Genomic DNA, 576,716 nt, shown 5'->3' with positions numbered 1-576,716 from the left:
TATGATCCAAAGTTTGCTACTTCACCCATCTTTGTTACTGATAAGGATTATGAATTCTGTGTTGATCTTGAGCTAATCACTTTGGTTTAATCTGATCCTTTTCATGGTTATGAATCTGAAACTGTTGTAGCACATCTTATTAAACTGAATGATATAGCCACCCTATTCACTAATGAGGAAAAAAATCGCTATTACTATATCCTTAAGTTGTTTCCTTTCTCACTAAAGGTTGATGCTAAAACTTGGTTTACTTCTCTTGCTCCTGGTTGTGTGCGTAGTCCCCCGGATATGATATACTACTTCTCTGAGAAATATTTTCCTGCCCATAAGAAACAAGCTGCCTTGTAGGATATATATAACTTTGTGCAAATTGAAGAAGAGAGTCTCCCACAAGCTTGGGGGAGGCTTGTCCAGTTACTTAATGCTTTGCCTAATCACCCTCTTGAGAAAAATGAAATACTTGATATCTTTTATAATGGACTAACTGATGCTTCTAGGGACCACCTAGATAGTTGTGTTGGTTGTGTTTTCAGGGAACGAACTATGGAACAAGCTGAAATTCTATTGAATAATATCTTGAGCAATGATAATGCTTGGACTATTCCCGAACCACCTCTGAAGCCAACTCCGAAGAAAAGAGGTATTCTATTCCTCAGTCCTGAAGATATGCAAGAAGCCAAGAAATCTATGCAAGAGAAAGGTATTAAATCTGAAGATGTTAAGAATCTACCACCTATTGAAGAAATACATGGTCTTGATAACCCGACACAGGTAGTAGAGGTACTTTCTGTTCGTAGATTCAATGAGAGTGATATTCCTTATGATAAACCTGCTAGCTGATGCTTAGATGAATTTGATAACTTTGTTGCCAAACAACAAAGTTTTATTGATTATGTTAGCAGACAACTGAAACAAAATGCGCGTATGATTAATCATATAAGTGCTTGTGTGCATATAAATGTTAATGATCTTAAGCTTATTGGTAAACATGCTTCTATGGTCACTACTCAAGTAGAACAAGTACTTAAGGCTCAAAATGACTTGTATAATGAATTGAATGATAATTCTGTTAGAGTTGTTACTAGAGGTGGTAGAATGACTCAGGAACCTTTGTATCCCGAGGGCCATCCTAAGAGAATTGAACAAGCTTCTCAAGGAGTTAATACTGATGCACCTAGTCATCCTGGTAATAGGAAGAAAAAGAAAGATGACAGGAACTTGCATGCTAGTAAACATGTTGCTGTTACACCTGAGATTCCAAATGATGTTTCTATTTCTGATGCCAAAACACAATCTGGTGATGAACATGAGCCTAGTGATAATATTGACAATGGTGTTCATGTTGATGCTCAACCTAGTAATGATAATGATGTGGAGATTGAACCTGCTGTTGATCTTGATAACCCACAACCTAAGAACAAGAGATATGATAAGAATGATTTTATTGCTAGGAAGCATGGTAAAGAAAGAGAACCATGGGTTCAGAAACCCATGCCTTTTCCTCCCAAACCATCCAAGAAAAAGGACGATGAGGATTTTGAGCGCTTTGTTGAAATGATTAGACCTATCTTTTTGCAAATGCGCTTGACTGATATTCTTAAAATGAAAGATATTGTGACTAATATAAGAAAGATACTTGATGTTGAGATTTCCACGATGCTTGCTAATTACACTTTTAAGGGTGGGACTCCTAAGAAACTAGGTGATCCCGGAGTGCCCGCTATACCTTGCTCCATTAAAGGAAATTATGTTAGAACTGCTTTATGTGATCTTGGAGCCGGTGTTAGTGTTATGCCTCTCTCTTTATATCGTAGACTTGAATTGGATAAGTTGACACCTACTGAAATTTCTTTTGCAAATGGCCGACAAATCAACTGCTTTACCTATCGGCATTTGCGAGGATGTGACTGTTGTGGTTGCGAACGTTACTATCTTAACGGACTTTGTTATTCTTGATATTCCCGAGGATGATGCCATGGCGGTCATCCTTGGAAGACCCTTTTTAAACACTACAGGGGCTGTTATTGATTGCAACAAAGGCAATGTCACTTTCCATGTTAATGGTAATGAGCACACAGTCAACTTTCCGAAGAAACAACATCGAGTTCATTGCATTAATGCTATTGAAAAATCTTCATCAATTATTATTGGAAGCTTTGAATTCCCTATACCTACTGTCAAGATGAAATATGATATACTTGTTATTGGGGATATGCACATCCCCGTTGAGGTAACCTAGTGATTATTCGAAAATTCCCCGGTTTTATGTGATTCGAAAATAGTTTGTCAAGGAGACTTGATCAACCTCATTGACAGATTTATTTTGATGACCATGAGATGGATGAATCTAGAAGTCACAACCTTGTGTTCCCAACTTTTACTTTCTGTTATTTAGTAGAAAAATAATATAGCATTATTTTCCTGTTTTCTGCATTATCCGTTCAATAAAAAATGACCTGAAAATAAAAGTTCTCCAAATGCCCTGAAATTCAAGTACGATTTTTTCTGGAATATATTAAGAATTTCTGAGATAGATAACTAGTCAGGGGGATGCACCAGTGGACCACGAGCCTAGGAGGCGCGCCCACCCCCCTCGGTGCTCCTGGGAGGCTCGTGGGTCCCACGTGGCCCCCTCCACTTATTCCAGCACCCATCTCCTTCGTCTACCTCCAGAAAAATCATTCCACAACTCAAACCCGTGTTCTTGCTCATTTTGCTGCATTTTTCGATCTCCTTGTGCAAATCCCCATTCACCAAACTGTTTTGGTGAATTGTTCCATGAAAAAGGAAGATGTCTAGGAAGAACTATCATGGTGGTTCCTCAAGCAAAAGGGGTCTCCGTCTCGCGATTGGGGAGCCCGATCCTTATCAGCCGAGGAACGCACCTGTGCAACCATGTGAATGGCCTTCTGATGAATTCATGATTGATGCAGGTTTCAAGGACGAGTTTGATACATTTGTTCGCAACGCCGGGCTCGAAGAATTCATCTCCAATATATGTGAACAATATACTACACTCACTGCCTCTTTTGTTCGTAGATTTAAATTTTCAGTTGGCCGTCACACATCCATACTGTTTGATCTTTATGACAAATCGTGTACTATGGATTTACAGGATTTTAATAGAATATGCAAGATACATGATTGGGGTAGTTTCAATGACCCTCCTAAGTCTTCGGTTAGAGATTTTATTTCTAGTATAATTGTTGGAGAAACTAGAGATATTATGCAGGCTACCATGGGGATCATTCATTTTCCTGCCTTACATTATTTTGCCCTCTTCTTAGGTAGATGCATTAACGGCAAGCATGACCATAGTCACCTCTGCGCACCTGACCTTAGTATTCTTAAGAGCGCAGCAACGGGTGATATAAGTTTCAACATGGGAGCTATAATTGCTAGGAGGCTAAATAATAATGCTAATGAAGGGGATTTCTTTGGTGGGATCTATGCCACTTGCATAGCAAATTCTCTTGGAATACCCATCCGCACAGGAGATCCCCCGCTCCACACAACTTTCCTTGGTCGCGCCGCTATGATACGTTATCAGTTCCTTGAGACGGATAATGAATCCCTCCTATACCGGTTAATATTTAACCGACAACGTGTTTTCCATATTACCCTTCCTGCTCCTGCCTTTTTTGACTTTCAGGGAAAACAGAGATATTACATAACCAGAGGAGAGGCAGAGGAGTATGAGAGGGGGGTGAAGGTTGCTTGCCTCAATGAGTCAGCTATTCAGGCGGTAGCTGCGCATCCCAGAACAACCCCCATTATGATTTTGTATATCGCCCGGACCAGCTTGGGAAATAGACCAACTTAGGCCAAAAGCCTAAGCTTGGGGGAGTACGTGTTTCTCACCGACTTTATATTCATGTTCACACTCTTCCATTGTATCATCCATGCTAGTTTATTTCTTTTTCTTGCATTCTTCTCGTGTGTTTGTTTAAAATTGAGAAAACCAAAAAAATTTAGTTGTAAGTTTACTTTCCAGCATGCTTAGTGGTAATTAAAAAGAAAACCCAAAAAGATTTCCTGTTCTTCTTTTGCTTGTTGGGAGCTTGCCCGTGTAAATAGTTCTCTTTTTCTTTGGGTCGAGGTAGAAGACCATGATTAAAATGATTAGTGGCTCTCATATGTATTATTGTTTATCCGTCAAAGAGCCATATTACTTTGTCTTCTCCTCTGAATTTGCTTGCATATTCCAGCTTAGTCCAATGCACGAACACTCTTATTATTATTCACATCATTCGGTCGTGCAAGTGAAAGGCAATAATAACGATATATGATGAAGTGACTGAGCCGGAAAAGCTGGTATGAACTCGATCTATTTTGTTTTTGTAAATATGACTAGCTCATCGTTCCTAATTCAGCATTGTTATAAGAGAAACATGTTTGCAATGACAACTTAGAGATCATAGTTTCTGATGCCATGCTTAATTAGCTAGGAGCTTATAATGGTTTGTCTTGGATGCCAACATGAATTTCAAGATGATTATGATGTAGTATGATAGGATGGTATCCTCCTTCGAATGATTCAAGTGGCTTGACTTGGCACATGTTCACGCATGTAGTTGAAACAAAATCAACATAGCCTCTACGATATTCATGTTTATGGTGATTTATATCCTACTCATGCTTGCACTCAACATTGGTTAATTTCAATGCATATTGATGACTGTTCTCGCTCTCTAGTTGTTCGCTTCCCACTCTTTTGCTAGCCTTCACTTGTACTAAGCGGGAATACTGCTTCTGCATCCACTTCCATAAACCCAAAGTTGTTCCATATGAGTCCACTGTACCTACCTATATGCGGTATCTACATGCCGTTCCAAGTAAATTTGCATGTGCCACTCTCTAAATCTTCAAATAATAATATGTTTTGTATGCCCGAACCGCTCATGTGGTGACAAGGGGCGGTCAGTATCTTCCATGCTAGGCGTGCTATCATCGATATGTGTTTATTCACTATCACTCACGAGAAAGGGGCCGGCAATCGGAATGCCCATTTCCATGCTCAAATCAAATCAAAAATATAATTGCAAACCAAACTCCCCCTGGATTGTTGTTGGTATGGACGGCACCCGAGGATTCGGCTAGTCATGGAGTGTGATTGATCGGTGGTGGGGGAGTCAAAACTTTACTATTCTGTTTGGGAACCGCCTATAATATGTGTAGCATGGAAGATGGTGAAAACTCTTGGTCATCGCGTTGACAATGAAAGCATGCCACCCAAAATTGTTTATCTCTGTTTTAAAAATCTTGAGCTCTGGCACGTCTGCAAATCAATGCTTCCCTCTGTGAAGGGCCTATCTATTTACGTTTTTGTTGAGTCATCCTCTTCTTATTAAAAAGCACCAGGTAGAGAGCACCTCTGTCATTTATATGCTTTTCTATTAATTGATATTGAGTATGACTATGACTGGATCTTCTTTGCCATGAATTACAATTTCAAGTCGGCCTTTGGTCTTTGAAGGTGCTCTGCATTTATGTTTTGCTGTCTCAGAAAGGGCTAGCGAGATACCATTTATTCATATTGTATCATAATTATTTTGATTGAAGTGTTGACGTTTGAAACTTATTATTATTGCGCGCTAGTTAATTACGCCATTGATATGAGTATACCATGAGACATAAATGTCATTGCTTATGTGGTTAGCTTACGATCTAGCTGAAAATCTGAATATGAGTTAGACATAATTACAACAACAAGATCAAACAGAGTTCGTAAAAGTTTTTATTTTGTCTCTTTCAGTTTATCAACTGAATTGCTTGAGGACAAGCAAGGCTTTAAGCTTGGGGGAGTTGATACATCTCCAACGTATCTACTTTTCCAAACTCTTATGCCCTTGTTTTGGACTCTAATTTGCATGATTTGAATGAAACTAACCCGGAATGACGCTGTTTTCAGCAAAACTGCCAGGGTGTTGTTTTTGTGTAGAAATAAAAGTTCTCGGAATGACCTAGAAACTTACGAGGATTTTTTAAGGAATATATAAAAAATATCACAGAAAGAATTAACTGAAGATATGCTGCCAGTGGGCCACGAGCCCTGCAGGCGCGCCCCCAGGGCGCGCCTAGCAGGCTTGTGGGGCCCACGTGGCTCCTCCGACTTCATCTCCAACTCCATATAACCTCTCTTGCCCAAAAAAATAGGAGAGAAGAGTTCATCGCGTTTCATGATACAGAGCCGCCGCCACCGTCTGTTCTTCCTTGGGAGGGCAGATCTGGAGTCCGTTCTGGGCTCCGGAAAGGGGAAATCGACGTCGTCGTCATCATCAACCATCCTCCATCACCAATTCCATGATTCTCTCCATTGTTTGCGAGTAATCTTATCGTAGGCTTGCTGGACGGTGATGGGTTGGATGAGATCTATCATGTAATCGAGTTAGTTTTGATGGGGTTTGATCCCTAGTATCCACTATGTTCTAAGATTGATGTTGCTACTACTTCTCTATGCTTAATGCTTGTCACTAGGGCCCGAGTGCCATGATTTCAGATCTGAAACTATTATGTTTTCATCAATATATGTGTGTTCTTGATCCTATCTTGCAAGTTGTAGTCACCTACTATGTGTTATGACCCGGCAACCCCGGAGTGACAATAGCTGGAACCACTCCTGGAAATGACCATAGTATGAGGATCCCATGTATTCACCATGTGCTAATGCTTTGTTCCGGTTCTCTATTAAAAGAGACCTTAATATCCCTTAGTTTCCATTAGGACCCTGCTGCCACGGGAGGGTAGGACAAAAGATGTCATGCAAGTTCTTTTCCATAAGCACGTATGACTGAATACGGAATACATGCCTACAATACATTGACGAATTGGAGCTAGTTACATATCACCCTATGTTATAACTGTTACATGATGAATGCCATCCGACATAATTATCCATCATCAATCCAATGCCTACGAGATTTTCCTATACTGGTCCTCGCTAAGTTACTTTACCGCTACTGCTGTCAAACTTGCTATACAAATTACTACTATTACTGTTACCGCCGCTACCGTTACTATCATACTACTTTGCTACTAAAACTTTGCTGCAGATACTAAGTCTTTCAAGTGTGGTTGAATTGACAACTCAACTGATAATACCCAAGAGTATTCTTTCGCTCCCCTTGTGTCGAATCAATAAATTTGGGTTGAATACTCTACCCTGAAAACTGTTGCGATCCCCTATACTTGTGGGTTATCAAGGGCCGCTACATCAACCTTCCTACCCTCACCATGATGTGTGAGTAGTTCACCATAGACCTACGGGTCCGTAGGCAGTACCTAGATGTTAATCTCTCTCTCTCTCTTATGATCTTCAATACCATGTTCATCGCATCTTCGCTTTGATCTATCCGATGTAATCACTATGTATGGTGTGTTTGTTGGGATCCGATAAATTGTGGGTTTATGTTCAGATTATTCATGAAAAGTATTAGTGTCACCTCTGATTATTATGATTCTTAATTGAATGATCATCATAGCTTCGTACTGCTCTCCAATCTATTGAGATAGTTTGGCAAACTAGATTAATATTTCTTCAGTGCAAGTGGTGCGTTATAGTAGGTTCAACCTGGCGAATTCCTATATCCCAGTGACAGAAGGGGACAAGATGCGTCTTTGCGTTGCTGCTACCGAGGATAAAACGATGGGTTTTATTCATATTAATTGAGTTTACTTTGTCTACATCATGTCATTGTTCTCCAAGCATTACTTTGTTTTTACTTAATACGTAGAGAGGCAAGCATAGAAGCACTCTTGAAGTGGAGTAATAGTAATAGGTGCAGGCAGGAGTCAGCCTATTTGCTTATGGACGCGGTGCCTATATACACATGATCATTGTCGTGAAAATCGCATAATTATTTGTTGTTCTATAAATTTCCCAACAGTAATTTATTTACCCACCATATGCCTTTGCCATGAGAGATGCCACTAGGGAACACTACGATCCCTGGGTCTATTCACTTATATATTTACAAACGCTACTATTACCTTGCTGCCATTATTTTTGTTTTATTTTATTTTGCAATTTACAATTATCAACAAACCTAATTTGCTTGCAAATAACGAGATCAAGGGGATTGACAACCCTCTTGCCCGCATTGGGTGCAAGTTGTTTGTTTCTTTGTGTGTAGTCGCTAGAGACGATTGAGGATTGGCATTCCTATTGGTTCTGTAAACTTTGGTTTCATAACTGAGGGAAATACTTACCCGCATTGTACTGAGATAACCCGTTCCTCTTCACGGAAAACCCAACGCAGTTCACAATCATTAGGAAGGATTTCTGCTGTCGTTGCCGGGGAATACCATCACCAACTATTAAGTAGCTTCTCAAAAAATTTCATTCACTTGTTCTTCTTTTTATTTGCTATTATATTTAGTTTGTCACATAAAAATGAAAAATACAAAAAAATTACCTTTGCTTGTTGCTAGTTTACTTCATCGCTTGCTAGTTTACTTGTCTTGCTCGTTACTTTGCTTGCTCACTCACCATGTGTAATTCCCTAGATGTAACCCTTGCCATATTTGGGAACCTTTCCAATTTTGGAACCATGTTTTCATGCTATAAGAGTTATCATTTCATGTGGTTTGTATTATGTCTCCATCTTGCATCATGGCATTCATTGCATTCATGGCAATCCCTTGTGTTGATGTTGTTTGATCCATGATGAATGCTAGTGTGCTTGTGTATGGTGTGGTGGTGTTTTCAAACTAGGTTTCAAAAATCCCTTCTCCATTATTATTTGAGCTCATGTAGTATCTTGTGTAAAACCTGTTTTGAAAATGTTGATCTTTTAGTGTGTTATCTTGTGATTGAGGGGCACTGACTTGGGGTTTTAAAACTTAAGTGGAATGGGGTGATATTTATAAAATCAGCATAGGAAATTCTGTTTTGAATTTAATTTAGTTGCTCCAAAAATCAGTTTTATATTTTATTAAAATAGGGCATAATTCCCTTATGCCCTAGGTATTTTTATTTTGTTTTCTTCAAACCCGTGTGTGGCTGTGTGCATTTTTGTTTGAGGGTGTTATTTTGAAATAGGAAGCCTTTTGTTTTTTGTCTGTTATCTGGCATCAGGTGGGTTGGCTCCCGCCTTCGCCCTGGCCCATCTCCTTCTTTCCACGCGCGCAGCCCACCCCACGACCGTCTCCCTCCTTGGGTTGTCGTCACTTGTACGACCGAAGCTCCACCGCCGATCCTTCCCCCTTTCGATCTTGCGGCTCCCGAAGCTCCAAGCACGCCTCCCGAGGCCATTTAAGCAACTAGACACCCTCCTCGCAACCCTAGGGCTCCATTTTCCTCCTCCTCTCTTCTCTAGCACCGTCGGGGGCGCTCCCGAGAAGCTCCACCGCCATGGCCGGCTCCTGTTGAGCTCGTCGCCGGCAGATCGGTGCCTCAGCCTCTTCCCCGACCGGACCAGGAGCACGAGGTGGATGTGGGAGTTCCATTCCCGAGGAGAATGCACGACGAGGGCTGCTACATCGACGTCCTCGATGACCTCCTCTTGTTCCACTCCGGTGGCCTCTTCCTGCAAGACCTCATCGTCGGCACCTTCTTCCTCCATGGCGCTTCCCTCTCCTCAGCACCCTAGGTGCATGTTCCCTGCTCTCCTCTGCTTCCCCTCTCCGTTAGCCGCGTCCGATCCGTGATCTCGAGGCATGTCGGAGTTGCACCGGCAAGTTGATGCATCTGCGGCCGCTGCTTGATGTTGCTTGTGCATGGGCGTAGCTCCTCTGCTTTGTGGCCGAGGCATCCCTCTCGCAGTCATAGTGTAGCCGTAGTATACCCCACAGCCGTATCGTATGAGTGTAGCACAACACACTCCGGTGAGCCTCGTCGTCGGTGCCTCGGTGCAAAACAGAGCAAGGCCCGCCTTTTTCATGTTTCCTTGTCGTAGATCCGCGTTAAGACGATAGCACCGCGCCAGCTCAGCTGGTTTGACCCTACGCGCAGATCGACGCGACGCGGGTTCGATCCCCCGCACGGCCCTTTTTAATTTCTGTTTCGCTGGTGGCAGTGCTTGGCATAGAAAGCTTACCTTGTTGTCTCCCCCTCCTCTGTCGAGAGCCGAAGGTAGCCCAGTGGTGTGTGTTGGTGTAGCAGTGCTAGAGGTCCTGGGTTCGAGTCCAGGGGCCTCCCCATTTTATTTTGCTTCCCTTGTTTATTTTCTTTTCCCTTTTCCTTTTCTTGTACATCAAGTAATTCTTTTGTTTTTTTGTTTTGGCAAAACCAGGGGATGTATTTCTTTTGGTGCAACAGTGTGTATATGTGTGTGTGAGCACATGAGTGCATGTGTGTGTGAACATGAGTGAGTGTGTGTGCACATGTGGGTGGATGTGTGTGTGCATGTGGGTGCACATATGCACTTGTGCAAGAGGGCCTAGCCTCTCAAGTTGCACCGCTCCTTGTAGTGTTTGAGTGTGTATGTGCATTTGTGTGTATGTGAGCTCATACATGTGTGTGTATGTGCTCATGCATGTTTGTGTGTTTGCATGGGTGCATATGCACTTGTGCATGGGGGCTAACCCCTCATGCTTACCAAATTGGAGTGATGTGGTTGTGTGTGTGGGGCTTGTGTGGTGCATGTGTAGGTGTAGGAGTGTGTGGTATGATTCCACATATCCATGCTCATGAGTGTGTGTGCCCATCTGCATGTGTTTGCTCATGGGGGTGTGTGGATGAACACATCCATGCTTGTGATTATTTATGTTTGTAAGGCTATGCCAAGTTGGAATGATCTTGACCTAGTGCAAGTGCATGTGTAGGTGATGCATAGGATAACTTTCACATGTGATATTGTTCCTACATGTCATATTGGATTCTAGGTGTGTTTTTCAAGCTAGCTTTGTGGCTAGATGCTACATGCAATTTCCCATGTATTATATATGATTTTGGGGTAGAATCATCCCAGGAATCCATTGGTCCAATCAGATTTCACTTTAGAGCAACTTCATAAAACTGCTATTTTCTGTCATGATGCCATGTTTAGTGCTTTGTATTAGGTCGTGCCTTGACCCTATGAGGATGAATCCTTGATGTAGTAGTAGTGGGTAAACCCCTCTACAGCATGGGATCTTTGTTTTGTTCATAGGAATTTGTATGCACCTTTTGTGCCTTGTCAAAGTTGACACTTGGCTGAAACTGACAGCTTTGTGAAAATCTGTGATTTTCACTAAGTCTGAGAATCTGGTGTTATTTACTTCCCCTGTTGTCTTGGTTGCAATAGCTCATATGTTGGGAATCAGCCCATGCAACAAACTAAAGTTTGTGAGCTTTTGTGTTTTTCTAGCTCACTGTTAAATTTCATGCTTATACACTTCCTGTAGATATCATTTTGGAGGCTGCAAAAATGCTTGATAGCATAAGCTGATATTTTGTCCAAGTTAGTGCCTGTAGATCTGCTCATGTGTGACTCCTTTGTATTAACTTCTTGTTTAGGGTTGTATAGCTTTTGGATGGCTTTTGCCTCATATCTTTTTTGGCTCATTTGGATGGCTATAGCTACTTTAAATGTTGTAGACAGACTGCTATGATGCTTTTAAAAACAATTTGCATGTTTTTGTTGATTTGAAGATTGTGTGGGCATTGTTGATGGTGTGGTGTGTTCCCATGCACCACCCCACTTATATTTTGTTGTTTGATCATGTGGCAACCTGGTAACACCAGGGGAGTGCCATTGGAGGGTGTTTGTGGCTGATTTGAACCGTAGGTCTCCATATCTTGTTTTGTAGTTTCCGGTTGATCCGTAGCTCCTTTCTCTATGTTCTTTATATGTTTTTCCATCATTTTCTCGTGATGCACATGTTCATGACATCTTCATGCATGTCAAGATAACTTAAGATGAGGTTCTCTCCAGAATTCAATTAACTCAACTAATGCATATGAAAGTGACTAGAATAGTGATGCATGCTTCCTTCTTCACACATGCATCATATTGCTTGTTGCATTATGTTGTGTTGGTGTTCATTGGCTGTTATCTTATCTTGGGTAGCATCAGGATCGGAGAGCGAGTGCGTGGATTCTGGAGAGTATGTGCAGGAAGATCAAGAACAGTTCCAAGCTGAAGACATCACATGCAAGATGATCGTGACCTTGATACCGTATCTGGCTTTGTTATGCTTAGAATCACATTTCCTTCGATATATGCTCGCTGTCTGCCACTTGATATAATGCCGCATGTCATTGCCATGAAACCCAAACACCTCCCTTTCCTAGCAAATGTTGTTTGGCTAAGTAGGCTTGCTCAACTTCTAATGAATAGCTTTGCTACTTGAAGGTGCCAGCTGTCTCATGTGATAACATGAGTATTTTGATATCATTATGTTTAATATGCTATTTAATTAATGCACCTATATATTTGGTAAATGAAGGAAGGACTATGTCGGGACCCCGATCCTAATCCATAGGAATCCAGCCTGTAACACATCGCATCCCTTTGTGGTCTCACGCACGGTTAACTCCACGGCTGCAGCCTTACCTTAGCCGGGACCGTTTGCGTCTTTTGACTCACGTATGCGATAGTGTCGCTAGCAATCCAATGTCAAAGAACCCGGATCGACATGTCTAGTCATAAACCAAAGTGGCAGTACCGCACAAGGACAGGCATACATGACCCAACAAAGCAGGTGTCGGTCATCAGCGAATGTAGACGAGTCGTAGCAAGCTACAAGGACTCCATTACATCGCGTGACATTTCCCCAAAGGGGACAGACACAGCAGCTAAGAAGGACACATGCCGGTCAACCAATGTGTCCGGAGCAGTAGAGAACTACCAAGGCTCATTGGATCACAAAGGGGCATTTCCTCGTAAGGAGTGCTACTAAAGTTCACGACTAGGTAATCGAACCCCATACATATCAAGTACGACACACGTACGCATGGCATACCGATATGTATAGATACATCGATGGCATCACAACATAACCATAAACATACAAGCTTTATTTAAGAGGCTCGGAAGAGCCACACACATAATATTACACATTAAGGGTCTCACGACCCATAATAGCAGTCATTCAGTTACAAGCCAGCGGAAGAGTTATAAACTGTCTGAGTACAGACAGGGCAACTAGAAGGCACATGGCCTGACTATACTACAGATCCAACGTAGGGCCAGATCGTAGCTGGGACACCAGCTACTCGTCGTCGTCGATGTCTACGAAGAACCCTCCATTAGGGTCATTAGTAACCTCTGCAACATTTATTAAGCAAACATGAGTACGAAGGTACTCAGCAAGACTTTAGGACAACTAACTACTCATGCAAGGTATCAAAAGGTATTGTGGGGTTTCATGCGGAAAGCCAGCATTTGACTCGTGGCTAGACAACTTGCATTTTGAAATTATTTTTGACAACTTGATTTCTCGCACACGAGTCCACTAACACCACAACAATACACTATCGTGGAATCATTCCGTCTCCATACGGAAATGCCGTTCACGACACTCACGCTTATCTTGACAATTTTATGAGTAGCCATTGAAGTTATCTATGAACGACATATGTCTCCAAGTAGTCCATATCCGCGGACGCGGCTATTCGAATAGATCATAACCCTACAGGGGTGTACTTCGTCACACACGCTCTCGCCACTTATCGCCATGTGCACGTCATGCACCTCGGCAACCTTCAAGCGGAAGCCCAGCGAGGGAGTCGGCCACGACCGTTAACCACACTAGTACCTAGTCCAGGTTTATCGCCTATCTGAGAGTAACCCGTACGGAATTCCAACCGAGGTTTCCGCCACGGCCTCAAACGATGTGGGCAGGGTTCCCAAGCCCACCATCCGGGTGCCACTTGGTACACCGTGCCACTGCCTACCGCATCACGGTCCACCTCTCAGGTCAGCACCATGCACGGCCTCCAACATTACTATAAACACCAGAAACTACTTGCAACTCCTGGACCGAGTACTACGCGATTAATAGGCCGAACGGGGTCATATTTCAGGGCCCAGCATGTGGTAGTATCTAGTCTTGGATTACATACACAGAATTCAGTTCCTAAGGACGGTTCCAATGAAACAACACGCCATGTACTCCTACACAGCCTTTCACCGGTACCTTTACCAAATCAAGTTCAACACACAACCTTTGCTCACCGAACACATTCTCACAATTCTGTTCATCTCCCAGATGACAGACCATACACAACTCTAAGCATAGCATGTATAGCAGGATAAGGCACATCATAGCTCAAGCAACTACCAGGTATGCTAGGTTGCAAGGTTCGGCTATTTACTGTGACAAGGTTAGGTCATGCAAAGGAAGTGGGTTCAACTAACGTGGTAAAAGCAGTTGAAGCATTTGATCCTAATGCAATAAATAAGTGCAGGCGAAAGAACATGGAATTATCGGGATGATCAAAAGGGTTGCTTGCCTTGTTGCTCAGAGGAGGGACGATATCCGTCAGACGGATATTCGGTGGAATCCGAGGGTGCGGAGCCTACCGAGATGAATGGCAACAATTAAATAACAATCATATGAAATCAAAATGATGCATGAGCATGGCATGAGAATGCAAGGTGATAATTACTATAATCAACATATATTAGGTTTAGAGTTGATTTGAATCACAATCAAATATCAATTCAAACGGGGTATTCTCGGATACCGGTTTAATTGATTCGACCTGATGCTCAGATCAACTTGATGTTTGCATGCATGAGATGTCATGTTAATGTACTGATTTCTAATTAGGACAGTGTGTGATCATGGCATTCATAATGAAATTTGAATATTTTCCAAATTCCATTTAAGAAGTAATTATAAGGGTTGAATTATTCCTTATTCTACATGTTAGGGTTCTGTAACTTTTTCAAACATGATTGAAAATAGCATATTCAGATTCCTTGAATTTTTCTGATACTTTTTCATATATAAATTATTTTCATTGGAGTTACAGATTAATTTCTATGATTTTTACAAGTTTTAGCAATTTCCTGGATTTATTTCTATACTGGAAATTCTCTTTATTGCATCAGCCTGACGTCAGCAGGTCAGCCGACCTGTTCAGGTCAAACCTGACAGGGGGGACCCACTGGTCAGTGACCTAGGGGCTAACCCCGCGCTGACCAGCCCCTAATTGGGGTTTGACCAGGCGTGGGGCCCTCTGGCAGTGACTGAGGGGAGGGCAATTACGCCCTAATGGTCGGCCACGTCGACGCCCACCGGAGGGTGGTCGCCGGCGACCAAGCCCGCGGCGGAGGGCTCGCCGGAGACGACCTAAACGGCGCTGCACGGCACCAATTCGAGCGCGGTTTGCAGCTACGGGACGCTGGCGAAGTAGCCGATCTGGCAGGGGCATCAGGGGAGGCTAGGGTCGCCGGGAGAGGCGCCGGCGACGAGCCGAAGCGGCGGCCGAAGCTCGGCCTTCTACGAGAGATGGCTCTAGGGCACGGGGAGGACAGCTGATGGGCTCATCACACTCCTGGAGGTCCAGGAGCTCAAACCCTAGCTCGAGCGTGTGGAATAGACATCACAGCGACGGCGACGACAGGACCGGCGGCGAGGAGCTCTCGGCCTTGGTGGGGAACGGGGCTACGGTGGACGGAAGAGCGTGGGGCGAGAGAGGAAACGACGACGAGCTCACGGCGGTTCCGATGGTGTTGTTGAGGGGCTCGGGGGTGCGCTGGAGGGAGCGAATCGACGGGAGAGGTCCGGCGGCCGGAGGTGGAAGACGATGGTGTTGGGGCGATGCAGAGCTTGGGGAAGCTTCGGCTTCTGCAGAGAGGACCAGACCGACGAGGCGAAGCTGCTGGACTACTCGGAGGAAGGTTCCCGTGGCTAGAAGCGCTGCGGCTCGAGCTCGAGCTCGTGGTAATGGCGGCAGCAGGAGGGAGGAAAAGATCCGAGAGGAGGGGAAAACCTGTGCTGGCGAATGGATAGAGGAGGCCTCGGGGAGCTTATCCCCGTTGTCGCGCTGTCCCGGGGGCTCTGGAGCTCGCCACGGCGAAGCAGGAGGTGGAGGGGCCGCCGTGGTCGATCTCCCCTCTACCAGAAGGCAGAGGAAGAAGATGACCCTGCCCCTGGTGGGCTGGGCCTCCTCAGGCGTCAGGTATGGTTTTTCTTCCTCTTATTTCTTTTTTGTTTTGTTCTGTTTTGCTAACTAATGTTTTGCTATTTATTTCAGCTCCAAAATGGTGGTAAAAACTATTTTAAACACACCTGAATATTTGTTATAATATTCCCAACCATTTCCAAAGTTTTCAACATTTTTGAAAATTTAAAGTTTCTGTTTTCAAATTTAAAACTTGAAACCAGTAGCTTTTTGCATTTATTTAAAATGCTTAAAGTGTCAAGAAAATAGTTTTCTCCAATGCTCATTTACTTTCATGATTTATCAGAAAGTTTGAACATTTCTTGAGGCCATTTTGGGTTCATTGATTTTAACTACTTTGAGTTTTCCTTTATTTAAAGTAGTGGCTCGGGTTTTGAGTTTTACCTTTGCCACTTTCCTGTTCTTGATGGAGAATTTTTAGATGCAAATGCAGAGAAGACATGAGCACAAGACTAACTTGCTTAAGGTGTCAGGGATGTGACAACTCCTCCCCACTCAAAAGAATCTCGTCCAGAGATTTAGAAGTCGTCGGGAATAACGCAGGATACTCTCGTTCCCAAGTTGCCTCCTCTCGTTCCCAAGTTGCCTCCTTTTCAGAATGATTTGACCATTGAACTTTAAGAAACTTGAGGTTTTGACGTCGAGTGGTACGCACAGCTTGATCAAGAATACGCACGGGGTATTCTCGGTATGAAAGGTTATCTTGGAGATCAAGCGTTTCGTGGTCCACTTCACGGATAGGATCCGAAAAGCAACGCGTGAGTTGCGAGACGTGGAAAACATCATGAACCTTGGAAAGATGCGGAGGAAGTTCCAACTGGTAGGCAACTTCTCCTCGTTTGGCAAGAATGCGAAAAGGACCAATGTAACGAGGAGCCAATTTGCCCTTGATACCGAATCGATGGGTACCCTTCAAAGGTGTAACCCGAAGGTAAGCCTTCTCGTCAACTTCAAAGGTCACAGCCTTATGATGACGATAATATTGGCTCTTCTGACGAGACTGGGTTGTTTTCAACTTTTCACGAATAATGCGAACCTGCTCTTCTGCATCCTGGATCATATCCGGGCAAAAGAGTTGCCTCTCTCCGGTTTCTGACCAATTTAGAGGTGTTCGACATCTTCGTCCATAGAGAACTTCAAAAGGGGCTTTGCCCAAGCTTGATTGTTAACTATTGTTATAAGCGAATTCGGCGAATGGAAGGCACTTTTCCCAATTCATACCGAACGATATAACACAAGCTCGGAGCATATCTTCTAGGATTTGATTCACTCTTTCTACTTGACCACTTGATTGGGGATGGAAAGCAGTGCTAAAAGATAGGTGAGTCCCCATGGCATTCTGAAAACTTTCCCAGAAGCGAGAAGTAAAGATACTTCCACGGTCCGAGTTAATCTCCAGGGGAACACCATGAAGAGACACTATTCGAGAGATATATAACTCTGCTAGCTGGCTAGCTGTTATACTCTCACGAATAGGAAGAAAATGAGCCACTTTGGAAAGACGGTCAATGACCACAAAGATAGCATTATTCCCTTTCTTGGTCTTGGGAAATCCGGTAATGAAATCCATGCTAACTTTATCCCATTTCCATTCAGGAATAGCTAGAGGCTGAAGCGTGCCAGCAGGCCTTTGATGTTCTGCCTTAACTCGACGACAAACGTCGCAGTTAGCAACGAACTCAGCAATTTCTCTCTTCATCCTAGTCCACCAGAACCTCTGGCGTAGGTCCTGATACATCTTAGTACTACTGGGATGAATGGTGAGAGGAGAATCATGAGCCTCCTTAAGTATTAACTGCCTTAGATGCGGGTTCTTAGGAACCACTAAACGATTCTGGAAGAACACAACACCTTGATCGTTCATGGAAAATTCTTTAGCGTTTCCGCTAAAAATATTCTCCTTGATCCGTGATATACCCTTGTCACGCTTTTGGCCAGCTATGATTTGATCCCTAAGAGTAGGCTTCGCCACCAGGGTAGAAAGGAATCCTTGAGGAACAATATGAAGATTCAACTTCCGAAAGTCCTCATGGAGATGTGGTTGACCTTGTTGTAGCATCAAATTGTTACAATAAGATTTACGACTTAGCGCATCGGCCATAACATTGGCCTTCCCCGGGGTGTAAGTTATCCCTAAGTAGTAATCCGAGATCAACTCAACCCACCGTCTTTGCCTGAGATTCAAATCCGGCTGGGTGAAAATATATTTCAGACTTTGGTGATCAGTGAATATTTCGCAACGATTACCCAGAAGGTAATGTCGCCAGGTTTTTAGTGCATGGACCACAGCTGCAAGCTCAAGGTCATGTGTGCGATAATTATCCTCATGTGCACGCAACGGTCGAGATGCGTATGCGATCACATGACGATCTTGCATGAGAATGCAACCTAATCCTTGTCGCGAGGCGTTGCAATAGATAACAAAGTCCTTAGAAAAATCTGGTGGTAGCAACACAGGTGCGGAAGTCAGGCGTCTTTTCAGTTCCTGAAAACTATGCTCACACTGTGGTGTCCACTCGAACTTTTTATCTTTCTTGAGGAGTTCAGTTAGAGGCTTTGCAACCTTGGAGAAATTCTCGACGAAGCGGCGACAATAGCTCGCTAAACCAAGAAAACTCCTAACTTGCTTAACCGATTCAGGTTGAGTCCAATCAAGGACAACTTGAACTCTCTCGGGATTGACAGAAATAACCTTACCAGAGATTACCTGTCCTAGATAGGTCACTTCTGGTAAGCAGAATTCACATTTTGAAAATTTGGCATAAAGGCGATGCTCTCGAAGTTTCATCAATACCAGCCTTAGATGCTCGGCATGTTCTTGTTCATTCTTCGAGTAGATGAGAATATCATCGAGGTATACCACGACGAATTTATCCAAATACTCCATGAAGATTGAGTTCATCAGTCGAGAGAAGGTGGCTGGGGCATTGGTTAAACCGAAGGACATAACGGTGTACTCATATTGGCCACAACGAGTAACAAAAGCCGTTTTTGGAATGTCCCCGTTCTTAATCTTGATTTGATGGTATCCCAACCTCAAATCCATTTTGGAGAAGACTGAGGATCCAGCGAGCTGATCGTACAGATCGTTGATCCTGGGGAGCGGATACTTGTTCTTTATGGTGACCAGATTAACTGGTCGGTAATCTACAACCATCCGATCCATTCCGTCTTTCTTCTTGACGAAGAGGACGGGACAAGCCCAAGGAGAAGAGCTAGGACGAATGAAACCTTTGTTCAAAGCCTCATCTAATTGCTTCTTAAGTTCGGCTAGCTCCAGGGGTGCCATCTTATATGGTCTTCTGGCTATTGGGACAGTTCCTGGAACAAGATCTATTACAAACTCTACATCTCTGTCAGGTGGAATTCCTGGCAGTTCCTCTGGAAAAACATCCGGGAAGTCACGGACTACCGGAATGTCTTCAAGTTCCGGAAGAGGGTTGGCATTTAGGGAATAGAGTTGGCATTTGGCAACTCGAGTGGAGACATTTACTATCTCACCCGAGGGATGGGTAAGCTGGACATTTCTAGAATGAGTATCAATCTTGGCATAGTGAGCTGACATCCAATCCATTCCCAAGATGATATTAATATCCGAAGATTTCACGGCTATCAATGAGGCTAGAAAAACTAGCCTATCTACTAGAATTTCATTGTCATAGGTTATCCTAGAGGTTTGCCATTTACTACCAGGGGTTTGGACAACCAATGGGATTGGCATATCACAAAAGACATGTTATGCAACTGTGGATAACTTTCTGAAATGAAGGAATGAGAAGACCCAGTGTCAAAGAGAACAGACGTTGGGTGATGATTAACAAGAAGCGTACCCAGCATGACGTCGGGATCCTCTGCAGCTTCTTCTGCTGACACATAGTTCACATGGCCACGTGCAGGAGTTGGCTTCACATAAAAAGCTTTGCCCGACTTGGCTTGCCCGACGGACTTTCCGGGTTGCTTGGCACCCACATTCTGAGGACACTCACGGGAATAGTGCCCTGGTTCTCCACACTTGTAGCATATCACCTGGTTGGCACGTGGTGCAACATTGCCAGCTGGACCACCATAAGCTTTTGCTGGAGGGTTGGCCTGATTCGTGTGAGGCGCCACGTAGGATGGCCTCGGAGTGTATCTTGGTGGCAGAGAACTGTTTGGAACCCACAGCCTGCGTTTTGGAAACGCGGAACCAGAAGATGAGCCAAAGTCACGGGAATGCTTCCTTGTGGCTTCAAAGTCAGTATGACCAGTCTCGGCACTGATCGCTTTGTTGACTAGGGCTTGAAAACTTGCACACTCATGGAGGCGCAGATCATGACGGAGCTCAGGGCTCAGACCCTTACGAAACCTTGCTTGCTTCTTGGAGTCAGTAGACACCTCCTCTGTTGCATAGCGGGCGAGGTTACCGAACTCGCGGCTATAGGCATCCACAGACAACTTGCCCTGAGTGAAGGCACATAACTCCTATCTCTTTCTGTCCATCAGGCCCTCTGGAATATGGTGTAGACGAAAAGCTGCACTGAAGTCTGCCCATGTGGCCACTGGTTCCGCGGGACGCATAGCTTCAAAATTCTCCCACCACAGATTGGCGGGTCCTTCCAGGAAATACGCCGCAAAGGTCACCTTGTCGGCCTCAGACACATTCGCAGAGCGAATCTTGCGTGAAATGCTGCACAGCCAGTCATCAGCGTCGAGGGGATCGACGGAATGATGAAACTTTGGAGGATTCAACTTCACAAAGTCATTAAGGGACACTGCAGCATTCCTAGGCTGACGAGCCGTATTCTGCTCAATACGCTTTAACAGTCGGTTGGTCTCTCTTTTGTTTCTTTCTGCCTCAAGCATCACTTGCACCAGAGAAGGCGGGTGAGGCAGGTCTTCCTGCGACGCTTGACTACCCTCGCCTTGCTCATGAGCAGGGGCACGGTCCAACCTGGTGAACACCATCCTGACAAACAAACTCACAGCTTAGACCAATATCATATCAATACTAGCTATGGATTAAGAATGTACTGAACACACGGAATGCGGAAATGAACATCCGAACAGCATGGTAACAAGCAACTGCTATATATACACCATGGTTCATACACACCCTTACATAGTTCAGTACAACCTTAACCGAAGAGCAAACTACTGACATTATGAAACTACTCATCAGAGGCTTATAAGCTTCCTATACATTATTTATCTAGGCCTCCGGAATTCATTTCACATCACCGGCATACCTCACAAGTCACGCAGGACTATGAACGTACGGCTACTACCATACTATCCTTCCGCTCACAGCTCAGGCATCCGCATAGAACATCTCATAGAGATTACCTCCATGACCTGGTAGCTCAACTTGCGGATCAGGAAACACTCTAGCCTGAGATCCCTGGGATCCATAAGGACACGGATGTGGCCTTGGTCCCCTGACTGGTGGTAAGAGGGGTCCCCGAAGAGGTGTGACTCCTCCTATAGCTAGCCAGTCAACGTGAGCCGGAAGATGGGTCCTAACAGGGTTCAGCATCTCCATCTCTCCATACCCTGTCTGGACTACCGGTGCCAGGTGTGTCAAAGTTGTCCACAGACGGGCACGGGTAGCATAAAGCTCCATGCGGAGAGCACGAGCATCCCTGTCTGTGTTCTCTAGCATCTCAACAGTGGACTGCAGTAGTGGATCCTCCATAGAAGAATCAAAATAGACTCCACTGAGGTATCCCTCTTCACCAGGCTGAGAGGCCGGAACATAGCGGAATTCTGAATTCTGCAGCAGTGCATGTCTCGCTCTCATAATAGTCAGCATTGAATAGGCAGCATCTTGTACTGCCATGTCAACAGTGACTCCCAACCCATAGGACCAATGGATTGGCTCCTCAGCTCCAGGGTAGTCTGGAAATACCCTAGCAGTGCAGATGTACTGGCTCTGGTTGAAGTCTCGGTACTGTTCCTCTACTGTGTACTCGGGGTACCAACGGTAACAGCACACCGACATCACCCTGACCAGCATGGCCGTATGACCCGGCACATCAATGCACCTGGTCAGACGTACCACCTGACGAGAAGAGCGGCCAGGCATCTGTAAATAGAGAGTAATGCAAAAGGATTAGAGCTCCGAATGAAAAATTGGGCAGCATAACGGCTGTAAATGCTCAAAACAAATTTTGAGACAACCCAAAAATGGAATAGCGTAACCACTCAACTATCAAGTTCAACTCTCTGATCATCAAACCTACTTCCTTTTCCTAGGAATGACAGAAACCACACATCTCTTGACCCGTAGTCCTATAATCTACCGATCAGAACACGAGCCTAGAAGAAGATGAGTAACCTAGTCCTTAATTCCCGCAGAAAAGAGGAGGATGACCAGAATAGAATAACTTGAGAAGAGAACAAGAGTCTTACGTTCCCTTCCACAAACAATTCCCTTATATATAACTAAAGCAATTCTAGACTCAACTTCGACCAGTTTGGCTTAGTAATCCTACAGTCAGTCAGGCTCTGATACCAACGCTGTCGGGACCCCGATCCTAAGCCATAGGAATCCAGCCTGTAACACATCGCATCCCTTTGTGGTCTCACGCACGGTTAACTCCACGGCTGCAGCCTTACCTTAGCCGGGACCGTTTGCGTCTTTTGACTCACGTATGCGATAGTGTCGCTAGCAATCCAATGTCAAAGAACCCGGATCGACATGTCTAGTCATAAACCAAAGTGGCAGTACCGCACAAGGACAGGCATACATGACCCAACAAAGCAGGTGTCGGTCATCAGCGAATGTAGACGAGTCGTAGCAAGCTACAAGGACTCCATTACATCGCGTGACATTTCCCCAAAGGGGACAGACACAGCAGCTAAGAAGGACACATGCCGGTCAACCAATGTGTCCGGAGCAGTAGAGAACTACCAAGGCTCATTGGATCACAAAGGGGCATTTCCTCGTAAGGAGTGCTACTAAAGTTCACGACTAGGTAATCGAACCCCATACATATCAAGTACGACACACGTACGCATGGCATACCGATATGTATAGATACATCGATGGCATCACAACATAACCATAAACATACAAGCTTTATTTAAGAGGCTCGGAAGAGCCACACACATAATATTACACATTAAGGGTCTCACGACCCATAATAGCAGTCATTCAGTTACAAGCCAGCGGAAGAGTTATAAACTGTCTGAGTATAGACAGGGCAACTAGAAGGCACATGGCCTGACTATACTACAGATCCAACGTAGGGCCAGATCGTAGCTGGGACACCAGCTACTCGTCGTCGTCGATGTCTACGAAGAACCCTCCATTAGGGTCATTAGTAACCTCTGCAACATTTATTAAGCAAACATGAGTACAAAGGTACTCAGCAAGACTTTAGGACAACTAACTACTCATGCAAGGTATCAAAAGGTATTGTGGGGTTTCATGCGGAAAGCCAGCATTTGACTCGTGGCTAGACAACTTGCATTTTGAAATTATTTTTGACAACTTGATTTCTCGCACACGAGTCCACTAACACCACAACAATACACTATCGTGGAATCATTCTGTCTCCATACGGAAATGCCGTCCACGACACTCACGCTTATCTTGACAATTTTATGAGTAGCCATTGAAGTTATCTATGAACGACATATGTCTCCAAGTAGTCCATATCCGCGGACGCGGCTATTCGAATAGATCATAACCCTACAGGGGTGTACTTCGTCACACACGCTCTCGCCACTTATCGCCATGTGCACGTCATGCACCTCGGCAACCTTCAAGCGGAAGCCCAGCGAGGGAGTCGGCCACGACCGTTAACCACACTAGTACCTAGTCCAGGTTTATCACCTATCTGAGAGTAACCCGTACGGAAGTCCAACCGAGGTTTCCGCCACGGCCTCAAACGATGTGCGCAGGGTTCCCAAGCCCACCATCCGGGTGCCACTTGGTACACCGTGCCACTGCCTACCGCATCACGGCCCACCTCTCAGGTCAGCACCATGCACGGCCTCCAACATTACTATAAACACCAGAAACTACTTGCAACTCCTGGACCGAGTACTACGCGATTAACAGGCCGAGCGGGGTCATATTTCAGGGCCCAACATCTGGTAGTATCTAGTCTTGGATTACATACACGGAACTCAGTTCCTAAGGACGGTTCCAATGAAACAACCCGACATGTACTCCTACACAGCCTTTCACCGGTACCTTTACCAAATCAAGTTCAACACACAACCTTTGCTCACCGAACACATTCTCACAATTCTGTTCATCTCCCAGATGACAGACCATACACAACTCTAAGCATAGCATGCATAGCAGGATAAGGCACATCATAGCTCAAGCAACTACCAGGTATGCTAGGTTGCAAGGTTCGGCTATTTACTGTGACAAGGTTAGGTCATGCAAAGGAAGTGGGTTCAACTAACGTGGTAAAAGCAGTTGAAGCATTTGATCCTAATGCAATAAATAAGTGCAGGCGAAAGAACATGGAATTATCGGGATGATCAAAAGGGTTGCTTGCCTTGTTGCTCAGAGGAGGGACGATATCCATCAGACGGATATTCGGTGGAATCCGAGGGTGCGGAGCCTACCGAGATGAATGGCAACAATTAAATAACAATCATATGCAATCAAAATGATGCATGAGCATGGCATGAGAATGCAAGGTGATAATTATTATAATCAACATATATTAGGTTTAGAGTTGATTTGAATCACAATCGAATATCAATTCAAACGGGGTATTCTCGGATACCGGTTTAATTGATTCGACCTGATGCTCAGATCAACTTGATGTTTGCATGCATGAGATGTCATGTTAATGTACTGATTTGTAATTAGGACAGTGTGTGATCATGGCATTCATAATGAAATTTGAATATTTTCCAAATTCCATTTAAGAAGTAATTATAAGGGTTGAATTATTCCTTATTCTACATGTTAGGGTTCTGTAACTTTTTCGAACATGATTGAAAATAGCATATTCAGATTCCTTGAATTTTTCTGATACTTTTTCATATATAAATTATTTTCATTGGAGTTACAGATTAATTTCTATGATTTTTACAAGTTTTAGCAATTTCCTGGATTTATTTCTATACTGGAAATTCTCTTTATTGCATCAGCCTGACGTCAGCAGGTCAGCCGACCTGTTCAGGTCAAACCTGACAGGGGGGACCCACTGGTCAGTGACCCAGGGGCTAACCCCGCGCTGACCAGCCCCTAATTGGGGTTTGACCAGGCGTGGGGCCCTCTGGCAGTGACTGAGGGGAGGGCAGTTACGCCCTAATGGTCGGCCACGTCGACGCCCACCGGAGGGTGGTCGCCGGCGACCAAGCCCGCGGCGGAGGGCTCGCCGGAGACGACCTAAACGGCGCTGCACGGCACCAATTCGAGCGCGGTTTGCAGCTACGGGACGCTGGCGAAGTAGCCGATCTGGCAGGGGCATCAGGGGAGGCTAGGGTCGCCGGGAGAGGCGCCGGCGACGAGCCGAAGCTGCGGCCGAAGCTCGGCTTTCTACGAGAGATGGCTCTAGGGCACGGGGAGGACAGCTGATGGGCTCATCACACTCCTGGAGGCTCCAGGAGCTCGAACCCTAGCTCGAGCGTGTGGAACAGACATCACAGCGACGGCGACGTTAGGACCGGCGGCGAGGAGCTCTCGGCCTTGGTGGGGAACGGGGCTACGGTGGACGGAAGAGCGTGGGGCGAGAGAGGAAACGACGACGATCTCACGGCGGTTCCGATGGTGTTGTTGAGGGGCTCGGGGGTGCGCCGGAGGGAGCGAATCGACGGGAGAGGTCCGGCGGCCGGAGGTGGAAGACGATGGCGTTGGGGCGATGCAGAGCTCGGGGAAGCTTCGGCTTCTGCAGAGAGGACCAGACCGACGAGGCGAAGCTGCTGGACTACTCGGAGGAAGGTTCCCGTGGCTAGAAGCGCTGCGGCTCGAGCTCGAGCTCGTGGTAATGGCGGCAGCAGGAGGGAGGAAAAGATCCGAGAGGAGGGGAAAACCTGTGCTGGCGAATGGATAGAGGAGGCCTCGGGGAGCTTATCCCCGTTGTCGCGCTGTCCCGGGGGCTCTGGAGCTCGCCACGGGAAGCAGGAGGTGGAGGGGCCGCCGTGGTCGATCTCCCCTCTACCAGAAGGCAGAGGAAGAAGACGACCCTGCCCCTGGTGGGCTGGGCCTCCTCAGGCGTCAGGTAAGGTTTTTCTTCCTCTTATTTCTTTTCTGTTTTGTTCTGTTTTGCTAACTAATGTTTTGCTATTTATTTCAGCTCCAAAATGGTGGTAAAAACTATTTTAAACACACCTGAATATTTGTTATAATATTCCCAACCATTTCCAAAGTTTTCAACATTTTTGAAAATTTAAAGTTTCTGTTTTCAAATTTAAAACTTGAAACCAGTAGCTTTTTGCATTTATTTAAAATGCTTAAAGTGTCAAGAAAATAGTTTTCTCCAATGCTCATTTACTTTCATGATTTATCAGAAAGTTTGAACATTTCTTGAGGCCATTTTGGGTTCATTGATTTTAACTACTTTGAGTTTTCCTTTATTTAAAGTAGTGGCTAGGGTTTTGAGTTTTTCCTTTGCCACTTTCTTGTTCTTGATGGAGAATTTTTAGATGCAAATGCAAATAAGACATGAGCACAAGACTAACTTGCTTAAGATGTCAGGGATGTGACAGCCTAGCCTTTTGCCGGGTGATTTGTTCCGTTGTTGCCGCCTTAGTTTCGGTTATCGGTGTTTGATTCCATAATTGATCGCTCCTAACACGTTCGGGGTTGTTATGAGAACCCCCTTGATAAATCGTGTAGTGTTAAGGCTTGTCTGGCAGGACCCAACATTGGTTTTAATCTGCTAATCACCTAATAATAATTTGCATAGGGAATAGCTACCCCGAGGATTTAATCAAAAACCCGGGCCAGTGCTACTCATGAGTGTTGGTCCACCCTGTCAACCGCCGGTGGCTACCAGGGGCAACTCTGTGTTTGGCCTACCGGAAGTTTGGACAATCCGTCGTGTCCTGAGAAGGAGATACACGGCTCCTATCGGGTACGTCGACACGACGGGAGGTCTTGCCAGATTTTCCTTACCTTACCGATATATCTTGCTTATAGATATCCCGGTGAAACTTCAGGTCTTCTCAAAGTTGAGGTTTTCCTCTAAGGAATCCGACGAGATCACGAGTTTCGTGATAGAGGATTACTTTGCGGCCCGTGGCAGTTTGTGATGGACTAGTTGGAGAAACCCTGCAGGGTTTAATCTTTCGGAAAGCCGTGCCCGTGGTTATGTGGCAAATATGGATAATTTGTTAACATCCGGTTCTAGACAACTTAAAGTAACTCTAATAAAACTGCCAACTGTGTGCGTAACCGTGACTGTCTCCTTCGAAGACCACTCTTCGACCGGGAACATGATGGGGTTATGTTTGACGTAAGTAGGTGTTCAGGATCACTTAGTGATTATCTAGTCTTCGATCGCTCGCGTAGACCACCATATAAATTACTCTGATCATCGTAAGTTAGCCACCATATATTCTTAGGTTGCTGCAAATCCATACACTAAACCTTCCTCACCTAATAACTTGACTAGATTCAGTACCAAGGTCATTAGATTGTTGAGTCCCCGTGGCTCACAGATTACTACCAACCCCCAGCAGGTACAGGTACACCTGACACGGGAGATTTTGATGACAACCAGCTGAAGTGGGAGTATGATGAGGACTCTGACCGTCTGTATATGAAATATCCGGAAGACTGAGGTTGTGGTCGTGATCGTGGGCTAGCATACGGGATGTGTTAAATCATCTATTTTTCTTCTATTTAAGTTTATAGCTGGACTTGCTGCTACTCTGAATATTGTGTGTTTGTAAGCTATGATATATTCTTAATAGATGGCAAGTGTATGCCCTACTTGTTAATCTTTATTTATGTAATGTGATGATTATCCCGTTTGCGACACGCGTAGATGCGCCCCTTTCCCCTTTTGAGGCCTCGCCCCCAAATAAGGAAAGGGCCGCATTTCAGTCGTGACAAGTTGGCAATCAGAGCCTTACGACCATTGGATCCTTTGTGTGATCGAACTTGGCCGAGTCGAGTCTAGTAAAAATGTTTTGAGTCTTAGTTATATTAGAGAGTAGGTTTCTTTTTTCTCCTCTTCTATGCTCTGGTGAGGTTCTCGGCATAGGAAATCTTAATTCTACTCCTCTTCTCGCTCCAATTTTTCTGAGGATCACGCGGGTATTTTGAAATATATATAATATCGATGTGACGGAGTTCTGTCTTGGTGCCTCATGTCTGACTTGATTTCTTCCAGGGAGTTGAGCTCCACGGGATTCTTGTACACATCGCCATCATTCAGATTTTTAAGTATCTCAGGACAGAGGATGTTCGTAATTGCTTTAATACTAGTTGTGACGAGAGGAGTCCGGCTTCCCCAGTACTGGTGCAGAGAGTTCCGAATGTATTGCCACACTTTGTATCATTGTGATCACGAGGGTCTGTAGTAGATGAAGGTCCGAGATTCTGGTTATGTGTTGATGGATGTGATACACTGGACAAGTTAATATAGGAGTTGTGTGACATATTACTCCTTGTATCCGTGTACCAGATTGCATGACCAGATATTTCGGGAATTCAAAGGTGGGATATCAAGTAGTGACTTATAGGACAATCGTCCTACAGATGCATGATGTGAGGTTGGGATACGACATTCAGTGGGTACGTTTGTTCACGGTCGTCTTACAGCGGTTCTCGTTGTGTCTTAAAGAGTCCTTGTAGCTAGCTACGACTCGGGGATGCTTCGTAAGTCGTGTGCACTGCCTTGCACAGGATGGCTACTGTAAATTTGAGCCCGTGCGATCATATCCACGAAGATACTGGATGGAATCTCTATCATACGTTTGTTCCGAGCAGTTCTAGCTCATACTTGGTTTGCAAGTGTTCTTTAATCAGATTTTGTCGACAATCACTTTGAGAAAGCATTCTTAGTATTTTTTTCAAGTGCAATTTCTAATATTCTTATTCCGATATTCCCGCCTTGTTGATTTAGCTTTACCTTCAATGTTATTCTCTGGTCTAATGTGTTGTCCGTCTTCAGGATGGCTCCACCAACTCGTCAGAATCCGGGTCGTGAGGGTGCTGATGTTCCGCCACCACCCCCTCCGCCTCCTCCTCCGCCGCCGCCTCCTCCTGCAGAGACTTGGCAAGCGGTAATGGCTGCAACAAATGCTAACTCCCAGATGTTAATCCAGCTGTTGCAAGAGAGGATAAATCAGTAGAAGGGCAATTTCAACCATGGTGGTAATCAGTTTGCATCTCTGAGTCAATTCCTGGCAAACCAGCCGAAGACCTTCACGTCGTGTGATCAGCCGTTTGACGCTGAGGACTTGATTCGGTACATGAACAAACACTTTGAATGTAGCAATGTCCATCTAGAGGACTTCGTCAAGTTTGCAAGGTTTCAGCTCAAGGGGCAGGCAGCAGTTTGGTGGCAGCAGTTGAAGGACTCCAGGGGTGGCAGATTGATCAGTTGGGATGAGTCTGCAGAGATTTCAGGTCTCACTATATCCCGTCTAGCTTTGTGGAAGAGATGCGTGAGAATTTCAGACGCTTGAAGCAAGGTGGTTCCTCCGTGTACAAGTAAAACGTCGAGTTCCACGAGCTGGCTCGATATGCCTTGCAAGACATTCCAGATCAGAAGAGCAAGATTTATGAGTTCAGAGGTGGTCTGAGAGAGGACTTGCAGCTGGCCCTCGCCTTGCACGATCCCGATGAGTTTGATAAGTTCTATAACTTGGCTCTCAGGGCTGAGGCAGCTTTGCTCAGGGTGGAGAATTCGAAGAAGCGTTTCAGAGAGTCCAGTTCGTCACCCTCAACTCAGGTGGTTCCGAAGCAGCAGAAATACTAGGTGTCTCCTCCTCCTCCTTGACAGACTTAGCAGTTCAAGCAATCATGTGGTCGTGGTTCTTCCCACCCACCCAACCCAGCTTTCCAGCAGAGGTTTCAGCAGCAGAAGCAAGGGAATCCCCAGACACAGTCCCGTCAGCCGGGAGATGTTACTTGTCACAAGTGTGGGCAGAAGGGTCACTATGCCAACAAGTGCACCTTTCAGCTGCGTCTTCTGCCCCTCCTCCAGGGAAGCCTCCAAGCAATGCTATAGTAAAGTTCAATCCTAAGTATGCAAGAGTCAATATGGTGAATGCAGCTGAAGCAGACAACTCCTCAGACGTGATTATGGGTAAACTCCTAGTTAATGAATTTCCTGCAAAGGTTTTATTTGATTCGGGTGCATCGCATTCATTCATTTCAAGGCCTTTTGTTGCAAAGCATGAGATGTGTTGTGAAGAGTTGCCTAGATCCTTAACTGTGGTTTCACCAGGGTTGGAAATGAATTCATGCTTCATAGTTCCTGATATCACTGTCAAGATGGGTAATTATGCTTTTCTAGCTTCTCCTATTGTCCTTGGTAACTTTGATATTGATTTGACCCTTGGAATGGATTGGTTGGCTATGAACAAGGCGTCTATTGATTGTGAAGCTAAAGAAGTGAAGCTAACTCATTCTTCGGAGGACGTGATTATCTTCACAGCGCGTGATGACACGGTCCTTCTGTTTTCCTTGAATGAGAAGGGTGGGATCTCTCCAATTTCGCAAGTCCCAGTGGTCTGCGAATATGAAGATGTTTTTCCGGAAGAACTGCCAGGAATGCCTCCGCACCGAGCAGTTGAGTACGTAATTGAGCTTGAACTGGGTACTGAGCCTGTGTGCGAACGGTCGTACAAACTGGGTCCAGAAGAGCTGAAGGAGCTAAAGAAACAACTTGATGAGCAGGAGCGTCTGGGTCTGATCAGACCAACCTCATCTCCTTGGGGCTGTGGAGTTCTTTTTGTCAAGATGAAGGATGGTACGGAACGACTCTGTGTCGATTACCTCCCATTGAATAAGAAGACGATCAAAAACAAGTATCCACTTCCTAACATCAATGAGTTGTTCAAGCAATTGAAAGGGGCTAAGATCTTCTCGAAGCTTGATCTCAGGATGGGTTATCATCAGATTCGCATTAGCCAAGAGGACATTCCAAAGACTACTTTCAGAACAAGCTTTGGCTCGTATGAGTATAGAGTGATGTCTTTCGGTCTGGCCAATGCTCCACCGACCTTCTATCGAATGATGAATTATATCTTCTCCCCATTCAAGAATGAATTTGTCTTGTTGTATCTTGATGATATTCTGGTCTTTTCGGAAACTGAGGAAGAGCATGAAGAACATCTCAGACTTGTGCTTGATAAGCTAAGAGAGCATAAGTTCTATGCTAAGTTTTCCAAATGTGAGTTCTGGTTGAAAGAAGTTGTCTACCTTGGGCACATCATCTCTTCCAAGAGCATCAAAGTTGATCCATCGAAGGTGCATGCCATTGTTGAATGGGAACCTCCACAAAATGTGAAGCAGCTTTGAAGCTTTCTCGGGCTTGCAAGCTATTGTAGAAGATTCGTTGAGAACTTCTCCAAGATTGCTAAGACTCTCTCAAGTCTTCTTCAGAAGGGTGTGAAGTATGTCTGGTCTCCAGAGTGTCGGTAGGCTTTTGACACACTCAAAGAGAAGCTCACTTCTACTCCAGTCTTGGTTCCTCTTGATGACTCCAAACATTATCAAGTGTTCTACGACACCTCTCTTCAAGGTCTTGGTGCAGTGTTGATGCAAGATAAGAAAGTGGTAGCTTATACCTCGAGGGAGTTGAAGCCAAGTGAGAAGAATTACCCAACTCATGATCTTGAGTTGACGGCAGTGGTACATGCTCTGATGACTTGGAGACACCTCTTGTAGGAAAGAAAGGTTGAAGTGTTCACCGATCACAAGAGTCTCAAGTACATATTCACCCGGCCTAACCTCAATCTTCGGCAAACTCGTTGGGTGGAAATGCTCCAAGATTTGAATCCGAGCGTGGAGTACACCCCAGGCAAAGCTAATGTCGTGGAAGATGCTTTGAGAAGGAAGGCTTACTGCAACAGTCTCATTCTGAAGCCTCTCCAGCGTGATCTTTGTGAATCTTTCAGAAAGCTCAACCTTCAGTTAGTACATCAGGGATTTCTTGCTAATCTTCAGATTTCTCCTACCTTGGAAGACCAGGTCCGACAAGCTCAACTTCTTGATGCTATGGTGAAGAAAGTTAAGATTGGCTTGGCAAAGGGAGTTCCCAAATATAGGTGCTTTAGTGTTGATGCCATAGATACATTATTCTTTGAGGATCGTCTTGTCGTCCCGAAAGGGGATCTCAGAAAGGTTATCATGGAAGAAGCACATAACTCTCTTCTCTCGATACATCCAGGTAGTTCCAAGATGTATCAGGATTTGAAACAGACATTGTGGTAGACTCGCATGAAGCGTGAAATTGCTCAGTTCGTAAATGAATGTGATGTATGTCGAAGGGTGAAAGCAGAGCATCACCGTCCATCAGATCTTTTGCATCCATTGCCCATTCCCGAGTGGAAGTTCGACCATATTGATATGGATTTCGTCACTGGGTTTCCGAAGTCCAAGAAGGGTAACGATGCCATCTTCGTCGTCGTCGACAAGTTGAGCAAAGTAGCTGATTTCCTTCCAGTCAAGGAGTCTATATCGGCAGCTCAGCTTGCCGAGTTGTACACTTCGAGGATAGTCTCTTTGCATGGTGTTCCAATGCTGATTTATCCGGATCGCGGAAGCATCTTTACTTCCAAGTTCTAGGACTCATTTCAGTCTGCGATGGGTACTAAGATTCGATTCAACACATCCTTTCATCCTCGGACTAGTGGGCAAGTTGAGAGAGTCAATCAGGTCCTCGAGGATATGCTAAGAGCCCGCGTCATTTCCTTTGGCATGAAGTGGGAAGACTGCCTACCTTTTGCTGAGTTTTCTTATAACAGCATCTATCAGGCAAGTTCAGGCAAAACTCCATTTGAGATTCTCTATGGCAGGAAGTGTCGCACCCCGCTCAACTGGTCAGAGACTGGTGAGCGTCAGATTCTTGGGAATGACTTGATTGAAGAAGCAGAAGAGATGTGTCGTGTCATTCGGGATAATCTCAAAGCAGCATAGTCCCGCCAGAAGAGCTAGTACGATAGCAAGCATCATGAAATGTCTTATGAGCTCGATGACATCGTCTATCTCAAAGTGTCTCCTATGAAGGGAAATCAGCGTTGTGGCATCAAAGGCAAGCTTGCTCCTCATTTTGTTGGGCCTTTCAGAATTGTTGGCAAGAGAGGCGACCTTGCTTATCAACTAGAGTTCCCTTCAAACTTCGCAAATGTGCATGACGTGTTCCATGTCTCTCAGCTCCAGAGATGCTTCAAGACTCCCGAGCACACAGTTGATCTTCAGGATATCGACCTTCAACCCGACCTATCCTATCGTGAGCATCGAGTTGCATTTCTTGAGTCGACTGAGCGCAAGACCCGCAATAAGTTAATCAAGTTTTTAAAGGTGCACTGGTCACATCACTCTGATAAAGAGGCCACTTGGGAGCGCGAGGATCACCTCTGTTCCGAATTTCCAGAGTTCTTTCAGTCCTAGATCTTGGGTCGAGATGTTCTTGTAGTGTGGGAGAGTTTGTAATGCCCCAGATGTAACCCTTGCCATATTTGGGAACCTTTCCTATTTTGGAACCATGTTTTCATGCTATACGAGTTATCATTTCATGTGGTTTGTATTATGTCTCCATCTTGCATCATGGCATTCATTGCATTCAAGGCAATCCCTTGTGTTTATGTTGTTTGATCCATGATGAATGCTAGTGTGCTTGTGTATGGTGTGGTGGTGTTTTCAAACTAGGTTGCTTTCAAACTAGGTTTCAAAAACCCCTTCTCCATTATTATTTGAGCTCATGTAGTAACTTGTGTAAAACCTTTTTAAAAATGTTTATCTTTTAGTGTGTTATCTTGTGATTGAGGGGCATTGACTTGGGGTTTTAAAAATTAAGTGAAATGGGGTGATATTTACAAAATCAGCATAGGAAATTCTGTTATGAATTTAATGTATTTGCTCCAAAAATCAGTTTTATATTTTATTTAAATAGGGCATAATTCCCTTATACCCTAGGTATTTTTATTTTGTTTTCTTCAAACCCGTGTGTGGCTGTGTGCATTTTGTTTGAGTGTGTTATTTTAAAATAGGAAGCCTTTTGTTTTTTTTCTCTGTTATCACGCGCCAGGTGGGCTGGCTCCCTCCTTCCCATGGCCCATATCCTTCTTTCCTTGAGCGCAACCCACCCCACGACTTTCTCCCTCCTCGGGTTGTCGTCACTGTGTACGACCGAAGCTCCACCACCGATCCTCCCCCCTTCGATCTTGCGGCTCCAAGCATGCCTCCCTGATACGTCTCCAACGTATCTGTAATTTTCTATGGTTTCATGCTATTATCTTGTCTAACTTTGGATGTTTTGTATGCCTTTTATATCTTTTTTGGGACAACTTATTAAATGAGTGCCAAGTGCCAGTTCCTGTTTTTTCCGTGTTTTTTACCCTTTTCAGAGGAGGATTTTAAACGGAGTCCAAACGGAACGAAACTTCCAAAAATATTTTTTCTGAAACAGAAGACGATCGGGGGACTTGAGAACCAAGGCAGGGGGCCACCAGGGACCCCACAAGCCCCCTAGCTGCGGCCAGGGGGGCACGCCTCCCAGGGTTGTGGGCTCCCTGGGCCTCCTCTGCCCTAGGTCTTTCGCCTATATATTCCCAAAAATTCCAAAAAAATCAGGAGATCATCGAAAGTACTTTTCTGCCGCCGCAAGTTTCTGTCTCGGCAAGATCCCATCTGGGGCATGTTCTGGTGCCCTGCCGGAGGGGGGATTTGGATACGGAGGGCTTCTTCATCAACACCATGACCTCTCCGATGATGCGTGAGTAGTTCACCATAGACCTACGGGTCCATAGCTAGTAGCTAGATGGCTTCTTCTCTCTCTTGGATCTTCAATACAAAGTTCTCCATGATCTTCATGGAGATCTATCCGATGTAATCTTCTTTTGCGGTGTGTTTGTCGAGATCCGATGAATTGTGGATTTATGATCAGATTATCGATGAATCTTATTCGAGTTTCTTCTGATCTCTTATATGCATGATTTCATATCCTTGTAATTCTCTTCGAGTTGTGGGTTTTGTTTGGCTAGCTTTATCTATGATTCTTGGAATGGGAGAAGTGCTTGATTTTGGGTTCATACCGTGCGGTGACCTCACCCAGTGACAGAAGGGGTAGCGAGGCACGCATCGTGTTGTTTCCATCAAGGGTAAAAAGATGGGGTTTTCATCATTGGTTTGAGATTATCCCTCTACATCATGTCATCTTGCTTAAGGCGTTACTCTGTTCATCATAAACTCAATACACTAGATGCATGCTGGATAGCGGTCGATGTGTGGAGTAATAGTACTAGATGCAGAAAGTATCAGTCTACTTGTCTCGGACGTGATGCCTATATGTATGATCATTGCCTTAGATATCGTCATGACTTTGCGCGGTTCTATCATTGCTCGACAGTAATTTGTTCACCCACCGTAATATTTGCTATTTTGAGAGAAGCCTCTAGTGAACACTATGGCCCCCGGGTCTACTTCACACCATATTTTCAGCCTTACTCTCTTACTTCGTTGCACTTTCGGCCTTCAGATCTCACTTTGCAATCAATCTTGAAGGGATTGAGAACCCCTTTATAGCGTTGGGTTCAAGCTCTTTTGTGTTTGCGCAGGTACTCTAGACTTGACGAGATTCTCCTACTGGATTGATACCTTGGTTCTCAAACTAACGGAAATACTTACTGCTCTTGTGTTGCATCACCCTTTCCTCTTCAAGGGAAAAACCAACGCAAGCAAGTCTCCGTCAACATGTCAATTTATGGCACTGTTTTTTTGAGAAGTAGCAGAAGGATTTCTAGCGCCGTTGTCGGGGAGGATTTCTGGCGCCGTTGCCGGGGAGGATCAAGTCAAGAACTCATCCAAGTAAGTGTCGCAAACTCATCTCTTGCATTTACTTTTTTTGCCTCTCGTTTTCCTCTCCCCCACTTTTGAAAAACAAAAATTTACAAAAAAATATTTGCCCTTTTCTTTGTTTGCCTTTTTCGTTCGCCGTTTTCTCTCGGTTGCTCTTTGTTCGCTTGTATGCTTTCTTGCTTGCTAAAGTCACATGACTGAAAACACCAAACTTTGTGACTTCTCGAATACTAATAATAATGATTTTATTAGTACCCCGATTGCTCCCGCCACTAGTGCGGAGTCATACGAAATCAATGCCGCTTTGCTGAATCTTGTTATGAAAGAGCAATTCTCCGGCATTCCTAGTGAAGATGTCGCATCCCATCTTAATACCTTCATTGAGGTTTGTGATATGCAAAAGAAGAAAGATGTGGATAATGATGTGATTAAATTGAAGCCTTTTCCTTTCTCGTTGCGAGATCGAGAAAAAACTTGGTTTTCGTGTTTGCCCAAAAATAATATTGATTCTTGGAATAAGTGCAAAGATGCTTATATATCCAAGTATTGTCCGCCGGCTAGGATTATCTCTCTCGGTAATGATATCATGAATTTTAAGCAACTTGATCATGAACATGTTCCACAATCTTGGGAGAGGATGAAATTGATGATTAGAAATTGTCCCGCTCATGGCTTGAGTCTTTGGATGATTATACAAATCTTCTACGCTGGCTTGAATTTCGCTTCTAGAAATATCTTGGACTCCGCCTCCGGTGGAACATTCATGGAAATCACGTTAGGATAATCCACAAAACTCCTAGACAATATCATGACGAACTACTCTCAGTGGCACACTCAAAGGTCACCTACTAGTAAGAAGGTACACGTTATAGAAGAAATTAACTCGTTAAGTGCTAAGATGGATGAGTTAATGAATTTGGTTGCTAGTAGAAGTGCTCCTTTAGATCCTAATGATATGCCCTTGTCTTCCTTGATTGAGAGTAGCAACGCTAGCTTGGACGTTAATTTTGTTGGTAGGAATAATTTTGGCAACAACAATGCTTTTAGAGGAAACTATGTTCCTAGGCCTTTTCCTAGTAACTCCTCTAATAACTTTGGCAACTCGTACAACAATACTCATGGAAATTACAATAGATTACCCTCTGATCTAGAGGGTAATATCAAAGAGTTTATCAACTCACAAAATATTTTCAATGCGTCCATAGAGGAAAAACTACTCAAAATTAACGATTTGGCTAGGAGCGTTGATAGAATGTCTAGTGATATTGATGCTTTGAAAGTTAAGTGTGCTCCTCCCAAGATAAATATGGATGAAACTTTGAAAGCTATGTGTGTTTCCATGAGTGAGAGCAAAGAAAGAACCGCCCAAATTCGTGCTAGACATGAATGGCTTAAAAAGGCGTGTTCTCGTGATAAGAATCACGAAGATCTTAAAGTGCTTGGTGTGACTCCCATTGAATCTTTGTTTTCTTGTGTCAATCCTAATGATGATGGGGCTGGATATGAATCCACTTTGGTTGAAAAACGCCCCAATGATTCAGAGTCCATCTATCTTGATGCTAAAAGCATTGAAAGTGGAGTAGAAGATATTAAAACTTTGAGTAGTAATGAAATTACTACTTTAGATTTCAAGGAATTCAATTATGATAGTTGCTCCTTGATTGAATGCATTTCCTTGATGCAATCCATGCTAAACTCTCCACACGCTTATAGCCAAAACAAGGCCTTTACCGATCATATCGTCGAAGCTATGATAAAATCTCTTGAGGAGAAACTTGAATTGAAAGTTTCTATCCCTAGAAAGCTTCATGATGAGTGGGAACCTACTATCAAAATGAAAATCAAAAACTATGAATGCAATGCCTTGTGTGATTTGGGTGCTAGTGTTTCCGTGATTCCAAAGTCTTTATGTGTTGTTCTGGGTTTTAATGAGATTGAGGAGTGTTCTCTTAATTTGCATCTTCAATATTCTACTGTCAAGAAACCCATGGGAAGGATCAATGATGTTCTTATTATTGCAAATAGGAACTATGTACCCGTTGATTTCATTGTGCTTGACATTGATTGCAACCCTACATGCCCTATCATTCTTGGTAGACCTTTCCTAAGGACTATCAGTGCTATCATCGATATGAAGGAAGGGAATATTAGATTTCAATTTCCTTTAAAGAAGGGCATGGAGCACTTTCCTAGAAAGAAAATAAGATTGCCTTATGAATCCATGATGAGGGCTACTTATGGTTTGATCACCAAAGACGACGATACGTGATTCTATCGCTTTATGCCTAGCTAAAGGCATTAAACAATAGCGCTTGTTGGGAGGCAACCCAATGAATTTACCTTTTTCTTTCTGTTTTGTTGCGTCAACACCATAATAATTCTGTTACGATAGTGTCTTTTGTGTTTCTTTTTGTGTTTGAGCCAAGCAAAACCTTTATGAATAGTCTTGGTGATGGTTGTTTGATCCTGTTGGAAAAAGAAAGAAACTTTTCGCTCACGAGATTATTTTTCATTTTTATTCAGAAAGATATTTTGAGTTGATTCTTCTTGATTCTGGTCTATATGCCTTTTTCCCAGGCATTCGTAAGTTTTCAGAATTTTTGAGGTACCAGAAGTATACAAAGTATACAAATTGCTACAGACTGGTTTGTTTTTGACAGATTCTGTTTTTGTTGAGTTGGTTGCTTGTTTTGATGAAACTATGGATAGTATCGGGGGGACTAGCCATGGAAAATTGACAATACAGTAATCTAACACTAATATAATTAGAAATCAAGATTGCTACAGTACCTAAAGAGGTGGTAGTTTGTTTTCTTGTGCTAACGTTATCACGAGTTTCTGTTTAAGTTTTGTGTTGTGAAGTTTTCAAGTTTTGGGTGATGTTCTCATGGACAAAGGGATCAAGAGTGGAAAGATCTCAAGCTTGGGGATTCCCAAGGCATCCCAAGCCAAATTCAAGGACACCAAAAATCCTAAGCTTGGGGATGCCCCGGGAAGGCATCCCCTCTTTCGTCTTCAATCCATCGGTAACATTACTTGGAGCTATATTTTTATTCACCACATGATATGTGTTTTTCTTGGAGCGTCTTGTATCGTAGCAGTCTTTCTTTTGTGTCACAATCATCCTTGCTGAACACCTTTTGAGAGAAACATGCACTCATCATGAATTTGCTAGAATGCTCATCGTGCTTCACTTATATCTTTTGAGCTAGATAATTTTGCTCTTTGTGCTTCACTTAGATCTTTTAGAGCACGGCGGTGCGTGACTTGGTAGTTGGCTTGTGCTATGAAAGTAGTCCCAAAGGTGATAGGTACCCAAAGAGGATACAAATACCTCCATCTTCATGTGCATTGAGTAGAAAGAGAAGTCTTGATTCCTCTCAATTAGTTTTGAGACGTGGATTTGGTAATATTAAGAGTTATGTTAGTAGGGTGTTGTGAATCTAGAAATACTTGTGTTGAAGTTAGTGATTCCCTTAGCATGCACGTATGGTGAACCGGTATGTTAGGAAGTCGGAGCATAATTGATCTATTGATTGTCATCCTTTGTGTTGAGGTCGGGATCGCGCGATGGTTAACACCTACCAACCCTTCCCCTAGGAGTATGCGCTTAGCTCTTTGCTTCGATTACTAATAAAAACTTTCGCAACAAGTATGTGAGTTCTTCATGACTAATGTGAGTCCATGGTACAGATGCACTTTCACCTTCCACCATTGCTAGTCTCTCTAGTGCCGCGCAGCTTTCGCCGGTACACAAACCCACCATATGCCTTCCTCAAAACCGCCACCATACCTACCTACTATGGCATTTTCATAGCCATTCGAGATATATTGCCATGCAACTTCCACCGTTCTGTCTCATGACTTGTGCCGTCACTCTCATATTGCCTTTGCATGATCATAAGATAGCTAGCGAGATGTTTCAACGTCATACGCCAAGCTAGATCGTTGCACATCCCGGTACACTGCCGGAGGCATTTTCTATAGAGTCATCATCATTCTGAGCTTTGAGATGTGAGTAAATAAAAGTGTGATGATCGTCATTATTAGATCATTGTCCCATGTGAGGAAAAAAAAAGAGGCCAAAGAGCCCAAAAAAAAGAGAGGCCCAAGAGCCCAAATAAAAAAATAGAAAAAGAGAGAAGGGACAATGCTACTATCTTTTTCCACACTTGTGCTTCATAATAGCGCCATGTTCTTCATGATTGAGAGCCTCTCATTTCGTCACCACCATATTCTAGTGGGAATCGTTATTATATAACTTGGCTTGTATATTCCAATGATGGGCTTCCTCAAATTTCCCTAGGTCTTCATGAGCAAGCAAGTTGGATGCACACCCACTAGTTCTCCTTTTGAGCTTTCACATACTTATAGCTCTAGTGCATCCTTTGTATGGCAATCCCTACTCATTCATATTGATATCTATTAATGGGCATCTCTATAGCCCTTTGATATGCCGAGTCAATGTGATCATCTCCTCCTTTTTTGTCTCACAACCACCACCACACTCTATTCCACCTACAGTGCGATATCCATGGCTCACGCTCATGTATTGCGCGATAGTTATAAAAAGTTTGAGAAAGTAAGAGTGCGAAAACAATTACTCGGCCAATACCGGGGTTGTGCATGATTTAAATTAGTTGTGTGAGGATGATGGAGCATAGCCAGACTATATGATTTTGTAGGGATAACTTTCCTTGGCCTTGTTATTTTGAAAGTTCATGATTACCTTGCTAGTTTGTTTGAAGAATTATTGTTTTCATGTCAAAAGCAAACTATTGTTTTGAATCTTACGGATCTGAATATTCATGTCACACGAAAGAAGTTACAAAGGACAACTATGCTAGGTAGCATTCCACATCAAAAATTCAGTCTTTATCACTTCCCTACTCGAGGACGAGCAGGAGTTAAGCTTGGGGATGCTTGATACGTCTCCAATGTATCTATAATTTTTGATGGTTTCATGCTATTATCTTGTCAAACTTTGGATGTTTTGTATGCCTTTTATATCTTTTTTGGGACTAACTTATTAACTCAGTGCCAAGTGCCAGTTCCCGTTTTTCCGTGTTTTTGACCCTTTCCAGAGGAGGATTTTAAACAGAGTCCAAACGGAACGAAACTTCCAAAAAGATTTTTTTAAAACAAAAGACGATCGGGGGACTTGAGAACCAAGGCAGGGGCACCAGGGATCCCACAAGCCCCCTAGCCGCGGCCAGGGGGGACCGCGCCTCCTAGGCTTGTGGGCTCCGTGGGCCTCCTCTGCCCCTAGGTCTTCCGCCTATATATTGCCAAAAATTCCAAAAAAAATCAGGAGATCATCGAAAGTAGTTTTCCGCCGCCGCAAGCTTCTATCTCCGCAAGATCCCATCTGAGGCACATTCTGGTGCCCTGCCGGAGGGGGGATTCGTATACGGAGGGCTTCTTCATCAACACCATGACCTCTCCGATGATGCGTGAGTAGTTCACCATAGACCTACGGGTCCATAGCTAGTAGCTAGATGGCTTCTTCTCTCTCTTGGATCTTCAATACAAAGTTCTCCATGATCTTCATGGAGATCTATCCGATGTAATCTTCTTTTGCGGTGTGTTTGTCGAGATCCGATGAATTGTGGATTTATGATCAGATTATCTATGAATCTAATTTGAGTTTCTTATGATCTCTTATATGCATGATTTCATAACCTTGTAATTCTCTTCGAGTTGTGGGTTTTCTTTGGCCAGCTTGATCTATGATTCTTGCAATGGGAGACGTGCTTGGTTTTGGGTTCATACCGTGCGGTGACCTCACCCAGTGACAGAAGGGGTAGCGAGGCACACATCGTGTTGTTGCCAATAAGGGTAAAAAGATGCGGTTTTCATCATTGGTTTGAGATTATCCCTCTACATCATGTCATCTTGCTTAAGGCGTTACTCTATTCGTCATGAACTCAATACACTAGATGCATGCTGGATAGCGGTCGATGTGTGGAGTAATAGTAGTAGATGCAGAAAGTATCGGTCTACTTGTCTCGGACGTGATGCCTATATGTATGATCATTGCCTTAGATATCGTCATGACTTTGCGCGGTTCTATCAATTGCTCGAAAGTATTTTGTTCACCCACCGTAATATTTGCTATTTTGAGAGAAGCCTCTAGTGAACACTATGGCCCCCGGGTCTACTTCACACCATATTTTCAGCCTTACTCTTTTACTTCGTTGCACTTTCCGCCTTCAGATCTCACTTTGCAATCAATCTTGAAGGGATTGAGAACCCCTTTATAGCGTTGGGTGCAAGCTCTTTTGTGTTTGTGCACGTACTCTGGACTTGACGAGATTCTCCTACTGGATTGATACCTTGGTTCTCAAACTGAGGGAAATACTTACTACTCTTGTGCTGCATCACCCTTTCCTCTTCTAGGGAAAAACTAACGCAAGCAAGTCTCCGTCAACGTGTCAATTTCTGGCACTGTTGTTTGAGAAGTAGCACTCCCGAGGCCATTTAAGCAGCCAGGCACCCTCCTCGCAACCCTAGGGCTCCATTTTCCTCCTCTCCTCTCTGGCGCCGTGGGGGGCGCTCCCGAGCAGCTCCACCGCCATGGCCGGCTCCTGTTGAGCTCGTCGCCGGTAGATCGGCGCCTCGGCTTCTTCCCCGACTGGACTAGGAGCACGCGGTGGACGCGGGAGTTCCATTCCCGAGGAGAACGCGCGACGGGAGCTGCTACGTCGACGTCCTCGACGACCTCCTCTTCTACCACTCCGGCGGCCTCTTCCTGCAGCACCTCGTCGTCGGCACCTTCTTCCTCCATAGCGCTTCCCTCTTCTCGGCACCCTAGGTGACGCGCGTGTTCCCTGCTCTCCTCTGCTTCCCCTCTCCGTTAGCCGCGTCCGAGCCATGAGCTCGAGGCCTGTCGGAGTTGCACCGGCAGGTTGATGCAGCTGCGGCAGCTGCTTGCTGTTGCTTGTGCATGGGCGTAGCTCCTCTGCTTTGTGGCCGAGGCGTCCCTCTCGCAGTCGTAGTGTAGCCGTAGTATACCCCGCGGACGTATCGTATGAGTGTAGCACGACACGCTCCGGTGACCCTCGTCACCGGCGCCTCTCTGCAAAAGCAGAGCAAGGCCCGCCTATTTCATGTTTCCCTGTCGTAGATCCGCGTTAAGACAATAGCACCGCGCCAGCTCAACTGGTTTGACCCTGCGCGCAGATCAACGCGACGCGGGTTCGATCCCCTGCAGGGCCCTTTTTAATTTCTGTTTCGCTGGTGGTAATGCTTGGTAGAGAATGCTTACCTTGTTGTCTCCCCCTCCTCTGTCGAGAGCCTAAGGGTTGCCCAATGGTGTGTGTTGGTGTACCAATGCTAGAGGTCCTTGGTTCGAATCCAGGGGCCTCCCCATTTTATTTTGCTTCCCTTATTTATTTTCTTTTCCCTTTTCCTTTTCTTGTACAACAATTAATGCTTTTGTTTATTTGTTTTAGCAAAACCAGGGGATGTACTTCTTTTAGTGCAATAATGTGCATATGTGTGTGTGAGCACATGAGTGCATGTGTGTGTGCACATGAGTGAGTGTGTGCACACATGTGGGTGGATGTGTGTGTGCATGTGGGTGCACATATGCACTTGTGCAAGAGGGCCTAGCCTCTCAAGTTGCACCCCTCCTTGTAGTGTTTGAGTGTGTATGTGCATTTGTGTGTATGTGAGATCATACATATGTGTGTATATGTGCTCATGCATGTGTGTGTGTGTGTTTGCATGGGTGCATATGCACTTGTGCATGAGGGCTAACCCCTCATTCTTACCACATTGGAGTGATGGGGTTGTGTGTGTGGGGCTTGTGTGGTGCATGTGTAGGTGTAGGAGTGTGTGGTATGATTCCACATATCCACGCTCATGAGTGTGTGTGCCCATGTGCATGTGTTTGCTCATGGGGGTGTGTGGATGAACACATCCATGCTTGTGATTATTTATGTTTGTAAGGATATGCCTAGTTGGAATGATCTTGACCTAGTGCAAGTGCATGTGTAGGTGATACATAGGATAACTTTCACATGTGATATTGTTCCTACATGTCATATTGGATTCTAGGTGTGTTTTTCGAGCTAGCTTTGTGCCTAGATGCTACATGCAAGTACCCATGTATTATATATGATTTCAGCGTAGAATCATCCCCGGAATCCATTGATGCAATCAGATATCTATTTAGAGCAACTTCATAAAACTGCTATTTTATGTCATGATGCCATGTTTAGTGCTTTGTATTAGGTGGTGCCTTGACCCTATGAGGATGAATCCTTGATGTAGTAGTAGTGGGTGAACCCCTCTACATCATGGGGTCTTTGTTTTGTTCATAGGAATTTGTATGCACCTTTTGTGTCTTGTCAAAGTTGACAATTGGCTGAAACTGACAACTTTGGGAAAATCTGCGATTTTCACTAAGTGTGAGAATCTGCTGTTATTTTCTTTCCCTGCTGTCTTGGTTGCAATAGGCATGTGTTTGGAATCAGCCCATGCAACAAAATAAAGTTTGTGAGATTTTGTGTTTTCCTAGCTTCCTATTATAGTTGATGCTTATATACTTCCTGTAGATATCATTTTGGAGGCTGCCAAAATGCTTCACAGCATAAGTAGCTGGTGAAAATCTGTGATTTTCACTAAGTCCCAGAATCTGTGATATTTTGTCCAAGTTAGTGCCTATAGATCTGCTCGTGTGTGACTCCTTTGTATTAACTTCTTGTTTAGGGTTGTAGAGCTTTTGGATTGCTTTTGCCTCATATCTTATTTGGCTCATTTGGATGGCTATAGCTACTTTAAATGTTGTAGACAAACTGCTATGATGCTGTTAAAAACAGTTTGCATGTTTTTGTTGATTTGAAGCTTGTGTGGGCATTTTTGATGGTGTGGTGTGTTCCCATGCACCACCCCACTTATATTTTGTTGTTTGATCATCTGGAAACCTGGTAACACCCGGGGAGTGCCATTGGAGGGTGTTTGTGGCTGATTTGAACCGTAGGTCTCCATATCTTGTTTTGTAGTTTCTGGTTGATCCGTAGCTCCGTTCTCTACGTTCTTTATATGTTTTTTGCATCGTTTTCTCGTGATGCACATGTTAATGCCATCTTCATGCATGTCAAGATAACTTAAGATGAGGTTTTGTCCAGAATTCGATTAACTCAACTAACGCATATGAAAGTGACTAGAATAGTGATGCATGCTTCCTTCTTCACACATGCGTCATATTGCTTTTTGTATTATGTTGTGTTGGTGTTCATTGGCTGTTATCTTATCTTGGGTAGCATCGGGATCGGAGAGCGAGTACGTGGATTCTGGAGAGTACATGCAGGAAGATCAAGAGCAGTTCCAAGCTGAAGACATCACATGCAAGATGATCGTGACCTTGATACCGTATCTAGCTTTGTTATGCTTAGAATCACGTTTCCTTCGATATATGCTCGCTGCCTACCACTTGATATAATGCCTCCTGCCATTGCCATGAAACCCAAACACCTCCCTCTCCTAGCAAATGTTGTTAGGCTAAGTAGGCTTGCTCAACTTCTAATGAATAGCTTTGCTAGTTGCAGGTGTCAGCTGTCTCATGTGATAACATGAGTATTTTTATATCATTATGTTTAATCTGCTATTTAATTAATGCACCTATATATTTGGTAAATGACGGAAGGCCTAGCCATTTTCCGGGTGATTTTTTCCGTTGTTGCCGCCTTAGTTTCGGTTACCGGTTCTTGATTCCATAACTGATCGCTCCTAACACGTTTGGGGTTGTTATGGGGACCCCCTTGATAAATCATGTAGTGTTAAGGCTTGTCTGGCAGGACCCAACATTGGTTTTAATCTGCTAATCACATAATAATAATTTGCATAGGGAATAGCTACCCCGAGGATTTAATCAACAACCCGGGCCAGTGCTCCTCATGAGTGTTGGTCTACCCTGTCAACCGCTGGTGGCTACCAAGGGCAACTCTGTGTTTGGCCTACCGGAAGTTTGGACAATCCGTCATGTCCTGAGAACGAGATACGCGGCTCCTATCAGGTTTGTCGACACGACGAGAGGTCTTGCCAGATTTGCCTTACCTTAGCGATATATCTTGCATATAGGAATCCCGGTGAAACTTTGGGTCTCCTCAAAGTTGAGGTTTTCCTCTAAGGAATCCGACGAGATCACGAGTTTCGTGATGGAGGATTACTTTGCGGCCCGTGGGAGTGTGTGATGGACTAGTTGGAGAACCCCCTGCAGGGTTTAATCTTTAGGAAAGCCGTGCCCGTGGTTATGTGGCAAATATGGATAATTTGTTAACATCCGGTTCTGGACAACTTAAAGTAACTCTAATAAAACTGCCAACTGTGTGCGTAACCATGATTCTCTCCTTCGAAGACCACTCTTCGATCGGGAACACGGTGGGGTTATGTTTGACGTAAGTAGGTGTTCAGGATCACTTAGTGATCATCTAATCATCGATCTCTCGCGTAGACCACCATATAAATTACTCTGATCATCGTAAGTTAGCCACCATATATGCTTAGGTTGCTGCAAACCCATACACTAAACCTTCCTCACCTAATAACTTGACTAGATTCAGTACCAAGGTCATTAGATTGCTGAGTCCCTATGGCTCAGACATTACTACCAACCCCCAACTGGTACAGGTACGCCTGACGCGGGAGATCCTGATGACAACCAGCTGAAGTGGGAGTACGATGAGGACTCTGACCGTCTGTATGTGAAATATCCGGAAGACTGAGGCCGTGGTCGTGATCATGGGCTAGCATACGAGATGTGTTAGATCATCTATTTTTCTTCTGTTTAAGTCAGTAGCTGGACTTGCTGCTACTCTTAATATTGTGTGTTTGTAAGCTATGATATATTCTTAACACATGGCAAGTGTATTCCCTACTTGTTAATCTTTATTTATGTAATGTGATGATTATCCCGTTTGCGAAACGCGTAGATGTGCCCCTTTCCCCTTTTGAGGCCTCGCCCCGAAATAAGGAAAGGGCCGCATTTTAGTCGTTACACCATGTCTCAAGATAGGTTCTACAATATCTCTTACTACCAAAGGATGGTCAAAATAGAAAATTCTATGAAAATTTGTATGACTTTAGAATATGAGCACAATAAATTTGTTTGAATATGAAATTAAAGAACATTCAACTTTGCTAAATGCTATTAGTAAACAACTTGATGAAGTCAATAAGGAAGTATCTAATCTCCACTCACAAGTCGCTCACACTGAAGAATAACTAGGAAAAATTCCGACAAGCAAACTACTCTAGTAAATAGGATGGACGCTAAACCGGAATATTTCCCTATTGCGAATAATGATGAAGATATTAAAATGATTGGTTTTTCTCCTATTGAATATTTGTTTACTTCTCTGAATATAAGTGATAAAGGGACTGGAGATTACTCAACTCTACTTGAGGAGCGTCCCATTTGCTTGGAGGGTGACAATTTTGATGCTAAAATTGGAAAAAAGGAGTTTGGAGATGTCAAAACTTTAGCTAGTGATGTGCCCACTATCTTGGATTATAAGGACTTTAATTACGATAAATTCTCCATAGTAGAATGTATTTCCTTGTTGCAATCCATTATTAGCTCACCCAATGCTTATGAACAAAACAAAGCTTTTACCAAACCTATAGTAGAAGCTATGATGAAAGCTTATGATGAGAAACTTGAACTTGAAGTTTCTATTCCTAGAAAATTGCATGATGAGTGGGAACCTACCATCAAAGTAAATATAAATAAATATGAATGCAATGCTTTGTGTGATCTTGGTGCTAGTGTTTCAACCATACTAAAAACTGTATGTGATGTGCTTGGTCTCACCAATATTGAAGTGTTTTCCCTAAACTTGCATCTTGCAGATTCTACCATCAAGAAACCTTTAGGTAGAATTAATGATGTGCTTATTATTGCAAATAAATTTATGTGCATGTATATTTCATTGTGCTTGATATTGATTGCAATCCTTCTTGTCCCATAATACTTGGAAGGCCATTCCAACGAACTATAGGTGAAATTATTGACATGAAGGAGGGAAACATAAGGTTCCAATTCCCATTAAATAAAGGGATGGAACACTTTCCTAGAAACATAATTAAACCACCTTATTAATCATCCATGAGAGCCACTTATGGGTTGAGTGTGAAAGATGACAACATTTGAAACTATGCATTATGCCTAGCTAGGGGGCATGAAACAATAGTGCTTGTTGGGAGGCAACCCAATAGTTATCTTAATTTTTGGCTTTTTAGTTTCCGTTCTTTTGTGTTGATATGATTATTTCCTATGTAATCATTATGTTTTTATGATTTAGTTAGTGTTTGTGCCAAGTTAATCCTTTGGGATAACTTATTTGATGAGTATGATTGATGCTGTGCAGAAACATAAACTTTCGTCTCCAGTGCCGAATTTTTTATTCACTGCTGGAGTGTGCTAAATTCTTGAAATTCTTACACAGTATTTCTGTACAAATACTTCACGTTGTTCTAATTTTTAAGAATTTTTAGAGTTAGATAAGTATGGTATCTTTACAGATTGCTACACACTGTTCTGTTTTAAACACATTCTGTTTTGCCATCATAGTTTACTTGTTTTGATGATGATATGGATTATATGGGGGCGTATAAGTCATGGATAAGTTAGAATACAGTACCTATTATGAAATTATAAATTAATAATCAATTTATAATAGTACCTCAAGTATGCAATATGTTCTTATACTAACAGATCTCACGAAGTTTTGTGTGATTGAAGTTCTCAAGTTTTGAGTGTGATCGCGATGGACCATGGAATAAGGAGTAGCAACATCCTAAGATTGGGGATGACCATGGCACCCCAAGTATTTTTATAAGGAAGACTCGAGCGTCTAAGATTGGGGATTCCCCGGAAGGCATCCCCTCTTTCGTCTCAAACCATCGGTATGCCACTTGGAGCTACATTTTTATTCATCACATGATATGTGTTTTGCTTGGAGCATCGTTTTCTCTTGTTTGATTTTAATTTAAGTTTTTCACAATAATCATTTGCTGGACACACCTATTAGAGAGAGACTCACCTTCATTATGATTTGCTAGAATACTCTATGTGCTTCACTTATATCTTTTGAGCTTGGCAGTTGCTCTAGTACTTCACTTATATCTTTTCGAGCACGGTGGCGTGTAGATTTTATAGAAATAATTTTCTCTCATTCTTGACTTATATTTGTTTGAGAGCTGAATAAATAGTGACGGTAATTTGCATGGGTCAAAAGGCTAGTCAAAAAATAATAGGCATTCGACGAATGATAATCAAAACCATCATGTAGCACACATAGAGAAATTGTGAGTTAATGACATTGATATGGTAATATGAAAAAGGTGTAAGTCCATAATTGTTGATTCATATAAGTGTCTGGATTAAATGGGTGTGAACTTTTTGTTTATCTAAATATTAAAGAGGCATGGTGATGATGTGTGAGCATTCTTATTCCTCGTTGAAATACTAGTGTTGTCTCGAGTCAGGGGCGCGCGGCGGTTAACTCCTACTAACCCCCTCCCTCGGGGCATGCGAATAGTGCTTTGATGTCTGATAAAACTAATAAAACTTTGCAATAAGTATGTGAATTCTTTATGACTAATGTGACACCTTGGACATATGCATTTGTACCTTCTTATATTTGCTAGCCTCTTCGGTACCGTGCATAGCCCATTCTCACCTCGAGGATTGGTGCAACTTATGTCGGTGCATCCACACCCCACGGCATGATACGCTCTGTTTCACATCAGCCTCATTATATCTTCCTCAAAACAGCCATCACACCTACCTATTATGTCATTTCCATATCCATTCTAAGATATATTGCCATGCGAATTCCATCGTCCTTCACATGACTAGTTCGTTCATCGTCATATTGCTTTGCATGATCATATAGAGCTGACATAGTATTTGTGGCAAAGGCACCTTCCATCATGTTTTTGATACATGTCACGCTAGATCCTTGCACATCTTGGTACACTGCCAGAGGCATTCTCAGAGAGTCATATCTTCCTATCAGTTCTCCATATTGAGTTGTAAGTAAACAAAAGTCTGATAATCATCCTTGTTAGAGCTTTGTCCCAACGAGGAAAGGATGATCGAGACTATGATTCCCCCACAAATGGGGATGAGACTTCGGACGAAAAATAAATAAAATGGGGGAGGCCAAATGAGCCCACCATAGTTACAAAAAAAATATTATGGGGGAGGCATAAAAAGAAAAAAAAAAAGATAAAAGCCCACCATATATAAAAAATGAGAGAAAAAGAGAGAAGGGGCAATGCTACTATGCTTTACCACACTTGTGCCTGAAAGTGGCACCACATAGTGAGAGTCTCCTATGCTATCACCTCCATATGATAGTGGGAATTATATTATCATAATAAACTTGGCTTGTATATTCCAATGACTGGCTTCCTCAAACGCCCTAGGTCTTCGTGAGCAAGAAAGTTGGATGCACATCCCACTTAGCTTTAATTGAGCTTTCATACACGTGTAGCTCTAGTGCATCATTTGCATGACAATCCATACTCCTTGCATTGACTTCTATCGATGGGCATCTCCATAGCTCGTTGGTACGTCTAGTTGATGTGAGATTATCTTCTCCACTTTTTACCCCTTTGATATCTACCACCATATTCTATTCCACCTATATGCTACGTCCAATGGTTCACGCTCATGTATTGCATGAAGAATAAAAAGTTGACGCGTATTGAAAAAGTACGATCCAATTGCCTAACTTTAACACCGTGGTGCTTAACATTTGTATTTATGTGGTGAAGACGGAGTCATGCCTTGCTAATACAATAAACATGAATATGGGGTAAACATTCTTTTGGGTCATATACTTTGAAAATCAATAATTGTGTTGCTTATACTTAATAAATATTATTTTGTTGTTGTTTGTTAATTCATCATTTCTCAATGATCATACATACAAGAGATTACATTATGGATAGCATGTCACATCAAAAATTCTGTTTTTATCATTTACCTACTCGAGGACGAGTAGGAATTAATCTTGGGGATGCTGATACGTCTCCAACGTATCTATAATTTTTGATTGTTCCATGCTGATATATTATCATTCTAGGATAAGTTTTTGCATTTATATACCAATTTATAATATTTTTGAGCACTAACCTATTGACCCAGTGCCCGGTACCAGTTCCTGTTTTCTTCGTGTTTTTTGCTTTGCAGGTTTACCCTACCAAACAAAGTCCAAATGCCACAAAACTTTAATATGATTTTTCTGGACTATATGAAGACCTGCAAGCATTGGAAGTGGACAAGAGGCCGCACGAGGGAGGCACAAGACAACAGGGCGCGGCCGAGGGCCTGGCCGCGCCCTGATGGCTTGTGCCCCCCCTGGATGCCTCTCGACGTCCCTCTCTCGCCTATAAATTCACAAATATTCCAAAAACCCTAAGAGCACTCCCGAAACACTTTTTCTGCCGCCGCAAGTCTCTGTTCCGACGGGAGGCCATCTAAACCTCCCTTTCGGCGATCTGCCGAAGGGGAGATCAATCACGGAGGGCCTCTACATAAACCTTCATGCCCTCACCATGATGTGTGAGTAGTTCACCACAGACCTACGGGTCCGTAGGCAGTACCTAGATGGCAATGTCTCTCTCTCTCTTATGATCTTCAATACCATGTTCATCACATCTTCGCTTTGATCTATCAGATGTAATCACTATGTATGGTGTGTTTGTTGGGGTCCGATGAATTGTGGGTTTATGTTCAGATTATTCATGAAAAGTATTTGAATCGCCATTGATTATTATGATTTTTAATTACATGATCATCAAATATTTGTAATGCTCTCCAATCTATTTAGATAGTCTGGCCAACTAGATTAATATTTCTTCAGTGGGAGTGGTGCATTGTAGTAGGTTCAACCTGGCGAATTTCTATATCCCACTGATAGAAGGGGACAAGATGCGTCATTGTGTTGCTGCTACTAAGGATAAAACGATGGGGTTTATTGATATTAATTGAGTTTACTTTGTCTACATCATGTCATTGTTCTCCCAGCATTACTCTGTTTTTACTTAATACGTAGAGAGGAAGCATAGAAGCGCTCTTGAAGTGGAGTAATAGTAACAGGTGCATGCAGGAGTCGACATATTTGCTTATGGACGTGATGCCTATATACACATGATCATTGCCGTGAAAATTGCATAATTATTCGTCGTTCTATCAATTGCGCAACAGTAATTTGTTTACCCACCATATGCCTTTGCCATGAGAGATGCCACTAGGGAACACTACGGCCCCCGGGTCTATTCACTTATATATATTTACAAACGCTACTATTACCTTGCTCCCATTATTTGTGTTTTATTTTATTTTGAAATTTACTATTATCAACAATTATCTACACACCTCATTTTCTTGCAAATAACGAAATCAAGGGGATTGACAACCCTCTTGCCCGCGTTGGGTGCAAGTTGTTTGTTTCTTTGTGTGTAGTCGCTGAATACAGTTGAGGATTGGTATTCCTATTGGTTTCATAACTCAGGGAAATACTTACCCGCATTGTGCTGTGATAACCCGTTCCTCTTCACGGAAAACCCAACGTAGATCACAGTCACCATCCCACATCCCCGCCACACCAACATCATCACTGGGAAGTGGGTCTTTAAGTACAAGTTATGTCTAGATGGTACCCTCGACTAATACAAAGCACGCTAGGTGGTGTGTTGCTTCCGTCGGCGTGCAGGCGTTGACTTCTTGGATACATTTGCCCGAGTTGTCAAACCCGGGGATTCATACTGTCCTCCAGCTTGCGGTCTCATGCAGCTGGCGAGTGCACCAAATGTATGTGTCCAACGCCTTCCTCCATGGTCGTCTTGAGTAACAGGTGTATTGCCAGCAGCCCACGGGTTTCGTCGATGACACTTACCCAGAGCATGTTTGCATGCTTTCTCGCTATATGGGCTCAAGCAGGCTCCTCACATGTCGTACTAGCGCATCGCCGGATTCCTTCATCAGCTCAGATTCCACTCCACTCGCTCGAATGCTTCGTTGTTTGTCTACCGCCAAGGCGAGGTCACCGCCTACGTGCTGCTATATGTTGACAACATCATTTTGATAGCCTGCTCTACAGCTCTTCTTCGACAGCTTACAAATCGTCTTTGCACTGAGTTTGCCATTAACGACATGGATCCTCTGCATTACTTCCTCGGGATCAAGGTTCTCCGCCATGCAAATGGTTTATTTTTTCATCAGCGGAAGTACACTTATGAGCTTATTGATCGCACTGGAATGCTTAAATGTAAACCCGTGGTCACTCCTGTCGACACGAAGGCTAAGCTCTCTGCCACTGACGGCGTTCCCTCCCTGGATGCTCCGCTCTACCGGTCTATAGTTGGTGCTCTCTAGTGCCTCACACTTACCAGAACAGAGATCTAGTACGCTGTCCAGCAGATGTGTCTCCATATGCATGCTCCGCGTGATGCTCACTGGACTTCCTTGAAGAGGATCCTTTGTTATATTCATGGCACTATGGATCTTGGACTATCACTTCACGCTTCGACTTCTATGGATATCACTGCCTACTCTGATGCTGACTGTGTCGGCTTCTGTTCCACCTCGGGATATTGTGTGTATCTTAAACCATCGCTCATCACTTGGTCCTCTAAGCGGCAGCCCATCGTCTCGCGCTCCTGCGCTAAGGCCGTGTATCGCGCGGTGGGTAATGCGGCTGCTGAGTGCACCTCCCTTTGTCAACTTCTGCATGAACTTTCATCACCGGTTGACAAAGCCACAATTGTATACTGTGACAACGTCTCTGCCGTCTACCTCTCCTCCAACTCGGTTCATCATCGATGCACCAAACACATTGAGCTTGATATTCATTTTGTTCGGGATTAGGTGGCTCTTGTGTGTATCCGTGTACTTCACGTACCCATCTCCCAACATTTTGCCGACATCATGACCAAGGGATTTCCTACTACGTCTTCTGAGGAGTTCTGGTCCATTCTTTGCATCGGCACTAGCACCGCTTCAACTGCGGGAGGGGGAGGGGAGAGTGTTGAGATTTATATTGTGCATGTGTATTTCTTGTACAACAAGTCCTCCTCCTTCCTTGTATAGTTTAGGACGTGGCTACCCCTTCAATATATCGTGAGTTGGATTTATTCTCTACATCGTACATCATTTTCCCTTCGCTCACCTCCCTCACTACTCACTTCTCTCATCGCCACGGGCAGCCCACGGCGTACAGCCGTACGGCATCTCGCCGAGCATGCCCCGCCTCGCCATCCCACCCACTACTTACCTCTGGAGCTTGCTATGATGTCGTGCAGGCGTGTGCATGGCCCGCCCCTCACGGGAGGGATCTCCACCGTTCTCTTCCATCCCGCTGGTCCTCTCTTCCCGATGCCATTCCCTGACCGCTACCCTTCAACGGGTCTCCTATAATGGCCACCACATGCAAGATGTGTGATGTTGCCTCATTGGCAAAGGTTTTCCATAGCCGGACGAGCTCCTCCATGTGTGCTCCTCTGCCTCAGGCCTGTCATCCTCCCTGCTTCTATCCCTTAGTTCACGGGGACGACTTGCTTCCAAGTATATGTGCTCCTCTGCCTTCCCCTTGGTCCTTCGAGCATGAGGTATGATGCCTAGTTTTCTCTACCCTCTTCAGCTCCAACTAGTGGCGGACCTACCATTGGGGTGAGCTGGCACGGCCGCCTCGGGTCACCGGCTGTGAAGGATGGACCCCCACCTACCCTTTTTTCCGAAATCCAGTGGCAGCGGTGGCGTTTCTGTTCGTGTCTCCGTGCGACGCATGCATGAGGGAGCTAGACGAAGGGGTAAGCAGTTTGGGACGGTCCGCCGATGGAATGGGCTATTTTTACGGGCCCAAACAAATGGGTCGATCGAGCAACCGTAGGCCCGCAGCCATGCATCGAGGCGTCAAGGCAGTTCCCCTCATGCTCCATCGATTCAGCTGGCAGCCAGTACTCGATCCAGGATCTAGCACCTCCACTCCCTCGTCCAATCCTCCATGATCCATCGATCCAACGCCGCCACCAGCAGTTCCCAGGCGGAGGGGGCGATTTTTCTGGTTGTTAAAGCCTACAGGTTGGGCCGTCAGGCCAGGTCGGGCTGGGGGTGGCGGACAGGCGATAACGGGGGGTGGCACCGCAGCAGACCGACGGTGGGGCGGCCAACAGGCCAGTTTGACTGAGTGCCGGTGATGGATTTGGGTGAGGAGGAGGTGGATTGGGTGGCGATAGGGATAGTTGTTGTTGTTGAACTCGAAGAAGGTGAGGCTAAGGCTGCTCCTGTCGAAGAGGCCAGACCGGAAGAGGCAGTAGCTTCAGCGGCGAGATCAACCAAACGGAATGTATCCTCTCCTCTGTCATTTTTGGTGCCATTTGATATGTCAGTAGTAACATGACACTCATTTTTGGTGCCATTTAATGTTGTAGGTCATTCCTCCATCATTTAATCTAGTTGGTATGGATTCTGATCCTGGCACACATAAGCAAATTGAAGAGTATACAACTCCAGAAATTAGAGATGAAATGAGAAGGGCATATTTGTCGAAAGGCGTGTGTCACTTGCATGGTCATGATTTTCCTCGTACTCGTTTTGAGGAAGATAGGTGGAACTTCAAAGAAGCATGGTACAAAGATTTTGACTGGCTAGAGTATAGTAAAGAGACAAAATCTGCCTATCGTTTCCATTGTTTTCTTTCCAAGCCTCCACGCATTGGTGACAAATTCGGCCATGATGTCTTCACTAAGACCCGGTTATACACGATGGGGGTCACACCACAAGACTCTAATCCGGATCTATCAAATGTGGGATTCCATGGTTGAAGTGCTACATGGTATTTCTCTTGATGGAGCACATGTGGATGATAGAGGTTTGGCTTCTTGCTTGATGATAAATATGGAATCTTTTAAATTTGTTCTTATCTTGCATTTGATGCTTCGAGTGCTTGGTTTAACCAATGATTTGTCACAAGCATTGTAACAAAAAGACCAGAATGTAGTCTATGTTATGAATATGATTGTGTCAGTGAAAAGTCTATTACAAAAGTTGAGAGATGATGGATGTCAGCCTCTCTTGATATCTACTACTAACTTTTGTGCTGCAAGAAATATAATAGTTCCCAATATGGATGATAACATTTCAGCAAGGGGTTACCCAAGTAGATCACGCAAAATGGTTACTTATCTCCATCATTACAAGGTAACTATATTGAATGAGGTGTTGGATAGAAACATTTCTGAGATGAATAATCATTTTAGTGAAACTTCTACACGCTTGTTGAAGTGCATTGATTGCCTTGATCCTAGAGACTCATTTAGCAACTTTGATCATGATAAGCTAGTTGATCTTGCAAATATTTACTCTCTTGATTTATCTTCACAAGAGCGCTATTTGTTGACTGATCAACTCAACATATATATTGATGTGATGAAAAGAAGTACTGAATTCTTGGCTTGTGATAGTTTGAGTTCTCTTTCTCTCAAGTTGGTTGAAAGTAGACAACATCTGGTATTTCCTTTGGTTTATCGGCTCATCAGACTTGCATTGACATTACCAATGGCAACTGCATCAGTTGAGAGGGTTTTCTCGGCCATGAATATTATAAAGAAGGATCTTCGAAACAAGATGGGTGATGAATGGCTTAATGATTTGATGGTTTGCTTTGTTGAGCGTGAGATGTTTGCTAAAGTTAGTGATAAACAGATTATGACCCATTTTCATGCCTTGAAGAGCCGTCGAGGTCATCTACCTCCACAAACCCATGTTCATTATGCAATTACATCTTAAAGGTATACTACCACCAATTTTACCATCCTATGATCATATCAAAATATACAACTCTCATCACACTTGTGCTAATGCATTCATAATTTTGTAGGTTTTGTTTGGAAATTGGAATTATGGGATCATATTTTGGCATAAGTGAGCATTTCAAGCGGCAAGAGTCCATGTTAGCAGTTTACTAGTTTTTAAGAGCTTTTTAATTCTTTTGTTGTTGAATGCTATGAGTTTTGGATGAATAGAGTTGCATTTGTATTGAAAAAATAAACATTAAATGTTCACCCCCAGCTAACTTCAATTCCTGGGTCCATCACTGTCGGCATATGGTGGCGCGCTCTCGCAGCTTAGTCGAAGCTTGGGCACCTATGCACGCTAAGAGCATCTTCAACAACCTTTGCATATTTGCACTCACTTGCTATTTTACAAATCTGGGTCAAAAAACCTTCTCCAACAGCCTTTGTATAAGTGCCCCCACCTTTTTTTACAAAGCTTGCTATATTTGCATCCACACTTTGCATATTTGCAAAGTCAAAGGTCACTTTGTAAATTTTTAGCAAGCCTCCTAAAACCTCATTTTGTCTCACTGTCAGGTCGGTCCGTGTACTAGTGCGTTGTGCGCGTGCGTTGTGTGTGTGCGCACATGTGTACGATTACATGTTTTTTTATGTAAGTGTACGCGTGTGTTGCAGGTGTATGTGTGTGTACGTGTGTGCTCCATGTGTATGTGTGTGTGTGCGCGCGTGCTGCATGTGTTTGAGTGTACACGTGTTACGTGGACACGAGTTGTGCTAGTATACATATACATGTACGTATGCTAGTGTATAATGTGTCTCTGACAAACTGTCTCACATGTCATTGTGTGTTTTGTGCAAAAAGAAATCCAATATACAAAGGCTAACAAAGCAAAAAAAACATGTTGGCTTTGTAAACCTTCTCTCTTCTCTTGCTATAGCAAATTTTTAGCAATCTAATATACAAAGACTATTGGAGATGCTCTAAGCTTCGACACGTCCCATTTCCATGTCACTTTGTCAGGGGCCTGGAGGCGCTGAACCGGCTCGTCAACAGCATCGGCAGCGAGATGGTGGAGCTGCACCCACCCTCGGACAGCTGGTTCATCAACGCCACGGCATTTATCAAAGACCCGTGCACTGTCCCAAAGGTGTTCGACGTCGAGCTTTCCCTGCCAGCCGACTATGACGACCCTCGTTATCCACCGCCACCATGCTCTCCAAATGGAATCCGCCTCTACGTGGATCATCATCCATCGCGTTGACGTGGTCGACCATGACCTGATCTTACACGAGTTCAACACATGGGCCGGCCACGCCGATGGCACCTGTCCACGGCACTTGCGCGATGGCGGTAACACATTCGGAGGAAGAGCGGGCGGAACAAGATTCTAACGTAATACCATGTACATCTGACGAAAATTAAATAATTTTAAAATTCTTAGACGCATTACGGTAGTACTAGTTGCATGTATCTCTCCCTAATAATAAAGAAAATACGGTTTCTGGTCGTCCGTCATGGAAATTACCCCTAAAGTTTGCATAAATTACCCACCATGCCACTCGAAAGTAATAGAAAACGTTTCACAAAGCGAAAACTCTTGGACTAGGCCGGCCCATGTAAAAACCTCCTATATTACGCTTTGCATGTTGGGAGAATATCCAGCACACCGTATGGGCCGGCCCATGCACATGCGCCTGCTTCTAGTTCCGTTTATATATTTATTTTCAGTTCCGTTTTATTTTTATATTTTAAATAATTTAGAACTTCAAATAATCTTTAAATTTTTAATAAACTTAAAAATTATAAATCAACATATTTAAAAATTAAAATGTTTGTGACTTCAAAAACTGCTCGGAGTTTTGTAAAAAACGCTCGCATATACAATAAAATGTTTGCAATTTTCGAAAAATGTTTGTAAAATAAGAAAAGTCCATGACTTCAAATACAATTCCATGTATTAAAAATTATTAAAGGCATTTAACAAAATGCTTTCTAATTCAAAATATGTTAATTCATATAAAAAATGTCCTAAAATTTTAAAAATAGTTAATGCCTGTTTTGATAGTTCCTTTTTTTATTTAAAATTTTTCGTTCCATTTTATTTTATTTCTAATTTATATAATTTAGAATTACAAAAACTTTTGCATATTAAAAAATAGGAATTTTAAATTAAAATGCTGACGAAAACATAAAATGTTTGTTGAGTCGAAAAAAGTGCCCGTTTTTTATATTTTTTTTGCAAATTCCAAAACAATGTCCATGAATTTAATAAATATATTACTGATTTATAAAAATGTTTGTTTATTCAGAAAAACTTCATGGGTTTCAAAAAATGTTTGTGAAGTTAAAATAAATCCTCCAATATAAAAAATTATATTCGTCTTTTCTTGAATAGGTCGCGAATTCAAAAAAAATATTTAAACCCGTTCGAAATATAAAAAATATTCACGATTTTTAGTAAATGTTTTTAAATTGTAAAAAATGTTTTCGATTTTAAAATTGTTCCCATATTTGTAAAATTGTTCACCAAAGATGTAATGTATGTAGTTAAACATTAATGCTTCTAAGTCTTTGTGACAATATACCTGTGTGAATTTTGAAGAATTAATTGTTGGATGGATTGAATTATTATTGTATGTTTGCTAAAAAAAATCTTGAAAATTCAGATAAATCTTTGAGTTACCCATATTTTTGACTATCCTGATATATATTTTTTGGAAATGTAAAGATTGCTTCAACTTGTGAATAAATTTAAAAGAAGAAACATTTTCTTGCATTTGTGCACAAAATTTTAAAATCAAACGATGATATATGAACATAATATGGCTACCATCATTGGAGATTATGTTTTTTTTCTTCCGTGGCAACGCACGGGCAATTTTGCTAGTATTAATTAAATCTCATCTATTAATGAAAAGATCAATGCATGTATGTTTTTAAATTTAAAGAAGTCTTCTAATTAATATCACATTTTTGGTTGAAAAAGTATGTGATTGGTTTCTTCTGCGATTCAATTTTTTCTCCTACATCAACCTTTACGTGCCTAGGTTGCATTGCACCTCCTAAGATGCCTAATGCATCTAGACGAAGGGAGTATTTTCTTGTAATATTTGGCTAATTGCACCTAAAGTTTTCAAGTTCAACGCCCTGATTTTCATCGGAGCTGGTCGTTAGGGCAGACCACGTGGACCGACCAGCTAGGATTTTCCGTTGAACGCGTTGAACGGCCACGATTCGGCGTTGAAAGTCCATGATTTTGTGGTGAACGTTTTGGACGAGAATTTTCCATTTGTCCAAAATTTTGGCCACCCGTCGAAAATTCCAACACAAAATACTTGTGCCATATTTTTCCCCACCCAGTTTTCGAACCTAAACCCAATCTCGCCGCCACCCCTTTCCCACTCTTCTCCACGGTACCCCGCCGGAGTAATACAGATCCCGCCATCACCCCACACCCATCCATTCCCCCAATAGTTCTTGTCGGCCTCAATGGTCTCCTCCTACAATATGATTCCGAAGGACTCAATGAAGAGCGCACTCGTCCCCACGTCAGGGCGTGTTACTCGGGCCAATCCCAGCCGGGTGAACCTGGTGCAGGCCATTTCCTTGCCCTAGACGCGGGTGAGGGAATCGACGTGAATGCGCTATCACTCATAATGTGAAGCATTCTCCGCGGCCTTTATTGTTTTTGAAAAATCACTGGGATGGGGGGAGTACCCCACCTGAATATATTTCTCAAGATTTGCAATCCATCGTTTGAGTGATTACAAAACGGAATTACATAAGCACATGTAAGCGTGAGGACGGGTAATCACACCAGAGATGGGCGGCCTGTTTTTCTTTGGACTTTTTATCCGATGAGTCCATAGCATGAGATTTTGTATAATGTTTGTGAGGGTGGAGATGATGTGGTGATTCTGTTGCCTGAATGTCATGGCATTTCTAGAATCCCAGATCTTCCATAGGATGATGGGTAACATGGTAGGTTAGATTTCATGAGCAGCCATAGCGGGGAGTTGGCAGTCCCATAGTTCATCGATGGTGGAGGTGTGCGGGAAGTTAAGTATGTGCCATATGTGCTGAGGGAGCGGGCATGTTATGAACATGTGAGTGTTGACTTCACCATTAAACCCACAATGAGGACATAGGGTGTCTGCAACACATTGCTTGCGTAGCAAGTTCACCTTTGAATTAAGACTGCCTTTGAACAACAGTCATGTGAATATCTTCACATGGGTGGGTATCCGTGAGGACCAAATGGGCATGGAGTGGATGTCGATGGAGTCCTCTCGTAAGGTGAGGCCATAGGGAACCTTGGTGGAGAAGCGTACGCCACAAGTGAGGAACCTTTCATCTGGTTCTTGGGAAGCCTGAAAGACGTGCAACAAAGATATCAACGAACACAACTCCGACGCAACATTATATGTTAGGCGAGTTCGCAGGAATGATTCTAGACCTTGATTCAAAATAGCAGCCACACGAGCGAGTGGGAGAGTGGTGTGTGAGTATAAGTAGGGGAACAATTGTGCAAGCGGTTACTGGTGCAGCCATTTATCTAACCAAAAGTATGTGTTGGTTCCCGAATTAGTTAAAACAAAGGAGATTGGGTTGAGAAAGGGCAGTTGCTGGTTTATGGTTCTGCAAAGGAAATATTGGTTCTGCAAAGGAAATATTGGTTGTTGTGCGGGTTGGGGAAATAAGAGCGTTGGGGTGTTGTAGAGCAAGCCAATCTAGCCATGGCATGCGTATAGGTAATAGAGATTTGACAACAAATTTAGTGAGGAGACAACGATTTTGTTGGGCCAGAACTTTTAGCTCAAGCCCACCAAATTTCTTTGGTTTAGAAACGTTTTTCAAGGCAACTAGAAAGTCGACACCCATGCAAGTTTCTTCAGCATCCCAAAAGAATGTGCGTCGGATTGAGTCAAGAGTATTAAGAACACTTTTTGGGATAAGAAAGACTCAGATAAAGTAAACCAAGATGGAGTCTATGACAACTGACAATAGAATGAGCCTATTACCTTTAGAGAGGAGTTTGGCCCGCCAACCCGGTAGATTTTTTTTTTTTTTTGCATTTTTCAATAATAAGGAGAAAAGCATTGGCAGGAATCTGTGTGGGAGCTATAGGTAGTCCCAGGTAGATCTGTGGGATGGTGCAGACGGGGCATTGTAACACAGATGCAATGGAGGATGCAACATCAGAGGTGACATTCATTGAGAAAAACGTGGTTTTGGTGAAGTTTATTTTTAGGACAAATGCATGAGCGAACCTGTCGAGACTATTTTTTTAGTTGCAGAGAAGCTTCTATGGATGCTTTGGCAACGATGAGCGTGTCTTATGTGTACTGAAGGACCATTGGTGTAGGTGGGAGAACAGGTGGTGGCTTAGGTGAAGAAGTTCGCAGTCTTGCTGAATCATGTGTTGCAGTAGGTCGGCTACAATGAGGAATATGTAGGGTGCGATTGGATCTCCTTTTCAAAGGCCATTTTTACACGTGATCAAATATTCGAGAATCCCCTTGAGCATGACTACAGCCTTTCAGGATGTCAAAAGATTGCTAATCCAAGAAACGAATTTCCTGGTGAACCCCTTGATGCGCAGGATGGTTAGGAGTGAATTCCAGGATAGGGAGTTGAATGCTTTCTTGAAGTCCAGTTTTATGACCATGGTGGGCGGTTTTTTAGCATGGCAAGAGCTAACCAAATCAACGACAAAAACATAATTTTCGGCAATGCAACACCCAGAGATGAACCCGGTCTGATTGTCATGAACAAGTGGCGAGATTAAGAGTTTTAGGCGATTTGTGAGCACCTTAGTGGCGGCCTTGATCGGACAATTTTGGTGTGATATTGGTCAGAAGGCATCAGGCGTTGAGATGAATTCTTTTTTGGGTAGTAGGACGATGTGAGCTCTATTTATGCATTCGATCTGAACCGAGTTCTGGAAATCGTGCATGAAACTGAAGATGTGTGACTTAACAAGTTCCAAAAATTGTGATAGAACACTGGGCCAAAATCATTTGGTCGCGGACTAGCGAATGGGTTCATTTGTAGGAAGGCAGCTTTAATTCCGTCCTCACACAAGGGAGAGTCTAGTTTTAGCAGCTCCGACAAGTTTTGGGGGTAGTATTGTTTTGGGTCAAAAGACCACGGCGTTTGTGGTGAGGTTCCAATGATGTTGGTGAAATGGTGTGCTACAATAGTTGCCTTTTGGTTGTGAGCGTAAAAGTCTCTCCCACAAATTGAGAGGGAGGAGATTGTGTTTTTCCGAATTCGTTGGGAGGCAACAATGTGGAAGTATTCAGTGTTTTCTTATCCTTCGATTGCTGCGCCAAATTTGTCATGTTGCTTCCAGAAGGCTATTTTTTCTCTAGTTGTGGTCTTAAGGGAAGCCAAGAGGACAATCATTAGCCTTTTTTGGCTCTAGATAGAGGTCAAGATTCTTCCTTGAGATCGACAAGAGTGATGATTCTTTTGGCCGCTTTTTCTCGTTGTTAGGCCGAGGAGCGTTTTTAAGCCCATTTTTTTATTGCGGCCCTGGGGGATTTGACTGCTTTGGAAAGGATGGCTATGGGTGTTAAGTTCTGGTTGTCTAACTTATTGGGGGGCCAACATTTTTGAACAATTTTGTGACATTCCGTTGAGAGGGCTCATTGTGATTCGAAGCGAAACTGGCGGGAACGGGGGACACTCATTGAAGTTGGATAATTAAGGGGACTTGATAAGAGGTAAAGTGTTTGAGCGAGGAGAGTGTGGTGTTTGGAAAGTGCGCATTCCAGGCTAGATTAAAGAAAGCACGTTCGAGCCGCTCAAGTGTTGGTGAGGGTCTGTTATTAGACCAAGTGAATCTTCTCTCCAGAAGTGGTAGTTCCACTAGGGCCAGGGTGTTGAGTAGTTTATTGAATGCATTAGCTTCACATTGGAGAAAGTTTGAAAAAAAATCATGTGAGAACCGGATAAGGTTGAAGCATCCGACAACGAGCCATGGCGTTTGATCGTCTCGTTTGATGTGAGCTCATCCAGGAAGGATTGCTTGACGATGTGGTTGGATGGAGCGTACACATTAGTTATGTTAAAGGGTGATGAGTGGGCGATAGAGAATAGTGTTAGTGAGGTGGCAAAGGTGTGGTTAACGTGTGTGAGTATATTTAGGTGATTTGAGTTGGCTACTGAGACAATGTTGCCCGCCGTTCCGTCAGCGGGAAGGAAAATTTTCTGGTCTAGCGAGCGCGGCAGAAAGGAGAGAAATTTGCGGTCGTTTATATGACTATGTTTTGAATCTTGCAAGAGGGCACAGTCTAGGTTAATTGAGAGTAATTGAGACAAGACATCCACACACTTTGATTCATCTGTTGGGCCTCTTACATTTCCACAGTCTTTATTCGTTTCCTACTATTATGTTATGCTCCAAATTCTAATATAAAGAGGAAGGCCAACTTCTGACGAGCGAGCGGAGCGAGGCCCGACGCCGATAGGCTTGGGCTGAAGCGGAGCGTAGGATTGACATAGGACACATGTGTTATATATACCTCTTGTAAGCCATCGCACGGGATAAATCGATCAGTTGTAACTCCCGGGCGTTTGTAACCTCTCCCGATCATAGTGAAGTTTGGCTGGCTGGAGCCCGTGGTTTTTTCCCCTTCGTGTTGGAGGGGGTTTCCACGTTAAAATTTTGTGTCCCTTTTCTTGGTTCTGTTCTTCATCATATTGATTGCATGTCGTATCTCTAACAAGTGGCATCAGAGCCTTGTTTTTGCTTAGGGTTTCTTCGACGACATGACATCGATGAAGTACGATCTTCCGCTGCTGGACTACGACACCAGATTTTCATTGTGGCAAGTGAAGATGCGGGCAGTGCTGGTACATCCCGATCTGGATGAGGCGCTAGATGTATTCGATGGTAAAGAACAGAAGACTTGGACCACTGATGAGAAGCGTAAAGATTGTAAGGCCATGGCTCTGATTCATCTTCATCTATCTAACAATATTTTGCAAGAAGTGTTGGCAGAGAAAACTGCAGCACGTCTCAGGCTAAAGCCGGAATCGATCTACATTTCAAAGGATCTGACTTGTAAGATGCAAATGAAGATGAAGTTGTTCACGCACAAGTTGCAAGAAGGTGGTTCGGTGCTGAACCACTTATCAATTTTCAAGGAGATTGTTTCTAACTTACAGTCTATAGAGGTACAGTATGAGGATGAAGATTTAGGTCTTCTACTTTTATGCTCGCTGCTAGTTCCTTTGCAAATTTCCGTGATACGCTATTATATAGTCGTGATGGACTAACTATTGCGGAAGTATATGAGGTCCTTCAACAGAAGGAAAAGATGAAAGATATGTTGCAATCTGAGGGATCGTCCTCCAAAGGAGAAGCATTGCAGGTACGAGGGAGGCCCAAGCAGAAAACATACAACCCCAACAATACAGACAAAAGTAAGAACAACAAAGGTCGTTCAAAGTCCAGAGGATGTGGGAAAGAAAATTTCTACACATATTATAAGAAACATGGTCACCTGATTGATGATTGTTGGAAGCTAGAAAATAAGGAAAAAAGGAACGGTACGTGGAAACCTAAAAACAAATATGAAGGTGATGGTAAGGTCAATGTTACATCTGGTAATAAATCTGGTTCAGATGATGCTTAGTTGTTTTTGCTGGTTGTGTTTCATGTCATGATGAATGGATACTTGATTCTGCATGTTCTTTTCATATATGTTGTAACAGAGATTGGTTCAGTACTTATAAGTTTGTGCAGAGTGGAGATGTTGTGCGTATGGGAGATGGCAACCCACGTGAGATTGTGGGCATTGGGTCAGTTCAGATCAGAACACATGGCGGTATGATACACACGTTGACAGATGTGAGGCACATACCACACGTTGCCAGAAACCTCATCTCGTTGAGTACTCTTGATGTCAAAGGGTATAAACACTCCGGTTCAGGTGGAGTTTTGAAGGCAAAAAAAGGCTCCATCATTCATATGGTAGGTGAAATGAATTCTGCAAAGTTATATGTTCTTAGAGGAAGCACTATTACCGGTACCGGTGCTGCTACTGTTGCTTATGATAAATCAAGTAAAACTAATATTTGGCATATGCACCTTGGGCATATGAGTAAACTTGGCATGGGAGAATTGACCAAGAGGGGACTCTTGGATGGCTGCAATGTAAGTGATTTGGAGTTCCGTGAGCACTACATCTTTGGTAAGCACAAGAGGGTAAAGTTCAATGTTGTTGTTCATACCACGGAAGGTATATTAGATTATGTGCATGTTGATTTATGGGGGCCTTCCCGTAAACCCTCGCTTGCTGGTGCTCATTATATGCTTACAATTATTGATGACTAGTCCAGAAAAGTGTGGCCTTATTTTCTAAAAAATAAATATGATTTGTTTGATGCCTTTAAGGATTGGAAAGTTATGGTAGAAAGGCAAACTGAGAGGAAGGTAAAAATACATCATAGTGACAATGGTATGGAATTTTTTTCAAAAGCTTTTAACAGGTATTGCAAGACAATGGGCATCGTCACACACCACACCATCCCCGTACACTCCTCAACAAAATGGTGTGGATGAGCGTATGCACAGAACCATCATCTCCAAGGCTCGCTGCATGTTGTCTAATGCTCGCATGGGCTGGGCTGAAGTAGCATCCACCGCCTGCTACCTCATCAATAGGCCTCCATCTATTCCACTTAATAAGAAAACTCCCATTGAGGTATGGTCTGGTACACTGGATGATTATTCATAGTTGAGAGTTTTGTGTTGCAATTCATATGCACATGTTGGTAACGGAAAACTTGAGCCTAGAGCTATCAAGTGTGTGTTTGTTGGATATGGTTCAGGAGTAAAAGGATATCGCTTAAGGAATCCTGAAACTAATAAGGTTTTTGTGAGAAGAAGTGTTGTTTTAAATGAATATGTTATGTATCATGATGATTTGTCCAGTGATAGCTTTGATGTGGAGCCACAATGAGTTACTGTGCAGGTGGAGCATTTTGATGATGAGGTAAACAAAATTGTTGATAATAATGTTACTGCTCCAGATGCATGGGTTCATGATAATGTTAATGATGCACCAGATAGAGAGATTCATGATGATGATGTTGTGCAACGCTCACCCCCTATTTTGTAGCCACAAATTCAGTCTCTTGTAGATGGCAGGACAAAGAGCGTAATTAACAAACCTAAACGCCTAATTGAGGAGTGTGACATTGTTCATTATGCTTTTAGTGGTGCAAAACAGCTTGAGAACATCCATGAGCCATCCACATATATTGAAGCCATTATTTCCGATGACCGCGAGAAGTGGATTGCTGCTATGGAGGAAGAGATGCAATCACTTGAGAAAAATGGCACATGGGATGTTGTGCGCTTGCCTAAACAAAAGAAGACTGTTCGTTGCAAATGGATCTTCAAAAGAAAGGAAGGTTTGTCTCCTAGTGAGCCTGCAAGGTTTAAGGCAAGGTTAGTGGCTAAGGGCTCTAGTGAGATACCAGGTATTGATTATAATGATGTGTTCTCTCCAGTTGTCAACCATAGTTCCATTCGTGCATTTTTCGGTATTATTGCTATGAATGATCTTGAACTTGAGCAGTTAGATGTCAAGACTGCTTTTCTGCATGGAGAACTAGAGGAGGAAATTTATATGGACCAACTATAAGGTTTCATAGTGCCAGGTAAGGAGAAATGTGTTTGCAAGTTAAAGAGGTCTCTCTATGGTTTGAAACAATCTCCGAGACGGTGGTATAAAAGGTTTGATTCATTCATGATTACACATGGATTTAAGAGGTCCGCATATGATAGTTGTGTTTACATTAAATTTGTTGATGGATCACCTATATACTTGCTGTTATATGTTGATGACATGTTGATTGCTGCCAAGGGCAAGAAAGAAATCATTGCTTTTAAAGGCACAGTTAAGTAGTGAGTTCGACGTGAAGGATCTTAGAGCTGCTAAGAAAATTCTAGGTATGGAAATTACATGGGACAGAAATTCTGGTTTTGTTATTTCTTAGTCAGCAAAGTTACATTCAGAAAGTTCTTCATCGTTTTAACATGCATGATGCTAAGTCAGTAAGCATTCCTATTGCTCCTCATCTCAAATTGTCATCCTCTCAATGTCCTAGTACGGATGAAGAACTTGAGTATATGTCAAGAGTTCCATATTCTAGTGTTGTCGGTTCTTTAATGTATGCCATGGTGTGTTCTCGGCCTGATTTGTCATTTCCAATGAGTTTGGTCAGTAGATATATGGCTAACCCTGGTAAGGAATATTGGAAGGTTGTTCAATGGATTTTCAGGTACCTTCCTGGCACTTCCAAAGCTTGTTTGAAATTTGGTAGGACTAGTGAGGGACTAGCTGGCTATGTGGATTCAGATTTTGCTTCCAGCGATTTGGACAAGAGGAGGTCCCTTACAGGTTATGTGTTCACTGTTGGTGGTTGTGACGTGAGTTGGAGGGCGACACTACAGGCAGTAGTTGCTCAGTCTACCACTAAAGCAGATTACATGGCTATTGCAGAAGCATGTAAAGAATCAGTTTGGTTGAAAGGTTTGTATGCCGAGATTTATGGAGATAATTCTTGCATTAATCTATCTTTTGACAGTCAGAGTGTCATATACCTCACTAAGGATCAAATGTTCCATCAGATAACAAAGCACATTGATGTCAAATATCACTTTGTTCGAGACATTGTTGAGCAAGGTAAACTGAAGGTATGCAAGATTAGTATTTATGATAATCTTGCTGATTTGTTCACAAAGCCAATTCTTGTTGCTAAGTTTGAACTTTGCTCAGACTTAGTTGGTATAACTCATTAGCCCTAGTGGTTTTTTGGCGCCAAAAGTGTTTTCTTTGTTGTTCAGGGAAAGGTTCTCATTCATGCTACAAGATGGAATTTGTCTCAAGGTGGACTTTGTTATGTTATGCTTGAAATTCTAATATAAAGAGAAAATCCAACTTCTGACAAGAGAGCGGAGCGAGGCCCGTCGCCGGTAGGCTTGGGCCGAAGCGGGGGTGTGGGGGCGACCTAGGACACATGTGTTATATATACCTCTTGTAAGCCGTCGCACGGGATAAGTCGATCAGTTGTAAATCCCCGACGTTTGTTACCTCTCCCAATCATAGTGAAGTTTGGCTGGCTGGAGCCCGTGGTTTTCCCCTTCGTGTTGGAGGGGTTTTCCACGTTAAAATTTTGTGTCCCTTTGCTTGGTTCTGTTCTTCATCGTATCTATTGCATATCGTATCTCTAACACCTACTCATTGTCTAGATAATTTGTAGTCACAAATCATCACTTCTCTCATCTGAATTAAGTTCCTAATATTGGGGAACGTTTCTTGGGAAACAAAAATTTTCCTACACACACGAAGACCTATCATGGAGATGTCCATCTACGAGAGGAGATTAGATCCACGTACCCTTGTAGATAGCTCAGCGGGAAGCGTTGAGAAACGCGGTTGATGTAGTGGTACAGCTTCGTGATTCAAATCACCGTCGTCCCACGATCCATCCCACGAACGGTTTCGATCTAGCGCCGAACGGACGGCACCTCCGCGTTCAACACGCGTACATCTCGATGACGATCTCGGCCTTCTTGATCCAGCAAGAAAGACGGAGAAGTAGATGAGTTCTCCGGCAGCATGACGGCTCTCCGGTGGTGGTGATGATCTACTCCTGCAGGGCTCCGCCCGAGCTCTGCAGAAATCCGATCTAGAGGTAAAACTATGTGGAATAGGCTAGAGTTGCACGTGGAAAAGTTGTGTCTCAAAAATCCCTAAACCACCAATATATATAGGAGGAGGGGAGGGTCTAGACTTGGGGCACAAGGGACCCAAGGGTGCGCCGGCCGCAAGGATGGAGTAGGACTCCTCCTCCAATTCGGTTTGGGAAGGAGGAGTCCTCCTCTTCCTTCCCACCTCCCTCTTTCCTTTTTTCCTTCTTTTCCTTTGGTATTTTTACATGTGGTGCCATAGCCCTCTTGGGCTGACTCCACCATCCCACTAAGGACTTGGTGCGCCACCCTAGGGCCTTGGGCTCACTCCCGGGTGGGTGTGCCCCTCCCGGTAAACACCCAGAACCCATTCGTCACACCCGGTACACTGCCGGTAATGCCCGAAAGTTTCCGGTGACCAAATGAAACCATCCTATATATCAATATTCATTTCCGGACTATTCCGGAAACCCTCGTGACGTCCGTGATCTCATCCGGGATTCCGAACAACATTCGGTAACCACACATATAACTCAACTATATTAAAACATCATCGAACCTTAAGTGTGCAGACCATGCGGGTTCGAGAACTATGTAGAGATGACCCGAGAAACTCCTCGGTCAATATCCAATAGCGGGACCTGGATGCCCATATTGGATCCTGCATATTCTCCGAAGATCTTATCCGTTGAACCTCAGTGCCAAGGATTCATATAATCCCGTATGTCATTCCCTTTGTCCTTTGGTATGTTACTTGCCCGAGATTCGATCGTTGGTATCCACATACCTATTTCAATCTCGTTACCAGCAAGTCTCTTTACTCGTTCTATAATACAAGATCCCGTGACTTACACTTAGTCACATTGTTTGCAAGGCTTGTGTGTGATGTTGTATTACCGAGTGGACCCCGAGATACCTCTCCGTCACACGGAGTGACAAATCCCAGTCTTGATCCATACTAACTCATCGGACACCTTCGGAGATACCTGTAGAACACCTTTATAGTCACCCAGTTACGTTGCGACGTTTGATACACACAAGGTATTCCTCCAGTACCAGTGAGTTATATGATCTCGTGGTCATAGGAATAAATACTTGACACGCAGAAAACAATAGCAACAAAATAACACGATTAATATGCTATGTTCATAGTTTGGGTCTAGTCCATCACATGATTCTCCTAATGATGTGATCTAGTTATCAAGTGACAACACTTGCATGTAGTCAGAAAACCTTGACTATCATTGATCAACTGGCTAGCCAACTAGAGGATTGCTAGGGACATAGTTTTGTCTATGTATCCACACATGTATCTATGTTTTCATTCAATACAATTATAGCATGGATAATAAACGATTATCTTATAACAGGAAATATAATAATAACTATTTTATCATTGCCTCTAGGGCATATTTGCAACAGTCTCCCACTTGCACTAGAGTCAATAATCTAGTCCTCACATCACCATGTGATTTACATTGCAATAAATCTAACACCCATACAGTTCTGGTGTTGATCATGCTTTGCCCGTGGAAGAGTTTAGTCAGCGGGTCTCCTACATTCAGATATGTGTGCACTTTGCAAATATTTACGTCCTCTCCTTCGACGTAGTCGCGGATGAGGTTGAAGCATCGTTTGATATGCCTGGTCTTCTTGTGAAACCTTGGTTCCTTTGCTAGGGCAATGGCACTAGTGTTGTCACCTAACAGAGTTATTGGATTTAGTGCGCTTGGCACAACTCCGAGATCCGTCATGAACTGCTTCATCCAGACACGCTCCTTAGCTGCCTCCGAGGCAGCCATGTACTCCGCTTCACATGTAGAATCTTCTACACCGCTTTGCTTGGAACTGCACCAGCTTACCGCACCCCCATTAAGAATAAATACGTATCCGTTTTGAAACTTAGAGTCATCCGGATCAGTGTCAAAGCTTCCGTCGATGTAACTTTTACGATGAGCTCTTCGTCACCTCCATAAACGAGAAACATTTCCTTAGTCCTCTTCAGGTACTTCAGAATATTCTTGACCGTCGTCGAGTGATCCACTCCTGGATTATTCTGAAACCTGTCTGCCATACTTATGGCCAAGTTGACGTCTGGTCAAGTGCACAACATTGTATACATGATAGAACCTATGGCTGAAGCATAGCAGACGGAACTCATTTGTTCTCTATCTTCCGCAGTTGTTGGGCACTAAGTCTTACTCAATTTTATACCTTGTAACACAAGCAAGAACCCTTTCTTGGACTGTTCCATTTTGAACTTCTTCAAAACTTTATCACGGTATGTGCTTTGAGAAAGTCCTATCAGGCGTCTCGATCTATCCCTATAGATCTTAATGCCTAGAATGTAAGCAGCTTCTCCTAGGTACTTCATAGAGAAACTTTTATTCAAGTAATGCTTTACGCTCTCCAAAAACTCCACGTTGTTTCCAATCAGCAATATGTCATCCACATATAATATTAGAAACGCCACAGAGCTCCCACTCACTTTCTTGTAAATACAAGATTCTCCAACCACTTGTATAAACCCAAATGCTTTGATCACCTCATCAAAGCGCTTGTTCCAACTTCGAGATGCTTGCACCAATCCATAAATGGATCGCTGGAGCTTGCATACTTTGTTAGCATTCTTCGGATTGACAAAACCTTCGGGTTGCATCATATACAACTCTTCCTTAAGAAAACCGTTAAGGAACGCCGTTTTGACATCCATCTGCCAGATTTCATAATCGAAAAATGCAACTATTGCTAACATGATTCGGACGGACTTAAGCATCGCTACCGGTGAGAATGTCTCATCGTAGTCAACTCCTTGAACTTGTGAAAAACCCTTTGCCACAAGTCGAGCTTTATAAACGGTCACATTACCGTCTGCGTCCGTCTTCTTCTTAAAGATCCATTTGTTCTGAATAGCCTTGCGGCCTTCAGGTAATACTTCCAAAGTCCACACTTTGTTTTCATACATAGATCCTATCTTGGACTTCATGGCCTCCAGCCATTTGTTGAAATTCGGGCCCACCATTGCTTCTTCAGAATTCGCAGGTTCATTGCTGTCTAACTACATGATTGATAAGACGGGATTACCGTACCACTCTCGAGTAGTACGTGATCTTGTCGACCTGCGAGGTCCAATAGGAACTTGATCCGAAGTTTCATTATCATTAACTTCCTCCTCAACCGACGTCGCTTCGATAGGAGTTTTCCCTTGCCCTACGCCACCATCTAGAGGGAAGGTTCGACAACCTCCTCAAGTTCTATCTTCCTCCCACTCAATTCTTTCGAGAGAAACTCCTTCTCAAGAAAAGCTCTGTTTTTAGCAACAAACACTTTGCCCTCGGATTTGATATAGAAGGTGTAACCAACTATCTCCTTTGGGTAACCTATGAAGACGCATTTTTCCGCTTTGGGTTCCAGTTTTTCAGGCTGAAGTTTTTTGACATAAGCATCACATCCCCAAACTTTAAGAAACGACAATTTCGGTCTTTTGCCATACCATAGTTCGTACGATGTCGTCTCAACGGATTTTGATGGTGGCCTGTTTAAAGTGAATGCAACTGTCTCTAATGCATAACCCCAAAACGATAACGGCAAATTGGTAAGAGACATCATAGATCGCACCATTTCTAACAAAGTACGATTACGACGTTCAGACACACCATTATGCTGTGGTGTTTATGACGCCCTCGGTTTAATCGTGAGCTAATCATACACGCAAATGCATACGATCAAACCCAAGGACTCACGGGAAGATATCAGAACATAACTCTAGACACAAATAAAACAATATCAGCTTCGTATTACAAGCCAGGGGCCTCGAGGGCTAGAATACGGAAGCTCGATAAACACACGAGTCAGCGAAGCAAAAATATCTGAGTACATACATAAAACATGGGGTGCCTTAGATAAGGCTAGCACAAAATATACAACGATCGAACGAGGCGAGGCCTCCTGCCTGGGAACCTCCTAACTACTCCTGGTCTTCAGCGGCCTCCACGTAGTAGTAGGCACCGTCGGGGTAGCAGTCGTCGTCGGAGGGAACCTCCATCTCCTGGGCTCCATCATCTAGTCGTAGCAACGGATCAAGGGGGCAAAGGGGGAGCAAAGCAAGGGTGAGTACTCATCCAAAGTACTCGCAAGTCTTACATCAGAACTATTCTAAGTAGACATCAGTATCAAAGAAGGGGGGTGTTTATATGTGGACTGACTACAGCAATGCGAGAATAGAGAGAGAAGGCCTAGTCCTATCGAAGACTAGCATCTTTAGGGTCTTGCAGCAATAGACGAGAGTAGAACAGGTGTAACACAATTAATACTCATATTGTTCCAGCAATATTAAAGTGAGATCATGCCCAGAGATCCTCCCTCGACTCCCTGCGAGGAAGCAATCCCGAGGCAACTAATTCCAGTTAAGTAACAATTGTAGTTGTATAAGATCAGGGCACAACTCCAAGTCGTCCTGTAACCGTGGACACGGCTATTCGAATAGTTAATTTTCATCCCTGCAGGGGTGCACCACATGTCCCGTCACGCTCGATATAACTCTGACCGGACACACATTTCGGGGTCATGCCCGGCCTCGGAATATCGACACGTCGCAGCCCCACCTAAGACTCAACAAAGAGGTCAGCCCGCCGGTCTAACTCCTAAGCTCAAAGGGTTCGTAGGCCCAGTTCCCCTTCGCGCTCCTCCATGATGCATGGGCGGCCGACGTCAATCCTACCATCCCTTAATCACAAGCGCGATGCATCTCGGGACCACTCGGGTGCGTGCCGCTACATTGCTGGCATCTGAAAAGCTTCGGCTGATATCGCGACGTCGATTACCCCTAATTCTTCCCGCGTAGCCGGTTAGTGCGAAAAGGTCCCCAACCAACCCAGATCAAATACCCAAATCCATTATCATTTTAATTAGGCCATCGACACAATCTCGCGGGAATCCACCCGTCTAACAGCTAAATCACCAATGATCCTAGTAACCTGGTCGACTAACTGTGTGGTTGTAACACCAGGGGGAATCCGAGGTATCACCCTCGTTGGATTCCGAATGATGTATCCGTCAAGGTGGGCTTAGAGGAATCAGCCTTGGGGGTCCCACACTTGAGGGGTTGCACGACAGAGGCACCGTCGGAATGGTGAAAGAGGAATCACCCTCGATAACCACGACCGACTAGCTATACTACAGAGGTATCATCAGGAGTACTTAGCGAGGTCTCACCCTCTGTACCCGATAGTATCACTGTAGCGTCGTACAACTAAGGGGGGTGTATGTGCTGTGTCAGGTCTGGCTCATCGATCAGGAAACGAGATTTGAAAGCAAAGCGGAGCAACTGGACTACGGGGTCAGAAGGGATGACTGCTCCACCTATACTAAGCAGATTAAAGGTACAGTACTGAAAGTAGCAGTTCATCAAAACGGGCTATGCATCAGATATAGGAGCTAACTACAACAGTAGCAAAATACTAATGCAAGCATGGGGGAGAAAGACATAGGCGATATAGGAATGATCAAGGGGGGTTTGCTTGCCTTGCTGCTCTGCGGCAAAAGGCTGGTCGGCAGGGTCGTAGATGTACCCAGCAGTAGCGTCAGTCTCGGGGTCTACCGGTAAGAAGAGGGGGAAGAAACAATAAATAATAGCAACAGTGCAACAGAATGCATGACATGGCAAGATGCAGGCTAGACATGAGCTAACGCAGCAACATCCGTCATAGAAAGGTCGGAAGAATATCTGACGATATTTTCCGGGTCTCGGGCTACTACCGGTCAGACGGAAAATGATGGAAAAGTTCCACGTTTGCTATGCTAGGGACGCGTGACACACGAATAGACCGTGTGTCCGGGTTCGTCTCGTTCTGCTGATCAACTTTCATGTTGAAAATATTTTGATCTGACCTACGGATTATTTTATATTAATTTTTAAAGTTTTATTAATTATTTAGGAATTAAAACAGATTTAAATAAATTGATTAAAAGCAATTATGACATCAGCATGATGTCACGCTGACATCAGCAGTTGACTGGTCAACTGACCAGTGGGTCCCATGCGTCATAGACACAAGTTTTTAATTAAGATTAATAGTAATTAATCAGATTAATTTAGTGGGGGACCCACGTGTCATACTCTAATTATTCTAATTACCTAATTAATTAATTAATATATCTATTTATTTATTTATTAAAAACATATTTTTATTTTTACATTTTCATTTTTCTTCATGGCGTGTGGGGCCTCCCTGTAAGTGGGAGTGGGGGTTTGACCCCACCAGTAAGTGGGAGCAGCCACATACACATATTTACCCATATAATAAACATAACATATTTCTCCATATACCTACATACATAAATACATACATACGTGCATCTGATACATACAAAATACATACGACATCTAATACATACATACACAATACATCATTTTATTTTTATTTCTTTTTCTCACACCTCATCTCCAACCTCACTCGCATCTCTCTGTACATCTCTCTCATCTCAACAGAAAGAGAGGGGGGCTATCTACACCTACACCTACATGAGCATCACGACGTCGGAACGGAGCGCCGTTTGCCGGAATGGAACCAGGACCGCGCAAGGAAGGAGACGGTGGGAGGAGCCCGAAAAGGGGGTCACCGATGTTGACAAGAGGGCCCGGTGAAGCCGGAGTTCTTGGGAGGCGCGGAGGAGACAGCGTGGAGGAGGACGAGGTGCTGGTGGTGACAGTTCCGGCGAGGTGGGTCGCCGGAGGGGCCTCTCGGAGGGGCCGGTCGGTGTGACGAGGAGGGGGACCTCCCTGCCCGACCCCTCCTGGATCGAGTGGGAGGGTGGGTGCCGCGACGAGGAGGTGGAGGCAGGGACGGGGGCCGGTCGTGGAGGTGCAGGGGGAGGTAGAGGAGCCGCCGGAGTGGGGGCAGACGGGAGGGATCTGGGGCTCGGCGAGGGAGCAGGAGGCCACACGAGGTGGGGCGCGGTGGCTAGTGGGGTGAGGTGGAGGGGGGACCGGCAAGATGGGGAGGCTGCCGGCGGGTGATGAGAGGGAGGTCGGGCAAGGCGGTGGATGGGGCTCCTGGGAGCCGACGGGGTCGGGGGGTTGGGGGGAGCGGCAGAGAGATCGAGAGAAGGTGGGCTCTCGGTGGGGAGGCGGTGTCGTGGGGAGGGAGGGAGACCGAGAGTGGAGGCTATCGTGGGGGTCGTGGTAGGTGGGACGGGCTCGGTGCGGTTGGTGAGCGAGAGTCCAGCGGGCGCGGGGTGGCGGCGGCCAGTGGGATGGGAGCGGGGCTCGGGAGATTAGGGTTAGCCCCCTGAGGGGCTTCATACCCCACGGGGGTGGGCCGAAAGGGGTGGCCTGGCTGGACCAATTTTGGCCGAGTTGGGCCAGGGGGTTTTTCTTTTCTTTTTAATTTCTTTTTATTTGATTATTTATTTTTATTTACTATATCCTTCTATTACTTAATTTTATTTAATTTCTTTCATTTGTTTATTTTTCATAAAGCTTCTGTTTTAAATATATAGAGATTACCAATAATTCCATAAGTGCCCGATTCACTTTTATACTTCGTTAGGTAATTTTTATAACTCCCCTGACATTTTAATTTTAACAACCGAAATCTTTTCTCGTTCGACTTTATCTTTAAGTTTCGAATTTTGATTCGGTTTCAACTAACATGAGATCATTGGTATAATCCACGGTGACGTGGCATCATTAGCGCGGGATCACTATCGCTTAATTACAATCATCACTGTAGCAAAAGTCAAGGATGTCATAGTGTTCCACGCAGTGTCAACTGTGAAACAATTCCACCTTTTCTTAAGTGAGCACCAAACTCAAAACTCAGATATTCAAACCCACGATCAGAACGTAGGAACTTGATCTTCTTGTTATGATGTTTTCAACTTCACTCTGAAATTGCTTGAACTTCTTAAACTTTTCAGACTTGTGCTTCATCAAGTAGATATATCCATACCTACTCAAATCGTTAGTGAAGGTGACAAAATAACGATATCCGCCGCGTGCCTCCACACTCATCGGACCACACACATCGCTATGTATGATTTCCAACAAGTCACTTGCACGCTCCATTGTTCCGGAGAACGGAGTCTTAGTCATCTTGCCCATGAGGCATGGTTCGCACGTGCCAAGTGATTCAAAATCAAGTGACTCCAAAATCCCATCGGAATGGAGTTTCTTCATGCACTTTACACCAATATTACCTAAGCGGCGGCGCCACAAAAACATGGCGCTATCATTGTTAACTCTACATCTTTTGGTCTCAATGTTATGTATATGTGTATCATCGCTATCAAGATTCAATATGAACAATCCTCTCACATTGGGTGCATGACCATAAAAGATATTACTCATATAAATAGAACAACCATTATTCTCTGACTTAAACGAGTAACCGTCTCGCAATAAACAAGATCCAGATATAATGTTCATGCTTAACGCAGGCACTAAATAACAATAATTTAAGTTCATAACTAATCCCGAAGGTAACTGAAGTGAAACTGTGCCGACGGCGATTGCATCAACCTTGGAACCATTTCCGACGCGCATGGTCACTTCATCCTTCGCCAGCCTTCGCTTATCCCGCAGTTCCTGCTTTGAGTTGCAAATATGAGCAACAGAACCGGTATCGAATACATAGGCACTAGTACGATAGTTTGTTAAGTACACATCAATAACATGTATATCGAATATACCTGATTTTTCCTTGGCCGCCTTCTTATCAGCCAAATACTTGGGGCAGTTGCGCTTCCAGTGACCCAGTCCCTTGCAATAATAACACTCTATTTCAGGCTTAGGCCCATCCTTGGGTTTCTTCGTCGGATTGGCAACAAGCTTGTCGCTCTTCTTGGAGTTACCCTTCTTGCCTTTGTCGTTTCTCTTGAAACTAGTGGTCTTATTGACCATCAACACTTGATGCTCTTTCTGGAGTTTTGACTCTGTGACTTCCAGCATCGCAAATAACTCGTCGGGTGACTTGTTCATCTCTTGCATGTTATAGTTAAACACAAAGCTCTTATAGCTAGGTGGCAGTGATTGAAGAATTCTGTCAGTGGTAGCTTCTTGCGGGAGTTCAATACCCAGCTCAGCTAGACGGTTTGAGTACCCAGACATTTTGAGCACATGTTCACTGACAGACGAATTCTCCTCCATCTTGCAAGCATAAAATTTATTGGAGGTCTCATACCTCTCGATCCGGGCGTTCTTATGAAAGATAAACTTCAACTCCTGGAACATCTCATATGCTCCATGACGCTCAAAGTGACGTTGAAGTCCCGGCTCTAAGCCATACAAGACTGCACATTGAACTACTGAGTAGTCATCCTTACGTGTTAACCAGGCGTTCTTAACATCTTAGTCAGCCGTAGCGGGTGGTTCATCTCCTAGCGCAGCAAATCCTTCTTCCCAACTTGCAGGAGCAACTTAAGATTACGAGCCCAGTCTACAAGTTGCTTCCATCATCTTTCAACTTAGCTTTCTCTAGGAACGTATTAAAATTCAGGGTGACTGTTGCGTGAGCCATTGATCTACAACACAAATATTGCAAAGTGGACTTAGACTATGTTTAAGATATGTAGAGTTTAACTAATGAAATTACCGATAAACTCCCACTCAAAAAGTACTTCTCTCTAGTCATTTGAGTGGTACATGATCCAAATTCACTAACTCAAGTCCGATCATCACGTGAGTTGAGAATAGTTTCAGTGGTAAGCATCTCTATGCTAATCATATCAACTATACGATTCATGCTCAACCTTTCGGTCTCATGTGTTCCTAGGCCATGTCTGCACATGCTAGGCTCGTCAAGTTTAACCCGAGTGTTCCGCGTGTGCAACTGTTTTGCACCCGTTGTATGTGAACATTGAGTCTATCACACCCGATCATCACATGGTGTCCCAAAACGACGAACTGTCGCAACTGTGCACAGTCAGGGAGAACACAATTTCATCTTGAAATTTTAGTGAGAGATCACCTTATAATGCTACCGTCGTTCTAAGAAAAATAAGGTGCATAAAAGGATTAACATCACATGCAATTCATAAGTGACATGATATGGCCATCATCTTGTGTTTCTTGATCTCCATCACCAAAGCACCGGCATGATCTTCTTGTCACCGGCGCCACACCATGATCTCCATCATCATGATCTCCATCAACGTGTCGCCATCGAGGTTGTCGTGCTATCTATGCTATTACTACTAAAGCTACGACCAAGCAATATAGTAAACGCATCTGCAAACACAAACGTTAGTTTAAAGACAACCCTATGGCTCCTGCCGGTTGCCGTAGCATCGACGTGCAAGTCGATATTATCTATTACAACATGATCATCTCATACATCCAATATATCACATCACGTCATTGGTCATATCATATCACAAGCATACCCTGCAAAAACAAGTTAGACGTCCTCTAATTTGTTGTTGCATGTTTTACGTGGCTGCTATGGGTATCTAGTATGATCGCATCTTACTTACGCAAAAAAACCACAACGGAGATGTGCAGATTGCTATTTCACCTCTCCAAGGACCGCCTCAGTCAAAACAAATTCAACTAAAGTTGAAGAAACTGACACCCGCCAGTCATCTTTATGCAACGAGGTTGCATGTCAATCGATGAAACCAGTCTCTCGTAAGCGTACAAGTTATGTCGGTCCGGGCCGCTTCAATCCAATAATACCGCCGAATCGAGAAAAGACTAAGGAGGGCAGAAAATCGAACATCACCGTCCACAAAACCTTTTGTGTTCTACTCAAGATAACATCTACGCATGAACCTAGCTCATGATGCCACTATTGGGGAACGTTGCATGGGAAACAAAAAAAAATCCTACGCACATGAAGACCTATCATGGTGATGTCCATCTACGAGAGGAGATTAGATCTACATAACCTTGTAGATCGCTTAGCGGGAAGCGTTAAGAAACGCGGTTGATGTAGTGGTACAGCTTCGTGATTCAAATAACCGTCGTCCCACGATTCGTCCCACGAACGGTTTCGATCTAGCGCCGAACGGACGGCACCTCCACGTTCAACACACGTACAACTCGATGACGATCTCGGCCTTCTTGATCCAGAAAGTAAGACAGAGAAGTAGATGAGTTCTCCGGCAGCGTGACGGCGCTCCAATGATGGTGATGATCTACTCCTGCAAGGCTCCGCCCGAGCTCCACAAAAATCTGATCTAGAGGTAAAACTATGTGGAATAGGCTAGAGTTGCACGTGGCAAAGTTGTGTCTCAAAAAGCCCTAAACCACCAATATATATAGGAGGAGGGGAGGGGCTAGCCTTGGGGCACAAGGTCCCCAAGGTTGCGCCGACCACAAGGGTGGAGGAGGACTCCTCCTCCAATTCGGTTTGGGAAGGAGGAGTCCTCCTCTTCCTTCCCACCTCCCTCTTTCCTTTTTTTTCTTCTGTTCCTTTGGTATTTTTACATGTGGCACCATAGCCCTCTTAGGCTGACTCCACCAGCCCACTAAGGACTTGGTGCGCCACCCTAGGACCTTGGGCTCACTCCCGGGTGGGTGTGCCCCTCCCGGTAAACACCCGGAACCCATTCGTCACTCCCGGTACACTGCCGGTAATGCCCGAAACATTCCGGTGACCAAATGAAACCATCCTATATATCAATCTTCGTTTCCGGACCATTCTGGAAACTCTCGTGACGTATGTGATCTCATCCAGGACTCCGAACAACATTTGGTAACCATACATATAACTCAACTATACTAAAACATCATCGAACCTTAAGTGTGCAGACCCTACGGGTTCGAGAACTATGTAGACATGACCCGAGACACTCCTCGGTTAATATCCAGTAGCAGGACCTAGATGCCCATATGGATCCTACATATTCTCCGAAGATATTATCGGTTGAACCTCAGTGCCAAGGATTCATATAATCCCGTATGTTATTCCCTTTGTCCTTCGGTATGTTACTTGCCCGAGATTCGATCGTCGGTATCCACAGACCTATTTCAATCTCGTTACCCGCAAGTCTCTTTACTCGTTCTGTAATACAAGATCATGTGACTTACACTTAGTCACATTGCTTGCAAGACTTGTGTGTGATGTTGTATTACCGAGTGGGCCCTGAGATACTTCTCCGTCACACGGAGTGGCAAATCCTAGTTTTGATCCATACTAACCATTGTTATGGAAATCGGTAACTGGCAGCTGCTCGGCCTACTTGGGAGTAGCGATTATTCAGTGAATCGTCCTATTAACTGGATTAATTTGTCGGCCATTAATTGGTAGATTAAATTGGAACATGTGAACATATTCTAGTCTTTTATGTGTTATACCCTACTCTCATCCTCTCAGCTATGATATATACCATAATAGGGTATTGTTTGATCAAATCCTAGCTATTGAGGATCTAGAGGAGTATGGGAGAAGTTACATACCAAAAATTTGGGCCTTTTTGGCCCACGAGTTAGTAGGCCAACTAAGATTAATCGGCCTAACATGCCATTTAATTGGCCTGACAAGCCATTTAATCACACCCGACAAGTTAACGGGACGAATAGGTGCTATTCGAATCGGCCACCCAATGAGTAGCGATTAACTGGCCCATTAACTGATTAATCGGATGAATGCTTGAACAATGATACTAACTCAATGGACACCTTCGGAGATGCCTGTAGAGCACCTTTATAGTCACCCAGTTACGTTGCGACGTTTGATACACACAAGGTATTCCTCCGGTGCCAGTGAGTTATAGGATCTCATGGTCATAGAAATAAATACTTGACACGCAGAAAACAATAGCAATAAAATGACACGATCAATATGATATGTTCATAGTTTGGGTCTAGTCCATCCCATGATTATCCTAATGATGTGATCCAGTTATCAAGTGACAACACTTGCATATAGTCAGAAAACCTTGACTATCATTGATCAACTGGCTAGCCAACTAGAGGCTTGCTAGGGACATTGTTTTGTCTATGTATCCACACATGTATCTATGTTTTCATTCGATACAATTATAGCATGGATAATAAATGATTATCTTGTAACAGAAAATATAATAATAACTATTTTATCCTTGCCTCTAGGGCATATTTCCAACACCCATAGACATACGTGATGCCTGTAAGTGCACAAGATTGTTATAGCTAGATTCGAAGTAAGAGTCGAACCAAGGTGGAGTTATGGAAATGGTCTCGTGTGTTTAGTTTTGATCATTTCTCCTCGTTTGTGCCTGCAAACTATCTTTGGATCGAGAAAATGTTTAATTTGTAGATTGTGGTGATTGTGAATAAAACAGTAATTAAAGTAAAACAGTAAATGAGAGCGAATAATGAACGGTAAAGTGATTGGAACTACAATAGGGCTAAAAGCGTTCTCGGGAAGTATGGTTTTACCACCAGCATATTTCTGAATTGATTAGGCGTGTATGTTGTTTACTTATGAATGCTTTGTGAGGGCGAAGCTCCATAAATTAGTGCGTATGCAGCTGGTGGTTGTAATGGGAAGTATCATGTATTAGTACCATGCACATGATACTAGTATATAATGCTACCTCCCTAATATATATAGTATCACGAATTAGTATTTTATTTATTGTCATGCATGATATATAATAGTATAACATTTATATGATACGGTATCATGATGTGATACTTAATCATTTATTTTTATTTTTATGCCACCTCATCAAAATTAGGTGGTTCACATGCACGGTATGAAAGTGCCTCTAGACAACACACTACTCACAATCACTACTAGCCTAGATGACAGGTGATGTGCCTAATGGCACTAGTAACTAAGGGCGTGTTTGGTTTCCTAGATAGCTTTAGGCTGCATGGCATGGGGGATGTTGGTTGACTGTGCGCTGGTTGAGCCGATGCAACGATGAGCCAAGATGAGTGTTTGGTAAAATTTGTATGATATGGCTGGCTGTATGTGCAGGTTTTTAGAATACAGGTGAAATCAGGAAGGAACGTGGATCAGGCGGCAGGGTTGGCCGACGGGATCCATGGATCGATGACTACAGATGGCGGATCCTCGCTTTGCAACGGATGAATCCGACGTGCAGCACTTGGGGAAGGGTGAACGAGGCCGGCGGTGGTGCTTGACCAGGCCGGAGGCGATGAGGCTTGACGAGGGCGCAACCGCGGCGGAGCTTGGCGAGGGCGCGACGGAGCTTGACGAGGGCGCGTCGGTGGGGCTCGAGAGGGCGCGGCGGCGGCGGAGCTTGATGAGGGTGCGGTGATGGTTGGGATCGAGAGGGCACGATGGCAAAGGAGCTTAAAGAGGGTGCGGCAGTGGGGCTCAACAGGGTGCGGCGACAGAGGAGATAGAAAGAGGGGAGAATAAAACCGAAGCAACGAGTCTGTACGTGAGCTACGCTCGATCTCTATGTTCCCCTCAGCGTGGCTGTGAGGCCCCTTTTTGCATCCATTAGGCCAGGGTGAAAAGCTCATATAGGATACCAAACAACCAAAATTTACATAGTGGATGCGAGCCACATACAAGCGAAGCAAACACCCCCTAAAGGGTCTCCTCGTGGATGCCGGTGGATACACATCCCATTCCACCTCGGGCTCCTACTTGATGGCGTCCTGACGCGACGCACGCATCAGTTCTTCCAAGCCCTCCCACTCCACATCGGGCTCCGGCTTGACGGTGGGCTGAAGTGACACCCGCATCATCTCATCGAAGCACTCCCATTCTTCCTTGGGCTCGGGAACTGATTGAGGGCATGTTGCGGCTGCATTTGCCTCGCCGGCGGGGGCTTGATCCGAGATATGGTGTCGCGCCGCCGCGTTCCAACGCCACGGCGTTCGATCAATGTCGGAATAACGAATTCGGGCTTCATGTTCGCGCTAGAACAGCCGGTCCCAGTATGACGCATTAGGCACGTGATTTGGGTCCGACTGTAGCACCGCGGGCAGGCAGAGCCTGAGTTCGGCGATCTTTATTTTTCATGCTACACCCGTCGACGGCAGCGGCACGGAGACACCGTCCATGTCGATGTGCCACCCTCTAGGCAGGTGGCAGTCTGGGGCGCGGGCACACCGGAAGTAGGGAGTGGCGAATTTAGGAAGAAAATGAAGGATAGGCTCAAGTCAGCTGCAAAAAAACTAAGCTGTCTTTTGAAAATGAAGGATATTAGCTGGGATAGGTTCAGGTTCAGCATGAGTATATGCATGCATACTCATTTTTGTACTTTTATTTTTTGCAAATAAGTTGCATTGGACACTAAATTAGTTTTTTTTAAGACCGAGCAGATGGCTGGCATGTATTGATCAATAGCAGGTAGCATTGCGGGAAAACAAAGGTGGGGCTGATCGAAGGATCAAAGAGAGAAAAATAAAAAGATTACAAAGGGAAAACCTAAAGAAACTAGGCACCCAATTGGCAAGTTTTCATGGTGGATCCCCAAAGGGGTGCTCCATAAACGATGCTCCTTCTTGTCTCCAAAACTCGAGGGTTCTTGTAATGGAGTTTTTCATATTTTCCAGCCCCGCATTCTTGCTTCTGAAGGTGCATTCATTCCTCTCCTTCCAGATCTCAGACAAGATCAGAATGATCATTGTCTTGATGGCCTTTTGTGTTCCGGCATGGCCTTGCTGATTATCTTTGCTACAATATTTGATGACTTGCAACTGTCATCGCATGTGCTTGGGTGTAATGAGGAACATCCGGCGCGTGATGCAGCTTGTGTCCATACCGCAATGGACATCGGGCATTGCCAGAACAAATGCACCGACGATTCGATATTCCGGAGGCATAATTGGCAAAATATCCGTTGGGCCATCCCCTAGACGGTCATTACACCACAATCTCTTTTTGAGTAGCACCCAAGTAAACACCTTCAATCGCGCGGGTGCCCAGGTGGTCCAAATCAGCTTTCTGTAATCTGATTTTAGGAATCCCTGGAACTGGGCATTGTATGCAGAACTTGTTGTATACTTTCTTGATGCTTCAAGCTTCCATTTGATGGTGTCGCTAGCGCCCTCTTGCAAGTGGAGATCCCTGGCTTGAAGCCATCTATGTAGCCTAATCGTCTCCTCCCAAACATGCATTGTGTCGCCATGGGCGAGGTCCGTTATCGAGTTGTTATTTTTCTGTTGCCTCTTTTACTGATCTGTTCTTTCTCCTGGAGTGCCTAAAGAGCGTTGGGAATGCCGTCTTTAGGTTACCGGTGCCAGTCCACGAGCAGTGCGAGGAGGAGGTCGTTGCACCGCTGCCAAGTGTGACTATTGTGGAGGCACTAAAAAGCACCCTGTCGGCGTCATCACACGACAGTTCCATGCCATTCCATGGTCTATCTGGGCTTGTCCAGGATAGTGATAACCCACAAGTATAGGGGATCGCAACAGTTTTCGAGGGTAGAGTATTCAACCCAAATTTGTTGATTCGACACAAGGGGAAGCCAAAGAATATTCTCAAGTATTAGCAGTTGAGTTATCAATTCAACCACACCTGAAAGACTTAGTATCTGCAGAAAAGTATCAGTAGCAAGGTAGTGTGATAGCAACAGTAGCAACAGTAACCAGTAGCAACAAGGTGACAGCAGTAGCAGCAGAGTAACAGTAGCAGCAGTGACAGCAGTAGCGGCAAAGTAACGTAGCAAGGACCAGTAGGACCAGACTCGTAGGCATTGGATCGGTGATGGATGATTATGCCGGATGTTATTCATCATGCAGGAGTTATAACACGGAGAGATAAGTAACTAGCTCCAGTTCGTTAATGTAATGTAGGCATGTATTCCGTATGTACTCATACGTGCTTAGGGAAAAGAACTTACATGACATCTATTGTCCATCCCCCCCGTGGCAGAGGGGTCCTAATGGAAACTACGGGATATTAAGGTTCTCCTTTTAATAGAGAACCGGACCAACTCATTAACACTTTGTGAATACATGAACTCCTCATACTATGGTCATCTCCGGGAGTGGTTTCGGCTATTGTCACTCCGGGGTTGCCGGGTCATAACACATAGTAGGTGACTACAACTTGCAAGATAGGATCAAGAACACAAATATATTGGCGACAACATAATAGGTTCAGATCTGAAATCATGGCACTCGGGCCCTAGTGACAAGCATTAAGCATGGCAAATTAGTAGCAACATCAATCTCAGAACGTAGTGGATACTAGGGATCAATCCCCGTCAAAATTAACTCGATTACATGATAGATCTCATCCAACCCATCACCGTCCAGCAAGCCTACGATGAGATTACTCACGAACGGTGAAGAGCATCATGGAATTGGCGATGACGGAAGGTTGGTGATGACGATGGCGACGATCTCCCCTCTCCAGAGCCCAGAACGGACTCCAGTAATGCCCTCCACAGGAATAACAGGAGATGGTGGCGCCTCCGTATCGTAAAACGCGATGAACTCTTCTCCTTGATTTTTTCGGACGAAAGGGACTAAATAGAGCTGGAATTGGAGGCGGTGGAGCTTCATGGGCCCCACAATCCTGCCAGGCGCAGCCAGGGGGGCGCGCCTTGGGGGGCTTGTGGGCTCTCAGCTCCACCCCTCCGGTTGATTCTTGCGCCAGTATTTTTATATATTCCACAAAAAATCCCCGTTAATTATTCCGGGTTAGTTCCATTCAAATCATGCAAATTAGAGTCCAAAACAAGGGCAAAAGAGTTCGGACAAGTAGATACGACGGAGATGTATCAACTCCCCCAAGCTTAAAGCATTTCTTGTCCTCAAGCAATTCAGTTGAGAAACTGAAAGAGACAAAAGAAAAACTTTTACGAACTGTGCTTTTTTTCTTGTTGTTGCAACTATCTCTAACTCATATCCATAATTTCAGCAAGATAACAAGCTAACCACATAAGTAAATGACATCTAGGTCTCACGGTAAACTCATCTCAATGGCATAATCAACTAGCGAGCAAATAATAATAAGTTTCAAACGTCAACACTTCAATCAAAACAATCATGAGGTAGTGCGAACAGATGGTATCTCGCTAGCTCTTTTTGAGACCGCAAAACATAAATGCAGAGCACCTTCAAAGACCAAGGGTTGACTAAACATTGTAATTCATGGCAAAGAAGATCCAGTCACAGTCATACTCAATAACAGTTAAAAGCAAAGCATAAAAATGGCAGAGGTGCTCTCTAATTGGTGCTTTTATAAGAAGAGGATGACTCAACAGGAACATAAATAGACAGGCCCTTCGCACAGGGAAGCATTGATTTGCAGAGGTGCCAGAGCTCAGGCTTTTAAAACATTAGATAATAATTTTGGGTGGCACGCTTTCATTGTCAACGCAATGACTAAGGTTTTTCACCATCTTCCACGCTACACATGCTATAGGAGGTTCCCAAACAGAAAAGTAAAGTTTTGACTCCCCCACTGATACGTCTCCATCGTATCTACTTTTCCAAACTCTTTTGCCCTTGTTTTGGACTCTAATTTGCATGATTTGAATGGAACTAACCCGGACTGACGCTATTTTCAGCAGAATTGCCATGGTGTTGTTTTTGTGCAGAAATGAAAGTTCTCGGAACGTCCTGAAAATTTACGGAAAATATTTCTGGAAAATATGAAAAAACACCTGCGCAAAGATCCACCGGAGGGGATGGGCCAGTGGGCCATAAGCCCTGTAGCCGCCCCCCCCCCCCCCCCCCCCCCGGTGGCGGCTACCAAGCTTGTGGGGCCACGTGGCTCTGCCGCCCCAATTCCAGCGCTATTTATTCCCTTTCGTCCCAGAAAAAATCAAGAGAGAAGATTTCATCCCGTTTTCGATCGAGAGGCGCCGCCACATCCCGTTCTTCATCTGGAGGGCAGATCTGGAGTCCGTTTTGGGCTCCGGATCAAGGAGATCGTCGCCATTGTCATCATCAACCTTCTTCCCTCTCCAATTCCATGAAGCTCTTCATCGTTCGTGAGTAATCTATTCGTAGGCTCGCTGGGCGGTGATGAGTAGGATGAGATCTATCATGTAATCGAGTTAGTTTTGATGGGGATTGATCCCTAGTATCCACTATGTTCTGAGATTAATGTTGCTACTACTTTGCCATGCTTAATGCTTGTCACTAGGGCCCAAGTGCCATGATTTCAGATCTGAAATTATTATGTTGTCACCAATATATGTGCATTTTAGATCCGATCTTGCAAGTTGTAGTTACCTACTATGTGTTATGATCCGGCAACCCCGGAGTGACAATAACCGGAGCCACTCCCGGTGATGACCATAGTTTGAGGAGTTCATGTGTTCACCAAGTGCTAATACGTTGTTCCGGTTCTTTATTAAAAGGAGAACCTTAATATCCCGTAGTATCCTTTTGGACCCCGCTGCCACGGGAGGGATGGACAATAGATGTCATGCAAGTTCTTTTCCCTAAGCACGTATGACGACACACGGAATGCATGCCTACATCACATTGACGAACGGGAGCTAGCCACATATCTCTCCTTGTTATAACTATTGCATGATGAATATCATCCGACAAATCACCGACCCATTGCCTATGAGTTTGTCCCACTGCTGTTGTTACTTGTTTTGCTCTGTTGTTGTTACTATTGTTGCTGCTGCTGTTACTTGCTTTGCTCTGCTGCTACTTGCTACTGTTGCTACTTGCTACTGCTGTCACTATTGATGTTCCTTGCTAGTGTTGTTGCTCGCTACACTGCTGCTACCTGCTACAATACTTTTCTCGCGCCATTGATACAACAGCTAGGAATAATCTGCCGTCAACAGATCGTTTCTGGCACCGTTGTTATCACACTAATTTGCTGTTGACACTTTGCTTGCAGATACTAATCTTTCGGGTGTGGTTGAATCTGACACATTCAGCTGCTAACACTTGAGAATATTCTTTCACTTCCCGTCGCGCGAACCAACAAATTTGGGTTGAATACTCTACCCTCGAAAACTGCCTCGACCCCATGCGCTGGTGGGCTATTGCAAGACAATTTCTAATTGTTGAGCAATTGGGAGCAGCTCTTTTCTGGCTCCGTTGCCGTGGAGGCATCAAGTCAGGAATAGTTGCACATCAACAACATTTTTCTGGCGCCGTTGCCGGGGAAGGGATTGCTATATTCTCTGAGTCACTTGGGATTTATATCTGCTGATCACTATGAAGAATCTGAAAGATCCAAAAACCAAAGTTTTGCCCTCAACTATGAGGGGAGGTAAGGAACTGTCATCTAGCTCTGCACTTGATTCACCTTCAGTTATGAGTAAGTTTGCAACACCACCTCCTGCTAGAAATCTTGATATGTCGCCTGTGCTTGATGATGCTTATGATGCTACTATGCCTGATACTCCTAGAGATGCTATGCCTGATACTGCTAGAGATGTTATGCCTGATACTGCTAGAGATGCTATGTCTGATACTGCTAGAGATGCTATGCCTGATGATGCTATGCTTGATACTGCTTTCCGTGATGATGCTAGAGATGCTATTTTGCCTGATGATGCGATGCTTGATACTACTAGAGATACTACTTTGCATGTTATACGACTAGGGGTATTCCTTGATGCTCATATTGCTAGAGTTACTGCCAATGCTCATGATGCTTCTGAAACTGACGATACTATTGAGATAGAACCTGCTTTTGCTCCTGCTAGATCTAGCTCTCCTAGATATGAATTGCCTGATATACCTGAGGGTTATGTTATGGAGAGAGAGATAGCTGAGGATTTTCTTGCGTGTAAGGATGCCTATGACGCTGAGAAATTACTTCTCAAGTGGAAGGAAAAATCTCTGAAAGCTAGGATGAAATACGACCCGAAGTTTGCCACTTGACCTATCTTTATCACCGATAAGGATTATGAATTCTCTGTCGACCCTGAGATAATCTCTCTAGTCGAATATGATCCTTTCCACGGTTATGAGTCTGAGACGGTCGTAGCCCATCTTACCAAACTACACGATATAGCCACCCTTTCACTAGTGAGGAGAAGATCCGCTACTACTATATCCTTAAGTTGTTTCCTTTCTCTTTAAAGGATCACGCTAAAGCCTGGTTGACTTCTCTTGCTCCTAGATGTCTGAGTAGTCCCCAGGATATGGTCTGTTACTTCTGTGAGAAATATTTCCCTACCCATAAGAAGCAAGCTGCCTTGCAGGAAATATACAACTTTGCTCAACTCAAAGAAGAGAGTCTCCCACAAGCTTGGGGGAGGCTCATCCAGCTACAGAATGCTTTGCGTGATCACCCTCTTAAGAAGAACGAGATACTTGATATCTTCTATAACGGATTAACCGATGCTTCTAGAGACCACCTAGATAGTTGTGCCGGTTGTGTTTTTAGGGAACGAACTATAGAACAAGCTGAGATTCTACTGAATGACATCTTGATCAACGATAATGCTTGGACTATTCCCGAACCACCTCCTAAGCCAACTCCTAAGAAAAGAGGTATTCTATTCCTCAGTCCCGAAGATATGCAAGAGGCCAAGAAATCTATGCAAGAGAAAGGCATTAGATCTGAAGATGTCAAAAATCTACCACCTATCGAAGAGATCCATGGTCTCGATAACCCGATACAAGTAGTAGAAGTGAACTCTCTGCGTAGGTTTGATGAGAGTGATATTCCTTTTGACAAACCTGCCAGCCTATGCTTTGATGAATTTGACAACTTTGCTGCCAAACAACAGAGTTTCAATGATTATGTTAGCAGACATTTGGAACGAAGTACTCGTATGCTTAGTCATTTAAGTACTTGTGCAGACAGAAATGTCAATGATCTGAAGCTTCTGAGTAAACATGCCTCTATGATTACTACTCAGGTAGAACAAGTACTTAAAGCTCAGAATGACTTGCTCAATGAATTAAATGACAACTCTGTCAGAGTCATTACTAGAGGAGGCAAAATGACTCAGGGACCTTTGTATCATGAAGGCCATCCTAAGTGAATTGATAAAAATTCTCAAGGAATTAATGTTGATACACCCAGTCATCCTAAGAAGAAGAAGGATGATAGAAACCTACATGTCAGTTCACCAAATACTGTCACCCCTGAAGAACCAAATGATATTTCTGCGTCTGATGCAGAAACACAATCTGGTGATGAACATGAACCTGGTGACAATATGGACAGCAATGTTCATAATGAGGGTCAACCTAGCAATGATAAGGATGTGGAGATTGAACCGACGGTTAATCCTGATAACCCACAACCTAAGAGATACGGTAAGAATGACTTCGCTGCTAGGAAGCATGGTAAAGAAAGGGAGCCATGGGTTCAGAGACCCATGCCCTTTCCTCCTAAGCCATCCAAGAAAAAGGATGATGAGGATTTTGAGCACTTCGTTGAGATGATAAGACCCGTCTTTCTGCAGATGCGGTTAATTGATATGCTCAAAATGTCTCCATATGCCAAGTACATGAAAGATATTGTGACTAATAAACAGAAGATACCAGATCTTGAGATGTCCACCATGCTTGCCAATTACACTTTCAAAGGTGGAACTCCTAAAAAACTTGGTGATCCCGGAGTGCCCACTATACCTTGCTCCATTAAAGGAAACTACATAAGAACTGCCTTATGTGACCTTGGAGCCGGTGTTAGTGTTATGCCGCTCTCTCTTTATCGTAGACTTGAACTGGATAAGTTGACACCCACTAAAATTTCTCTGCAAATTCCTGACAAATCATATGCTTTCCCTATCAACATTTGCGAGGATGTGCCTGTTGTGGTTGCTAACACCACCATCTTAACAGACTTTGTTATCTTGGATATTCCCGAGGACGATGCCATGGTTGTCATCCTCGGAAGACCCTTTTTAAACACTGCAGGGCTGTTATAGATTGCAACAAAGGCAATGTCACTTTCCATGTCAATGGTAATGAGCATTCAGTGCACTTTCCGAAGAAACGATATCAAGTACACTGCATCAATGCTATCGAAAAAACTTCATCGCTTCTTATTGGGAGCTTTGAATGCCCTATTCCTCGTGTCAAGATGAAGTATGATTTTCTTGTTGGGGAGATACATATCCCCATTGAGGTGACTTAGTGGCTATTCGTCAATTCTCCGTTTCCTCTTGCGATTCGAAAAGGTTTTGTCATGAGGATTTGATCAACCCCATTGACGGATTTCTTTCGATGACCATGAAATGGATTAATCAAAGAGTCACATACCTCTGTTTTAAGCTTTCACTTTCTGTTGCTTAGAAGAAAAATGATAGATTTAGTTTAGTTTTTCCTGCTTTTTGTTTTAGCGTCCCGGAGAAAAATGCCCCGAAAATAAAAGTTCTCCGATAGTCCTGAAAATCTAGTATGATTTTTTCTGGATTTTTTGAAAAATACTGGGACTGAGAGCTTGCCTGGGGGCCACACCAGTGGGCCACAAGCCCTGTAGCCGCGCCCCCTGGTGGCGGCTACCAAGCTTGTGGGGCCCACAGGGACCCCCTCCACTCATTCCAGCTCCCATCCTCTTCTTCTACCTCCAGAAAAAATCGTTTCGCAGCTCAAACCCGTGTTCTTGCTCATTTGGCTGAGATTTTCGATCTCCTTGCTCAAAGCACCATTCTCCGAACTGTTTTGGGGAAATTACTCCTTGGTAAGTGACTCCTCCATATTGGTCCAATTAGTTTTCACTCTAGTGCTTTATCCTTCGCGTATTCTTGCTACCTTGGTGACCCTGTTCTTAAGCTTGAAATGTTGATTTTACCTGGTCCCAAGTAGTTTTAGCACGTGATACGGTATCTAGGCACTAGTAGGAGTAGTTGCTACGAGTTGGGTTAATCCTTACTCACTTTGCTTTCAAAGTCTCTAAAAATTTCAGAATTTTTCAGAGCTAGAAAAAGGAAAAAAGATGAGGAGGTTCTTGAGAGGCTCTTCAAGTTGTAACCCCAAGGAGGATGAGAAGAACCACCCAAAGTATGTGGTTCCTCGAGTCACAGAAGTTCGAGCGCGCGAGTGGCCATGTGATGAATTTTTGCGCGCCGATGGGCTTTATGAAGACTTTTATTACTTGGTGGAGAACGCAGGTCTTATCGCATTCGTTGAAGATAAGTGCTCACAATACCTCCTCCTCACCAATATTTTCGTTCAAAGCTTCAACTTTTATCCGAGGAAGAATCCTCCCATGGTTGAGTTCATGTTATACGACATCCCCCAGTGCATGACACTACAGGATTTTTGCAATCTATGCAAATTACCTTATGTTGGGGATATTCATGACCCTCGTCCACGGGACTTGGAGGATTTCATAGGTACTATTGCTGTTGGAGAGGAGAGAGGAGTGTCTCGCGCTAGAATTGCTAGCATACATTTTCCTGTGCTTCAGTACTTCTCATTATTTGTGGGAAAATGTTTGATTGGCCGTGGGGAGGCTGGATCACTTAGTTCTCCAGACCTTGTGGTTTTGCATGAAGGCCTTTATAACGATAAGACTTATAGCCTAGGTGCTATAGTAGCTCAGCGGTTGAACACAAACCGTTCCAAGGGTGTCGTCTATGGAGGTATCTATGCTACCCGTCTTGCCAGACACTTTGAGATACCCGTTAGACTGGGGGAGCATGGAGAGATGCTTCTTTCTGAGAAATATCTGGATTATGACAGCATGGTTCGCCATGATTTTCTGGATAGAGATGCTAGTAGACGGATGATTTATAACCTGGTATTTAGTCACGGTACTCGAGAGACTATTACTTTGCCTGCTCCTTCTTTGTTCGATCTTCATGCAGGCATGTACACTATTATGCCCTCGGACATCTACGCATATTGGGGCTTGGCCCAACCACAGGTGCCCGTGCCCGAGCCGCCAGTCGAGTATCAGACGCCAGTTTATCAGTGGGAGCCAGAGGAGCTAACACAGCAGTGGCATCCACAGTCCGCTCCGGAGTATCCCGGAGCTGGTTATTTCCCGCCTTGGGAGTAGACCAAGCTAGGACAAAAGCCTAAGCTTGGGGGAGTACGTGTTCTCACTAACCTTACATTCATGCTTATGCTTTCACTTTGTTAGTCGGTGTTTACACTTTTCCACTGTATTATCCATGCTAGTTTATTTTCGTTTTCTTGTTTTCTTGTTTTGTGTCCTTTTGAGAACACCCAAAAAGATTTTCCTTTCTTCTTTTGCTTGCTGGGAGTTTTCCCGTGTAAATAGTTTTATTTTTCTTTAGGTCAAGGTAGAAGATATTGGTTACAATGTTTAGTGTTTCTTGCAAGCATACCTGTTTAGCTTTCAAAGAGCCATATTACTTTGTCTTCTCCTTTGTGTTTGCCTGCAGATTCAGCTTAGTCCAATGCACGAGCACTCTTATTATTGTTCACATCGTTCGATCGTGCAAGTGAAAGGCAATAATGATGATATATGATGAAGTGACTAAGACTGGAAAAGCTGGTATGAACTCTATCTATTTTATTTTTGTAAATACGACTAGCTTGTCGTCCCAGATTCAGCTTTGTTGTGAGAGAAACATGTTTGCAATGACTAGTTAGAGATCATAGTTTGTGATGCCATGCTTAATTAGCTGAGAGCTTATAATGGTTTGTCTTGAATGCCAACATAGATTTTGAGATGACTATGATGTAGTATGATAGGATGGTATTCTCCTTTGAATGATTCAAGTGGCTTGACTTGGCACATGTTCATGCATGTAGTTGAAACAAAACCAACATAGCCTCTATGATGTTCGTGTTCATGGTGATTTATATCCTGTTCATGCTTGCACTCCATGTTAGTCAAACTCATTGCATCTTGATCACTGTTGTGCTCTCTAGTTGGTCGCTTCGCAGTCTTTTGCTAGCCTTCACTTGTACTAAGCGGAATACTTCTTGTGCATCCACTTCCATAAACCTAAAAGTTTTTCCATGAGAGTCCACCATACCTACCTATTTGCGGTATCTACCTGCCGTTCCAAGTAAATTTGCATGTGCCATTATCTAAACCTTCAAGAAATAATCTGTTTTGCATGCCCGAACCGCTCATGTGGTGACAGGGGGCTATTGATATCTTCCATGTTAGGCGTGTTATCCTCGACATGTGTTTATTCACTGTCATTCACGAGAAAGGGGTCGGTAATTGGAATGCCCAGTTCCACGCTTAAATCGAAAACAAAATTGTAAAACAAGACTCCCCCCGGATTGATGTTAGTATGGACGGTACCCAAGGCTTCGGCTAGCCGTGGAGTGTGATTGATTGGTGGTGGGGGAGTTAAAACTTTACTTTTTTGTTTGGGAACCGCCTATAGCATGAATAGCATGGAAGATATTGAGAACTCTTGGTCATTGCATTGACAATGAAAGCATGCCACCCAAAATTATTATCTCTGTTTTCAAAGCTTGAGCTGTGGCACCTCTGCAGATCAATGTTTTCCTCTACGAAGGGCATGTCTATTTATTTTCTTGTTGAGTCATCCTCCTCTTGTATAAGCACCAATTAGAGAGCACCTCTGTCATTTTTATGCTTTGCATTTGATTGATATTGAGTATGACTATGACTGGATCTTCGTTGCTATGAATTACAATGTTTAGTCAGCCATTGATCTTTGAAAGTGCTCTGCATTTATGTTTTGCGGTCTCAGAAAGAGCTAGCAAGATACCACCTATTCATATTGCTTCATGCTTGTTTTGATTGAATTGTTGGTATCTGAAACTCATTATTATTTTCTCGCTAGCTGATTATGTCATTGATATTAGTTTACCTAAGACCTTTGTGTCACTTTCTTATGTGGTTAACTTCTGATCTTGCTGAAATTCTGGTTATGAGTTAGACATAGTTGCAACAACAATATCAAACAGAGTTTGTCAAAGTTTTTCTTTCTCTTTCAGTTTGTCAGCTGAGTTGCTTGAGGACAATCAAGGTTTGAAGCTTGGGGGAGTTGATACGTCTCAATCGTATCTACTTTTTCAAACTCTTTTGCCCTTATTTTGGACTCTAATTTGCATTATTTGAATGGAACTAACCCGGACTAACGCTGTTTTCAGCAGAATTGCCATGGTCTTGTTTTTGTGCAGAAATGAAAGTTCTCGGAACGTCCTAAAAATTTACGGATAATATTTCTGGAAAATATGAAAAATACCTGCGCAAAGATCCACCGGAGGGGATGGGCTAGTGGGCCACAAGTCGTGTAGTCGCCCCCTGGTGGCGGCTACCAAGCTTGTGGGGCCCACGTGGCTCTGCCGCCCCCAATTCCAGCGCTATTTATTCCCTTTCGTCCCAGAAAAAATCAAGAGAGAAGATTTCATCGCGTTTTTGATCCAGAGGCGCCGCCACATCCTGTTCTTCATCTGGAGGGTAGATCTGGAGTCTGTTTTGGGCTCCGGATCAAGGAGATCATAGCCGTCGTCATCATCAACCTTCTTCCCTCTCCAATTCCATGAAGCTCTTCATCGTTCGTGAGTGATCTATTTGTAGGCTCATTGGGTGGTGGTGAGTAGGATGAGATCTATCATGTAATCGAGTTAGTTTTGACGGGGATTGATCCCTAGTATCCACTATGTTCTGAGATTGATGTTGCTACTACTTTGCCATGCTTAATGCTTGTCACTAGGGCCCGAGTGCCATGATTTTAGATCTGAAATTATTATGTTGTCACCAATATATGTGCATTTTAGATCCGATCTTGCAAGTTGTAGTTACCTACTATGTGTTATGATCCGGCAACCCCGGAGTGACAATAACCGGAACCACTCCCGGTGATGACAATAGTTTGAGGAGTTCATGTCTTCACCAAGTGCTAATGCGTTGTTCCGGTTCTTTATTAAAAGGAGAACCTTAATATCCCGTAGTATCCTTTTGGACCCCGCTGCCATGGGAGGGATGGACAATAGATGTCATGCAAGTTCTTTTCCCTAAGAATGTATGACGACACACGGAATGCATGCCTACATCACATTGACGAACGGGATCTAGACACATATCTCTCCGTGTTATAACTGTTGCATGATGAATATCATCTGACAAATCACCGACCCATTGCCTACGAGTTTGTCCCACTGCTGTTGTTACTTGTTTTGCTCTGGTTCTGTTACTATTGTTGCTGCTGCTGTTACTTGCTTTGCTCTGCTGCTACTTGCTACTGTTGTTACTTGCTACTGTTGCTACTTACTACTGCTGTCACTATTGTTGTTCCTTGCCACTGTTGTTGCTCGTTACACTGCTGCTACCTGCTACAATACTTTTCTCGCGCCATTGATACAACAGCTAGGAATAGTCTGCCGTCAACAGATCATTTCTGGCACCGTTGTTATCATACTACTTTGTTGTTGAAACTTTGCTTGCAGATACTATTCTTTCAGGTGTGGTTGAATCTGACACATTCAGCTGCTAACACTTGAGAATATTCTTTCACTTCCCGTCACGCGAACCAACAAATTTGGGTTGAATACTCTACCCTCGAAAACTGCCTCGATCCCACGCGCTGGTGGACTATTGCAAGACAATTTCTAATTGTTGAGCAATTGGGAGCGGATCTTTTCTGGCTCCGTTGCCGTGGAGGCATCAAGTCAGGAATAGTTGCACATCAACACCCACCACCAATCAATCACACTCCACGACTAGCCTAATACTTGGGTGCCGTCCATACCAACATAAATCCAGGGGGAGTTTTGTTTGCAATTATCTTTTCGATTTGAGCATGGAACTTGGCATTCCAATTACGGGCCCTTTCTTGTGAATGATAGTGAATAAACACATATCGAGGATAACACGCCTAACATGGAAGATACTGATAGCCCCCTGTCACCACATGAGCGGTTCGGGCATGCAAAACAGATTATTTCTTGAAGATTTAGAGAGTGGCACATGCAAATTTACTTGGAACGGCAGGTAGATACCGCATATAGGTAGGTATGGTGGACTCATATGGAACAAATTTGGGTTTATGGAAGTGGATGCACAAGCAGTATTCCCACTTAGTACAAGTGAAGGCTAACAAAAGACTGGGAAGCGATCAACTAGAGAGTGACAACAGTCATCAAAATGCATTGAGATTAACCAACATTGAGTGCAAGCATGGGTAGGACATAAATCACCATGAACATGAATATCATAAAGGCTATGTTGATTTTGTTTAAACTACATGCGTGAACATGCGCCAAGTCAAGCCACTTGAATCGTTCAAAGGAGGATACCATCCTATCATAGTACATCATAGTCATCTCGAAATTCATGTTGGCATCCAAGACAAACCATTATAAGCTCCTAGCTAATTAAGCATGGCATCAGAAACTATGATCTCTAAGTTATCATTGCAAACATTTTTCTCTCACAACAAAGCTGAATTAGGAATGATGAGCTACTCATATTTACAAAAACAAAATAGATCGAGTTCATACCAGCTTTTTCAGGCTTAGTCACTTCATCATATATCGTCATTATTGCCTTTCACTTGCACGACCAAATGATGTGAACAATAATAAGTGTGCTCGTGCATTGGACTAAGCTGGAATCTGCAAGCAAACACAAAGGAGAAGAAAAGTAATATGGCTCTTTGAAAGATAAACAGATATGCATGTGAGAGCCACTAAACATTGTAACCATGGTCTTCTACCTTGACCCAAAGAAAAAGAAAACTATTTACACGGGAAAGCTCCCAACATGCAAAAGAAGAAAAGAAAGTCTTTTTGGGGTTTTCTTAAACTAGACAAACACGCGAGAAGAAAACGAGAAAAAGAAATAAACTAGCATGGATGATACAGCGGCAAAGTGTGAACACCGACTAACAAAGTGAAAGTGTGAGCAAGAATATAAAGTCGGATAGAAACACGTACTCCCCCAAGCTTAGGCTTTTGGCCTAAGTTGGTCTACTCCCATGGCTTGTCCGGGCGATACCCAAAATCATAATGGGGGTTGTACGGGAGCACGACAGCCACTGCCTAAATAGCTGCCTCACGGAGGCGAGCAGCCTTTGCCTCCCTCTATACTCCTCTGCCTCTCCTCTGGTTATGTAATATCTCCGTTTTACCTGAAAGTCAAAGAAGGCAGGAGCAGGAAGAGTAATATGGAAAACATGCTGCCGGTTAAATATTAACCGATATAGGAGGGATTCCTCATCCCTCTCAAGGAACTGATAGTGTGCCAAAGCGGCGCGATCAAGGAAAGGAGCAATTTCCCCAAAACAGTTTGGTGACTAGGGCATTGCACAAGGAGATCGAAAATCGCAGCAAGAAGAGAAAGAACACGGGTTTGAGCTGCGAAACTATTTTATTCTGGAGGTAGGAGAAGCAGATGGGAGCTAGAATGAGTGGAGGGGGTACATGTGGGCCCCACAAGCCTGGTAGGCACGGCTAGGGGGGTGCCCGCGCCTCTAGGGCTTGTGGCCCACTGGTGCAGCCGCCTGACTAGCTCCTCGTCTTAGTATTTTTCAAAAATTCCAGAAAAAATAATACTTAATTTTCAGGACATTCGGAGAACTTTTATTTTCGGGGTACTTTTCTATGGGACGCTAAAAGCAGAAAACAGGGAAAACTAAACTAAATCTATCATTTTTCTTCTAAGCAACCGAAGGTGAAAGTTTGGAACAGAGGTTTGTGACTCCTCAATTCATCCATCCCATGGTCATCGAAAGAAATCCGTCAATGAGGTTGATCAAGTCTCCTTGACAAACTTTTTCGAATCGCAAAAGGAAACGGAGAATTTTCAAATAGTCACTAGGTCACCTCAATGGGGATGTGCATATCCCAACAATCAAATCATACTTCATCTTAACAGGAGGTATAGGGAATTCAAAGCTCCCAATAAGAATCGGCGAAGTTTTTTCAATAGCATTGATGCAATGTACTCGATATTGTTTCTTCGGAAAGTGCACCGTATTCTCATTACCATTGACATGGAAAGTGACATTGCCTTTGTTGCAATCAATAACAGCCCCTACAGTGTTTAGAAAGGGTCTTCCAAGGATAACCGCCATGGCATCATCCTCGGGAATATCCAGAATAACAAAGTCTGTTAAGATAGTGACGTTAGCAACCTCAACAGGCACATCCTCCCAAATGCCGATAGGTAAAGCAGTTGATTTGTCGGCCATTTGCAGAGAGATTTCAGTGGGTGTCAACTTATCCAGTTCAAGTCTACGATAAAGAGAGAGAGGCATAACACTAACACCGGCTGCAAGGTCGCATAAAGCAGTTCTAACGTAGTTGCCTTTGATGGAGCAAGGTATTGTGGGCACTCGAGGATCACCTAGTTTCTTAGGAGTTCCACTCTTAAAAGTGTAGTTAGCGAGCATGGTGGAAATCTCAACCTCAGGTATCCTCCTCTTATTAGTCACAATATCCTTCATGTACTTAGCATATGGAGACATTTTGAGCATATCTCTCAAACACATTTGCAGAAAGACGGGTCTAATCATTTCAACAAATTGCTTAAAATCATCATCATCCTTTTTCTTGGATGGTTTGGGAGGAAAGGGCATGGGTTTCTGAACCCATGGTTCCCTTTCTTTACCATGCTTGCTAGCAGTGAAGTCGTTCTTATCATATCTCTTATTCTTAAGTTGTGGGTTATCAACATCAACAGGTTCTATCTCCACATCCTTATCATTGCTAGATTGAGCATCAACATGAACATCACTATCGATATTATCATTAGGCTCATGTTCATCACCAGATTGTGTTTCGGCATCAGAAAGAGAGACATCATTTGGATTCTCAGGTGTAACAGCATCAGGGTTGCTAGCATGCAAGTTCCTATCATCTTTCTTTTTCATTCTAGGATGACTAGGTGCATCAGTGCTAACTCCTTGAGAATCTTGTTCAATTCTCTTAGGATGACCCTCAGGATACAAAGGTTCCTGGGTCATTCTACCGCCTCTAGTGACGACTCTAACAGAATTGTCACTCAACTCATTGAGCAAGTCATTTTGAGCCTTAAGTACTTGTTCTACTTGAGTAGTAACCATAGAGGCATGTTTACTCAACAGCTTAAGATCATTGACATTTCTGTCCACACAAGCACTTAAATGACTAAGCATACGAGCATTCTGTTCCAATTGTCTCCCAACATAATCATTGAAACTCTGTTTTTTGGCAACGAAGTTATGAAATTCATCTAGGCATAAGCTAGCAGGTTTATCAAAAGGAATATCACTCTCATCGAATCTACGAAGAGAATTTACCTCTAGTACCTGTATCGGGTTATTGAGACCATGGATCTCTTCGATAGGTGGTAGATTTTTGACATCTTCAGATTTAATGCCTTTCTCTTTCATAGATTTCTTAGCTTCTTGCATATCTTCAGGACTGAGGAATAGAATACCTCTTTTCTTCGGAGTTGGCTTAGGAGGTGGTTTGGGAATAGTCCAAGCATTCTCATTGCATAAGATATTATTCAATAGGATCTCAGCTTGTTCTACGGTTCGTTCCCTAAAGACACAACTGGCACAACTATCTAGGTGGTCTCTAGAAGCATCTGCTAGTCCATTATAGAAGATATCAAGTATTTCATTCTTCTCAAGAGGTTGATTAGGCAAAGCATTCAGTAGATGGATGAGCCTCCCCCAAGCTTGTGTGAGACTCTCTTCTTCAACTTGCGCAAAGTTGTATATTTCCTGCAAGGCAGCTAGCTTCTTATGGGCAGGGAAATATTTTTCAGATAAGTAGTAGATCATATCCTGGGGACTACGCACACAACCAGGAGCAAGAGAAGTGAACCAAGTCTTAGCATCATCCTTTAGCGAGAAAGGAAACAGCTTAAGGATATAGTAGTGGCGGATCTTTTCCTCACTCGTGAATAGGGTGGCTATATCGTGCAGTTTGGTAAGATGTGCTACAACCGTTTCAGACTCATAACCGTGAAAAGGATCAGATTCGACCAGAGTGATTAACTCAGGGTCGACAGAGAATTCATAATCCTTATCGGTCACAAAGATAGGCGAAGTAGCAAACTTCGGGTCGTATTTCATCCTAGCGTTCAAAGATTTTTCTTTCCACTTGCGCAGTAATTTCTCAACATCATAGCTATCCTTACAAGCAAGAAAGTCCTCAGCTATCTCTCCCTCCATAACATAACCCTCAGGCATATCAGGCAATTCATATCTAGGAGATCTAGTTCTAACAGGCAAAATAGCAGGTTCTACGTCAATAGTATCAGCAATTTCAGAAGTATCATCACATCTAGTAGCAACTCTAGCAATTTGTGCATCAAGGAATGCACCTAGTGGCAAAGCAATATCAAGCATAGCATCATCACAAGCATCATGGATAGAAGAAGTAGCATCATCAAGCACATGCGACAAATCAAAATTTCTAGTAGGAGGTGGTGTCGCAAACTTACTCATAACTGAAGGTGAATCAAGTGCAGAGCTAGATGGCAGTTCCTTACCTGTCCTCGTTGTTGAGGGCAAGACTTTAGTTCTTGGATCTTTCGGATTCCTCATAGTGATCAGCAGACGCAAATCCCAAGTGACTCAGAGAATAGAGTTGTGCTTCCCCGGCAACGGCGCCAGAAAAAGCACGTTGACGGGAGACTATTCTTGACTTTGGCTTCCCCGGCAACGGCGCTAGAAAAAGGTCTTGATAACCCACAAGTATAGGGGATCACAACAGTTTTTGAGGGTAGAGTGTTCAACCCAAATTTGTTGATTCGACACAAGGGGAAGCCAAAGAATATTCTCAAGTATTAGCAGTTGAGTTGTCAATTCAACCACACCTGAAAGACTTAGTATCTACAGAAAAGTATCAGTAGCAAGGTAGTGTGATAGCAACAGTAGCAACAGTAACCAGTAGCATCAAAGTGACAGCAGTAGCAACAGAGTAACAGTAGCAGCAGTGACAACAGTAGCGGCAAAGTAACGTAGCAAGGACCAGTAGGAAAAGACTCGTAGGCATTGGATCGGTGATGGATGATTATGCAGGATGTTATTCATCATGCAACAGTTATAACACGGAGAGATAAGTAACTTGCTCCAGTTCGTTAATGTAATGTAGGCATGTATTCCGTATGTACTCATATGTGCTTAGGGAAAAGAACTTGCATGACATCTATTGTCCATCCCTCCCGTGGCAGAGGGGTCCTAATGGAAACTACGGGATATTAAGGTTCTCCTTTTAATAAAGAACCGGACCAACGCATTAACACTTAGTGAATACATGAACTCCTCATACTATGGTCATCTCCGGGAGTGGTTCCGGCTATTGTCACTCCGGGGTTGTCGGGTCATAACACATAGTAGGTGACTACAATTTGCTAGATAGGATCAAGAACACAAATATATTGGCGACAACATAATAGGTTCAGATCTGAAATCATGGCACTCGGGCCCTAGTGACAAGCATTAAGCATGGCAAATTAGTAGCAACATCAATCTCAGAACGTAGTGGATACTAGGGATCAATCCCCGTCAAAATTAACTCGATTACATGATAGATCTCATCCAACCCATCACCGTCCAGCAAGCCTACGATGAGATTACTCACGAACGGTGAAGAGCATCATGGAATTGGCGATGAAGGAAGGTTGGTGATGACGATGGCGACGATCTCCCCTCTCCAGAGCCCAGAACGGACTCCAGATCTGCCCTCCAGAGGAAGAACATGAGATGGCGGCGCCTCCGTATCATAAAACACGATGAACTCTTCTCCTTGATTTTTTTTCCGGACGAAAGGGACTAAATAGAGCTGGAATTGGAGGCGGTGGAGCTTTGTGGGCCCCACAAGCCTGCCAGGCGCGGCCAGGGGGGTCGCGCCTGGTGGGCTTGTGGGCTCTCAGCTCCACCCCTCCGGTTGATTCTTGCGCCAGTATTTTTTATATATTCCACAAAAAATCCCCGTAAATTATTCCGGGTTAGTTCCATTCAAATCATGCAAATTAGAGTCCAAAACAAGGGCAAAAGAGTTTGTAAAAGTAGATACGATGGAGACGTATCAGATAGCCACAGCCAGCGCAGCCTTAGTGCTCTACTGAATCTATTCAAGTCTAGGATTCCGAGTCCCCCGTTTTCAACTTGGGAACACACTACGGGCCAGCTTACGTTGCATTTCCCTCCACTTGCTTCATCCTCCTGTTCCCGAAGGAAGCGCCGCCTAGCCTTGTCTACCTCGTCAAAAAAATTCTTTGGCGCCCGCAGCACTAATAGAGCAAATGTTGGTAGCGCGGTCAGAACACTGCGAACCAGGACGCGCCTACCGGCGATGTTCAGCAGCTTCCCCTTCCAACCTGCTAACCTTTCCCTAATCCTATCCAAAATAAATTGGATGTGCACTAAGCGCATCCTGGAAATTGTGAGCGGCAGTCCTAGGTACTTCAACGGGAAGCCCATCGCTTCACCGCCGAAGTTAGCGAGGACCTCCTGCAGGTTGAGCTCGTCGCAGCGGATGGCGGAGATGATGGACTTTGCCAGGTTGACGTGTAGTCCTGATGCATGCCCAAAACTCCATAGGATTTTATCCAGGTTGGCAAAGATGATCGCGTCGTCTGTTTAGAAACTAACCCGGAGAGTGATGTCCCTACCCGGCAGCGGGGCAAGCAAGTGCATCTCTGTTGCTTTCTCTAGCAGCCGATGTAGGGTTTCGATGACGATGATGAAGAGGAGGGGCGATAGCGGGTCCCCCTGTCGTAGACCCCTTTGGTGGCTGATCGGGCGCCCGACCATGCCATTGAGCATAACTGAAGACGACATTGTACTGAGTAGCAGCACCATCCAGTCTCGCCAGCGTGCCGGAAACCCTAGCTCTTGCAGCACCTCGAGTAAGTATTCCCATGACACGTTGTCAAAGGCTCTCGCGATGTCTAACTTAAGCAGCAGAGCGGGAGTCTTTTTTCGGTGAAGAGATCTGACCGCATTTTGCACATAGAGGAAGCTATCTTGTGTAGACTTGGAGCATAAGAAAGCTGATTGTGCCGGCGAGATGATGCTGCTCATCACCGTAGTTAGCCGTCTAGAGAGCACCTTGGTAATGAGCTTAGCGACGGAGTGGATTAGGCTAATGGGCATGAAGTCCTGAATCCTTGCGGAGCCATCTTTTTTGGGTAGGATCACTACTAAGGTTGTGTTGACATTGCCGAAGTCCCCTCTCGCCAAGTTGTAAAAACTACTGAAAACTAGCATGATATCTGCCTTAATTGGGGCCCAGCGGGTCTTGAGAAACGTCCCCGAGAAGCCGTCTCGGCCTGGTGCCTTCTTCGACGGTGATGCTTTTATCGCCTCCCATACTTCCTCTTCCAAAAATGGGTTGTCTAGGCCCCTATCGTGAACCGACGGCAGGTCTAAGAGGGTCCAGTTGATGGCCAGGGGGCGATCAGCCCTACTTCCCAAGTTTTGCCGAAAGTGTTGATAAATGGCATCTTCCTTTCGCCAATGTGCCGTGGCGACCTCATCTCCTACTTGAAGGCAGTGGATGAAATTTTTACGCCTTTGTGCTCTTGCCTTCGCATGGAAGAATTTTGTTCCCACATCGCCTAGCCGAACCCAAGTGAGGCGAGAAGCTTGGCGCTGGCGGGCGCGTTCTAACGCTGCCAGGCCCAGTAGTCGGAACTTTAGTAGTTTTCTAAGGTTGAATTCCGCATCAGATAGCCGGCGGTTCTCCTGTGCTACATCCAGCCGGAGCACAATTTCTGCCGCCACGTGGAACTGCAACTTTGCCTGGCTGAAGAAACTTTTGCTCCAAGTTTTCAGGTCGCGTGCCGTTCGCATCATCTTCGTGTTGAGGTGTTGAAAGGCGCATGTAGACTGGACCGGTCTATTCCATGCCCTTTCCACCGTGTCGTGGAAACGGGGGAAGCTCGGCCAGAAACTCTCGAATTTGAAGAGAGCAGGGCGAGGGGCGACAGTGGTGTCGGTGAGAACCAGCGGATGGTGGTCGGATGTTGGCATGGACGCCGCATGAAGTGAGGCAGAGGGGAAACTGCATTCCCATGGAATGTTGCAGAAGAACTTGTCGATGCTCCCTAGGGTTGGGTCTTGACGCTCGTTACTCCACGTATACCGACGATTCTTGCATCTAATCTCCTTCAGACCCGCGGCGTCGATTGTTGTTCTGAACCTACCCATCAGCCTACGATTGAGATTTAGGTTGTTCTTGTCTCGCGCCTCGTAGATGAGGTTGAAATCTCCGTTGATGACCCATGGTTCCGACGCAGGGGGCGCCGAGTAGGAAAGCTCCCGCAGGAAACTTTCCTTCCTGGCATCATCCGGAGGTCCGTAGACGGATGATAGCCAGAAGCTTTGGGTCTGCCCAAGCAGGGTCATCTAGCCGTAATGGCAAAAGCTCCAACTGCATGTGAGGCGACAGTGGTGAGCTCTCTGTTCCATAGAATAGCCGCCCCCACATGTGTCGATCGCCGGAAGTGCGATGCACTCGGTGAGGTGGGTTCCCCCAACCTCTGGCACTAGCTTGGGAGACCAGTCAGAGATCTTGGTCTCCTTCAGGCACAAAATGGAAGCTCGGTGAGCGGCGGCCATCTCGTCGACGACGGCACGCTTGGCGGGGTTGTTTAAACCTCTGACGTTCCAACACATGATCGGGTGCGGTTTGTTACTCATTGGAAACACCGTTGTAGCTCCGATGACTAAAACTAACTGGCCTCAGGCCCAGAAACAACACAACTATCATAACAGTGGAACGCCGGCGCCCACCAATAGGCCCCAAGACACGCCGCCGGCAAGCTACGGACCATCTACCCTTACAGACGGGAACCAAACCTAACTCTAACCGACTGTTCATCGGTCGCCATCGGAGGGAAGAACTAAAGGCGTCTAACATGACTACACAATCGCCTCCTCGGTGACTCCATCAGGGCCAGCCATGCGAGCCATGACCTGCAGGGCCTCGCTGTCCAGGCGAGTAAGCCTGGCGATGACCGCTATCTCACTATCCGACACAGGCTCTTCGAAACGGTGCAGAAGTGCCTTTGCGACCTCCTCCGTCATCTTCTCCCGCGGTCCAAGCAGCCCTAGTTCTTCGACGAGGCGTAGGGAAGCGCGCTGCGCCACCGGCACCGTCGAAGCGTTGGCCGCCTGCCTAGTGTTGTGGTGTGTCGGAGTAGAAGTGGCGCGGCTCTTGGGGGGCGCCGCAGAGCGCCGTGCTGGAGTAGTATTGATCAGTGGTTGCTTGTTGGCGCGAAAGAGGCGAGGCGTGTCCAGGCGATCGTCGGTACCGCCTATCTCTAACTGGCTGAAACGGCCGGTCACCGCCCCGAGCTGCACCTCCATCGTGTGCGCCGTCGTCGGGGTAGCTCTGTTGTACTGCCCTAAATCGGACACTGCAAAGGAATGAGTTGGACTGAAGGCGTCGAGTTTGCCCTGCGTCGTCGGCAGCGTGGGGCAGAGGGTCCTCGTCGAACTCCAGTGGAGCCACGACCACGGCTTCCGCAGCTGCGTGGACGTCAGCCGCCAGGCCGTCCACGATGACTGAAGCGATCGTGGGTTTCTTCGTCGTCTTGAAGAAGTCCTCGACAAGGTCTTTTCCGTTGTTGCCGTCCTCGGCCTCGAAACCGGCCCGCTTGGCCTCCGCCTCGGACCCTGCCCGCCTGGCAGGTGGTGGTGCGGGATGCCGTGACCTACGCTGCAGCGACGACTGCCGTGCAATCGCCGGGCCCTCCTGTCCCCCTGGCGACGCCCCGCTGTCTCCTTCGACCTGTGTCTAGCCGGCGGTGAGCGGCTTCGATGACGCGGCGCAGGCGCTGGCTGGGGTGGTGCCGGTGCGCGGCCTCGCCGAAGAAGCACGTCCTTCCAGGAGCGTTGGCTGCCTCCCCCCGGGGCCTTCCTCTCCGTCCTGGTCTCTTGTACGGCCACCCCGTGGCATGCCACGACAGCCCAGATGAGCCACGGGGGCGCGAGCGGGACCTGTGTGACGCTCAACACGGTGTTCATCGTCAACCCCCATCGTCCAGGAGGCAGGGGCCACAGCCGGAAAGGGTTTGTCGTCGTCGTCGGAGCCTGACGACGGGAGGCCGCTCTGCCCGGAGTGGGAAGAGCGCGGGGAGGACGGCGACTCTGTCAACGTGGATGAGCATGGTGTACTCCGTCATAGCCGGCGGCGGAGCGAAGGGGGGGACCCTTCATCTCCTCCACCCGCCCCGCACCGTGCGGCAGCACTCCCAGCGTGTGCCTGGTTGGGATGTTGGCGACACGTGAACTAGTATAATTACATCCCAGCGTGTGCCTGGTTAGAATATTGGCGACACGTGAACTAGTATAATTACATAGTAGATGGAAGCTCGGCACTCGTTTGTGCTGCCTGTTCGCTGTGCATGTGTGGTGCGATAGCAGATGTACTATTGAGTTGGGATGAAAGTAGTAGTAGTACAAAGAAATATTGTTTTTTGAAGGGTAGGCTTAAGCCTGTTTAAGCCCGTATTAGACTCGCCGCTGGAAGCAGCACATTCAGACGCCCTCAGCGTGTTCGCGGTCGGCCGGCTGGTGGGACGGCTCGAGCCGGCCTCTGCGGCCTGCCTCGGCCTCCGCATCTTCTCGGCGATGACAGGCTGGAGACGCGAATTACTCTACATGGCTGCTCATCTCGTTGCTTTAAAACATCATATTCCAGTCCCAGTCATCCGAACTGCTCTGGCCATAGACTGATTGTTACCAACATCATATATATGTTGCGTTGAGACATGTATGAATCATAGTACTCCCTCTATAAGCTAATATAAAACTTGTGCCAATTTTAAAAAATTTAGCATGGTTTTATAGGCATTTTCTAACGTGGCATACTAGTTAATAAAAAAAAGAGTGATACAACCTTTACACGTGGCCCTACGTAAAAAATAATTCTAACTCAATCATATGCATGCATTAGAGTAAATCGCAAAAAACCATCATAATTGGGGATGCGAAAACAGAAAACTGCCAGCATTCGTTTTCTTTTCATAAACCCACCACCATTGTGCTGACAGTTTTTAAAAAACGCTGATACACTGATTTGTCGCTTTAAGTGGATTTCTCACTGATGGGCCCTACTGCCAGGAGCCACGTGTCCATGGGGAGACGACGGCTGTTACGTCCCGTTAGCCGGCGTCGCTGAAGACACAACCAAGCGGTCAAAACGTAGCCCGAAATAGCATCTCCCCTTCCCTAGCAGCTCGAGCTCGCTCTCTCCCATGTCCACCGGCAACGGCGGCGGAGGCCGTGCCGGCGCAACAAGGGACGACCACACCGGGGGCCGCTCCGGCCTTCCTCGCTCCCCCTCCGCCCTTCCTCGCTCCCCCATCCGCCCCTCCTACTATGGTTGCGGGCGATGGTGGATCTGTCATCGCCGGTGGTGAGGAGCGCTGCGAGCAAGGCGGGAGCAACTTCAAGGAGTGAGTCTTCTTCCTCCACTTTAACTCTGTTTTATGTCTGATTTTTTGTTCTTATTTAGCTCTATTTAGGTATGCAAATGATTTTAGGATTTAGGGTTAATTGAAATCGTTTAACTGCAGTTGGGATGATATTGAACATGAGCAGCAAATATCTATTTCAAAGTTTGGTTCACCTAAGATATATGATGTAGATGATGCTGGAGTGGTATATGCAAGTCCGTCCGTTGAGCAAGCATCATTTTCTGGCCCAATTGTTAGTGTTCACACAGAAGACTCGTATGGAGAATATATCAACACTCGGAGAGTTTTAACGTGAGTAAGGGGACAAATGTTCCTGGGCTTGAACAGATAAATGATTTTCTTAATGAGTTCGATGACATGCCACCAGAGCAAGAGGATGATAATAAGGGGGAAGAAGATAACATGGAGGAAGAAGATAGCATGGAGGAGGAAGAGCAGGAAATAAAAGGCCTCAAGAGGAAGAGGGTTTTTGAAGGTGATTCTGAGCCAGAAGATTTATTTTTTGAAGCTGAGGAGGAGGAAGAAGAGGGCTTTGTTGAACCAACACCTCTGAAGAAATTGCCTATTAGAGCAGGACCCACAACAAGATCCCATTGTAGTTCAGAAGATATACTTGAGGAAGACTATGTTCCATTGTCAGATGATGGGATAGATGGGGAAGTTGATTCAGATGATGAAGTTGTGTTGTACTGCTCCACATCTGGCAGGTAGTCAAGGTCAAATAAGAAGAAGGGCAGAATATGGTATGATGAGAACAGGCTTGTCCCACAGGATCAAATATGTTGGCACATGTGTTTTACTGATGTTTATCAGTTCAGGAGAGCTTTGGTTATCTTCATGTTATTCAAAGGAGGAACTATCATTTCCACAGGAATAACAAAGACATGATAATAGTTGATTGTGTTGAAAAAGAATGCCCCTTTCACATGGTTGCATCTGTTATAGCAAATCAAAGAACATTTTGTATTAGGAAGTTGCAATTAGAGCATACATGTGCTCCAAGTGGTGAGAATTGCAAGATTCCTGCTAGGTATGTGGCCAACGCAGTGGAGGATAGCTTCAGAACATATCCAAGAGTTGGAATTGATACTGTGATAGACAAGACAAAGGAGAAGTTTGGTGTGGAGGTTGGTAAGATGAAGGCTTACAGGGCAAGACAACAAGCACTCAGTGTGGTCAAAGGTGATCATGAAACACAATATACCAGGATAAGAGATTATCTCCAGGCTGTGCTTGACACAAAACCAGGAAGCAGATGCATTGTGACAACTAGAGTTGTCACAGAGCATCCAAGCAAAAACCCTAGATTTCATAGGCTTTTCAGTTGTCTAGCAGTTCAAAGAGATGGTTTTCTGACAGGATGTAGACCTTTCATAGGTATTGTATTTATGCTACTTTGAAAAACAAAAACCTAGTATAGTTGATTATTAGTTTGTGAAGTTTACTATGGTTTTGTGTAATTGTTTTCAGGGCCGGATGGCTGTTTTGTTAAGTTGAACACAGGAAAACAAATCTTAGCTGCTACAGGAAGAGATGGAAACAGTAAGATCTATCCATTGGCTTTTGGAGTAGTTGAGAAGGAAGATACCCCAAGTTGGTGCTGGTTTCTAACTCAACTAAAGACAACTATTGGTGGAGAATCAGGACAATTTGGGTACTACACAATTATTTCAGACAGTCAGAAGGTAACATATATTTCCTTACTTGTTTGCATTACTATTACTTAGAAAACATAGGATATGAACTCTATTTCTGTCATCAGGGTCTGCTCAATGCCATTGACCAAATATTTCCAAATTGCCCACAAAGATATTGTTTAAGACACATTTATGCAGATTTCCAAAGTGCTGGTTTCAGAGGAGATGAGCTAAAGAAATATATGGATGCAACATCTTACTCTTATACTAAAAATGGCTTTGATTTAGCCATGGAAGAAATTAGAAATGAGAGTGAGGATGCCTGGTTGTGGCCGAAGGCAATTCCTATTGAAACATGGGCTAGGTATGCCATGGACACCAACTGTAAGACTGACCTAGTAATGAACATCATTCGTGAGGTGTTCAATAGGATGATTTTGGACATTAGGGAAAAATCCATTAAAACAATGGTAGAAGGGGCTAGATGCAAATTGATGGTGAAGTTTAATGAAAAGGGGATTGGAGGGCGGAATGCAAGATGGGAAATCACACCAACTTAAGGAGAGATGCTAGAAGAGGCCAAGGAATGGGCTAGGAATTGCAAGACCATGATGGCAGGCCCAGATCTATTCCAGGTCAATAGTGGTGAGAAGTCTTATGCTGTCAACTTGAGAAATTGGACATGTGGTTGCAGGAAATGGGACATGATAGGTATACCATGTAACCATGTTGTATCTGCCATATACAAGTCAAAACAGCATCCTGAGGATTTTGTACATGAATTCTTCGAGAAACAAATGTATGTGGAAGCATACAAGCCAATCATCTACCCAATTCCAGGGCCAGATCTTTGGTCAAGAATTGCTACAAGGGACATTGATCCACCTGTGTTTCATAGGAAGAAGGGCAGAAAACAGACGCAAAGAAGGAAGGGCAAATTTGAGGTGCCAAAACCAAAGGATACATCTAGGGTTGGAACAATTACTTGCAGTAACTGTGGGAGGCAGGGACATAGCTACACAAATTGTTCAGCTGCTTTGAAGCCAGCACTAGCTGCTAGAAAGAATAAACACAAGGTGAACACTTCTGCACTTTCTTTGAGGAAAATAGGGCACTGGCTGTTCATAAGTAAATAACTAATGCACCTTGTTTCAGGAAAATAGGGCAAGATCTGGAGCAGGTCCAAGAGCTACAGAAGCCACTTCTACACCTCCTCCAAGACTTGCAGCACCCAATTCTACAGCAGCTCCAACACCTGCAACAACCACTTCTACAACACCTCCAAGAGCTACTTTTACAGCAGCACAAGCAGCCACGTATACAACAGCAGCACGACCTTCAAGGTCTTCTTCAAGATCAACAACATCAAGGTCTAATGTTGCTCTAGGACCTTCAAGAAACAAGAGCAGCAACTAGGTCATCATTTGCTCCTCCAAGAACCACTGATGCAGGTAAAAGGGTCAGCAAGAGGCCAAATAGGTTCAAGGATTACTTCTATGCTAGTTGTAACTAGCTATGACAAGCACCAAACCCAAATCAGATGTCATTTTGCTGAACTGGTTGTGGTGCCAAATTGTTGTTGTTGTTGTTGAATATTGTTGTTGAATTATGGTTGAATTATGTGAGATGAATATTTCTATTGAATTATGGTTGAATTATGTTAGCTGAACTGGTTGTGGTGCCAAATTGTTGTTGTTGTTGTTGTTGTTGAATATTGTTGTTGAATTATGGTTGAATTATGTGAGCTAAACTAGTGGTTGTGCCAAATGGTGTTGGATGAATTATTATGTGCTGCCAAATGGTCCTTAAACTGGTTGTACATTTCAATGGACTGAATGCGGTACTGCCATCAAAGTGATGTTCATATTTTAACACATAACATAGTTCAGGATCAAAAGGTTCAGAGGACACCATACATAGTTCAACACATAACAACGAACAAGTCAGCATACATGAAATCTAGATATTACATTTACTCTTGGCAAATTTCCATGATCTTCCTTCATTTATTCTTCCTCTCCTCACCAGCCTTAAGCAAATCAGCTATCATATACTCAAGTGTTTTCTCCTCTTGCTTCACGTGTTCCAAGCCTTGATCTACTACAGCCTTCTTCCAATTTGATATCATCTCATCATCGCTCTACTTAATCACTTGAAGTGCAAACTTAAGTTCTCTATTCTCTTTCTCAAACTTAGCACTCTGTTCCTGGGCTTCAACTAGAGCTTCCTTAACATCACCATCCTGCATAATCTTCTGGTAGTTCTCCCTCATCACACTCTTGTGAACTGTTGAAAAAAACTGGCTTGTTTCCTTGATATGATTGTGAGCTTATCCTGTATAATTTTCTTCTCTTCTTCTAACTTCAGTATCACCTTTTCTTTAATTTCAATCTCTTTGATGCTCTGCTCATACATATCCCAAATCTTGCGCAATGCATTCTTCATTGCTTCAGGCCATTCAGGGTCAATCCACTCTACCAGACCATAATTGTCATCTTCGTGTAATAATAACAATTGTCAACTTCCAAATAGAGTTCCTTATCAACTACAAACTCCTGACTAACATACAGAGGATTAATACAGACCTCATTAGCACACCCGTAAAACCTTCGTCAAGTGCTAATGCCATGGAATACAACACCCCTTCGCACTGGCAGGTTATGCTCGCACATGGGTCCTCCGGCAACAATGCGGCACAACTCTGGATCAATAGTGGTGGGTGGAAGCTACAAGGGAGTACATCCTCAATTCCATGTTCAAATTGGTCGAAAGAAGCTCAAATCAAAGAAGACCTAACCCTAGTTGTTAAACAAAACTAACTCACGTAGGATTCGTCGTCGGGCTTGTTGAAGAAGGGGGAAACAGAACACTTGCTGCTACTTTCGTCGTCGTTCCACGAAACCATGGTAGCGGCGGTTGGCAGCGACGACGAGCGGAACCGGCGATGGCGTGGGCGTCGGCCACAGAGAAAGACTGGAGCGACGGAAAGGGGATTGGATTTGGTTTCGACCGCTTCGTTGGGTCTTCAGCGACGCCGGCTAACTGTCCGTCACGACCGTCGTCTCCCCTATGACACATGGCGCCTGATAGTACTGCCCCACTGGTCAGAAATCCACTTAAATGCGGCAAATCAGTGTATCAGCGTTTTTTGACAATTGTCAGCACAATGGTGGTGGGTTTTTGAAAAGAAAACGAATGCTGGAAGTTTTCTGTTTTCGCGTCCCCAATTGTGGTGTTTTTTTTGCAATTTTCTTGCTTGCATTACCCCAAATTATTAAATGTAGATATAACACATAAGAAACAATGCATTGACATGGTTGTATCTTAAATTATTAATGCTCCTATGATAACATGACAAAAGACGATGCACGGACACATACCTAAAAGCATTTAGATCACTAGACTGGTGATCTACACACTGTCTTTTTTTTGAAACGGAGGCAAAGATTGGCTCATCTATTAGTTAAGCAGAAGAGAATTGCCCAGTTAATTATGGAAAACCGGACAAAAACCAGAACAACAAGGGCCAAGCCCCCTCTCAAAGACTGAAACACTCAGGGCAAAGCCCATCCTAAACTACATCATGTCCAAACAACACAGCTCCAACTCTGACGAAAAACTCAGAAGAACAAAACCAGGCACTGTTGGCGCCATGGAAGATCGCTGAACGGGCTACGTGCAACCAGACATCATACACCACTGGGACCCACCGCCGTAGCTTCGACTCCACAACAACAAACAATCCGAGGCAATACCATGGACACGCCGGAGAAGAGCCGACTATCGCAACCATTGCGCATCGCCGACCTCGCTCCCACCTTCATGGTTGCCACAGAAGTCTAGACGCCATTGTGACACTCTAAGGCCCGCCGCCGCAACATCCACCGCATCATCGCGCCCAACGCAAACAACCAGCACCGCCTTCCGAAGCCGCCGCCCCGACGTACCACCGCTCCCAACGAGTAGCAATGCCGCATAACCCAGCTGCCTGCAGCCCACGCTGCTCAGGGAAACCGCTCGCAGACCAGAACGTCGCACCACATTCGGGGCCACCGCCCCAACATAAAGTCAGACCGCCCCCTCTGAGCCCATCGATCAAGCCGGAAAACCTGCCACCCAAGTGGCCAAGATTGCCGCCTCGACGCACATCAGCCGTCCGGGGCCGCTGCCCCGGCATCCACCAAACCCCACGCAGGAGAAAACCAGCCGCACCAAGCACACACGAGCTCACCCAACCTATGCCCCCAAGGAGGAAACAACGAAGACGCCGCCATCGCCCGCTCCGAAAACCATTCGGAACTCAGAATTTAACCCGGAGAGCCCAAGCCCCCTCATAGGGAAGAGGACTTGCACGACGCCGCCTCCAAGGAGGGATATGGCGCCCGAGAGCGTAGTCGTCGATGGCACCGACAAAGTCGGGTCTAGGCTTTCACCCAGAACTCGCACATCCCTACAGAAGCGTGTAGATCTGGACCGCCGCAGACATGGAGATCATCGGAGCCGTGCGTGCTACGCCTTGCGACCTCCATCATCGACCACCAAGCTCTATCGCGCCTGCACTCCGAGCAGCACCTCAAGCTGCAAGTGAGATGCGAGCACACACGCTCGCAAAATAGGACACCACCACGACCCGGGGCCGCCGCCCGGCATCCTTCGCACGCCGTGCAACCCAGTAGATCTGTGACGGCTCCACCGCCAGCCTCCACGCAATAACCAGCACCATGGAGGGACACCACACCAGATCCGCTCTGCACGTGCCCCTCGAGGCCATGCCGCCGTAGCGCGTCAGATCTCAGCCGCGTCCACCAGTGTGTGCGTCGGAACACCGGTCCACTGCTGGTGCATCGACCCCACCTTCATGGTTGCCACAGAAGTCTAGACACCATAGTGATACTCTAGGGGTTGCCGCCCCAACATCCACTGCTCCGTCGCGCCCAACGCAAACAACACGCACCGCCTCCCGGAGCCGCCGCCCCGACATACCACCGCTCGCCTCGAGCAGCAGCTCCCCACAACCCAACTGCCCACAGCCCACGCTACTCAGGGCAACCGCTCATAGACCACGAACATCGCACGGCATCCGGGGCCGCCGCCCCGACATAAAGTCAGACATCCCCCTCTAAGGTGCATCGACCGAGCCGGAAACCTGCCACCCAAGTGGCCAAGATTGCCGCCTTGACGCACATCAGTCGTCCGGGCCGCTGCACCGGCATCCACCAAACCCCACGCAGGAGAAAACCAGCCGCACCATGCACACACAAGCTCTCCCAAGCAATGCCCCCAAGGAGGAAACGACAGAGACGTCGCCATCGCCCGCTCCGAAAACCATTCAGAACTCAGGTTTTCACCTGGAGAGCCCAAGCCCCCTAGTAGGGAAGAGGAGTTCCACGACGAGGCCTCCAAGGAGGGATACGATGCCCGAGAGCGTAGTCGTCGACGACACCGGCAAAGTCGGGTCTAGGCTTTCGCCCAGAACTCGCACAACCTATAGAAGCCTGTAGATCTAGACCATCGTACGCATGGAGATCATCGGAGCCGTGCTTGCTGCGCCTTGCGACCTCCTTCGTCGACCACCATGGTCAACATCGCCTGCACTCCCAGCAGAACCTTAAGCTACGAGTGATATGCGAGCACACACGCCCGAAAAATAGGACACCACCACAACTCGGGGCCGCCGCCCCGGCTTCCTCCGCATGCCGTGCAGCCCAGCAGATTCGCGACGGCTCCACCGCCAGCCTCCACGCGATAACCAGCACCATGGAGGGACACCACGCGAGATCCGCTCTGCACGTGCCCCTCGAGGCAATGCCGCCGCATGGCGTCAGATCTGAACCGCATCCGCCAGTGCGTGCGTCGGAACACCAGTCCACTCCTGGTGCATCGACCCCACCTTCATGGTTGCCACAGAAGTCTAGACGCCATAGTGATAGTCTAGGGGCCGCCGCCCCAACATCTACCGCTCTGTCGTGCCCAGCGCAAACAACCGACATCGCCTTCTGGAGCCACCACCCCGACATACCACCGCTCCCCTCGAGCAGCAACGCCGCACAACCCAACTGCCTGCAGCCCACGCTGCTCAGGGCAACCACTCACAGACCACGAATGTCGCACCACATCCGAGGCGGCCGCCCCGACATAAAGTTAGACCGCCGCCTCTGGGGGGCATCGTCCGAGCCGAAAAACCTGTCACCCAAGTGGCCAAGATTGCTGCCTCGACGCACATCAGCCGTCCGGGGCCGCTGCCCCAGCATCCACCAAACCCTAAATAGGAGAAAACCAGCCGCACCAAGCACACACTATCTCTCCCAAGCAGTGCCCCCAAGGAGGAAACGACGAAGATGCCGCCATCGCCCGCTCCGAAAACCATTCGGAACTCAGCTTTTCACTTGGAGAGCCTAAGCCCCTCGTAAGGAAGAGGAGTTCCCCGACGACGCCTCCAAGGAGGGATACGACGCCCGAGAGCGTAGTCGTCGACGGCACCGACAAAGTCGGGTCCAGGCTTTCGCGCGGAACTCGCACATCCCTATAGAAGCATGTAGATCTGGACCACCGTAGGCATGGAGATCATCGGAACCATGCATGCTACGGCTTGCGACTTCCTCCGTCGACCACCAAGCTCAACCGCGCCTGCACTCCCAGCAGCACCTCAAGCTGCGAGTGAGATGCGAGAACACACGCCCGAAAAATAGGACACCACCACGACCCGGGGCTGCCGCCCCGGCTTCCTCCGCACGCCGTGCAGCCCAGCAGATCCGCGACGGCTCCACCGCGAGCCTCCACGCGATAACCAACATCATGGAGGGACACCACGCCACATCCTCTCTACACGTGCCCCACGAGGCCATGTCACACATCGCGTCAGATCTGACCTTCATCCGCCAGTGCATGCGTCGGAACACCAGTCCACTCCTGGGCCATCGCCCCACGTCGCTAGAACCGCGACGCCCACATGACACACCCTCGCCTCACCCGCGCCGCGTGAAGGACCCCTGTCGTGCCTCCTGCGCCACTCGCAGCGGAACAACGCAAACAGCCGCGCCCTGATGCCGCCCCGAACCGCCGTGAAGCTCCAAGCACAGCTGCCGGAGACGCACGAGGCCGCCGCGCTGGTAGCCGCCGCCCCCCTTTGTAGATCGGGCCACACGCATATGGATCGGGAGCAACTGAATGATGCCGAGTGACTGAGGAGACCCCGTTGCCACCACCACTACGCGGGATTTGCCCGGCGGTGGCCACTGGCTGCGGCGAGGGGTACGAGCTGGTGAGGGACGCTGCTCGCGGCCGGGGTTGGAGTCGCCGCCCGTGTCATCTAAGCTAGGGGACGGAGGGGCCGCTAAAGGAGAGGCGATCTAAACACTCTTATATTATTTTACGGAGAGTGTATTAATTACTGCAAAACCTGATAAGTTTGATGTCTAAGTAGCTCGTTGTGAAGCATGCATTTGTACCGAAAGCTGGGTCACTATTTGTCCTCCAAGCGGATTGCTGGAAGGTTACGCAAATCCACGACAAGGTCATACCAAAGGAGAAGATGAAGGAGAGCCAACAACTACAACGTGCGCAGTTGCTGACCATATAGGATTTCCAACCTCCAAAGGAGAAGTTGAAGGAGACACCCAGCACGCAGTCACTGATCGCCTAGAGTTTCCAACCTGTTAGACTGTTTTTTTTTCTGCTTCTCTAAGATGAGCTTTACGAAGGAGTCTCGGCATTTCCTATTTGACGCCTATTTTTGCTAACGGACGCCTCCGCTCGGCATTTGGCCCGGCCTAGTTTCACATTTCTTTTAAAGAAAGATCAAAATATGGTGCTACAACTCGGGATCGAACTCACGACATGAGGCTTTGAAGCAAGCACACTAACCACGAGGCCATCACAATATATATGATTTAGTTCTTCGTCTCCTCCCTTTTATTTAGTTTTTCTTGTCTTTTTCTTTTTTTTTAAATGTGTGGATTATGTTTTTCAAATTATTGCATTTTTTCAGTTTTATGAACTTTACGAAAAATTCAATGAATTATTTTTTAAATTCAATGAACTTTTTTGCAAACCGATGAAATCTTTTTTAAATTCATAAACTTTTCTAAAATTCGATGAACTTTTTTTCGAATTTGATGAACTCTTCTAAAATTTGATGAACTTATTTTAAAATTTGATGAACTTTTTTTATAGTTTGATCAACTTTTTTTATAATTTGAGAAACATTTTATAAAAATTTTGAACTTTTTCTAGCTTTTGAACTATTTTTCAAATTGATGAATTTTTTTAGATCTATTTTCTAAAAGTCAACGGTCAAATGGTTTGACGAACCAACAGTATTACACATTTAACCGAGCGATCCAGCGAAAGAAACGAAAACGAACGAAGTTACTTGTTGGGCCAGCCCACAAGCTTGAGGCTGTGAGCGCCAGTTTACCTAATTGGCGCCTGCAGCGCAAATTAGGAGGTCCCAGGAATCTGCGGCCAATCCTATTTGACACCACGGGCGTCCGTTATAATGAAATTTCGCTAACGGGCGCCTGCAACGACCCGCGCTGGGCCGACCCATCTCAGCATTTTTCTTTTCTGTTCTGAAAAGAAAAAAAGGTTTAGGCTTCATGGGAATCAAACTCTCGAACTCCAGCTCGGGTTAGCACGCTGTAACCACCACGCCACCATAATCGATCTTATCACTAATTTTATTTTCCTCTTTTTTCTATCTTTGGTTTTCGTTTTTTTCTTCTGGTTTCGTTTCTTGCTTCTGGTTTTCGTTTTTTTGCTTCTGGTTTCGTTTCTTGCTTCTGGTTTTTGTTTTTTTGCTTCTGTTTTTCGTTTTTTGCTTATGTTTTTTTCGTTTTTGTTTTTCCTTTTTTCATCTTCATGGCTTGATGATTTTTTATAGTTCGTGAACTTTTTCTTTAAATCCATGATTTTTTTCAACTTCACAAAACTTTTGTTGATGAACTTTTTTCAAATTGAATGAACGTTTTTAAAAATTTGATGATTTTTTTTCTCAAATTAATGAGTATTTTAGTTTGATAAACTTTTTTTTAACATTTGACGAACTTTTTTCACATTTGATGATTTTTCTTACAAATTTGATGAACGTAGCAAAGAAAACTTTATTTTCAGGGGGAGTGGTGCATTGTACTAGGTTCAATCTTGTTGTGCTCTATATCCAAGTGATAAAACGGGACAAGACATCTATTTATATTGTTGCTATTAAGGATAAAATGATGGAGTCTGAACGTATTGCTTGTCTTACTTTGTCTACATCATGTCATCTTGCCCAAAACATTACTCATTTTGTTATGAACTTAATACCATAGATGTATGCTGGATAGCAGTTGATTGATGGAGTAATAGTAGTAGATGGAGAATTGTTTTGGTATACATGTTTATGGACATGATGCCTATATGCATGATCATTGTCATGAATAATATCATAACTATGTGTTTTTCTATCAATTGTCCAAGATTAATGTGTTTACCCGTCGTATGCTATGCGTTCGAGAGAGAAGCCTCTAGTGAAAACTACGACCCCAGAGTGTACTTAATCAAATTACTAAATACCTAAAAAGCTCGATGTCTTTATTTAATTTCTATTTTTATTTTACTTTTATATATCTATCTCTATCAAAATTAATCCTTGCAAGGAAAGAGTTAAAGGGAGTAGACTCTCTTGCCCGCGCTGGGTGCTAGCATTTGGTTTTGTGTGTGTAGGTGCTCACGACGGGAAGTTTTCTTAAATCTCTTATTAGTTTGATAAACCTTGGTTCATAACTGAGGGAAATACTTACCGCTACTTTATCATTTCATCCTTCCTCTTCGGGGAAAAACCCAATGCAACTCACAAGTAGCAGGAATAATTTCTTGCGCCGTTACTAGGAGACATCATCAAATTCTGATCAAGTTCCTTCACACAAATTACCAATCACTTGTTCTAGTTTTACTTGTCTTTTTATATTTTCCTTTATTTGCTTGTCAAGTCTTTTCCTCCCATTGAGCTTCTTTTTTTAATCATCTTCTTCATCACTTTTTTTTTCTCCCTAGAGCTCCGTCCACTTCTGCACCCCCTCCTCAGTTTTCTTTTGTAGGTCGTGTTATATCATTTGTCTCCCTAGCAGCATCGGCAAGGTGGCGCCTGCGACGAAGCGTTTGTATTAGGTATCTCTAGCAGAAAGTACCCTTTTGAGCTTAACAAAAAGTATTTTTTTGATCTCGAACTCAAATGCACCCACATGAACAGTAAAATCAAGCAAAGTTCTAAAATGTTTTAAAAAAATCTGAATTATTTTTATGATTAACTTTGACAAATATTTTAAGTGCTTGCAAATTTTAATGATGAGATTACATTGGTGTAAGGCGTGGCAAAAAATATTAGTGTTTCAAAATGTTTTTAAAAGTAGCATTTTCAAAGCATTGTTTTTGTTTTTTTGTCACGACTTACTAGAATGCGATCCCTTGATGAAAATTTGCAAGCATTTATAACTTTTGTCAAAGTTCATCATGAAAAAAAAACAGATTTTTTGAAATTGTTTTGATTTTTTTTTACTTTACTGTTCATGCGGGTGCATTTGAGCTCGAGCTCAAATACTCCACGTCCCTCTCTAGCCTCTCCGTACATCAAGGGCATCCTATCTGACGTCAACGAAGGGCCCGAATCGATCACGAAAATCTTGTACATCAACCTTGCTGCCTCTGTGATGATGTATGAGTAATTTATCATAAAACTGCATGTCCAAAGCTAGCAGCTAGATGATTTTTTTCTCTCTTTGATCTTTAATATCATGTTCTCTGTGATTCTTGCGTGACCTATCCGATGCAATCGTCTTTTGTGCTTTGTTTGTTGGGATTCGATGAGTTGTGGGTTTAAAATCATATTATTCATCGAAAGTAATTGAGTGTTCTCTGAATTCTATTATGCATGATTATTATAGTTTTATATTTCTTCCTGATCTATCTATTTTTTTTGGGTAACTAGATTTATTTATTTTCAGGAGGAGTGGTGCATTGTAGTATGTTCAATCTTGTTGTGCTCTATATCCAAGTGACAAAACAGGACAAGACATCTAGTTGTATTGTTGTTAGTAAGGATAAAATGATGGAGTCTAAACGTATTGCTTGTCTTACTTTTTCTACATCATGTCATCTTGCCCAAAACATTACTCCTTTTTTTATGAACTTAATACCATAGATGCATGTTGGATAACAGTTGATTGGTGGAGTAATAGTAGTAGATGCAGAATTGTTTTGGTTTACATGTTTACGGACATGATGCCTATATGCATGATCATTGCCATGAATAACATCATAACTATGTGCTTTTCTATCAATTACCCAAGAGTAATTTGTTTACCCGTCGTATGCTATGCGTTCGATAGAGAAGCCTCTAGTGAAAACTATGACCCCCGGGTGTACTTAATCAAATGACTAAATCCTAAATAGCTTGCTGCCTTCATTTACTTTTTATTTTTATTTTACTTTTATATATCTATATTTCTCATAATTAATCCTTGCAAGTAAAGTGTTAAAGGGAATACACCCTCTTGCCCGCGCGCTGGGTGCAAGCATTTGGTTTTGTGTGTGTAGGTGCTGACGACGGGAATTTGTCTTGAATCTCTTATTGGTTCGATAAACCTTGGTTCATAACTAAGGGAAATACTTACCGCTACTATATTGTTTCATCCTTCCTCTTCGGGGAAAAACCCAACGCAATTCACAAGTAGAAGGAATAATTTCTCGCACCGTTACCGGGGAGACATCATCAAATTCTGATAAAGTTCCTTCACACAAATTACAAATCACTTGTTCTAGTTGTACTTATCTTTTTATATTTTTCTTTATTTGCTTGTCACAAAAGACACACAAATATTTCTATTTGATACTTTACTTGCTTTGTCGCTATGTCTCAAGAAAATACGAAACTGTGTGACTTATCAAATGCTAATAATAAGGATTTTATTAGTACTCCAATACCACCCACCACTAGTGCGGATTCTGCTATCTTACTAAATCTTATTATGAAAAAATAATTTTCTGAAAATCCTAATGAGGATGTTTCCTCTCATCTACATTCGTTGAGCTATGTGATATGCAAAAGAAAAAAGGATACCGATAATGATATTGTTAAACTGAAGTTGTTTCCCTTCTCACTAAGGGAACATGTTAAAACTTGGTTTTCATCTTTGCCTGGGAATAGTATTGATTCATAGGATAAGTGCAAAGATGCTTTTATTGTCAAGTATTTTCCTCCCGCTATGATTTTCTCTCTCAGAAATCAAATTATGAATTTTAAGCAACTTGATCAAGAACATGTTGCCCAATCTTGGGAGAGAATAAAATTAATGATTAGAATTTGTCCCACTCATGGTTTAAGTTGATGGATGATAATACAAAGATTTTATGCGGGACTAAACTTTGTTTCGAGATTTTTTTTTAGATTCAGCTAAGGTGGCACTTTTATGGGAATTAATTTTGGAGAAGCTACAAAATCCTTGATAATATGATGGCAAACTATCCTCAATGGCACACCGAAAGAGCTCCAATAGGTAACAAGATAAATTACTGCAGAACTGATCCTGTATCTGAATTCGGATTGAAAACTCTTTTGTGAAGTGTTCAGTAAAACAAGTGTATCTTCCTCATATTAAGTCCGTTTTGGATCCACGAGTACTCAAATTCGAGCTATCGACGAGCCGCATCTGAATAGTTCTTCAAGCTACTTCATTATTGTCACCTCAAATCGGCTTCTAAAAAGGACTTTTTGCCCTCCAAAGGTCGCGAACACAATTTTTCAATATTTTTCCTGTCCGATCCCGAATTTTTTGTCTCCTCATACTAAACCGGAATTGAGTTTTTTTGCATTAACAATCTAGGATCAGTAGCAATCTTGAGAAAAATATGTCAGAAATATGGCACAATATTTTCCGGAGGAAAGTTGCACAGAGAGTTTTGGTATACCATGCTTAGCGGTCATTTATCATCATTATCTTTACTCTCATTGTGATCTTCACTTATATATTACTATTTAGAGCTACTTCATATCATCCGTTGCTGATACTCGTGGTATGTCGTGACACCGTTAGTGTCCTAGGCATTGTTCGGGATATCGCTTCTCGTTAACTTATCCGTCGACCCAAGATAAGAGACAAATCGGCTTATCGGCCGATTTATCGATTTTATCGGTCGACTATTTATCGGCAAGGTTTTCAAGAGACCTCAGGTCTTCATATCATTGGGTCGATCAACATGGAAAACCAGTAAGACATGTCATCCATATTCCACATAAGCGACCTCATATGTACCATAAGAAGCCATCTACACAAATACAAGGCATCAACCATGTATCAGACTACAAAAATTCAACCAAAATAAAAAACAATCAACAAATAAATCGGTTGGGTCCCGCAGATTTATCGACGAATATCGGTGATATATCGGTTGTGAGACCGATATATCGGTTAGACTGGTAAATGCTGAAGATATTCACTTATCTTATCGGTATGACCGTGATAAGTGATAAATCGACCGATAAATCGGTATATCGACCGATATTTTGAACAGGGGTTCTAGGCTCGCGTCTCTAGTACGGTCTAGTCTAGGACCAGCACATTACCGTCGTTGAGCGTTTATTCAACGTTGCATCTCTGATTGATTATTGCTAATCTTTTTCTATCATATATTAAGCTTTCCTAGCTCCACATATTTCTACATCGTGTATACATACGTTCACGTGGTAATCTCTTTACCCAATCTTCGGAGATATTGACACAGTGGGTTGCCGGTCACCGCCTGCTGCATGGTAAGAATTTGTAAGACATTGATATTGGCTTTACTGTGAGCGTTTTACCACCACACCCCAGTAGTTCATAGGAACAATATTCTTGGATTTTGTTCTACTAGTCATGACGGGGTCTAGAGTTGTCAATTCATGGGCTTCTTCGATCGTGGGAGACATGCCACCAAAACAACCGTTACGAGAGGTGCATAGAGATCCAAATGCGCATGATCAGGTTAATGTTTCTATACCACCATTTAATGGCCGTTTAGACCTGCTTTATATATTTAATGGGAATTTAAAATAAATGATATATTTACTTCCCATAAATATGCCGAACATAAGAAAGTTAAGGTCGAGGTTAGTTCTTTCACCGGTTATGCTTCAGTTTGATGGAGCGGATATTGTCAGTTATATCCTGATTATATACCTACTACTTGGGATAATTTGAAACTTGCCATGAGACACACATTCGTTCCTGCTTAGTATACTCGTGACATGATTAAAAAGTTACAACATTTAAAACGAGGTAGTGACACGGTAACAAAATATTATGATGATTACAAACGACCTTGTTGCATTCCTCATTAGAAGAAAGTGAAGAAGATTGTATGGACGAATTTTGAGGAGGATTAAACCAAGATATTCAGGAAATACTCATTCATGAAAAGTGTTATCGCATGGATCGTTTGTTTCATTTTGCTTGGAAAGTTGAACAGGAGATAAAACGACATGTTGCCCACAAGGAGAACGAGCGCAAGATGCATATTCCAAGAGTTGATATGGTTGTTTCTTGAACTACTAGGCGTACGATGACAACCACATCAATTGTTGTGAGGGCTACATCACCTTCACCATGTGACACGTTACCATCGAGTGTGCTTACATTATCTGAGTTGATCATAATAAGTAATGACAAAGTTACCTATCTTCCACCTCCACATGAGTATGATGGATGCATTGTCAATTGCAATATACCCTGTGTTGAGCTACCCATTACTTTGGTCACACCATCTATTTTAGATGACTATATTCATGATTTGACTTTGCCATGTGATCAGATAGCTATAATATCAACAATGTTGAGTGAACCCATTGAATTAACTGTTGATGAGAAAGAACCATGTGAATCAAAGAATAAATCAAATTTGCGTCAAATATTTAAAAACATAATTGTGCCAATGTTTAATCATTTTGACATGACCTCTAATCTTGGTGATGATTCTATGTCAAATGACCTGTTGCATGTTTGTTTATTTAAGCATGTTGTAGCATGTAAATATGAAACAATGAAAGTGTATTCACCAATGTTAGGATGGTTTAATGATGAACATTGTCAATCTTTTGATATGAATAAGGACTTCACTTATATGTGCAAAATTAGTTGCAATATTTTCATGCCTTCTATTTCTTGTGATAATATTTTGGCTTTATATTTCATAACATATGAAAGTTACTCATGTATACATGTTTCATATGTGCAAAAAACAAGGGAAGTAAATTAAAATGGATGACATCTACATATAAAACATGTATGCTTTGTTCCCTTTGTTGGTCATATTTCAGATTAAGCAGCGCCGATGACGACTTTGTTTTCAAAAAGGAAAGGATGATGAGGACATGGCTACCTTGGATATGATCAAAAATATTTCATATTTGCATATTTGTGAGGTGATTTATTAATAATTATTTAATAATTTATTTATGTTATCCGGAACAAAAATACTTCACATATTTTTGCTCCATGCCTAAATGCAGAATTGTCGAACACTGTCACGGACCACCTATGGAGATAAAGAAAAAGGAAATAATTAGGTGTTGTTCAAGAAGTCCCATCACATCAAAGAAAATGATTAGGTGCTACTCCAGAAATTCTCTCACGTCACTTTTAGACCAAGAGAAGATAAAGTCCAAGTCTCTCACGTTCTGGATTCACATTCGGACTACACAAACATACCTGTCTCAAAATGTCAACAACTTTTTCACACGGACTCCGAATTGGGTGATTCTTTTTTTACTAGAAATTAGATTTTATATGCGTTCGAGCCCAATTGAAATCACCGTAAAATTCGTTTGGAGCGTGGAGATATTGACGAAACAATCTGACGTTGCACCAGAATTTGAGTCAAACTACAAATCCAAAGGTGTTGCATCACCTCCACTTGGGCCCATAGGCCTTGCACGACCTAGGGTTAGTTTTAGTCTGCCTTGGGATGTCCTCCCACCTCCTTGGCCTCCACCCCTTGCTCCTATATAAGTAGATCAACCTAATAGTTTTTTATTTGGGATTTGTTTGGTTAAAAATTAGCCATTGCAACTTCGTGTATTTCATTTGTGTCCATCGAGCAGACCAAGACCGCTTTGAGATCCCAATCCTTATCAACACTTCATATATATTTGCAATATTCTGGTTGCTTTTATCATATTTTTGCTTGTTCTTCGATTGCTTGTAGGAAAATAACTTCATGGTCAAGTTGATTGTTCTCCGGCGTGGTCAATAACCTTTTGGAGTTGGTTTAGCGATTGCTACGACGCAATGTTGTGCACGTTTATTATCGAATCGTCAAAGTCATCTTCACCAATCATCGAAAGATCGGGACCCTCGTCTCTATCACCATCTTATAGCCAATATGTGCAATAGTTGATTAAAAAAGTGTACTATTTTTTGATTATATGACTCACGGTTTACTTTCACAAAGTGTCTAGAGAACGTGCTAGAGCTGACTCTTAACTAAGAGCCCGCTTACCTTCTCTCTTCTCTTCTTTTTTCTCCAACTAAAAAAATGTATATACTAGTTTATTTATTATATTTATATGACTCATTTTTATTGTACTTGCTCTTATGTAACCTGCCACTTCTCGGCGAGGTGCAACAGTCAATGGAGGATGTTCTTTTGTATGCGTGCTGTCATGTTAAGCAAGTTGCATCCATGTACTCCCTTCGTTCCAAAATAAACGTCGCTGTTTAGTATTAAATTTATACTAAGTTAGTAATAAATTTGCGACACTTATTATAGAACGGAGGGAGTATAATAGAAACACCCGTGATTCAGTACCAGGTAGTGCCGGTGTGGTCGACTCGTGGTTGGATTTCTAGTTGATAAGATGATCATGTGTGTTTCCCTATTTGGGTTCGTTCACTTGAGGCTGCAGCGGATTCCCCACTGCCGTCTCCAATAGAAGCAGCCACTGACCATAACCTATTGCTAGTATAAGATGAGCTTTACGAACGAATCTGCACAGTGATCCGTGTTTTTTCTTTTCTTGAACGCTTCGCTTCTTTAGGCCCAGTTATTTGGCCGCATCCGACAACGCACCGTTCGGGCTAAGCGAGCCGGCCGCGATCGCGCGAGTGCAGCGCCATAGAGTTTTCTTTTGTCCCACATGGGATACGTAGCGCAATATTAGCTATCTTAAATTAAGATTTGGAACGTATTCTAACGCCGAGCTCAGTGGCGTGAGCTCATAACCTAGCCTTGGGGGTAGCAGCTTGGTCGGTTAGCAGGTATTGCTGGGTTCCAGACTCGGGAGCCTGTAACCTATGAGGTCAGATCGTGCAGGGAGCGTAGCCTCTCTCCCATTGAGCTGCTTTTTTTAATCATCTTTTTCATCACTTTTTTTTTCTCCCTAGAGCTCCGTCCACTTCTGGACCCCCTCCTCAGTTTTCTTTTGTAGGCCGTGTTATATCATTTGTCTCCCTAGCAGCATCGGCAAGATGACGCCTGCGACGAAGCCGTTTGTATTAGGGAGTGCTCTGCGCCGGCGCGCCAGTCGAAACTTTCGGTCGGTCGCGCACGGGCCGCACAATCCATGAACCCTACGCGTCCGCACCGTTGGATCTCCTTGCAACATCTTTTCTTTCGATGCAGCAATTTTTTCAATGGTTACAACAAAAAACAAAATTTGTAGCAAAATAAATATCTACGTGATCGTAGCAAAAAACCGAATCTGATGATGCGTGGTAGCAAAAGTCAAACGTCAGTTGTAACAAATATCTACGTGAAAGTGTATGCAACTTTTTTAATGAACGGTTGCAACAAAAAATGATGCCGGTTGTAGCAAAAATTAACACGGTTGTAGCAAAAGTAAAAAACATCGATTGTAACGAAAAATCCGACGAACTGGAGTTGCAACCAAACGTATATGCAGCTTTTTTATTGGACAAATGTAGTAAATGAAAACGCTTGCAGCAAATACGACGCTGGTTGCAACAAATTTAGACGAAAAATCTTGCATCCACCTACTAGCGAAGCGCGCGCGTGCAAAAAATGTAGCATGGGCCCGTGCGCGCGAGGGAGCGACCGGCGCGTCGGTTCGGCCGGCGCGTCATATAGAAACGATTCCCTTTGTATTAGGCATGTCTAGCAGAAAGTACCCTTTTGAGCTCGACAGAAAGTATTCTTTTAAGCTCGAACTCAAATGCACCCACATGAACAGTAAAATCAAGCAAAGTTTTAAAATGTTTTAAAAAATTCTGAATTATTTTTATGATTAACTTTGACAAATATTTAAGTGCGTGCAAATTTTCATGATGAGATTACATTGGTGTAAGGCGTGGCAAAAAAGATCAGTGTTTTAAAATGTTTTAAAAAGTAGCATTTTGAGAGCATTGTTTTTGTTTTTTTGTCACGCCTTACTAGAATGCAATCCCATGATGAAAATTTGCAAGCATTTATAACTTTTGTCAAAGTTCATCACAAAAAAAGTCAGATTTTTTGAAATGGTTTTGATTTTTTTACTGTTCATGCGGGTGCATTTAAGCTCGAGCTCAAATACTCCACGTCCCTCTCTAGCCTCTCCGTACATCAAGGGCATCCTATTCAGCGTCAACGAAGGGCCCGAATCGGTCACGGAAATCTTGTACATCAACCTTGCTACCTCTGTGATGATGTATGAGTAATTTATTATAAAACTGCATGTCCAAAGCTAGTAGCTAGATGTTTTTTTCTCTCTTTGATTTTTAATATCATGTTCTCTGCGATTCTTGCGTGACTTATCCGATAAAATTTTCGTTTGTGGTTTGTTTGTTGGGATTCGATGAGTTGTGGGCTTAAGATCAGATTATTCATCGAAAGTAATCGAGTGTTCTCTGAATTCTATTATGCATGATTATTATAGTTTTATATTTCACCCTGATCTATCCATTTTGTTTGGCTAACTAGATTGATTTATTTTCAGGGGGAGTGGTGCATTGTACTAGGTTCAATCTTGTTGTGCTCTATATCCAAGTGACAAAACGGGACAAGACATCTATTTGTATTGTTGCTATTAAGGATAAAATGATGGAGTCTGAACGTATTGCTTGTCTTACTTTGTCTACATCATGTCATCTTGTCCAAAACATTACTCCTTTTGTTATGAACTTAATACCATAGATGTATGCTGGATAGCAATTGATTGATGGAGTAATAGTAGTAGATGCAGAATTGTTTTGGTATACATATTTATGGACATGATGCATATATTCATGATCATTGCTATGAATAATATCATAACTATGTGCTTTTCTATCAATTGTCCAAGAGTAATGTGTTTACCCGTCGTATGCTATGCGTTCGAGAGAGAAGCCTCTAGTGAAAACTATGACCCCCGAGTGTACTTAATCAAATTACTAAATACCTAAAAAGCACGATGTCTTTATTTAATTTTTATTTAATTTTACTTTTATATATCTATCTCTATCAAAATTAATCCTTGCAAGCAAAGAGTTAAAGGGAATAGACCCTCTTGCCCGCGTTGGGTGCAAGCATTTGGTTTTGTGTGTGTAGGAGCTGACGACGGGAATTTGTCTTGAATCTCTTATTAGTTCGATAAACCTTGGTTCATAACCGAGGGAAATACTTAACGCTACTATATCATTTCATCCTTCCTCTTCGGGGAAAAATCCAATGCAACTCACAAGTAGCAGGAATAATTTCTCGTGCCGTTACTAGGGAGACATCATCAAATTCTGATCAAGGTCCTTCACACAAATTACCAATCAGTTGTTCTAGTTTTACTTATCTTTTCACATTTTCTTTTATTTGCTTGTGAAAAAATAATAATAAACACAAAAACATTTTTGTTTGATACTTTACTTGCTTCGTCGCTATGTCTCAAGAAAATAGCAAATCGTGTGACTTATCAAATGCTAATAATAAGGATTTTATTAGTACTTCAATACCACCCACCACTAGTGCGGATTCTGCTACCTTGCTAAATCTTATTATGAAAGAATATTTTTCTGGAGAACCTAATGAGGATGTTGCCTCTCATCTTAATACATTTGTTGAGCAATGTGATATGAAAAAGAAAAAAGGATATCGATAATGATATTTTTAAACTGAAGTTGTTTCCCTTCTCACCAAGGGAACGTGCGAAAACTTGGTTTTCATCTTTGCCTCGCAATAGTATTAATTCATAGGATAAATGCAAAGATGCTTTTATTGTCAAGTCTTTTCCTCCCGCTAAGATTATCTCTCATAGAAATCAATTTATGAATTTTAAGTACAACATCACAACAAGCCTTGCAAGCAATGTGACTAAGGAGTTAATCACGGGATCTTGTATTACGAAACGAGTAAAGAGACTTGCCGGTAATGAGATTGAACTAGGTATTGAGATACTGACGATCGAATCTCGGGCAGGTAACATATCGAAGGACAAAGGGAATAGTATACGAGATTATATTAATCCTTGACATAGAGGTTCAACCGATAGAGATCTTCGTGGAATATGTAGGAGCCAATATGCACATCTAGGTCCCGCAGTTGGTTACTGAACGGGGAGTGTCTCAGGTCATGTCTGCATAGTTCTCGAACACGCAGGGTGTGCACACTTAAGGTTCGGTGACGTTTCGGTATAGTTGAGTTATATGTGTTGGTGACCGAAGGTTGTCTGGAGTCCCGGATGAGACCCGGAATATCTTGAGGGTCTCCGGAATGGTCCGGAAACAAAGATTTATATATAGGAAGTCCTGTTTTGGTAACCGAAAAAGTTTTGGGTTCATCGGTAGTGTACAGGGAGTGCCGGGAGGGGTGCCAGGGACCATCGGGAGGGGTGTCACTCACGAAGGGGCCTCATGGGCTGTGAGAAGAGATAAACCAGCCCCTAGTGGGCTGGAATAAGTTCCCACTAAGGTCCATAAGGTTTGAGAAACAAAAAAAACAAGGTGGAAAGAGTTTCCAAGTGGGAAGGAGGAATTCTACTCCAAATAGGATTGGAGTAGGACTCCTCCTCCTCTTCCTTGCGCAAGGGATCAAAGAGGCAGCCCTAGGGCGCAGCCCTCTCCCTCCTTTCCTCCTATTTATACTAAGGGTTTTGAGGGTTTTAGACACAACAGAAAACAGCCACGTGCTGCCCTCTCTCTCTAGATCTGTTTCTCCTCTAGTTTCAGCGGTGCTTAGGCGAAGCCTTGCTGGAATAGCATCACCACCACCATCACCACACCGCCGTGCTGGAAAACTCATTTACCTCTCCGCCCCTCTTGCTGGATCAAGAAGGTGGAGATCGTCATCGAGCTGCACGTCTAAAGAACGCAGAGGTGTCGTCTGTTTGACACTTGATCGGGACGGATCATGGGACGGATGGCGAGATGGTTCGTGGGACGGTTCGTGGGACGGATCGTGAAGACGTACCACTACATCAACCCCATTTATTAAAGCTTCCGCTTAGCGATCTACAAGGGTATGTGGATCCGATCTTCCTCTAGTAGATGATCATCACCATGATAGGTCTTCGTGTGCATAGGAAATTTTTTGTTTCCCATGTAACGTTCCCTAATAGTGGCATCATGAGCTAGGTTCATGCATAGATGATATCTCGAGTAGAACACAAAAGAGTTTGTGGGTGTTGATGTTCTTTTTGCTGCCCTCCTTAGTCTTTTCTCGATTCGGAGGTATTGTTGGATTGAAGCGGCCCGGACCAACCTTAGTCGTACGCTTACGAGAGACCGGTTTCATCGACTAACATGCAACTTGTTGCATAAAGATGACTGGCGGATGCCTGTTTCTTCAACTTTAGTTGAATCAGATTTGACCGAGGCGGTCCTTGGAGAAGGTTAAATAGCAAATTTCATATCACCGTTGTGGCTTTGCGTAAGTAAGATGCGATCATACTAGATACCCATAGCAGCCACGTAAAACATGCAACAACAAATTAGAGGACGTCTAACTTGTTTTTGTAGGGTATGCATGTGATGTGATATGGGCAACGACATGATGTGATATATTGGATGTATGAGATGAATCATGTTTTAATAGTTAATATCGACTTGCACGTCGATGCTACGGCAACCGACAGGAGCCACAGGGTTGTCTTTAAACTAATGTTTGTGCTTGCAGATGCGTTTACTATATTGCCAGGTAGTAGCTTTAGTAGTAATAGCATAGATAGCATGACAACCTCGATGGCGGCACGATGATGGAGATCATGATGACGAAGATCATAGTGTGGCGCCGGTGACGATGAAGATAATGTCGGTGCTTTGGTGATGGAGATCAAGAAGCACAATATCATGGCCATATCATGTCACTTATGAATTGCATGTGATGTTAATCCTTTTTAAGCACCTTCTTTTGCTTAGAACGACGGTAGCATTATAAGGTGATCCCTCACTAAAATTTCAAGATAAAATTGTGTTCTCCCCAACTGTGCACCATTGCGACAGTTCGCCGTTTCCAGACACCACGTGATGATCGGGTGTGATAGACTCAACGTTCACATACAACGGGTGCAAAACAGTTGCACACACGGAACACTCGGGTTAAACTTGACGAGCCTAGCGTGTACAGACATGGCCTCGGAACACAAGAGACCAAAAGGTCGAGCATGAATCATATAGTTGATATGATCAACATGGAGATGTTCACCGCTGAAACTATACTCAACTCACGTGATGATCGGACTTGAGTTAGTGGATTTGGATAATGCGCCACTCAAATGATTAGAGGGATGTCTATTTTGAGTGGGAGTAATTAGTAATATGATTAGCTACACTCAATTATCATGAACATAGTCAAAAAGGTCTTTGCAAATTATGTTGTAGCTTGCGCTGTAGCTCTACTCTTTTTATATGTTTCTAAAGAATATTTAGTTGAAATATGATAGTAGCAATTTTGCGGACTAAGTCCGTAAACTGAGGATTGTCCTCATTGCTGCGCAGAAGGCTTACGTCCTTAATGCACCGCTCGGTGTGCTGAACCTCGAGCGTCGTCTGTGGATGTTGCGAACATCTGACATACACGTTTTTGATGACTACACGATAGTTCAGTGTGTAGTGCTTAACGACTTAGAATTGGGGTGCCGATGACGTTTTGAAACAACACGGAACATATGAGATGTTCCAAGAGATGGAATTGGGATTTCATGCTCGTGCCCTTGTTAAGAGGTATGAGACCTCCGACAATATTCTTTGTCTACAAAGTAAGAGAGAAAAGCACAATCGCTGAGCATGTGCTCAGATTGTCTGATTGTTACAATTGCTTGAATCGAATGGGAGTTGATCTTCCAGATGAGATAGTGCTAGTTCTCCAAAGTCACTGCCACCAAGCTACTAGAGCTTCGTGATGAACTATAACATAGCAAGGATACACATGATGATCCTTGAGCTATTCGCAATGTTTGACACTGCTGAAAGTGCATGCTATGCCCCTAATCGACTTTTGGTGTTAATGACAACACATACATAGGAAACTAATCCTATTGTTGAGTGTATCTCAGGATGACAAGTACTTTAGTAGATTGAGAATTAATGGCCAAAGGTTGTCTTAGAAGATTGGGATTTATATTTCGAAAAGGCTCGGGATTAAGAAAAGATGATGTAGACTATTCTTTTGAGTTTACTGATATTGAGTATAGGGATCCCGCACTATTAAGAGGGGATCACAGGTTTTGCGATGAACTTGCTCATACCACATCTTCACTATCATAGCCAATACCACATATTCTCCACTCTGTTCTTATCTCAAAACAGGTATATTGCCTCGGACATCCGGCTCCCTCCGGACGTCCGAGGGCCGGACGTCCGGCAGGCTTCGGAAATCCGTAGCCCTTCACCAGAAGTTTGTGAGTCATATAACTCGGAAATCCGGCTCCCTCCGGACATCCGAGGGCCGGACGACCGGCAGGCTTCGGAAATCCGTAGCCCTTCACCAGAAGTTTGTGAGTCATATAACTCGGAAATCCGGCTCCCTCCGGACATCCGAGGGCCGGACGTCCGACCAGCCCCGGAAATACGGAGCCCTGCACCAGTAGAACATGAGCTCTATAACTCGGATTTCCGGCTCCCTCCGGACGTCCGAGGGCCGAACGTCCGTTCCCCTTCGGTAATCCGGAACCTCTCACCAATAGAAGTTGAGTCGAATAACTCGGATTTCCGGTCCTCTCCGGACGTCCGGTCGCTGTTCAATTCACAGTATTTCAGTCATATCTACAGGCCTCGGACGACCGACCCTTGTCGGACGTCCGACCCCTCGCGGACCCCTGGACTTCCGACAACTGTCGGACGTCCGGACCCTGTGTGACTTAAAGTGTCCCCAACAGCTGTTTTTCACTCCCCACTATATATACTCTTCTCTCACCTCGTGAAACAGTGTTCAACACAGCTAGAATACATCCAAGAACATCTTTTCTATCACTCACTCTTGTCTACACCAAATCCTAGATCCCAAGAGCATTTGGGAGTCCCTTTGAGTGTTGTTCCAATCAAAAGATAGATCGTCTCCCTCTCCTCCTTCCCACCAAAGTGATTTTTGATTTGAGCAAGTTTTGAGCAATCCCCGTGATCTTGTTACTCTTGGAGGTTGGAGACTCCTAGGCGGTAGGAGTCTTCGGAGAGGAATCAAACCATTGTGATTTCCCTCGGAAAGTTTGTGAAGGGTTGGAAGCCACCTCAAGGCTTACCACTAGTGGTTGAGAAACGCCTTCGTGGAGTTATCTCAAAGGGAGAATAGGGTGAGCCTTCGTGGCGTTGGTGTGCCTTCGTGGTAACATCCGCCCCTCTAACGGTGACGTAGCTTCCCTCCAAGGAAGTGAACATCGGGATACATCGTTGTCTCTCTTGGAGTTGCGGTTATTCCTAACCATAACTCTCTACTTGTGTTAATCCTTATTACGTACTTGTATTTGATTATTGTTTACCGCTTGTTTTACTTGACTCTAAATAGCTTACTCCTTGTCGTAAGAATTATTAGGCCTACACTCATATTCCACACTTTTGCCTAAAATTGCTAAGTAATTATTAAAATTTGGATTTGTACCTATTCACCCCCCCTCTAGGTCCATCTCGATCCTTTTCAATTGGTATCAGAGCCTCGTGCTCTATTCTTGTGGCTTAACCGCCCTAGAGCGAGATGGACGGGGTTCCAGCTACGGTAGCTCCAGTGTAGAGGGACGGGACTTCCTCGGAAGTCAAGTCTTTCACCTCTGAGGACCTGGAACGGGCCCTTACCAAGCAAAAAGAGGAGCATGAAGCTTCTCTTGAGGCCTTGGTCCAAATGAGACTAGCATCACTAACCACGGGGACAACCACGTCCCCGAGGGCCTCAGGGCCACATGTGCACAGTACTTCATTTGGCCAACAACCTCCGGAAAGGAACCAAACTAGTGTTCCATGGCTTTATGCTAGATCTCAAATTGAGAAACCTAAGTACAATCCTGGAGGAAAACCTCTCTTGCTTGATGACAATTCCGATTTTGCTTTGTGGAGAGTTGGTATGCAAGATCATCTTAGGTACGCCAATGATGAGATGTTGGACATCCTCGAGCATGGGTACAATCCTGTAGATCCAAGGTGCCTCACTCCCAGAGAAACTTATGACAAGCATCTCAATGACACTGCGATCATGTGCATAATAAAAGGAATGAATGACAAGCAACGAAGACCTTACATTCACATCACAAGTGCCAAGGAACTGTGGGATAGCATTATAAGGACCAAGACCAGTACCTCCATTCTTCGGCTTCCTCAATATGAAATTGCCAAGGGGCAATTACAGAATTTCTGTATGGAAAAGGGTGAATCTCCCAAGCAACTACTAGAACGGCTCATGACTCTCGCCGCAGACATTGAGTCATGTGACTGTGACAAGACGCAAGATGGTTTCAATCTGACCAAGAGATTTCTTGTGGACAAGTTACTTCATGCTCTTGCTCCATATCACCATCAAATGGTATGGGACATGAGGCAGCACCATGGGTTCAAAGAAATAACTCCAGATGACATCATATCCACTTTCCAATTATTTGAAGAGTCAAAGGAAAATGCAACAAAGCACCTTGCCATGCATGGCACTTCAACATCAAAGATCAATCTTGCTTTGAAAGCCAAGCATGAATGTGACGAAGAAGAAAGTGAGGAAGAAGAGGGTGATGATGACTGCAAAGATGGTGATGATGTTGACTCTGATGAAAGCCCATCTTATGAGGACATTGCTCTCTTTGTAAAGAAGTTCAGTGCAGGAAAGTTCAAGGGAAGATTCCCAAAGAAGAAGGTAAGGAAATGCTATAACTGTGAGGAAACCAACCACTTCTCAAATGACTGCCCTTATGAGAAGAGAGAAGACAAACCAAGGTTTCCAAAGACCTTTGTAAAGAAGAAGTTGCCAAACCCTATGAACTCCAAGTTCAAGAGGATAGATGGAAGAGCAATGGTTGCACAAGAAGAATCAGATCCAGAAGATGTTGGTGGAGTTGCCAGAGTAGCTCAGGATACACAAAACACCTTGAGGCTAGTCAACAAAAGTGGTGATGTTGTTCACTACAACTATATGAAGGACTACAAGGGCAACGCTCACAAGTGTTTGATGGCAAAGACTGCCATGGGAGATGAGGAAGACCAAAGCTCCCATGATAAGGTTAAGGTAACTCCACGGTTAAACTCTTTCAGTCTAGCTTTTACTCCATCTGATGAGTATCTTGATGCGGAAGATCACTATGAGGATAATGACTTAGGTCATCCCATGTTTGCTAAAATAAACAAATTTATGTGCTCTCTTAAAGGAAAGAAGCTCACTATGTTTCGCATACTTATGGAAATGGTGAGTAAGCACACCAATACCATCAAGGAACTCGAAACCCTCATCACTGAGGAGAAGGAAAGAAATGAAATCCTTGAGCAGAAAGTCCTGTATGAGGAAGCACAAAATGATGCACTATGCTCAAAAGTAGGTGAAAACCTTGATAAACATGCTAATGATCTTGCGTCCTTGAAAAAGGCTAAATCTGTGTGCAAAGAATTACTAAATGATAAAAACTGACTTGTGAACTCTCACGCTTCCCTTTCTAAGGACTGTGAGCGTCTATCCTTGTCTCTCAAAGACAAGGAAGAGAAACTCACTATTCTTACAAAGAGCTTTGAGGCACTTAAGGTTACTTATCTTGACACTCTAGCTAAGGCCTACTCCTCACCTATCATTAATGTTGATACCCACACTACTAACTCTAGTAGTGAACTGACATCTATCCTTGAGGAAAACTGTTCGTTAAAGGCACAGTTAGACAGAGGTCTCATGACATGTGCACAAGGACAAAAGACTCTCAATGAGATCTTAAGTCGACACAATGGAGGCTTCGCCAAGGAAGGGCTTGGGTTCAACCCAAGCACTGCCAAGAAAAGTGCATCTCCCCTCAAGTGTACCACTCCGCTTAAAGAAATATTTGTATGAGAGGGACACAAGGAGAAAGGTAAGGTTGTGAGTGGATCGTCCACTAGGGGTTCGCCTACTCACAACAAGACAACCGAATTCATGCCTCCATCCTATGTACTACACAAATCAAAGGAAGGAGAGGTCTATGCTAAATTCGTTGGTCCCCGTAATGCATTCCGATTCTATGCTATTTGGGTCCCTAAGACTCTTGTAACTAATATGAAAGGCCCCATGAAAAAATGGGTACCTCAAACCAAGTCTTAATTCGTTACAGGCTGTTTTCTCTGGAGGAGCCAAATGGGTGATCGACAGTGGACGCACCAATCATATGACCGGAGATAGTAACTTGCTCTATGACTTCATGCAAGCCATTCGACCATACATGAGCATTGTATTTGGTGGAGGGTCGAAAGGGCAGGTAATTGGGTTGGGCAAGGTGGCAATCACTAATGACATGTCTATTGCAAATGTCATGCTTGTCCAATCTCTTCAATATCATTTACTTTCAGTTCGCCAATTGGCTTCCGTCGGTTATGACACATTATTTGGACTAACAGATGTGAAAGTCTTTAAGAGAGACACTCTCGAAGTGGCTTTGTTGGAGAGTTGGATGGCAACCTTTACACGGTTGATTTCTCGAAAGAGAGCACCTTCCATACAACTTGTGTAATGGCCAAGGCCGACATGGGATGGTTGTGGCATCGCCGGCTCGCCCATGTTGGCATGAAAAATCTTCAAAATCTCTTAAACGGCAATCACATCTTTGGACTAACAAATGTATCTTTTAAGAAAGATCGTGTGAAGTGCATGCATAGCAGGGAAACAACATCAATCAAAACATCCACCCAAGAACATTGTATCCACTTCGAGGCCGTTAGAGCTCCTTCATGTGGATCTGTTTGGGCCTCCTTCATGGGCAAGTCTTGGAGGGAAAAAGTATGGCCTAGTCATTGTTGATGATTACTCAAGATATACATGGGTGTTCTTTCTCAAGTCCAAGGACGAGACGAAGATCACCTTCATTGATTTTGCCAAACAAGCCCAGCGGAAGTTTGACAAGGACATCAAGGTAGTAAGAAGTGATAATGGCTCTGAGTTCAAGAACTACACCCTAGAAGAATTTCTTAGTGATGAGGGAATTGAACATCAATACTCCGCACCTTACACCCCTCAACAAAATGGTGTGGCAGAGAGGAAGAACCGGACACTTGTGGAAATGGCAAGGTCCATGTTAGACGAATACAAGTCACCACATAGTTTTTGGACTGAGTCCGTCAACACAGCATGTCATGCATCAAACCGGCTCTTCCTTCGATCAATATTGGAGAAGACTCCATATGAGCTCCTAACTGGGAACAAGCCCAATGTTAAGTACTTTCGTGTGTTTGGATGCAAGTGTTTCATCCTCAACAAACGGGAACGGTTAGGAAAATTTCAATCCAAAACAACTGAAGGGATTTTTGTTGGCTATGGGTCAAACTCTCACGCCTACAGAGTCTACAACAAATCCACTGGATGTGTTATAGAAACCTGTGACGTGAAGTTTGATGAATTTAACCGCTCCCATGGGGAGCAAGTTGATCTAAATGATGCAGGTGAAGAAGACTCCCCACAAGATATCTTAAACATGGGTGTAGGTGCACTTCTTCCCATGGAACAAAGACCTCATGATGATGATGAAGATGATGAGAGTATTTCTCATCCTCAAGACAGTTCACTGCCCGTACCTCCACAAGATACTAGCACACACATCATGCCAGTTGTTGAGGATCAAGTGGGAGAACATGTCTCCCACCCTGATCACACTCAAGAACAAGTTGATCTTCAAGAGGTAGACCAAAGTATGGGTATGTTTGATGATGAACCTCAACAAGTGCAACGCAAAGAGGAATATCTTCCTCCGCACATAAATGATCCATATGTTGAGGACGTTGATGATGGAAACGAAGTCGAACCTCGTGAAACCTTGACCTCCATCATGCCACGTGTGGCCGTTCGTGTCGATATTGATCAAATCCTCACCGGCGTGTCAGAAGGTAGAGTGACTCGTAAACAATTAACAAACTTTTGTGCTCACTTTTCGTTTGTCTCTAGTACTGTGCCACACAGGGTTCAGGATGCATTGTGTGACAATGACTGGCTCCTTGCTATGCAAGAGGAGCTAAGCAGCTTTACACGCAACGAAGTATGGTCATTGGTAGAACGACCAACTGAGGAACATAATGTCATTGGAACTAAATGGATTTTCAAGAACAAGGAAGATGAGAATGGGACTGTCCTACGCAACAAGGCAAGGTTAGTAGCACAGGGGTACTCCCAAGTTGAAGGTTTGGACTTTGGTGAAACTTTCGCCCCTGTTGCTCGTCTTGAGTCCATTCGCATTTTATTGGCCTATGCTGCTTTCAATGGTTTTACTTTGCATCAAATGGATGTGAAAAGTGCTTTTCTTAACGGTCCTCTACAAGAAGAGGTATATGTATCACAACCACGTGGGTTTGTTGACCCTCACCACAAAGACCATGTATATAAACTTCACAAGGCTCTGTATGGCCTCAAACAAGCACCCCGTGCTTGGTACGATCATCTTAAGAAGTTCCTACTCGATGATGGCTTTGTGGTGGGGGTGATCGATCCCACTCTTTTTACTAAGAGGGAGAATGGTGATTTGATCTTATGCCAAATCTATGTAGATGACATCATTTTTGGTTCTCCTAACATCCATTTATGCAAGAAGTTTGCATCCTCCATGACCAAGACCTTTGAGATGTCACTCAACACGGACTTGAAGTTCTTTCTTGGTTTTCAAATACAACAATTTCAAGAAGGGATTTTCTTGTCTCAAACTAAGTACCTCAAGGACATTCTTGAAAAATTTGATATGACAAATGCTAAACCAATGAAGACACCCATGGACACCGATGTAGTTCTAAATGAAGACACAAACGCTATTGCTTTTGATCCATCTACTTACCGCTCCATGATTGGTTCGCTACTTTATCTTTGCGCATCTAGACCGGACATCATGTTAAGTGTAGGCATATGTGCTAGATTTCAAGCTTCCCCTAGGGAAAGCCATCACACGGCGGTTAAGCATATTCTTAGATACCTTGTTCACGCCCCAAAGTTAGGCTTATGGTATCCTAAGGATGCTAAGTTTGATCTTATTGGGTATTCCGATGCGGATTGGGCTGGTGATAAAGTGGGACGGAAATCCACTTCCGGTGCATGTCAGTTTCTTGGACGCTCCTTGGTAAGTTGGTCCTCGAAAAAGCAGAACTGTGTTTCTCTCTCCACGGCCGAGGTCGAATACATTGCAGCCGCAAGCTGTGCAACCCAACTGCTATGGATGAGGCAAACACTAAAGGATTATGGTATCACGTATCGACATGTTCCTCTTCTCTGTGATAATGAAAGTGCCATAAAGATCTCCGAGAACCCCATTGATCACCCTCGCACAAAACATATTGATATTAGGTATCATTTCTTGCGAGACCATGTGAAAAAGGGTGACATTGATATTACCCATGTGGGTACCGACATGCAGTTAGCCGACATTTTCACCAAGCCACTTAGCGTAGCTAGGTTCTGTCAACTTAGGCGTGAACTTGGTATGTTGGAGCTTGACAACATAACTTGAAACCTTGCACACATACACAAACTCACATTATGTTTGTGTCTTGATGTGGGCATGCATTTAGGGGGAGTGAGTCTTAATTTTCTGTTTTTAAGCTTACAAAGTACGCATAAATCAATTTCTGTCTCCAAGTAGTATATGTTATGCTTGTAGGCAACTATGTTCGTACTTTTTTTGTGAGAAACCATGCAAGTCATCATCTAATCATCAAACAAAATCCAGCATCAGCCTCTGCCTCCTCCTCTTTCTCGGACGTCCGACATGTCTCGGACGTCCGGCGGGAAATCTCCTTCCGGTCGTCCGACCAGTGTCGGTCGTCCGACGCCACAATCACCTCCGGACGTCCGACGCCTGTCGGACGTCCGACGCCTCGGGCCTATAAATAGCTGGGCGCGGGGATGGGCTCTTGCCCTAACCTTCAGCGCCCCTTTTCCTCCCTACCGCCGCCACCGTCAGCTCGAGGAGCCCTCGCTTGCGCCGCCAGACCTGAGATCGGGCCGATCTCCTCCGCGGATCCTCCTCTTCTTCCTCCTCTTCCTTCGTGGGATCCGTCTACAGGTTGCTCCTCCGTTCCTTTCGCGTTTGTTTTGGTTCTCTCTCTCTCCCATGAATCTCCATGTTCGTTCCTTATTTGGGATTTTCATCCGCGTAGGATATTGTGCTCCATGAACAAGACCAAGCACGCCGCTCGGAAGACTGTGGCTGGCTTATCATCTCGCGCCCCTCCTAGCATGGGGTCGGACTCGGATGGGCCACGTCATCCCTTCAAACGGACTGCCCGGCGTTCTCCGGCCCGGCGTTCTCCGTCTCCACAACTCCCCTCGTCGTTTGATGGTGATGACCCCGACTTCGAGGAGGAGCTTGCCGCCGAGGACTTTGCTGACCCGCACGCCGATCGGAGGTCCAAGCCAAAGCCCGGGACTCGCAGGGCGTCCTACATGCCACCACCTCCTCCTGCCCAGCCCGCAGGTGAAGCTCGTCGCATATCACTAGAACCTCCTGCTACTTTAGGTCGTGCAATCACGAACTTCACCACACTTGGCGCGACTTCATACCTCACTTTCCGCCGCGACCTTGATCCATACGCTATCGTATGTGACTCTACTGACTCACGTTTCCGCACACACGTCCAGGCGGACATTTTTACCACAGGCATAGTTCCTAAGGGTTTATCTGTTCATCTCTATATTGATGTTGAGCATATTCGCACGCACCCGGCAAAATATCCGGGTGCCATTGAGCTTATTGAGGCATCGGGGCTTGCCGCCCCGTTTGCCTTTCATCGCGACTTTAATGCTGCTGCCATTCACCAGTTCTATGCCACATGCTACTTTGGTCCAAACCACACTGTCAGCTGGATCACCTCTGACGTTCTCTTCACAACTACTTATGATACATTTGTTGCCGCACTTGGTTTCCCCAACTCCGGCTTCAAAATACATAGGGATGATCCTAACCATGCGCATAAGTCCATTGAGGCGTGTGGGTATCTTCTCAAACCGCTAAGTGAGCTTGATGCGGATGAACGCATGAAGGACCTTAACCAGGTATCCATCTGGCGCTCACCTTATTTCATCATTTTTTCAGTGTCTCGTCCGCACCATCTATCCCAAGATGGGTGATAAAGGTTCTTGCAGTGGCTATTGTATTGACATCATGTCTCACTTGTTCGAGCACCCCAAGGGCAAAATTAATGTGCCTCATTTTCTATGGCACGAGATTCGGCTTGCTAGCTTTCAGTACAAGCGAGCCTTTCCTCATGCCCCCTTCATCCAGGCTCTTATTAATCACGTTGCTAATTTCTCTATGGCTGTCACTCACACACATCGCAAGTGGGTCATTCCCGCTCACATGGCGGATAACTATGCCCCCAAGAAAACCCCCTCATCCTCCACATCCACTCGCCACACTGCTGCCCGGTCAGCCACCCCCTCATCTAGCTCCGCTCCTCTCGGTCGCATTGCCAAATTCCTTGGCAAGGCACATTCTGCTATGATGAAGGCCGTCTATTTCCAGTGTGGTCAAACCCATGATGTGGTATCTCGCTTAGTATCCTCCAAGAATGCCGTCAAGCCTCGTCTGAGAGCCTCGGGCGCTCTTGATGTGAGTGATGATGAGGCCCCTCCTGCTGCTCCTCCTACTTATTTTGGCTTCCCATCTGGTCCTGAGTGGGCTGATTTCCTTGACGAGGCTGGTGGCAGTGGCTTGCCTGATGATGCTGATGATGATGGTGATGAGCTCTGAGCGTGGTTGGTGCTGTTGGTGCCTCCCTTTTTGGTACTTGGTGCCAAAGGGGGAGTAATTTATCATAGTTTTTAGTCTTTGGAGATTTAATGTAATGGATAAACTCATGTATGGCTACTTATGAATGATTGTGATTGCTATGGATTGCTATGATATCATCATAGACTATTATGTTTTGCTCCACTACTTCTATGATGATCTATTGTCTTTCTATGATGATCTATTATCTTTAGATGTTGATCCATTATACGTTCGATAAACACATTAAAGGGGAGCTTCGATATTTTATCATGCATATACTAAGGGGGAGCTCCGTACTAAATATCTCCTAGACTATAATGTATGTTAAATCTTTTTGAGACCTATGTATATGTTGTCATCAACTACCAAAAAGGGGGAGATTGAAAGTGCATGCTATGCCCCTAATCGACTTTTGGTGTTAATGACAACACATACATAGGAAACTAATCCTATTTGTTGAGTGTATCTCAGGATGGCAAGTACTTTAGTAGATTGAGAACTATGCGCCAAAGGTTGTCTGAGAAGATTGGGATTTATATTTTGAAAAGGCTCGGGATTAAGAAAAGATGACGTAGACTATTCTTTTGAGTTTACTGATATTGAGTATAGGGATCCCGCACTATTAAGAGGGGATCACAGGTTTTGCGATGAACTTGCTCGTACCACATCTTCACTCTAATACCCAATACCACATATTCTCCACTCTGTTCTTATCTCAAAACAAGTCTATTGCCTCGGACATCCGGCTCCCTCCGGACGTCCGAGGGCCGGACGTCCGGCAGGCTTCGGAAATCCGTAGCCCTTCACCAGAAGTTTGTGAGTCATATAACTCGGAAATCCGGCTCCCTCCGGACATCCGAGGGCCGGACGACCGGCAGGCTTCGGAAATCCATAGCCCTTCACCAGAAGTTTGTGAGTCATATAACTCGGAAATCTGGTTCCCTCCGGACATCCGAGGGCCGGACGTCCGACCAGCGCCGGAAATCCGGAGCCCTGCACCATTAGAACATGAGCTCTATAACTCGGATTTCCGGCTCCCTCCGGACGTCCGAGGGCCGGACGTCCGTTCCCCTTCGGTAATCCGGAACCTCTCACCAGTAGAAGTTGAGTCGAATAACTCGGATTTCCGGTCCTCTCCGGACGTCCAGTCGCTGTTCAACTCACAGTATTTCAGTCATATCTACAGGCCTCGGACGACCGACCCCTGTCGGACGTCCGACCCCTCGCGGACCCCCGGACTTCCGACAACTCTCGGACGTCCGGACCCTGTGTGACTTAAAGTGTCCCCAACGGCTGTTTTTCACTCCCCACTATATATACTCTTCTCCCACCTCGTGAAACAGTGTTCAACATAGCTAGATAGATCCAAGAACATCTTTCCTCTCACTCACTCTTGTCTACACGAAATCCTAGATTCCAAGAGCATTTGTGAGTCCCTTTGAGTGTTGTTCCAATCAAAAGATAGATCGTCTCCCTCTCCTCCTTCCCACCAAAGTGATTTGTGATTTGAGCAAGTTTTGAGCAATCCCCGTGATCTTGTTACTCTTGGAGGTTGGAGACTCCTAGGCGGTAGGAGTCTTCGGAGAGGAATCAAACCGTTGTGATTTCCCCCGGAAAGTTTGTGAAGGTTTGGAAGCCACCTCAAGGCTTACCACTAGTGGTTGAGAAACGCCTTCGTGGAGTTATCTCAAAGGGAGAATAGGGTGAGCCTTCGTGGCGTTGGTGTGCCTTCGTGGTAACATCCGCCCCTCTAACGGTGACGTAGCTTCCCTCCAAGGAAGTGAACATCGGGATACATCCTTGTCTCTCTTGGAGTTTCGGTTATTCCTAACCCTAACTCTCTACTTGTGTTAATCCTTATTACGCACTTGTATTTGATTATTGTTTACCGCTTGTCTTACTTCACTCTAAATAGCTTACTCCTTGTCATAGCAATTATTAGGCCTACACTCATATTCCGCACTTTTTCCTAAAATTGCTAAGTAATATTAAAATTTGTATTTGCACCTATTCACCCCCCCTCTAGGTCCATCTCGATCCTTTTCAACTGCGAAAGTAGAAATCAAGTAGGAGCACCAATTATTGATGGTTAGTACAACCACTAGTTTCAAGAAAGGGCAAGGGTAAGAAGGGATACTTTATGAAACGGCAAAATAGTTGCTGCTCTAGTGAAGAAACCCAAGGTTGAACCCAAACCCGAGACTAAGTGCTTTTGTTATGAGGGAAACGGTCACTGAGGCGGAACTACCCTAGATACTTGGTAGATGAGAAGGCTGGCAAAGTCGACAAAAGTATATTGGATATACCTGATGTTGATGTGTACCTTACTAGTATTCCTAGTAGCACCAGGGTATTAGATACCAGTTCAGTTCCTAAGTGTTAGTAACTCGAAGTTATAGCTACGGATTAAAAGGATACTAGCAAGGGTGAGGTGACGATGTGTGTTGGAAGTAATGCTAAGCATGATGTGATCAAACATCGCACGCTCCCTCTACCATTGGGATTTGTGTTAAACCTAAATAATTATTATTTGGTGTTTGCGTTGAGAATGAACATGATTGGATCGTGTTTATTGCAACACGATTATTCATTTAAAGAGAATAATGCTAATTCTATTTGCATAAATAATTACCTTCAATGGTTTATTGAATCTCGATCGTAGTGCTACACATGTTCATAATATTGATGCCAAAAGATACAAAGTAGTAACGATAGTACCACTTACTTGTGGCACTGCCACTTGAGTGATGTTGGTATAAAATGCATGAAGGAGCTCCATGCTGATGGATCTTTGTACTCACTCATTTTTGAAACGTTTGAGACATGCAAACCATACTTATTGGTACAAACGCATGAAGAAACTCCATGCATATGGGTCGTTTGGACTCACTTGATTTTGAATCACTTGAGACATGCGAATCATACCACATGGGCAAGATGACTGAAGGCCTCGTTTTCCAGTGAGATGGAACAAGAAAGTAACTTGTTGGATGTAATACATTTTTGATGTGTGTAGTCCAATGAGTGCCGAGGCACGCAGTGGATATCGTTATGTTCTTACTTCACTGACGATTTGAGTAGATACAGGAGTATTTACTTGATGGATCAAAAATCTGAAATATTGAAAAGTTCAAAGCTATTTCAGACTGAATATCGTCGTGACAAGAGAATAAACTGTCTACGATATGATCATAGAGATGAATATCTGAGTTGCGAGTTTTGGTACACAGTTAAGACAATGTGGAAATTGTTTCGCAATTCATGCGACCTAGAACACCATAATGTGATGGTGTGTCCGAACATCATAGCCGCGCCCTATTGGATATAGTGCATACTACGATGTCTCTTATCGAAATACCACTATTTTTTGGTTAGGTATTAGAGACAACCGCATTCACTTTAAATAGGGCACCATGTAATTTCGTTGAGATGACACCGTCTGAACTATGGTTTGGAGAAACCTAAGCTGTCGTTTCTTGAAAGTTTGGGGCTATGACGCTTATGTGAAAAAGTTTCAGTCTAATAAGCTCGAACCCAAAGCGGATAAATGCATCTTCATAGGATATCCAAAACAGTTGGGTACATCTCCTATCTCAGATCCGGAAGCAAAGTGTTTGTTTCTATAAACGGGTCCTTTCTCGAGGAAAGGTTTCTTTTGAAAGAATTGAGTGGGAGGGTAGTGGAACTTGATGAGGTTATTGAACCGTCACTTTAACCAGTGTGTAGCAGGGCACAGGAAGTTGTTCCTGTGGCGCCTACGTCAATTGAAGTGGAAACTGATGATAGTGATCATTAAGCTTCAGATGAAGTTACTAAAAACTTCGTAGGTCGACAAGGTCGCGTACTGCTATAGAGTAGTACGGTAACCCTGTTTTGGAGGTCATGTTGTTGAACAACAATGAACCTACGAGCTATGGAGAAGCGATGGTCGGCCCGAATTCTGGCAAATGGCTGGAGGCCATGAAATCCGAGAGAGGATCCGTGTATAAAACAAAGCATAGACTTTGGAAGAACTACTTGATGGTCGTAAGACTATTTAGTACACACGGATCTATAAAAGGAAGACAAACGATGATGGTGAAAAGTCACCATTAAGAAAAGCTCGACTTGTCGCAAAGATGTTTCCGACAAGTTCAAAGAGTTGACTATGATGAGACTTTCTCACTCGTAGCGATGCTAAAAGGCTGTTGGAATTATGTTAGTAGTTGCTGCATTATTTTTGAAATATTGCACATAGGATGTCAAAACATTGCTTCCTCGACGGTTCCTTAAAGAAAGGTTGTATGTGATACAACCAGAAAGTTTTGTCGATCCTAAGGATGCTAACAAGTATGCAAGCATCTCGGAGTTGGAATATACGCTTTGATGAGATGATCAAAGATTTTTGGTTTTTACAAGGTTTATGAGAAGCTTGTATTTCCAAAGAAGTGAGTGGGAGCACTATAGAATTTCTGATAAGTATATGTGTTTGACATATTGTTGATCGGAAGTAATGTAGAATTTCTGGAAAGCATAAAGGGTTGTTTGAAAGGAGTTTTTCAAAGGAAAACCTGGATTAAGCTACTTGAACAATGAGCATCAAGATCTATAGAGATAGATCAAAATGCTTAATGGAACTTTCAATGAAATGCATGCCTTGACAAGTTTTTGAAGGAGTTCAAAACATATCAGCAAAGAAGGAGTTCTTGGCTGTCTTGTAAGGTGTGAATTTGAGTAAGACTCAAAGCCCAACCACGACAGAAGAAATAGAAAGGACGAAGGTCGTCCCCTATGCCTTAGCCGTAGGCTCTAAAGTATGCCATGCTGTGTACCGCACCTGATGTGTGCCTTGCCATGAGTCTGTCAAGGCGTACAAATAGTGATCCATGATTGAATCATTGAACGGCGGTCAAAGTTATCCTTAGTAACTAGTGGACTGAGGATTTTTTTCTCGATTATGGAGGTGATTTAAGAGTTCATCGTAAAGGGTTACATCGATGCAAGCTTTGACACTAATCTGAATAACTATGAGTAGTAAACCAGATTCGTATAGTGGAGCAGTCATTTGGAATAGTTCCAAATGGTGCGTGGTACCAGCATCTATAGGATGACATATAGATTTGTAAAGCACACACGGATCTGAAAGGTTCAGACCCATTGACTAAAAAACTCTCTCACAAGCAAGATATGATCAAACCCCATAACTGAATGGGTGTTAGGTTCATTGCAATCACATAGTCATGTGAACTAGATTATTGACTCTAGTGCAAGTGGGAGACTGTTGGAAATATGCCCTAGAGGCAATAATAAATTGGTTATTATTATATTTCCTTGTTCATGATAATCGTATATTATCCATGCTAGAATTGTATTGATTGGAAACACAAATACATGTGTGGATACATAGACAACACACTGTTCCTAGTGAGCCTCTAGTTGACTAGCTCGTTGATCAAAGATGATCAAGGTTTCCTGGCCATAGACAAGTGTTTTCACTTGATGAAGGGATCACATCATTAGGACCCAAACTATAAATGTAGCGTATGACCGTGTCAGTTTATTGCTACTGTTTTTGTGCATGTCAATGTATTTGTTCCTATGACCATGAGATCACGCAACTCCCGGACACCAGAGGAATGCCTTGTGTGTATCAAACGTCACAACGTAACTGGGTCACTATAAAGGTGCTCTATAGGTATCTCCAAAGGTGTCTGTTGGGTTGGCATGAATCAAGACTGGGATTTGTCAATCCGTGTCACGAAGAGGTATCTCGGGGCCCACTCGGTAATACAACATGACAACAAGCCTTGCAAGCAATGTGACTAAGGAGTTAGTCACGGGATCTTGTATTACGGAACGAGTAAAGAGACTTGCTGGTAACGAGATTGAACTAGGTATGGAGATACCAACGATCGAATCTCGGGCAAGTAACATACCTTGACATAGAGGTTCAACTGATAGAGATCTTCGTAGAATATGTAGGAGCCAATATGAACATCCAGGTCCCGCTGTTGGTTATTGACCAGGGAGTGTCTTAGGTCATGTCTGCATAGTTCTCGAACCCGCAGGGTCTACACACTTAAGGTTCGGTGACGTTTCAGTATAGTTGAGTTATATGTGTTGGTGACCGAAGGTTTTTCGGAGTCTAGGATGAGATCCCGGATGTCGGTTTCCGGAATGGTACGGAAACGAAGATTGATATATAGGAAGTCCTGTTTTGGTCACAAGAAAAGTTTCGGGCTCATCGGTAGTGTACCGGGAGTGCCGGGAGGGGTGCCGGGACCATCGGGAGGGGTGTCACGCCACAAGGGGCCTCATGGGCTGTGGGAAGAGATAAACCAGCCCCTAGTAGGCTGGAATAAGTTCCCACTAAGGCCCATAAAGTTTGAGAAGGAAAAAAAGGTGGAAAGAGTTTCCAAGTGGGAAGGAGGAATCCTACTGCAAATAGGATTAGAGTAGGACTCCTCCTCCTCTCCCTTGCGCAAGGGATCAAAGAGGCAGCCCTAGGGCGCAGACCTCTCCATCCTCTCCTCCTATATATACTAAGGGTTTTGAGGATTTTAGACACAACAGAAAACAACCACGTGATGCCCTCTCTCTCTAGATCTGTTTCTCCTCTAGTTTCAGCGGTGCTTAGGCGAAGCCCTGCTGGAATAGCATCACAACCAACACCACCACGCCACCGTGCTGGAGAACTCATCTACCTCTCCGCCCCCTCTTGCTGGATCAAGAAGGTGGAGATCGTCATCAAGTTGTACGTGTGCGGAACGCGGAGGTGCCGTTCGTTCGACACTTGATCGGGACGGATCGTGGGACGGATTGTGAGACGGTTTGCGGGACGGATTGTGGGACGGTTCGTGGGACGGATCATGAAGACGTACCACTACATCAACCACGTTTATTAACGCTTCCGCTTAGCGATCTACAAGGGTATGTGGATCCGATCTCCCTCTTGTAGATGATCATCACCATGATAGGTCTTCGTGTGCGTAGGAAATTTGTTGTTTCCCATGCAACGTTCCCCAACAATGGCATCATGAGCTAGGTTCATGCGTAGATGATATCTCAAGTAGAACACAAAATATTTGTGGGGGTTGATGTACTTTTTTCTGCCCTCTTTAGTCTTTTCTCGATTCGGCGGCATTGTTGGATTGAAGCGGCCCAGAACAACCTTACTCGTACGCTTACGAGAGACCCGTTTCATCGACTAACATGCAACTTGTTGCATAAAGATGACTGGAGGGTGCCTGTTTCTTCAACTTTAGTTGAATCGGATTTGACCGAGGCGGTCCTTGGAGAAGGTTAAATAGCAAATTGCATATCACCGTTGTGGCTTTGCGTAAGTAAGATGCGATCATACTAGATACCCATAGCAGCCACGTAAAACATGCAACAACAAATTAGAGGACGTCTAACTTGTTTTTGCAGGGTATGCATGTGATGTGATATGGGCAATGACATGATGTGATATATTGGGTGTATGAGATGAATCATGTTGTAATAGTTAATATCGACTTGCACGTCGATGCTACGGCAACCGGCAGGAGCCATAGGGTTGTTTTTAAACTAACGTTTGTGCTTGCAGATGCGTTTACTATATTGCGAGGTAGTAGATTTAGTAGTAATAGCATAGATAGCACGACAACCTTGATGGCGGCACGATGATGGAGATCATGGTGTGGCGCCGGTGATGATGAAGATAATGCCGGTGCTTTGGTGACGGAGATCAAGAAGCACAAGATCATGGCCATATCATATCACTTATGAATTGCAAGTGATGTTAATCCTTTTTATGCACCTTGATTTTCTTAGAATGACGGTAGCATTATGAGGTGACCCCTCACTAAAATTTCAAGGTAAAATTGTGTTCTCCCCGACTGTGCACCGTTGCGACAGTTCGTCGTTTCGAGACACCACGTGATGATCAGGTGTGATAGACTCAATGTTCACATACAACGGGTGCAAAAAAGTTGCACACGCAAAACACTCGGGTTAAACTTGACGAGCCTAGCATGTACAAACATGGCCTCGGAACACAAGAGACCGAAACGTCGAGCATGAATCATATAGTTGATATGATCAACCTGGAGATGTTCACCACTGAAACAATACTCAACTGACATGATGATCGGACTTGAGTTATGGATTTGGATCATGCGCCACTCAAATGATTACAGGGATGTCTATTTTGAGTGGGAGTTATTAGTAATATGATTAGCTAAACTCAATTATCATGAACATAGTCAAAAAGGTCTTTGCAAATTACGTTGTAGCTTGCGCTGTAGCTCTATTGTTTTTATATGTTCCTAAAGAATATTTAGTTGAAAGATGATAGTAGAAATTTTGTGGACTTAGTCCGTAAAATAAGGATTGTCCTCATTGCTGCGTGGAAGGCTTATGTCCTTAATGCACCACTCGGTGTGCTGAAACTCGAGCGTCATCTGTGGATGTTGCGAACATCTGACATACACGGTTTTGATGACTACGTGATAGTTGAGTGCGTAATGCTTAACGACTTAGAATTGGGGCGCCGAAGACATTTTGAAACGTCACGGAACATATGAGATGTTCCAAGAGATGGAATTGGGATTTCATGCCCGTGCCCTTGTTAAGAGGTATGAGACCTCCCACAAGATTCTTTGTCTACAAAGTAAGAGAGAAAAGCTCAATCGTTGAGCATGTGCTCAGATTTTCTGAGTGCTACAATCGCTTGAATCGAGTGGGAGTTGATCTTCCAGATGAGATAGTGATGGTTCTCCAAAGTCACTGCCACTGTTCGGGGTATTACCTATGGTGTAACCCACCCTAAATGGACCGGGTCACTAAAAGGGCGACTCATCTATTGATAATACAAGCCTTGGCCAAAGGGGCCCAGGAACCGGATGGCTGTCCAGGAGCTATACACAGGATAGACCGCCAAAGAGGTTTCTGGTCTTGGAAAGCAAGGCGACTTAGAGATAAGGAAGACCACGATCTGTAGCGTGGTTAGGACTCTTGTAAATCCTAGGTCCTTGACCTGTGTATAAAGGCGAGTCCCTGGGGAAGATAGGGCAAATTAGAAATCGTCGAGAGCTGGGTCAGGCGAGTTACACCCTCCTTGTAATCAAAACCACCATCAATCTACACAAAGCAGGACATAGGCTTTTACCTCCACACGAGGGCCGAACCTGGGTAAATCTGAGTCTCGCTTTCGCTCACCCCCTTTGAGTCGCCACCAAGGTGCGGTGGCTCCTTCATTAAGTCCTTTCACGAGGACATCTGCCATGACAAAACCACGACAGTTGGCGCCCACCGTGGGGCTAACGCACGGTGGAGTTGAGTTCTCAAAGGGAGCCCTACCAGGGTCAGAAAGCTATGCGGTCGGCATCAGGACGAAGAGCCGCCGCGGAAGGTACTACATCGATAACTAGTTGTGGGGGCCTGTAGCAAATTCAGTCGAATCTGGTTACAGAGTCCCCTTCGGCAAGATCAACATCTTCATCGGCATGATTGGAACACCCGCGCCTCAGCCGGACACCTCCACCGACATCGTCGAGACGGCCAGGTACGTCCTCCCCATCACACGCCAGGCCAGGGGACGCCATGTTTTTGTCGGTTTTACACAGGGAGCCAGCGGACAAGACGAACTGGCAGTCCAGGAGGTCACCCCCGTCAATTCTGATGGCGAGTCATGCATGGGAGAGATAGATTCAATTCATCCCCTTCATGAAGGACAACTCGGAGGGTTGTCATTGGCGATGGACCCCGAAATCCTTGAAAGATCCTGTCGACAAATGTCCATCTACATGGCAGGGGAGGCACAACCTTAGCAAAACCCGACCGACAACAATGAGGCCGAAGGGACGTCGAAGACCCCGGCTCAAGCCATGGCGGACTTGACGGCGGAGGTCACCAGGCTCATGGCAACCGATGTGACGACAGAGAATCAGGAAACGATTAACGCAGAGCTGGCGAAGCTGCAGGAGGTGATGGCCAAAGCCCAGAGGGACATGGAAGTGGAAGCCGCCATTATGGCGAGCAGCAAGCCAGGATCATCACGGAGACGGAACGGCTGAACACCGAATGCTGGCGGCTCGAGAGGCAACAACGCGCGTCCGATGCTATTCACCGGAGGAGTCATCACGGGCGCCTCCCGGCCGACTTACATCCAACTCGCCTCTTCGACACCCCCACGCACTCCTGGGGCGGGACCTGATCAACCTTTGCAAGCCGATCCAGGGGAGGTCCGGTTCAATCACCTAACCCGCCACCACCTCAACCAAGGGAGGCCCATGCAACTCGCTTCCACACACCACGAGTTCACTTCTCAAATCCCATGGATAATGTGCTGGCGGCAACCCGCCACTTGGAGTCCTTCCCAATCTACGGAAACTCCCCAGCCGAGGTGGAGGCAAGAAACGCCATCGAGATGCCGAAGACGGCGGGGGTCCAACATGCGCAATACTCACACAACCTTGACCAGTTGCACTCCACACCCCAGGCGAGTCACACCAGGAGTCGCCATGAGGATCAACCCGCGGTGACCAGTGGGCAACGACGTTTACCTCAGACCAATCCGACAGGGGCCCATGACACTCGAGCCCAAGACATTGTGGATGCGGCGCGCGCCACGCGCCTGATGGAGATGGCGGCTGCGGCGGGTCAAGGCTATCTGGCTTATACTCAGACGCCTCCCGCACCGCTTGATACCGGAGGCAGACACATCGGGGTGTCTTGTCTCATGCCCGCTCTATGCAACGAGCGGATGCCGAAGGATTTCAAAGGACCAAGGAAGGTGCCTAATTACACACCAGAACTCAAGCCAGGGTCATGGATCGAGAGTTACGAACTTGCGATGGACATGCTCGACGTAAACGAGGTGGTTTGCACTAAGTATTTCACCATGATGATTGAAGGAATGGCGCGTGCGTGGTTGAAAAACTTGCTACCTAACTCCATCAACACTTGGGCGGAATTAAAGGAGCGGTTCATTAAGAACTTCCGTGGGACTTGCAAACGCCCGATGACCATCGTCGGCCTACAACACTGCGTTCAGCGGCCGGATGAGTCGGCCCATCACTGGACTCAGAGAGTCGCAGAAGTTATTCATTCATCGGATGGCATCTCAGTGGCTCAGGCAGTGTTAGTTCTGGAGAAAAATTGCCATTACGAGCCTCTGGTGTTGAAGCTGGGGTGACTTAAGCATAAGGTGGAGGACATGGGCGAGCTGATGGATACCCTCACCAGATACGTCGAGTCAGATGACACCAAGGATCCTGGAGAGGACGACGACAAGGCTAGTACCGCCAGGAGGGGCGAGACATCAAAGGATCACTCCCAGTTTGAAGGCCGGGGTAACCACAACCATGGCGGGCAAGGTAAAAGAAGACAACAGGAAGGTCCCACAGATTTCATTGCTAATAGCAATACCGGCAACGGAAACCAGGACCAAAAGAAGCGGGGTTTCAGTGGGAAGAAGCCGTGCAACTATCATGAGATGCTCAAGGGCCCCTGCCCACAACATGCTACGGCTGAGGGGCCGGCGACCCTTTCTTGGGAAGATTGCTATGTGATGCAAGAATTCTGAGCTGAGGCGCTCAAGAAAGGCCAAGGAGGCGACCAGGGCCAGCGACAGGAACAGTTCGACGCTCCCGGGACACGCCAAAGCTCGTTCGGCAGTTTCCCTAACCCGGATCCACAGGGTGGGTCACAGCCTAACAACGGACAATACCAAGTTCACAACCAACATCAGTATAACCCGCCGGGAGTGTTTTAGAAACCACCCCCGCAAGGAGATCTCCAGCGGCAGGATGATCGTAGCAGTTTCCAGAATAACCCTCAGCAGCTGAACAGTGGGCAGTATCACGTGGTCACCACCAGCACCTGCAAACGGGGCCAGAAGGTGAAGCATAGAACTTTCAGCGTAACTGAGCTGGCGCTCCCCAGGTACCTTCATTGGTCTGATAAGCCCATAACCTGTAGTAGAGAGGATCACCCGCCCCGAGTTGATAACCGTGGCAACTTGGCTTTGGTCGTGGCTCCCCAAGTCGGAGGATATACCCTTTCCAGTCCTTATGGATGGAGGCAGCAACATTAACATCCTATACTTCGATACCTTTCGAAGGATGAATCTCTTGGAGAAAGACTTGATGCCGTCGTCCACGGATTTCCACGTCATTGTTCCGGGTAAGTCGGCGTATCCAATTGGGCGGATTAAACTTAACGTGGCTTTTGGCACATAGTTCAATTACAGGAGCGAGTCACTCATGTTTGAGGTGGTCAAAATCAAGATCCCTTACCACACATTATTTGGAAGTCCGGCTTACGCTCGATTCATGGCTCGCCCATGTTATGTTTATCTCAAGCTCAAGATGCCTGGCCCTAAGGGGACTATTATGATCAGCGGAGACAGGAAGATAGCCCAAGAGTGCGAAGAAGGAGACACAACTTATGCCGAGATGGCTTGCGCGGCCGAGGAGCTCAAGTTTCACCAAGATAATGTTGACCCGGCAGACATGACACCGCTCAAGAGGCCAACAATCGACTCTGAGCCGCCCCTCAAGTTTAAGCCGACGGATGATACCAAGGTTATATTCTTCACGCCCGGCGATTCAACCAAGTAGTTCACTATCGGGACGAGTCTAGATCCCAAATAGGAAAGCGCGCTCTTCAAATTCATCCGTGAGAATTGGGACATCTTCGCATGGAAGCCTTCTGACATGCCACGTGTACCGAGAGAATTCGCTGAGCACCATCTTAATACTGATCCCAAAGTAAAGCCAGTTCGGCAGTACCTTCACAGGTTTAATGAGGAACGACATAAGGTGATTGGAGAGGAAGTTGCCCGGATTTTTGCTGCCGGGTTCATCATCGAGGTTTTCCATCCTGAATGGTTGGCTAACCCGGTCCTGGTGCTCAAAAAGAACGACACTTTCCGCATGTGCATCGACTACACCGACCTCAACAGAGCTTGTCAGAAGGATCCCTTCGCCCTTCCCCGCATTGATCAAATCATTGACTCAACGGCGGGTTGCGAGCATTTTGCTTCTTGGATGCTTATTCAGGATACCACCAGATCAAGATGGCGGTGGCAGACCAGGAGAAAACGTCCTTCATAACCCCCTTCGGAGCCTTCTGTTACGTGTCTATGTCGTTCGGGCTCAAGAGTGCGGGGGCAACTTATCAGTGTTGCATCCAAAGTTGTTTGCATAACCAGATCAGACGTAATGTCCACGCTTATGTCGACGACATCGTAGTCAGATCTCAGAAGAAAGAATCGCTCCTGGAGGATCTCAAGGAGACCTTTGACAATTTACGCGTGTACCAGATGAGGCTTAACCCCACCAAGTGCGTGTTTGGCATTCCTGCATGAAAGTTATTGGGTTTTCTAGTGTCAGAACGCAACATTGAAGCTATCCCGGACAAAATTGAAGCAATCACTTCGCTAGGAAAGCCGACCAATATTAACCAAGTCCAGCACATGGCGGGTCGTATCGCGGCTCTAAGTCGTTTTATAAGTTGCCTTGGGGAGAAAGTCATTCCTCTTTATCAGCTGCTTAAGAAAACTTATCGTTTTGTATGGATGGATGAAGCCAACGAAGCCTTTGAAGCCTTGAAATGACAATTAGCTAAGCCGCCAGTGCCGGCGGCTCCGACAGACAAGGAGCCTATGCTCTTGTACATCGCGACCAATTCTTAAGCAATGAGTGTGGCAGTGGTTGTCGAACGGAAGGAAGAAGGAAAGGAATACCCGGTTCTGCGACCGGTATATTTTATCAACAAAGACCTAACCCTCTCCAAACAACGCTACCCGCATTGGCAGAAGCTGGTCTTTGGGGTGTTTATGGCGAGTCGGAAGCTGAAACACTACTTCCAAGAGCATCCTGTTGGGGATATTATCTGGCAAGTAACTCGCCCTAGTTGGGCCGGGTCACCAAGCGGGCGACTTCTCCTTTGGTGATTCAAGCTTTGACCCAATAAGCTCAGGAGCCGGATGGCGGTTCGAGGTCTTCGGGGGGAATCCATCATTGGGACGATCTTCAAGTCTTGGCAAGATGGCGAGTTAAAGATAGAAAGAATCACGACTTATGTAAAGGCAAGGACTCTTGTAAACCCTAAGGGCTCATCCTGTATATAAAGGCGAGTCCCAGGGAAGGAGAGGGCAGGTTAGAAGTCATCGAGAGCTAGGTCAGGCGAGTTACGCCCTCCTTGTAATCAAAACATCATCAATAGAACACAAAGTAGGACGTAGGCTTTTACCTCCTCATGAGGGGCCGAACCTGGGTAAATCTCTGTCTCACTCCCGTTCAACCCCTTTGAGTCGCCATCAAGGTGCGATGGCTCCAACACTAAGTCCTTTCACGAGGACATCTGCCGTGACAAAACCACGACAGTTGGCGCCCACCGTGGGGCCTATGCACGGTGGAGTTGAGTTCTCAAAGGGAGCCCTACCAGGGTCAGGGAGCTACGCGGCTGGGCTCATGGCACGGAGCCACCGCGGAAAGTACTACATCAACAACTCGCTGTGGGGGCCCGAGGCCGATTCAATCGAATCCGGCTACAGAGTCCCCTTCGGCAAGATCAACATCTTTGTCGGCATGGTTGGATCGCCTGCGCCTGAGCTGGACATCTCTACCGACATTGTCGAGCCGGCCAGGTATGTCTGCCCTGTTGCGATGCCAAACCTAACGCGCCCGGTCTTCGTTGGCTTCACACAAGGATCTGATGAACTAGAGCGATCGGCAACTCAGGAGACTACGCCGATCAACACTGATGACGAATCATCCATGGGCGACACAGATTCAATTCAGTCTCTACACAGGGGCTGCCTCGGAGACCTGTCACTGGCAATGGATCCCGAGGTCCTCGACCGGACCCGCCGTCAGATCGCCGTGTACATGGCAGGGGCGACTCAGCCCCAGCAAAACCCTGCAGGCAACAACGGGGCTGGCGAAACATCCAAAAGCCTAGCTGCGATCTTGGTGGACTTGACGGCGAAGATAACAAGGATCATGGCGACCCCTGTAACAGCAGAAAACCAGGGCACGATGAATGCCGAGTTGGCAAAGCTAAGAGATGAGGTGGCAAAGTCTCAACAAGATGCTAAAGCAGAAGCCGCCAGGATCGAGACCCGACAAGCTCAGATCACCGCTGAGACAGCCCGCTTGAACACCAAAAACCGGCGACTCGAGAGCCATCATCGCGCATCTGACGCTGTTCATCAGAGGAGGCACCAGGGACGCTTACCCCCTGATCTCAATCCTACCTGACTTTTCGACACTCCACGCACCCCCGGGGCAGGAAACGCTCCAGGGGGAGGGCCGGGTCAGCCGCCAAACCCGCCGCTTCAGCCAGTAGTTGATCGCGTTCCCCGTTTCCAGACGCGCCAGGGCTACTTTTCCAACCCCGTGGACAACGTGCTTGTCGCAACTCGCCATTTAGAATCCCTTCCGATTTATGGCAACACTCCGGCCAAAATAGAAGCAAGAAACGACATTGAGATGTTGAAGACGGCGGTGGTTCAAAACGCATAGTTCTCTCACAACCTCGATCGACTACACTCCACCCCTAAGCGAGCCGCACTAGGAGCCGGCCAGAGGACCAACCCGCCATAACCAGCGGACCGCGACACCTGCCTCAGGTTAACCCGCCTGACCATCGGGACCTGCCGGGCCGGGATCACCCGGACATTCAAACCGGCCCGGCGCCGCTTATTGGACGCAGCAGGCAAGTAGGGGTGCCATGCTTGGCCCCCGCCCTTCGCAATGAGCGGATGCCGAAAGATTTTAAAGGACCAAGGAAGGTGCGCAATTACACCCCGGACCTTGAGCCGGCGTCATGGGTTGAGAGTTACGAAATCTCCATGGACATGCTCGATGTGAATGAAGCGGTCTGTGCCAGGTACTTCACAATGATGCTCGAAGGGACGACGCGCACTTGGTTGAAAAACCTGCCACCCAACTCCATCCAGACTTGGGCTGAACTGAAAGAGCGTTTCATAAAAAATTTCCGGGGAACTTGCAAGCGCCCGATGACGATAGTCGATTTACAGCACTGCGTTCAGCGCCCTAATGAGTCGACACACCACTGGACGCGGCGGGTCGCAGAAATCATCCACTCGTCGGACGGCATCACGGCGGCTCAGGCTATGTTGATCTTGGAGCAAAACTGCCAGTATGAGCCCTTGGTGCAGAAGCTGGGGCGACTCAAGAGAAAGGTCCAGGATATGGGAGAATTGATGGACACCCTCACTAGGTACGCCGAAGCGGACGATACTAAAGATCCAGGAAAGGATGGCAGCAAACCTAACTCGCCAAGGAAAGGCGAGTCATCCAAAAATCACACCCAGCTTCAGGGACGCGCCCACCATAATCATGGGGGGAACGACAAGAGAAGGAAGCAGGAAGGGTCCACGGACTTCGTCGCTAACACCAATGCTAATAACGGCAACCAGCGCCAGAAGAAGAGGGGTTACAGAGGCTAGAAGCCACGCAATTATAATGAGATAATTAAGGGCCCCTGCCCCCACCATGCCATGGCGGACGGACCGATGACTCACTCTTGGGAGGAATGTTACGTGATGCAGGAATTTCAGGTGGAGGCAATAAAAAAGGGCCAAAACGGTGACCAGGGCCAACGGCAGGAACAGTTCGGTGCACCTAATCAACGTCAGAACCCGTTCGGCGGAATCCCCGAACCAGGGGCTCAGGGCGGTTCGCAACCAAGCACTGGCCAGTATCCGGTGCATAACCAACAGCGGTATAACCCGCCCGGAGTGTTTCAGCAGCCACCCCCGCAGGGGGCTTCGCAGGGGCAGGATGATCATGGCGGGTTCCGCAACAATCCCAAACAATTAAGCAACGGGCAATACCACGTGTTCACCACCAATGCCTGTAAGCGAGATAAGAAGGTGAAGCACCAAACGTATGGTGTATCTGAGCCGGCGCTCCCCACGTAGCTGCACTGGTCTGAGCAGCCTATCTCGTGGAGTAGGGAGGATCAGCCGCCCAGAATTGACAACCCCGGCGACTTAGCATTAGTCGTGGCCCCTCAAGTTAGAGGATATACCCTATCGAAGGTGCTTATGGATGGTGGCAGCAGCATCAACATATTATACTTCGACACCTTTCTAAGGATGAACCTGCTGGAGAAAGACCTAATGCCGTCAACCACGGTATTCCATGGTATCATCCCAGGTAAGTCGGCGTACCCAATTGGCCGAGTCAAACTCACTATGGCTTTTGGAACAACATCCAACTACAGGAGCGAGTCACTTATATTTGAGGTGGTCAAGTTAAAGAGCCCTTATCATGCGTTTTTTGGCGACCGGCTTATGCCCGTATCATGGCTTGCCCTGCTATGTTTACCTTAAACTCAAGATGCATGGTCCTAAGGGACCCATCACGGTTGATGGTGACAGGAGGATATCAAGAGTGTGAGGAAAGACATGCGGCTTACGCAGAGGTCGCTTGTGCTGCAGAAGAGCTCAAGTATCACCAAGCCAATGTTGATCCGGCAGATATGTCACCCCTCAAGAAGCCAACAACAGATGCTGAGCTGCCCCTCAAGTTCAAATCAACGGATGACACTAAGATGGTGGATTTCGTTCCTGGTGACTCATCCAAGCAGTTTACTATCGGGGAGGGTTTGGATCCCAAATAGGAAAGCGCGCTCATCGAATTCATCCGTCAGAATCGAGACATCTTCGCATGGAAACCTTTTGACATGCCTGGTGTACCGAGAGAATTCGCTGAGCACCATCTTAATGTTGACCCTAAAGCAAAGCCGATTCAGCAATATCTTCGCAGGTTCAATGAGGAACGACGCAAGGCAATCGTGGAAGAAGTCGCCCGTCTTTTGGCCGCCGGATTCATCGTAGAGGTCTTCCACCCCAAGTGGTTGGCTAACCCGGTCCTGGTGCTCAAGAAGAACGGCACCTTCCGCATGTGCATTGACTACACCGACCTTAACAGAGCTTGTCCGAAGGACCCTTTCGCCCTTCCCTGCATTGATCAAATCATTGATTCAGTGGCGGGCTATGAGCGTCTGTGTTTCCTGGACGCCTATTCCGGATATCACCAAATCAAGATGGCTGTGGAAGATCAGGAGAAGACAGCTTTCATAACCCCATTTGGGGCTTTTTGTTATGTGTCCATGCTGTTCGGGCTCAAGAGCGCCAGGGCGACTTACCAGCGCTGCATCCAAAACTGTCTCTATGGAAAAATCGGACGCAACGTCCACGCTTACGTTGATGACATTGTGATTAAAACTCGTAGGAGGGAGACGCTCTTGGAGGATCTAAAGGAAACTTTTGACAACCTGTGGGTATATCAGATGAAGCTTAATCCTACCAAATGTGTCTTTAGCGTCCCCACGGGAAATGTTTTGGGTTTCTTGGTGTCCGAACGGGGCGTTGAGGCCAACCCGGACAAAATTGAGGCAATTACTTCGCTCGTGAAACCAGCGAATATCAATCAAGTTCAACACATGGCGGGTCGTATCGCGGCTTTAAGTCGCTTTATAAGCCGCCTGGGGGAGAAAGCTATTCCCCTCTATCAGTTGCTTAAGAAATATGACCGTTTTGTTTGGACAGACGAGGCCAATGAAGCTTTTGAAGCCCTGAAGCAGCAGCTGGTTAACCTGCCAGTTTTGGCCGCCCCGACTCAAAAGGAACCTATGTTTCTGTACATCACGGCGAACTCCAAGGCGGTGAGCGTGGCAGTAGTTGTCGAACGGAAGGAAGAAGGAAAGGAATATCTGGTACAACGCCCGATGTACTTCATTAGCGAGGTGTTAACCCTCTCCAAACAACATTACCGACACTGGTAGAAGCTGGTCTATGGGGTCTTTATGGCGAGTCGGAAGCTCAAACACTATTTCCAAGAGCATCCCATCACGGTGGTTAGCTCCGCTCCTCTTGGGGACATCATCCAGAACCGAGAAGCAACGGGGCGAATCGCCAAATGGGCAATTGAACTTGGGCCGCACCACGTGCGGTACACCCCATGTACGGCCATCAAATCCCTGACATTGATCGACTTCATCAATGATTGGACCGAATTGCAGATTCCGGAAGACAGGCCTGACCTCACGTACTGGACTATTTATTTTGATGGGTCTAGGCAATTGGAAGGCTCGGGGGCTGGCGTGGTGTTGATTTCACCCCAGGGAGACAAGTTCTGTTATGTTCTCCGACTCATGTTCCCATGCACCAACAATGCTGCAGAGTATGATGGCAGCTTACAGAAGGGTTGTGTCTGATGTCGCAGGTCATTTCCATGGCTATCAAGTTGATCATATCGACCGGTGACTTAACGAAGCAGCCGGCGCCCTTTCACGTCTTGGCTCGCAACGTAAGCCAGTTCCTCCCAATGTTTTTCTGGATATTTTGCATAATCCTTCCGTGAGGTTGCCCTCAGAAGAGGAGTTGGCGATACCAGACCCTGAGTCCCAGTTTGTGGCGGCTCTCCGCGTTACGCCGGATTGGGTTCTTCCTTATTTGGCATACCTTGCATGAGGCGAGTTACCTTCGGATGAGGTGTTGGCTTGCCAAATCGTTCGTTGGAGCAAATCCATGGTCATCATCAATGGCGAATTATATAGGCGAAGAACTTCTGGGGTATTCCAACGATGCGTTTCTTCTGAAGAAGGGTGCGTAATTTTGAACGACGTCCATGCCGGAGATTGTGGGCATCATGCCGGGTCATGTTCCCTGGTGTCAAAGGCGTTCCGTCACGGATTCTTTTGGTTGACGGCTCATGCGGATGTAGAAGAGATAGTTCGTCGATGTGATGGCTGTCACCGTTACGGTCTAAATACTTGAGCTTTTTTACACAAAAAGTCTCCCTCGGGTAGCACTTGAGTTTATCTAACTCGTCCTATCCTGTCGCGACTTGAACGAGCCGATGAAATTCTTACTTTCACCATCCTAGCACTGCCACAAGGTTTCGCAAATTTTTACGTCTCGCCGGATCTTTTTTGAACCAGGCTCTTTTGCACATAATTCCCCAGAACATCTTGAGTCGGTTATCATTTATTATCATCCATTACTCACTGAGGTGGTTTGATGTATGTTTTTAGCCCAACAGGTTGATGATCAAAATCTCTACTGACATGGCGGGTCAAGCATCATAAGGCACCCCGAGGGCGACATAAGGGTTTAAAAAAAATCGCAGAACATGATTGTTTTCTACAATAACCTATTACATGGCTCGGATGGCCAATTCACTGAAGATCTACTCTGATGGTGCCCCCGAGTCAGTTTGCCTGGAGCTCTGGCCGACTTCAAGTTGTAAGTCGCCCAACACCCAATTGCACTTGGATAGGGCAGCGAATTCATCTTCATCATTCAAAAATGTCGAGAGACCCGCCTCCAAATCAAAAGGGTTCTTGGGCCGACGAGGAGTCAAGCTGGTTGTCACAAAGGTTGGCGGATTTATTTTCTTGTTCTTGTCATCATAAGCAACTTGATACTTTGACAAATCCAAGCTTGCTGCAAGCTGAGTCGCCGCCTAGTGTGATTCTTTGACAACATGCTGATAATCATCTTGAGTAAATTCTGACCCGTCGTCCTTGAGCTAGGGAAAGTCTACTGCTACTTCTTTGGGTTTCAGCTCTGGAGCATATGCTAAACACCAACTCAACGTAGTCAGCACCCCTTTCCGGGCGGCTGATCGGGTTAGCTCACCTATCTGAGGCGGAAGGGTAGATAAGCAGCCAAGCATCTTTTTGATTGATGTTATGGGTTCCTTGGCGCCCATCACTACCTTCACGATCAGCACGCTTCCGGTATACAGCTGCCCCGTCAATGTGTAAATCGCCTTTAACCTCAAGATACTGTCATCCTGAAGGTTGGCGGCTGTCGGACCTATATAAGGGATAATAATGGTCAGTAACTTCTTCACACTAAGTTTTTTTTACAAAGTACAAGATCAGGGTTTGCTTCTTAGCAAAGATAGCCTGTTCCATGTTGGAGATATGTTGCTTTAAGCCGGCTAGCTCTTGTTGCATGGTTTCCAGTTTTGTTTCAGCCTTTTCCACTTGCTTTAGCGCGGCGGCTTGATCAGCTTGAGCCTTCTTGTGGGCGGCCTTCAGCTTCTCCATCTCAGATGAGATCACTTGATATTTTTCTTCCGCTTTAGCCCGCGCATCTTGCTGGTCGGCTAAACTTTTCTTTAAGTCTCCCAACATTGACTCAGCTTGGGGAAGAGATTCTTGTCAAGTATATTATCAAGGGGCAAGTCTCAGAATTATTGCAAGCAACATCTCTGACACTTGGGGGCTAATGTATAATTTTTTTGACAAAACTATACAACATAAAGACCCGGCTCATCTTTCAACAGATGACCCGACCCTTGGGGGTTACAGGTCGAAAGTTTTTTCTAATATCAAGACCTGGCTCATCTTTCAAAAGATGACCCGGCCCTTGGGGGTTACAGGTCGAAAGTTTTTTCTAATATCAAGACCCGGCTCAACTTTCAACGGATGACCTGGCCCTTGGGGGTTACAGGTCGAAAGTTTTTTTTCTAACATCAAGAACCGGTTCATCTTTCAACAGATGACCCGACCCTTGGGGGCTAATGAGGAGGGTATGCATTAAAGCGTAGCTCATGTTTATTTTTCATCATAAGGAGCAGATTCTTCTCCAGTTCATAACTTGTCTCCAGGCGACTTGCGAAGCCGGAGCAGAGCTCTTTAAATTCAAGATCCTCATACTGGGAAAGTTTGGCCTTGGAAATTTCTTGTCCAATAGAAGGCTGGGTTGATGTTGATACATGCTTCGACAAGACTGCCGAAGCTGGCTTAGAGAAACCAGTACCAGTGATGATTACAACATCCGGATCTTCTGCCGTTTTCAACGGACTCGACGGTTTGGGCGTTTCTGTGCCTTCCTTGGGAGAACTTGGGAGGTCCGCTTGGTCATCAAGTTTATCCTTTGCTGGGTTAGCCTGAGTTTGCGCCTGTTTTTCTTTAGGTTCTAGAGCCGGAGTAGAAGTCGATCCGCCAGTTTTCCTTTTCTTCGCTTGTGCTCTAAAAAGAGAAGGGGTTAAACTTAAAGGCAAGCATCATCATCATCAGGACAATTATAAGGACCTACCGTTGAACGCGGATGATTGGCGGAAGGGCTGACAACACTGAGTCGCCCCACGAAGGGGGAGAATTCTACAAAAGTAACACCTCAAAATATGAGCAAGTTATAAGTATGATCCGAAAGGAAGCAAAGGGGGACGCTGCTAAAAGATACCTCATTCTGCCGCTTCTTGGTAGGAGTTTTTGCTGGGAACCTGGACACCAAATCTCCTGAGTGGCTCCGAGTCTTCCGGTAGGAAGCATGTTGCACTTTCTTCAAAAGGAAATTAGGATCCATACAAGCATTTGGGTGACACATCGAAACTTTCCCACAAACCCGCCTGGCCGGCTTAGGCGGAGGAGAAGATGAGTCAAAGGAAATAGAAATTACCTCTACGGAGTCTTCTTGGCTTTCGTTACCATCATTCTATACATAAGAGATGCAGAGGTGTAAGCACAAATTATAACAACGGATGTCAAGACAAAAAAAACAGAATTTTACCTCTGAGGATACGTCGCCGATTTGGGATTCGTCCACATCGGATGATTCAGTGATGGCGTCTTTGCTTTTGCTCTTGGTTTTCTTTTTTGGAGGCGGCCTGGCTTGCTTTAGGGCCATCTTTTTCGGCCTCTTGGACCAGAATCGGTCGCCTTTCTGAAGTGGAATTTTTATTATGCGAATCAGAATTCAAGTAAGTCAGAAAGAATAAATCAAAGGCGGGTTAAGTTATTTACCTTAGGAGCCGGGTTAATCTTGCAGAATGGCTTAAGCCCTATTTGGATACACTTGGCCATTGGCTCGCCGGTTGACTTCTTGATGATGGTCACAATATCATTCTCTGTGAGTGCTGTGCGGAAGTAGCATTGGGGGTGGTCCAAAGTGCCATGAAACTCACACATTAAGCCGTCTCGGCGACTCAAGGGAAGGATGCGCCATTCCACCCAGCAGCGGATCAGATCAACCCCAGTGAGACCATTGTTTGTTAGAGATCGTAACTCAGATAACACCGGAATGAAATCCGACTCCTCTTCTTCGGTGAGCTTGTCTGGAAGTTTAAAGTTTGTAGGAAGGCGTTCCTTCCTATAGCTGAGGAGTTTGTTTTCACCCTCAGGAGAAGTTTCCTGGAAATAAAACCAAAACTCGCCCCAGCCTTTGGGATGGCTTGGCATGGCGAGTGATGGGAATGAGTTTTCCCTGCGGCGTTGAACGTTGACACCTCCAAGTTCTAAGCTAGGGCCATTGGCAAACTCGGTCTGGCGATTCAAATGAAAAAAGTACCAGAACAAAGGGACTGAAGGTTCCATCCGCAAGTAGGCTTCACAGAATACTTGGAACTGACATATCTTGCTAATCCAGTTGGGGCCCAGGTCTTGGAGGCGGACGTTCATAAAGGTCATAGCATCTCTGAGGAATTTTGACCCTGACGGTTTAAACCCCCGTTCGAGGTGCTCAGCAAAGACAACTATTTCCCCTTCCTTCGGGTTGGGGATCTCTTCGCCTAACCCGGATCGCCATCCAGTAACTTCTTTCGGGTCAAGATTCCCCGTCTTCACGCAATCGTTGAGGAAAGCGTCGTCAACTTTAGTCGGGAGCCAATCGGCCTTGAGCACGGTGCCCATAGCTACAGAGGAAAGGTTCAAAGGTAAATTAACTCGCCAAAGCATCTGTTGGGCTGTTAAGGGAATCTATTAACCCGCCAAATATTTACTGAGTGGTTAAAGGGGTTTATTAGCTCGCCAGTAAAAGGCCAGATCTAGGCACAAAGGCGACTTAAGAATTTCCTATCGTTTAGAGAAAACATCTGAGAGCATCAGGATCTATAAACAGGTTTCTACACGACAGGCATCAAAATACAGATCTACGGGCAAGTTAAAATGAATGAAAAAAGGCCCGGATAAAGTGAAACCGTCTATGGCTAGGGTAAAAGCATTGAAGGAGATTTGACAGAGGCCTTTTTTAGATCCCAATACAGGAGCTAGTAGGCTGAGGATGTGGTCAATACTACCGTGCCTACCATTGCTGTTGTAAATCAATCGCCGCCTATGGAAGTGTTCGAGGTGTTCTAAGGAACCGGCAGGCGATGAACATCGAGGAGCTAAGATCTACTTCTAATGGTGAAGGGCTGACCTGATGGTGGCGACCGGAGATGACCGAGAAAGATCTGCGGCGGATGTTGCGCGCTTGGTCGGCCTGGAGATGCGTCGGACGCGGTGGCTGGAGGCGGAGGACCTCAGACGGCGATGGAGTTCTCGGTGCAGTCGCAAGGAAGAAGGGGCCGATGAAATGGGTAGGTGGGGATGTGCCCTGCCTCCTTCCCCGAGCCTATTTATTGGGTCAGGTGCTGGAATCGAGGCACCTTGCGCGGGAACTGAAAACAGGATAAAGATTCGCTTTAATAACGCCGAGATTTTCGGGATATCTGTGCCGAAAGATCTGCTGGAGATTGCGTCATCATTTTTTCCGAGATTAAAGGGATAAGGTGGTGTTAAAAAAACGGTTTGGTGACTTGGAAATTCCTACAAGGGGTGGTGGATTAAGCGTATGATACGTAAGGAAAGCAGAGTGAGTCACCCCTAACTAGGTGAGAGTTGGCATGAACAAGTTCAAGTCAAATCGGGGGCCTAATGTTTGGTATATTATCGGTCAAGTAACCCACCCTAGTTGGGCCGGGTCACCAAACGGGCGACTTCTCCTTTGGCGATTCAAGCTTTGACCCAATAAGCCGAAGAGCCGGATGGCGGTTCGAGGTCTTCGGGGGGAATCCATCATTGGGACGATCTTCAAGTCTTGGAAAGATGGCGACTTAGAGATAGAAAGAATCACGACTTATGTAAAGGCAAGGACTCTTGTAAACCCTAAGGGCTTGTCCTGTATAGAAAGGCGAGTCCCAGGGAAGGAGAGGGCAGGTTAGAAATAATCGAGAGCTAGATCAGGCGAGTTACGCCCTCCTTGTAATCGAAACATTATCAATACAACACAAAGCAAGACATAGGCTTTTACCTCCTCACGAGGGGCCGAACCTGGGTAAATCTCTGTCTCACTCCCGTTCAACCGCTTTGAGTCGCCACCAAGGTGCGATGGCTCCGACACTAAGTCCTTTCACGAGGACATCTGCCGTGACAAAACCATGACACATCCCATCACAGTAGTCAGCTCTGCCCCCTTGGTGACATTATACAAAATCGAGAAGCAACTGGATGGATTGCTAAGTGGGCCATCGAGTTGGGGCCTCATCACGCGCGATATACTCCTCGTACGACCATTAAGTCTCAAGCACTAGTGGATTTTATCAACGACTGGACCGAGTTGCAGATTCCAGAGGATACGCCCGATCACACATATTGGACCATCTATTTCGACGGATCCAGGGAGTTGGAAGGCTGGGGGCGGGTGTGGTGTTAACCTCACCTTAGGGTGACAAATTTTGCTATGTCCTCCGGCTCATGTTTCCATGTACCAACAATGCAGAAGAGTATGAAGCCTTGCTCCATGGGTTGCGACTCGCCAAAGAGATGAATCTCACGCGAGTCAGATGTTTGGGCGACTCAGATCTGGTGGCACAACATGTTTCTGGCACCTGGGATTCTAGAGATCCCTTGATGGTGGCGTACAGGCGAGCTGTGTCGGACGTAGCAGGTCACTTTCATGTTTATCAAGTGGATCACATCGATCGGCGACTCAATGAAGCAACAGATGCTCTTTCCTGTCTCGGTTCACAGCGTAAGCCGGTCCCTCCCAATGTCTTTTTGGATGTATTACATAACCCTTCGGTGAGGCTACCTTTAGAAGAAGATTTGGCGGTGCCAGACCCTGAGTATCAACTGGTGGCGGCTCTTCGTGCCACCCCGGATTGGGCGATTCCCTACATGGCGTACCTCACCCGAGGCGAGTTACCCGCGGATGAATTATTGGCTCACCAAATCGTCTGTCGGTGCAAATCCATGGTCATACACAATGGCGAGTTGCATAAGCCAAGCACTTCAGGGGTATTTCAAAGGTGTGTCTCTTCTGAGGAATGATGTATGATCCTTAATGAAATTCATGCGGGCGACTGTGGTCATCATGCCGGGTCACGGTCCTTGGTTTCTAAGGTCTTTAGGCATGGGTTTTATTGGTTGACGGCTCATGCAGACGCAGAAGAGATAGTTCGCCGATGTGATGGTTGTCAGAAATTCGGACGTTAGATGCATGTGCCGGCTCAGGAGTTACGGATGATCCCAATCACTTGGCCGTTTGGAGTCTCGGGGCTGGACATGGTTGGTCCTTTCAAGATGTCGTCCAATAAAAAGACTCGCCTATTGGTGGCGGTTGACAAGTTTACTAAGTGGGTTGAGGCAGAACCCGTTAGTAGCTGTGATGCAGATACGGCTGTCAAATTCTTGAAAAAGTTGATTTTCCGGTTTGGATACCCTCATAGTATCATTACTACAATGGTAGTAATATATCAAAGGGCGCAATGCAAGAGTTTTGCGGTCGAGAGCATATCCGGCTTGACGTTTCTGCAGTCGCGGATCCCCAGTCTAATGGGCAGGCAGAAAGGGCGAATCAAGAAATACTGCGAGGAATCAAGCCCCAGCTTATGGTACCTTTGGAACGTACTCCAGGATGTTGGGTGGAAGAGTTGCCCTCAGTATTATGGAGCATCAGGACCATCCCAAACTGCTCCATGGGTTTTACTCCTTTCTTTGTTGTCTACGGGGCAGAGGCGGTGTTGCCAAGTGACATCAGATACGATTCACCGTGAGTCGCCGCCTATGTGGAACAGGACAACGAGTTGGCACGACAAGATTCGTTGGATGCTTTGGAGGAAGAGCAAGACTTGGCTGCATCACGATCGGTGATCTATCAACAGGACTTGCGACACTATCACAGTCGCCGTGTCAAGAGATGAACTTTATAAGAGGGCGACTTAGTGCTCCAGTTGATTCAGGATCACACTGGTATGCATAAGTTATCACCTCCATGGGAAGGACCGTTTGTCATCAGCAAGAATCTTCAGAACGGCTTGTACTACTCGGTGCATCTTCGCCCAGATCGGCCAACTACACAGGTTGAGACAACCCGCTCCTGGAATATAGCCCACCTGCAGCCTTACTACACCTAGAGCCATGGGCTCCTTTCTTTTTTGCAAATCTTAGAACTTGTAATCTTTTATTTATAAAGAAATAAAGCCGGCACCCACGAACTTCGGGGTCCTTTGCCGTTTGAGCTTCTGGAAAGCATGAGTCTTTATTGTTCTATGAGTAGTCCAAGCATGGACACTATCAGTACCAAAGAGCATAAGTCGCCACGCTGCACTTATTTCAAAACTGGGTAGTTATAAGCCAAAGAGGACCAAAGTTGCCACATTGCACGGTTCAAACATGGGCGCCTTATATGGTTTTGAGAATAAAGCGGCTTACTTGGGGGCTACTAGTTCCCAAGTTGTTTTGCAGTAAGAGCGTAAAACCTTCTGTAATCCTATGTTCGACTTTTCCTTAATCATAGGTCACTTGGGGGCTTCCACTCACTGAGTTCAGCCTGAATACCCTCTTGACTAGTGAAAAATTACCGCATTACAAATGGTTACACTGGACTATGTGTTGGACGAGTCGCCATATGGACCCATGTACTCTTGGCGAGTCAATCCGTTTTTTGGACCCTGAACTCGCCTTGGTTAAAACATGAAAGGTACCGACCAGAGCCACAGAAGGAAAATAGAGAAACCATTGGTTCACTGAACCTTCTTCACGGAAGCCTGACTCGCGCTTGATCAGCCGGTCTAAAATCTTGGGCAATTGCAAAAGCCTACTTCGGGTAGCACTAGAGTTTTGAAAACTCGTCCTATCCTGTCATAGCTCATCGAGTCCACAATTTTTTTACGACTATCTTCGTGGCACTGCCGCAAGGTTTCGTAAAACCTTATATGATTCGCCGCGACTCACTAAGCCCGCTCCCTGTTTATAACTCGCCATGACTTATTGAGTCGGCCTATGGCATTTCCTCCTTGATAAACAGGTTGAAGAAGCTTTTCTTGTCAACGTGACACTTCCTAAACTATCAAGCATCAAGATTGGTAAGCGCGACTCATGATTCGCCTAAATGATAAATTATCCAGCAATGTCAAAACAAAAGGCATGGATGGAAGCCGCCTCCGGGCATACCTAAACAATGTCAAAACAAAAGGCATTTCCTAAACAACTATTACATGGCTCACGCGGCCATACCGGGAATCATCTCCCGGCCAAGGAAAGATCAAATTGTTCTTCCAAGCAACGACTACACCATGGTTAGAGTAAGCCGCCTCCGGGTCACCTTGCCTTGAGCTCTCTCCATCTTCAATTTATGAGTCGCCGAGTTTCTAGTTGCACTTGGATAAGGCGACGAATTCATCTTCGTTGTTCAGAAAGACAGATAAGTCTGCTTCAAAGTGGAAAGGATTCTTGGCCCTGCGAGGCGTCAGGCTGGTAATTCCAAACGAAGGAGGAGTCACCTTTTTGTTGTTGTCGTCATACGCAGCCTGGTATTTGATCAAATCCAAACTAGCCGCCAGCTAAGTCGCCACGGCACGGGACTCTTTCACAACCCGGTGATAATCATCTTCTGTAAACTCTGACTCATCGTCCTTCAGCTCAGAGTAACCAGGTGCTACTTTCTCTGGCTTGAGTTCAAGGGCATACGCCAGGCACCGGCTTAGGGTGGTCAGAGCTCCCTTGCGAGCGGCTGACCTCTTTAGCTCGTCTACTTGTGGTGGCAATGTTGACAAGTAGCCCAACATACTCTCGATGGACTTGATCGGTTCCTTGTTGCCCATTACTGCCTTCATGGTCAGCATGCTCCCTGTATACAACTGCTCTGTAAAGGTGTAAATCACCTTAAGCTTCAGGATGCAGTCGTCTTGGAGATTGGCGGCTCGTGGACCTACAAAGGATAAAACAGTGACAATCAGGATTTGCAACCTAATATTATGACCTCTTTTTACACAAGGGAATTGCTTCTTACCAAATATGGCTTGAGTCATGTTGGAGACATGCTTTTTTAACCCGGAAAGCTCCTGCAGGGCGGCTTCTAACTTTGCCTCGGCTATTTCGGCCTGCTTGAGGAGGGCGTCTTGATCAGCATTGGCTTTCTTCTCAAAATTTTTATGGTCGGCCTTCATCTTCTCCATGTCGGTCACAGACAACTGATATTTTTCGTCAGACGCAGTCCGGGCATCCTGCTGTTCAGCTAAGCTTTTCTTCAAATTAGCACACTTAAGGTTCGGTGACGTTTCGGTATAGTTGAGTTATATGTGTTGGTGACCAAAGGTTGTTCAGAGTCCCGGATGAGATCCCAAATATCATGAGGGTTTCCGGAATGTTCCGGAAACAAAGATTGATATATAGGAGGTCCTGTTTTGGTCACCTGAAAAGTTTCAGGCTCATTGGTAGTGTACCGGGAGTGTCGGGAGGGGTGCCGGGGACCATCAGGAGGGGTGTCAGGCCCCAATGGGCCTCATTGGCTGTGGGAAGAGATAAACCAGCCCCTAGTGGGCTGGAATAAGTTCTCACTAGGGCCCATAAGGTTTGAGAAGGAAAAAAACAAGGTGGAAAGAGTTTCCAAGTGGGAAGGAGGAATCCTACTCCAAATAGGATTAGAGTAGGACTCCTCCTCCTGTCCCTTGCGCAAGGGATCAAAGAGGCAGCCCTAGGGCGCAGCCCTCTCCCTCCTCTCCTCCTATATATACTAAGGGTTTTGAGGGTTTTAGACACAACAGAAAACAACCACGTGCTGCCCTCTCTCTCTAGATCTGTTTCTCCTCTAGTTTTAGCGGTGCTTAGGCGAAGCCCTGCTGGAATAGCATCACCACCACCACCAACACGCCACCGTGGTGGAGAACTAATCTACCTCTCTACCACCTCTTGCTGGATCAAGAAGGTAGAGATCATCATCGAGCTGTACGTGTGCGGCACGCGGAGGTGTCGTCCGTTCGGCACTTGATCAGGACGGATCATGGGACGGATCGTGGGACGGTTTGTGGGATGGATCGTGAAGATATACCACTACATCAACCTCGTTTATTAACGCTTCTGCTTAGCGATCTACAAGGTTATGTGGATCCGATCTCCCTCTCGTAGATGATCATCACCATGATAGGTCTTCGTGTGTGTAGGAAATTTTTTATTTCCCATGCAACGTTCCCCAACAGTGGCATCATGAGCTAGGTTCATGCGTAGATGATATCTCGAGTAGAACACAAAAGAGTTTGTGGGCGTTGATGTTCTTTTTTGCTGCTCTGCTTAGTCTTTTCTCAATTCGGCGGTATTGTTGGATTGAAGCGGCCCGGACCAACCTTACTCGTACGCTTACGAGAGACCCGTTTCATTGAGTAACATGCAACTTGTTGCATAAAGATGACTGGAGGGTGCCTGTTTCTTCAACTTTAGTTGAATCGGTTTTGACCGAGGCGGTCCTTGGAGAAGGTTAAATAGCAAATTGCATATCACTGTTGTGGCTTTGCGTAAGTAAGATGCGATCATACTAGATACCCATAGCAGCCACGTAAAACATGCAACAAAAAATTAGAGGACGTCTAACTTGTTTTTGTAGGGTATGCATGTGATGTGATATGGGCAACGACATGATGTGATATATTGGATGTATGAGATGAATCATGTTGTAATAGTTAATATCGACTTGCACGTCGATGCTACGGCAACCGACAGGAGCCATAGGGTTGTCTTTAAACTAACTTTTGTGCTTGCAGATGCGTTTACTATATTGCTAGGTAGTAGCTTTAGTAGTAATAGCATAGATAGCATGACAACCTCGATGGCGGCACGATGATGGAGATCATGACGATGGAGATAATGGTGTGGCGCCGGTGACGATGAAGATAATGCGAGTGCTTTGGTGATGGAGATCAACAAGCACAAGATCATGGCCATATCATGTCACTTATGAATTGAATGTGATGTTAATCCTTTTTATGCACCTTATTTTGCTTAGAACGATGGTCGCTTTATAAGGTGACCCCTCACTAAAATTTCAAGATATAATTGTGTTCTCCCCGACTGTGCACCGTTGCTACAGTTCGTCGTTTCGAGACACCACGTGATGATCGGGTGTGATAGACTCAACGTTTACATACAACGGATGCAAAAGACTTGCACACGTGGAACACTCGAGTGAAACTTGACGAGCCTAGCATGTACAGACATGGTCTCGGAACACAAGAGACCGAAAGGTCGAGCATAAATCATATAGTTGATATGATCAACATGGCGATGTTCACCACTGAAACTATACTCAACTCACGTGATGATCGGACTTGAGTTAGTGGATTTGGATCATACGCCACTCAAATGATTAGAGGGATGTCTATTTTGAGTGGGAGTTATTAGTAATATGATTAGCTAAACTCAATTATGATGAACATAGTCAAAAAGGTCCTTGCAAATTATGTTGTAGCTTGCGCTGTAGCTCTACTGTTTTTATATGTTCCTAAAGTATATTTAGTTGAAAGATGATAGTAGAAATTTTGCGGAATGAGTTCGTAAACTGAAGATTGTCCTCATTGCTGCGCAGAAGGCTTATGTCCTTAATGCATCGCTCGGTGTGCTGAATCTCGAGCATCGTTTGTGGATGTTGCGAACATCTGACATACACATTTTTTATGACTACGTGATAGTTCAGTGCGTAATGCTTAACGACTTAGAATTGGGGCGCCGAAGACGTTTTGAAACATCATGGAACATATGAGATGTTCCAAGAGATGGAACTGGGATTTCATGCTCATGCCCTTGTTAAGAGGTATGAGACCTCCGACAAGATTCTTTGTCTACAAAGTAAGAGAGAAAAGCTCATTCGTTGAGCATGTGCTCAGATTGTCTGAGTGCTACAATTGCTTGAATAGAGTGGGAGTTGATCTTCCAGAGCTATTCGCTACTGGAGCTTCGTGATGAACTATAACATATCAAGGATACACATGATGATCCTTGGGCTATTCGCAATGTTTGACACTGCGAAAGTAGAAATCAAGTAGGAGCATCAATTATTGATGGTTAGTACAACCACTAGTTTCAAGAAAGGGCAAGGGTAAGAAGGGATACTTTATGAAACGACCAAACAGTTGCTTCTCTAGTGAAGAAACCCAGGGTTGAACCCAAACCCGAAACTAAGTGGTTATGTTATGAGGGAAACGGTCACTGAGGCGGAACTACCCTAGATACTTGGTAGATGAGAAGGCTGACAAAATCGACAAAAGTATATTGGATATACCTGTTGTTGATGTGTACCTTACTAGTATTCCTAGTAGCACCAGGGTATTAGATACCGGTTCAGTTGCTAAGTGTTAGTAACTCGAAGTTATAGCTACGGATTAAAAGGATACTAGAAAGGGTGAGGTGACGATGTGTGTTGGAAGTAATTCTAAGGTTGATCTGACCAAACATCGCACGCTCCCTCTACCATCGGGATTGGTGTTAAACCTAAATAATTTTTATTTGGTGTTTGCGTTGAGCATGAACATGATTGTGTCGTGTTTATTGCAACACGATTATTCATTTAAAGAGAATAATGGTTATTTTATTTGCTTGAATAATTCCTTCAATGGTTTATTGAATCTCGATCGTAGTACTACACATGTTCATAATATTGATGCCAAAAGATACAAAGTAATAATGATAGTACCACTTGTGGTACTGCCACTTGAGTCATGTTGGTATAAAATGCTTGAAGAAGCTCCATGCCGATGGATCTTTGTACTCACTCATTTTTGAAACGTTTGAGACATGCAAACCATACCTATTGGTATAAACACATGAAGAAACTCCATCAGATGGATCGTTTGGAATCACTTGATTTTGAATCACTTGAGACATGCAAACCATACCACATGGACAAGATGACTGAAGGCCTCATTTTCCAGTGATATGGAACAAGAAAGTAACTTGTTGGAAGTAATACATTTTTGATGCGTGCAGTCCAATGAGTGCTGAGGCATGCAGTGGATATCGTTATGTTCTTACTTCGCTAACGATTTGAGTAGATATAGGAGTATTTACTTGATGAATCACAAATCTGAAATATTGAAAGGTTCAAAGCTATTTCAGAGTTAAGGTCGTCGTGACAAGAGGATAAACTGTCTATGATATGATCATAGAGATGAATATCTGAGTTGCGAGTTTTGGTACGCAGTTAAGACAATGTGGAAATTGTTTCGCAATTCATGCCACCTAGTACACCATAGTGTGATGGTGTGTCCGATCATCATAGCCGCGCCCTATTGTATATAGCGCACACTATGCTGTCTATTATCGAAATACCACTATTGTTTTGGGTTAGGCAGCAGAGACAACCGCATTCACTTTAAATAGGGCACGACGTAATTCCGTTGAGATGACACCGTTTGAACTATGGTTTGGAGAAATCTAAGCTATCGTTTCTTGAAAGTTTGGGGCTACGACGTTCATGTGAAAAAGTTTCAGTCTAATAAGCTCAAACCGAAAGCGGATAAATGCATCTTCATAGGATATCCAAAACAGTTGGGTACATCTCCTATCTCAGATACAGAAGCAAAGTGTTTGTTTCTATAAATGGGTCCTTTCTCGAGGAAAGGTTTCTCTCGAAAGAATTCAGTGGGAGGGTAGTGGAACTTGATGAGGTTATTGAACCCTCACTTCAACCAGTGTGTAGCAGGGCGTAGGAAGTTGTTCCTGTGGCGCCTACGCCAATTGAAGTGGAAACTGACGATAGTGATCATTAAGCTTCAAATCAAGTTACTAGAAAGCCCGTAGGTCGACAAGGTCGCATACTGCTATAGAGTAGTACGGTAACCCTGTCTACAATTGGCGTAGGTGCCGTCCGTTCGGCACTTGATCGGGACTGATCGTGAGACGGTTCATGGGACGGATCGTGGGAAGGTTCGTGGGACGGATCGTGAAGACGTACTAGTACATCAACCGCGTTTATTAAGGCTTCCGCTTAGCGATCTACAAGGGTACGTGGATCCGATCTCCCTCTCATAAATGATCATCACCATGATAGGTCTTCGTGTGCGTAGGAATTTTTTTGTTTCCCATGCAACATTCCACAACAGCTAGATAGATTCTTATCTCTCTTTGATCTTCAATACCATGTTCTTCATGATCTTCATGGAGATCTATCCGATGTAATACTCTTTTGCGGTGTGTTTGTCGAGATCCGATGAATTGTGAGTTTATGTTTAGATTATCCATGAATTTTATTTGAGTCTCTTCTGAATTCTTATATGCATGATTTCATATCTTTGCAAGTCTATTCGAATTATTTGTTTGGTTTGGCCAACTAGATTGGTAATTCTTGCAATGGGAAAAGTGCTTAGTTTTGGGTTCAATCTTGCGGTGTCCTGACCCAGTGATACTAGGGGTAGCGAGGCACGTATTGTATTGTTACCATCAAGGGTAAAAAGATGGGGCTTTCATCATATTGCTTGAGTTTATCCCTCTACATCATGACATCTTACTTAATGCGTTACTCTGTTCTTCATGAACTTAATACTCTAGATGCACGCACGAGTTGGTCGATGTGTGGAGTAATACTAGTAGATGCAGAATTGTTTCGGTCTACTTGATACGGACGTGGTGCCTATATGCATAATCATTGCCTTGTATATCTTCATAATTATTTATTTTTCTATCAATTGATCGACAGTAATTTGTTCACCCACCATATTATTTTCCTTTATGAGAGAAGCCTCTAGAGAAAGCTATGGCCCCCGAGCCTATTTTCCATACCATATTTTTAGATCTATAAACCAAAAATACCAAAAATACTTTGCTGCAATTTATTTACTTTCGGTTTACTTTCAGATCTATCAATATTTTATATCTATCTCTATTAGATCTCATCCTTGCAAATAACTCTGAAGGGATTGACAACCACTTTATAGGTTGGGTGCAAGTGTTTGATTATTTGTGTAGGTACTACTATTGAAGTATTGCTTGTTCCTCCTACTAGATTGATACCTCAGTTCTCAACAAATTGAGGGAAATACTTATCTACTTCCGGCATCATCCTTTCCTCTTCAAGGGAAAACAAACGCAAGCTCAAGAGGTAGCAAGGTGGAACTTTATGGGAATTAATTTGGGAGAAGCTACAAAAATCCATGATAATATGATGACGGATTATCCTCAATGGCACACCAAAAGAGCTCAAATAGGTAACAATATAAATTCTGTCGAAGAAATTACTATGTTGAGTGATTAAATGGATGCTCTTATGACTATGTTTTCTAGTAAAAATACTCATGGTGATTCTAATGATATGCCACTATCTACTTTGATTGAGCAAAATAATGATGCTACAAATATGTAGTTTATTTGTAGAAACAATTTCAACAATAATGCATATATAGGAAATTTTAATCCTAAGCCATACCCCGGTAATCCATCCAATAAGTATGGCTATTCCTATGATAGTTCATACAATAATAATAATATACCCTATGATCTTTAGAACCAAATTAAAGAATCTAAGTTCTGAAAAGATTTTCAATACTATGGTAGAAGAAAAACCACACAAAGTTGATGATATGGCTTGGAACATGGATATGCTCATGGTGTGGAAACTCTTAAAAGTAAAAGTAAAATTTTGCCACCTAAGCATGATATAAATGATTCAATTAAATCTATCCAAATCTCTATTAATGAAAGTAAGGAGAGGACTTCAAAATTAAGAGCTAAGCGAGAATTCTTAGAAAAGGCTCTTCCACCCGGTTTTTATTGTAGTCAAGATGATGATATTAAAATGATTGGTGTTTATCCTATTGAATCATTGTTTAATAATATAAAACATGATGAAAAAGGGACTCGAGATGAGTCAACTTTAGTTAGAAGGAGTCCCTATTGTTCAAAGGGTGATGATCTTAATGATAAAATTGAAAAAAGTGGGGTTGCACACGTGAAAACTTTACATAGTGATGCACCCACTACTTTGGATTACAAGGACTTTAATTATGTAAGTTGTTCTTTGGTTGAATGTATTTCCTTGTTTCAATTCATGATTAGCTCACCTAATGCTTACAAGCAAAATAAAGCTTTTAATATACTTACTGTGGAAGCTATGATAAAAGCTCATGAGGAGAAGCTGGAACTAAAGGTTTCAATACCTAGAATATTGCATGATTAATGGTAACCTACTAGTAATTATGAATGTAATTCTTTGTGTGACATTGGTGCTAGTGTTTCTACCATACCTAAATATCTATATGATGTGCTAGGTATCACCAATATAAAGGAGTGCTCCCTTAACTTGCACCTTCCGGATTCCGCTATTAAGAAACCATTGGGTAGAATAAATGATGTGGTTATTCTTTCTAATAGAAATTATGTGCGTGTGGATTTTATTTTGCTTGATATTGAACGCAATCTATATTATTAATACTTGGTAGACCTTTCCTACGAACTATTGGTGCAATTACTCAGATGAAGGAAGAAAACATATTATTTCCATTCCCATTAAAGAGATGTATGGGACACTTACCTATAAATAGAATTAAACCACATTATGAATTTATTATGAGTACCACTTATGGACTGAATGTGAAGGACGACAACACATGATACTATGCATTATGCCTAACTAGGACACAGAACAAGAGCGCTTGTTGGGGGGCAACCCAATAGTTATCTTATTTTTTTTGCTTTTCCCTGATGTTATGGCGGGATAACATGATTATTTATACTATAGTAATTTTTTAATGTTATAATTAGTGTTTGTTCTAAGTAAAACCTTTGGGATGTTTTTGCTGATAGTAGAACTTACCTTGTGCAAAACCATAAGCTTTTGCGTCCAATACATAATTTTTGTGATTTTATTGTAACTTCTTTTTGATTTGATTTTTTTACACAATATTTTTATACAAATTTCCCATGTTTTCCTAACATTTCAGAATTGTCAGAGTTACATAAGTATGGTTTTTGTATAGATAATTACAGATTGTTCTGTTTTAGACATATTCTAGTTTTTTCCTTGCTTTGTTTGTTTGTTTCAGTGATGCTATGTATTATATGGGGGGGGGGCTATAAGTCATGGTTAAGTTATAATACATTACCTATTATGCAATAATGAAATATGAATCCATTTATGAAATTAGCTAAAGTTATTATATGTTCATTATACTAACATATCTCATGAGGTTTGTGTTGAGGTTTGTGTGCTGAAGTTTTGGGTGGGAGCACGATGGATGAAGGAATAAGGAGTGGCAAGACCCTAAGCTTGGGGATGACCAAGGAACCCCAAGGTTCTATTCATGGAATACCTAAGGAGTGGCAAGACCCTATGCCACTTGGAACTATATTTTTATTCATCACATAACATGAGTTTTGCTTTGAGCGTCGTGTATTATAGTTTGATTTTATTTTAGTTTGCCACAATCATTGTTTGCTCTACACACACATAAGAGATACACATGTTCATGACAATTTATTAGGATAATCTATGTGCCTCACTTGTATCTTTTGAGTTAGGCAGTTGCTCTAGTGCTTCACTTATATCTTTTAGAGCACAAAGGTGGTTATATTCTAATAAAATATTGCACTCTAATTCTTCACTTATATATTTTTTAGAGTATAAGGAATAGAAATGTCGTTTTGCACATGTTATAAGAGTAGTCCAAACAGAATAGGTATTCAAGGAGAATATAACAAAAACTTGCTTTAGCCTACCAACGAAGTAGTACATGGTTTAATTATATTGAGGTAGTAACATGAAATGATATAGGTTCATAATCATTCGTTAGTAGGAGCAGCGGTGTTAAGGCTTGTTATTTACTTCTCATCTAAATGTTGGTCATGGCATGGTGATGAGGTATGAGCATTTTTATGTTTAAAATGAAATCCTGTTATGACAACCCTTACTTTAGCTTGGTCGGACATTGCATTTCGTGCATGGATTTTAAATTCAAATGAAATTTAATTAGGGAATTAGCAAGCCTCATAATTCAATTTTTTATTAAAATGATAAAGATCAAAATTGCCACAAAAAGTCCAAGAAAATGTTCCTAATATTTTATAAAAATATTGGCAAGATATAAAACCCAAACCAATATTTTTGGAATCACACAAATGTATGTCCAACAATTCTGAAATTTATCATGTGGCTTTGAAAAAGTCCATATAGTCCAGTTATTTATTTTCAGGATTATGTAAAATGGTTGGGTCTTTGAATCAAACAAAAATAGAATAAAACAAATTATAAAACAAAATAAAATAAAATAAAGGAAAACATACCTGGCTCAACCCACCAGAACCCACCAGGCACTATCTTTAACCTCTGCTAGTAGGCAGAGGCGAAGTCGTGCATGCGTGCGCTCGGAGGCATCCACCTCTTGCTTTGCACTAGAGACATCTCCTCCACCCTTATTGCTGCGCCGCGAGAATGCCCTGAACGAGCTGATCCATTTCCCCCACACAACATTCTCTCTCGTCCCCTAGCTCTCTCTCTCTCATGCGCACCCAAGCGGAGCTCGTCGGTACCGTCACAATTCGTGTTATCCACCAGCCACCCCTCGCCTCACTAATTTGTCTTACCGCTCCACCATCGAGCACTGTATCACCACATAGAAGATCGAGCCTCCTATTGCCCTATGTCGTTGCCGGTGCGGTCGACTTCAAGATCGGTGTCGCCGATCTCCTCCGATCGATTTGTCACTATCTCCGCTTCCCCAAGCTCATCATTGACACCTTCGAATTCGCCGTGAGAGACCACATCGATTTCACCATCTTCTCTGCTCTTCCGTGCCCTCTAGCTCCCCTGGCCGCATGAGCCAAAGCTTGGCCCCGCCTATGCCGCAACACGTGCGCTCCCTAGCAATACGCTACTATGGATCCTGTCTCTTCTTCCTACGAGAAGGCCATCCATAGCACTCACACTTAACTGGACCATTTTAGAGTATCCATTAAAGTTATTCTATGATTAAGCATAATTCTCCAAGTAGTCCTTAACTATGGACACAACTATTCGAATAGGATTAGTACTGCAAGGGTATAGTGCTACGCACATGCTCCATCAGTTACCGCCTGGGAGTTCGCACCCTTCAAGCGAGTACCGACAAGGATATTACCACGACCGTTGACTTGTAATGACTCACGTCCAAGGTAGTCGCCTATCTGAGTTGGAACCCATAATGGTAGTCCGACTGAGGTTTCTAATATGGCATAAAACTGTGTGAGGAGGGACCCAAGATGGCCCTGATTGGGCCATTCGTCCACTCCGAAGGCTGTGCCCTGACCTATAAACCTAACGAACTACTGCGACTCCTGGACTGAGAGCAAGGAAATTAATAAGTCGAGAGGGGTCAGTGAGCCCAATATGTGGTCGTACTCTCTTTCTTGGAGTGCATACTAAGGAAATCTGGTCCTAAGTGCAGTATTAATGACGCAACCTACCATGTTCTCCAACACGACCTATCATCATCACCATTACCCAAATAAGTTACATTCATTGACTCTCACGCGTTAGGACATGATCACAACCATTCCAATTCATCGCCCAGATGGATCAGACACACACCACTCTAAGCATAGCAAGCATGACATGGATGAATGGTCACAACATAGCTCAATCAACTCCTAATCCTACTAGGGTTATTGTTTAGATATTTACTGTCACAATGACATGTCATGCAAACGAATGGGTTCAGCTACCGAAACACAAGTAATAGTTGAATCATATTGTCCTAATGCATTAAACAGATAGAAAGAGCGGATGAGTAGGATTGTATTGAAATATTCAAGGGGGTTCTGCTCGCCTGAAAGATCGGCAGAACAAGTATGTCCTTCAATGTTATCCATAACTATGTCTCGCAAGTATATCGACAAGGGAAAACAAGGAACAATTTAAACACGACAAATACTTCACAATGGTGGATGATCATGATATGTTGACATGTTGTTGAATGTACCTAATGCAATTGATCATAAGTTAAATGGAGATCATTCGATTAATATAGATCGATTCCAACTCCTTTATATAAGCATTCATATGCCTTTATTTGATTTGACCTAAACAGTGTGTATAAGTTGTTCAAACATGCATCAAAATGATACATATGGAAATATTGGATTTGTTTTGATCATTTTCATATATAACTTTTTTATTGGACTTAGAAATTATTTTCTATGTTTTTCAGAGTTAAGGATAATTTCTAAATTAGATAATTAATTTTGATTTATTCTAAAATCCACAATTTCCTTTATTACACCAGCACTACATTAGTATGACATTAGGAGTCAACATGGTCAAACCTAACTAGTGGGTTGGAGCCCACTATTCAGTGACATGGTCTCTAAATAGGTTTAAATAAACATACTAACAAATAATTAATGGACTGTGCTAACTTTCAGTCTACTAGAGGTTAGCTACAGTTCCGCATGATTCCTTCAGTACATGATCTCTATCATTCCATGCTCGCTTGCGCTGATTTTTTTCCTTCTCTCAAAAACCATAGTGAATCACAAGTGTTTTTTTTCTTTTTTTGGTGCATAACATGATAAGAAAATAAAAGTGCTTGAAAGAGGATTCAAAGCAAGGTCTATGGGATAGCTATTGAGCCTAATGACCAACTAAGCCATCTTTTGTTGATGTCTACTATAGAGAAGCAATGCTATTTGAACCTTTCTTATTCCTGCCATATCAAAAAAATCATAAAGATTGCCTTGGTAACTTTGACATGATCAGCGTGATAAATATAGTATGAGCAACATGATAATTATACCATAATAAGGCTGGTAACTACAGTACGAGAAGGTTAAAGCATGGGGAAATATTGTAATTTAACACATAAATTACTGGCGAAATGTTTCAAAACCCTTTTCCCCTTGGATGAAAGAAACCATGGTGTTTAAACATATGATATTAGGTCTGTGATGCATAAAATTGTTATAACTTTAAATGAAAGTTACGGGAGGAGTTATGTTTTTAGTTTTTTCCTAAAAGTCAAAGTTAACATGGTGGTTGAACGTAAGTTATGAGGTCCTCGGTGCATAAATGACCATGCTATTTACACAGAAGTTACCGGAGCATGTTTCAGTAACATTTTCCCCATGGGTAAAAAGTTAAGATTTCATCGTAGTTTTTGGACACTAGAATTGGTTAATGAGATCAACTCAATCTATAATTCGAATGCGGTGTAAATGTGTTGTATGTAAGTTATCGGGTGACTGTGCGTAAATTACCATGCTATTTGCACTAGGTTATCAGGGGATATTTCTAGAACTTCTCGCCCAAGGTGAAAAGTTACCAGTGTGTTTATATGTAAGTTATCAGGTTAGTTGTGCGTAAGTTATCGTCTTAGTTACACCAAAGTTACCGGGGGTATGTTTCAATAACTTTTTCACCTCGGATGGTGAAAAAAGTGGTATTTTATTTGAACTTGTGAGGAGCCATGTAGTGGGTGAGTTGGCTAGTGTGTTAAGATCTCAATATTGAATTCCTGACTTCAGTTCTTAGCTTTAGCATGATTTCTTAGGCTATAAAACTACAAGTATGGAAACTGCTAGCATCAAGATTTGTTCCAACATCATTTTCTCCCAAAAATTATCAGGTATGCGATGTGTGAATTATCAAGCTATTAACACAAAAATTAACCAAGGGTATTTCATCAACGTGCCTCCCTCCACCCGGTCACCAAATTTACCAAGACCGAGGTACATAAGTTGTCAGTGATGTGTGACTTACCGTGATATTCACATAAAAATTATTGGGGGTATATTTCGTCACCTCTCTTCGTCAAAGTTACCAGGAACGGGTTTCATAAGTTACCAGGTCACCGATGTGTGAGTTACCATGCTATTGGCACCAAAGTTACCGGGGGATATTTCATCAACCCCCACCCCCACACCAAAGTTATCAAGAGTGGGTTATATAAGATATCAGATCTATGATATGGGAGTTACCCTGATATTCACACAAAATTGACCGGGTGTATCCCCCTGGTCATCAAAATTACCACGATGCCATCAAATCTAGATGGGTTGGTAAAAAATATTCTAGTTAAGTCTGGGAAAGATTGGACAATGCATTAACTTTTGTGCAAACGTAGAAGAGGAGACAAGTTAAATAGCCTATTTGCTATCGTTTTTTCAAGAAAAAGGAACATACGTGAGATGGTTGGCTAGTTGAGTTACCTCATGAGGGGTACAAGGTTCAAATCCAATTGTGCGCACCAATTTTTATGTGAAAAAAGAAAAAAAAACTAGACAAGACATACTACGGTTTTCAGCAGAAGGAAATAAAAATTAGTCCTAAAAAATGGAGATCGCACAAGAGAAACGGATCGAGCAATCACTAGGTCGTGCGGATCTGTCGCTAAATACCGGACGCATGGAAAATAGAAATCTCGATAATTAATAGGGTTGGGGCCCATGTGTAATTGACTATGCGGGGGGGGGGGGGGGGCGTAATTAGTGTTAAACATGAGGTTAACTAATGGCTAACCCATGACGCTAATCAGCCGTGATGGTGATCGTCGGTCGACCGATTTCGTCCGCGGCTTGATACATTCATTTTGCATCATGATTGCTTATTGATATTTGTGTTATTCTTGTCCATTATTCCCTATAATCATACAATTCTTATGCCATTTCTCTCTGAATATGCAAGGTACATCATAAAGTGGGAAATATTTGGAAACTGGATTCTCGAGTGGGAAACCAAGAAAAGGGAGAAAAATCACCAGACTCCAAATGACATCAAACTTCAAGGAGAAATTTTATGAAATACTTCAGAGTTATTGGTGCAAAAATATACCACAGGGGGGCCACCTGCTGGCCACAAGCCAACAGGGCGCACCCTCATGGCTTGTGGGGCCCCTAAAGGCCTCCTGACCCCCCACTTGTCATATATGGCGTGTTTTGAGATAGAAAAAGCATAAGCAATCTTTTGGAATGAAGCGCCACCATCTCGAGGTGGAAACATGGGCAGAGGCCCTTTTGCTCTCCGGCATAGAGATTCTGTCGGGGGAATTCCCCTCTGGGAGGGGAAAAATTGAAGCCATCGTTATCACCAACACTTCCTCCTTCGTGGGAGGACCAATGCTTATCAACATCTTCATCATTGCCATCTCATGTCCAAGCCTAGTTCATCTGTTGTATTCAACCTTGTCTCAAAATCTCAGATTGGTACCTATGGGTTACTAGTTGTGTTGATTACATCTTGTAGTTGATACTTGTTGGATTACTTGGTGGAAGACATTATGTTCATATACTTAATCATTATTATTATACCTCTGATCTTGAAGATGTTGATATAATGTGAGTAGTTACTATTGTTCTTGAGGACAAGGGAGAAGTATTCATATAAGTAATCATGTAATGTTGGTATTCGTTTGATATTTTGATGATATTATGTTGTTACTTCTCTTAGTGGTGTCATGTGAACGTTTACCACATGACACTAAGGGAACTCATTGTGGAGTAACAAGTAGATGATGGGTTGTAAGAGTGAAAGAAGCTTAGACCCTACTTTATACATTTCTTCATGAGGGGCTGATTTGGATCCACACGTTTAGTGCTATGGTTAGATTTATCTTAATTCTTCTTTCGTAGTTGTGGATGCTTGCGAGAGAGGGTAATTGTAAGTTGGTTGTTTGTCCAAGTAGGAACAACACCTTACCACGGTCCACCCACATATCAAATTATCAAAGTAGCGAACGCGAATCAACTCAACATGATGAACATGAGTGGATAGAAATTCCCATGTGTCCTCGGGAGCGCTTGCTTAATATAATGTACTTTCAGGCCTATCATTTTCTACAAAAAAGATTGGGATACCTTGCTTCACCTTTATTACTATTTTTACTTGTCACATGTTACGAATTATCTTCCTACAAAACTATCTATCACTGTTGCTTACAACACTTGTAGAGAATACCTTGCTGAAAACCGCTTGTCATTTCTTCCTACCGTTTGTTGGGTTCTACACACATACTTATCAAAAGGACTACGATTGATACCTTACAATTGTGGGCCATCAAAACACTTTGCCGGCGCCATTTCTGGGGAGTGAAGCACCTTTGCTAAGTGGAAATTGGTAAGGAAACATTTTCGGTACATGCTGAAATTTACTGTTGCTTGTCACTATGAACGTTCACCCTTTGAGTGGCTTGTTCGAGGCATCTTCACCTTGAACAGAAGTTTATAAATCTGTTCCTAAACCTACCGAACCCACTGAAAATATTTATTATGAGATTCCTTTGGGTATGATAGAGAAACTATTGGCTAATCCTTATAACGGTTCAACTCATCCTCATTACCATTTGATATATGTCGATGATACTGTGGAGTGCTTAAGCTTTCAGGTCTACCCGAAGAAAAAGTTAAGAAGAAAGTTTTCCATTTCTCTTTGGAGAGAAAAGCATTAGTGTGGTACACACTATTGTATGATATTGGATCATGGGACTGAAACCGTTTGAAGCTAGAATTTCATCACAAGTTTTATCCTATGCATCTAGTTCATCTTGATCGGAACTTTATTTATAATTGTTGGCCTCGTGAAGGAGAATGTATCACTCAAGCTTGGGGGAAGCTTAAATCTATGATGCACACTTGCCCCCAACCATGAGCTCTCAAGAGAAATGATTATAAATCTTTATGCTCGACTTTCTCATGATGATCAAGCATTACTTGATTCTTGTGCTACTGGTTCCTTTATGAAGGAGACTATTGAACTCAAGTGGGATCTTCTGAAAAGTACTAAATGCAACTCTGAAGATTGGGAACTCGACGAAGGTAAAGAGCCGGATAGAAAGCTTGATTTTGATTGTGTTAATCTTTAATGGAAACTGCTTCTTTCTATGAGTTTAACAATAAATATGGTCTTGACTTTTAAATAGTAGCTACTTTTTCTGAATGTTTTGCTACCCATGTTGATCATCCCACGAAGAAGTTGTTTAAATATCATCCTCACATTTAAAAATTATCTGAGGAACCTATTAAAATTAAGAAGGAATAAATAATTGTTAGCCATGTTGATCCAATTGTTCCTACTTCTTACATTGATAAACCTCCTTTTCCCGTTAGGATTAGGGAACATGCTAAGGCTACAACCGTGGTTGATAAAAGCCATGTTAGGATACCGAAACCTTCTGAACAAATTAATGTTGAGCCTAATGTTGCTATAGTTAAGAGTCTCCTAGTTGATAATATTTATGGGCAAGTTATTTACTTTTGTGACGAAGCTGCTAGAATTGCAGAACGTGCTAGAAACAAGGGAGATGAGATCGATAAAAATAAACCAGTTGTAGGTATGCCTGTAGTTTCAGTTAAAATTGGAGAACATTGCTACCATGGCATGTGTGATAGTGGTGCTAGTGTTACTGCTATACCTTTTACATTATATTAAGAAATTATGGATGATATATCACCCTCTGAGATTGAAGATATTGATGTCACCATTAAGCTTGCAAACCTTGATACTATTTCATCGCCTAGGATTGTTAAAGATGTTGAAGTCTTATGTGGAAAGTAAATTACCCCACTGATTTCCTAGTACTTGGTTCAGAACAAGATAACTTTTGTCCCATTATATTTGGTAGACCTTTCTTGAATAGTGTTAATGCTGAAATTAGTTGTCCTACTGAGAAGGTCAAAGTAAGCTCTCGTAATATGTCTGATGAATTCAATTTCTCCAAGTTTAATAGAAAACCACATGAAAAAGAATTGCCTAATAAAGATGAAATAATTGGTCTTGCTTATTGTTGTTCCTCATACTGATACGCTAGAACAATATTTGCACAACCACGAAAATGTTATGCATATGAATGAAAGAAATGAAATAGATGATATATTTCTTAGTCAAACACCTATTCTTAAACACAGCTTACCAAGTGATGTTTTAGGGGATCCTCATCCACCAAAGGGAGATCTTGTGTTTGAGCTATAGATATTACCTGATACTCTGAAATATGTTATCTTGATGAAAATAAGATATATCCTGTTATTATCAGTGCTAACCTTTCAGAGCATGAAGAAAGAAGATTACTTAAAACTCTAAAGAAGCACATGGCTGCTATTGGATATACTCTTGAGGATCTTACACAACAGGAATCGACTTATTTGCCATCTGCCAAAGCAGACGGAAATGGGTGTTCCACTGTCGGCAAAGGGTTTTGCAGTCACCCTCCTGTCGGCAAAACTTCTACGACTACTGTTGTCATGGTTTTGTCACGGCAAATGTCCTCGTGAAAGGACTTAGTACTGGAGCCATCGCACCTTGGTGGCGACTCAAAGGGGTTAAGCGGGAGAGACACGGCGATTTACCCAGGTTCGGCCCCTCGTGAGGAGGTAATAGCCTACGTCCTGCTTTTGTGTGTACTGATATGGATTCGATTACAAAGGGGCGTAATTCGCCAAACCTAGCACTCGATGATTTCTAACCTACCCTCTGTCCCCCGGGACTCGCCTTTATATACAGGTCGATCCCCTAGGGTTTACAAGGATTCTTTCATTCCTACAACTCGTGACCCCTGCGGTCTCTAAGTCGCCATCTTCCGAAGCTTGGAGACCTTCCAAGAGCCATAACCGTCATACGACCTTGATTCGGCCAAAACGAGGCCCAACTAAATGTTTGGGTGAATCGCCCAATGGATAACCGGCCCAACTAGGGCGGGTCATCCACAGGTAATATCCCCAACATTAGGCCCCAAATTGACTTGAACTTTTCTTTTTCATGCCAATACCTCTGCTCCATTGAAGGCGATTCATCCCTCATTTTTCTTCATATGTCAGAAATTGTACACCCACCATTGGGCACTGAAAATCCCTTAAGTCGCCAAACCATTACTGATTGGCCTCTTCTTATTCCTAGATTTTTGGGAAGACAGTCACAACCCCAACAGATCTTTAGCGCATTGTTATCCCGAAATCTTCGGCACGCATTTATAGCGAATCTTTTTATCCCCCGGCGGTTCCCGCTCACGGCGCCTCGATTCCAGCACCTGCCTTGATAAATAGGCCAGGGGGGGACATAACTGGCGCTTCCCACCTACCAGTCCCGTCACCTTCCACCCCACATGCGCAGCGAGAAAACCTCATCGCCCCCGAGGAATCCGCCGCTGACCGTGCTTTCGGCCTTCACGCGAGGAGCTTCGGTGCCGCCTGTAGGCTTTCGCCGTCGTCCAGTCTCGTGCCGCAACCAACACATCCGCCGTCATCGTCGTCGACTGCATAGCTATCTGCCACATGGCCCCTTTGCCGTTTGCCAGCTGATGGCAAAGGCCTTTGCCATCAGGTGGGAGACGGCAAAGAGCCCATATTGTCACTGTTTTGTTTATTTTATGTTATTTCACAACACTTATATATAGTTCAAAACACATACATGATATATAGTTCAAAGCAGATATATATAGTTCATAGCATATATATGATAAACATATAAAGTTCATAAATGCCATTTGTTCATCATTCATATCACATAGATCGAAAGAACCAACATACAAAGTTTTACATTGTTCATCCATATATACATACATATAGTTCCACATTGTTCAACAACTCAAATGTAATAAAAACAAAAGCCATCAATGCGAGCTTCCATGTAGTAAATCTAATCTGCAAAATGGGAATAAGAAATTTAGAAGAAGAAGAACAATATACGACATTTTTGAGCTTCTTATGTCATTTTAGAGGAAAATAAGCAAAGCATATGACCTTTTGAGCTAACCAATGTTATTATGCCATTTTTGACCTAACTAAGCTAATTATGTCATTTTGGATGAAAATAAGCTAACTATTTGACATTTATGATGTAACAAATGTTCTTATGCCATTTTTGACCTAACTAAGCTAATTATGTCATTTTAGAGGAAAAAAATGTGTTAACATTTATGAGCTTACCAAGGTTCCTATGTCATTTTGAGATTATTATGTCATTTAGGAGGAAGATACACTAAGCTATGAGCTAACTAAGGTTCTTGTGATGTTTTTTACCTAACTAAGCTAATTATGCCATTTTGGAGCTAAAGTAGCTAATTATGTCATTTTGGAGCTAAATTAGCTAATTAAGTCATTTTGGAGGATAATTAGCTAAGTATGTCTTTGTTGGGAAAATAAGCTAAGGAGAAGAAGAAAGAGGGGAAGAAAGAGGAGAAGAAAGAGGAGAAGGAGAAGAAGAAGAAGGAGAAGAAGAAGAAGAAGAAGAAGGAGGAGGAGGAGGAGGAGAAGGAGAAAAAGAAGGAGAAGAAGGAGGAGGAGAGGAGGAAGAAGAAGAATGAGAAGAAGAGGAAAAGGATGATTACAATACTTTTCTTATTTTGAGCTTATTATGTCATTTAGGAGGAAGATACACAAGTTATGAGCTAACAAAGGTTCTTGTGATGTTTTTTACCTAAATAAGCTAATTGTGTCATTTTGGAGCTGAAGTAGCTAATTAAGTCATTTTGGAGCTAAATTAGCTAATCATGTCATTTTGGCGGATAATTAGCTAAGTATGCCTTTGCTGGGAAAATAAGCTAAGGAGAAGAAGAAAGGGGAGAAGAAAGAGGAGAAGCAGAAAAAGACGAAGAAGAAGAAGAAGAAGAAGGAGGAGGAGGAGGAGAAGGAGAAGAAGAAGAAGAAGAAGGAAAAGAACAGGAAGAAGATGATTACAATACTTTTCTTATTTTGATCTTATTATGTCATTTAGGAGGCAGATATGCTAAGTTATGAGCTAAACAAGGTTCTTGTGATGTTTTTTACCTAACTAAGCTAATTATGTCATTTTGGAGCTAAAGTAGCCAATTATGTCATTTTGGAGCTAAAGTAGCCAATTATGTCACCTTCCTCCCCACCGGCGCAGCGAGAAAACCTCATCGCCCCCGAGGAATCCGCCGCCGACCGTGCTTTCGGCCTTCACGCGAGGAGCTTCGGTGCCGCCTGTAGGCTTTCGCCGTCGTCCAGTCTCGTGCCGCAACCAACACATCTGCCGTCGTCGTCGTCGACTGCATCGCCGTCGAGCACCTCGCCATTCACCACGAACTCTGCCGCCGCCGAAGACCTCTTCGCTCGACGGGACGCCCGTGCTTCTCCAACAAACTCCATCACCGTCGGCTCCTTTTACCCGAAAGCATCAGGTTAGGCCTCCGCCCATTTTTTAGGAGTAGATTCAATCTCCGTTCGAAACTCCAGCCATTGCCATGTTTTTCAGGCTCCTTGCGTACAGACGCCGCTTACTCTGAACCGATTAGCATGAATGTTGATAGGATAGCTAATGTTTCGAATACCTTTACTTATCCGTCTTTACTTGTGAATCTTCGAAAATAATGTTTTCACCAAGCGAAGGGCGTCATCTGATAATAAACTGTTGCGTCCAGTCATTTTTCTTAGGTTTTCTCGTCTGCCTGGTAGATCCATTCTCTACTTACTGTTTGCAAAAAGTTGTTTATAGTCTTCATACCCTGGCACTTCAAACGAACGCCCTTACCATCTTTAGAACATAGCCCTTGTGAATAGCCACACTCCATAAGTCGCCATAGTGACCCAACTCGGCCCTTTGATCTGGCGGGTCGAACCCTTCCTTAATCAAAGTACTCGGCGAGTCAAATGAACTGATTTCATCCCATACAGTAGATGTTCAAGGCATGTAATTTCATACTTTACTTATTTGTAGCATGGGTGCCGTCTTCAAAAGTGACTGGCTTCCTACCAAGGTCGATGACACCATATTAGCCGATTATGTGAAAAGAGCATCTTGGATCCTCAAGATGTTATTGGCTGGCGCACCGGGTTCGGAGAAGATCTCCCTAACCCCAGAGAAGGGGATATAGTCGTTTTTGTGGAACACCTGGAACGAGGTTTTAAGCCGCCTGGATCAAAGTTTCTTAGGGACGCCATGACTTTCATGAATGTCCGCCTCCAGGATTTGGGACCTAATTCCATAAGTAACTTGTGCCAATTCCAAGTTTTCTGTGAGGCTTATGTGCGGATTGAGCCCTCTGTTCCTTTATTCTGGCACTTTTTCTATCTGAATCGCCAAACGGAATTCCACAACGGCCCCAGCTTGGAACTCGGCGGCGTCAATGTCCAACGCCGCAGGGATAGCCCGTTCCCCTCACTTGCCATGCCTAGCCATCCCAAAGGCTGGGGCGGGTCTTGGTTTTACTGTCAAGAGACGTCTCCTACAGGCGAAAACAAGCTTCTGGGCTACAGGCCAACTCGCCTTCCGACCAACTTCATGCTCCCAGACAAGCTCATCGAGGAGGAAGAATCAGAATTCATCCCGATACTATCTAAATTAAGATCCTTGACGAACAACGGCCTTACTGGGATTGACCTAATCCGCTGTTGGGTTGAATGGCGTACCCTCCCGATACTATCTGATGTGTGAATTTGATGGCACCCTGGATCATCCTCAATGTTATTTCCATACGGCTTTAACAGAAAAGGACATTGTTACCATTATCAAAAAGCTGACTGGCGAGCCTACGGGAAAATGTGGCCAAATCGGCCTCAAGCCTTTCTGCAAAATTAACCCGGCACCCAAGGTGAACAAACCTAACCCGCCTTTGGTCTTTACTATTTATGCTTCATTTGTATTATGCTTTCGTAACATATGCCATTTCAGAAAGGCGATAAGTTCTGGTCCAGGAAGCCCAAAAGGCCAGCCATGAAGATGTTGGAATTATGCCCTAGAGGCAATAATAAATATATAATTATTATTATAATTCCTGTATCAAGATAATGGTTTATTATCCATGCTATAATTGTATTGAATGAAGACTCATTTACATGTGTGGATACATAGACAAAACACCGTCCCTAGCATGCCTCTAGTTGGCTAGCCAGTTGATCAATGATAGTCAGTGTCTTCTAATTATGAACAAGGTGTTGTTGCTTGATAACTGGATCACGTCATTGGGAGAATCACGTGATGGACTAGACCCAAACTAATAGACGTAGCATGTTGATTGTGTCATTTTGTTGCTACTGTTTTCTGCGTGTCAAGTATTTATTCCTATGACCATGAGATCATATAACTCACTGACACCGGAGGAATGCTTTGTGTGTATCAAACGTCGCAACGTAACTGGGTGACTATAAAGATGCTCTACAGGTATCTCCTAAGGTGTTAGTCGAGTTAGTATGGATCAAGACTGGGATTTGTCACTCCGTGTGACGGAGAGGTATCTCGGGGCCCACTCGGTAATACAACATCACACACAAGCCTTGCAAGCAATGTAACTTACTGTAAGTTGCGGGATCTTGTATTACGTAACGAGTAAAGAGACTTGCCGGTAAAACGAGATTGAAATAGGTATGCGGATACTGACGATCGAATCTCGGGAAAGTAACATACCGAAGGACAAAGGGAATGACATACGGGATTATACGAATCCTTGGCACTGAGGTTCAAACGATAAGATCGTAGAATATGTGGGATCCAATATGGGCATCCAGGTCCCGCTATTGGATATTGACCGAGGAGTCTCTCGGGTCGTGTCTACATAGTTCTCGAACCCGCAGGGTCTGCACACTTAAGGTTCGACGTTGTTTTATGCGTATTTGAGTTATATGGTTGGTTACCGAATGTTGTTTGGAGTCTCGGATGAGATCACGGACGTCACGAGGGTTTCCGAAATGGTCCGGAAACGAAGATTGTTATATAGGATGACCTCATTTGATTACCGGAAGGTTTTCGGAGTTACCGGGAATGTACCGGGAATGACGAATGGGTTCCGGGAGTTCACCGGGGGGGGGGGGGGGCAACCCACCCCGGGGAAGCCCATAGGCATTGGGGGAGCCACACCAGCCGTTAGTGGGCTGGTGGGACAGCCCACAAGTGCCCAATGCGCCAAGAGAAGAAAAATCAAGTGGAAAGAAAAAAAAAGGAAGGAGGTGGGAAGGAAGGGGGACTCCTCCCACCAAACCAAGTCCAACTCGGTTTGGGGGGGGGAGTCCTCCCCCCCTTGGCCTGGCCGACTCCTTGGGGGTCCTTGGACCCGAAGGCAAGGCCCCCTCCCTCCCACCTATATATACGGAGGTTTTAGGGCTGATTTGAGACGACTTTCTCACGGCTGCCCGACCACATACCTCCACGGTTTTTCCTCTAGATCGCGTTTCTGCGGAGCTCGGGCGGAGCCCTGCTGAGACAAGGTCATCACCAACCTCCGGAGCGCCGTCACGCTGCCGGAGAACTCTTCTACCTCTCCGTCTCTCTTGCTGGATCAAGAAGGCCGAGATCATCGTCGAGCTGTACGTGTGCTGAACGCGGAGGTGCCGTCCGTTCGGTACTAGATCGTGGGACTGATCGCGGGATTGTTCGCGGGGCGGGTCGAGGGACGTGAGGACGTTCCACTACATCAACCACGTTCTCTAACGCTTCTGCTGTACGATCTACAAGGGTACGTAGATCACTCATCCCCTCTCGTAGATGGACATCACCATGATAGGTCTTCGTGCGCGTAGGAAAATTTTTGTTTCCCATGCGACGTTCCCCAACAGTGGCATCATGAGCTAGGTTCATGCGTAGATGTCTTTTCGAGTAGAACACAAAAGTTTTTGTGGGCGGTGATTTGCGTTTTGCTGCCCTCCTTAGTCTTTTCCTGATTCCGCGGTATTGTTGGATTGAAGCGGCTTGGACCGACATTACTCGTACGCTTACGAGAGACTGGTTTCATCGTTACGAGTAACCCCCTTTGCTCAAAGATGACTGGCAAGTGACGGTTTCTCCAACTTTAGTTGAATCGGATTTGACCGAGGAGGTCCTTGGATGAGGTTAAATAGCAACTCATATATCTCCGCTGTGGTGTTTGCGTAAGTAAGATGCGATCCTACTAGATACCCTTGGTCACCACGTAAAACATGCAACAACAAAACTAGAGGACGTCTAACTTGTTTTTGCAGGGTATGATTGTGATGTGATATGGCCAATGATGTGATGTGATATATTGGATGTATGAGATGATCATGTTGCAATAGAAATATCGACTTGCACGTCGATGGTACGGCAACCGGCAGGAGCCATAGGGTTGTCTTTATACTAACGTTTGTGCTTGCAGATGCGTTTACTATTTTGCTAAGATGTAGCTTTAGTAGTAATAGCATAAGTAGCACGACAACCCCGATGGCAACACGTTGATGGATGATCATGGTGTGGCGCCGGTGACAAGAAGATCATGCCGGTGCTTTGGTGATGGAGATCAAGAAGCACGTGATGATGGCCATATCATGTCACTTATGAATTGCATGTGATGTTAATCCTTTTATGCACCTTATTTTGCTTAGAACGACGGTAGCATTATGAGGTGATCTCTCACTAAAATTTCAAGATGAAATTGTGTTCTCCCCGACTGTGCACCGTTGCTACAGTTCGTCGTTTCGAGACACCACATGATGATCGGGTATGATAGACTCAACGTTCACAAACAACGGGTGCAAAACAGTTGCGCACGCGGAACACTCGGGTTAAGCTTGACGAGCCTAGCATGTGCAGACATGGCCTCGGAACACATGAGACCGAAAGGTCGATCATGAATCATATAGTTGATATGATTAGCATAGGGATGCTTACCACTGAAACTATACTCAACTCACGTGATGATCGGACTTGGGATAGTGTAAGTGGATCATGAACCACTCAAATGACTAGAGAGATGTACTTTTTGAGTGGGAGTTTAGCATATAATTTGATTAAGTTGAACTCTAATTATCTTGAACATAGTCTACGTCCACTTTGAATATATTTGTGTTGTAGATCATGGCTCACGCGAGTGTCATCCTGAATTTTAATACGTTCCTAGAGAAAGCTAAGTTGAAAGATGATGGAAGCAACTTTGTAGACTGGGCTCGTAATCTTAAGCTAATCTTACAAGCTGGGAAGAAGGATTATGTCCTTAATGCTGCGCTAGGAGATGAACCACCCGCTACGTCTGATCAGGATGTTAAGAACGCTTGGTTAGCGCGTAAGGAGGACTACTCAATAGTTCAATGTGCAGTCTTGTATGGCTTAGAACCGGGACTTCAACGTCGCTTTGAGCGTCATGGAGCATTTGAGATGTTCCAGGAGTTGAAGTTTATCTTTCAGAAGAACGCCCGAATCGAGAGGTATGAGACCTCCGATAAATTCTATGCTTGCAAGATGGAGGAAAACTCGTCTGTCAGTGAACATGTGCTCAAAATGTCTGGGTACTCAAACCGTCTAGTTGAGCTGGGGATTGAACTCCCGCAAGAGGCTATCACTGACAGAATCCTTCAATCACTGCCGCCAAGCTATAAAGGCTTTGTGTTGAACTACAACATGCAAGGGATGAACAAGTCTCCCGGCGAGTTGTTTGCGATGCTGAAAGTCGCAGAGTCTGAACTCCGTAAAGAGCATCAAGTGTTGATGGTGAGCAAGACCACTAGTTTCAAGAGAAACGGCAAAGGCAAGAAGGGCAATTCGAAGAAGAGCGGCAAGCCTGTTGCCAATCCGCCAAAGAAACCCAAGGCTGGACCTAAGCTTGAAACAGAGTGCTTCTATTGCAAGGGTATGGGTCACTGGAAGCGCAATTGCCCCAAGTATCTGGCAGATAAGAAGGCGGGCAAAGAAAAATCAGGTATATTTGATATACATGTTATTGATGTGTACTTAACCGGCTCTCGTAGTAGTGCCTGGGTATTCGATACCGGTTCTGTTGCTCACATTTGCAACTCGAAACAGGAACTGCGGAATAGACGAAGGCTGGCGAAAGACGAAGTGACGATGCACGTAGGAAATGGTTCCAAGGTTGATGCAATCGCCGTCGGCACAGTGTCACTTCAGCTACCATCGGGATTAGTGATGAACTTAAATCATTGTTATTTAGTGCCTGCGTTGAGCATGAACATTATATCTGGATCTTGTTTATTGCGAGACGGTTACTCTTTTAAGTCTGAGAATAATGGTTGTTCTATTTCTATGAGTAACATCTTTTACGTCATGCACCGAATGTGAGAGGATTGTTCATATTGAATCTTGATAGCGATACGCATATACATAACATTGAGACCAAAAGAGTTAGAGTAAACAATGATAGCGCCATATTTTTGTGGCACTGCCGCTTGGGTCATATTGGTGTAAAGCGCATGAAGAAACTCCATGCTGATGGACTTTTGGAGTCACTTGACTTTGATTCACTTGACACGTGCGAACCATGCCTCATGGGCAAGATGACTAAGACTCCGTTCTCCGGAACAATGGAGAGTGCAAGTGACTTGTTGGAAATCATACATACCGATGTGTGTGGTCCAATGAGCGTAGAGGCACGCGGCGGATATCGTTATTTTCTCACCTTCACTGACGATTTAAGTAGATATGGTTATGTCTACTTGATGAAGCACAAGTCTGAAACATTTGAAAAGTTCAAGCAATTTCAGAGTGAAGTGGAAAATCATCGTAACAAGAAGATCAAGTTCCTACGGTCTGATCGTGGGGGTGAATATCTGAGTTTCGAGTTTGGTGCTCACTTAAGACAATGTGGAATTGTTTCGCAGTTAACACCGCCTGGAACACCACAGCGTAATGGTGTGTCCGAACATCGTAATCGTACTTTGTTAGAGATGGTGCGATCTATGATGTCTCTTACTGATTTGCCGTTATCATTTTGGGGTTATGCATTAGAAACAGCTGCATTCACTTTAAATAGGGCACCATCAAAATCCGTTGAGACGACACCATACGAATTGTGGTATGGCAAGAGGCCAAAGTTGTCGTTTCTTAAAGTTTGGGGATGTGATGCTTATGTCAAAAAGCTTCAGCCTGAAAAGCTGGAACCCAAAGCGGAAAGGTGCGTCTTCATACGTTACCCAAAAGAGACAGTTGGGTACACCTTCTATCTCAAATCCGAGGGCAAAGTGTTTGTTGCTAAAAACGGAGCTTTTCTCGAGAAGGAGTTTCTCTCGAGAGAATTGAGTGGGAGGAAGATAGAACTTGACGAGGTTGTCGAACCTCTCATCCCTCTGGATGGTGGCGCAGGGCAAGGGGAAATCTCTGTCGTTGCGACGCCGGTTGAGGAGGAAGTTAATGATGATGATCATGAAACTCCAGTTCAAGTTTCTGTTGAACCACGCAGGTCGACGAGATCACGCGCTGCTCCAGAGTGGTACGGTAATCCCGTCTTATCAATCATGTTGTTAGACAACAATGAACCTGCAAATTATGAAGAAGCAATGGTGGGCCCAGATTCCAACAAATGGCTAGAAGCCATGAAATCCGAGATAGGATCCATGTATGAGAACAAAGTGTGGACTTTGGATATACTACCTGAGGGCCGCAAGGCTATTCAGAACAAATGGATCTTTAAGAAGAAGACGGACGCTGACGGTAATGTCACCGTTTATAAAGCTCGACTTGTGGCAAAGGGTTTTTCACAAGTTCCAGGAGTTGACTACGATGAGACTTTCTCACCCGTAGCGATGCTTAAGTCTGTCAGAATCATGTTAGCAATAGCTGCATTTTTCGATTATGAAATCTGGCAGATGGATGTCAAAACGGCGTTCCTTAACGGTTTCCTTAAGGAAGAGTTGTATATGATGCAACCCGAAGGTTTTGTCGATCCTAAAAATGCTGACAAGGTGTGCAAGCTCCAGCGATCCATTTATGGACTGGTGCAAGCATCTCGGAGATGGAACAAACGCTTTGATGAGGTGATCAAAGCATTTGGGTTTATACAAGTGGTTGGAGAATCTTGTATTTACAAGAAAGTGAGTGGGAGCTCTATGGCGTTTCTAATATTATATGTGGATGACATATTACTGATTGGAAACAACGTAGAGCTTTTGGAGAGCATAAAAGGTTACTTGAATAAAAGTTTCTCTATGAAGGACCTAGGACAAGCTGCTTACATTCTAGGCATTAAGATCTATAGGGATAGATCAAAACGCCTGATAGGACTTTCACAAAGCACATACCTTGATAAAGTTTTGAAGAGGTTCAAAATGGAACAGTCCAAGAAAGGGTTCTTGCCAGTTTTACAAGGTACGAGATTGAGTAAGACTCAGTGCCCAGCAACTGATGAAGATAGAGAGCATATGCGCTCCGTTCCCTATGCTTCAGCCATAGGTTCTATCATGTATGCGATGTTGTGCACTAGACCGGATGTTAGCCTGGCCATAAGTATGGCAGGTAGGTTCCAGAGTAATCCAGGAGTGGATCACTGGACAGCGGTCAAGAATATCCTGAAGTACCTGAAAAGGACTAAGGAGATGTTTCTCGTGTATGGAGGTGACGAAGAGCTCGCCGTAAAAGGTTACGTCGATGCAAGCTTTGACACAGACCCGGACGACTCCAAGTCACAAACCGGATACGTATTTATTCTTAATGGGGGTGCAGTAAGCTGGTGCAGTTCCAAGCAAAGCGTCGTAGCAGATTCTACATGTGAAGTGGAGTACATGGCTGCCTCGGAGGCAGCTAAGGAGGGTGTCTGGATGAAGCAGTTCATGACGGATCTTGGAGTGGTGCCAAGTGCACTGGATCCAATAACCTTGTTCTGTGACAACACAGGTGCCATTGCCTTAGCAAAGGAACCACATTTTCACAAGAAGACTAGACACATCAAACGACGCTTCAACCTCATCCGCGACTACGTCGAGGAAGAGGACGTAAATATATGCAAAGTGCACACAGATCTGAATGTAGCAGACCCGGTGACTAAACCTCTTCCATGGCCAAAACATGATCGACACCAGAACTGTATGGGTGTTAGATTTACTACAATGTAATTCACATGGTGATGTGAGGGCTAGATTATTGACTCTAGTGCAAGTGGGAGACTGTTGGAATTATGCCCTAGAGGCAATAATAAATTTATAATTATTATTATAATTCCTGTATCAAGATAATGGTTTATTATCCATGCTATAATTGTATTGAATGAAGACTCATTTACATGTGTGGATACATAGACAAAACACCGTCCCTAGCATGCCTCTAGTTGGCTAGCCAGTTGATCAATGATAGTCAGTGTCTTCTGATTATGAACAAGGTGTTGTTGCTTGATAACTGGATCACGTCATTGGGAGAATCACGTGATGGACTAGACCCAAACTAATAGACGTAGCATGTTGATCGTGTCATTTTGTTGCTACTGTTTTCTGCGTGTCAAGTATTTATTCCTATGACCATGAGATCATATAACTCACTGACACCGGAGGAATGCTTTGTGTGTATCAAACGTCGCAACGTAACCGGGTGACTAGAAAGATGCTCTACAGGTATCTCCGAAGGTGTTAGTTGAGTTAGTATGGATCAAGAGTGGGATTTGTCACTCCGTGTGACGGAGAGGTATCTCGGGGCCCACTCGGTAATACAACATCACACACAAGCCTTGCAAGCAATGTAACTTAGTGTAAGTTGCGGGATCTTGTATTACGGAACGAGTAAAGAGACTTGCCGGTAAAACGAGATTGAAATAGGTATGCGGATACTGACGATCGAATCTCGGGCAAGTAACATACCGAAGGACAAAGGGAATGACATACGGGATTATACGAATCCTTGGCACTGAGGTTCAAACGATAAGATCTTCGTAGAATATGTAGGATCCAATATGGGCATCCAGGTCCGGCTATTGGATATTGACCGAGGAGTCTCTCGGGTCGTGTCTACATAGTTCTCGAACCCACAGGGTCTGCACACTTAAGGTTCGACGTTGTTTTATGCGTATTTGAGTTATATGGTTGGTTACCAAATGTTGTTCGGAGTCCCGGATGAGATCACGGATGTCACGAGGGTTTCCGGAATGGTCCGGAAACGAAGATTCATATATAGGATGACCTCATTTGATTACCGGAAGGTTTTCGGAGTTAACGGGAATGTACCGGGAATGACGAATGGGTTCCGGGAGTTCACCGGGGGGGGGGGGGGGGCAACCCACCCCGGGGAAGCCCATAGGCATTGGGGGAGCCACACCAGCCCTTAGTGGGCTGGTGGGACAGCCCACAAGTGCCCAATGCGCCAAGAGAAGAAAAATCAAGAGGAAAGAAAAAAAAAGGAAGGAGGTGGGAAGGAAGGGGGACTCCTCCCACCAAACCAAGTCCAACTCGGTTTGGGGGGGGGGGGGAGTCCTCCCCCCCTTGGCTCGGCCGACTCCTTGGGGGTCCTTGGACCCCAAGGCGAGGCCCCCCTCCCTCCCACCTATATATACGGAGGTTTTAGGGCTGATTTGAGACGACTTTCTCACGGCTGCCCGACCACATACCTCCACGGTTTTTCCTCTAGATCGCGTTTCTGCGGAGCTCGGGCGGAGCCCTGCTGAGACAAGGTCATCACCAACCTCTCCGGAGCGCCGTCACGCTGCCAGAGAACTCTTTTGCTGGATCAAGAAGGCCGAGATCATCGTCGAGCTGTACGTGTGCTGAACGCGGAGGTGTCGTCCGTTCGGTACTAGATCGTGGGACTGATCGCGGGATTGTTCGCGGGGCGGATCGAGGGACGTGAGGACGTTCCACTACATCAACCGCGTTCTCTAACGCTTCTGCTGTACGATCTACAAGGGTACGTATATCACTCATCCCCTCTCGTAGATGGACATCACCATGATAGGTCTTCGTGCGCGTAGGAAAATTTTTGTTTCCCATGCGACGTTCCCCAACAGAAGAATGTTAAGCCGCCCTCAAAGAAAACCAAGGGTAAGGGCAAATCTGCTGCAGCTGAGCCATCCGAAGTCTATGAATCTCAAGTCGGCGATGCACTTTCGGAGGTAAAAATTCATCCTCTTTTCACTCGCCATCCATTACTGTTAACCTTTGTATTTATATCTCTTCCTCTCCTTGTAATAGAATGAAGACAATGAAAGCCAGGAGGACTGTGTTGAGGTAATTTCCGTTTCCTCCGATTCATCTCCTTCTCCACCTAAGCCGGCCAGGCGAATTTGTGGGAAAGTTCCCTTCTCACATCCAAATGCTTGTTTGGACCCAAATTTCCTACTGAAGAAAGCACAACATACCTCAAATCGGAAAACACGAAGTCACTCCGGCGATCTGGTATCTGGCTTACCAGCAACGAACAAAGGGAAACCAAACGAGGTACTTTATGAATAACAATTCTTCATGTCTCTTTGGATCATGCCTGTAACCCGCCTGTATTATTGACGTATAATTTTTGCAGAATTCTCCTCCCACATATGGCGACTCAGTGATGTCGACACTTCCACCAATGATTCGAGTTCCAGGGTAAGTCTTTTGATAACCTTGCTTTGACTCTTGAGAGTAACGAACTTTCAGTCCCTTAATGTGCTTATTCCCTCTTTTTAGGGCACAAGCCAAGAAAAGGAAAACCAATGGATCAACTCCTGTAGCAACTTCAGAACCCATTAAAGAATCAACTCCGATTCAAGACAACCCGGATCAAACTGAGCCTGAAAATCAAATGGATCTTCCTGAGTCGCCGAAGGAAACAATGGATACCCCTAAGCCGCCAAGTCCATTGATGACAACAGAAGACCCAGATGTTGTGGTTATTACTAGTACCGGCTTTTCTAAGCCGGCGGTAACCGTTTTGTCCAATCATGTAGCATCCTCCTCTCAAGCCATTCCCGAGTCTGAGCTCTCCAAAGCGAAGCTTTCCGAATATGAAAATCTGGAGTTTAAGGAAGTGTGCTCTGGCTTTGCAAGTCTCCTGGAGGCGAGCTATGAGATGGAGAAAATCCTGCTACGGATTTTAAAAAATAAACATGAGGTAAGTTTTGTTATACTACATTATTCCCATTAACCCCCAAGGGCCGGGTCATCAGTAAAAAGATGAGCCGGGTCTTGAAAAATTTAGAAAAAACTTTGCGACCAGTAACCCCCAAGGGCCGGGTCATCAGTAAAAAGATGAGCTGGGTCTTGAAAAATTTAGAAAAAACTTTGCGACCAGTAACCCCCAAGGGCCGGGTCATCAGTAAAAAGATGAGCCGGGTCTTGATTTTGTATAATTTCATCTGAAAAATTATACATTAGCCCCCAAGTGTCAGGGATATTGCTTGCAGTAGTTCTGAGACTTGCCCTTATTTTGTACTTTCAACAGGAAACTCTTGCTCATACCGAATCGGCGCTGGGCGATTTAAAGAAAAACTTATCTGGTCAACAAGACGCCCGAGCTAAGTCGGAGGAGAGATGTCAATTGGCCTTGGCCGAACTGGAGAAACTCAAGGCCTAGTTGAAAAGTGCTCAGGCTGACCAAGATGCCGCCGTGAAAAGAGGAGAGAAGGCTGAAGCCAGGCTGGCCACTGTACAACAGGAATTGTCCGGCTTGAAGCGTCATATCTCCAACATGACGCAAGCCGTCTTCGGTAAGCTTACTTAAACTTTTGATATCCTCTTTTTTTTAAATAAGTCTTATCATAAGTCGCTGATCATCATGATTCCTTGCTCAGGTCCGAGAGCCGCCAATATTCAAGAAGACTGCGTGCTGATGCTGAAGGCGATTTACACGCTGACAGAGCAATTGTACACAGGCAGTGTCTTGACTGTTAAAGCTGTGATGGGTGCCAAAGAACCCATAACTTCCATAAAGAAGGTGCTTGGCTGCTTATCCACACTTCCCACTCAGATTGGCGAGTTAACTCGGTCAGCCGCCCGAAAGGGTGTTCTGACTGCCCTGAGTCGTTGCTTGGCGTATGCTCCAGAAATCAACCTGGAAGAGGTAGCAGCAGGCTTTCCTCAGCTAAAAGACGATGGGTCAGAATTTTTTGAAGAGGACTATCAACGTGTCATCATAGACTCCCGGCTGGCAGCAACCCAACTCGCAGCAAGCCTTGATTTATCAAAGTATCACGCGGCTTACGATAGCAAAACAAGAAGGTCAACCCGCCAACCTTTCTGACGACCAGTCTAACTCCTCGGCGACCCAAGAACCCTTTCGACTTGGAAGCAGACCTGGCATCAATCCTGACTGATGAAGATGACTTCGCAGCTTTGGCTAAGTGCAACTGGGTACTAGGCGACTTGCAAATCGAAGTCGGCCAAAGCTCACATCAGGATGATCCTAAGGCGCCAGCAAAATAAACTTTATTGATTTTAACCTGAGAGCCATGTAATAGGTCTTTTTCCATAAGTCAGTACTGTTTTGGTGATACCCTTTGCAAGAATCTTTATATCGCCCTTAAAGCGATTTTAAATATTTGACCCGCCTTTATAAGAATCTTTTATGATGCTTAATTTTCCATGGATGAAACAGTTCTGATCATCCTCCTGACTTAAGCTTTGAAAATAGCATATGTGAAATCAAACAAATGATAAATATTTTCAATAGGTGTCAGAAAGAAAGGCTCAAAAACCCTCGAGGCTATGCCACGAAGAAAAAATAGCAACAACAATTTCGTCGGCTCATAAGGTCGTGACAGGATGAGGCGAGTCAGAAAGCTCGTGCACACACCCTAAATGCAGGTTTCGTCTACTCATAAGGTCGCGACAGGATGAGGCGAGTCAGAAAGCTCGTGCACACACCCTAAATGCAGGTTTCGTCGGCTCATAAGGTCGCGACAGGATGAGGCGAGTCAGGATGAGGTACTTTATGAATAACAATTCTTCATGTCTCTTTGGATCACGCCTGTAACCCGCATGTATTATTAAGAACGGTAGACATAGCACGGGCGAGCCATGAAGCGGGCGTAAGCCGGACGCCCAAACAGCGCATGGTAGGGGCTTTTGAATTTGACCACCTTGAAGATTAGAGACTCCGACCTATAATTCTGTGCAGTTCCAAATGCCACTGTGAGCCTGACCCGGCCTATGGGAAAACTGTGGTTGAAGGCATCCGGTGTTTCTCCAATAGATTCATCCTTTGGAAGGTGTCGAAGTATAGGATATTGATGCTGCTGCCACCATCCATTAGTACCTTTGATAGGGTGTAACCCCCCACTTAGGGAGCCACGACCAACGCCAGATCGCCCGGGTTATCTACTCTCGGTGGGTGATCCTCCCCGCTCCATGTTATGGTCTGCTCAGACCAATGGAGGTATCTCGGAATCGCCGGTTCAGATACACTGTACGCCCGGTGACTCACCTTCTTATCACGTCTGCAAGCATTAGTGGTGAAAACGTGGCACTGCCCATTACTTAACTGATTGGGGTTGCTGCGGAAGCCCCCATTATCGTCCTGACCCTGCGGAGCCCCCTGTGGGGGTGGCTGCTGGAAGACTCCTGGCGGGTTGTACCGCCGCTGGTGGTGCATCGGGTATTGGCCGCCGCCTGGCTGTGGGCCTCCCTGAGCCCTCTGTTCGGGAAAACCGCCGAAGGGGTTCTGTCTTTGGTTGGGCGCGGCGAATTGCTCCTGGCGCTGGTCCGGGTCTTCGCCTTGACTCTTCTTGATTGCCTTTGCCCAAAACTCTCGCATCACGAAGCAGTTTTCCCAAGAGTGACTCGCCGGGCCGTCAGCCGTGGCGTGGTGCGGGCAAGGGCCCTTGAGTAGCTCTTCATAGTTGCGCGGCCTCTTCCCACTGAAACCTTGATTCTTCTTTTTGCCGTTATTAGCGTTGGTATTGGCGACTAGGTCCGAGGGCTCCTCCTGTGGTTGCCGCTTGCCATTGGTCCCTTGATTGTGACGGTTACGCCCCTGGAACCGGGTATGATTTTTGGATGACTCGCCCTTCTTAGGCGAATTAGCCTTGCCATCCTCGCCGGGATCTTTGGTGTCATCGGCCTCGGCATATCTAGTGAGGGTGTCCATCAGCTCGCCCATGTCTTAGACCTTTCGTTTGAGTCGCCCCAATTTCTGCACCAAGGGTTCCTAATGACAATTGTGCTCGAGGATGAGCACAGCTTGAACCGCCGTAATACCATCCGACGAATGAATAATCTCTGCAACCCGCCATGACCAATGGTGGGCCGACTCGTCCGGACGCTGAACACAGTGTTGTAGATCGACGATCGTCATCGGACGTTTGCAAGTTCCTCGGAAGTTTTTGATGAAACGCTCTTTTAACTCGGCCCAGGACTGGATGGAATTGGGAGGCAAGTTTTTCAACCAAGTGCGTGCCGACCCCTCGAGCATAATCATGAAGTATCTGGCGCAAACCGCTTCGTTTATGTCGAGCATGTCCATGGCGATTTCATAACTCTCGATCCATGACGTCGGCTCGAGGTCCGGTGTATAATTAGGCACTTTCCTTGGTCCCTTGAAGTCTTTGGGCATCCTTTCGTTCCAAAGGGCCGGGGACAAGCATGGTACCCCAACTCGCCCTCCGTCTTTGGGCATCCTTTCGTTCCGAAGGGCCGGGGACAAGGATGTTCGGGAGATCTCGGCCCGGCGGGTTTCGTTCGGGCGCGTTTACGGCGGGCTCGTCCTCTGGCCGGCTCCTGGTGTAACTTGCATGGTGGGTGGAATGCAACCTCTCGAGGCTATGTGAGAACTGGGCGTTTTGAACCACCGCCGTCTTCAGCATCTCGATGGCGTTCCTTGCTTCTATCTCGGCAGGGGTGTTGCCGTGAATCGGAAGAGACTCCAGATGGCGAGTTGCGGCAAGCACGTTATCCACCGGGTTGGAAAAGTGACCTTGAGGCGTCCGGAATCGGGGAACGTGATCCTCAACCGGCCGAGCCGGCGGGTTAGGCGGGCGGCCAGGTCCTCCCCCCGGGGTGACTCCCGCCCCAGGAGTTCGTGGAGTGTCGAACAGGCTGGTCGGGTTGAGATCATGGGGCAGGCGACCCTGGTGTCTCCGCTGATGGACGGCGTTGGACGCGCGCTGCTGTCTCTCGAGCCGCGAGTTGTCAGTGTTTAAACGCGTCCTTTCGGCCGTAATTTGGGCTTGTCGAGTCTCCATCCTTGCAGACTCCATCTCGGCGTCCTGATGAGCCTTTGCCACCGCCTCTCTGAGCTTCGCTAGCTCCGTGTTTATCTCTTCTTGGTTCTCTGGCGTGAGGGGAGTCACCATTAGCCTCGCGATCTCCGCCGCTAAATCTACCAGGACTGTGGCCGGGCTCCTGGACGTCTCGCCGGTTCCGTCACCTCCAGTAGGGTTTTGTGTGGGTTGAGTCACCCCAGCCATGTAGATGGCGATCTGGCGGCGGGTTCGGTCAAGGATTTCTGGATCCATGGCCAGCGATAAGCCTCCGAGATAATTCCCATGAAGAGACCGGATGGAGTCCGAGTCGCCCATGGATGATTCATCATCAGAATTGACCGGGGTAGTCTCCTGAGTTGCCGAGCGTTCTGGCTCCTCCGAACCCTGCGTGAACCCCACGAAGACCGGGCGAGTCAGGTTTGGCGTTATGACTTGGCGGACGTACCTGGCAGGCTCGACGATGTCGGTGGAGATGTCCGGCTCAGGCGCGGATGACCCGATCATGCCGATGAAGATGTTGATCTTGCCGAAGGGGACCCTGTAACCTTATTCAATCGAATCCACTTCAGGTCCCCATTGCTGGTTGTCGATGTAGGTTATCCCGCGGCGGCTCCGGGTCATGATCCCCGTCGCGTAACTCCCAAACCCTGGTAGCGCTCCCTTTGAGAACTCAACTCCACCGTGCGTAGGCCCCACGGTGGGCGCCAACTGTCGTGGTTTTGTCACGGCAGATGTCCTCGTTAAAGGACTTAGTACTGGAGCCATCGCACCTTGGTGGCGACTCAAAGGGGTTAAGCGGGAGAGACACGACGATTTACCCAGGTTCGGCCCCTCGTGAGGAGGTAATAGCCTACGTCCTGCTTTTGTGTGTATTGATATGGATTCGATTACAAAGGGGCGTAATTCGCCAAACCTAGCACTCGATGATTTCTAACCTACCCTCTGTCCCCCGGGACTCGCCTTTATATACAGGTCGATCCCCTAGGGTTTACAAGGATTCTTTCCTTCCTACAACTCGTGACCCATGCGGTCTCTAAGTCGCCATCTTCCGAAGCTTGGAGACCTTCCAAGAGCCATAACCGTCATACGACGTTGATTCGGCCAAAACAAGGCCCAACTAAATGTTTGGGTGAATCGCCCAATGGATAACCCGGCCCAACTAGGGCGGGTCATCCACAGGTAATATCCCCAACATTAGGCCCCAAATTGACTTGAACTTTTCTTTTTCATGCCAATACCTCTGCTCCATTGAAGGCGATTCATCCCTCATTTTTCTTCATATGTCAGAAATTGTACACCCGCCATTGGGCACTGAAAATCCCTTAAGTCACCAAACCATTACTGATTGGCCTCTTCTTATTCCTCGATTTTTGGGAAGACAGTCATGACCCCAACGGATCTTTAGTGCATTGTTATCCCGAAATCTTCGGCACGCATTTATAGCGAATCTTTTTATCCCCCGGCGGTTCCCGCTCACGGCGCCACGATTCCAGCACCTGCCTTGATAAATAGGCCAGGGGGGGGGCAGAACTGGCGCTTCCCACCTGCCAGTCCCGTCACCTTCCTCCCCACCTGCGCAGCGAGAAAACCTCATCGCCCCCGAGGAATCCGCCGCCGACCGTGCTTTCGGCCTTCACGCGAGGAGCTTCGGTGCCGCCTGTAGGCTTTCGCCGTCGTCCAGTCTCGTGCCGCAACCAACACATCCGCCGTCGTCGTCGTCGACTGCATAGCTATCTGCCACATGGCCCCTTTGCCATTTGCCAGCTGATGGCAAAGGCCTTTGCCATCAGCTGGGAGACGGCAAAGAGCCCATATTGTCACTGTTTTGTTTATTTTATGTTATTTCACAACACTTATATATAGTTCAAAACACATACATGATATATAGTTCAAAGCAGATATATATAGTTCATAGCATATATATGATAAACATATAAAGTTCATAAATGCCATTTGTTCATCATTCATATCACATAGATCGAAAGAACTAACATACAAAGTTTTACATTGTTCATCCATATATACATACATATAGTTCCACATTGTTGAGCAACTCAAATGTAATAAAAACTAAAGCCATCAATGCGAGCTTCCATGTAGTAAATCTAATCTGCAAAATGGAAATAAGAAATTTAGAAGAAGAAGAACAATATATGACATTTTTGAGCTTATTATGTCATTTTAGAGGAAAATAAGCAAATCATATGACCTTTTGAGCTAACCAATGTTATTATGCCATTTTTGACCTAACTAAGGTAATTATGTCATTTTGGATGAAAATAAGCTAACTATCTGACATTTATGATGTAACAAATGTTCTTATGCCATTTTTGACCTAACTAAGCTAATTATGTCATTTTAGAGGAAAAAAAAGTATATAACATTTATGAGCTTACCAAGGTTCCTATGTCATTTTGAGATTATTATGTCATTTAGGAGGAAGATACACTAAGCTATGAGCTAACTAAGGTTCTTGTGATGTTTTTTTACCTAACTAAGCTAATTATGCCATTTTGGAGCTAAAGTAGCTAATTATGTCCTTTTGGAGCTAAATTAGCTAATTATGTCATTTTGGAGGATAATTAGCTAAGTATGTCTTTGTTGGGAAAATAATCTAAGGAGAAGAAGAAAGAGGGGAAGAAAGAGGAGAAGAAAGAGGAGAAGGAGAAGAAGAAGAAGAAGAAGAAGGAGGAGGAGGAGAAGAAGGAGAAAAAGAAGGAGAAGAAGGAGGAGGAGAGTAAGAAGAAGAAGAGTGAGAAGAAGAGGAAAAGGATGATTACAATACTTTTCTTATTTTGAGCTTATTATGTCATTTAGGAGGAAGATACACAAGTTATGAGCTAACAAAGGTTCTTGTGATGTTTTTTACCTAAATAAGCTAATTGTGTCATTTTGGAGCTAAAGTAGCTAATTAAGTCATTTTGGAGCTAAATTAGCTAATCATGTCATTTTGGAGGATAATTAGCTAAGTATGTCTTTGCTAGGAAAATAAGCTAAGGAGAAGAAGAAAGAGGAGAAGAAAGAGGAGAAGCAGAAAAAGAAGAAGAAGAAGAAGAAGGAGGAGGAGAAGGAGGAGGAGGAGTAGAAGGAGAAGAAGAAGAAGAAGAAGAAGGAAAAGAAGAGGAAGAAGATGATTACAATACTTTTCTTATTTTGATCTTATTATGTCATTTAGGAGGCAAATATGCTAATTTATGAGCTAAACAAGGTCTTGTGATGTTTTTTACCTAACTAAGCTAATTATGTCATTTTGGAGCTAAAGTAGCCAATTATGTCATTTTAGAGCTAAAATTAGCTAATTATGTCTTTCTTGAACCTAAATTAGCAAATTTCGTCATTATGGAGCTAAATTAGCTAATTATGTCATAAATAAACTAGAGAAAACTTACCGTCGTGGTCATCTAGGAGAAGCATCAGGGTTGCTCGGGCCGGTTGCATTTGGAGACGGTTGCCGTGGAGAAGGATCGTGTGATGCCGTTCGGGAGTTATTCTGCAGAAAATATATTTTGCAATGTCTCGTTAGCATGATGACACTAGAATGTTCATACTAGTTTATAATGACCATTGAAATGAAACTCACCGTGCCAACCATAGAAAAGACGGGCATCGGCGGAGGGGGTTGATCGGTCTTCTCACACATAGACTGCATATTTGGTTTTGGAGAGTCGGTCGTATTAGTTAGTAATGAAACAGTCATTGCACGCATGATTTGGCTATTGTAAAAAAGGAACTCACCACAAGACGCTCGTACATGGCCCGGTGACCCACCTCATTCCGGGCCCTCTCCTCGTCCAACAACCGAGCCGTGGTCAGGTCCCTCTCCTCAAGAGCAGCCTGAAGAGCAGCCTGGTCTGCCACTCTATCTTTCTGAAGAGAAACCAACAACACCATTCCTCGTTACCACTATAATGATCGATCGCCACACACACAATGAAATGGATGAATGTTTTCCGAGTCCGTACAACTAACCTCGATGGCGCGATCGACTAACCGTGGATGAGACGTTATCTCAGGACAGGAGCTCGAGTGGCGCACCTTGATCTCCGGGAGAGTGAGTGGACAACATATTATCCCATCTCCAATGGCTATCGAGCCATGGGGCCTCTCGCCACCAGATAATATCACTAGCTCTGGATCCAAAGGTTCCTGGCTCGGGTTAAAGTCCCCCCCTTTCCTAGCATTCCCCACATCCCTATATTTCATGAGTTTATGGTGGGAGGAGATGTTGGTGAACTTCTCTGGATGATCCAGGTCAGACTCAGAGAATGCCTTGGCCTTCCTGTTGGAGGCAGTATGTGCCATGCCACAAAGGTAGTACAACGCTGGCACCTCCGTCTTATTGTGATGCGCCTAAAAGGGAGGAACAAAATATTAGTAAAGGGCTCAAGCTAGCATGAAGAATTAATTGCATGAATAAGGAAGCAATCCACATACCCAGTTCCGTCCGAACTGAATTAAGTTGGCGCTGCCTTGATGGTGTGGCACACCAACCATTTGGGTACGCCGATCCTTCACATTGTCATGGACGGCTCGTCAGTTGCCTGCGCAACACTCATCCACCAATGCCTCCAAACAATCCATCTTATTTGCACACCATCTCGGGGGCACCTATAAGTTAGTAAAAAGAATTTTGAGCATTACGCCTATGAATCAAATCAAGAAAACTATGTACAAGGCCTTAAGAATAGGTTATTACCTACATGTACCGCTCCTTCTTCACATACTTTCTGCGGCACTCCTTCTTTTGATTCTTAACACCACGCGTGGTGTAGTAGTCTTGAATAGCCTGTGGCCGAGCCTCGTGGTGCAAGTTCCGTAATAGCCGCCTGCAATCGGCCTCGAGAACATTGACCGCCTCCTCCTCATATCCCTCCTCACATCTGTAAAAGGTGTGCAATCAAATGAGACAACACCGATTAGTACAATAACTATCTACATTGTTAATTTTAGATTGTGGAAAAGCATAATTTACCGATAAGGTGTTGATCACCATCTCGGCCCTCGTGTGGCACAAGACCGACCCAGAGGAAATTAAGGGGCGAGGAGGAGATGTCATCCGTACTCACCCACGAACGCAGGGGCAGAGCTCGTTGAACGCACGGGGAGGTCTTCGAATAGCAGACCTCGCAGTGACGAGACAAGTGAACATGTAAATCCACCCGATCAACACAAATATTTTGAGTTCATAAATAAATTTGAAAAATATATGACCTAACACAACTATATGACCTATATAAAAGTCATTTAGGGTTCCATCGATGTCGAGGAACCCCCTAACTCACCCGTCCCCAACGCCCTTAGGTATGGCGAAGCACGGTCGAAGGGTCAGCACGCCAACTCTTCCGGTCCCGATGACCTCTCTTCTCTGCCTCTCCTCTACTCCTCGAGCATTATCCTGGCGAGGTCCGTGGCCGGCAGCCTCTGGAAGGACAAAGATCACCTTTTCGGTCAACAAGAGGCCAAAGAGGTTGTTGGAAATATGCCATATAGGCAATAATAGAAGTGGTTATTATTATATTTTTAGCTCATCATATTTTTCTATTATTCATGCTATAATTGTATTGACCGAAAACCGTAATACATGTGTGAATATATAGATCATGATGTGTCCCTAGTGAGCCTCTAGTTGGCTAGCTCGTTGATCAATAGATGATCATGCTTTCCTGATCATGGACATTGGATGTCATTGATAACAGGATCACATCATTGGGGAATGATGTGATGGACAGGACCCAATCCTAAGCGTAGCACTAGATCGTGTTGTTCGTCTGCTAAAGCTTTTCTAATGTCAAGTATCATTTCCTTAGACCGTGAGATTGTGCAACTCCCAGATATCATAGGAGTGCTTTCGGTGTACCAAACGTCACAACTTAAGTAAGTGATTATAAAGGTGCACTACGGGTATCTCCGAAAGTGTTTGTTGAGTTGTACGAATTGAGATCGGGATTTGTCACTCCGTGTGATGGAGAGGTATATCTAGGCCCACTCGGTAATCCATCATCATAAAGAGCTCAGTGTGACTAAGGAGTTAGTCAAGGGATGATGCATTATGGAACGAGTAAAGAGACTTGCCGGTAACGACATTGAACAAGGTATAGGGATACCGATGATCGAATCTCGGGCAAGTATGATACCGGTAGACAAAGGGAATTGTATACGGGATCGATGGAATCCTTGACATCATGGTTCATCTGATGAGATCATTGAGGAACATGTGGGAGCCGACATGGATATCCATATCCAGCTGTTGGTTATTGATTGGAGAAGTGTCTTGGTCATGTCTGCATGCTTCCCGAACCCGTAGGGTCTACACACTTAAGGTTCGATGACGCCAGGTTTATAGGGAAATAGTGTACGTGGTTAGAGAACGTTGTTCGGAGTCCCGGATGAGATCCGAGACGTCACGAGGAGCTCCGGAATTGTACGGAGGTAAAGATTGATATATATATATGATGCGTGGTTTCGGACATCGGAAGTGTTTCACGCGTCACCGCTAACGTACCGAGACCACCGAAAGGGTTCTCGGGGTTCACCGGGAGGGGCCACCAGCCCCAAGAGGCTTCATGGGAAAAAATGTGGAAGGGGACCAGCCCAAAGTGGGCTGTTTAGCCCTCCCCTCTCAGCCCAAGGCGCAACAACAGGTGGAGGGGGCCAACCCTAGGCCTAGAGGGGCTCAAGGCCCACTTAGGGCGCCGCCCTCCTCTCCACCTTGGCCGCTGGCCCTCCCTGGCCATCTAGGGCTGCCGCCACCCCTATGGAGGGAACCCTAGGGGTGCGCACCCTCTCTCCCTCCCACTACTGGAATTCATAATTTTGCCGTCTGCCTGGCCTTTGCCGTCTGCTGACGCAAGGCAAATATACTCTTTGCCGTCAGCTGTCACAATGCTGACGGCAAAGAGGTGTCTGATGGCAAAGGTTTATTTTGCCATCGGCCACCTCTTTTCCGTCCGCTGGCGGACGGCAAAGGGTGGGCAGACGGCAAAGCCCCCACCCGCACCCACCCAAATGGCCGAAACCCCCACCCCCACCCACCCCTCCCCTTTGCCGTCTGCCTGGGTGCCCTTTGCCGTCCGCCTGGGAGCACGGCGGACGGCAAAGGGGACGGCGGCTGCCCCACCCGATGCCTCCCCCACACTGCCCCTTTGCCCTCTGCCTAGGAGTCCTTTGTCGTCTGCCTGGGGGCACGGCGGACGGCAACGGGGCGGCCCGCCAACCACCATCAGGCCAGCCCCCTCCAACCCCCGCTTCCCACGTAGCCCTGCTTGAATCCACCCCGCCCGACGTCCCTCCCGCGCTGCCCGACGCCCCTCCCGCCTGCCCCGACGTCCCGTCCACCCGCCCCGACGTCCCTCCGGCCCCTGCGCCGCCCGCCCCCGGTGCAGCCCCCTGCGCTGCCCCTCTCCTCACTCGCCGTCGGCCCCTCTCCTGAACCGCCGCCGGCCCCCTGCGCTGCCCCCTGCACCGCCCCCTCTCGTCACCCACCGCCGGCCCCCTGCGCCGCCCCCTCTCCTCACGCGCCGCCGACGCAGCCCCCTGCGCCGCCCCTCCCCTCACCCCCCTGCGTCGCCCCTCCCCTCACCCGCCCCCTGCGCCGCCCCTCCCCTCACCCGCCCCCGACGCCGCCGCTCCTCTCACTGGCTGCGGGCCCCGCCCCCGGCGCCGCACCCTCCCCTCACCGGCTTCCGGCGACGCCCCTCCCCTCACTGGCCGTCCCCAACTCCGGTGAGTGCCCCCGATACCCATATTTTTTTTAAATTAGATAATTAGTTTTTTTATTTTTTCTATTAAATTAGATAGTTAGTTTATTAGGTACTAGATAGAAAAAAATTATTTAGAGGATGCTTATTTTAGGTAGAATAAAATAGATAGAAAAAAATAGATAGAAAAGAAAAAACTTAGAAGATAATAATAGAAGAAAAAAACTAGAAGAAAAGAAGAAGAAGAAGAAGAAGAAGAAGAAGAAGAAGAAGAAGAAGAAAGAGGAGAGGAGGAGAAAGAGAAAATAAAGAAGAAAAAGAAGAAGAGGAGGAGGAGGAGGAGGAAAAAGAAGAAGAATAATAATAATAAGAAGATGATCAAGAAGAAGAAGAAGAAAAAGAAGAAAAAGAAGAGAGAGGAAAAGAAGAAAGGAGAGGAAAAAGGAACCCCGGCACCCCGGCACTGACCCTCGAGCCCCGACCCCTGACGCCCGATGCCACTGACCCTCGACCCTCGACCCCCGACGCCACTGACCATCGACCCCCGACCCTCGATCCCCGACGCCCGACGCCACTGACCCTCGACCCCCGACCCCCGACACCTGTTCGGCCTCTTGTTGACCGAAAAGACCCCAACCCCCGATGCAAGTGACCCTCGACCCCCGACGACACTGACCCCCGACCACCGACGCAACTAACCTTCGACCCCAACGCCACCGACACCCGACACCACCGACCCTCGACGACACTAAGCCCCGACCCCCGACATCTCTTCTGCCTACTCTTGAATGAAAAGGTGCATTTCGGCCTTCTAGAGGCCGACGGGGGTCATAGTTTTGTAAATTATGAGTTAGGCCACATATTTTCCGATTATGTTCATTATAAAAACATTGTATTTGTGTTGATCGTGTGAATTTCAATGTGCAGTTGTTCAACAACCTCCACGTGCATTGGACGAGCTCCGCCCTTGTATTTGTTTGTGAGCACAAATGACTTCTCCTCGTACCCCCTTAATTTGCTCTATCCCGGTCTTCGTGCTGATGAAACTTGCTAGCTATAGGTTTCTTCAATCATGAGTATGCGTGACCAGTATGCGTCTCTTGTTCGAAAGGGCGACATCCATAAATAGGCATTTCTTTGCATATTTATAACCGCCATCCTTTCGAATTGTCCAACATTATCCATGGACAGCCCAAGTTTGTGTAGATTGGGTTCGTTTTCCAGTATGTTGTGCTCTGGATCCGATGCAGAATTTCGTCAGTGCCTCCGTGTTGTTCTCCAGGTACATATCCTCTCTGCTTATTGCTGAGACATGTATCAGCAGAACAGCGGGGATGTGCTGCCGAAATTCTGCGTCGCATCTGGAGTAGAGCATGGGAAAACGAACCCAATCTACACATACTCGGGTGGGATTAGGACCTATCTTTACCTCTTAGCGTGTAGGTTGCATGGACGTAATAAAACTGACAAACTTGACTAGCGTATGAATATAGATGATGAATTATATATTTATTTCTTGTGCCTCCATAGGTAGCTAGGCAACATGAGTGATCGTGCTTCGATGTACACTGGTCACCCTAGTCAGAAAGACATGACCCATGAATGGTTAACAAAAACTAGGTGGTTTGTGAGTGCCGCATTTGCAAATGGCCAGCAAAAAACATGGTGCCCCTGTCCCAACTGCGACAATTGGAAAAAGCAGACAGAGTTTGAAATGGGTAAACACCTGCAGAAGTGGGGTTTTACGCCTAATTATACGGTGTGGACTTTTCATGGTGAGTCTGACCAACGTGCCAGAGCTGAGGTGATTCGTCGTCGCACCGACGAGCATGGTATCGAGATTGAAGACATGGTGGAAGACTTTGATGATGCTCGGGATTCGGACGATGAGATGGAGGAATCTGCAAAGGCCTTCTATGAAATGTTGGAGTCTTCAAAACGTCCTCTCTACGAGCAGACTGAGCTTTGTCAGATGGATGCCATCGCGCAAGTAATGGCTCTGAAGGCTCAATTCAACCTGGGCAGAGAATGTTACGACGCGATGATGACGATATTTGGACGCTTTTCTACCCAAAGGCCATGTACTGCTTGCAAACCTGTACCAGTCAGAGAAAATCCTCCGTGTACTTAAGATGCCCTATGAGAAGATACATGCCTATGAGAATGGATGTGCCTTATTTAGGCTTGAGTATGCGGCCTTGAACTATTGCCCCATTTGCAATTCTTCCAGGTATATTGTGGTAGACAACGGTATGGGTGAGAAGAATCAGACCAAAATCCCCATTAGTGTTCTTCGGTATCTGCAATTGTACCAAGACTTCAACGTCTTTTCATGGTCGAACAGACGACCAGACATACGACGTGGCACAAATTGTCAAAAGAACCGAACTAGATGCGGATGGAAACAAGATGCTGGTACACACTTCAGATGGTTTTGCGTGGAGGCACTTCGATGCATTACATAAGGATAAACCGGAAGATCCAAGGCAACCTAGAGTTGCCATCAGCATGGATGGGTTCAATGTGTATGGTATGACGGCAACACAATACAATTGTTGGCCTGTATTTGTCATTCCACTAAATTTGCCACCCGGAGAGATTATGAAAAGAAAGAACATTTTCCTGACGTTGATAATTCCAGGGCCCAACTATCCGGGGAAGAATATGAATGTGTACATGCAGCCACTTAAGGATGAGTTGCAAGAAGCCTGGTATAATGGGATCAATACCTACGACGCAGCTACCAAAACAAATTTCAAAATGCATGTGTGGTACATGTACTCGACGCGTGATTATCCGGCGTTTGCGCTATTCGCTAGCTGGTGTGTGCATGGAAGGTTCCCGTGCACCACATGCAAGGCAGCTCTTCAGTTCCGTTGGCTGCAGGCTGGTCGCAAGTATTCTTGCTTCGACATGCATAGACAATTCCTCGATCCTGACCATAAGTTCAGAAAAGACAAGAAGAATTTCATCAAAGGTAGAGTTCTCAAAAACACTGCACCAGCTGCATTGACAGGCCAACAGACCCTTGATCAGTTAAACGCTCTCGAGCCTGATCCTTTGCGTCCAGGATACTTCAAAGGGTATAATACGGAACACGCCTGGACTCACAAGTCATGCTTATGGGATCTGCCTTACTTCAAAGACCTCCTTTGCCCACACAACATCGACGTGATGCACACTGAAAAGAATATTGCGGAGGCCATTTTTGGTAGATTGTTCAGCATAGAGGGGAAGTCAAAAGATAATCCTAAGGCTAGAATCAACTTGGAGGTTCTATGTGATAGACCGTTGCAAAACTTGCGACAACGGAATGGAAAGCAAAGCATAGCGAAGCCAAAGGCATGGTTCAATCTTGAAAGGCCAGCTATGAGGCAAATGCTATTGTGGATGAAAATGCGGTTGATGTTCCCCGATGGGTATGCTGCGAATCTAAAGAGGGGAGCAAGTCTTGAGAAATTGAAAATATTTGGTCTCAAGTGTCATGATTGGCACATATGGATTGAACAGGTAATGTCGGTGATGTTGCGTGGCTTTATCCCCGAGGATGAATGGCTAGTACTGGCAGAGCTGAGCTATTTCTTCCGTTCTCTTTGTGCGAAAGAGCTATCGCCTGGCGTGCTAGATGAAATGGAAGAGTTGGCGCCGGAGTTTATCTGCAAATTAGAAAAGACCTTTCCACCGGGCTTCTTTAATCCAATGCAACATTTGATTTTGCATCTCCCGACCGAGGCAAGAATGGGGGGCCCGTTCAAAATCGATGGTGCTACTCAACTGAGAGGATGCAGAAGACGCTTCGAGCTAAATGTAAAAATAAACGTAGAATTGAAGCATCGATGGACGAGGCATTCATTACTGAGGAGGCAGCAAACTTCGTGACAGCACACTACGAAGCTAAAAATCATCAGTTGCATAACCCGAAGCCTCGGTACAATGATGGCAATCCAAAAAAAGTTTGATCCAACCTCAACCTATTCAAAGGTAAGCTCGCACCATCTCGTGCTTCGAAAGGGAAATCGTTGGATATCGAAGAATGGCGGACCATTTCATTGTATATCTTCACCAACCTAACAGAAGTGGGGCCGTACATCGAGTAAGTTCTCGGTAAATTATTGTTCCGCAACTTCTAATTGCTTTGAACTACTCTTATTCCCAGATATTTGATATAGTCGATACATCGCCGAATTCTTGGATGGAGTGGTCATCGAAAAGGATTCTGTCGAAGAGTATGAGCTTCTCGCAAAGCATGGAGGCGACTATCCCGGTTTCATCTCTTGGTTCAAACAAAGGGTAATTAATTACCATTAAGGGCCCATTTGATTTCTTGGTCTAACTTGCGGCTAATGCATCCATTCTTTCGTATTAAACTTGGAGGCTGATGTAGAGTCTATGGACGCCGAGTTGAGACAAGTCGCTAATGGTTTTGAATAAAAGGTCCGTTCATTTGACAAATACAACATCAACGGGTATCACTTTCGTACCTTTGGCAAACAGCTATCTATGACCGCCCTAAAGACTACAAATTGTTTTGTCTCTGCTATCGGCAAAGGAGACACCGAGTATTGTGGAAGAGTTGAAGCAATTTATGAACTTCTATTCTATGGTGAAAACCCACTGACCGTCGTAGTCTTCAAGTGTTATTGGTTTGAGCCGAGGGAGACTAGAAGGAGTCATGAACATATAGGACTAATCAAAATCAACCAAAACACCCACTTAGATGTCCCCGATGTCTATATTACAGCTCAACAGGCGACACAAGTTTCCTATCTAACATGACCTATACTTAGCTAATTATCCTCGAAATGACATAATTAGCTCCAAAAAGGCATTCTTAGCTAATTTAGCCCGAAGAAGGGAACAAGAGGAGAAGAAAGAGGAAAAATTAAAGGAAGGAGGAAGAAGAAGAATATAAGAAGAACGATAAGAAGAAGGAGAAGGAGGAGAAGAAGGAGAAGGAGCTCCTCCTTCTCCTTCTTCTTCCTCCTTCTTCCTCCTTCTCCTTCTCCTTCTTCTTTTCTTCTTCTTCTCCTCTTCCTTCTCCTTCTCCTCCTCCTCCTCCTCCTCCTCCTTCTTCTTTTACTTTTTCTTCTCTTCTTGCTTCTTCTCTTTCTCTTCTTCTACGTAGCTTAGACTCATCCAAGAAAGATTAAATTGGCTAAATATCCTACAAAATGACATAATTAGCTTAGTTTGGTGAAAACATCATAAGAACCTTGGTTAGCTCATTAAAATGACCAATTTAGCTAAAAAATGAAATAATAAGCTCAAAATGGCATAAGAACCTTGGTTAGCTCATGAATATTATATACTTAGCTAATTTAGCTCCAAAATGACATAATTAGCCCATTTAGCTCCAAAAACACATAATTAGAAAATTTAGCTCCAAGAATAGGAGAAGAGGAGAAGAAATAGGAAAAATGAAAAGAAGGAAGAAGAATAAGAAGAGAAGAATGAGAGAAGGAGAAGGAGGAGGAGGTGAAGGAGGAGGAGAAGAAGGAGAAGGAGGAGAAGACCTTTTCCATCTTCTTCTCCTTCTCCTCCTTCTCCTCCTCCTCCTCCTCCTTCTCCTTCTTCTTCTCCTTCTTCTTGATTTCTTATTCTTCTTCTCCTCCTCCTATTTCTTCTCCTCTTTCTTATTCTCCTTAACTTATTTTCCCCAACAATGACATAATTAGCCCATTTAGCTACAAAATGACACAATTAGCCCATTTAGCTCCAAAAAGACATAATTAGAAAATTTAGCTCCAAGAATAGGAGAAGAGGAGAAGAAATAGGAAACATGAAAAGAAGGAAGAAGAATAAGAAGAGAAGAAGGAGAGAAGGAGAAGGAGGAGGAGGAGAAGGAGGATGAGCGGAGGAGGAGAAGAAGGAGAAGGAGGAGAATACCTTTTCCATCTTCTTATCCTTCTCCTCCTTCTCCTCTTCCTTCTCCTTCTTATCCTCCTTCTTGATTTCTTTTTCTTCTCCTCCTCCTCTTTGTTCTCCTCTTTCATATTCTCCTTACCTTATTTTCCCCAACAATGACATAATTAGCCCATTTATCTCCAAAATGACATAATTAGCCCATTTAGCTACAAAAATACATAATTAGATAATTTAGCTCCAAGAAGAGGAGAAGAGGAGAAGAAATAGAAAAAATGAAAATAAGGAAGAAGAAGAAGAAGAAGAAGAGAAGGAAAAGGAGGAGGAGGAGAAGAAGGAGGAGGAGAAGAAGGAGAAGGAGTAGCCCTTCTCCTTCTTCTCCTCCTTCTCCTCCTCATCCTCCTTCTCCTTCTTCTTCTCCTTCTTCTTGATTTATGTGTCTTCTTCTCCTCCTCCTCTTTCTTCTCCTCTTTCATATTCTCCTTACCTTATTTTCCCCAACAATCACATAATTGGCCCATTAAGCTCCAAAATGACATAATAAGCTCAAAATGGCATAAGAACCTTGGTTAGCTCATGAATATTATATACTTAGCTTGTTTTCCTCTAAAATGACATAATTAGCCTATTTAGATCCAAAAGACATAATTAGATAATTTAGCTCCAAGAAGAGGAGAATAGGAGAAGAAATAGGAAAAATGAAAAGAAGGAAGAAGAAGAAGAAGAAGAAGAGAAGAAGATGAGAAGGAGAAGGAGGAGGAGGAGGAGGAGGATAGGAGGAGGAGGAGAAGAAGGAGAAGGAGGATAGACCTTCTCCTTCTTCTCCTCCTTCTCCGTCTCCTCCTCCTTATCCTTCTTCTTCTCCTTCTTCTTGATTTCTTCTTCTTCTCCTCCTCCTCCTCCTCTTTCTTCTCCTCTTTCATATTCACATTTTTGTTGTTGTTGTTGTTGATTACCTCATAAACATCATATGTTGTTGTTGTTCTTCTTCTGACTTAGCTAATTTCTCTCCGAAATAACCTATATATACTTCTTCATCTAGTATTATTCTTCTAACTTTCTTATTTGTCATTTTGCAGATTACATTCACTTCACGGGAAGCTTGGATTACATTGATGGAATGCTTGAAGATGATTTTTTGTACCATGGCTTAACGGAAGCTTGTATTGAAACTATTGTAGTATATGGATGTATATGAAAATTTGTATGCATGAGGTGTAATATATGGTTTGGTACGGATGGAACTTGCATAAAATGTATGTACTATGGATGAATGTTATTTTAATATGGTTATGAGTACGGAAACAAATTTATTTATGTCAAATATATATATATATATATATATATATATATATATATTCTGATTATTGTGAAAAATGCTGGATGTAATAAGAAATAAAATAAAAAGGGGCTGGTTCCCCCCTTTGCCGTATGCCCCTCATGGCAAAGGGGGGATGACAGACGGCAAAGAGGGGAGAGAGGGGCTTGGTTCCCCCCTTTGCCGTCTGCCCCCTCATGGCAAAGGAGGTATGGCAGACGACAAAGAGGGGAGAGAGAGGTGCTTGGTTCCCCCCTTTGCCGTCTGCCCCCTCATGGCAAACAGGGGATTGCAGACGGCAAAGAGAGGAGAGAGAGGGGCTTGGTTCCCCCCTTTGCCGTTTGCCCCCTCATAGCAAAGGGGGGATGGCAGACGACAAAGAGAGGAGGCCTACCGTTAACACTTAACGGGACCGTTGGTGTATCTGTCGTCCCATTTAATTTGTCGTCTGCCCCCTCATGGCAAAGATTCTTTGTCGTCCGCTTTAAAAAAGCAGAAGACAAAGAACCTCTTCACCGGATTTTTTTGCCATCTACTTTGCCGTGTGCTGACCGACGACAAAGCCTTTGCTGTCGGTGGTTCCCCCCTTTGCCGTCTGCCATGGCAGACGGCAAATTTCTGAATTTAAGTAGTGTCCCTCCTATAAATACACAAGGTTTGGGGCAGATTTGAGACACAATGCATCTCCCATAGTGCAACCCTACCTCTCTCTTATTCCTCCTCGGCAGCGCTTGGCGAAGCCCTGCCGGAGAACCACATAGCTCCACCGCCACCACGCCATCGTGCTGCTGGAGCTCTCCCTCAACTTCTCCTCTCTCCTTGCTGGATCAAGAAGGAGGAGACGTCATCGGGCTGTACGTGTGTTGAATGCGGAGGTGCCGTGATTCGGCATATAGATCGAAATCCACCGTGATCTAAATGGCTGTGAGTATGACTCCATCAACCGCGTTCATAGTAACGCTTCCGCTTAGCGATCTTCAAAGGTATGAAGATGCTCTACAACCTCTCTCATTGCTCGTTTCTCCATAGATAGACCTTGTATGGCGTAGGAAATTTTTGAAATTACAATGATCCCCAAGAGTGGCATCAGAGCCAAGATTCTGTGCATAGATTGTATGCACGAGTAGAACACAAAAGTTGTGGGCGCTGATTTGTCAACTTTCTTGTCGTTGCTTGTCTTATCTTTTTTCGACAGTATTGTGGGATGAAGCGGCCCAGACCAACCTTACACGTACGCTTACGTGAGACTGATTCCACCGACAAACATGCACTTGGTGCATAAGGTAGCTAGCGGCTGTCTGTCTCTCCCACTTTAGTCGAAATGGATTCGATGAAAAGGGTACTTATGAAGGGTAAATAGCATTGGCATATCAACGTTGTGGCTTTCACGTAGGTAAGAAGCATTCTTGATGAAAACCCAAACCAGTCACGTAAAACTTAGAACAACAATTAGAGGACGTCTAACTTGTTTTTGCAGGGTATGCTATGTGATGTGATATGGCCAACAGGATGTAATGTTACATATGTGATGTATGAGATTGATCATGTTCTTGTAAAAGGATTCACGAGCTGCATGTCAATGAGTATGTCAACCGAGAGGAGCCATGGGAGTTGTCTTAATTTATTGTATGAGATGCAATGCCATGTTGATTACTTTACTTTATCACTAACGGTTAGCTATAGTAGTATAAGTAATAGTTGGCGTGAAAAATTCACGGAGACACAATGATGGAGATCATGGTGTCATGCCGGTGACAATGATGATCATGGTGCCCCAGAGATGGTGATCAAAGAAGCAAGATGATATTGGCCATATCATGTCACTATATGATGGCATGTGATGTTTATCATGTTTTCATCTTATTGCTTAGAATGACGGTAGCAAAGATAAGAAGATCCCTCATTAAAATTTTGAGAAAATATTTGTTCTGTAACGTAGTAATTTTAAAAAAAATCCTACGCCAAACAAGGATCTATCTATGGAGAAACCATCTACAAGTAATGAGGTAGAGCATCTTCATACCTTTGAAGATCGCTAAGCGGAAGCGTTACTAGAACGCGGTCGATGGAGTCGTACTCGCATCGATTCAGATCGCGGTGTCATTCCGATCTACGTGCCGAACCAGAGCACCCCCGCGTTCAAGACACGTACAGCCCGACGACGTCTTCCGCACCTTGATCCAGCAAGGAGGAGGGAGAGGTTGAGGGAGAGCTCCGGCAGTGCGACGGCACGGTGGCGGTGGAGCTACGAGGGATTATGGCGGAGCTTCTCCAAGTTGCGCGAAAGAGGAGGAAGAACCGGGCTGCCTAGAGAGGGAGGAAACGATTTATATATGTTCTCCATAGGCCGATTTATATATGTTCTCCATAGGCCAAACCCTACACTATATATAGGAGGAGAGGGAGGAGGCTCCCACCCTTATGATTCCCACCCCCAAGGGTTGCGGCAGCCCCAACTAGGGCAGGGGGCGGCGGCCAAGGCAAGGGAGAGGAGGGGTGGCGTCCCAGATGGGCCTTTGACCCCCTCCCGCGCTAGGGTTTGACCCCCTTTTCTCCCTTTCTGCGCCTTGGGCCTTGGTGGGAGGCGCGTCAGCCCACTCTGGGCTAGTTCCCTTCCAACTTTTGGCCCATGCTAGCCTTTGGGGCTGGTGGCCCCTGATACGTCTCCAACGTATGTATAATTTTTGATGGTTCCATGCTATTATCTTGTCAAACTTTGGATGTTTCGTATGTCTTTTATATCTTTTTTGGGACTAACTTATTAACTCAGTGCCAAGTGCCAGTTCCTGTTTTCCCATGTTTTTGACCCTTTTCAGAGGGGAATATTAAACGGAGTCCAAACGGAATAAAACATCCTAAAAGATTTTTTCCGGAACAGAAGATACGCAGGGAGCTTGAGAACCAAGGCAGAGGCCACCACGGGACGCCACAAGCCCCCTAGGCGCAGTCAGGGGGCCCGCGCCTAGCAGGCTTGTGGGCCCCCTGTGGCTCATCTGCCCTACTTCATCCGCCTATAAATCCCCGAAAAATCCAAAACCACGGGAGAGATCCAAGAAAATATTTTTACGCCGCTGCAAGCTTCTTTCTCCGCAAGATCCCATCTGGGGTACGTTCTGGTGCCCTGCAGGAGGGGGGATTCAGATACGGAGGGCTTCTTCATCAACACCATTGCCTCTCCGATGATGCGTGAGTAGTTCACCATAGACCTTCGGGTCCATAGCTAGTAGCTAGATGGCTTCTTCTCTCCCTTGGATCTTCAATACAAAGTTCTCCATGATCTTCATGGAGATATATCCGATGTAATCTTCTTTTGTGGTGTGTTTGTCGAGATCCGATGAATTTTGGATTAATGATCAAATTATCTATGAATCCTATTTGAGTTTCTACTGATCTCTTATATGCATGATTTCATATCCTTGTAATTCTCTTCGAGTTGTGGGTTTTGTTTGGCCAACTTGATCTATGATTCTTGCAATGGGATAAATTCCTGAATTTGGGTTCATACCGTGCGGTCACCTCACCTAGTGACAGAAAGTGTAGCGAGGCACGCAGCGTGTTGTTGCCATCAAGGGTAAAAAGATGGGGTTTATATCTATTGCATGAATTTATCCCTCTACATCATGTCATCTTCCTTAAGGTGTTACTCTGTTTGTCATGAACTCAATACGCTAGATGCATGCTGGATAGCGGTCTATGTGTGGAGTAATAGTAGTAGATGGAGAAAGTATCGGTCTACTTGTCTCGGATGTGATGCCTATATGTATGATCATTGCCTTAGATATCGTCATGACTTTGCGCGGTTCTATCAATTGCTCGACAGCAATTCGTTCACCCACCATAATATTTGCTATTTTGAGAGAAGCCTCTGGTGAACACTATGGCCCCCGGGTCTACTTCACATCATATTTTCAGCCCTACACTTTTTACTTTGTTGCATTTTCTGCCTTCAGATCTCACCTTGCAATCAATCGTGAAGGTATTGACAACCCCTTTGTAGCGTTGGGTGCAAGTTTGCTGTTTTTGCACAGGTACATCGGTGCTTCATCTTGATACTTGTACTGGATTGATACCTTGGTTCTCAAACTGAGGGAAATACTTACTGCTACTATGCTGCAACACCCTTTCCTCTTCAAGGGAAAAAACCAACGCAAGCTCAAGAGGTAGCAAGAAGAATTTGTGGTGCCGTTGCCGGGGAGCATCAAGTGAAGCTTATCCAAGTAAGTGTCGCAAACTCATGTCTTGCACTTACTTTTTTGCCTCTCGTTTTCCTCTCCCCCACTTCTGAAAAACAAAAAATTACAAAAATATTTGCCTTTTTCATTCGCCCTTTTCTTTCTCTTGCTTTCTGTTCGCTTGTGCGCTTGTCTTCCTGCTAAGACCTGTATGGCCCAACCAAAGGATTATGATACTTACTACACAAGGTTGGAAGAGATTGAAACTAGTGTTAAAGGCTTCATGTCTACACAGTTTGATTATAATAGTTACTTCCATAGAGAAATAAGGGAGCAAAATTCTTTTATGGCTTTTATGAATAAATAACTTAATGATATGGCCAAATAATTCCTTGCGCTAAATTCTCAGTTTGCTCGTCTTGAAAATTTGGTATGCCAGATTTCTGATAAACAGGCTACCTTAGTCAATAAAATGGTTGCTTAACCAGAACTCTGTGATGAGAACCACGACGATCCTAAAGTGCTTGGTGTGACTCCCATTTAATCCTTGTTTTCTAGTGTCAAACCTAATGATGATGGGGCTGGATATGAATCCACTTTGGTTGAGAAACGCCCCAATGATTCAGAGTCTATCTATCTTGATGCTAAAAGCATTGAAAGTGGAGTAGAGGATATCAAAACTTTGAGTAGTAATGAAACTACTACTTTGGATTTCAAGGAATTCAATTATGATAGTTGCTCTTTTATTGAATGTATTTCCTTGATGCAATCCATGCTAAACTCTCCACACGCTTATAGCCAAAACAAGGCCTTTACCGATCATATTATCGATGGTATGATGAAATCTCTTGAAGAGAAACTTGAATTGGAAGTTTCTATTCCTAGAAAACTTCATGATGTGTGGGAACCTACTATCAAAATCAAGATCAAAAACAATGAATGCAATGCTTTGTGTTATTTGGGTGCTAGTGTTTCCGGGATTCCAAAGTCTTTATGTGATGTTCTCGGCTTTAATGAGATTGATGAGTGCTCTCTTAATTTGCATCTTGCGGATTCTACTGTTAAGAAACCTATGGAAAGGATCAATGATGTTCTTATTATTGCAAATAGGAACTATGTACCCGTAGATTTCATTGTGCTTGATATTGAGTGCAATCCTACATGTCCTATCATTCTTGGTAGACCTTTCCTAAGGACTATTGGTGTTGTCATCGATATGAAGGAAGGGAATGTTAGATTTCAATTTCCTCTAAAGAAGGGCATGAAACATTTTCCTAGAAAGAAAATAAGATTGCCTTATGAATCGATGATGAGGTCTACTTATGGTTTAGGTACCAAAGACGACGATACGTGATTCTATCGCCTTATGCCTAGCTAAGGGCGTTAAACAATAGCGCTTGTTGGGAGGAAACCCAATGAATTTATCTTTGCTTTTTTGCTTTCTGTTTTGTTGCGTCCGCACCATCATAATTCTGTTATGATTATGTATTTTGTGTTTCTTTTTGTGTTTGAGCCAAGTAAAACCTTTATGACTAGTTTGGTGATGGTTGTTTGATCCTGCTGGAAAAAGACAGAAATTGTTTCCTCACAAAATTATTTTTCATTTTTATCCGGAAAGAGCTTTTGAGTTGATTCTTTTGGATTCTGGTTGATATGCCAACTCCCCAAACTGTCGTAAGTGTTCAGAATTTTTGAGATACCAGAAGTATACGAAGTATACAGATTGCTACAGACTGGTCTGTTTTTGACAGATTCTATTTTTGTTGTGTTGATTGCTTATTTTGATGAAACTATGGATAATATCGGGGGGTATTAGCCATGGAAAAGTGAAAATACAGTAATCTAACACCAATATAAATAGAAATCAAGTTTGCTACAGTAACTAAAGAGGTGGTAGTTTGTTTTCTTGTGCTAATGATATCACGAGTTTCTGTTTAAATTTTGTGTTGTGAAGTTTTGAAGTTTTGGGTGATGTTCTCATGGAAAAATGGATAAAGAGTGGAAAGAGCTCAAGCTTGGGGATTCCCAAGGCATCCCAAGCCAAATTCAAGGACACCAAAAATCCTAAGCTTGGGGATGCCCCGGGAAGGCATCCCCTCTTTCGTCTTCAATCCATCGGTAACATTACTTGTAGCTATATTTTTATTCACCACATGATATGTGTTTTTCTTGGAGCGTCGTGTATTATAGGAGTCTTTTTTTTTGTGTCACAATCATCCTTGCTGCACAACTTTTGAGAGAGACATGCACTCATCGTGAATTTTCTAGAATACTCATTGAGCTTCGCTTATATCTTTTGAGTTAGGCAATTTAGCTCACATGTGCTTCAATTATATCTTTTGAGCTAGATAACTTTGCTCTAAGTGCTTCACTTAGATATTTTAGAGCACGGCGGTGTCATATTTTGGAGAAATAAGAACTCTCGATCTTCACTTATATATTTTTGAGAGTGCTCTCTCTGAGTAACTTGGTAGTTGGCTTGTGCTATGAAAGTAGTCCCAAAGGAGATAGGCACCCAAAGAGGATACAATAAAACTTCCATATTCATGTGCATTGATTAGAAAGAGAAGTTTGATTCCTCTCAAATAGTTTTGAGACATGGATTTGGTAATATTAAGAGTTATGTTAGTAGGGTGTTGTGAATCTAGAAATAATTGTGTTGAAGTTAGTGATTCCCGTAACATGCACGTATGGTGAACCGCTATGTTAGGAAGTCGGGGCATAATTTATCTATTGATTGTCATCCTTTGTGTTGCGGTCGGGATCACGCGATGATAATACCTACAAACCCTTCCCCTAGGAGTATGTGTTTAGCACTTTGTTTTGATTACTAATAAAAACTTTCGCAATAAGTATGTGAGTTCTTCATGACTAATGTGAGTCCATGGAATAAATGCAGTTTAACCTTCCACCATTGCTAGCCTCTTTAGTGCTGCACAACTTTCGCCAGTGCACAAACCCACCATATACCTTCCTCAAAACAGCCACCATACCTACCTATTATGGCCTTTTCATAGCCATTCCGAGATATATTGCCATGCAACTCCTACCGTTCCGTCTCGTGACATGTGCCGTCACTTTCATATTGCCATTGCATGATCGTAAGATAGATAACGAGATGTTTCAACGTCATACGCCAAGCTAGATTGTTGCGCATCCCGGTACACTGCCAGAGGCATTTCCTATAGAGTCCTCATCATTCTAAGCATTGAGCTGTGAGTAAATTAAAGTGTGATGGTCATCATTACTAGAGCATTGTCCCATGTGAGGAAATAAAAAAAAGAGGACAAAGTTGCCCAAAAAAAGAGAGATATGGAAAGAGGCCAAAGAGCCCAAATAAAAAAAGAGAGAAAAAGAGAGAAGGGACAATGCTACTATCTTTTCCACACTTGTGCTTCATAATAGCACCATGTTCTTCATGATTGAGAGTCTCTTGTTTTGTCACCACCATATTCTAGTGGGAATCTTCATTATATAACTTGGCTTGTATATTCCAATGACGGGCTTCCTCAAAATTGCCCTAGGTCTTCGTGAGCAAGCAAGTTGGATGCACACCCACTAGTTCTCCTTTTGAGCTTTCACATACTTATAGCTCTAAGTGCATCCATTGCATGGTAATCCCTACTCTTTCACATTGATATCTATTGATGGGCATCTCCATAGCCCTTTGATACGCCGAGTCGATGTGACCATCTCCTCCTTTTTTGTCTCACAACCTCCACCACACTCTATTCCACCTATAGTGCTATATCCATGGCTCACGCTCATGTATTGCATGAGAGTTGAAAAAGGTTTGAGAAAGTAAAGTGCGAAAACAATTACTTGGCCAATACTGGGGTTGTGCATGATTTAAATTAGTTGTGTGGGGATGATGGAGCATAGCCAGACTATGTGATTTTGTAGGGACAATTTTCTTTGGCCTTGTTATTTCGAAAGTCCATGATTACCTTGCTAGTTTGCTTGATTTATTATTGTTTTTATGTCAATAGCAAACTATTGGTTTGAATCTTACGGATCTGAACATTCATGTCACATGAAAGAAGTTACAAAGGGCAAATATGCTAGGTAGCATTCCACATCAAAAATTCAGTCTTTATCACTTCCCTACTCGAGGACAAGCAGGAATTAAGCTTGGGGATGCTTCATACGTCTCCAACGTATCTATAATTTTTTATGGTTCCATGTTATTATCTTGTCAAACTTTGGATGTTTTGTATGCCTTTTATACCTTTTTTGGGACTAACTTATTAAATCGGTGCCAAGTGCGAGTTCCTGTTTTTTCCGTGTTTTTGACCCTTTTCACAGAAGAATATTAAACGGAGTGCAAACGGAATAAAAGCCCCGAAAAGATATTTTCTGGAACAGAAGATACACATGGAGCTTGAGAACCAAGGCAGAGGCCACCAGGGGAGGCCACAAGCCCCCTAGGCGCGGCTAGGGGCCCGCGCCTAGCACGCCTGTGGGCCCCCTATGGCTCGTCTGCCCTACTTCTTCCGCCTATAAATCCCCGAAAAATCCAAAACCACGGGAGATATCCACGAAAATAATTTTCTGCCGCCGCAAGCTTCTGTCTCCGCAAGATCCCATCCGGGGCACCTTATGCTGCCGTGCCGGAGGGGGATTCAGATACGGAGGCTTTCTTCATCAACACCATTGCCTCTCCGATGATGCGTCAGTAGTTCACCATAGACCTTCGGGTCCATAGCTAGTAGCTAGATGGCTTGTTCTCTCACTTGGATCTTCAATACAAAGATCTCCATGATCTTCATGGAGATCTATCCGATGTAATCTTCTTTTGCGGTGTGTTTGTCGAGATCCGATGAATTGTGGATTTATGATAAGATTATCTGTGAATCTTATTTGAGTTTCTTCTGATCTCTTATATGCATGATTTCATATCCTTGTAATTCGATTCGAGTTGTGGGTTTTGTTTGGCCAACTTGATCTATGATTCTTGCAATGGGAGAAGTGCTTGGTTTTGGGTTCATACCGTGCGGTGTCCTTACCCAGTGACAGAAGGGGTAGCGATGCACGCATCGTGTTGTTGCCATCAAGGGTAAAAAGATGGGGTTTATATCTATTGCATGAATTTATCCCTCTACATCATGTCATCTTGCTTAAGGCGTTACTCTGTTTGTCATGAACTCAATACACTAGATGCATGCTGGATAGCGGTCGATGTGTGGAGTAATAGTAGTAGATGCAGAAAGTATCAGTCTACTTGTCTCGGACATGATGCCTATATGTACGATCATTGCCTTAGATATCGTCATGACTTTGCGCGGTTCTATCAATTGCTCGACAGTAATTCGTTCACCCACCGTAATATTTGCTATTTTGAGAGAAGCCTGTAGTGAACACTATGGCCCCCGGGTCTACTTCACATCATATTTTCACCCCTACACTTTTTACTTTGTTGCACTTTCCGCCTTCAGATCTCACCTAGCAATCAATCGTGAAGGGATTGACAACCCCTTTGTAGCGTTGGGTGCAAGTTTGTTGTTTTTGCGCAGGTACATTGGTGCTTCATCTTGATACTCCTACTAGATTGATACCTTGGTTCTCAAACTGAGGGAAATACTTACTGCTACTGTGCTGCATCACCCTTTCCTCTTCAAGGGAAAAAACCAACGCAAGCTCTAGAGGTAGCAGCCCCTCCCGGTGGACCCTCGGAACTCTTCCGATGGTCCCGGTACGTTACCGGTGACGCCCGAAGCATTTCTGGCGTCCAAAACCCCTCATCCTATATATCAATCTTCACCTCAGGACCCTTCCGGAGATCCTCGTGATGTCTGGGATCACATCCGTGACTCCGAACAACCTTCGGTAACCTCATACACTATTCCCATATAACCCTAGCGTCATCGAACCTTAGCTGTGTAGACCCTACGGGTTCGGGAAGCATGTCGACATGACCGAGACACTCTCCGGTCAATAACCAACAGCGGGGTCTAGATATCCATGTTGGTTCCCACATGTTCCACGATGATCTCATCGGATGAACCAGATGTCAAGGATTCACTTAATCCCGTATACAGTTCCCTTTGTCTATCGGTATGATCAAAGTTGTGAGAATCGCGATTTTGAATCGGATCGGAGCTCCGTTTCTAGGATCATGAATCATAGAATCTTAACTATCAGGATCGTAGAAACTTAGGTTCGATGAGCAAAATCATAGAATCGGAGGGGCTAGTTTGGATCGTAAGATCGTAAGATTTTCAGACTTGAGTCATGATTCTGACAACTTTGGGTATGATACTTGCTCGAGATTCGATCGTCGGTATCCCCAAACCTTGTTCAATCTCGTTACCGGCAAGTACCTTTACTCATTCCATAGCACATCATCCCGTGGCTAACTCCTTAGTCACACTGAGCTCATTAGGATGATGTTCTACCCAGTGGGCCCAGAGATACCTCTCCGTTCACACGGAGTGACAAATCCTGGTCTCGATTCGTGCCAACCTAACATACACTTTCGGAGATACCCGTAGTGCACCTTTATGGTCACCCAGTTACGCTGTGACGTTTGATAGACCCAAAGCACTCCTACGGTATCCGGGAGTTGCACAATCTCACGGTCTAAGGAAAATATACTTGAAATTAGAAAAGCTTTAGCATACGAACATCACGATCTAGTGCTATGCTTTTGATTGGGTCTTGTCCATCACATCATTCACTTAATGATGTGATCCCGTTACCAATGACATCCAATGTCCATGATCAGGCAACCATGATCATCCATTGATCAACGAGCTAGCCAACTAGAGGCTCACTAGGGACACATTGTAATCTATGTATTCACACATGTATTACGGTTTCTGGTTAATACACTTGTAGCATGAATAATAGACAATTATCATGAACTGGAAATATAATAATAACCATTTTATTATTGCCTCTAGGGAACATTTCCAACAGTATTCCCCTAAGTGTGCACCGTTGCGAAGGTTTGTTGTCTCGAAGCACCACGTGATGATCAGGTGTGATAGATTCTAACATTCACATACAACAGGTGTAAGCCAGTTTACACACGCAAACACTTAGGTTGACTCGACGAGCCTAGCATGTACAGACATGGCCTCTAATACGGGATACCGAAATGTCGAACATGAGTCATATGGTTGATACGATCAACATGGAGATGCTCACCGTTGATGACTAGTCTGTCTCACGTGATGATCGGACACGGGCTAGTCGACGTGGGCCATATAACACTTGGATGGCTAGAGGGATGTCAATCTAAGTGGGATTTCACTAGTAAGTTGATTAGATGAACTTAATTACCATGAAATTAGTCAAAAATGGTCTTTACAAATATTGTAGATCCAATGGCCAACGCAAATGCCTCATTCAACTTCAACGCGTTCCTAGAGAAAATCAAGCTAAAAGACAATGGTAGGAATTATGCGGATTGGGCTCATAACTTGAAGCTCATCCTCATGTCTTCCAAGAAGGCATATGTCCTTGATGCACTGCTAGGTGATCCTCCTGTTCCCGCGGCAGACCAGGACGCTAGAAGTCGCGGAGTGATGACTACTCTCTCATTCAGTGCGGCATGCTTTACAGTTTAGAATCGGGGCTCCAAAGGCGTTTTGAGCAACACAGAGCATATGAGATGTTCGAGGAGCTGAAACTTGTTTTTCAAGCTCATGCCCGGATCGAGAGATATGAAGTCTCGGACAAGTTCTTTAGGTGTAAGATGGAGGATAATAGTTCTGCCAGTGAGCACATACTCAGAATATCTGGGTTGCACAACCGCTTGACTCAACTCGGAGTTGAACTTCTGGATGATGCGGTCATTTACAGAATCCTCCAGTCGCTTCCACCTAGCTGCAAAGCCTTTGTGATGAATTACAACATGCAAGGGATGGAAAAGACTATTCTCGAGTTGTATTCAATGCTGAAATCTGCGGAGGTAGAAATCAAGAAAGAGCATCAAGTGTTGATGGTCAATAGGACCACCAGTTTCAAGAAGGGCAAGGGTCAGAAGAACTTCAAGAAAGACGGCAAAGCTATTGCCGGGCCTGTTAAGCGAGTTGCTGGGAAGAAGTCAAAGAAAGGACCCAAGCCTGAGACTGAGTGCTATTAGTGCAAGGGATCCGGTCAGTAGAAGCGGAATTGCCCGAGTACTTAGCGGACAGGAAGGCCGGCAACGTCATAGGTATATGTGATATACTTTTTATTGATGTGTACCTTACAAGCGCTCGTAGTAGCTCCTGGGTATTTGATACCGGTGCTGTTGCTCACATTTGCAACTCTAAGCAGGAACTATGGAACAAGCGTAGGCTGGCTAAGGACGAGGTGATGATGCGCGTCGGGAATGGTTCCAAAGTCGCTGTGATCACCGTCGGCACCTACCTCTACATCTACCTTCGGGATTAGTTTTAAACATTAATAATTGTTATTTAGTACCAGCTTTAAGCATGAACATTGTATCGGGATCTCTCTTGATGCAAGATGTCTACTCATTTAAATCTGAGAATAATGGTTGTTCTATTTATATGAGTGGTATGTTTTATGGTCATGCCCCGCTGGTTAATGGTTTATTCCTAATGAATCTCGATCATGATGATACACATATTCATAGTCTAAGTGCTAAAAGATGCAAGGTTGATAATGAATGCCCCCCAACTTGTGGCACTGCCGCCTTGGTCATATCAGCATAAAGCGCGTGAAGAAACTCCATACTGATGGACTTTTGGAGTCTCTTGATTTTGAATCATTTGACACATGCGAGCCGTGCCTCATGGGCAAGATGACCAAGACACCATTCTCAGGAATAATGGAGTGAGCAACCAACTTATTGGAAATAATACATACCGATGTATGCGGTCCAATGAGTGTTGAAGCTCGTGGAGGCTATCGTTATGTTCTCACCCTCACTAATGATTTGAATAGATATGGGTATGTCTACTTAATGAAGCACAAGTCTAAAACCTTTGAAAAGTTCAAGGATTTTCAGAATGAGGTGGAGAATCAACGTGACAAGAAAATAAAGTTTCTACAATCTGATCGTGGAGGAGAATATTTGAGTCATGAGTTTGGCACACACCTAAATGTGGAATTGTTTCACAACTCACGCCGCCCGGCACACCGTAGTGTAATGGTGTGTTTGAACATCGTAATCGGACTTTATTGGATATGGTGCAATCTATGATGTCACTTACCGATTTACCCCTATCCTTTTGGGGATGTGCATTGGAAACTGCCGCATTCACTTTAAGTAGAGCACCATCTAAAACCGTTGAGACGACACCATATGAATTATGGTTTGGCAAGAAAACTAAGTTGTCGTTTATGAAATTTTGGGGTTGCGATGCTTATGTGAAGAAACTTCAACCAGAGAAGCTCGAACCCAAAGCGGAAAGATTCGTCTTCATAGGATACCCTAAGGAAACTATTGGGCACACCTTCTATCTTAGATCCGAAGGCAAGATCTATGTTTCTAGGAATGGATCCTTTCTAGATAAAGAGTTTCTCTCAAATGATGTAAGTGGGAGGAAAATAGAACTTGATGAGGTAATTGTACCTCCTCTCGAACCGAAGAGTAGCGCAGCACAAGTAAATGTTTCTAAGGCGCCTGCATCGACTAGAGATGAAGTTAATGATGATGATCATGAAACTTCGGATCAAGTTGCTATTGAACCTCGAAGGTCGACAAGGGTACGTTCCGCACCAGAATGGTACAACAACCCTGTCATGGAAATCATGCTGTTGGACAACATTGAACCTTCGAACTATGAATAAGCGATGGCGGGCCTGGATTCCAACAAATGGCTTGAGGCCATGAAATCCGAGATAGGATCCATGTATGAGAACAAAGTATGGACTTTGGTGGACTTGCCCGATGATCGGCGAGCCATAGAAAATAAATGGATCTTCAAGAAGAAGACTGACGTGGATGGTAATGTGACCATCTATAAGGCTTGACTTGTCGCTAAAGGTTATCAACAAGTTCAAGGGATTGACTACGATGAGACCTTCTCACCCGTATCGATGCTGAAGTCGGTCCAAATCATGTTAGCAATTGCCGCATTCTATGATTATGAAATCTGGCAAATGGGCGTCCAAATGGCATTCCTGAACAACTTTCTTAAGGAAGAATTGTATATGATACAGCCGGAAGGTTTTGTCGATCTTAGCAATGCTAACAAGGTATGCAAGATCCAGCGCTCCATCTATGGGCTGGTGCAAGCATCTCGGAGTTGGAACATTCGCTTTGATGAGGTGATCAAAACGTCTGGGTTTATACAGACTTAGGGAGAAGCTTGTATTTTACAAGAAAGTGAGTGGGAGCTCTGTAGCATTTCTCATTTTATATGTGGATGACATATTGTTTATGGGAAATGATATAGAACTATTGGAAAGCATAAATGCCTATTTTAATAGGAGTTTTTCAATGAAGGACCTTGGAGAAGGTGCTTATATATTAGGCATCAAGATCTATAGAGATAAACCGAGACGCCTCATAGGTCTTTCACAAAGCACATACCTTGACAAGATATTTAAGTAGTTCAATATGGGGAAGGCTAAGAAGGGGTTCTTGCCTGTATTGCAAGGTGTGAGGTTGAGTGCGACTCAACGACCGACCATGGTGGAAGATAGAGAAAAGATGAGTACCATCCCCTATGCTTTAGCCATAGGCTTAACCATGTATGCCATGCTGTTTACTAGGCCTGATGTGAACCTTGCCATAAGTTTGGTAGGGAGGTACCAGAGGGATCCAGGAGTGGATCACTGGACAGCGGTCAAGAATATCCTAAAGTACCTGAAAAGGACTAAAGATATGTTTCTCGTCTATGGAGGTGCCGAAGAGCCCATCGTAAAGGGTTACGTCGATGCTAGTTTCGACACAGATCCACATGACTCCAACTCTCACAAATCGGATATGTGTACATTTTGAATAATGGGGCAGTTAGCAGGTGCAGTTGCAAGCAAAGCGCCATGGCGACATCTACATGTGAAGCATAGTACATAGCTGCTTCGGAAGCAGCACAGGAAGGAGTCTGGATGAAGGAGTTCATCACCGACCTAGGAGTGATTCCAAGTGCGTCGGGCCCGCTGACTTTGTTGTGTGACAACACTGGAGCTATTTCTATTGCAAAGGAGCCTGGTTTCACAAGAAGACCAAGCACATCAGGCGCCACTTCCACTCCATTAATGGATACATCTAGGATGGAGACATAGATATTTGTAAATTACACACAGATCTAAATGTCGCAGACCCGTTGAATAAACCTCTTCCATGAGCGGAACATGATCAGCACCAAAACTCTATGGGTGTTCGATTCATCACAATGCAACTAGATTATTGAATCTAGTGCAAGTGGGATACTGTTGGAAATATGCCCTAGAGGCAATAATAAAAGTGGTTATTATTATGTTTCCAGTTCATGATAATTGTCTAGTATTCATGCTATAATTGTATTGTCCGGAATCCGTAATACATCTGTGAATATATAGATCACAATGTGTCCCTAGTGAGCCTCTAGTTGGCTAGCTCGTTGATCAATAGATGATCATGGTTTCCTGATCATGGACATTGGATGTCATTGATAACGGTATCACATCATTGGGGAATGATGTGATGGACAAAACCCAATCCTAAGCGTAGCACTAGATCATGTTGTACGTCTCCTAAAGCTTTTCTAATGTCATGTATCATTTCCTTAGACCGTGAGATTGTGCAACTCCCGGATACCGTAGAAGTGCTTTGGGTATACCAAACATCACAACGTAACTAGGTGATTATAAAGGTGCACTACGAATATCTCCGAAAGTGTGTGTTGAGTTGTACGAATCGAGACCGGGATTTGTCACTCCGTGTGACGAAGAGGTATCTATGGGCCCACTCAGTAATCCATCATCGTAATGAGCTCAGTGTGACTAAGGAGTTAGTCATGGGATGATGCATTATGGAAGGAGTAAAGAGACTTGCCGGTAACGAGATTGAACAAGGTCTAGGGATACCGACGATCGGATCTCGGGCAAGTATCTTACCCGTAGACAAAGGGAGTTGTATACGGGATTGATTGAATCCTTGACATCGTTTTTTCATCTGATGAGACCGTCGAGGAACATGTGGGAGACAACATAGATATCTAGATCCTGCTATTGGTTATTTATTGGAGAAGTGTCTCGGTCATGTCTGCATGCTTCCCAAACCCCTAGGGTCTACACACTTAAGGTTCGACGATGCCAAGGTTATAGGGAAATAGTGTACGTGGTTACCAGAGGTTGTTGAGAGTCCCGGATGAGATCCCGGATATCATGAGGAACTCCAGAATGGTGCGGAGGTAAAGATTGATATATAGGATGTGAGTTCTCGGACACCGGAAATGTTTCGGGCCTCACCGGTAACGTACCGGGACCACCGGAAGGGTTCCGGGGGTCCACTGGGAGGGACCACCAGCCCCAAGAGGCTTCATGGGCCAAAAGGTGGAAGGGCACCTGTCCAAAGTGGGCTGGTGCGCCCACCCCTCTCAGCCCAAGGTGCAAGGAGGGGTGGAGGGGGCAAACCCTAGGCGGAGAGGGGCCCAAGGCCCACCTAGGGTGCCGCCCTCCTCTCCACCTTGGCCGCCGGCCCTCCCTGGCTATCTAGGGCTGCCGCCACCCCTAGAGAGGAAACCCTAGGGGTGCGCACCCTCTCTCCCTCCCTCCTATAAATACCCAAGGTTTGGGGCTGATTCGAGACACAATTCATCTCTCACAGCGCAACCCTACCTCTCTTTTCTTCCTCCTCCGCAGCGCTTGGTGAAGCCATAGAACCACATAGCTCCACCGGCACCATGCCGTCGTGTTGCTGGAGCTCGCCCTCAACTTCTCCTCTCTCCTTGCTGCATCAAGAAGGAGGAGCCGTCATCGGGCTGTACGTGTGTTGAACACGGAGGTGCCACGATTCCACACATAGATCGGAATCCACCGCAATCTAAATCGCCGTGAGTACGACTGCATCAACCGCGTTCATAGTAACACTTCCGCTTAGCGATCTTCAAAGGTATGAAGAATCTCTACAACCTCTCTCTTTGTTGGTTTCTCCATAGATACATCCTTTTATGGCGTAGGAAATTTTTGAAATTACTACGATCCCCAACAGAGGTGTCAGGGGTTGGGGGTCAGTCGCGTTGGGGGCGGTGTATTAACAGCTCCGCCAAATTTCGTGCCGGGTGTTGGGATGTCATGTCGGGGTGTCAGGGCATCGTGTCGGGGTGTCGGGGCATCGTGTCGGGGTGTCAAGGTGTCGCTTTTTTCCCCTCATATTCCTTTTCTTCTTCTTCCTCTTTTTTACTTTTCTTCCTTTTCTTCTTCTTCTCCTTCTTCTTCTTCTTCTTCTTCTTATTATTACTTTGTTATTCTTCTTGTTCTTGTTCTTCTTCTTATTCTTCTTGTTCTTCCTGTTCTTCTTCTTGTTCTTCTTGTTCTTCTTCTTCTTCGTCTTCTTCTTCTTCTTCTTTTCTTCTTCTTGTTCTTCTTCTTCATTTTCTTCTTCTTCTTATTCTCCTCCTCCTCCTTCTCCTGCTTCTCCTTCTTCTCCTTCTTCTTCTTTTCTTCTTCTCTTCTTCTTTTCTTCTTGTTCTTCTTATTATTCATCCTTCTTTTCATTTTTCCTCTTTATTCTGCTCTTCTCCTGCTCTTATTCTTCTTCTTCTTCTTCTTCTCCTGCTCCTCTTCTCCCAGTAGAAGAAAAGAGGGCTTTGGTCCACTTGATGAAATCCCATTAGTCCCGGTTCATTCATGAACCGGGACCCATTGAGGCATCGATCCCGGCTCGTGAGGCCAGGGCATCGGCTGGGCCTCGTGGGCCATTGGTCCTGGTTCATATGACCCCTTTGGTCCCGGTTCCAGACATGAACCGGGACCAATGTGCCTCGCTCCTGGCCCACAATCATTAGTCCCAGTTTGTGGCTAGAACCGGGAAAAATTATTGAACTTTAGTCTCGGTTCCAGCCACAAACTGGGACGAATGGTTGGCCTATATATAGCCCCTGCTCGCTAGAAGAGCAGTGCACTGCTCTGTTTTTTTGGCCGACCGTGGGAGAGCTTTGTGGTGCTCTAGCTCACCTCCTTTGCACATGAGGTGTTCAATGAAATGCCCGAGCCACACTTAAGCTTTCTCCTCTCAAATCTCCTCGTCCAAGCTCCATTTTCCTCAAGTTTTGTGTATCTTTGGCGGTCCGTCCTATGTCGTCCCCGTCCTGACCGCCGTCGATCGCCCATGCCCGTATCGGTGCCGACACCACTGTGGTTAGGCGCTTATGCTTATCTTCTTTCTAAAAGAAACAAGTTCTTACTTGTATGATTTAGATATATACTTATGTAATTTTCTTACTACTATTATTGTTTATTATTATATAGTGCGATGGTTTTGGTATCCTCCTCCATCGTCTCTCGTCCTGTCTATGATTCGGATGTGGTATATATTATCTTTTATAACTATTTGTTTTATTTAATTTTTATGACAATTATGCCCACCAACGTGACATAGACTCTTTAATCTAGAAGGTATGTGAATCAGAAATTCCAACGGACATAGAAATTCTTGCCGAGAAGTTAAATTTGGTTGAAAAAGAATACATTTACTTGAAAGAAAAATTACAAAGAGTTGAAAAGGAGAAGATCATATTGGAGTTGGATGTTGCCGATGTCATCGACGATCACAAGATCAAGATGGATGCAATGCGCTTGAAGGTAAGAAAGATTAGATAATATGCCATTCATACTGAGGCTTGGTATCATTATGCCGTTGGATCAATTGGTAACTTAGTTGCGGTTATGACCGCATTTGTTTTTGCTTTTAAATTTTATAGTTGCAATGTATGTTCTACTTAGATGCTCTAGAGAGCTATATGCAGTTTAATAATGAGAACTATGTATGAACGTTATCTTTTTATTTTGGTCACTACTATACTTTGGCTTTAATGCGTTGATGAATTCATAATAATTTTGTCACTTCTATATTCATGATATGTTGTAATGGTTTTTAATACACTTTATTGTATAACGCACACAGATGAACCGGCAATGGATGTAAAGTGACCGATGCACCTCCGAGTATATTAAGGGCCTGCATAATTTTCTTGAAGCAGTTGATGCAAACAAGCAGAATGGTTTTATGCATTGTCCAAGTACTATCTGTGGGAATACGAAGGCTTTCTCCGACTATAAAACCCTTCACTTCCACCTGCTTCAGAAGGGTTTAATGCCACACTATAATGTTTGGACCAAGAACAGAGAAAGAGGGGTTATGATGGAAGACAATGTAGAAGAAGAGTATAATGACAACTACCCCCCCCCTGAATACGGTGATGCTGCAATGGGGGAAGCAGAAGATCAAGAGTAACCAGACGATGTGCCCGATGATGATCTTCGTTGGGTCATTGTTGATGCACATAGAGAATGCGAAAGTGAAAGGGAGAAGTTGAAGTTTGATCGCATGTTAGAGGATCACAAAAAAGGGTTGTACCCAAATTGCAAAGATGACAACACAAAGCTCGGTACCACACTAGAATTGCTACAATGGAAGGCAGACAATTGTGTATCTGACAAGGGATTTAGTTCGCTACTGAAAATAATGAAGAAGAAGCTTCCAAAGGATAATGAATTGCCTGCCAGTACGTATGAAGAAAACAAGGTTCTATGCCCTCTAGGATTGGAGGTGCAGAAGCCCGCCGTCCGTCCTGGGGATCACATACTTGATATGGTCAATGATTTACAAGTAATCTTCGGAAAGGGTCCTGGTGGACTATCTTTTCCGAATGATGATGCGGGACGCGCACCCATGTGGAAGAAGAATTCTATATTTTGGGACCTACCCTATTTGAAATACCTAGAGGTCCGCTCTGCAATCGACGTGATGCACATGACGAAGAATCTTTGCGTGAACCTGCTAGGCTTATTGGGAGTGTATGGGAAGACAAAACATACACCAGAGGCACGGGAGGAACATCAACGTGTGCATGAAAAAGATGACATGCATCTAAAGAAGTATGAAGGTACTACAAGCTATGCTCTTACCAAAGAAGAGAAGGAAATCTTCTTTGAATGCCTGCTCAGTATGAAGGTCCCCTCTGGATTCTTGTCAAATATAAAGGGAATAATAAATATGGCAGAGAAAAAGTTCCAGAACCTAGAGTCTCATGACTGCCACGTGATTATGATGCAACTGCTTCCGGTTGCATTGAGGGGGCTTCTAACGAAAAACGTTCGATTAGCCATTGTGAAGCTATGTGCATTCCTCAATGTAATCTCTCAGAAGGTGATCAATCCAGAAATCCTGCCAAGGTTAAGGAGTGATTTGGTGTAATGTCTTATTAGTCTTGAGCTGGTGTTCCCACCATCCTTCTTCAATATCATGACGCGAGTCCTAGTTCATCTAGTCGACCAGATTGTCGTTCTCGGCCCTGTATTTATACACAATATGTTCCCCTTTGAGAGTCTCATGGGAGTCTTAAATATATATGTTCATAAACGTGCTAGGCCGGAAGGAAGCATCTCCATTGTCCATCAAACATAGGATGTGTAACACCGTGCATTTAACTTTCCTCACAAATTGACTTATTTCAAAAATTAGGACCAATTAAATTTTTTTTGTGAATGCTTGTGATGCTTGAAGTGACTATTGTGTGCTTGCTTGCTTGTGTTGATTCTCAACAATTTCTGTTACTCTCTAGACTCACCTCCTTAGCCCAAAACTCCTGCCTAATGATCATGCCATGTGTTTAGGATCAGAAACTATTTTTACCAAATATTATTTTCACCAAACAGCATTTCTTTGAATTAAGCTTTCAAAACCCTTGAGATGAGATTTGAACTACAAGTCATCAAATTAGGGAATTTATTTTGCACCAATTATTTTTTAAACCCATTATCAAAATGACTTCCCAAAACCACCATGTTATCATTTTAAAGGTTATTTTACTATTTTACTTGAATGCCTTCCTGTGAGGCCAGAAATGGTCTCTTATGAAGGAAAGTTATTTTTATTGCTTTCAAAATATTTGAGAAAATTTAGGGATACTCAGTGGACTTATACATTCCATATATGTGAGTTTCAACGCATGGTCATGTTCAAAATATTTGGCAAACCCCTTCAAAACCCTTCCTGCCTATTTCATGCTTTTGGAATATTTCTATAAGAAGTATTCTCAATAAATTCCAGTAAAATTCAAGCATGTAACCAATGATATGTTTGATGATCTTGCCAAGTTTCATCTCAATCCAAGTTGATTTGACTCCCCTAATTATTGTAAAACCCTATTTGTAGAGATCCAAATTTGAGCAACTCTACATTGTCAAGTGTCCTCAATTGTGCTCAAATTTTGTGGACATGTTCTTATACTCCAATAATGCATGCACATCAAGTGGTGCATCAAGGATAATCGAAAAACTTGTCCCAAGCCCTTCAAAACCCTCTCGGTTGATTTCTGACTTTGGGAAACTTTACATTATAAAGTTTCTCCATTTGACCCCAAACTTTTTGTGCATGCCTTAATGCTCAAATAATGCCCCACACCAAATATTGGATTTGTGGTTGTTGATTTGAATGGTTTTGTAAGCAAATATTCATTTCTCCCCATTTCATGGGTTTTCCAAGTCTACATTGGAAACATTCTCCACAAAATCCCAAATTTGATGTCCAAGCTTATTTTTATATATTATTTGATCATGTTCAGTTTCGTATCCATTGAAGTCCATCTGGTTGCTTTACCACTCATCAAACACCTTGTGTGCACCCACCAAAGTGGCTACTTTTGCCCCTTCCACTCTAACCCTTGAGCTCAACTTTGTACCACAGCTTCCTATAGTTACATTTTACCTCCAGTAACATTTCCATGGCCACTAGTCAATTATTGGATAGAGTCTCCATGCAACTACTTCTCATTTTCAACCTAGAATCAAGATCTTTTCCCCTCTTTCCCCACTTCTGCTTAAGCTAAGGCCCCGTCATTCTTCCTGGGCATCCCTAGCATGCTAATGCACCATTTCATATCATAATATAGTATGCTGATGTGGGAAATTTGAGCAGCCCATCTGAAACTTCATTTCTGGCTGAAATGTAGCCTTGTATATTAAGTACTAGCTATTTTCCTCCTCTTGAGCTGAAATTTTGCAGTGGTGTAGTCTTTCCGTATCAGGTGCTCTAGGACATGGTTTCACCCCAAGGTTTTCCCTCTGGAAACCACTTATGCCAGCCCCAAGTTTGGTGCTACAAACTTAATGGAAGTCCAAGCCCATTCAAACCAACTTCACTAGCTACCAAACTCCAGAATTCCCTTCCTGCATATATGCCTTGCGCATAGGACATGTTTGACTAGTCGTAAAGGCCCTGTGGACACAGGTGGCCGCGGTGACCACCTCCATGGCATGCAGAAACGGTGCCCTTCACCTTAAACTCTTGCTGCAGGTCGGGTCCATCGATGGTCGCGTGTCCCCGCATGCTAGGGAACTCCCCTTGACCGGTCTAAGCCCTCCCCGACATTGGAAAGACTCCAAGGTGGCTCAGCCACGCATGGCCGCCGTGCCCAGAGAGCACCAGGGTGCATCCGAGAACCTTCGCATCTCTTCCTCTCCATATGGCCCTCCTCGGGCGCCCTGACCCCTGACCCACTCCATTTCCTCCTAAGCTAGGCTCTAAACCAAACCTCGGTCCTCTCGAGCCCCCTGTCCTCTCCAACGGCCGATGTGGCCGTAGCCATGGTCATGAGCGCACCGCGTCTCCCGAGCCCCTCCCCTCCGTTCTGGAGCGCTAGGGCGTTCCCCTCGTCTCCCTGAAGTCTCCGCGCTTCCCCTTCCTCCTCTAGGTGGCCAGGGGAGCCATTTCCTCGACCGACGTCGCTGGATCCACTTCGACCGGAGCAGCGCCCAGCCTCATGCACTCCGATGGGGGTAAAGCACCCAGGAGGGTGCGACTCCTCCCCACGAGCGCCCAGTGGCTGGGTCGTCGGGAACGGAGCCCTGTGGTGCCGGCAAGCCTCGACGATCCCCTCTTCCACTATGCAGCGGGAGGTTAAAGACGGGCTGCCGGTAGACGCCCCCCTGTCATCGGCAAAAGAAGCTTGCGGGTGGCCCCGCCCGTTAACTGGCCGCGCCCCTCAGTGGAGGTCGTCTCCTCGCGCAGAAGGCACACTTCGCATAAGGCGCCTCCTGCGTGGCCACGGCTGGCCAAGCCGAGCCAGCGGGCCGGACTAACTCCTCTCCTCCGCCTTGGGCGCAAGATAGCCAGTGGAATTGAGCCTTTTATTCATTATCTCCTATTCGCAGAATTAAAAAATCCATAATAAATTCATTTTAACTCCAATTTGTTTGATTCAAACTCCTGCAGGTTCCTAAAATTCAGGCCTATCCAAATATGTGCCTTGCACATTTTTCCAAGCAACCTTTCTGTGGTGTTTTTATTAAAATACAAATTTGGATAATTTAAACCCCACCTTGTGAAACTGCTAGGGGATCCAAATCAGGTCCAGATGGAGTGATTCGAATTTCCAGAGACTTATTATATCATGCCCCATTTTTGTAGCCTTGGTCAACATTTTGATCGGGCTTTATTTTGTGGCATTAAATAAATAGCTCTCTTTTGCTATTTATCCATTATTAGAAAATCCCTAGAATATTCACCTCAACTCCAAATCCAGTGAAACAAATTCCTAAATGTTTCTAAAATTGTCCCCTGTTGAATGAGTGCCTCCACTCATTTTTATCATAATATTTTCTGTGGGCTTCATGAAGGATCCCCTATTCCACCTCTCATCCATTCAAAAATTCCTGATGGTCCAAACCTCCTATAGCAAGCCTGAGGTATTTTTCTTATGACTAGTTAGGTCCAAGAAAAATAAAACTTCTATTTTATATAACACTTTTGTTCTGCTTGTTGGGTGGGTGACTGTGATTGTTTCCGACGATAGTTGACGAATAGAGGAATTTCTTGGAGCTGGATCGGAAGACCTCGAAGACCCCGAGAACTATGAGAGCAAAGGCAAGCTACCCTTTGACCATGTGTGAGCATATGATATGATGCATGCTAGTGTAGCAAATATTTTCGTTGCATATGATCATAAGTGGCGGTAAATCATTGAAGTGATGTTACCGATGGCTCCTCCGGAGCACATGCATTGAACTTGATCCTACCACCTATGAGGGTCATGCTAATATCATGTTGACAGGTAAAGTTAGAATAGCATTAGCATGAGCATGTTATTCGTATAAATCAAAGGTTTATGAAATGCCCGAGGGTGATGATGAGTTAGGTGGCCACTTTTGGTGAAGTGGTGCACCGGGTATTTGAGTGAGTATGGTTTCGGAAATGGGAATAGATTTATGATGTGTGTGTCGTCCCAACCTTACATGTAAAACCACGTTACCCCTGATGGGATGGGACTGTGTTGATTACTCTGGTCGGTGCTAGCAAAGAGCCACATTACTAGTGGCGGGAGTGATATGTGGTCACTCTCGTGATGGGGTCGTGCCAGGTAGGGCGACTATGCCGTTGTTACGTGTTCCAGGCACACTGTTGGTCCCCGCTTGGTTATTACTGTCAAGAGTAAGTGCTCGTAAGACGTACAACATTTGGGCTGGGTACCAGTCGAGTGGACCTCTTTGGCTAGTATCATCAGGGGAAAGACATTGATCGGGTACTTACCTCGGGTATGTTATATACCGCGAGTCGTGGATGACACGGAAGTTTCCCGGATTTCGTGGGTCCAGCATACTACCTCTACAGAGTGTAAAACTATTCGAATAGCTATGTCCATGGTCAAGGACAGTTAGGTAATCTTGTTTAAACTACGTCTAGTCGTTTCCGCATAAACCAAGTGTGTGTGAGTGGTGGTAAAAAGGAGTTATTATGAAACTAATGATATGACCAAGTTTGGTGACTTGGCATATAGGGTGAACCCGGAGTGTTCAGCCCTCGATAGATATATTGATATCTGTAACATGTTATTCAGATAAACATTTAGCTTATGTTGCATACACATGATCATGTTTATTACAGCAAGTTGTTTTCCACCAAAGATGCATATTATTGTTATCCTTCAGTTGCATTTTTCATATCACGGGTTGTTTGCGAGTACAATCAAAAGTACTCATTGGCTTTCCACTGGTTATTTCATTGACCAGGTATGAGAGAACATGATTTGGTGAAGAGTAACTCGGTGACGTTCTTGCGAGCTAGGACACTTCCCAGTCAGAATGCATGTAGGTTAAGGCTGATGGCATGGGTTCACGATTTCGACCAATATTTCCTCTATTTGTCCAATTTGGTTTGTTGGCCCTCAAGTCCCTATATATGTAAGACTTGACCGCAATGGTCATTTGTTGTATCAAACGATATGTAAGGATGTAAGACTATTAATATTCAGTATCTGTGTGTTCAGTGAGCATTGATCTCTGGGATCACTGAGAACGTTCATTCGCCGATCTCGACTCGTAAGTCGCGGTACCCACAGAGCTGGTATCAGAGCCATCCTGATTGTAGGAAGCCCTTAGTTAGCATGGACGTTAGTTAGGATAAAACTGCTTTCCAGACCCTTCAAAAGTACTTGCAAAACCTATATATTTTCTCACCTCTCCTAATCTTCAAAGAAAATGAAGGTTATACTTTAGCCTTCCACCCTTATTCTCTGACACTCCTCACCTAGTTTTTCAAAACTTGCAAATGGTCGCTCGCACTCTTATGCCCTCTAACCACGGGATTACTTGAATTCCTCGTGGATAACTTGGACGGAAGCAACCTTTCCAAGAAATCACCTTGTGCGGAAGGGCAAGGATGACAACTCTACGACCAGACGACACCAACAGAAGTACCTCCAAGAGGAACAAGGACATCGAGGCTCAAAAGATGGCGACACCCTCGGGACTGTTCCAGAGTGATGCCACCTTCACCTACGATAATCAAGACATAATGTGTGCAAGACCATTATCTGCATCGCTAATAGAACGACTGTGTCAACATTAAGGATTGTGTCGACCACCACCGGTGGATGAGAACCTTGCCATTTGGTCCGCCTTACCTTAGTGAGCAGGAAAATAGTTCTCTTCATCCCCCGCTCTCGATGTCGATATCGCGGTCAGTATGATTGACAGGTTGGAACTCTATCATGCCTTGCAAATGTCATTGCATGAAGTTGTCCACTTGGAACTCTCGAAGCCTCAGAAGACAAGAAGACAATGACAAGATCACAAAGACACTAGAAGACCCTGTCAATGAGAGCCATGAAGAACCACCTTCGTCAGCAACTCCCAGATGAGAAGACATCAAGAGCTCTTTCCAACTCAACCAAGTTGCTTCAATGAGCAACAACAAGAGGCGTGACAACACCATGAGAAGGTCCATAAGACTTAGCGGACTCCTCCTCGGAGCGAAGCAAGCTCGACTGTCGAGTCCGAGAACCCCTAGAGTAGGAAGAGTCATCAATCCCTTATGCGAAGTCAAGTTCGTGAAGTGGTTCGGATGGACCATATTGTGTGTTGCTTGTTTTTGTTGTTTGTGATTTGATATAAGTCGCACTTTTGCTCTAGGCAACAAGCATGCGGTTATATCACTTTCCTCCTCTTGATGATTGATTTGACTTTTCCAACACTCGTTTGATTGCACTTGCACTATAGGACCTCTTAGGCACTGTCCTCTGTGCTGCTCTCTCTCTCTCTATATATATATCTCTCTCTCATCCCCTCGACAACTAAAGACCAGTAAGAAAAGATGCACCAGGGATCCACTTCGTCGAACAACCGACACTGAAGACACTGACTATGACATGCTTAACCACACGCAACCCGTAGGTGTTATGCCTTCCCTCAAGATCGGAAACCCTCTCTAAACCAGACTAACCCTCACAAGCCTTTTTGGCTCGATTTTCTGGTCACGTGTCTAATACACGGATTTGCCAGAACACCCGTCGGGCCCCGATAAACCCCGCTTAGCACCGAGTTCCTTATGGAACAAGTGATCACAGGGAACGAGTATCCTTTAATCTTAAACTAGCACCATAACTCCAATGCCATAAGAAGGACCATTCTCTAACATAAGAGTATTAGACTAAGGTTGTTGTGATGATGATAGTTGGAGGGTATAGCTAGACCATCTTGGTGGATCACGAGATCCTTTTTAAAGGTTGGTGAATTTGGTGGAACAATGTTGATATAATAACATAACCTACATATTCCTGCAGTAAACTTGGATTCAATAGGACGATTATGATTGCGAGAAATAATTCTTTGTGGTATAATTGACTTTATCAAGTGGTTGGCACGATTTGATGTTTTCACCATAATGACTTGGAGTATCGAGCAAGAGTTCTTATAGGACTTGAGTTTTGGATTTAAATAGGTAGTCCCAGCAGACTATTAATGATGTATGAGGCCACATGGTTCGGAGTAGTTTGGATCTAGCCTGATGATCTCGATCACGATACCATGTTTCTCGGTGGATAATGAGTGCGTATACTTGGATATATCGAATTGATTTAAGAGCCTATGTGAAATGGCCTTGGAGATTAGATGGCCATGATATTGGAAATTGGTGGATATATCGTGACGTAACCCTTGCAATAATATGTGAATGATGAAGACTCTAAGTGATCCTACGGAACCCCATCAAATATGGGATTTGTAGGAGTGATGGGTCCAGTGGAGATCGACCAGATTGTTGGAACACTTGATCAGATTCGTAGGAAGGAAACACGATATTTGATTGATATACTACGTGTTTCCTTAATATAGAAATGTAGTACCCTGTCCATTGAATGATCTAGCTGGACATTTGGATTTGTAGCATCCTAGTTTAAGCTTAGCAGCTTGTATGCTCCCCGAGGTTCCCTCATACGGACACATGTGCAATGTATGATACTTGCGGTGTTTGGGTTTAGTCCTCCCCTCAACCCTGGAGTTGACTAGCATGAGCGGTGTGGAGTTGACTTACGTGAGATGGTATCCTTGATGAAATAGGGTGATGTCGTCCCGAGTTAGAGCTCGAACTATTGGCATCTAAGGAAATGTGCTTAGAGATAAGATGATAACTGTTCACCCACATCCTAAGTTCCTTGAGACCCTAAAGCTTCACCCAGCCATAAGGTGGTCGGATTACGACCATAGAAAACGACCCTAAGTCATTGGAATATCGCCTGTACTCCACCCGACCACCACCCATCGTGTTTATGTCGAACATGGGCATGAAGGACTATGTTACGTTGGACCACAAACCTCTCGGCCAAAGACCACCCATAGCGAGACCCTGTTCTCCTCACGTGTCTCATGAGCGCTGTGCTTATGTCATGTTTGGGGAAAATATGATGTCATCCTCACTGATGACATACTTATTCACCCAATAAGAGGAAGAACACCTTAGTCCTATTTGGACGAGCCTAGGAAGGCCGATCCCTATGCCTCTCGAGGGTAAAATGTTATCTCATGAAGGTGTGCTTCTCGAAGCAACCTAAAGATAGAGGAAGTCTATCCTACTCAAGCCAAGACGAAGAACCGCCATGGTTGGGAAAGCATGACCATGACGAAGAAGCACAAGATGTCAACCACTGATCCTTCCCCGACTACATCAACGATGTCAAGAAACCTCGACGATTCAAGACGATGAAGCCTTTGGACAAGCGAGAGAATCAGACTGTTTCTTCTCGGTCCAAATCAAGGACGAGATTCCTAATTGGATCATGGTGGAAGCCTGCTAATGGTGATTCACCCGTTTGCCGAGCCACAGATCTTGGGAGTGGATGACTGGTCTATACTCTTGGGTAGTGAGCTCATCCATAACCCCTCACAAACCCTCCGAGACGTTAGGAAATGTTCTGGACTCTGAGTCTCCGAGCTTAGACTCATGGGCGAGATCCAACCCATACCCCTTCATCAGAAGCCTTCGAAGACCACTGCAACACCCTCGAGGAGGAAGACCACTCGCGACCTTTGCTTGCCTTCCCTAAGGGAGTCTAGGACTTCCACGTCAGCGAGGAGCTACGCGAAGGCCTTGACCCTTATGTTCTAACGCGAGACAGCTAGATGTCATTAACCGGCTTGAGCAGCCCCGAGACGAGAACCCAGACGCACTATCTTTCCACATATTCTGACTTTGGAATGCACTTGCAAGCCAGAACCTTGCACGGACTTAGCTCAGCAAGCCCTTGACCTCGGTCAAGCATAGCTTCTTGCCAGACCCCGCACACGATCAGGCAAGGACGTGCGGAGCATTCGAAGTTGTATCATCAAGCAAATGAAGACCCACAACAGCAACATGGGGACATGAAGACTACCTCCGACTCAAGATTTTGTCTCTCTTCAACCCTTAGCCTAGAAATCTCGGGGACGAGATTTTGTTAAGGGGGTAAGGTCTGTAACACCCTGTGTTTAACTTTCCTGACAAATTAACTTATTTCAAAAACTAGGACCAATTGTTTTTTGTGAATGCTTGTAATGCTTGAAGTGACTATTGTCTGCTTGCTTGCTTGAATGCTTGTGTTGATTCTCAACAATTTCTACTGTCCAAACTCACGCCCTTAGCCCAAAACTCCTGCCTAATGATCATGCCATGTGTTTAGGATCAGAAACTATTTTTACCAAATATTATTTTCACCAAAAAGCATTTCTTTTAATTAAGCTTTCAAAACCGGTGAGATGAGATTTGTACTACAAGTCCTCAAATTAGGTAATTTATTTTGCACCAATTATTTTATTTAAAACCCATTATCAAAATGACTTCCTAAAACCACCATGTTATTATTTTAAAGGTTATTTTACTATTTTACTTAGATGCCTTCCTGTGAGGCCAAAAATGGTCTCTTATGAAGGAAAGTTATTTTTATATCTTTCAAAATATTTGAGAAAATTTAGGGAAACTGAGTGGACATATACATTCTATATATGTGAGTTTCAACACATAGTCATGCTCAAAATATTGGGCAAACCCCTTCAAAACCCTTCCTGCCTATTTCAAGCTTTTGGAAAACATTTATAAGAAGTATTCTCAATAAACTCCAGTAAAATTCGAGCATGTCATCTATGATATGTTTGATGATCTTGCCAAGTTTCATCTCAATCCAAGTTGATTTGACTCCCCTAATTATTCTAAAACCATATCTGTCCAGATCCAAATTTGAGCAACTCTACATTCTCAAGTGTCCTCAATTGTGCTCAAATTTGGTGGACATGTTCATATACTCCAATAATGCATCCACATCAAGTGGTGCATCAAGGATAATAGAAGAACTTGTCCCAAGTCCCTCAAAACCCTCTCTGTTGATTTTTGACTTTGGGAAACTTTATATTATAAAGTTTCTCCATTTGACCCCAAACTTTTTGTGCATGCCTTAATGCACAAATAATGCCCCCACACCAAATATTGGATTTTTGGGAATTGATTTGAATGGTTTTGTAAGAAGAAATCCATTTCTGCCCATTTCATGGGTTTTCCATGTCTACATTGGAAACCGGATTTGGTGCCCAATCTTATTTTTATCGATTATTTGATCCTGTTAAGTTTCATATCCATTGAACTCCATCTCGTTGCTCTGGCACTCATCAAACACCTTGTGTGCACCCACCAAAGTGGCTACTTTGGCCCCTTCCACTTTAGCCCTCGATCTCAACTTTCTAACAGAGCTTCCTATATTTACATTTTACCTCCAATAAGATTTCCATGGCCACTCGTCAATTATTGGAGAGAGTCTCCATGTAACTACTTCTCATTTTCACCCTAGGATGAACATCTTTTCCCCTCTTGCCCCACTTCTGCTTAAGACAAGGCCCCCTCATTCTTCGAGGGCATCCCTAGCATGCTAATGCAGCATTTCATATCATAATATAGTATGCTCATGTGGGAAATATGAGCAGCCCATCTGAAACTTCATTTCTGGCTGAAATGTAGCCTTGTACAGCAAGTACTGGCTACTTTCCTCCTCTTGACCTGAAATTTTGCACTAGTGTAGTCTTTCCGTATCAGGTGCTCTAGGACATGGTTTCACCCCAAGGTTTTCCCTGTGGAAACCACTTATGCCAGCCCCATGTTTGCTGCTACAATCTTAATCAGAGTCCAAGACCATTCAAACCAACTTCACTAGCTACTAAGCTCCAGAATTCCCTTCCTGCATGTATGCCTTGCGCATAGGATATGTTTGACTGGTCATAAAGGCCCTATGGACATAGGTGGCCGCGCTGATCACCTCCATGGCATGCAAAAACGGTGCCCTACACCTTAAACTCTTGCTGCAGGTCAGGTCCATCGATGTACGTGTGTCCCCGCGTGCCAGGGAACTCTCCTTGACCGGTCTAAGCCCTCCCCGGTGCTGGCAAGACTCCAAGGTGGCTCAGACACGCGTGGTCGCCGTGCCCAAAGAGCACAAGGGTGCATCCAAGAACCTTCGCGTCTCTTCGTCTCCATATGGCCCTCCCCAGGCGCCCTGACCCCTGATCCACTCCCTTGCCTCCTAAGCTAGCCTCTAAACCAACCCTCGCCTCCACTCGAGCCCCCTGTCCTCTCCAACGGCCGGTGTGGCCACAGCCATGGTCGCGAGCGCACCGCGTCTCCCGAGCCCCTCCTCTCCGTTCTTCAACGCTAGGGCGTTCCCCTCCTCTCCCCGAAGTCTCCCCGCTTCCACCTTCCTCCTCTAGGTGGCTAGGGGAGCCATTTCCTAGGCCGCTGGTAGGCGGGCCCCGCCTGTCATCGGCCGGACCAGTGCCCAACCTCATGCACTGTGCCGGGGGTAAAGCACCCAGGAGGGTGCGGCTCCTCCCCACGAGCGCCCCGGTGGCCGGGCCGTCGGGAACGGAGCTCTGTGGCGCTGGCTAGCCTCGACGAGCCCCTTTGCCAATGCGCAGCGGGATGTTGAAGACGGGCTGCCACTAGGCGGGCCCCGCCTGTCATCGGCCGAAGAAGCTGGCGGGTGGCCCCTCCCCTCAGTGGAGGCCGTCTCCTCGCGCAGAAGCCGCACTTCGCGCATGGCGCCTCCTGCGTGGCCATGACTGGCCAAGCCGAGCCAGCGGGCCGGCCCAACTACTCTCCACCGCCTTGGGCGCAAGATAGCTCGTGGAATTGAGCCTTTTATTCATTATCTCCTCTTGGCAGAATTCAAAAATCCATAATAAATTCATTTTAACTCCAATTTGTTTGATTCAAACTCGTGCAGGTTCCACAAATTCAGGCCTATCCAAATATGTGCCTTGCACATTTTTCCAAGCAACCTTTCTGTGGTGTTTTTATTTAAATCCAAATCTGGATAATTTAAACTCCACCTTGTGAAATTCCTAGAGGATCCAAGTCAGCTCCAAATGGAGTGATTCCAATTTCTAGAGACTTACTGTATCATGCCCCATTTTTGAAGCCTTGGTCAACATTTTTATCAGGCTTTATTTTGCGGCATTAAATAAATAGCTCTCTTTTGCTACTTATCTAGTATTAGAAAATTCCTAGAATATTCACCTCAACTCCAAATCCAGTGGAACAACTTCCTAAATGTTTCTAAAATTGTCCCCTGTTGAATGAGTGCCTCCACTCATTTTTATCATAATATTTTCTGTAAGCTTCATAAAGGATCCCCTATTCCACCTCTCATCCATTCAAAAATCCCTGATGGTACAAACCTCCTATAGCAAGCCTCAGGTATTTTTCTTATGACCAGTGAAGTCCAAGAAAAATAAACTTCTATTTTATATAGCACTTTTGTTCTGCTTGCTGCGTGGCTGACTATGATTCTTTCCCACGATAGTTGACGAATATAAGAAGTTCTCGGAGCTGGATCGGAAGACCTCGAAGGCCCCGATGACTATGAGAGAAAATGCAAGCAACCCTTTGACCATGTCGGAGCATATGTTATGATGCATGCTAGTGTAGCAAATATTTCCGTTGCATCTGATCATAAGTGCCGGTAAATCATTGAAGTGACGTTACCGATGGCTCCTCCGGAGCACATGCATTGAGCTTGATCCTACCACCTATGAGGGTCATGATAATATCAAGTTGACAGGTAAAGTTAGAATAGCATTAGCATGAGCATGTTCTTAGAATAAATCAAAGGTTTATGAAAACCCCATCGGGTGGCACTAATGCCCGAGGGTGATGATGAGTTAGGTGGCCACTTTTGGTGAAGTGGTGCACCGGGTATTTGAGTGAGTATGGTTTCGGAAATGGGAATAGATTTATGATGTGCCGACCATCCCAACTTTACATGTACGACCACGTTACCCCTTATGGGACGGGGTTGTGTTGATTACTCTGGTCGGTGCTAGCAAAGAGCCACATTACTAGTGGCAGGAGTGATATGTGGTCACTCTCGTGATGGGGTCGTGCCAGGTAGGGCGACTAAGCCGTTTTTACGTGTTCCAGGCACACCGTTGGTCCCCGCATGGTAGATAGTGTCGAGGGTCGGTGCTCGTAAGATGTACAACATGTGGGCTGGGTACCAATCAAGTGGACCTCTTTAGCTAGGATCGTCAGGGCAAAGACATTGGTCGGGTACTTACCTAGGGTATGTTATATACCGCGAGTCGTGCATGACACGGAAGTTTCCCGGATCTCGTTGGTCCAGCTTACTACCTTTGCAGAGTGTAAAACTATTCGAATAGTCGTGTCCACGGTCAAGGACAGTTGGGTTATCTTGCTTAAACTACGTCCAGTCATTTCCGCATAAACCAAGTGTGTGTGAGTGGTGGTAAAAAGGAGTTGTTATGAAAGTAATGATATGACCAAGTTTGGTGACTTGCCATATAGGGTGAACCCGGAGTGTTCAGCCCTTGAAAGATATATTGATATCTGTAACATTTTCTTTAGATCAACATTTTGCTTATGTTGCATACACATGATCATGTTTATTACAACAAGTTGTTGTCCATGAAATATGCATATTATGGTTATCCTTCACTTGCATTGTTCATATCACGGGCTGTTTGCGAGTACATTCAAAAGTACTCATTGGCTTGCCACTGGTTATTTTATTGACCAGGTATGAGAGAACATGATTTGGTGAAGAGTAACTTAGTGACGTTCTTGCGAGCTAGGACGCTTCCCAATCACAATGCATGCAGGTTAAGGCTGATGGCATGGGTTCACGCTTTCGACAAATATTTCCGCTATTGGTCCAGTTTGGTGTTTTGGACCTCAAGGCCCTATATATGTAAGACTTCACCGCAATGGTCATTTGTTGTATCGAACGATATGTAAGGATGTAAGACTCTTAATATTCATTATATGTGTGTTCGGTGAGCATTGATCTCTGGGATCACTGAGGACGTTCATTCGGCGATCTCGACTCGTAAGTCGGGGTACCCACAGGATGTCATTCGGTTTTTTGTTGAGTTCATTCCTAACCTTAAGAATATTGGTCTCCCTCAATCAAGGTATGAGGGGAGACTGACTGGAAAAGGCACACTAGGAGCAGACTCAATAATATGTACGAATGGGCGTTCTTGGTCTCTAGCACACTACACAGTTCTAGAGAATTCTACCTTGGTGACCCCGTATGTCGATGAACACAAGAATATTTTGCGCTCCAGACACCTGGAGCAGTGTGACGTATGGATTACATATGAACATATTAGGACTTTTGGCAGTTGGTTGCAAAAACATCTCATGGGTGACAACACTATTTCGGATGAGTTGTACTCCTTGGCCAAGGAACCATCTTCGACTGTATTGACTTACCAAGGGTAAGAGATAAATGGGAAAACATTTTACATAATCTCTCAAGATCAAAAGAGCACCAACCGAAACAACGGTGCCGCTTTGATGCAGCAACCAAGAGGGGAAAGGACACATATTATGGTTACATAGTGGACATAGGGGAAATTCACTATGGACATGATTTCAAGGTCACTTTGTTTCAGTGCAAATGGGTCAATCTATCAGGAGGCGGGGTACAGATAGACCCACAGTACGAAATGACAACAGTGGATCTGAACAATTTTGGGTACACAGACGAACCATTTGTCCTAGCAATTGATGTGGCACAGGTTTTCCATGTGAAGGACATGTCTACCAAATAGAGAAAAAGAAAATATAAGGCCATGAATACATCATACAATGCACCAAAGCGCCACATAGTTCTTTCAAGAAAAAGAGACATCATGGGATTGGAGGGCAAGACAGACATGTCTAAAGATTAAGAAAAGTTTCATGAAATTCCTCCCTTAAAGTCAAGCCTAACGCAAGCACCCTGTTAAACGATGAAGATTATCCATGGTTACGGTGCAATAAGCAAAGAACACGAGCGAAGAAAAAGTGAAGAAATGAAATGGCTTTTGTAATACATGAGTTTTCGTATAAAACCATGATACTTTGTAAGAGATTGTCCGATTTGTACACGAAGTGCATCCAGTTTTTGTAATAACCCTCTCAATTTTTTAGCACATTCTATGTGGGTGCAATGATGATACCATGCCAACTTTCAACCTATTGAAATTGATGATGTGGCTTTGAATGGTGCATTTTAAACACACAAAAAGTCTCGAGTTCAAATAAGTTCAAAAAATTAAATCCCTTTGTAACAGATGAGTTTTCGTATGAAACCCTGATACTTCGAAAGAGATTGTTCGTTTTGTACATAAAGTGCATCCAGTTTTTGCCATAACACTCTCAACTTTTAAGCACATGCTATGTGGGTGAAATGATGAAACCATGCTAACTTTCAACCTTTTCATAGTTCATTTGTAGTGCTTTTCAATTTCATGGTCATTTAGCTCAAAAAAATCAGTAAATGCATGAAAAATACCAAATGAAGTCAGAAATTGTTGAAAATTGATGATGTGGCTTTGAATGGTGAATTTTGAACACACAAAAACTCTGGAGTTCAAATAAGTTCAAAAAATGAAATTCCTTTGTAACACATGAGTTTTCGTATGAAACCCTGATACTTCGAAAGAGATTGTCTGTTTTGTACACGAAGTGCATCAAGTTTTTGCTATAACCCTCTCAACTTTTTCGCACATCCTATGTGGGTGAAATGATGATACCATCCGAACTTTCAACCTTTTTAGAGTTCATTTGTAGTGCTTTCCAATTTCATGGTCATTTAGCTCAAAAAATGAGTAAACGCATGAAAAATACCAAATGAAGTCAGAAATTGTTGAAAATTGATGATATGCCTTTGAATTGTGAATTTTGAACACACAAAAAGTCTGGAGTTCAAATAAGTTCAAAAAAATGAAATCCCTTTGTAACAGATGAGTTTTCGTATGAAACCCTGATACCTAGAAAGAGATTGTCCGTTTTATACATGAAGTGCATCCAGTTTTTGCTGTAACCCTCTCAATTTTTAGCACATGCTATGTGGGTGAAACGATGATACCATGCCAACTTTCAACCTTTTAAGAGTTCACTTGTATTGCTTTTCAATTTAAGGGTCATTTAGTTCAAAAATAGTAAATGCATGAAAAATGCCAAATGAAGTTAGAAATTGCTGAATGGTGCATTTTGATGTGGCTTTGAATGGTGCATTTTGAAAAATTTTGTGACCTAAAAGCTAAAGGAATCACCGAAAAACAGTAAGTAGGAACAAAATAAAATAAATAAAGTAAAAAACAAAAAAAGTAGTTTTAAAAAAAATGCCACCTACTAGGCCACCACGGCCTGGATACGACTAGAAACCCAACCGGTTGGTTGGGCCTGGATTCATGCCAGCAGAAGGCCCAACACGCCTACACGCAGTGATAGATTAGGCTCGGAAGCCTGCAGTTGAGAGGAGTTCGACAGGGTGTGCCCAACAACGCTTATAATCCACTCGTGAGTTCTCTCGGCTAGCTAGGTGGGACTAAAAATTTGGCCCCGGGAAGCACCACACTTTGGTCCCGGTTGGTGGCTCCAACCGGGACCAATACCACCCTTTCGTTCCGGTTTGAGCCACCAACCGGTACTAAAAGTCTCTTCTTCCCGCCCTTTTGGACTGGTGAAAATTGACCGTTAGTCCCGGTTGGTGGCTCCAACCGGGATGATAGTGTGGCATTGGTCCCGGTTTCAGCCATCAACCGGAACCAAAGGTGTTCGCATATACGGCAGGACTTATCGAAATTTCCACCAACTGCCATTTCCCCCGTTCTCTTCTCTCCTCGTTGTCGCCGTCGCCCCTCGGCCCGTCCTAGTTGCTGCCGTGAGCCCGTGGCCGCCGGCCCGTGCCTCCTCCACGAGCCCGTCGTCACCGCCGTCATCGCCCCCGAGCCCGTTGTCGCCTCGAGCCCATCGTCGTCGCCCCCGAGCCCGTCGCCGCTGTCCCGAGCCCGTCATTGCCATCGCCCACGAGTCCATCGCCGTCGACGTCACCGTCGCCCCGAGCCCATCGCCGTCGTCGTCGCCCCGAGCCCATCGCCGTCGCCGTCGCCCCCAAGCCCGTCGTCTCCTCCCCGAGCCCGTCGCCGCCGGCCTGCACCTCCTCCCCGAGCCCGTCATGGTCATCGCTCGTGCCACCCTAAGCCCATCTTCGTCGCCCGGAGCCCGCGCCACCCCGAGCCCGTCATCGCCCGTCGTCGCCGTGTTTGTACATTTTCTTTGTACTTTTTCAAATATTCACTATGCATTTTTGTACATTTTCAAATATTCACTATGTACATTTGTTTATGTATAAGAATACCATGATAGATGTTTCTAGTTTATGACTATACATAAACAAATCATCACATAGGGCTCATGTCTACTCCATGATTGATATCAAAATAGGACTCCTATAGCTAAGATGACATTTAGTACACCATCTTTGGTATGGGTCTTGGAAAAAAATTGAACATTGTTGGATCATGTTCTATTGCTAACCGATTTTGGTGATACCTCTCCAAGTAGTGACGAGACACGGTTCAAATTTGAGTCCATACTTTTTAGCGATGAAATTGTAGAATCTGTGACTTGTGAAGATTCCTTCATGGATGAACTAAACACACCCCTCCAAGTAGTGACGAGACATGGTTTTTCGTTCATAGAAGGAAGTTTTTTGTTTATTGAAGAAATTTTTTTGTATAGAATCCGTTGTTTGACATTCATGAGAGAGGCGTGAGAGATCCACGAAAATACTTTTCCGCCGCCGCAAGCTTCTGTCTCCGCAAGATCCCATCCAGGGCACGTTCTGGTGCCTTGTCGGAGGGGGATTCGGATACGGAGGGCTTCGTCATCACCACCATGACCTCTCTGATGATGCGTGAGTAGTACACCATAGACCTTCGGGTCCATAGCTAGTATCTAGATGGCTTCTTCTCTCTCTTGGATCATCAATACAAAGTTCTCCATGATCTTCATGGAGATCTATCCGATGTAATCTTCTTTTGCGGTGTGTTTGTCGAGATCCGATGAATTGTGGATTTATGATCAGATTATCTATGAATCTTACTTGAGTTTCTTCTGATCTCTTATATGCATGATTTCATATCCTTGTAATTCTCTTCGAGTTGGGGGTTTTGTTTGGCCAACTTGATCTATGATTCTTGCAATGTGAGAAGTGCTTGGTTTTGGGTTCCTACCATGAAGTGACCTCTCCTAGTGACAGAAGGGGCAGCGAGGCATGCATTGTGTTGTTGCCATCAAGGGTAAAAAGATGGGTTTTTCATCATTGGTTTGAGTTTATCCCTCTACATCATGTCATCTTGCTTAAGGCGTTACTATGTTCGTCATAAACTCAATACACTAGATGCATGCTAGATAGCGGTCCATGTGTGGAGTAATAGTAGTAGATGCAGAAAGTATCGGTCTACTTGTCTCGGATGTGATGCCTATATGTATGATCATTGCCTTAGATATCATCATGACTTTGCGCGGTTCTATCAATTGCTCGACAGTAATTTGTTCACCCACCGTATTATTTGCTATTTTGAGAGAAACCTCTAGTGAACACTTTGGCCCCCGGGTCTACTTCACACCATATTTTCAGCCTTACAGTTTTACTTCGTTGCACTTTCCGCCTTGAGTTGTCACTTTGCAATCAATCTTGAAGGGTTGACAACCCCTTTACAGCGTTGGGTGCAAGCTCTTTTTTGTTTGCGCAGGTACTCTAGACTTGAAGCGATTCTCCTACTGGATTGATACCTTGGTTCTCAAACTGTGGGAAATACTTACTGCTCCTCTGCTGCATCACCCTTTCCTCTTCAAGGGAAAAACTAACGCAAGCTCAAGAGGCAGCAGAAGGATTTTTGGTGCCGTTGCCGGGGAGGATCAAGTCAAGAACTCATCCAAGTAAGTGTCGCAAACTCATCTCTTGCATTTACCTTTTTTGCCTCTCGTTTTCCTCTCCCCTACTTCTGAAAAACAAAAATGTAGAAGAATATTTGCCTTTTTTCATTTGCCTTTTTCGTTCGCCCTTTTCTCTCGCTTGCTTTCTGTTCACTCGTGTGCTTGTTTTCTTGCTGAAGTCACCATGACTGAAAACACCAAACTTTGTGACTTCTCGAATACTAATAATAATGATTTTATTAGTACTCCGATTGCTCCCGCCACTAGTGCGGAATCATACAAAATGAATGTTGCTTTGCTGAATCTTGTTATGAAAGAGGAATTCTCCGGCCTTCGTAATGAAGATGTTGCATCCCATCTTAATACCTTCATTGAGCTTTGTGATATGCAAAATAAGAAAGATGTGGATAATGATGTGATTAAATTGCAGTTTTTTCCGTTCTCGTTGCGAGATCGAGCAAAAACTTGGTTTTCGTCTTTGCCCAAAAATAGTATTGATTCCTGGAACAAGTGCAAAGATACTTATATATCCAAGTATTTTCCGCCGGCTAAGATGTTGCACAATCTTGGGAGAGAATGAAATTGATGATTAGAAATTGTCCCGCTCATGACTTGAGCCTTTGGATGATTATACAAATCTTCTACGCTGGCTTGAATTTCGCTTCTAGAAATATCTTGGACTCCGCCTCAGGTGGAACATTAATGGAAATCACGTTAGGAGAAGCCACAAAACTCCTAGACAATATCATGAGGAACTACTCTCAGTGGCACACTAAAAGGTCACCTACTAGTAAGAAGGTACACGCTATAGAAGAAATTAACTCGTTAAGTGCTAAGATGGATGAGTTAATGAATTTGGTTGCTAGTAGAAGTGCTCCTTTAGATCCTAATGACATGCCCTTGTATTCCTTGATTGAGAGTAGCAACGCTAGCTTGGACATTAATTTTGTTGGTAGGAATTATTTCGGAAACACCAATGCTTTTAGAGGAAATTATGTTCCTAGGTCTTTTCCTAGTAACCCCTCTAATAACTTTGGCAACTCCTACAACAATACTCATGGAAATTAAAATAAATTACCCTCTGATCTAGAGAGTAATATCAAAGAGTTTTTCAACTCGCAAAAGATTTTCAATGCGTCCATAGAGGAAAAACTACTCAAAATTGACGATTTGGCTAGGAGTGTTGATAGAATATCTAGTGATATTGATGCTTCAAAAGTTAGATGTGCTCCTCCCAAGATCAATATAGATGAAAGTTTGAAAGCTATGCGTGTTTCCATGAGTGAGAGCAAAGAAAGAACTGCCCAAATTCGTGCTAGACATGAATGGCTTAAAAGGGCGTGTTCTCGTGATAAGAATCACGAAGATCTTAAAGTGCTTGGTGTGACTCCCATTGAATCTTTGTTTTCTTGTGTCAAACCTAATGATGATGGGGCTGGATATGCATCCACCTTGGTTGAAAAACGCCCCAATGATTCGAAGTCCATCTATCTTGATGCTAAAAGCATTAAAAGTGGAGTAGAAGATATTAAAACCTTGAATAGTAATGAAACTACTACTTTGGATTTCAAGGAATTCAATTATGATAGTTGCTCCTTGATTGAATGCATTTCCTTGATGCAATCCATTCTAAACTCTCCACATGCTTATAGCCAAAACAAGGCCTTTGCCGATCATATCGTTGATGCTATGATAAAATCTCTTGAAGGGAAACTTGAATTGGAAGTTTCTAGACATAGAAAGCTTCATGATGAATAGGAACATACTATCAAAATCAAAATCAAAAACTATGAATGCAATGCTTTGTGTGATTTGGGTGCTAGTGTTTCCGCGATTCCAAAGTCTTTATGTGATGTTCTGGGTTTTAATGAGATTGAGGAGTGTTCTCTTAATTTGCATCTTGCGTATTCTACTGTCAAGAAACCCATGGTAAGGATAAATGATGTTCTTATTATTGCAAATAGGAACTATGTACCCATGGATTTCATTGTGCTTGACATTGATTGCAATCCTACATGCCCTATCATTCTTGGTAGACCTTTCCTAAAGACTATCGGTGCTATCATCGATATGAAGGAAGGGAATATTAGATTTCAATTTCCTTTAAAGAAGGGCATGGAGCATTTTCCTAGAAAGAAAATAAGATTGCCTTATGAATCTATGATCACGCTACTTATGGTTTGAGCACCAAAGACGACGATACGTCAATCTATCGCCTTATGCCTAGCTAAGGGCGTTAAACAATAGCGCTTGTTGGGAGGCAACCCAATGAATTTAACTTTTTCTTTTTGTTTTGGTGTGTACACACCATCATAATTCTGTTATGTTTGCGTCTTTTGTGTTTCTTTTTGTGTTTGAGCCAAGCAAAACTTTTATGACTAGTCTTGGTGATGGTTGTTTGATCCTGCTGGAAAAAGACAGAAACTTTTCGCTCACGAGATTATTTTTCAATTTTTTTCAGAAAGAGATTTTGAGTTGATTCTTTTTTATGCTGGTTGATATGCCTTTTTTCCAGGCAGTAGTATTTTTTCAGAATTTGTGAGGTACCAAAAGTATACGAAGTATACATATTGCTATAGACTGGTCTGTTTTTGACAGATTCTATTTTTGTTGAGTTGGTTGCTTGTTTTGATGAAACTATTGATAGTATCGGGGGTTAATAGCCATGGAAAAGTGAGAATAAAATAATATAACACCAATATAAATAGAAATCAAGATTGCAACAGTACCTAAAGAGGTGGTGGTTTGTTTTCTTGTGGTAATGATATCACGAGTTTCTGTTTAAGTTTTGTGTTGTGAAGTGTTCAAGTTTTGGGTGATATTCTCATGGACAAATGGATAAAGAGTGGAAATAGCTAAAGCTTGGCGATGCCCAAGGCATCCCAACCCAAATTCAAGGACACCAAAAAGCCTAAGCTTGGGGATGCCCCAGGAAGGCATCCCCTCTTTCATCTTCAATCCATCGGTAACATTACTTGGAGCTATATTTTTATTCACCACATGATATGTGTTTTGCTTGGAGCGTATTGTATCATAGGAGTCTTTTCTTTTTGTTGTGTCACAATCATCCTTTCTGCACACCTTTTGAGAGAGACATGCACTCATCGTGAATTTGCTAGAATGCTCATCGTGCTTCACTTATATCTTTTGAGCTAGACCATTTTGCCCTATGTGCTTCACTTAGATCTTTTATAGCACGGTGGTGCGTGACTTGGTAGTTGGTTTGTGCTATGAAAATAGTCCCCAAGGTGATATGTACCCAAAGAGGATACAAAAACTTCCATCTTCATGTGCATTGAGTAGAAAGAAAAGTTTGATTCCTCTCAATTAGTTTTGAGACATGGATTTTGGAATATTAAGAGTTATGTTAGTAAGGTGTTGTCAATCTAGAAATACTTGTGTTGAAGTTAGTAATTCCCGTAACATGCACGTATGGTGAACCACTATGTTAGGAAGCTGGAGCATAATTGATCTATTGATTGTCATCCTTTGTGTTGCGGTCGGGATCGCGGGATGGTTAACACCTACCAACCCTTCCCCTAGGAGTATGCGTTTAGCACTTTGTTTCCATTACTAATAAAAAAATTCGCAACAAGTATGTGAGTTCTTCATGACTAATGTGAGTCCATGGTATAGATGCACTTTCACCTTCCACCATTGCTAGCCTATCTAGAACCGCGCAATTTTCGCTGGTGCACAAACCCACCATATGCCTTCCTCAAAACAGCCACCATACCTACCTACTATGGCATTTTCATAGCCATTACGAGATATATTGCCATGCAACTCCCACCGTTCCGTCTCATGATTTGTGCCGTCACTCTCATATTTCCATTGCATGATCGTAAGATACATAGTGAGATGTTTCAACGTCATACGCCAAGCTAGATCGTTGCACATCCCGGTACACTGCCGGAGGCATTTCCAATAGAGTCATCATCGTTCCGAGCTTTGAGCTGTGAGTAAATAAAAGTGTGATGATCGTCATTATTAGAGCATTGTCCCATGTGAGGAAATAAAAAGAAAGAGGCCAAAGTTGCCCACAATAATAAAGGAGAGAAAAAGAGGCCAAAGAGCCCAAATAAAAAAAGAGAGAAAAAGAGAGAAAACAATGCTACTATCTTTACCACACTTGTGCCTCATAATAGCACCATGTTCTTCATGATTGAGAGTCTCTTGTTTTGTCACCACCATGTTCTAGTGGGAATCTTCATTATATAACTTGGCTTGTATATTGCAATGACGGGCTTCCTCAAAATTGCCCTAGGTCTTCGTGAGCAAGCAAGTTGGATGCACACCCACTAGTTCTCCTTTTGATCTTTCACACAATTATAGCTCTAAGTGCATCCATTGCATGGTAATCCCTACTATTTCACATTGATATGTATTGATGGGCATCTCCATAGCCCTTTGATACGCCGAGTCGATGTGACCATCTCCTCCTTTTTTGTCTCACAACCTCCACCACACTCTATTCCACCTATAGTGGTATATCAATGGCTCATGCTCATGTATTGCGTGAGAGTTGAAAAAGGTTTGAGAAAGTAAGAGTGCGAAAACAATTACTTGGCCAATACCGGGGTTGTGCATGATTTATGTTAGTTGTGTGGGGATGATGGACCATAGCCACACTATATGATTTTGTACGGATAATTTTCTTTGGCTTTGTTATTTCGAAAGTTCATGATTACCTTGCTAGTTTGCTTGAAGTATTGTTGTTTTCATGTCAATAGCAAACTATTGTTTTGAATCTTACGGATCTGAACATTCATGTCACATGAAAGAAGTTACAAAGGACAACTATTCTAGGTAGCATTCCACAAAAATTCAGAAAAGATTTTTTTCGGAACAGAATATACGCAGGGAGCTTGAGAACCAAGGCAGAGGCCACCACGGGAGGCCACAAGCCCCCTAGGCGCAGCCAGGGGGCGCCTTGTAGGCTTGTGGGCCGCCTGTGGCTCGTCCGCGCTACTTCTTCCGCCTATAAATTCAGAAAAATTCCAAAACTGCGGGAGAGATCCACGAAATACTTTTCCGCCGCCGCAAGCTTCTGTCTCCGCAAGATCCCATCTGGCACACGTTCTGGTGCCCGCCGGAGGGGGGATTCGGATACGGAGGGCTTCTTTATCAACACCATGACCTCTCCGATGATGCGTGAGTAGTTCACCATAGACCTTTGGGTCCATAGCTAGTAGCTAGATGGCTTCTTCTCTCTCTTGGATCTTCAATACAGAGTTCTCCATTATCTTCATGGCGATCTATCCGATGTAATCTTCTTTTGCAGTGTGTTTGTTGAGATATGATGAATTGTGGATTTATGATCACATTATCTATGAATCTTATTTGAGTTTCTTCTGATCTCTTATATGCATGATTTCATATCCATGTAATTCTCCTCGAGTTGTGGGTTCTGTTTGGCCAACTTGATCTATGATTCTTGCAATGGGAGAAGTGCTTGGTTTTGGGTTCATACTGTGCGGTGACCTCTCCCAGTGACAGAAGGGGTAGCGAGGCATGCATCATGTTGTTTCCATCAAGGGTAAAAAGATGGGGTTTCATCATTGGTTTGAGTTTATCCCTCTACATCATGTCATCTTGCTTATGGCGTTACTCTATTCGTCATGAACTCAATACACTAGATGCATGCTAGATAGCGGTCGATTTGTGGAGTAATAGTAGTAGATGCAGAAAGTATCGGTCTACTTGTTTGAGACATGATGCCTATATGTATGATCATTGCCTTAGATATCGTCATGACTTTGCGTGGTTCTATCAATTGCTCGATAGTAATTTGTTCACCCACCGTATTATTTGCTATTTTGAGAGAAGCCTCTAGTGAACACTATGGCCCCTGGGTCTACTTCACACCATATTTTCAGCCATACACTTTTACTTCGTTGCACTTTCCACCTTCAGTTCGCACATTGCAATCAATCTTGAAGGGATTGACAACCCCTTTACAGCATTGGGTGCAAGCTCTTTTGTGTTTGCACATGTACTCTGGACTTGACGCGATTCTCCTACTGGATTGATACCTTGGTTGTCAAACTGAGGGAAATACTTACTGCTCCTGTGCTGCATCACCCTTTCCTCTTCAAGGGAAAAACCAACGCAAGCTCAAGACGCAGCACGACTCCAGTGACTAAACGGAGGAGGGAGCTATTGCAAAGTCCAGATTGAGCCAAACTTCGGCTACGAGACGAGGCCCGAAGAGAAGGTTGCGCAAGGATGAAAAGTTCACGATCACAGCACTCACGGACAATGGCCTAACAATTCTACCCAAGCAGACCAAGGATGGTTTTCTGCTCAGTGCATAGCTATTGTTAGGGAGAACATCCTGATCAGCATCAAGCAATGGAATAAGCCTAAGGGCGACGACGTCCCTGAATGTGATTATGTCACTGATAGGCAGAAAGATGATCTTTGGACCGCCCTGAAGGCAAATTTCAGCCTACCGCGAGAGGAGGATCCGGATAAGCGAGTTATAGAGCCACTGGTCAAGGCGTGTGCTCGTATGAAGATGGCAGATCTATTCAGGAGGTGGAAGAAAGAGTTGAATGAAAGTTTGTCAACAAAGGGAAGACTCCAGAATTCATCAGCCGATTTGAGAAGATGGGAGATCAATGGCCTGCATTTATGGCCTACACGACATCGGACAAGAGTAAGAAAATGTCAAACACAAATAAGAACAATGCTACAAAGAAGTATCATCACCATCACACAGGGTCAGGTGGCTACCTCAAAGCCCGTCCGTTGTGGGACAAAGCTGAGAATGCCCTGATTGCTAAAGGGGTTGAACCACAGACATTTAACTGGCCAAACCATTCAAGGTCTTGGTTCTTCGGGGTTGGGGGAACTTTGGACACTTAAACAGGGAAGTGCCGTTGGACGAACGAGAAACTTGCAATACCCATCAAGAAGCTTCAAAAGTGTATCAACACCGCACATGAAGGGATGTTCATTCCCGACAGAGAGAAGGACGAGCTGAATGAGGCCCTAGGGAATGCTGAGCACGCTGGATGATCTCAAGGGACACCAGGCTCTATTCCATGGAAGGTTGGGTTTCCCGACGCAGATGGTTACAGAAGTCGAGAGAGAAAGAGGAAAGCGGAGCTGAGCGACATGCAGAAGATCAATGCAAGACTACAAAAGCTAGAGGAACTTGAGAGCCAGCGAGCTGCCGGCCAAACATCTCAGCGGCATGAAGCTACCCCAGAATCTACCCCACCATCTCTGCTGAGAAGTAGCATGGCTTCCATGGAGCTCGTTCAGCCCGACTTTACGGCTCCTAGCTACCTCGTGGATACTATCACAGAGGTTCAACATTGCGAGCTTATGACGAAATGCCGGAACCTCACTTTCAAGGCTTCTATCGGTTCTGTTGCACCTCCTCATCCCAATGGAACTTTTCACTGCCTTTCGATTCCACATGGATTTGCTTCTGTGATGTTGGATGAAGTAATGGAGGGATTTGAGGAGCTCGAGCTTGACTACCCCACAGGTGAAGGGGAGAGAAAGCTGGTTCATGCTGTTTGGAGTACATGTCTATGGCAGAAGGAGTACATCAATTTTCCAAATTGGACGCCTCCGCCTCCTCTCGCGAGTCAGGGCACTCCACCTCCTCCTACTCCTCCTCCTCCGGTGAGTGATCAGTGCACTCCGCCTCCTCCTCCTCCGGCGAGTGAACAAGGCACTCCGCCTCCTCCTCCTCCTCCTCCAGCGAGTGATTAGGGTACTCCGCCTCCTCCTCCTCCTCCTCCTCCGGCGAGTGATCAGGGCACTCCAACTCCTCCTCCTCCTCCGGCGAGTCAAGGCAGTCCACCTCCTCCTCCTCCGGCTAGTGATCAGGGCACTCCTCCTCCTCCTTCTCCTACTCCGGCAAATGATCAGGGCACTCATCATCATCATCCTCCTCCTCCTTCTCTCAAGCGAAAGAGAGACGCCGCTCCTCCGGCGGCTAGCACTGATGCAAGGTTAGGAAAACAAAGAAGTGGGAAATAAATCCCCCAACTCGACCAACAGGAGAAGCAATCGCGCCCCCCTCTCAAGGTTTCTAGCGATATCGTCGTCGCTAATCATCCGGGGATGGTGCCCAGTACCAATCCAGATGATTACTTGGAGTATGATGTAATTTATGAAACAGCTGAGGTAACAAAAGGAAAATATAAATAAATGCAGAGGAAGCCTCTCGTCAAACCTAGTCATCCCCCTCTAACACCGATGATGCACAAATTGCATGAGTATTACATGAAAACCTGCATGGAGGCTCGGAAAGACCCTATCTATATGGCAGTGAAACCAGAGCACAAATTCATTGGAGCTCTAGTGATGCCTGTTGAATTTGTGGAGTTATTTCAGTTATATAATCAACTGGCACCTCGACAAACAACTCATGACTTCCGAGTGTTTGTAAATATTACTTCTATAGTTATGTCTCTAGCTCAGCTCATTCATTGCATGTATATATAATTACCCTCACTATATATATTACGCACATTGAAGATCGTCGAATTGAAAAAGCAGGAATCTTCGATGTTGGGTTCATTATCCCAGATGCCGTAAATGAATGGTCGGTACGAAAGTCAATCAAAGAGACCGGGGAGAACTTGCTAAAGTCGTTCCTTATAAATCAAAACAAAAGGGAAATACTCTTTCCTTACAACTTCAAGTGAGTGTTGCTGTCTTATCTTTGTACTCGGTTTCGCTTACTCGAGGTTAAGTAATGTAATTGATGAGTTATATATGCGTGTGCAATTACCACTATATCTTGACGGGGCAAAAGTAACTGTCTTAGACTCTAGACGTAAATATCCCGAGTATTATGCAGACATGACTGCAATGCTCAAGAAGTAAGTTTAGTCAATACCGGGACCATATTGGCATGCAACTTTCTTTATTTTCTTGATATCAAGTAATCATTTTCTTTGCCTGGCAGTGTTTGGAAGAAGTTCACCACAAAGGCTCCCGGTCTAAACAAAGAGTTGCAATTTACGCACCCCAAACTAAGTAGTACTAGCTAGTTCCGCGCATCTCTAATTGATTAAAATTTTCATAAATTTAGCATTACCATGCTTGCTTATTAGTTTGATTGAACTCTGGTCTCGTAAAGTGCTTGTACCAGGAAGGTAGGACTGATTTATGTGCATACTACGTATGCGAGTTCATTTTCCTCTCGACCTCTGAGCGGGCGGGCTTATGTGAGAAAAAAATATCAAGTACGTAAATAATATTCACAATTTTATTTTATATATTACCATCAATTGTGTTTAGTTTTATTCATATATATATATATGCATGTATTGACACCCTTCTTTAAATTAGATCTGGCAGATGTGAGATGAACTCCTAACACATGATCGCATACTAGTAATTCAAGAGGAATTGGCGGGATTCTTTCTTGACCACTTCATACCTAAAGACGGAGAATACTATGTAGATTATTTGTGATTGGATCTTAGGTAGATGATGTTAGGGATTGTAAAAGATGTTAGGGATTGTAAATGGTTTCATTAATTTTCTTATTAGCTAGCGTCAAGTTCTCTCTATATGTATAGTAGCTAGCATCGACCAAGCACGGAGAAAGAGAGGACACTTCTCTCTATTAGCTAGCTAACACAATATGAAACCACAAAATTAACCCTCCAAAACCCCCCAATCCCCGCCCCATTCAAAACAAAAACAAAAAACCCAGCTCCGACCAGATGCTGACACGTGGATGCCATTTGCTCCCAGTTGGTGTCACCAACCGGGTCTAAAGGCCCTCCTGCATGGGCTCCCCGTAGCGACCACGTGGAGACCCTTCTGTCCCAGATGGTAAGCGAGCCGGGACTAAAGGTTTTGGGCTTTAGTGCTGACCCTTTAGTCCCGGTTCCAAAACCGGGTCTAATGGGTCTCTCGAACTGGGAAAATGGGCCAGTTTCTACTAGTGTCCACTTCTCATCCTCCTGTTCTTCTTATTGTCTTCTTCTTTTCTTCTTCTTCTTCTTCTTGTTGTTGTTCTTCTTGTTCTTCTTACTTCTTTTCAGTTTCTCTTTCTTCTCCTCTTCTCTTAAAGTAATTAACTAAATAACAAAAAAGTAAACTAAACTAGTGAACTAAATAACAGAAAACTAAACTAAAATAATGAACTAAATAATATAAAAATAAACTAAACTAATTAATGAAATAAACATCAGAAAAAAGGAAATTTTTTACCTCCGGGCGGTGGGGGGGGGGGGGGCGCGGGGCCGACAAGGGCTTTGGGGCGGTGGGACACCAGGTCTGCGCGCGAGGTGGGCAGGGGCGGTGTTAAGGTGGCGGAGTGGGGGGGAGGCTCACCGCGGTGAGGGGGGCACAACGTTGGGGGAGCGGGGTGGTGCCGGTGGTGGGGAAGAAGGGGTTGGAGCCGGCGGTGGGTAAGGGGAGTGGCACAGCGCGGTGGTGGCACCGGCAGTTGCGTTGGTGCGGCGGGGTGGGCATGTGCGAGAGAGAGAGAGAGAGAGTGTGTGGGAGAGAGTGGGAGGAGAGTGGGGTGGAGTGTGGGGTGGAGTGTGGGTGGCTCTGACCGTTAACTGTCGTCCGCTTTGCCGTCTGCAGGTGGATGGCAAAGGGCAGGAGGCACACAACAAAGTTTTGGGTGGGGTGGGTTTGGCGCCAGATGTCAGGGGGGTGGGGCCTCTCCCCTTTGTCGTTTGTCGGGGCCTTCTATGCCAGGACCTGGCACACGACAAAGTGTGGGGGTGGGGCCTTGCCCCTTTGCCGTCTGCCCGGGCCTTCTGTGTCGTCCGCTGGCACACGAAAAAGGCTTGGCGGATGGCAAATATTGCCTTCGCCATTGATACGTCCCAAACGTATCTATAATTTCTTCTTGTTCCATGATATTTTGGGTGACATTGTTATATGCTTTGCTACACTTTTATATATTTTACACATATTTGGACTAACCTACTAACTCAGTGCACCTAGTGCCAGTTTTTGTCTGTTGATGTCTTTTTTTTTTTGCAGGGGCTTTTACCCCAATTTCCGGAGCCCCAAAAATCCCGAGAAAAATATATATAAATCAACGTAACGGAAGCTTCCAGATCAACGAAGATGGGCCAGAAAGGGAAGGGCCTGCCCAGGCGACCTCCCGGCGCAACTTGGCCCCTCGCTGCGCCCAGAGGCCGCCTGGGTGGGTCCCACCTCCTCTGACGCCCTCCTTTGGCCTATATTTACTATTCCGTGAGGAAACCCTTCCATCACATCCAGAATGGCGATTTTCTCCATCGTTCCACTGCTGCAGCGCTTCCGAGATCGGGAGCATCAGGAGACCTCTTCCTGGCACCCTGTCGAAGGGAGGATTGACCTCCGGGAGCTTCTCCACCATCATGGACGCTTCCCGGATGTATCGTGTGTAGTCCTCGTTGGACCATGAGTCCATGACCAGTAGCTATGTGATGTCTTCTCTCCAATCTTGTGCTTCAATGATTAGCCCTTGTGAGCTGCCCTACATGATCAAGGCATCTATGTAATTTTCCTGCTATTGCTATGCTCAGTTTGTTGGGATCCGATGGATTATGAGATTATGTTCACATTCTTATGAGTTATATATTTGATTATCCTTTTATATTATGTTCTTTAGTGATTCATGCATGTTCTCAGTTGCTTTGTATTGCTTTGTCCGAGTAGTAGATTGTAACTCAAAGAGGGAGCGTTATGCATGATTGTGGGTTCATGCCCCCTGATGTCTAGTTTGAGTGACAGAAACATGAGACTAGGGGATGTGCTATTGCCACCAGGGAGAAAACAACGGTGCTTGTGACCACGGTTGCAAGGATTGTTTACCTTACGCATAGTTCGGTAATGCAATTGTCCGTTGCTTTTAGTTTACACTTTGGGTGGGGCTCGCAACTTAATACTAGCGATATGTTCTGGATATATATCTCGAGGTGGATGATTAGTAAGTAGCTGCTGATGAATAAACGGTCTACTTGTCTTGGCGTACTGCCCTTTACTATTGAGACTATAACTTTCAAGTAGCATAATTAGAATTGCGCTGCGTTTATAATATTGTCAATTGCCCAACTGTAATTTGTTCACCCAAGCATAGTTTTTCATCGTATTTTCGGAGAGAGACATCACTAGTGGACATCAAGTGACTCCGGTCCATATCACCACCATTGCTTACACCTCCATCATTTACTGCTTTCATTTACTTTTCAGTTGCAATCACTATCACTATTCCCACTTGTTTTTTTATCCTTTGCAAACTACAAGGCCGGAGAGATTGACAACCTCTCTATACTCGTTGGGCGTAAAGTTATTTGTGTGTGTAGGTCCACGTATTCTCCTAGCGCCAGGGTAGGGGGACACCTACTTGCTGATCCTTGGAGTCCTCCTGGTTCGATAACCTTACAGTATCTGTGTAAGGGAAAACATGCTGCTGACTACATCTCAACCTTCGACTTGGGGTAACCAACGAGGAGCGAGAAGTATATACATCATCTCGTCATCAAGGAAGTTTTCTGGTGCCATTGCCTGGGACTCTAGTCTTCAAGATAGGGGAGTTGCACGCTATCTTTTACCTTTGCTTTTTAGTCTTGTTAGTTTGCTTTCTAGTTTTTGCTTTAGAGTCTTATACCAAAAACCACGAAAAAAATAGTTACTTTGCTTTTAGTTGTTCTTTCGGCTTAGTCCAGCATGTTAGGGTTTGATGTTTTGAGGGAATCTGAGGTCCTAGATTTCCATCAAAGGAATGGAGAAAATATGAAGGAGGCTTGGTATAGAATTTCTGAAGCACATAAAAGAATTATGCCTTGGATACCTATTAATATTGTGCTTAGAAATTTTTATCATGGTCTTTTTATTTTGTGTAAACACACTCTTGATATTATAGCTGGAGGAGATATTTTAGAGTGTGAAGAGGCTAGTGCTCTTGATATTATACATGGTCTATCTAAATACCTTTTTTATGGTCGTGGATATGACACTATTATAGATGGACTTGCTACCATTGAAAGGAAAATAGATGCTCTAGTCTTAAGAGAAAGAGAGAAACCCATGGTTGATATGAAAAAGGTTTTGAAAATTGATGATGACTGGAAGCCTTTTGTTAGAATTAGCATCTCTAACCAAGACTTCCTTGCTCATTGTGATATTGGATCGATGGTTTCTACAATGCCAAAAGTTGTTTATGATTCTCTAAGCTTTTGAAATATAGACAATTTTTCATCTTATCATGAACATGCTAATGGGGATATTTCTGAAATCCAGGGAAAGGTAAAAGATGTCTAGGTTACATTCTTTAAAAGGAATGCGACGGTTGATTTCTTCATCATGAAGACAAACCAAGGAAACATAGTGCTTGGAAGGGACTTCCTCCGAGCCATGACATGATTCATTGATATATGTAAAGGACCCATACGCTTACGTGGGAAAGCGAAAGGTACGTACCCATTCCCTAGGAAAAATAATGATGAACCTCTTGAGGATCCGTTTGAAGGTTTAAACAATGACTTTGGTGAATTTTCATCCTCCTATTTGCATCATGCCTAGTTTAAAGGCATAAAAGAAAGCGCTTGTTGGGAGGCAACCGAATTTGTTTTTACTTTCAGTTTTAGTGGTATTGATGCTTGTTACTACTGTAGCAACATCATTGTATCTTTATTTTTAAGCTTTGTGCCATGTTTTAGCCTCCGATTGCAAAAAAGTTCAAAAGTTGTGACATGCTGTCCAGAAACAGATTATGCCTGCTTGACGGAAAAATTCGCCAAAACTCACCAGATCATATTTTTGATCTGAATTTTTTGACAGCATGCTCTATACAATTTTCTTTCTAGCATCTGTTCTGAGTTTATTTAATTGAGTTGCAGAAGGGCCCCAAATAAATTATTTACTACGTGTTGTTCTATTTTTCACAGATTCTGCCATGTTTTGTGTTTTCATCATTTTGCAAATCTCAAGCTTGCTTTTGCTTTGCAAAAACCTTTTGGCAATCATGAGAAACAATAGATTTTCATGAAAATCATTATTTCTAGTAGGTAATGAATTATTTTATCATGGGTACTAACCAGTCTAATCAGCTTATGATGAGTTTCGTATGAAGGGAGTTTTCAAGTATGCGATGGAAGATGATTAAAGAAGATCCATGACTGTCAAGCGCTCAAGCTTGGGGATGCCCCCATGCACCCCCAAGAAATATTCAAGGAGACTCAGGCGTCTAAGCTTGGGGATGCCCCCATGCATCCCCTTCTCTATCAACAATCATCAGTTCGTCCATCTCCATGCTATATTTTTATCACTTCATATGTTATGTGCTATGCTTGGAGCGTCCCGCTCTTTACTTTTTAGGTTTTTTTAGTTTTGGTTTATGGTCATAAAAAATCGGAACTTAGCCTACCTTGTTTGGGAGAGAAACACCCTCCATTCCACTCTAGAACACAACATAGGTTTTCATGCTTATCGTTTTGTGTGTTCTCTATCTTTACATAGCTGCTGTCATGCTTAGCTCTTAGTTTTCATGCTATATCTTTTTAAGAGATTTTATTTAGGTTGCTTTTGTAACTCTCTTGATTTATCATGCTTATCTTGTTTAGAGAGTTGGCTCGTTGCACTGAGTTGTGTGTCTTGCATGAGTAGGTAACTGAGGTTGCTATTTAAGTATAGTAGTAACTTGCAATAGTTTTGAGGTTTCGATTTGAGTAACGTTTGGACTATTGGTGCTAAGATCTTGAGACTATTAGTGATAGGTGTCGTATTGTGGGAATTCCGTATGTTTCTCAAAAACTAAAAATTAGTTCAAAACTCTAGCTACTAGATTGATCGCTAACCTCTCGAGGGGTTGGAATATATAGAGTACCCTCACGTTACCATGGGTCGAGGATGCGCAAGGATAACCAAACCCCCAAACACACCTCCTCGGGGTACTTGTCTCTTTATGAATTTCCTAACTAGATAGAGAGTTACCGATAATAAGTGTATGAGCTCTTCGGACTAATGTGAGTATTCGATTGTTGGCACTTCCACCATCCATATTTTGCTAGCCTCTTCGGTAATGTGCATTGCCCTTTCTCATCTTGAGAGTTGGTGCAAACTTCTCCGGTGCATCCGAACCCTTGGCATGATACACTCTGTCATCATAAGCCTCATTATATCTTTCCTCAAAACAGCCACTATACCTAACTATTAACGCATTTCCATAGCCTTTCCGAGATACATTGCCATGCAACATCCACCATCTCATGACTTGATCTTCATGTCATACATGCTTTTGCTTGATTGAGGAGTCGCATGATAGTTGGGCCTTGCCCTTGTTATTGCTACTTGACGTGCTAGTTCCATTGCATATCCTGCTACACTGGCAGAGGCATACATTTGCATACATCATGATAGTTTTCACTTGTCTTTATGTTGAGTACTTCTTATAAAGTGTGATGATCTTCTTTTTATTCCTGTAAAATATAGACGGTTGCCCTTAAGTGAGGAAAAGATCCCAAAGAGGACAAATTAAAAGATCCCAAAGAAGACAATGAGAGATAAAAAAGAAAGAGCCAAAGAGGCCACAAAAAAAGAGAGAAGGGGGCAACACTACTATTCCTTTTGAAAGATCCACATTCGTACTCCATTGCTATATTTGTATTGCATAGAGATTATCATTCATGCATAACTATGTGGGGACCCTTACACTATAGAACTTGGCTTGCATATTCCAATGACGAGCCTCCTCAAATGAGCTCTACGTCTTCATGAGCAAGCAAGTTGGATGCACCCCCACTAGTTCCATTGGAGGGCTTACCTTAGCTCATATGTGCATCTGTTGCATGGCAATCCCTACTCCTCACATCATATCTATCATTTGGCTTTCTCTTGCCTATGGTTGTCCTCATTGATGTGAGTCGTTCACACCTTTTTTTCTTCCTTCCCCATCATTATTCTATTTGCCATCCTAAGTGCCAACATATCTTGCTTACTCTCATCCATTGCATGAGTGCTCAAAGTCGAAATGGAGAGGATCATTTTGACTTGTGCCTGACTAGTGGTCTGGGGATGAGTCAAAATAACATTCCGAAGGAGACCAAGTGTGAGGTTTAGTATATTGAGTTCTCAATTAAAAATATATATTATGCTCTGAACCCATCTCCCAGTTCTTGCACACAACACCATTTGGAGACATTCGAGTCACAGACAGCGAGAGCTCTAGCATCTTTATGTTCTTACTTTGCTAATTTCAATACTAAATATAGACTCTTGCTTGCTATTATATTCACTTGAATGGCATATCTTACTTACTTTACTTTGAAGTTCTTATATGTGTGTTAGCATGTCACCACAGAAATTATTGTGTTATCATTTACCTACTCGAGGACGAGCAGGAATTAAGCTTGGGGATGTTGATATGTCCCAAATGTATCTATAATTTCTGCTTGTTCCATGATCTTTTGGGTGACATTGTTATATGTTTTGCTACACTTCTATATGTTTTTACACATTTTTGGACTAACGTACTAACTCAGTGCACCCAGTGCCAGTTTCTGTCTGCTGATGTCTTTTTTGCAGGGGCTTTTTCCCAATTTTCCGGAGCCCCAAAAATCCCAAGAAAAATATATAAAAATCAGCGTAACGGAAGCTTCCAGATCACTGAAGATGGGCTAGAGGGGGCCCAGGGCCTGCCCAGGCGACCTCCCGGCGTGGCCTAGCCCCTGGCCGCGCCCATAGGCCACCTGGGTGGGTCCCACCTCCTATGACGCCCTCCTTTGGCCTATGTTTACTCCACCGCGAGGAAACCCTTCCATCACGTCCAGAATCGCGAATTTCTCCATCGTTCCGCCGCCGCAGCGCTTCCGAGATGAGGAGCATCAGGAGACCTCTTCCCGACACGCTGTCGGAGGTAGGATTGACTTGTGGGAGCTTCTCCACCACCATGGACGCTTCCCGGACGTGCCGTGAGTAGTCCTCCTTGGACCATGAGTCCATGACCGGTAGCTATGTGATGTCTTCTCTCCAATTTTGTGCTTCAATGATTAGCCCTTGTGAGCTTCCATACATGATCAAGGCATCTATGTAATTTTCCTGCTATGGCTATGCTCGGTTTGTTGGGATCCAATGGATTATGAGATTATGTTCCGATTGTTATGAGTTGTATATTTGATTATACTTTTATATTATGTTCTTTAGTGATTCATGCATGTTCTCCATTGCTTTGTATTGCTTTCGCGGAGTAGTAGATTGTAACTCCAAGAGGGAGTGTTATGCATGATTGTGGGTTCATGCCCCCTGATATCTAGCTTGAGTAATAGAAACATGAGACTAGGGGATGTGTTGTTGCCACTAGGGAGAAAACAACGGGTCTTGTGACCACGGTTGCAAGGATTGTTTACCTTACACATAGTTCGTTAATGCAATTGTCCGTTGCTTTGAGTTTACATTTTGGGTGGGGCTCGCAACTTAATACCAGCGAGATGTTCTGGATAGATATCTCAAGGTGGATGATTTGTAAGTAGATGTTGATGAATAAACGGTCTACTTGTCTTGGCGTACTACCCATTACTATTGAGCCTCTAACTTTCAAGTAGCATAATTAGCATTGCGGTGCGTTTATAATTATGTCAATGGCCGAGTTGTAATTTGTTCACCCAAGCATAGTTGTTTATCGTCTTTTGGGGGAGAGACATCACTAGTGAACATCACGTGACTCTGGTCCACATCACCACCATCGCTTACACCTCTATCATTTATTGCTTTTATTTACTTTTCCATTGCAATCACTATCACTATTCCCGCTTGTGTTTTGATCCTTTGCAAACTACAAGGCCAGAGAGATTGACAACCTCTCTAACCTCTCTGTACTCGTTGGAAGCAAAGTTATTTGTGTGTTTGCAGGTCCACGTCTTCTGCTAGCACCAGGGTAGGGGACACCTACTTGTTGATCCTCGGAGTCCTCCTAGTTAGATAACCTTACAGTCTCCGTGTAAGGGAAAACTTGTTGTTGACTACATCTCAACCTTCCACTTGGGGTAACCAACGAGGAGCGAGATGTATATACATCATCTCGTCATCAGCCATCAGCCAAGCTTTTATCGTCTATTGTTCTTCGAGCTGACGACAAAGAGGCTCTTTGCCATCAGCCAGCAGACGGCAAAGACAAGGCAGATGGAAAATTCTGTGATTCCGGTACTGTTAAGGGCATAAGCCCCACTCTATGTGAGCACCAGATTAATATGGAACCGGACGCTAAACCTGTCGTTGATCATCAACACTGTCTCAATCCTAAGATGAAGGAAATTCGAAGGAGCTAAATACTAAAACTTTTGAAAGCAGGTATAATTTGTCCTATTGGTGATAGTACATGGGCAAGTCATGTTCATTATGTTCTTAAGTAAGGAGGTATAACCGTGGTTTCTAACAATAAAAATAAAATTATTCCACAAAGAATAGTAAGTGGTTATGGGATGGTAATTGATTTCAGGTAATTGAATAAAGCTACTAGAAAAGATCATTACCCCTTGCCTTTTATTGATCAAATGTTAGAAAGATTATCCAAGCACACACACTTTCGTTTTCTTGATGTATATTCTAGATTCTCTCAAATACTTGTGTCAAAAGAGGACCAAGAGAAAACTACCATTACTTGCCCTTTCGGGACTGACGCTTATAGGTGTATGCCTTTTGGTCTATGCAATGCACCTTCTACCTTTCAAAGATGTATGACTCCTATATTCTCTAACTTTAGTGAAAAGATTGTGGAGGTTTTCATGGATGGCTTTTCCGTTTACGGGACTTGTTTTGATGATTGCTTGAGCAACCTTGTTCAAGTTTTACAGAGATGTGAAGAAAGTAATATTGTCCTGAATTGGGAGTTGTGGCACTTTATGGTGAATGAAGGTATATTACTTGGGCATAAAATTTCTAAACGAGGAATTGATGTGGATAAGGCCAAAGTTGATGCCATAGAGAAAATGCCATGCCCAAAAGATATCAAAGGAATACGAATTTTCCTCGGTCATGATGGTTTCTATAGGCGTTTCATTAAATATTTCTTAAAGATTTCTAGTCCATTAACAATCTCCTTCAAAAAGATATTCCTTTTGTTTTTCATGAAGATTGTGTAGAAGCCTTTGAAATACTTAAGAAAGCCTTAATTTCTGTAACTATTGTTCAACCACCTGATTGAAACTTACCATTTGAAATCATATCTGATGCTAGTAATTATGCTATTGGTTGTATTCTAGGACAAAGAGTACACAATAAATTTAATGTCATTCATGATGCTAGTAAGACCCTAGATATTGCCAAAAGAAATTGTGCTACCACTGAGACATAAATTTTAGCAGTTGTGTTTGCATGTGATAAGTTTAGACCTCACAACATTGATTCTAAAGTAACTATTCACACTGATCATGCTGCTATTAAATACCTTATGGAAAAGAAACATGCTAAACCTAGACTTATTAGGTGGGTACTTTTACTCCAAGAATTTGACTTGCATATCGTTGTTAGGAAGGGAGCTGAAAACCATGTAGGAGATTACTTGTCTAGGATGGAAAATGTCCTTGATGACCCACCGCCTATCAATGAGAATTTTCTTGATGAGCAACTTTTTGTTATAAATACTTCACGTAGTACTCCTTGGTATGTGGATTATGCTAATTAAATTTTTGCTAAATATATTCCACCTAGCTTTACCTATCAACAAAATAAAAAAAAATTATGATTCGTGACATTACTTTTGGGATGACCCACATCTTTATAAGGAAGGAGTCGATGGTGTTACTAGGCGTTGTATACCTGAGCATGAACAGGAACACATCCTAAGGAAGTGTCACTCCAAGGCCTATGGTGGACACCATGCTGGTGACAGAACTGTACACAAGGTACTACAATCCGGTTTCTATTGGCCTACTCTCTTCAAAGATGCTCGTAAGTATGTCCTTTCATGTAACGAATGTCAAAGAGTTGGTAACATTGGTAGATGCTAGGAAATGTCATTGAATTAGTCACTTGCTATTGAACCATTTGATTTCTGGGGCTTTGACTTTATGGGACCTTTTCCTTCCTCTAATGGGTATACTCATATTTTAGTTGCTCTTGATTATGTTACAAAGTGGGTAGAAGCTATTCCAACTAGTAGTGTTGATCAGAACACCTCTATTAAAATGCTTAAAGACATCATTTTACCAATGTTTGGAGTCCCTAAATATTTAATGACTGATGGTGGTTCACATTTTATTCATGATGCTTTCTGTAAATTTCTAGTTAAGTGTGATGTTAAACGTAGAATTGCATCACCTTATAATACTTAGTCGAGTCGGCAAGTTGAATTAAACAACCGAGAAATAAAATTAATCTTGCAAAAGACTATTGATAGGTCTAGAAAGAATTGGTCAAAAAAACTCGATGATGCTTTATGGGCTTACAGAGCTGCTTAGAAAAATCCCATGGGGATGTCCCCATATAAAATGGCCTATGGAAAATCTTGTCATTTACCTCTTGAGTTAGAACATAAAGCTTATTGGGGGAATTAAAGAACTAAACTACGAATTTAAAGTTGCCGGTGAAAAGAGATTATTTGATATTTGCTCATTAGATGAATGGAGGACACAAGCCTATGACAATGCCAAGTTATTTAAAGAAAAAGTTAAAAGATGGCATGATAATAGAATCCAAAAACGACAATTCAATGCAGGATATCTAGTGCTTTTGTACAATTCTCGTTTCAGATTCCTTGCACGTAAACCCCTCTGCAAATGGGAAGGCCCATAAGTTGTTAAGGAGGTCCCTCTCCAGTGCTATACAGATCAATAATGCGAAGCAAAAATATGAGAGTGGTAAATGGGCAAATAATTAAGCATTACATATCAGGTACACCCATTAATGCTGAAACTAATATTATTCTTGTAATAACACCGGAGGAGCACATAAGAGAGACCTTACAAAATGCTCCATAAACCTGAAAAAGGAGTAGGTACGTGATACGGTAAGAAAACCGACTCCAAAAATTCCAAAAAATATGTTATGTTGGTTTTTGTATTTTAGAAAAATTCCAAAAATAAAAAGGAGTCCGGGGGACCCACGAGGGAGGTACAAGCCCACACGACGCGAACACCTCCTTGACATGCCATGATGGCTTGTGGGTGTCTCGTGGACTCTATTTTCTTCCTGAGCACGTATTCTGACCTAGAAAAACCATTATATATACTCGCGACTATTGTGACCACCATATCACGAGTTTTTCCTCTATTCTTGTTTCGGGCTCTTTTTGTGACAGATCTAGATTGCCATGACAACATCAAGCTCCTCCAAGGACATGTTCCTCGAGAAGGTCATCAATCCTTACCTCCCGGATGTGATGAAACAACGTGAGACCATTGAGATGCATGAGGGGTGCTTCGCATCCATGACGTGCAACGGCCAAAGAAGGAGGGAAGCGAGAAGGCCAGGCTCGCCATGGTGGAACAAGAGATCTTCAAGTCCCGAGGGATTGTGGAGCATCAACTAATCGCCAACCACTCCATGATTACAGATTTTATCCATAAGAACAAGCAAAACATCAATGAAATTGTGGAGATGATGTTCAAGCTCCATGACATGCTCCAAGATCTTCAGGCTCAAATCGTTGATATGCAAAACCAAATATGTGAGTATGAATCTTGTTTCAAGAGCATGAGTATAGCTCCAGATTTCAGTATTCCAAAGACGAACTTTTCCTTATTCAATGGGGAACCTATGCCATGGAAGACAAAGGACAAGCGTGTCGCATCATCCCCACCATCAACGAAGAAGGACACCTAAGTACATGGGTATGGGCGCCACCCTTAGCTTGTTCCAAGCTTGGGGGAGGTGCCCCAGTATCGTATCATCACCACTTCTACCTTTACCATCTATTTAATTCGATCCTTAGCTATTACGTGATTTAGAGAAATAAAATTTCAGATTTTCTTTGCTTAGAATTTTTTACTTTGAGTTACACCTACCCTTGTAATCAAGTGTGAGAGTTATATAATAAAGATTAGTTGAGTTTGTGTGCTTTACTTGTGTGCACCCATCATCATAGCATGGAAATACAAAAATAGAAAATATCATATGCTTATGTCATGAGGAGTCATGATTTCACATAGAAAAGGGTATACGTGATAAAAGTTATTGAGAATAAACAAGCATAGTATTAGTCACCCTTACAATCAAACAAGGTTATGATAGAGGAGAGGAGATTCACATAAAATACACTATGTTGGACATCTTTTATGATTGTGAGCCCTCACCAAATATTATATATTGATCGAGTGTTGATGTCGGACATGGAAGACAACGTAATGATCATGGTAGTTTATATTCACATAGAAGTTATACTGTCTTGTCTCCTTTAACATGTGGTGCTTGCCTTAGATTATTTGTTGCCAAAAAAATTCACATGAAGTAGAGATACTACTTTCGCATCCATAACCGTGAAACCTAATTTCCTGCCATGAGAGTCCACCATACCTACCTATGGATTGAATAAGATCCTTCAACTAAGTTTTCATCGGTGCACCAAGCAATAAAAATGTTCTTAAATATGTATGATCTTTTATTGCAAGGGAAAAGAAGCTTTGTACGATCTTGTGATGGCAAAGAAATAAAAGCGACATAGTGCATATTAAAGTTTGCTATCATAAGTGTCGATATATAGTTGTGTTCCTTTGTATTAATAGTTTGCATATCCAAAAACTTAAAGGCGCATGGCAACCTCTGTTTCCCTGTGCGAAGGGTCTATCTTTTACTTTTATGTTTTTAGCACTGTTCGAGAGTCAATAAAGTTTATTCCTCTTCCTACCTATTAACACCATAGTGGCAAGCATCATGTGTTGAGGAAAGATTCAGAGTTACAAATACAAGTAGGTGCAGATGATCATGATTTATTATTGTTGACGTTATCCTTGAGGTACATTAGTTGGGTGGCAAATCATTTAAGCTCCCTTTTCCTATGTGTCCTATGGAAACATGAGCTCCAAAAAATATGTCTTGACCATGAGAAATCATAGAAGATTAAATGAGTAAACTTGACAATAAGAAAGCTCGTACACAGAATCTCCTCTAAAATATGATGAATTATGATTGTCCCAATTACTAAGAACATAGTTTGTTGATTGTCCGTAAAGTTTATGTTTCATACTCCAATAATTCTGAATGATTTCTTACTTGTTTATGAGAAGATATATGATAAATACTTGCTGCTATGATATTATTCATGATGCTCTCATGTCCGTATTTTGTTTTTATTGACTTATTGTTGGAAATATGCCCTAGAGGCAATAATAAATTAGTTATTATTATATTTCTTTGTTCATTATAATCGTTTATTATCCATGCTATAATTGTATTGATTGGAAACACAGTGCATGTGTGGATACATAGACAAAACACTGTCCCTAGTAAGCCTCTAGTTGACTAGCTCATTGATCAAAGATGGTCAAGGTTTCCTGACCATAGGCAAGTGTTTTCACTTGATAACGGGATCACATCATTTGGAGAATCATGTGATGGACTAGACCTAAACTAATAGACGTAGCATGTTGATCGTGTCATTTTGTTGCTACTGTTTTCTGCGTGTCAAGTATTTGTTCCTATGACCATGAGATCATATAACTCACTGACACCGGAGGAATGCTTCGTGTGCATCAAATGTCGCAACGTAACTGGGTGACTATAAAGATGCTCTACAGGTATCTCCGAAGGTGTTCGTTGAGTTAGTATGGATCGAGACTGGGATTTGTCACTCCGTGTGACGGAGAGGTATCTCGGCGCCCAGTCGGTAATACAACATCACACACAAGCCTTGCAAGCAATGCGACTTTGTAAGTTGCGGGATCTCGTATTACGGAACGAGTAAAAAGACTTGCCGGTAAACGAGATTGAAATAGGTATGCGGATACTGACGATCGTATCTCGGGCAAGTAACATACCGAAGGACAAAGGGAATGACATACGGGATTATATGAATCCTTGGCACTAAGGTTCAAACGATAAGATCTTCGTAGAATATGTAGGATCCAATATGGGCGTCCAGGTCCTGCTATTGGATATTGACCGAGGAGTCACTCGGGTCATGTCTACATAGTTCTCCAACCCGCAGGGTCTGCACACTTAAGGTTAGACGTTGTTTTATGCGTATTTGAGTTATATGGTTGGTTACCGAATGTTGTTCGGAGTCCCGGATGAGATCACGGACGTCACGAGGGTTTCCGGAATGGTCCGGAAACGAAGATTGATATATAGGATGACCTCATTTGATTACCGGAAGGTTTTCGGAGTTACCGGGAATGTACCGGGAATAACGAATGGGTTCCGGATGTTCACCGGGGTTGGGGGCAACCCACCCCGGGGAAGCCCATAGGCCTTGGGGGTGGCGCACCAGCCCTTGGTGGGCTGGTGGGACAGCCCAAGAAGGTCCTATGCGCCAAGGATAGAAAATCAAAGAGAAGGAAAAGAAAGGAGGTGGGAAAGGAGAGAAGGACTCCACTTTCCAATCCTAGTTGGACTAGGATTGGAGGAGGCCTCCTCCTCCCTTGGTGGCGCAGCCCTTGGGGCTCCTTGAGCCTGAAGGCAAGCCTCCCCTCCCTCCTCCTATATATATGGAGCAATTAGGGTTGATTAGAGACAACTTTTCCAAGGCAGCCCGACCACATAACTCCATGGTTTTACCTCTAGATCGCGTTTCTGCGGAGCTCGGGCGGAGCCCTGTCGAGATTAGATCATCACCAACCTCCGGAGCGCCGTCACGCTGCTGGAGAACTCTTCTACCTCTCCGTCTCTCTTGCTGGATCAAGAAAGCCGAGATCATCGTCGAGCTGTACGTGTGCTGGACGCGGAGGTGCCGTCCGTTCGGCACTAGATCGTGGGACGGATCGCGGGACGGTTCGTGGGACGGTTCGCGGGGCGGATCGAGGGACGTGAGGACGTTCCACTAGATCAACCACGTTCACTAACGCATCTGCTGTGTGATCTACAAGGGTACGTAGATCGGAAATCCCCTCTCGTAGATGGACACCACCATGATAGGTCTTCGTGCGCGTAGAACTTTTTTTGTTTCCCATGCAACGTTCCCCAACAGTGGCATCATGAGCTAGGTACATGCGTAGATGTCTTCTCGAGTAGAACACAAAAGTTTTGTGGGTGGTGATGTGTGTTTTGCTGCCCTCCTTAGTATTTTCTTGATTCCGCGGTATTGTTGGATTGAAGCGGCTTGGACCGGCATTACTCGTACGCTTACGAGAGACTGGTTTCATCGCTACGAGTAACTCCGTTTCTCAAAGATGACTGGCAAGTGTCGGTTTCTCCAACTTGAGTTGAATTGGATTTGACCGAGGAGGTCCTTGGATGAGGTTAAATAGCAATTCATACATCTCCGTTGTGGTGTTTGCGTAAGTAAGATGCGATCCTACTAGATACCCATGGTCACAACGTAAAACATGCAACAACGATGAGAGGACGTCTAACTTGTTTTTGCAGGGTATGCTTGTGATGTGATATGGCCAACGATGTGATGTGATATATTGGATGTATGAGATGATCATGTTGTAATAGTTAATATCGACTTGCACATCGATGGTACGGCAACCGGCAGGAGCCATAGGGTTGTCTTTAAACTAACATTTGTGCTTGCAGATGCGTTTACTATATTGCTAGGACGTAGCTTTAGTAGTAATAGCATGAGTAGCACGACAACCCCGATGGCGACACGTTGATGGAGGTCATGATGATGGAGATCATGGTGTGATGCCGGTGACAAGAAGATCGTGGCGGTGCTTTGGTGATGGAGATCAAGAAGCACATGATGATGGCCATATCATGTCACTTATGAATTGCATGTGATGTTAATCCTTTATGCACCTTATCTTGCTTAGAACGATGATAGAATTATGAGGTGATCTCTCACTAAAATTTCAAGACGAAATTGTGTTCTCCCCGACTGTGCACCGTTGCGACAGTTCTTCGTTTCGAGACACCACGTGATGATCGGGTGTGATAGACTCAACGTTCACATACAACTGGTGCAAAAAAGTTGCACACGCGGAACACTCGGGTTAAGCTTGACGAGCCTAGCATGTGCAGACATGGCCTCGGAACACATGAGACCGAAAGGTCAAGCATGAATCGTATAGTTGATATGATTAGCATAGAGATGCTTACCACTGAACTATTCTCGACTCACGTGATGATCGGACTTGAGATAGTGGATTTGGATCATGTACCACTCAAATGACTAGAGAGATGTACTTTTTGAGTGGGAGTTCTTGAGTAATATGATTAATTGAACTAATTGTCATGAACATAGTCTAATGGTCTTTGCGAATTACGATGTAGCTTGCGCTATAGCTCTACTGATTTTATATGTTCCTAGAGAAAATTTAGTTGAAAGTTGATAGTAGCAAACTTTGCACAGGATTGTCCTCGTTGCTGCGCAGAAGGCTTGTGTCCTTAATGCACCACTCGGTGTGCTGCACCTCGAGCGTCGTCTGTGGATGCTGTGAACATCCGACATACACGTTTCTGATGACTACACGATAGTTCAGTGGAAAATACTTAATGGCTTAGAAGCAAGGCGCCGAAGACGTTTTGAAACGTCACGGAACATAAGTGATGTTCTAAAGAGGTGAAATTGTGATTTCATGCTTGTGCCCTTGTTAAGAGGTACAAGACCTCCGACAAGATTCTTTGTCCACAAAGTAAAGAAGAAAAGCTCAATCGTTGAGCGTGTGCTCAGATTGTCTGAGTACGACAATCGCTTGAATCAAGTGGGAGGTAATCTTCCAGATGAGATAGTGATGGTTCTCCAAAGTCACTGCCACCAAGCTGCGAGAGCTTCGTGATGAACTATAACATATCAAGGATAGATACAATGATCCTTGAGTGATTCGCGATGTTTGACACTGCGAAAGTAGAAATCAAGAAGGAGCATCAATAGTTGATGGTTAGTAAAACCACTAAGTTTCAAGAAAGGCAAGGGCTAGAAGGGATACTTCGTGAAACAGCAAAACAGTTGCTGCACTAATGAAGAGACCCAAGATTAAACCCAAACCCGAGACTAAGTGCTTCTGTAATGAGGGGAACAGTCACTGAGGCGGAGCAACTCTAGATACTTGGTAGATAAGAAGGCTGGCAAAAGTCGAAAGAAGTATATTTGATATACATGATGTTGATGTGTACTTTACTAGTACTCCTAGTAGCACGAGGGTATTGGATACCGGTTCGGTTGCTAAGTGATTAGTAACTCGAAATGAAAGCTACGACATAAACGGAGACTAGCTAAAGGCGAGGTGACGATACGTGTTGGAAGTGTTTCCAAGGTTGATATGATCAAACGTCGCACACTCCATCTACCATCGGGATTGGTGTTAAACCTAAATAATTGTTATTTCGTGCTTGCGTTAAGCATGAACATGATTGGATCATGTTTATTGCAATACGATTATTCATTTAAAGAGAATAATGGTTACTCTATTTGCTTGAATAATCACCTTCAATGGTTTATTGAATCTCGACCGTAGTGTTACACATGTTCATGATATTGGTGCCAAAAGATACGAGGTAATGATGATACAACCACTTACTTGTGGCACTGCCGCTTGAGTCATGTTGGTATAAATTGCCTGAAGAGCCTCCATGCTGATGGAACTTTATACTCACTTGATTTTGAATCACTAGTGACATGCAAATCATACCACATGAGCAAGGCCTTGTTTTCATTGAGATGAAACAATATAGTAACTTGTTGGAAGTGATACATTTTGATGTATGCAGTCCAATGGGTGCTGATGCACGCAGTGGAGATCATTATGTTCTTACTTCAATGACGATTTGAGCAGATACAAGAGTATTTACTTAATGAATCACAATCCTGAAATATTGAAAGGTTCAATTCTGTTTCAGGAGTGAAGTTCGTTGTAACAAGAGGATAAACTGTCTACGATATGATCATAGAAATGAATATCTGAGTTACGAGTTTTGGTACGCAGTTAAGACAATGTGGAAATTGTTTCGCAGTTCATGCCACCTGGAACATCATAGTGTGATGATGTGTCTGGACGTCATGGCCACGCACTATTTGGTATGGTGCATGCTATGATTTCACTTATCGAATTACCACTATCGTTTATGGGTTATGCATTAGAGACAACCGCATTCACTTTAAATAGGGCACCACATATTTCCGTTGAGATGACACAGTATAGACTGAGGTTTAGAGATCTAAACTATCGTTTCTTGAAAGTTTGGGGCTTCGACACTTCTGTGAAAAAGTTTCAGTCTGATAAGCTCGAACCCAAAGCGAATAAATGCATCTTCATAGGATATCCAAAATAGTTGGGTACATCTCCTATCTTAGATCCGAAAGCAAAGTGTTTGTTTCTAGAAACGGATCCTTTTTCGAGGAAAGGTTTCTATCGAAAGAATTGAGTGGGAGGGTGGTAGAACTTGATGAGGTTATTGAACCATCACTTCAACCAGTGTGTAGCAGTGCGCAGGAAGTTGTTCCTGTGGCTCCTACACCAATTGAAGTGAAAGCTGATGATGGTGATCATCGAGCATCGGATCAATTTACTACAAGCCTCGTAGGTTGACAAGGTCGCGTACTACTGCAGAGTGGTACGGTAACCCTGTCTTGGAGGTCATGTTGTTGAGCAACAATGAACCTACGAGTTATGGAGAAAGCGATGGTGGGCCCGAATTCTGACAAATGGCTGGAAGCCATGAAATCCGAGAGAGGATCCATGTATGAAAACAAAGTGTAGACTTTGGAAGAACTACTTGATGGTCATAGGACTGTTGAGTAAAGATGGATCTTTAAAAGGAAGACAGACGATGATGGTGATAAGTCACTATTAAGAAAAGCTTGACTTGTCGCAAAGATGTTTCCGACAAGATCAAACAGTTGACTATGATGAGACTTTCTCACTCTTAGCGATGCTAAAAGTCTGTTAGAATTATGTTAGTAGTTGCTGCATTATTTATGAAATATTGCACATAGGATGTCAAAACATTGTTTCCTCGACGGTTTCCTTGAGCAAACATTGTATGTGATACAACCAGGAGGTTTTGTCGATCCTAAAGATACTAGCAAGTATGCAAGCTCCAGTGATCCTTCAATGGACTGGTGCAAGCATCTCAGAGTTCGAATATACACTTTGATGAGATGATCAAAGATTTTGGGTTTGTACAAGGTTTATGAGAAACTTGTATTTCGAAAGAAGTGAGTGGGAGCACTATAGAATTTCTGATAAGTATATGTGGTTGACATATTGTGGATCAGAACTAATGTAGAATTTCTGTAAAGCATACAAGGTTGTTTGAAAGGAGTTTTCAAAGGAGTACTTGGATTGCGCTACTTGAACATTGAGCATCAAAGATCTATGGAGATAGATCGAAAGCGCTTAATAGAAGTTTCAACAAGATGCATGCCTTGACAAGTTTTTGAAGGAGTTCAAAATAGATCAGCAAAGAAGGAGTTCTTGGTTGCGTTGTGAGGTGTGACTTTGAGTAAGACTCAAAACCCGACCCCGGCAGAATAAAGAGAATAGATGAAGGTCGTCTTCTATGCCTTGGCCGTAGAATCTGAAGTATGCCATGCTGGGTAAAGCACCTGATGTGTGCCTTGACTCTAAGTCTGTTGAGAGGTACAGAGAGTGATCCATGATTGAATCACTAGCAGCGGTCAAAATTTATCCTTAGTAACTGATGGACTAAGGAATTTTTCTCGATTATGGAGGTGGTTAAAGAGTTCGTCGTAAAGGGTTACGTCGATGCAAGCTTTTACACTAATCCGAATAACTATGAGTAGTGAAACAGATTCGTATAGTAGAGAAGATATTTCGAGTATTTCCGAATAGCACATAGTAGCAGCATCTATAAGATGACATAAAGATTTGTAAAGAACACTTGGATCTGAAAGTTTCAGAACCGTTGACTAAAACCTCTCTCACGAGCAAAACGTGATCAGACCCCATAACTATATGGGTGTTGGATTCATTGGAATCACATGGTGATGTGAACTAGATTATTGACTCTAGTGCAAGTGGGAGACTATTGGAAATATGCCCTAGAGGCAATAATAAATTAGTTATTATTATATTTCTTAGTTCATGATAATCGTTTATTATCCATGCTATAATTGTATTGATTGGAAACACAGTGCATGTGTGGATACATAGACAAAACACTGTCCCTAGTAAGCCTCTAGTTGACTAGCTCGTTGATCAAAGATGGTCAAGGTTTCCTCATCATAGGCAAGTGTTGTAACTTGATAACGGGATCACGTCATTTGGAGAATCATGTGATGGACTAGACCCAAACTAATAGACGTAGCATGTTGATCGTGTCATTTTGTTGCTACTGTTTTCTGCGTGTCAAGTATTTGTTCCTATGACCATGAGATCATATAACTCATTGACACCGGACGAATGCTTTGTGTGTATCAAACGTCGCAACGTAACTGGGTGACTATAAAGATGCTCTACAGGTATCTCCGAAGGTGTTCGTTGAGTTAGTATGGATCGAGACTGGGATTTGTCACTCCGTGTGACGGAGAGGTATCTCGGAGCCCACTCGGTAATACAACATCACACACAAGCCTTGCAAGCAATGTGACTTAGTGTAAGTTGCGGGATCTTGTATTACGGAACGAGTAAAGAGAGTTGCCGGTAAACGAGATTGAAATAGGTATGCGGATACTGACGATCGAATCTCGGGCAAGTAACATACCGAAGGACAAAGGGAATGACATACGGGATTATATGAATCCTTGGCACTAAGGTTCAAACGATAAGATCTTCGTAGAATATGTAGGATCCAATATGGGCATCCAGGTCCCGCTATTGGATATTGACCGAGGAGTCACTCGGGTCATGTCTACATAGTTCTCGAACCCGCAGGGTCTGCACACTTAAGGTTAGACATTCTTTTATGCCTATTTGAGTTATATGGTTGGTTACCGAATGTTGTTTGGAGTCCTGGATGAGATCGCGGACATCACGAGGGTTCCCGGAATGGTCCGGAAACGAAGATTGATATATAGGATGACCTCATTTGATTACCGGAAGGTTTTCGGAGTTACCGGGAATGTACCGGGAATAACGAATGGGTTCCGGATGTTCACCGGGGTTGGGGGCAACCCACCCCGGGGAAGCCCATAGGCCTTGGGGGTGGCGCACCAGCCCTTGGTGGGCTGGTGGGACAGCCCAAGAAGGTCCTATGCGCCAAGGATAGAAAATCAAAGGGAAGGAAAAAAAAGGAGGTGGGAAAGGAGAGAAGGACTCCACTTTCCAATCCTAGTTGGCCTAGGATTGGAGGAGGACTCCTCCTCCGTTGGTGGCGCAGCCCTTGGGGCTCCTTGAGCCTCAAGGCAAGCCTCCGCTCCCTCCTCCTATATATATGGAGCAATTATGGCTGATTGGAGACAACTTTTCCAAGGCAGCCCGACCACATAACTCCGCGGTTTTACCTCTAGATCGTGTTTCTGCGGAGCTCGCGTAGAGCCCTGCCGAGATTAGATCATCACCAACCTCCGGAGCGCCGTCACGCTGCCGGATAACTCTTCTACCTCTCCGTCTCTCTTGCTGGATCAAGAAGGCCGAGATCATCATCGATCTGTACGTGTGCTGAACGCGGAGGTGCCGTCCGGTCGGCACTAGATCATGGAACGGATCGCGGGACGGTTCGTGGGACGGTTCGCGGGGCGGATCGAGGGACGTGAGGACGTTCCACTACATCAACCGCGTTCACTAACGCTTCTGTGGTGCGATCTACAAGGGTACGTAGATCGGGAATCACCTCTCCTAGATGGACATCACCATGATAGGTCTTCATGCGCGTAGGAAATTTTTTTTTCCCATGCGACGTTCCCCAACACTTATCCCTCTCAAATCATGTGGCCATTATTTTGAGCTGGGCTTTCACTTTAGGACAAGCGAGGTCTAAGGTTGGGGGACTTGTTACGTCCATTTTGCATCATGATTCCTTATTGATATTTGTGTTATTCTTGGCCATTATTCACTATTATCAGACAATTCTTATGCCAATTCTCTCTGAATATGCAAGGTACATCACAAAGAGGGAAATATTTGGAAACTCGAATTCTAGACTCGGAAACCAAGAAAAAGGTAGAAAAATCACCACACTCCAACTGACCTGAAACTTCAGAGTGAATTTTTATGGAATATTTAAGAATTGTTGGGACAAATATATACCAGAGGGGAGCCACCTACTGGCTACAAGCCAACACGGTGCATCCTCATGTCTTGTGGGACCCCTACAGGCCTTTTGACCCACCTCTTCTCCTATATGGTGTATTTTGACATAGAAAAATCATAAGCAACCTTTCGGGACGAAGAACCGCCTTCTTGAGGCCGAAACTTGGACAAAGGTCTTTTTGCTCTTTGATAAAGAGATTGTGCGAGCGGAATTCCCCTCTGAGAGGGGGAAATCGAAGCTGGTGTCATCACCAACTCTTCCTCCTTCGTGGGAGGACCAATCTACATCAACATCTTCACGAACACCATCTCATCTCCAACCCTAGTTCATATCTTGTATTCAATCTTTGTCTCAAAACCTCAGATAGGTATGTGTGGGTTACTAGTTGTGTTGATTACATATTGTAGTTCATGCTTATCGGATTACTTGGTGGAAGACATTATGTTCAGATCCTTAATCATTATTATTATACCACTGATCTTGAACATGTTGATGTAGTGTGACTAGTTACTATTGTTCCCGAGGACATGGGAGAAGTCTTGTTATAAGTAATCTTGTAAAGTTGGTATTCATTCAATATTTTGATGATATGTATCTTGTTACTTCTCTTAGTGGTGTCATGTGAATGTTGACTATATGAAACTTCACCATGTTATGGGCATAAGGGAAGTCATTGTGGGGTAACAAGTAGATGTTGGGTTGCGAGAGTGACAGAAGCCTAAACCTAGTGTATGTGTTACTTCTTGACGGACTGATTTGGATCCACAAGTTTAGTGCTATGGTTAGATCTATCTTAATTATTCTTTCATAGTTGAGGATGCTTGCGAGAGAGGGTAATCATAAGTTGGTTGTTTGTTCAAATAAAAAAGTACCTCAGCACCGGTCCACCCACATATCAAATTATCAAAGTAGAAAATGTGAATCAACTCAACATGATGAACATCACTAGACAGAAATTCCCACGTGTCATTGGGAGCACTTCCTTAATATAAGTGTACTTTATAGCACGTCCTTTACTATAAAAAGGATTGGGCTACCTTGTTGCACCTTGTTACTATTATTAATTGTCACTTGTTACGAATTTTCCTGCTACAAAACTATCATCATTGTTACTTACCACACTTGCAGAGAATACCTTGCTGAAAACCTCTTGTTATTTCCTTCTGCTCATTGTTGGGTTTGACACTCTTACTTATCAAAAGGAGTACAATTGATCCCCTATACTTGTGGGTCATCATGGCTCAACACGTGCCCGGGCTCTACAGAAATAGCGCGTCGAGGCACATCGAGGAGTATCGAGTGGTTCAAGCGGCGCACAACAGGGTTGCTGGAATTGATGCTAGGAGGAGCTATGCGGCGGCCAGAGTTTTGGTTTCACTGAAATGAAGCGAGAGTGCATTAGGGTGCTGGTTAGGGGCTCAGGTAAAAGTTGTCGACGATCTAGAGTGCGTTTGTTGTATGACGACAACAAGAGGAGCACGTGGAGTGTGCATGGTGCAACAATGGCAGGTGTCGACGATGGGCTCGAGAAAGCGGGGATGGTTTTGGGGATGTTATCCCGTTATGAGATCCTCCCTATGAGGCCGGGTCAGAATAATGGCGACTCTATCTCCAGTATCAAGATGGGCCATTATCTCCGATGCGGAAGGCGCGAGGCATATGCTACGGAGGGATAGTTGTCCCAAGACTCGAAGAAGGCGACTTAGGGCCAGCATAAGGAAAGAGTCACCCGAAGTTTCCTTGCATGAGAGATAAGGTGAGTCAGAGGTAGACCGGCTCACGAATTGTAATGAGAGTTGGACTCTTGTAAACCTAGAGCCTCGACCTCTATATAAAGGCGAGTCTCTAGGGTTGATAGGTTTAAGTTAACATCAATCGAGAGCTATGTCAGGCGAATCCGCACCTTTGTAATCGATTCCCACAACAATATACACATAGCAATACGTAGACTCTTACCTCAATCTGAGGGGCCGAACCTGGGTAAACTCGTCTCCCGTTTCCCGATCAACCCCTTTGAGTCACCACATGGTTGCGATGGCTTCACCACTAAGTCCTTTCACGAGGACATATGTCGTGACAAAACCACGACAGTTGGCACCCACCATGGGGCCTGCACGGTGGAGTGGAGTTCTCGAAGGGAGCCCTTCCAGGGTTCGAGAGCTATGTGGTCCACCTTATGACTAAGAGTCGCCGTGGAAAACAATACATCGACAATTCAAGCCGGGGTCCCGAGGCTGGTTCAATCGAGTCCGGGTACCGGGTCCCCTTTGGCAAATCCACGACTTCATTGGCAAGATCGGATCACCAGTTCCCAAGCCGGACATCTACACCGACATCGTCGAGCCGGCTCGGCTCTCCCAACCTGCCTCGCGACAGATTAGACAGCGTCTCGGCTTGGTCGCTTCACGCAAGGGGCCACCCTACTGGATGAGCCGAAAGCGGACGGTGACATCCCTATCAACTCTGACGGCGAGTCGTTGAATGGAGATACCGATTCAATCTGCCCTCTCTACGAGGGAATGCTAGGTAGTTTGCCTGATGCGGCGATCTCCGAAGGGCCACAGGAATCCCCCTGCCAAGTTGCCATCTATATGGCAAGAGCCACGGCGGCTCAGGACCAGTCAAGCACGACAAATGACAACAGGGCCAGCGGGTTAGGAAAGTCTCGTCTTAGGCCATGTCAGATCTGATGGCTGAGATGTCAAAACTCATGGCGGTAGTCGTGACGGCTGACAACCAGGCAGAAGTTAATGCCGAATTGGCTAAACTTCGTGAAGAGATGCCCCAGATACAGCGCCAGATCGATGCGGACAAGACTCGGATGACGGATCAACAAGCTTAGATCGACGAAGAGGCGGAGCGTCTGAAATTGGAGGCATGGTGACTCGAGCGTCCGCGAGTCACGTCGAAAGCTGTTTATGAGAGGAGGCTCCAGAGTCGCATCCCACCCTACCTTAATCCAACCCGCCTGTTCAATAGCCCGCAAATGCCCGGTGTGGATCGTAACCCGCCAGGCCTAGGCGATCCACATGGATAGATCGTCCAGCAGCCGATGCAACCCACGTTGAACCCGCAGGCGACTCATCACTTCCATACATCTGAGGGCCACTTTTCCAACCTGGTGGATAACGTGCTAGCTGCGACCCACCAGTTAGAGTCACTCCCTATTCATGGGATTACCACCCTATAGGTGGAGGCATGAAATTCTATAGACATGCTAAAAACCGCGGTGGTCTAATAGGCGCAGTCTCGTACAGTCGTGATCGTCTGCACTCCACACCACGGCAAGCCACACGAAGAGTCGCCTAGATGACCCTCCAGCGGTTTCCAGCGGCGCACGTCGACACCAACCTCAGATCAATCTACCAAAGCCGTCAGCATCCAATGCTCAGGCACTTGTCAACGCTGCCCGAGCCGCCCGGCAGGCTGAGGCCGAGGCAGCGGTGGCCATGGGGGGTCAGGGAATTCCATCATATGCCCAGCCAGCTCCGGGATACGGTGGACAAGGAAGGAACGTCAGGTCCCTTGCCTATCTTTCGCTCTGCACAATGAGCGCATGCCCAAATACTTCAAAGGCCCCATTTGTATATCCTAACCCTCTCATGTACATATAATCTCTTAATGGAATAAAAGAAAAGTTATGGGTTGTTTCCCTATAGAAGCTTGTCAAAAAAAACAATACTACTGAACATGAGCCGGGGGCGTGGGTTGAAAGTTATGAGCTGGCTATGGATATGCTCGATGCTAGTGATGCGGTCTGCGCAAACTACTTCACCATGATGTTGGAAGGGACGTCTTATACATGGTCGCAAAATCTACCACCCAACTCCATCAACACTTGGGCGGAACTCAAGGAGCGCGCTGTCAAGAACTTCTGAGGAACTTCAAGCATCAGATGACCATTGTTGATCTCCAACATTGTGTTCAGAGCTCAGATGAATCCGCTCACCATTGGACCCGGCGGGTCGCGGAAATCATCCACTCCTCGGATGACATTATGGCGGCTCAGGTCGTGTTGATCTTGGAGAAGAATTGTCACTTCCAGCCCCTGGTGTTGTTGCTTGGCCGCCTCAAGCAAAAGGTAATGGATATGGGCGAGTTGATGGACACCCTCACCAGGTAAGTTGAGTTGGACGGAACGAAGGACGCCGGCTCTAATGACGAGAAGGCCAGTGAAACTACAAGAGGTGACGGAGGCGAGGGTCACTTCCAACATTCGGGGCGCAATAACAACCAGGGAGGTCAAGGAAAAAGAACGTAGAGGATGGCATCTCCGACTTTGTTCCTAACACCAATGCTGGGCCGTGAAATCAACGACAAAACAAGAATGAGGGTGGTTTTCAAGACCGAGGCTTTACCGGGAAGAAGCCGCACAACTATGAGGAGCTGCTCAAGGGACCTTGCCCTAAGCATAGTACCTAGGTGCCCCGTCTACTCACTCTTGGGAAAACTGTTTCGTGAAGCAGGAGTTTCGCCTTCAGGCGTCTCGGGGTCACCAAGGAGGTGGTGAAGGCACCCAGCAGAATCAGTTCGGTTCGCGTGGGTCATGGGGCTCTTCGTTCGGTGATTTTCCTAATTCAAGGGCCTAGGGGCGAGGCGATTCGCATGATAATGGTGGAGAGACATCAGGCCCAAGTGGTCAGTAATATAATGACCCGGGCGAGTTCCAGCAACTGAACTACCAGGGCGGGTTTCAGAGTAACCCTAAGCAGTGGAATGGTGGACAATATCATGTTTTCACCACGGGCACTTGCAAGAGAGACAAGAAGGTAGGGTGGGCCATCACTATGGCTGAGCCGACGGTCCCCAGATATTTAAATTGGTCAGAACAACCTGTAACTGGAGCAGAGCCGATCACCCGCCTCATATTGATAACCCTCGTGACTTGGCGTTAGTTGTGGCGCCTCAGGTTGGTGGATATGCGTTCTCTAAGGTCCTCATGGATGGAGGTAGCAATATCAACATCTTATACTATGATACCTTCCAGTGAATGAACTTCGATGAGAAGGACTTAATGCCCTCAACCACGGTCTTCCACGGCATTGTCCCGGGCAAGTCGGCGTATCATGTAGGGCAGATTAAGTTCAATTTGGCTTTCGATGATGAGTCCAATTACAGGAGCGACTCATTGACATTTGAGGTAGTCAATATCAAAAGACATTATAATGGTTTGTTTCGACGTCCGGCTTACGCTCATTTCATGGCCCGACATTGTTATGTGTATCTCAAGCTAAAAATGCCTGGTCTCAAGGGCACCATTACCATCGATGGAAATCGAAAGATAGCCAATGATTGTGAAGAAGGAGATGCTGCATATGCTGAGTCAGCGTGCGCTGCTGAAGAGTTGAAGTTCCGCCAAGCTAAAGTGGATCCAGCTGACATGAGCCCGTTGAAGAAACCGACGGTTGATTTTGAGCCGCCCCTTAAGTTCAAGCCGGCAGATGATACCAAGCAGGTCGATTTTGTTCCTGGCGATTCTTCAAAGCAGTTCACTTGAGGGACCGGCTTGGATGCCAAATAGGAAAGCATGCTCATTGTATTCATCCATGAGAATCAATCGGGACATCTTCGCACGGAAACCTTCTGACATGCCAGGTGTACCGAGAGAATTCGCTGAGCACCATCTCAATGCAGATCCCAAGATGAACCGGTTCATCAACACCTTCATCGTTTTAATGAGGAGAGACACAAGGCGATTGGAGAAGAAGTTGCCCGACTTTTGGCCGTCGGGTTCATCGTCGAAGTTTTCCACCCCGAGTGGTTGGCCAACCCGATCTTGGTTCTAAAAAAGAACGACACTTTTTGCATGTGCATTGATTATACAGACCTTAACAAAGCTTGTCCCAAGGATCCCTTTGCCCTTCCCCGTTTTGATCAAATCATTTACTCTACGGCGGGTTGTGAGCGGCTATGCTTTCTGGATGCGTACTCTCGGTACCATCAGATCAAGATGGCAAAGGAGGATCAGGAGAAGACGACCTTTATCACTCCCTGTGGTGCTATTTGCTATGTTTCAATGCCTTTTGGTATCAAGAGTGCGGGGGCGACTTATCAGCGCTGCATCCAAAATTGTCTGCATAGTTAGATCGGGTGCAACGTCCATGCTTACTTCGATGACATCGTGGTAAAATCACAGAAGAAGGAAACACTTCTAAGTGACCTCAAGGATACGTTCGACAACCTCCGGTCTACCAGATGAAGCTTAACCCGACGAAGTGCGTGTTTTGGGTTCCTGTAGGAAAGTTGCCGGGGTTTTTGGTGTCCAAGCGTGGCATAGAAGCTAACCCGGACAACATCAAGGCGATAACCTCGCTTGAAAAGCCAGCTAACATTAATCAGGTCCAGCGTATGGCGGGTCGCATCGCGGCACTAAGTCATTTCATAAGCCACCTCAGCGAAAAGGCTATCCTAGTTTTTTAGTTTCTCAAGAAGATAGACCACTTCGTCGGGACCGATGAGCCCAATGAGGCGTTCGAGGCCCTCAAGAAGCAACTTGCTGAGCCCCCGTGCTGGCCGCCCCGACAAACAAAGAGCCGATGCTCTTGTACATTGCCGCTAATTCTATAGCGGTGAGTGTGGTGGTTGTTGTTGAGCGCAAGGAAGAAGGCAAAGAGTATCCTGTCCAGCTACTGGTGTATTTTATTAGTGAGGTGTTATCACTTTCCAAACAGCGGTATCCACATTGGCAGAAGTTGGTCTTCGGGATATTCATGGCAAGCCGGAAGTTGAAACACTACTTTTTGGAGCATCCAATCACTATGGTCGGTTATGCGCCCATCGGGGATATCATAGAGAACCGACAGGCCACTTGGCGGATTGCTAAATGGGCGATAGAGCTTGGTCCTCATCATGTGAGTTATATGCCTCGTAATGCCATAATGTCTCAGGAGCTGGTAGATTTCATCAACGATTGGACCGAGTTGCAGATTCCAAAAGACATGCTGATAACACCTTTTGGAGAATTCATTTTGATGGCTTTAGAACTAGAAGGTTCAGGGGCTGGAGTGGTGTTGTCATCCCCAAGAGGAGACAAGTTATGTTATGTTCTGCGGCTCGCGTTTCCTTGCACGAACAATGCAGCTGAGTATGAAGCTTTGCTCCATGGGCTCAGGATAGCTAAAGAGATGAAATTAAGTCGAGTCAGATGCTTGGGCGACTTAGATTTGGTGGCCCAGCAGGTGTCAAGAACTTGGCATTCCAAGGATCCATTGATGGCGGCTTACAGGCATGCGGTAACCGAGGTGATAGTTTATTTCCATGGCTATCAGGTTGATCATATTGATCATCGACAGAACGAGGCGGCTGATGCTCTTGCCCGGCACGGATCACAACGTAAGCTTGCCTCTCCTAATGTATTCTTGGATGTCTTACATAATCCTTCTGTGAAGTTTCTCTCTGAGGAAGACATAGTGATTCCTGACTTGGAGTCGCAATTGGTGGTGGCTCTCGGAGCAGTTCGTGACTCGACGATACCCTACATGGCTTATCTAGCTCGAGGCGAGTTACCACCTAATGAAGTTTTTGCTAGACAGATCGTACGATGATGCAAGTCCATGGTTATACATAAGGGCGAGTTGCACAAATGAAGCACTTGTGGGATTTTCCAGCGTTGTGTTTTGCCAAAAGAAGGGTGAGATATTCTCAATGAGGTACATGCGGGCGGCTGTGGAGATCATGCCGGGTCATAGTCTTTGGTGTCCAAAGCCTTTCGCCATGGTTTCTACAGGTTGACGACTCATGCCGATGCAGAGGACATAGTACGTCGATGTAATCGATGTGAGAAGTTTGTACATCAGGTGCATGTGCCAGCTCAGGAATTTCGAATGATCCCCATTACGTGGCCTTTTGTAGTTTGGGGGCTTGACATGGTCGGCTCGTTTAAAAGGTCTTCTGACAAAAAGACACATCTGCTGGTGGTGGTTGATAAATTTACCAAGTGGATTGAGGCGGAGTCGGTCAACAATTGCGAAGCAGAAATGGCGGTTAAGTTCCTTAGGAAGTTGATCTTCCGTTTTGGTTACCCTCATAGCATCATCACCAATAATGGTACTAATTTGTCTAAGGGGGCAATGAAAGATTTCTGTCAGTGAGGGCACATCCGGCTTGATGTATCCGCAGTAGCTCATCCACAATCTAATGGTCAAATTCAACGGGCTAACCAGGAGATCTTGCGTGGGATAAAGCCCCAATTCATGGTTCCTCTGGAACGCACTCCGGGTTGTTGGGTTGAAGAACTTCCTTCAGTGCTTTGGAGTATCAGAACAACACCTAAGAGGTCTACTGGTTACACTTCTTTCTTTCTTGTCTACGGGGCAGAAGCGGTTCTCCCAAGCGACATGAGGCATGATTCTCCCAGAGTCGCCACATATGTTGAAGCTGATAATGAGCAAGCACGTCAGGATTCTTTGGACGCTCTCGAGGAGGAGCGTGATTTGGCCGCCGCGTGCTCGGTGATTTAGCAACAAGACCCGCATCGTACCACAGTCGACGCGTCAAAAGCCTGGTCTTGCAGGAGGAAGACTTGGTGCTTTGATTGATTCAAGATCATACGGGTATGCACAAGCTTTCACCCCTATGGGAGGGGCCTTTCGTCATCAGAACAAATCTTTGCAACGGCTCATATTACTTGATTGATTTACACCCTGACAAGCCAACCACGGAGGAAGAAACAACCCGCCCCTGGAACATTGTTCACCTGGGGCCCTATTATACTTAGAGCCATTGGCTCCTAATCAATGTATGCACTTAGGTCACTATGTACTCTTTAAATTACATCAATAAAGCCGCCGCCCATGAAATTCAAGGTCTTTGTCGTTTCAGCCCATATTTGAGCAGGAGTCTTTATTAATTGATATAAGCCACCCAAGAGGATTAGTCGCCATCGGGGGGGGGCATCCAAACATAGACGCTTCTAGTACCAAAGAGAGTAAGTCGCCTTGATGTGACCACTCAAACATGGGTACTAGTAAAGCCAAGGAGGATCAAGTGCCACGATGCACGGTTCAAACATAGGTGCCTATGTACGATCATGAATGATAAAAACGGCTTACTTGGGGGCTACTAGTCCCCAAGTCGTTTAGCAATAATAGCATTGTATTCTGATATCCTATGCCCGTTTTCCTTGATCATAGGTCATTTGGGGGCTTTTGATTCATTGAGTCCCGCCTTACTACCCTCTTGGCTAGTGAAAAATTAACGCATTACAAAATGGTTATACTGGACTGTGTGCTTTGCGACTCGCCCATAGGCCCCGTGTACTCTTGGCAAGTCAATCCAATATTGGAATCTGAACTTCCAAGGTTAAAACATTGAGGTACTTGCGAGAGCCAGCATATGGAAAATAGACAAACCATGGGTTCACTGAACCTGCATCACTGAAGCTTGACTTGAGCCTGATCAACCATTCTAAATACATTAAGGTTTTTGCAAAAACCTATTAGGGTATAATTGGAGCCTTGCAAGCCCATCTACTTGCCGTGACTCACTGAGTCGGCTTGTTTTCCACCTTATTCGGTGATTATGCTTCCAAGCAGGGATTCAACAACAAGGATTAATTCATTCAAGATGGGTGATGATCAAGGAAGAAGCACAATACTTCCTAAAGTCGCCAATAGCCAAACCAAGGCGACTTATATTGCAAGGTAATGCCAGGAAAATGTGACATTGAAGTGCAAATGTAAAGAAGTTTTAAGCATATTCCAAAGCAAGATTACATGGCTCGTCAAGGCCAGAAATTTTCTATGTTAACCTGGTGGCAAGTTTTCTCCAGGTTCAATCTCCTCCGCAGGTTGAAGCTTCAACGGGCCGCCACATCTAAGCTGCCTTCGGCTCACCCTGTGCTGAGGTTTCGGGGTCTTGGATCTCGAAATTATCCACATCCTTGGTGCAATTGATTAAGTCGTGAAGTTCAGCTTCTTCTGTCAAGATGGTTGACGGGTCAGCGTCAGAGGCAAAAAGAGGCTTGCGGCCCTGAGGTGTTAAGTCCAAAGACGCGAAACTGGGAATTGCCACACGCTTCCCATCATCATCATAAGCCGCCTGATATTTTAGTAGATCAAGGCTCTTAGCAAGGCGGCTTGCCGCAGGCCAAACATCCCTTACGCATTGCACGTAGCCTTCCTGCATGAATTCTGAGCCGTCATCTTTGTATTCAGGGAATCTGCCAGCTATCTGATCCGGCTTAAGTTCAAGAGCATAAGCTATTCCTTGGCTCATGGTTTCCATCATGCCCTTTCGTGCGGATGATTTCCTTATTTTTGCTATGTGTTGAGGAATGGTTGAGAGCCACCGCAGCACATCCTTGATATACTTAACTAGGTCTTTGTCCCCCAGACAGCCTTGCCACCAGCATAAAGTTACTCCATCAGAGTGTATATTGCCTTTAGCTTCAGAACAAAATCATCTTCAAGATTGGCGGATCGAGGACCTATAAAGAAGCAATAAGCATAAGTCGCCGAGCACTTTGTGTCGTTTACAAAAATGATAACAGACTCTATATTCAGGACTCACCAAAGATGGTTTTGGTCATATGGGAGATATATCGACGTAGACCAGTCAATTCTTCTGTGGTTTGCTTCAATTGACCTCCAGCCATCTCAGCTCGTTTCATAAGGGCAACTTTTTCAGTTTCGGTTGATTCCTTATACCTAAGATATTCAGCCTTGACCTGTTCAAGTTCTGCCATCGTAACTCGAAGCTCTTCCTCTACTGCGGCCCTGGCGTCTTGTTGGCGTCCCAGACTTTTTCTCATCCCGCTTAGGGATGCATCATTTTGACTGATAGTCTCCTACAAAGTCAAGCTGGAAGGATCAGTGACCTTAAGACTACTTGGTTGCATTATTAGGCAGATAGTCAAGTCTCAAGCACATTGCAAGCAATACAAATGATGCTTAGGGGATAATGTATTTTGTCTTATAATTGAAAAGGGAGTTTCCGTTTATCAAGCAAGACCCGGATCATCTTCAAGAAGATGACCCGACCCTTGCGGGCTACAGGTTGAAGCTTTTCAAGTTTATTAAGCAAGACCCGGCTCATCTTCAAGAAGATGACCCAACCCTTGGCGGCTACAGGTTGATGATTTTCAAGTTTTTAAGCAAAACCCGACTCATCTTCAAGAAGATGACCCGGCCCTTGGGGGCTACAGGTTGAAGATTTTCAAGTTTATTAAGCAAGACCCGACTCATCTTCAAGAAGATGACCCGGCCCTTAGGGGCTATAGGTTGAATATTTTCCAGTTGTTTAAGCAAGACCCGGCTCATCTTCAAGAAGATGACCCAGCCCTTGGGGGCTATGGAAGGACATATGAGGCAATTCTTTCCATACATACCTCATATATTTTCTTCATCATGTTTACCAGGCCGGCTTCAAAGTCCCGGCTCACGGAAAGGTCGGTCAAATATCCTGCATGAAACTACTCAAAGTTCAGCTTCTCGATATTGGGGGGATCAAGTGTAGATTTTCCTTTGACCAACTTGGCAGAGACGTCCACGGTAGTATGCTTCGCTAGCACATTGCGGACAGGTGTCGTATGACCTGTCCCAATAACAACAATAGTATGCTTGTCAGGCGTGGCGTCTTTCGATGACTTCACGAGATTTGGCAGGTTGAGATTTCTCTTATGACCCAGGTCCACGGCCATGTCATCAATTTCTGGCACGGTGACTTGAATATGAGGGATATTGTCCATAGCGCCACCTTCTGGAGGATTAGCATAAGCTCGACTAGTTTCATCTGGAGTATCATGGACAGAGGCATCTGTTTCGTCCACGTCAGGCTTGTCAATATTTGGGACTGACCCGCCAGTTTTCCGCTTCTTGGCTTGAGCTCTACAAATATGAAAGGTGAGTACATACATAAATGACATGTGAATATCATGTGAAGAGTTCATAAAGCAAATAGCACCATACCCTGCGAGACGAACAAGGGGTGGCAACTTTGAGAACGCTGAGTCGCCAGATGAAGGAGGAGACACCTGTTATAGTCACAACAAACAAGAAGGTACCTCGGTACGGCGTTTGCGGCTGGATGTTTTTCAGGTAAACCCGCCATAAGGTCACCTGAAGAGCTGCGGGTGTGGAGCTTTGGACTATGTAGAGCCTTCTTCAAAAGGAAGTTAGGATCCAAGTGAGCGTCTGGGTGATTCATAGGGACTTTCCTACAATCCCGCCTTTGAGGTCTTTACAAGGAAATATTTGAGTCAGAAGATATGGAAATTATCACAGCCTCTTCAGCATCACTTTCCACATCATCTCCCTGACAATGAAAAAAATGGTTAGAATAGGTATATGATACAATAAGGGGACGGTCCAGATATTTACCTCGGACAAATTTTCAATACGTGGTGACACGCCCACGACGGATGACTCGCCCGCACCGGATTTTCCTTTCTTCTTCTTGGCGAGGGTATTCACCCTTTTGACGGGTGGCTTTGCAATCTTACGTTTCCATAAGGGTGCATTTTTCTGTAACAGGGGAATTTAGTTCTACAAAAAAGCAAAAGAAGATACCAAATAAAACATATAAGGGATGAATTTATCTACCTCGGTAGCTCGATTTGCAACGCAAAATGGTTTCAGACCAATTTTGGAACAAGCCTCTTTAGGTTCACCACATAACTTCTTCAAGAGAATATTGATTTCCTCAGAGTTGAGCATGACATTTTTGAAACGCTGAGCGTTGTTTAAATCGCCATCACACTGACACATCAGACCATCACGATGGCTTAGAGGCATGATGCGCCATTCAACCCAGCATCGGATCATATCGATTCCAATTAAACCATTGGCATTCAAAGCTCTTAGAAGGGGCCAAACAAACTTGTGGGTAGCTTGTTCCTCTTGAGTCAAAGACCTGGGGAGTTGGAAATCCATTGGCACACGATCTTCTAAGTAACCAGGCAAAGGATTCTCTTGATCCGGAGCTGTATTTTTGCAGTAGAACCAGGTTTTCCCCCAGCCTTTGGGATGGTTGGGTAAGGTGGCAGCAGGGAAGCCGGTTTCACGACGCCTCTGGATGGTGTCTCTGCCAAGTTCTAAGATAGGGCCATCAGCCCATTCCGTCTGGCGGTTTAAATAGAAAAATTCCCTAAACAAGAGCATGGTGGGTTCTATTTCTAAGTAAGCTTCACAGAAAACCTGAAACTGACACAGGTTGCTGATTGAATTAGGACCTAAATCTTGGGGGTGAAGATTAAAAAAGCTAAGGGCGTCCTGGAAGAATTTTGAGACAGGAGGGGAGAAGCCTCGTTCTAAGTTGTCTGCGAAGACCACTACTTCCCCTTCTACGTCTTGAGGTCAGACTTCTCCGACAGGGGCTCTCCATCCAATCACTTCTTTGGGGGATAAGGTTCCAGTTGACATGAATCGTTGCAAGGTGGCTTCGTCAATGTCAGAAGGTACTAGTCACATCTTGATGGCTTTGACATAATGCTCAAGAGCCGGAAAGAAGCTAGCTGCATGGATACGATTGGAGGGTTAATCTAATGACTAGTAGTAATGGAGATTACAATATTTAAGTCATCTGATAACGAGGCGGCGCATGACGATGGCGAGTTATGAAATCAACTAAGCCGGCCCAATAATAAGGTAGTACTGGGTCATGAAGAGACTATGAAGAATGAATTCTGCTAAGTGTCACAAGAACATGTTTCTGTCAAAACCATAGAGCAGGATGGATCTATCGGCAGTGCGAAAAAAGAAAAAATAATGGCTAAAATGAACAGTGGATCTTGAAAATGGCGACACCTAAAGGTGTCAAGTTTCCTATAGAGGTAATAATAAATCTTGTGCGAGATTGATTTCGCATCCATTCCACAACTTATTGTGGAGGATTGCTTTGCTAGAAGAAATAGACGAACTCGCATTACCAATGGTGTCCCGATGAACCCTAAAGAACTCAGGTGAGCCGCAGTGTGTGATCTAAGCAAATTGGTTGCAAAAGATAAGGGCATACCTAATGGCGTCGACCGGAGGAGAAGAGGGTCGTGGTTCGGCATAGAAGGTGTGCGAAGCCGAAACTCGTGCGCCGAAAAGTTCGTCGGAGAACATACGGTGGTGGCGCGTTGAGGACTAAGAACTCGAGGAAGAAGGAAAAGAACTAGATTAAAAGTGAAAAAAGATTCCCCTATCGGTCTTTAAAGACCGGAGGGGGAAATGGAAACGGCAGGCGCAGGAGTCTAGGATACGTTGTAAATCCTGGAATTGACGGTGCCTCGATTTTTGGGCCGATTGGATAAGATCAAAAGAGCCATTGGGATGACGTCATGAAGATTCCTTAAGTTTCGGAAGGAGTGACGTCATTCATCTTCGTGGCGGAAAATCAGGAGAAATTTACAAGTCGGCAATCTTTCCGTTGGGAATAGGATGAGGCTTTGTTTGAGCCTCCAAGCGTATAAAAAAATGTTTACTGACATGATCAAAGTTCAAGTAAATCTGGGCCTAATGTTGGGGATGTTATCCCGTTATGAGACCCGCCCTATTAGGCCGGGTCAGAATAATGGCAGCTCTATCTCCAGGATCAAGATTGGACGTTATCTGAGAAGCGAAAGGCGCCAGGCGTACGCTATGAACGGATGGTTGGCCCAAGAATCGAAGAAGGCGACCTACGGCCCGCATAAGGAAAGAGTCACCCGAAGTTCCCTTGCGTGAGAGACAAGGCGAGTCAGACGTAGACCGGCTCACGAATTGTAAAGAGAGTTGGACTCTTGTAAACCTAGAGCCTCGACTTGTATATAAAGGCGAGTCTCTAGGGTTGATAGGTTTCGGTTAACATCAATCGAGTGCTAGGTTAGGAAAATCCGCACCCTTGTAATCGATTCGCACAACAATGTACACGTAGCAGGACGTAGGCATTTACCTCATTATGAGGGGCTAAACCTGGGTAAACTCGTCTCCTATTTCCCGATCATCCCCTTTGAGTCGCCACATGGTTGCGATGGCTTCACCACTAAGTCCTTTCACGAGGACATCTGTCATGACAAAACCACGACAGATGGCGAGGAATCGACCGGAGGAGAATAGCAGCACCAAGGTTGGAGACGCCGACGCCGATGAAGGCACATGGCGGTCGAAGGTTTGATCCTCTATGCATTGATGAAGTGTTGAAGTGCTCGACAACAGAACTGTGGTACAAGTCACCGAGGCGAGGGGTGGCCGGTGGATGTGACGAATAGCGACGGTGGTAACAAGCTCCGATCGGGTGTGCGTGAGAGAGAGAGAGAGAGAGTTGTTGTTAGGAGAGGGTGTGATGTGTGGGGGAAATGGATCTGATCGTCCAAGGCATTCTCGCGACACGATGATAAGGGTCGAGGAGTTACCTCCAATGTGAAGCAAGAGGTGGAGGCCTCCGAGCGCGCACGCGACTTCGCCTCTGCCTTCACGTAGAGGTTGAAGATGGCACCTAGTGGGCTCTCGTGGGCTAAGCCAGGTATGTTTTCCTTTCTTTTCTTTTGTTTTAGTTTGTTTTCGTTTGATTCAAAGACCAAACCATGTTAAAAAGTCCTGAAAAATCATATGTGGACTATATGGACATTTCGAAAGCCGCATGATAAATATCACAATTATTGGACATATATTGAATATACAATAAATATAAATCCAATGCAAATAATTATTGTACTAAGTCAAATGCCTAAGATAAATATTTTTGTGATTCCAAAAATATTGGTTAGGATTTTAACTCTTGTTAATATTTTCATAGAATATTAGGAACATTTTCTTGGACTTTTTGAGGCAATTTCTATCTTGATCATTTCGACAAACAAGGATTTACGAAGCTTGCTAATTCCTCAATTAAATTTCATTTGAATTTAAAATGCATGCATGAAATGATATATCAAACCAAGCTAAAACTAGGGATGTGACAAGTCATCCCCGCTAATGAAGAATCTCGTCGTGTGATTCAAGACTCGTTGGGAAGAGGCGGGGTACTCAAGACGAAGACGATCCTCTCGTTCCCAAGTTGCTTCATCCTTGAAATGGTGAGTTCACTGAACTTTGAGAAACCTAAAGTTGCAACATCGAATGCTACGCTTGGCTTCATTGAGAATACAAACATGATATTCTCGACATGAAAGGTCATCTTGGAGATCAAGCGTTCCATGGTCTACTTCGCCGATAGGATTCTTGAAGCAGCGCCCAATTTGAGAAACATGGAAGATATCGTGAACTGTGGAAATATGTGGGTCGGGGTGGTAGTTCCAATTGTTTGGCTCCTCGTTTGGCGAGAATGCGGATAGGACCAATGTAATAAGGAGCCAATTTGCCTTCGATACCGAAGCGATGGGTACCCTTCGGAGGTGCTGCTCGAAGATAATCCTTCTTGTCTAATTCATAACTTAGTTCGTTACGAAGATGGTCATAGTGACTCTTTGACGAGACTTGGCGATTTCGATTTTTTCGGGAATGATGTGAACATGCTCTTTTGCCTCCTGAATCACATCCCGTCCAAATAAGTTTCTTTCACTAGTTTGTGACCAATTTAGTTACATTCGACATCTTCGTCGATACAGAACTATGAAAGGACCTTTGCCAGACTAGATTGGAAGCTTTTCTTATAAGAAATTCGGTGAATGGAAGGAATTTCTCGCATTCCATTCTGAATGAGATACCACAGGCTCTGAGCATATCTTTGAGAATTTGACTGACTGTTTCTACTTGACCACTTCATTGAGGGTTAAAAGCGATGTTAAAGGAGAGATGGATTCTCATAGTATTCTGGAAACTTCCCAAAAAAGAGAGGTAAAAGACTTCCACTACCTGAGTTGATCTCTAGAGGAACACCATGAAGAGAAACTATTCGAGAAACACAAGTCTACTAACTGACTAGCAGTTATACTTTCTCAAGCGGGACGGAAATGAGCAACTTTGGAAAGGAGATCGATGACCACGAGGATGGTATCATTCCCTTTCTTAGTCTTTCGAAAGCCGGTAATGAAATCTATACCGACCTTATCCCATTTCCACTCGGCAATAGCCATGGGCTAAAGAGTGCTATCTAGCCTTGGATGCTCTGCTTTAATGCGATGATGAACATAACAGTTAGCAAAGAATTATGCAATTTCTCTTTTCATCCTGTCCCACCAGAACCTCTGGCGTAGGTCGTGATACATTTTTGTACTACTAAGGTGAATCATGAGAGGAAATTCATGAGCATCCTTAAGAATCAACAACCTTATTTTCCTATTCTTCGGTACTAATATCATGTTCTCAAAGTAAGCGATACCTTTATTTCAAGGGTAAAACATCCAACCTTACCCTTAGCAATATTTTCTTTGATATAACGAATACTTCGACCACATTTCTGAGTAGTTCCGATTTGATCCTCAAGAGTTGGTCTTGCCATGAAGGTAGAAAAGAATCCTTGAGGAACATCCTAAAAATAAGCTTAAGAAAGTCCTCGTGCAAAAGTGGTTGACTTTGTAGCAATATGAGGTTGTTACAATATGATTTACGACTTGGTGCATCATCCATGACATTAGCATTGCTTGGGGTGTAATATATTCCTAAGTCATAATCCATAATAAACTCGACCCAACGTCTTTGCCTGAGATTCAATTCCAGTTGGGTAAAGATGTATTTCAAACTCTAGTGATCGGTGTAAATTTCACAATGAATACACAAAAGGTAATCTTGGCAAATGATAAGTGCATGAACGACGGCGGCAAGTTCCCATAATTCTCCTCATGTGGATGCAACTGTCGAGAAGCGTAAGAAATCACATGACGATCTTACATAAGAATGCAACCTAGTCCTTGTCACAAGGCATCACAGTCGATAATAAAGCCCTTGTGGAAATTTGGGGGCACAAGTACCGGGGCAGTAGTCAGTCGTCTTTTCAACTCCCGAAAATTTTCCTGGCACTTTGGGGTCCACTCAAACTTCTTATTATTTTTGAGGAGTTAAGTTAGAGGTTTGGCAATTTCATAGAGGTTCTCAATGAAGCGGCGACAGTAGGTTGCTAGGCCAAGGAAGGTACGAACTTGCTTCACGATTCAAGTGGATTTTAATCAAGAACATCACGAACTCTATCGAGATTGACAACAATACCTTTTGCACAGATTACATGTCCTACATATTTCACTTCTAGCAACCAAAATTCACACTTAGAGAATTTGGTGTAAAGGCGATGCTCTCGAAGTTTTATCAATACCAGCCTAAGATGCTCAGCAAGTTCTTCTTTGTTATTTGATTAAATAGGGATATCATCGAGGTAAAGCATGATAAATTTGCCTATATACTTCATGAAGATCAAATTCATTACGCGGGACAAGGTGGCTGGGCCTTAGTTGTACCGAAGGACATGATAGTGTACTCATATTGGCCATAACAAGTGATAAAAGCCGTCTTGGGAATGTCCCCATTCCTAATTTTTATTTGTTGATAACCTAATCTTAATTCCATCTTGGAAAAGAGTACTGATCTAGCAAGCTGATCGTATAGATTATTGGTCATGGGGAGCGGATATTTATTCTTTATTGTCACCAGATTAACGGGTCGATAATCTATACGTACGATCCTTATTCTTCACGAAGAGGACATGGCGAGCCCATCGAGAAGAACTAGGACAGATAAACCTTTCTTCAAACATAAATCGAGTTGGATTTTAAGCTCATATATCTCTTCACGAGACATCTTATAGGGTCTCATAGCGATTAGAGTGGTTCCTGGAAGAAGGTCTATGACAAACTCTACTTCTGTGTCAGGTGGAACATTTGACAGTTCTTCTAGAAAGACATGTGGAAAGTGATGGATTACTGGTATGTTTGCCAGGTCTGAAAGAGGGTTGGCATTGAGAGCATATATCTCATGTTTTGGAACATGAGTCAAGACATTGACTATCTTGCCAGAACGATGAGTGAGCTGCATAGACCTAGAGAAACATTTAATTTTCGCATGATGATCTATCATCTAGTCCATCCCAAAATGCTATTGATGTATGAAAGTCTTGAGAGCTATTAGAGAGGAAGGAATACTACACCATAGACAAGAATTTGGTTACCATGGCTTACTGCAGTAGTTTGCCATTTGGAACCCAGAGTTTGAATTACTAAAGGAGCGAACATATCTTCGAAGGCAATGTTATGCGGGAAGGCATAACAGTCGAAGATGTAGGAGTGGGATGCTCCAGAGGCAAATTTAACTAAAGCTAGATGAGAATTGACAAGAAGCCCGTAAAGCACGACGTCAGCATCATCTTGAGCTTCTTCTGCGGATACATGGTTCAGACATCCACGTATTAGAGCAACTAACCTGTCATTAGGATTCATGGTTGGCAGCTTGCAACAGACAACACCACATCATGAAGGGTGTGGAACATAACCACTCATAGGACAATCTCTTGAGAAGTGTCCTATGTGGTTATACTTCAAACATGCTCCAAAAATGGGACGTGGATCTAGGTTGAGCAACTGGTTCATGTGGTTCTTTTGGGAAAATCATGGCATCGACAGGTGAGTCGCTACATAGGATGGCCTCGGTGCATATCATGTAGGAATAGTGGTGTTCTAGATCTATATCCATGTTTCTCGGATACAAAAATTGAAGATGGTCCAACATCATGGTTGTGCTTTCGGGATTCCTCGTATGTCATCCTACTAGTTTCCGCTCGGATGGCTTTGTTCACAAGAACCTGGAAAATGATGAACTCATGTAGCCAAAGATCAAGACAAAGCTTTGGATCAAGACCCTAACTGAACCTAGCTTGCTTCTTGGCATCTGTGGATACTTTTCCTTGTGCATAACATGCAAGGCGTCCAAACTCATGACTATAAGCCTACACATCCATATTGCCTTGGGTCAGATGCAAAACTCCTCTTGCTTACGATCCATTAGGGCATGCAACATACGATGCTCATGAAAACCCTCACAAAACTCCTTCCATGAAGTAGCTTGATCTACAGGACGCATGGCCTCGAAGTTCTCCAAACATAGGCTGGCAGAACCATCAAGGTAGTATGTGGCATACATAACCTTGTGTCCTTCAACCACTTTTGCATAACACAACTTGTGGTTGATACTACAAAGCTAATCATTTGCATCTAGTTGCTAAATGGAGTGGTGGAGAGTGGGTGGATTCAATTTGATGAAATCATTGATGGATACTAGCCCACTGTGTTGATGGGATAAATTTTCCTCAAGGTGATATGTGGCAACGAACTAGGACGCGTGGCCTCGAAGTTCTCCAGCCATAGGCTGGCAAAACCTTCAAGGATTCTATTTGATGAAATCATTGATGGATACTAGCCCACGGTGTTAATGAGATAAATTTTCCTCAAGGTGATATGTGGCATCAAAGTGGGACGCATGGCCTCGAAGTTCTCCAGTCATAGGCTGGCAGAACCTTGAACGTGATATGTGGCATACATAACATTCTGTCCTTCAACCACTTTTGCATAACACAACTTGTCGTTGATACTATGGACCTAATCATCTGCATCTAGTGGCTCAACGGAGTGGTGGAAAGTTGGTGGATTCAATTTGATGAAATCATTGATGGATACTAGCCCATTGTGTTGGTGGGATAAATTTTCCTCGACGTGCTCCAACAGATGGTTGGTGGCATGCATGTTCCTCTCAACTTCTAGCATAAACTCTGCCAGCGAAGGCGGGTTTGGCGGAACCTCTTCATCCTTACGACCTCCATCGTTTTGACCACAACCAAAAAAACTTCGGGTAACTGGCGTCATTCTAACAGAAACAACCAGGGTTCGTCAACATGGAAGAGCATAGAACATATCTAAACCTAGGATAACTCGGACAACATAATTTTTGTACGATCATGAAATAGGAGGCATCCTGCAAAAGATTTTGGCAGCATAGCAACTCAATATCTCTTGTTCAAGGTAAAGTGAGAACATAGGCATCACTACCCACAACTCACGTGGGAACATATTTTGACACACAACAACCATCCTATAAGTCTATAGATCCAGTAACTCGTGGTCCTGGTAGATAGGTAAGAGGCCTAGACCATAATCCCCATTGAAGAGAAAAGGGTTACTCAGAATAGAGTGACACGAGGAAAGGAGTAAAAAGAATGTTATGTTCCCTTCCATAGTCAATTCCCTTATATAACAAAATAATATACTAGACTCAACATTGGCCAAGGGCTTGGTAATCCTACACAGAGTCCTGCTCTGATACCAATGCTGTTGGGACCCCAATCCTAAGCCACACATATCTAGCATGTAACACATCATATAGCTTTGGGATCTCACGTAGAGTACACAACGTCTGCCACCTTACCTTGGCCAGGATCGTTTGCGCCTTTTGGCTCACGTATATGATTATGTCGGTAGCATCCATATGTTGGTGAACCTAGATAGACATGACTAGTTATAGACTAAAGTGGCACAACCATACATCGACAAGCATATATAACCCAGCAATGGAGATGTTGGTCATGAGTGTGTGTAACCGAGTCGTAGAAAGCAACAAGGACTCGAGTAAACACTGCGTGACATTTCCCCGTAGGGCCAGACACTGCAGCAAAGAAGGATACATGCCGGTCAAACAATGTTTCTGGGGTAGTAGCAAGCTACATAGGCTGAGTGGAAGCAAAAATAGGCATTTCCCTATAGGTAATACTACCAAAGGCATACGGCTAGGTGTTGTGTCCCACAAATACCAATGCTTTTCGAAACATATGCACACTATGCATGATATGTGTAGATACAACATGGCATCACAACATAACTCTATGACTCAAGTATTTATTATAGGCTCAGAAGAGCCAACATAGCATAATTTCCAAGGAGGGGTCTCATGACCCAACATTGAGAGCATACAAACAACAAATCGAAGTAAAACATGTTTGGTTACGGACATCTACTTAAAATGGCCGGAAGATCGTGAAAATCTACAATGACCCTCCCAAAGGAGCCAGACTGTTGTCTGGGTTCCCAAGCTATCCGTCAATGTCAATGTCAAGAAGAAAGCATAAAGTGATCAACGTCTCTCTATGCAAAAATGTAAATAAGAAAAAGTGAGTACGAAGGTACTCAACAAGACTTACATCGGAGTTGGCATTTCTGCAGTCAACCCCATAATTCCGTGCATTGATACATAATGCATGAGTAGATAGCTCTCATGTAAGTCTTGATGAGTACCTTCGTACTCACTATTGCTTATTTACATTTTGTGAGAGATAGACATTATTCACTTTATGGTGCATCATACGGCTGTAACAATAGTGCAACTGCGTGTTATACAAATGGATTTCACCCCCTTTTCACCACACAATTGTAAGCCGTCACCTTGCGTGTGTGGGCGATAGGGGGGCCTATCCCACACGACACATATAAATTTTGGATGATGCCTCCGTCCGGTCACACACGATCGCTAAGAATAGAGAGTGTGCGATTGGGAGGACCATTACAAACACACATATTGCCAAAGTCGTGTGAGAAATGGTTAGAATCCCACATAGGGAAACCCAAAGATACATCTTCGTCTGCATAATGTAGCCATGTATTCAGTATATAGTCATACGTGCTTGCGGTAAGAACTTGCATGACATCTTTTGTCCTACCCTCCCGAGATGTGGGGTCCTATTGCAAACTTAGGGATATTAAGGCCTCTTTTTAATAGATAATTGGAACAAATCATTAACACATAGTGAATAGACGAACTCCTTCAAACTACGACAATCATCAGAAAGAATCCCAATTATTGTCACCTTGGGGTATTCGGACCATGAAAAGTAATAGGTGACTAAAACTTGCAAGATAGGATCCAAATCACTTTTATATTCATGAAAATATAATAGGTTCAGAACTGAAATCATGGCACTCGGGCCCTACTGACAATCATTAAGCATAGCAAAGTCATAGGAACATCAGTCTCAAAACATAGTGGATAGTAGGGATCCAACCCTATCAAACTTAACCCGATTAGATGATCAATTTCATCCAAACCTCATCACCATCCATCAAGCCTACTAAGGAATCAATCACTCCCGGTGGTGAGAATCATGGAATTGTTGATAGAGAAGGGTTGGTGACACCAACGGTGACGAATCCCTCTCTCTAGAGCCCCAAACGGACTCGAGATCAGCCCTCCCGAGGAAGAACACGAGGTGGCGGTGGCTCCGTCTCATAAAACACAATGAAATGGTCTCCATGATTTTTCGATGAAGATGTGAATTTATAGGACCGGAATTAGGGTTGGAGGAGCCACGTGGGCTCCAAAATCGCCCTGTTGACTTGTGGCCCATGGGTAGCCCTCCTCCGGTGGATCTTCCCTACATAATTGATAATATTTTCTGTAAATAATTCACAAAAAGTTTTGTCCAATTCCGAGAAGTTTTATTTCTGCACAAAAATAACACCAAGGTAGTTCTGCTGAAAATAGCATGAGCCCGGGTTAGTTCTACTCAAATCATGCAAACTAGAGTCCAAAATGATGGCAAAAGTGTTTGGAAAAGTAGATACATTGGAGACGTATCAATGAGCAGCCCGGAATGCCTCTTGACCGTGACATTGAGTTCATCATTGAGCTAATGCCCGGAGCAAGGACCATCTATAAGAAGCCCTATAGAATGGGATCCGAAGAATTTGCTGAATTGAAGAAGCAACTAGCAGAGCAGCTCAGCAAAGGATTTATCCTCCCTGGTGCCTCTCCTTGGGGATCACGTGTTCTATTTGTGTCAAAGAGGGATGGAACTATCCGACTCTGTGTCTATTACTATTCACTCAATGAGGTCACAATAAAGAACAAGTACCCACTTCACAAGATTGAAGCATGTTTGATCAGCTGAGTGGCGCCAAGGTGTTCTCCAAGCTTGACCTCATGTATCCGTACTACAAATTAAAGATGAGACCCAAGACATTCTGAAGACTACATTTGTGTGTTGGTATGGCCTGTATGAGTATACGGTCATGTCATTTAGGTTAACAAATGCCTCGGCTTACTTCATGTACCTCATGAACAAAGTTCCATAGAGTATTTGGACAAGTTTTTTGTTGTCTTCATGAATGACATACTCGTCTTCTCCATGTACGAAGAAGAAGTTTAAAAGCACTTGAGGATGGTCCTGGATAAGCTTTGAGAGCACCACCTTTATGCCAAGTTAGGCAAGTGTGAATTCTAGGTGCATGAAGTTTCATTATTGGGTCATTTGTTGACGGCAGAACGATTGTGAGTGGATCCTGCCAAGATTAAAATCATGATTGAATGGAAGTCCCCAAGCAATACGAAGTAAGTCAGAAGCTTCCTCGAACTCACGGGATACTATCGCAAGTTTGTCGAAGGATTCTAGAGCATTGATAGGCCCATGACGCAACTCTTGAAGAATGATAAGAAGTTTGACTAGACGCCAAAGTGCGAAGAAATATTCCAGGAGCTCAAGAAGAGATTGACAACAACCCTAGTTTTGGCCACTGAGATAGTCAAGGAGTTTGTGATATATTGTGATGCATCGAGAACCTGGCTTGTTGTTGTTCAGATACAAGAAGGCATAGTCGTAGCGTATCTATCCAGATAGCCATGTCCTCATGAAGAGAATGATACCACTCATGATTTTGAGTTGGCAGCTGTGGTTCACGCCTTGAAAACATGGCGACATTACCTTCTCAGAAAGCGATGTGAGATATAAATAGACCACAAAAGTGTGAAGTATATTTTCACTCAGAAGGAATTGGAGTTCATCAAAGGCTATGAACTCTGTGATCAATAACACCCCGGAATGCCACTCTGGTAGCAGATGCCTTGAGCAGAAAGGTTTGTTCCTTCAATGCTATGACTAAGGAAAGGCTATCCGCCTTGTACGAAGAAATTGAAATATTTGGGTTGGAACTTGTTGCACCAGGATTCCTGGCCAACCTCAAATCAAAGACTACCTTGATGGACGATATTAAGGAAGCTTAGAAGGGACACAAGAGTATTGAAGGCATCAATAGGAATATCAATTGCTGCAAGGCCCCATGATTCTTAGTGGATGAACAAGGAGTCGTGTGGTTTGGGAATCATGTTTGCGTACCCAACAAAGTTGAGCTCAAGAATTTGATCTTGCAAGAAGCCCACGAAACTCCATATTCCATCCATCCTGGAGGAACAAAGACGTACCAAGACCTCAAAGCAATATTCTAGTGGCATGGAATGAAAGAGAGATAACCTCTTTTGTAGCTAAGTGTGACATATGACACAGAGTCAAAGCTGAGCATTAGCGACCCACTAGATTGTTACAACCTCTTAGAGTGCCTAAATGGAAGTGAGATAAAGTTGGGATGGACTTCATCACTCGATTGCCCGGGTCAAGAAGGGGACATGATTATGTTTGGGTCATTATCGATCACCTCACCAAGGTAGCCCACTTCATTCCTGTCAAGACCACCTACAATGGACACAAGCTAGGCAGTATTTACACCGAGTATATTGTGAGCCTCCATCGAGTTGCAAAGTAGATTATGTCAGACCGAGGTACCCAGTTTACCTTGAGGTTCTGGAAGAAGTTTCAAGAAGCTATTGGAACCAAGCTATCTTTCTGCACTACCTTTCACCGCACACACGCGGGCATACGGAACGAGTGAATCAGATACGCGAAGAAATGCTTTGTTCTTGTGTTTCAGCATGTGGAGCCAAGTGGGAGGATTGCTTACTCTTTGGTGAGTCCTTCTCCTACAACAATTATTAGTCAAGTCTTCAGATGGCACCCTCTAAGGCGTTGTATAGTCGCAAGTGCCGCACTCCCCTCAACTGATGAGTAACCGGAGAAGGACTAGTCTTTGGACCCGATATACTCCACGAAGTTGAAAAGAAAGTTCAACTTGTCGGAAAACATATGTAGACCACCAAGTCAAGATAGAATAGCTACGCGGACTCCAACCGCCGAGAAGTGAACTTCTGCATCTGAGGACATGTTTATCTAAGAGTCACACCCCTCAAGGGAAACAAGCGTTTTCACATCAAGGCAAAGCTTGCACCAATATATATTGGGCTCTTCAAGATCACTCGGAAGTAAGGAGAAGTTGCCTACTAGCTAGAGCTACCTTCCATGTTTTGGGATGTGCATAACATTTTCCACGTGTCACAACTCTGGAAGTGCCTCCAAGTTTCAACTGCCACGACCTATACAAGGGCATTGATCATCAGGCCATCAACGTTCAGCCAGATCTCACTTATCGTGAGAGGCCAATTTGCATCTTGGATAAAGCCGAGCGTTGCACCCGATGCCATACCATCAAGTACTTCAAGGTCCAATAGAGCAACCACACTAAAGTAAAAGTAACCTCGGAGCTTGAAGACTACATAAGATCCGACTTCCCTTATCTCTTTAGCGCCTAGCATAGGAATCTCGGGGACGAGATTCTTGTAAGGGGGTAGGTCTGTCACACCCTGTATTTGTACCACTTTGCTATGTTGTGATTTATAAAAATTTAAACCAATTTAAAACTATTTGTGTGCTTGTGATGTTTGAAGTGATTGCTATTTGCTTAAGTGCTTGTTTGTGTTTTAAATAAAAAAACACGCTTGCTCTCGAAACTCATCTTTGCCCAATGACCATACCATGTGTATAGGACCTAAAACTATTTTCACAAAGTATTATTTTGACCAAAAAGCACTTATTTAATTTAAGCTTTCAAAAGCCCGTGAATTGAAGTTTTTACTACAAGTCTTCAAACTAGGGAAGATGTTTTACCCCAAATATTTTATATGGATACTATTATCAAAAGGACTTCCCAAAACCAAAAAAATATTATTTTACAAGTTACTTTTTTATTTCATTTAAATACCGTTTTTGAGCTGGAGATGGTCATCTATAAGGAAAAAATATATTTATGCTTCCAAAATATTTGAGAATATTTAGAGAAACTTAGTGGACATATATTTTCAATATATAAGACTTTCAACGCATGGTCATGTTCAAAATATAGGACAAAAGCCTCCAAAAACCTTTCTTCATATTTTAAGTATTTGAAATATTTGTATATGAAATATTCTCAAATAAATCCATGTCAACTCTAGCAAGTCACACATGTTATATGCGATGATCTTATCAAGTTTCATCTCAATACTAATTATGTTGGTTCACCAAAATATCCCAAAACCCTCTTTATCGAGATCCAAATTTGAGCAACTCTGCATTGCCAAGTTTCTCCTTTTGATCACAAACTTTCTAGGCATTCTCTAATCACCAAATAATGTCACAACACCAAGTGGTGCATTAGGGGGAACAGTTTTGCATGACTGGATCTAAACAAAACCGTTTCTGTTGATTTCTAAGGGTTACCAAGTTTGCATTAGCAATTTTCTTCAAATAAGCTCAAAATTGGTGATCAAGCTTATTTATTCCCATCATTTGATCCTGTTAAGTATCATAGCTAGTGGAGAGATTTTTCTAGCCCAAGCATGGATCAAACACCTTGTGGCAGAAAACCAAAGTTGCTAATTTTGGCCTCTTCCAGAATTCTCCTTGACCTCGGATTTATAACACATAGACCCCATGCAACTCCAGGAACATATCCCCTAGTCTTTGGTCAATTATTTATGGGGTAAAAACCCTCTTTTCACCCCCTTGGACATCAAGTTCCTCCCTTTCCATCAGCTTTATACCTCCCATATGTTCTCCCTTTGGCTTTGCTTAGCATGTACACCACCCAAGGCATCCCATAAACCTTCAAGACGGTATAATAGACTCAAGAGCGTGTAAAGGATGGCCATGCCGGCAAAACGCATGCTCTAGAGCGTGCCAAAGCATTGGAACCACACCCCACAATCCCTTCCGACCAACTCGGCTCCTCTCCACGCGACAGCATCCACGTCTCAACGTCCGCAACACGCCCATCCTCCCTCTCTCTCTCTCTCTCTCTCTCTCTCTCTCTCTCTCTCCAGCGCCCCTTCAGAGTGTGATAGAGCGCTACTCGACTCGGCCAACCCGCGGCCTGACATGCGCTCGCTCCTGACGCCCCCACTCTCCCCTCTCCTTTCCTTAGGTTCGAAGCCATGCCAAGGAACACCATGGAAATTATTCAGCAAGCGCCTCTGGCCCTTGGCAATGGCTATGACCATGCTGGATCCCACTCCATGATGCGCCGGCGGATAACCTATATATGGATCACCCCTAACCCTCTCACCCCCTCTGGATCCTTCCTCTCACTCCCAATCGACCATCCCGAGCCTTCATGAGATTCCTCAGAGTCCCAACACATAGGATCGATCGGAGCTCCACCGCTGTGGGTCTCTATTGATCTCACGGTGAGGAGCTCCTTCGACCCTCCTTTTCCTCTTGCTGGAACTGTTGTTCACCGCTGATCGTTTCCACCATCCTCCCATAGAGTTATGAAGTTGGATTTGTCGATGGCGACCACCTCCCGAAGCGCCTCCGCCGTGGGACCTCGTCGCCGGTGAACCAAACGTCCCATGCATCCCCACCGGGACCCCTCGATCGGCGGTAACATCCCGAGTTTGTTACCGCCTTTAGAATGATCTGCCACCCCCTCTAGCGTTGTCGGTGAGCCCCAACCCGTCTATAGTTGAGAGGTTAGGGATAAAAGGCAGGACCGTCTTTTCATCCGCACCCCTCTCTGCCTCGCCCCGTGTCTCTCCCCCTCTCGGTGACCTTCGGGCCCCGCCCGTCACGCTTAAACCTTGCGCGCCCGGGGGGCACCATTTCGGCTGTACAACCCCGGCTCTGGGTCATCCTAGCTGCGGCCAGTTTAGGCCGAGGGCATAGTGCCCCTTTTCTTTTCCTTTTTTGTTATAGTGTAAAAAAATTCTTCAGAGTAAGAAATTGATCCAAATCCAAATATTCAAACTCCACAAATCTTGTAATATTCCTACCTATTTGATTGCCACTTGTGCAATTTATTAGAAAAAGTTTGATGTACTATTTTATTTAAAACCCTATTTTAAATATTTAAAACCACTGTTAAAAAGCTTTTTGCTTCTTTTAACACTTCAAAACAGAGACTAATGATTTTGGTATTTTTGGTTTTCACCCTAGTATTTTACAATAAAGGTTTGAAATTTTTAGGAGTGATTTATTTTCTCTAGTTTTTCCGTGGACAAGAAGCATTTGAAGACCCCGAAGAACTTGTTGACTAGGCAAGCAACCCGTTCACCATCTCTATGCAACCCTTTTTGCATGGCATATAACACTCCCATGTTATTGCATCGAATCATGGTGAATTGGTGACTCCCATGTTGGATTGCCTCCATTACTTTCCTTGTTGATACTTGCATTGTGCATGACTCTACCTTCCTATGAAGATTATGCGGGTGGGAAGTATATAGGATGCTAGTAGATGCTACACAAATGGGACGATAATTTGCATGGTGTCGAAGACAAATATGATTTCAAAGACTTTTTGAAAACCCCGTCGGGTGTAACTAATGCCCGAGAGAGATGATGTTGATCTAGGTAACCACTTGGTAAAGAAGTGGTGTACCGAGGCGAGTGAGTGTGTAGTTTTCGAAAACGGATTAGATTTAAGATCTGATGACCGTCCTAACCTTACATGTGCAACCATGATACCCCTTATGGCACGGGGCCTTGTTGATTACTTTGGTCGATGCTATCGGAGATCCTGCATTACTAGTGGTGCGAGGGCCGAGGCCCACTCTCGATATGGGGTCGTGCCAGGTAGGGCTACCATGGGCTATTTATACAGACACCAAGCACACCGTTGCATCCACTCAGGGATACTACGATCTTGAGCGAGTCTCGTATGATGTACATCATGAGGACATGGGCCGACGAGTGGACTCTTTGTCTAGTGCCATCAAGGGAAAGACATTGTTCGGGTGCTTACCTGGGGTATACAATATACCGCGTGTCGTGGATGACACAGAAGTTCCCCAAGTTTTGTGGATAAAGGCCACAACTTCTGCAAAGTGTAAAACTATTCGAACAACTGTGTCCACTGTCATGGACAGTTGGTGGTCCTTCTTAGACTATGTACACATGTTTTCACAAAAAGTTGGTGTGTGTGTGGGGGGGGGATAATGTTGAGGTTAAATCGGATGAGTTGACATGATGATTGAACGTGAGATGTTCAACCTCTGCTTATATTGATATGTGTAACCTGTTCATGTGGATATCTACAAGCCTCATGATGCATGCTTTTACAAGTCGTTTGAGAATGTCATTGCACTCAAAATTAGCTTTCTGCAACGTACCTACTTAGTGCTATATCATGCATTGTTATACCTTATTCGAAAACATGGGCTGCTTGCAATTACATTAAAAATACTCATTAGCTTGCTACTAGATATTTAATTAGCCAGACATGGAAGAGCAGGAATATGGTGAAGAATACATTAGTGATAAACATGTGTACTAGGACGCTTCCCAATCACAATGCGTGTATGATCAAGACAAATGGCATGGGTTCACGCTTTTCTTCGAGAATTCCGCTACTAGTTGTATCTGGTGTTTGGCCTTCATGGCCCTATCTATGTAAGACTTGGCCATAAAGGTCATAAATTTGTGTAAGACAGTATGTATGGATGTAAGGTTATTGTTATTGAGATTCTATGTGTCAAGTGAGCATTGATCTCTAGGATCACCGCACACGTGCATTCGATGATCATGACTTATGAGTCGGGGTCCCCACAGCCTCTCTACGTATTAAGTTCATGACAAACGGAGTAATGCTAGGAGAATGATGACATGATGTAGACAAAGAGAACTCAATCATTATAAATTAACCCCATATTTTTATCCTTAGTGGCATCAACACAAAGATGCATCTTGTCCCCTTCAATCACTCTGATATAAAAACCCGTCAGGTTGAACCCACTACAACGCGCCCCTCGCAGTGAAGAAATATCAACCTAGTCGGCCAGACTATTTCAATATATCACAGAGATTTGTGAAGCTATGATAATCATGCAAATAAGAAACATAATTCGAATTCAGAGAAGACTCATGTCTTTATCATGAATAATCTGAACATAAACCCACAATCCATCGGATCCCAAGAAATGCACCCCACAATAGGATTACACGGATAGATCAAAGTGAAGATGTGATGATCATTTTATTGAAGATCAACAGAGAGATAAATCTAGCCACCTAGGTACTAGCTACGTACCCATAGGTTTGTGGTAAACTACTCACACATCACCATGGGAGCAGCAAGGTTGATGTAGAGGTCCTCCATGATCGACCCCCTCCGACAGGGTACCAAAAAAGGGTTCCACATGGCCTCACGATGGAACAGAGACTTGCGGCGGCGGAAAAAGTGTTTTGGGTGGCTCCCTAGAGTTTTGGGGGGTATTTAAGAATTTATAGGATGAAGAGGTACGCCAGGAGACGCCCAAAGGGGGGTAGAACACAATAGGGAGCGACCACCCCCCTTGGTGTGCCCTGATGTGTGGTGCCTCCCTCGTGCAGCCTCCAGTGTCCTCCCGAAGTTTCTGGTTCTTCTTTTGCTCCAAGAAATCATAAAAAAGTTTCGGGGCAATTGTACTTCATTTGGTACTATAACCTGAAAAGCCAAAAACATGCAGAAAAGAACAACTAACACTGGGAACTAGGTTAACAAGATGATGCCCCGTGCGTTGCTGTGGAAAACATGATAAATAGATATATAAGTAGGTGTTGAAAAACAAAAATTGTTTGCTAAAAAATAATAGGATTGCTTTTGTTTTATATTTTAAGAATAATAACTCATATGAAGCATTTGACAAAACATGGATTAAAAAAGTATAACATGATCTACATATATTTGTTTTAAAGTATATACCGCTTAGGCCCATAACAAAAATTAGTGAAATAATGTGTAGATTAGTGCACACATTATAACTTCTGACCGCATGCATGACTTGATGATGTGCATGGTTACATGAGGAAAAACATGTACTTATGACTAAATGCATGACTTGATGATGTGGCATGGTTGCATGAGAAGTAAAAATAGGTAGTGGGTTGCAACTATTTAAGAATAGAAGATATGTTAGTGCTCACAAATAATATTAATTGGCATGTAAACACCAAAAAAATCCTAGAATTATAATATTATATCATGGAACTATAAAAAATTATAGTTACGTTGGGGACGTATCAATACCCTCAGTACAGAACGAAGGTTTATCGAACCAATAGGACAACCAGCCCCCTACTACCTCTTGAGCTTGCGTTCATTTTCCCTTGAAGAGGAAAGGGTGATGCAGTGAAGTAGATAAGTATTTTCCTTAGTTTTTTGAGAATGAAGGTATCAATTCAGTAGGAGGAACAAGCAAGGCCCCAATAGTAGTACCTACACAAATAACCGAACACTTGTACCCAACGCTATAAAGGGTTTGTCAATCCCTTCAGAGTTATTTGCAAGGATGAGATCTGATAAAGATAGATATAAATGATTGTGGAAACAAAAGTAAATAAATTGCATAAAAGTACTTTTTGGTATGTTTGGTTTATAGATATGAAAATATAATATGGAAAATAGACCCGGGGGCCATAGGTTTCACTAGAGGCTTCTCTCATAAAGGCTTCTCTCATAAAGGCTTCTCTCATAAAGTAATTATGGTGGGTGAACAAATTACTGTCGAGCAATTGATAGAAAAGCAAATAATTATTAAGATATATAAGACAATGATTATGCATATTGGCATCACGTCCATATCAAGTAGACCGAAACGATTCTGCATCTACTATTATTACTCCACACATCGACCGACTCTTGCCTACATCTAGAGTGTTAAGTTCATGAAGAACAGAGTAACGCATTAAAGAAGATGACATGGTGTAGAGGGATAAAATCAAGCAATATGATGAAAACCCTTCTTTTTATCCTCGATGGCAACAATATAATATGTGCCTCGCTACCCCTACTTTGTCATTGGGTGAGGACACCGCAAGATTGAACCCAAAACTAAGCACTTCTCCCATTGCAAGAATTACCAATCTAGTTGGCGAAACCAAACCAATAATTCGAAGAGACTTGCAAAGATATGAAATCATGCATATAAGAATTTAGAAGAGACTCAAATAATATTCATGGATAATATGAACATAAACTCACAATTCATCGAATATCGACAAAACACCGCAAAAGAGTATTACATCGGATAGATCTCCATGAAGATCATGAAGAACATGGTATTAAAGACCAAAGAGACAAAAGAAGCCATCTAGCTACTAGCTATGGACCCGTAGGTCTGTGGTGAACTACTCACACATCATCGGAGGGGCAATGGAGTTGATGTAGATGCCCTCCATGATCAATTCCCTGTCTGGCATATTATCGAAAAAGGCTCCCAGATTGGATCTCTCGGGAAAAGAGGCTCCCGACGGTGTGAAAGTGTTTTCGTGTCTCTTTTTGGCGATACAAGAATATTTGGGAAATTATAGGCCAAAGAGTAGGGTTAGGAGACCTGCAGGAGACCCACAAGCTAGTGGGGCACGGCCACCCCCCAGGGCACACCCTACACGCTTGTGGCCTCCCGGCAAGTGCCTTTCCCCCTACTCCAAGTCTCCTCGGTGTCTACTGGTCGAAGAAAAACCTTTCCGAAGATTTTGTTCCATTTGGACTCCATTTAATATTCCTTATCTGCAATACTCAAAAACGTGGAAAAAATAGAAACTAGCACTAGGCTCTAGATTAATAGGTGTGGGGACCCCGACTTACAAGTCGAGATCGCCGGATGAACATGCTGAGTGATCCCAGAGATCAATGCTCACCGAACACATAGATACTGAATAATAAGAGTCTTACATCCAAGTGCCGAGTTATTACATCACATGACCGAATGGTCAAGTTCACAAGGTTGGGCCTAAAGCCAAATCATACTGATACAACTAATAGCGGAAATCATAGGGGCTAAGCGGGTGCCCATGACATCAAGCCTACACCGACAGGCATTCTGACTCGGAAGTGTCCTAGTTCATAGGGGCGTCTCTGAAGATGTACTAATCTCCAAACTCCGGTCCTTCCATGTCTGGTCAATAATATAACAAGTGGTAAGCAAATGTGTATTTTAAATGTACTCACAAACAACCCATGATATGAACAATGAAAGTGAAGGATAACAATAACATGCATATTTGGTGGAATTCATCTTGGTGGAATGATCATGAATATGCAAGAAGGTTAGAGGATTACTTTTGAACAACAGGTTACAAATATCAATATATCTGTCGAAGGCCGAACCATCTGGGTTCACCCTATATGCCAAGTCACCAAACTTGGTCATAACATTACTTCCATAACAACTTCGTTTATCACAACTCACACACACACTTGGTTTATGCGGAAACAACTCGACATAGTTTAAGCAACACCACCCAACTGTCATTGACCGTGGACACAACTATTTGAATAGTTTTACACTCCGCAGAGTTAGTACGCTGGACCCACGAGATCCAGGAAATTTCCGTGTCATCCACGACTCGTGGTATATAACATACCGGAGGTAAGTACCCGATCAATGCCTTTCCCCTTATAATACTAGACAAAGAGGTCCACTCGATTGGTACCCAGCCCACATGGCGTACGTCTTACAAGCATCGACTCTGGACAGTATCAACCATGCGGGGACCAACGGTGTGCCTGGAACTCATAAAAATGGCATAGTCGCCCTACCTGGCACGACCCCATCACGAGAGTGACAACATATCACTCCCGCCACTAGTAATGTGGCTCTTTGCTAGCACTGACCAGAGTAAGGTTGGGACGATCGACACATCTTAAATCTAATCCCATTTCCGAAACCATACTCACACAAATACCTGGTGCACCACTTCACCAAAGTGGCCACCTAACTCATCATCACCCTCGGGCATTAGTGGCACCCGATGGGGTTTTCATAAGACTTTGATTTATGTTATCATCATGCTCATGCTAATACTATTCTATCTTTACTTCTCAACATGATGTTGGCATGACACTCATAGGTGGTAGGACCAAGCTTAATGCATGTACTCCGGAGGAGCCATCGGTAACATCACATCGGTGATTTACCAGCACTTATGATCATATGCAACGGAAATATTTGCTACTCTAGCATGCAATATAACATATGCTCGGTCATGGTCAAAGGGTTGCTTGCCTTGATCAGCTAGGTGTCCGGGGTCTTCGAGGTCTTCCGCTCCTATTCCCTCGTCACACGGATTTTCTATCGTCGTCAAAAGAATAAATAAGAAATAGCTCACTCAAAAACAGATCACAAAGTCATTTTCAAAATGTTCTTTATTACTGATAAATCCAAGTGGCTATTTTGAAAGATGTTTGCCTCTGATTCCAATGAAGGAACATTTTTCAAATCAACCAAAAAGAAGCAAAACTATTCCAATTTAGTCCTTTTTATTATTGTAAAACAGAATAGTTGTTGAAAAATTTATCCAATGGTCTCATTAAATACTACATATTTTAGAAGAATATTAGTGGAAAAATTATATTTTTACACTGGTTAAATATTTTTATAAAAATCTTTGAAATTAGATTTTTAAAACAAAAGAAAAATGGGCTAAGTCCCTGGCGTGGCTCGGCCTGGAACTGGGTCGGCCCAAGGCCAGCCAACATCCTGCCCACGCGCGCGCGCCGTTAGATTTGAACCTGACGTGCGGGGCCCTGCAGTCAGCGGCCGCGGGAGCGAGGAGGAGAGGGCTGGGCCACCGAGAGGTGGGGCACACTTGTCGGGGTCGTCTCCTACCTCTGCACACAAAGGAGGAGGAGCATGTCGGCGATGCTGCCGACGTTCTCAAGCCCCAACAAGGACAGAAATGGGTTCAGCTCGACGGCGCCTACCTACAGATGATCGAAACAACGACGGAGAGGCACGGGTTCGCCGGCGACGAGGAGGCCGTTGTGGCGGAGTTTCGGGAGGTGGTCGAGAGGATAGCTAGGGGCACGGAAATGCTCGGGAAAGTTGGGGGAAAGATTCTTGAGGTCGAGGGGATCAGTTTGGTGGGTCGAGGGATGCAGGAACCATTGTGTAGCCGAAGATCGACCGGAGCTCCGAGGCGGAGTGGCCTTGGTCGATCTCGAGCACCGGGGCTCTGCTGATTTGCTGGGGTGGCTAGGGAGGTGCTAGTGGTCGTGGTGAAGCTGTCTGAGGGGTGCTGGAGCGAGGGGGAGGGCTAATTATAGGCCCGCGACGATGAGCTGATTCGGGAGCGCCGATGACTCACCGTGACGCGCATGGGGGTACAGAGAGGGGCTGGGGTCGAAACGACGGTCTCAGGATGTGGTTTTGGACTGCCAGAACCATCTGCAACGGAGGAGGAGAGAGAGGAGTCAGCATGAGTGGCCGCGGAACCTTGGCCGGTTCTGGTACACGCCGGCACGGGTCGCACGAGCTCTAGTGCGGGAGAGGAGGGGCCCTGATGGTCGCTCGATGCAGAGGGGTTGTCGGGGAAGAGGTTGGACACCTCGGGGGAGGCTGGAAATGGCCGAGGGCATCGCCCCCACCTTGGTGGCTTCCTGTAGCGCGCCCAGAGCACAGTTTTGGCATGCCACGGCATGCTGGTGCGCTTTGAGGCACTTTGTACGTGTCTAGCATGTCCTGGCACTGGCTGGGAGTGAGGCTAGCCGTTGGGATCCCATGGGAGCTTTGGCTGGTCAAGGGAGACAAGGAATGCTGGTTCTGTCATCTTTGATCTAAAGCTTACATTGGGGTTTTTGTCATTTCCACTTTGAACAAGTGAGGGGCCAGTTGACTGGGGTTGGGCATTTATACTGGCCACCTAATCTGAGAGTTTGGAGCAAAGGGCTTGGGTTTAGCTATGGGTTAAAGGGGCTTTTACCCATCTGTCAGAAGGTGTTCGACGATGGTTTGGGGCAGTTGCACCCCACCACTGGTGCTGCAACTTAACAGGTTTGGGTTTGGTGCTAAAACACGGGGTTTCACCAAGTTTGAGCTCCATTGGACAAGTTTAGCTTTGTAAACTTGAAAACACCACCATTTGACCAGATCTGCCCCTTCTAAAGAGAGTGTGGGCAAACTAAGTCCCACAAATCCCATTTTTGGCGTAGAACCCTCATTTGAGGTATTAGGCACTCCTGCAAAGTTTCAGCATCATAGGACAAACTTTGCTATGTATAGTTGCTCTAACTCCAATCTGGACAAAAGGGGGTTTTAGGGTTATTTGGGGTCCTTAATCACCTTGGATCAAGGTGAAACTTTATGTGCACACCAAATATGTCTTAGGGATACCATTGGAATTTTCTAGGATTTTATTGAGAATATTTCCTTCAGAAATATTTCAGAAGGTCAGAACAGACAGAAATGGTTTTCACGGTTGTACTCAAATAATTATAATATAAATAGGGGTTTAAAATCTTATTTATGGAAAATATATGTCCTTGTGATCATCTCCAAATTTATAGAAAGTGGTAGTAAAAAGAGGGTGTGACAAAGGTTAGTCCAAGAAATAATATAAAACAGTATATTAATGCATATAAAACATCCAAAACAGATAATATAATAGCATGGAACAATCAAAATTTATAGATAAGTTGGAGACGTATCAAGCATCCCCAAGCTTAATTCCTGCACATCCTCGAGTAGGTAAATGGCAAAAACAGAATTTTTGATGTGGAATGCTACCTAACATATTTATCCATGTAATATTCTCTAATGTGGAATGTATATTTAGATCCATAATATTCAAAAAAGTCTAATATTTACACAAAAACAATAATATTTCAAGCATACTAATAAGGTAATTGCTTCCTTTCAAATAACATGGTCTTAGAAAGTTATCCCTACAAAATCATACGGTCTGGCTATGCTCCATCTTCACCACACAAAGTATCTAAATCATGCACAACCCCGGTGAAAATCAAGAAATTGTTTCACACCTTTTATGTTCTCAAACCTTTTCAACTCTCATGCAATACATGAGTGTGAGGCATGGATATAACACTATAGGTGGAATAGAGTGTAGTGGAGGTTGCAAAAAGAAATAAAGAAGATAATCTCACATCAACTAGGCATATCAACGGGCTATGGAGACGCCCATCAATAGATATTAATGTGAGTGAGTAGGGATTGCCATGCAACAAATCCACTAGAGCTATAAGTGTATGAAATCTCAAAAAGAAAACTAAGTGGTTGTGCAAAAGATGTAATACCACTACTTATATGTAAGTGAAAAAATAGGAGACTCTGTATGAAGAACATGGTGCTACTTTGAAGCACAAGTGTGGAAAAAGATAGTAGCATTGTCCCTTCTCTCTTTCTATTTTTTTTCTTTTTTTCTTTTTTTCTTTTTTATTTTCTTTTTTTGGATGGGCTTCTATGGCTTCTTTTATTTTTTTATGGGCTTTGGTGGCCTCTTTTTTTTCGTAAATTCCGGAGACTCATCCCAACTTGTGAGGGAATCATAGCTTCCATCATCCTTTTCTCACATGGGACAATGCTCTGATAATGCAAATCATCACACTTTTATTTACTCACAACTCAAAAGATTACAACTCGATATCTAGAACAAAGTATGACTCTATAAGCAATATGGAAGTGATGGTGCGTGTCATAAAAATGAGGCGGTAGTGTTGCATGGCAATATATCTCGGAATGGCTATCAAAATGCCATAATAGGTAGATATGGTGGCTGTTTTGAGCAAAATATATGGTGGCTATTTTGAGGAAGGTGGGTTTAATGTACCGGCGAAAGTTGCGTGATACTAGACAGGCTAGCAAAGGTGGAAGGGTGAGAGTGCGTATAATCCATGAACTCAACAATACTCATAAAGAACTCATATACTTATTGCAAAAGCCTATTAGTTATCAAAGAAAAGTATTAGACACGTGTTCCTAGGGGAAGGGTTGGTAGGACTTAACCATCGCGTGATCCCGACCTCCACACAAAGGATGACTATCATTAAACAAATCATTCTCCGACTTCATCACATAATGGTTCACCGTACGTGCATGCTACAGGAATCACAAGATTTAACACAAGTATTTCTTCTAATTCACAATTACTTACTAGCATAACTATATGCAAGAAATCAAACTACTCATCATCTTCAATTCACTTAATATGGAACTTTTTATTATATCCCTCTTGGATGCCTATTATATTAGGAATAATTCATAACCTAAAACAATTACCATGCTGTTTAAATAACTCTCAAAATAATATAAATGAGGTACGAGAGTTTAATAATTTCCATAAAACACAATACTGTCGTGCTCTAAAAGATATAAGTGAAGCACTAGAGCAACATTGCCTAGCTCACAATATATAAGTGAAGCACAAAGAGTATTCTAATAAATTCACTGTTCAGTGTGTCTCTCTATCTCAAAATATGTGTGTATCAAGGATAATTGTGGCAAACTAAAAAGTAAATACTCATATCATACAAGACGCTCCAAGCAAAACACATACCATGTGGTGAATAAAAATATAGCCTCAAGTAAATTTACCGATGGATTGAAGATGAAAGAGCGGATGCCTTCCGGGGCATCCCCAAGCTTAGGCTCTTTGGTATCCTTGAATATGTCTTGGGGTGCGTTGGGCATACCCTAGGTTATGCTCTTGCCACTCCTTATTCCGTAGTCCATAAAATCTTTACCCAAAACATGAAAACTTCACAACACAAAACTCAATAGAAAACTCATGAGATATGTTAGTATACGAAAAATAAATCACCACTTACATACTGTTGTGGGCTCATTCTTTATTTATATTGATTTAATATTATTGTATTCCAACTTCTCCATGGTTCATACCCCCGATACTCCCACAAAGTCATCAAAATAAGCAAACAACACAAAGAAACAGAATCTGTCAAAAACGAAACAGTCTGTAGCAACATGTTTACTTTGAATACTTCTGTAACTCCAAAAATTCTGAAACATTAGGACGATGTGGGAAATTTGTAAACTAGTGTTGTGTAAAATATTCAGAAAAAATGACGTTCTAGAGAATTTATAAAATTCCTGGACTCAGAGCAAAAGTTTATGTTTTTCCAGCAAAATCAACTTGCAAACACCATAGACCATCCGAAAGGTGTTACTTGGCTCAAACACTAATTAAAACAAGAAAACAAAATTATTACATCGGTAATAATGTGTGCAGCACTCAAAAACAAAAGCAAAAACAAAAGCATTAAAATAAAATTGGGTTGCCTCCCAACAAGCGCTATTGTTTAACGTCCCAAGCTAGGCATAATGCAAAAGACCTAGGTATTGTCATCTTTGGTATGCATTCCATAGGTAGCTCTCATAATAGATTCATAAGGTAATCTTATTTTGTTTCTAGGAAAGTGCTCCATGCCTTTCCTTAATGGAAATTGGAATCTAATATTACCTTCCTTCATATCAATAATTGCACCAATTGTTCTAAGGAAAGGTCTACCAAGAATAATAAGACATGTAGGATTGCAATCTATATCAAGAACAATAAAATCTACGAGCACATTATTCCTATTTGCAACAATAAGATATTCATTAATCCTTCCTGTAGGTTTCTTAATTGTATAATCCACTAGGTGCAAATTTAAAGAGAAATCATCAAATTCACCAAATCCTAGCACATCACATAAAGTTTTTGAAATCGTGGAAACGCTAGAACCCAAATCACACAAAGCATGGCACTCATAATCTTTAACTTTAATTTTAGTAGTAGGTTCCCACTCATCATAAAGCTTTCTAGGTATAGAAACTTCTAACTCAAGTTTTTCTTCAAAGGATTTCATCATGGCATCCATAATATGTTTAGTAAAAGCTTTGTTTTGACTATAGGCATGCGGAGAATTCAACATGGATTGTAAAAAGTAAATACAATCAATCAAAGAGCAATTATCATAATTAAAGTCCTTGAAATCCGAAAGAGTGGGCTCATTGCTATTTAAAGTTTTGATCTCTTCCATCCCACTTTTATCAATCTTATCATTAAGATCTAAAAACTCCGAATCATTGGGACGCCTTTGAACTAAAGTTAACTCATCTACAGTCCCATCTTTTTCAAGATTTATACTAGAAAACAAAGATTCAATAGGTGTCGCACCAATCACTTTAAGATCTTCATCATTATTATCACGAGAAAATACTTTTTCAAGCCATTCATGCTTAGCACGTATTCTAGCGGTTCTTTCCTTACACTCATCAATAGAAATTCGCATAGCTTTTAAAGACTCATTAATATCATTCTTGGGTGGAATAGATCTAATTTTCAAAGAATCAATCTCAAGAGAAATTCTATCAATGTTCCTAGCCAAATCATCAATCTTGAGCAATTTTTCGTCAATCATAGCATTGAAACCTTTTTGAGAGCTAATGAATTCTTTAATATTATTCTCAAGATCAGAGGGCATCTTATTATAATTTACACAAGAATTGTTGGAGGAATTACCATAATTATGATAGGAATTACTAGGAAACGACCTAGGATTAAAATTACCTCTATACGCGTTATTGCCAAAATTGTTCCTACCAACAAAGAAGACAAAGGCATATCATTATTATTTCCAATCAAAGAAGACAAAGGCATATCATTGGGATCAATAGGAGAACTTTTACTAGCAAAAAATTTCATTAATTGATCCATATTTCCACTTAAAGTATTTATTTCTTCCATAGCATGCCCTTTTTTACTAGTAAGAGATCTTCGGTATGCCATTGAGAGTAACTAGCCTTGATATTTTATAGGAATTTAGTGTATTCTCCTAACGTGATTTCCATAAAAGTACCACCCGCGGGGGATTACCCCAAGAGGAATCTAAAATATTTCTAGAAGGAAAATTCAATCCCGCATAAAGAAATTGTATAGTCATCCATAAATTCAAACCATGCGCGAGGCAATGCCTAATCATTAGTTTCAACCTCTCCCAAGATTGTGCAACATGCTCATGATCAAGTTGCTTAAAATTCATTATATCGTTCCTAAGGGAGATAATCTTAGCGGGCCGAAAGTACTTGGAAATAAAAGCATATTTACACTTATTCCATGAATCAATACTATTTTTAGGTAAAGATGAAAACCAAGTTTTGGCACGATCTCGTAGGGAAAAATGAAATAGCTTTAATTTAACAATTTCATTATCCACATCTTTCTTCTTTTGCATATCACACAACTCAACAAAAATGTTTAGATGGGATGCGCCATCTTCACTAGGAAGGCCAGAAAATTCTTCTTTCAAAACAAGATTGAGCAAAGCGGCATTAATTTCACAAGATTCCGCACTAGTGGCAGGAGCAATCGGACTACTAATAAAGTAATAATTATTAATTGTGGAAAAGTCAACTTGGTATTCTTTTGAGAAATATAGCACACAAGCAAGCAAAGAAAAAGATGAACGGAAAAAGGGCGTATAAAAAGGCAAATCTTTTTGGTATTTACTGTAAATCTTTTTAGAAGTGGGGGAGAGGAAAATGAGGCAAATGGCAAATAAAGTAAATGCAAGAGATGAGTTTGTGATGGGTACTTGGTAGGCGTGATCTTGCTATGTATACTCCCTGGAAACGGCACCAGAAATCCTTCTTGCTACGCCTTGAACTTGCGTTGGTTTTCCCTTGAAGAGGAAAGGGTGATGTAGTGAAGTAGATAAGTATTTTTCTCAGTTTGTTGAGAATCAAGGTATCAATCGAGTAGGAGGAACAAGCAAGGCCCCAATAGTAGTACCTACACAAACAATCAAACACTTGCACCCAACGCTATAAAGGTGGTGTCAATCCCTTCAGTGTTATTTGCAAGGATGAGATCTGATAGAGATAGATATAAACAATTGCGGAAATTTTTTTTGCAGCAAAGTATTTTTGGTTATAGATCTTAAAACATAATATGGAGAATAGACTCGAGGGCCATAGGTGTCACTAGAGGCTTCTCTCATAAAGGAAAATAATACAGTGGGAGAACAAATTACTGTCGAGCAATTGATACAAAAGCAAATAATTATGAACATTTCTAATGCAGTGATTATGCATATAGGCATCACGTCCTTATCAGATAGACCGAAACGATTCTGCATCAACTACTACTACTCCACACATCGACTACTCGTGCCCGCATATAGAGTATTAAGTTCATGAAGAACAGAGTAACGCATTAAGTAAGATGACATGATGTAGAGGGATAAAATCAAGCAATATGATGAAAACCCCATCTTTTTGTCCTCAATGGCAACAATACAATTCGTGCCTCGCTACCCCTACTTTGTCACTCGGTGAGGACACCGCAAGATTGAACCCAAAACTAAGCACTTCTCCCGTTGCAAGAATTACCAATCTAGTTGGCCGAACCAAACCAATAATTCTAAGAGACTTGCAAAGATATGAAATCATGCATATAAGAATTCAGAAGAGACTCAAATAATATTCATAGATAATCTGAACATAAACTCACAATTCATCGGATCTCGACAAACACACCGCAAAAGAGTATTACATCGGATAGATCTCAATGAAGATCATGAAGAACATGGTATTGAAGATCAAAGAGACATAAGAAGCCCTCTAGCTACTAGCTATGGACCAATAGGTCTATGGTGAACTAGCCACACATCATTGGAGGGGCAATGGAGTTGATGTAGATGCCCTCCGTGATCAATTCCCTCTCTGGCAGGTTACCGGAAAAGGCTCCCAGATTGGATCTCTCGGGAACGGAGGCTCCCGGCAGCGTAGAAGTATTTTCGTGGCTCTTTTTGGCGATACGGGAATATTTGGGAATTTATAGGCCAAATAATAGGGTTAGGAGGCCTACAGGGGACCCACAAGCCAGGGGCGTGGCCACCCCCCGAGGGCGCATTCTGCAGGCTTGTAGCCTCCCGACAAATGCCTTGCCCCCTACTCAAAGTCTCATGGGTGTCTTCTGGTCCAAGAAAAATATTCCCGGAGATTTTCTTCCGTTTGGACTCCGTTAAATATTCATTATCTACAATACTCAAAAACATGGAAAAGACAGAAACTGGTACTAGGCTCTAGATTAATAGGTTTGTCCCAAAAATAGTATAAACAACATATTAATGCATACAAAACATCCAAAACAGAGAATATAATAGCATTGAACAATCAAAAATATAGATACATTGGAGACGTATCGCCCCTGTCTTCAGCGATTACACACAAAGAAGCAATCACTCGCACCCAACGCAGGCAAGAGGGGTGTCAATCCCCTTGGACTCGTTATTTGCAAGAAAGTAAAGTGTGCACATGATAGTTGATAATTACAAAGTAAATAAAATGTAAATAAAGGCAGCGAGGTAATTGTAGCTTTTGTAAACTTATAAGTGAATATACCTGGGGGCGGTAGTTTTTCCTAAAGCATCTCTCATGTAGAAGGCATAGAGTGGGTAAACAAATTACTCATGGGAAGTTAATAGAAAAGCGCATAGTTATGTGATATTCGCGGCAATTATCATGTGTATATAGGCATCACGTCCATAACAAACAATCCGACTCCTTCGTGCACCTATTACTATTACTCCACCCATCGGCTTCTATCCATCACGCATCTAGAGTATTAAGTAAAACAGAGTAATGATTGGAGAACAATGACATGATGTAGACAAAGAGAATTCAATCAATATGAATTAACCCTATCATTTTATCCTTAGTGGAAACAATACAAAGATGTATCTTGTCCCTTTCTGTCACTGGGATACAGAAACCCGTTAGCTTGAATCGACTACAATGCACCCCTTTCAATGAAGAAATATCAATCTAGTTTGCCAAACTATTTCAGTATATCATAGATATTTTTGAAGCTATGATAATTAGGGAAATAATAACCATAATTAGAATTAAAAGAAGACTCAAATCTTCATCATGAATAATGTGAACATAAACCCACAATTCATCGGATCCGAACAAATGCACCGCACAAAAGAATTACATCACATAGATCAAAGTGAAGATGCGATGATCATTGTATTGAACATCAAGAGAGAGAGATATAGCCATCTAAGTACTAATTACAGACTCGTTGGTTTGTGGTGAACTACTCACACATAACCATGGGAGCAACAAGGTTTACGTAGAGGTCCTCCATGATCAACCCCCCTATGATAGAGCACCAGAAAAAGGCTCCATAGGGGCACACAATGGAACAGATACTTGCGTTGGCCTAAAAAGTATTTCAGTGGCCCTCTACGGTTTTTGGGAAATTTAGGATTTATAAACGAAGAGGGACGTGAGGAGGCGCTAGGCGGTGGCACCACACATCAGGGCGTGGCCAACCCCCTATGTGCACCCTGTTGTTTGGTGGCTTCCTCATGTGGCCTTGGGTATCCCTTTGATGCCTCCAGGTCTTCTTTTGGTCGTGATAAAAAAGTTTTGGGGCAATTGGGCTTTGTTTTGTACCGTAAACCTGAAATGCCAAAAACATGTTGAAAACAACAACTAGGCACTGGGCACTCGGTTAATAGGTTAGTGCTGAAAAATAATATTAATTGGTATATAAACATCCAAAAGTATCCTAGATAATGTTATAGCATGGAACTATAAAAAATTGTAGATACATTGGAGATGTATTAGCAGCAAGAAATGTTGCGGATGTCACAAGCTGACATCGGGGCCACTCATGGCATAGCCCAATTGGGAGTTTGTCGGAGTGGCCGAGACAGTGTCATGCAATAAATTGGTCTTGTCGGAATGGCGTTGGTCCACCCATATGGGAGCACGAGGCCATGAGCTCAGTGGTGTGCGTATAGTGTACTAACGTCTGTAGAGTGTATAATCTATGGATAGTCGCATCCTCGGATATGGACACAATTCATGGTAAGTCACACTATGGGTCAACTATAATAAGTAACTAGCACACTTAATAACTCTGAGATGGCACATGGTGATTGTTTAAGGATCATGATGGTTAGTTATTGATGGTGCTTACAAGATAACTCCGAGATGGTAAGTTTGTCTGAGGGACCGAGATCATATCCACTTGCACAATAGTGTCATGCTCATACTCATGCCTTAACCTATTAAATGTCTTGTTATTGTTTATCTTATTTCCTTTTTTTGCTGTGATCTTGTGAGTACATTCAAAGTACTCACCTGGCTTATCATGCCAGATCCAGGAGAAGCTATGCAAAGCATTGATGTCAATCGGTTTGACGCAATCTAGGTTCGTGTCCCAACAATCTCCAGATGGAGTGGAGTTCCACTACTTCATTGTACTGTTGTCGCGTAGTAGTTTCATTGTCTTCTAGGCCCCTAAGTTGTCTACTAAATAATGTACATAAGTGTAGCCACACCACGTGTATCGCTTGGTGAAAGCACAACTTCTCCCGAGGTGGTTTTCGTAATTAATAACCACATATATTTCATTTAACTAACGATTCCAAAAAGTATATTTTAGGAAAAGTTCAATGAATGTATTGGCTGAGGATTGTGAGGATATCCCCTAGATGAAAGGAACAACTATTGGCAACAAGCTTCAAGACTCTACATTTTACATTTTGTGAGAAATCACACTTGTGTCCATAGGAAAGCCAATACTATTAAAAGGGGATGAGCTGTGTATGATGATCTGGTTGCTCAAGTGCTTCAATATTAGCCACCAAAGAACTCATGAAATTCTCCCACAAATATTTTGTCCAAACACTAAAGACAAAATTCGGTGCCACCAATATATCCAAATCGGCCATACTGTGTTTTAACCTAGACACAATCTAGAGCCAACCCACCAATCTCGGTACCACCAAGTTTGATTTTGGTCTGACGAAAAACAGCGACCAACTCCCTGGTTAGCCATTTTCTAAAATCATAATCTTTATGAGTTGCAAATTGGTTCCGCTGAGTTTTGGTAACAGCCTAGACCAGCCAAAATCGGACCCTCCAAGATTTATATATCGGTCTCACCCGAGACCCCAAAAGTTGCCAAATTTTGCACTAGTCGATGCAACCGAGTTTTTACTTTGGTTTCACCGAGTTGGGCAATAATGTTGTAACAGTTGGATTTTTGGAGATGCCTATATATACCCCTGCACCTGCCTCTCATTCGAAGAGGAAGCACATAGATTGAACCAACACTTACCCCATCAATTTTTCTAAGATAGAGCCACCTACTCATGTGTTGAGATCAAGATATTCCATTCCTACCATATGGATGTTGATTTCTAGCCTCCCCAAGTTGCTTTACACCCAATCAATATCTTCTACCCAAGCTAAATATGTGAGAGAGTGATTGAGTGTTGAGGAGACTATCTTTTGAAGCACAAGAGCAAGGAGTTCATCATTCTACCATATCTATTACCTTTTGGAGAGTGGTGTCTCCGAGATTGGTTAGGTGTCGGTTGGGGCGTTCGACTATTTGTGGAGTTGAACCAAGAAGTTTGTATGGGTAAGGAGATCGCCTACTTCGTGAAGATCTACCCCGAGTGTCGTGGTTTTGTCACGGGAGACGTCCTCGTGAACGGACTTAGGTGTGAGGCCAACACACCATGTGACGGCTTGTGAGGACTTAGGTGTGAGGCCAACACACTATGTTTTACCTAGGTTCGGCCCCTCCGATAGAGGTAAAAGCCTATGTCCTCCTTGTGTATCATTGATGATGATGATGATCTCGATTACAGGGGTGTAGAATCGCTACCTCTAATCTTCAGGGTGTCTAATCTGTCTATCTCATGATCTGTCTTGGCTAGACCTAACTTAACTTCTCCCTCTTGGGGTGCCCTGCCCCTTCCTATATAGGTTGAAGGGGTAGCTTTACATAGAGTCCTACTAGGACTAGGACTAATTACTCTGGAATCCTAATCCATGTATTGCTTATCTTCGAGGGAATTCCTCCTCTTCTTGGGCCTTCTCTACGAGCCACCTTATGTCGGCTTGCACACTGGGCCTTGTGCCCTGCCATCTCGATTGACCTGGTGAAACTGCACCTTGCATGAGCCGCCAAATGATGGGCCGGGTCATACTCCTGGCCGGGTCAAACCGTCAGTAATATCCCCGACATTAGCCCCCAGGTTAGCTTGAATTCGTTCATGATAAGCTCCTGAAATACGAATAATAAATATTTTATGAGACCGGCTTGTTGCTTGGCCTGCTTATTTCAATGGAGTGGATCGTCGAAAATCCTTGTTTCTTTTGAGGCGTCTTCATAATCATCTTGTTGGTCAATGTCCTTTGCAATGATATATTTGGAATAAATCACCCATATGTTGTTGAGTCGGCCTGCAATGCTTCTTCTTGATGAAAATATTGAAGATAATAAAACCATGAAAAACCATGGAAGAAGTTTGTGAACTGTTAATGTGAAGGTTCATTCGCCGGAAAGTGTAATAATATAAGAGGCTGATGTTCCTTCCTCCATCCATGGAAGACTTTTGTGAAGATATAACCACCAACCTGAGGCACCACCAACAAGGCTAGATATCTTGGGTTATCAACTCGGGAAGGGTGATCCTCTATGCTCCAAATGATTGGTTGCTCACACCAGTTGAGGTATCTAAAGACTGCTAGCTCGTCCATATTTATGGCCCTTTGCTTGCCCTTCTGGTCTTGTTTGCAAGTGTTGGTCATGAAGAATGTGGTATTGGCCATTGTTCAACTGCTTAGGGTTTTTTTGAAACCTAGATTGATTGTCATGTTGTTGATTGCCCTGATCAGGATGCTTCGCATTGCCAGTGTTTCCCTAGTGGTGAAAACCCGATCGCGAGCCGCCTGGGTCATTGAAACCTGATCCTGAGAACCCGCCAGATGATCGGCCTTGTGAGGTGGCTTGACCATGCTTACCCGGATGTCCTCCACCATGAGCTGGTTTGGCCATACTGACTCTAGAAGGTGTTATTCTAGAACTCCTGCATAATATAACAATTCGCCCATGACTGAGTAGATGGCTTGTCTTGGGTCCTATGCTTTCGACAAGGCGCCTTAAGTGCTTCCTCATAATTGCATGGCTTATTCCCATTGTAAGCTCCTCCAAAGCGGCGCTCGTTTTTGAACCTAGTATTGGTATCAAGAACAAATTCCGACCCGCCCTCAGGCTGGTTCTGTTTGTTATTTTCGACCTTCAGGGTTTCCACCTTCCCGATTGTTTTCCACCTTCACCTTTCTTGTTCTTGCTAACTTTATCCTCGTCCAAGATGAGATCCTTCATGTCATCTGACTTACTATACCTTGTCAGAACATCCATTATTTTGCCCATATCTTGAGTCTTCTGTTTTAAGCAATCAAGCTGCACGACTAGCGACTCAAAGAGGCAAGTTTTGTCCAAAATCACAATGGCATGGGGGGCATAATGATGTCCGATGAGTGGACGATTTTTGTAATCCGACGAGTCCAATGATGAGCTGACTCACTTCTGCGCTTGCAACAATGTTGAAGATCCATAATTGTCATCGTCCGTTTGCATGTTTCTTTGAAAACGTTGGGTCATGATTGTTGGTGACGGTAGATTTGATCAAATTATCATGGACAAAGAAATCCGTGTGATGCTGAGCTGGTCTTTCAATGCTTCAACTAGATAGAAATATGTTGAGTCGGTCTCTCAATGATTCAGCTCCACTTTAAAATTGATCTCTTGAGGATATTCTTCCTCTTTCTTTTTTTATCTCCACTTACCTGTAACCCCCAAGCTCCGAGTTTATGAGTTCCTCATCACTTGGTGCTTTGGGTTGAAAAATATCTAGGCCGTGTAGCCCCCAAGTGTCGGTTGTCTTGCCTACAGCAGCCCGAGACTTGTAATTGTTTTATATTTAGAAAACTTCAGCTTGTGTAGCCACCAAGGTCGGGTTTTTTTTGCTTCCAAGAACCTGGGACTTGAACTTTGTTTTGAATGTAGATGCATAGCTTTGGAGAAATCTGGGCTATCATCTAAAATGCCAGACATGAGCTGAGCTAAATGTCTTGAATTTCACATGTATAACCTCTAAGGGCCAGCTCATCAGTATGTGATGGGCCGGTTATTCAATTTGGACCTCATAATTTGCTAAAAGTTGAATGTTGTAGCCCCCCATGTGTCGGGTCGCATGCTTGCAACGACTTGGGACTAGAAAAATTGATCTGAGTAGTGTAGCCCCCCAAGTATCGGGTCAATTTCTTGCGGCGACTAGGGATTTACATGTACTTCTCCTTTGAAAAGAAAACTTTATATGATGTAGCCCCCAAGGGTCGGATCATATGCGTGCAGCAACTTGGGATTTGCGAGAATATAACCCATCAAAATGCACTTCAGAAGTTCCATTGAATTTGAATGAATCCTTGATCGTGGTTGTAATGCAGCCCGATAATTTTTATCTACATGAATAACTTGGAATAATGTCTCTTGTGCTTGAAGTGAAATCCCTGCCCGTGGTTGCGGTGCAAACCAGAAAATATATGTTTGAGAAATCCGTAATTTTTGTAGTTTACTAAAGAGCACTTGTTGAAGAAATCCAAGAGCTGGTCAATTAGATGACCCGGCATTATATCTGATAGGCCAGTTCAACGGTATGTAATATACAACCTCAACAATATGTGAGAAACTGGGTTTTCAAGAATATTTATTTCTGTGAGCTGATTTGAAAACCCCCAATCATTTAACACTCGTTATGATAAACCATGATGAAAATTTGGCTAGTTTTTGGCTCTCAAAGTCGGTGTTTACTCACAACATAAGCCATGGGTAGGCTAAAGATGGTGGGAACGGAAGTGGCACCGGAGAGCGCTGGGAACGAGGATGGTACAAGCATGGAACGCACGATGTACCCAGGTCCAGGGCCCTCCGTAGAGATAATCCCTCTAATCCTGTTGGAATGTATGATGTATCAATGAGGCTACAATGTGCTCCTTGAGCTGTTCTCTGGAGGAGGAAGAAGGAGTAGCCGGCTCACGTCTATCTGTCTAGTGTGGTATGTGTGTATGAAGTTAACCGACCCTCTACATGTAGGGGATCCGGGGGTTTTATAGACGAACCCACCGACCTACAATAAGGATAAAAGTACAAGAGTGGGATCCGGCTGGCAGCCTCGCCGGCCGGCCAGAGGGCCCACATGGGTCTTGTCTTATCGCTGGAGGGGCCCGCTGGATGCGAGGTCCCGTCCGGTTGTGGGGCCTCTCGGCTAGCCAATAAGGTTCTCGCGTAAGGTTGACGCAGGACACATGTGGTACATCCGGCGTCGTCCAGCGAGATTCATCATGGGCCGCCAGTACGTCTGTCTCCACTGTTCCCACGCCGAGTGCGGTAATGGAGTGGGAGTTTGACTGGCCGACACTGTGCAGGATGATGGATCAAAGCCAGAGGAGGTCAGCGGCATGACCGTCGACGCTGTACCTGCCGTGCGCCACGATCCAGTACCTTGGCTGACGTGTAGCCACCTTTAACCGTAGGGTCTCGTCATGACCTACGGCCTGATGTGACTTGAGGTCCTTAGCCGGCTAGTCGCTTAACTAGCCGTCCTGGGCACGGACGCTTCGCCTCTAGCCGTCTGGCTTGGCCTAGACGACCAGAGGGAGGTAAACGTCTCTCTTCTAGCCGGCAGGGGCTTCCTGGCCGGCCAGAGAGTTGGTCGTCTCGCCCCCAGCCGACAGGTGCTTTCTAGCCGGCTAGGGGGACTTGGGCGTTTGTAGAATGTTTCATGTTGTTCCTTCATGGTAGAAGGCAAAGGAGTAGGCTCGATGAGCCTACCCCGGGGTTATCCCCCCGACAGTAGTCCCCGAAGCAGGGGAGGCCCGCCGCCTTGGAGCGGGTGGCCTCGCCGGCTTGAGTTGTTTGCTATTGAATGATGACCCACAAGTATAGCGGATCAATCGTAGTCCTTTCGATATGTAAGAGTGTCGAACCTAACGAGGAGCAGAAGGCTCTGATAAACGGATTTCAGCAAGGTAATAACTACAAGCACTGAAAGTAGCGGTAACAAGTGATTGTGTAGCGAGGTGAAACATAGCAAGCCAAGAGTAACAAGTAACAAGTAGTAGCAACGGTGCAGCAAGTGTCCCGATCCCTTTTTTAGCAAGGGACAAGCCTAAATAAGTCTTATAGGAGGGAAAACGCTCCCGAGGACACACGGGAATTTCTGTCATGCTAGTTTCATTATGTTCATATGATTCGCGTTCGTTACTTTGATAGTTTGATATGTGGGTGGACCGGTGCTTGGGTACTTCCCTTACTTGGACAAGCATTCCACTTATGATTAACCTCTCTCGCAAGCATCCGCAACTACAAAAGAAGAATTAAGACAAAGTCTAACCATAGCATTAAACTAGTGGATCGAAATCAGCCCCTCATGAAGCAACACATAGATTGGGGTTTAAGCTTCTGTCACTCCAGCAACCCATCATCTACTTACTACTTCCCAATGCCTTCCTCTATGCCTAAATATGGTGAAGTGTTATGTAGTCTACGTTCACATAACACCACTAGAGGAAAAACAACATACATCATACCAAAATACCGAACGAATATCAAATTCACATGACTGTTATCAGCATGACTTACCCCATGTCCCCAGGAACAAAAGTAACCACTCACAAGACATAATCATAATCATGATCAGAGGTGTAATGAATAGCATCAAGGATCTGAACATAAACTCTTCCACCAAGTAATCCAACTAGCATCAACTACAAAGAGTAATCAACACTACTAGCAACCTTACAAGTACCAATCCGAGTTGCGAGACGAAGATTGGTTACAAGAGATGAACTAGGGATTGGAGAGGAGATGGTGCTGATGAAGATGTTGATGAATATGCCTCCCCTCCGACGAGAGGAGTGTTGGTGATGACGATGGCGACGATTCCCCCCTCCGGGAGGGAAGTTTCCCCGGCGGTATCGTCCTCTCGGAGCTGTAGATTAGATCTACTCAAGTTCTGCCTCGTGGCGGCGGCGAAACCACGAAAAAGCTCCCGATTGATTTTTCCTGGACCAGGACGCTTCATATAGCAAAAGAGGGGGGCTAGTGGGCCGTCAGGCAGCCCACAAGCTTGCCCTGCACCACCAGGGGGTGGTGGCGAAGTGGGGGCTTGTGGAGCCCTGGTGGCCCCCCTCCGGTAGTTCTTTCGCCCATTATTTTTTGTATAATCCAGAAAAAATCCACGTAACTTTTCAGGGCATTTGGAGATGTCTAGAATAGTGGACTAGGATTTGCTCCTTTTCCAGTCCAGAATTCCAGCTGCCAGAATTCTCCCTCTTCAAATAAACCTTGCAAAATAAGAGAGAAAAGGCATAAATATGGTACCACAAGTAATATAACAGCCCAAAAAGCAATAAATATCAACAAGAAAGCATGATGCAAAATGGACGTATCAACTCTCCCAAGCTTAGACCTCGCTTGTCCTCAAGAGAAAACCAAGTTCCATAAACATGTCCACATGTTGAGGGACGAAGGTGTCGATAAAACATAATACGGACATGAGGGCATCATGATCACACATAGGACAGCAATACATCATAAAGATTCTTATGGGAAAGTAACAATTCCTTCACAAAGCAAAGCATGAAGCAAAAACCTTACCGAGAAGTAACCAACAATAGTCCATAGTCATTGAAGCAATTGCAATTTATCACAACATTAGAAAGAGTCAAATAAGAGCTTGTAAGGCAAACCCACATACTCAATCGTCTCGTTTGTTTTCCACAATTGTTACAACTCACGTGGTACTCATGGTGTCAAAGTTTCAGGTGGACACAGACGAAGATAGGGGCTTATAGTTTTGCCTCCCAACCATTTACCTCAATGGTAAAGTCAACAAAACTAAAGCATAAGTACTCAACTCCAAGTTGATATATGAATATAGATCTTTCCCAAACATGTGACGGTAGCCAATACAAAGGCAAAAAGGGAATTGGTGAAGATCACCATGACTCTTAGAAGGGTAAAAAGTAAAGGTACAAGATAGGCCCTTTGCAGAGGGAAGCAGGGGTTGTCATGCTCTTTTGAAGTTTGAATGTGTGTCCTCTTAGTGCGGAGGAACTTCACTTTATATTGCCTCCTGTGATAAAGAACTTCATTATGCAGTCTGTCGCTTTTATGCCTTTCTCATCACAGGTTCGTACAAAGCTTATTTTCCACACGCTAATAGATCATACATATTAGAGAGCAATTTTTATTGCTTGCACTGATGACAACTTACTTGAAGGATCTTATTCAATCCATGGGTAGGTATGGTGGACTCTCATGGCAAAACTGGGTTGGAGGTTTATGGATGCACAAGTAGTATCTCTACTTGGTGCGGGATTTTTGGCTAATATGAGGTGGAAGCAATCGTCACATGCTAAGGGATCTCTAATCATATAACATTGTTTGGAACCAAGCAAACATAATTCATTATGTTGTCTTCCTTGTCCAACATCTACTCCTAGGCATGTAATAGTTTGGTGAGTGCTCACGATTGTAAAAAGTGTCTAAGATGATATATTTATATGTGAACCTCTCTTTCCTTATTACTTCTTATTAATTGCAACAATGACTGAGGTCTATGTTGATTTATTCTCAATAATTTTCAATCATCATACGTGTCATAAGTGAAGTTATCACTTTCCATAAGATCATCTCATGATCTTTCATGCTATCGTTCTTTTCATACTATTGATCGTGGCACAAAGCAAATCCCTTGACTAAGAAACTCTTTATTATATAGGTCGTAAGCTCGAATAAATCGGGGGAGAGACAAAAGAAAAAGACTCAAACTAAAAACTAAAGACTTATTCCTCTAAAAGAAGAAATAAAAACTAAAAAGGAAAGAACTAAAACAAAGGTAAAAGCAAAAGATATAAAGGTGATATGATACCAGGGAAACTCCCCCAAGCTTGGCAGAAGCCAAGGGGATTGCCCATACCAATGTTTAGTTGTCTTCCTTTGGTGGTGATGGTTGTCACACCCCAGTTTTTGGCTTTCCTGACTAACTAACTCATTTCAAAATTTAGGACCAATTAAATTTTTTGTAAATGCTTGTGATGCTTGGAGTGACTATTGTCTGTCTGTTTGTTTAATTGCATGTGATTGATCCCCATTAATTTTTTCCATCCTCCTAATCACCTCCTTACTCCATGATCTCCTGCCTAATGATCATACCATGTGTTTAGGACAAATATCTATTTTTACCAAATATTATTTTCACCAAAAAGCTTTTCTTTGAATTAAACTTTCAAACCCGTGAGATGAGGTTTGTACTACAAGTCCTCAAATTAGAGAGTTTCTTTTTGCACCAATTGTTTTATTTAAAACCATTATCAAAATGACTTTAAAAAACCACCATATTATTATTTTAAAAGTTATTTTATTATTTTATTTAAAAGCCCTTCTATGAGGCCAGAAATGGTCTCCTATGAAGGAAATTTATTTTTATTGCCTTCAAAATATTTAAGAAAATTTAGGGGAACTGAGTGAATATATTTATTCCATATTTATGAGTTTCAACACATGGTCATGTTCAAAATATTGGGCAAACCCCTTCAAAACCATTCCTGCCTATTTCAAGCTTTTGGAATATTCCTATAAGAAATATTCTCAATAAATTCCAGTAAAATTCTAGCATGTCATCTATGATATTCTTGATGATCTTGCCAAGTTTCATTTGAATCCAAGTTGATTTGACTCCGCTAATCACTCTAAAACCCTATCTGTCTAGAATCAAATTTGAGATCCTCTACATTGTACGTGTCTCCAATTGTGCTCAAATTTTGTGGACATGTTCCAGTACTCCAACGAGGCATCCACACCAAGTGGTACACCAAGGAGAATAGAGGAACTTGTCCTAAGATCCTCAAAACCCTCTCTGTTGATTTATAACTTTGACAAACTTTACATTATAAAGTTTCTCCAATTATCCTCAAACTTTTTGTGCATGCCTTAATGCTCAAATAATGCCCCTACACCAAATATTGGATTTGTGGGTATTCATTTGAATAGGGTTCTAAGAAGAAACACATTTCTGCCCATTTCTAGGGTTTTTCAAGTCTACATTGGAAAACTCCTCCAGCAAATCCCAAATTTGGTGTGCAAGCCTATTTTCATATATTATTTGATCATGTTAAGTTTGATAGCCATTGGAATTCATCTGGTAGCACAACCACAGATCAAACACCTTGTGTGCACTCACTAATTTGGTTTCATTTGCCCCTTCCACTTTATTCCGTGAGCTCAACTTTCTACCACAGCCTCACATAGTTACATTGCACCTCCAGTAACATTCCCATGGCCACTGGTCAATTATTGGAGAATGTACCTTTGTAACTTAATCTCATTTTCACCCTTGGCAGCACTGTTTTACCCTTCTTTCCATTCTTCTGCTTAAGCTATCACCCCCAACTCTTTTCAGAGCATCTATTACATGCCAAGGCTTAATTTGGAGCAAAGATATGGCATGCTCATGTGGAGAATATGAGCAGCACTTCTACAAATGGATTTCTGGCTCAATCATGACTTTGTACAGCAAGTACTAGCCACACTTGCTTTCTTAAGCTGAAACTTTGCAGTCTGGTAGTCCTTCCATGCCTAACACTGCCAGACATAATTTCTCCCCAAGGCTCCCCACCTAAGACCCACTTTTATCAGCTATAAGTTTGCTGTTAGAAACTTAACAACAGTCAAAGCAAGTTCAAACCAGCCCCAGATGCTTCCAAACTCCACCAGTGACCTCTGGCAGGCATGCCTTGCATGGGAAACAACTTTTCCAGGTCGAATAGACACCGTGGACACGCGTGGCCATGGTGACCACGCTGTCAGCCTGCACTAATGGTGCTCTGCGCCATTTTCTTGTTCCCTAGCTCATGTCCCGCAGCTGCAGCATGCCCCAGAGCGCCAGAGCTCTCCCCCATCCCTCCTTGACTCCCTCCATGACGCTAGCTAGCATCCAATGCCCTCTGGGACGTGTGGCGCCCATGCCCACGTTAGCTCCAGAGAGCTCTCGAGCTTCTCCGCTCCCCTTCCCCCACTTAGAGCGTTCCTCGAGCGCCTGAGCCTCTCAAACCGTCCTCCTCTCTCCCTGGAACCTCACTCGAGCCCCCCCCCTTCTTCCTCTCGAGCCTCCTCTTCTTCCCTCCATGGCCATGGCGCCGACTCGGCCTCCCCATCCTCTTGGGCACACCAGGGCCCCTCCACGTGTTCGGCACCCTGCCCCTCCACGGTGGCCGGAGCTTGCAGCCGCTTAATGCGGCGAGTCTCTCGCCCGAGGCATCCCCGCAGCCACCAAGGTCGCCTCCCAGGCTCGGTAGGGAGCAGGGCACCACCCCCACCCGCGGCTCGGTGGCTGGGCCAGCAGGCGGCTAGAGCCCCAGTGGCCGGCGCCTACCCTCTCCCTCGGCGCAAAGTTGAAGAAGACCAAGGAGAGAGCAGGAGGCAGGTGGACTCCAGGTGTAGGCGACACAAGGTCCGGGCCAGCAGGTAAGTGAAGGCGCGTCAGCATTTTGCGCCTTTCCCAAGTGGAAGGCGTATTCCGTGGTATGCGCCTCCTGCGTGGCCAATCTGCCGGTGGGCAAGGCATTTGGGCCGGCCCATTGCCAATCCAGCGCCCTGGGCGCTAGTTAGTCCGAGAAGCTGAGCCCTTTTATCCTTTTCCCATATTTGTGAAACTTCAAAAATCTATATTAAATTCATTCTGACTCCTATTTCACTGATTCAAATTTCTGCAGGTTTCTAAATTCAAGCTTTATCCACCTATGTGCCTTGCACATTTTTCCACAAAGATTTCTGTAGCATTGTCACCCAAATCCAAATCTGGATATGAATGGTCCCATCTTTCAAAAATCCCATAGGCTACAAATCAACTCGAAATGGAGTGATTCAAACTCCCAGAGCCTTCTAAAATCACTCTCCATTTTTAGAACCCTGGTCAACATTTTTGTGTGACTTACTTCCGTTGCAATAAATAAATAGCTCCTATTGCTATTTATTCCTCATTGTAAAATCTCTAGAATATTCATACCATCTCCAAATCCAGTGAAACCACTTCCAAAATATTTCTAAAATCATTCTCTGTTAAATGGGTGCCTCCACTCATTTCTAACAGAATGATTTCTGTTGGCTTATTCAATGGCCACCTATTGCTCCTTTCACCTATTCAAAAATCCTTGATGATTCAAATCTCTTGTGAGAAGATTCAGGTATTTTTCTTATGACCAGAGAGGTCCAAGAAAAATAAAACTTCTATTTATATAACACTTTTATTCTGCTTGCTATATGGCTTACCATAGTTGTTTCCGACGTTAGTTGACGATACACGGAGTATTCGGGGACGGAGCGGAAGACCTCGAAGACCCCAAGGACTTACGTGAGCAAGGCAAGCAGCCCTTTGACCATGACTTGAGCATATAAATTGATGCATGCTAGAATAGGAAGTACTTTCCCATTGCATGTGATGACGATGCCGGTTCATCATTGTGGTGATGGTACCGAAGGCTTCTTCGAAGCACTGGCATGATAGTGATGTTATTCATATGGCTCCTCGTAGCACACGCATGATGAGCTTGACCCTACCATCCACGAGGGTCATGCTACTGTCATGTTGACTAGTAGAGTAAGATCATTGCACTGAGCTTGACCCTACCCCTTAAGGGTCATGCTAATACCATGTTGACAAGTAATGATAGAACATATTATCATGAGCATGATGATGAGTTAAATAAAGAGTTTATGAAAACCCCGTCGGGTACCACTAATGCCCGAGGGTGATGATGAGTTGGTGATCACTTTTGGTGAAGTGATGCACCGGTGTTTTTGTGTGAGTATGGTTTCGGAAATGGGATTAGATTTATGTTGTCTCGACCGTCCCAACCTTACTAGTACGACCACGATACCCCTTTATGGGACGGGGCTTTGTTGATTACTCTGGTCGGTACTAGCAAAGATCCACATTACTAGTGGCGGGAGTGATCGGTCTCACTCTCGTGATGGGGTCGTGCCAGGTAGGACGACTATGCCATTATTATGAGTTCCAGGCACACCATTGGTCCCTGCATGGTTGATGCAGTCCAGAGTCGGTGCTCGTAAGACGTACAACATGTGGGCTGGGTACCAATCGAGTGGACCTCTTTGTCTAGTATCGTCAGGGGAAAGATGATGATCGGGTACTTACCTTGGGTATATGTGATATACCGCGAGTCGTGGATGACACGGAAGTTTCCCGTTTCTCGTGGGTCCAGCGTACTGCCTCTGCATAGTGTAAACTATTCGAATAGCCGTGTCCACGGTCAAGGACAGTTGGGTGGTGCTGCTTAAACTACGTCCAGCGTTTCCGCATAAACCAAGTGTGAGTAAGTGTCTGTGTGTGTGTTAAAAAGCTGTTGTTATAAAGATAATAATATGACCAAGTTCGGTGACTTGGCATATAGGGTAAACCCGGATGGTTTAGCCCTCATTAATACATTGAGGTTATGACAAGTCAGATGACTTGGCATATAGGGTAAACCTGGATGGTTTAGCCCTCATTAATATGTTGACGTTATGACAAGTCAGATGACTTCGCATATAGGGTAAACCGGATGGTTTAGACCTCATTAATACATTGAGGTTATGACAAGTCCGATGACTTGGCATATAGGGTGAACCCGGATGGTTCAACCCTTAGCAGATATGTTGATATCTGTAACCTGTTCTTCAAAAGTAATTCTTTAGCTTGATGCATATACATGATCATTCCACTCAGATGAGTTCCACTAAAGATGCATGGTACTGTTATTCTTCACTTTCATTGTTCATATCATGGGTTGTTTGCGACTACATTCAAAGTACTCATTGGCTTGCCACTGGTTATTTCATTGACCAGGTTTGAAACAGAGGATATGCTTTCCAGTCAGAATGCATGTAGGTTAAGGCTGATGGCATGGGTTCACGCTTTCAACCAATAATTCCGCTATTGGTCTAGTTTAGTGCTTTGGCCTTTAAGGCCCTATGTATGAAAGACTCGACCGAAGTGGTCATTTATTGGATCAAACGGTATGTATGGATGTAAGACTCTATTATTCAGTATCTGTGTTCAGTGAGCATTGATCCTTGGGATCACTGGGCACGGCGATCTCGACTTACCAGTCGGGGTCCCCACAATGGTGGTGTTGTTGTCGCCTTTGATTCCAAGAGAGCTATCAATCTTTGATTTATACCTTTGAGATCTGTGACATGGTTTTCCAGCAAAACAACTTCACGATAAAGAGAAATGTTGCGAGCACGAGTTGTTTCGCAAGACCTCAAGAGTTCAATCAAGGATGGAGACAACACGTGGAGGAAGGGTTGGAGAAAATCTACTCCTTCAACGTCTTCAATGTTGATCATAGGTTGAACTTCCTCCCTAGCTTGGGTTTTCTCCTTAGCTTGGTCCGTGGCTTCCGTGACTTCTACTCTTTTCAGATCAGCATCTACTTCCTCATGAACTTGGTGAAGATCATTCTCCCCAACAGATTCCTGAGACATCTTTGCTCTAAATCTGTGGCAGACAACAAGCTCGAAACGAAAACAGAGGAAAACTACGCGATACGGAGATCAAAACCTTCGAGCGACTATATATTGATTTTTTCTGCGCCAGAAGGAGTCCTCCGCAAGAAAACGGAGTCCGGGAGGCACACGAGGTGCCCACAAGCTTGCCCTCCGCCACCAGGGGGTAGGGGGCGGTGGCAGGGCTTGTGGCCACCTCGTTCGCTCTCCGGACTGCTTTTTATTTTTCTAATTTTCCAAAAATTCCAAAACGGAAGAAATTTCCTATTGGAAAAGCATCGGAGTCCAATTTCTTATCGAAACAGATACCTCTTCGTTTTCAGGGTCTGAAACAGGCTGATTAACATCCCTTATGTACTCCTTTGGAGTTATGACATTGATGATATTGGTCTCAACATTTATGGGAGTACCAGAGATGTAATGCTTGATTCTTTGCCCATTGACCACTCTAGGAAAATTTCCTTCCGTGTTATTGATTTTGATGGCACCGGAACGATATACTTCCTCGATAACATAGGGACCTTCCCATTTAGAGAGAAGCTTGCCTGCAAAGAATCTCAAACGAGAATTGTATAGCAAGACATAGTCAGCTACATTGTACTCTAGTTTCTGTATTCGTTTTTCGTGCCATCTCTTAACCTTTTCCGTGAACAACCTGGCATTCTCATATGCCTGGGCTCTCCATTCATCTAACGAGCTGATATCAAACAACCGCTTCTCACCGGAAAGTTTCAAATCAAAGTTGAGCTCTTCGATTGCCCAATAAGCTTTGTGTTCCAGCTCAAGAGATAAATGACAGGCTTACCTTAAACTATTTTATACGGTGACATGCCCATGGGATTCTTATAAGTAGTCCTATAAGCCCATAGTGCATCGTCAAGTTTGCTAGACCAGTTCTTTCGAGATCTATTGACGGTCTTTTGTAAGATCAACTTGATCTCCCTATTACTCAACTCAACTTGACCACTAGACTGAGGGTGATAAGGAGATGCAACTCTATGGTTGACATCATACTTAGCTAGAATCTTTGCGGAAAACACCATGAATGAAGTGTGAACCACCATCAGTCATCAAGTATCTAGGGACTCCAAATCTTGGGAATATGACTTATTTAAGCATCTTAATAGAGGTGTGGTGAACAACATTTTTAGTGAGGATAGCTTCTACCCACTTAGTAACGTAATCCACAGCAACTAAGATGTGAGTGTACCCATTGGAACTAGAGAAGGGTCCCATATAATCAAAGCCCCAGACATCAAATGGTTCAATGACAAGTGAATAGTTCATAGGCATTTCCTGACGCTTACTGATGTTCCCTATCCTTTGGCATTAGTCACAAGACAAGACAAACTTACGGGCATCCTTGAAGAGAGTGGGCCAATAGAAACCTGATTGCAATACCTTATGGGCAGTTCTATCTCCAGCATGCTGTCCTCCGTAGGCTTCGGAATGACACTTCTGCAGGATCTGTCCCTGTTCATGTTTAGGCACACAACGTCTAATAACACCATCTACTCCTTCCTTATAAAGGTGAGGATCATCCCAAAAGTAGTGTCTCAAATCAAACAAGAATTTATTCTTTTGCTGATAAGTGAAACTGGGTGGTATGTATTTGGGTACGATATAGTTTGCATAATCAGCATACCATGGTGCACTATGTGAAGTGCGGATGAAATTTAATTGCTCACCAGGAAAGTTGTCATCAATAGGTAGTGGGTCATCAAGGACATTCTCTAGCCTAGACAAGTTATCTGCTATAGGGTTATCAGCACCCTTTCTGTCAACTACGTGCAAATCAAATTCCTGTAGCAGGAGAACCCATCTGATGAGCCTAGGCTTCGCATCCTTCTTCTCCATGAGGTACTTAATAGCAGCATGATCAGAGTGAATAGTGACTTTGGAGTCAACTATGTAAGATCTGAACTTTTCACATGCAAACACGACTGCTAAAAATTCCTTCTCCGTAGTGGCATAATTTCTTTGGGCACTGTCTAGAGTTTTACTAGCGTAGTGAATGACATTCAACTTCTTTTCAACTCTTTGTCCTAGAACAGCACCAGCAGCATAATCACTAGCGTCACACATGATTTAAAAGGGCAAGTTCCAGTCAGGTGGTTGAACAATAGGTGCGGTTATCAAAGCCTTCTTAAGTATTTCAAAGTCTTCCTCACAATCCTCATCAAAAACAAAAGGAACATCTTTCTGTAAGAGGTTGGTAAGAGGCCTAGAAATCATAGAGAAGTCTTTAATGAACCTTCTATAGAAACCAGCATGACCTAGGAAAGTTCGTATACCTCTGATATCTGTGGGGCAAGGCATTTTCTCAATTGCATCAACCTTAGCCTTATCAACTTCAATGCCTCTTTGAGAGATTTTGTGTCCTAAGATGATACCTTCATTAACCATAAAGTGGCACTTCTCCCAATTCAAGACGAGGTTGGTTTCTCCGCATCTCTGTAAGACTCGATCAAGGTTGCTGAGGCAACCATCAAAGGAAGACCCGTAAACGGAGAAGTCATCCATGAAAAGTCGACAATCTTTTCACAAAAGTCAGAGAATATAGCCATCATACATCTTTGGAAGGTGGCAGGAGCATTACATAAGCCAAAAGGCATACGTCTATAGGCAAAGGTACCGAAAGGGCAGGTGAAAGTGGTTTTCTCTTGATCAGATTGTGCAACAGGTATTTCCAAGAAACCTGAATAACCGTCTAGAAAGCAGAAATGTGTGTGTGTTTTGATAGCCTTTCTAGCATTTGGTCGATGAACGGCAAAGGATAATGATCTTTCCTGGTTGCCTTGTTCACTTTTCGGAAATCTATCACCATAGATATTCCTCTAAAGGATCCGTAGGAGGTACGGCAATAGAGGCAAGAGAAATTATTTCATCTCTGCCAGACGACTCTCTTTCATGGGTTTGTCTTCCAAACTTGGAGAAGTTAAATTCATGAGACACACCCTCAAAACTTACTGTGACAGTCTGCTTAATGCAATCAATGCGAGCTTTGACAGTGTTGAGAAAGGGTCTACCAAATATGATGGGAGAAAAGCTATCTTGTGCAGTACCAAGGACGAGGAAATTAGTAGGATACTTCGTCTTACCACACAGGACTTCTACGTCTCTCACAATTCCCAGAGCACAAATAGTGTCTCTATTAGCTAGCGTAATAGTCACATCAATGGGTTCTAACTCAGCAGGTGCAATCTCATCTTTGATTTCATCATATAGAGAACATGTTATTGCACTAACAGTAGCTCCCGTATCACATGAACCATGGTAACAGTGATCTCCTATCATAACAGAAACAACGGGCAGGCCAACTACAGGTCTGTGTTTGTCTTTCGCGTGAGGTTTAGCAATTCTAGCGGAGTCCTCACAGAATTTCATAACATGCCCCTCTATGTCTTCGGCTAAGAGATCTTTGATAATAGCAACACTAGGTTCAACTCTAATCTCCTCAGGGGGTGCAAGTGATCTAATGTAACCCCTACATATCGCAGTTGGAGCTTTAGAATAATCCTTTATCCTAGCAGGGTATGGTGGTTTCTCAGTGTAAGCGCAAGGAACAACAGGATCACTAAAAGCAATGACTTTCTCCTCAACTAGATTGGTTTTGGCTATGTTGCTTTCTACATGAGGATGATATTTAAACCAGTTCTCTTTGGGAAGATCAACATGAGCAGCAAAAGATTCACATAGAGAAGCTACTATCTCAGAGTCAAGTCCATACTTAGCGCTAAAATCTCTAGAAGTGTTTGTCTCAAAAAAGATTTAACGCAATCAAACTGGAAATTCATACCTGACTCCTTACCTTCCTCCAACTTCCAATCTTCAGAGTTTCGTTTGATTCTCTCTAATAAATTCCACTTGTGATCAATATCCTTCTTCATAAAAGAACCGGTACAAGAAGTGTCAAGCATGATATGATCTTCATGAGCAAGCCGAGCATAAACGTTTTGAGTGATGATTTCTCTCGAGAGCTCATGATTGGGGCATGAATATAGCATTGATTTAAGCCTCCCCCAAGCTTGAGCAATGCTTTCCCTGTCACGAGGCCAAAAGTTATAAATAAAGTTCCCATCACGATGTACTAAATGCATAGGATAGAACTTTTGATGAAATTCCAATTTCAACCGATTGTAGCCCCATGATCCAGTATCATCACATAGCCTATACCATGTCAACGCCTTATCCTTAAAAGATAAAGGAAATACTTCTTTCTTTACCTCATCCTCGGGCAAACCTGCAAGCTGAAATAAACCACAAACTTCATCTACATAGATTAGATGCAAGTCTTGATGTGAAGATCCATCTCGTGTGAAAGGATTAGACAGCAGTTTCTCAAGCATACCCAAAGAAATTTCATAAAAGATATTTTCAGTAGGTACCTCAGGTTGAGGAACAACTCCTCGTGCTTCCGTTCGTGGTGAAGATACCCTGAACAAATTCCTCAAAGGAACAGTTTCCATAGTGACAAGTGACAATAAATTTCAGCACAGTATATAAATGTTTCCTTACCAATTTCCACTTACCAAAGGCGCTTCACTCCCCGACAACGCCGCCAGAAAAGAGTCTTGATGACCCACAAGTATAGGGGATCAATCGTGGTCCTTTCGATAACTAAGAGTGTCGAACCCAACGAGGAGCAGAAGGCTGTGATAAACGGATTCCAGCAAGGTAATAACTGCAAGCACTGAAAGTAGCGGTAACAAGTGATTGTGTAGCGAGGTGAAACGTAGCAAGAAAAGAGTAACAAGTAACAAGATGTAGCAACGGTGAAGCAAGTGGAACGATCCCTTTTGTAGCAAGGGACAAGCCTGAACAAAGTCTTATTGGAGGGAAAACGCTCCCGAGGACACACGGGAATTTTTGTCATGCTAGTTTCATCATGTTCATATCATTCGCGTTCGTTACTGTGATAGTTTGAGATGTGGGTGGACCGGCGCTTTGGTACTGCCCTTACTTGGAAAAGCATCCCACTTATGATTAACCTCTCACGCAAGCATCCGCAACTACAAAAAAATAATTAAGACAAAGTCTAACCATAGCATTAAACTAGTGGATTCAAATCAGCCCCTCACGAAGCAACGCATAGACTGGGGTTTAAGCTTCTGTCATTCCAGCAACCCATCATCTACTTACCACTTCTCAATGCCTTCCTCTAGGACCAAATATGGTGAAGTGTTATGTAGTCGACGTTCACACAACACCACTAGAGGAAAAACAACATACAACATATCAAAATACCGAACGAATATCAAATTCACATGACTATTATCAGCATGACTTATCCCATGTCCTCAGGAACAAAAGTAACTACTCACAAGACATAATCATAATCATGATCAGAGGTGTAATGAATAGCATCAAGGATCTGACCATAAACTCTTCCACCAAGTAATCCAACTAGCATCAACTACAAAGAGTAATCAACACTACTAGCAACCTTACAAGTACCAATCGGAGTTGCGAGACGAAGATTGGTTACAAGAGATGAAGTAGGGATTGATGAGGAGATGGTGCAGATGAAGATGTTCATGAAGATGCCTCCCCTCCGGCGATAGGAGTGTTGGTGATGACGATGGCGACAATTCCCCCCTCCGGGAGGGAAGTTTCCCCGGCAGGATCGTCCTGCCGGAGCTGTAGATTTGATCTGCTCAAGTTCCGCCTCGTGGCTGCGGCGAAACCACGAAAAAGCTCCCGATTGATTTTTTTTCTGGACCAGGACGCTTCATATAGAAAAAGAGGGGGGCTAGGGGGCAATCAGGCAGCCCACAAGCTTGCCCTGCGCCACCAGGGGGGTGGTGGCAGAGTGGGGGCCTGTGGAGCCCTGGTGGCCCCCCTCCGGTAGTTCTTTCGCCCAGTATTTTTATTTAATCCAGAAAAAATCCACGTAAGTTTTCACGGAATTTGGAGATGTGCAGAATAGTGGACTAGGATTTGCTCCTTTTCCAGTCCAGAATTCCAACTGCCATAAATCTCCCTTAAATAAACCTTGCAAAATAAGAGAGAAAAGGCATAAATATGGTACCACAAGTAATATAACATACCAAAAAGCAATAAATACCAACATGAAAGCATGATGCAAAATGGACGTATCACTGAATTCCTGTCGCCGCCTACGGTAGGAGACACCGGCTCAGAAGCTGGCTGGCTTCCAAGCGACGCCTCGGCTTCGTCGTAGGTTGTGCAGATTGCGCCACGTGCCAGGGCCCGGCCTCACGTGATGATGGGTTGCTCAGATGGCGGGACTGGGCCTGAGCCCTGGGTCCCGCCACAATGCCCCCTCGGCCTCCGCGTGGAGGATCCTCTTTGGATTTACTTCACGACGGTTGGTTTTCGGGTGTCGTAATGTCCCCGTAATAATCGGGGATGGTGGGTCCTATGTGCACCGGATCCCCTCCCCACGATCCATTTTGCAGTTTAAATGGGGTGCGGGGGTACCGAGGAGGCCATTCGCCCCCTTCTTGCCCCGCACTTGCGCTCCCTCCTTCCCTGAGCCCATAGAAAGAGAGAGACCTCGCCTTCGTCTTCGTCTTCGCCGTTGCGCAGACCACCTCCGCCAATGTCTTTTGAGATCTCGTCACCCGCCGTCATGTCGAGAAGCTCCTCCAAGAAGGGCCAGCACAACGGCGCATGGCTTGGCAGCGACATCTGCGCTAGCCATATTGATGCGCTCTGTCATCACCGTATGTTGCCTCATGCCTCCCTCGTGACCGTCCGGATTCTCGGGGCCGAAACCGCCCCGACACTTGAGGAGGGAGAAGTAGTCTTGTTCTATGACCACTTCTACAGAGGCTTCGGGCTCCCGGCGAGTAACTTCTTTGCCAACTTTGTTACTTTCTTCGGCTTGCAGCCGCACCATCTGGCGCCGAACGCCATTCTGCATCTCGCCTCCTTCGTCGTCCTGTGCGAGGGCTTTCTGGGGATTGAGCCCTGCCTCGACCTTTGGTAAAGCCTCTCCTTCTTCAAGCAACAGTCCTTCAAAATAGACGAGGCCGAGGTGGAGAAGCGCACGGGCCCTCGCCCGATGACCCCGTGCGACGCAACACTCGTGCATCATCGGACGAAGTGCGGCTTTCCCCAGATGTCGCTCCACGACACCATCAAGCAGTGGCAGAGGGGATTCTTCTATGTGAAGAATGCCAGCCCCTCCCACGACGCCATCAACATTCCCCCTTCGCCATCGAGCCTCCGACGGCGAAGAAGAACTGGCAGGCCAAATATCCGAAGCTGATCGTCAAGGTAGCGGAGATATGCACCTACCTCGACACCTTGAAGGCTCACGGCCTCCTGGGCCGCGACCTGCTCACCACCATGATGACCTGCCAGATCCTACCTCTACAGAGACAACCTCATCTGATATGCCAGATGGGCGGCCGGTGCGATCCCTCCCCGCTCTCCACCAAAAACTTCCATCCGGCGCGGTGTCTAAGAACGTGAACCCGATCTCCTCCGCCAACATGGATGAAAGTGGAGATTGGGAATGGGGGCTGGTCCCTTACGACAGAGCCCATCGTACCCCAATGGTAAGCATCTTCACGGATCTTGTTTTTCTTTGTCTTTGAAATTGTTGTTTCCTCTATTGAGCCGGCTACAAACTCTATTGCTTTAGGTGTTTGAGAACCTGCAAGGGCTCAATGCGCCAACCGTCGACGTGGAGACGTCAGACCCCTCAGAAATTGGGGACGAGGGGATGATTGATCTGCGGGATGCCGTCTCAGAGGAAGCGCTAGAGTCGGAGGGCTCCGAGCCGTCTAGTGAGCACCTGAGGCCTCCCCTTGTTGACTGGACGAACGATGATGAGACGCCGCCTTCTTCATATGATGCAGCTTTCAGGGAGGACTCTGAGGAGGTGGAGGAAGTCACCAGCCCTCCCGTGACAGGAGGTCGCCGCCACGCTGGTGAGACACTAGATCTTCCATAGCTTGGCCCATACAGATCTCTCTTCTCAACTTCTTGGAATTCATGAGTACTGAGCCACTCAAGAATATCAGCACGATCCAATGACTTGTAGTCTCCACACTCTTGAATCATCAAAGCCAGTTTGTGAACTGAGGAATCAAGAGATCTCAACAGTTTCTTCAACAACTCATGGTCGGTGATGTTAGTGGCACCAAGAGCTTGAAGCTCGTTGGACACATCAATGTGGTGATAAAAGGTTTGCTGAACATTTTTGTTCCAAAGTCTATTGAAGTGGTTGAACAGTTGCGAAGAGCATAACCTCGGGGTCATGTTGAGTTGAAACATCTTGATTTAGTTTCAACAGTCTGTCCTAGATTAGCTTCATTGTTTCCAATGCACTTACTCTCCCATACTTTCCTTTGCTCAGACGGCTACATATGATATACTTTGCTTGAGAGTCAAGTTTCCTGAATCTCTTCACATCATCAACATTGACATTGGGAGCAATGGATGGAACACACTTTTCCACAACATACTAGAGAGCATTCTAAATTGCCTCAAGATGCCTGCACATCTTGTTCTTCCAGTAGGGTTAGTCCATCCCATCAAAGGTATGATACCCAGCAAAGAACTTGGCCATACCTCTAGTCGACATAACTAAAACTCCAAGTTGTTAAACCAAAATCAGACAGAACGAGGGTGTACCTTGCTAAGATACCAAATGAAAGTGTGTTATATTCACCAGAGGGGGGTTGATTGGGCAATTTTCACAAATTTGTCACTGAGGAATTACTAGATGAGGAACTAATAGAGTGAATAAAATCAAGCAGCGGCTAAAATACTCAAGTGCATGCGAAACATTGGAGTATCAAATTCGTCATGATGAAATGAAGCATACATAAAGTACAAGTAGCAAGTAATCGGGATAAGCAGGCACAAGACAAAGTGACTAAATAATTTGGATTGAGGAAATTCAGAAATTCTTAAAACAACATGGATCAACTTCATGAGCAAGTAAATGAGCAAATGAAACTGTTGAAGAAATAGAACAGTCAGCTCAGTCAATAAAGGATTTGGTCTACCAGTTCCAACTATTGTGACAGTCATACATATGCAGTACTGGGAAAAGGCTTATAGGCGATCACAAACTAGTGGCGAGCATAGTGGGTACCTCGCCACAATTATTTTTGAAAACAAGAAGCGACGGGTAAGAAGCGTCGCCCACCACAGCTAGAAGCTCAACTATGTACAATGAAAAATGGAACCCCTCACGGGTACAATCTCCCGGATGGGACTTGATTGTGTAACTCAGCTCTGTCGGGCCACAACTACCACCCACCACAAGTAGACGACCTGGCAGTGGCGAGTAGTGACAATTATCTGCCACTATATATTTTTTATGGATGCCCAAATTTAGCAGACATACCCATGGCGGGTCTGCCAAAGTGCCTGGCAGAGGTTATTTAAATGACTTCCGCAGGCCATAGTTTTTCTCGCCACAAAATATTTTTCCCGCATGGGCTACTATCCACGTCACTTATGGGTGGCCGATGTCTTGCTAAGCCTGCCACTGATAAGATCGCGGGTAATGTATGCCTCCTTCTTGGACAGTGGTCTCATACCCTCTCCTCGTTTTGTTTTCCCTCTCCCGCGATGCCCACTTCATCTTCCTCAGACTCCACTCACCATTGGTCATCCACCACATCTCTCTCTTCTTGATTTCATGCGATCGAACAGAGATAGACAAGGACACACATTGTTGGGGATATTATCCCGCCGTATGACCCGCCCAAGAGGGCGGCTCAAAATGATGGCGACTCAATTCTTATACTCAATATGGGACCTGACCTACGAAGCAGAAGGCACGAAGCGGTTACCAACAAGAGCCGGTTGCGGCCCAAGACACGAAGATGACGATTCTTGGCCCACCAGGGAGAAGGAGCAAGGTGAGTTAGAGACATACCTAGTCACGACTCATAACATGACCCAAGCTCTTGTAAACCTAGAGCCTCGACCTCTATATAAAGGTGAGTCTCTAGGGCTGGAAGACTTAAGTTACAACCAATCAAGAGGTAGGTCAGGCAAAACCGCACCCTTGTAATCAACTTCATCATTAATACACACAAAGCATGACGTATGATTTTAGCTCCATTGGAGGGACCGAACCTGGGTAAACTCATCTCTCGTTCCTGATCAACCGCTTTGAGTCGCGAAATAGTTGTGATGGCTTCACCAATAAGTCCTTTCATGATGACATCTGCCGTTAAAAGACCACGACAGTTGGCGCCCACCGTGGGGCTAGCTCATGGTGGAGTTGAGTTCTCAATGGTAGCCCTTTGAGGGTTCGGGAGCTACGCGGTTGGTCTCATGACCAAGAGCCACCGTGGAAAGTACTACATCGACAATTCGAGCTGGGGTCCCAAGGCCGGTTCAATCGAATCAGGTTACCGAGTCCCCTTCGGCAAGATTCACATCTTCATTGGCAAGACCGGAACACCCGTTCCTGAGCCGAACATCTACACCGACATCGTTGAGCCGGCTTGGATTGCCCAACCCTCCAAGCGTCAAATCGGGTGGCGTCGCGTATTTGTGGTTTTACAGAGGGGTTAGCTTCCCGGATGAGCCGGCGACTGGTGGAGGCGCCCCTGTCATCTCAGACGGCGACTCATCCATGGGGGACATGGGTTCGATCTGCCCTCTCTATGAGGGAAGGCTTGGGGGATTTCCTGAGGCGGAGATTTTGGAAGGACCAGAAGAACCACCTCGCCAAGTCGCCATCTACATGGCGGGAGTAGTGACGTCTCAGAATTAGCCAGATGCGGCGACCGCCAATGGAGCCAGCGGGTTTGGAAAACCGCCGGCCCAGGCCATGACGGAATTGATGGTCGAGATGTCAAAACTCGTGGCAGTCGTTGTGACGGCTGACAATCAGGAGGAAATCAATGCCGAGCTGGCAAAACTGCAGGAGGAGATGGCCAAGATACAACGTGAGATTGATACTGAGAACGGCCGAATGGCGGATCAGCATGTCCAAATTATTGAAGGCAAAGGCATGGCAGCTCGAGCGTCAGCGAGCCGCCTCCCGTGGGGTGCACTAGATGAGGCATCTGTCATATTTTGGCCAGGCTTAACCCCACTCGTTTATTCGAGGGCACACACACGCGTGGAGAGGATCATAACCTTCCCCGCCAGACTAATCAACAGGTTGAGTTGGTTCAGCAGTCGGCTCAGCCTCCGGCGACCCAGCCACCCAGCTCAACACTTCCAAACACCATAGGGACACTTCTCTAACCCCATAGACAACATGTTGGCTGCTACCCTCGACTTGGAGTCCTAACCCTATTCATGGAAACACCTTACTTGAGGTAGAAGCAAGGAATGCCATCAAGATGTTGAAGACAGCTGTGGTTCAGCAGGCGCAATTTTCTTACAGTCGTGATCAGCTGCACTCCACACCTCATGCTAGTCACAACAAGAGTCGCCATGATGATCCCCAGCGGTTTCCAGCAGCGGTCGCCGACAGCACCCTCAAAACAACCCACCCGAACTACCAATGTTGAATGCTCAGGCGCTTGTGAATGCGGCCCGAGCCATCTGACAGGAAGAGGCAGTGGCGGCGGCGGTGATGGCGGGTCAGGTTGTTCTGAATTACATCCAGCCGGCGCCTGCGTATAGTGAGTCGGGAGGAAGGAACATAGGAATCCCGTGCTTGCCATTTTCTCTTCGCAACGAGCGCATGCCCAGAGATTTCAAAGGCCCTCGCAAGGTGCCCAACTACATACCCGATCTTGAGCCGGGTGCATGGATCGAGATCTATGAGCTTGCTATGGATATGCTTGATGCCAGTGATGCAGTATGCGCCAAGTTCTTCACTATGATGTTGGAAGGGCCGGCTCGCACGTGGTTGAAAAATTTACCACTCAAATCCATCAGCACCTGGGCGGAATTGAAGGAGCGATTCATTAAGAACTTCTATCGAACTTGCAAATGCCCAATGACGATTGTAGATTTACAACATTGTGTTCAACGGGCAGATGACTCGGCCCACCATTGGACACGGCGGGTTGCAGAGATTATCCACTCGTCGGATGGCATCACGGCGGCTCAGGTCGTGTTGATCTTGGAGAAGAACTGCCACATTCAACCTTCGGTGTTGAGGCTCGGTCATGTTTAGCGGAAGGTGCAGGACATGGGAGATTGGATGGACACCCTCACCAGGTATGCCGAGTCAGACAGCATGAAGGATGCCGGCTCCAATGACGACAATGCTAGTGAAGTCAAGAAAGAAGATGGAACAAAGGGTCACCTCCAAGCTCAAGGACTAAATGGCAACCAAGGAGGTCAAGGAAAGAGAAGGGAGCAAGACGGCGCGTTTGATTTCGTTGCCAACACCAGCACCGGGCCAAGAAACCAACATCGGAACACTGGTAAAGATCGAGGCTTTAGCGGGAAAAAAACCACACAATTACGAGGAGCTTCTCAAGGGGCCTTGTCCTAAACACAATACCCCACATGCCCCATCTCACCGCTCTTGGGACAACTTCTTTGTGATGCAGGAATTTCGTCTTCAAGCGTCTAGAGATCACCAAGGGGGAAACGGTGGTGGATATATGGGCCAGTTTGGTCTTGGCAGGTCCCAAGGGGGCTCATTTGGCGGTTTCCCTAGTTCCGGACCTCAGGTGCACGTCGTCTCGAATAATAATGGGGGAGAGCAGTCTGGCCAGGGTAACCAACAGTACAATAACCAGGGTGGCTTTCAGAAGCAAAACAACCAAGGCAGTTTTCGGCAGTCAAATAACCATGGCCGTTTTCAGAGCAACCCTAAGAAGCTGAACAATGGTCTGTACCATGTTTTCACCACTAACACATATAAAATGGACAAGAAAGTCAAGCAGAGGGCGACCAACATGGCTGAGCCGACGGTTCCTAGATACCTCAATTGATCTGAACAGCCCGGCACATGGAGTAGAGCCGATCACCCGCCGAGGATGATAATCCTGGCGACTTATCATTGGTGGTGGCACCATAGGTTGGGGATACACCCTCTCTAAGGTCCTCATGGATGGAGGTAGAAGCATCAACATCTTGTACTACAATACCTTCCGGTGGATGAATTTTTCTAAGGCGACTTGATGCCCTCGACTATGGTCTTTCACGACATTGTCCCTCGCAAGTCGGCATACCCAGTTGGATGAATCAAGTTGACTGTGGCTTTTGGCGACGAATCAAATTATACGAGCGAGGCTTTGTTGTTTGAGGTGGTCAAAATCAAGAGCCCTTCCCACGCTCTGTTCGGGCGGTCGGCTTACGCCCGCTTTATGGCTCGGCCTTGCTATATGTACCACATGCTCAAAATGCCCAGTCTTAAAGGTACCATCATAGTCAATGGGGACTGAAAGATAGCACAAGAATGCGAAGAGGGAGATGACGCATATGCTCAATCGACATGTCTGAAGAAGAGTTGAATTTCTGATGTCTACGCACGCTTCTATTCTTGTAGACTATGTTGGGCCATCAAGCGCAGAGGTTTGTAGGACAGCATCAATTTTCCTCAAGTGGATGACCTAAGGTTTATCGAACTCAGGGAAGTAGAGGTTGAAGATGGTTTCTCTCAAACAACCCTGCAATTAAGAAACAAGAAGTCTCTTGTGTGCCCAACACACCTAATACAATGGTAAATTGTATAGGTGCACTAGTTCAACGAAGAGATGGTAAAATAGGGGTGATAGGTGTCGCAAAGCAAGGTAATATAAATCTGTAATAAAAATTACAGCAAGGTAGCAAATGACAAAAGTGAGCATAAACGGTGTAACAATGGTGAGAAACAAGGCCTAGGCTTCATACTTTCACTAGTGGAAACTCCCAACAACATTTACATAGTCTAATCACATGATATTTCCACTAAAACATGCAATGGAGACGTACTCGGAGGTCATTCCTTTGTGATCAAGAGAGGACGAGAATTATGTATGGCTACAAAAGCACACCCCAGAGTTCGTAGTTCTCATCTACGGATTTCTCAATGTCACCGCGGACATCCAAAGAGAGTACCACAATCACCACAAAGTATCTCAAGGATAGTCAAAGACAAGCACCAAGAGACTCTCAATCTTCAATCAATTCACAAAAGAGGAAATCAATTATTAAAATATTCTTCTAATCCATGTCCAATCGACCGCTGTCACCATGGTCTGGGAGATTATACTAGATAAGATCAAGTGAGTACATCAATCCAATACATAGAAGAAGGGGAAACATCATGGGATCACCCTAGATTAACATAGCCTATGAACACATCATGGGAGAGAGAATTAACCACATAGCTACTATAGAAGACCTCAGCCCCGAGGAGGAACTACTACCGCTTCATGGAGGAAGGAAGCAAACGTCGATGGAGATGAATCCGGGGGCACTTCTCCATCCCAGCAGTGTGCCGACACAGGAATTCTGGTCTGCCGAAACTTGTTGGCGATGACGGCGGAGATCAGAATTTCTTCTGGAGAAAAGGGTTTTGGAATCATGGTTTCCTCCACGGGGGTAAAAATAGGGGCCAAGGTAGGGCACCAGAGGGGGTGGGCCGCACCGAGGCATCCTCCTCGCACGGCCAGTGGGCAGGTCACGCCACCAGGGTACCTGGAGGCTTGGTGGCCCCCCTATGGCCCTCCTTCGACCGTGTGGAGTCTTTTGGAATGCTGATTTTTATATATTTTTTGTGGAATTTTTCAGGCACTGTAAATATGGGTATAAACCTGCAATTCACATATATCAGGAGACACAAACTGACACTGGGTGCACTGAGTTAGTAGGTTAGTCCAAATATGGTGAAAAAGGTATGAAAGTGTAGAAAACACATAGAAATATCTCCCAAAACTTGCATGGGGAAAGCAGAAATTATAGATAAGTTTGGGACGTATCAACATCCCCAAGCTTAATTCCTTCTCGTCCTCGAGTAGGTAAATGATAACACAAATAATTTATGTGTTGACATGCTAACACACATATAAGAACTTTAACGTAAAGCAAGTAAGATATGCAAATCAAGTCAAGACAATAACAAGCAAGAGTCTATATCTTGTATTGAAATTAGCAAAGTAAGAACATAAAGGTGCAAGAGCTCTCGTTGTTCATGACTCGAATGTCTCCAAATGGAGTTTGTGTGCAAGAAGCGGGAGATGGGTTTAGAGCATAAAAAATATTATATAGTTTAATTCATAACTCAATCTACTGAAACTTCACACTTGGTCTCCTTCAAAATCTTATTTTGACTCATCCCCAGACCACTAGTCAGGCACAAGTCAAAATGATCCTCTCCCTTTCGAATTTGAGCAATCATGCAATGGATGAGCGCAAGCAAGATATGTTGGCACTTAGGATAGCAAAGAGAATAATGATGGGGAAGGAAGACAAAAAGGGTGTGAAAGGCTCACATCAATGAGGACAATCATAGGTGAGAGAAAGCCAAATGATAGATATGATGTGAGGTGTAGGGATTTCCATGCAATGGATGCACATATGAGCTAAGGTAAGCTCTCCAATGGAACTAGTGGGGGTGCATCCAACTTGCTTGATCATGAAGACCTAGAGCTCATTTGAGGAGGCTCATCATTGGAATATACAATCCAAGTTCTATAGTGTAAGGGTCCCCACATAGTTATGCATGAATGATAATCTCTATGGAGTACAAATATAACAATGGAGTACGAGTGTGGATCTTTCAAAAGGAATAGTAGTGTTGCCCCCTTCTCTCTTGTCCTTTTTTTCTTGTTTTGTGTGTCCTCTTTGGCTCTTTCTATTTATCTCTCATTTGTCCTCTTTGGGATCTTATCATGTGTCCTTCTTTTGGGATATTTTAATTTTCCTCTTTGGGATCTTTTCCTCACTTAAGGGCAACACTCTATGTTTTACAAGAATAAAAAGAAGATCTTCACACTTTATAAGAAGTACTCAACATAAAGACAAATGAAAACTATCATGATGTATGCAAATGTATGCCTCTACCAGTGTAGCAGGATATGCAATGAAACTAGCGCTTCATGTAGCAATAATAAGGGCAAGGCCCAACTAGCATGCGGCTCCTCGATCAAGCAAAATCATGTATGACATGAAGATCAAGTCATGAAATGGTGGATGTTGCATGGCAATATATCTCGGAAAGGCTATGGAAATGCCTTAATAGGTAGGTATGATAGTTGTTTTGAGGAAGGATATAATGAGGCTTATGATGACAACGAGTATCATGCCAAGGGTTTGGATGCACCGACGAAGTATGCACCAACTCTCAAGATGAGAAAGGGCAATGCACGGTACCGAAGAGGCTAGCAAAATATGGATGGTGGAAGTGCCAACAATCGAATACTCGCATTAGTCCGAAGAACTCATGCACTTATTATCGGTAACTCTCTATATAGTTAGGAGATTCAAAAAGAGACAAGTACCCCAAGGAGGAGTGTTTGGGGGTTTGGTTATCCTTGCGCATCCTCGACCCATGATAACGTGAGCGTACTCTATATGTTCCAACCCCTCTAGAGGTTAGCGATCCATCTAGTAGCTAGAGTTCTCAACTAATTTTTTTTATTTTTGAAAATACACACGTATTTCCCAAAATATGACACCTATCACTAATAGGCTCAAGATCTTGACACTAAAAGTACAAACATTACTCAAATCAATACCTCAAAACTATTGCAAGTTACTACTATACTTAAATAGCAACCTGAATTACCTACTCATGCAAGACACACAACTCAGTGCAACAAGCCAACTCTCTGAACAAGATAAGCATGATAACTCAAGAGAGTTCCAAAAGCATCTAAATAAAATCTCTTAAAAACAGAAAGCGTGAAAACTAAGAACTAAGCATGACAGCAGCTATGATAAGATAAAGAACACACAAAAAGATAAGCATGAAAACCTATGTTGTGTTCTATGGTGGAGTGGAGCGTGTTTCTCCCCCAAAAAAAGAAGTCTAGGGTCCAGCTTGTTATGAACGTCAAGAAAAACTAAAACAAACTAAAAAGTAATGAGCGGGACGCTCCAAGCATAGCACATAACATATGAAGTGATAAAAATATAGCATGGAGAAGGACGAACTGATGATTGTTGATGGAGAAGGGGATGCACGGGGGAATCCCCAAGCTTAGACACTTGAGTCTCCTTGGATATTTGTTGGGGTGCATGGGGGAATCCCCAAGCATGATCATTTGACACACCTGGATCTTATTTCATCATCTTTCATCGCATACTTGAAAACTCCCTTCATACGAAACTCATCATAAGCTGATTAGAGTGGTTAGTACCCATAATAAAATATTTTTCTCCACTGGAAATAAAGATTTTCATGAAGAGCTACTGTTTCTCAAGATTTCCAAAAAGTTTTTGCAAATAAAAAGCAAGCTTAAGATTTGCAAAACGATGAAAACGCAAAACGTGGCAGAATCTGTGAAAAACATACCAGAATGTAGTAAATAATTTTTTCACGGCACTTCTGCAACTGAAATAAAAAAACTCAGAACATACGCTCGAAAACCAATTTTATAGATCGTACTATTAAAAAAATGCAGATCAAAAAGATGATCTGGTGATGTTTGGTGAATTTTTCCATCAAGCAGGCAGAATCTGTTTCTGGACAACATGTCACAACTTTTGAACTTTCTTGCAATCGGAGGCTAAAACTTGGCACAAAGCTTAAAAATAAATATACAATGATGTTGCCTCAGTAGTAAGACACATCAAGACCACTGAAAACTGAAAGTAGAAACTCAAAGGAAACATATCAAGGGTTGTCTCCCTAGAGCTCTTTCTTTATAGCCATAAAGATAGGCTTAAGATTTTAATAATGCTCTCATAGGAATAAGAGTTGTTGAACAAAACAGAGCATCAAGAAGAAAATACCAAACACATTTAAGTCTAACATACTTCCTATGCATAGGAATATTGGAATAGAATAATTCATTGAAGCACAAAGCAATAAGCATAGGAAGGCAAAACAAGTGCAGCTTCAAAACCTTCAACGTAAAGAGAGGGAACTTGATATTATTGAAATATCTATAATCATATGTTACCTTCTAATAATAATGTTCAATGGGATCTTGAATAAACTCAACAATATAACTATCACATAAAGTGTTGTTACCATGATCCAGATGCAAAAAGGTACTCGTACTCTCCACATAAGCATAATCTTTGGGGAGCCCATGGTTAGGACATTTTAGCATTAAATTTTTAAGTCTCCCCGAAGCTTGAGCTATGCTCACTTCGTAATGAGGATAGAAATTATAAACATAATTCCTATTCTCGTCGACTTCATGAAGAGGATAAAACTTGGAGTAAAAGATAGACTGAATCTCTTCCCAATCCCGTAAGTGAGAATCATCTAGTAGCCTATACCATTCCAATGCTTTTCCTTTTAGTGACAAGGCAAATAATTTCCTCATGGCTCCATTTCTTGTCAAACCTGAAATCTTAAACAACTCACAAAGTTTAGTAAGTTTCAACAAATGAATACTAGGATTGACTATTCCATGTCCTGCCTAACAATCATTCCTAATTATTTCAATTATCCCAAGTGGTATTTTGAATGGGATATATTCAGTAGGTGGAGGAGACTTCTCTACCACGGGTGTGGTAAAGCGTCCTTCCCCAAGCAGCGAACTAAGAGTGCAATTTTTCATAAGCCTAGCTAGTGAAAATAAAAACAAGAAATGAAAAGGTTTAATTGCAAGATCGTAAGATATACCTTCAAGCACTCACCTCCCCGGCAACGGCGCCGGAAATAGCTTGATGTCTACGCACGCTTCTATTCTTGTAGACTATGTTGGGCCTCCAAGCGCAGAGGTTTGTAGGATAGCAACAATTTCCCTCAATTGGATGACCTAAGGTTTATCGAACTCCGGGAAGTAGAGGTTGAAGATGGTCTCTCTCAAGCAACCCTTCAATTAAGAAACAAGAAGTCTCTTGTGTCCTCAACACACCTAAGACAATGGTAAATTGTATAGGTGCACTAGTTCAGCGAAGAGATTGTAAAATATGTGTGATAGGTGTGGCAAAGAAAGGTAATATAAATTTGTAACAAAAATTACAGCAACGTAGCAAGTGATAAAAGTGAGCACAAATGGTGTAACAATGGTGAGAAACAAGGCCTAGGCTTCATACTTTCACTAGTGGCAATGGAGACATGCAATCACATGATATTTCCACTAAAACATGCAATGGAGACGTACTCGGAGGTCATTCCTTTGTGATCAATAGAGGACGAGAATTATGTAGGGCTACAAAAGCACACCTTAGAGTTCGTAATTCTCATCTATGGATTTCCCAATGTCACCGCGACCATCCAAAGAGAGTACCACAATCACCACAATGTATCTCAAGGATTGTCAAAGACAAGCACCAAGAGACTCTCAATCTTCAATCAATTCACAATAGAGGAAATCACTCATGAAAATATTATTCTAATTCATGTCCAATAGACCGCTCTCACCATGGTCTCGGAGATTATATTAGATAAGATCAAGTGAATACATCAATCCAATACATAGAAGAAGGGGAAACATCATGTGATCACCCTAGGTTAACATAGCCTATGATCACAATCAAGATCACAACCTGGGAGAGATAATTAACCACATAGCTAGTGTAGAAGACCTCAGCCCCGTGGAGGAAATACTCCAGCTTCATGGAGGGAGGAAGAAACGTCCATGGAGATCAATCCGGGGGAACTTCCCCGTCCCGGCAGGGTGCCGACACAGGAATTTTGGTCCCCTGAAACTTGCTGGAGATGGCGGCGGGGATCGGATGCTTCTGGAGAAAAGGGTTTCGGAATCAGGGTTTCCTCCACGGGGGTAAAAATAGGGGCCAAGGTAGGGCAACAGAGGGGGTGGGCCCCACCCAGGCGGCCTCCTCGCGCGGCTAGGTGGCAGGCGCACCACCAGAGCGCATGGAGGCCTGGTGGGCCCCCTCTGGCCCTCCTTCGGACGTCTGGAGTCTTCTGGAATGCTGATTTTATATAATTTTTGTGGAATTTTTTGGACACTGTAAATATGGGTATAAACCTGCAATTCACAGACATCAGCAGACAAAAACTAGCACTGGGTGCACTGAGTTAGTAGGTTAGTCCAAATATGTTGGAAAAGGTATGCAAGTGTACAAAACACATAGCAATATCACCCAAAACTTGCATGGAGCAAGCAGAAATTATAGATATGTTTGGGATGTATCAAGTTCCACAAGGCTAATGTGGATCCGACAAACATGAGCCCAGTCAGAAAACCAACCGTTGATTCCGAACCGCCCCTCAAGTTCAAGCCGGCAGATGATACCAAACAAGTTGATTTCACCCCAGGCGACTCTTCTAAGAAGTTTACTATTGGGACCGGCCTCGATCCAAAAAAGGAAAGCGCGCTCATCGATTTCATCCGTGAGAACTGGGACATCTTTGCATGGAAGCCTTCTGACATGCCAGGAGTATCGAGAGAATTCGCTGAGCACCATGTTAATGTAGATCCCAAGACGAAGCCCGGTAGATAGTACCTCTGTCGTTTTAATGAGGAGAGACGTAAAGCGATTGGGGAAGAAGTTGCTCGGCTCTTGGCCGACGGTTTCTTCATCGAAGTTTTCCATCCTGCGTGGTTGGCTAACCCAGTCTTAGTTCTCAAGAAGAACGGCCCTTTTTGTATGTGCATCGATTATACAGATCTCAACAAAGCTTTCCCAAAGTATCCCTTTGCCCACCCCCGTTTCGATCAAATCATTGACTCTACGGCGGGTTGTGAGTGTTTGTGTTTTCCGGATGCGTACTCTGGTTATCACCTGATCAAGATGGCGAAGGAGGATCAGGAGAAGACGGCTTTCATAACCCCCTTCAGAGCTTTCTACTATGTCTCTATGCCCTTTGGGCTAAAGAATATTCCGAACTGTTTGCACAGTCAGATCAGGCGATGTTCATTCTTACGTTGACGATATTGTGGTGAAATCACAGAAGAAGGAGACACTTTTACGTGATCTTAGGGAGACGTTTGAGAACCTTCAAGTGTACCAGATGACTCTTAACCCGACCAAGTGTGTCTTTGGGGTTCGTGTAGGCAAGTTGTTGGGTTTCATGGTGTCAGAGCACGGCATCGAAGCTAACCCGGATAAAATCAAGGCGATAACCTCGCTTGGTAAACCGGCCAACATCAACCAGGTCCTGCGCATGGAGGGTCGAATTGCGGTGTTGAGCCGTTTTATAAGTCGCCTCGGTGAGAAGGCCATCCCCTTTATTAGTTGCTCAAGAAAACAGATCATTTTGTTTGGGCTGATGGAGCTAACGAAGCTTTTGAAGCCCTCAAGAAACAACTTGTTGAGCCGCCCGTGCTAGCGGCCCTGACTGATAAGGAACCAATGCTCCTTTATATTGCCGCTAACTCTAAAGCAGTAAGTGTGGCGGTGCTTATTGAACGCAAGGAAGAAGGCAAACACTATATGGTTCAACGGCTGGTGTATTTTGTTAGTGAGATATTGACTTTGTCTAGACAACGATACCCACATTGGCAGAACCTGCTCTTTGGGATTTTTATGGCAAGCCGAAAGCTGAAGCATTACTTCCAGGAGCACCCAATCACTGTGGTCAGTTCGACGCCAATTGGTGACATTATACATAACCGCGAAGCTACTGGGCGAATTGCTAAGTGGGCAATTGAGCTTGGTCCCCACCATGTGAAATATGTGCCTCGCACGGCCATCAAGTCTCAAGCTTTGGTGGATTTCATCAACGATTGGACCAAGTTGTAGATTCCAGAAGATAGGCCTGATAACACATACTAGACTATTCACTTTGATGGTTCTAGGCAGTTGGAAGGCTTAGGAGTTCGCGTGGTGTTATCTTCCCCACGAGGCGACAAATTTTGTTATGTTTTGCGTCTCAGGTTTCCTTGCACCAACAACGCGGCTGAGTATGAGGCTCTCCTCCATGGGCTCAGTATAGCTATGGAGATGAACCTCGACCGGGTGAGATGTTTGGGCGATTCAGATTTAGTGGCTCAACAAGTATCTCGAACTTGAGACTTCAAAGATCTACTGATGGCGGCTTATAGGCGTGCAATAACCGAGGTGGTGGGTCACTTCAACGGCTACCTGGTTGATCATATCGATCATCGGCAGAACGAAGCGGCCGATCCTTTGTCGTGCCTCGGATCCCAACGCAAGCGTGTTCCCCCAATGTGTTCCTGGATGTCTTGCATAACCCTTCTGTGAAGTTGCTTTCTGAAGAGGACATAGCAGTTCCTGACCCAAAATCACAATTGGTGGAGGCTCTCTGGGCGTTTTGTGACTCGACAGTTCCTTATATGGCTTATCTGGCCCGATGCGAGTTGGCAACTCACGAAATCTTTGCTTGACAGATCATACGGCGGTGCAAGTCCATGGTTATCCATAAGGGCGAGTTACACAAACAGAGCACCTGTGGGGGTTTTCAACGATCCGTTTCCCCAGAGGAAGGTCAAGACATTCTCAATGACATACATGCTGGCGACTTTGGGCATCACACATGGTCACGATCCTTAGCGTCAAAGGCTTTTCGACATGGTTTCTATTGGTAGACGGCTCATGCAGACGCGGATGATATAGTGCGCAAGTGTGATGGGTATGAGAAGTTTGGCCGCCAAGTACACGTGTCGGCTCAGGAATTACGCATGATCCCCATCACATGTCCTTTTGAGGTCTGGGGGCTTGATGTGGTTGGCCCATTCAAGATGTCCTCCGACAAGAAGACTCATTTATTGGTGGCAGTTGAAAATTTTACCAAGTGGGTTGAAGCAGAGCTGGTCAGCAATTGTGAGGCAGAGACAACAGTCAAGTTCCTCAAAAATCTAATAGTTCATTTTGGTTATCTCCACAGAATCATCACTCATAACGGTACCAATTTGTCTAAAGGCGCCATGAAGGAGTTTTGTCAGCGGGAGCACATCCGACTTGACGTATCTGTGGTGGCTCATCCACAATCCAATGGTCAGGCTGAGCGAGATAACCAGGAACTCTTGCATGGGATCAAGCCCCGACTCATGGTTCCTTTGTAATGCACTCCGGGTTCTTGGGACGAAGAACTCCCCTCGGTACTTTGGAGCATCAGGACTACACCTAACAGATCCTCCGATTACACTCCTTTTTTCCTCGTATATGGGGCTGAGGCGGTTCTTCCAAGCGATATAAGGCATGATTCTCCTAGAGTCGCCGTCTACGTGGAAGCAGATAATGAGCAAGCGCGTCAGGATTCCTTGGATGCTTTAGAGGAAGAGCGTGATCTGGCTCCAGCACGGTCAGCTATTTATAAACAAGACCTACGTCGCTATCACAGTCGACGGGTTAAGAGCCGGATTTTCCAGGAGGGCGAATTAGTGCTTCGACTGATTGAAAATCACACACGCATGCACAAGCAATCACCTCCATGGGAAGGACCTTTCGTCATCAACAAAAGTCTTCATAATGACTCCTACTGTCTGATCAACCTTCGTCCAGATAAGCCAACCTCGGAGGAAGAGACGACTCATACATGGAACATTGCTCACCTTCGGCCTTACTACACTTAGAGCCATTGGCTCCTTCTCTAAGTACATAGTTTAGATTTTTTTTTATTTTCATCAAAACAATAAAGCCGGCACCCACGAAATTAGGGGTCTTTGCCATTTCAGCCTATATATTGAGCATGAGTCTTTATTGTTTACATAAGCCACCCAAGAGGATGAGCCGCCGCCAAGGAGGTTATTCAAACATGGACGCTATTAGTATCAAAGAGGATGAGCCTCCCTTGCGCGATCGGTCAAACATGGATACTAATAAGCCGCGAAGGACCAGTAGCCATGATGCAGGTTCAAACATAGGCGCCAATTTGTGGTCTTGAAGAATAAAGTCGGCTTACTTGGGGGCGATTAGTCCCCATGTTGTTTAGCAGTAATAGCATCGTCTTCTCCAATCCTATGGTTGTCTTCTACCTGATCATAGGTCACTTGGGGGCTTCCAACTCATTGAGTTCATCCTGAATACCCTCTTTGCTTGTGAAAAATTAAAGCTATACAATGCTTATAGTGGATGGTACGTCTTGGCGACTCGCCTTATTGGCCCCGTGTACTCTTGGTGAGTCAATTAATTTTGGACCCTCACTTTCCAAGGTTAAAACATCGAGGTGTCCAGTGAGAGTCGGCATATGGAGAATAGATAAATCATGGGTTCAACGAACCTCCTTCACTGAAGCCTGACTTGAGCATCATCAGCCAGTCTAAATCATAAAGGTTTTTGCAAATACCTCTTAGGGTACGACTAGACCCTTGCAAGCACGTCTACCTGCCATGACTAACTAAGCCAACCTATTTATAACAATTCAATACCCAATATGGTGTTATCTTTTGCAGGCAAAGATTTAATACTTTTACAGGCTTATGCAAATCATGGTAACTATGAAGTCTTCTTTCTCATAAAGGGAAAATCAATTTTGCAGTGCAGCGATCCCTTAACAAGGCGCCTTACATTAAAAGGTAATGCCAAAAGTTTCGGCATCCGTTTGTGCAATCATCGTTGTTTTTTACACCTAAAAACTATTACAATGCCAAAGTATTTTCTCTTTCATAAACCCGGTGGCCAGTTCCTCCGGGTTAGTATCCTTCGGGTTACTCTTGGCGAGAAGTCTTGGTTAAGCCGCCTCCGGGTTACCCTGTGCCGAGCCTTCGGGGTCTTGGATTTGGAAGTTGCCCATATCCCAGTTGCGATTCATTAAAGAATGGAATTCAGCTTCTTCTGCCAAGATGGTCAACGGATCAGCATCATAGGCAAAAATGTGCTTAAGGCACTAAGGAGTAAGGTCCAGTGGTGCAAAAGTGGGAGGTGGCACACGCTTGTGGCTTTCATCATGGGTCGCCTGATATTCGGTCAAGTCAAGACCCTCAGCAAGCTGACTCGCTGCTGGACGAACCGCCCTCACGCACTAGGTGTAGTATTCCTGAGTGAATTCTGAGCCATCATATTTATATTCGGGAAACCCGCCTGCTATTTCCTCCAGCTTGAGTTCTGGTCCATAAGCCAAAGACCGTCTTAGAGCAGTGATTAGCCCTTTCCGCGCAGTTGATTTCTTCATTTCTTCTATATGCTTGGGTATGGTCGAGAGCCGCTTCAACATATCACTGATAAACTTCACTAGCTCTCTATCACCACACACAGATTTGATGGTGAATAAGACGCTAGCATAAAGTTGCTCTCACACCCAGTTTTTACCTCTCTTCCACTGTAGTATCAAAATCTGAGTTTATTTAAAAAACAAAAACGAATGCTCTCAGTGCCATGATTGTCATTCTGTGTTTGTATGCTTGATGAGTGGGTTCAAAAAACATATTTTCATAGCATGATTATTCCCAAATATTCTTTTTCTTATTTTTGACTATTTCAAAACCTTGGTTTGGGTTGCACTACAAGTCCTTGACGACAAGGGATTGCCTTTACCCAAAGATGGTAATCTGGTTTTAGAACTATTTTAATACACTAAAATCATAAAATAATTATTTTATAAATTACTTTCGTATTTTATATGCATGTCAATTTCTGATGTCAGAAATGATATTTGGAGATACTCACACGACATATATGCATGTCAATTTCTGATGCCAGAAATGATATTTGGAGATACTCACACGATATAAATTACTTATCTGCCTTAGAAAAATCTGAGAAAGTTTGGAGATACTCACACGACATATATTTTCCATACATAAGATTTTCAACCCCTATTTATATTCAAAATATTTGAGAAATACCTTAAAAACTATTCTCTCTGTTTTGATCTTTTGAAATATTTCCTTGCAATAAAATCCTAGAAAATTCCAGCAACCTTCCCAAGCTATATTTGGTGTCCGCACCAAGTTTCACCTCATTCCAAGGTAATTTGGTTCACTAAATGGTCCTAAAACCCACTCTGTCTAAAACCAAGTTGAATCATCTCTACATTGCAAAGTTTTTCCAAATGGCTTGAAACTTTACATGAGTGTTCAACACCTCAAATGAGGAGTCTGTGCAAAAAATGGGATTTGCAAGGGATAATCTACCCACATTCCCTTTGGAAAGGACAAATCTGCCCATTTGGGGGTGATTTCAAGTTTGCATTGCCAAACTTGTCCAATGAAGCTCAAATTTGGTGGAGTATCCTATTTTTGCATCAAACTTAATCCTGTTAACTCTCATCACCAGTGGTGATGTGTTGATATCCCAAACACCTATCGAACACCTTTTGCCATATTAGTAAATGAGTTCCTACCTCACTCCACACCCATGCACTTTCCTCCAAACTCTTTGACCAAGCAGCCAGCACCACTCCCCAACTGCATGAGAGTGGCCCCTCTTGGAATCCAAGCAGTAGAGCCCAAAACCTCATTCAAGTTCTGGTTCAAAACTGGCATCCCTCCTTTAATAACAGCCCATGGGCAACAGAGAGTCCCTCGGCTCTCAAACGGCTAAGCATCTCTAGACCCAGTCCCAGGACACCCCAGACAAGGCCAAGGCGCCCCAGGACTGCACTCTGGGCACGCTCCTCGGCACACCCGAAGCAAAGGTAGCCAGCCCCCGCTGGTTCGGGCCTCCCCATGTTGCCCATTCGTGTCCCCGACAACCTCTCTGTATTAGGGCAGCCCAGGGCCCCTGCTCCCTTGCTCTGTTGACCGGAGCGACGCATGCCCGCATTCGCCAGATCCAGCCAGAAGACCAGGGCCATGCATGCATGCTCCTCTTTGCTCTCTCTCCCTCTCAGTGGCTCATAGGGGTCCTAAACCACGTCCACATACCGTGGTTTCGACCCCGATCACTCACCGCCCCTCCTACGAGCTGCGGTGAAACCACCGGCACCTCCGGCTCGGTGCACCGTCGGGGGCCTATCAATAGGCCTTCCCCTTGCTCCAGTACCCCCATCCCACTCCTCCAGAGCCTAAATTCCACCCTAGCCACTCCATTAGTGTACAACGAGCTCCTGTGCTCGAGATCGACCGAGGCCCGACCGCTTTGGAGCTTCATCGATCTCGGGCTACGAGCAAGCTCCGATGCTCCTCTCTCCTTCTCCGTGACCCTAGCAGCCTCAAGGAGCTTCCCCATCAGCTCCCCAAGGCCTCGTCGCCGGTGAACCAGGGCCGTATCCACCTCGTCACCGGTGAACCAGGGCCTCCCCGTCGACCCCTTGACCACCAACAGGTAGGCGATGATGACTTGGTTCCATTTCTGTCATCAGTTGGGCTCGAGGGAGGCGGTAGCGTCGCCGGCGTGCCTCCCCTCCCCTCAATCCAGAGGTGGAAGACGACCCCGATAGGTGGGGCACACCTGTCGATGGCTCTTCTTTCTCCCCCTCTCTCCTCTATGCCGCTAACCGCATGGGCCCGCGTGTCAGGCTTGAACCTGGTCATGCGCGCGCCTGGGCTGGCTGGCTGGCTGGCTGGCTGGCTGGCTAGCTCGGCCGGCCCAAGCCACAGGCTGAGCCAGGCCTGAGCCTTAGGCTCTTTTTATTTTTCTGTTTATTCCAGTTTTAAAGGATCTTTATAAAATTTGTTATCCAATATATTTTTATTATTTTTTCCACCACAGTTCTTCTAAAAATGAGTAGAATTTAATAGAGGCTTTGTACAAATTTTTCAAACAAGTTTTCTGTATAACAATAAATAAAAAAGGCTATTTTGAATATTTTACCTTCTCTTAAAATGATTTTTCAAATGATTCCTTCATCAACACTAGAGACAAATATTTTCAAAATGTTAATATAGATTTGTCAGAATAAAGCAACATTTTTTAAAAAGAGTTTGTGCACTGTTTTTGAGTGAGCTACTTATTATTTTATTATTTACCACGACGATAGATACCACGTTTGATGAAGGAGTTGGACTTGAAGACCCCCAAGACCCCGGATACTTAGCTGATCTAGGCAAGCAGCCCTTTGACCATGTTTGAGCAAATATTATATTGCATGCTAGTTGAGCGATTATTCCCGTTGCATGTGATCATGAATATTCGGTAAATCGTTGATACAATGTTTCCGAAGGCTCCTCCAGAGCACTTGCATTGAACATGATCCTACCACCTATGAGGGTCACGCTAATATCGTGTTGACAAGTAGAGCTAAGCATAGCAGAAGCATGAGCATGATGATGGTATATATCAAAGTTTTATGAAAACCCCGTCGGGTGCCACTAATGCACGAGGGTGATGATGAGTTAGGTGACCACTTGTGAAGAAGGGGTGCACCGGGAAATATTTTGGTGTGAGTGTTTTCGGAAATGGGAATATATTTATGATGTGTCGACCGTCCCAACCTTACATGTGCGACCACGTTACCCCTTTATGGGATGGGGCTTTGTGGATTCGTCTGGTCGGTGCTAGGAAAGAGCAACATTACTAGTGGCAGGAGTGATATGGGCTCACTCTCGTGACGGGGTCGTGCCAGGTAGGACGACTATGCCGTTTTTACATGTTCCGGGCACACCGTTGGTCCCTGCATGAATGATACTGTCCAGAGACGGTGCTTGTAAGACGTACATCATGTGGGTTGGGTACCAATCGAGTGGATCTCTTTATATAGTATCAGCATGGGAAAGGCATTGATCGGGTACTTACCTCGGGTATGTTATATACTGTGACTTGTGGATGACACGGAAGTTTCCCGGATCTCGTGGGTACAGCGTATACCCTCTGTAGAGTGTCAAACTATTCGAATAGTCGTGTCCATGGTCAAGGACAGTTGGGTGGTGCTGCTTAAACTACGTCCAGTCATTTCCGCATAAACCAAGTGTGTGTGTGTTCAAGGTGTTATGTGAAAGAGTTGATATGACCTAGTTTGGAGACTTCGCATATCGGGTGAACCCGGAGTGTTCAGCCCTCAACAGATATGTTGATATTGGTAACCAATTCTTTGAATATCATCTAGCTTATGATGCATATCCATATCCGTCTAGGAATATGTTTATTTATGTTCAAAGCTTACTTTCCGCAAAATGCTGCATACCCCTTATTATCGTACCAACTGCATTATCCACATCATGGGCTGTTTGCGAGTACATTCAAAGTACTCACTGGCTTGCCACTGGTTATGTTATTGACCAGACATGGAAGGAGCGGAGTTTGGACAAGAGTACGTCATCGGAGACGGACTTGTGAACTAGGACGCTTCCCAGTCAGAATGCCTATTGGTGTAGGCTGATCGCATGGGCACCCGCTTAGCCCAAATATTTCCGCTATTAGATGTATCGGTGTGTTTTGGCCTTATAGGCCCTACCTATGTGAACTTGACCTATTTGGTCATGTGTTGCACTATTTCCGTATGTTGGATGTAAGACTCTTAATATTCAGCATATGTGTGTTCGGTGAGCATTGATCTCTGAGATCACTTAGCACGTTCATTCGGCGATCCTGACTAGTAAGTTGAGGTCCAACAGAGCTGGTATCAGAGCCATCCTCACTGTAGGAAGCCTTAGGTAGCATGGACAATAGCCCAGACGAGTAGTGCACTCAACCCATACACTTGAGATTTTCTACACCCACAAAAAATTATAACCCTCTCCTTCAACCTGATAGATGGCCATCGTACCTGAGATGCTTGTGGAGACGGGCTTTCCCCTACTTTTGGGAGATAGCCTGGAGAAGTGTCAAGTACGCCGCACGCCCATTTTTCTGTACGGCGAGCACTGGGTCAACGCCGACACAAAGGAATATCACGTGGACGTGATAGTGAAGGCTAACGAATCTGCAGCTAGTTGGTTCTTTGAACGACCACAAATGGAGAATCTGATATTGGCAGTGGAGACAGACACACGAGAGGGGCTCGTGCGTCTCCGTGATATCCTTCCCAAGATGGCCAATGAGCCGGCTACTCGTCACGTACCTTTTATAAAGGACAGATTTGATGGGAGTTTGTGATGACCCACAAGTGTAGGGGATCTATCGTAGCCTTTTTTATAAGTAAGAGTGTCGAACCCAACGAGGAGCAGAAGGTATTTACAAGTGATCTTGAGCAAGGAATAACTACAAGTACTGAAAGGTAACTTTTTATGGGTTTTCTAGTGTAAGCAACAAGGAAATAAATGCAAGTAAAGTAAATCATGTCGAGGTGCAGCAGGTGCCTAATCCTTTTGAACACATAGTATAAGCCGAGGGACTAAAGTTATAAAGACTATGGTGTTCCTGAGGACACACGGGAGAGATAGTCAAGTGCTTTCACCATACTCTCTCTAGTACTATGTTTTGTATTGATAAGTATTATGTGGGTGGATCTTAACTAGTGCACCATCTAGGCTAAGACAACCACACTCTTATGATTAATCCTTCTTGCAAGCATCGGCAAATACAAGAGAGAAATTAAGGCAAAGCCTAACCATAGCAATAAGCTTTAGGATCCAATACTCCCTCATGCAAAAGTATGCGAAATGTGGTTCAGGTTTCTGTCACTCCGGCAACCCACCATAAGTATTCTTTATACACGATGCATTCCACTAGGTCCTTAAAAAGGCGAAGTGTTATATAGTCGACGTTCACATAACACCACCAGAATAATAACACCATAACTTAAATATCAATCAACACATATTACTTCAACATCATATGACTACTCGCATCTAGACTTTTCCCATTTCCTCAAGAACTAACAGAACTACTCAAAAGACATAAAAGAGATCATGATCACAGGTGATGAAAATATGATTAACAATCTGGTCATAACAATAATTATCCAATAAAACTCAATAGCATTCACCACATAAGAGTAATCAACACTGGTATAGTAGAAGGGATGGAGGTGGAGATGGTGCTGGCGTTGGTGATGATGGTGATGATGATCTTGATGATGCCGGTGACGATGGTGATGACGATGAGGACAATCTCCCCTTTCGGGAGGAGTTCTCCCCGGTGGAATCTGTTCGCCGGAAAGGTCTTTTCTTCTCTGTAGGCTCCGCGGCGGCGGAATCGCGAAAACTCTTTTGTTCCTAGAATTTTTAGGATAAGAGGGACATATAGGACAAGGGAGAGCACCGGGGGCTGGGCCCATCACCGAGGCGGCCTCCTGGCGCGGCCTAGGAGGGCCGCACCAGTAGGTTGCCTAGGTGACCTGTGGCCCCCCTCCGGCTCTTCTTTGGCTTGTCTTCGGGACCTCTTCGGAAACTTCTTCCCTCAAAATTTCAGCGCAATTGGAGATGTTCTGATATTGCAACTCTTCGTGCTATTTTCTCCGCTGAATCCTGCGTGTGTTGTTTCATCACTGGAAAGTTCTAAACTGTGTAAAATAAGCCAAAACACTATAAGTACATCATCATAAATTGAAATATATCAATGAATAGAGATAAATTACGATACAAAAGAGTGATGCATTTTGGACGTATCAACTCCCCCAAGTTTAGATCTCGCTTGTCCCCAAGCGAATACTGAGCTCGGTAAACCTGTCCACAAGTTTAGAGAGTGAAGTGTCGATAAATAAGAATACGGACAAGAACCATCATAATTTCTCTACTAAACTCATCCATCCTCAACATCAATCTCAATTCATAAGGCCCTCATGAAAGAGTAATATCAATTACAATCAAAAGTAGAGCTAAGAAAACTCATCAAACCATGGCAAACATGTCCTTGGTCAAAGAACAACTAATAACTTTTAACTTTTGCTCTTCCTCTTATATTTTGATGAGATCAATAGAAGCTTTTTGAAAGAACATGTTATTAGTCAAGAAGTGAAAATGCTAACACAAAGGAAGATGTTTGTTTTAGCTAAGCTTTAACAAACAACTTACTTACCTTAATGGTAATCATCAACAAAGGTGTAACATGACAACTCTCAATGAAACAATATAAATGCATGCATCTTTGTCAACATGAAGTGTCTTCTCTTTTTAGGATAGAAAGAAGTAGGTTTTACTGACTCAACATAAAAGTAAAAGATTGGCCCTTCGCAGAGGGAAGTAGGGAAAACTCATGTGCCAGAGCTTTTTAGGGATTTTGAAATCAACAAGATTGTAAAACAAGATTTTGAGAGGTGCATGATTTCTGAATGAATGCTAGTAGATAACCCAATAGTTCTCATGCTGGAGAAGTTTTGACGAACGGCTCCCAAAGTGGGGACGATCACATCACCTTAGTCTCCTTTGTTTATGACTACCAAAGTTTTACGATTTCTCATCAACAAAGCGTGTAGGAGGTTTTGTTTTTTGTTATTATCTTTTACGAGCTGGGCGCGCTCATGCAAGTCCATCCTCGTATTAGGGGTTCGCAGATTAGACATGCAAACCCAAGATAAAACTTGTCTAGTATGAGAAGATCATGAATTATCTACTACTTCCTCATCACCTAAAATAGAGTCACAAAACATGGAGTAATATTTGAAGGTTTAAAGATAGCGCATGAGCAACATACTTTAGGAGTGGCGGTGAAATACCACGCAGGGAAGATATGGTGGACTCTTGGGAAGGTTGAGGTTTGAGGGTATGGATGAACAAGTGGTATTCCCGCTTAGTGCAAGGTTTGGCTAGCAAAGTATTTTAAGAGCACACAAATAATGTTGACTTCGATACAAAACAATATAAATTTTAACATAAAGAATTGGCATAAAACATCAAGTTGTCTTCCTTGTCAGCATAATACTTCAAGCATAAGAACATAAAGGTTTTAGCTATGTCGCTACTAGAAGAACTCATGCTTGTTGTTATGACCAATGCTATGTTTGCCAAGATTAAATAAAGTTTTCAAAGTCATACCTGATGTGTAAGATCAATACTCCCGTAAGAATCAGCATATGAGATCGATTACATGAAGAGAATACCGAGTGCAGCAAAGAAACCAATAGACTTCTCATTAATATTCCATCATAGACATTGCACGCTCATGGATACAAACTCTCCACAAAGGAGTGATAGACCTCAATGCAAACACCTATTTCATAAGATAACTTCTCTAGACATGATACAACACTAAACTTGACCAACAAAGATAAAGGATAAAAATAAAGATATCAGACACTCTCCCAAGCTTGGAACAAGATAAGGGAATGCCATTACCCATGAAGATTTCACTCTTAATCCTTGTTCTTGTTCCTCAGGTAATCCTTAGGGAAACGCTTCCATAACAGAGGTCCTCCTTCCACAAAGGATTTTCCAGTCTCCAGGATCCTGCTTTTGGCAGCTAAGCCCATGCGCAAAAACTTAAGTTTATACTCACAGTTCTGGTTTTGACGGTCATAGATGTGCCCTTGAAGCTCGAAAACGTTGGTTTCTAGTGCGGATATGATTGATCGCACTTCCTTCATGTCCTCCTCACGCTCCCTCTTTAGCTCAACTATAATATCATAGTTAGCCTCAACACGATGCTCGATCATCAACTTGTACTTGAAGACTTCTTGCTCCACTTCTTCCGGCCTGGCCCTGATGCTTCCCTCCTTCACAGGTCCCTTCAAATCCTCTTTGTGGAGGACACCATCCTCCACCCAAAGGGTTTGAGGATGTCTTTTTACCTCTGCGAGATAAGGCTTGATGACGTTGACGAGGAACTTGTCCTTGGGAGACTCTGGGAAGCCATGGCAGCTAAATTTGTTGAAAGTTCTCCTAGCACAAAGAGATCGAACAGAAAATGCATGGAATCACAAGATACAAAGCCGGGACGATCCGGGAAAATATATAGGAAAACGTTTTGCACCAAAAGGAAGGTAACAAGCCAAAGTGGAGTCGGAGACGGCGAGGGCCTAGCCCGCGCCAGCAGGTCGCCTAGGTGACCTCGAGCTCCTCTCCGGCTCCGCTTCGGCTCGGAATTTTCCTAATTTTGCAAAAACGCATAAAACGGAACTTTTATTGATGTTCACATAGTTTCCTTACCATATTTCATACCTTTCCTTATTCTGATTTTGCCGAGGTCTGATAAAGTGTTGCAATATGTTCTTCGTGAGTGGCTACCTGTATCACATCCACCTCTACATTGATGGGGTCTCTAGTCATGTAATGCTCGAGTCTTTGCCCATTCACAACATGTGGTTTTGTGCCTTCAAAATTATTAGTCTTGACTGCACTAGAGCGGTAGACTTCTTCCATATGGTACGGTCCTTCCCATTTGGAAAGTAATTTACCCAGAGCAAACCTGAAACGAGACCTATACAACAAAACTTTGTCACCAACATTAAATTCATGTTTCAAAATTCTTGTCATGCCACTTCTTTACCTTTTTTCTTTGAACATTTTTGCGCTCTCCTAAGCTTCACTTCTCCACTCATCTAGAGAAGTCAAGTTCATGAGACGCTTTTCACCAGCAAGCTTTGGATCAACATTAAGCTCCCTAACAGCCCAGAAAGCTTTGTGTTCTAACTCTAGAGGTAGATGGCATGGCTTGCCATAAACCATCTTATACGGAGACGTCCCCATGGGATTTTTGTAAGCAGTTCGATACGCCCACAAGGCATCTCCAAGCTTATTGGACCAGTCCTTTCTAGAACTGTTCACTGTCTTTTGCAAGATCAACTTGATCTCTCGATTTGTGAGCTCAACTTGCCCACTTGTTTATGGGTAGTAAGGTGAAGCAATTCTATGATTAACATAATATTTGCCTAGAGCATTTCTAAAAGCACCGTGTGTAAAAAGTGATCCTCAGTCGGCCATGAGGTACCTAGGTACACCAAACCTGGGGAAGATTACATCCTTGAGGATTTTCAAAGATGTCTTGTGATCGGCACTTTCAGTGGGGATTGCTTCAACCCACTTGGTCACATTATCTACAGCTACTAAGATGTGAGTGTACTTCTTTGAAGGAGGGAAAGGACCCATAAAATCAAAACCCCAACAATCGATAGGCTAAGTGACTAGTGAATAATTCATAGGAATCTCATTCCTCCTACTAATATTACCAACTCTCTGGCACTTATCATAGGATAAAATATAATTTCTAGCATCTTTAAAGAGAGTAGGCCAATAAAAACCTAATTGGAGAACCTTGTGTGCGGTCCTCTCACCGGCATGATGTCCTCCATAAGGACTGCTATGACATTGTCTCAAGATATCCTTCTGGTCATGCTCCGGTATGCATCTCCTCACAATTCCATCTGCACCTTCTCTAAAAAGATGTGGGTCATCCCAAAAGTAATATCTCAAGTCGTGGAAGAACTCCTTCCGCTGTTGGAATGTTAAACCTAGAGGCAAAAACTTTGCAACAATAAAGTTAGCATAATCTGCATACCATGGATCTGAATTAGATTTCACCTATAAATTAGCTAACTATTCGTGAGGAAAACTATCGTTGACTGGAATGGGATCGTGTGGTATGTCCTCCATCCTGGAAAGGTTGTCTGCTACACGGTTGTCTGCTCCTTTCCTATCAACAATCTGCAAATGAAATTCTTGAATAAGAAGGACCCATCTGATGTGACTTGGTTTGGCATCCTTCTTTTCCATAAGATACTTAATAGCAGCATGATCAGTATGAATAATAATTTTAGAATAAAAAATGTAAGGCCTAAACTTATCACAAGCAAACACTTCCGCTAAAAATTCTTTCCCAGTAGTAGCATAGTTCTTTTGAGCAGTGTCAATATTTTGCTAGCATAATGGATAACATTCAATTTCTTATCAACCCTTTGTCGTAACACAGCTCCAACAACAAAATCACTAGCATCACACATGATTTCAAAAGGCAAATTCCAATCAGGTGGTTGGACTATACGGGCAGTTATCAAGGCTTTCTTAAGAACTTCGAAGGCTTCCTTACAATCTTCATCAAGCACAAAAGGAATATCCTTCTGGAGAAGATTAGTAAGGTGTTTCGAAGTTTTAGAAAACTCTTTAATAAATCTCCTATAGAAATTAGCATGACCGAGGAAACTACGAATACCTCTGAAGTCTTTTGGATAAGGCATTCTTTCGATTGCTTCAACCTTTGCCCTGTCCACCTCGATTCCTCTTTCAGAAATCTTGTGACGAAGAACAATTCCCTCATTAACCATGAAGTGGCACTTCTCCTAGTTGAGTACCAAGTTCGTCTCCTAACATCTCTGCAAAACTTTATTAAGGTTGTGGAGACAATGGTCAAAAGAGGTTCCATGGACGGAGAAATCATCCATGAAAACCTCCACAATTTCCTCACAAAAACCATGAAAGATAGCGGGCATACACCTTTGAAAAGTAGTAGGAGCTTTGCATAAACCAAAAGGCATACGTCTATAAGCATAAGTACCAAAGGGACAAGTAAAAGTGGTCTTCTCTTGATTAGCAGTATTAACATGAATTTGAGAGAAGCCAGAGTACACATCAAGATAGCAAAAGTGAGTGTTCTTGGATAACCTTTCAAGCATTTGGTCGATGAACGGCAGCGGGTAGTGGTCCTTCCTGGTTACCTTGTTCATCTTCTTGTAATCAATCAAATTCTATATCCAATAATAATTCTTTGAGGTATTAGTTCATTCCAATCATTAAGAACCACAATCGTACCTCCTTTCTTGGGAACACAATGTACTGGACTTAGCCACTTACTATCAGCTATAGGGTAGATAATACCTGCGGATAGAAGCTTGAGGATTTTGGTCCGCACAACATCCTTCATCTTTGGGTTTAACCGTCATTGATGATCAACAACTCATTTAGCATCAGGCTCAAGATTAATAATATGCTGAAAAATAGATGGACTAATCCCCTTAAGATCATCTAGGGTATAGCCAATAGCGCCTCAGTGTTTATGAAGGACTTTCAATAGTCGCTCTTCATCATATCCTGAAATGTTAGAATTGATAATAACAGGATATACTTTCTTTTCATCTAAATAAGCCTACTTAAGTGTACTGGAGAGAGGTTTAAGATCAAACATCGGGTCTTATTTTGGTTTTGATAAAATTCCCAAAAGGCTCAACTGGAAGGTTGTGCTTCAATATAGGAGGTTGTCTCAAGAATATATCATCTAGCTCATTCCTTTCCTGCATATGCATATCATTCTCGTGGTTTTCCAAAAATTGTTATAAAGGATCATTAGGAGGAATAGCAATAGAACCAATCTCTTCAATAATTTTATCATTACTAGGTAGATCAGTACCACGAGTTTGCTTCGAGAATTTAGAAAAGTTAAATTCGTATGGATCACCACTAAATTCAACGGATACTTTTCCTTTCCTGCAATCTATAATAGCTCCACCAGTTTTGAGAAAAGGCCTACCAAAGATAATAGGGCAAGAACTATCTTGTACTGAACTAAGTACTAGAAAGTCGGTATGATATTTGCCCTTTCCACATAGAATTTCAACATATCGCACAATTCCGATAGGAGAGATAGTTTGTTTGTTTGCGAGATGAATAGTAACATCAACTTCTTCAATTTCACATGGTAGAATCTCTTTCATTATCTCTTCATAAAGTGAAAAAGGAATAGCACTGGATCCCAAATCACATAGCCATAATAATTATGATCTCCTATTTTTACAAATACAACTGGAGTACCTGAAATTGGGCCTTTATTCTTGGTTGTAACAAGGTTAGTGGAAACAACACAAAAATTTATATTAGAATCCTCAATATTACTAGTAACAAGATCCTTGACTAATGCAACTTGAGAATCTACTTAAATCAGGTTCTCATGCTCATCGGTCGTTCTTTCACTTTTATTCAGGATGCGTGCGACAAAGGAATGCTCCCTCATCCTTTTGGGAAAAGGGGGTTTTTCATATTCAACTGCAGACAAGATAGGGTCAACAACATTAATATCAACAGGTAATTCCTTAACAGGTTTATGATGTTGATCCTCCTTCTTCTCAGAAGAGTCAATATGAGAGGCAAAGTCTTTGCAAAAATCAATTAGAAGATGGGAATCAAGACCAATCTTACCACAAAAGGTATTGAAGTAATAAGTTTTCACAGAACTCTCAATGTAATCACACTCATAATTTATAACGGGTTCAATACCTTTATCAATCTCCCAGTATTCGGTGTTCTTCTGGATCCTTTCAATAAGATCACACTTAGCTTTGGTGCTTTTGTTGGAGAATGCCCCACTAGAGGAAGCATCAAGCATCTCTTTATCTTGATGAGAAAGTCTTGCATAAAAGTTTGTGAGAATAATTTCTTTGGAGAGCTCATGACTGGGACATTTGAGCATTAGGGACTTCAATCTCCCCCAAGCTTGAGCGATGCTTTCTCCGTCACGTGACGAAAAGTTATAAATATAGTTCCTGTCTCGATGTATTTCATGAAGAGGATAAAACTTTGCATAAAGGAGAGGCATAAGATCTTCCCAATTTAGTAAATGAGAGTCATCAAGAAGCCTATACCAATACAAAGCCTTATCTTTATCATAACAAAATACATCAATATACCTGCAAGCTTAAATAAGGAGCATAGTTGTGAAAGATATAGCAAGTGTTCACCAGGATGTTTGTCTCGTGCATATCGATTAGCCAAAACACAATCAATAATACTAGTTGGTATTTTAAAGGGCACAATTTTAGTAGGTGGGGAAGGGTTCTCCACCACAATAGCATTGGGGAGGTTCCCCACAAGCAACAAACCAAGAGTAGAGTGGTCCATAAGGAAAAAGGCGGGAACAGTAAAATGAAAACAACACGTACGGTGTAAAGATTTCCTTACCAATTTCACTTATCAATAGTGCTACACTCCCCGGCAACGGTGCCAGAAAATAGTCTTGATGACCCACAAGTGTAGGGGATATATCGTAGCCTTTTCGATAAGTAAGAGTGTCAAACCCAATGAGGAGCAGAAGGTCTTGACAAGTGATCTTGAGCAAGGAATAACTACAAGTACTGAAAGGTAACTTTTTATGGGTTTTCTAGTATAAGCATCAAGGAAATAAATGCAAGTAAAGTAAATCGTGTCGAGGCGCAGCAAGTGGCCTAATCCTTTCGAACACAAAGGATAAGCTGAGGGACTCAACTTATAAAGACTAAGGCATTCCTGAGGACACACGGGAGAGATAATCAAGTCCTTTCACCATACTCTGTCTAGTACAAAGTTTTTTCTTGATAAGTGTTATGTGGGTGGATCTTAACTAGTGCACCGTCTAGGCTAAGACAAGCACACTCTTATGATTAATCCCTCTTGCAAGCATCCGCAAATACAAGAGACAAATTGAGGCAGAGCCTAACCATAGCAATAAGCTTTATGATCCAATACACCCTCATGCAAAAGTATGCGAACTGGGGTTCAGGTTTCTATCACTCCGGCAACCCACCATAAGAATTATTTACACACAATGCATTCCCCTAGGTCCTTAAAAAGGCAAAGTATTATGTAGTCGACATTCACATAACACCACTAGAAGAATAACACCATAAGTTAAGTATCAATCAACACATATTACTTCAACATCATATGACTACTAGCATCTAGATTTTTCCCATGTCCTCAAGAACTAACGGAACTACTCACAAGACATAAAAGAGATCATGATCAGAGGTGATGAAAATATGATTAACGATCTGGTCATAACAATAATTCTCCAACAAAAGTCAGTAGCATTCACCACAAAAGAGTAATCAACACCGGTAGAGTAGAAGGGACAAATAGTGCAAGGTACAAGTTCGATTGCAATGGTGAAATAGATGGGATGAAGGTGGAGATGGTGCTCGTGTTGGTGATGATGGTGATGATGATCTCGACGATGCCGGTGACGATGGTGATGACGATGAGGATGATCTCCCCTTCCGGGAGGAGTTCTTCCCGGCGTAATCTGTCCGCCGGAAAGGTCTTTTCTTCTCTGTAGGTTTCCGCCGCGGAGCGGCAGCGGAATCGCGAAAACTCTTATGTTCCCAAAATTTTTAGGTCAAGAAGGACATATAGGCCAAAGGACAGCATCGGGGGCTGGGCCCATCACCCAGGCGGCCTCCTGGCACGGCCTGGGAGGGCTGCACCAGTGCATTGCCTGGGTGACCTATGGCCCCCCCTCCGGCTCTTATTTGGCTTGTCTTCGGGACCTGTTCGGAAACTTCTTCCCTCAAAATTTCAGCGCAATTGGAGATGTTCTGATATTGCAACTCTTCATGTTGTTTTCTCCGCTGAATCCTGCTTCTGTTATTTCGGCGCCGGAAAGTTGTAAACTGTGTAAAATAAGCCAAAACACTATAAGTACATCATCATAAATTGAAATATATCAATGAATAGAGACAAATTATGATACAAAAGAGTGATGCATTTTGGACGTATGAGTTGGACGCTTAACCCATCCTCAAAGGATAGAACGCCATTCAGGTTTCAGACCTACTTCAGCCTCTCCGCCGACACCTTGACTTACCTTCTGATCAAGGAATCTGTGACGCTTCGTCAAAGGCTACACAAAGTCAAGGACCTACTTCACGTGGAAAAGATATAGACCCGCACGGTCAAGAAGGAAGAGCACCCGGAGGGCAGTCAGCCATTGCCTTCTGAGGAGGAGTACCACTCTTATTCAAATTCATCGTTTGACCGCTTCACCAACTAAGAGACGGCGTGATGGACCACTCCCCTCTCCCACACCTCTGAAGGAGGAAGGAACCGATGAGGATGAAGACGAGGATCCTGTTGAGCCTGCGTACGAGACCGAGCAGTCCGCCGCTTAGAGGAACGTCTTAGGTAGTTGAGTCCGTGTATCGGTTCATGTGAACCATGAGTGTTGTGTGATCATGTATGATGCAAGCCGCATTTCTGCCTTAGGCAGCTTGTAAGCGACTACATCACTTGTTTTAATTCAATGCATGAGATTTCCCCAAAACCTATGTTTAACTCGCACACTAGCACAGTACCAAACCCCCCCCTTATCTAGGAGCATCATCCCTTATGATTCCCCGACCAATTTGGCTTATTGACATATCTACTCCCCTGACAGGATGCTGATTTCAACATGCACCAGCACCTTCGGCAATCCCAGCTCTGCCACCTCTGGCCAGCAGCTGGGAACCAGTGGGAACACTCAAGTTGGAGATCACCACGAGCAGCAGCAAGGCGATATTCCTTCGTTGCCGCCTCCTCTGGAGAGCCTGGCTGTGGGTCAGTTCCTCCAAGCTCTCCAGGAGGAACATCAAGCCAACAATGCCGCCATCCAACAGTTGGCTCAAGTCTTGGTGAATAATCCGCCGCAAAATGGAAATGGCAATTATCGCTCTACTCTATCTGAGTTTATGCGGACTACGCCTCCTATATTCACGAAGACAACTGAACCATTGGATGCCGATGACTGGATCCTCACTATCGAAGACCTCCTCGTGTTGTTCAAGTGCACCGATGATCGCGAGAAAGTCCTTTATGATTCTCACTGTCTCGGAGGCACGGGCAAAGCTTGGTGGGACGGGTTCCAGTTCATCCGAGAAGGGCAATCTATCACTTGGGCGGTATTCAAGGAAGGATCCTATGCTGCTCTCATCCCCCCTAGAATGATGACCATTAAGAAGCGAGAATTCCGAGCCTTGAGGCAAGGCAGTGGAACCGTCAAGGAGTATCTGCGGAAGTTTAACCACCTGTCGATATATGCACCAGAGGACGTCAACACCGAGGCCGCAAAGGTGGAATGCTTTATGGAAGAACTAAAAGAGTCACTCTAGTATCAATTGGTTGTTTGTGAATGTCAGACCTTCTGCGATCTGGTTAACAAGGCCCTCATGTTGGAGGATAAGCATCGTGCAATGGATGACACCCGTAAGCACAAGCTGATGGGTAGTGGAGGACCCAGTAACCCGAAGCCACGCCCATGGCAGTCAGCCCCAACAAGACCCAGCTATCAGCAATAGCAGTACAAGGCACAAACATTACGCCAGAATTACAAGCCACAACATCAACTCAACACAAATATAGCAATCAACCCGCCAAATAAAAGTGGAGTCAAGACCAACATCCCGGGACAGGTTACCTGTTTTGTCCATGGATAGTCTGGACACTACTCCAGGCAGTGCCCCAACAAGAAGCCCGATGCCCTGCGCCCCAATGTGTCAAATCAAAGACAAGTTCAAGGAGCGCCAGGAAGAAACCAAGATCCCTGCAATCAGCAGTACCACAGTAGGGGGCGTATTAATTACAACTCCGCGGAAGAAGCACAGGAAGACTCGGACTGCATTATGGGTACGTTCCTCGTCAACTCCGCACCGGCAATAGTATTGTTTGATTGTGGTGCGTCACATTCTTTTGTTACTCACAAGTTTGTGGAAAATGTGGTTTGAAGCTAATACGTCCATTTTGCATCATGCTTTCATGTTGATATTTATCGCTTTTTGGGATGTTATTACACTTCACGGTACAATACTTATGCCTTTTCTCTCTTATTTTGCAAGGTTTACATGAAAAGGGATAATGCCGCCAACTGGAATTCTGGCCGGAAAAAGGAGCAAGTTTGAGATACCTATTCGGCGCAACTCCAAAAGCCGTGGAAATCAACGAGGATTTTTTTGGGATTTATAAAAATATTGGGTCGATGAAGTACCGAAGGGGCGCCAGCAGGAGTCCACAAGCCTGCTAGGCGCAGGCCCCCCGGCCGCGCCTAGGGGGCTTGTGGGCTCCCACTTGGCCCTCTGGCCCTCCTCTTTTGCTACAAGAAGGGTTTCGTCCCGAAAAAATCAGGAGGAGGCTTTTTGGAGGATTCGTCGCCGCCACGAGGCGGAACTTGAGAAGAACCAATCTAGAGCTCCGGAAGGACGATCCTGTCGGGGAAACTTCTCTCCCGGAGGGGGAAATCGTCGCCATCGTCATCACCAACACTCCTCTCATCGGAGGGGACTCATCACCATCAGCATCTTCATCAGCACCATCTCATCTCCAAACCCTAGTTCATCACTTGTAACCAATCTTCATCTCGCGACTCCGATTGGTACTTGTAAGGTTGCTAGTAGTGTTAATTACACTTTGTAGTTGATGCTAGTTGGATTACTTGGTGGAAGAATTTATGTTCAGATCTCTTATGCTACTCATTACCTCTCTGGTCATGAATATGATTATGCTTTGTGAGTAGTTACTTTGGTTCCTGAGAACATGGGATAAGTCATGCTATAAGTAGTCATGTGAATTTGGTATTCGTTCGATATTTTGATGTGTTGTATGTAGTTTTTCCTCTAGTGGTGTTATGTGAACGTCGACTACATAACACTTCACCATTATTTGGGCCTAGAGGAAGGCATTGCAAAGTAGTAAGTAGATGATGGGTTGCTAGAGTGACAGAAGCTTAAACCCTGGTTTATGCGTTGCTTCGTAAGGGGCTGATTTGGATCCACTAGTTTAATGCTATGGTTAGACTTTGTCTTAATTCTTCTTTAGTAGTTGCGGATGCTTGCGAGAGGGGTTAATCATAAGTGGGATGCTTGTCCAAGCAAGGGCAGTACCCAAGCACCGGTCCACCAACATATCAAACTATCAAAGTAATGAACGTGAATCATATGAACATGATGAAAACTAGCTTGACAGAAACTCCCATGTGTCCCCGGGAGCGTTTTACCTCCTATAAGAGTTTGTCCAGGCTACAGAAGGGATTGGGCCACTTTTCTGCATTGTTTTTACTTTTGTTACTTGCTACTTCCTACGAATCATCTTGTCACACAACTACTTGTTACTAATAATTTCAGTGCTTGCAGATATTACCTTGCTGAAAACCACTTGTCAGATCCTTCTGCTCCTCATTGGGTTCGACACACTTACTTATTGAAAGGACTATGATAGATCCCCTATACTTGTGGATCATCAAGACTCTTTTCTGGCGCCGTTGCCGGGGAGTGAAGCGCCTTTGGTCAGTGGAAATTGGTAAGGAAACATATATATAGTGTGCTGAAATTTATTGTCACTTGTCACTATGGAAACTAATACTTTGAGGGGCTTGTTCGGGGTATCTTCACCTCGAACGGAAGCACCAAGAGTTTCTCCTCAACCTTCTGCACCTACTGAAAATATTTGCTATGAATTTCCTTCGGGTATGCTTGAGAGACAGCTAGCTAATCCTTTTACAGGAGATGGAACATCACATCCAGACTTGCATCTAATCTATGTAGATGAAGTTTGTGGTTTATTTAAGCTTGCAGGTTTTCCCGAGGAAGAGGTCAAGAAGAAGGTCTTTCCCTTATCTTTGAGGTATAAGGCATTGACATGGTATAGGCTATGTGATGATACTGGATCATGGAGCTACAATCGGTTGAAATTGTAATTTCATCAAAAGTTTTATCCGATGCATCTAGTACATCGTGATCGGAATTATATTTATAATTTTTGGCCTCGTGACAGAGAAAGCATCGCTCAAGCTTGGGGGAGGCTTAAATCAATGTTATATTCATGCCTAAACCATCAGCTCTCGAGAGAAATTATCATTCAGAACTTCTATGCTCGGCTTTCTCATGATGATAGCACCATGGTTGACACTTCTTGTACCGTTTCTTTTATGAAGAGAGATATTGACTTCAAATGGACTTTATTGGAAAGAATTAAACGCAACTCTGAAAATTGGGAGCTTGATGAAGGTAAGGAGTCAGGTATGAATTTCAAGTTTGATTGCGTTAAATCCTTTGCCGAAACAAATACTTTTTGTGACTTTAGCGCCAAATATGGACTTGACTCTGAGATAGTAGCTTCATTGTGTGAATCATTTGCTGCTCATATTTATCTCCCCAAAGAGAAGTGGTTTAAATATCATCCTCCCTTAGAAGTCAATGTAGTTAAACCCAATCCAGTTAAAGAGAAAGTCGTTGCCTACAATGATCCTATTGTTCCCAGTGCTTACATTGAGAAACCACCTTTCCCTGTTAGGATAAAGGATCATTCTAAAGCTTCAACTGTGGTACGTAGGGGCTACATTAGAACACCTACACCCCCTGAGAAAATTAGAGTTGAACCTAGCGTTGCTATTATCAAACATCTCCTGTCCGACAATGTTGATGGCCATGATATCCACTTGTGTGAAGATGCTGCTAGAATTGCTAAACCACATGCTAGACACAAACATAGGCCTGTTTTTGGCACGCATGTTGTTTCTGTTAAGATAGGAGATCATTGTTATCATGGTTTATGTGACGTGGGTGCTAGTGCCTCAATCCTTATATGATGAAATTAAAGACGATATTGCACCTGTCGAGATAGAACCCATTGATGTCACTATTTAGCTTGCCAATAGAGATACTATCTGCTGTGTGGGAATTGTTAGAGATGTTGAAGTCTTGTGTGGTAAAACAAAGTATCCTTCTGATTTCCTCGTTCTTGCTACCGCACAAGATAGTTTTTGTCCCATCATATTTGGCAGACCCTTCCTCAATACTGTCAATGCTCATATTGACCGTGAGAAGCAAACTGTCACTGTTGGCTTTGAAGGTGTGTCACATGAGTTCAATTTCTCCAAGTTTGGTAGACAACCTCATGAAAAGGAGTTGCCTAGTAAGGATGAAACTATTGCCCTAGCTTCTATTGTCGTGCCTCGTACTGATCCTTTAGAGCAATACTTGCTTGAGCATGAAAATGATATGCATATGGATGAAAGGGATGAGATAGATAGAGTTGTCTTAGAACAATATCCTATCCTTAAGAATAATTTGCCTGTTGAACTGCTTGGAGATCCACCCCCACCAAAGGGTGATCCTGTGTTCGAGCTTAATCAGTTGCCTGATACTCTTAAGTATGCTTATCTTGATGAAAAGGAGATATATCATGTTATTATTAGTGCTAGCCTCTCAAAGCATGAAGAAAATAAGTTACTAAAAACTCTGAGGAAGCACCGTGCTGCTATTGGATACACTCTTGATGATATTAAGGGCATTAGTCCCACTCTATGCCAGCACAAGATTAAAACTGATCCTGATTCCAAGCCAGTTGTTGATCATCAACGGAGATTAAATCCTAAGATGGAAGAGGTAGTAAGAAAAGAAATACTAAAGCTCCTGGAACCAGGTATTATCTATCTTGTCGCTCATAGTGATTGGGTGAGTCCGGTGCATGGCGTCCCTAAGAAGGGAGGTATTACCGTTGTCCCTAATGATAAAGATGAATTGAACCCACAGAGGATTAGTACTGGTTATAGGATGGTGATCGATTTTAGGAAATTGAATAAAGCCACTAGGAAAGATCATTACACTTTGCCTTTTATCGACCAAATGCTAGAAAGACTGTCTAAACACACACACTGCTGCTTTCTAGACGGTTATTCTGGTTTCTCCCAAATACGAGTTGCACAAGCTGATCAGGAGAAAACTACTTTCACGTGCCCTTTCGGTACCTTTGCTTATAGACGTATGCCTTTTGGCTTATGTAATGCACCTGCCACCTTTCAACGATGTATTATGGCTATATACTCTGACTTTTGTGAAAAGATTGTTGAGGTTTTCATGGATGACTTCTCCGTTTACGGGTCTTCTTTTGATGATTGCCTCAGCAACCTTGATCGAGTCTTGCAGAGATGTAAAGACACCAATCTAGTCTTGAATTGGGAGAAGTGCCACTTTATGGTTAATGAAGGCATTGTCTTAGGACATAAAATTTCTGAAAGAGGTATTGAAGTCGATAAGGCTAAGGTTGAGGCAATCGAGAAAATGCCATTCCCCACAAATATCAAAGGTATAAGAAGTTTCCTTGGTCATGCTGGTTTCTATAGAAGGTTCATTAAAGACTTCCCTAAGATTTCTAGGCCTCTTACCAATCTCTTGCAAAAGGATATTCCTTTTGTTTTTGACGATGATTGTGAGGAAGCCTTTGAAATACTTAAGAAGGCTTTGATAACTGCACTTATTGTTCAACCACCTGATTGGAACTGACCTTTTGAAATCATGTGTGATGCTAGTGATTATGTTGTTGGTCCTATCCTAGGGCAAAGAGTTGATTAGAAGTTGAATGTTATTCACTATGCTAGTAAAACTCTAGACAGTGCCCAAAGAAACTATGCAACTACAGAAAAGGAATTTTTAGCACTCGTGTTTGCAAGTGAAAAGTTTAGGTCTTACATAGTTGATTCCAAAGTCACTATTCACACTGATCATGCTTCTATTAAGTACCTCATGGAGAAGAAAGACGCTAAACCTAGACTTATTAGATGGGTTCTCTTGCTACAAGAATTTGATTTGCATGTTGTCGACAGGAAGGGTGCTGATAACCCAGTAGCATATAACTTGTCTAGGTTGGAGAATGTTCTTGATGACCCACAACCTATTGATGATAGCTTTCCAGATGAGAAATTGAATGTCATTAATACTTCACGTAGTGCACCGTGGTATGGTGATTATGCAAACTATATCGTTGCCAAATATATACCACCTAGTTTCACATACCAACAAAAGAAGAAATTCTTCTTTGACTTGAGACATTACTTTTGGGATGATGCTCACCTTTATAAGGAAGGAGTAGATGGTGTTATTAGACGTTGTGTACCTGAACATGAGCAGGGATAGATCCTACAGAAGTGTCACTCCGAGGCCTACGGAGGACACCATGCGGGAGATAGAACTGCACACAAGGTATTGCAATCAGGTTTTTATTGGCCCACTCTCTTCAAGGATGCCCGTAAGTTTGTCTTGTCTTATGACGAATGTCAAAGAATAGGTAATATCAGTAAACGTCAGGAAATGCCTATGAACTATTCACTTGTCATTGAGCCATTTGATGTCTGGGGCTTTGACTATATGGGAACTTTTCCAAAATCCAACGGGTATACTCATATCCTAGTTGTTGTTGATTACGTCACTAAGTGGGTAGAAGCTATCCCAACCAGTAGTGCTGATCACAACACTTCTATCAGGATGCTTAAAGAAGTTATTTTCCCTAGATTTGGAGTCCTTAGATATCTAATGACTGATGGTGGTTCACATTTCATTCGTGGTTATTTCCGTAAAACGCTTGCTAAGTACGATGTCAACCATAGAATTGCGTCTCCCTATCACCCTCAGTCCAGTGGTCAAGTAGAGCTAAGCAATAGAGAGATTAAACTGATTCTGCAAAAAACTGTCAATATGTCTAGAAAGAATTGGTCTAAGAAGCTCGATGATGCACTGTGGGCTTATAGAACTGCCTATAAGAATCCCATGGGCATGTCTCCGTACAAAATGGTGTATGGTAAAGCATGTCATTACCTCTTGACCTAGAGCATAAAGCTTATTGGGCAATCAAAGAGCTCAACTTTGATTTCAAACTTGTTGGTGAGAATAGGTTATTTGATATTTGCTCACTTGATGAATGGAGAACTCAGGCACATGAGAATTCCAAGTTGTTCAAAGAAAAGTTTAAGTGGTGGCATGATAAAAGGATACAGAAATGTGAGTTCAATGTAGGTGATTATGTCTTGCTATATAATTCTCGTTTACGATTTTTTGCAGGCAAGCTTCTCTCTAAATGGGAAGGTCCTTACATTGTTGAGGAAGTATATCGTTCCGGTGCTATCAAGATAAATAACACATAAGGTAATTTTATGAGACTGGTAAATGGGCAGAGAATCAAGCATTATATCTCAGGTACTCCGATAAATGTTGAAAGAAATATTATCAATACCATAACTCCGGAAGAATACCTAAGGGATATTTATCAGCCTGTTTTAGACTCTGAAAACGAAGAGGTATGTGATTCGATAAGTAAACATAATCCAAAACTTTTCCAGTAGGAATTTTTCTCCGTTTTGGAATTTTTGAAAAAATAGAAAAATTTGAAGTAGTCCGAAAAGCGCACGAGGAGGCGACAAGCCTTCCAGGCGCGGGCCACCCCCTGGCCGCGCCTGGGGGGCTTGTGGTAACCTCCTGTGCCTCCCGGACTCCGTTTTCTTGCGGAGTACTCCTTCTGGTCTGGAAAACTCATTATATATTCTCCCGAAAGGTCTGACCCTTGTATCACGCAAATTTCCTCTGTTTTTGTTTTGAGCCTGTTTCTGCTGCTGATGTAGATCGCTATGGTGTCACCAAAAGCTCCGAAGGACAAGATCTTCGAGAAGGTCATCAATCCCTACCTCGCGGGAGTGCTGCAACACCCTCAATCTATTGAGATGCGTGAGGGGATGTTGCACATCTGTGATGTTGTGGGGCCCAAGAAGACCGGAATCATGGAGGCGAGGCTCGAAGCAATGGAGCAACAAGTCTTCAAGTGGCAATGGATGGTGGAGCGTGGACTCAACGCCAACCAGATGATGATCTCGGAGTTCACCAACAAGCACAAGACCTCTGCGGGCTCTATGACAGAATTGATCACCTCCAAGCCCAGATCTATAACCTACAGAACCAAAACTGTGAGTATGAGTATAGATTTAAATCAATACGGTTGGCTGCAGATTTGAGGATTCCGGAGACTTGGTCATCTTTCCATGATGGAGCACCTATGCCTTGGAAGACGGAGGATCAAACCCATGTGGTAATAACTCCACCACCATCACCTCCAAAGGAAGACAACTACGCATGGGTATGGGCAATCCCCTTGGCTTGTGCCAAGCTTGGGGGAGTTGCTCCGGTATCGTATCACCATCACATCTTTTGCCTTTACCTTTGTTTTAGTTTGTTACTTTTTAGTTTTCTTTTTCTCTAGTAGAATAAAGGTCTTAGTGTTTTAGGCTTGAGTTTTGCTTTGTGTCACCCCCGATGTATTCGAGTTCGTGAGCCATATAATAAAGAGTGTCTTAGTTAAGGGCCTTGCCTCATGCCATGATCAAAACAATGAGAAAAGAACAAAAGCATGAAAATATCATGCAATGATCTTATGGGAAGTGATAGCAACACATATAAAAATAATGATGATTGAAACTTGTTGAGGGTAGACAACATAGACCTTGGTTATTGTTGCAATTAATAGGAAGTGATAAAGAAGGAGAGGTTCACATATAAATATATCATCTTTGACACCACCTATGATTGTGAACACTCACTAAACTATTGCATGATTAGAAGTAGATGTTGCACAAGGAAGACAACATAATGAATTGTGTTTGCTTGCTTTCGAACAATGTTATATGATTAGAGATCCCTTAGCATGTGACGGTTGCTTCCACCCCATATCAGCCACAACTCGCGCACCAAGTAGAGATACTACTTGTGCATCCATAAACCTTCAACCTAGTTTTTCCATGAGAGTCCACCATACCTACCTATGGATTGAATAAGATCCCTCAAGTAAGTTGTCATCGGTGCAAGGAATAAAAATTGCTCCCTAATTATGTATGATCTATTAGTGTGTGGAAAATAAGCTTTGTACGAACCTGTGATGAGGAAGACATAAAAGCGACGGACCGCATAATAATGTTCTTTATCAAAGCAGGCAATATAAAGTGACGTTCCTCCACACTAAGTGGTCGCACATACAAATCTCAAAAGCGCATGACAACCTATGCTTCCCTCTACGAAGGGCCTATCTTGTACCTTTCTTTTTTGCCCTTAAAAGAGTCATGGTGATCTTCACCAATTCCTTATTTCGCCTTTATCTAACGTCATATGGTTGGGAAAAATCTATATTCATATGTAAACTTGGAAGTAAGTATTCATGAATTATTATTGTTGACATTACCCTTGAGGTAAATGGTTGGGAGGCGAAACTATAATCCCCTATCTTTCGCTGTGTCCAGCTGAAACTTTGATCTCAGGAGTACCATGTGAGTTGTAGCAATTGTAGAGAACGAAAAGATGATTGAGTATGTGGATTTGCTTTACAAGCTCTTATTTGACTCTTTCCAATGTTGTGATAAATTGCAATTGCTTCAATGACTAAAGGCTATCGGTTGTTAATTCTCAGTAAGGCTCTTGATCCATACTTTACTTTGTGAAGGAATTATCACTTTAGCATGAGACACTACAGGAATCACATAATTTGCCGTCACTAGTGCCTTTTGCCGTCAGCTTTTCGTCGTTGATGACGTCAAATATCACTTTTGCCGTCATCTGCTGAAGACAAAGAATGACTGACGGCATAGATATATTTTGCCGTTTGTAAAAAAATGGTTGACGGCAAAGACATATTTTGCCGACTGTAAAAAAGTTGCTGACGGCAAAGACACATTTTGCCGTCTATAAAAAAATGCTGACGGCAAAGACATATTTTGCTGTCTTTAATGAAAATAGCAGACGACAAAAAAGAAACACATCACACGGATCGATCATGTAGATCGATGACGCGGCAAGATCTAGTCCACACATCCGACACCACACACACATCACGTGTAACAGATTTGTCGTCTGTTAGAAAAAAGCAGATGGCAAAATAAGTCTTTTGCCGTCTGTTAAAAAAATATAGACGGCAAAAAGAAAGCACAGTCCACGGATCGATCACGTGGATCAGTGATGTGGCAACATCAAATCATGCGCCCACTTGATCCTACGGATCACGGTCACAGCCAACGAGAAGCACCACCCATCACGTTCTCCCTCTCTCCACTCATTCGACCCCACCACTATCTCTGTCTACACAAATCCGGCCCCACCACTATCTCTCTCTCCCTACACTGGTATACTTCCTTATACATCCCCATCCTGTGTCTCGTATCTCTCTCTCACAAACAAACAAGGAGGCCGGCCGATCGATCTAGGGACAGGAGGCCAGCGCTGCCAGCCTCAACTTCCAGCGCTGCCCGACTCACGTGCCAGCGCCGCTCGATCTCTATCTCCTGTATCTCTCTCCTCCCTCTCTCTCTTTCTCTAACTAATGGAACAGCAGGTCACACAGGAGGCCGCCGCCAATCGCCCCACCTGCTGCCGCCGCCGCTGCACTTCCCCACCGGCCATCGCTGCTCGCCCCCACCGGCCGCCGCCACGGGCGAGGGTGGTGGCCAGGTGGGCCAGCGGCTCGTGCGGGCGTTCCGTGCTTGCGAGCATGGCTCGGGGAGCTGGGTCAGGTGGCCATGGATCCTCCTCCTTCCTGTCGGGGCACCTCCCATCCTTCCTGCCGGGGTACCTCCACTCCTCCGTCCACCTCGTCGGCCCCTTGTGTGCTAGCGGCACGGATCTCGCCTCCCCGGTCGCGCACAACCCTCCACTTCCGGTGGCGAGTGTGCTATTGTTCTTCTGTGTGAAATAATGAGCAATAATGGATGTTGAAATATACCAGTAGTATTTTGTTTCTTGAATCAGTGAGCAATGGATGTAATGTGTAAATCTGGCTCTCTCTTGTAATATTTGTTCGTTCTTAATACTATTGGTTGTGAAATCTCAATGGAAGATTTTGTCTATGCCTTCGACCATTTACTCATGCCTCTCCTCCTGGATTGTTATTTATATTTTTTAAGTAAACAAAAAAATTTGCCGTCTGGTATTAGCAACAGATGACGGCAAACACTTTTTTTTGCCGTCTGGCATTTTGGTCCGGCTGATGGCAAAAAATTGACGCCGTCAGTTAGTGGGAGGTTCTGTTAGAGTGCTTTTTTTGCCGTCTGTCTTATAATAGATGACGACAAAGCGTTTGTACTAATGGCAATAATTTTGCCGTCTTCCCGAACAAATGCTGAGGGCAAAAATTTCCTTTGCGGGCACATGGGCTGACGACATTGTTTGCCGTCATGGGATGACGGCAAAATTGTTGCCGTCTGTAATTCTCTCTTTGCCGTCTGTACACTCGTGACGGCAAAATGCCTGATTCCTGTAGTGAGAGATTATATGTTGGTATTGCTGTTCTGACAATGATCATGATGCATGCATGTTCGTATCTTGTTTTGTCGACACCTCTCTCTCTAAAAATGTGGTCATATTTATTGATCTCGGCTTTCGCTTGAGGATAAGCGAGGTCTAAGCTTGGGGGAGTTCATACGTCCATTTTGCATCATGCTTTCATGTTGATATTTATCACTTTTTGGGCTATTATTACACTACACGGTACAATACTTATGCCTTTTCTCTCTTATTTTGCAATGTTTACATGAAGAGGGAGAATGTCGGCAGCTGGAATTCTGGCCTGAAAAAGGAGCAAGTTTGAGATACCTATTCTGCGCAACTCCAAAAGCCGTGAAAATCAACGAGGGTTTTTTTGGGAATTATAAAAAATACTGGGCTGAAGAAGTACTGGAGGGGCGCTAGCAGGAGGCCACAAGCTTGCTAGGCGCGGACCCCCTGGCTGCACCTTGGGGGCTTCTGGGCTCCCACTTGGCCCTCTGGCCCCCCTCTTTTTCTCCAAGAAGGATTTCGTCCAAAAAAATCAGGAGGAGGCTTTTCGAAGGATTCGCCACCGCCACGAGGCGGAACTTCAGAAGAACCAATCTAGAGCTCCAGCATGGCGATCCTGCCGGGGAAACGTCCCTTTAGGAGGGGGAAATCATCGCCATCGTCATCACCAACACTCCTCTCATCGGAGGGGACTCGTGACCATCAACATATTCATCAGCACCATCTCATGTCCAAACCCTAGTTCATCACTTGTAACCAATCTCCGTCTCGCGACTCCGATTGGTACTTGTAAGGTTGCTAGTAGTGTTAATTACTCTTTGTAGTTGAGGCTAGTTGGATTACTTGGTGGAAGTGTTTATGTTAATATCTTTGATGCTACTCATTACCTCTCTGGTCATGAATATGATTATGCTTTGTGAGTAGTTACTTTTGTTCCTGGGCACATGGGATAAGTTATGTTATAACTAGTCATGTGAATTTGGTATTCGTTCGATATTTTGATGTGTTGTATGTTGTTTTTCCTCTAGTGGTGTTATGTGAACGTCGACTACATAACACTTCACCATTATTAGGGCCTATAGGAAGGCATTGGGAAGTAGTAAGTAGATGATGGGTTGCTAGAGTGACAGAAGCTTAAACCCTAGTTTATGTGTTGCTTCGTAAGGGGCTGATTTGGATCCACTAGTTTAATGCTATGGTTAGATTTTGTCTTAATTCTTCTTTTGTAGTTGCGGATGCTTGCGAGAGGGGTTAATCATAAGTGGGATGCTTGTCCAAGTAAGGGAAGTACCCAAGCACCGGTCCACCCACATATCAAACTATCAAAGTAACGAACGCAAATCATATGAACATGATTGAAACTAGCTTGAAAGAAAGAAATTCTTCAGGCTTGTCCCTTGCTACAAAAGGGACTGAGCAACTTTGCTGCACTGTTGTTACTTTTGTTACTTGCTACTTTCTACGAGTCATCTTGTCACACAACTACCTTTTACCGATAATTTCAGTGCTTGCAGATATTACCTTGCTAAAAACCACTTGTCAGATCCTTCTGCTCCTCATTGGGGTCGACACTCTTACTTATCAAAAGGACTACAATAGATCCCCTATACTTGTGGATCATCAAAAGCCTACCCTGCTTAATGAGCAAATGGCAGTACATACCCCGGGAGCAGTGCTAAGGACCAACCTAGGATGCAGAGGAGTCCGGATCAATATTAATGTGATAAGCTTCTCAGCAGATCTCGTCGTCATTAAGTCGCAAGGCTTAGAAGTGTTCCTTGGGTTGGATTGGTTGGCCAAGCACCAGAGCACCTTGGACTGTGCCAACAGGACTACTACCATGACAAGCGACCAAGGGCTCAAAGTGAAGTATGTCCCTGAGCCTACATCCACTCAAGTCCCATAGGTAAATTGCCTATCGGGAGAGGACTTGGATCGTCTGCCTGTAGTCCATGAATACCCGGACGTCTTTCCAGATGAGATGCCAGGGATGCCTCCTCACTTAGACATCGAGTTCATCATTGAGCTCATGCCCGATAAAGGCCTATCTATAAGAAGCCTTATAGGATGGGATCCGAAGAGCTAGCAGAGTTAAAGAAGCAGCTGGATGAGAAACTGAGGAAAGGATTCATCCGTCCGAGTGCATCACCTTGGGGATCACCCATTCTATTCGTGTCTAAGAAGGATGGGACTATCAGACTCTACGTTGATTACCGTTTTCTCAATGAAGTCACGATCAAGAACAAGTACCCACTCCCCAAGATTGAAGACTTATTTAACCAGCTAAATGGAGACAAGGTATTTTCCAAGATCGACCTTCGATCTGGATATTACCAACTGAAGATATGACCCGAAGACATACCCAAGACTGCATTCGTCACCCGGTACAGTCTATACGAGTGCACCTTCATGTCATTTGGGTTGACCAATGCCCCAGCATACTTCATGTACCTCATGAACAAGGTCTTCATGGAATACCTGGACAAGTTTGTCACCGTTTTCATGGATGACATGTTAATCTTTTCCAAATCCGAAGAAGAGCGTGAGCAACACTTGAGGTTAGTGATCGAAAAGCTTCGAGAGCACCAGCTTTATGCCAAATTTAGCAAATGCCAATTTTGGCTGCACGAAGTTGGATCCTTGGGTCATACTATGACGACAAACGGATTGGCGGTCGATCCTTCCAAGATTACCATGGTAACCAACTGGGAGTCGCCAATCGATGTGAAGGAAGTCAGAAGCTTCCTCAGACTCGGGGGATACTACCGCACGTTCGTAGAAGGATTCTCCCACATCGCTCGACCAATAACTCAACTCTTGAAGAAAGGAAAACAGTTCGAATGGACGCCGGAGTGTGAAGCAAGCTTCCAGGAGTTGAAGAAGAGATTCACTACCGCCCCGGTATTGCCTACTCCAGATATCAGCAAGGAGTTTGTGATATATTGGGACACTTCCAGAACCGGGCTCGGTGGTGTCCTAATGCAGGACGGCAGGGTCATGGTGTTGGAAATATGCCCTAGAGGCAATAATAAAATGGTTATTATCATATTTCCTTGTCATGATAATCGACTATTGTTCATGCTATAATTGTATTAACAGAAAACAGTAATACATGTGTGAATAAATAGATCACAATGTGTCCCTAGCAAGCCTCTAGTTGGCTAGCTCGTTGATCAATAGATGAGCATGGTTTCCTGATCATGGGCATTAGATGTCATTGATAACAGGATCACATCATTGGGAGAATAATGTGACGGACAAGACCCAATCCTAAGTATAGCACTAGATCGTATTGTTCGTATGCTGAAGCTTTTCTAATGTTAATTGTCTTTTCCTTCAACCGTGAGATTGTGCAACTCCCGGATACCGTAGGAGTTCTTTGGGTGTATCAGACGTCACAACGTAACTGGGTGACTAATAAGGTGCACTACGGGTACCTCTGAAAGTGTCTGTTGGGTTGGTATAATCGAGATCGGGATTTGTCACTCCGCGTGGCGAAGAGGTATCTCGGGGCCCACTCGGTAGAACATCATCATGAGCTCAATGTACAAAGGAGTTAGTCACACGATGACTTGCTACGGAATGAGTAAGGAGAGACTTACCAGCAACGATATTGAACAAGGTATAGGTATACCGACGATCGAATCTCGGGCAAGTTCTATACCGACAGACAAAGGGAATTGTATACGGGATTGATTGAATCCTTGACATCGTGGTTCATCCGATGAGATCATCGTGGAGAAAGCGGGAGCCACCATGGGTATCCAGTCCCCGCGGATGGTTATTGGCTAGAGAGGTGTCTCGGTCATGTCTGCCTGTCTCCCGAACCCGTAGGGTCTACACACTTAAGGTTCGATGACGCTAGGGTTATAGTGAATTGTTATACGAGGTTACTGAAAGTTGTTTGGAGTCCCGGATGAGATCCCGGACGTCGCGAGGAGCTCCGGAATGGTCCAGAGGTAAAGATTGATATATAGGATGGATGGTTTTCGACACCGGAAATGTTTCTTGCGTCACCGGTAATGTAACGGGACCACAGGGCCAACCGGAAATGGTCCTGGGGGTCCACTGGGAGGGGCCACCAGCCCCAAGAGGTAGCATGGGCCAAAATAGGGAGGGCAACCAGCCCAAAGTGGGCTGGTGCGCCTCCCACAAGGAGGCCCAAGGCGCAGGAGGTGGAGAGGGGGGAACCCTAGGCGCTGGTGGGCCTAAGGCCCACCGAGGGGTGCGCCACCCCCGCCCCCTGCCCTGGCCGCCGCACCTCCCATCTAGGGGAGCTACCGCACCGCCTAGGGTGGGAACCCTAGGGGTGGGACCCCCCTCCCCTCCTCCTATATATAGTGTGGGTTTTGGGGCTGTTCTGCACACAGTTTTCCATCTCCCTCGGTGCAGCCCTTCCCCCCTTCTTCCTCCTCTCCCACGGTGCTTGGCGAAGCCCTGCCAGGAGACCTCGTCTCTCCATCGACACCACGCCGTCGTGCTGCCGGAGATCTTCCCCAACCTCTCCCTCCTCCTTGCTGGATCAAGGTGCAGGAGACGTCACCGGGCTGCACGTGTGTTGAACGCGGAGGTGCCGTGGTTCGGCACTAGATCAGAATCACACCGCAATCTGAATGGCCGCGAGTACGACTCCATCAACCGCGTTCTAGCAACGCTTCCGCTTAACGATCTTCAAAGGTATGAAGATGCACTCACCCCTCTCTCGTTGCTGATCTCTCCATAGAAAGATCTGAATATGGCGTAGGAATTGTTTTTGAATTTATGCTACGTTACCCAACACGTGGCATATCTGTCGCGGCAGCTGTGCCCCCACGAGGAGAACTACGTCACCCATGATCTCGAGTTCGCAGCCGTAGTGCATGCCCTGAAGACATGGCGACCTTACCTTCTGGGGAAGCGATGTGAAATATACACCGACCGCAAGAGTCTGAAGTATATATTTACTCAAAGGGAGTTGAATATGAGGCACCGAAGATGGTTGGAGTTAATCAAAGGCTATGACCTCAGCATTCAATACCACCCCGGTAAGGCCAATGTGGAAAGCCAACATCTTGAAATTTATGCTCAAGGAAAGTCTACCCGCCATATATGAAGAGATGGAAAGCTTCGGGTTGGAACTAGTTAAACCAGGATTTCTAGCTAACCTCAAAGTCAAACCCACGCTCGCAAACGACATCAAGGAAGCCCAGAAGGGGCACATGAGCATCGAAGGCATCAAGAATAAGATCCAGGAAGGCAAGGCCCTAGAATTCTCGGTGGATGAGAAACGGGTAGTGTGGTTAGGGAAACGTTTATGTGTACCCAACTAGGCACAACACAAGGACTTTATACTACAGGAAGCTCATGACACACCCTAGTCTATTCATCCCGGTGGCACCAAGATGTATCAGGACCTCCAGGAAAGAATTTGGTGGCATGGCATGAAGAGGGAAATAGCGTCCTATATTGCCAAGTGCGACGTATGCCAAAGGGTCAAAGCTGAGCATCAACGACCTGCTGGATTGCTACAACCTCTCCAAGTGCCCGAATGGAAGTGGGACAAAATCGGCATGCACTTCATCACCGGTGCCCAGATCCAGCAAAGGGCACAACTCCATATGGGTCATTGTCGACTGATACGTCTCCATCATATCTACTTCTCCAAACTCTTTTGCCCTTGTTTTGGACTCTAGTTTGCATGATTTGAATGGAACTAACCCGCACTGACGCTGTTTTCAGCAGAATTGCCAGGGTGTTGTTTTTGCGCAGAAATAAAAGTTCTCGGAATGACCGGGAAATTACCTGGAGACGCGGAGCCAGGAGCCCACAAGCCCAGGAGGCGTGGGCCCCCCTAGCAGCTCCTGGCAGGCATGTGAGGCCCTCGTGGCTCCGCAGCTTCCAACTCCAGCTCTGTATATTCTCTCTCGCCCAGTAAAATTTAAGAGAGAAGAGTTCATCGCGTTTCACGACACGGAGCCGCCGCCACCACCTGTTCTTCCTCGGGAGGGCAGATCTAGAGTCCATTGTAGGCTCCAGAGAGGGGAAATCGACGCCGTCATCATCACCAACCATCTTTCATCGCCAATTCCATGATGCTCTTCATTGTTCGTGAGTGATCTCATCATAGGCTTGTTGGACGGTGATGGGTTGGATGAGATCTATCATGTAATCGAGTTAGTTTCGATGGGGTTTGATCCCTAGTATCCGCTATGTTCTAAGATTGATGTTGCTACTACTTTGCTATGCTTAATGCTTGTCACTAGGGCCCGAGTGCCATGATTTTAGATCTGAAACTATTATGTTTTCATCAATATATGTGTGTTCTCGATCCTATCTTGCAAGTTGTAGTCACCTACTATGTGTTATGACCCGGCAACCCCGGAGTGACAATAGCCGGAACCACTCCGGGAGATGACCATAGTATGAGGAATTCATGTATTCACTAAGTGCTAATGCTTTGTTCCGGTTCTCTATTAAAAGGAGACCTTAATATCCCTTAGTTTCCATTAGGTCCCCGCTGCCACGGGAGGGACAATAGATGCCATGCAAGTTCTTTTCCAAAAGCTCGTATGACTAAATACGGAATACATGCCTACATTACATTGACGAACTAGAGCAAGTTACATATCACTCTATGTTATAAATGTTACATGATGAATGTCATCCGACATAATTATCCATCACCGATCCAATGCCGACGAGATTTTCCTACTGGTCCTTGCTAAGTTACTTTACCGCTACTGCTGTCACTACTGCTACTGTAACCGCTGCTACTGTTACTATCACACTACTCTGCTACTGGAACTTTGCTGCAGATACTAAGTCTTTCAGTATGGTTTAATTGACAACTCGACTGCTAATACTCGAGAATATTCTTTGGCTTCTGATACGTCTCCATCGTATCTACTTTTCCAAACTCTTTTGCCCTTGTTTTGGACTCTATTTTGCATGATTTGAATGGAACTAACCTGGACTGATGCTGTTATTTTTGTGCGGAAATCAAAGTTCTCCAAATGTCCTGAAAATTTACGGGGAGCAGTTTTGGAAAATATCAAAAATATTTGTGCCAAGTTCCACCTCAGGGGGTGGGTCAGTGGGCCACAAGCCCCTGGTCCACCACCACCCCCTGTTCTTCATAAGTTGCATGGCATCACCTACTCAACCCAATTCCAGCTCCATAAGTTGCCTTTCGTCCCAGAAAAATAAAAACAGAGGTTTTCGCCACGTATGCGATACGGAGGCGCCGCCACCACCTGTTCTTCATCTGGAGGGCAGATCTGGAGTCCGTCTTGGGCTTCGGAGAGGGGAAATCGTCGCCATCGTCATCATCAACCTTCTTTCCTCTCCAATTCCATGAAGCTCTTCGTCGTTCGTGAGTAATCTATTCGTAGGCTCGCTGGGTGGTGATGAGTAGGATGAGATCTATCATGTAATCGAGTTAGTTTTGATGGGGATTGATCCCTAGTATCCATTATGTTCTGAGATTGATGTTGCTACTACTTTTCCATGCTTAATGCTTGTCACTAGGGCCCAAGTGCCATGATTTCAGATCTGAAATTATTATGTTGTCACCAATATATGTGTGTTTTAGATCCAATCTTGCAAGTTGTAGTTACCTACTATGTGTTCTGATCCGGCAACCCCGGAGTGACAATAACCAGAACCACACCCAGTGATGACTATAGTTTGAGGAGTTCATGTGTTCACCAAGTGCTAATGCGTTGGTCCAGTTCTTTATTAAAAGGAGAACCTTAATATCCCGTGGTTTCCTTTTGGACCCCGCTGCCACGGGAGGGATGGACAATAGATGTCATGCAAGTTCTTTTCCCTAAGCACGTATGACGACACACAGAATGCATGCCTACATCACATTGACGAAAGGGAGCGAGCCATATATCTCTCTGTGTTATAACTGTTGCATGATGAATATCATCCAAACCAATCACCGACCCATTGCCTACGAGTTTGTCCTACTGCTGCTGTTACTTGTCTTGCTCTGCTGCTACTGGTACTACTGTTACTGCTTCTGTTACTTGTCTTGCTCTGCTGCTACTATTGCTACAACTATTGCTTGCTACTGTTGCTACTTGCTACTGCTGTCAGTACTGTTGTTCCTTGCCACTGCTATTGCTCGTTACACTGCCGTTACTCGTTACTTTGCTGTTACTACTGTGCTTGCAGATACTAATCTTTGAGGTGTGGTTGAATCAGACAAATTTTGCTGCTAATACTTGAGAGTATACTTTCACCTCCTGATTGGCAAACCAACAAATTTGGGTCGAATACTCTACCCTCAAAAACTGCTGTGAACCCACGCGCTGGTGGGCCATCAACAACATTCTTCTAGTTTCATTATCGGGGAGTGATAGCAGCATTCTTCTGGTGCCATTGCAGGAGAAGGTTTGTTGTCTTCAGCATTCGTCTAGCTAACGCCAGACATTGCAATCAGCATTTTTCTGGCGCCGTTGCCGGGGAGGTTTTGTTATATTCTCTGAGTCACTTGGGATTTATATATGTTGATCACTATGAAGAATCTGAAGGATCCGAAGACCAAAGTTTTGCCCTCAACTACGAGGGGAGGTGAGGAATTGCTATCTAGCTCTGCACTTGATTCACCTTCAGTTATGAGTAAGTTTGCAACGTCACCTCCTGCTAGAAATCTTGATATGTCGCATGTGCTTGATGATGCTTATGATGCTACTCCTAGTGATGCTATGCTTGATACTACTTTGCCTGATGATGCCAGAGATGCTATTTTGCTAGATGATGCTATGCTTGATACTGCTAGAGATACTCCTTTGCCTGATGTTCCACTAGGAGTGTTTCTTGATGCTCATATTGCTAGAGTTACTGCCAATGCTCGTGATGCTTCTGAAACTGCCGATACTATTGAGATAGAACCTACTTTTGCTCCTACTAGATCTAGCTCTCCTAGATATGAATTTCCTGATATACCAGAGGGTTACGTTATGGAGGGAGAGATAGTTGAGGATTTTTTTGCGTGTAAGGATGCCTATGACACTGAGAAATTACTTCTGAAGTGGAAGGAAAAATCTCGGGAATCTAGGATGAAAAATGACCCGAAGTTTGCCACTTCGCATATCTTTGTCACCGATAAGGTTTATGAATCCTCTGTCGACCCTGAGATAATCTCTCTAGTCGAATCTGATCCTTTTCACAGTTATGAGTCTGAGACGGTCATAGCCCATCTTGCCAAACTATCCGAAATAGCCAACATTTTCACTAATGAGGAGAAGATACGCCGCTACTATATCCTTAAGCTGTTTCCTTTCTCTCTAAAGGATGATGCTAAAGTATGGTTCACCTCTCTTGCTCCTGGATGTGTGTGTAGTCCCCAGGAGATGGTCTATTACTTCTGTGAGAAATATTTCCCTTCCCATAAGAAGCATGCTGCCTTGCAGGAAATATACAACTTTGCTCAGCTCCAAGAAGAGAGTCTTCCACAAGCTTGGGGGAGGCTCGTCCACCTACAGAATGCTTTGTCCGATCACCCTCTTAAGAAGAACGAGATACTTGATATCCTCTATAACGGACTTACCGATGCCTCTAGAGACCACCTAGATAGTTGTGTCGGTTGTGTTTTTATGGAACGAACTGTAGAACAAGCTGAGACCCTACTGAATAACCTCTTGATCAACGATAATGCTTGGACTATTCCCGAACTACCTCCTAAGCCAACTCCTAATAAAAGAGGTATTCTATTCCTCAGTCCCAAAGATATGCAAGAAGCCAAGAAATCTATGCAAGAGAAAGGCATTAGATCTGAAGATGTCAAAAATCTACCCACTATCGAAGAGATCCATGGTCTCGATAACCCGATATAGGTAGTAGAAGTGAATTCTCTGCGTAGGTTTGACGAGAGTGTTATTCCTTTTGATAAACCTGCTAGCCTATGCTTTGATGAATTTGACAACTTTGTTGCCAAACAACAGAGTTTCAATGATTATGTTAGCACACATTTGGAACAAAGTGCTCGTATGCTTAGCCATCTAAGTGCTTGTGTAGACAGAAATGTCAATGCTCTGAAGCATTTGAGTAAACATGCCTCTATGATTACTACTCAGGTAGAACAAGTACTTAAAGCTCAGAATGACTTGCTCAATGAATTAAATGACAACTCTGTCAGAGTCATTACTAGAGGAGGCAAAATGACTCACGAACCTTTGTATCCTGAAGGTCATCCTAAGAGAATTGATCAAAATTCTCAAGGAATCAATGCTGATACACCCAATCATCCTAAGGAGAAGAAAAATGATGATAGAAACCTGCATGCCAGTTCACCAAATACTGTCACACCTGAAGAACCTAATGATATTTCTACGTCTGATGCAGAAACACAATCTGGTGATGAACATGAACCTGGTGACAATATGGACAGTGCTGTTCATAATAATGCTCAACCTAGCCATGATGAGGATGTGGAGATTGTACCTACGGTTAATCCGGATAATCCACAACCTAAGAGATACGACAAAAAATGACTTCACTGCTAAGAGGCATGGTAAAGAAAGGGAGCCATGGATTCAGAGACCTATGCCCTTTCCTCCTAAGCCATCCAAGAAAAAGGACGATGATGATTTTGAGCGCTTCCTTGAGATGATAAGACCCGTCTTTCTGCAGATGCGGTTAACTGATATGCTCAAGATGTCTCTGTATGCCAAGTACATGAAACATATCGTGACTAATAAACGGAAGATACCAGATCTTGAGATCTCCACCATGCTTGCCAATTACACTGTCAAAGGTGGAACTCCTAAGAAACTTGGTGATCCCGGAGTGCCCACTATACCTTGCTCTATTAAAGGAAACTACGTAAGAACTGCCTTATGTGACCTTGGAGCCGGTGTTAGTGTTATGCCACTCTCTCTTTATCGTAGACTTGAGTTGGATAAGTTGACACCCACTAAAATTTCTCTGCAAATGGCCGACAAATCAACTGCTTTCCCTATCAGCGTTTGCGAGGATGTGCCTGTTGTGGTTGCTAACACCACTATCTTAACAGACTTTGTTATCTTGGATATTCCCGAGGACGATGCCATGGCTATCATCCTTCGAAAGACCCTTTTTAAACACTGCAGGGGCTGTTATACATTGCAACAAAGGCAATGTCACTTTCCATGTCAACGGTAATGAGCACACAATGCACTTTCCAAAGAAACGATATCAAGTACATTGCATCAATCCTATCGAAAAGACTTCATCGATTCTCATTGGGAGCTTTGAATGCCCTATTCCTCGTGTCAAGATGAAGTATGATTTGCTTGTTGGGGAGATGCATATCCCTATTAAGGTGACTTAGTGGCTATTTGAAAATTCTCCATTTTCTCTTGCGATTCGAGAAGGTTTTATCATAAGGACTTGATCAATCCTATTGACAGATTTCTTTCGACGACCATGAAATGGATGAATCAAGGAGTCACATACCTCTGTTTTGAGTCTTCATTTTCTGTTGCTTAGAAGAAAAATGATATAATTAGTTTAGTTGTTCCTATTTTCTGTTTTAGCGTCCCGGAGAAAAATACCTCGAAAATAAAAGTTCTCCGATGGTCCTGAAAATTTAGTATGATTTTTTCTGTAATTTTCGAAAATTTCTGGGCCTGAGAGCTGGCCTGGGGGCCTGACCAGTGGGCCACAAGCCCTGCCACCGGCACCTACCCCCTGGTGGCGGGGTGCAAGCTTGTGGGGCCCACATGCACCCCCTCTACTCATTCCAGCTCCCAGCCTCATCTTCTACCTCTAGAAAAAATTGTTTCGCAGCTCAAACCCGTGTTGTTGCTCATTTGGCTGTGATTTTCGATCTCCTTGCTCAAAGCACCATTCTCCGAACTGTTTTGGGGAAATTACTCCTTGGTAAGTGACTCCTCCATTGGTCCAATTAGTTTTTGCTCTAGTGCTTTATCCTTCGCGAATTCTTGCTACCTTGGTGACCCTGTTCTTGAGCTAGAAAGGTTGATTTTAGTTGGTCCCAAGTAGTTTTAACGCGTGATACGGTCTCTAGGCACTAGTAGGAGTAGTTGCTACAAGTTGGGTTAATCCTTATTCACTTTTCTTTCGAAGTCTCTAAAAATTTCAGAATTTTTCAGAGCTAGAAAAGGAAAAGATGAGGAGGTTCTTGAGAGGCTCTTCAAGCCGTAACCCCAAGGAGGATGAGAAGAATCACCCCAAGTACGTAGTCCCTCGAGTCACAGAAGTTCGAGCATGCAAGTGGCCAAGTGATGAATTTTTGCACGTCGACGGACTTTATGAAGACTTTTATTACTTTGTGGAGAACGCAGGTCTTACTGCGTTCGTTGAAGATAAGTGCCCACAATATCTCCTCCTCGCCAATATTTTCATTCAAAGCTTAAACTTTTATCCGAGGAAGAATCCTCCCATGGTTGAGTTCTTGATATACGATGTCCCCAGTGCATGACGCTGCAGGATTTTTGCAACGTATGCAAACTACTTTATGTTGGGGATATCCGTGACCCTCGTCCACGGGACTTGGAGGATTTCATTGGTTTTATTGCTGTTGGAGAGGAGAGAGGAGTGTCTCGCGCTAGAATTACTAGCATACATTTCCCCGTGCTTCGGTACTTCTCACTATTTGTGGGAAAATGTTTGATTGGCCGTGGGGAGGCTGGATCACTTAGTTCTCCAGACCTTGTTGTTTTGCGCGAAGGCCTTTACAATGATAAGACTTATAGCTTGGGCGCTATAGTAGCTCAACGGTTGAACCTGAACCATTCTAAAGGTGTTTTCTATGGAGGTATCTATGCTACCCGTCTTGCCAAACACTTTGAGATACCCATTAGACTGGGAGAGGAAGGAGAGATGCTTGTCCCTAAGAGATATCTGGATTATGATAGCATGGTTCTCCATGATTTTCTGGATAGAGATGCTAGTAGACGGATGATTTATAACCTGGTGTTTAGTCAGGGTACTCGAGAGACTATTACTTTGCCTGCTCCTTCTTTGTTTGATCTTCATGAAAGCAGGTACACTATTATGCCCGCGGACATTTACGCATATTGGGGCTTGGCCCAACCATAGGCGCCCGTGCCCGAGCCGCCAGTCGAGTACCATACGCTAGTTTACCAGTGGGAGCCAGAGGAGCTCACAGAGCAGTGGCATCCACAGTCTGCTCCGGAGTATCCTCGAGCTGGTTATTTCCCACCTTGGGAGTAGACCAAGCTAGGGCAAAAGCCTAAGCTTGGGGAGTACGTGTTCTCACCGACTTTACATTCATGCTTATGCTTTCACTCTATTAGCCGGTGATTACACTTTGCCACTGTATTATCCATGCTAGTTTATTTTCGTTTTCTTGTTTTCTTGTTTAGTATCGTTTTCATAAAACGCAAAAAGATTTTTCTTTCTTCTTTTTCTTGTTGGGAGCTTTCCCATGTAAATAGTTCTCTTTTTCTTTGTGTCAAGGTAGAAGATATTGGTTACAGTGCTTAGTGGTTCTTATATGCTTACGTGTTTATCTTTCAAAGAGCCATATTATTTTGTATTCTCCTTTGTGTTTGTCTGTAGATTCAGCTTAGTCCTATGTGCTTATTATTGTTCACATCGTTCGATCGTGCAAAGGAAAGGCAACAATGATGATATATGATGAAGTGACTGAGACTGAAAAGCTGGTATGAACTCTATCTATTTTATTTTTGTAAATATGACTAGCTTGTCGACCCAGATTTAGCTTTGTTGTGAGAGAACCATGTTTGCAATGACAACTTAGAGATCATAGTTTCTGATGCCATGCTTATTTAGCTGAGAGCTTATAATGGTTTGTCTTGAATGCCAACATAGATTTTGAGATGACTATGATGTAGTATGATAGGATGGTATTCTCCTTTGAATGTTTCAAGTGGCTTGACTTGGCGCATGTTCATGCATGTAGTTGAAACAAAATCAACATAGCCTCTATGATGTTCGTGTTCATGGTGATTTATATCATGTTCATGCTTGCATTCCATGTTAGTCAAACTCATTGCATCTTGATGACCGTTGTCGCTCTCTAGTTGGTCGCTTCCCAGTCTTTTGCTAACCTTCACTTGTACTAAGCGGAATACTGCTTGTGCATCCACTTCCATAAACCCAAAAGTTTTTCCATGAGAGTCCACCATACCTACCTATTTGCGGTACCCACCTGCCATTGCAAGTAAATTTGCATGTGCCATTCTCTAAAGCTTCAAGAAATAATCTGTTCTGCATGCTCGAACCGCTCATGTGGTGAAAGAGGGCTATTGGTATCTTCCATGCTAGGAGTGTTATCCTCGACATGTATTTATTCACAGTCATTCACGAAAAAGGGGCATGTATTTGGAATGCCTAGTTCCACGCTTAAATCGAAAACATAACTGTAAAACAAGACAAACCCCGGATTGATGTTAGTATGGACGGTACCCGAGGATTCGGCTAGCTGTGGAGTGTGATTGATTGGTGGTGGGGGAGTTAAAACTTTACTTTTCTGTTTGGGAATGGCCTATAGCATGAGTAGCATGGTAGATATTGAGAACTCTCGGTCATTGCGTTGACAATGAAAGCATGCCACCCAAAATTACTATCTCTGTTTTCAAAGCTTGAGCTCTAGCACCTCTGCAAATCATTGCTTCCCTCTGCGAAGGGCCTATCTATTTATTTTCCTGTCGAGTCATCCTCCTCTTATATAAGCACCAATTAGATAGCACCTGTGTCATTTTTATGCTTTGCTTTTGATTGATATTGAGTATGACTATGACTCGATCTTCGTTGCTATGAATTACAATGTTTAGTCAGCCCTTGATCTTTGAAAGTGCTCTGCATTTATGTTTTGCGGTCTCAGAAAGAGCTAGCAAGATACCACCTATTCATATTGCTTCATGCTTGTTTTGATTGAAGTGTCGGTATTTGAAACTCATTATTATTTGCTCGTTAGCTGATTATGCCATTGATATTAGTTTACCATGAGACCTTTGTGTCATTTGCTTATGTGGTTAACTTGTGATCTTGCTGAAATTGTGGTTATGAGTTAGACATAGTTGCAACAACAAGATCAAACAGAGTTTATCAAAGTTTTTCTTCCTCTCTCAGTTTGTCAACTGAGTTGCTTGAGGACAAGCACGGTTTTAAGCTTGGGGGAGTTGACACCTCTCCATCGTATCTACTTTTCCAAACTCGTTTGCCCTTGTTTTGGACTCTAATATGCATGATTTGAATGGAACTAACCTGGACTGACGCTGTTTTCAGCAGAATTGCCTTGGTGTTATTTTTGTGCAGAAATCAAAGTTCTCCAAACGTCCTGAAAATTTACGGGGAGCAGTTTTGGAAAATATCAAAAATATCTACGCCAAGTTCCACCTCATCGGGTGGGCCAGTGGGCCACAAGCCCCTGCTCCGCCACCACCCCCTGGTGGCGGTGGGCAGGCTTCTGGGGCCCACACGGCTCTGCCGCCCCCAATTCCAGCTCTATAAGTTGCCTTTCGTCCCAGAAAAAAATAAAAAGAGAATTTTTCGTCGCGTTTGCGATACGGAGGCGCCGCCACCACCTGTTCTTTATCTGGAGGGCAGATCTGGAGTCCGTCTTGGGCTCCGGAGAGGGGAAATCGTCACCATCGTCATCATCAACCTTCTTTCCTCTCCAATTCCATGAAGCTCTTCGTCGTTCGTGAGTAATATATTCATAGGCTCGCTGGGCGGTGATGAGAAGGATGACATCTATCATGTAATCGAGTTAGTTTTGATGCGGATTGATCCCTAGTATCCACTATGTTCTGAGATTGATGTTGCTACTACTTTGCCATGCTTAATTCTTGTCACTAGGGCCCGAGTGCCATGATTTCAGATCTGAAATTATTATGTTGTCACCAATATATGTGTGTTTTAGATCCGATCTTTCAAGTTTTAGTCACCTACTATGTGTTATGATCTGGCAACCCTGGAGTGACAACAACCGGAACCACTCCCGGTGATAACCATAGTTTGAGGAGTTCATGTGTTCACCATGTGCTAATGCGTTGGTCTGGTTCTTTATTAAAAGGAGAACCTTAATATCCCGTAGTTTCCTTTTGGACCCCGCTGCCACGGGAGGGATGGACAATAGATGTCATGCAAGTTCTTTTCCCTAAGCACGTATGATGACACATGGAATGCATGCCTACATCACATTGACGAACGGGAGCTAGCCACATATCTCTCAGTGTTATAGTTATTGCATGATGAATATCATCCAAACAAATCACCGACCCATTGCCTACGAGTTTGTCCTACTGCTGCTGTTATTGCTGCTGTTATTGCTGCTGTTATTGCTGTTATTGCTGCTGTTATTGCTGCTGTTATTGCTGTTATTGCTGCTGTTATTGCTGCTGTTATTGCTGCTGTTATTGCTGCTGTTATTGCTGTTATTGCTGCTGTTATTGCTGCTGTTATTGCTGGTAAGTGCTGCTGTTATTGCTGCTGTTATTGCTGCTGTTATTGCTGTTATTGCTGTTATTGCTGCTGTTATTGCTGCTGTTATTGCTGTTATTGCTGCTGTTATTGCTGCTGTTATTACTTGTCTTGCTCTGCTGCTACTGCTACTACTGTTATTGCTGCACTTACTTGTCTTGCTCTGCTGCTACTGTTGCTACTATTGTTGCTTGCTACTATAACTACTTGCTACTGTTGTCACTACTGCTGTTCCTTGCCACTCCTATTGCTCGTTACACTGCCGTTACTCGTTACTTTGCTGTTATTGCTGTTATTGCTGCTGTTATTGCTGCTGTTATTGCTGCTGTTATTGCTGTTATTGCTGCTGTTATTGCTGCTGTTATTGCTGCTGTTATTGCTGCTGTTATTGCTGTTATTGCTGCTGTTATTGCTGCTGTTATTGCTGGTAAGTGCTGCTGTTATTGCTGCTGTTATTGCTGTTATTGCTGCTGTTATTGCTGCTGTTATTGCTGATGTTATTGCTGCTGTTATTGCTGCTGTTATTGCTGCTGTTATTGCTGTTATTGCTGCTGTTATTGCTGCTGTTATTGCTGTTATTGCTGCTGTTATTGCTGCTGTTATTGCTGTTATTGCTGCTGTTATTGCTGCTGTTATTGCTGCTGTTATTGCTGCTGTTATTGCTGTTATTGCTGCTGTTATTGCTGTTATTGCTGCTGTTATTGCTGCTGTTATTACTTGTCTTGCTCTGCTGCTACTGCTACTACTGTTATTGCTGCACTTACTTGTCTTGCTCTGCTGCTACTGTTGCTACTATTGTTGCTTGCTACTATAACTACTTGCTACTGTTGTCACTACTGCTGTTCCTTGCCACTCCTATTGCTCGTTACACTGCCGTTACTCGTTACTTTGCTGTTACTACTGTGCTTGCAGATACTAATCTTTCAGGTGTGGTTGAATCTGACAAATTTAGATTCTAATACTTGAGAGTATACTTTCACCACCTGATTGGCAAACCAACAAATTTGGGTCGAATACTCTACCCTCGAAAACTGCTACGAACCCACGCGCTGGTGGGCCATCAACAATATTCTTCTAGTTTCATTGCCAGGGAGTGCTAGCAGCATTCTTCTGGTCCCGTTGCAGGAGAAGGTTTGTTGTCATCAGCATTCGTCTAGCTAGCGCCAGAGATTGCAATCAGCTTCCCCTTGTGTCGAATCAACAAATTTGGGTTGAATACTCTACCCTCGAAAACTGTTGCGATCCCCTATACTTGTGGGTTATCAAGACTATTTTTTGGCGCCGTTGCCGGGGAGGCATAGCTCTATTCTCTGAGTCACTTGGGATTTACGTCTGTTGATCACTATGAGGAATCCGAGAGATCCAAAAACTAAAATCTTGCCCTCAACTACAAGGACAGGTAAGGAACTGCCATCTAGCTCTGCACATGATTCACCTTCAGTTATGAGTAAGTTTGCGATACCACCACCTACTAGAAATTCTGATGTGTCGCTTGTGCTTGATGATGCTACTTCTACTATCCATGATGCTTATGATGATGCTTTGCTTGATACTGCTTTGCCACTGGGTGCATTTCTTGATGCACAAATTGCTAGAATTGTTGCTGAATGTGATGATACTTCTGAAACTGATGAATTTATTGAAGTAGAACCTGTTGATTCACCTGTTAGAACTAGCTCTCCTAGATATGAATTGCCTAATATAGCTGAGGGTTATGTTATGGAGGGAGAGGTAGCTGAAGATTTTCTTGCTTGTAAGGATAGCTACGATCTTGAGAAATTGTTACGCAAGTGGAAAAAAAATCTCTGAGTGCTAGAATGAAATACGATCCTAAGTTTGCTACTTCACCCATCTTTGTCACTGATAAGGATTATGAATTCTCTGTCGATCTTGAGTTAATCACTTTTGTAGAATCTGATCCTTTTCATGGTTATGAATCTAAAACGGTTGTAGCACATCTTACTAAGCTGAATGATATAGCCACCCTATTCACGAATGAGGAAAACATTCGCCATTACTACATCCTTAAGTTGTTTCCTTTCTCGCTAAAGGGTGATGCTAAGACTTGGTTTACTTCCCTTGCTCCTGGTTGTGTGCGTAGTCCCCAGGATATGATATACTACTTCTCTAAGAAATATTTTCCTGCCCACAAGAAACAAACTGCCTTGTAGGATATATATAACTTTGTGCAAGTTGAAGAAGAGAGTCTCCCAAAAGCTTGGGGGAGGCTTGTCTAGTTACTGAATGCTTTGCCTCATCACCCTCTTCAGAAGAATGAAATACTTGATATCTTTTATAATGGACTAACCGATGCTTCTAGGGACCACCTAGATAGTTGTGTTGGTTGTGTTTTCAGGGAAAGAACTGTGGAACAAGCTGAAATTCTATTGAATAATATCTTGAGAAATGATAATGCTTGGACTATTCCCGAACCACCTCCGAAGCCAACTCCAAAGAAAAGAGGTATTCTATTCCTCAGTCCTGAACATATGCAAGAAGCCAAGAAATCTATGCAAGAGAAAGGTATTAAATCTGAAGATATTAAGAATCTACCACTTATTGAAGAAATACATGGTCTTGATAACCCGACACAGGTAGTAGAGGTAAATTCTCTTCGTAGATTCAATGAGAGTGATATTCCTTATAATAAACCTGCTTATGCTTAGATGAATTTGATAACTTCCTTGCCAAACAACAAAGTTTCAATGATTATGTTAGCAGACAGTTGGAACAAAATGTTCGCATGATTAATCATATAAGTGCTTGTGTGGATAGAAATGTCAATGATCTTAAGCTTTTGAGTAAACATGCCTCTATGGTCACTACTCAAGTAGAACAAGTACTTAAGGCTCAAAATGACTTGCTCAATTAGTTGAATGAAAATTCTATTAGAGTTGTCACTAGAGGTGGTAGAAATGACTCAGGAACCTTTGTATCCTGAGGGCCATCCTAGGAGAATTGAACAAGATTCTCAAGGAGTTAACGCTGATGCACCTAGTCATCCTGGTAATAGGAAGAAAAAGAAAGATGATAGGAACTTGCATGCTAGCAAACCTGTTGCTGTTACACCCTTGACTCCAAATGATGTATCTGTTTCTGATGCCGAAACACAATCTGGTGATGAACATGATCCTAGTGATAATATTGATAGTGGTGTTCATGATGATGCTCAACCTAGTAAAGATAACGATGTGGAGATTGAACCTGTTGTTGATCTTGATAACCCACAACCTAAGAACAAGAGATACCATAAGAACGACTTTATTGCTAGGAAGCATGGTAAAGAAAGAGAACCATGGGTTCAGAAACCCATGCCCTTTCCTCCCAAACCATCCAAGAAAAAGGATGATGAGAATTTTGAGCGCTTTGTTGAAATGATTACACCTGTCTTTCTGCAAATGCGTTTGACAAATATGCTCAAAATGTCTCCTTATGCTAAGTACATGAAAGAGATTGTGACTAACAAAAGGAAGATACCTGAGGTTGAGATTTCCACCATGCTCGCTAATTACACCTTCAAGGGTGGGACTCCTAAGAAACTAGGTGATCACGGAGTTCCCACTATACCTTGCTCCATTAAATGAAATTATGTTAGAACTGCTTTATGTGACCTTGGAGCCGGTGTTAGTGCTATGCCTCTCTCTTTATATCATAGACTTGAATTGGATAAGTTGACACCTACTGAAATGTCTTTGCAAATGGCCGACAAATCAACTGCTTTTGCTATCGGCATTTGCAAGGATGTGCCTGTTGCGGTTGCTAACGTTACTATCTTAACGGACTTTGTTATTCTGGATATTCTCGAGGATGATGCCATGGAGGTCATCCTTGGAAGATCCTTTTTAAACACTAGAGGGGCTGTTATTGATTGCAACAAAGGCAATGTCACTTTCCATGTTAATGGTAATGAGCATCCGGTGCACTTTTGGAAGAAACAATATCGAGTTCATTGCATCAATGCTATTGAAAAAACTTCATAAATTCTTATTGGAAGTGTGAATGCCCTATACCTACTGTCAAGATGAAGTATGATTTACTTGTTCGAGATATGCACATCCCCATTGAGGTAACCTAGTGATTATTCGAAAATTCTCCGGTTTTATGTGATCCGGAAAAGGTTTGTCAAGCAGACTTGATCAACCTCGTTGACAAATTTCTTTTGATGACCATGAGATGGATGAATTTAGAAGTCACAACCTTCTGCTCCCAACTTTTACTTTCTGTTGTTTAGAAGAAAAATGATAAATTTAGCTTTTTTCCTGTTTTCTGCTTTTTCCGTGTAAATAGTTTTCTTTTTCTTTGGGTCAAGGCAGAAGACCATGGTTAAAATGTTTAGTGGCTCTCATTTGCACTATTGTTTATCCGTCAAAGAGCCATATTACTTTGTCTTCTCCTCTGAGTTTCCTTGCAGATTCCAGCTTCGTCCAATGCACGAACACTCTCATTATTATTCACATCATTCAGTCGTGCAAGTGAAAGGCAATAATAACGATATATGATGAAGTGACTGAACCTGGAAAAGCTGGTATGAACTCGACCTATTTTGTTTTTGTAAATATGACTAGCTCTTCGTTCCTAATTCATCATTGTTATGAGAGAAACATGTTTGCAATGTCAACTTAGAGATCATAGTTTCTGATGCCACGCTTAATTATCTAGGAGCTTATAATGGTTTGTCTTGGATGCCAACATGAATTTCAAGATGATTATGATGTAGTATGATAGTATGGTATCCTCCTTTGAATCATTCAAGTGGCTTGACTTGGCACATGTTCACGCATGTAGTTGAAACAAAATCAACATATCCTCTATGATATTCATGTTCATGGTGTTTTATATCCTACTCATGCTTGCACTCAATGTTGGTTAATTTCAATGCATATTGATGACTGTTGTCGCTCTCTAGTTGGTCGCTTCCAAGTCTTTTGCTAGCCTTCACTTGTACTAAGTGGGAATACGGCTTGTGCATCCACTTCCATAAAATCAAAGTTGTTCCATATGAGTCCACCATACCTACCTATATGTGGTATCTACTTGTTGTTCAAAGTAAAGTTGCATGTGCCACTCTCTAAATCTTCAAATAATAATTTGTTTTGTATTCCCGAACCGCTCATGTGGTGACAAGGGGCGGTCGGTATCTTCCATGCTTGGCGTGTTATCCTCGATACGTGTTTATTCACTATCACTCACGAGAAAGGGGCCGGTAATCGGAATGCCCAGTTCCATGCTCAAATCAAAAAAATAATTGCAAGCAAAACTCCCCCTGGATTGTTGTTGGTATGGACGGCACCCGAGGATCCGGCTAGTCGTGGAGTGTGATTGATCGGTGGTGGCGGAGTGAAAACTTTACTTTTCTGTTTGGGAACCGCCTATAATATGTGTAGCATGGAAGATCGTGAAAACTCTTGGTCATCGCGTTGACAATGAAAGCATGCCACCCAAAATTATTTATCTTTGTTTTAAAAGCTTGAGCTCTGGCACCTGTGCAAATCAATGTTTCCCTCTACGAAGGGCCTATCTATTTACGTTTCTATTGAGTCATCCTCTTCTTATTAAAAAGCACCAGTTAGAGAGCACCTTCGTCATTTTTATGCTTTGCTATTAATTTATATTGAGTATGACTGTGACTGGATCTTCTTTGCCATGAATTACAATGTTCAGTCAGCCCTTGGTCTTTGAAGGTGCTCTGCATTTATGTTTTGCGGTCTCAGAAAGGGCTAGCGAGATACCATCTGTTCATATTGTGTTATGATTGTTTTGATTGAAGTGTTGACGTTTGAAGCTTATTATTATTGCTCGCTAGTTGATTATGCCATTGATATGAGTACATCATGAGACCTAAATGCCATTGCTTATCTGGTTAGCTTCTGAACTTGCTGAAAATCTGAATATGAGTTAGACATAATTACAACAACAAGGTCAAACAGAGTTCGTAAAAGTTTTTATTTTGTCTTTTTCAGTTTGTCAACTGAATTGCTTGAGGACAAGCAAGGCTTTAAGCTTCGGGGAGTTGATACGTCTCCGTCGTATCTACTTTTCCAAACTCTTTTGCCCTTGTTTTGGACTCTAATTCGCATGATTTGAATGGACCTAACCCGGACTGACATTGTTTTCAACAGAATTGCCATGGTGTTGTTTTGCGCAGAAATAAAAGTTCTCGGAATGACCTAGAAATTGACGAGGAATTTTTGTGGAATATATAAAAAATACTGGCGCAAGAATTACCTGCAGACGCGGAGCCAGGAGCCCACAAGCCCAGGAGGCGCCCCCTGGCCACGCTTGGCAGGCTTGTGAGGCCCTCGTGGCTCCGCAGCCTCCAACTCCAGCTCTATATATTCTCTCTCGCCCAGAAAAAATTAAGAGAGAAGAGTTCATCGCGTTTCACGACATGGAGCCGCCGCCACCACATGTTCTTCCTCGGGAGGGCAGATCTGGAGTCCGTTCTTGGTTTCGGAGAGGGGAAATCGACGCCGTCGTCATCACCAACCATCCTTCATCGCCAATTCCATGATGCTCTTCATCGTTCGTGAGTGATCTCATTGTAGGCTTGCTGGACGGTGATGGGTTGGATGAGATCTATCAGGTAATCGAGTTAGTTTTGATGGGGTTTGATCTCTAGTATCCACTATGTTCTAAGATTGATGTTGCTACTACTTTGCTATGCTTAATGCTTGTCACTAGGGCCCGAGTGCCATGATTTCAGATCTAAACCTATTATGTTTTCATAAATATATGTGTGTTCTTGATCCTATCTTGCAAGTTGTAGTCACCTACTATGTGTTATGACCCGGCAACCCGGGAGTGACAAGAGCCGGAACCACTCCCGGAGATGACCATAATATGAGGAGTTCATGTATTCACTAAGTGCTAATGCTTTGTTCCAGTTCTCTATTAAAAGGAGACCTTAATATCCATTAGTTTCCATTAGGACCCCGCTGCCACGGGAGCGATGGATAATAGATGTCATGCAAGTTCTTCTCCATAAGCATGTATGACTAAATTCGGAATACATGCCTACATTACATTGACGATTTGGAGCTAGTTACATATCACCCTATGTTATAACCGTTACATGATGAATGTGATCCGACATAATTATCCATCACCGATCCAATGCCTACGAGTGTTTCCTACTGGTCCTTGCTAAGTTACTTTACCGCTACTGCTGTCACTACTACTACTTTTACCGCTTCTACTATTACTACCACACTACTCTGCTACTGAAACTTTGCTGTAGATACTAAGTCTTTCAGGTGTGGTTGAATTGACAACTCAACTGCTAATACTCGAGAATATTCTTTGGCTTACCCTTGTGTCGAATCAAAAATTTGGGTTGAATACTCTACCCTCGAAAACTGTTGCGATCCCCTATACTTGTGGGTTATCGAGGACCACCTAACCAAGGTGGCCTATTTCATTCCAGTCAACACCACTTACGATGGTAGCCAGCTAGCTAGCATATATATCCATAGAGTCCCCAAGGAGATTGTACCTGACCGAGGCATGCAGTTCACCTCAAGATTCTGGAAGAATTTCCAACAAGCCCTCGGAACCAAGCTCTCTTTCAGCACCGCCTTGCACCCGCAGATGGGCGGTCACATGGTGAGAGTAAATCATATACTCGAAGATATGCTCCGCGCTTGTGTCTTGGCACATGGGACCAAATGGGAAGACTGTCTACCATTCGCTGAGTTCTCATACAACAATAGCTACCAGTCCAGTCTCCAGATGGCCCCATTTGAAGTGCTATACGGACAGAAGTGCCACACCCCGCTGAACTCGTCCGAAACCGGCGAATGGTTGATTTTTAGGTCAGATGTTTTGACAGAAGCTGAAGACAAAGTGCAACTTATCCGAGAAAGCTTGAAGGAGGCCAAGTCGCGACAAAAGAGCTATGCGAACTCTCACCGCACAGAATTGGGGTTCATTCCCGGAGACCAGGTGTACCTCCATGTCACACCACTCAAGGGAACCAAGCGTTTCCATGTCAAAGGGAAACTTGATCCGAGGTTCATTGGACCTTTTAAGATCATGGCAAGGCGTGGGGAGGTTGCTTACCAGTTGGAGCTACCTCTTGAACTTTCGGGTGTGCGCAACGTTTTCCACGTGTCACAACTTCGAAAGTGTCTGCAAGCACCGAACCGTCCAGATATTTATAAGGACACTGACCATCAAGCCATCGACCTCCAACTAGATCTCACTTATCGTGAGAGGCCGATCCACATCTTGGATGAAGCACAGCGTTGCACCAGAAGCCGCACCATGAAGTACTTCAAGGTTCAGTGGAGCAACCACACCGAAGCAGAAGCAACATGGGAGCGTGAAGACTATCTCCGATCTGATTTTCCGTACCTTTTTAGCACCTAGTTTAGGAATCTTGGGGACAAGATTCTTGTAAGAGGGATAGGTTTGTCACACCCTTTTTTTACCTCTCTGCCACTATAGTATCAAAATCTCAGTTTATGAAAAAAATCAAAAACCAATGTTGTGTGTGCCATGATTGTCATTGTGTGTTTTGATGCTTGATGAGTGGGTTCAAAAACCATATTTTCATAACATGATTATTCCCAAATATTATTTTTCTTATTTTTGACTATTTCAAAACATTGCTTTGGGTTGCACTACAAGTCCTTGATGGCAAGGGACTACCTTTACCCAAAGATGGTAATATGGTTTTAGAACTATTTTAATACACCAAAATCATAAAATAATTATTTTATAAATTACTTTCGTATTTTATATGCGTGTCCATTTCTGAGGCCAGAAATGATATTTCCATGTGAAAAATTACTTATGTGCCTTAGAAAAATCTGAGAAAATTTGGAGATACTCAGAGGACATATATTCTCCATATATAAGATTTTCAACCCCTATTTATATTCGAAATATTTGAGAAAAACCATGAAAACTTATTCTGTCTATTTTTATCTTTTGAAATATTTCCTTTAAAATCCTAGAAAATTCCAGCAACTCTCCCAAGGTATATTTGGTGCCCATACCAAGTTTCACCTCATTCCAAGGTGATTTGGTTCACTAAATAATCCTAAAACCCTTTGTCTCGAAAACCAACTTGAATCATCTCTACATTGCAAAGTCTTTCCAAATGGCTTGAAAGTTTGCATGAGTGTTCAACACCTCAAATGAGGAGTATCTGCCAAAAATGGGATTTGTAGGGGGTAATCTACCCACATTCCCTTTGGAAGGGACATATCTGTCCATTTGGGGGTGGTTTCAAGTTTGCATTGCCAAACTTGTCCAATGAAGCTCAAATTTGGTGGAGTATCCTATTTTTGCATCAAACTTAATCCTGTTAACACTCATCACGAGTGGTGAAGTGTTGTTATCCCAAACACTTGTCGAACAACTTCTGCCTTATTAATAAATCAGTTCCTACCTCACTCCACCCCCATGCACTTTCCTCCAATCTCTTTGACGAAGCAGCCAGCACCACTCTCCAACTGTAGGAGAGTGGACCCTCCTTGAATCCAAGCAGTAGATCCCAAAACATGATTCTAAGTTCTGGTTGAATGCTGGCATCCCTCCTTTAATCACACCCCATGGCCAACAGAGAGTCCCTCGACTCTGAAATGGCTAAGCATCTCTAGACCCAGCCTTAGGACACCCCAGACACGGCCAAGGCACCCCAGAGCATGCCAGCATGCCGTGGTATGCCAAAACTGCGCTCTGGGCACGCTGCTGGGCGCACCCGAAGCAAAGGTGGTCAGCGAAGGCCGATTCGAGCCTCCCCATGTTACCCATTCGTGTCCCGGACAACCTCTCTATATGAGGGCAGCCCCAGGGCCCCTCCTCCCTCGCTCTGTTGACCAGAGCGATGCGTGCCCGTGTGCGCCAGATCCAGCCAGAGGACCACGGCGACACATGCACGCTCCTCCTGCCTTCTGTCCCTCTCAGTGGGTCACAGGGGTCCTAAACCACGTCCACATACCTCGGTTTCGACCCCGATCACTCACTTCCCTCCTACGAGCTGCGGTGAAACCACAGGCGCCTCCGGCTCGGTGCACATTCGGGGGCTATAAATAGGCCTTCCCCCTCGCTCCAACACCCCCATCGCACTCCTCCAGAGCCTAAATTCCATCGGTAGCCACTCCATTTGAGCACAGCGAGCTCCTGTGCTCAAGATCGATCGAGGCCCCGCCACTTCGGGGCTCCGTCGATCTCGGGCAACGGGCTAGCTCCGACGCTCCTCTCTCCTTCTCCGTGACCCTAGCAGCCTCAGGGAGCTTCCCCACCACCTCCCCGAGCTAATCCCTGCCCGTAGCACCTAGTTCATCAACCTCCCGAATTGGCTCCGCTGCAGCCACCTCGTCGCGGGTGAACCAGGGCCTCCCCGTCGACCCCTCGACCACCAGCAGGTAGGCGACGGTGAGCTGGTTCCATTTCTTCCATTAGTTGGGCTCGAAGGCATTGGTATCATCGCCGACGTGCCTCCCCTCCCCTCTGTCCATAGGTGGAAGACGACCACGACAGGCGGGGCACACCTTTTGGTGTCTGTTCTCTCTCCCCCTCTCTCCTCTTTGCCGCTGACCGCATGGACCCACACGTCTGGTTTAAACCTCGTCGCGGGTGCGCCTGGGCTGGCTGGTTTGCTGGCTAGGCCGGCCCAGGCCACAGGCCGAGCCAGGCCTGAGCCTTAGCCTCTTTTTCTTTTCTGTTTAATCAAGTTTTAAAGGATTTTTATAAAACTTGTTATCCAATATATTTTTATTATTTTTCCACGACAATCCATCTAAAAATGAGTAGAATTTAATAGAGCCTTTGCACAAATCTTTGAAACAAGTTTTCTGTATAACAATAAATAAAAAAGGCTATTTTGAATATTCTAGCTTCTATTAAATGATTTTTAAAATGATTCCTACATCAAAACCAGAGACAAATATTTTCAAAATGATAATATAGATTTATCAGAATAAAGCAATATTTTTACAAAAGAGTTCGTGCTCTATTTTTGAGTGAGCTACTTATTATTTTATTATTTACCACGATGATAGACACCACGTTTGATGAAGGAGTTGGACTTGAAGACCCCAGAAAAGACCCCGGATACTTAGTTGATCAAAGCAAGCAGCTCTTTGACCATGTTTGAGCAAATATTATATTGCATGCAAGTAGAGAAATTATTCCCGTTGCATGTGATCATGAATATTCGGTAAATCAAGGATACGATGTTGCCGAAGGCTTCTCCGGAGCACTTGCATTGAGCATGATCCTACCATCTATGTGGGTCACGCTAATATCAAGTAGAGCTAAACATAGTAGAAGCATGAGCATAATAATGGTATATATCAAAGGTTTATGAAAACCCCGTCGGGTACCACTAATGCCCGAGGGTGATGATGAATTAGGTGACCACTTGTGGAGAAGTGGTGCAACGGGAAATATTTTGGTGTGAGTGTTTTCGAAAATGGGAATAGATTTGTGATGTGTCGACCGTCCCAACCTGACATGTGCGACCATATTACCCCTTTATGGGACGTGGCTTTGTTGGTTACTCTGGTCGGTGCTAGCAAAGTGCCACATTATTAGTGGCGGGAGTGATATGTGGTCACTCTTGTGACGGGGTCATGCTAGGTAGGACGACTATGCCGGTTTTACGTGTTCCGGGCACACCGTTTGTCCCCTAACGGATGATACTATCCAGAGTTGGTGCTCGTAAGACGTACATCATGTGGGTTGGGTACCAATCAAGTGGATCTCTTTGTCTAGTATCATTAGGGGAAGGCATTGATCGGGTACTTACCTCGGGTATGTTATATACTGCGAATCATGGATGACATGGATGTTTCCCGGATCTCGTGGGTACAACGTACAACCTCTGCGGAGTGTCAAACTATTCGAATAGCCGTGTCCATGGTCAAGGAAACTTGGGTGGTGCTTCTTGAACTACGTCTAGTCATTTCAGCATAAACCAAGTGTGTGTTTGTGTTCAAGGAGTTATGTGAAAGAGTTGATATGACCAAGTTTGGAGACTTGGCATATCGGGTTAACCCGGAGTGTTGAGCCCTCAACAGATATGTTGATATCTTTAACCTGTTCTTTGAATATCGTCTAGCTTATGATGCATATCCATACCCATCTAGGAACATGTTTATTTACCTTCAAAGCTTCCTTTCCGCAAATGCTGCATACCCCTTATTGTCATACCAACTGCATTACCCACATCATGGGCTGTTCGCTAGTACATTCAAAGTACTCACTGGCTTGCCACTGGTTATGTTATTGACCAGACATGGAAGGACCGGAGTTTGGAGAAGAGAACATCATCATAGACGGACCTACAAACTAGGACACTTCCCAGTCAGAATGCCTGTTGGTGTAGGCTGATGGCATGGGCACCCGCTTAGCCCCAAGATTTACGCTATTAGATGTATCAGTGTGTTTCAGCCTTATAGGACCTACCTATGTGAACTTGACCTATTTGGTCACGTGTTGTACTATTTCGGTATGTTGGATGTAAGACTCTTAATATTCAGCATCTATGTGATCTATGAGCATTGATTTCTGGGGCCACTGAGCACGTTCATTCGACAATCTCGACTGGTAAGTCGGGGTCCCCACAGTTGCTCTACCAGGGTATATAATGCTTTCAGCTTTAGCACACAGTCATCTTGGAGATTGGCTGGTCGAGGGCCTACAACAAAAAATATGGAGTGTGAGTCGCTTGGTAGTTTTCTGTTTCCTTACAAATGTGGCGATTGACAATTTTACATAGAAAGTGCTTACCAAAGACAGCACTGGTCATCTTGGAGATATGTCATTTTCGACCAGTTAATTCTTTAGAATCCAGTTTCAGCTGACCCTCGAGGACTTCAGCACATTTTAACAAGGAGGCTTCCTCAGCTTCAGCCATCTCTTTATACAATGTGTGCTCAGACTTGATTTTTTTCAATTTCTGCCAAGGAAATCCGAAGTTTTTCCTCAACTGCAGCTCTGGCGTCTTGTTGCTGTGATAGGTTTTTCTTCATACTATTCAAGAATGAGTCAGCTTGACCTACAGATTCCTATACGGTCAAAATAAGATGGGTAATTAATTCAATGCTGAGCGACCAATATGGATTTTAAAAGACTTTTCTGCTTCCATGGAAGATTAGTATCAAGTCTCAAGAAGATTGCAAGCAATATACTTCATAATTGGTGTCGGTGCACTAAAGACTAGGGACCCTTGTGCCCCAGACTTGTGCACGGGCGCGAAGATCTCCTACCGACAAGGCATGGCATGACCTAGTCAAGATGCAACCCCCGAGATTATCAAGGCCTCATCAAGCCTGCCTTGCCGGGAAGATAACCATGGCCGCACCCATTTGGTGGGCGTGATGAACCCACCAAGTCAAGACCCCGGAAAGATCCCTTGCCGGGATGACGACTGAAGCCCCCGGCAAGCTCCCTTGTGAGGATGAAGACTCAAGGCCCCAGCTAGCTCCTTGACGGGATGATGGGACTGGCCACTGGTGGGAAACCTCCCTTGCCACAGTGCCACCCCCCCCCAAAGTGCCAGCGCATTCCGCATGCGCCAGCGCAACTCGAAACACCTGGATACATGTCTTCACCAGCACATCGCTGACAAGGACAAGACGTGCATTAAATGCACCTGACAGCAGTAGATGGATGAGAACCGCCCTAGGTTCACTCTAAGTCCTCGTGAACCTACCACCGAGCACTATAGGCGACCCCTTTGCCTATAAAAGGAGGCCCTTAGCTCATTTCGAAGGGGTTGGACTTTTTGGAGATCGACCCATAAGACGGCCATCAACGGTCACTATAACAATTGGCAACAAAACGCTCAATACAACCAGACAAGCAGGACGTAGGGTTTTACGCGTAAGCGGCCCAAACCTGGGTAAAAAGGCTTGACGGGTGCTGATTGTTAGCTCTGCTCTTCACGTCACCTCTCCCCGCCCTACAATCACAAGGGTTTCACGTTGATTCCCATAGGTGTCGACATCGCATCGCCGACATCTTTGGCACGCCAGGTAGGGGGTGTGGAGTTTTGTGCAAATCTGAGCAAACTCAGCAGCAGATTCTTTGAAGTTTGGGCGCTACGCCGCAGTTCCCCCAGAAACGGGGTACCACGGCGGACGCTCCGTTCTCCTACGGCTTCCCAAGGCCTGCGCGAGCGCGAGGCAAGGAGGCGGAGGCTCCAAATGCAGCGTTGTCAAGCTGACGCGTTGCACAGGGCCAACGCGCAGCTGTCGAGTGCGTACCTGGGAGCTTCACAGAGGCCTCGGTGCATACTCCGGCGGACGCACCTCTGCGGAGTGATGCATAGTCGTTGAGGATGGGCCAAACGGTCCTGAAGCCCCAGCGCGCACTCCAGCATAAGTGTTGTGCCCGTGAGACCATCGTATCGTCGCCCAAGATGTGCTCGGGGGCTCCGCAAGCACAGCCTAGCAAGAGAAAAGTAAAAGGGTTACACCCTGGCCAACTTTTTCTCCAAATGATGGTCGCGGACTGTCGGCAAGAAGTGTTTGCCGGAGAAAAAGCAGCCGGGAGCGGCAATCACATGACAATTTCCTGCTTGTCGGGGACCCCGTGTCACACCCTGTTTTTGCTATCACTTGTGTGTATTGTGAAATTCTAAGCTTGTTAAATTTTTTTCAAAACTAATGTTGTGAGTGCTATGATTGACATTGTATGCATGTATGCTTGATCATGTGAGGATTTAAAACCATAAAGTCCTTTGGTATTATACTGATTTCCAAAAACCTTTGCTTGTTGCTGACCAAAGTAAAACCACCTTGAGTTGCACTACATGTCCTTGATAGCAAGCAGTGCTTCTACTCATATTTGGTAATCTGATTTTTACCTATATTTATATTTCAAAACCACAAAAATGATTATTATTTTGATTATTTTCCTAATTAAATAACATGTCCATTTCTAAGGTCAAAATTGGTACTCCAACATGGAAAAATACTTTTCTGCTTTGGAAAAATCTGATTAAATTTAGGGATCATCAGAAGGACATATATTTTCCATACATAGGATTTTAAACCCCATTTTATATTATAATTATTGATTAAGACTATAAAAGGTATTCTGTCTGTTTTGGTATTTTGAAATATTTCCAAAGAAAATATTCTCAATAAATTCCTAGAAAATTCAAGCGATATCCCTAAGCCTTGTTTGGTGTCCAGATAAAGTTTCACCTTCATCAAAGGTGGATAAGGACCCCAAATAACCCAAAAACCCTTTCTATCCAGAATCAAGTTAGAGCAACTCTACATAGCAAAGTTTGTCCAATGATGCTAAAACTTTGCAAGAGTGCCTAATACCTCAAATGAGGGTTCCACACCAAAAATGGGATTTGTGGGACTTAGTTTGCCCACACTCCCTTTGGAAGGAACAGATCTGGTCATATTGGAGTGTTTTCAAGTTCACAAAGCTAAACTTGTCCTTTGGAGCTCAAATTTGGTGAAACTCCACGGTTTACCACCAAACCCAAACCCGTTAAGTTGCAGCACCAGTGGTGGGGTGCAACCCCCCAAACCCACTGTCGAACACCTTCTAACAGATAGGAAAAAGCCACCTTAGCCACAGCTAAACCAATCTCCTTTGCTTCAAACTCTTAGATTAAGTCGCCAACACCTGTGTCTAACCCCAGTCAACTGGCCCCTCACTAGTTCAAAGTGGAAAGGCAAAAAACCCCAATTTAGATCTCAGCTCATGACTCACAACACCAGTATTTCTTGCCTCCCTTGACCATCCGAAGCTCCCACAAGAACCAAACGGCTAGCCACACCCCCAGCCAGTGCCAAGACATGCTGGACACGTCCAAAGTGCCTCAGAGCACACCAGCATGCCGTGGCATGCCCAAACTGCACTCTAGGCGCGCTACAGAGAGTCACCGAGGTAGGGGCGATGCCCTCGGCGAGTTCCAGCCTCCCCCGAGATGTCCAACCTCTTCCCCGACAACCCTTCTGCGTCGAGCAATCCTCGGGGCCCCTCCTCTCCTACACTAGAGCTCGCGCGACACTTGCCCGCGCGCACCAGAACCGGCCAAGGTTGCGCGGCCACGAATGCTCGACTCTCTTCTCTCTCTCTCTGCTGCAGATGGTTCGGGCGGTCCAATACCACGTCCTGAGACCGTGGTTTCAACCCCAACTTCTCTCTACACCCCCATGCATGCCACGATGAGTCACCAGCGCTCCCGAATCTTCTCACTGTCGCGGGCCTATAAATAGCCCCCCCTCGCTCCAGCACCCCTCAGATATCTTCACCATGATCACTAGTACCTCCCTAGCCACCCCAGCAAACCAGCAGAGCCCCGATGCTCGAGATCGACCGAGGTCCCTCCGCCTCGGAGCTCCGGTCGATCTCCGGCTACACGACGGCCCCTGCGCCCCTCGTCCCACCAAACTAACCCCCTCGATCCCAGGAAGCTTTTCCCCAACTCGCCCGAGCTTTTCCGTGTCACTAGCCACCCCTTCGACCACCTCCCGAAACTTCTCCGCCACGGCCTCCTCGTCGCCGGCGAACCCCTGCCACCCCGTCGTTGTTTTGACCACCAACAGGTAGGTGACGGTCAGGCGAACCCATTCCCGTGTTTGTTGTGGTATGAACGCGTCGGCAACCTCGTCGGCGTCCTCCTCCTCTTCTCTGGCCGGAGGTAGGAGACGACCCCGACAGGTGTGCCCAACCAATCGGTGGCCCAGCCTCCTCCCCCGTGCTGAACTCGGCCGCTCACCATAGGGCCCCGCGCGTGAGGTTCAAACCTGACGGTGCACGCGCCGGGGCAGGCTGTCGGCTGGCCATGGGCCAGCCCAGCTCTAGGCCGAGCCAGGACGGGAGTTAGCCTGTTTTTCTTTTTATTTAAAACCCTGGTTTCTAGGATTTTATAAAAACATTTAACCAGTGTAAAAAAATGATTCTTCCATTGTTATTCATCTAAAAATGTGTAGTATTTAATGGCATGCTTAGATGAATTTTTCCAAGAACTATTCTATTTTGTATTAATTAAAAGGACTAAAATGGAATAGTTTTGCTTCTGTTTGGTTGTTTTCAAAAACATTCCTTCAAGGAAACTAAGGCAAATATTTTTAAAATGATACCTTAGATTTATCAGTAATGGAGAACATTTTTAAAATGACCTTGTGATCTGTTTCTGTGTGAGCTATTTCTTATTTATTGTTTTATAAATGATAGAAAATTTGTGTGACGAGAGAATCGGACCGGAAGACCTCGAAGACGCCGGATACTTAGCTGACCAAGGCAAGCAACCCTTTGACCATGACTGAGCATATGTTACTTTGCATGTTAAAATAGCAAGTATTCCCGTTGCATATGATCATAAGTGCCGGTAATCATTTGATATGATTTTACCGAAGGCTTCTCCGGAGTATTTGCATTGAGCTTGACTCTACCCCTTGAGGGTCATGCTAATACCCTATTGACAAGTAAAGATAGAAGTAGTAGTATCATGAGCATGATGTTGTCATAAAACAAGAGTTTATGAAAACCCCGTCGGGTGCCACTAATGCCCGAGGGTGATTATGAGTTGGTGGTCACTTTTGGTGAAGTGATGCACCCGGTATTGTGTGAGTATGGTTTCGGAAATGGGATTAGATTTATGATGTGTCGACCGTCCCAACCTTACAGGTATGACCACGTTACCCCTGATGGGATGGGGCTATGTTAATTACTCTGGTCGATGCTAGCAAAGAGCCACATTACTACTGGCGGGAGTGATGTGTGGTCACTCTCGTGATGGGGTCGTGCCAGGTAGGACGATTATGCCATTTTTATGAGTTCCAGTCACACCATTGGTCCCCGCATGGTTGGTACAGTCCAGAGTTCGTGCTCGTAAGATGTACAACATGTGGGTTGGGTACCAATTGAGTGGACCTCTTTGTCTAGTATCGTCAGGGGTAAGGCATTGATCGGGTACTTACCTCGGGTATGTGATATACCGCGAGTCGTGGATGACACGGAAGTTTCCTGGATCTCGTGGGTCCAGCATACTACCTCTACAAAGTGTAAACAATTTGAATAGCCGTGTCCACGGTCAAGGACAGTTGGTTAATCCTGTTGAAACTACGTCCTGATATTTCCGCATAAACCAAGCGTGTGAGTGTGTGTGTGTGTGTGTGGAGATGAGAAATGTGTGGCTATGATAGCAATGATATGACCAAGTTCGGTGACTTGGCAAATAGGGTGAACCCGGATGGTTCAGCCCTCGGCAGATATATTGACATCTGTAACCTGTTCTTCAAGAGTAATTCTTTAACTTGATGCATATTCATGATCATTCCACCCATATGAGTAACACTAGAGATGCATGATATTGTTGTCCTTCACTTTCGTTAATTATATCATGGGCTGTTTGCGAGTACATTCAAAGTACTCATTGGCTTGCCACTGGTTATTTTATTGACCAGACATGGATGGACCGCAGTTTGGAGATGAGTACGTCTTTAGAGACACCCCTGCGAACTAGGACGCTTCCGAGTCAGAATGCCTGTCGGTGTAGGCTTGATGGCATGGGCACCGCTTAGCCCCTTTGTTTTCCGCTATTAGTGTACTCTTGTGATTTTCCTTAGGCCCTGTCTTGTGAACTTGACCCTTCGGTCACGTGTTGTAATAATCGGTACTTGGATGTAAGACTCTTTATTCAGTATTTGTGTTCGGTGAGCATTCATCTCTGGGATCACTAAGCACGGCGATTCTCAACTAGTAAGTCGGGGTCCGCACAGAGCTGGTATCAGAGCCATCCTGACTATAGGAAGCCTTATGTAGCATGGGCGATAGCCGAAAAGATTAGTGCACATAGATTGACCCGAGGACCGCACCACTAAATATTTCTAACCCTCTCCTCTACACCTTGTAGATGGCTGCCGTACTCGAGATGCTTCTGGAAACGGGCTTTCCTCTGCTTTTGAGTGATAGCCTAGAGAAGTTTCAAGTGCGTCGCACGCCCGTCTTTCTCTACCACGAACACTGGGTCAACGCCGACACCAAGGAGTATCACGTGGATGTGATAGTGAAGGCTAACGTCTCCCCAACTAGCTGGTTCTTTGAAGGGCCACAGATGGAGGATCTGATGTTGGTCGTGGAGACTGCAGCACGAGAGCCACTCATGTGACACCGCGACATCCTTCCTGAGATGGTGGACGAGCCAGCTACTCATCACCAGCCTTTTGTTAAAGATAAGGTAGACGGGAGTTGGACACTCAACCCCTCATCCGAGGACGGGACGCCATTGAGGTTTCAGACCTACTTCAGTCTCTCCTCAGACACCTTGACGCATCTTTTGATCAAGGAGTCGACTAGGATCCGCCAAGAGCTGCACCAAGTGAAGGACCTACTTCGTATGGATAAGATGAAGAACTGCAAGGTGAAGAAAGAAGGAGCACCCGTAATATCACCTTGCTTTGCTTTCCGAGGAGGAATACCCCTGCTTCAGGCCGTTCCTCTTCAGAGTCGTCGTTTAACCGCAGAAGAGCACATCGAACTCTTCGCTACCTCACCAACCAAGAGACGTCGAGATGCTCTGCTTCCTTCCCCTACTCCCTCGAGGAACGCAAGCACCAATGAAGATCAAGACAGAGAGGAAGATGAAGACGAAGATCCCACAGAGCCGGCTTATGAGACCGCGCAGTCGATCGCTTAGCAGCGTAGGATGTACCGAACATAGGAGTTCTTGTATCAGGATTTTATGACCCCGGATGTTGTGTGAACCTGTTGGATGCAAGTCGCATTCTGCCTTAAGCATCTTGTGAGCGACTACATCACTTGTTTTAAATTTAATGCAGTTGTTCTTTTTAAAAAAAAATTTGTCATAAAAATCTTGCACACTAGCACAACACGAGACCCCCCTTTTACTAGAACGTCATCCCTTTCGAGTGCAACCAGTTCGGCAAAATTGACCTGTCTACTCCCCTGACAGGATGGTGAATGCAACTCGCAACAGCACCTTCGGCAACCCCGGATCTGCCTCTTGAGGACAGCAGTAGGGAACCGGAGGGGAAGCTCAAGCTGGAGATCACCACGGTAGCAAGACGATGTTCCACCGCCGCCGCCTCCCCCTGAAAGCTTGACCATGGCTCAGTTCCTTCAAGCTCTTCGGGAGGAGTGTCAATCCAACAATGCCGCTATCCGGCAGCTGGCTCAAACCTTGGTGAACCACCTGCCGCAGAACGGGAATGGCAACGGTCGCTCGACTCTCTCTGAGTTTATGCGGACTACGCCACCCATATTCATGGAGACGACTGAGCCCTTGGATGGCGATGACTGGATCCGCACTATTGAAGACCTTCTCGCGCTGGTCAAGTGCACTGACGACAACGAGAAAGTCCTCTATGCAACGCACTGTCTCGGAGGCACAACGAGAGCCTGGTGGGATGGATTTCGGATCATGCGAGTCGGGCAAGTCATCACTTGGGCCGTGTGCAAGGATGGATTCCGCACCGCTCACATTCCTCCGGGAATGATGACCATTAAGAAGCGAGAATTCCGAGCCTTAAAGCAAGGCAGTGGATCTGTCAAGGAGTATTTGCAGAAGTTCAACCTCCTATCAAGATATGTACCTGAAGACGTCACCACTAAGGCTGCCAAAGTGGAACGCTTTATGGAAGGATTGCAGCAGTCACTCCAGTATCAGCTGGTTGTTTGTGAATGCCGGACCTTCAGTGACCTGGTTAATAAGGCTCTTATGTTGGAAGACAAGCGTCGAGTGCCACGAGTTAATAGCCTATCACAGGAAGGACTCGACCGAGAGCCAATAGTCTATGAATACACGAACGTCTTTCCTGATGAGCTACTAGGGATGCCTCCTGACCGAGACATCGAGTTCATCATCAAACTCATGCCTAGATGAAGGCCTATCTATAAGAAGCCTTACAGGATGGGATCCGAAGAGCTAGCGGAGTTGAAGAAGCAACTGGATGAGCAACTCAGGAAAGGGTTTATTCGTCCAAGTGCGTCACCTTGGGGATCACCTGTTCTATTTGTGTCCAAGAAGGATGGGACAATCCGACTTTGCGTCGATTATCGTTCTCTCAATGAGGTCACGATCAAGAACAAGTATCCACTCCCCAAGATCGAAGACTTGTTCGACCAGCTAAATGGAGCCAAGGTATTCTCCAAGATCGACCTCCGATCCGGATATTACCAACTAAAGATTCGACAAGAAGACATTCAGAAGACGACATTTGTGACCCGGTACGGTCTGTACGAATAAACTATCATGTCCTTTGGATTGACGAATGCCCCAGCTTACTTCATGTACCTCATGAATAAGGTCTTCATGGAATACCTGGATAAGTTTGTCTTCATATTCATTGACGACATATTAATCTTTTCCAAGTCTGAAGAAGAGCATGAGCAACACTTGAGGTTAGTATTGGAAAAGCTTCGAGAGCACCAACTGTATGCCAAATTCAGCAAATGCCATTTTTGGCTGAACGAAGTTGGATTCATGGGTCATACCATGACAGCAAATGGATTGGCAGTTGATCCCTCTAAGATTACTACAATAACCAACTGGGAATCGCCAATCGACGTGAAGGAAGTCAGGAGCTTCCTCGGACTCGCAGGATATTACCGCAAGTTCGTAGAAGGATTCTCCCGCATCGCACGACCTATGACTCAGCTCTTGAAGAAAGGCAAGAAGTTCAAATGGACGCCGGAATGTGAGGCAAGCTTCCAAGAGTTGAAGAAGAGGTTAACCACCGCCCAAGTATTGGCCACTCCAGATATCAGCAAGGAGTTCGTGATATATTGCGATGCCTCAAGGACCGGGCTAGGTGAGGTTCTAATGGAGGATGGCAGAGTCGTGGAATACTTGTCACGGCAACTGCGCCCGCATGAGGAGAATTATGACACCCATGATCTCGAGTTGGCAGGAGTAGTGCATGCCCTTAGGACATGGCGACATTACCTTCTGGGGAAGCGATGTGAAATATACACCGACCACAAGAGTCTGAAGTATATCTTCACCCAAAGGGAATTGAATATGAGGCAACGGAGATGGTTGGAGTTAATCAAGGACTACGACCTCAACATTCAATATCACCCCGGTAAGGCAAACGTAGTGGCTGATGCCTTGATTCGGAAGACCAGCACCTTAAACGTCATGCTTAAGGAAAGGCAGCCCGCCTTATATGAAGAATTGGAGAACTTCGGATTGGAACTAGTGGAATCTGGATTCCTAGACAACCTCGAAGTCAAACCAACGCTGGAAGACGACATCAAGGGTGCGCAGAAGGGTCACAAGAGCATTGAAGGTATCAAGAAGAAGATTCAAGAAGGCAAGGCCCCAGGATTCCAGGAGGATGACCAAGGAGTGGTGTGGTTTGGGAAACATTTATGCATACCCAACAATGTTGAACTCAACGATTTAATCCTACGGGAAGCACATGATACACCCTACTCCATTCACCCCGATGGTACCAAGATGTTTCAAGATCTCCGAGAAAGATTCTGGTGGCACGGTATGAAGAGGGACATCGCGTCATATGTGGCCAAGTGCGTTGTGTGTCAGCAAGTGAAAGTTGAGCATCAGCGACCGGCAGGGCTGCTACAACCTCTCCAGGTGCCGGACTGGAAGTGGGACAAGGTAGGGATGGATTTTATTACCGGATTACCAAGGTCTAGCAAGGGCCATAACTCGATATGGGTTGTTGTCGACCATTTGACCAAAGTTGCCCATTTCACCCCTGTCAACACCACCTATGACGGGAACAAGTTGGCTAGTCTCTATATCAAGCGCATAGTAAGCCTTCATGGAGTTCCCAAGGAGATTGTATCTGACCGAGGCACGCAGTTCACGTCAAGGTTTTGGAGGAAACTTCAAGAGGCCCTCGGTACGAAGCTCTCTTTTAGCACCGCCTTCCACCCTCAGACGGGAGGACAGACGGAAAGGGTGAATCAGATACTCGAAGATATGCTCCGCGCATGCGTCCTAGCGCACAGAGCCAAATGGAAGACTATCTCCAGTCCAGTCCAGTCTCCAGATTGCCCCCTACGAACTAGGACGCTTCCGAGTCAGAATGCCTGTCGGTGTAGGCTTGATGGCATGGGCACTGCTCAGCCCCTTTGTTTTCTTCTATTAGTGTACTCATGTGATTTGGCCTTAGGCCCTGTCTTGTGAACTTGACCCTTCGGTCACTTGTTTTAATAATCGGTACTTGGATGTAAGACTCTTTATTCAGTATCTGTGTTCGGTGAGCATTCATCGCTGGGATCACTGAGCACAACGATTCTCGACTAGTAAGTCGGGGTCCCCACACCCCGACGCCCCGGCAAAATATTCAAGCGCCATGCAATCACGACATGAGCAGATAAGTTTTAAGTTTAAGATTTAGATCTGAAGTAGATAGATTCTGTGTTTTCCCTTTAGAAGTTTCCAATCTTTGCGTGTGGAGTCTGCGCATACTGGGACCTTTCCAAAGATCAGTGCACCTTGTATTTCTTTCGAACTCGTTCAAACGACCTGAACGGCCACAGAGCACCTTCAAACTGTTTCCAACCTGATCAACAGAGCAAGCGACTACGTAGCGCCTGATTTTGTCTCAAGCTGCGCTTGGCGATTTCTATGGTTGCACTGAAAGCCGCAAGGAGCCTTGCCGGTAGTTTCCGGCAAGCTCCGAGAGAATGCGAAGACGAATCATACAAACAATAGAATCAGGAAAAGAGAAAACAATCTTTTCATTCATTTGAATGGATACATTTGACTCCACTTACAAAGTGTTGTTATCCTAACCTAAAGACTCTGTCTTTTTACGAGGACCGACCTACGCAGAGGAGTGAAGTTCAAAAAGACAAGAAGCGGGCCAGCCCCCGGCGCAACCCATACTGGCCCCTCCTGGACCAGCATTGTGCAGTTGAGAGCAGCGCCGGAGGAGATGAAGGTGCCGGAGCCAATGGTCGCACCGCCTCGAAGATGAGACGTCGATGCGGGCTCCGGCAAGGAGGGGGAGAGGCGTGAGCGGGCGCCAACGGCAGGGCGAGCAGTCAGTCGGAGCTCAAGGAGTCGTACTCCGTCTTGACCTCCCGGGATCCCGACTTGCTAAGAGTGCCACTACCGCCACCGTCCCCCTCGTCACGGTCTCTTGGGGAGGGACGCTCGATGCCGCTCGATCGATCTTCGCAGCAGCCGAGATGCGCACGTGGGTGCCCCTAGAACTTGACGGACAGCATGTCCGCCTACACTAGCATGAAGCGGAGGACATGCCGGTCCTCAAGGAGATGGGCGCGGGCGAAGACCGTCCAGCCTCGCCCGAGCAGCATGGAGGACCGCCATAGGAGCAAGCCTCGGGGAAGGCGGAGGCGTTGTAGTAGCGCTCCGCCTCCCCTAACCTCGACCTCCATGACGACCGCAGCCCCTCACCCTTCCTCCGCCACGGGCGCTCGGGCCATCTTCCGTCGGGGTGCCCCCAGAAGTTGTGGCATTATCTGAACGGGATCCTCTCGATGCCCTAGTGGCCGACGGTGGCCGACCCCGTCCACTAACCATGGTTAGGGGCGAGCGCCACCTACATACATAAGAAGACTCTGAAGACCAAGGCTGAGGAGTTGGTGGATTCAAAAGGAGTTGGCTGAGCAAAACCCCTCGCAAACCCTCCCAATTTATAGGACAGTGCACGGGGGCTAGCCTCCCTTACTCTAGAAGCCACCACCCCTCTCGCCCAATTGCTCATGCTCACAGGCAAACAGGGAACCACCCTGCTACACCAATGCATGCACGGGCGGGCCCAGCCACTACTGCGCCTTTTAAGGCCACGTCTGCCACTTGTCCATCCATAACTGCGCATAACACGCGCGTGGCAGAGGCATTTCAGGAGGTGGAAAGGCCACTCTGCGCAAAACCCTCCCACTTCGCGCGTCCAAGGCGCGACGTGGGGAAAAGCAACTGCCAGCGGATCCAGCCACGAAAGCCCGTGCACCTCTTTGGGCATGGCCCATCAATGCATCGCATGCGTGTGTGGCCCAGGCCCAGGGGCTCCTGTCGGTGCACTGATGACTGGGGTCTCTAGTGCCGCCCTAGGTTCACTGTAACTCCTCGTGAACCTACCACCAAGCAATGTAGGCGCCCCTTTGCCTATAAAAGGAGGCCCTTAGCTCATTTCAAAGGGGTTAGACTTTTTGGATATCGACCCTTAAGACGGCCATCAATGGTCACTATAACAATTGGCAACAAAATGCTTAATACAACTAGACAAGCATGACGTAGGGTTTTACATGTAAGCAGCCCGAACCTGGGTAAAAAGGCTTGTCGGGTGCTGATTGTTAGCTCTGCTCTTCACGTCACCTCTCCCCGCCATACGATCACAAAGGTTTCATGTTGATTCCCATAGGTGTCGACCTCGCATCACCGACACTTGGGGGCTAATGCATGTTAGTTTTATTTTACATTATTATACAGACCCGGCTCATCTTCAAGAAGATGACCAGGTCCTTAGGGGCTATAGGTTGAAGTTTCAAATTAATATTTACAAGACCCGACTCATCTTCAAGAAGATGACCCAGCCCTTGGGGGCTACAGGTTGAAGTTTCAAATTAATACTTACAAGACCCGGTTCATTTTCAAGAAGATGACCCGAGCCTTGGGGGCTACAAGTTGAAGTTTCAAATTAATACTGACAAGACCCGGCTCATCTTCAAGAAGATGACCCGGACATTGGGGGCTATAGGTTGAAGTTTCAAATTAATACTTACAAGAGCCTGCTCATCTTTAAGAAGATGACCCGGACATTGGGGGATACAGGTTGATGTTTGAAGCAATTCACAAGACCCTTGACATCCTCAAGAAGATGACTCGGCCCTTGGGAGCTATACAAGGATATATGAAATGAGTTAATGAAGAACATCATACATCATATCTGTTCTTCATCATATTCACCAAACTGGCTTCCATATCCCGGATCATCGAGAGGCGGCTCAGATACCCAGCGTGCAGTTCTTAAAAATCATGTTTTCAATATTGGGAAGCTCAAGTTTAGCTTTTCCTTTCTCCACTTCGGTTGTTGCACCTTTGGCAGCATGCTTAGCTAGCACGGTGTGCACGGGCATGGTGTGACCCGTCCCAGCAATGACAACTGTCTCTTCATCAGATACAACATCTTTGGTTAACTTTGGAGGACTTGGCGGATTAAGGTCGTTTTTCTGACCCGCCTCCATGGGTATATTGTCATCTTGTTCCGGGTTAACTTGGACATCAGGAAGACCGTCCATAACATTTCTTTCAAGAAGCTCGACATGAGTGCCAGTTGGTTCAATTGGAGCTTCAGGGATAGTAACATCCACTTCCTCTGCTCGAGACGCTTCACTATTGTGGAGGGACTCACCAGTTCTTCTATTCTTGGCTAGAGCCCTGAAGGATGAAGGATTAGACATATATAATAAAGTATAAAGTATTGAAGCAAGTACTGGATATACAAGTAAGGATTTACCCTGGGAGACAAACAATTGGCAATTTTGAAGATGCTGAGTCACCAGATGAAGGCGGGGATACCTATTAAGGTGAAACCCCATAAAGTTTGAGCAATCAACAAACAAAATTTATTTAGGGAAAGAAGAGTTAGGATGAAAGACACCTCATTTCAGCGTTTACGACTGGTAGCTTTCTCGGGAAGACCCTCCATAAAATCTCCTAAGGAGCTACGGGTGTGGGGTTTTGGAGTATACATAGACTTCTTCAAAAGGAAGTCGAGATCCAAATAAGCATCCGGAGGAGTCATAGGAACTTTCCTTCAAACCCGCCTCAGAGGCCTTGTTAATGAAATATCTGAATCAGAAGATATTGAAATTACATCGACATCCTCAGCATCACTCTCAACATCGTCTTCTTGAGATTAAACAAAATGTTAGTACAACACACATCAAAATAAGGGGATGACGGAACATTTACCTAAGTTTGCTCTTCAGTGGTATATGACTTGGCCATAACCGATTACTCACTAGTAGCTGCTTTGTTCTTCTTTTCCTTCTTCGGGGCGGCTTTGACCTTCTTTACACGCGGTTTTGTTGGTCTATTCTTCCAGAAGGGCGAGTTTTTCAACAACAATATTGATAAAAAAGCAAGTTCCCAAAGGAGTAAAGGAAATGGTAAGAAAGGTGTGTAATGGCTAAAGTTATCTACCTTAGGAGCCGGATTCTGGATGCAAAATGGCTTCAGACCAGTTTTTGAACAGACTTCTTTCGGCTCGCCACATAGGTTCTCCAGAATGCTATTGACTTCATGAGAGTCAAGCATAACATTGGTGAAGCGTTGTGCATTGTTTAAATCGCGATTATATTTGCACATCAATCCATCCCAATGGCTTAAGGGCATAATCTGCCACTCCAACCAGCAAGGGATCAAATCAACTCCGGTTAAACCATTAGAATTCAAGGCCCGGAGTCTCGGCCAGATGAAAGAAAGGGAGGCCTATTCTTTGGTAGTTAGTGAGCCGGGAAGGTTAAAGTCCATTGGAAGGCGTTCCTCTCTGAACCCTGGCAGGGGATTTTCATTAGCGGGTGCAATATTCTTGCAATAAAACCATGTTTTTCCCCAGCCTTTGGGATGACTAGCAAGGTAACAGCAGGAAAGCCACATTATCGACGCCTTTGGATTATAACCCCGCCAAGTTCTATGCTCGGACCATCGGCCCATTCCGTCTAGCGGTTGAAATAGAAGATCAAATTCCGTAAACAAGGGAAGTGTGGGCTCATTTCCATGTATGCTTCATAGAAGACTTGAATTTGTCATAGCTTGCTAATTGAGTTGGGGCCCAGGTCTTGAGAATGAAGATTGAAGAAGTGCAAGGCGTCTCGAAATAATTTTGATCTAGGGGAGAAAAGCCTCGTTCAATGTGATTGGTGAAGACCGCAACTTCTCCTTCGGTGGGTCGCGGGTGCACTTCTCCAGCGGCGGCTCTCCATCCAATCACTTCCTTAGGAGACAAGACTCCTACGGATACACATTGCTAAAAGGAGACATCAAAAATTTCTGATGGCAGCCAGTCACATTTGGATGGCTTTGACATACTCACAGGTCCAGGAAGGAAAAGAGCTGCATGAATACATTGGCGGGTTATTTCGATGAACCGACTTGTTTGAAGAAGCAAGGGACTCGAGAGAGAAATAATAAAGCAATCTATGATGTTCGAGTCGCCTTAACGTAAAGGCGGCTTAACAAGAGGGCGAGTTACAAGTGTATCAAAGAAGCCGGTATGAATGTGAAGGCGGACAAACAGCTTTCTATCGAAGTATGTAAGAATATGGATCTACCAGTAGTTCACGAGAGAGAAACTCAATAGTCCTAGATGAAAGTAAAATATGGAGCAGCAACAGTTCGTTATCAAATAAGTCTCATGAAGCATCAAGGAAAAGTTATACATGGAATCAGATACCTACGTCTACTGCACCCCATCACTAGAAGAAGTTTCATAAAAAAAAACGCAAAATCTACAATGACGATGAACACGAGATGAACCCCCATGAACTCTATTGAGCTAAAGTGGACTACCTAGACATATCTGGGACAAGACCAAGAACTTACCTAACGGTGCTGATGGTGGCAAAGAAGACCCGTGGTTCGGAGGAGAAGTTGTGCGGCAAGGAGCTCCTGGATCAGATCACGTGATGATGGGTTGCACGGCGGCGGCGCGATGAAGGTTCGGGTTCGAGGAGGAAGAAGAAGAGGGGATCAAGGTAAAAGTAAAAAGGGTACCCTCATAGATATTTGAAGGTCGAAGCTGAAATGGAAACGGCAGGTGCGAGAATCTACGAGGCGCACTAAACTTCGGATTTTATGGCGCCTTGATTTTCGGGCTAAAAGGATAAGCCAAAAGAGCCATTGGAATGACGTTATTAAGATCCCTAGAATCCTGGGGTGGGTGATGTCATTGATGAATAGAGAAAAAGCTCAAGAGGACATTTGAAGCCGAGGTTTCTGCCTTGGAAGAGAAAACTTGGGTTGCATGTGAGCCGCCGAGATCACAAGTAAAGTCTATTGACATGAATACATTCAATTCAATCTGGGACCTAATGTTGGGGATATTATCCTGCCGTATGACCCGTCCCAAGAGGTCGGGTCAAAATGATGGCCACTCAACGCTCATACCCAAGATGGGCCCTGACCTACGAAGCAGAAGGCACGAGCTGGTTACCAACGAGAGACGGTTGCGTCCCATGACACGAAAATGGAGATTCTTGGCCCACCAGGGAGAAGGATTGCCAGGAGTTTCCTTGCTTAAGGAGCAAGGCGAGTTAGAGACATACCAGGTCACGAATCATAACGTGACCCATACTCTTGTAAACCTAGGGCCTCGACCTATATATAAAGGCAAGTCTCTAGGGCTGGTAGACTTAAGTTACAATCAATTGAGAGCTAGGTCAAGCAAAACCGCAACCTTGTAATTGATTTCATCATCAATACACACAAAGCAGGACGTAGGCTTCTACCTCCATCAGAGGGGCTGAATCTAGGTAAACTCGTCTCTCGTTCCCGAAAAACCCCTTTGAGTCGCCACATAGTTGTGATGGCTTCACCACTAAGTCCTTTCATGAGGACATCTGCTGTGACAAAACCACGACACACATTGTAGGTTAGAATTATTTTCTAACTTCAACATCCTGTGTATGTACGTATGATCATGCATGCATACTTGATTGTTGGTGTGTGGCATGCTTTTGTTGAAAAATTTCAACGAATACAAATGAGTGCCAAATATCATTGAAATGTTATTAATTTCCATTTCATCTAGTTGGTGTCACTAAATATGTCTATTTTTTAGCAAAGGTCATGCCGATTTTTTTCCATATAATTCAAAGATCAAATAGTAATCTATTATGTTATGTGCCTATGTTGCAGGTTCTGGCATCGAATGATGGATCGTAGTTGGATGTACTCCATACCACGGGCATCCACTGATTTTGTTAATGGTTTGATAGAGTTCTTACATTTTGTAGAGGAGCATGTTAGGAAAAGGGGTCTGAAGAAAATATGGTGTCCGTGTGTTGTTTGCGAGAATGATATTATGTACACAATTGAATCGAGAGAGTTGCATAAGCGCTTTGGCTAGTGGTTTCATGCCCGGTTATATGACATGTACAAGTCATGGTTTTATGGGATATCATGTCAAGGAGCAGAACATGATGAGGAACAAAAATGGATGATGGATGGACACGATGAACAATGTCACAGTGATGAATACGACGAGTCCAGTGAAGAGTCTGAGAAAGAGAGGAGGCAAGCATTTGGGGAAATTAGCGGGAATGGTGCACGATGAACACATGCAAGAGTTCTTCATGAAAGATACTAGCACCGATGCAACTTCTTGTACAGAGGCTACCAAACTGGCGACTCTGGTGAAGGACTCAACAACTCCTTTGTATGCTGGTTGCAAAGCAAAACATACGTGACTAAGTGTCATGGTGAATCTTATTGATATTAAGGTAAAAAAATCAATAGTAGATACACTTCCGTTGATATGATTTTTTAAGTTTTTGCATGATGTTCTGCCTGAAGGCAACGTGTTGGAAAGAAGTATCGATGAGGCAAGGAAGGTATTGTATCCTCCTGACATGGAGCTGGTAAAGTACCATGCATGAAAAAATGGTTGCATCATTTATCGAAACGAGAAATCCAACCTAACAACGTGTCCAAAAAGCAATTTTCACCAATTCAAGCTGGGAAACAATAGTCGGGAAGACAATGATGATGATCGATACAGCACCCGCTCATAGGACTCCTTAGAAGGTTGTATGGTACTTTCCAATCATTCCACGCTTGAAGCGTTTGTATGCAAACAAGAAGCGGACAAAGCTTATACTCTAGCATTCAACAAGGAAGAGGGGTGACAGTGATTACACACATTGGAGATGGTCGGAAGTGTAAAGCAATTGATGACGAGTTCCCCCATTTCAGTGGAGAAGATAGGAATGTCAAGATGGGATGTCACTACTGGAAAACAGTTTTTTGCCATCTGCTGCTTCTTTGTCGTCTGCTGGCTGATGGCAAAGACCCTCTTTGCCATCAGCTACCAGAAACCAAATGGCAAAGAGCAGGCTGATGCCAAAGGTACTATTTTCCATCAGCCAGCTCTTTGTCACCTGCCAGCTCACGGCAAAGAGCATTTAGGCAGACGGCAACGAGCATGGGCGGCCCACCCCACAGCCCCTCTCCCCCCTAACGGCCTCTCTCTTTGTCGTCTGCTTTTCTTCTGTGTGTCGTCAGGAGGTGGGCGGCAAAGAGGGTGCCCCCCTAACGGCCGTTAGCCCCACCCCCACGCGCCTCTCTCTCACCCGTAACGGCTACCCCAACCCCTCTCTCTCATCCCCGACACCACCACCACCGCCGCGCCCTCCTCCGGCCTTCCTGCGTCGCCGCTCCTCCTCCTCTGGCCTCCCTGCGCCCCCTCCTCCTCCGGCCTCCCTGCGTCCCCTCCTCCTCCGGCCTCCCAGCGCCCCCTCCTCCTCCGGCCTCCCTGCACTTCCGCCCCCTCCTCCTCTGGCCTCCCTACGCCCTCCTCCGGCCTCCCTGCACCCCCTCCTCCCTGCGCCCCTCCTCCACCACGCCCCCTCCTCCTCCCCAGGACCTCCTCCTCCACCACCGCCATCGGCGCTCGCCCCTTCCCCACCACCACCCCCTCCGCCACCACCGCCGTCTCCTCCACCGCCGCACCCTCCTCCTCCCCGGCCGCCCCTCCAGTGAGTCCTTTTTTTTCTTTTTTTGCTAATTTACAGATTTAGTTTTGTTTTGTTAATTAGTGGTAGCTAGATTATTGTCAGTAGTTTTAGTGGTAGATTTAGTTAGGTTAGTAGTTTTAGTTAGGTTAGTTAGTTAGCTTGGTTAGTTAGGTGGAGGAGGAGAAGAGGAGAAGAGGAGGAGGAGGAGGACGAGAAGAGGAGAAGAAGAAGAGGAGTAGGAGGAGGAGGAGGAGGAGAAGAAAAAGAAGAATAAGAAGAAGAAGAAGAAGAAGAAGAAGAAGAAGAGGAGAAGAAAAACTTAAGAAGGAGCAGAAGAAGAAGAGAAGAACAAATAAGAAGGAGAAGAAGTAAAGAATAAGAGAAGAAGAGAATAAGAAAAAAATAGGAAGGAGAAGAAGAGAAAAAAGAAGAAGAAGTTGATTTTTTATTGTTTGGTATTTAGTGGTAGCTAGATTCTTTTTTAGTTACTTAGTGGTAGATTCTGTTTTTTTTGCTATTTAGTGCTATCCAGGTTTAGCAATAGGTTTAGTTAGCTTGGTTAGTTAGGTTAGTTAGTTAGTTAGCTTAATAGAAAGAATAGGAAGAATAAGAAGAGGAGGAGGAGGAGAAGAGGAGAAGAGGAGGAGGAGAAGAACAACAATAAGAGGAAGAAGAAGAGGAGGAGAAGACAAAAATAAGAAGGAGAAGAAGAAAAGAAGAAGAGAAGAAGAAAAGAAGAGAAGAAGAATACCTTCTCCTCCTCCTTCTTCTCCTCCTTCTTCTCCTCCTCCTCCTTCTCCTTCTTCTTGATTTCTTCTTCTTCTCCTCCTCCTCCTCTTTCTTCTCCTCTATCTTATTCTCCTCACCTTATTTTCCCCAACAATGAGATAATTAGTCCATTTAGCTAGAAAATGGCATAAAAACCATGGTTAGCTCATGAATATTATATTCTTAACTTGTTTTCCTCTAAAATGAGATAACTAGAATATTTGTGTTGATCGGGTGGATTTACATGTGATAGTTGTCTCGTCGCTGTGAGGTCTGCTGTGCGAAGACCTGCCCGTGCGTTGTACGAGCTCCGCCCCTGCATTCGTGGGTCAGTACAAATTTCATCTCCTCCCCGCCCCTTCATTTACTGTGGCTCGGTTTTCCGGATGAAACTTTCTAGATTTAGGTAATAAATTAATTTATGAGTATGCGTGACCAGTATGCGTCTTCCGTTCGAAAGGTCGACATCTATAAATATGCATGTCTTTGCATATTTATAACCGCCATCCTTTCGAATTGTCCAATATTATCCATGGACAGCCCGAGTAGGTGTAGATTGGGTTCATTTTCCCGTATGCTGTGCTCTGGATCCGATGCGGAATTTCGTTATTGCGGAGACGTGTATCAAGAGAACAACGGGGAGGTGCTGCCGAAATTTTCCGTTGGATCCGGAGCATTGCATGGGAAAATGAACCCAATCTACATATACTCGGGTGGGATTAGGACCTATCTTTACCTATTAGCGTGTAGGTTGCCTGGACGTAATAAAAATGGCGAACCTGATTAACCGACGAATATAAATGCTAAATTATATATAAATATATTTCTTCTGTCTTTAGTAGCTACGCAAGATGAGTGATCGTGCGTGGATGTATACCGGTCACCCTAGTCAGAAAGAGATGACGAAAGAATGGTTTGTAAAAACAAAGGAATTTGTGAAAGCCGCATTCACAAATGGCTAGGAAAGAAACTATTGCCCCTATCCTGGATGCGACAACTATAAAAAGACGACAGAGGCTGTAATGATTAAACACCTACAGAGGAGGGGTTTTAAGCCTAATTATACGGTGTGGACATTTCATGGTGAGTCTATACAACGCACAAGAGCTGAGGTGATCCGTCGTCGTACAGACGAGCATGGTACCAGGATCGAAGACATGGTGCAAGAGTTTGATCATGCTCGGGATTCGGAAGAAGAGATGGAGGAATCAGCAAAGGCCTTTTATGAAATGTTGAAGTCTTCATAACGTCCTCTCCATGAGCACACTGAGCTCTGTCAGCTGGATGCAATTGCACAAGTAATGGCTCTGAAGGCTCAGTTCAACTTGGGAAGAGAATGCTACGACGCAATGATGACACTATTTGGACGCTTCCTACCCAAAGGCCATGTCATGCCTGCAAACCTGTACCAGTCGGACAATATACTTCGTGTACTTAAGATGCCCTATGAGAAGATAGATGCATGTGAGAAAGGATGTGTCTTATTTATGAAGGAGTATGCACACTTGGACTATTGTCCCAATTGCGAGTCTTGCACGTATCTTGTGGTAGACAACGGTATGGGTGAGAAGAGGCAGACCAAAATTGTAGTTAGTGTTCTTTGGTATATGCCAATCATACGAAGACTTCAACGTATTTCATGGTCGAAGAGACAGCCACACAGATGACATGGCACAAATTGGGCAAAAGAACCGAACTAGATGCGGATGGGAATAAGATGATGGTACACACATCGGATGGGGAAGCGTGGAAACATTTCGATGGATTGCATCAGGATAAAGCGGCAGATCCAAGGAATCCTCGAGTCTGTGCCACCACGGATGGTTTTAATCCCTTCGGCATGACGGCAACCCCATACAGTTGTTGGCCTGTATTTGTCATTCCACTCAATCTCCCCCCGGGCAGATTATGCAAATAAAGAACATATTTCTGACGTTGATAATTCCAGGGCCCAATTATCCGGGGAAGAATATGAATGTGTACCTGCAACCGCTTAAGGATGAATTGGAAGAAGTTTGGGATAATGGGGTGAAGACATACGATGCCGCTAGAAAAGAAAACTTCAAAATGCATGTGTGGTACATGTACTCTATGCATGACTTGCCAGCCTATGCGCTATTCTCTATATGGTGTGTGCATGGAAGGTTCCCGTGCCCCCAATGTAAGGCAGCTCTTCAGTTTCATTGGTTGCAGGAAGGTCGGAAGTATTCTTGCTTTGACTTGCATAGACAGTTCCTGGATCCTGACCATCAGTTCAAAAAAGACAAGAAGAACTTTACCAAAGGTAAATTTGTCAAAAACTTGGTACCACCTGCGTTCACAGGCCAACAGATCATGTATCAGTTAAACGCCCTCGAGCCTGATCCAGAGCGTCCAGGGTATTTCAAGGGGTATAATTCAAAACACGCCTGGACTCACAAGCAATGCTTCTGGGATCTGCCTTACTTCAAAGACCTCCTTCTTCCACACAATATCGACATGATGCACACTGAAAAGTATATCGGAGAGGCTATTTTTGGTACATTGTTCGACATAGATGGGAAGACAAAGGCCAATATTAAGGCTAGAGTCGATCACGAGACACTATGTCATAGACCATTACAAAACGTGTGAGAAGGCAAAGGAAAGCAGAAGTGGTCGAAGCCAAAGGCCTGGTTCAATCTTGGAAGGCCAGCTATGAGGGAAATTATCTTGTGGGTCAAAATGCAATTGATGTTCCCCGATGGGTATGCATGGAATCTAAAGAGGGGAGCGAGTCTTGTAAAATTAAAAATCTTTGGTCTCAATAGTCATGATTGGCACATATGGCTAGAGCGGGTAATGTCGGTGATGTTACGTGGCTTTATTCCTGAGGATGAATGGCTAGTACTGGCGGAGCTGAGCTATTTCTTCTGTGTTCTTTGTGCGACAGAATTGTCACCAGGCGTGGTAGAAGACATGGAGGAGTTTGCACCGGAGTTGTTGTGCAAGTTAGAGAAGATCTTTCCACCGGGCTTCTTTAATCCAATGTAGCATTTGATTTTACATCTACCGACCGAGGCAAGATGGGGTGGGCCCGTGCAAGGTCGTTGGTGCTATGCAACTAAGAGGATGCACAAGACCCTTCGAGCTAAATGTAAAAATAAGCATAGAATTGAAGCATCGATGGCTGAGGCATTCATTACTGAGGAGGTGGCAAACTTTGTGACAACACACTACGAAGCCAAAAATCATCATTTGCATAATCCGAAGCCTCAGCACAATGATGGAGACCCTAAAAAAGGTGGGTATAACCTCAGCCTATTCAAAGGGAAGCTCGCACCAGCCTGTGCTTCGAAACCAATAACGTTGGATGTCGAAGAATGGCAGAACATTTTGTTGTATATCTTCAACAACCTAACAGAAGTGCGGCCGTACATCGAGTGAGTTCTCGGCACATTTTCCAGTAACTTCCAATTCATTTCAACTGCTCTTATTCCCGGATATTTCAAACAGCCGTCACGTCGCCAAATTCTCGGAAGGAGCGGTGATCAAAAATGATTCCGTCGAAGAGTATGAGCTTCTGTCAAAGACATGAGGCGGCTATCCCGGTTTCATCTCTTGGTTCAAACAAACGGTAATTATCAATAACGGACCATTTCATTTCTTGGTCTAACTTGCAGCTAATGCAACAATCGTTTCGTATTTAACTTGTAGGCTAATTCAGAGTCTATGGACGCCAAATTGAGACAAGTCGCTAATGGTTTTGACTATAAGGTCCGTTCATTTGAGAAATACAACATCAACGGGTATATCTTTCGTACCTTTGGCAAAGAGCTATCTATGCCCGACCGGAAATCTACAAATTATGGTGTCTCTGCTATCGGCGAAGGTGTTATCTAGTATTATGGAAGAGTTGAAGCAATTTATGAACTTCAATTCTATGGTGAAAACCCACCGAACGTCGTAGTCTTCAAATGTTATTGGTTCCAGCCGAAGAAGACTAGAAGGACTCATGAACATATAGGACTAGTTGAAATCAATCCAAACACCCATTTAGATGTTCCCGATGTCTATATTACGGCTCAACAGGCGACCCAAGTTTTCTATCTACCGTGGGCATGCCAAACGGATAAGAATCTGGAAGGTTGCTATCTTGTTTATGAAGTGCCACCACATGTCAGACCAGCTCACCCAAATGTACAGGATTATGAACCTCACAATAAGCAAGACACATATGATGGAGAATTCTTCCAAGAAACACGTCTTTCCAAGAAACATTTCAAGAACCGCCGTGCTTCACCCAAGAACATGCAAGTAGATAGGGACATTGAATCCGAGTCCAGCCCTGACCGGAACCAGAAGACCTGGAACTCGTAGAGGTTACTGATGCGGATGACCTGTCAATGCTTCAACGATTAAAGGAAGGCCTTTCACAACTTCACGCCGTTGAACTCGACGAGCACGTCATTCATGAAGACATGCGTGATAGTGATGTTGATGATGCATTTATTGATGATGATTATTAGTTTATAAGATTCACAGCTTAAATTATATATATTTTAATCTTTATTATTCATGTACATATTATTATTCAGGTCAGTTATTCAATTTTTTTATGTTGTACTAATTTCTTTTAATATTTATCATGGTAGGTCACCAGGTGTGGAAAGATGGTGGGCACTAGTCCAGATCGCTCGACGGGTTCTTCCCAGGCGCCCTGCATGAGGGGTGGTACTTCCCTTCCACCCCTATCTCTCTGTAGAGCCTTGGCAGACTGTCTGTCGACACCACCCGTGGGTTCTTCTTCGTCGGCGGCATTGCCCACAGGGAGAGGTGCTGGTCGGGTAGGGAAGAAGGGGACGGGTACAGGGAGAGGTGGTGGCCGCGGAAGATCCAGGAGGACTGTTGAGCCGTCCTCGCCAAACCACCAGCTAATTCAGCCGAGCATAGGACTACTATGGTCGACCCGTTTGCGGAGGAGGCTACGGGGACTCCATTCCAGGAGCCTGTTGTTGACGGGCATTCGTCCCATGAGACTCCGGTCCAGGAGAAGCCTCGGGTCGAGGTGCATTCGGCCCACGAAACTATGGTTCCGGAGGCTTCACCCGACGTGGAGAGGCCCGGATGGGAGACCGGGCCGGATCGTACCGAGTTGCCGGATTGGACCGAGGTTCCGGGTGGCTCAGGGGGCGGGGATGGCGGGGACGAGCTTACGGATAGTGAGGGCGATGTGCAGGTGGACGGGGCACCGTGTACAAGCATGGTAGTACACGTCTCCCGGTCGCGCCGGCTACCTGCGAGCAGAGGTAGGTGATTAAACCTGAAGGAGATAGGTAAGTACATTTACTCTTTTTTTAGCTTTCGCCTTCAAGTTTGTTCAAATATCTAATGCGTTGACCTTATCATACTCGAGCGGATGGGTACACCCTCTTGGAGTCCGCAGGCCGAACTCCGTCCTTGGTGTGCTTTGCCGGACAAATTTCCCGGGGTTTGTCACGTCGCCTCGTGAGGGTCAGGTTCCCACACTAGGATTTTCCTGGGAGCCCTACCAGGCTGCGCAGGCCCCGCCGGAGGAGATTATAGATTGTGTCTTGTGCCACACGAGGGCCGAGATGGTGATCAAGAGCTTTTGGGTAAATTATCCTTTTACAGAATCTAAAATTAACAATATAGCTAATTATTATACTAATCGGTGTTTTCACGTTTGATTGCAGACCTTCTATAGGTGCGAGGATGGATATGAGGAGGAGGCGGACAGGGTTCTCGAGGCCGAGTGTAGGCGGTTACTACAGAACTTGCGCCACGAGGCTCGGCCACACGCTATTCGAGATTACTACGCCACGCGTGGTATTAAGAAGCAGAAGAAGGATTGCCGTGGAAAGTTTCTGAAGAAGGAGCAATACATGAAGGTAATTACCTATTATTAAGTCCTTCTATGTAGTTTTCTTGATTTCATTCATAGGCGTAGCGCTGAAAATTCTTTCTAATAACTTACACGTGCCCCCGAGATTGTGATTGTTGGGAGGCGTTGGTTGATGACTGGTGCACAGGCAGCTGGCGAGCCGTTAACGAGAATGTGAAGGATCAGCGTAGACAAATGGTTGGTGTGCCACACCACCAAGGCAGCGCCAACTTACTTCAGTTCGGACAAAACTGGGTATGTGATTTGCTTCATGATTCATGCAATTCATTCTTGATGCTAATATTTTGTTCCTCTCTTTTAGGCGCATCACAATAAGACGGAGATGCCACACTTGTACGACCTTTATGACATGGCCCATACTGCCTCGTACAAGAAAGCGAAGGCATTCTCTGAGTGTGACCTGGATTATCCCAATAAGTTCATCAACATATCATCCCACCAGAAGCTCGTGGCATACAGGGACGCAGGGAAGGCTACGAAAGGGGATGACTTTAACCCTAGCAAGGAACCTTTGGATCCAGAGCTGGTGATGATATCTGTTGGCGGGAGGCCCCATGGCTCGATAGCCATTGGAGATGGGATAATACGTTGTCCCCTCACTCTCCCAGAGATCAAGGCGCGCCAGTCGAGCATCTGTCCTGAGATAATGCGTCGTCCACGGCCACTCGAACTTGCCATCGAGGTTAGTTGTACGGACTAAGAACATTTTCATCCATTTCATTATGTGTGTCACCATAGATCATTACTGTGGTAACGAGGAATGGTATTTCAAGCTGCTCTTCAGAAAGAGAGATTGGCAAACCAGGCTGCTCTTGAGAAAGAGAGATTGGCAAGCCAGGCTGCTCTTGAGGCTGCTCTTGAGAAAGAGAGATTGGCAAGTCAGACTGCTGTTGATGAGAAGGACCAGACCACGGCACGATTGATTGAGGAGGAGAGGTCCCGGAATGAGGCGGTCAATGGGCCCTGTACGAGCTTTTTGTGGTAAGTTTCATTATAAACTAGTATTAATAATTGAGTGTCATCATGCTAACTGAGAAATTGCAAAATATCTATTCTGCAGAATAACTCCCGAGCGGCATCGCACGACCCTTCTCCACGTGTTTCTCCTCCTTGATGACCACTACGGTAAGTTTCTCTTCTCCTCTTTCATATTCTCCTTGCCTTAATTTCCCCAACAATGACATAGTTAGCCCATTTAGCTCAAAAAAGACATAATTAGCCCATTTAGCTCCAAAATGCCATAATAACCTCAAAATGGCATAAGAACCTTGGTTAGCTCATGAATATTATATACTTAGCTTATTTTCCTCTAAAATGGGATAATTAGCCCATTTAGCTCCAAAAAGACATAATTAGGTAATTTAGCTCCAACAAGATAAGAAGAGGAGAAGAAATAGGAAAAATGAAAAGAAAGAAGAAGAAGAAGAAGAAGAAGAAGAAGAAGAGAAGATGCAGAAGGAGGAGGAGGAGGAGACGGCCAAAGGACCTTCTAGTCCTTCTCCTCCTCCTCCTTCTGCTCCTTCTCCTCCTTCTTGATTTCTTATTCTTCTCCTCCTCCTCCTATTTATTCTCCTCTTTCATGTTATCCTTGCTTAATTTTCCCCAACAATGACATAATTAGCCCATTTAGCTCCAAAATGCCATAATAACCTCAAAATGGCATAAGAACCTTGGTTAGCTCATGAATATTATATAGTTAGCTTGTTTTCCTCAAAAATGGGATAATTAGCCCATTTAGCTCCAAAAAGACATAATTAGGTAATTTAGCTCCAACAATAGGAGAAGAGGAGAAGAAATAGGAAAAATGAAAAGAAAGAAGAAGAAGAAGAAGAAGAAGAAGAAGAGAAGAAGGAGAAGGAGGAGGAGGAGGAGGAGAAGGCCAAGGACCTTCTAGTCCTTTTCCTCCACCTCCTTCTCCTCCTTCTTCTTGATTTCTTCTTCTTCTCCTCCTCCTCCTCTTTCTTCTCCTCTTTCATATTATCCTTGCTTTAATTTCCCCAATAATGACATAATTAGCCCATTTAGCTCCAAAATGCCATAATAAGCTTAAAATGGCATAAGAACCTTGGTTAGCTCATGAATATTATATACTTAGCTTGTTTTTCGCTAAAATGGTATAATTAGCCCATTTAGCTCCAAAAAGACATAATTAGGTAATTTAGCTCCAACAAGAGGAGAAGAGGAGAAGAAATAGGAAAAATGAAAAGAAAGAAGAAGAAGAAGAAGAAGAAGAAGAGAAGAAGGAGGAGGAGGAGAAGGCCAAGGACCTTCTAGTCCTTCTCCTCCTCCTCCTTCTCCTCCTTCTCCTCCTTTTCTTGATTTCTTCTTCTTCTCCTCCTCATCCTCTTTCTTCTCCTCTTTCATATTATCCTTGCTTTAATTTCCACAACAATGGCATAATTAACCCATTTAGCTCCAAAGTGCCATAATAAGCTAAAAATGGCATAAGAACCTTGGTTAGCTCATGAATATTATATTCTTAGCTTGTTTTCCACTAAAATGACATAATTAGCTCAAAAACATCATATTTTGTTCTTCTTCTGACTTTCTTATTCACATTTTTGCAGATTGGATATACTACATGCATGGAAGCTAGCATTCATGGAGTTGAACAATGTCGATGGATGAACTTTATATGTATATCATCTAGTTTTCATTTGAGTTGATGAACGATGTCGAACTATATGTATATGTATATATGGATAAACAGTGCAATACTTTGTATGTTGGTTCTTTCGATATATGGGGATGTACATTGATTTATATGTATATCATATATGTGTGGTGAATTATATATATGTGTTGGCAAGTATATGTGTGGTGAACTATATATCGTATATGTGTGGTGAATTATATAAATGTGCTGTCAAATATATATATATATATATATATATATATGCTGTGAAATAATATAAAACAGAAAAACAGGTATTATATGGGCTCTTTGCCGTCTGCCAGCTGATGGCATGCCATCAGCTGGCAGACGGCAAAGGTGCCACATGGCACCCAGCGGTGCATCCTGGGGTGTCTACATAGGCTCTTTGCGGTCTGCTTCCATGGTGGGCAGACGGAGGAGGAGGCAGACGACAAAGAGTGGAGGGGGGAGGAGGAGGCAGACGACAAAGAGTGGAAGGGGGGAGGAGGAGGAGGCAGAGGGCAAAGAAGAGGGGGAAGGCAGACGGCAAAGAAGAGGGGGGAGGCAGACGACAAAGAAGAGGGGGAGGCAGATGACAAATCCTCCGTTAACCCCTAACAGAGTCAACGACTGTCGGCTGCCGTCTCGAGCAATTTGCCGACTGCTCCTATGAAAAGCTGACGACAAAGCTCTTTGCCGTCCGCTTTGGGAGACACACGGCAAAGAAGGTATGATGCCGTCGTAGGCTGACGCAGAAATTTTGCCGGCCATGAGATTGTTTGCCATCTGTCGTATTCTCTTTGCTGTCTGGGATTTACTCTTTGTCGTGTGTGATGGCAGACGACAAAGAAGCTCATTCCTGTAGTGTGTACTATGGATGGTCTGAATCCCTTTAGTAACCAAAATAGCATGCACAACACCTGGCCTATGGTTGTCTGCATTTACAACCTTCCCCCATGGGTGTGCATGAAGCTGAAGGATCTACCCATGGTCATTCTAATCAAGGACCTAGGCAACTAGGTAGTGATCTGAACTTGGATCTCCAACTATTGAAAGAGGATCTACAAATTTAATGGGAAGATGAGCGGGTGCACACATATGACGCTAGTTCGGGTATGTATTTCCCTATGAAAGTTGTGATGTTCACGACAGTGTAGGACTCTCCAGCATACGGTTATAATTTGGGTTAGGTTTACCATGGGAACTACGCATGTGTTAGGTGCATGGATGAAACTCATTCTATACATTTGAAGGCCTCTCATGAATAAAAATGATGAATGGAGAAATAGAGAAGATTTGTTTGATAACACAAAAGAAAAGCAAGGGAACCCATGCAAGAGGAGTGGAATAAAAACCTTACAAATGTCGAACAACTGGGAGGAGTGTCCAGAGCGTGGAAAGAAATGGAAGAGAGTGGAGCCATTATTAAAAGTATGGAAAACGCGGTCTCCATTTTGGGACTTGAAATATTTGAAGTATCTCTCCACGACCCATTGTATCGACGTCATGCAATCGTGAAGAATGTTCGAGAGAATTTTCTTGGTACCATTTTGAACATCCGAGACAAGAAAAGACCTAGAATAGAGTCAAATTAGGCCAGATTTGTGGGCTGGCGTGGAGGAAAGCAACATTGTAAGGCTAAGAAAACGGTGTCAGAATTCAAGCCCGCTTGATAAGTCTGTCTCCAGAGGAGCTTGGCAAGATATTAAACTGCCTTGCTAATGTTTGAGTAAGTTCTGGGCATTCGGCAAACATACATATATATTTGTCACGTGAGAAGAAAACTTTATCTGGGATGAAGTAGCATGACTGTCACATGATGATTAGACAAATACTTCCAGTTGAACTTAGAGGAATAATGGAACTGCATGTTGATGTCTACGCACGATTTTATAGTTGTAGACTATGTTGGGCCTCCAAGCGCAGAGGTTTGTAGGACAACAGCAATTTCCCTCAAGTGGATGACCTAAGGTTTACCGAACTCAGGTAAGTAGAGGTTGAAGATGGTCTCTCTCAAGCAACCCTGCAATTAAGATACAGGAAGTCTCTTGTGTCCCCAACACACCTAATACAATTGTCAGTTGTATAGGTGCACTAGGTCGGCGAAGAGATGTTAAAAGGCAAGTGATATGGATGGTAAAACAAGGTATTGTAAATCTGAAATAAAAATGGCAGCAAGCAAACATGAAACAAAACTGAAAGTAAACGGTGTTCAATGGTGAAAAACAAGTCCTAGGCTTCATACTTTCACTAGTGGCAACTCCCAACAACATTAACATAGTCTAATCACATGATATTTCCACTAAAACATGAAATGGATATGTACACGGAGGTCATTCCTTTGTGATCAAGAGAGGACGAGAATTATGTAGGGCTAAAAAATCACACCCCAGAGTTCATAGTTCTCATTTATGGATTTCCCAATGGCACCGCGGCCATCCAAAGAGAGTACCACAATCAACACAACATATCTCAAATCAAAGACAAGCACCAAGAGACTATGAATCTTCAATCAATTCAAAAAAGAGGAAATCGCTCATGGAAATATTCTTCTAATCCATGTCCAATAGACCGCTGTCACCATGGTCTCGGAGATTATACTAGATAAGATCAAGTGAGTACATCAATCCAATACATAGAAGAAGGGGAAACATCATGAGATCATCCTAGATTAACAAATCATATGATCACAATCAAGATCACATCATGGGAGAGAGAGATAACCACATAGCTACACGTAGAGCCCACGGCCCCGAGGGAGACTACTCACACATGGCCATGGTGAGCAAGAGGGTGATGGAGAGGTGCAGCCCGGAGAAGAAACGGCGGCCGATGGCGGCCACGTCCCTTGGGGCGGCGGCCCTTGGCCCCCCTTCTTCCTTAGAGATGGTGCTGGTACGGAGGTGGTTTACCATCCCAAGGCGGCTGCCTGGGAGGAGGAAATTTGGTGGCTCTTGGTGCCCCCCCTAGAAATCAGGGTTTTCCTCTCCTTATATGAGTTGGGACGATCATACTTGGCCCACCGATCGATGCCCCTTTGATCCAAGGGCTCTTGGGCACCTATAGAACCTTCCTTGGAAGTCCTCTCAGTCCTAATGAGGCTCCAAAGTTGTGGTTTGGTCGAATCCCGCAAGTTTGGAAAGAGTTGGAGTTAATCACGTCACAATATTTCGGATTCCCGTAATCATACTTTGTTCTTGAGTAAAACGGGTCTACAGGCTACGTACATACTCCTTTTTGGACGAATATTTAGTCCAGAACGTTCCTCTCAAAATTCCCCACAACTTTCGCACATATTACATTTCCATTAGACCTCATCATCGAGGCAAAAACAGATGATCTCTAAAATCTGTAGGGGTGACAGATTTCATGAAAGTCAGAGTCCTACTCCAATACGACTCCTTTTGAATTCTTATCAATTTCCAAGTAATTCATAGACACCAAAGTGTAAAACAAGAACATTATGCACTTTTGCAACCATTAATAGGTTAGTCCAAATAAATGCTTAAAAAGATATAAAACTAATAGAAACATGAGACAATGATGCAACACAAGCTTGACACAAGCAAAACTTACAGGTACGTTTGGGACATATCAACATCCCCAAGCTTAATTACTGCTCGTCCTCGAGTAGGAGAATGATAACATAGATAATTTTTTAGGTGACATGCTACCAACACAATCTTGATCAAGTACTAAAGTAAAGCACATGAACTGAAATAAAGTGAACCAAACCAATTGTCTATAGTTGAAAGTATGTAAACAATGAATAGCCAAGTTAAATCATCTAAGTAAATTCCTATCATGAATAGTACTTTGAAGACATGAAACTATAAAGTTAAGCACAACTGTTAGCCCCAGAGTAGTTCTCTCATGAAAAGTATTCTAGTCAACACAAAGGAATATAAAGTTTCAGCAATGCTTTCCACTTTCAACATATGTATCTCATGGATAATTTCAATGCACAAGGATTATAATTAGTAAGAAATTTTGAACATAATCAACTTGAACCCAGGGTTAACACTAGATGCTTGCTTTTGGTGGAGGAAGAAGATTAGAACATAGAAAAACTGACTCAACATTAAAAAGTAAAAGATAGGCCCTTCGCAGAGGGAAGCAGGAATTAATCATGTGCTAGAGATTTTTATTTTATAAAACAAAAGTAAAAGCAATTTTGAGAGGTGCATATTCATGTCAACGAATGGTAATAGATAATTCACTACCTCCCATGCCAAACAGAAGTCTTAAGAGCGGCTCCCATAGAGGAACGAGAACATTCCTCTTCTCCTTTGTTTATCACTAGTCAAAGTTTGTCTAGTTTCTCAGGAACCATGTGTGAAGGAGAGTTTATTTCATTTTTTGATGACATTCAAAGTGGGTTGGGCACCCGTTTGCCAGCTCTTTTTGCAAAATTAAGGACAAGCACATTATGCATGCAAGTCAGTGGTCGAGTTCTGATCAAAACAGGAAAATAATGAACTATCTACCACTTCCTTATGAGCTAAAACAAAAACAAAAATAAGGAATAAATTTTGAAGGTTTTAAAGGTAGCACGTGAAAATTTTACTTGGAATGGCTGTAAATTACCATGCATAGGTAGGTATGGTGAACACATATGCATGAATTTTGGCTCGAGAGTTTGGATGCACGAGCAGCATTCCCGCTCAATACAGAGTTTAGGTTTCGCAAGTTTTTAGCAAGCACACGTTAACCAGTACAAGAAAACTATATGAAACTTTCAGCATAATTATAAGACTTCTACACTGTCTTCCTTGTCAACCGAACTTATTTCTAATGAGAAAATCAGACTTTGAAACTACCAATTATGAAAAACTAAACAATTGCAAATTTCAAAGATATTTCTTCACTATTAAGACTTTATTAAATGATCTACATGTTTATACATCAGTTCACTTAATTTCTCAAAACAATTGATAAGGATCAAGTTACTCCATGATCTTCAAGACTATGCAAGCTTTTTATTCTTTGCACCACGGCCGCACTTGGCATTTTTCCTTACCAACATATTATCTAGAAATTTAAACCAATCAACTCTCCAAGAATATATAAGTGAAGCAAGAGAATACATTCTACAAAATAACTAATAGCTCTGAACATGATATAGAAGAAAAACAAGAGCTAAGAGAAAATTATAACACACAAAAAGATACAAGTGTAGAGCAGAATTTTTTTATGAAAAAGCGGAGCGTGTTTCTCTCCCAAACAACAATAATAGGATGCAAATTATTTATGACCAGAAAAGAAAGCTAAATTAAACTGAAAGGAAAACAAAAAGACGCTCCAAGCATAGCACATAACATATGACGTGATAAAAATATAGCATGGAGAAGGACGAACTGATGATTGTTGATGGAGAAGGGGATGCACGGGGACATCCCCAAGCTTAGACGCTTGAGTCTCCTTGAATATTTCTTGGTGGTGCATGGCGGAATCCGTGAGCTTGAGCGCTTGACACTCCTGGATCTTCTTTCATCATCTTCCATCGCATACTTGAAAACTCCCTTCATACGGAACTCATCATAAGCTGATTAGAGTGGTTAATACCCATAATACAATATTTTTTATCCACTGGAAATAAAGATTTTCATGAAGAGCTACTGTTTCTCAAGATTGCCAAAAAGGTTTTTCAAAGAAAAAGCAAGCTTAAGATTTGCAAAACTATGAAAACGCAAAACGTGGCACAACCTGTGAAAAACAGACCAACAGGTAGTAAATATATTTTTTAGGGCACTTCTGCAAATAAAGTCAAAAAACTCAGAACAGACGCCAGAAAGCCAATTATATATAGCATAATTTCAAAAACATTCAGATCAAAAAGATGATCTGGTGATTTTTGATGATTTTTTCCGTCAAGCAGATAGAATCCGTTTCTAGATAGCATGTCACAACTTTTGGACTTTCTTGCAATCTGAGGCTAAAACTTGGCACAAAGCTTAAAAATAAAGATACAATGATGTTGATACAGTATTAACACACATCAAGACCACTAAAAACTTAAAGTAAAAATTCAAAGTAAAGATAACAAGGGTTGTCTCCCTAGAGCTCTTTCTTTATGGTCATAAAGATAGGCTTAAGATTTTAATGATGCTCTCGTAGGGATAAGAGTCGTAGAACAAAAGAGAGCATCAAGAAGCAAATACCAAACACATTTAAGTATAACATGATTCCTATGCATAGGAATAATGCAATAGAATAATTCATTGAAGCACAAAGCAATAAGCATAGGAAGGCAAAACAAGTGCATCTTCAAAACCTTCAACATAAAGAGAGGGAACTTGATATTATTGAAATATCTATAAACATAAGTTCCATTCTCATAATAATTTTTAGTGGGATCATGAATAAACGCAAAAATATAACTATCACATAAGGTATTATTTCCATGATCGAAAAGCATAAAAGTGTCATTAGTCTTCTTATAAGCAAAATCTTTCTTATTAGGAATAGTGAGAGTAAAGCAATCATTATCATCATGGTAATCATCATATTTAGGAAGCATAGTATCATCAAAGCAAATTTTCTCCTCAAAAGTTGGGGGACTAAAAATATCATGTTCATCAAACCTGTCATCCCCAAGCTTAGAGCTTTCCATGTCATTAGCAATACTGATATTCAAAGAAAGCATAATAATAACATTGCCAACATCATAATTATTATGCAAATAATAAAGTTCCATAGGTTTTTTAATTTTCTCCTCAAACACTTCATGTCCTAGTTCAAGATAAAGTTTATAAAACTCTCTCATATTTTTGTTCTTTTCCATTAAGCCTAACTAGTGAAATAAAAACAAGAAACAAAAAGATATAATTGCAAGATCTAAAGATATACCTTCAACCACTCACCTCCCCGACAATGCCGCCAGAATTAGCTTGATGTCTACGCACGATTCTATTCTAGTAGAATATGTTGGGCCTCCAAGCGTAGAGGTTTGTAGGACAGTAGCAATTTCCCGCAAGTGGATGACCTAAGGTTTATTGAACTCAGGGAAGTAGAGGTTGAAGATGGTCTCTCTCAAGAAACCCTGCTGTCAGCGGATGCGAGGTCGACACCTATGGGAATCAACGTGAAACCCTTGTGATCGTAGGGCAGGGAGTGGTGATGTGAAGAGCAGAGCTAACAATCAGCACCCGACAAGCCTTTTTACCCAGGTTCGGGCCGCTTACGCGTAAAACCTTACATCCTCCTTGTTTCGTTGTAGTAAACGTTTTATTGTCGATTGTTACAGTGACTGTTGATGACCATCTTATGGGTCGATGTCCAAAAAGTCCAACCTCTTCGAAATGAGCTAAGTGCCTCCTTTATAGGCAAAGGGGTCACCTATAGTGCTAAGTGGTAGGTTCACGAGGAGTTAGAGTGAACCTAGGGCGGTGCTTATCCATCTACCGCTGTTAGGTGCATTTAATGCACGTCTTGTCCTTGTCAGCGATGTGCTAATGAAGACACGTATCCAGGTGTTTCGACACGTGGATGCTATGCTGGCGCATGCAGAATGCGCTGGCAATCGGGGGGCGGTGGCACTGTGGGAAGGGAGGTTGCCCTCCAGTGGCCAGGCCCGTCATCCCTGCAAGGAGCTTGCCAGGGCCTTGAGTCATCGTCCCGGCAAGGGAGCATGCCGGGGGCTTCAGTCATCATTCTGGCAAGGGAGCTTGCTGGGGTCTTATACTTGGTGAGTTCATCACGCCCACTGAATGGGCGCGGCCTTGCTTATCTTCCCGGCAAGGCGGGCTTGCCGAGGCCTTGATAATCTTGGGGGTTGCATCCTTACTGAGTCCTGCCATGCCCTTCCGGCATGGGCTCTTCGCGCTCGTGCACAAGTCTCGGGCTCTAGGGACCCCAGTCTTTAGTGCACCGACAGGGGCCCCCGGGCCTAGGCCACACCCGCATGCGAAGCATTGTTGGGTGAGGCCCAAAGAGGTGCACGGGCTTCCGTGGCTGGATCCGCTGGCGGTTGCTTTTCCCCACGTCGCGCCTTGGACGCGCGAAGTGGGGGCGTGCGCGGAGTGGACTTTCCACCTCCTGAAACCCCTCTGCCACGCGCGTGGCATGCACAGTTATGGATGGACAGGTAGCAGACGCGGTCTCAAAAGGCGTAGTGGTGGCTGGGCCCGCCTGTGCATGCATTGGTGCAGCAGGGCGGTTCCCTGCTCGCCTGTGAGAATGAGCGATTGGGAGAGAGGGGTGGTATCTTCTGGAGGAAGGGAGGCTAGCCCCCGTGCCCCGTCCTATAAATTGGGAGGGTTTGCGAAGGGTTTTTCTCACCCAACTCCTTCTGAATCCACCAACTCCTTAGCCTTGGTCTTCAGAGTCTTCTTCTGTCTGCAGGTGCGCTTGCCCCTAACCATGGTTAGGGGACGGGGTCGGCCCCCGTCGGCCGCTAGGGCGGCGAGAGGATCCCGCTCGGATCATGCCACAGCTTCTGGGGGCGCCACGGCGGAAGACGGCCCGAGCGCCCGTGGCGGAGGAAGGACGAGTGGTCGCGGTTGTCATGGAGGTCGAGGTCGGGGGAGGTGGAGCACTACTCCAGCGCCTCCCCCTTCCCCGAGGCTTTCTCCCATGGCGGTCTTCCATGCTGCTCGGGCGAGGCTGGAAGGCCTCCACCCGCGCCCATCACCTCGAGGACTAGCATGTCCTCCGATCCAATCTAGCGGAGGCGTACATGCTGTCCGTCAAGTTTTATGGGCGCCCATGTGTGCTTCTCGGCTGTTGTGAAGGTCTCTCGAGCGGCACTGAATTCTCCGCTTCGAGCGACGGCGGCGGAGGGCGGCAGTGGTGACAGTGCTAGACCTAGTCCCAAGCCCCGAGGAATCGAATCAGATGGCGATTCCCCCGGTTGGGACTGAGTGCTTCCTGTAGTGGTGCGGCCCGGTCGCGCCCCTCCCTCGCCTCGAAAGGGGGATCTCAACCGGATCTGTTGCCCTTTCCCGCGGTTGACGAGGCCAAACACACTTCCGCGGTACAGCGCTGGTCCCGGGGGAAACAGCATGGATGTACCTTGGGCCTTGCTGTGCCTTGTCTTCATGAACTCCAATTCTTCCGCGTAGGTTGATCCTTGTCAAAAGACAGAGTCTTTAGGTTAGGATAACAACGCTTTGTAAGTTGAGTCAAATGTATCCGTTCAAATGAATGAAAAGACTGTTTTCCCTTTTTCCGATTCTATTCTTTCTATGATTCGTCTTTGCATTCTCTGGGAGCTTGCCGGCAACTACCGGCAAGGCTCCTTGCCGTGTTCAGTGCAACCATAGAAATCGCCAAGCGCAGCTTGAGGCGATATCATGTGCTACGTAGCCGCTTGTTCTATTGATCAGGTTCGAAACAGTTTGAAGGCGCTCTGTGGCCGTTCTGGTCATTTGAATGAGTTCGAAACAAAGAGAAGGTGCACTGATCTTGGAAAGTTTCCAGTATGCGCACACTCCTCACACAAAGATTGGAAACTTTTAAATGGAAAGCACAGAATCTATCTACTTCAGATCTGAATCTTAAACTTGAAACTTATTTGCTCGCGCTGTGGTTGCATGGCGCTTGAATCTTTTGCCGGGACGTTGGGGTCCCCGGCAAGCAGGAATTTACCGCTCCCGGCAGCTTTTTCTCCGGCAAAGACTTCTTGCCCACAGTGTGCGACCGTCGTTTGGAGAAAAAGTTGGCCAAGGGTGTAACCCCTTTACTTTTATTTTGCTAGGCTCTTCACTTTTGTTATAGTGAACCTAGGGTGGTGCTTATCCATCTACCACTGTCAGGTGCATTTAATGCACGTCTTGTCCTTGTTAGTGATGTGCTGGTGAAGACACGTATCCAGGTGTTTCGACACCTGGATGCTGCGCTGGCGCTTGCGGAATGCGCTGGCACTTGGGGGGCGGTGGCACTGTGGAAGGGAGGTTGCCAACGAGTGGTCAGGCCCGTCATCCCGGAAAGGAGCTTGCCGGGGCCTTGAGTCTTCATCCCGACAAGGGAGATTGCCGGGGGCTTTAGTCGTCATCCCGGCAAGGGAGCTTGCCGGGGTCTTGTGCCATGTGAGTTCATCACGCCCACCGAATGGGCGCGGCCTTGGTCATCTTCCCGGCAAGGCAGGCTTCCGAGGCCTTGATAATCTTGGGGGTTGCATCCTGACTGGGTCCTGCCATGCCCTTCCGGCAGGGCTCTTCACGACCGTGCACAAGTCTTGGGCACTAGGGACCAGTCTTTAGTGCACACCTGCAATTAAGATACAAGAAGTCTCTTGTGACCCCAACACACGTAATACAATTTTCAGTTGTATAGGTGCACTAGTTCGGCGAAGAGATGTTAAAAGGCAAGTGATATGGATGGTAAAACAAGCTATTATAAATCTGAAACAAAAATGGAAGCAAGTAAACATGAAACAAAACTGACAGTGAACGGTATTCAATGGTGGAAAACAAGGCCTAGGATTCACACTTTCACTAGTGGCAACTCCCAACAACATTAACATAGCCTAATCACATGATATTTCCACTAAAAGATGCAATGGAGACGTATTCGGAGGTCATTCCTTTGTGATCAAGAGAGGAAGATAATTATGTAGGGCTACAAAAGCACACCTATGAATTCGTAGTTCTCATCTATGGATTTCCCAATGTCACCCAAGCCATCCAAAGAGAGTACCACAATCACAACTACATATCTCAAGGATAGTCAAAGACAAGCCCCAAGAGACTCTCAATCTTCAATCAATTCACAAAAGAGGAAATCACTCATGTAAATATTCTTCTAATCCATGTCCAATAGACCGCTGTCACCATGGTCTCAGAGATTATACTAGATAAAGATCAAGTGAGTAGATCAATCCAATACATAGAAGAAGGGGAAACATCATGGGATCACCCTAGATTAACATAACCTATGATCACAATCAAGATCACATCATGAGAGAGAGAGATAACCACATAGCTACATGTAGAGCCCTCAGCCCCGAGGGAGACTACTCACACATGGCCATGGTAAGCAAGAGGCTGATGGAGAGGTGCAGCCCGGAGAGGAGACGGCGGGGCCCCCCCTTCTTCCTTGAAGATGGTGCTGGTATGGAGGTGATTCTCCACCCCAAGGCGGCTGCCTGGGAGGAGGAAATTACGTGGCTCTTGGTGCCCCCTAGAAATCATGGTTTTCCTTTGCTTATATGAGTTGGGATGATCATCCTTGGCCCTCCGATGGATGCCCCTTTGATCCAAGTGCTCTTGGGCACCTCCAGAACCTTCCTTTGAAGTCCTCTCAGCCATAGTGAGGCCCCAAAGTCGTGGCTTGGCCGAACACCCCAAGTTTGAAAAGAGTTGGAGTCAATCACGTCACAATATTTCGGATTCCCGTAATCAGATTTTGTTCTTGAGTAAAACGGGTCTAGAACGGACTCTGTTTTGGATGAATATTTAGTCCAAAACGTTCCTCTCAAAATTCCCCATAACTTTTGCATTTATTAATTTTACATTTGTCTTTATTTTCGAGGTGGAAACAGACGATCTCTAAAATCTGTAGGGTGACAGATTTCAGGAAAGTTAGAGTCCTACTCCAATACGACTCCTTTTGCATTTTTGTCAATTTCCATGTAATTTCGATACAGCAAAGTATAAAACAAGAACATTGTGCACTTTCGCAACCATTAATAGGTTAGTCCAAATAAATTCTTGAAAAGATATGAAACCAACAGAAACATGAGACAATGATGCAAAACAAGCATGACACAAGCAAAAATTATGGATACGTTTGGGACGTATCGCATGTCAGAAGGACACTTGAAGACCTATATATGCAACTTCATTGACGTCATCTCTCATAAATCGATCAGCCTTGAGCGTTATAAGAAACTGCAAGAAGAGATTGTTGTCATAATATGTGAGCTTGAGGTGTAGTTCCCGCCCTCATTTTGTCACATCATGGTGCACCGGATTGTCCATGTTATGATAGAGATCATAGACCTAGGCCGTGTATTTGTCCACAATGTGTTCCCTTTCGAAAGGTTAAATGGGAAACTCAAACAATATGTTCATAATAGGTCACATCCAGACAGAAGCATCGTCCAGGGATTTCTAACTGTAGAGGTTATCTTATTTCACAAACACTACCTTGAAGTCGACAAACCTTTGGGCATGCCCAAGAATAAACACATTGGAAGGCTCAAGGGCGTAGGTCACAAGAAAAGGAGAAAGAATTGGCATGTGACCTTCGATGATCCCAACTGAGCGCCCCACTTCATAAGATCTCACATTGTTGTGTTACAGTACATTAAGTGTGTCAACCCATATGCTAGCACTACGGGAATCAGATTCTTTGCCATCTTCCATAGCAGATAGAAAATGACCAAGTCACGGACGACAAACACCTTTGTTGTTTGCTAGCTGACTTCCCCACTTTTGGCACCGAAGGTCATAGTAATGAGCTTCTTTGTCATATGCAAATAGATATGAGATGGCAAAGAGGTTTGTCATCAGCCTTAGTAGCCAAGCTGATGGCAAAGGATATAGAGGACAATGCATGGCGGTTAGCCCTGTCAGGTGGCAAACGTCAGACTTTGTCGTCCGCACGCAAATGGCAAACCAGAGTCAGCCTTTGTCGTCTTCCCTGTGACGTCAGCAGTCCTATGCCTGCACGTCACTCTTGCCAATCCTTTGATGTCTATGTGTTACATCTTTGTCGTGTGCCAGCTTACGACAAAATGACCAAATGGGTCAGACCTGCTACTCCGAGGTTGCACAAGTTGCTTCCAAGTGTCACCTTTGTCGTGTGCATACTCGCTTTGACATCGGCTCGCACATGGCAAAGTGCCTACATTACTACTTTTTATTTGTTTTCTATTATTTTTGTGCATTTTCACAATACATATATGATATATAGAGTTGAAGCACATATATGCTATATAGGCAGATCAAAAGAACCAATACATATTAAAAGAACCAATACATACAAAGTTCCACACTGTTCATCGATATATACATACATATAGTTTCACATTGATCATCAACACAAACCAAAACAAAAACTAAAGCACTCCATCAAGGCTAGCTTCCATCAAGTGAATCAAAGCTACAAAATGGGAATAGGAAAGTGAGAGTATATGAGTAGAATAGGTAGTAGTAGAAGAAGAATAAGAAGAAGAAGACTAGAAGTAGAAGAAGAAGAAGAATACTAGAAGAAGAAGAAGAAGAAAGATAAGGAAAGTAATAATAAGAAATAAAGAAGAAGCTCATTCTTTTTGTTTTATTCTTTATTTTTCTTTTTCTGCCATTTGTGACCTAACTAAGCATATTATGCCAATTTGGAGGAAAATAAGGTAAATTATAGGTAATTTTGGTGCTAACTTATATTAGGTACTTATGCCATTTTTTAGCTAAGTAAGCCTATTATGACATTTTGGGGGAAAAGAAGGTACGTATAGGTCAATATTGAGCTAACATGGGTAATTATGCCATTTTTGAGCTAACTAAGCTTATTATGTCATTTTGGAGGAAAATAAGCTAAGTATATGACATTTATGAGCTAACCAAGGTTATTATGCCATTTTTTTACCTAAGTGAGCTAATTATGTCATTTTAGAGGGGGGAAACGCTAAGTAAATAACATTTATGAGCTAACCAAGGTCATTATGCCATTTTTGACCTAATTAAGCTAATTATGTCATAATTGGACTAAATAAGCTAATTATATCATTTTAAAGGATAATTAGCTAAGTATGTCTTTTTGGGGGGAAATAAGCTAAGTATGTGGCATAATAGGGCTAACTAGTATCTACGAAGCTAAGTATGCATTTGTGAAGCAGAACACTAGAGAAAACTTATCGTCGTGATCACGGATGTGTAGCACCGGGGTTCCTCGGCCCGCTTTCACCTCGAGAAGGGGTGTGTGATGCGGCTCGGGAGTTATTATATACCAAATATTATATGCAATGTCTCGTTACCATGATGACACTCAAATGTTAAGAGTACTAAACAATGACCATTCAAATGAAACTCACCGTTCCTGCCACAGTAATGACTGGCATCGGTGGAGGGATCTGACTAGTCTTCTCGCACACAGACTCCAGATTTGGTTTTGAAAAGTCAGTCATATTAATTAGTAATGAAACGAACATTACATGCATGATTTGGCTAATATGAAGAAGAAAATTACCACGAGGAGCTCGTACATGGCCCGGTGAGCTATCTCATTCAGTGCCCTCTCCTCCTCCAACAATCGAGTCGTCCTCTGCTATGCGAGCAGTTCCTTCTCCACCTCCACCCGGTCCCTCTCTTGTAGAAGTGATTGGGTTGTTGCTCAATCTCAAGAGCAGCGTGCAACACAACTCCTTGTTAGCATTGTAATCATCGATGGCCACACACACAATGTAATGGAGGAAACTTATCTGAGTCTGTATAACTAACCTCGATGGCGACATCACCTAGCCGTGGACGAGTCCTTATCTCAGGACAAGAGCTCATTTGGTGCGCCTTGATCTCAGGGAGTGTGAGATGACAATGTATCATCCCATCTCCAATGGCTATCGAGCCATGGGGCCTCCCGCCACCAGCTATCATCACTAGCTCTGGATCCAAAGGTTGCTGGCTCGGGTTAAAGTCCTCCCCTTTCCTCGCCTTCCCCTCCTCGTTCTACCTCACCAACTTGTGGTGGGAGGATATGTTGGTAAATTTCTATGGATGATCGAGGTCGGACTCAGATATTGCCATTGCCTCCTTGTACAAGGTAGTATGGGCCATGGCATAGAGGACGTACACCTCTAGGACCTCCGTGTTATTATGTTGCGCCTAAAAGAGAGGAACAAAGCAATTGTAAAGGGCTCAAGCTAGCATGAAGAATGAATTACATGAATTATGAAGCAAACCACATACCCAGTTCCATCCGAACTGAAATAAGTTGTTGCTGCCTTGATGGTGTGGCGCACCAACCATTTGAGCACGTCGGTCCTCCGCATTGTCATGGAAAACTCTCCATTGGCCTGTGCACCACTCATCCACCAACGCCTGCCAATAATCCATATGATCTTCACACCATCTTGGGGGCACCTAAGTTAGTAAAGAGAACTTTGAGAGCTATGCCTACGAATCAAATCAAGGAAATTAAGTACAGGGACTTAAGAATAGGTAATTACCTTCATCTGATGTTGCTTCTTCATAAAGTTTTCGCGGCACAAGGACTTGTTCTTCTTAATACCACGCGTGGCGTAGTAGTCTCGAACAGCCTCCGACCGAGCCTCGTGGCATAAGTTCTATAATATGAGCTTGCACTCGGTATCAATAACCTTTGCCGCCTCCTCCTTGCATCCCTCCTCGCATTAGTAGAAGGTCTGGAATCAAATAGACAACATTCATTAGTACAATAACTAGCTATTGTTAATTTTGAATTGTGTGAAGGAGAAATTACCCAAAAGCTTTTGATCACCATCTCGGCCCTCGTGTGTCACAAGATACCATCGATCATCTTGTCCGACGGGGCCTGGGCAGCCTTGTAGTGCTCCCAGCTCAATCCTAGTTTAGGAAGCTGACCCTCACCGCGCAACGTAACAAACCCCAGGATATTTTGCTAGCAAAGCACACCAAAGACGGTGTTCAGCCTGTGGACTCCTTGGGTGTGATGCCAACCCCTGTAGTATGACAAGGCCAACACATTAGATATTTGAAGAAAGGTGAAGGCAAAAGGTACAAAAGGAGTAAATGCACTTACTTCTACCCATCAGGCCTAATCACCGGCCTCTGATCGCGGGTTACAAGCAGGGGCCAAAGCCGTGTACCACCACGCTGGTACACGGGATCCCCATCAACCACCTCGCCCTCACTATCAGTGGACTCGTCCCCTGGACCATCAGCATGGCCACCCATCCCCTCAAGCAGATCCAGCTAGGTACCCCATCCGGACGTATCCTAGGACGTAGCCCCTGGATCCAAAGTCTCGTGGGCCAAAGCATATAGGACCGGGTCTCCTAGGACGTAGTCCATAAGACCGGAGTCTCATGGGCTGAAGCCTCTCGGACTGGAGTCTCGTGGGCCAAAGGCCTGTGGACCCAAGGCTCGTGGTCCGGAGTCCCCGTAGCCTCCACCTTAGACGAGTACACCCTAGTAGTCCTATGCTCGCGTGAATAATTTGCGGGTGGCGGCGAGGAAGGCGTAGCAGTGCGCCTACCTCTCCACGGCCACCTCTTGTACCTCTCTACTTCTTCCCTCCCAAACCTCCTCTCCCGGTGGGCAACAACACCGACAAAGAAATGCTCGCGGGTGTCCCCATATTGTCTATCAATGCTCTCCGGAGAGATAGGGGTGGAATGGAAGTAGGCCTCCCACGGGCCTCCGATGAATTAGTACCGCGGAGCTCTCTGGACCCACACCCACCATCTTTCAACACCTTCCATGACATATAGTAAAAGAAATTTGTAAAGCATAAAAACATTGAATTCATAACATTAATAATAATATGTACATGATTTAAGTTGGGATGCATACAAACTAATAAAAATATGGATCGTCTATATATGCTCCACGGTCAATAAATGCATCGTCATCTTCACTATCACACGTGTCGACATGAATGATATGCTCATCGGGTTCAGCAACATCAACCTGTGGATGCCTTTCTGTAATCGGTCAAGCATTCACAGGTCATCCGCATCAGTAAGCTCTTCTAGTTCTGGTTCTTCTTGTTCCAGCTCAGGGGTGAAGTCGGATTCACTGTCGATGTCTACTTCCAAGTTCTGGGGTGAAGTATAGCGGTTCATGAAACTCTTTTTGGAAATATGTGTTTCTTGGAATAATTCTCCTTCATATGTGTCTGGGTTAATGTGAGGTTCAAAATCCTCTTCATTGGGGGGACGTGGTCTAGCGCATGGCGCCACTTCATAAATGACATCCCAACCATTCAGATTCTTATCAGTTTGGCAGGCCCACGGGATATAGAAAACTTTGGTCGCCTATTGATCAATAATATAGACATCATGAACATCGAAATGGGTGCTTTGTTTGATTTCAACTAGCCCTGTATGTTCATGAGTCCTTCTAGTCTCCTTCAGCTGGAACCCATAACATAAGACTAGGACGTTCAGCGGTTTTCAATATAGAATTAAATTCATAAATTCCTTCAACTCTTCCATAATACTCGATATCTCGTTAGCCGATAGGAGAGACACCACAATTTGAAGATTTTCAGTCGGCCATAGATAGATCTTTGCCAAAGGTACAAAAGCGATACTCGTTGATGTCGCATTTCTGAAATGAAAGGACCTTATAATCAAAACCATTAGGGGCTTGTCTCAATTCAGTGTCCATAGACTCTGAATTAGCCTACAAGTTGAATACAAAAGAATTATTGCATTAGCCGCAAATTAGAGAAAAATATGAAATGGTCCATTGATGGTAATTACCGTTTGTTTGAACCAAGCGATGAAATCGGGATATCCACCTCCATGCTCTACCAGAAGATCATACTCTTCGACGGAATCCTTTTGGATTATCGCTCCATCAGAGAATTTAGCAACATATCGACCGTATCAAATATCCGGGAATAAGCGCAGTACAATGGAACTAGAAGTTGATAAACGATGTGCCCAGAACTTACTCGGTGTATGACAGCACTGCTGTTAGGTTGTTGAAGATATACAATGAAATGGTCCACCATTCTTCGATATCCAACATTATTGCTTTTGAGGCACCGTTTGGTGCTAGCTTCCCTTTGAATAGACTGAGGTTGGATCCACCTTTTTTAGGATCTCCATCATTGTACTGAGGCTTGCAATTATGCAAATGACGATTTCTGGCTTCATAGTGTGTTGTCACGAAGTTTGCCACCTCCTTAGTAATGAATGCCTCGGCCATCGATGCTTCAATTCTACGTTTATTTTTTACATTTTGCTCAAAGCGTCTTCTGCATCCTCTCAGTTGCAAAGCACCAATAATTTTGCATGGGCCCCCCAATCTTGCCTCGGACGGGAGATGTAAAATCAAATGCTGCATTGGAATAAAGAAGCCCGATGGAAGGATCTTTTCTAACCTGCAGAGCAAATCTGGCTCCAACTCCTCCATGTCATCTACCACGCGAGGCAATAGTTCTTTCACACAAAGAACATGGAAGAAATAGCTCAGATTTGCTAGTACTAGCCATTCATCCCCGGGAATATAGCCACGCAACATCGCTGGCATTACCCGCTCAAGCCATATGTGGCAATCATGAGTCTTGAGACAAAATATTTTGAATTTTTCAAGACTCTCTCCCCTCTTTTGATTTATTGCATACCCATAGGGGAACATCAAGTGCATTTTGATGCACAAGATAATTTCCCTAATATCTACCCTTCCAAGATTGAACCAGGCCATTGGCGTCGACCAGTTCTGCTTTCCTTTCGATTGTTGCATTCTTTGTAACAGTCTATCACATAGAGTCTTTTGATCGACTCTGGCCTTAGGATTATCCTTTGACATCCCCTCTATGTCGAATAATGTATCAAAAATGGCCTCTTCGATATTCTTTTCAGTGTGCATCATGTCGATGTGGGGTGGAAGGAGGTCTTTGAAGTAAGGCCGATCCCACAAGCATGTCTTGTGATTCCAAGCGTGTTCCAAATTATACCCCTTGAAATACCCTGGACACTTTGGATCAGGCTTGAGAGTGCTTAACTGATCCATGATATGTTGGCCTATCAACGTGGGTGGTGCCGAGTTTTTGACAATTGTACCTTTGACGAAGTTCTTCTTGTCTTTTCTGAACTCATGGCTAGGATCCACAAACTGTCTATGCAAGTCGAAGCAAGAAAACTTCCTAACCGCCTGCAGCCAATCAAACTAAAGAGATGTGTTGCATGTGGGGCCATAGGAACCTTCCACGCACACCCCAGCCAGCAAATAACACATACGCCGGCAGGTCATGCATCGAATACATGTACTAGACCTGCATTTTGAAGCTTTCTTTTTCTAGCGGTGTCGTATGTCTTTAACCAATTATCGCAAGGTTCTTGCAATTCATCCTTAACAAGATGCATGTACACATTCATATTCTTCCCCGGATAGTTGTGCCCTGGAATTATCAACGTCAGGAATATGTTCTTTCCTTGCATAATCTCTCCGGGTAGATTGAGTGGAATGATATATACATGCCAAGAACTGTATTGGGTTGCTGTCATACCAAACAGATTGAAACCATCCATGTCGATGCAGACTCAAGGAGACCTTGGATCTACCACTTTATCTAGATGAAATGCATCGAAGTGCTTCCATGCAAAAGCATCTGATGTGTGTACCAACTTCTTATTCCCTGCATCTAGCTCGGTTCTTTTTCCCAATTTGTGACATGTGATCTGTCTGGTCGTCTCTTCAGCCATGAAAAGACGTTGAAGTCTTGTTATGATTGGGATATGCCCAACAATATTAACGAGGATTTCGGTTTGGCTCTTTTCACCCATACCATTTTCTACCACAACATACCTGGAAGACTTGCAAATGAGACAATACCTCAAGCCTGCATACTCAAGCCTAAATAAACACATCTTTTCTCACACGCATCTATCTTCTCATAGGGCATCTTAAGTATATGGATTGTTTTGTCCGACTGGTACAGGTTCGCAGGCATGGCATTGCCTTTGGGTAGAAAGCGTCCAAATAGTGTCATCATCATGCCGTAGCATTCTCTGCCCAACTTGAATCGAGCCTTCAGAGCCATTACTTGCATGATGGCATCCATCTGACAAAGTGTAGTGTGCTCGTGGAGAGGACGTTTTGAAGACTCAACATTTCATAGAAGGCCTATGTAGATTCCTCCATCTCATCATCCGAACCCCGAGCATCATCAAAGTCTTGCATTCTGTCTTCGATCTAGGTACCATGCTCATCGGTCCGACGACGAACCACCTCAGCTCTGTTGCGTTGGGCAGACTCACCCTGAAAAGTCTACACTGTATAATCAGGCGTAAAACCCCTCTTCTGCAGGTGTTTACCCATTTCATCCTATGTCATCTATTAAAATTTGTCGCACCCACGACAGGGGCATCAGGTTTTTATCTGGCCATTTGCAAATGCGACTTTCACAAACCACTTGGTTTTTGTTAACCATTCATTGGTCATGTCTTTCTAACTAGAGTGACAGTTGTACATCCACACACGATCACCCATGCTGGTACTTGTATTGGCCTTAGGTGCACCAAATTCATATTCATCAAGTTATGTAGAATGTAATTGCCACTAGATACAAAACTAATTACTTTTGTTATATTTTATGCCACAATTTTATCTGTTGCCATACGAAAGGGAAACAGTCATTCATCGATTGAGTCTATCTCTATCAGGGAAAGATGGGTCCTAATCCCACCCAAGTATGTGTAGATCGGGTTCGTTTCCCATGCTCTCCTGCGGATCTGACGCAAAATTTTGGCAGCACCTCCCCATTGTTCTCTTGACACATGTCTCCAATGGGGTGGTGCTGATAAATTTTTCATCACACCATAGTAGAGCATGTGAAACGAAACCCAATCTACATGTACTTGGGCTATCCATGGATAACATGGACAATTCTAAAGGATGACGGTAATAAATATGAACAGACATGCATATTTATAGATGCCACCCTGTCAAATGGGAGACAACTAGGTTATGCGAATTGACCTGAAAATAAAATGAAGTGACATCGGCATGACAAATAAAACAAAGAAAATAGGAGAGGGTTGGGGGGATATGATAGTAGTGCTCACCACTAGACCGTGTAGGGGAGGTAATCACACTAGGAGGTCGTTGAACACCAGACCTCCCAACGACAAAACAACTATACATTTCAATCCACACGATCAACATGAATATTCAATCCCGAAACAAAAATATATATGACTACTTTTCCAATTCTATTTTATTATTTTTCTCGTCCACTTCTTCTTCTTCACCCCTTCTTCTTCCTTTTCTTCTCTTCTTCTTCTTCTTCTTCTTCTTTTCTTCTCCTCCTCTCCCCCTCCTCTTTTTCTTCTAGTTTCTTCTTCTTCTTCTTCTTCTTCTTCTTCTTCTTCTTCTTCTTCTTCTTCTTTTCTTCTTCTTCTTCTTTTCTTGTCGTCCTCCTACTCTTCTTCTTCTTCTTCTTCTTCTTCTTCTTCTTTTCTTCTCCTCCTCCTCCTACTACTCTTCTTCTTCTTCTTCTTATTCTTATTATTATTATTCCTTCTTATTCCTTTTTCTTCTTCTTCTTCTCCTCTTTTTCTTCTATTTCTCCTGTTTTTCTTTCTTCTTCTTCTTTTCTTCTCCTCGTCTTCTTATTCTTCTTCCTTCTTTTCCTTTTTCCTCTTCTTTTTTTCTGCTTATTTCCTAGCACTAACCTAATTGAACTAACCAAATTAACCTAACCTAACACTCTCAAATAGAAAACATTAAATGAAAAAAATGAAAAAACAAAAGAAAAGGAAAGAAATGCTAACCAGAGGGAGGCAGCCGGGCGGCGGGGGCGTTGGTGTGACGGGGCGACATGACGACGGTGAGGCGAGGCGGCTATGTGCCGCGACGGTGTGGCGGCTGGGCGGCGGGTGGCGGAGCGGTAGGGCTGCTGGGCGGCAAGGCGTGAGGGCAGTGGGGGTGGGCGGAGGCTTGGAGGGGGAGGTTGTCGGGGGAGAGACGGAGAGAGAGAGAGAGAAAGAAAGAGAGAGTGAGTGAGTGAGAGAGAGAGAGAGAGAGAGGTGGGCGAGGACGGCCCTTAGGTATTTAGGAACTTTGTCATATGCTAGCAAACGAAAAAGAGCATGGTAGCACACGACAAAGATTACACAGACGACATCTAGACCATCCTTTTGACCTAAACCATTCTTTGTCATGTGCTTTGTGTCTCATTGTTGTCTGCTAGTAGACGACAAAGAAAGAGGGAATTGCAACTAGAATCTTTGCCATCAGTCCTCTCTTTGTCGTCAGCTTATGGACAACTGACGGTAAAGACCATTTTTGCCGTCCGCTAGCACACAACAAGAGTGGACATATGGAAAATTCTGTAATTCATGTAGTGCGGTAAGCATATGTTGAAGTTGAGAATTGCACACAGGAAATGTGGGATAAAACGCTCCAATAAGCAACTAAGAAATGAGCACAATAGAAAGTTTGTGGCTTGGTACAATACATACATGCGATAAAATCCATTGTCAGAAAACGATGACAAAGGTACTGAGCTGTTCTCCTTGGCACCAGACTTGCATTGAATGTGACAACATACCAAGCCTATGATATCAACGGATACATTTTCTACACGAAGGACAAAGATAAGGTAAAAGGTGTGTACCAGAATTCAGGGGTGACAGTACATGCGTACACTTGTAATGAAAATAAGAAACACCACGGGAGATTCGAAGAGATTTGGTAACTAAGGTACACGGATGTAGGTAGATTCCCCATGTTCCATGTTATATGGGCGAAACAAGTACTTTGAGAAGACGACTATTTCACCACCATGGTTATACCACCTTGAAATGAGTCCATGATCATGTTTGCATTAAGTGCCTTAAATGAGCCATGGTTAGTGGCAAAGACTGTCTCTCAATGCGTCTACATAAAAGACCCAATTAAGCCTAGCTGTGTGGTCTACCGAAGAGCAAAGAGGGGTGTTGTCGGAATGAACAAAGTCAATGACGAGGAGGACTATGTCCAATTCGCAGACTACCACATGGAACAAGAACGCGTCAAACATGTACCGAGAAAAAGAAGATCAACATTTCGAAATGGTGGCATTGCACCATGGTCAATACGGAGTCAAAACAAGACAATAGTGCATACTAGGAAGAGGATCACCAAATTTCATGTGAAGACCGTCAGTTGAATCCATTAACCACATTATTTGTAATGTGTCATTATGTGAAGGTTAATTTGTACTATAGACATATATATACGTGCATGTGTGGATTGAATAGATAATGGTCGTGTAGTGTGATGAATATATTGATTAGAAGGATTGACATTTTAAAGAAACTAGACGATGCCCCACGCATAGCGACAGGAACCTTATTAGAAATGTATGAATAAGTGGTAGAAGACTAAAATTAATGAAAAATCAAATATAATACTTTCTTACATGACGTAATCCCCTCGGAAAAAATAATGTATGAGGTGGTATGTTTTGCATTGAGAGATTAATGAAAACAATAACTTATGACTCCATGCATGACTTGCTCATGTGGCATTTTTGTATGGAGAGAAATTTTAGCTAGTGGGTTGTAGCTATTTAAGAATAAAGGACACCATAAAACATTAAAAAATATTGTGCTGGCGGGTGGTCATGAATGCCCGCCACGTCGAGCTCCTCCCCAAATCTCACTCTTACCTTACAGCCTACTTCATTCAACCAATTCCCTCCCCCACCCAAGCAACCACCATGCGCCTTTGACCTCACCTCGCAAGCCTGCTCGCCTATCTCGCCGCACCGACACCGTTGTTGTGTGCTTTCCTGCGGCCGCCGCCACTACTAAGGAAGGGCCTAGGGTGCCATCGTGGGATCATCGCCACGTGCCCACACTCTACTCTGGCAATGTCGTCAGCCCCTAGATCTCCTCCAACACAGTCCCCACCATGCCAACTATACTCTAACACCACCTCCACCTCCGATCCATCTCCCGTAGAGGTATATAGATATTACGACTGACCCATCTGCTTCAAGTAACACGAAAAAACATTATTTGAGCAATGCAAGGTGTTCCATGAAATGTCTACACCAATTTATTTGGAGGAATTAATATGAGTGCCAATGTTCTCGCACTGAATATTCCCTTTTTTTGCCAAGATCATGCCAAAATTTCAAACTCTTTGTCAAATTTTCAGTTCAACGAATGGATCCCCATGACGGAGCATCATGTCAAGATGAAATCAATGATAACAACCCTGGCGTTTAGATGGGCGCCCGTGATTTCAAGACGGGCGACGACCATCAAGAAAAACCACCGACCGAGCATGGAGAAACGATCCACACCGACGGGGCTTCATCCAGCACCATCGCCAGCAACAAGAGCATGGGTAAGGCTAGTCAACCAAACAAGCTTCACGAAGGTATCATTATAATAACTGTAGTTGGCCCAATAGGAGAGCAAGTTGCTGCAGTTGATGGGCAAAGACATATACTAAAATGCTAGGTTGCATCTTGAGAAAAAATGTCTCAATTAGTTGCAAGGATATCACAACACATAAGCGGAAGCTACTCAAAGCATTATACCAGAGTTATGCATTAACATGTGTCTCCAAAAAAAGGACGAAGAGTATGCCCTATCAAAATGTCAGAAAATGTTTAGGGACTGGAAGAGTTTTGCACGTTGAAATCTCGTTTGTAAGGACTTCGAGACCGTTAAGCGATTCAATATAAATATGGATCACGAAGAGTCAACAAAGTTTTGTGGATCATCAAGAAGCGAGTCAAGCAAGGAGGTAAGTGACCATTTCCATAATTTACCACATAATCTGGTAGGTAACCACTGCCTAGGCCTTGGTGGTACAAAGCTGCAATACGCACGTGGGAGATGGACGTCGTGGACGTTGAAGCTGCGGGTAAAGTACCCCCATTCTTGGAACATCGAGATCGTCCGTGCAACTTCCATTTCCTTCGGGTCCGTGTAGTGCGACACCCACAGACTAACGAGTTCATCCTCCCGATGCCGCAACTTCGCACGATGAAGGAGGGCATGGTTATGTCACTAAAGACTGATAATTTAGTACCTACTACAATTATTATCATACTAATCCTTTACCACAGCTTATTTAAATTGTTTTAGAGAAAAATGAAGGAGGAATTTGGACCAGGTCCTGATGAATCTTCGTACGGCTATAGGCATGAAGACCATCTTACACAGGCTGTGAATGAGGGATTTGGGGTTGACAGAAATCCCAAGACTGGGTGTGTGTTGGGTGCGGGTAGGATGTTGTGGTACCAAGCCTATCCCCAGAACAAAGAGTTGAAAATTCATAGAAGGAAAAACAGGGTTGAAGAGAAGATCGACACCAAAGTAGATGCGAAAGTAGCTCCAACAATTGAAAGAAAGTTAGCTGAAATATTGTCGTATGGGCACGAGCATCATTCGTATGGTATAATCCAATAGCCACGAGCATCGCTCGATGTCTCATGTTGGCTGCTAGCCAGAGTAATTAGCATCACAATGAAGGTTTCCAAGGGGCAAATAATTTTATTTACATATGGTACTAGACTGATGCACATGGTCGTCCTACCACTGGACATGACGAGGTTGCTTGTGTGCAGTATGTAATGACGGTCTTTGAACATTATTCGTTGGCTCATCCGCCTAATGAAGGAATTACTATGTTAGGACAAGTGATATGGGGGTACCTTCTTAAGTGGCCACTCAGCGATAAAGAGGAGATTAGTCCACACGGATTCTCACGTAACGACTGAGATCTCGCCTTCGTGAACCTTGACCCCCGTTTCAACATTGACAGCAATGGAGACAACATAGTCAAGGATATTCAGCAATCAGCGAGGAAGGATCTATGTGATGAGTGCGGACCACCCACATACAAGACAAATGTTCCAATTGTCTTACCTGAAGGACATAAATGGAATCAGTATAAGCCCGGCAAACCATCACTATCGGACTCTACGTTGATGACCTCTCAACGGATTTTAATGTATTACACGATGACGTGGTACGTAGATCAAAAGAAGGTCAACATGGTAATAGGGCCAAGGTTCTACCACTACTGGAATTGAGAAATTTGCCATCTGCCTTGCCTTTGTCGTCTGCTGACGCAAGGCAAAGATACTATTTGTCGTCAGCTGGCACAATGCTGATGGCAAAGAGGTGGCTGATGGAAAAGGTTTTATTTTCCATCGGCCACCTCTGTGCCGTCTGCTGGCACACGACAAAGGACCCCTAGGCGGACGGCAAACGGTGGGCAGACGGCAAAGCCCCCCCCCCCCAAACGGCCGAAACCCCACCCCCAGCCACCCCACCCCTTTGTCGTCTGCCACCGAGCCTTTGGAGACGGCAAAGGGGATGTGGCCTAACGGCTCGCCCTGCCCCCGCCCGCTCCCCTAACGGCTCGCCCTGCCTGCCCACCCCCTCTCTCTATCTCTCGTCGTACCCAAACCCCTCCCTGCCCACCCGCCGTAGATGCTCATCCCCAGCCACCCGCGCCGCCGCCCCCTCCCACCTGCTCCCTCCCCGCCGCCGTCCAGCTCCACCTCCCTCGTGCCTGCGACCCCCTCCCCGTTTGCCCCCTGCCCAGCCCCACCACCCTCCCGACCGCCGCCCCCCTCCGACCTGCTCCCTTCGGCCGCCGCCCCCCTCACACCTCCCTCCCGGGCGCCGCCCCCGGTTTAGCCGAGGTGATGGAGAAGGTCGCTCTGGTGACACAAGAGCGCCCATGCGAGCCTACGTGTTGAAGCTGGATGGTGTGGTGGGCGTCGGCTTGAAGAAGTGACGGCGCGGTGATTGCAACGCAGGTCAGAATTTGTGGCGCGGTCAATGCTGCCTTGATTAAGCAACGATGTGCCCGACCCGTGCAACTCATGGGGTGACTAGGTTCTCTAGATGATTATTAGTCCCTTGCGATGTCGAACTCTAGTTCGGCACACCGAGGTAATGAGAAAATTTCATCCAAAAAGAACGTTCGACAACCCGTTCGTGAAAAAGACGAACTTGGGTTGGATTCATTTTCGCGTAGAAAATAGATCCAAAATATGTTGTACTCATCGGATGTTTCTCGGAGTTTCGATAGTCAAATCAAGCTAAAATTTTGAGGTGGGTCAATATAGAAATTTTGTGGACGATGAACAATGAGATTTTCCAACACATGTATGATATGGATACTGGACCCCTCTCCCTAAACTCATCCAGATTCCTAACCAGATTTCACATTGCTCCGGTATGTGAGAGATTGCTGCAGATTTCACCATCAGAACGCGACGATATTTTGTAGGCTTGTTGTAGATTCAATTCCGCACAATTCCAACGAAGCAATCATCACACTGATGCTCTAGGAAATGGGGATGATGAACATGAATTTGTTGTCCAGAAAAATAGTTGTCGATCTGCAGAAGGGCAATCAATCCTTGGCGATCAAACATCGACCTCTCACTAAAAGCACTAGTGTTGTTGTAAAAATAGACAGACCTCGGCGTAGGGGGTCCCAAGCTGTGGATCTTAGATGCATGGGAACATGGACATGGGAGATGATGTTTACCCAGGTTCGAGCCCTCTTGATGGAGGTAAAACCCTGCGTCCTGCTATTACTTATATTGATGATGATGTATCGAATACGAAGTTGATCTACCTCGAGATCGCGAGTCGTGTTCTCACCCTAGAGCTAGATGAGTAATGATGTGATGATATCCAAATGATCTATCGACTAGCCTGCCCTCGACTTATATAATACACCAGAGGCCTAGGAGAACAAGAGTCATAGTCGGCTACGTCGGGGCAGAGGAGTCCTTGTCTTGATCACCAAGTCTTGTGGAATCTTCCTCGTATATGTCATGGGCTGCCCGAAGTGGCCCATTAGTGAACCGCCATGGGGGTCCTCAGCCAAACCTACTGGTCGGGATATGACGTCTTGAGTACCACTAGTCCAATATATTGAGACTTCATGGAAGTGGAGGGCCAATATTTAGCCTTCAATGATGTTTTAACAACGATATCATGAATACATAGATGATCTACCTTGAGATCATGAGTTGTGTTCCAACCCTAGAGCAATATGACTAATAATGTGATGATATCCCTTCTATCGGTGAAATCATATGGCTTATATACATGCCAGGTAGGGTATTCAGGGTTACAAGGTTGGTATCCTAGTGTAGAGGTAGTAGGAGAAGCCTTGGAGTATACGTTAAGTCTTCGGCAGATGCAGTCTTGATCGTTCCATCGTGCAGTCTCCGGAGACCATCTTGAGGGGGTGGGGGAGCCCCGGACGCAACCCGAAGAGTGTGGGACGACTATGTTAGTACCCCCTAGTCCGTGACTCTGTCACTAAGACATTTAGCTTCAATGTCAAAAACATCATTTCCATATTCAAGATTAAGAATATAAAGGCCACCAACAATGCATAGCCATAAAACATATCCTTACAATAAAGCTACAAACCATTGTTCTCAAACTTGTAGGAATACCCATTGTGCATCAGACATGATCCATCGATAATGTTCTTACACAATTCTAGAAAAAAATAAAAATTACTTAACCCTAAGATAAATCCTAAAGGGCGAAGTAGGGGCATGATATCAATGGCTTGAGCGGCGACTACAACATCGTTCCTGATGAAAAACATGACCTCATCCTTTGCCATCTTGCACACTCTCAGAAGACCCAGTATTGAGTTTCAAATGTGAGCAACCGATCCAATAGAAAGTACCCAAGACTTAGAATTTTTGCTAGCAAGAAAAATATCAATGGTATCAACATTTATAATAGCTATACAATTATTCTTCCACTGTCCCAGGCCCTTGTGGTAGAGGTACTCATTTTCGGCCTTGGATCCGGCCATAGACTTGAGTTTGGAGCTGGCCATACATGTGCCCTTGCATTTCTTGAACTTACCTTTTCTTTTAAAAATAAAGGTCCTATTCACAAGCAACACTGGCTTGTGACTCTTCTGCATTCCTACATTAGCAGTTTGCAGCATAGCGAGCAACTCGTTCGGTGACTTGTTGAGCCTTTTCATGTTATAATTCATGACAAAACTATCATAACATGGGGGAGTGAAGCAAGAAATATGTTTGATGCGATTTTCGGTGGAATTGGAAATTTCATGGCTTTAAGCCTCCTAGTATAGCCAATCAAAGTGACCACTGGTTCGCCAATTGGACCTCCTTCTACCATCTTGCACCCGAACACCCCCTTTGTGGTGTCATAATATTCAGAGGCGACAATGAGTTTATAGAGAGCATCCACTTCCTAGTCATATCGTAGGGGTGGGTGAGTTCAAACTATCTCTCAAGCTTTCAACTCTTGCAAGTAAGCATAAGGAAGAGCACCAGAGCAGCTCATATATTTTTCTCATATCCTATGGCAATTTCTGCCATCTCTTTTGGAAGTGGTGTGTCAAGCACATACTCTTTCTTAGCACTCTTGAGGACTAGCCTTAGGGTATGGACCATGTCTGCATAGTTTCTTCCAGTTGCAGCAAACTGCTATTTCTCTAACATCTGGTCTAAGATAAATGGGGAGTTGCAAGCCATATATCCACAATGGTAAAAACAAGTGTCACTTGTGCTTTGTCCTAATCAAATGCACTAGAGAATAAAAAATTTAATTCTGGAGTGCACTCCCACTCAAATCCATATCTCTCATAATTGATTATGAGTGCTACAAAACCCATATATAAATTCGATGTCACATAATCATCATCTCATGACAAGAATTTCAATAGGTAGGACAACTTGTTGATCACATCTCTATGTCACTCCTGTTCATCTTTCTATGGGCGTGTGTTGAGCTCAAGACTATCCTGCCTAATCGTCAAGACAACCAAGTGATCTTTCTGCATGGTTTGAGCTCACCCGCATTACACTACTCTGATCATTCATGCCCACGCAAATAGGTGGAACCCCGAAAAGATAGATGTTGTGAGAATGGTACACTTGGGAGAACAATAACTACTTCATATTTCTAAGTGAGAGATCACGCTAATAACGACTACCGTGCAATCAAAAGGGTGCATCAAGTGGGATAACCATCTCATGAAATTCAAAATAGGATGATATCGTATAGTCCTTTCTCATGGAGAAGTCTTTATTTTCTTCATCTACGGCCTTTGCATACGTGTCCAACTTCACAAAACTTGTCAAAGTCTTAATTATGCATCAAATAATATTGCTATCACTATAGATTATTAAATCAATACACTACAACAATGCTGACACATAGGTCATTAAAATGGAAATTATCTAGCTCCAGCCATCATACTGAATTATAATACGCTACTCATTTTTATTAATTTACGTTAAATATCCATCTCATACGAAGACTATACTACATCACATGCGTTCCTGCAAAACTTGTTTAGACACATTTAATTGATTTGTGTAGATTTTATTTTACGTGGCTTCTAAGGTTTCTAAACAAACCATGACAATGTTCGTCATCAAATATGATTAATCAAGTTTCTAGCTTAACTTTGGGGACATATGAAACACGAGATAAAAATCTCGAGCCCCATACCGAACTTTGTCATATGCATGTACAACATGCAGATCATATTTTCATTACCTTTTAGTGTGCTAAATTTCATCTTTGTTCAACTACAACGGAACCCGAAGAACTAGAGATATTTTATGATATATCATGATTGTAGATTTCCAGAACTTTGTAGTAAAAAATCCATTATTCTGTCAAGCTCAAAAATATACAAATTTCATCGAAACCACATGAACATCAGGTAATAAAATTTCATCTACTATCCGCACAAATATATTCCAGCAATAGATCTCATCTACTAAAAGGTTATATTGTGTAACACTCATACATCTCATGTACTCTAGATCGTAACATGCATCTACACATAGCATGGGGAAACACAATAGAAAACAAAAAATGGTACTACGAACATGCCCAAGACCACCATGAAGATGCATACAAGCTTTGATCTAATCATTACTGACTCGTAGTGAAATGGAAGAAGAGTGAGTGGACATCGTCGGTGAAGATCCCCTTAGCTAGGATTTTACAAACTCCCAACCACAAGGATGTTCTCCCTCGCACAGTCCCTCGGGGGGTCCCTCGGAAGCCATTCGGAAGACTCTCACACAGAAAGTCAAATATCCCCTTGGAGCATCTGTCGACGTAAGGTCGAAACTATAACCTCTTACTGACTTGCACACATCCTTTGTCAACTATCAAGCATGGCTTCATAGTTTAGGACCAGGCGCTACCAAATACTAGACAGTCATTCGGTGTACAAAACTATTTTGTGTGAGATAGAGATAGAAAGCCATATCATGGCATATCATGTGTTGAGTGAGAACTTGAGTGGCATTGAGAGCTCTATCCATCTCCATATATAGTGGGAAATGACTCCTCGCAGGTGCGTTGGTTCTCCCTCCAAGCTTAAAGGCTGATGTAGCCCAGCGACGGCAAGGATTTCCCATACTTAAGAAACCAAGGTATTAATCAAGTAGGAAAATCCACAAGACTATGTAAGCAGCACCTGCACCAAAATAGCAAATCCTTGCAAGACAATGGTCATATATACAAGCATCACGTCTAAGACAAGTAGACCAACTTCTGCGTGCATTTACTTCTATTACTCCACACATCGACTGCTATCCAACATGCATCTAGTGTATTGAGTTCATGGAGAAATGGAGTAATGCCTTAAGAACGATGACATGATGTAGACAAGATCTATTCATGTCAGAATAGACCCCATCATTTTATCCTTGATAGCAACGATACATGTGTGTAATGTCTCTTTATTTCACTGAGATTGAGCACCGCAAGATCAAACCCATCACAAAGCACCTCTTCCCATTGCAAGGTAAAAGATCAAGTTAGCTAGAAAAAACAAATATCGGGGAAGAAATACGAGGCAATAATAATCAAGCATGAATATGTTTTCATAGATCTGATCATAAACTCACAATTCATTGGATCCCAACAAACACACCGCAAAAGAAAGAGTTACATCATATGGATCTCCAATAGATCATTGTATTGAGAAAGAAAATCAAAGAAAAAGCCATCTACCTACTTCCTACGGACTCACGGGTCTTATATGAACTACTCACACATCATCGGAGGAGAACCAATGAGGATGGTGAACCCCTCTGTGATCATGTTCCTCTTCGGGACGGGCTCTAGATAGGATTTCGTGGCTCTAGAACTTGAGGCGTCTGAAATGATTTTTCGTCGACTCCTCTAGGGTTTTCTGAATATTGGGGTATTTATAGAACTCAGAGGCGGTGGAGAAGCTTCTCGAGGGCCCCACGAGACACCAGGTCTGCTGCTCATTCTTGGTTCCAAAGTTTCCTTCTGGTCCAACAAAATATCCATAAAGTTTCATGGCAATTGGACCTCATCTGATATGGATTTTCTGTGGAGGAAAAAACAACAAAAAACAACTACTCGCACTAGGCACTATGTCAATAGGTTAGTCCCAAAAACGATATAATATTGCTATAAAATGATTATAGAACATCCAAGAATGATAATATAGCGGCATGGAATAATAAAAAATTAAATATACATTGGAAACGTATCAGCATGCCCAAGCTTAATTCATGCTCGTCCTCGGGTAGGTAAATGATAAAAATAGAATTGTTGATTGTGGAATGGTGCCTCACATGTTCATCATATTCTTTTTCTTTCAGCATGGACATATGGACTTATAGATGATGCAATGCAATAGTCCATAATTTGACATGAAGATTTTAATACTCAAGCATATCAACAAGGAACTAAGTGTTCCAAAATATCAATGCTAAAGAACGTTATCCCTAGCCCATCATGCTCTATCACTGATCCATTCATGAAGCACACTCAAATATTAACTAGATCCAATTCTCAAGTCTGATAATTGTGTTTCTTAGATGGTGCTTTCTAAGGAACATGGAGACTCAAATTCAAAATAAAAATTACATAAAGTAAATAGATAGGCCCTTTGCAGAGGAAAGCATGGATTTGTAGAGGTGCCATAGCTTAAAGTGAAAAACTTAGAGATAATTTTTTTGGGTGGCATGCTTTTCCCGTCAACGAGAATAACTAAGTGTTTCCAATATCCTCCATGCTAAACAAATTATATACGGTTCCCAAACTAAAAATAAAGTTCTTTCACATTCCACGGCTAGCCGTATCCACAGGTGTCATCCACACCAACACTTTCCAAGGAATTTATTATTTGACAACATAAAATATATATTTTTATTTTTGGGACTAGGCATCCCTATTACCGCCATACTCTCGTGCAATGACAAGTGAATAAACACTCATCTTGAGAATAACCTATTTAGCATGGAAGATACCGGCCACCCCTCGCCGCTTCATGAGCAGTACGTGCACACAAAATAGAATTTTATTTTGAATATTAGAGTTGGAACTTGCAAATTTACTTGGAATTGCATTGAAATACTGCATACAGGTAGGTATGATGGACTCATTTGATACAACTTTGGTTTAGGATTTGGATGTACAAGCAGTATTCCCGCTTAGTACAAGTGAAGGCTAGCAAATAGATTGAGAAGCGCCCAACCAAGGAACAAAAATCATCATAAGTGAACATTAAACATAACTAACACCAAATAATGCACCACAAGTAGGATGTAATTTCATAGAACAATTATTGTCTTCATGTGCATGCATAGGGAATCAAAAACCATACCACCAATATTCTTAACAGAGCATAATTACTCATCAACGTACTCACATATAAGAGTAAATTTCATAGTGAAGCAAGAGAGGATATCTTCAAAATTTCAGTAACTCTAAAAATAACTTAATTGAAGAATAAGAGTAAATTTCTTCAAAATAACAGCACCATCGTGCTACAAAATATATAAGTGATGTACTTGAGCAATTCCATGGCTCAAAAAATTGAAGTGAAGCATAAAGAGCGATTCTAGCAAATCATAGCGTAATTTAGCTCTCTCAAATGGGTGTGTCCACAAACATTTGTTATACAAACTAACCAGCAAATAAAGCAAAGAAACAAATGATACAAGACGCTCCAACCAAAACTCATGATATGTGACGAATTAAAATATAGCTCAAAGTAAAATTACCGATGGTTTCTAGAAGAAAGAGGGGATGCCTTCTGGGGCATCCCCAAGCTTAGCTGCTTGGTACTCCTTAGATATTGCCTTGGGGTGCCATGGGGCATCCCCAAGATTAGGCTTTTATCACTCCTTATTACATCATCCATCATGATCTCATTCAAAACTTGAAAACTTCAATCACACAAAACTCAACAAAATTTCATGAGATCCGTTAGTATAAGAAAACCAAACTTTACTATAGGTACTTTTGAAAAACCATTCCAGTTTTGTTTTTCATTATTCCTATTGTGTTCTAACTTTTCCATGGCTTATGCCGCCCGATATAAACCATAGAATCATTAAAATAAGCACATAATGCAAAGAAAACAGAATGTGTTAAAAATAGAACACTCTAAAAAGATTTAAAATCTACTTATACTTATGTAACTCCAAAAATTCTGAAAAGTTAGGAAAATGTAGGGAATTTGTGTATTAATCTGGTGTAAAAACTTGAGACACTTCTAATGTTTCTATGATTTTCAAGATTTTTCTATTGGACGGTAAAGTTTCTATTTTACACCATGATTAAAGCAACTAATACCCCACATGATCCCAAAGGCTTTTCTTGGTACAAACACTAAATAAAACACAAAAAGCACAATTATAAAAGAAGAATAATTGCACAAACACTCAAGAACAGACAACAAAAGTGAAAATAAACTTTATTCATTGGGTTGCCTCCCAACGAGCGCTATCGTTCTACGCCCCTAGCTAGGCATATAACATAGTTTTTAAGGGATGCCATCCTTAGCACTTGATCCATAGGTTGCCCTCATGATTGATTCATATGGTAATTTAATTTTAGTTCTAGGGAAGTGTTCCATGCCTTTTCTTAGTGTAAACGAAAATTTAATATTCCCTTCTTTCATATCAATCACGGCCCCTATAGTATGCAAGAAAGGTCTACCAAGAATTATCGGACAAGACGGATTGGACTCAATATCAAGAACAATAAAATATATGGGCACATAATTCCTATTTGCAAGAATAATAATATCATTAATTCTTCCCATAGGTTACTTAATAGTAGAATCCGCCAAGTGCAAATTGAGAAACCATTCTTCAATATTGGAGAGACCAATCACATCACAAAGAGATTTCGGAATTATGCAAACACTAGCACCAAAATCACATAAAGCATAGGACTCGAAATTCTTGATTTTGATCTTAATGGTGGGTTCCCATTCATCATGTAATTTTCTAGGAATTGAAATCACTAGCTCTAACTTTTCTTCCAAAGCTTTTATCTCCGCATCCGAAATATGTTTAGTAATAGCTTTATTTTGTTCATAGGCATCGGGTCAATTTATCGTAGATTGCAACATATAAATACACTTAATCAAAGGGCAGCTATCAAAATTAAACTTTTTGCAATCCAAAATAGTGGGTGCATCACTAGCTAAAGTTTTTACCTCTTCAATCCCACTTTTATCAATTTTTTCAATAAGATTTTCACCCTCCAAATCATGGGAACGCCCTCTAGCTAAAGTTGACACTTCTTCAGTTCCCTCATCATTAATTTTAACATTATTAAACGCGGAATCAATAGAATAAACACCAATCGTTTTAATCTCTTCATCATTTTTATGAAAGCAATCGGGAAACGCTCTTTATAAAAATTCTCTTTTAGCTCTAAGCATAGCAGTTTTTTTCTTACTTTCATCTATGGAAACATATAAAGCTCTAATTGAATCATTAATATCATACTTAGGAAAAACTATTCTTGAGATTTTCTACATCATGCAAAATTTTATGAATGCTTCTAGACATATCATCAATTTTATTCAACTTTAAATCTATCGTGGTATTGAAAGCCTTTTGCGCATTGATAAATACCTTAACATTACTCTCAAAATCAGAGGGTATCCTAGAATTATTATTATGAGAATTACCATAAGAATTACCATAATTGTTTGCAGAAGTTCCAGGATATAGCCTAGTACTAGAATTGTTCCTATAAGCATTGTTATTAAAATTGTTTCACGATACAAAATTCACATCTACAGGATCATTATTTTTCTGAATCAAAGTAGGCAAGGTCACATCATTAGGATCAATAGGAGCATGCTTAGTACCAACCAATTTCATAAGATCATTAGATTTTTCACACAAAGGATCAATCTCTTCAATAGAATTAACATTTTTACTAGTAGGAGCTCTTTCAGTATGCCATTGTGAATAATTAGCCATAATATTATCCAGAAATTTAGTAGCATCACCCAAAGTAATTTCCACAAAACTACCACCCGTGGAGGAATCTAAAAGATTTCAAAACAACAAAATACAATCCCGAATAAAATTTATGTATGATCATCCAAAAATTCAAACCATGAGTTGGGCAATTTCTTATCACCAATTTCATCCTTTCCCAAGATTGGGTAACATGCTCGCTCAAGTTGTTTAAAATTCATATCTGATTTATAAGAGAAATATTTTTAATGGGAGGAAAATACTTTGTGATAAAAGCATCGTTGCACTTGTTCCAACAATCAATACTATTTTGTGGCAAAGATGAAAACCAGATTTTAGCACGATAATGCAAAGAGAACGGAAATAATTTCAGGTTGAGAAAATCATTTTCCACATCTTTCCTCTTTTGCATATCACAAAATTCAATGGAAGTGTTTAGATGGGACGCGACATCCTCATTAGGAGTGTCGAAAAATTGCTCTTTCATAACAAGATTCAACAAAGCGACATTAATATAATAACACTCCACACTAGTGGCGGGAGGAGCAATAGGAGTGCTAATAAAATCATTGTTGTTGGTATTGGAAAAATCAGACAGCATAGTGTTTTCTTGAGTCATCGTGACTACGCAAGCAAGAACGCAAGCAAACAAGAGATCTGGCAAAGAACCGGAAAGGAAAGATGGTACATAAAAGGCAACTTTTTGTGAAGTGGGGGAGAGGAAAGCGAGAGGCAAATGGAAATAAGGTAATTGCAAGGAGACGAGATTTGTGCATAGGAACCAAGTAGATCTTGACTTGATCTTCCCCGGTAATGGCGGCAGGAATCTTGACTCCTCGCAGGTCCATTGGTTCTCCCTCCAAGATTAAAGGGTGATGTAGCACATCGACGAAAATTACTTCCCTCAGTCAAGAAACCAAGGTATCAATCCAGTAGGAGGATCCACAAGACTATGTAAGCACCATATGCACACAAATATAAAATCCTCGCAACCCAACCCGTAGAGGGGTTGTCAATCCCTCGTGGGTAAAGTAAGGATAGATTGATAGATGCAAATAAGAGTGATATCAAATAGAACGCACCAAATAATTTTGGAGGTTTTATGATATAGATGTGAAAACAAAAGTGAAAATAAAGTAGAAACGCACATAGCAAAGTAGAGATTGCAAATAGATGATGTGAAGTAGACCCGAGGGGTGTAGGTTTCACTAGTGGATTCTCTCAAGCAAAAAGAAGAGGTGGGTAGACAAATTACTGTTAGGTAATTGATAGAAGAGGAAATGATTATGACGATATTCAAGACAATCACTACAGGAATCAGACTCTTTGCCGTCTGCCATAACAGACGGCAAAGGGGTGTTCCACGGACGGCAAAGACCTTTGCCGTGAGCTCCTGTCGGAAAAATTTCTGGGACAACTTTCAATGGCAAAGTACCTTCTTTGCCATGTGCTACCACAAAGCGGACGACAAAGACCTTTGTCGTCAACCACCTGTCGAAGCAGCCGGTAAAGACCTGTACACGACAGTTGACAAGAAACTACTCCGTTAGGTGGCTAACGGAGTATTTGTCGTCTGCCTCTCTCAGCCTCTTTGTCGTCTTCCTCTCTCCGGCTCTTTGTTGTCTGCCTCTTTCAGGATCCTTGTCGTCTCACTTTTTGCAAGTGTTTGTCATCTGCCTCTCTCAAACTCATTATCGTCTGCCTATCTCAGACTCTTTGTCGTCGGCTTTCACTGTCTTTGTCGTCTTCCTTCAAAGGCAACACACGACAAATTAACCATATGGGCCAGCCCCATGCTGCCCCAGGTTGCATAGTTGGCTGCCACGTGGCCTCTTTGCCCTTTGCTACCTGATGGCAAAGGCCTTTGCCATCAGTTGGCAGACAGCAAAGAGCCCATATTGTCACTGTTTTGTTTGTTTTATGTTATTTCACAGCACACACACACACATACACACACACACACACGCATATATATATATATATATATATATTTCATAGCACATATATGATATAGTTCACAGCACACAAATATAGTTCAGAACACATATATAATATACATATAAAGTTCATCAATGTCGTTTGTTCATCAATCACAACCCATATACCGAAAGAACCAACATACAATGTTTTACACTGTTCATCCATGTCGGGACCCCGATCCTAAGCCATAGGAATCTAGCCTGTAACACATCGCATCCCTTTCCAGTCTCACGCACGGTTAACCCCACGGCTGCCACCTTACCTTAGCCGGGACCGTTTGCACCTTTTGACTCACATATGCATTTGTGTCGCTAGCATTCCAATGTCAAAGAACCCGGGTCGACATGGCTAGTCATAAAGTCAAGTGGCTCAACTGTACAGAGACAGGCATACATAACCCAGCAAAGCAGGTGTCGGTCATCAGCGAGTTAGACGAGTGGTAGCAAGCTACAAGGACTCCCTTACAGCACGTGACATTTCCCCGTACGGACAGACAAAACAACTAAGAAGGATACATGCCGATCAACCAATATGTCCGGAGAAGTAGCGAACTACCAAGGCTCGGTGGAAACACAAACGGGCATTTATCTGTATAGAGAGCTATTAAGGGCATACAACTAGGTGTCGAATCCCATACATATCACAGTGCATCACACGTACGCATGACATACTCGATATACATAGATACAACAATGGCATCACAACATAACCATACAACATCACAGCATTTATTTAGAAGACTCGGAAGAGTCTTGCATGATATGTTCATACAGGTAGGGGTCACATGACCCGACACTCAAGTCATACAAGCAGGGTCATACAAACCAAGCGGAAGCATAAAAGTTGTCTGAGTACAGACAGTTGAAAGGAAAAGGCATAAAGCCTGACTATCTACAAATCCCTTAGGAAAGGGGCTAGGTCCTAGCTGGGACACGAGCTACTCGTCATTATCGATGTCAAGATAGAACCCACCTGTTGGCTCGTGGGTATCTTCTGCAACATTTATTAAGCAAACATGAGTACAAAAGTACTTAGCAAGACTTAAGAACATATCTATCTACTCATGCACATGTATTAATAAAGGGGGTTCTGGGGTTACATGCAGCAAGCCAGCTTTGACTCTTGGTTAGACTAAACTACAATTTTAAATGATTTTAAACAACTTTGATAAGTCGTACACGAGTCCACTACCACCACCACAATACACTATCATGGATTCATTTCTGTCACCCTACGGAAATGCCATACATGATACTCACACTTATCTTGATACTTTTATGAGTAGCCATTAAAGTTATCTATGAACAACAAATGTCTCCAAGTAGTCCATATCCGCGGACGCAACTATTTGAATAGATCATAACCCTGCATGGGTGTACTTCTTCACACACGCTCTCACCACTTATCACCATGTGCACGTCATGCACCTCGGCAACCTTCAAGTGGAAGCCCAGTGAGGGAGTCAGCCACGACCGTTAACCATGCTAATACCTAGTCCAGGTTTATCTTCTATTTAAGAGTGAACCCACACGGAAGTCCGGCCGAGGTTTCAACCACGGCCCCAAACGATGTGCGTAGGGTTCCCAAGCCCACCATCCGGGTGCCACTTGGTAAACTGTGCCACTGCCTACCGCATCATAGCCCACCTCTAAGGTCAGGACTATGCACAGCCTCTAGCATGACTATAAACACCAGAAACTACTTGCAACTCCTGGACCAAGTACTAGGAAATTAATAAGTCGAGCGGGGTCATATTTCAGGGCCCATCATGTGGTAGTAACTAGTCTTGGATTACATACACGGAAATCGGTTCCTAAGGACGGTTCCAATGAAACAACCCGCCATTTACTCCTACATAGCCTTTCATTGGTACCTTTACCAAATTAGGTTCCACCCTTCTACATAGTCACTAGAACACATTCATCCATTCCTGTTCATCACCCAGAGGAAACAGACCTGACACAACTCTAGGCATAGCAAGCATAGCAAGATAGACACATCATGGCTCAAGCAACTACCATGTATGCTAGGTTGCAAGGTTTGGCTATTTACTATGACAATGACAGGTCATGCAAAGGAATAGGTTCAGCTATCGAAGTAAAGCATTTGAAATATTTTGTCCTAATGCAATAAGTGGGAGCAGGAGCAAGAACATGGGATTATATTGGGATGAACAAAAGGGTGCTTTCCTTGGTGCTCAGCAGAAGGGTTAAAACCGTCAGTCGGGTATTCACACGTATCCAGAAGGGCAGAGCCTACCGAAATAATAATGACAATCAATAACATTCATATGCAACAATATGATGCATGATCATGGCATGAAATGAAATGTAGCATGAGCTAGTGTGGTTATCAACCTTAGTATATGTGAATCTGATTTGAATTTAAAATTCAAATATTAATTGAAGTAATGTATTTATCAAATTCATTTAATTAATTTGACCTGATTCTGTTTTATAACTTTGTTTGTCATGCATGAAAGTAGCACCATTGTGTTCATTGAATTTTTCTGATCGATTTGCATATATTATTTGTCAAATTTGGAGTTATATTTAATTTTCTATGAATTTCCAAACTTTTGCATTTATTGTGGAATTATTTAAATTACAAAAATGGAATTATTGTGCCAAGCTGACGTCACTGGGTCAACATGGGCTGGTCAAGTCAAACCTGACCAGTAGGGCCCACTGGTCAGTGGCTCACGGGCTAATCCCGCGCTGACCAGAGGCTAAGTGGGGTTTGACCCACTCTGGGGCCCACTGTCCGTGACCCTAGGGGGTTGATTAAGCTCTAATGAGCTTTCCACGTCGACCCCCACCGGAGCGTGGTCGCCGGCGACCTTAGCCGTGGGAGAGGGATCGCCGGAGATGCTCTAGATCGCTCTACAGGCCTCGGATTCAGGATCTGAGAGCACTAGGATGAAGCCCAGGCTCGACCCCATCTAACAGGAGCATCGGGAGGGGCTGAGGGTGGCCGGAGGGTACTGATGTCGAGCTGTGGCGGGTGGTGGAGCTTGGGCCTGATGACCTCGGTGCTAGGGTGCACGAAATAGAGGGGAAATTGTGGGGAAAGTCTCAGGAGCTCACTGCGGTGTCGCTGAAAGGCTCAGGCTGCTCTGGTAGGCGTTGGATCCGACGGATCGACGACGACTTGCCGGCGGCCGAAGGTTGAAGACGACGGTGATGGGGGTGATGCAGGGCTCGGGGGCTCGTCTCCTTTGGCGGGGATGAAGTGCTCGATGAGGCGGAGATGATGGAAGACTTGGGGAGACTTGAGGTGGCTAGAGACGACGCCGAGCTCGAGCTCGAGCTCGGCTCTAATGATGGCCGAGAGGAGGGGCACCGTTGAGCGAATAGGGAGAGGGAGAGAGCTAGAATGGGTGCGGGAGGCTTATCCCTCCGTGCCCAGCACGACGGGGAGGCCAGGCAGGCACCCAGGTGCGTGGCCGCGGCGGAGAGAGCGGCGGCCACCTCGTGCTGCCAACTAGCGCGAGGAAGACGACACAGGGGAGGAGATGGGCAGTCAGGTAAGCGTTAGATAGAATTTTTCCATTTTCTTTCTTTTCTGATTTCTGTTTTAACCTTTCTGACATTTGTTTTATTTTATTTTTGGCTCCAAACTATTTCTAAAATAGTGAAAATAATGTTGGGGTGTTATTTGAATTATATCCAAACCCAAATAAAGAATTCAACATTTGATGAAATTCTGAAATATTTGAAATCACATATATGGTTGATTTCAGTGGCTTTTGTGCTTTAAATAAAATGTCAAAAGTATTTTGAAAATAAGTTCCAGCCATGAATTGTTGTTTCCAATATTTATAAAAAATGATAGACTTTTATGAAGTCCATTTTGAGTTCATTGATTTATCACAATTTTAAATTGGGTTGAATATGGAATTGCTAAGGTTTATGTTTGATTCTATTTTTCATTTTGAATGCAAGAATAAAAATATGAGCACAATCTTTCTAATCATCAAAGGGTAGCTAGGGATGTGACAATCCATATATACATATGCATATAGTTCCACATTATCATCAACTCAAATGAAAACAAAAACTAAAGCACTCCATCAATGCGAGCTTCCATGTAGTACATCTAATCTGCAAAATGGGAATAAGAAAGTTAGAAGAAGAATAACAACAATATATGACATTTTTTAGCTTATTATGTCATTTTGGAGGAAAATAAGCTAAGTATATGACCTTTCTCAGCTAACAAAGGTTCTTATGCCTTTTTTGACCTAACTAAGCTAATTATGTCATTTTAGAGGAAAACAAGCTAAGTATATAATATTGATGAGCTAACTAAGGTTCTTATGCCACTTTGAGCTTATTATGTCATTTAGGAGGAAGCTACACTAAGTTATGAGCTAACCAAGGTTCTTCTCACGTTTTTTTACCTAACTAAACTAATTATGTCATTTTGGAGCTAAAGTATATAATTATGTCATTTTGGAGCTGAAGTAGGTAATTATGTCATTTTGGAGCTAAATTAGCTAATTATGTCTTCATTGGGGAAAATAATCTAAGTAGAAGATGAAAGAGGAAAAGAAAGAAGAGAAGAAGAAGGAAAAGAAAAAGGACAAGAAGAAGAAGGAGGAGGATGAGGAAGAGAAGGAGAAGAAGGAGGAGGAGGAGGAGGAGAAGAAGAAGAAGATGATGAAAAGAAGAAGAAAAGAAGGAGAATAAGAAGGAAAAGAAGAATAAGGAGATGAAAGAGAAGGAGGAGAAGGAGGACTCCCTCTCCTTCTTCTCCTCCTTCTCCTTCTTCTTCTCCTTCTTCTTGTTTCTTCTTCTTCTCTTCTTCTTCTTCTTCTTCCTTCTTTTCATTTTTCCTCTTTCTTCTCCTCTTCTTGGAGCTAAATTAGCTAATTATGTATTTTTAGAGCTAAATAAGCTAATTATGTCATTTTGGAGCTAAATTAGCTAAGTATGTCTTCTTGGAGCTAAACTAGCTAATTATGTCATTTTGGAGCTAAATTAGCTAATTATGTATTTGTTGTGGAAATAAGCTAAGTAGAATATGAAAGATGAGAAGAAAGAAGAGAAGGAGAAGGAGAAGAAAAAAGAGAAGAAGAAGAAGGAGGAGGAGGAGGACGATAAGGAGAAGAAGGAGGAGGAGGAGGACAAGAAGAAAAGAAGAACGAGAAGAAGAAGAAGGAGAAGAGGAAGGACAAGAAGAAGAAGGAGAAGGAGGGCTCCTTCTCCTTCTTCTCCTCCTTCTCCTTCTTCTCCTCCTTCTTCTTCATCATTTTTCTTCTCTTCTTCTTCTTCTTCTTCTCCCTTCTTTTCATTTTTCCTCTTTCTTCTCCTCTTCTCCTCTTCTTGGAGCTAAATTAGCTAAGTATGTATTTTTAGAGCCAAATTAGCTAATTATGTCATTTAGGAGCTAAATTAGCTATGTATGTCTTCTTAGATATAAACTAGCTAATTATGTCATTTTGGAGTTAAATAAGCTAATTATGTCATTGTTGTGGAAAATAAGCTAAGGAGGAGAAGGAGGAGGAGAAAGAGAAGAAGAAGATGAAGGAGGAGGTGGATGTGACATCCTCAGCTTTGCTACAGTAACCTTTGTAATTAAACTACAGGAGGAGGAGGAGGATGTCACATCACTGTGATTGCTATCGTTAATCTCGCGTTAGGTCAAAACAGTTCAAATTCCAATTTAATATGAAGTCACATGATAAAAGTTTTCAAGTATAAAAATAAATGTGTTCGATGGTTGTCAAAAATTACTTAGGTACTTTTCCTTTAAAAGTTATTAATTGTCAGATGTATTTATTGTACTAAAATAAAATAAAACTGATAATAAGTAAATAAAAAAACAAAAAAAAGGAAAAAAAACCCACCTAATCTACCCCTCAACCGGCTCGAAGCCCACCAACCTCACGAGGGGGTATAAGACCCCCCTAGGAAACCTAGCGCCTCCCCTCCCCACGTCCTCCCACCCCCGCCGCCAGAACCAGCCACGAGGGGCTGGTTCCCTCGTTCCCTTTCCTCCTTGCTACTGCAACAAAAGACCTTCCAACGGTGCCAGAAACACGTGCTGATGGGAGACTGTTCTTGTCTTGATTCTCCTCAGCAACCGCACCAGGAACCGTTCTGCTACGGCTACGCCTTTAGGGACTTCCTAGGCAAATATGCAAAGGATTTCCCCGTGGCCTTGGAGCCTTGCGTTGGTGTTCCCTCGAAGCGGAAAGGGTGATGTAGTGCAGCGGTGGTAAGTATTTCCCTCAGTTTTGAGAGCCAAGGTATCGATCCTGTGAAAGAGTATCACAAGTGCCTGCACAAACACAAAGAACCTGCTCCCAACGCTATGAAGGGGTTGTCAATCCCTTATGGATTGTTCGCAAAGTGAGACCTGAAAGCAACAAAGTAACAAAGAAAAGTAAAAGCGGAGGTGTAAACGATAGATGTGAATAGACCCGGGGGTCGTAGTGTTTACTAGTGGATTGTCTCATGAAAGCAAGTATACGGTGGGTGAACAAATTACTGTCGAGCAATGGATAGAACCGCGCAAAGTCGTGATGATATCTATGGCAATGATTATATCTATAGGCACCACGTCCAGAACATGTAGACCGATACTTTCCGCATCTACTACTATTACTGTGCATGCATCTAGTGTATTAAGTCCAAAAGAACAAAGTAATGCCTTAAACAAGATGACATGATGTAGATGGACAATCTCATATGAACGACAGATCCCACCTTGTTACCCTTGATGGCAACCACTCAATGTGTGCCTTGCTACGCCTACTGTCACTCGGAAAGGTCACCACATGGTAAGAACCCAAAACCAAGCACTTCTCCCATTGCAAGAATCATAGATCTAGTTGGCCAAACAAAATCCAAGACTCGGAGAGACTTACAAGGATATCAAATCATGCATATAAGAAATCAGCAAAGACTCAAATATATATCATAGATAATCTGATCACAAATCCACAATTCATCGGCTCTCGACAAACACACCGCCAAATAAGATTACATCGGATAGATATCCATGAAGATCATGGAGAACTTTGTATTGAAGATCCAAGAGAGAGAAGAAAACATCAGCTACTAACTACGGACCCGTAGGTCTGAAGTGAACTACTCACGAGTCATTGGAGGGGCGATGATGATGATGAAGAAGCCCTCCAACTCCAAAGTCCCCTCCGGCAGGGTGCCGGGAAGGGTCTCCAGATGAGATCTCGCGGAAACGGAAGCTTGCGGCGGCAGAAAAGTATTTTCGAGGCTCCCCTAATTTTTTGCTGTATTTTAGGGAATATATAGGCCAAAGATCTAGGTCAGGGGGGCGCCAGGGAGACCACAAGCCTGCCCACCTCCGCCTGCCCCTCGTGGCGGAGTGGGGGCTTGTGGGCTCCATGCAGCCCTCCTGGCTTGGCCCACAGGCCCCTGATCTTCTTCCATTCGGGAAAAAATCATTTTGGGGATTTTATTCCGTTTGGACTCCATTCGAAAATCAGATCTGAAAAGAGTCAACACCACAAAAAAAACAGGAACTGGCACTTGGCACTGAATTAATAAGTTAGTCCCAAAAAAGATATAAAAGGTACATAAAACATCCAAAGATGACAAGATAACAGCATGAAAGCATAAAAAATTATAGATACGTTTGAGACGTATCACTCCTCTTGCGCAAGGCAGAGCCCCTGGCTCGTCGTTGCCCCTCCCAGACCGAAGCCCCCACCGAGCACCCCCATCGCCCGCCCCGTGGTTCCCCACGTCAGCACCCCACGTCGCCCCCCAGACCTCCCATCTCCACTCGCTCTCCCTCCCTCCCGCTCGATCCAGGAGGGACTGAGCAGGGAGGCCTTTCCCCCAGCCCCGGATCTTCACCGACACCGCCGGCCGCCCCCACCTCCAGTAGCCTGCGCCTCCTCCCCGCCAGCTCCGTGCTCGTCCGACGACGCCCTCCGCCGCGCCATCGCCCTGCCCTAGCGACCATGCATCACCGGCTTCCGGCTCCCTCCTCTCCACTTTGTCGGCCACCTCAATCGCAGCTCCCCCGCTGGCCCCTCCGTTGCCGGTCGTCGCCTCCTCCCCACGCCCACTACCCCTCCCCTATAGGAGCTGTGAGCCCCTCCTCCTCCTCTCTTTCCTCTTCGTCGGTCCCTCCCCTCACCGCGCCACCCCCGCACCCCTGCCTTGCCTGTCGTCTCCCCGCGCCATGCTGCCCCCCGCCCCGGCTTCCCTGGCCACCACCGGCGCCATGTGCCCGGCGCACCCCTGGTTCTGGACACCCCCAACCGAGCTGGTTAGTGGTGGGATTAACGTCCCCCACTAACCCCTTTTTTGTGTGTGTGAGATTGACAGAGGGGGCCCAAGAACCCCCCTCTAAACTAGAGAATATATATATAATATTTAATTAGTAGTTTCATTAATTAATTAATTAGTGAATTAATTAATTAACTTATTTGTTATCATTAATAGTAAATAGACAAATTAGTAGTTTTTAAATATAGATAAATAGTTAGCCGAAGGAGAGTATGACAGGTGGGACCTTCCCATAATTACTCCTGATTAATACTAATTATATTAATTAAAATCCTGTGTCAATGACGAATGGGACCACTGGTTAGTTTGACCAGTCAAACTTTGTTCACTGTTGATGTCAGCATGAAATCATGTTGATGTCATAATTACATTTAATTTATTTTATTTAATCTGTTTTTAATTCTAGAATATTAATAAAAATTTGAAAAATAATGTAAAATAAAACGTAGCTCACATGAAAATATTTTCAACATGAAAGTTGATAAGTAAAACGAGATGAACCCGGATACACTATTAGTTCGTTTGTCATGCGTCATTTGATATTTTCCCGACCCGTCTATAACAGATGTAACTGCGTTAGCTCATGCCTAGCCTGCATTTTGCCATGTCATGCTTAGTGTGGCACTATTGCTATTATTTATTGTTTCTTCCCCCCCCTCTTCTTACCGGTAGATGATACGACTCAAACGTATCTATGATTTTTGATGGTTTCATGTTGTTATCTTGTCAACTTTGGATGTTTTATATACCTTTTATATCTCTTTTGGGACTAACTTATTAATTCAGTGCCAAGTGCCAGTTCCTGTTTTTTCTGTGTTTTTGACTCTTTTCAGATCTGATTTTGGAACGGAGTCCAAACGGAATAAAATCCCCTAAATAATTTTTTCCAGAACAGAAGAAGCTCGGGGGACATGAGGGCCAAGGCAGGGGGCCCACAGGGAGCCCACAAGCCCTGTTGCCGCGGCCAGGGGGGCCGCGGCAACCAGGCTTGTGGCCTCCCTGGTGCTCCCCTGCCCTAGCTCTTTGGCCTATAAATTCCCTAAAATCATAGAACAAATCAGGGCATCCACGAAAACACTTTTCCGTCGCCGCAAGCTTCCGTTTCCGAGAGATCTCATATGGAGACCCTTCCCGGTGCCCTGCCAAAGGGGACTTTGGAGTTGGAGGGCTTCTACATCAACATCATCGCCTCTCCAACGACTCGTGAGTAGTCCACTTCAGACCTGCGGGTCCGTAGTTAGTAGCTAGATGGCTTCTTCTCTCTCTTGGATCTTCAATACAAAATTCTCCATGATCTTCATGGAGATCTATCCGATGTAATCCTCTTTGGCAGTGTGTTTGTCGAGATCCGATGAATTGTGAATTTGTGATCAGATTATCTATGAATTATATTTGAGTCTTTGTTGATTTCTTATATGCATGATTTGATATCCTTGTAAGTCTCTCCAAGTCTTGGGTTTTGTTTGGCCAACTAGATCTATGATTCTTGCAATGGGAGAAGTGCTTGGTTTTGGGTTCATACCGTGCGGTGACCTTTCCCAGTGACAGAAGGGGCAGCAAGGCACGCATTGTGTTGTTGCCATCAAGGCTAACAAGATGGGCTTTCATCATAGATTTGAGATTGTCCATCTACATCATGTCATCTTGCTTAAGGCGTTACTCTATTCTTATGAACTTAATACACTAGATGCATGCTGGATAGTGGTCGACGTGTGGAGTAATAGTAGTAGATGCAGAAAGTACCGGTCTACTTGTTTTGGACGTGATGCCTATAGATATGATCATTGCCATAGATAACGCCATGACTTTGCGCGGTTCAATCAATTGCTCGACAGTAATTCGTTCACCCGCCGTCTACTTGCTTTCATGAGAGAAGCCACTAGTGAACACTACGGCCCCCGGGTCTATTCACAACTATCGTCTCCACTTGTACTTTTACTTTGCTTTGTTTACTTTTTGCTTTCAGTTCGCACTTTGCAAACAATCTATAATGGATTGACAACCCCTTCATAGCGTTGGGTGCAAGCTCTTTGTGTTTGTGCAGGTACTTGTGACTTGACGCGATCCTCCTTACTGGATCAATACCTTGGTTCTCAAACTGATGGAAATACTTACCGCCGCTATGCTACATCACCATTTCCTCTTCAAGGAACACAACGCAAGGCTCCAAGGCCGCAGAGAAATCCTTTGCATATTTGTCAAGGAAGTCCTTATAGGCGTAGCCCGTAGCAGTAGGATTCCTGGCACCGCTGCCAGGGAAGGTCTGTTGTCGCAGTAGCAGAAGGATTTCTGGCGCCGTTGCCGGGGAGGAGAGATCAAGTCAAGATCTATCCAAGTAAGTGTCACAAACTCATCTCTTGCATTTACCTTTTTTTTGCCAGTTGCCTCTCGTTTTCCTCTCCCCCACTTCACATTTGTCGTTTTCATTTGCCTTTTTCGTTTGCCTATTTCGTTCGCCTTTTTCTTCGCTCTTTTCTCTCGCTTTCTTTCCGTTCGCTTGTGTGCCATGTGCCTTCAATATGCTTGCATCTTCGCTTGCTGAAAATCTAGTGATATGGATCCTCATCCATTTGCTACTCTCTTTAAGAGATCCAATTATGTTGATCCAATTGCTAGTGAGTTGAGTGCACTTGACTATCTTTATGGAGTTTTGCTTGAGATGCGTGAATCTAAAAATTGTGAGGAAGAAATTTATGAAGTGATTCACGAGGGCTCCTTGGATGAAAAACATGATTGCAATGGTTTCACTATAAATTCTATTAGTAACAATCATGCTAAAAATATGCAAAACCCTAAGCTTGGGGATGCTAGTTTTGCTATGTCCACTACTTGTTGCAATGATCGTGATTGGGGTGAAAATGTTTCTTATGATCTTCAAAATTTGTTTGAGCCTCATGATGAGTATGATATTTGCAATAATATTTTAAGTGGGTCTGGAGAAGTCATGACTTTAGTTGATGATATTCCCACTATTTTTTAAGAGCGTCAACTTTGAATGCATGTGGATCATGAAAAGAATATCCTATGTGATAGTTACATTGTTGAATTCGAATATGATCCCACATGTAATTATTATGAGAGAGGAAAATATGGTGGTAGAAACTTTCATATCACTAAGTCACCTCTCGTTATGTTGAGATTGCTCTTGTCTCTTTCTTCTTCCTTGCATTTGGCAGTTATTGGTTGTCTTGACAATCTGTTTTCCTATAAAATGACTATGCATAGGAAGTATGTTAGACTTAGATGTGATTTTCACATGATTTATGATGCTCTTGTTGTGCTCCAATTCTTGTCTTTTGTGTGAGCATCATTGAATTATCAATGCCTAGCTAAGGGCGTTAAACAATAGCGCTTGTTGGGAGGCAACCCAACGAATCTATCCTTTTTCTTTCTGTTTTGTGTTTCCCACACTTTCATAATTCTGTTATGATTCTGTTTTTTTGTGTTTCTTTTGCGTTTGTGCCAAGTAAAACCGTTATGATTAGTCTTGGGATGATCGTTTGGTCATGCTGGAAAAGACAAAAACTTTCTGCTCACGAAAAGAATTTTCATTTTTTTTATGTGAGATCTTTTGAATTGATTATTTTTTCTGCTGATTGCTACGCAAATTCTTCAGACTGTCGCAAACTGTCGGAATTTATGAAGTATCAGAACTATATGAAGTATATAGATTGCTACAGACTGGTCTGCTGTTAACAGCTTCTTTTTTTGTTGAGTTGGTTGCTTATTTTGATGAAACTATGGATAGTATCGGGGGGTATTAGCCATGGAAGATTGAAAATACAGTAACCCAACATCAACATAAGTAGAATTTAAGTTTGCTACAGTACCTAAGGAAGTGGTGGTTTGCTTTCTTATACTAATGTTATCACGAGTTTTTGTTTAAGTTTCGTGCTGTGAAGTTTTCAAGTTTTGGGTGAAGTTCCTATGGACCAAGAGATAAAGCGTGGCAAGAGCTCAAGCTTGGGGATGCCCAAGGCACCCCAAGTTGATTCCAGGATGCCATAAAATCCTAAGCTTGGGGATGCCCCGGGAAGGCATCCCCTCTTTCGTCTTCAATCCATCGGTAACGTTACTTGGGGCTATATTTTTATTCACCACATGTTATGTGTTTTGCTTGGAGCGTCTTGTATCGTAGGAGTCTTTTATTTTTGTTGTGTCACAATATTCCTTGCTGCACACCTAGAGAGAGAGACATGCACTCACCGTGATTTTGTCGAGCTTCACTTATATCCTTTGGTTAGACAATTCAGCTCACATGTGCTTCACTTATATCTTTTGAGCTAGTTGATTTTTCTCTATGTGCTTCACTTATATCTTTTAGAGCACAGCGGTGAGTGGCTTGGTAGTTGATCTATGCTATGAAAGTAGTCTCAAAAGGGGTAGTTATCCAAAGGGATATGAAAACTTCCACCTTCATGTGCATTGAATAGTTAGAGAAGTTTGATTCATCTCAATTAGTTTTGAGCTGTGGCTGCGGTAATATTGAAGTTGTATTAGTAAGGTGTTGTGGATCTAGGAATACTTGTGTTAAAGTTAGTGATCCCGTAGCATGCATGTATGGTGAACCGCTATGTGATGAAGTCTGAGCATGATTAGTCTATTGATTCTCATCCTTTGTGTGGCGGTCGGGATCGCGCGATGGTTTATACCTACCAACCCTTCCCCTAGGAGTATGCGTTGAATGCTTTGCTTCGATTACTACTAAAACTTTTGCAACAAGTATATGAGTTATTCTTGACTATTGTTGAGTCCATGGTTTAGATGCACTTTCACCTTTCACCATCACTATCTTCTTTAGTGCCGTGCAACTTTCGCCGGTGCATAAAATCCACAATTAGCCTCCCTGAAAACAGCCACCATACCTACCTACTACGGCTTCTTCAAAGCCATTCCGAGATATATTGCCATGCAACTACCACCATGACATGTGCCACCACTTTTGCATTGCCATTGCATGATCATAAGATAGCTAGCATGATGTTTCCATTGATGTCTATGCCATGCTAGATCATTGTCACGGTACACTACCGAAGGCAATCCATATAGAGTCATAATTGCTCAAAGTTTAGAGTTGTAAGTGTGATGATCATCATTGATGGAGCATTGTCCCATGTGTGGAAATAAAAGAGGCCAGCGAAACCCATTTACAAAAAGAGTCCAAAGATACCCACCAAAAAAAAGATGCCAAAGAGCCCACAAAAAAAGGAGAGAAAAAGAGAGAAGGGACAATGCTACTATCTTTCCACACTTGTGCTTATTAAGCACCATGATCTTCATGATTGAGAGTCTCTCGTTTTGTCACCACCATATAGCTAGTAGGAATTTTTCATTATATAACTTGGCTTGTATATTCCAATGATAGGCTTCCTCAAAATTGCCTTAGGTCTTCGTGAGCAAGCAAGTTGGATGCACACCCACTAGTTTTCTTTAAGAGCTTTCACATACTCTTAGCTCTAGTGCATCATTTGTATGGCAATCCCTACTCATTCATGTTGATATCTATTGATGAGCATCTCCACAGCTCATTGATATGCCTAGTCAATGTGACCATCTTCTCCTTGTTTACCTTGCAACCTCCACCACACTCCATTCCACTTATAGTGCCGCCGCAAGCTTCTGTTTCTGCAAGATCTCATCTAGAGACCCTTCCTGGTGCCCGGCCGGAGGGGACTTTGGAGTTGGAGGGCTTCTACATCAACATCATCGCTTCTCCAATGACTCGTGAGTAGTCCACTTCAGACCTACGGGTCCGTAGTTAGTAGCTAGATGGCTTCTTCTCTCTCTTGGATCTTCAATACAAAGTTCTCCATGATCTTCATGGAGATCTATCCGATGTAATCCTCTTTGGCGGTGTGTTTGTCGAGATCCGATGAATTGTGGATTTGTGATCAGATTATCTATGAATTATATTTGAGTCTTTGCTGATTTCTCATTTGCATGATTTGATATCCTTGTAAGTCTCTCCGAGTCTTGGATTTTGTTTGGCCAACTAGATCTTTGATTCTTGCAATGGGAGAAGTGCTTGGTTTTGGGTACATACCTTGCGGTGACCTTTCCCAGTGACAGAAGGGGCAGCAAGGCACGCATCGTGTTGTTGCCATCAAGGGTAACAAGATGGGCTTTCATCATAGATTTGAGATTGTCCATCTACATCATGTCATCTTGCTTAAGGCGTTACTCTGTTCTTACGAACTTAATACACTAGATGCATGCTGGATAGCGGTCCGACGTGTGGAGTAATAGTAGTAGATGCAGAAAGTATCGGTCTACTTGTTTTGGACGTGATGCCAATAGATATGATCATTGCCATAGATAACGTCATGACTTTGCTCGGTTCTATCGATTGCTCGACAGTAATTCGTTCACCCACCGTCTACTTGTTTTCATGAGAGAAGCCACTAGTGAACACTACGGCACCCGGGTCTATTCACAACTATCGTCTCCACTTTTACTTTTACTTTGCTTTGTTTCCTTTTTGCTTTCAGTTCTCACTTTGCAAACAATCTATAAGGGACTGACGACCCCTTCATAGCGTTGGGTGCAAGCTCTTTGTGTCTGTGCAGGTACTTGTGACTTGACGCGATCCTCGTTACTGGATCAATACCTTGGTTCTCAAATTGAGGAAAATACTTACCGCCGCTGTGCTACATCACCCTTTCCTCTTCAAGGGAACACGAACGCAAGGCTCCAAGGCTGCAGGGAAATCGTTTGCATATTTGCCAAGGAAGTCCCTATATGCGTAGCCCGTAGCAGCAGTATTCCTGGCGCCGTTTCCAGGGAAGGTCTGTTGTCGCGGTAGCAGTAGACCCCGAGACTGACGTTGTTGTTGGGTACATCTTCCTCCCGACGACCAGCCCTTTGCCGCAGAGCAACAAAGCAAGCAAACCCCCCTTGATCATTCCTATATTGCCCATTTCTTTTTCCCTCATGCTTGCATTAGAATTTTGCTACTGTTGTAGTTAGCTCCTATATCTTATGCATAGCATGTTTTTGATGAACTGCTAGTTTTAGTACTGCACCATAAAACTGTTTAGTATAGGTGGAGCAGCCATCCCCTGTGACCCCTTAGTCTAGTTGCCCCTCTTTGTCATCAAGTCTCGATCCCTGATCGACGAGCCAGAACCGACACAACAATTACACCCCCCTTAGTTGTGCGGTGCTACAAAGCTACTATCGGGTACCGAGGGTGACACCTTGCGTAGTACTCAGGATAATATCTCTGTAGTACAGCTAGTCGGTCGTGGTTATCAAGGGTGATTCCTCCTTCACTACTCTCGACGATGACTCTGTCGTGCAACCCCTCAAGTGTGAGACCCTCGAGGGTGATTCCTCTAAGTCCACCTTGACGGATACGTCGTTCGGAATCCAACGAGGGTGATACCTCAGATTCCCCCTGATGTTATAACCACATAGTTACTCGACCATGTTACTGGGATCTTTGATGAATAGATGTTAGGCGGCTGGATTCCCGCGTGGATGTGTCGATGACTTAATTAAAATGATAATGGATTTGGGTATTTGATATGGGTTGGTCGGAAGGCCTTATTATGCACTAACCATCTGCGTGGGAAGAATTATGGGTACTAGACATCGTGGTATTAGCCTAAGCTTTTCAGACGTCGGCAATGGAGCGGTGCGCGCCCGAGTGGTCCCGAGATGCATCACGCTTCTATTAAAGGGTCCTAGGACTGACGTCGGCCGTCCATGCATCATACAGGAGCGCGGAGGGCAAGTGGGCCAATGAACCCTTTGTGCTTAGAATTTAGACCGGCGGGCTGGCCTCTCTATTGAGTCTAGGTGGGGCTCCGACGTGTCGATATTCTGAGGCCGAGCATGACCCAGAAAAGTGTGTCAGACCAGAGTGTTATCGAGCGTGACGGGGAATATGTTGTGCACCCCTGCAGGGATGAAATTAAGTATTCACATAGCCATGTCCACAGTTACAGGACGACTTAGAGTTGTGCCCTAATCTTATACAACTACAAGTGTTACTTAACTGTAATAGTTGCTCCGGGATTGCTTCCTCGCAGGGAGTCGAGGAAGGATCTCTCGGTGTGACCTCATTATAATATTGCTACAACAATATGACTATTATTTGTGTTACCTATTCTACTCTCGTCTTTTGCTGCAAGACCCCCTGAAGATGCTAGTCTTCGATAGGACTAGGCTTTCCCTCTATTTCTGGCATTGATGTAGTCAGTCCACATATAAACCCCTTCTTTGATACTGATGCATACTTAGTATAGTTCTAATATAAGTCTTGCGAGTACTTTGGATGAGTACTCACCGTTTCTTTGCTCCCCCTTTGTACCCTTCATCCGTTGCTGCCCCGATGGAGCCTAGGAGATGGAGTATCCCGCCGACGATGACTGCTGCCCCGACGGTGCCTACTACTACGTGGAGGCCGCTGAAGACCAGGAGTAGTTAGGAAGTTCCCAGGCAGGAGGCCTCGCCTCGTTCGATCGTGTATCTCTTGTGCTAGCCTTCTATAAGCCACCCTCATGTTTAATGTTTGTACTCAGATATTGTTGTTTCCGCTGACTCGTGATTTTATCGAGCTTACGTATTCTAGTCCTCAAGGCCCATGGCTTGTAATATGAAGCTTGTATGTTTTATTTGTGTCTAGAGTTGTGTTGTGATATCTTCCCGTGAGTCCTTGAGTTTGATCGTACACATTTGCGTGTATGATTAGCGTACAATTAAATCAAGGGCATCACAAGTTGGTATCAGAGCCGACTACCTGTAGGTAGCCCCCTTTTCAATTCCTTGGCCGAAGTTGAGTCTACTTTTTGAAAAACTTACTAACTTTGATGTTTTGGCTTACGGGACAACATCTCAATTGGGTGGTATTAGTATCTTTTACTCCTTTCCTATACTATGGGTTCTACTCACTCTTCTCTTTCGGGTTAAAGAATTTACTAGCTCTAACATTAGGTTCTCGTCATCACATCGACCCGGAGGGCTCGACTATCTACTCTTGTTCTTTTGATAATATATTACACACACTGTCATTTGACGTCCATGAATCTTTCTTTTTAGATGCGTCTAGCAAGACAGCACGTGCACGTGATACTGGCCACTAAGACGACTAGGTTCCCGGCCATTTTGGCCGACCTCTTGACCAGGTTGGGATATCGCTGGTACCCCGAGTACACTGTGTACGAGGACTTCCGCCAGTTCAACCAGTATCAGTACCAGGCTGAGGGTCGCATCTTCGATCAGATGGGCAACTCCACCCGCGAGCGCCACGTCTTCTATGATAATGGATTGTCGATCCAGATGGCCCTCCATGATGCCGCCTACATCGCTATCACCCGTCTCCGTGGAGCGTACCCTCACCTGGAAGAGAGTGCTTTCAAATACATCCCATATGTTCCTGCTGGGGATGAGACTTGGTCTGATCTCACTGCCTACACTGCTCGCGTTCGGGAGCACAACGACCGGTCCTACGTCGTTGTCTGCGCCCCCTACATGACACGTCGCTACGACGCATGGGTTCTGGTGTAGTACATTGAGGCACTAGATCGTGCTTTTCGAGCTCTAACTATGGAGTTGTATGATATGTGTGCTCGTATTTACGACGCGTTGAGAGAGCTGCAGCCAACAGTCCACCCGAGGGTCTACCCTGCGCACATCCTCGAGCCGAGCAGGACAGAGCTACCACCAGATCTTGAGTGGACTGATGTTGGGGGTAGTACCCCTGCACTTGGACCTCTTCTCCTTGATTGGATGCGGTACCCTCACTAGAGTCACCATGGAACGCATGGGTCCTGTTCCTACCTTCTATCACCGCCAGCTACCCGGATTTGATCGTTTTCTCCAACGTTGATGTAGCCTTATCACTATGTCTCGTTGTGGTACTCTTCCACCGCGTGCCTGCGTGCCGCCTAGTGAGTCCAGGTTATCGTCTAAATGCGTCCATGTTATCACCAAATTTCAAATTTGTAATCGATGGTCTGTAATCCAACTTATGTATGGGTCTGTATGTCGAACTCAACTACTATGAAGTATCTATCGCATTTCCCTTTCGTCATGCTTGATTACTTCATGAATGCATACGATGCCTTTGCAATTACTTTAAGCTAAACTACCCCTGTTAAATATTTCCCATGATAGTTAGACCAGCTGGCCGCCCGCGGGGCCCCGCCAACGATGCACCACCCCCGCCTCCTGAATATATGGCGGGCATGATCCAATAGTTTGAACTGAACCACCAGTTTATGCAACAGCTCATGGATCAGTTCCAAAGGCCGAACATGAACCAACAGTAAGGCGTGACACTACAAGACTTCTGCCGCCTCAACCCTGCGATCTACCGCAGCTCAACTCAGCCTCTTGATGCTGATGACTGGCTCCGTGACATTGCTTAAGAGCTGGAGTCTGTCAATGTGCCCCTAGCGAGCTATGTAAACTTTGCCGCCTACTTCCTGAAGGGTCCCGTTGCTCAATGGTGGGATAGTCACCGGCGCTCTCAGCCCGTTGGAACTGTCATCACTTGGAAGGAGTTCAAGGCTGCCTTCCGTGCTCGCTACATTCCTTAGAGAATCATGGACCGAAAGAAGCGTGAGTTTCGCAACCTTGTCCCAGGCAACAAGACTGTGGATGCTTATCAGCGGGAATTTCTGGACTTATCTCGCTATGCTGAAGAAGACATTGCAACTGATGCACACAAGCAGGAGAAGTTCCATGATGGCCTCCACCCTGACATCAAGCTGGCCCTCCTTGTTCACGACTATGCTGACTTCGCCACCTTGGTGAACAAGGCCATTCAGGTTGAGACTGGTCTGCAGGAATACAAGGATAGCAGCAAGCGCAACCATGACATGGGCTCAGCTTCGGGCTCATCTGTACAGAAGCGGAAGATCTGGATTCCCAACAACATGTACCATGCACCTGCTCCTGCTCCTAGGTCGTCCTATGCTGCACATTGCCTACCTCCACCACCACCTACGCAGCTGAGGCTTCCAGCTCCACCGCCTCGAGTTCCTCCTTCCTGTCCCGAGGACGGGCTGTGCTTCAAGTGTGGCCGTCCAGGTCACCCTGCTAGAGACTGCAGCCAAAATCTGAATCAGCTGGCACTTCCGTCAATTGGAAGTGGCAACAACCAGAACCGCAACAACAATGCTAAGCCTGCTTATGTTCGTGGTCAGGCCAACAACATTGCTATGAGTCAAGCTTAGGACCAGCCTGCTACCATGATGGGTACACTTCTCGTTAACTCAGTACCTGCTGTTGTATTGTTTGATACAGGCGCATCACATTCCTTTATGTCAGAAAATTTTGCATACATGCATGACATTAGGAGTGAAGAGATGAACATCTCGATAGTGGTAAACACCCCCGGGGGCGAATGGCAAACCTCTGTGGTTTGCCTCCATGTTCCTGTTGAAATTGAAGGATTAGAATTCCTTGCCAACCCCATCCTACTAAAGTCGTCCAACATTGATCTCATACTTGGAATGGACTGGTTGAAGGCTCATACGGCTTCAATCGTTTGTGCCACCAGGACCGTCCAGCTCTTACACCCTTCAGATGAATTAATAAGCTACCATGCTCATCTCGTCCAAGATGCGGAGGCACGACTATATGCATTGAATGCATTAAATGCATCACCTCTTGAAGGGATCGAAAACATTCTAGTTGTCCGGAATTCCAAGATGTCTTTCTAGAAGAACTTCCGGGGATTCCCCCTGCTCGAGCTGTCGAGTTTGTCATTGACTTGGTACCCGGTACCACTCCTATTGCCAAGCGTCCTTATGAAATGCCGCCACCTGAACTCCTTGAGCTTAAGCAAGAAATTGAAAATTCGCTTCGTGTGGGATTCATTCGCCAAGTTCCTCTGCTTGGGGAGAACCTTCTCTCTTTGTTAAGAAGAAGGATGGGACAAATCGTTTGGTTCAAGACTATCATCCTATCAACCAGGCACTACTAGGGAAAACCCTAGTAGTAGCGATGGAAATATGCATAGCAGTAGCACTGGGCCAAGCGCTACTGCTATCGCGCTATAGCTAAACCCTAGTAGTAGCGCCGGTATGGGCAACGCTACTGGTAAGTACTATTAGCAGTAGCACTTCCCAGCCCAGCGCTACTTCTAACTATAGTAGTAGCGCTTTCCCATAGTAAGCGCTGCTGGTAAGTATTTACCAGCACTACTGCTAACTTTTACTGCTTTCACATATTTGCACCCTCTACGTATTTGTGACGTATTTATACAGATTCTATACAGATTTGCATCATATTAAACATACACCATTCTCACATATCATAGACATACAATAGTCTCGTCATACCATCATCATCATCATCATTCAACACAAAATATCATCAAATAATCTCGAAAATAGCAATACATAAGTGCGATCATGTCATGTCTCGAATAAGTGCAACTGCATGGTCATGCCACACCCGCAAGTTTCATCATCTCTATCTACAACATGATGTGGAAGAGAAGAGAGATCAGCATGAGGAAGAGCGTGACTATGTGGTACCGGCGGTCCCACCCCTGCTCATGCTGGAGTGTCCACCTTAAGCAACTACTTTCCGCTTCGGCTCTGGTGTCGCACCCTCTTTGGCTAGCACCCGGGCACCTCTGCACCTGGGTCTGAGGGGCTGGCCAGTGGTCGTAGACTCCTGGAACCCTCCCAACGTACACGACGTAGTAGTCCTTCGCCATCTCTGATCTAGGTACCTGCATCGTGAGTTGTTGATTAAAATGATAATATGCAACATAATGTACTTAAGAAAACAAAGAGGCGTGATTAGCAAAATAAAAGCAACCAATAGTAAACATAAATGACGAAGTTCCTCATACCCAAATTAATTAACTAGAGCGATCTATGCTAGTTCAGGACCACGTTTTAGTTACATCACATAGTTTCGCCGTGCATAATTTCAAAGTTTTGCCATAGAAAGACAGTTGTGATAAGGCATGCTAGTTCAGGACCACAATTTAGTTACATCACATTGTCATTGACAATCAGTTGTTCAGGTCGTCGTTCCAATCTTCATAGTCAGGGAGGATGCACCCGAGCTTCGTGAAAGGCTTCATGTCCACATGCTGAGCGACTAGCAGTGCTCGGACATCAACCCGCGTGATTGGCCCATTGTAGAACATCTCCGTTGGTTCGAGGACTTGCTTCATGGTCACTTGGGCTAGTTCACACTGTACGTGATAAAACTCAGCTCGGATTCGATGATCCGGTGTCTTTCCTATGCTTGTGTCCTAACTGACAATCTCGGCATCTTCGGTAGTAGCTGACATGCGAAGGCGTTGATTATCCCTTCTGAACTCCATGAGGTGATGCATGAGGTGGAATCCATCAGTCATACTGTTGTGCGGTTGCTAGATGCAGCAGAAGTCGGCCTTATGGCCGAAAGCCAATGCTTTATTCATGTACTTTTTCACCTGATATATCCACGAGTCGGGCTGAAGGTCCACAGGGCACAGTCGAGAACACTCTTTACGTGCGTGTAATCCTTTTTGTTGAGGTTCTTCGATGAGTCCAAGTACATAGCATGGGAGTATTCCGGGTACAGAACGATGAGGACGGTGCCGCCCCCGCTGCGCAAATTAAGTACACCTGAAATTAGCATCCATGCTTGCAAAGGAATGATTACCATGTACGAAAGGATATACGCGAATGACTTACAAGGGATGATAAGGCAGGAGAATTGCTTTCTTGTCCTTATTAGCAATCATGAATTCGCCGAGGTACTTGCTCGCATAGTCACGGTGCTCTTTGCAAACTTCCAAGAAGCCCTCGTGCATATAGTATGGGTCCGCGACGCAGATATATTTGATGCTCTCCATATTGATGATGGAGTTGAGATACATCGCATACATGCGAATAAACTGGAAATCCGGTTTGCTCATGTGGAACATGTTGTAGATGTACTCAAATCGCAGGAGGAACTAATTCGCGGGCCAGGTATCGACATACAACTTCCCACCCGGCACATGAGCCGCGTAAAGCGGGTATCCTGGATGTTTCGCCACAAGAAGGCTTTTCTCTCTATCCAGCACATCTTCATGGAGTCTCTTTAGATCATTGTTCAGTATGTGATCTAGCGCTTTGGCACGTAGGATCGGCTCGCCCACGATGTGGAAACACTGCTTACCTTCAACAGATATTTTGTCTACCACCAGGGGTTACAGAGGCGGCTGGCTTCTTGAAGTACCTATGGCGCCTTTAGGGCCATTCTTGGCTGGTCTCTTCCTTTGCTTCTTGGGAGGGGGGTGGCGGTAGTGATCCCACCATACCTTCCCTAACCACCACCCCAAGTGTCCTCGGGCTAAATAGTGGACGGGCCTCGGGGGGTTGTTGGGTACAGGCGGCATCTGGAGGCGTCTCCTGCAAGGATGGCTTGAAGAGAGACTTTTTGCATTCCGCCTTGGGGTTCCGGCTCCGGCAAATCAGGCAGCATCAAGTCATCATGTCCACGGTCATAACCTGAGTCTTCGGCATCCTGAGCCATCAATCCATCATTGGAGGTATTGAAACACTGGTTCTGGTCCTCATCATCATCCTCCATGTCATCATCAACATTTGCTTCTTCGACAGCGGGGGCAACATGATCTAGCAGTAATGGAGGCTCTCCCTCGCGTCGTACGCTACCATCATTCGCCACGACACGTGCAGGTAATTTGGTAGGTGGGGTGGTGTTCATACCTTCTTGATAAGTTGGCATTGGCGTGATATTAGGCTCCTCGAGACAAAGAACAGACTTCGGCCAAGTCAAGAACTAGTTCTTGCATGCGCCAATCATCTTAGGGGTCTTGTCGTCATTGACTGGTATCGGAGGAGGCAAATGCTCGAAGCACACTAACACACTGGCCAGGTTAACCTTGATAACGCCATCGGGCATCTATTGGTTGTGTAACATGCGGTCCTTTGGCTTCACAATGGTTGCCTTTCCCACAACCACCTTCTGGCCCTTCATGTCATAGAGTAGGGTGCACGGGGTGTCGTCGGCCTATGAAGGAGACATGTCTGTGACATCAAACATCTGAAAGGCAACTGAAACGGAAGACTATAGACATGCTGGTGAAAAGGGTATGACGCGTAATTAATTACCGTGAGGGCGTCGAGCTCAGCCAGCGAGGAAGGCTCGCCAAGCATGCCAGAGACGGAGGTCAGGCTGCTATGGACATGAACGGGACCTTTTGCGGTTGCTTGGGCAGGTGTTGGTGTTGTGGTGTTCGCCGAGTTGCTCCCGACAAAGCTGGGAATTGGAAAGTCCTCCGGCCGTGCATTTGGATTGCTCTTCGAGCAATGGAAAATTGGCGGAATCAAGTTGGCCACCGCGTTAGTGACCAACCCACTGACTACGTCGAACAACTCTTCTTTGGTCTCAGCTTTGGTCTTATTGACCGCAATCGCGACCTTCTCGTCGATGCTCTCCTGAGTGACGACCAACCATCTCTTCCTTCTATCCTCTGGATCTTCGGGGTAGCATGTCTTCCACGAGGCGCCATCTCCGACGTCGTGCACACGTCCATAGGACGACAACTTGTCCACTGGTAGCTTTTACAGTATGTTCAGGGCCCGGTTGAATGGGGTGTCCCACTTGGGCCTCGCCAACAACTGTGACGTTTCGTCGCTTTCGGCTGCCTTTTGGTGTTGCTCTTTCTGCAAAAGGAACGTGGATGGTTTACTAATGTGACAAAAATTGCAGTCAAATTGATTGGAAGCTAATATGATAATGTGGTAATATAACAATTACCAGAAGTCTCATGAACTCCCTCATGTTCGGGTCCGTGTAAAAGATCTATTTGACTTCCCCAACTTGTATCGGGCCCTGATCCAGTCATGCTCCAGCGGGTCGGTGAACTCCGCCAAGGGGTCTGGGATCCCAAGACTTTCACGCTCGGCGTCCTCCTTGGCCCATATGTCCCTCTTCCCCTCGTAACCACGGATTCCGAGGCGATGGGGAGGCGTGTTCCAAGCCTGGAGCGCCTTCATTTTCTCCGACTTTGCCTTGACTTCTTCTTTTTCGCAATTCTCTAGGAATTTTGCAAAGTCCTCTTACGTTATTGTCGGATTATCAGCATGAATTTTGGACCACGGTTCATTCTTCCCAACCGCTTTTTTCACCCGAACTTTCTAGGAGGGCTAGTCCTTGGTGAACGTCACCATCGCCTTCTCGTTTATCTATGTCATGGCAGGGTCGTTCCACGGCTCTTTATATTCCTTCTCATCCCGGCCGGGGAACATGAACCTATTGTGCAACTTCTTTAGGAGCATGTGCTCCATATGTGGTACCTGTTTCAACCTCTCGTCGTTGATGTTGGCGGTTTCCCTTAGGATGCATCCAAGTTGATTGCCCCAGCACTTGCGCACTTCCTCTGGCGCTGTTGGCTCTAACTTCAAGGGGTGAATCTCAGTGACCACAATTTGTCCGATGCCAAGATCGTTTGGTTTTTGTGTCCTTTTCTTCTTCGGTGCTTTACCGGCTACGACATTATCGTTGCCGGTCTTGGGGGCGGTGTCGGTGCTGGTGCCGGTGTCGGTGCAGGGGTCGGGGTTGGGACCACTGCCGCCACCATGCAACCCCATCTGGTGTTCGTCCAGGTAATCAAAATAGTGATTTGCCGCCTCCATGGGGTCTGCAGAGCAAGCAAAACCAACCACGACTTCGGCGTTGGTAGACATGTTTCCTATGCAACAATTGTAAACAAAAGGTATCATGAAGAGAAAAAGGGGGCCTATATTTGGTCTGAATGTTGATTCATTCCCCTTCCGGCAAATCCCGGGTACTCCATATGTCCTAGTTTCTAGCACAAGTCAGGCCGAAAATTTTGGCATGACCTTTGCTAAAAAGTGGACATATGGAGCACCTAAAATTTTCCGCAACGGAAATGAATAAACAATCCGGCAAAACATAGGCCACTCCGACATTCCGGCAAAACATCAATGACAAGAAGGGATACCCTGAGGATAATAAATGGAATTCTCTTGACACCATCACAAGATTAATTATACAAATATAAATAGAAAATAATAAGTACTATGGACACCATGAGGATATAATAAGTACTAGCAAAGGGATGCAATGACCTGTGCCGAATCTAAGAAAGGCAAAAACTGTACGTAACAATACCACTATTGTAAACAGAGATCCCCTGTCAAGCTCGAAGACAAAGCAAATTGTTTCACTAGGGAAAAATATTTTCTTGCCACATTTTTTGTTTTCATTAGCTACCAAAAACATCTAACCATTTCATATTTCTATTTTCAAAGGAGCTCATAGGTGCCTTGGGATTTTGACCTCAAATAAATTACCCCAACTAGTCCTTAGTACCCAGAACCTAGCTACCCAAAAACTTTCTGCCCACTAGTTCAAATATTTCAAATGTTGTTTGAGTGGAGTTTGGACCAGATTTGAGTTTTTTATGAAACGAAAAAAATTCCATCAAGCACTATCTACACTAGTTCAAAATTAGTGTATCAAACTACGGTTTCTACCAATTGTAGTATAAATTGCATTAAGTAGTAGTAGTATCGGAGGAAATCCTAAACTTTCTATCCATTTCTAAATCACAATCCCGATCTAATCCACGAACGAACCCTAGGAAAAGGATACTATGAGGCGGACAAGGACTCGGGTATCATCAGAGGGGGGAAACCAATCACACCTTGTGATGGGGTGCAGCGGCACCTAGAGCGGGAGGCGGTGTGTGGAGGGGGCGATGTGTGGTCGAGGGAGTGCTTGGGGGTGCGACGGCACCGTGCGGAGGCGCGTGGAGGGGTGCGGTGGCGCCTGGAGGTCTCCGGCAGGCGGCGACAAAACAGGAGTGTTGGAGGAAGAGTGGAGGGAGAGGGGGAGAGGAGGTGGAGAGGAGGGAGAGGGGGAGTTTGGAAAATCTTGAGTCGGGTTAACTAAACATAGTGGTAGCGCTGGATTGGTACGAGCGCTACTGTTAACTTCTATAGTAGTAGCGCTGGTTTAGTACCAGCGCTACTCCTGAGTAGCAGTAGCGCTTGTACCGACCCAACGCTACTGCTAACGTTCTTTACTTTATTTTCTTTATTACTTTATTTTTATTATGTTTCTATATTATTTTCTTTTTATTAATTTTGTTTTCTTTTTATCTTTTTTCTTTCCTTTTATGTTTACTTTTCTTTTCTTTTTATTATTTGTTTTTCTCCCGACGACGACGGTGTCTCCCTCTCCCCCAATGCGCGAATATCACCGGAACCATGCATGTGGTAACATATTAGTTGACCGATAATGGTTACTTAAGTGCGTACACAAAATAGATACAAATATATAAATGTAGGTTTCTGATCAGCTGTGTCGACGATGTTTCACATTGAGTTTCTTCCCTTTCTTGTTCGTTGCCGAGTAATTGAGCCCCTCCTTGTGACTTTTCCGGAGCCGTGGAGTACGATCTTTCCGCCGCCATGTAGTCTTGATTCTTCTTTTCAAGTATGCTTCATCGTCATCGTCATCTTCCCTCATCGGGTTGTCGTATTGGTGATAGTCTTCCTCATTGGTGACTCCATCCATTCCTACGATGCTCCTTTTGGATCTCCTCACGATAACACGGCTGCGATTGGCCGGGTCGGTTATGAAGAAGCATTGTGTTATGTGCTTGGTGTGTACCCATGGCTCATTTTTGGCGATGATGTTAAAGTTCACGGGAGTGCTCTTCGCGTCCGGTATAGACATGGTGGTGAAATACTTGTTTTCTCTTACAACGTCCTTGGCCCATATGACACGAAACATCATCGCATCGTCCATTCTAGCATAGTCAAGCTCCCAGATCTCTTCGACCCTTCCGTAGAATCTTTTAGTTGTGCCGTTAGTGTCGGTCATGCATTGAATTGTCACCCCGGAGTTCTGGTAATCACTGTCCATGTCTTTGGCCTCCTTGTAGAACGTGTACCCATTGATATCGTAGGACTGATAGGTCGCGAGCTTGGGCGCAGGGCCATGTGCTAAGGCGTGTAAGAGCAAACCGTCCGAACTTCCCTCTTACACGGGATTTTCAAGAACTTGCTCTTTGAACCAACGCAAGAAAGTAGCTTTTTGCTCTACAATAACTTTGTCGTCCGTCTTGAGCATCCCCTTACCATGGTACTTCTTTGCGATGCTTTCTTTGTGTCGTGCCACATAATCATCTACCACATCTAGGTGTTGTAGCACTACTAAGTTAGCCCTGTCAAAGTTGTCCCATCGATCCGAGTAGTCCACGTGGAATTCCCTTTGGCCGTTCTTGTGACCATCTCCTTCGAGCTTCCCATCGGGCTTCTTGACGGTCAAACCAACAACAGGGTCTCTGACGCTTATATAATTCTCGCAAAAGGAGACGCACTCATGCATGAGATACCCCTGGACGATGCTCCCTTAGGGACGGGACTTGTTACGAACGAATCCTTTCATGACCCCATTCATCCTCTCGAACGACATCATGGTGTGAAGGAATGTCGGCCCGAGGTCGATGATGTCGTCCATGATGTGGACACACAGATGCACCATGATGTCAAAGAACGCGGGCGGGAGTACACCTCAAGCTCACGTAGTATGACAACGATCTCTTCCTGTAGCCTTTGGAGCTGCTTCACACTTATGGACTATCGAGAGATAATGTCGAAGAAGTTGTAGAGAGCAATAAGTGTGTCACAGACGTGCCTGTCCATTATCCCTCTAATGGAAACTGGGAGTATCTGCATCATCATCACGTGACAATCATGAGACTTCATCCCGCTGAACCTTTTCTTCTTGGGGTCTAGAAATCTGCTTATCTTCCCACGGTAACCGGAACTGACTTTGATTCCCATAAGGCACTTGATGAATTGATCGATCTCCTCCGGACTTAAGGTGAAGCAATAAGGGGGAAAATAATTCTCCTCCTTCTTGTTGACTTTTATGCCCCTTTCCCCCTCCTCTGTCACAGTCTCCGTCTGCTCCATCAACTTTTTACAGTGGATCTCTTCCCTGATCTTCAAATCTTCCAAGTCTTTCCTTGCCTTTGGCCAATCCTTGGTCTTCTCCGGCATGTTCATCAGTGTGCCAAGCAAGCTCTCGAGGACATTCTTCGTCATATGCATTTGATCAGGGAAATGCGGCGTGTCGTGATTGGGTTAGTACTCCAAGTCCTAGAAAACACACCCGTTTTCCATATCTTGAGCAGCGGCTCTGGCACCTTTTTAATCTTTCCCGGCGCGGGGCATTGTTCCTAGTTTCTCAATAGCTCGTTGATTTCGGAACCGCTCTTCTTACATGGAGGTCCTCGAAGCTCAGCCAACCCATTGAATAGATCTCCACGCTTTATCCACGGATTATCCTTCTCGAGCCATCTACGATGCCCCGTGTACATGATTTTCCCAGACCCGCCATCTTTCATTGACGTAAGTTGCTGAGACGTTATATCATCCATGCACCTCGTGCATCCGCAGTATCTGTGACACACCTGTCCTGAGGTTTACGCGTAACCGAGATAGTCGTGCACCGTCGTCATCAGCGCGTCTCTCATATGGAAATACTCTCCTTTGCTGGCGTCCCATGTCGATGCCGGTGATTTCCATAACGTGTCTAGCTCCTCTTGCAGAAACCCCATATACTGTTTCGGCCCTTGAATCATCATGCACATGTGTATGTACTTTGTCTTCATGCACTTCCATGGGGGGAGGTTGTACATCCATACAAACACGGGCCGTGTGCTGTGGTTGGTGTTCTGGTTTCCAAACGGATTCTTGCCATCGGTACTCACACCAAGCACGATGTTCCTTGGATATTCTTTAGCAAATCCATACACGGTGTTGAATGCTCTTGTAACGCCCAAGATGCAATCCTATCCTTATTTTGGCAGAAGGTCCTCGATAGGGATAGAAGCACATCTCGTCGGTTCGCAAGAATTGATATCGCCACAAGCTACATCAGAGTCACATTAGTATAATACATAAATATCACAAAGAAGACCAGGGTCCGACTACGGACGAAAACAAACGAGAAAAGAGAACAATGTCCATCCTTGCTATCCCAGGCTGCCGGCCTGGAACCCATCCTAGATTGATGAAGAAGAAGAAGAAACTTCAAATGAATAATCAACGCACTCGCATCAAGGAACCTTTACCTCTACCTGCAACTAGTGTTGTAGTAATCTGTGAGCCACAGGGGACTCAGCAATCTCATTTCCAAAGGTATCAAGACTAGCAAAGCTTAATAGGTGAGGTATGGTTAAGTGGTGAGGATGCAGCAAGCGACTAAGCATTTATTTAGTGGCTAACTTACGAGTACAAGAATAAAGAGGGGGAAGATCTACGCATAGCGGACGTGACTACTGATAATCAAATGAATGATCCTGAACATCTACTTACCTCAGACATAACCCCACCGTGTCCTCGATCGGAGAAGGAACTCACGAACGAGACAATCACGGTAACACACGCAGTTGGCATATTTTAATTAAGTTAACTTCAAGTTATCTAGATCCAGTGTTAAACAAAGTTTCTACATTGCCACATAACCGCGGGCACGGCTTTCCGAAAGATTTAACCCTGCAGGGGTGCTCCAACTAATCCATCACAAATTACCACAAGCCGCATAGAAATCCTCGATCACGAAACTCGCGATCTCGTCGGACTCCTTAGTGGAAAACATCAACTCTGAGATTACCCAAAGCATCACCGGAATCCCGATGCACAAGACATTCGTCAAAGGTAAAACTAATCTAGCAAGGCCGCCCGACGTGTCGAAGATCCCGATAGGAGCCATGTATCTCGTTCTCAGGACACGATGGATAAGCGAAGCGTACGGTGGCCTGATAGACATCACCCGAGTTGCCCCGGGTTGCCCCGCACGATGCTGTGTTTTGGACCAACAGCATCAGCACTGGCCCTCCCTTTATTATGTAGAATTACTCCTTGGGTTCATGACGCCCTATGCTTTTCAGTATTAACAGAATTACTCTGTTGGGCATGTAGTACTCCCTCCGTTCCTAAATATCAGTCTTTAAAGAGGTTTCATTAGTGTACTATATACGGATGTATATAGACATACTTTAGATTGTAGATTCACTCATTTTGCTCCGTATGTAGACTCCTAATAAAATATCTTAGAAGACTTATATTTAGGAACAGAGGGAGTACCAATGTTGGGCCTTGCCAGACCAACTTTAATCTAAAAGGAATTATCAAGGGGGTCCCCATAACAATCCCGATCGTGTTAGCAGCGCTCAATTATGGAACATAACACCGGTATGCGAAACTAAGGGGGCAAAGGTGGAACAAAACACCAGGCTAGAAAGGCCGAGCCTTCCACCTTTTACCAAGTATATAGGTGCATTAAATTAAATAGCGTTTAATAGGGTGATACAACAAGGAACCCATGTTATCACATGGAAGCAATTGCACCTGCAACTAGCAACGCTAACACATGGTTAAGCAAACGGTAACATAGCCAATCAGTGGTTTGCTAGGTTGTGAACAGGTTGAAGGTTTTCATGGCAATGTTGAGAGGCCAATATTTGATAGGTGGTAGGCAGCAAGACAAAACGATAGAAACGGTAAAACTAGCATGGCAATGATAGTAATGTTATCTGGAGAAATGGTCGTCTTGCCTAAGATCCCGCTTGGAAGAAGAATGACTCCCTGAAGCAGACGAACCGACGTAGTCGAACGGATCCTCACACTCCAAAGCGGTCGGAACTCTAACGAGACGAAGCAAACCGGAAACAAGAATCAACACATGATATTCACCAAGGCAAATGCACGATATGATGCACACCCTAATATGATGCATGATCAGATGAATATGTGCAAGACATGGCATGGCAATTCACAACAATCGAACACTACACATTAATTGAGGTTCAATATGCAACGAGTTGCATATTGATGAAACTCCACATACGAATTTTTTAGTTCTATCCCGATTACGTACACGGCAATATTAAATGTGGTTAGACATGGACAGAGGTGAAGTGTAATTAAACTACCTGTCTAGGCATTTTAAATGAGGTCGGAAATGACTTATAGCATCTCCGAACTGACCCCATACGTTAATTTACAATTCTCTCTAGATCTGAACTAACACATATCAATATTTGTTAAATAGAAAAATAAATAGGTTCACGTGATTCTAAGTGTCGTTCCAATCAATTTACATATAAAGAACATCTCCAACGGAGCTACGGTTCAAAAGATACGAACACCGCAAGATATGATGGCATGAATGCAATATGTGTGCAACGACAGTCACAAGCAACCCAAACCAAGAAGGCAGCACCATATTATGAAACTACACAAGACGCTAAGGAATTTTCATATAGGACACGATCAAAACCGAGCAACGGTTCAACAACTACCAGCTAAACAAGAAATCACTACATTCTGCCCAAAACAGCAACATGGCATTTTCTACACCCTCGAACAACAAGCTACATAAATCCAAAATGCTCAAACAAGGCATGGGACAATTGTGGTCAAGATGCTCTACAACATAGTATTAATAACATTTAGCATCGACGCATGGATCACTAGGAAAAGAACTCACAAAATGGCATCTCACACATAGTTTCAGACTTAGTGAAAATATCAGTTTATGACAGTGCAGTTTTCAATCTGAAGGCATATTGACAGCAGCAAAACTATAAGCCACAAGTCTCCGAACGGCATGAAAATTGACAACATGCTAGAGAATCTTAAGGACTACAACTAACTCCATTGCACGAACCTCAAAGGAGCTACAGATCACCAGATAAACTCATGTTAAGACAACAACAAAATATAACAGATTTCAGACTTCAGCATCTCCAAATCAGCACTATTTTCTAGCATGTTGAGAACAAGCAAACAACACCTAAACATGGATTTATATTGCAACCAAAATTACCAGAGGCTAGCCTACACATCCAAGGGCATATCTCTAGTTGACAACTCCTTCATATCATCCACGGATTAAATCCCACAAAATAAACAAAAGGGCAACATATCAAAATATCACGCACACTAACTTGCTCAAAAGTGAAAACTAAATTCATAGTTAAATTCTATGGATTTTTCTACCCCTAAAACATATATAACACGTGGGGTTGCAAAATGAAAATAATGCCACTTGTATATGCGAGAAGATGTCCTAAACACGATATAACAAACTAGCGACGGAATCCTACATGCAAAAATACAACCAACTACTCTAAAATACATGGCAAAAGGTTCCTAAAATGTGAGCATTTTATCCACAGGGTTTGAGCAATCCGGACACGCACGAAAATAAATACGGAATAAGCAACCTATTAGGACAACACGTGTTTCTAGGCATATGGCAAGTCAAATCACTTCAAACATGCATGCAAGTTGCAAAATATAAATCTACGCGAAAAACTACACAAGTTTCATATATGACTCGTTCCGATCCGACATACAGATTAAATTCTACGGGCATTGAAATAATTAGCATATTTCCAGAAATTAACTAAATCACAGAGGTATTCCTAAATTACTAAACAGGCCGAATATGGCTACTGGGCCGAAACAGGAGCGAATATAATATACTACGTGCATGGCGCAAGATAGAGGGGTCGGAGGCGGCTTACCTCGCGGGCCAAAGTCCAGGACGGTGGGGAAGGAGGCGGCCTGGTCGGAGGGGAGAGGTAGGCCTGGGGCAGCGCAGCGCTGGCCTGGGCTGGGAGGAGCTGGCCAGCTGGGCCTGCTCGGGGCCGAGGTGCTGGCGAGGCCGGTCAACGGTGCGAGCGAGCGGGCGCTCGGCCTCGAGCTCCTGACAGGAGGCCATGGCGGCGGCGGTTGTAGGGTGAGCGCTGGCGGCGAGGGCGCGGGGAGGCGGCGGTGGGTCTCCGGGGCGGTGAAGGCCGGCTGGATCTGGCCGTGGGACTCCATTTCCGGCGGATCCGGTGGCAGGCGCGGGCGGTTCCCTTGTCGGATGCGCTCGGGCAGCGCGGGGGCAAGGCGCCTTCGGCTCGCCAGATGGGCTCGGCGGGCCGGTTGCGGGCTCGGCGGGCCCGACGGCGCTGAGGAGGGAGGGAGGAGAGAGAGAGGCGGCTGGGGTAGGTGGGCGTGGGATTCAAGGCAGGCAGCTAGGGTTTCCATTAGGGACAGGTTAGGGTGTTTAAATAGGAAAGGGGGCTAGGTTAGAGGGTTTTGGGGGGTTTTCGACCATCCGATCGTGATCAGACGGTCCGATCGGAGAGGCGGGTTATGGTTAGCTGTGTAGAGAAGGCTAGGTGGGGATAAGAGGGAAAACGGACACCTGACAATGTATTTTAAAACACTGATAAAATGACCGATGAAAGACCGAATACCGTGCCGCTACGGTCGACCGTTCGGGTACCAGACGGACTCCGATTGCGAAGAAAAGTGGTAGGCGGCCTACCTATATTAAAATAAGACCGCACGCCAAGTTTCAACCCAATCCGAGAAATTTTTACACACGCTTTTAAAAACAAGGTTTGACGATGCCGCGGGCGCGTGCGAGTGTGGTCGGGCTCAGAACAGGCAAGGACGAGAACCGGCAACTAGTAACGGATGCAAGTTTTGAAAACTTACGGCAACGGAATTCCTATGCCATGCAGATGATGTGCATGATGGGATGATGATGCGACAAACAAAAATAAACACACGACGAAAACGGAAAAGAGGGGAATCTTGTGGGGCGTCGGTCTCAGGGTGTCACAACTGTCCTACACTACAAGAGGATATCGACCCGATATCCAAGAATGTAAGGGGAAGAGGATGAGAAAGAGCAAGAGGTAAAACTTAGTCCCTTCTTTGACAAACGAGTGAAACCAACAATCCTTGAAGGTTGCAAAGAGATGAGGAAAGATATGAGAAACAAGAAAGAATTCACTCAAAATTTCGGCAGTACTTCGGTAGGAACCTGAGGACAAAAATTCGATAAGATTGACAGATCTTGAGAAAATTCACAACAAACTAAGCTAAATCGAAAAACAATGAAGGAACATGATCTTGATAGAACAAGATGATAGGTTGAAGAGAGCAACATCACAAAGACTCCGTTACAAAGAATAGGAACTAGCACTAGGCAAGAAGGAACGAAGAAGAAATTGAGATATACTACCACTAGATTCTTGAAGAACACCTTGAGGCAAAGAACTGATATCATGAGCCACTCCGGAAGAAGAATTAAAATCACTATGACAAGAATAAGAACTATGTTATGCTTATCCTTCGTCAAGTTTAATTGATGATAAGCAAAGGATTTAGCATACCACTTGTTCTTCTAGAAATGATGGAGGAGAGATATGAGCACAAACTTGAAAAAGTATTGAAGGAGACACCGGTAAGAATTGGATTGAATAGGGATATGACAAGAATGAATGGAGATACATGAGAATGAAAAGATCATGAGCCACCTGAGGGAAAAAAACCTAAACAATCCACCGGATTAAATGAGAGACGAACGAAGAGACAACAATTGAGAAGAATTTGAGGATGAAAACTGAAAGCTGAGAACGAAGAAATCTTCTGAAATGATGGCCTTCGGAGGACCGAGAATGAAAACAACTCAGAAAATCACCGTATAACAAGAAAGGGATTACTCATGATTGGGAACAATTCAAGATGATAACACAAAGCTGAAATGATGAATCTGCAAGAGAATGAACCAAGATTTGAGAGAAACACCCCTTCGGTCTTCCAAGCTGAAAATGATGAGGAGGACACCACCAAGAATTACTGACACACTCCGGAATAATAAAGAATGAAAGGTTGAGCCAAATATGAGAATTAATTCAATTGAACTTGAAGAAGGAATATGACTTATGAAATTCATACTTACATCATAGTTGAAAAGAATTAAGGATCTCCGGAAAGATTACAAGAGCCGGATAAGATCCTCGGAAAAACCTGTGGGTTATGGGCCCACTCAAAGAAACCACCCTTGAAAAGATTGAAAGAAAGATTGAATGCACCGGTACAAATGGAAACTAGATGAGGTTAGCACCCAGAAATTATTAAAGAATTGAAAACAAGAAACCTTTGAGACATCTTCAACGCTCCGGATAGAATAGAGACAAATGAATAAACAAGATAGGCTGATAAGAATTTCCAACATGGGAAAGAATTACAAGGATGAATAGGATATGCTGAGCATGGATAGCTTGAACTGAATTCACCGGAAAAGACCACAAGAATAAATAAAGATGAACATGAAGCTCCTAAGAATCTTCACAAGAATCACCGGCTACAAAAGGAAGAAGAGATAGCGGAAGCATCACTGAATATAAAGGCACTTGGATGATGAATGAAACATTGAAGAAAAGGGTGGGAGGGCAGGGAAAAACAAAGAAAACTTGGGATGGATGAGAAAATCTCGCGAAAGGAATGAGAGAATGATCTTGCAAATATTGGAGAGGACTGAATTCACTGAAGAGAAGGACACCGGTTGAAAAAGATTTGATATGACGACTCTAGTTGACAAGAATTGAAAAGACACTTGATTGAGCAAAAGAATTTGCATTCCCATAAAACATGAGAACACCTCTTGGAAGGATATGAATTCACCACTTGACATCGAAGCAACTCAAATTACCATATTCCAACAAAACAAAGGGATGAGGCTTATGAAACAAGCCAGAACAAATTCATGAGAGAGATTTCGTCCGATATTTTCGTGGACAGGATCGCACGGGCTCGATCCTTAGAGTAGCCATCCTGTGCAAGGCAGTGCACACGACATACAAAGCATCCCCGAGTCGTAGCAAGCTACCAAAACTCTTTAAGACACAACGAGAACCGCTGTAAGTCGACCGTGAACAAACGAATCCACTAGATGTCGAACCCCAACCTAACATCACACATTTCTTGGAAGATTGTCCTATAAGTAACTACTTGAATTCCCACCTAAGAACTCCCGAAATTTCTGGTCATGCAATCTGGTCCATGGATACAAGGAGTAATATATCACTCAACTCCTATACTAAGCCGTCTAGTGTATCACATCTGTCAACACATAACCAGAATATCGGAACCTCATCTATTTCAGACACTCGTAATCACAACGATACAAAGTATGGCGATACATTCGGAACTCTTTGCACCAGTACTCGGGAAGCCGGACTCCTCTTGCCACTACTAGTATTGAAGCAATTTCGAACATCCTTCGTCCTGAGATACTAAGAAATCTGAATGATAACGATGTGCTCAAGAATCCCCTGGAGCTCAACTCCCCGGAAGAAATCAAGCTAGACTGCACGCACCAAGACAGAACTCCGTCACATCGACATCATATAGATTCAAAAAGTATCCGCGTGATCCTAAAAAAATTTGAGTGAGAAGAGGAGTAGAATTAAATTATTACGTCAAGATTCCTCACCAGAGCATAGAAGAGGAGAAAAAAGAATCCTATCCTTGTAACGCCCAAGATGCGATCCTATCCTTATTTTGGCGCGAGGGCCTCGACAGGGATAGAAGCCCATCTCGTCGTTTCGCAAGAATGGATATCGTTACAAGTACATGTACTAAAAAGATGAGATATACAGAATTGCCTTACACTCGCCACAAGCTACATCAGAGCCACATCAGTACAATACATAAATATCACGAAGAAGAGCAGGGTCCGACTACGGATGAAAACAAACGAGAAAAAAGAACGACGTCCATCCTTGCTATCCCAGGCTGCCGGCCTGGAACCCATCCTAGATTGATGAAGAAGAAGAAGAAACTCCAAATGAATAATCAACGCGCGCGCATCAAGTAGCCTTTACATGTACCTGCAACTGGTGTTGTAGTAATTTGTGAGCCACAGGGGACTCAGCAATCTCATTTCCAAAGGTATCAATACTAGCAAAGCTTAATAGGTGAGGTATGGTTAAGTGTTGAGGCTGCAGCAAGCGGCTAAGCATTTATTTAGTGGCTAACTTACAAGTACAAGAATAAAGAGGGGGAGATCTAGCATAGCAGACGTGACTACTGATGATCAAATGAATGATCCTAAACACCTACTTACCTCAGACATAACCCCACCGTGTCCACGATCGGAGAAGGAACTCGCGAAAGAGACAGTCACGGTAACACACTCAGTTGGCATACTTTAATTAAGTTAACTTCAAGTTATCTAGAACCAGTGTTAAACAAAGTTTCCATATTGCCACATAACCGCGGGAACGACTTTCTGAAAGATTTAACCCTTCAAGGGTGCTCCAACTAATCCATCACAAATTACCAGAAGCCGCATAGAAATACTCGATCACGAAACTCGCGATCTCGTCGGACTCCTTAGTGGAAAACCTCAACTCTGAGATTACCAGAAGCATCACCGGAATCCCGATGCGCAAGACATACGTCAAAGGTAAAACTAATCCAGCAAGGCCGCCCGACGTGTCGACGATCCCGATAGGAGCCGCGTATCTTGTTCTCAGGACACGACGCATAAGCAAACCGTACGGTGTCTTGATAGACATCACCCGAGTTGCCCCGGGTTGGCCCCGCGCGGTGCTCTGTTTTGGACCAGCACCATCAGCACTGGCCCTCCCTGTATTATGTAGAATTACTCCTCGGGTTCATGACGCCCTATGCTTTTCAGTATTAACAGAATTATTATGTTTGGCAAATTTAGTACCAATGTTGGGCCTTGCCACACCAGCTTTAATCTAAAACGAATTATCAAGGGGGTCCCCATAACAACGCCGATCATGTTAGGAGTGCTCAATTATGGAACATAACACCGGTAGCCGAAACTAAGGGGCCAAAGGTGGAACAAAACACCAGGCTCGAAAGGCCAAGCCTTCCACCTTTTACCAAGTATATAGGTGCATTAAATTAAATAGACTTTAATAGGGTGATACAACAAGGAACCCATGTTATCACATGGAAGCAATTGCACCTATAACTAGGAACGCCAACACATGGTTAAGCAAGCGGTAACATAGCCAATCAGTGGTTTGCTAGGTTGTGAACAGGTTGAAGGTTTTCATGGCAATGTTGAGAGGCTGATATTTAATAGGTGGTAGGCAGCGAGACAAAACGATAGAAACGGTAAAACTAACATGGCAATGGTAGTAATGGTATCTGGGGAAATGGTCATCTTGCGTGAGATCCCACTTGGAAGAAGAATGACTCTGTGAAGCAGACGAACTGACGTAGTCGAACGGATCCTCACACTCCGAAGCGATCGGAACTCTATCGAGACAAAGCAAACCGGAAACAAGAATCAACACACGATATTCACCAAGGCAAATGCACGACATGATGCACACCCTAATATGACGCATGATCAGATGAATATGTGCAACACATGGCATGGCAATTCACACTAATCAAACACTACACATTAAGTGAGGTTCAATACGGAACGAGTTGCATATTGACGAAACTCCACATACGAATTATTTAGTTCTATCCCGGTCACGTACACGGCAATATTAAATGTGGTTAAACATGGCAAGAGGTGAAGCGTAATTAAACTACCTATCTAGGCATTTTAAATGAGGTCGGAAACGACTTATAGCATCTCCGAACTGACCCCATACGTTAATTTACAATTCTGGCCAGATCCGAACTAACACATATAAATATTTGATAAACAGCAAAATAAATAGGTTCACGTGATTCTACGTGTTGTTCCAATTAATTTACACCTAAAGAACATTTCCAACGGAGCTACGTTTCAAAAGATACGAACACTACAAGATATGATGGCATGAATGCAATATGTGTGCAACAATAGTCACAAGCATCCCAAACCAAGAAGGCAGAAACATATTATGAAACTACACAAGATTCTAAGCAAGTTTCATATAGGACACGATCTAAACGGAGCAGCGGTTCAACAACTACGAGCTAAACAAGAAATCACTACAATCTGCCCAAAACAGCAACATGCCATTTTCTACACCCTCGAACAACAAGCTACATAAATCCAAAATGCTCAAACAAGGCATGATGTAATAGTGGTCAAGATGCTCTACAACATACTACTAATGACATCTAGCATGGAAGCATGGATCACTAGGAAAAGAACTCACAAAATGGCATCTCACACACAGTTTCAGACTTAGTGCAAATATCAGTTTATGACAGTGCAGTTTTCGATCTGAAGGCATATTGACAGCAAGAAAACTATAAGCTACAGGTCTCTGAACGGCATGAAAATTGACAGCATGCTAGAGAATCTTAAGGACTACAACTACCTCCATTGCACCAACCTCAAAAGAGCTAGAGATCACTAGATAAACTCATGTAAAGACAGCAACAAAATATAACAGATTTCAGACTTCAGCATCTCCAAATCAGCACTATTTTCTAACATGTTGAGAACAAGCAAACAACACCTAAATATGGATTTCGATTGCAACCAATATTACCAGAGACTAGCCTACACATCCAAGGGCATATCTCTAGTTGACAACTCCTTCATATCATGCACGGATTAAATCCCAGAATATAAACAAAAGGGCGACATATCAAAATATCACGCGCACTAACTTGCTCAAAAGCTAAACCTAAATGCACATTTAAATTCTATGGATTTTTTCTACCCCGAAAACATATATAACATGTGGGGTTGCAAAATAAAAGTAATGCCACATGTATATGCTAGAAGATGTCCTAAACACGATATAACAAACTAGCGACGGAATCCTACATGCAAAAATACAACCAACTACTCTAAAATACATAGCAAAAGGTCCCTAAAAATGTGAGAGTTTTATCCACGGGGTTTGAGCAATCCGGACATGCACGAAAATAAATACGGAATAAGCAACCTATTAGGACAACACTTGTTTCTAGGCATATGGCAAGTCAAATCACTTCAAACATGCATGCAAGTTGAAAAATATGAATCTACGCGAAAAACTACACAAGTTTCATATATGACTCGTTCCGATCCGACATACGGATTAAATTCTACGGGCGTTGAACTAATTAGAATATTTCCTGAAATTAACTAAATCACAGAGGTATTCCTAACTTACTAAACATGCTGGATATGGCTATTGGGCCGAAACGGGAGCGCTATATAATATATTGCGTGCCTGGCGCAAGATAGAGGGATCGGAGGCGGATTACCTCGCGGGCCAAGGCCTAGGACGGCGGGGAAGGAGGCGTCCTGGTCGGTGGGGCGAGGCAGGCCTGGGGGCAGCGCGGTGCTGGCCTGGGTCGGGAGGAGCTGGCCAGCTGGGCAAGTGCTGGCGAGGCCGGTCAACGGGGCGAGCGAGCGGGCGCTCGGCCTCGAGATCCTGACGGGAGGCCATAGCGGCAGCGGTTGCACGGGCCAGCGCCAGTGGCGAGGGTGCAGCGAGGCGGCGGCGGGTCTCCGGGGCGGTGGAGGTCGGCCGGATCTGGCGGTGGGACTCCGTTCCGAGTGGGTCCGGCGGGAAGCGTGGGCGGTTCCCTCGTCGGGTGCGCTCGGGCAACGCGGGGGCAAGGCGCCTTCGGCTCGGCGACGGCTCACCAGATGGGCTCGGCGGGCCAATTGCGGGCTCAGCGGTCCCGACGGCGCTGAGGAGGGAGAGAGGAGAGAGAGAGGAGGCTGGGGTAGGTGGGCGTGGAATTCGAGGCACGCGGCTAGGGTTTCCATTAGGAGCAGGTTAGGGGTGTTTAAATAGGAAATGGGCTAGGTTAGAGGATTTTGGGTGTTTTTCGACCATCCGATCGTGATTGGCTGGTCCGTTCGGAGAGACGGGTTAGGGTTAGCTGTATATAGAATGCTAGGTGGGGTTAAGAGGGAAAACGGGCACCCGGCAACGTATTTTAAAACACCGATAAAACGTCCGACGAAAGACCGAATACGGTGCCGCTACGGTCGACTGTTCGGGTACCATACGGACTCCGATTGCGACGAAAATTGGCAGGCCGCCTACCTATATTAAAATAAGACCACATGCCAAGTTTCAACCCAATCCGAGAAAGTTTTACACACGCTTTTAAAAACATGGTTTGACGATGTCGCGGGCGCGTGCGAGTGTGGTCGGGCTCAGAACGGGCAACGACGAGAACCGACAACTAGTAACGGATGCAAGTTTCGAAAACTAAAGGGAACGGAATGCCGATGCCATGCGGATGATGCGCATGATGCGATGATGATGCGAAAAACAAAACTAAACACACGACGAAAACGGAAAAGAGGGGAATCTTCTGGGGCGTCGGTCTCGGGCTGTCACAGCTCTCAAGTGGCTACCTTCTACGAGATGTCTCAACCTTGGATCATCTCCATCGTCGGGCTTCTTCCTCTCCGCATGCCAGCGCATGAACTTTGCTTCCTTAGGATCTAGGAAGTACCGTTGCATACGGGGAGTGATCGGAAAGTACCATACAACTTTCTAAGGAGCTTTCTTTCCTGCCTTCTTGTATCAAGAAGCATTGCACACTGGATAGTTTTTTTTTTCCGCGTGCTCCCCCCCCCCCCCGATAAATGATGCAATCGTTGACTCATGAGTGGTACCTAATGTGCGGCAAATCAAAAGGGCAAACAATTTTCTTGGCCTCCTCGACACTACTAGGACAGATGTTTCCCACGGGAAGAACTTTATTATGTAGATACTTCAAATGCTCATCGAGGATTTTGTCTGTCCATTTGGTTTTGGCCTTCGTCTTTAGAAGTTCGAGCGTGAAACTCAAGCTCGTCACCTCGGGATCGCAACCGTCATACAATGGAGTCCTTGAGTCCACTTCAAGTTGAGCTAGCTCGACCTCCTCTCTAGAAGCAACTCTCTCGCTAGTTCTACTCTTGTGGAGGAGGTCTTGAACATGAGGGTCCTGCACGACTGCACTTAGTAGCGTCGAACACCGCGGCGTGACCATCGCCTCTTCTCCGCCATGTTTGGACTCTTCTTCGCCGTGTCCGGAATCTTCTCCGCCTCCGTCATTTCTGGACTCTTCCCTGCCGTCATGTCTGACACCATCGTCTTCGTGTCGATCGGTCATGTCTTCGTCTAGCCCCATGTCCTTATACCCTGCCATTTGGACGTCCTCATCATCATCATCTTCTTCACTTATCCACAGAGTATATCCATGCATGAAACCATTCATCAGCAACTGCACCTTCAAAGTGCCACGATCAAAAGGGTCCAAAAGGACTCCTTCCTTGCATCTTGCACACGGACATCTAATCCTAGTCCGATTATTTGCATGCATGTCCATCACCGCGGATTGCATGTACCGCTCCACCTTCCATACACTCACCTTCATGAAGGACTGCACGGTATAACAAGCAAAAGGGTTATAAAATAAATAATGCATGCATGCTTCAAAGTCATATAAAATTTTGGCATGACCTTGCCTAAAAATAGGACATATGGAGTTTGCTCGAAATTCACCGAAACGGAAATAAATCGACATTTCAGCAAAACATCAGCAACTCGAGCGATCGGAGGGCGTGTAACACTCGCACAAATCTCTCCATATATATATCCCAAACACACATATTCTCATTCACACACATATTCCCATTCTTTAAGTGAACAACTTTTTACTCACCTATATATCTCCCGAGAGAGATGATGAGAGAGATCGATTGAAAGAGCACGCGTGGATGGATAAATAGCTAGCTAGATCTAGTTGTTTGTGAGGAGAGGTGAATCTAGCTATCTAACTAATGGAGAGGGAGTTATGGTGGAGGGGGAATTAATATAATGGGGAGAGGAAGAGAGGTAGGATAAAGAGAGATGTGAGAGAGGCCATTTATGAAGGAGAGTTATGGTGGATGTGGACATTAATGAGGAGAGAAGAGATGTAGGAGGAAGAGTGAAGAAGAGCAACAATGGTGTGGAGACTGTGGAGAGGGGAAAGGAGGGGGAGAGAGGTCAAAGTGGGGGAGAGGAGGGGGAGGGGGGTAAAAAGGTGGCACCAGCCGCAACTAGCTGTAGCCCTGCATACCAGAGAGCGCTGCTACTATACTATTAGTAGTAGCGATGTATACCATCGAGCGCTACTACTAATTGGGGCCAACTAGAAGCAGCGGTTGTGCAAAACCAAGCGCTACCGCTATACACTTAGCAGTAGCGCTGGGTTTTGGGTAACGATGCTACTACAGCTACCGACGGTGGCATCATCTGGTCCCACATAGTAGTAGCGCCTTTTTAATAAGCAGCGCTACTGCTAAGGTGTTAGTAGTAGCGCTTGACTGGATCAGCGCTACTGCTAATTAGCAGCAGCATTTTCTTTTTCCAGCGCTACTACTGAGGTCCTGCCTATAAGGTTTTTCCTAGTAGTGAGGCCACTAATTAAAACAAATATCCTCTTCCTCAGATAAATGATCAGTATGATCAACTTTCTGGTTCCACAGTCTTCTCTAACCTCGACTTGAGGTTGGGATACCAGCAGATCCGTGTTCACAAAGAGGATATCCCAAAGACCGCCTTTGTTACTAGCTATGGATCATACGAGTACACCGTCATGTCCTTCGGCTTAACCAATGCACTAGCAACCTTCTCTCGGTTGATTAATTACATATTCATGGACTACCTCGACAAATTCGTCGTGGTATATCTAGATGATATTCTGGTATTTTCTAAGAATAAAGAAGCGCATGCCGAACATCTTCGTCTTGTACTAGATAAGCTTCAGGAGCATAAACTTTATGCGAAGTATTCTAAATGTGAATTCTGGCTGGACGAAGTGACATACCTTGGTCATGTGATCTCCAAGGATGGTATTGCAGTCACCCCTGAACGAATTCAAGCTATTCTTGACTAGACTCCCCCGAAGAATGTCAAGCAAGTCAGAAGTTTTCTCGGACTCGCCAGCTATTGTCGTCGATTCATCGAGAACTTCTCCAAGATTGCAAAGCCCTTAACCAATATGTTTCACAAAGGTGTTAACTATGAGTGGACTGATAAATGTCAGGAAAGTTTCCAAGCACTCAAGGACAAACTGATGTCCGCACCGGTACTTGCTCCTCCGGATACGAAAAGGGATTTTGTCATATATTGTGTCGCTTCTCGTCAAGGAATAGGTTGTATCCTGATGCAGGATCGCAAGGTAATTGCTTATGCCTCACGTCAGCTGCGTGCTCATGAAGAGAACTACCCAGTTCATGATCTCGAACTTGCCACAGTTATACATGCACTGAAAGAATGGCGACAATACCTTGTCGGTAATCACTGTGAAATCTACACCGACCATCAAAGTCTGAAGTATTTGTTCACTCAACCGGAGCTGAACCTCCGTCAACAGAGATGATGGAGCGTATAGCAGATTTTGACTGTAGTATATCATATACCCCCGGCAAGGCTAACGTAATGGATGATGCCTTGAGTCACAAGTCATACTACAACCACCTCCAAGTTCATAAGGTTCACGATCGTCTGCAAGAGGAATTCCGTAAGCTGAACTTCGATATTGTCCCTCAGGGTTATCTTGTTCCCCCTCGTGAAGAGTTTCGCAAGATTAATATCCATGTGCTAAATCAGGGTTCCCTCAGTAACCTAGTTGTTGAACCAGATCTTGTGGGCACCATCAAGACTCTGCAAGGTTATGACGATGATGTCAAAAAAAATTAAACGTTGCCTTACAGAAGGTAAACCCTCCTTATTCACTGTTGTTGGAGATGGCGCTTTGTACTTCAAGGTTCGCCTATTCGTCCCTAATAAAAAGGGAAATCTCAGAATGACCGGAAAGGTGATGAAAGAAGCGCACGACACACCATTGTCGATTCACCCGGGTAGTACCATGATGTACCAAGACATCCGTCAAAGATTCTGGTGGCCCAACATGAAGCAAGACATTGCAAGCTATATGGCAGAATGTGATATTTGCCTGTGTATCAAAGAAGAACATCAAAAGCCTGGTCGAACTCTGCAACCTATCTCTATTCCTGAGTGGAAATGGGACCAGGTTGAAATGGACTTTGTCACTGGTTTTCCCAAAAACACAAAGGTAATGTGTTGGGTAACATAGTAAATTCAAAATTTTCCTACGCCATACAAGGATCTATCTATGGAGAGACCAGCAACGAGCAAGAGGGAAGAGCATCTTCATACCTTTGAAGATTGCTAAGAAGAAGCGTCACTATGAACGTGGTTGATGGAGTCGTACTCGTAGCGATTCAAATCTCAGTGGATTCCGATCTATGATCCGAACCACGGCACCTCCCGTTCAACGCACATGCAGCCCGGTGACGTCTCCAACACCTTGAACGAGCAAGGAGGAAGGAGAGGTTGAGGGAGAGAGCTCCGGAAGAACGACGTCGTGGTGGCGGTTGAGCTACGTGGAACTCCGTCAGGGCTTCGCCAAGCACCGTGGAGGACGAGGAAGGAGAGATGTACGGCTGCGCCGAGAGAGAGCGAGTTCGTCTCTCAAATCTTCCCCAATACCCTGGGTATTTATAGGAGGGAGCGAGGAGGGTGCGCCACCTCTAGGGTTTCCACCCTAGGGGTGGCGGCAGCCCATCTGGGGCCGGCGGCCAGGGTGGAGAGGGGAGGGTGGCGCCCTAGGTGGGCCTTGGGCCCCCTCCCACGGCTAGGATTTGCCCCGTCCACCTCTTGCTACACCTTGGGCTGGGTGGGAGGCGCACCAGCACACCAAGGGGCTGGTTCCCTCCCACACTTGGCCCATGTAGCCTCCCGGGGCCGGTGGCCCTTCCCGGTGGTCCCGACTTATTGTCGGTGATGCCCGAAACGCTTTCGGTGTCAAAAACCCTTCATCCTATATTCCATTCTTTACCTCTGAATCATTCCAGAGCTCCTCGTGACGTCCGGGATTTCATCCGGGACTCCAAACAACCTTAGATAACCATGTACACTATTTCCCTATAACCCTAGGGTCATCGAACCTTAAGTGTGTAGACCCTACGGGATCGGGAAGCACGCAGATATGACCAAGACACCTCTCCGGCCAATAACTAACAGGGGGTCTTGATATCCATGTTGGCTCCCACACGTTCCATGAAGAACTCATCGGATGAACCACGATGTCAAGGATTCAATCAATCCCGTATGCAATTCCCTTTGTCTATCGGTATGATACTTGCCCGAGATTCGATCGTAGGTATCCCTATACCTTGTTCAATCTCGTTAGCGGAAAGTCTCTTTACTCGTTCCGTAGAACATCATCACATGACTAACTCCTTAGTCACATTGAGCTCATTATGATGATGTTCTACCGAGTGGGCCCACAGATACCTCTCCGTCACCCGTAGAGACAAATCCCAGTCTCGATTCGTACCAACTCAACAGACACTTTCGGAGATACACGTAGTGCATCTTTATAGTCACCCAGTTACGTTGTGACATTTGATACACCCAAATCACTTCTACGGTATCCAGGAGTTGCAAAATCTCATGGTCTAAGGAAATGATACTTGACATTAGAAAAGCTTTAGCAGACGGACAACACGATCTAGTGCTATGCTCAGGATTGGGTCTTGTCCATCACATCATTCTCCTAATGATGTGATCCCATTATCAAGGACATCCAATGTCCATGATCAGGAAACCATGATCATCTGTTGATCAACGAGCTAGCCAACTAGAGGATTACTAGGGACATATTGTGATATATATATTCACACATGTATTACTGTTTTCGGTTAATACAATTATAGCATGAACAATAGACAATTATCATGAAGAAGGAAACATAATAATAACCACTTTATTATTGCCTCTAGGGCATATTTCCAACATAATGATGTTATTCTTGTCGTGATTGACCGACTATCCAAAGTTGCACATTTCCTGGCCGTCAAAGAAACAATTAATGCTAGTCAACTAGCAGATCTTTATATGTCAAGAATTGTTTCACTTCACGGTATTCCGTTAGTAATCAGCTCGAACCGTGGCAGCTTGTTCACTTCAATATTCTGGGAAAGTTTTCAGAAAGCTATGGGGACTCATCTGTCCTTCAGCACCGCTTTTCATCCTCAATCCCAGGGACAAGTTGAACGAGTCAACCAAATTCTCAAGGACATGCTTCGAGCTTGTGTCATTTCTTTCGGTAAGAAATGGGAGGAATCTCTCCCGTATGCTGAGTTCTCTTACAACAATAGCTATCAAGCTAGCCTGAAGATGGCCCCTTTCGAAATATTGTATGGACGAAGGTGTCAAACTCCTCTGAATTGGTCAGAAACTGGGGAACTATCACTCTTCAGTCCGGATATTATCCAACATGCCAAAGACCAAGTCCACATTTTTCATGAGAATCTGAAGGCTACTCAGTCTTGTCAGAAGAGTCAGTATGACCATCATAATCAAGATAGGGTCTATCAACCTAGCGAAAAGGCTTATCTTCGTGTCACACCAATGAGAGGCACACACCATTTTGGGATCAAGGGCAAGTTAGCTCCTCGCTATATTGGTCCTTTCACTGTTCTCGAGCAGCGTGGAAAAGTGGCTTATCAATTGGAACTACCGGCGAACCTTTCTCAGGTTCACGATGTCTTCCATGTGTCTCAACTTCGTCGCTGCTTCAAGGATCCTATTCGAGCAGTGGATCATGATATGCTTGAGCTGCAACTAGACCTCTCTTATAAAGAGCATCCGGTCTGCATTCTCAACCAGGCTGAACGTCGGACTCATTGCAAAGTCACCAAGTTCCTTAAAGTGCAGTGGTCAAATCATTCTAAAGATGAAGCCACTTGGGAACGCGAGGATTCCTGACGTGCAACTATTCCTGATTTGATGCCTCCACGGCAACGGAGCCAGAAAAGAGCTTGTCCCACTTGCTCAACAATTAGCAATTGTCTTGCAATGGCCCACCAGCGCGTGGGTTCGCGGCAGTTTTCGAGGGTAGAGTATTCAACCCAAATTTGTTGGTTCGCGCGACGGGAAGTGAAAGAATATTCTCAAGTATTAGCGGTTGAATGTGTCAGATTCAGCCACACCTGAAAGATTCGTATCTGCAAGAAAAGTATCAACAGCAAAGGTAGTATGATAGCAACGGTGCCAGAAACGATCTGTTGACGGCAGACTATTCCTAACGGTTGTATCAATGGCGCCAGAAGTTGCCCGTGGATGGGAAATAGTCTTTCCCGGTAACGGCGCGAGAAAAAGTGTTGTAGCAGGTAGCATGAGTGTAATGAGTAACAACAGTAGCAGTAGCAACAGTAGCGAGTAACAACAGTAGCAACAGTAGTAGTAGTAGCAAGTAACAGTAGCAGCAACAGTAGTAACAGCAGCAGAGCAAGGCAAGTAACAATAGCAACAACAGTAGTAACAGCAACAGAGAAGAGTAAGTAACAGCAGCAGTGGGACAAACTCATAGGCAATGGGTCAGTAATTCGTTGGATGACATTCATCATGCAACAGCCATAACACGGAAAGATATATGGCTAGCTCCCGTTCGTCAATGTGATGTAGGCATGCATTCCCAGTGTAGTCATATGTGCTTAGGGAAAAGAACTTGCATGACATCTATTGTCCATCCCTCCCGTGGCAGCGGGGTCCAAATGGATACTACAGAATATTAAGGTTCTCCTTTTAATAAAGAACCGGACCAACGCATTAGCACTTGGTGAACACATGAACTCCTCAAACTATGGTCATCACCGGGAGTGCTTCCGATTATTGTCACTCCGGGGTTGCCGGGTCATAACACATAGTAGGTAACTACAACTTGCAAGATCGGATCTAAAACACACATATATTGGTGACAACATAATAATTTCAGATCTGAAATCATGGAACTTGGCCCCTAGTGACAAGCATTAAGCATGGCAAAGTAGTAGCAACATCAATCTCAGAACATGGTGGATACTAGGGATCAATCCCCGTCAAAACTAACTCGATTACATGATAGATCTCATCCTACTCATCACCGCCCAGCGAGCCTACGAATAGATTACTCACGAACGATGAAGAGCTTCATGGAATTGGAGAGGGAAGAAGGTTGATGATGATGATGGCGACGACCTCCTTGATCCGGAGCCCAAAACGGACTCCATATCTGCCCTCCAGATGAAGAACAGGATGTGGCGGTGCCTCCGTGTCGCAAACGCGATGAAATCTTCTCTCTTGATTTTTTTTTTCGGGACAAAAGGGAATTTATAGAGCTGAGTTTGGGGGCGGCAGAGCCACGTGGGCCCCACAAGCTTGGTTGCCGCGGATAGGGGTGGCCGCGGCAACAGGGCTTGTGGTCCACTGGCCCGTCCCCTCCAGTGGATCTTTGCGCAGGTATTTTTCATATTTTCCAGAAATATTCTCCATAAATTTTCAGGACGTTCCGAGAACTTTCATTTGTGCACCAAAACAACACCATGGCAATTCTGCTGAAAATAGCGTTAGTCCGAGTTAGTTCCATTCAAATCATGCAAATTAGAGTCCAAAACAAGGGCAAAAGAGTTTGGAAAAGTAGATACGATGAACATAATTTTTTTTGTGGGCGTTGATGTTCGATTTGCTGCCCTCCTTAGTCTTTTCTCGATTCAGCGGTGTTGCTGGATTGAAGCGGCCCGGAACGGTATTACTCGTACGCTTCAGAGAGACTGTTTTCATCGACTAACATGCAACTCGTTGCATAAAGATGACTGGCGGGTGCCTGCTTCTTCAACTTTAGTCGAATTGGATTTGACCGAGGCAGTCCTTGGAGAGAGGTTAAATTGAAATTTGCACATCACCATTGTGGTGTTTGCGTAAGTAAGATGCGATCGTACTAGATACCCATAGCACCCACGTAAAACATGCAACAACAAATTAGAGGACGTCTAACTTGTTTTTGCATGGTATGCTTGTGATGTGATATGGCCAAAGACATGATGTGATATATTGGATGTATGAGATGATCATGTTGTAATAGTTAATATCGACTTGCACGTCGATGCTACGGCAACCGACAGGAGCCATAGGGTTGTCTTTAAACTAATGTTTGTGTTTGCAGATGTGTTTACTATATCGCTAGGTTGTAGCTTTAGTAGTAATATCATAGATAGCACGACAACTCGATGGCGGCACGATGATGGAGTTCATGGTGTGGTGCCGGTGACAAGAAGATCATCCCGGTGCTTTCACGATGGAGATCAAGAAGCACAAGATAATGGCCATATCATGTCACTTATGAATTGCATGTGATGTTAATCCTTTTATGCACCTTATTTTGCTTAGAACGACGGTAGCATTATAAGGTGGTCCCTCACTAAAATTTCAAGATGAAATTTTGTTCTCCCCGACTATGCACCGTTGCGACAATTCGTCGTTTCGAGACACCACGTGATGATCGGGTGTGATAGACTCAACGTTCACATACAGCGGGTGCAAAACAGTTGCACATGCGGAACCCTCAGGTTAAACTTAACGAGCCTAGCATGTGCAGACATGGCCTCGGAACACAAGAGACCGAATGGTCGAGCATGAATCGTATAGTTCATATGATTAGCATAGAGATGTTTACCACTCAAACTATACTCAACTCACGTGATGATCGGACTTGAGTTAGTGTATTTGGATCATGTACCACTCAAATGACTAGAGGGATGTATTTTTTGAGTGGGAGTTCTTAAGTAACGTGATTACTTGAACTAATTATCATGAACATAATCAAAAGTTCTTTACGGATTATGATGTAGCTTGCGCTATAGCTCTACTGTTTTTATATGTTCCTTGAGAAAATTTAGTTAAAAGATGATAGTAGCAACTTTGCGGACTGAGTCCTAAAATTGAGTATTGTCCTCATTGCTGCGCAGAAGGCTTATGTCCTTAATGCACCACTCGGTGTGCCGCACCTCGAGCGTCGTGTGTGGATGTTGCGAACATCTGACATACACATTTTTGATGACTACGTGATAGTTCAGTACGTAATACTTAATGGCTTAGAAGCAAGGCGTCGAAGATGTTTTGAAACATCATGGAACATAAGAGATGTTCTAAGAGATGAAATTGAGATTTCATGCTCGTGCCCTTGTTGAGAGGTATGAGACCTCCGACAAGATTCTTTTTCTACAAAGTAAAGGAGAAAAGCTCAACTGTTGAGCATGTGCTCAGATTGTCTGAGTACAACAATCACTTGAATCCAGTGGGAGTTAATCTTCGAGATGAGATAGTGATGTTTCTCCAAAGTCACTGCCACCAAGCTGATAGAGCTTCGTGATGTAACATATCAAGGATAGATATAATGATCCTTGAGCGATTCGTAATGTTTGACACTGCGAAACTAGAAATCAAGAAGGAGCATCAATTGTTGATGGTTAGTAAAACCACTAGTTTCAAGAAGGGCAAGGGCTAGAAGGGATACTTCATGAAACGGCAAACGAGTTGCTGCTCTAATGAAGAAACCCAAGATTGAACCCAAACCCGAGACTAAGTGCTTGTGTTATGAGGGGAACGGTCACTGAGGCGGAGCTGCCATAGATACTTGGTAGATAAGAAGGTTGGCAAAGTCGACAGAAGTATATTTGATATACATGATATAGATGTGTACTTTACTAGTACTCCTAGTAGCACGAGGGTATTAGATATCGGTTTGGTTGCTAAATGATTAGTAACTCAAAATAAAAGCTACGGAATAAACGGAGACTAGCTAAAAGCGAGGTGACGATATGTGTTGGAAGTGTTTCCAAGGTTGATGTGATCAAAAACATCGCACGCACCCTCTACCATCGGGATTGGTGTTAAACCTAAATAATTGTTATTTGGTGTTTGCGTTGAGCATGAACATGATTGGATCATGTTTACTGCAATATGATTAATCATTGAAAGAGACTAATAGTTATTCTATTTGCTTGAATAATTACCTTCAATGGTTTATTGAATCTCGATCATAGTGTTACACATGTTCATAATATTGGTGCCAAAAGATACAAAGTAATAATGATAGTACCACTTACTTGTGGCACTGCCACTTGAGTCATGTTGGTGTAAAATGCATGAAGAATCTCCATGCTCGTGGATCTGTGTACTCAGTCATTTTTGAAATGTTTGAGACATGCAAACCATACCTGTTGGTATAAACGCATGAAGAAACACCATGCGGATGGATCGTTTGGATTCACTTGATTTTGAAGCACTTGAGACATGCAAAATCATACCGCATGGAACAAGAAAGTAACTTGTTGGAAGCAATATGTTTTTGATGCGTTCAGTCCAATGAGTGTTGAGGCACGCAGTGGATATCGTTTTGCTCTTACTTCACTGACGATTTGAGTAGATACAGGAGTATTTCTTGATGAATCACAAGTCTGAAATATTGAAAAGTTCAAAGCTATTTCAGAGTGAAGATCATCATGACAAGAGGATAAACTGTCTATGTTATGACCATAGAAATGAATATCTGAGTTGCGAGTTTTGGTACACGGTTAAGACAATGTGGAAATTGTTTCGCAATTCATGCCATCTAGAACACCATAGTGTGATGGTGTGTCCGAACGTCATAGTCGCGCCCTATTTGATATGGTGCATACTATGATGTCTCTTATCGAATTACCACTATCGTTTATGGGTTATGCATTAGAGACAACTACATTCACTTTAAATAGGCCACCGCGTATGTCCGTTGTGATGACATAGTATGAACTATGGTTTGGAGAAACCTGAGCTGTCGTTTCTTGAAAGTTTGGGGCTGCGACGCTTATGTGAAAAAGTTTCAGTCTGATAAGCTCAAACCCAAAGCGGCTAAATGAATCTTCATAGGATATCCAAAACAGTTGGGTACATCTCCTATCTCAGATCCGGAAGCAAAGTGTTTGTTTCTAGAAACGGGTCCTTTCTCGAGGAAAGGTTTCTCTCGAAAGAATTGAGTGGGAGGGTGGTGGAACTTGATGAGGTTACTAAACCGTCACTTCAACCAGTGTGTAGCAGGACGGAGGAAGTTGTTCCTGTGGCGCCTACACCAATTGAAATGGAAACTGATGATGGTGATCATTGAGCTTGGGATCAAGTTACTACAAACCCCGTAGGTCGACAAGGTCGCGTACTAGTACACAGTGGTACGGTAACACTGTCTTGGATGTCATGTTGTTGAACAACAATGAAGCTATGAGCTATGGAGAAGCAACGGTCAGCCCGGATTCCGACAAATGGCTGGAGGCCATGAAATCCGAGAGAGGATCCATGTATGAAAATGAAGTATAGACTTTGGAAGAACTACTTGATGGTCGTAGGACTATTAAGTAAAGATGGATCTTTAAAGGAAAGACAGACGATGATGGTGAAAAGTCACCATTAAGATAAGCTCGACTTATAGCAAAGATGTTTCTGACAAGTTCAAAGAGTTGACAATGATGAGACTTTCTCACTCGTAGCGATGCTAAAAATATGTTGGAATTATGTTGGCAATTTCTGCATTGTTTGTGAAATATTGCACATAGGATGTCAAAACATTGTTTCCTCGACACTTTCCTTGAGAAAAGATTATATATTATACAACCAGAAGGTTTTGTCAATCCTAAGGATGCTAACAAGTACGCAAGCTCCAACGATCCTTCTATGGACTGGTGCAAGCATCTCGGAGTTGGAATATACGCTTTGATGAGATGATCAAAGCTTTTTGGTTTATACGAAGTTTATGAGAAACTTGTATTTCCAAAAAAGTGAGTGGGAGCACTATAGAATTTCTAATAAGTACATGTAGTTGACATATTGTTGATCGGAAGTAATGTAGAATTTCTATAAAGCATAAAGGGTTGTTTGAAAGGAGTTTTTCAAAGGAAGACCTGGATAGAGCTACTTGAACATTGAGCATCAAAGATCTATAGAGATAGATCAAAACGCTAAATAGAACTTTCAATGAAATGCATGCCTTGACAGGTTTTTGAAGGAGTTCAAAATAGATCAGCAAAGAAGGAGTTCTTGGTTGTGTTGTAAGTTGTGAATTTGAGTAAGACTCAAAACCCGATCACGGCAGAAGAAAGAGTAAGGACGAGGGTCATCCCCTATGCCTTAGCCATAGACTCTAAAGTATGCCATGATGTGTACCGCACCTGATGTGTGCCTTGCCACAAGTCTGTTAAGAGGTACAGAGAGTGATCCAACATTGAATCACTAAACAACAGTCAAAGTTATCCTTAGTACCTAATAGACTAACGAATTTTTCTCGATTGTGGACGTGGTTAAATAGTCCGTCGTAAAGGGTTACGTCGATGCAAGCTTTGACACTAATCTGAATAAATCTGAGTAGTAAAACGGATTCGTATAGTAGAGTAGACATTTGGAATATTTCCGAATAACACGTAGTAGCAGCATCTATAGAATGACATAAAGATTTGTAAAGCTCACACAGATCTGAAAGGTTCAGAACCTCACAAGCAAGACGTGATCAAACCCCAGAACTGTATGGGTGTTGGATTCGTTAAAATCACATAGTGATGTGAACTAGATTATTGACTCTAGTGCAAGTGGGATACTGTTGGAAATATGCCCTAGAGGCAAAAATAAATTAGTTATTATTATATTTCTTTGTTCGTGATAATCGTTTATTATCCATGCTATAATTGTATCGATTGGAAACTCAAATACATGTGTGGATACATAGACAACACACTGTCCCTTGTAAGCCTCTAATTGACTAGCTCGTTGATCAAAGATGGTCAAGGTTTCCTGGCTATAGACAAGTGTTGTTACTTGATAATGGGATCACATCATTAGGAGAATCATGTGATGGACAAGACCCAAATTATAAACGTAGCATGTGATCGTGTCATTTTGTTGCTATTGTTTTCTGCGTCTCAAGTATTCATTCCTATAACCATGAGATCATGTAACTCACTGACACCGGAGGAATACCTTGTGTGTATCAAATTACACAACGTTACTGGATGACTATAAAGGTGCTCTACAGGTAACTCCAAAGGTGTCCATTGAGTTAGCATGGATCAAGACTGGGATTTGTCACTCCGTGTGACAGAGAGGTATCTTGGGGCCCACTCGGTAATACAACATCACATAAAAGCCTTGCGAGCAATGTGACTCAAGTGTAAGTCACGAGATCTTGTACTACAGAACAAGTAAAGAGACTTGCCGGTAATGAGATTGCAATAGGTATAGGGATACCGACGATCAAATCTCGCGCAAGTAACATAGCGAAGGTCAAAGGGAATGTTATATGGGATAATATGAATCCTTGGCACATAGGTTCAACCGATAAGATCTTCGTAGAATATGTAGGATCCAATATGGACATCCAGGTCCCGCTATTGGATATTGACCGGGGAGTGTCTCGGGTCATGTCTACATAGTTCTCGAACCCGCAAGGTCTGCACACTTAAGGCTCGGTGACATTTTAGTATAGTTGATTTATATGTGTTGGTGACCGAAGGTTGTTCGGAGTCACGGATGAGATCACGGACGTTCATATACAAGAAGTTGGTGTTTGGGAAGGTTTTCGGGCATTGTCGGCAGTGTACCGCGAGTGACGAATGGGTTCCGGGGGCCCACTGGGTGGGCCACCACGCCCCAAGGGGTCCACATGGGTTTATTGGATGCACAATATGGTATAATAGGCTTTCAAAGTCATCCAAGGAAAGCCCATGAGGAAAATGTGGAAAATCCAAAAGAGGTGGGATAATAAGGAAGGAGTCCTAATCCAAGTGGGATTAGAGAAGGACTCCTCCCTCCCACTTCGGCCGACCCAAGGAGGTGCCGTCCGTTTGGCGTTAGATTGTAACGGATCGTGGGATGGATCGTGGGACAACGGTGATTTGAATCACGAAGCTGTACCACTACATCAACCGCGTTTCTTAACGCTTCCTGCTGAGCGATCTACAAGGGTATGTGGATCAAATATCCCTCTCGTAGATGGACATCACCATGATAGGTCTTCGTGTGTGTAGGAAATTTTTTCTTTCCCATGCAACGTTCCCCAACATGGTTGTCAGCCGTCATGACCACCACCATGAGTTTCGACATCTCTGCCATCAGATCTGACATCGCCTGAGCTCGGGTCTTGCCTAACCCGCTGGCCCCATTGGCTTCTGCAGCGTTTGGCTGGTCCTGAGCCGCCGTGGCTCCTGCCATATAAATGGCGATTTGGTGGGGGCATCCCTGTGGTTCTTCGGAAATCGCCGCCTCAGGAAAACAACCCAGCCTCCCTTCATGGAGAGGACAGATCGAGTCGGTGTCTCCCATCGACGATTCACCATCGGAGTTGACGGGGGTGTCAGCGCCAGCTTCCGGCTCTTCTGGGAGGGCGACTCCATGCGTGAGGCTGACAAAGGCGCAACGTCGGCTGAGCTGACGCATGGCGGGTTGGGCGAGCTGAGTCAGCTCAACGATGTCGGTGCAGATGTCCGGCTCGGGAACTGGTGTTTCGATCTTGCCGATGAAGACGTGGGTCTTGCCAAAGGGGACCCGGTACCCAGATTCGATCGATCCGGCCTCGGGACCTGATGACCAACAAGTGTAGGGGATCTATCGTAGTCCTTTCAATAAGTAAGAGTGTCGAAACCAACGAGGAGCAGAAGGAACTAACAAGTGGTTTTCGGCAAGGTATTCTGTGCAAGCACAGAAATTATCGGTAACAGATAGTTGTGTGATAAGATAATTCGTAGCAAGTAGCAAGTAACAATAGTAACAAAGGTGTAGCAAGATGGCCCAATCCCTTTTGTAGCAAGGGACAATCATGGACAAACTCTTATATGAGGTAAAGCGCTCCCGAGGACACATGGGAATTTCTGTCAAGGTAGTTTTCATCAAGTTCATATGATTCGCGTTCGCTACTTTGATAGTTTGATATGTGGGTGGACCGGTGCTTGGGTGCTGCTCTTACTTGGACAAACATCCCACTTATGATTAACCCCTCTTGCAAGCATCCGCAACTACGAAAGAAGAATTAAGACTAAGTGTAACCATAGCATTAAACTAGTGGATCCAAATCAGCCCCTTACGAAGCAACACATAAACTAGGGTTTAAGCTTCTGTCACTCTAGAAACCCATCACCTACTTATTACTTCCCAATGCCTTCCTCTAGTCCCAAATAATGGTGAAGTGTTATGTAGTCAACGTTCACATAACACCACTAGAGGAAAGACAACATACAACACATGAAAATATCGAACGAATACCAGATTCACATGACTACTTATAGCAAGACTTATCCCATGTCCTCAGGAACAAAGGTGACTACTCACAAAGCATAATTATGTTCATGACCAGAGAGGTATTGAAAAGCATTAAGGATCTGAACATATGATCTTCCATCGAGTAATCCAACTAGCATCAACTACAAAGAGTAATTAACACTACTAGCAACCTTACAAGTACCAATCGGAGTCGCGAGACGGAGATTGGTTATAAGAGATGAACTATGGATTGGAGATGAGATGGTGCTGATGAAGATGTCGATGGTTATGAGTCCCCTCTGATGAGAGGAGTGTTGGTGATGACGACGGCGACGATTTCCCCCTCCGGGAGGGAAGTTTCCTCGGCAGGACGGCCCTGTCGAAGCTCTAGATTGGTTCTGCTCAAGTTCCGCCTCGTGGCGGCGGCGTCTCTTCCCGAAAGCCTCCTCCTGATTTTTTCTGGAATGAAACCATCCTTATAGCAAAAGATGGGAGACGGAGGGGCAATAGGGGGCCCACAAGCCACCTAGGCAAGGCCAGGGGTGGTAGGCCGCGCCTAGTAGGCTTGTGGCCTCCTGGTGGATCCCCTCCGGTACTTCTTCCACCCAGTATTTTTTATAAAATCCAAAATAATTCCTCGTTGATTTTCACGGCTTTTGGAGTTGCGCAGGATAGGTATGTCAAACTTGCTCCTTTTTCAGACCAATATTCCACCTGCCGGCATTCTCCCTCTTCATGTAAACCTTATAAAATAAGAGAGAAAAGGCATAAGTATTGTACCATAAAGTGTAATAACAGCCCATAAAGCGATAAATATCAACATAAAAGCATGATACAAAATGGACGTACCAACTCCCCCAAGCTTAGACCTCGCTTGTCCTCAAGCGGAAGTCGAGATCCATAAATATGCCCACATGTTTAGAGATAGAGGTGTAGATAAAACAAAATACGGACATGCAGGCATCATGATCATAATTAGAACAACAATATCGTCATATAATCTCTTATGCTAAAGTGACAATTCCTTCACAAAGTAAAGTATGGATCAAGAATCTTATTGAGAATTAACAACCAATAGCCTTTAGTTATTGAAGCAATTGCAATTTATCATAACATCAGAAAGAGTCAAATAAGAGCTTCTAAAGCAAATCCACATACTCAATCATCCTTTCGTCTTCTAAAATTGCTAAAACTCACGTGGTACTCATGAGATCAAAGTTTCAGTTGGACATAGAGAAAGATAGGGGATTATAGTTTTGCCTCCCAACTACTTACCTCAAGGGTAATGTCAACAATAATAATTCGGGAATACTTACTTCCAAGTTGACATGTGAATATAGATCTTTCCCTAGCACATGACGCTTGCCAAGATAATGGTGAAATAAGGAATTGGTGTCTATCACCATGACTCTTTCAAGGATAAAAGTAAAGGTACAAGATAGGCCCTTCGCAGAGGGAAGCAGAGGTTGTCATGCGCTTTTGAGGTTTGTATGGGTGATCTCTTAGTGTGGAGGAACGTCACTTTATATTGCCTCCTATGATAAAGAACTTTATTACGCAGTCTGTCGCTTTTATGTGTTCCTCATCATAGGTTCGTACAAAGCTTATTTTCCACACACTAATAGATCATACATATTTAGGGAGCAATTTTTATTGCTTGCACCGATGACAACTTACTTGAGGGATCTTATTCAATCCATAGGTAGGTATGGTGTACTCTCATGGCAAAACTGGGTTGAAGGTTCGATGCACAAGTAGTATCTCCACCTAGTGCGGAAGTTTTGGCTGATATGAGGTGGAAGCAATCGCCATATGCTAAGGGATCTCTAGTCATATAACATTGTTCGGGACCAAGCAAACATAATTCATTATGTTGTCTTCCTTGTCCAACATCTACTTCTAAGCATGTAATAGTTTAATGAGTGTTCACAATCATAGATGGTGCCCAAGATGATATATTTACATGCGAACCTCTCCTTCTTTATTACTTCCTATTAATTGCAACAATTACCAAGGTTTACGTTTGTCCACCCATAACAAGTTTCAATCAACTTTCTTTTTATATGTGAAGCCATCACTTCCCATAAGATCATTACATGATCTTTCATGCTTTTGTTCTTTTATTATTATTTTCTTTAGATCATGGCATGAAGCAAGGCCCTTAACTAAAACACTCTTTATTATATGACTCACGAGCTCGAATACATTGGGGGTAACACAAAGCAAAACTCAAGCCTAGAACATACTAAGAACTTTATTCTACTAGAGAAAGATAAAACCAAAAAGGATCGAACTAAGAAAAAGGTAAAGGCAAAATATGTGATGGTGATACATACCGGGGCAACTCCCCCAAGCTTGGCACAAGCCAAGAGGAGTGCCCATACCCGTGCTTAATTGTCTTCCTTCGAAGGTGATGGTGGTGGAGTTGTTGCAGTCTGGGGTTGATTCTCCGTCTTCCAGGGCATAGGTGCTCCATCGTCTAAAGATGATCGAGTCTCTGGAATCCTCAAATCTGCAGCCAACCGTATTGATTTAAATCTATACTCATACTCACAGTTTTGGTTCTACAGGTCGTAGATCTGGGCTTGGAGGTGATCAATTCTGTCATAGAGCCTGGAGAGGTGCTTCCCGATGTCATTGGCATCGATCTTGTGCTTGTTGGTGAACTCCGTGATCATCATGTGGTTGGCATTGAGTCCGTGTTCCACCATCCCTTGGCACTTCAATACTTGCTGCTCCATTGCTTCGAGCCTCGCATCCACGCTTCCGGTCTTCTTGGGCCCCTCAACATCACGGATGTGCAGCACCCCCTCATACATCTCGATAGATTGAGGGTATTGCAGCACTCCCGCGAGGTAGGGATTGTTGACCTTCTCGAAGAACTTGTCCTTCGAAACTTCTGGGGACGCCATAGCGATCTGGATCTGTCTGCACAGCAGCTCGAAACAAAAATAGAGGATATTTGCGCGATACGAGGGTCAGACCTTTCAGGAGAATATATAATGATTTTTTACCGACCAAAAGGAGTATTCAGCAAGAAAACGGAGTCCGGGAGACACACGAGGTGCCCACAAGCCACCCAGCCACGGCCAGGGGGGGTAGGCCGTGCCTGGAAGGCTTGTTGCCTCCTCGTGCGCTTTCCGGACTACTTTAATTTTTTTCTACTTTTCTAAAAATTCGAAAACAGAGAAAAATTGCTACTAGAAAAGTTTTGGAGTCGGTTTACTTACCGAATCACATACCTCTTTGTTTTTGGAGTCTGAAACAGGCTGATAAATATCCCTTACGTACTCCTCCGGAGTTATGGTATTAATAATATTGCTTTCAACATTTATGGGAGTACCCGAGATATAATCCTTGATTCTTTGCCCATTTACAACTCTCGGAAAATTGCCATCCGTGTTGTTGATCTTGATGGCACCGGGAGAATACACTTCTTCAACAATGTAAGGACCTTCCCATTTAGAGAGAAGCTTGCCTGCAAAAAATCTTAAACGGGAATTGTATAGCAAGACATAATCACCTACATCGAACTCATGTTTTTCTATCCTTTTATCATGCCACATCTTAACTTTTTCTTTAAACAACTTGGCATTTTCATATGCCTGAGTTCTTGATTCATCAAGTGAGCTAATATCAAATAACCTCTTCTCTCCAGCAAGTTTGCAATCAAAGTTGAGCTCTTTGATTGCCCAATAAGCCTTATGCTCTAGCTCAAGAGGTAAATGACATGCTTTACCGTAAACCATTTTGTACGGAGACATGCCCATGGGATTCTTATAAGCAGTTCTATAAGCCCACAGTGCATCATCAAGCTGCTTAGACCAATTCTTTCTAGACCTATTAAAGGTCTTTTGCAGAATTAGTTTAATTTCTCTATTACTTAGCTCTACTTGACCACTGGACTGAGGATGATAAGGAGATGCAATTCTTTGATTGACATCATACTTAGCAAGCGTTTTACGAAAAGCACCATGAATAAAATTTGAACCACCATCAGTCATTAAATATCTAGGGACTCCAAATCTACGGAAAATAACTTGTTTAAGAATCCTAATAGAGGTGTTATGATCAGCACTACTAGTTGGTATAGCTTCTACCCACTTAGTAACGTAATCAACAGCAACTAGGATATGAGTATACACATTGGACTTTGGAAAAGGTCCCATATAATCAAAACCCCAAACATCAAATGGTTCAATGACAAGTGAATAATTCATAGGCATTTCCTGACGTTTACTGATATTACCTATTCTTTGACATTCATCACAAGACAAGACAAACTTACGGGCATCCTTGAAGAGGGTAGGCCAATAGAAAATGGATTGCAATACCTTGTGTGCAGTTTCTCCCGCATTGTGTCCTCCGTAAGCCTCGGAGTGACACTTCTGTAGGATCTGTCCCTATTCATGCTGAGGTACACCACGTCTAATAACACCATCTACTTGTTCTTTATAAAGGTGAGGATCATCCCAAAAGTAATGTCTCAAATCAAAGAAGAATTTCTTCTTTTGCTGGTATGTGAAACTAGGTGGTATATATTTGGCAACAATATAATTTTCATAATCAGCATACCACGGTGTACTACGTGAAGCATTGATGACATTCAATTGCTCATCACGAAAGCTATCATCAATAGGTTGTGGGTCATCAAGAACATTCTCCAACCTAGACAAGTTACCTCCTATGGGGTTCTCAGCACCCTTCCCAACAACATGCAAATCAAATTCTTGTAGCAAGAGAACCCATCTGATAAGTCTAGGTTTAGCATCTTTCTTTTCCGTAAGATACTTAATAGCAGCATGATCAATGTGAATAGTAACTTTTGAATAAACAATACATGATCTAAACTTTTCACATGCAAACACGACCGCTAAAAATTCCTTTTCAGTAGTAGCATAGTTTCTTTGGGCACTGTCTAAAGTTATACTAGCATAATGAATAACATTCAATTACTTATCAACTCTTTGTCCTAGAACATCATCAAAAGCATAATCACTAGCATCACACATAATTTCAAAAGGTAGGTTCCAATCAGGTGGTTGAACAATAGGTGCAGTTATCAAGGCCTTCTTAAGTATTTCAAATGCTTCCTCACAATCATCGTCAAAAACAAAAGGAATATCCTTTTGCATGAGATTGGTGAGAGGCCTACAAATCTTAGAGAAGTCTTTAATGAACCTTCTATAGAAACCGGCATGACCAAGGAAACTTCTTATACCTTTGATGTCTATAGGGCATGGCATTTTCTCGATTGCATCAACCTTAGCCTTATCGACTTCAATACCTCTTTCAGAAATTTTATGTCCTAAGACGATGCCTTCATTAACCATAAAGTGGCACTTCTCCCAATTCAAGACAAGGTTGGTATCTTTACATCTCTGCAAAACTCGATCAAGGTTGCTGAGGCAATCATCAAAAGAAGACCCGTAAATGGAGAAGTCATCCATGAAAACCTCAACAATCTTTTCACAAAAGTCAGAGAATATAGCCATCATACATCTTTGAAAGGTAGCAGGTGCATTACATAAGCCAAAAGGCCTACGTTTGTAAGCAAAGGTATCGAAAGGGCAGGTAAAAGTGGTTTTCTCCTGATCAGATTGTGCAACCGGTATTTGGGAGAAACCAGAATAACTGGTATTTGGCATTTAGAATAAATGCAAAAGACTACTGGTTTCAAGTTTTGAATTTGAATTCAAAAATATATAGTTTCCAAAAATGCTGAAAACTTTATGGGTGATTGGAAATATTCCTACTAACACCTGTCGCCCTGAAGCCAAAATTGCTTGTGAAGCGAAAATAAATGGAAAGCAATGTCAATAATTAAAACAGAAACAAAATAGAAAAAAAGTGAGGAAAAACTTACCTGTCGCCCTGAGGACGTCCGGCCCACCAGGGGTAGGGTCGTCTTCTTCCTCTGCCTTCTGGCAGAGGAGAGATCGACCACGGTGGCCTCGTCCACCTCCTGCTTCGCCGTGGCGACCTCAGGTGCCCCCCAGGACAGCGCGATAGCAGGGTTATCCTCCCCAAGCGCGTCTCTATCCGTTCCCGTGACCATTCCTCCCCCTCCTCTCGGGTTCTCTCCTCCCTCCTCCTACCGCCATTGCCAAGAGCTCGAGCTCGAGCTGCCGTGCCCCTAGCCGCAGGAACATCCTCCCGAGTGCACCAGTAGCTCCGCCTCGACGAACTGGTTCTTCCTACAGAAGCCGAAGCCTCCCCGAGCCCTCCAGCGCCTCCAGTGCCATCGTCTTCAACCTTCGGCCGCCGGCAAATCGACGATGGATCGCCGGCTACAGCCCCTTCCCGAGCAGTCTGAGCCTAGCTTCACCTCTACCGTGAGCTTGCGATCATTTCCCCTCTTCTTCCCCTCGGATTCGTGCCCCCTACCCACTGGACCGACGAACCTGAGCTCCGGCAGCTGCCTCGGCTCGTCGCCGGCATGCTCCGGCCACCCATAGCCCTCCCTAAGGCCAGTGCTGGATGAGGCCGAGCCTGGGGATCATCCCAGTGCTCTCGGAACCCGATCCCGAGCACCACATCACGATTTAGCGCATCTCTGGCAAAGATCCGCCGCGGATCTGGTCGCCGTCGGTCAGCCTCCGGCAGGGGACGACGTGGCCGGCCTAACCCCGATGGTTTAGCGCTAAGCAGCCATTGACAGTGGGCCCTAGCAGTGGGTCAAACCCAAACATATAGAATAATGAATAAGTTAAATGTTATGAATACTTCAGAGATGGAATTTGAAAATCATTTGAATTCCACTTCAAATGATATGGCCAAACATTGTTCAATCCCAAACCAGCAACTTAACATGTCATTTCCGTGCATGTTAAAAACAAGTTGATCTGAGCATCAGGTCGAATCAATTAAAATGGTATTCGAGAATACCTCGTCTGAAGTGATACTTGAGTTTAATTCAAATCAACTTCAAACCTAATAGATGTTAGCTATAATGGTATACCACCTTGCATCCTCATGCCATGCTCATGCATCATCTTGTTGCATATGTTTGTTATTGATTGTTGTCATTCCTTTCGGTAGGCTCCGCTCCTCCGGATTCCACCGAATATCCGACTGACGGATATTGTCCCTCCTCTGAGCAACAAGGCAAGCAACCATTTTGATCATCCTGATAAATCCCATGTTCTCGCTCCTGCACTTACTTATAGCATTAGGATCAAATGCTTCAAATGCTTTTGCCACGTTAGTTGAACCCACTTCCTTTGCATGACCTGTCCTTGTCACAGTAAATAGCTGAACCTTGCAACCTAGCATACCTGGCAGTTGCTTGAGCCATGATGTGCCTTATCCTGCTATGCATGCTATGCTTAGAGTTGTGTATGGTCTATCATCTGGAAGATGAACAGAATTGTGAGAATGTGTTCAGTAAGTAAAGGTGGTGCGTTGAACCTGATTTGGTAAAGGTACCGGTGAAAGGCTATGTAGGAGTACATGGCGGGTTGTTACATTAGAACCATCCTTAGGAACTGAGTTCTGTGTATGTAATCCAAGACTAGATACTACCACACGTTGGGATACTTAATTGACCCTCTTGACTTATTAATCACTTAGTACTCGGTCCAGGAGTTGCAAGTAGTTTCTGGTGTTTATAGTCATGCTGGAGGCCGTGCATAGTGCTGACCTGAGAGGTGGGCTGTGATGCGGTAGGCAGTGGCACGGTGTACCAAGTGGCACCCGGATGGTGGGCTTGGGAACCCTGTACACATCATTTGGGGCTGTGGCGGAAACCTCGGCCGGACTTCTGTGCGGGTAACCCTCAGATAGGCAATAAACCTGGACTAAGTATTAGCGTGGTTAACGGTCGTGGCCCACTCCCTCACTGGGCTTCCACTTGAAGGTTGCCGAGGTGCATGACGTGCACATGGCGATAAGTGGCGGGAGTGTGTGTGACGAAGTACACCCCTGCAGGGTTATGATCTATTCGAATAGCCGCGTCCGCGGATATGGACTACTTTGAGACATATGTTGTTCATAGATAACTTCAATGGCTACTCATAAAATTGTCAAGATAAGCGTGAGTGTCGTGGACGGCATTTCCGTATGGAGACGGAATGATTCCATGATAGAGTATTGTTGTGGTGTTAGTGGACTCGTGTGCGAGAAATCAAGTTGTCAAAAATTGTTTAAAATGCAAGTTGTCTAGCCACGAGTCAAATGCTGGCTTTCCGCATGAAAGCCCACAATTCCTTATTGATACCTTGCATGAGTAGATAGTTATTCTAAAGTCTTGCTGAGTACCTCCGTACTCATGTTTGCTTAATGATTGTTGCAGAGGTTGTTAATGACCCTAATGTAGGGTTCTTCCTAGACATCGACAACGACGAGTAGCTGGTGTCCCAGCTACGATCTCGCCCTAGGTTGGGTCTGTAGTATAGTCAGGCCATGTGCCTTCTAGTTTCACCTGTTTGTACTCAGACAGTTTAAACACTTCCTCTGGCTTGTAACTGAATGATTGCTATGATGGGTCGTGAGACCCTTACTGTGTAATATTATGTGTGTGGCTCTTCCAAGCCTCTTAAATAAAGCTTGTATGTTTATGGTTATGTTGTGATGCCATCGATGTATCTATACATATCGGTATGCCATGCGTACGTGTGTCATGCTTGATATGTATAGGGTTCGATTACCTAGCCGTAGACTTTAGTAGCATTCTTTACAGTGAAATGCCCCTTTGTGATCCAACGAGCCATGGTAGCTCGCTACTGCTCCGGACACATTGGTTGACTGGCATGTGCCCTTCTTAGCTGTTGTGTCTGTCCCCTTTGGGGAAATGTCACACGATGTAATGGAGTCCTTGTAGCTTGCTACGACTCGTCTACATTCGCTGGTGACCGACACCTGCTTTGCTCGGTCATGTATGCATGTCCCTGTGCAGAACTGCCACTTTGGTTTATGACTAGACATGTCGATCCGGGTTCTCTATCATTGGATTGCTAGCGACACAATTGCATACGTGAGTCAAAAGGCGCAAATGGTCCCGGCTAAGGTAAGGTTGCAGCCATGGGGTTAACCGTGCGTGAGACCGCAAAGATATGCGATGTGTTACAGGCTGGATTCCCATGGCTTAGGATCGGGGTCCCGACAGCGTTGGTATCAGAGCCTGACTGACTGTAGGACTACTAAGCCAAACTAGTCGAAGTTGAGTCTAGAATTGCTTTAGTTATATATAAGGGAATTGTTTGTGGAAGGGAACGTAAGACTCGTGTTCTCTTCTCAAGTTATTCTATTCTAGTCATCCTCGTCTTTTCTGCGGGAAGCTAGGCTCGTGTTTCTGATCGGTAGATTATAAGACTACGGGTCGAGAGTTATATTGGGTTTCTTTTATCCCTAGGAAAAAGGAAGTAAGTTTGACGATCAGAGAATTGAACTTGATAGATGAGTGGTTATGCTATTCTATTTTTGGGTTGTCTCAAAATTTGTTTTTGAGCATTTACAGCCGTTATGCTGCCCAATTTTGCATTCAGAGCTCTAATGCTTTTGCATTACTCTCTATTTTCAGATGCCTGGCCGTCCTTCTCGTCAGGTGGTTCGTCTGACCAGGTGCATTGATGTGCCGGGTCATACGGCCGTGCTGGTTAGGGTGATGTCGGTGTGCGGTTACCGCTGGTACCCAGAGTACACAGTGGAGGAACAGTACCGAGACTTCAACCACAGCCAGTATATCTGCATTGTTAGGGTATTTCCAGACTACCCTGGAGCTGAGGAGCCAATCCATTGGTCCTATGGATTGGGAGTCACTGTTGACATGGCAGTACAAGATGCTGCCTATTCAATGCTGACCATTATGAGAGCGAGACATGCACTGCTGCAGAATTCAGAGTTCTCGTATGTTCCTGCCTCTCAGCCTGGTGAAGAGGGATATCTCCGGGGGTTTATTTTGATTCCTCTATGGAGGATCCGCTATTGCAGTTCACTGTTGAGATGCTAGAGAACAGAGACAGGGATGCTCGTGCTCTCCGCATGGAGCTTTATGCTACACGTGCCCGTCTGTGGACGGCTTTGACGCAGCTGGCACCGGTAGTCCAGACAGGGTACGGAGATATGGAGATGCTGAACCCTGTTAGAACCCATCTTCCGGCCCACGTTGACTGGCCAGCTATAGGAGGAGTCACCCCTCTTCAGGGACCCCTACTACCACCAGTCTGGGGACCAAGGCCACATCCGTGTCCTTATGGATCCCAGGGATCTCAGGCCAGACTGTTTCCTCATCCGCAGTTTGAGCTTCCAGGTCATGGAGGCAATCTTTACGAGATGTTCTATGCGGATGCCTGAGCTGTGAGTGGAAGGATAGTATGGTAGTATCCGTACGTTCACAACCCTGTGTGACTTGTGAAGTATGCTTGTGATGTGAAATGAATTCCGGAGGCCTAGATAAATAATGTATAGGAAGCTTGTAAGCCTTTGATGAGTAGTTTCATAATTTCAGTAGTTTGTTCTTCGGTTAAGGTTGTACTGAACTATGTAAGGGTGTGTATGAACCATGGTGTATATATAGCATTTGCTTGTTACCATGTTGTTTGGATATTCATTTCCGCATTCCGTGTGTTCAGTGCATTCTTAATCCATAGCTAGTATTGATAATGAAATTGGTCTAAGCTGTGAGTTTGTTTGTCAGGATGGTGTTCACCAGGTTGAACCGTGCCCCTGCTCATGAGCAAGGCGAGGGTAGTCAAGCGTCGCAGGAAGACCTGCCTCACCCGCCCTCTCTGGTGGAAGTGATGCTTGAGGCAGAGAGGAACAAAAGGGAAACCAATCGAATGTTAGAGCGTATTGAGCAGAATACGGCTCGTCAGCCTAGGAATGCTGCAGTGTCCCTCAATGACTTTGTGAAGCTGAATCCTCCAAAGTTCCATCACTCCGTCGATCACCTCGACGCTGATGACTGGCTGAGCAACATCTCACGCAAGATTCGCTCTGCGAATGTTTTTGAGGCCGACAAGGTGACCTTTGCGGCGTATTTTTTGGAAGGACCCGCCAATCTATGGTGGGAGAACTTTGAAGCTATGCGTCCTGCTGAACCAGTAGCCACATGGGCAGACTTCAGTGCAGCCTTCCGTCTGCACCATATTCCAGAGGGCCTGATGGACGGAAAGAGAGAGGAGTTCTGTGCTTTCACCCAGGGCAAGTTGACCGTGGATGCCTATAGCCGCGAGTTCGGTAACCTCGCCCGCTATGCAACAGAGGAGGTGTCTACTGATGCCAAGAAGCAAGCAAGATTCCGTAAGGGTCTGAGCCCTAAGCTCCGTCGTGATATGCGCCTCCACGAGTGTGCAAGCTTCCAAGCCTTGGTCAACAAGGCGATCAGTGCCGAGACTGGTCATACCGACTTTGAAGCCACAAGGAAGCACTCCCGTGACTTTGGCTCATCATCTGGTTCCGCGTTCCCAAAATGCAGGTTGTGGGTTCCGAACAGTTCTCTGCCGCCAAGATATACTCCGAGGCCATCCTACGTGGCGCCTCAGACGAATGAGACCAACCCTCCAGCAAAAAATTATGGTGGTCCAGCTAGCAATGCTGCACCACGTGCCAACCAAGTGATATGCTACAAGTGTGGAGAACCAGGGCACTATTCCCGTGAGTGTCCTCAGAATGTGGGTGAAAAGCAACCCGGAAAGTCCGTCGGGCAAGGCAAGTCGGGCAAAGCTTACTATGTGAAGCCAACTCCTGCGCGTGGCCGTGTGAACTATGTCTCCGCAGAAGAAGCTGCAGAGGATCCCGACGTCATACTGGGTACGCTACTTGTTAATCATCACCCAGCGTCTGTTCTCTTTGACACCGGGTCTTCTCATTCCTTCATTTGAGAAAGTTATGCACAGTCGCATAACATGTCTTTTTGTGATATGCCAATTCCACTGGTTGTCCAAACTCCTGGTAGTAAATGGCAAACCTCTAGGATAACCTATGACAATGAAATTCTAGTAGACAGGCTAGTTTTTCTAGCCTCATTGATAGCCCTGAAATCTTCGGATATTAATATCATCTTGGGTATGGACTCGATGTCAGCTCATTATGCCAAGATTGATACTCATTCTAGAAATGTTCAGCTTACCCATCCCTCGGGTGAGATAGTCAATGTGTCTACTCGAGTTGCCAAATGCCAACTCTATTCCCTCAATGCCAACCCTCTTCCGGAACTTGAAGACATTCCGGTAGTCCGTGACTTCCCGGATGTTTTTCCAGAGGAACTGCCATGAATTCCACCTAACAAAGATGTAGAGTTCATGATAGATCTTGTTCCGGGAACTGTTCCAATAGCGAGAAGACCATATAAGATGGCACCCCTGGAGCTAGCCGAGCTTAAGAAGCAACTAGATGAGGCCTTGAATAAAGGTTTCATTCGTCCTAGCTCTTCTCCTTGGGCTTGTCCCGTCCTCTTCGTCAAGAAGAAAGACGGAACGGATCAGATGGTTGTAGATTACCGACTAGTTAATCTGGTCACCATAAAGAACAAGTATCCGCTCCCCAGGATCAACCACCTGTACGATCAGCTCGCTGGATCCTCAGTCTTCTCCAAAATGGATTTGAGGTTGGGATACCATCAAATCAAGATCAAGAACGGGGACATTCCAAAAACGGCTTTTGTTACTCGTTATAGCCAATACGAGTACACCGTCATGTCCTTCGGTTTAACCAATGCCCCATCCACCTTCTCTCCTCTGATGAATTCAATCTTCATGGAGTATTTGGATAAATTCGTCGTGGTATACCTCGATGATATTCTCATCTACTCGAAGAACGAACAAGAACATGCCGAGCATCTAAGGCTGGTATTGATGAAACTTCGAGAGCATCGCCTTTATGCCAAGTTTTCAAAATGTGAATTTTGGTTACCAGAAGTGACCTATCTAGGTCACATAATCTCTGGTATGGGTATTGCTGTCAATCCCGAGAGAGTTCAAGCCATCCTTGATTGGACTCACCCTGAATAGGTTAAGCAAGTTAGGAGTTTTCTTGGTCTAGCGAGCTATTGTCACCGCTTTGTCGAGAATTTCTCCAAGGTTGCAAAGCCTCTAACTGAACTCCTCAAGAAGGATAAAAAGTTCGAGTGGACACCACAGTGTGAGGATAGTTTTCAGGAACTGAAAAGGCGCCTGACTTCCGCACCTGTGTTGCTACCACCAGATTTTTCTAAGGACTTTGTTATCTATTGCGACGCCTCGCGACAAGGATTAGGTTGCATTCTCATGCAAGATTGTCATGTGATTGCAGACGCATCTCGACAGTTGCGTCCACATGAGGATAATTATCCCACACATGATCTTGAGCTTGCAGTTGTGGTCCATGCACTAAAAACCTGGCGACATTACCTTCTGGGTAATCGTTGCAAAATATTCACTGATCACCAAAGTCTGAAATATATCTTCACCCAGACGGATTTGAATCTCAGGCAAAGACGGTGGGTTGAGTTGATCTCGGATTATGACTTAGGGATAACCTACACCCCGGGGAAGGCCAATGTTATGGCTGATGCACTAAGTCGTAAATCTTATTGTAACAATTTGATGCTACAACAAGGTCAACCACATCTCTATGAGGAATTTCGGAAGTTAAATCTCCATATCGTTCCTCAAGGATTCCTTTCTACCCTGGTGGCGAAGTCTACTCTTAGGGATCAGATAATAGGTGTGCAGGCTTATGATAAGGGGATATCCCGGATCAAGGAGAATATTGCTAGCGGAAACGCTAGGGATTTCTCCGTCAATGAGAAAGGTGTTGTGTTCTTTCAGAACCGTTTAGTGGTTCCTAAGAGCAAACGTCTGCGGCAATTGATCCTTAAGGAGGCTCATGATTCTCCTCTCGCCATTCATCCCGGAAGTACTAAGATGTATCAGGACCTACGCCAGAGGTTCTGGTGGACTACGATGAAGAGAGAAATTGCTGAGTTCGTTGCTAACTGCGACATTTGTCGTCGAGTTAAGGCGGAACATCGAAGGCCTGCTGGCACCCTTCAACCTTTAGCTATTCCTGAATGGAAATGGGATAAAGTTAGTATGGATTTCATCACCGGATATCCCAAGACCAAGAAAGGAAATAATGCTATCTTTGTGGTCATTGACCATCTCTGCAAAGTAGCTCATTCTCTTCCAGTTCGTGAGAGTATAACAGCTAGCCAGCTAGCAGAGTTATATATCTCTCGAATAGTGTCTCTTCATGATGTTCCCCTGGAGATTAACTCAGACCATGGGAGTATCTTTACTTCTCGCTTCTGGGAAAGTTTTCAGAATGCTATGGGGACTCACTTGTCTTCTAGCACTGCTTTCCATCCTCAATCAAGTGGTCAAGTAGAAAGAGCCAATCAAATCCTAGAAGATATGCTCCGAGCTTGTGTTATATCGTTCGGTACGAATTGGGAGAAGTGCCTTCCATTCGCCGAATTTGCTTATAACAATAGTTATCAATCAAGCCTGGGCAAAGCCCCTTTTGAAATTCTCTATGGACGAAGATGTCGAACACCTCTTAATTGGTCGGAAGTCGGAGAGAGGCAACTCTTTGGCCCGGATATGATCCAGGATGCAGAAGAGTAGGTTCGCATTATTCGTGAAAAGTTGAAAACAGCCCAGTCTCGTCAAAAGAGCCAATATGATCGTCATCATAAGGCTGTGACCTTTGAAGTTGACGAGAAGCCTTACCTTCGGGTTACACCTTTGAAGGGTACCCATCGATTCGGTATCAAGGGCAAGTTGGCTCCTCGTTACATTGGTCCTTTTTGCATTCTTGCCAAACGAGGAGAAGTTGCCTACCAGCTGGAACTTCCTTCGCATCTTTCCAAGGTTCATGATGTCTTCCACGTCTCGCAACTCAGGCGTTGCTTTTCGGATCCTATCCGTGAAGTGGACCACGAAACGCTTGATCTCCAAGATAACCTTTCATACCGAGAATACCCTGTGCGTATTCTTGATCAAGCTGAGCGTACCACTCGACGTGGAAACGTCAAGTTTCTTAAAGTTCAATGATCAAATCATTCTGAAAAGGAGGCAACTTGGGAAAGAGAGGATCGTCTCCGACTTGAGTATCCTGCATTATTCCCGATGACTTCTAAATCTCGGGACGAGATTCTTTTGAGTGGGGGTGAGTTGTCACATCCCTGAAACCCTAATCAAGTTAGCATTGTGCTAATATCTTCTTTTTGCATTGCATCTAAGAAAATTTCAACAAGAACAAAGCAAGTGGTGAAGAAAAACTCAAAAACCCTAGCCACTTCTCAAATTCAAAGGAATTCTAAACTTATTCAAATCAATGAATAATTCTTGAAAACAAATAAGCAATGAAGAAAACCATTTTCTTAATATATTTGGCATTTTAAATAAATGCAAAAGACTACTGGTTTCAAGTTTTAAATTTGAATTCAAAAATATATAGTCTCCAAAGATACTGAAAACTGTATGGGTGATTGGAAATATTCCAACTAACACCCCAGCATTTTTCAAACTATTTATAGATTGCTTGTGAAGCCAAAATATATGGAAAGCAATGTCAATAATTAAAACAGAAACAAAATAGAAAAAAAAGTGAGAAAAAACTTACCTGTCGCCCTGAGGAGGCCCAGCCCACCAGGGGTAGGGTCGTCTTCTTCCTCTGCCTTCTGGCAGAGGAGAGATCGACCACGGCGGCCTCCTCCACCTCCTGCTTCACCGTGGCGACCTCCGGTGTCCCCAGGATAGCACGACAGCAGGGTTATCCTCCCCGAGCGCGTCTCTATCCATTCTCGTGACCATTCCTCCCCCTCCTCTCGGGTTCTCTCCTCCCTCCTCCTGCCGCCATTGCCAAGAGCTCGAGCTCGAGCTGTCGTGCCCCTAGCCGCAGGAACATCCTCCCGAGTGCCCCAGTAGCTCCGCCTCGACGAACTGGTTCTCCCTGCAGAAGCCGAAGCCTCCCCAAGACCTGCAACGCCTCCAGTGCCATCGTCTTCAACCTTTGGCCGCCGGTAAATCGACGGTGGATCCCCTGCTATGGCCCCTCCCCGAGAAGTCTGAGCCTAGCTTCACCTCCACCGTGAGCTTGCGATCATTTCCCCTCTTCTTCCCCTTGGATTCGTGCCCCCTACCCATTGGACCGACGAACCCGAACTCGTCGCCGGCATGCTCCGGCCACCCATAGCCCTCCCTGAGGCCAGTGCTGGATGAGGCCGATCCTGGGGATCATCCCAGTGCTCTCGGCACCCGATTCCGAGCACGACAACACGATTTAGCACGTCTCCGGCGAAGATCCGCCACG

General features: G+C 44.2%; 1 protein-coding gene across 1 annotated transcript; it reads right to left on the bottom strand.

The window, feature by feature from the left end:
• Positions 1–540,294: 540,294 nt before the first annotated feature.
• On the bottom strand, positions 540,295–544,297 carry LOC123396421 (proline-rich receptor-like protein kinase PERK10). Its single transcript, XM_045091361.1, has 2 exons — positions 543,628–544,297; positions 540,295–540,335 (listed from the first exon to the last, which is right to left on the bottom strand). The coding sequence occupies exons 1-2, from the start codon at positions 544,136–544,138 to the stop codon at positions 540,295–540,297; spliced, it is 552 nt and encodes a 183-aa protein (XP_044947296.1). The 5' UTR covers positions 544,139–544,297.
• Positions 544,298–576,716: the final 32,419 nt, after the last annotated feature.

The sequence above is a fragment of the Hordeum vulgare genome, chromosome 5H, assembly GCF_904849725.1.
Source record: "Hordeum vulgare subsp. vulgare chromosome 5H, MorexV3_pseudomolecules_assembly, whole genome shotgun sequence".
Taxonomy (NCBI): Eukaryota; Viridiplantae; Streptophyta; class Magnoliopsida; order Poales; family Poaceae; genus Hordeum; species Hordeum vulgare.
Note: the sequence above shows the minus strand (reverse complement) of the source record. Positions and strands in the feature narration are given on the sequence as shown.

Coding starts and splice junctions, on each gene's coding strand:
- LOC123396421 (XM_045091361.1), bottom strand. CDS start 544,138: ATGGAAACCCTAGCCGCGTGCCTCGAATTCCACGCCCACCTACCCCAG. Junction 540,336..543,627: donor CCTAGGCCTTGGCCCGCGAG/GTAATCCGCCTC, acceptor CTACAACACCAG/TTGCAGGTACATGTAAAGGC.